This window comes from Acomys minous (assembly GCF_964271855.1).
Source record: "Acomys minous genome assembly, chromosome: 2".
NCBI lineage: Eukaryota > Metazoa > Chordata > Mammalia > Rodentia > Muridae > Acomys > Acomys minous.
Genome location: NC_140484.1, coordinates 113,595,616 through 114,172,331, shown reverse-complemented (window position 1 = coordinate 114,172,331; position 576,716 = coordinate 113,595,616). Strand labels below are relative to the sequence as shown.

Sequence of the window (576,716 nt, the reverse complement as noted above, 5' to 3'; positions counted from 1 at the left end):
TGAAATCACAGCATTGGGAAAAGAAACTTAGACAGGTGGCTCCTTCCTGTAAGTCTTGTAACTGCCAGGCTGTGGCTGAAAGCCACTGGCCACTCATAGATGCTTCCCCCATCATAAACCATTTATAAACGCCTTTCTGTGCATCACTTAATCCTCATGACCATCCTACTTCCTGGGCATCTTCATTTTGAGGATGCTGCTGCTGGGGTTCAAGATCAGATGCTACTGGCCAGGCCTACCTTCACTGGGAGATTCTGTCTTGGGGTTATTTCTCATAACAGGAGGCAGTCATGTGTTTGGCAAAATGTTAACAAGGATAGCGCAACTTCAAGTAGCTTTTCATGCAACATATCTAAAGCCGGGGACCTGTGCCCCTCCCAACAGTGCCTTGTACCGTACCGTATCTTCAGGTGTGTCTCTTGGCAAAACTCTATATACTCCCTGAGGGTAGAGACTCTGCTTACTGTGTACCAGAGCCTGGCATGAAGAGGAGCTTATGCATGCTAGACATTGGCACAAAGTAAGCACTAGGTTTGCCCAGTTATCGCTTTCCCCTTCCTCATGTTTAATTTGTCCTACCCTTAGGTCATTATGCTTTGGGAGGCAGAGATGAAGTACTGCCGGAGTTCTTTCGGGCTCTCCTTTCCTTTAGGGGTGTTTGAGGAGAGTTCCCAGAGCTGACCGTGAGAATAGAGAGGCAATTCGTTCCATTCAGAGCATCTATGTCTCAACTATATTCATTCCTGTGCTGCATCTTCTCATGGTTTATGCTTCTCCTGGCAAGAAGGAAGGATGCTTGCTGTGTTCTCAGTCCCATTAGGACAACAGATGCTAGTCCTCTGGTGCTAATTTCTTATCCTGGCCATGTCTTACTGTTGACTGAGACACTTACGCTTGAGGACAATGCTCTTCTCTGTCTCAAGGTTCAAGAAAGGCTGGTTCTTTTGTGAATTATATTCCACCCCGCGTTTCCCTCCCTCCTCACTTTATCTGCTTCTGCTTATCTTTCTTCCAGATAATGGTTGCCACCCTGGCATGGAGGATGCTGCTGGGATCTGGGGAGGCCCAGGCTTCCAAGTTCTCGCTCCTAGCAGGAGGGCACTGTGTTTGCTAATAGGTGTTAAATGGGAACATCAAACTTTAATCAGCCTCTTAATGGAGTCTGGGGACCTGCAGGAGTTCTCAAGTCCTGCATTATGCTGCTTGCTGGAGCCAAACTAGATGCTTCAAGTGGGAAGGTGAAGTGGGTGGCTGCTGTCACAGCCAGACCTATTGGAAGGTGCTTGAGCTGTGTGGTCAGTCAACAACCACTTCCATGCAGGACCAAGGGCAGCACAGCTCACATGGCCAGGGTTATCACTGTGATTATTCATGGTGACCTGTCCCCTGTTAGCTTCTTCTTGATGGAAAAAAAAAAGACGTGTGAATATGGGAGAATCCTGGAATCAGGGGGACCCTGGTTCATATCCTGGAATTTTCAAGCTGGGGAGATGACTGTGAACTTGGTATGACAGGGTATTATTATGGTGGCCGTCTGTGACTCACATCTCCAGGAGTTACCATTTATTTGAACAGGATGTTGCCTTTTTTCCTGCTAAGAGGCAGAGTGTATTTTCCTGTCTCTTAATGCTGGGATGGCTGGTGGCTTCTGTGACCATCATATATGGCAGTGGTGTTGTTCGGTAAGTTCTAGAGTACAGAACTTGACAAGTCTTGCAGAATTTCTCTCCATTCTCTTGGAACAATGAACTGAGACCATGAAAGAGTTCCTGCCTGGCCTGAGATGGTCAGAGCTCCCATGGAGGGGAAGCCAGGTGCTTCTGTTCACATGAACCCCAACTGTGTGTGGGGTGATCTTGAAGAGCAAGATGAACTCTCAAATGGTTGTAGACATAGAAGTGAGCTCAGGAAAGGCCTTCAGAAGACCCCCAGGATTGTGACTCCACAGACATAAAACACCACTATTTAAAGGGACTGATTTTGGGGTGCTTCATTATTTATTAACAATAGATAACAGAAACACTCAGTTCCTCAGGGTCTGGGCTTCTTGAAAATGCTTGGTGACTTTTTGGTTGAGAGGTGAACCAATGAGGAGTGGCTGGGATGGTGCCTGGGGTTCTCTAACTCAGCCTGGGAAGGAGATGAGGTCATTAGGAAGGGATTCATCTTCCACAGCGAGATGTGAGATTCAGCAGTGGGAGGGGAAGGAGAGGAGAGGGATGATGTGCAAGACATTTCAGAGACAAAACAACGGGACTTGATGAATGACTGCCACGAGCAAGAAGGATGAGTCAGAGATGACTTGGAGGTTGCCAGCTTCGGTAAGGGAGTAAACAACGCAGCCGAGAAAGGGTGGAGCAAATCTGAAGGTGAACCAGCCTGAAGATGTTGGGGCTCTGGGTGTGAGAAGCAGCCGTTGGGCACAGTGGGACACGTGAAGCCTGGCCAGAGCCCCTGTTAGGAGGCTCACTGGAGCAGAGAGGCACTGACACCTGGTGTCAGAGGACACAGGGAGGTGAAACGTCAGCTAGCTGTCTTTGCGTAGCTTCATAAAGACCAGCTGTACAAAGGGATAGGCTGTTGGGCGTTCAGGGCAGAAATGTGAGTCATTAAATGAGCCTCATAAATCAGAAGATTCCATGGGTGAAGCTGCATGTCATTTAAGAGTATATAACCCAAGGTTTAGTTTAATGTTAAACTCAGATTTGGGCTGTGGAGGTAGCTTGGTTTTTAAAGCACTTGCCTTGCAAGCATAAGCGCAAGATCTTGACACCCAGAACACACATAAACATCTGGGCTTGTAGTATCTGCAATGTAGAGACAAGACAGTAGATCATGGGCTGGCTGGCAGGCCAGTAAGAGCCCTTCTCTGAAAAAATAAATTTTAAAAAAGGTGACTGTTACCAGTGGAATGACACCCACAGTTATTATTTGGCATGTACACACACACACACACACAAACACATACACGCACACACACACACACACACACACACACCCTAATACATGCACACACACAAATTATAATGAGCACTTTTTTAGCTCTCAATGCAGGGATTCTAACTTCAGGATCCTCCAGGCTGAGGATTAACACATACAGTTTCCTTTTTTTTTTTTTTTTTTTTTTTTTTTTTTTTTTTTTTTTGTGCATTCCAAGTTTTCCAAAATGAACATCCAATATTATTTTTTGCATGTAATACTTTGAAAAAAAGAAAAATCCAATGCTTTTGTCTTCTGGTTTTTTGGCATATAATACCTTGGAAGGGAGAAAAACAAAGAAATGAAACAAATGTTAACAAGAAGATTAAGAGCTTAATGCCCAGGAAAAGGGATGCTCTGGGTGTGCCCCTGTTCTAAGACACCAGGTCACCACAGCAGAGTAATGTCAAGGGATGATAGACACAGAGAGGGAGCATGGCCAGTCTCCATGGGGGCTGCAGACTCGGATCCCATGTCTCAGGTCTCCTGGAAATCTAAGAGCAGCTGACAAAGTCTGCTGGTGACTACTGGGGACAGGAGGGCAAAGTAAACATGGCTTGGTGGACTTTTGGGGAAGGTTGATATCTTAGGAATTGCATTTTTCTTTCTGGAGTTCTGAACTCTGGGTCTGTGTTTGTGAGGCAAGCACTCTATAGCTGAATAATATCTCCAGACCAGGAACTAAGTTTTGAATTGGTTATAGTTGAGCTGACCATGTTGAGACCTCTGGCAGACAGCAGATCATGTCCGAGTGGGCCAGGTCCCAACTTGTAATCTCCAGTCAGAGAGAATGGCAGGCACCAACCAAATCCCTGAGTCTTGTGGCAAGGCTTGTAGGCATGAAGTCTGGGCTGGGGAAAGACTTCTGGGGCAGTCCATGAACACTGAAAGCTTTGCTCAGAAAGGTGTGTGAGTGTATAGGTGTGCATGTGTGTGTGTGTGGACACACTTGTGTGCATGTGTGTGTGCACCAAATGTCATTCATTCCACTATTTTCTTTAGACAAACCCTCTCATAGGCCTGCAATTTGCTAAGTGGGCTCGCCTAGCTGGCCAGTGAGCCCCAGGAACCCACCTGGTCCTGCCTACCCAGAACTGAGATTGCAAGCATGTGCCACCATGCCCAGCTTTTCATTGGGTGCTGGGGATCAAGCTAAAAATCTTTGCATTTTCAGGCAAAAATGGTAGTTACTGGGCTGTCTCTCTGACCCTGTTATAGTTTGACATACAAGGGGACTGGCCTAGTCCTGGGTGGCAAGGAGGAAGGAGGAAATGCTAGGAGAGAAGGCCTAGAAATTAGAGGAATGAAGTGTGCTGAGAGTAGGGTCCAGTTCTTTGAGAGGGAGGCTGAATCGTAGCAGCTTCCTAAGAGCACCTACCCCAGGGCACCATGCCCCTTAGTGCTCATCACTGTATGCTGGCAGTTTGCATCCTGTTGTGGTGTGGGAAGAGCTGTGGATGCATCCCAGCCCTGCTCTGGATGCTCAGGGTAGGTTGGGGCTGTTAGGGCTGGTGACTCTGAGAGTTGGACAGACAGGCAAGTTCACCTAGGAGGAAGGCTATGTTGCATACAATCCCTCTTAGTCAACAGGGATTTTGCTCCTGTTTCTCCTTGTCAGAGAACTCACCTGGAAAGTGGGAAACTCGTTCACTTCATTGCTCAGAAAGGTCCTTGTTATTTTGGGGGTCATAAGAGTTTTGGGAGGATAGCAACTCAGGGTGTGAGATAGCTTGCTATAAAGCAAATGATGATATGAAGGTGGGGTGTCCAGTATAGCATGTCCAGGATAGATAGCAAGTCACTTTCATTCGACTGCCCATGCATGTCCCCTGATAGGCATGATTTGTTGATGCCCAATTGGCTATCGGCTCCTTGTAAACACTTCATAGGTACCATCTCATCTTTATACTCATTGAACAGGTCCTAGTTTACAGAATAAGGAGGAAATACCTGGAGAGTTAGCATCATGTCTAGTGGGTTCTGGAAGATGTGCAGGAGACGGTGTGTTGTCCAAAGCCCACACTAGGCACCAGTACCATCTTCATCAAATCCCCAGCATACTGCACTGAGTAGGCACTCTCAGTTGGATTGAATTAGATCTTACTGATATTCCTAAGACGTGTCTTGGGAACCCAGGCTTGAGAGATACTAAAGTGCCAGTCGTGAAACTTGAAGACCTGAGTTCGATCCCTAGCACCCACGCAAATCCTGAACAGTGTGATGTGCACTGCAATCAGACTGCTATGCAGTAGGAGTCATGAGGATCCCTGGCATTCTCTAGCCAGCTAGATGACTCAGTGAGTCCTAGGTTTCAGTGAGATGTCCTGTCTCAAAACATAAGGTATGAATTTAAAAGAGAGCAGGTAGGGTAGGGGCACATGAGAGGGTTTGGAGGGAGGAAAGGGAAAGGAGAATTATTGTAATTATATCATAATCTCAAAATAACTAACTGGATGAAGGAAGGAATGAATGAACACACAAATGAATGAATGAATGAATGAATGAATAAATAAATAAATAAATAAATAAAATAATTAAATTAATAATGTAGATGGCTCCTGAAGAATGATATCCAAAGTTAACCTCTACAAACACAGGGGAACACACTGTCTTCACAAATAATACGCTCAATTTAAAAATGAAGTATCTTAAAGAAATTGATCTCTTTTTAAAAACATGTTTGGAATTTCTGTTACTAGGAAGAAAGCAAAAGGCGGAGAGTGGGTAGGCTTTCAGGAGAGATCCAGAATTTCCATTTCTGTAGCTGGTGCAGCTTGCTGCCCTCTGATCCTAGCTCTGCTCTGGTCGCCCTTCTGGGTTGGCCTCCTGGGTGCTGAAGAGGATGGCGATCCCACTGTGGCAGGCAGGAGCAGGGGCCAGAGCAGAGATCGGTGCCCTTTCTGCCGCTGGAGCCGGTGAGGCGGAGGCCAGGCGAGCTGGAGCTGAATGCAATTTTTGTCAGCGTTCCCCCTTCCCGTCTATGAATGCAAATCCTGAATTACAAGCCATCCGGATGACAAGCTGACATTTTAGCTCCAAACATTCTCCTATAATTAGCAGAATCTAATGCAATACAGGGAATGGCTCCATTTTACACACGCATTATCGTAATGCCTTTAAATAAGATAATTGATTATGCCTCTGCATAAGAAAGTGAAATATTCGGTGTAATTAAAACCAGCATTCCGATCTTGGCTCCCTGACAAGTGATCCACGTGTCAATTTATAAACCCTTGAGGCAGTGCTCACACCCACATTCCAATTTTTAAAAGTTTGTCTTAAAAAAACACACGCACACACACCAAACTTTAGAGAATTTGGTTTTCTGGCTTTCAGCTTTGGGTCTGGAACTTGGAGTGGGAGTGGCTACTGAATCTAGGGTATTTCTGTGCTGCTTCCCAGCTCCTGATACCGTCCTGAACTGGTTCCCTACGGAGTTCTCTTTCAGAGATGGGGAAGTTGAGGCTCAGGGAGGTGGCAGCAAATCTCTGACTGAGCCTCGGACCATAATAACCTGTCTGTCTCACAGCTCTCGGAAAGAGATTCTAATTTGAGCTTTTTGTTGCTAAAAGTGGGAGAAAGTGTGGTTTGGCGGACAGAAAGTAGGAGTGGGCTTACCAAATCCGGATTCCAGATTTCACATCTTCCCAGAGCCCCGGGTCCTCAGTTGCTGCTGGGTTGTGTAAGTTGGCATAAAAGTGAGAATCTGTGAAGTGACAAATCCTGTAGGTAGGACCAGTGTGGGCTGGAGTAGGGGGGTGAGGTTAGGGCATCCATCTCTATGGAGAGAGGAAAGCCAGATGTAGATGTGGAAGTTTCCGTCATCTTGGGACTTAAGGGCCCCCAGTGATGCTCATCCCTTTTGACCCCACATTTACCTTCTGAATGTTGAGTGGTGGGAATGACATAGGACTTGGGATATGTTGTGAATATGTTGGGACTTGGGGGGCAGCTCTCTGGCTCGCTAGAGCCAGGCAATGGATGATGCTACAAGTATCTCAAATAGTGTTGAGGTAGCCCTGTGTAACCTGGTCCATTTAGCATCTCCGAAAGGCATAGTCCAGTGGTCTGTGCACATCTTGTGGGACGGCTGGTAGGTGTTGGTGAGTGATCTGGACCTGGGGAGTTCAACAGCTCCAATCAGTGCCTCTTGAAGGGGCAAATGGGTAGTCCCATTCTTATTTTCATGAGCCCATGACAATCCAAATAACTATACTCACCCAAATTCTAGCTTCTTACAGAGATGCTATCAATATGTCTGCGTAGGAAAACCTCTTCCTAGTGTTGTTTATGATGGTGTTGGTGTCCTGCTGCTGATGTTGCAAGTTGTCTCAGACTTGGTGGTTTAAAGTACATTTATTGGTTAATTTTGCAGAGATCAGAAGTCTGAACGAATCTCAGTGGACAACCTCAAAGTCTCGTCAGTGCCTGTTTCCTTCTTCTAGAACAGGACACCTTCCTTTTCTTGCTACCATCTACCAAGTCAACAGGTATGCGTGCGCGCGCGCCTGTGTGTGTGTGTGTGTGTGTGTGTGTGTGTGTGTGTGTGTGTGTTGAGTCTTCCTCATGATGTATGACCAGATTCTGAAAGTTCTGTTTCTTTTCATCAGTCATCAGCCTTCAACACTATACTGAACCTAGTGGGATAATCCAGGAAAATCTTCAATATCCACTTTGTTGTGTAAATTAACATATTGACAGGGCCCAAGGAATGGGATACGGGCATCACTGGAAACTTATTTTGATGTTTTTCCTAATATCCTACACACAAGACTGATGATAGTAGTGATAGCTTCTTAAATTACTCTAAAATTTAGTGGCTTAACCAAGAGACAGTATTTCAGAAATTATTTGAAATTACCCTGCCTCAAGGTCTCTGTCAAGGCTTTAGTCCAGGTCAGCTGGAACTGTTATCACCACAAGGTACTACCACAAGTCTTCTTGGAAGAGGATTTTCTCCCAAGTTCATGGACACGGGCCATTGGTAGCCCTTGGGAATTGTTGGTCATTTGGCTAGTGTATTAGTTACCTTTCTATTGCTGTGATAAAACAGTGGACAAAACAGGCAACTTAAAGAAGGGAGCATTTTGTAGTGAGTGAGGAAGCCCTGAGTTAGCAAAGTCCTCGGACTCCTGGGAAATTGGCAAAGATGTTACTTATATGGGACAGGCTCAAGACGGGTGACAAAGCTTTCCTCAGAGGTCCCAGTATGAGTGCTTATGAATGAGTGACGAATGTGTGCGAAGACTAGCAAGTGTGGTTCCCTCTTCTAGGATGTTTACAGGCAGAGCCTTCTTATCTATAGAGACCTATAGAGACTAACCATCCTACCCACCCCATGCTATATCTAATAAACATGCTGAGGTTCTGGGGTGTGGAAGTAGCAGTTCCCACATGACGCCAGCGTCCCTGTAAATGTGTCTAGATGTCTGTCCTTTATCTTCATTTTCTCATCCTCTCCAGTCAGGGCTCCAGGACCCAAGCCACCCAGGCTGTGGTAGAGTTTATTTGGGATTACAATTTCAGAGGAATAAATTCTTTACAGATGGTGGGAGGCACCAAGCATCAGGTGTGGAGCAGCTAGTTGAGAGCTCACATCTTGACCCTCAATCACAAAGCAGAGAGTGCAACTGGAAGTGGCACACATCTTTGAGCTCTTAAAGCCTGCGCTCAGTGTCATAGCTCCTCTAACAAGGCCACTACCCCCTAAACCTTCTCAAACAGTGCCACCAGATGGGGACCAAGTATTAAAATAATGAGCCTTTGGGGCACACTCTCACTCACACTACCACAGCTGGAGACACCCACTTCTTGCCTCCTAGATAGCTCCATCTGCAGCTAACATTGTGAGAACAACTGTGAAGCAAAGCGGGGCCCCTATGGTGGAAGCTGAGGCTTTTCTATGAATCAATATTAGAAGAGGTGCACCTCACATCTCCCATATTGTTTGTTAGAAGTGAGTCGCTAAATCTAGCCTACATTCAGGGAAGTGGGGCTATCCACTGTCTGACTACCAGAAATAGGAATCAAAATCAAAATCATCAAAATCAAATGGCAGCCAGGGCCGTAGTTTTAATGTGTCCTCTAAAAGTTAATTTGTTGCAGCTTAATCCAAAAAATATCATACGTTTTTGAGATTTGGAGGTGGGGCCCTTAGGAGATAATTAAGTTTAGATGAGGCCATAGGATGGGAGCCCTATGTTGGCTTTAATAACTTCATAAGAAGGAGAGAGAGCCAAGCTAGCCCATTTGTTCTGTCTCATCTATGCTGCCCATTACAACGTCTATAAAACTTTCTTCTTTCTACGCTAGCGATTTTCAGTCTAAGATTAGAATGACCTGCAAAGCAGGATGAAATCCCACTCTTTGTCTTCAAGCCTGTGGGTTCTTAGCTGAGCTGCAGCAGAGCCTGTGAACTTTCACTGTTTTAGGTCTCCAACAGAGGTTCGGACTTGCCCCAGAACTCAAGAAACTGATTTAAAAAGTTTGCTGATATCTAAAAGAAGGGGGTTGGAGACATGGTGGAATAACTTGACTTCTGGCTCTTCTAGATGAGGATGAGGATGGAGGTTATGATGACAACAATGATGACATCAACACTAGGACAGCTCTTGTTTATGTGAGTACTTAGTACTTGGCAGGCACTGTGCTGAGTTACTTAACTCCAGAGCCGCAGCTTCTTCATCTGCAAAGGGGTACGACACTGACAACGGGGGGCTGGGTAATGGGTGCCAAGATACAGTTAAATAGATAGAATACATTTTGGTGTTCTGCAGCACAGAGAGATGACAAAAGTTCTTTATATATATATATATATATATATATATATATATATATATCACATTATATTATATTATATATATTTTATGAAGATATAGATGAGAGATTCTTGAAGACTAATGACTGTGATGTGATCAGATGCTATATTAGTGTACTGAAATACCATATTGGACAGCACTCATATGTACACTCAATACATACTAATTAATGAAAGATTTTAAAAAAGGAATAAAGTAGTATCAGCATCTTACAAACAACATCAGTTTATAAGAAGTTCAGAGCCAACTGTGGCACCTGCTAAGTCCTTGATTTATGTCATCCTTTCTGGTCCTGGCCATCCCTGCATTCCACCAGGGGACCTGAGACACCAGGAGGCAGGGGCCACAACCACTCAATTGCATGGTATCTTAGAACTTCTGGAAACACTGAGTGAGTGAGCTCAGAGATGCCGGTGGAGGGCACTGTGCAGTGACCACAGCCTGATGGGCTGTTCACCAGGCTGTTAATTTGCCTAAGCTGGGGTGAGGTTGGCTGTGTGGTACCCAAGTCTTCCATTAGGAGGGTCAGAGTAGCATCTTAAGTCAAGAGTGATGACTCTGAGATATTTTTACCCCCGTGTGACAGAAATGGATCTATTCTCTGTAGAGGAGCTGTTGAGGCTACATGAGGGGGTCCCTTTCAGGCTTCTTGCACTTCTTGTCACTGAGAACTGAGTTCTGTGGACAATTACTCCCAGAATTATCTCACCATGGCGGTGTCTCTAGTCCTGCCTAGCAGCTTTGCCTGCAGCTAAGATGGCTTTGTGGGCAAACCTTGGCCTCCCCTGCTTAGGCCACAACTTCATTCTTCTGGTCTAGCTTGTATCGTCTTCTCTTGTAGTCTTAAAGAGGCAATATCAAGGACTGCTGACTCAACTCAACATCATCTACTTTGTTATGTCACTATCAAGGAGACTGAGGCAGAACACAGGGCCTTCTCTCCTGAGTGATGTTGGGTTCCACAAGCCCTGAAAAGCCTTCATCCAAGAGAATGATCATGAATTGGTTTGTATGGGACTTCTGTTGCAGGTGAAACAAGTTGTATGTGACAGGCAGTTGTAGCCCCATGCTCTGGCCTTTGGCATTGGCATTTGGGATTTTAGATTATATTATATTTTTTACTTTTAGTTACGTGTGTGTGTGTGTGTGTGTGTGTGTGTGTGTGTGTGTGTGTGTGTGTGCACGCACGTGCACATGCACTCAATCCGGTGCCCATGGAGGCCAGAAGACAGATTCAGTTCCTCTGAACTGGAGTTTACAGGTGATTGTGAGTTGTGGGTGCTGGGAACTGTAGGAGGTATTTACTGGGGGAACTAGGAATATTAAACACATAGGGGTGTCTCTTCAAAGGGAGAGATGTATAGCCTGTTTTCCACCCAGAAGACTGGGAGCAGATATGATTAATAACCTAGTGACCTTTGTGCTGTTCCTGTGGCCACACAGGATCCTCCCCCAGACCCTGACCTTGAGCTTGTTTTCTCAGTTGATGTATAGGATCTATCTTTATGGAAACTGTCACACGCGCTTTATGAAGAGTTTTCCCGTAGTCTTGTCTGAAGCTTTGTTGGGCACACAGGATTGAATTAATTATCACCAGGAGACTTTATTCCAAATTATCCTGTGATAAAATGAACTACTCAGGGTCAGACTCCTCAAAGTTTCCTGTTGAACCGAGATGCCTTCTTACCTCCTGCTGACTGTATTCTGTTGGTCACAGTGTTTGCAGAGACCCCTGCGGGGAGCCACATTCAGGTCCTCTGAAAGACCACTAGTTGCTCTTCCTACCTTCTCTCTAGACCCAGTGTTTAAGATTTTACAAGGGAAGGCCCCATGTCCCTAAAGCTCTCTGGTTGCTAGAGGTGGGCCCCTGGCAACAGGAGCTCTAATCGCAGCCACGTGGTGCTCATCTCTAAGTGCCTGCTCCTCTGTCATTCCACTGATAGTCTAGGCTGACAAGTAACAGTGACATCCCCTCCATCACTCTGTGCTTTGCAGCTGAGAAGGCTATGGCCCTTGTAGTTTGTCTGCTTTGTCCAAGGTCAAATGGGAAGTGGCCGGATTCACACACAGGACTCATGTTCCAAGCCCATGGCCCCTTTCACTTCACAGCCCTCCTTCATGGAACTGTTTTCATTTCCTTCATGCTGGGAGAGAATCTTGGACAATAGTTCTGCAATGCAGAGCCAGAAGGGATATCGGTGTGTGTGTGTGTGTGTGTGTGTGTGTGTGTGTGTGTGTGGTATGTGGTATGTGTGTGTGTGTGGTATGTGGTGTGTGTGTGTGTGTGTGTGTGTATGTGTGTGTTATATGTGTGGTCTGTGTGTGTGTGTGTTATGTGTGGTGTGTGTGTGTTATGTGTGGTGTGTGTGTTATGTGTGGTGTGTGTGTGGTGTGTGTGTGGTGTTTGTATGGTGTGTGTGTGTGTGTGTGTGTGTGTGTGTGTGTGTGTGTGTATGATCTAGCTCAACCCTCTCATTTTGCAGAGGAAGGAACTCAAGATTCCCAGATAGGAGTGACTGGCTTAGTGGCTCATGAGCTTTGCCTCACCCCCTTTTTCTTTCCTTGAGACAAGGTCTTACTATGTAGCCCTGGCTGTACTGGAATTTGCTATGTAGGCCAGAGACCTGCCTGCCTCTGCCTCCCCAGTCCTAGGATCAAAGGTGTACCTACCACACCTAGATTACTTTACTTTAATTATGTGCACATGCATGTAGGTGTAGGTGCCCACACAGGCCAGAAGAGGTTGTTGAATCATTTGAGCTTATAGGCAGTTGTGAGCCTTATAATGTGTGTGCTGGGAACTGAGCATAGTCTCTGTGAAAGGAGACAGAGTATATGTAATTAACTGCTGGGCATCTCTCCAGTTCCACACACGCTGTTCAAAGTCTGCCCCCATCTTCTCCCCAAGGTATTCAAGCCATGATGATGTTTTTCTTTATCTCTGTCCAGTTGGTGGCTGCCTGTACCGTCTCATCCTTGTTTCATAGCATCACTACCTGGAAGCTTCTCTGAGCATCTTGTCTCTTGCAGGCTAGGTTTGGTGTTGTTGACTCATGTGATACAACGGCCTCTCCATCCTTTGGGATGGATAGCCCCCTGTGCATTGCTAATAGCTGGTTGACTCATCTTCTGAGTTTCCCCACCTATTAGGAGAAAAAGAATTTGTTTTAGTTTTTGTTCTCTACTAATAGGTATTAGAAAACGTCTGTGGATGGAAGGAAGAGAAGAGGAAAGGGAGGGAGGGAGGGAGGGAGGGAGGGGAAAGAGCTTTCCAACACTTCCTCCTCCTTGCAGGTGGAGGGTATTGGTGGCTTCCTCTTGTTGGGGTCTTCAAAGCACAAGGACGCCTTCTGGTTGTTTTTCTGGGGCTTGTCCCCTCTTCTTATTTTTCTCAGTAGCTCCCCCCGATGCCCCCCCCACCCCGGAAAGGAGCAGGTTCGAGGGAAAGAGAAACAGAGAGTGAGGGGGAGAGAACAGAGGAGGCTGCGCTGCTCCAACGCAGGGGGAAGAGCACTTAAAAAATGTCACTTAGAATCCCTGAAAGAATAAGCTGTAAAAACAACCACACACTCTCTGCTGGATGACGCAAGTCAAAGAGAAATGCAATGCAATTAGTCACTGGTTCCAAGTAGGAGGCGGGTAGTGGGGGAGGGAGACAGAACTGGAGAACTGTTGGGGGGGGGCTGGGGGACCTGGGGGGGGGAGCCTCCCTCACATGCTCTGTGTTGTTGCCGCTAACACCTCCAGCTCTTCAGGGAAATGTTACGTCTTTTCTTTCACCCTCCCTCCCCCCCCCCCCCCCGCCCCTCCATTTACTGGTCAGAGCCTCTTTGCCATGAGGTGGCAGCTTCTGTCTTTGCCAGCACAGTCAGCTTCTTAGGTCTAGTGCTGGAGAACAGCCTGGGGTACCTGGAAACTCTGACTAAGGCAAGGAGGAGGCTGGGAGAGTACAGGAGAGCCTGAGAGTCCAAAGTGGGGAATTCTTGACCCTTGGGCCTCTCTGTTGCTTCCATTTCCAGCCCCCAACTTCCTGCTTACGTTGGTGTAAAACGGATGCCAGTTCTATTTGGGACTTTGAGGCAGTTGCACTGATAGCATCACCTACCAAACATTTATTAAACATCTACTAATGCTTTCACCGTGCTCACAGCTTAGGGGGAAGATGGTAAGTCAAGAAGCAAATTCGTTAGACATACAAACTCATGGGCTGTGCCCAAGCCTCCCAGGTTAAAGACTTAGAGATGGAGGCCTAGGGATTCAGGCTCTTGGTAAGACTTCCACACTATTTCCTTGTATGTGGAAGTTTGAGTCATGTGTTTGAAGAACTTAGGTCCTAGCTGTGTCCGGTGGGAAGATCCCTTCCCTGCCCTTTTGTACTTTTCTGAGGTGTTCCTCATCACTAGTAGATCTGACTGGAGGAGACGAAACAATTCCTGTTACTATTCGGAGTTCTTAGGTTTTACCTTCCCGCTGGTTACCACCCAGATTCACGGCCCAGGCTCTTCCTTGACACATCACTTTTACACCATCACTGGCCTCCAATGCAGCTCACAGGAGGTGGTTGTGAATAATAGATGTCCCTTTTCACCCGGGGGGGGGGGGGGGGGCACACTGAAGGGTGGAACATCCACACTACTGCAAGAAGATCACTGGAATAAACTAGTTCCCTTTCCACCCTCAGCCATTTCTGACAATTCAAGTTCCCAGTGTGTTTCTAGCCTTCTCCCCACTTCTGCCTCGCTCCTCTCCACATGTTTCCATGCATTTGTCAAGGCTCTGGGTTCTTCTCTGTGGTCTCCTTCCTTCCTGCCCGGTCCTTCAGGATCCCCATCCTTCACCCAGAAACCCTGAGGGATAGTTGCTTCTCTAGTGCTGTCTGATAAAATCATAATTTCTCGCCAGGCGTGGTGGTGCACGCCTTTAATCCCAGCACTCGGGAGACAGAGGCAGGTGGATCGCTGTGAGTTCAAGGCCAGCCTGGTGTACAAAATGAGTCCAGGACAGCCAAGGTAACACAGAGAAACCTTGTTTCAAACAAACAAACAAACAAACAAACAAACAAACAAACAAAATCACAATTTCTCTTAATTCGACCACTTAGCAACTTGGCCTCCTAACTGCTCCTAGCGAGGTTCCTGCTGCCATAGCCTTGGTGAGTGCCTGTTCCTTCACAATGAAGCTCTGTGCTCCTCGTGCCCACGTACCCTTTATCTGAATGCTTCTTTTTATTTTATTAATGACTCGGTTCGCAGGTGGACACTTCACCAAACAAACTCTTAGGCAGTCTTCTCTCCACTTGATTGCTCTTTTTGATGGTTATTTTTCTCCTCCAAGTTTTTGTTCGTTCTGCATATTCCTCTCTTTCTTTTTTTTATGGTCGCTTAAGCTCTAGATGCTGCCTTCTGTACATAGCTCAGGAAATGCCCTCAACTAGTCTTTACCTCCAAAACAATGACAGCAAAAACAATGTCCCCTGATCCCAGTGAACCCATGGCATCCACCTTGGTGTTGGCCTTTTAGTCTCCTCAGGCTTTTATGCATTTTGCCTGTTTTCCAATGGATGTACTACACTGGTGGTATTTAAGCTATCAGGATAAAAAAGTAGGTAAGGCTGGCCTCTTCTTTCCAAAGGGGAGCACAGCAGGTGCTTCACTGGAGACGAGGAGGCCCTGCCTTCCGTGATCACGCTTGACTTGAGGACACGGTAGGAGTTTATTAAACTGGGGTAGATGGGTAAATGGAGGTTGAAATCTTTTTGTGTCTCCCCCTTCTTGAATTGGCCACCATTGGCAAGACTGTCATCTTTGCTTTATTTCTTTGTTTTTGTTTTCAAGACAGGGTTTCTCTGTGTAACAGCTCTGGCTGTCCTAGACTTGCTTTGTAGACCAGGCTGGCCTCGAACTCAAAAAGATCCACCTACCTCTGCTTCCCAAGTGCTGGGATTAAAGGTGTGCACCATCATGCCTGGCCCAAGTATGTGCCACCATGCCTTGATGCTTTCTATTTTAATTGTCCCTCTTCTTCTGTTTTGAGCATTTCTTTGAGTTTTCTGTCTTATAAGACAGGCACCTCTACTCATTTCCTTGACTTTTCTTTGCCAGAAGCAGACACAGTTCAGAACCAAATGGCAAGGACCAGCTAGGCAAAATGAGGGTCACAGAAGGCTTAGGCCTGTAAACCATGGTGTTCATCTGGAAAAGCCAGGAGTAGACCTTTGAGAGCATCAAGTCGCAGACAGGGAGCAGAGAGCTTGTTTCCCTGTAAGAACAATACTTTTCCCTGTGACCTCTCCTGGTCTAGAGAACCCATGGCCAAAAGTCAGCAATGACTTCCTCAGCTTTGATTTTCTAATTATGATGTTTAAGAGGGCCTCTTTCTAGTTAGCTACATAAATTTGAGCCTTGAAGGGTCCACAGATACATGACAGATAGGAACAGCATTTGCCCGGACACCTTTTCCTGATGAGCCTTTCCCTCTGAGCCAGGTGATAACTAGTGGGTGTCCTAATCATTCTTTCAGGGCACAGAGAGCAGCAGAGCAGGAAGTGGCATCCACTGGGAATTCCACAACCATCCACGTTCCACCTTGCATCTGTCATGGCGAGCGCCAGGACAGCTACCCTAGGGTCCTTGTTTTCTGTCACTGCAGCTTTCCTGCTTGTGCCTCTTATCCTGGAATGGACTTCCCAACAGTGCAAGGCCTTGGTCAGCACAGATCTTCATGATTTTGGAAAGTCTTAAGGAATTGTTCATGTAACTGGAAGAGAAAGATTAGAAAGTCACAGGTACCCTAGAGGCACCACCCCCTGCCCCTGCCCTGTCATCTAGATGCCACCAGGCTCAGGCTGAGATAGTTTTCATTTGGGTCAGAATCTTGGGCCACCATGATTAAGGATAGAGTAGTAAGGCCCTGCCTCATAGCTTCTGGGATGCTGTGATCTAGGTATTGGAGTGAGAATGCAGAGGCTGAGATTGGAAAATGTCACCAGATATTTTCTTCACATTACATAAAGGCAAGTTTGTGTTACATTTCACTCTGTTGTCCTAGACCTTTCACATCCACAGCAGAATAAGCCACAGTACACGATGATGGAAAAAAAATGTCCTTGGTTCTATGGAACTGATTTTAGTGTCCCATGTAAAAGATGTGATGAAGTCCCTTCAGCTAAGTGGCTGGTGGTATCAACTTCGCGGATCAGCTGTGGGACTCAGTTAGATGATAAGTGTGTGTACGTATGAGTGTGTGTGTGTTCTCACTGAAGCAAGGCACACTGTAACTCCCATCAAATAGCAGCATAGTACAGTGAAAAAAATTCTGGATCTTAGGGCCAGATAGCCACAGGTACTGTTTTAGTTAGGGTTCTTTAGATGAACAGAATAAGTCTATCTATCTATCTATCTATCTATCTATTTATCTATCTATCCATCTATCTGTATCTATCCATCTTCTATATCTGTCATCTACTAACTATATCTATATATCATCTATCTATTATTGTCTATCATTTATTCTCTCTCTTGATCTATTATTTATATATCATCTATCTATATCTATCTATATGTCTATATATCTATAGAAAGAAACTTATTAGAATGGCTTACAGGCTTACAGTCCAGTTAGTCCAACAATGGCTGTCTACCAACAGAAGGACCAAAAACAGTAGTTGTTCAGTCAGTCCATGAGGCTGGATGTCTCAGCCGATCTTCAGCATACATCAGAATCCCAAAGACACAATCTCTAGTCCCAGTGAAAGATCAAACAAGTAAAGAGCAAAAGCTTCCTTCTACCATGTCCTTTATACAAGGTGTCAGCCTAGATTTAAGGTATTTATTCCTTGCCTTCCCTACCTTGTTCTTATTCCTGAGCTAATAGGCCCTTCCATCTTCAAAGTGAACAATGGACATGTCTTTTTTTATATATCTGGATGCCTTTCTTCCTTGTGTTTTCCTCTTTAAGTTGCCCACCAATAGCATTGGACCCACCCACCTAACCCAGGATAATTTTGTTAATATCCATACACAATCTTATATTTTTTTTTTGCCATGTCACAAAACATACTCAGAGATGACAGGGATTACCATGTAAACATCTTCGGGGGTCATTATTCTGCCTGCCATATTTCCTCAGAGTCTTGTTGGAAAGATTAATGAGACAATATATATAACCTTTGCAGCTCGAAAGTGTAAAAATTCCTCATTTACTTTATCAGGTTTATTCCATTGAGGCCATCATAAATCAAAAATGTGCTGAATATGCCCTAATCCTCAAGCCATTGTAGATCAGCCACAGAGAACACTGTAGCGCCTTGGGTTGTGGGTCTGACTGAGAGCTGTGGCTTGCTGCCTGTGGTTGTTTAAATGAGAAAGCTTCCCTGGTAGACTCAGAAAATTTGCTCTCCAGCTGGTGATGCTGTTTGGGGAGGTGTAATCTCCTGGAGGAAGTATGTTGGTGGACATGGGTTTTTGAGAGTTTAGAGCCTGGCTCCACTTCCGGTTCATTCTCTTTGCTTCCTGTTTATGGAAGACGATGTGATCTCTCAGCTTCCTGTTCCTGTTGTTTTGCTGCCAAACTACTCTGCCATGATGGATTCATCATGCTGGATCCTCCTCCTATAAGTTGTCTTGATCATGGCATTTTATCAAATCATCGGGAAAGTAATTAATGTACTGCTGTTGCCCTGAATAGAAGGGCAGTGTTGGACTGTTTATCAGAAATACAGAAATGCAAAGTTAAAAGTTTGTTTTCTCCTGAGAGCCTAGAGCTTTTGCATCATTACAAAGCTGAAGCATTGTGTGTCATTGTGGCTGGATCTACAGTCAGAAGACACGCCTCGAGGTATGTCTGGGAAGGCATTTCTAGAGAGGTTTAGCTCATGAGGGAAGACCAGCCCTGAATATGGGTGATATCATTATATAGGCTGGGGTCTTGGGATGAATGAAAAAAAAAAAGAGAGAGAGAAAGCCAGTTGAGTTGAGCAGCAGTGTTCATGTTCACCTCTCCATGCTTTCTATCTGCAAGCTCAAGGTGACCAATTTTCCATTCTCATGCCACAATGCTCACTATTTCCTCAACATTAGAAACTGCTCCCTCAGACTATAAGCCATAATAAAACTTTCCTTTTAAAAACTGCTTTTGTCAGGTATTTTTTTTTACAACAGTTAGAAAAGTACCTGTTGCCCTCATCGTGATCATCTTCTTCTCCATCACTCTATCAGCATCTCCCACTTCTTTACTCTATGATGGGAATCCGGTGGGGTCCCTAAGAATGAGCCCCTCTGTGAGCACCACCAGGCTAGGAGTGGGTGGAGGAGGCTCACGAAGTCCTTCTGAACTCAGAACATGCCTAGAAGGAGGAGGAAGTCAGACCAAATCAGAGAGACACTTTGTCTGTCTCTCCCAGTTCTGCTTGGTACCTCTCTGGGCCTTGGATGAAGAGTTGCTTCTGGACAGAGCAAGATTGTGGTGAAGACAGATTTCCCTGGAACCTGGCAGTTCCCTCATGGTCTCCCTGGTCATGTGGGAATCAGCATCCGCTCTTTCTAAAGGTGGCTTTTTTTTTTTTAAGGTGAGTTCTTATGCAGTCTTTCTAATGAAGATGGAGCAGTTGATTAACCAGGCAAAGGGCTTTGGATGCTGCTCATCACTGCCCCGTGGTGGGGAGGGATCCACGGAGTCCAGGAGATTAGATGGGCTAAGGCAAATGCTCTATTGTGAAAACAGGACTTATGTCCTCCAGGGCTTTCAGATCAATGGGGTGGGATTGGGGGTGAGGGGAATGCGGGGTGGGGGGTGGGGGACAGTAGCCTAAAGGCATCTAACAGCTGAAACTGCTTCCCAGTACCAAAGGCAGAGTACAGATCTTTCAATACCCTTAACCTTTCAGAGGCCACCAGAGGTAGACACATCAGTGCCTGTCACTGAGCATGTCTAGGAAGTTTCTTTCTATGTTCCTGGGCTTCCATTCCATTCCTTGGCAGAGAGAGGGGAGAGGTCCCGAGACCTTGATTGTGTTCTTTCTTCAGTGCACCATGCAGGCACAGTGGAAGGAGGAGCTCTACTGACAAGGTGGCTCAGTGATTTTTCTATCAGATGTTTTCCAGATTTTCATGACATACGAAACTGGTACTGTCTGCAAGCAGCCAGAGGACGTACATACTCCTTGCTTATTATGTTATGGGCAGAGAAAACATCAAGAGTTTGTAAACCATGTGGGGGATGGGGAGGGATGATTGTCCAAAGCTGGTGATAACGGTCCTTGTATACCCCATACATATGCTCAGCGAGCTATTGTCATTGTCACCAAAGTCCTTCTGCAGTCGTTTCCCATTTGCTATAACCAAGGCTGAGGCTTATGTGACGCACCAAGGTCACTGAGCAAGTGATGAATGGATATTTGATCCTGGGTGGTGGCTTGGCACAGAATTCTTGCACGAGCTACAGATCTTGGTGGGAGAGGCTGAGGAAGTGGTGTGGTCAGAGACTTCCCCTAGCTGACCTCAGCGGTGCCCTTTCTTTGTCATTTTCTAGGATGCCGTGAGGGGTGAAGGAGAGCTCAGGGAAACGGGCTAGTCTTGTCTGAAGAAAGACTCGGAGGAGTAGGAAGAATTTTTTCCTTCCCTTGGCTGTTGTTTTGTTTTGTTTTTACCTGTCTGCCAGGTGAGTGTTCATCATTCCCATAGAGATGCTGTGCTGTGTGGCAGGGAGTCCTAGAGGACTCAGATCAAAGGGTGGGTGTGTTAGCCAGCACTTGTTGTGCGAGAGGCTGTGCAGAAGGAGGCCTGCCCAATTCCCTGGGCCCTTAGCCCTTCTATTCCTCCCCCACAGCACACAAATAATTTTCATAGCCAGGGCTCCTGAGAGGCGCTCTGTGGTCCCCTGACTGTGGAGGAGTGATGCACAGACAGAACACTGGAGATGAATCAGTACTGCAGAGGTGACTGAGGAGTGTGTCAGCATCGCCTTCACAGAGCTGAGACCAGAGCAACCGAGAGGCCCATCAGTAGGGTCCCCACCAACCATCTTCCCTGGGGTCAACCTGGGGGTGGTATCTGTTGATTTCTGTCCAAATCTCTAGGATTTCCATTCGTTCCAACCCCCTCCCCAAATATTTCTTTCCCGTGGAAGATGAAGTAGCCAGAGTTGGCTTTTATTGTGTACAAAAGTGAGCTTGCCTGGCACACAACTCCCATGCACAAAAAGTCAGACATAGTGACTAGCTGATCACTCAGCTTTCTGAGTTTCCTTTCTGAGTTCCCAGAATCCTCTGAGGTATGACCTATGCCATGGATTGTCTTGTTTCTTCTCCTATCTGCCTTTCTGGAGGCTGTCTTCTTATTTGGAAATGTCTGTTGTCTGCCTTTGTATAGGACATGCATGGTTAACTTAGCCTCTTGGGACCTTTCCTGCCATGTTGGAAGACTTCAGCTAAAATAGCAAGCTTTGACTTCATAGATCTGCCTGGAATCCCTACCCGGTCTCCTGTCCACTGGCTTCTTAGTATGGATGAACCTTTAAACCTTCTTTGGCCTGGGTTTTTCTCATCTGAAAAAGAGGGTAAAAGCATCTTTTTTAGAGGGCTGTCGAGAGGATGAAATTCTAATCTCTCTTAACAAAATGACCGGAGGCTGGGACCACCATTTTTAGGATCCTACATGTGCAAACATAGAAGCCATGGTGTGGAAGAGAGCACAGATTTTTTTTTTTTACAGCATCTAACCTTGTATCATGGCAACTAACCCAGTCTAAAGAGAACCACATCGGCCTGGTTCCAAGGATATTACCTCCACTCTCTATCTCATAACTGCCTCATTCGCTTATGAACATGCTATTGAAAGAACACATCCAGCACATGAAGGGAACACACTCAAACCACATGTAAACCATAGCAAGTTTCTGGAATAGAACAGGGCCTTGGAACAAGGAGGCGAGGTGTTCAGAAGAGCTGGCACAAGGCGTGTGAGTACATAAGAGTCTTGACAGCTGTGTATCTGCTGCTGCCAGTAGTGGGTGAAACACTCTCCTGCTGATGAATGTCTTATGTTCTGGACAACTTGGCTACTTTGGCCTTTCATCTTTCCTAGGTTAGACTCTGTGCTATACCAAGGCACTTTGGGGCTCACCACCACCACCATCACCACCACCATCACCACCACCACCACCACCATCACTACTACCACCACCACCACCACCATCACCACCACCACCACCATCACCATCACCACCACCACCACCACCACCATCACCATCACCACCACCACCACCATCACCATCACCACCACCACCACCACCACCACCATCACCACCACCACCACCATCACCATCACCACCACCACCACCACCACCATCACCACCACCACCACCACCACCATCACCACCACCACCACCACCACCATCACCACCATCACCACCACCACCACCACCACCATCACCACCACCACCATCACCACCACCACCACCACCATCATCACCACCTCCACCACCACCACCATCACCACCACCACCATCACCACCACCACCACCACCATCACCACCACCACCACCATCACCACCACCACCATCACTACTACCACCACCACCATCACCACCACCATCACCACCACCACCACCACCACCACCACCATCACCACCACCACCACCACCACCACCACCACCACTTCCACCTCCACCATCACCACCACTATCACCACCATCACCACCATCACCACCACCACCACCACCACCACCACCACCACCATCACCACCACCACCACCACCACCACCACCATCATCACCACCACCACCACCACCACCACCACCATCACCACCACCACCACCACCATCACTACTACCACCACCACCACCACCATCACCACCACCACCACCACCACCATCACCACCATCACCACCACCACCACCACCATCACCACCACCACCACCACCACCATCACCACCACCACCACCACCACCATCACCACCACCACCACCACCATCACTACTACCACCACCACCATCACCACCACCATCACCACCACCACCACCACCACCACCACCACCATCACCACCACCACCACCACCACCACCACCACCACTTCCACCTCCACCATCACCACCACCACCACCACTATCACCACTATCACCACCATCACCACCATCACCACCACCTCAACCATCACCTCCACCTCCACCATCAACCACCTCCACCACCACCATTATCATCATCATTTTCTTTGAGACAGTGGCTTGCAATGTAGCTCATGGTCCTCCTACCCCCATCTCCCAATTGCTGTAAATAGAGGTTCAGGTCACCATATCTGGCCCCAAGACCACTTCAGTAGAATGTTTACGTCCTGGACAGGAAGAGGAAATATTGGAGCTGCAGTCTCTGACTCCATTACTCTATAACGCTGAAGGCCCTGTCACTCACTGGGCTGGGGAGAGAACCTCTTTGCCTGTACACTGTTCTCTGGAGCATGCTGGAGGCCTGCACTTGTCTCTTTGTGCTGTCTCCTCCTCCATCTCCCACCTCCCTATTCCCTTACACTGTCCTGAGCAGCCTATAAATGCAGTGGGGCTAGACCTCTTCCTCCCTTCGGAGCACAGTGCACTGAAGCAGCACTCTCCTTCCTCTTCATGCCCCGAGCCCCACCTCTGTGCTCTCCCTCTGGGCTATCTCACCATGAGACTCCTGGAATGAATTGCAGTATGGAAGGCAGACATATTCCCTGGAACAAATTCAGCTGACTGTTAGCTTGGGTTTAATAACTTATTTATCACATTCTTCACAAATCTATCTCATAAATAGATTTCTTAGCTGAGCTTGCTTATCTGGGGCCAGACACGTTTGAGATGTGGAGGAAACTATCAAATCCACTGTTACCAACACAAAGTGCAGCCGGGTATGGGGGTTAGAGTGGTAGGAGAGTGAGGAGAGGAAAACTTGATACCTTTTGGGATATCTTTAGGGTGCACAAGGCCGTGTACATCCCTAGCCTCTTGTGGAACATTCTCAGAGGAGGAAACGGATTCAGAGAGGCTATGGAGGTCGCGTAGCTGGGAGTGCCAGAGCTTGGAGCCCAAACCAGGTCAGTCTGCCTCCGAAGATCATGAGAACGTTTTGATCCCAGTATAGTTATGTTTCTGGAAATGAATTTGTGCCTGGGAAGTTTCTATAAAAGGATGGGCTGGGTTGCGCTTGAGGAGATGGTTTACTGGGTGCCGTGTTCACCATCTGAGTGTGATCATTAGAGTTCAGTTGCCTAGAACCCATGTAAACTCCAGGCAGGTGTGGCAGCCCACCTGCAATCACAGCGCTTGGTGGGTGGAGAGAGAGCAGCTCACTCTGTAAGCTCTGGGTGTGAGCTATGAGAGAGACGATGCCTCAGTGATTAAGGTGGAGAGCAATTGAAGAAAGCAACCGATGTCAAATCAGGCTTCGCACACACAAACACACACCAGTACACACAAGCACCACACGCATACCAACATACATCCATATATGTATGCACATTGGACATAGATACACACAAAAACCAGCTTCTCAGTTTTGTTTCTATCGCTTCTTTCTTTTAAACAAATGCCTGTTTTCTAGCTTCCCCAACTCTTTCTCCTACCCCATAACCTTCCCTTTCCCTCTTTCACTTTTATGGTGGTTCTGTGGCATTGAATCTGCTGGGTTGAGGCCCACGCGGAGTGTAGCGACCCAGGCAGCCATTCTTCTGGTGCCAGCAGTGGGCAAGCTGAGGCTGGCTGGCTGGCTGGTATAGCCGAAGGGAGAGAGGCCATTTTAGAGTTGGACTCAGCTGCTCTTGGCTGTGAAACTGACTGGTGCCTCTGTCTCTCTCAGACCTGGGGATGCTCTCCACATGGAGGCACCTGGTGGCTCTATGATGGAGAACTTCCCACCACACATCATGCTAGGCCTCAGAGAGCCCTGAGATACTCTTGAGCTACCCTGGTCCAGGTGGTATGCAGAAAGAATGGGGACATCTGTGGTGAGCTGGGCACACTGAGCCATAACCCATGGAGTTAATTTTCTTTGCTTCTCCAATATTCTAGGCTAGTAATTAATTTACTTGACAAGTGCTGCTGTCTTCTCAAGGGGGCAAAGTGAGCTCTGCAATGATAGGACGAACATGAGAGATATCTTCAAGATCCTGAAAAATCTTAACTTGTGGTGGAAGAGAGAGAGGCAGCCAGTGGGTCCACCTTCCGCCTGGATGGAGATAGAAGAAAACTGTCTGTTTTCACCTCCAACCCCCCCAACTAATTTCCGTTCTCACTGGCCTCTCTACTTATTTCCTACCTGGTGTTAATTATCAGCAATTACAGATTGCCGCCAGCATCAAAGACGACTGTGTGGCTGATCAAAGATTCAGGATTTAAACAAAACCAGCAGATTGTTGCTGTATTTCAAAATTTGATGGTACTGTAGTTCCCAAAGGGCAAACCCCCTGCAGCTCTGTGTCTTCAGGACCATCCACAGCCCTGTGCCTGAGCGATGGCAGTCTTTAGGGAGAAACCGCAGCTCAATGCCTTCAATGGCGAGGCTTTTCTTTTTAGCATAGACTCGTCTATGCTATGACCAGGGAACATTGGGGCTCCTGTCTTCTGCAAGGCGCCTGCTCTGTTGTCACCAGTCCAGGTCCACACTGGCAGGAGCAGACCTTAGGGCCTGGGGTTTAAAGTCTAGTCCTGTGACTTCTCTGTGATCCTGTTGAAGGCACTTAATCTTTCTGAGCTTTGCGGATCCTGGGAGGAACAGGGTAGTTGACCCAAAAGGTGGAGTCTCTCTCTCTGAACATCTTGCTCCCTTCTAGGCAGGAAGTTTACGCATGAATTTTGGTTTCTCCATCAAAAAAACCAAACCAAACCACCACCACCACTACCACCACCACCACCACCACTAAAACACACCTCCTTCAGTGAGTTGTTTTAAAGATTAAATGAAAAGACAAACCATTTCAAATGTAAACTCTATATATGAGGTGGTCAAAAAAAGCATTTAAAACTCTTCATTTAGAGTGAAATAAAGCCTTCTCGGTAATTCATTTCCTAGCTCATAAATGGTCATGACTTTCCTGTAAAGCTAGCAGTCATTTACGATAGGTATATATGTATATCTTTCCTCAAGCATGTAATTCAGTAGCAGCAAGTTCCACGGCTGACTTCCTGAATGTGTCTTGAATCTGCATTTTCTTTTCATCATCATAGCCACCGCTGCAGTCATCTCTCCTTTCAGCCTTTGAACATTGTCTCAGAGTGCTCTGACATTCCTGGCATTAAGAAGTGAGGTTGATTGCCTCGGGAGAGCAGGCTCTGTACCTCTCCTAATGGCTGGCCCTGATGGCAAAGGGAAGGGTGAGCCAGCCTCAAGGGTGTGAGAGTGGGAGAATTGCCCCAGTCCTTTGCTGGCTGCAGCACTTGGGAGAGTGGGTCTAGCACCTTGACTGGGCAGCATAGTGGAGCTGTACATGATCCAGCTGAGGGCATGAGAACAGAAGAGCTGACCTTGCCTCCTGTGGATGGTGGCATTGGCTGGTCTAGCCACAGCAGTGCTAGAGAGCTCATCTCAGTGGTGTGGATAAGGGACCAGCTGACCAGCTCAGATACCACCCAGGCCCAGATCCAGGGTTTTGAGTTGGCCCATCCTAAAATCTATGTCATCTGTGAACTGTTGGTGTGGGTGAAAGGGCCAGTTCTGCTAATCCAAGGTTGAGGATCCCCATGATACAGGACCACAACAGGAGAACCAAGAGGAGTCCCAGTGAGGATCCACTATTGATGGCATGACAGAGGCCAGAGACATCGAACCAGACCAATGACTCATTGCAATGAACATTTACAAGTGCAGGTGTTTGGACAGAGGAGTATACTGTGGGACACACTGTGACACACTACAGCTTCCACAACAAGATGCTGTCTATGCTTTGTCTTGTCTTACTTTTTTGTTTGTGTGTTTTTAATTTTCTTTTTGAGGAACGGTTGCAAGGGCCGAGGGTGGATATGAGCAGACAGAGAGATGAATGGGATTGGGGTGCTTAATATAAAACTCATGAAGAATGAATAAAAAGTTAGAAAAGAAAAAGCGAGGTAGATATCCTTTCCCTGGAACCAGATGGGTGTGGTACTTTTCTGACCAGCTCATTATAGAAATGAAGCTACAGGACATCCTTCTCTAGAACATTCTCTTAATGGCCCCTATTGTAACTAGGCAATAATATTGAAAGGAAGCCCAAAAGAGTCATATATATATATATATTGGTTTCTCCATGGGGGAAAAAGCCCCAAACAAACAAAACCAAAACCCAACCAACCAACCAACCAAAACCACACCCCCTTCATTGAGTTGTTTTAAGGATTAAATGAAAGGATTAAAACCTAGATTAAACCTAACTTTTGCTATCCCCTATCCATTAGAGACTTCTTACTTGAGGTTCCAACCCTTATGAGAGCAAATGAGACAGATGCACTGTGCCCTTCCTGAGTTTTGGACCCACAAAATCAGTGACAATAATAAAATTGCTATTGTTTGAGTGTTATACTATGGCAGATGGTAGGACACTCTCCCTGACTATTGCAAAGGCCTCTCAGTTCTTCCTCTGTGTGATTCCATTAGGATCCATTTTCACATAGTAGCCACTGGGGTCTCTTAAAAAAAAAAAACACAAGTATAGTAGCATCAGGATATTACCTCCTAGGCCCATGTGGTCTGGGCTCTGCTCCTAGTGGGCTCCTGTGGCCTTCTATGAGCGATCAGATGTTGATGGGACACAGGAAACCCTGTTTCTGCTTAGCATTACTTTCCCCACTTCTGAGGTCAGGCAGCGTGCCCTGTGTGTATGTCGGTATTAGCGACCCCTTCACAGCAGTCCTGACAGCCCTGGATCTTTTCATCTGTAACTTTTCTTTTGACTTCTGGCATTATGGTATTTCCCTTTCTTCCTTGAAACACAGCCATATTTTAAAAACACTATGAAACATTTCTATGTGTTTGTTGCTGGAGGGGAGAGTTGCATCAACTTAATAGGCCATGTTGCAAGGAGTCTTAATACTATTTATAGGTAATATGATCGTGTACTTAACTCAAGAGAATCGGCTAAAAGGCTCTTGGAAACGAGAACAGTTGGCAGCGTGGTCAGATCTCAGATTTATAGACTCAACTGACTTTTTGAGAAAAAGAGTGGATGGAGCACCTCCTCTAAAGCCATTCTGTCCTGAACACAGACAAGACCCACAGTTCTCCCAGATTATGTCTGCTTGACCTTTCCTGTTCCTGTCTAGTCTCTTCCTTCAATGCGACCTTTGACAAAAACGTCTGCTTCGCAGTGGAAAGCTATGTGCTTCTGATGGGACGGAACCCTAGAGCTAAAATACTGCCAAGCAAAGCACTCCATGCGCCAGGCTTATGTTTCAGTTACAAAGTATCTTCAGGTTTTCTCAACAAGGATAGCACGAAGCAAGAGGAAATATTTTTATTTATTTGTTAATAATTTTCTTACAGGTACATATTGTACACTGAGACCATTCTCTGCTGCCTTGTTTCTTCCTCCTCCCCTCCCCCCTTTTTTTTCTTTCTGTTTTCTTGCTCCTCCTCCCATTAATTCTGTTTCTCTAGACCAGTGGTTCTCAACCTGTGGGCATATCAGATAGTTACATTACGATTCATAACAGCAGCAAAAGTATAGTTATAAAGTAGCAACAAAATAATTTTATGGTTGGGGTCACCACAACATGAGGTGCTAAAGTCCCAGCATTAGGAAGGTTGAGAACAACTGTTCTAGATAATTTGACCCTTTCTTTTACTTAAATATATGCATGCATGTTTTGTATGTATAGAATCTAAGAACCACATGAGAGAAAACACACGCATGTGTGTGTGCAGACACACACACACACACACACACACACACACACACACACACACACACACGTATTTCCAAGACAGGCTTAATTCACTTAAGTAGGAATCGCCCTAGTTGTGTCCCTTATCCTGCAAACAGTATAACTTTATTTTTCTTCATGGGTGAAAAAACCCTTTGTGTACGAAAGCCACAGTTTCCCGATCTATTTCCCTGTTGTTGGATACCTAAGCTTGTTAATAGGAAATATTTTAACAACTGAAACTAACTTCTGCTCAAAACATGAATTGAACTCACCTCTTCTTTTCACATTGAGCAGGTTTTTGTTTGCTTGCTTGGTTTCTTTTGTTTGTTTGTTTGTTTTGAGACAGGGTTTCTCTGTATAGCCTTGGCTGTCCTAGACTCACTTTGTAGACCATGCTGGCCTCGAACTCACAGAGATCTGCTTGCCTCTGCCTCTCTGAGTGCTGGCACTACAGGCATGTGCCATCATGCCCGGCTACATTGAGCAGTTTTTAGTAAACTGGTGTAGGATGAAGAATGCATTCACACAAGCTAGTGGTAGCTTATTGAGGTAGCTTTAGAAAAAGGAACACCCTGGTTAGCTCTACAAGCCTGAGAGTCTGCACTGGACTGAGTGGCAAATGCAAAGAGGAAGACGCATCTCATGAAAAACCCAACCAGGGTGTCTGGAGGAAGGACTGCGCTTACCTAGGAAACCAAGAATAAGATGAAGTCACAGACACATGAAGCGATGAGATAAAGTCAAGTTCATCTCATATGTGGCTCCTATAGCAATGACCTGTATCTACTGATTACATTTTAAGGAGATTTTTATATCTATCAATTGATGCTGTAAGAGAAAACAAAATTAAACACAAAAACCCCAACTCCAAGCTTGACGAAAGGACTAAATGCAGACTATTTTTTCCTGGTGTTCCCATGTCAACAAGTCACTTTTTTTTTTTTTTGGCTCATTTTGATTCACAATTATGGACAATAGTTACTAGGTTCCTGGGTTTACTGAAATAGAATGGAATTTTTTGCTCATACATTACATTTTGTGGAGATGGATGGCATCCCACATTCCTACAGACAAGAGCATAGGAGATAATTAAATAAGACATTTCAACATAGCCAAGCTACTTCTAAAACTTTGCTTGTACATTCGTGTTTCTTTTTGCACCAAAGTCTTTGTATGTCTAGAAATTAATTTTAAAAATATCTCATATCTTCCTGAAACTCCATTAGAACTACCATTGCAAGTCTTCTGGAATGGGGAGAAAGAGAAGAGACAGCGATACTTCCTAGGGAGACGATAGACAAGCGACAACTTGCTTAGCTGATCTCAGAAAGAAACGTCCTAAACCCACAGTGGAAAAAAAAAATCCAAGAGCCAGTCAAATCTGCATATTTTCAGAGGCTGATGGCAGAAATGTTTGGCGGTAACCAAGAGGATGGGGGAGGAATGGTTATGAAACAGCGATGGGAGTTACCGACGCCACGGCATAGAGTTCCTGATAGGGATGACACAAGGGAACCTATACAGCTGCGGTGGTTGCACAGCACAGAATATATAATCCATGCCAGTGGATTCTAACTGATAGTGTTTACCACGACATCTTCTCTGCATATAATTACTACACAAATATGGGACATCCAGACAGTCACCTATACGCCATCCTCCATTCCTTCCTGAGGAGTCGGGAAGCTCCTTCGCTCTGGCTGTTACATGAGTGCTTTATCGTCTGGAGATAAAGTCTGGGGACAGGGGACCTCAGGCACGTGGAGTCGGGGGTGTCGTACTGGAAAGAGGCACAGAGTGACATGAGTGCTTGACTCCCAGCATCACTGGATGTTCCTACCAAGTCTCCCTCTCCTGAATCCCAGAATGTAGACCAGTGTTGTCTTAAAAAAAAAAAAAAAAGATAAGATCAAATAAGATAAAACAAAAGACTAACTCATTGGAATTGGACAAAACAAACAATCAGAAGGAAAAGAGCCTAAGAAAAGTTACTGTGAGCACAGACTCACTCACTTACTTACACAGTCCCATAAAAATACTAAAGTGGAAGTCATAATATATATGCAGAGGATATATCTAAGGTAAAAAGAAAGAAGAAAATATCAATAAATGAAGTAAAAACAGATAACAATAAATAAAAAAAATTAAATAAAAATTAAAAAAAGGAAAAGCCCTGCCACATGACATTATAAGGCAAGGAACCTCCAAAGGTGACCTTGAGTTCTTTTTTTTTTTTTTTTTTTTTTTTTTTTTCTGGCATCTACTGCTAGGCAGGCAACTTGCCCTTTAGAGTAGTTTGTTTTCCCAGTGAGACTACCTTGGAGGAAACTCAATTTTCATTTGCAAGTTGTTACCAATTTGAGATTGATTCTATGTTAGAGATGGGACATGTGTCCGCTTCCTTCAGCTCTAGGACCCCATCTGGTGCAGACCTGTGCAGGCCCTGTGCGTGCTGCCTTGGTCTCTGTGAGTTCATAGGTGACAGTCCTGTTGATCTAGAGGATCTTGTTTTCTTAGTGTCCTCTATCCCCTATGCCTCCTATACTCTTTCCTTTTCTTCTTCCACAGGGCTCTCTGAGTCCCAAAGGGAAGGATTTGATGAAGACATCCTGTTTAGGGCTTTTAAAAATAAGTTGCTACAGACCTAAGGGGCTTAAACCAGTGTGAGTTTAGCATAGCACCATTTATGTGGGCCAGGGCTATGGACATGGCTTGGCTGCATCCTCTGCTTAGCGTTTTAGAAACTGCAACCCAGGCTGTGTTCTCATCTAAGCAAAGCATCGGGTCCACTCCCAAGCCCTTAGGAATGGAATTCAGATTCTGGGTGTAGGGCTGCAGTCCCTTTAGTGGCTTCCTTCCTTGGGGCAGCTTTTAGCTCCCAGAATCCCCTTTGCTACAAAGCTTTTCACAGATCCCGTTTCAGCATGGCATTGTCTTCAAAACCCCTCATGCCAGCCTAAGACAGGGTCTTGATACCATAAATAGCTACTTGAGCTAGTACCTCTTATGTCTCTCCATGGAATTTAATCCAGGCGTTTCCCTGATTAGTGGCCGGAAGCATATCCTGGTTTCTGTGTGCTTTCTACTTACACAGGGCTGTAACAAACTCGGGCAGGGGCTGTCACCTTAGATTTCTGCATCCTACAGTTACGGAGAAAATCCCTTGAAATCTCTCAGAGAGACATAAACAGGTTCATATGAAGGGAAGGGAGTGGAATGGCTCACACTTCTCCATGGCAATGTCAGAGGCTCCTAGATAATGAAGTGGCATCATCAAAATTGTGAGAGGAAGTGATTTCCTACCTACAGTTTTATACCCATTCAAATAAGCTACTGGTGTGAAAATAGACTACACACACCTCTAGAAATTAGAAAAAAACCCCTCAAATATTTACCACCCCCATGCTCTTCCTCAGAAAGCCACAGGAGACTATGCTGTGTAAGGCAAAGGAGTAGCTAATTGAAATGAAGACGGTCCATTCAAGAAATAGGTAGCAGAGGGAATCTCCACATGAGGGTACAGGGGAGAATCCATCGAGATGAAAACGATGGATGGCTGACATGAGTGAATGTGACTTAGATTTAGCCAACTGGTTGGGAGCCTTTGGTTGGGCACAAAAATTCAGGAAACGGCACAACAATTAAGCAAACAGTGTGAAGGACAGTTATTATCCCCAGAGATCACAAAGCTATTTAGAAATGTAAATGGAACCATGATTTTACTACAGGGCTTGGTTTTTGAGTAACTATGGTTTCATTCTAATGTATATACTATCAGTTTACTTGGAGTGAAAAAATGAGATAGAGTCTTGAAAGGATGTAGTTATGGATTAAATTGTGTCCCTCTTCCCCTCCCCAAAGGTATTGACATCCTAGTCTCTGGCCTCTGTGAGTGTGACTCTTTGGGAGTGGGGGCCTTTACAGATGACCAAGTATATGTGTGTTGGTTGGGAAGAAGAACAGGCTTACACTTCATTTTCTTTAGTGGGAAGTTAGTGAGTCAGTCCTATAAATTAGCAATCAAAAGTTACAGGATACCCGTGGTATTTGGAGGCCCCAGGACAAACAGCCAAGGGTCATTCAAAAGAGCTAAAGGCTTTTGCTTTGGGGATAGGCTAATGAGTTAGGAGAAAGGAAGCCTGTTGGAGGTTAATGTTTATTTTTAGGAAAGTCTTTGAACCAGATAACTATTTATATCATGCGCACAGATTGATAAAAAAAAAATAAAAGTGAAAAATCAGCCATAATTAACTAGAAGTTATAATAGAGGAAAAAGAAATCCCTTCAACGAGGGCAATAAAAACCTGCATAACCTGAATAGGACACATGCCAGGTCTTTATGGAGAAAACAATAACGTTCTACTGAAGGACAAAGATAAATAAAAACTGGCCTCTGTCTTAAGTAGTGCCTGCGGTGGAGGAAATGAGAAACAATTACAGGTCAATGTGCAAGGAGCCATTGTTGGGGGCGGGGGATGAGCACCAGCCTCCAATTCAGGGAGTCAGATGTGCTCTCTCTCCCTCTCAGGACGCCCCCATTCTTGTCAATATGTACTATGTAACAAGCACGCACAGCCAGGGTGGCTCAGAAGCAGAAATTTGTTTCTTGTTGTTCTGGAGGCTGGAGGTCAAGTTCAATGTGCTTGTAGTCCTGTTGTCTGCTGAGAGTTCTTGTCCTGATATCCCGATGGCCATCTTTGCATCGCATCCTTAGGTGGCAGACAGCAGGGAGGGAGGGAGCGGGGCTCTTGCCCTACATTTCAGGCTCCTCCACCATGATCTGATTGCTTGCAAAGTCTCCATCTCTAGCTGCCACTGCCTGGGTATCGAGCATGGTGATGATGGTGGTGGTGGTGGTGGTGGTTAGTGGTCCAAAATATACATTTTTTTGCGGGGAGGGAGGGCACATACTTTCAGTCCCTGTCTCTTGAACACCAGTCTGAACCTTAGTCAGCAACTCTCCAGGGGCGGTCATGAAGATAGTAACCCTAGCTGAGGAGATGTGCTCGAGGAGAATTTCCATCGCTGGCACCCTCCCCAGGAGAGGGCAAAGCCAGGTTCTAATCTGGGACATCATAACCACTCTGCCACTCAGGACTGATATCTTCTGTGTGTCAGGATGTGTTCTCGTAAAAGGATAAAAGTAGCAGCGTGGATTAGCACAGTTTCCAGAAGCTTCCTTGAAAGCATTGCTTTTTCCCTTTTCCACTGTTCTCTGAATACAGATGTGATTGCTGGAGCTTAGGCAACCCCATTGTCTAGGAGGCACACGGGGATTAACTGTTGGCAGAAGTGCTGGGAGAAGGTAGTTGGCTTACAGAGTAGTTTGGGGTGCAGGGCTGCTGCCTTTCCTTGGACTACTCATCTCTCATTTTTTTCTTTTCTTTCTTTCGTGTGTGTGTGTGTGTGTGTGTGTGTGTGTGTGTATAGAAATACATTTCTCTCTTGAGCCATTGTTAATTTTGGACTTTTCTATTACTCATATCTAAAACTAATCATAGAAAACACTGCAATACATGGAAAAACCAAGCCAGCAACCAGATTTGACCAATTGAATAAAGACAGGGGCTGTCTTCAGAGAACGAGGATGATGCAAGAAGTGTAGGGTAACGTGCAGTGCAGTAAGATCAGGAAGGGCAGAGAGGAAGTGGTCCAGGAGAGTCTTTGGTATATATAACAGGAACACCAAACGCAGACTGGGCCTGGGTACCCAGTCCTTGTACCGAAATCAAACCAAACACTTCTTCAGATTTTAGTGACAAGAAATTAAACATTCACACCAAAGCCTTGCTGAGTCCCACGGCTTAAGAACAGGTGAAGGGATGCATTGTGATAAGAAAACAGAAGGAGCCGCTGGAGAGATGGCTCAGTGGTTAAGAGCGCCGCCTGCTCTTGCAAAGGTCCTGAGTTCAAATCCCAACAACCACATGGTGGTTCACAACCATCTACAATGTGATCTGATGCCCTCCTTCTGGCCTGCACGTGAACATGCAGGCAGAACACTGTATACATAAAAAACAAATAAATCTTTAAAAAAAAAAAAAGAAAAGAAAACAGAAGGTGATGTTAGCTGGGAGGAGAGAGGCAGCTGCAGCCAGGAGGGGAAGTGGAGGAGGGCGGTGAGGTAGACAAATGAACGCGAACAAAAATATAACGACACACACGCACATGAAGACACCACGATGAGACCCGTTTCTTTGTATGCTAACTTTAAAAGTTTGATTTGAGAAAAGATAGAGGGCAGGTTAAACTCTTTGCTGGTCTATTTGTCCCAGAGGGGCCAGGGAGTATTTTTCTCTCAGTCAGTCTGTGGATTCTTTGAAACCTAAAGACCTACAAGGGCCACTTCCTTTCCTTTCCTTTTTTTTTTTTTTTTTTATTAATTTATTCTTGTTACATCTCAATGGTTATCCCATCCCTTGTTTCCTCCCATTCTTCCCTCCCTCCCATTTTCCTTTTATTCCCCTCCCCCATGACTGTTCCTGAAGGGGATTTCCTCCCCCTGTATATGCTCATAGGGTATCAAGTCTCTTCTTGGCGCATTTGCAGGTCGTCTTTCCCCAGAGTTGATCAGCTCAGCTGAGGGTAAGTCTCTCCTTTGTCCACATCAGTCCTGTAGTGTGTCAGTCACCAGGTGAGCGACACAGCCAACTCCCCGCTCCAACATGTGTAGTAAGAAGGGACAGGGCCTGTAACCCTGGCCTACATATTGACGAAAAGCCATCTCTACCTCATCACGTGCCCCTCCCCACTGCTCCTGTCATAGCTATCGTGGCTCCGCACCCCCATTCCCCCATCACAGATAGAATGTTCCTTAAGGGTGGGTGGGGCCTACCCGGTGGGTGGGGCCTACCCGTCTATTTCAGTTTAGTTAATGCTCTCAGGAGCCAGCACGATGCTTGCTTGGCTCATGGTCAAACCTCCATAAAATAGGTGCCAGACGAATTAATGATCAGCAACAACAGCACTTTCACCACCCTCGCTGTTAGATACTTGAGCAAAGTCCGTCTTTTCTCCTCGTTACCACGTGGCTCACCGGCAGCCTGTGTGGGGGCCGATCTTGTCGCCCCTTGCTCTAATGTTTCCGTGCTTGCCCTTTCTTCCTCCGTTCTTGCGGATTGTCATGAGTGGTGTGTGAGCAGCCACCTGCTGCGGAGCACTCTGACCTTTCGCAGCTCGCCTCCTTTAGGAATGACTCACCTCCCACAGCACAGCACAGCACTCACATCTCCCCAGCATGTCTAAGCTTTCATTATCTTGACTTTGTTGTTTTTTTTATCTTTTATTAATTTATTCAGATTACAACTAAAATGTTATCCCATCACTTGTATCCTCCCTCCCTCCTGCTTTCACCCTATTCCCCTCTGCTAGGTCTATGACCGAGGGGGACCTCCTCCCCCACTATATGGTCATAGGCTATCAAGTCTCATCTTGGTAGCCTGCTTATTCTTTCTTTGAGTGCCACCAGGCCTCCTCACCAAGGGGAGGTGGTCAAATATGGAGCACCAGAGTTCATGTCAAAGTCAGTCTCCATTCCCCACATAACTGTGAAGAATGTCCTGTCCATTGGGTAGATCAGAGTAGGGGTTCGATGTTTACTATTGTATTGTCCTTGTTAGTGCAATAGTTTGAGAAGACCCCCCTGAGCCCCAATCCACTCGTCACGATGTTCTTCTTGTAGGTTTCTAGGACCCTCTGGGTCCTTCTATTTCTCCATCCCCTATATTTCTCTTACCTAGAGTCTCAGTAGGATGTCCTCACATCTATCCCATTATCCATAATAGCCAGAACCTGAAAACAGCCTAAATGTCCCTCAGTTGAAGAATGGATAAAGAAACTGTGGTACATTTACACTATGGAGTACTACTCAGCTATTAAAAAAAAAGGAAATCCTGCAATTTGTGGACACATGGATGGGACTAGAAATGATTATAATGAGTGAGTTAACCCAGAAGCAGGAAGACTTACATGGTATCTACTAACTTATAGTTGGGCACTAGCCCAAAAGGCATGTCCCATGAAGGTCTTCATTATTTCTACTTTGAATTCCAGCACAATGGCACCCTTCTATGCCGTTGCTCTCCTACTCGGTGGATACAAGGACTGTATGGTTCAGACCAGCATCAACTCTGCTCTTCAACTGTTGCCGTCTGTTGGTGGGAGGCCATATCGGTGTGATTTTTACATTGAAACTTGGTTTGTATCTCTAAAAGTTTCTAACTTGTAATTTCCTAAGTAGAGAAGTCTTATTTTTTAAATCTGTAGTTACACACCAATTATACATATAAAACCAGAGTATTCTTCATTTCTTATCATAGTAGGAATTCAAAATTCGTATTTACTCCTTTGTGTTGTGTCTCTAGGGTCTGGTGATAAGGAAAAAAAAAACTCACCTGGTTGTTTTTATGGCTCATTTTGTGTCGCTCTGCGCTTTGCAGACTATGAGGTAGAGTGTAGGTGTCCCACGTAGATGACCATCTGTGGTAAAATAGCTCTGGACACCCTGCTCTTCATTTGAAAGGTTTTTTTTTTTTAAACCAATGTCCATTATCACTTAACTTTTGTAGTCTAGTGTTTTTGACAATACCCTTTGCAGTGCTTGACAATACTCCTTCCCACCTTACCAGGATACCTAAGTTTACAGTTTTTTTTTAAAAATAGAAATGCTGAAATGATGTATTTATCTGGCAGACCACAGATGTTTCTTGGAGGCAAGAGTTGGTCCCAAAAGGGCCTGACAAAATGCAGCGCACAGCTCATTCCAGCCCTGGGGCGCTGCACCGTAAAGCAGCGCAGCCTCAGAAGACAGCATCTGCTAGACGTCTGGAAAGGGTCCTCACACTGACCAGCTCAGGGATGCTGAACACCTCTTCCCAGCAGGTAGCACCTCCTCTCTGTAATCATCGCATTTTGTGGGAGAGAAACACGAGAAGATTCTAGCAGCTTCGGGGAGGTTTGAAACACCCGTTTTGGTATTTGAGTAGGCTCATCTCAGCTTCTGCTTGTTTTAACATGAGTAAGAGATTATTCACAGTGTGGGTGTGGCAGCGGAGGGGGCATGATCGAGGCTCCAGTTTCATATTTTTCTTTACTTGATGCCTATTTTTTTTTCTTTTAAACGAGAAAGACGTTCCAATGTCTTTTCTGAGACATCAGTCTGGGCAGACTTCTATAGTTGGGTTTTCCATAAACACTAGTCGTGGTATCAGTATTCCAGGGTATGTTTGGGGGTGGAAGTTGGGAGATGGCTGTGGTTGTTGAGTGGTGAGGCATAAGAAAAAAAAATCTCTGCTGTTTATAGAACCAAAGGACCCAAACTCTGAGAACCCTGATGGGGAATATGGCTGAACATTTGCAGGCTCACCCTTGATCATTAACTATGAATAAGGTTAGGCCAGAAGGCCAGAGTTTGAGGTCTCTAGCTATCCTGGGGGCATGACAGGAAGTCAGGTTGACTGTGTATATTGCCTAGGAAGCTCTTTATTGTCATTCTTCCTAAGGCTTTCAGAGCATCCTCTGTATTCAGGGAAGTGACTGGTGTCAATCCTCGTAGTACCGCTACTGCCAGTTGGCCACAGAATAACTTGTTTGATTTGATGCTTGGTACCTTTTCTGCACACATCCTTTTAAAAAGTTCAGTTTCTAGTTTACTAGTGAACTGATAATAGCGGGTGACTCTGTAAGGATGACCTTTGGATGTGTTCAGTTCTGTGGTGACTATTTTTGGAAATTATTGATAACTTCCTGTCCTTGACTTGGTCTTTGGCACAAAATATCTTAGATATGGGTTTCTAAGGATGTGGTCCAGTTCTTTCTTAAGAGGCTTCTGTGCTGTTATCAGAGTCATCAGTGGCAGCATCTTTGCCAAATCGCCCATTTACAAAGCTGCCTTCATCAGGACTCACAGTGGCACCTGATAGTGACTGAGCTCAACCAGGATTTCTCAGTAAATAAAGGTACAGTTGAACCCAGGCACCCCATCAAAATATTGTCTCCCCTTTGCCCTCCCCACTGCTCTGCTTTAATTTTTCTTTATAGGACTTAACACTATCTGCATATTATATATTAATTTGGTGTTTGCTTGTTATAAACCACCAGAACTAAGCTCTTTGGGGGTGGGAATCTTCCTTTTTTATCACCAAATTCCAAGAATCAAGGTGGGAAAAGCCTGGAAACAGTCATGGAGTATACGAGGAACTTAGTAATTACCTGTTAACTGAATGTAAGAAGTGATAGGGGAACTTACCTGACATCACCATTTATCTTTAAGTGTTTTCACTCTGCTTTCCTCAGGGTACTATTTTCCTACACCCTGGACTTCTTCTCTTGTGGAGGCGATACGGCTTTCACTAGAAGGAGAACTTTCGCTCAGTAGAATCAGCCTTTGCTCACTGGCTAGCAGAGGTCATCTTGAGCGTGGCCAACAAGATGCACTTGGCTTTAGCAAGCCAGAGACTCTGAAGAGGATGCAGCCTCGACACGTGTACTAAAACACTTCAACTCCAAGATTACTTCATTGTTTGCTTTCAGATGCACGTTATCAAGTGAGCCTCACAAAACCTTATGAGGAAAGTAGGAGAGACATTGGCGCTCCATTATACAAATGAGAAAACTGAGGGAGCGTTGAATTCCTTAAACAGTTTGGAATGTATGTATGTATGTATGTATTACATGCAGGCAGAAATATATATATATATATATATATATATATATATATATATATATATATATATATATCCACCCAGTGGGGTTCCCTCTGTACCTATCTTAGATAGATAGCACTCAATTATACAGCATGGATTAACAGGGAAGAAAATGATAGCTATGTATGTTTACAGAAGAAAGTGACAGATTTCACACACAACACACACACACACACACACACACACATGCATGATGCACACACACACACACGGGTGCGCTGGTAACTTGACTTCTCAACTGTTTTAACATGCCTGGTAGTAACTGAATGGTTCTTGCTGAGTATATGGAAAATAAAGGGAGTGGTTTGGAGAGTGGCAATAACAAGCCAGTCCCTGAGCCTGATGACCTGGATCTTGAAAGAATAAATGACCTTGTTTTTAGACAATTCATAATCTTTTCTGGGGAGCTACACTGAGACATAGAACTTCAGATTGTGGTATTAGATGCTTCTACAGCACCATTGCTTTGGGGAGGAGAGAGAATTCAGGAACATCTGTTCCTACAAATCCCACCACTGTTCACAGCCTGGGGAGCCAAACTCTTAGCACATCACATCTGCTTCCTCTCCCTCTCAAGGTCTCCTTGCTCCCAGGGACCGGGTCTCTTTCTTGCTCTTATTTTGGATTCATGGCAAAATGCATCAGATGGTTTAGGAGTTTGCAGATCGAGTGTGACTAGGGCTTATCAAGTGTTAGGCACTTGAAGAACTAGGCTGGCAAAAAGTAAAGTTTAAGAATTCATGCTATGCTGGTCACAGTATGTGGTGGCACATCCCTTTCGTCCCAGCACTCAGGAGGCAGAGGCAGGCAGATCTCTGAGTTTGAGGCCAGCCTGGTCTATAGAGTGAGTTCCAGGACAGCCAGGGCTACACAGAGAAACCCTGTCCTGGAAAATAAATAAATAAATAAATAAATAAATAAATAAATACAGACACAAAGAAAGGAAGGAAGGAAAAAATAAAATAAGAGAAAGAAAGAAAGAAAGAAAGAAAGAAAGAAAACTGATAAACAGAGGGATGGAATCTTTTTTTAAATGGGTTTTAACTTAATGTGTATTTTTATTTTTTATGTGAATGGGTGTTTTGCCTGCCTGCATGTCTGTGTACCGTGAGCATGCTGTGCTCTTGGAGACCAGAAAAGGGTGTCAGATCCCCTGAAACTAGAGTTATAGATGATTGTGAACTGCCTTGGGAGTGCTCGGTCCTTTTAAAGAACAGCCAGTGCTCTTAACCACTGAGCCATCTCCCCAGCGCTCTCAAAGGGATGAAGCGTTAAACCCAGATACTTAGTACTGTTTTTAACTATGAGTTGTTTCTAGTAAATTGTTCTTCGTACTGACTGGACCCCACTCTTAAGGTTCTGTGCAGTTGGTTTGAGGTGTGGCTGAGGTAGCTGGATGTATGTAGTCATGGTTGACAAACCACTACACTATATGCCACTGATAAGCTGTGGGGTGATTTGTTTCAGGAGAAAGAAGGGGTGAGGTTGAAGCAAGTGAGGTTATAGGAAAGATCTGAAGATCATAGGTGTAGTCATTGGTTTCCTTGCTGTTATGATCAAATGCCTGAAAAGAAAGCAACACAGGGAAGGGTTTATTTGGCTTACAGTCTGATGAAAGACAGTCCCTCATGACTGAAGGAATACGAGGTGGCTGGTCACACTCATTCTTCATCAGTGTTTAGTCCAGTTAGGGCACAAACTGAGGAGACAAGTTAGCCCAAGACTAACTTTGTGAGTCAATGATTTTTTTAAAGTGTCACTTAGAAGAATATGGGCAAATCAATGGTGGCACCCCAAAAAGCCCACCCCAGCATAGGAGATGATTTGTGAGGACTGCATGCCTGGAGTTCCTTCTCCCATGTGAAGATGGACCAGCCAGAACTTCCTCTCCTGAGCAATCATTTGCTGCTTGTATAATTTTAAAGAGCAGGTGTGTGAGTCTTGTGTCTTCCTGGGTTTCCTGAGCCTTGGAAGTTCCATGCACTTCCTGGGTGCTGTGAGTTGTTTCTTTTTTCCAGGAGGGAACTTTTCAACTCAGAAGAGAAAGCTGCACAACAGCTGGCTTCTCCCTTCTTAGCTTTTTGCTCACCCCCAGATTCTTACCCATGGGTGATAGCACTCACATTCAGTCTTTTTTTTTTTTTTTTTTTAAGATTTCTATTTTATTTTATTTTTGGTTTTTTGAGACAGGGTTTCTCTGTGTAGCCTTGGCTGTGCTGTACTCGCTGTGTAGACCAGGCTGACCTCGAACTCACAGCAATCCACCTACCTCTGCCTCCCAAGTGCTGGGATTAAAGGCATGCGCCACCACACCAGGCTTTTCACATTCAGTCTTATCTCAGGTTACCTGTGAACACCCTCAGATATTCAGAGGTGTGTCTCCTAGGTGATCCTAAGTCCAGGCAAGTTGCCAGTATGAATCAATCACCACAATAGGAGAAGGGACTACATTTGCTTTCTTTCTAGAAGTCACCAGGGTGGGTGGATGGAGAAATCAATATTGGTTTCTTAATGTAAGCTGCGGTGGGTACAGAGCCACCATTCTCTCATAAAGTTTTTTTGACAAATAAGAAAAATGTCTTCTCTAAGAAGACTCAAAGCTGCAAGTGCCCTCATTGGCAAGAAGATGCCCACCATGTTGTGAATTTCAAAAGTATCTCTTCTGCCTTGAAGGATAGAATCTCACAGCAGAAGCACAGTCTAGTGAACAGAACATAGAATTTGTGTCTCCATTTTCCACCTGGGATAGTTTCTTACCCAGTGAACATCTGCCTAAGAATTGTAGAAATCTTGAATAAGAAAACCCAAACACTTAGACACTGCATTCAGTTAGAAGCTGAGTGTTTGGCACTTGGCAGTCATGCCCTACCTGGCAACTAAATACGGGTGGGGGGGGGCGGGGGAGAGAGGGGGGGGGAGGGAGTGAGTATGTGTGTGTCTAATACATCTCTGGGCCCAGCCCTCCACTCCCTGTCCTACTAAGGAGAGAATGGTCAGTGGACTCTGCAGGAAGCTCTTTCTGAGGGGAGCAGCTGAGCATTATGAAGCACACTTCCTCAGACTTGAGAAGTTGGCCTTCAGAAAGAGAGAAAAGACATCCCATCTACAGCATAGAACTCAGAAAGAAAATGATTCAAGAGAACTGGAAGTTTGTCAAATGCAACTCTTAAAATGGGTTTTCTTTAAAAAAAAAAAAGTTTTGTCTCGTTATGAAAGCAATCTGAACTAATTTCAAAAAAGTGTAGAAAATAGAAACGAACCCAAAGAAGAAAAAGAAGTCACTTGCAATTTGACTACTCAGAAATAACTGCTGACAGTTTTCTGTTTGTCCTGTTCCAAGCTTCCTATGTTATGGATATGTATTGAATACATCTCGATCAGCTTTTTAATATAACAATAGTCTGTTAATATTTTCTGTGTAATTAACTACTTCACTACCTTGATATTTTGACAGTTGTATGGTAATTTGTTAATTTATCTAATATACCAATATAATTTAATCAATCTCTTTTGGGGAATATACATTATCCTCATTAAAATATTATAGATGGTATTAGGTGTGTGTGTGTGTATGTGTGTGTTTTGTGTGTGTTACAGGGGATTGAACCCAGGGCTTCATACATTCTAGGCAAGCACTCCACCACTGAACTACATCCTAAGTAATGTCATTTTATTCATTCATTCATTCATTCATTCATTCATTCATTTTTGTGTATGTATGCAGGTTGGTGCATGTATTTTAGTAGTTCATGAGTACATCTGTGCACATTCATGTACAGGCCAGAGTTTAATGCCACGGGTCTTCCTTGATCACCCTCTAATTTATATTTTGAGGCAGGATATCTCACTAACACCTGGAGTTTGTCAGCTCTGTTACCCAACTGGGTAGCTTGCTGGGGTGGTGGGATCTCCTGTCTCAGCTTCTCAGCTTCTGGGATTACAAGTGAGCCCTCCCTCATTCCTACTGGGGACCCGAACTCTGATTCTCATGCTTGGATGACAAGCATTTACCCAGCACTCTTTCTGTCTTAGTGAGTGTTCTCTTGCTGTGAAGAGACACTATGACCGTAGCAACTCTTATAAAGTAAAATATTGAACTAGGGCTTGTTTATATTTTCAGAGGTTTAGTTCACTGCCATCACTGTGGGAAGCATGGTGGCAGGTAGGCAGGCATGGTGCTGAAGAAAGTGCGGTGAGTTCTGCATCTGGATCCACAGGCAGCAAGAAGAGCCAGATATTGGGCCTGGCTTGATCATCTGAAACCCCGACATCCATGTCCTCCAACAAGGCCACACCTATTTCAACAAAGCCATACCTCCTAATAGTGCCACTCCCTGGCGGCCAAGTACTCAGATCTACAAGCCTAGGGGCCCCATTCCTGTTCAGACCACCACACCTTCTTTGATTTTTTTTTTTTTATTTGAGACAGAGTCTTGCTGAGTTGCCCATGTTGCCCATTATCTTGTGGTCCTTCTGCCTCCACCTCCCTAATATCTGGGATTACAGGACTGAGCCAACAAGCGATGTACATTTTTGAATGTTGATTTGCCACGTGTACTAAGATTCTCCAGAGAAACAGAACCTACAAGATATAGGTAAATAGAGAAGATGAGATTTATTACAGGAATTGGAACATGTGGTTATGTATGCTGAGAACCCCATGGTATGCCATTTGCAAGTTGAAGAACCAGGAAAGCTATTTTAGTTTTGTCTGAGTCCCAAAGACTGAGATCCGGGGAATGAGGAAGGTGGGGGCTTCTACAGTATATTCTGGAATCTGAAGGGTCAAGACCCAGAAGCTAGGAGCTGTAGTGTTCAAGGGCAAAAACAGGTGGATGTTCCAGTTCAAGAAGAGGCAGAGCATCCCCCTTTCCCTCTGTTTTTTGTTCCTTCAGGCCCTCCGTAGGTACCACTTTCAGCTCCACCAGCAGTGGGTCTGAAGTCGCTATGATGTAGCAATTCTTCAGCTTTTAGTGAGACCTGAGATGGAGACCTTGGGTAAACAGAACCTTGAAAATGGGAACTCTCCCAAAGCTGGATCCACTCATCAAGGGTTTAAACAATTAGGGGATGAAGTCACTTCTCGTCACAAGATCAGAGACAAAGATGCTCCAGGCTTGTGTGCATTCTTGGTGCATACCGGGCTGCCCAGCAATGCTGTGAGCTCAGTGGGAAGGAGGGACGGAGTTAGGTGGCCCTACCTGTGCAGAAGAACAAAAAGAGCTGGAGGGACAAAACCAGCTCCTTCCCTGGGATTGCTGGGTGACGTCCAACCCATGGCCAAGTGAGGAGGATACATGGTTCTTTTCTTAGAAACCTCTTTCTTCTTTTTTGGTTATAAAGTTTAGTTTTTCATCATGAGTCTTGCATGCTCACTAATGAAAAGATAGTAAGTAAAGGAGCATAAAAATGAAGTCACCATGGTCCCACTGCTTAAGGATAATTGTTGGCCCTGTCATCCTAGGCACATGTTGGGGAACATTTGCTCACAGCAATCCCTTGTAGAAAGTTGCAGTCATGTTATCTAACTATCCTATACCCCCCTTTCCACATTTTCCTTTTAACTACAGTTTCAATAATTATTTTCTTTGGTGATTTAGTTTTTAGTTGTGTCGATGACCCAACACTCATTGCCTAAAAATCCCTTAGTATTTTCATTGTGATTTGCATTTTGCAGACGAGGAAACTGATACCCATAGGAGTTACCAGACTTGCCCAACATCACAAGACAGGTAACAAGTGCACCCAGCACTTCACCCGTTCTATCCATTATTCAGTCATGAAACATTTATAGGATGAAAGGCCTTTGGGAGGCAAGCACATGCTTCCAGCTCATGTAATGTTTATAACTCAATGGAGAGTGTAGTCTTGCAGAAGCTTTTACAGTGCTTTGGTACCACTGGAGTCCAAAGAGGAGGCACCTAGCCAGGTTGAGGTTCACAATGCAGAGGAGGTAACAGTGGAGTTCTGTCTTATGGGAGGAGTAGAATTGGGCAAGGAAGTCAATGGTGAGAGGTGGATAGAGTGGGTAGCTCAGGGAAAGGTCCAGAGACACAAAGAGACAAAAAGGATTTTAGGCATTGGAAGCCTGGTTTGTGAGTGGAGAGTATTTCCCAATTAGCTTCTATTTAGGCCTTTTCCCAAGGGAGATTTACAAAAGCTCATTAGGATTCTAGAAGGAACCCTGGTGGCTGTGTGGGATGGACGAGGGCACTGGATCTGTGAGAGCTAGTTGGGACAGGATTCCAATAGGTCGTGCCGGGGAGTAGCTGGCGTGGGAGGTGTGGCAGCGACATACGTTGTCAGGAGGTGAGACAGAGAGCCAACGTGAGCCGGTGGAGTCGGTACAGAGGTCAAGGCCCTGTGGCGACCACTGAGGTTGGCCATCCATGAAGACAGGGGACGTGAGTTGTCTTGGAGTTCCTTCATGGATTTGTTTTGAGGAAGCCTGTGAGACTGAGTGGGTGCTTCGCAGAAAGGGGTGAGGAGTCTCAACGGAGGCAGATTAGGAGGAGCAAAGGTGAGGGCTGGGGGTGGGGACCGGGCGTAGCTCAAAGCTCACAGGAAGGTGGGTCCTGACCAGAAAAGGAAAGTAAGGCCAGTGGCGAACCAGTTTATAAATCCTGAGAAACCCATAAACTTCAATCTAGATGTGAACAAACAGAGAGAAGTTCATGAAGTTTAAATAATTTAAACTTTTAAGTTAAGTAAATTTCTTGGAGTTTATAGGTACCCTGAAGGTCATTACTTAGGATATGGAGTTAAAAAAAAATGAAGTTGAAAACACAATTGTGAAGGATATCGTATTTTTGGAGAATATAGAAAAAGAAAATCTTCAAAGGAAATGGAAAAGGACTGCTTGAGAGGGAGAGTAACTTCTTGGAGGGTGGCAAAAGGAGGTTTAGAAGTTGAGGGCCAGCCTGGGCTACATGACTTTTCTCCCTCCAATTTCCCTGCAAAGCAAAAAGGGGACCAGGAAGCCATAAGGGCCCAGGGAAGAAATATTGGTGGTAAATGGTGTTGGCATTAAGCTTACATTCAGGATAGGTGCTTCCCTGGGAAGCAGAACCGCATAGACTGAGGTGAAGAACAAAGTAGTTACGGTTTCAGCCAGTGAGCATGCGCTTCTTCTCCAACTTCACTCAGATTCTCAGAACCTCGGGGTGGGGTCAGGGAGAGCATGCTTTCATGTCAAAGAGCTGCTCTTCGTGTCCTACAAGGCCCATTTCCAGCAGATGGGCTTGTGGGACCCTGTCCACTTCTCCAGCTCTCTCAGTCTCTTTCTCTCAGCGTCTCTCTGTCTCTGTCTCTCTGTCTCTCTGTCTCTCTGTCTCTCTGTCTTCGTCTCTGTCTCTCTCTGTGTGTTTCTGTCTCTCTCTGTCTCTCTCTCTCTCTGTCCTTCTTTGCCCTTATGGCTCTGTCCTTGCCTGTCTGTCTGCCTGCCTACATATCCATTCATCCACCTCTACTCCCTCTCCCTTTCCCCTCCCCCAAATGAACTTCCTTATACCAGACATGTTGTGTGGCATAATCATATATTATAACAGGGCTACAGAAGAGAAACTTGCCAGCAGCGGACAGACTGAACGTTCAGGTCAGTCAACGCTCTCAACAGTGATGCCACATGCGAGCATGTGTTTTGTTAGGCAGCCCTGTCTCTCCTGCCACAGAAGGGCGAGAAGAGGCTGCCCCCCCACCCCACCCCAGTACCCGCCCCGCTGCTTGACTCTGCACAAAGCCGCGTGGCTGCCTTGGCTGGGTGATGCAAGCTGGCCATGCCTCATGCCCTTTGGAGATTATGTCATTGCCTTGAAAAAATCCTGGCTGGCACACGGGTCCCTTGAGGGATGTGTGAAGCAAAGCCCGGTCAAGCTGACCTTCAGACTCTCAGGGAAAGAAAGCAATGCTTGTTTTTGTTTGCCGCTGAGACTTCCAGGCTTTTGTCTCAGAGTGACTGGGTTGTACAATATTCTCTCAGTAAAGACTTGGTGGCTTCACAAAAGCTTCCCTTTGCCCTACCGTTCCTGGCCATAGTTCAGTGTCCCACTTCCTGACCTCCGGCTCAGTCACTGGTTCCCTGCCAGAGACTCAACTTCCAGGATGGAGCGGGAGCAACTCCAGCTGCACCTTGCAGCCCAAAGTCCAAGTCCCTCTGCAGGCCAACCCAATGCAAGCTGGCACCTGAGCGTGCATCTGGTTACCCACATCTGTACCCAGTCCCGATTAGTGATTCAGTCGGTCCTGATTGCCCCCTTAGGTCACTCATTTCACGCTCTCTTTCCCTCCTGTCCTCCCCTCCCCCATCTCTCTTTCAAAATAGGATCTGATGTAGCCAAGGCTGACCTCCAAAATCACTCTGTAGCCAATAACACTTTGAACATCAGGACCTCCTTTCTCCACCCGCTCCCGGACCCCGCCTCCCCCCCCCCCCCCCCCCCCGGCCCAGCACAGGGAGTACAGGTATGCACCATCACATCCAGTTTAGGCTGTACTTAGAGACTGGACCCAGGGCTTTCTAAGTACTAGGTGAGCACTCTCTCAACTGAGCAATATACCCAGCTCTCATCTGTACATCTTATTTATCAGACAGTATTTAGATATGGCTAGTGTAGCTATCATCTGCCCCTCCCACAAGAGTCATAAGCTGGAAACTTGCTTTCCATTGTGGTGATACTACGAGGTGATGGGGCCTTTAGAGATGGCGCCTGAGTGCAGAGAGGCCATTAGGTCATGACTTCAGAAGGGACTAGAGTACTTCCTTTGTGTGGCCCGAGTCTCTATCCAGAGTCTTATTTTGTCATGCGTGGTTTAACGTCTTTTGTTTTTGAGACAATGGCTCACCATGTAGCCTTGGCTCTCACTCTGTAGACCAGGCAAGGTGGTTTTGAACTTGATGAAATCTGCCAGCCTCTGCTCCTGAGTACTGGGCTTAAAGGCCTGCACCACCACACATAGCACATTTTTTTTTCTTTATAAAGTTTTCAGCCTCAAGTATTCTATTATAGTAGTAGAAAAAGACTAATACAGCTATTATATTCAGTTCTTCAAGAGAAACTATCTCTCATTGTTTTTATGTAAAATACCCATTGCAGGACCTGTAGTTGGTGATCCCCTAATGACAAACAGGTGGTTATTCTAGGTATTGCTGTAATGAGCTCTTTGTGCATAAATCTTGGTTTCCATTTTTAAAGACATTCTTATATTTTTGATTACAAAAGCAATGCATCCTTGTTTTAACAAATTAAAATATCAAATTGCATTTAAATTTTAAATGAATTGACAAGCACTCGGATTTGTGGGTCTCCTATGGAGCAGGGGTTCTGGCTTGTATCCTGTGCCTATCTCTGAGCACGGCTCAGGGGACACAGCTACAGCAGGTGGAGTGGAGCTGTTGCTCTCCAGTTCAGGGTGGCTAAGGCTCCTGCTGGGAACACTGAACCGGCCCCCTAATGGGCTCCCTTCCCCCAGTTTATGCACCACTGCTTGATTAATTAATTAAATCCTGATTAACTAAAGCATCTCTGATCCCATTTCTTGGAGCCCTTCAGTGGCTCCCCATTGCCTTACGGAGTCAGCTCCAGTTGCTGTTGGACTGCACCATGGAAGAACTTTTCCTATGCTTGCATCTTCTCCCTTCATGTAAACACTGCACGCTGCCGTGCTGTCCAGCCCCCAGCGCTCCCAGCCTGGCCAAGCGCTCATCCTCTGCGCATCTCTTTTTCTCTGCCTGTCACTCCTCCCAGACCAATTTCTCTGAGCCTCTCATAGTCTCCTTCCCCAGGAACCTTTTCCTCATTTCTTTGTCTAGAGTCAGTTTCGTCCCCCGCCCCCCAAAGGTGATGACGCCATCACTCCTTTTCACTGTGGTGTTTCCCCCTCAGCCTTGTTGAGATTTGGGGCGGGGCGTGTGGCCAATTCCTTTACTGTGCCTAACAGCATCATCCTTGGCTTCTATACACTATATGCCCACAGCACCTTTCCACTTCCCTGCGACAGTACAGATCTGCGGATATGGCCCAAAAACAGCTGAAAAGCAAACTTGCCCCTTCTTAAAGGACATTGGCCTAAAGTGATATTTATAAGACAAATCCTCTGACATGGTGGGAGCTTGTGTCTTGTGTTAGTAGTCACAATCTAGCCCACCAGGTCTTTCAATCCTCCCGAGCTTTGTTTATGCTCTACCCCTTCCACTTTCTGGGCCTCCCTTCCTACCTTGTGTTCCTCTCTTCTCAGTCTTCATGGTCTGAGCAACGCAGCCTCTTTCTTTAGCCCGTTCCATCCTGCCTCCCCTTTCTCAGGGTCAAAGTGACTGCTCTGCTCCTCAGTGTCCTGTGGTCCCTGCATCTCCCAACTACTAGAGGTTGAGTGAATGTTGAACTGGACAGTGAAGGGGTTCAGGGCTCACAGGCTGGGGTCCCCTCTCTGGTTAGGTGCTGACACTGAGGATAGAGTCTGTCCTGTTCCTTCCTGCTTTCCTTGCCTATACAGTGTCCCCAAGCTTGGCCTGCACGCTGACCATCAAAGGGCTGAGGCTATTCATGGAGTATACACTGCTGCCTTGCTTCACTGGGAGGTTGCCAGGCTGCATGGAGTAAGGACAGACATTAAAAACCTATTTTCTCATTGGGCATAAGTAATAGACAAGAAAAGTTCTAAATTCATAGCTTTCAGGTGAAGTCATTTCTAAGAGAAAAGGATGGAGGGAGAGAGCTGAGGGTAGGGGCCAGGTGGGAGTCTGAGGGAGGGAAAGAATTGCAAATGAAGGCAAGATGAGGTCAGGGCAGACATATTCCTGCTTCCTGCTTCCTGCTCCTGGACCAGGCTGCCCTCTTCACTTCTAAAGCTCTCATTTTTAATTGTTAAATTTTTATTTTTACATTTTTCTAAGGAAATAAAAAAAAGAGGTTTCTAAGGTGATGACGGCAAAGAAAGCCATCCACAGAATTATCTAATGAGCCAGAATGAATTGCGTTTGAAATCATTTAAATGGGATCTGGGAGCATTTAACTGCAGCCTGGGATCTTAACTAGAGTGGGGAGGATCTTCACGCTAATTGCTGGCAATGTATTCCTGTGGAGAGGAAGATGTAATAGCGAGCAATTAGCAGACGGTAGTGATTTCAGAGTCTGTGCTGCTTGGCCAGGCCAGTGAGAACCTTGGCGACTCTCTGGGGAATCCTAAGACCCCCCCCCCCCCAGCAGAGGGCAATCCAGGCCTGGGGTTGTAGGGAGGGACACTGGGGCAGGGTGATAAGATGAAGGGGGCCAGTAACAGGGCTGGGCTCCCAGAAGTAGAGGTGTAGGCAGGCAGCAGGTCTCCAGAAGGCCAGCCTGTTGGTCCTAGCGCCCAGCAGGGTGGGGAATGTGGGTTATGAGTGAGTCAACTGGAAGGTACAACTGTAGCTGGAGAATCTATACACAAGGGCAGTTGTGGGAGAGGAGTGAAACTCACCGGCTCCAAAGAGTAAAGACAGCTCCATTTCCTCTTATTCAGTTTCACCACACACCTTCCCTGGGTTTTCCTTGCTTGGTTCCACTGTGTGTGTGTGCGTGTGTGCGTGCGTGCGTGCGTGTGTGTGTGTGTGTGTGTGTGTACACATTCATGTATATATGTTCATGTATGTATAGGTACACAAGTGTGTGCATGCTTGTGGAGGTCAGAAGACAACCTTGAGTACCATTCTGTAGATGCCATCTACTGAAAAAATTATTTTTATTCGTTTATGTAGTATATGTGCTGCTGCTGCTGCTGCTGTGTGTGTGTGTGTGTGTGTGTGTGTGTGTGTGTGTGTGTGCAAGCGCATGTGTGTTTGCATGAGCACGTGCGCATGCTATGGCGTGTATGTTAAGATCAGGAGACAGCTCACAGGAGACATCAGTTCTTTTCATCCTCCAGTGTGTTCCAGGAATTGAGTTCAAGTTTGCAGGCTTGGCAGCAGTTGCCTTTACCCTCTCAGCCTTCTCACCGGGCCTGTCCAACATTTTTTGTTATTTTTGAGGAAAAGTCTCTCACCTGTTTTGGTGGTCACCAATTAGGCTGTACTGGCTGGATACTGAGCCCCAGGGATCTGCCTGTCTCCACCTCCCAATGCTGGCATTACTGATGTGACTACTAATGCCTGGCTTCTCTTCTCTTCCCTTCCCTTCTCTTCTCTTCTCTTCTCTTCTCTTCTTTTCTCTTCTCTCTCTCTCTCTCTCTCTCTCTCTCTCTCTCTCTCCTTTCTTTTTAAAAAAAACTAATTTATTATAATTTGCTCAGATTACATCTGATTGTTATCTCCTCGCTTGTACCTTCTCGTTCCCCCCTCCCTTCCCCTCCCACCCTATTCCTCTCCCCTAGATCTCTGACAGAAGGCTGGGTTCTGATGATCACGCTTAGTTTCTCAGGATTGCAAAAGCAAACTCTCTACTGACAGATCTGCTCTCTCCAACTCTTGGTTCTATTACTACTCCAATCCTGGAGGTGAATTATTGATGCGCACCCAATCCTGGGAAGCTATTAGCCCCATTTTACGGATGAGAAAACTGAAGCTTTCAATGGTGGACGAGTGGTGGAAGACCAAAGAAAAGCTTCCTAAGAGTCACTGTTCAGACAACTGTGAGTGATGACATCCCTCTCTCTAGGAAGATCTTCCAAAAACTATAAACTATCAGAGACTTAAAATGCTAACTTCATTCAAAAGACTCAAATGAAAACCAGAGGAGAGGGGTTTCGTTTGAACCATGATAGCAAGAGGTGTCACTTGGAAGGTTGTGACACAGAGGAGTGTTATTAGAGGAGAGAGAGGGAATGGGAAAACAAGGGCCATGTACTGAGGGCACTGGCTCGTTCTGGATCTAGAGAGGAGGCGGAGTGAGGGAAGGGTTAGCATTAGAGAAATTAGAGTTTTATGTGCTGGGCTGGTAGAGTCTAATCTTCTGTAGTCAGTGGGAGCTGGGCCTAGATTTTGAGCTAGGGAGCCATTCTGTAGGGAATCAGTATAGCAGTGGGGCTTGGAGAGGGCTCAAAGTAGAAATGGATGATGGTAGAAGCCAGAGAGCAATTGTCCTGGTCATTTGGGAAGAGGCCAGAGGAGTCTGGTGTTGGGCACAGGCCATGAGATGGGGCAAAGGGAATCCCCTTCTCTGTCTGTTGCTCCATCCTAAGCAGCATGCTGGCTCTCTGCTGTATGCTGCAGATCTTGTGAGAGACTGACCTCAGCCTGAGGTTGGAGATGGCAGACCGTGACATGCATATAAACATTTTCAGCCTGGTGTTGGAAGACGGCCCAGTTGATAAGCATATGCCATACAAGTATGGAGACCTGACTTTGCGCCTCAGGACCCACGAGAAAAAGACTGGTGTAGCAGTGTGCACCCCGCACTGTCAGTGCCGGGAGGGACAGGGTTCCAGGAGCTCGCTGGCCAGCCAGTCTTGCTGGATCGCTTTGTGCTTCACCATCTTCCCAGTGCAGAAGCAGCCCAGCACATTCTAGCTTCCTCCCCCTCTAGCTGCCGGCAGAAGAGGTGTTGACCTCCAGATGGGACTCAGCCCACACCTGAGTGAAGCAGACAGAGTGGACCTGTGCAGTGAGGACAGGGTTCCAATTTTGACTTCGGAATGGGGACAACGGTAGAGTCTCCTGAGTGACTTAGGTCGATTTCTACACACCATCCCCACGTCTGCCTTCCTCCACTGTCCTGCATGCCCCTCTCAATCTACCTTCAGTGCTAGTTTCTCCAGGAAGGCTTCCCACACCTCCCCAGGCACATGGTGCCTCCCCGAGGACTGGCTTTCTAGGATACTTGTCTGGACATAGATCTGCTTTGAACGTACTTCATAGGAGAGCGGGAGAAGGCATGTTAGAGAGCAATTTGTTATTAATTATTTACACCTACCACATGCTCAGTGTGCTGTTGTCACTGGTTTGCTGGTAGTGCTTATTATTAAAGCCACCACTCACTGTGTGCTGAGTAGCTCAATATATTATGTCTAATCTCTCCCTCCTCCCCCTTTCTGGTGGAATGGAGCTGTCGTGATTGTCTTTTCCAAACAGCCATCTTGCGGTTGGAAGACTAATGTTAGTGAACCACACTGAGTATGTTAAGTTTGGGGACTTGTCCATCTGATGGCCCCTGAGCCATGAGGGGAAGTTCGATAAATACTTTGAGCAAGCGGCTTTCTGCAGCTCCAGGCACTTGGCAGAGCACTATGGGCTAGAGAGCCTGCACTTAAGGTTTCTTTGAGTAGACCAAGAGGCTGCCGTTGCTCTATGGTCTTCCAGCCCATAGGTGGAGCTGTTGGACCCCAGAAAGTCTCAGGACCCAGTAGCTAAAGATGGAGGTAACCAGGCAGGCAGGTCCCTATTTAGATCTATGAATGGGAGGGCTCAGCCATCTTCATACAAAAGGACCCTGGAAACAACCTAAATGACCACTAAGATGGACCTGGCTAAATAAATTATGATAATCCATATAAAAGAGTATCAGGCAGCCATTAAGCATCATGGCATAGATTTATGTTGATTGATAGAGAAAGCTATGTCTCCAAATACTTTGTTGAAGTGAAAGCACGCCTCGGGACAGTATCCTAGAGATGTAAAATTGTAAAAGAGAGAGAGATAGAGATGGATAGGAAGCAGGATGTCACCAAAACCATCATCATCGGCTCCTCACATGGTATGATTTTTGCTTTACCCTTATCTGTAATGTGTGAGATTTCAAAATAACAAGCATATATTCTCTTTACCATTGAGAAAAATCAGCTTGGTTTCCTTTTGATGATTTACAAACCAAACCATGCAGAAAAGTCTCACTAATGCTCCCCAAAGGTAGTCTCTTCAGAATGTAGCCTCCTTTGAGGTCTCATGTTTGTGTCAGTGACCAAGGGAGTGAGGACATTTGTCAGCAGTGTCAGAGACAAAAACAACTGAGAAGGCCCTTGCTGGGGTAGGCCTAGGCCACACTTCTCAGGTCTGGGTGCGTCCTAGAAGGGCCAGCTGAGCCTTGGCTACACGTTCACAGCACTGCCCCCTCCCACTGCTCTCCCTCCCCCATCTCACCCTCCCCGCGGTGTCTCAGCTTTCATCTCCACAGAATCTATTCAGCAGCGAGTCCCTGAACTTTCTAATTGAGATCAGAGATAAATATAGTGGGGAAGGCAGGCAAGAGAGGGAGGAGGCTTCGTTTTAATTTGCCACATTTCCCATTAATAACAACTTCTAATTAAAAAGTCTCCATCTCCCAGCCCAAGTCCAGGAGAAAAGTCTCCTAAGGTCTGCCTGGCTGGGGCCTTGGTGCCAGTGAGTTCACAGTGCAGATTTGTGGAGCAGCTGAGCCCTCATCGTCAGAAGCCATAATTAATCTGAGGGAGGAGCATACATCACCAAAGACCGTAGTGATCCTCCTAAAGGGGCCACACACCTTCACTGGGCAGTGGTACCTGCTGATATTTTTGCTAGAGCATGTCTGGCAAGGATGAGGCAGATGTTCAGGGGGAGTAGGGGAGTACTTCATCACAGTTGAGGCTCTGCATTCAGGGGATCAGGCGTGCAGAGCAGTACTGTAGGCAAGGAGGCTTATTCATATTATCCTAAGATGCATCTGTTTCATGTTGTCTTTTTTCTTCTTCCCCAGAAACTCCTCTTCATAGACTCACGTGTGTGTGTGTGTGTGTGTGTGTGTGTGTGTGTGTGTGTGTGTAGGAGTGGCTGTGTTGCTGATGGAGGAGCAATGGCTGTTAATAGTCTAAGACAGTGGGACATACCACTTAATATTGATCCAAACACAAGTTAATTTTTTTTCCCCTCCAGAAATACTTTAATGCCTTGGTTACTTGCTGAACTGAAGGAAGCACTCTAAACAAACCACCGTGAATAAATGAAGGTTGAATGAGCAGAAAGATCCTTTGTGGACTTTCAGTCATTTGCATCCACATGGCTCCTCAGCATCCCCACGTAGTCGGGGGTGGGGGGGTGGGGGTGGGAGTAGGGGTGGGTAGCAAGATCTTAAGTATAATGCACCCAAACACAACTTGTGACCTGTCCTTTATACAGCTTTCCCCCATGTCAGTTCAGAAGTCTTCTTAGCATGCTTGGCTCTGCTCTTCATCTTGCATGCTGCCTCCTCTAACCACAAGACATTATGTTGGCTCTACATTTAAGATGCATCCAGATCCAGCAGGAGCCTCTCTTCCTGTACTCCTGGGACCTTAATCAGCATGGCCATCATTGTTCTGCTCTGGTACATCTGGACATTGCTGAATGACAAGGACACGGTTTGAGAGATGCATCACTGGGAGATTTTTGTCATGAGTTTTCACACTCCTAGGCAGTATAGATCAATCACTCAATGAATCTTGATGCAGTCAAGAGATATGTTAAACACAAGACGGATGATGCTGTGGTGCATGCCAGGACTCTTTTACAGTAAACTCTTTGTACACATGCACTCATGCATATAGAAGGAACATGCCAAATAAATATGAAGAGTATGATGAATAAAAACAAAAACCAGTAACAATGGTATATGAGCATTACCAGTATGCCTTATGTACTTTATTGTACATCCCTGTATATTCATAATTGGCAGGGTAGTGGGTGTGTTTCTATCAGCATCACCACATACATGTATCTCCTTATGCTGTGACATTCAGTTGGTTACAACATCATTAGGTGGTATAAATAATTTAGATTCATTAAAGTGCTCTAGGACACCCACAGAATATATGCTTTTTCTTGACCAGAATGATACATGGTAAAACCTGAATTTCATATTCCTAGTTATACTGTTTGCTTCCATATTTATTACGAAAAGTCCAATTTTAACCCAGCAGTGGGAGGGAGCTATGTAATGCATAATCGAGCTGGTGTTTCTCTTATGCTCAGACCCCTTCAGCGGCATCCTTTCTTACTAAAATGAAGCCTGAGTTCAGCAGGCCTGAGGGTGCCTCACTTTCTCCTGCTCATTCTCTAGCCTCTTTTTCAGCCAACTGGTCTACCTTCCATTGCTTGACTTGTGCCAGGCACCTCCCTGCCTCAGCATCCTGGTACTTTCTCTACTTCTCCTTGGCAGACTCTTTCTCCAGATGCCTGTATGTCACAGTGTTTATCTTCTACAGGTTACCTTCCAGCCAAGGTTACTCTGATTACTCTACTTAGCATTACAACTCCATTCTATGCCTACAAGCAATCCTTGTTTAATTTTTATAGCACTTTACTTTTTATAGCACTTGAAACTTTCTGATATTTTCTTACCTATGCCTCTTTCTAACATCATTAGAAGGCATGCCACGAGGGCAGAGATTTTTACATCCACTTTGTACAGCACCAAGAACGAGGCCTGGGTACATGTAGATGCCACAGAGCCATTTGTTGAATGGGTAAACACAAGTAAGCAGAATTTTCAAGTTCAAATCAAGGCTTACCTACCTGGCAAGTGCAGCAAATGAGTTCTAGCACCTGGCACGGAACAGCTCTTCTTAAAAGGGACTAGAGTCTAAAATCTGGCTTAGTCGTTTGTGAACCACATGACCCTGGGTATTTGCAACTCTTCTAAGCTTCCACTTGCTGCATTTAGAAAATGGGGATAATGATAGTGTCTGTCTTATAGGACAGCTAGATAGAGACAGTCAAAGCCCCAGCACACAGTACTTATCACAGCCCAGTTTATAAAATGTGAGCAGGAAGTGTTAGCTAGAAGTAGAGGTATGATTTTGTTGTCAACAAGAAATACCCAGTAGATCAGCAGGCCCTGTCGATGGTGAGGAAATGAGTAGGACCCTTCTCCACAGAAAGTGGGCTTAGTATTAAGAAGAAGCAAGGAGATTTTGGTCCAGGCCTTGCAGCAGTGCTATTTTGGATCCACCCTTAATAAATACATTTGCGAGAGCCCCAGGATTCATCTTTCTCTGCTTCCTGACTATAGAAATGATGTGACCGAATACCCCACAGTTCTACCATGATGGGCTATAGTCCCTCAAAATATGAATCAAAATCAATCAGAGAGAGAGAGAGAGGGAGGGAGGGAGAGAGAGAGAGAGAGAGAGAGAGAGAGAGAGAGAGAGAGAGAGAGGGAGGGAGGGAGGGAGGGAGGGAGGGGGAGAGGGAGAGGGAGAGGGAGAGAGAAGAAGAAGAAGGAGGAGGAGGAGGAGGAGGAGGAGGAGGAGGAGAAGAAGAAGAAGAAGAAGAAGAAGAAGAAGAAGAAGAAGAGAGCATTAGCTAATGGGAGCTGCTAAGGTGATGGATGACTCAGTACTATTCTTCATGGTGATCATTGGTAAAAACTTGTTTGTTTGTCATAGTTCTGAAGAAGTTTGACACAGCATGTATTGGCAAACTTATTTACATATAGTCAGCTTGTAAATATTTTGGTCTAGCTATGGTCTCTGCCATAACTACTTAACTATTGTAGCATAAATGCTTCCAAGAGCAAACAGATACATTTGTGTTTTGGTAAAACTTTATTTATGAAACAGGTTGGAGGGCCATATTTGTTTCCAGAGCTGCTGGTTGTTAATCTCTGGTTCATGGAATTTTTCCTAGAGATGGCTAAAGGAATAAGTAAAATATGGGGGAAAAGGAGTAGAAGTGGAGATAAAGGGTGTAAAATCTGTATCTATAGATGTTTTCTTCAAAGAAGATGTTTAACCACCCAGGGCTTCTGGATGAACCTAGTGGAAATGATTGCACTGAGTAGAAAGCTATGAGTCTTTACCTAGAGATTTGTTTTTAAAAAAATCTAGGACAATATCAGATAGTGTGTTGGATAAGTTGTTGATTCAGTTTGCAGAGACTTTCAAAATCCCCAATTTACTGGGATATTCTAAGGTATGAGCCTATTGACAGTCAGGAAAACAGAGTCACAGATCTGGCATGTCTCCAAAACTGGTTCATTGAAATTTTCACACTGAGGACAGTTTTACTTTCTAATCATATCACCAAGCCTACAGAGTGTACACAGCCACACATGAAAGCCAACGAGGACGTATTGTCAACTTCATTTAGGACACAATCCATCTCCATACTCATCCGGGTCTCTCATAGAGACCAGACACTCGCTGCCAGTTGCAGCCACTGTTCTACTAGTCAAATAGCACGAAGAATGTATAATTCATTTTCCACTTAGACAATAATGTCAAACATCTGGCACAGCAGCCTCTACTCCTCTCATCTTTATGTATCCGCAAATACTGCTAATTGATCTTGACTGCCATTCTTTTCTGAACCTTGGCCTCAGCTAGGTAAGGCTTTGGGGGTATTTATAGTATTAGACATGGAAGCAGCTGCTTAGTTAGAGTAAAATTGAATGTAATATCAAAGAATGGAGGGAAATAATTAAGAATTCCAAGACCTGAACCCTACACCACTTTCTAGTACCTCAGTATCCAACCATTCTTTCCAATATATTGCTCCAATAACAATCAGTAGTTTGTTGGAGTTTCTCATTACTGATTGAGAAAGTTCAAAGGCAATAAATGCAAGTGTACATTTTTATAATGTTACTAGGGGACCATAAACAGACTGTTGGTAGGCAGGGAATCTCTTCTTTGTATCCTGCTTAGAAAGACTCAATAGAATGTGACTTCTCACCACCTTTGACATAGAGTCTAGTGATAGAGCACTTGCCTAGTATATGTGAGGTTTTTGCCTTCCATCCTAAGTACCAAAAAAATATACTGTGGCATCATAAAGAGAGATATACTGGAAATGACTCAAATCTTCTGGGCACAAGCATACCATAAGCCAGGTACTAGAAAATGTGGAGGGAGTTGGTAGCCGCGATTCATCAGACATTCTCCCGTGTGCACAACCCACCTGTGTTTAAGATGGAGTGGAGTGGTAGGGCTGAAAGACTGAGGGAGTAGGATTCCAGTGAGAGCAGGAGAGTGCCAGGACTAGCCCATATGACCACAGAACAAGCTGAATAAGGGATGGGGGCAGGACAAGGATAGGCTCCGTAGTGGATATGTTTGCAGAGCTGGGCTGAGCCCATCTGGAGCATCCTTTAGAAGAGCACTAGCCCCCCAAATATGAAGATCTGTGCAGCAGCATGAGCACAGTCAAGGTCTTGGCGTAGAAAATGCTACATAATATCAAACCTCCAAAGCCAAGCTAATATAAATAGGAGAGCAAGCAGGTAGACCAGTCGTCAGTACTGCTGTTTGTATGGTGGAGCCAGCCATCAGTACTGCTGTTCATATGGTGGAATTCAGGAATAGTGTGCTAGCTATGGAGTGCAGTTCGGGAGGAGCAAGGCAGGAAAAAGTGAGGGTCCTATGTCTGCATCTCACTCGGTTCAAGATATGAAGACATGACTGTAGCCTGGGGTTTCTCAACTTGGCTTGCTCATGTGCCAGACCAGATAGTCCTCTGTGTGGGGCTGCCAGGCTTATTAGCATTCTTGGCTTCAATCCACTAGCTGCCATGCATGTAATTGCCCTCACCCCTTAAGGTATGATGACCAAGAACCCAGATATTACAAATATCTCTGGGGAGCAAGTGACCCCAGACTGTAACAAACAGAAGATGTCTGTGGCTTTAAATCCCCCAGGCCAAGACTATATTCTCTTGTCTTTGTGCTCAAGGGTCTAGGCTACTCCTGGCGTGCGGAAGTTGCTTGGCCGACACATGCATGGGTGAAGCAGGGATTTCAAGATCATTGCTTGGACCTCTAGTCTCACAGATGGCTGAGAGGCACGGAGCATGAATCATCAATATGGGAGAAGGAGCTGGAAAATGACGAGTTCTTCTTCTGGAAGAAACAAGACAACCTGGGAATAAAATCCCTGAGTCACGGATGCAAAAGGCACTCAGGCTTGGGCCAAGGGGGCTGAGCTCGGATTTGAGATAGATTCTGGAGGCCACGTTGCCTGCCCCTTCTCATCCTGGCCTCACATTTTGCTCTCCTCGGGCTCACAGGAGGGCAGGCCCTCTCTGCAGCTTCACTTGTCCTAGGCCAAACAGCTGGGAGTACACCCACTGGCTAATGGAGCCTTTCAAAAGGGGACCCAGAACAGTTCCTTACCAAGTGAGTGGGAGATTTCAATTAAAGGACCATTACCCTGAAACTCTATCCAGCCCCAGCTCCCATCTGCCAGCAGGAGGCCTTTCTCTTCAGGTCTCAGGCCCTACTCTGTGGTTACAGAACTGGCCTTTCATTGGGGCCCATCGCCCTCGCTAAAACACAGCAGATGCTGCTAATAAACAAACATATTGATCATACAGATATGGGATGTCAGGGACTTAATTCATGAATGAAGTGAGCTTTAAGAGTGTCCAGAGGGAGCCGGCTGTATTTAAAGGGCCAGCAGCTGCTTGAGTCTTCCTGAAGTATGCTGTGAAAAGGGCCTGGCTGGGATTATTTTCTCTTCCCTTTGTCTGCCCTGTTGCAGTGAGGGAGACAGAACCTTCTGCTCCTCGATGCCACCTTACCTAGCATGCTGCCTTTCTCACTGGGCATCTCCTCTCTAAAGTGGAGATTGTTAGTGAGTCTGGAGTGGACTGGTTTCCAGCAGAATACAAGCTGACCTACTGTAGTGAAGAGGAAAAAGGGTTTTCTTAGCCTTCTTAATTAGCTTCCTTACCCAGTTGATATGGTAGCAGCTCTTCATCCTCACAACCAATCTCTACCTGAAGCAAATAGCCACACGTGGCTACTTACATTCTAGTGAAAGAAAACTGAAAATGTATCCTGTTGGCCACCATGTTTCTATAGAACATTTCCACATCTGCAGAAAGTCTCAGTCCTCTCCCAGGGGTTGGATGAAAGGAAGGAAGAAAAGCCACTTATACTCAGTTACTGAAATCCTTGCTATTCAATGAGTGACTACAGGTAGTCTACCTAGGTACAAAGACTCTAGGGCCCCAACCTAGAGCATCCGAGTCTGAGTTTGCAGTTGGATAAAATCCCTGAGTGATCGGTGTGCAGGGTTCAGTTTTCTACAGGAAAGCACTGCTCTAGACCTCTTTTTTGAGAAAATGGAAGTAATGCTTGAGAATGAAATGAAAAGTGCTTGCCAAGTCAAGAGTGCCTGATGAGGATGACACCTTAGTCAACGTCTTCTGCCTCTGCAGAAGGGCAGAAGTCCACTTTTGTTGTAGGCCCAGTGTTTTCTAGGTACTCAAGGTTGGGACTTTGCTGTTCCTCACTGCTGCAGAGACAACATACGAAGTCAAGAAGGGGACCTGCCTCTGTGCCAAGCCCATGCGTGTTGGGCTTTCTCTCAAAGCATGAGCTAGAAAACACCTTGGAGATGATCGTCATCTGATTTAAGTTCTACGTGTGAGAAAAGCTAGGAATCTGCACTAAGAGCTTGGGTCATCTACTGTAAAAGTGTGCATAAACAGACTAGTGAGAAGACCACTTGGTTTAATGCAGCGAGGAAAATGGAAGGATGGGTCCTAGTAGTGGTGGGAACCAAGCGCGCATGTGCAGTGTGGGAGGGTGCCAGGAAGGCTCAGTCAGGTGAGAGGAGTACTTGGCAAAGACTAGGAGACAAGATGCTGGTGTGCATAGTGGGCAGGAGTGGCTTGTGTAGCAAAAAGGGGCGAAGTTATAGGATGAATAGGGCACTCAGGGAGCCTTTCATGTTATGGTCCCACTGGGGTTCAAAGGGTAAGGGAGGGCTGAGTGGGGAAGTGAGGGTGGACAGAGGTTCAGACTCAGGACTGTGTCTGTCATGGCAAAAGCTGTCCTGCCCTGAGAAAGTCACCAAGGGGTTTTAGGCAGAGGAGCTGTGAGATTATATTTGTAAATCAGAAAGAATGCAGGAGTCACCTTGTGGTGGTGGAGCTGGGAAAAGAGTTCTGTATTAGCCCAAGGAGAGAAAGTGCAAGGCTGCAGCTTGCAGAGGAGCTAAGGAGAGACGGTAAGCTCTCAGGAAAGGTAGCCATGAGTCAACGTGTCCCCTAAGTGTCCCTTTTCGTTTTCAACTTGTGAATAGATTTTAAAGGCTGGAGTTGAACTTTGCTTGTGCTTGAGTCTGTCTTCACATGCTGTGAAAGTCCTCAAATCTGTGAGACACACAGCTGCTTTTGAGGGCTCTTTGTTGCCTGATACGCCTTCATTATTACTTACGTCAGAGCTCCCTACGTCTCAAAAGGCCAATTTTAATGGCTCATCTGAAAAAAAAAATTGGAATGGGAACAACGAAATAAACAAGCCCAAAGAAAAGTAGAACGGTATTCATGAAGATAAAAGAAGTAATGAATGAAATTAAAAGCTAAGGTACACTAGGGAGTATAAATAAACCCTAAAGAGCGTTCTTTGGAAAGGCTTGTAAAATATATGAACCTGCTTTGAGTGTCTGATTAAGGGAAAGGAGAGATATTAATGAGAGAGAAAACATAGATGGTGTAAATTAATTGCTTCAACAAGATCATCGAGAGTAAATTATAAACACAGTACTTGAGGTTGAAGAACTCCTGTTCTCCTTCCTACGCTGCTAATGCATCTGGAGACACCAATCCGTGCCGAGTCCTCCATCCCCTCAACCTGGAGGGCACCAGCAAGCTTTCCTGTTCTCATTCATCTTCCCAGACTGAAAGCTGATTTTTATTTTTATCATTATTAGCGACTCATATTGAATAAATTTTTCTTCTATATGCCAGACACTGCTAACTACTTTGTACAGGTTTTATTTTAATCCTTCACCAAATCAAACCAAGTGAATCTGGACCTATGACTCTGTTTTACAGGCAAGAAAAAAAATCACTATTTTGTTTTTACAATGATGGATTAATTTGGGGCAGGCTCTTACATTTTCCAGGAGTGCAGCAGCTCTTGTATGTGGGAAGATTGCTTCTCGGGCTGGTACACCTCTGTGAGGTTTTACCGGCACCTCCCCCTGCACAATGGCATCCTTTTCCTGAGTGTGCTCACAGTTCTTAAAGGTGCAAGCATGGGGCCAGGCATTCCACTTTGGCCCTAACATTGCCATGGCATTCTGGTCACGACCCTACCCCATAGTTGCCCGGTTCCCATAGTTTTTTCCCTTCGCCTTATATTTGTCTTTTTATTTTTTTCAGTTACTTGCTGTTGACTGAGTCCCAAAAATCACTGGATAGAAATTTCCAGAAACAAATGTATCAGTCTTAAGTTGTACACTCTTTGAAGCAGCATACTAAAATCTTGTTCTAGCTTGTGAACATCGCATTCAGAACATAGGTCATGCCTATGACCAGCGTATTCACACAGTGTATGCCCCCCCAACTGTGGGTCCCTTAGTAGCTCTCTTGGTTGATGGAGGGGCTTCTGTGGTACCTCAGTGCTCATGTACAAGTAACTATTATCACAGCAGCCTAATGCTACATCCCAGTTTCTATGCCACCCATTTCATCTCACCACATGGACGCCATCAAGGGAAGGGTGAACACAGTACAATGCGATATTTTGAGAGTGAAAGAGAGACTACCATCACATCATTTTTACTGTAGTGAATTGATCTACTTTTTATTCTTGCCATTAGTTTTACTTGGTTTATATATTAAACCTTGTCATAGAAAAAACCATAGTATATCCTGGGCCTGGTACTATCTGTAAATTCAGATATCTGCCGGGAGTCGTGGACAGTGAGTGTCAGTGGATTAGGAGAGGTTACTAAAACTTCTGGGAGCCCAGTTTATTTATGTTTAAAACAAGGGAGTCTAACTCTCTCTCTCAAGGGACTAAGAGGAACCAATCAAGCATTTGTGTAAAATGTTTGCTATGTGTGTAAACATCAGGACCTGAATTTGATCTTCTGTACCCATGGCACTGGGAAGGCAGAGGCAGTGGATCCTGGGGCTAGCCTGGCCTACGTAGTGATCTCCTGGTCTCAGCGGGAGGCCAAGTTTCAATAAACAAGGTGGATATCTCCTGAGGTATGAAACCTGAGGTTGACCTTTGGCCTGTATACACATATACATGCACACAAGCATATGCATAACCCCTGAACACACACACACACACACACACACACACACACACACACACACACACACTTATAAAATACATTAACATAAAGGACTTGATTGAGCCTCTGTGGTTTGAAACTTCTTATATCTTTCTTTGTGGTTTGAAACCACATGTACATGCTTGTTTTCAGCTCTCATCCCTTGGCACTCTGCATCAATTGGGCATATGCATTGCAGTGCTGTGCTTCCCACCTGTATGGAAGCTCTAGATCTCCCCAAACAAGCAAAACAGCACATGAGCTATCACTGGGGGAAGCAGATATTGCAGACACGGGGCCTGTCCTAGCCCTCACCCCATTCTGGCCTTCCTGGCCATGGCCCTCTCCACAGGGTCAAGGTGGATATACCTACAGGGATCTATAATGTCTTCTTGGCAACATAACCTGATGCCCAAAGCCCACCTCAAGGATCGTTCCTTCATATGCCCTTCATCCTCCCTCCCCAGACTGCACCCAGCAGTATAGGCTCACTCTGCCCCAAAGGGTATTATGTATATGAAACACAGAAATAGCATTTGTTTGAATTTGTTCATTCAGATGGGCTGGGAGGGTGTGTGTGTCTGTGTGTGTGTGTGTGTGTGTGTGTGTGTGTGTGTGTGTGTGTGTGTGTGTGTGAAGAGTTGTACAACTTTATGAGAGACTTCTAAACTGCTTCCTGAAGTGTCTGTGCCAATCTGGCCTCCCACTAGTAGTAGAGAAAGTTTTGGCTGACCCCAAACTCTGCTGACTCTGGGGTTGTGTGATTTCTAGACTGAACTTAGAATCGTATGCATTCTGGGCAGTACTCTGTCACAGAGCTACGTGCCCAGCTCAGTCATTTTAATTTTAGCCATTTCGACAGGTGTGAGGCAGCATCTCATTGTGATCGTATTTTGTGTTTCCTAATGACTAATGATGCTGAGGATCTCTTCACTTCTTTCTTTGCCATCTGTATGTCTTCTTAGGTAAAGTGTGTGTGTGTGTGTGTGTGTGTGTGTGTGTGTGTGTGTGTGTGTGTGTGTGTAAATGTTTTTCCAGTCACAAATTGTGTTTGTTTGAGTATCGAACATATATACTCTAGATCAGTTCTATTCTAATTCTGTGTCAGATGTGTATTTTATAAAGACAGCCAGGCCCTCCATACCTGTGGGCTCCGTATCTGGAGAGCCAACCCATCTAGGACTGAAAATGTTGGAGAAATTATATCCGTATTAAACATGTACAGATCTTTCCTTGTCATTTCTCCTAAACAATAGAGTGTAACAGATATTTCCATAGCATTTATGTCCTATAAGATGCTGTAAGTAAACTAGAGATGGTTTACAGCACATGGGATGATACGTGTGGGTTCTGAACAGACTTTACACCACGTGCATGATACAGGGTCTCTGTGGATTTTGGTATCTGCAAGGGATCCTGGAATCAATCCATCCTTCAAGGACACTGGAGGGATAGCTCTGTTTCCTGTACTTTTGAGATGTTTAAGTGGCTGGAGCTAATAGGAGAGAGTTCTAGGTTGCTGATAGAGAACGTGGCTTCACTGGCATGTGAATTGATAGGGAAGACGCAAGCAATGGGTACAAATATGAAAAGGGATGGAACAACGTAAAAGGAGGAGATGGTTTAAGATTGGACATTTAGGAAACACAAGCCAGGCCGACGAGGATGACCTAAGTCATTAAAAGGAAGTTGGCAAAATTGTAGAAGAAACTCTAGGGAAGTGTGAGGCCAGGAAAGAAAAAAGAAAGCAGGGAATGGGGGTCAGGAAGGGAATGGTTGAAAGAGTCAAATGCACTTGGGTGCTCACTAAGATGAGGACAGAATAGCCTTTTCAGACTTAGTGGCCTGGAAGTCATCACCGACCTTAGCAGGAGCTACTGACATAGAGTGGGAGCGAGGCTGGGACTCACACTGTAATGAACAATACAGCCGCATGGGCATTAAAGGATTGAAAGTTGAATACATTGGTTGCTACCACAGCAAGCTCCATGGAAATCTCATTGTTCTGTCTGTTTCCTCCCATCCTTAGCTTACCCAAGGACCTCTCTATGGTCCATTAGCCAAAGAGAAGCTTTCAGTCAGCGAAGGCCTCTAAAACTCTCTTGGAACTCAATAGTTGGCTCCTTAATCTGCAGGTCATATTGACAGCTAAGTATCATTGTTAGAAAGAAGCCATCATGAAGTGGGGACACTGAGACGATGCTAAGGAACAACTCACTATATAGAGAGCCTGACTTCCAAAAGGAAGGAGAGAGAGCTAGGAAAGAGTCTGACGCCAGGTCTGGGTGTCTCAGCACATGCTTGCTCCTTTTGTAGCTGAGGGAGATAGTTGGGTCTACTTAAATGCAAGTGGAAGGATCTTAGTCAAGCTATCTTGCTCTAGATAGACAGACTCAGACGACTACCTCTGTAAGCATTGTGTTTATAAGGGTATCATTAAATCAGTGAGTCAGTTTGCGTATCCATCTGAAGAACTCAAATGGTGTAAGTTGTCTCCAAGTGAAATATTGACTGAGTAGCTTAACATTGAGTTTCTAAGCCTCTCACTTTGAGGACCAGACTCTATACTCTGATAAAGTCATTGATCTATTTGCTACCTTAGGATACACACTGACCTTCAGTTAACCCTCCCAGGCCTTATTTCAACTTTCCTATTAGACATCCATTGGATCATATAAGCATGCTAATTTAGGCCAACCAAGATTACTACCCAATATACACTCTATGATAGCTAACTTGTTAATTTGATGAGCTCTCCTTTTGGCATGTCTCTGAGGTCATTTCTGGATTAACTAAGGTGGGAAGCCTCATCTCAAGTGTAGGTGGTACCAATCCCATGGCTTGGAGTCCTGGACTAAAAGAAAGCGAGAGCATGAACTAAGCACCACCATTCATCTCTCTCTGCTTCTAGGTAACAGATGCATCGTGACCAGCCAGTTTATGCTTCCAGTGCCCTGTCCCTTCCCTACCATGATAGATTGTACTCTCAAACTGTTAGCTGTAGGGTTTCTCTGTGTAGCCTTGGCTGTCCAGGCCTCACTTTATAGACCAGGCTGGCCTTGAACTCATGAGATCTGCCTGCCTCCCTAAGTTCTGGGATTACAGACGTGCGCCACCATGCCCAGCTAAACCCTTCTTTCTTTATGTTATTTTTTTGTTGGGTATTTTGTCATAGCCAAGAGAAATTGTAAGTAAGTAAATACAAAGGGCAAATCACATTTGCTACACTTGCTAGAGATGACCCTGTAGGTCAGTGAGCATCAATAGAATACAGACGCCCAACTTTGAGGGCTCATCTTGTAAGGGAGAGTCAGGATGGTGCTAAACCAGCCTGAGCAAATACAAGGCAGACTGCTCCATCATGAGCATGAACAGGACAATGGAGCCCAGAGCAGAGGAGACAGGTTCTTCCGGGGTGACAGTCACTATTGCAATGTAATCTGACACACATCTCCTCACCACTCTGTGCACCCACACTCACAGTTCATATCCACAGAAGCTACATCCTAGGCAGACACCTGTCCAGGTGCATTGTGCTGGGCCTCGGTCAAGAAAATACCTCATCTGGAACTTTAGAGCCCAGTTGTATCCTCATTCCTTTAGATCAGGATTTCTTAAACTTTTAGCACTTGAGACCCCTGTATGTCTGAGAAGTCTTTGTGTGCCGTCAGGCTACATGCTTGTAAAAAAAGGCATAAAAACCAAGACGTTTTCCAATTGTAATCCATAAATAAATGTACTTAAAATTATTTGATATACATGTACTTTTACCATTAAAAAAGCACGAACAAATTTGTACATTAACAAGATGGATATGCCTATTTATTTGTGCATAAAGAATTAAATCTTGGTTGAATTTTTCATAGTGCTGCCTTAGAGTATCTTCAGTGTTTTTTGGAAATGATTAATAGTTTGATCTTATAGTCATCAATGCTGAGAGGCCTGCTTTACATAAATATATAGTATAAAATGCTATACTGAAATCCATTTCAGAGATTATTGGGAATTTTATCCTAATTCTAAGCCAACATTCATGGACCTCAAATCAGCAGCAGTTCTTATAATAAAACATCCTAATACAATATAAGCCAAAGATAGACTGACTTGACACTTACATACGGAGAGATGGTGGTAGGAAAACATTGAGACATTGTTTTCCATAGCTAAATCATCGTAAGATCAGAAAGATGTGCTGGTACAGTAAAAAACACTGTGGTTCATAGCATATGGCATTTCAAAGCTGAGCCTAGGTCCTTCAGCACTTATTGGTGCTAAGTCACACAGCAAAAGACTTGTATAGTGCAAATAGTACATATTGGGTGTTCAAAACCAAGACTGTAGTGAAGTCACATGATGCAATATGTGTAAAAGCTGCTAGAAACACCTCAGATTCATTGTGTGTTCGGTGCTGAATTATTTTCTTTGGTTGTTGATAGTCAGAAACCTTGCACTGTTGCCAAATTCTTCATAACCTCCAACTTCAGTAATGTGTGTGGGGTCATGATCCACACTTAAGGAACAGGGCTTTGGTCTCTTGAAACAGAAAAGGTCTATCTGTGCCCAACCTCTCTGAGGAAAACTTTCTTTGCATTATGAGGCTCTACGCTATTGACTATAGGCTTGTTAATTACTGTGGCTGGATCTGCAGTGCTCCTCAAAGGCCTGTGTGTTAAAGGTTTACTGGTACTACTGAAAAGTGATAGAACCTTTAAAAGACAGGGCTTGGTGGGAGGTTTGGGGTCATTGGAACTGTGGATTGTGAGGTGCCGCCCTCTCTTTCTTTTTCATGTCTCAGGCAAGAGGTGAGGATTTGTCCCATCATGTGCTTCCACCCTTGATGCATTGCCTCACCACAAGGTCAAAAGCAACGGTGGCCTGTTGACTACAGACTGACACCTACAATGCCATGAGCCAAAATACACTTCCCCCTTTTTGTAGCAGCAACAGGAAGCTGACTGACTCATTTTCTTTTCCAGGATTCACTTTCTAGGTAAGCTCAGGAAATCTTCCCACTACTTCACTCACTAGGAATGGAAATGAGCGAGCTTACTTCCCAGTGGGGCATTTTGATACAGAAAAAAAATTTTTTTTTTTCCCAAAGGGAGCCACAGGCACTTTTTAAATGAATTTTCTCTGGACTTCTTTGTAGCTGTCTGCTTATGTTGACTCACAAATTCTCGAAGTTTCCTTCCCTTTTAGGATAGAATTACCATCATGTTCCTCAGAAAGCAAAGAAAGACATTGTACTCCACAGAAAGAAAGGCATCTTCCAGCACTCCAGACTTATGGGGTTGTGTCCTTTGTGGTTTCTTACAGCCTGAGCCACGGACACCCAGGAATTGCCATATACATCACTCACCTGAAGTAGCTGCCCACACATGTTGCCATCAGGGGAGACCACCATGGTCTCACAGTGTTTCAAATGCAAGCTACAAAACGAGCACCTTGAGGACCAATACGTCGTCGCCATTTTAAACCTTTCTATAGAATGCCTCTGTACACAGCCAAGGACTTTCACTTTAAAATCTACTGCTCTTTATTGTGCTCTTTGGGGGGCAAAAGAGAAGCTAGAGAGAAAGAAGAAGGATCTGGTGGTTTACTAATACAAAGTCCTGCCTTGCCTAGACTTCTGTTGTCCTGGAGGATGGGGTTGGCAACTGAAAACCCCAAGTGGTTGCTGTGGAAGGGAGTGTTTCTCATGCTACAAAAATGTACCAGATATATGTGGGCAAAGCATCTGTCTTCCATTACCCTTATATGCCCTGAGAACCTCTGTCCCCAGCCCAAGGAACATGGGGAACCTCTTGCCACGTAAGAGTTTTAAGCCAGAAAAATTAGACATTAAATCTACGTTCAGTCAGTTACCTAGTGTCTCTGATGTACTGCTCGGGAGTCAGAGGCCCATGGGGACTGTACACATCAAGTTGAGGTAGCTCATGGCTTGTGTGGGAGCCTGTGGCTGTAGAAGTTCCATGTAGGCTCCCTCCAGTGCCTCTGGTGGAAATGTGGGGTGATGAGGTTGCAGGGTAGCTAACCCAAGAGAACCAAATAAAATGTAGCAGGGGCAGGAAGGGTTGTGGTCTCAGTTCAGACTACAGGGTCTTCTTCGGGTGCCTCTGTGGCAACTGTGACCCTCTGTGACAGCACTTGTATAAACAGTCCAGGGTTGCCTCTGAGGTGTCTATGATTATTTCTATCATGCTATAACGGACACACACATTACACATACACACCACACCACACCACACCACACCACACCACACCATACCACACCACACACCCCAAAACACTAATACTAAGACCCACTGCTTTTCAGAACTTACTTTGAGAGCAGGGAACCTAAACCATCTCCAGGGGAACACTATGGAGATCAGGGTTGAGGGTCCATACAGGTCGACTGGAGCTTTCTCCTTTTCGCTAGCTACATCACGATCCATGGACACCCCCTGCTGTGAGGGACCGAGCAGGCTGAGAGGCCTTCCCCAGCTAAACTCCTGGCTTCTCTTTTGGCTCTTACAGACTTTCATAGCGGTAAGAGAGTGCCATGTCGTTATGGTGCCATCATTGTGTCTTATATGAATGGTGTCCTCAGGACCTGGACTGTGATACTCATTACTGTTCAGGCTCCAGCTGTGGTCTGCATTACTGTCAGTCTGCTGTGCTTGCCTGTCGTTGGGCTAAATTTTGTGCCTGGGTTAGCCTTTCATGTTCCATATGAGAAATTGCTTTTAATCTTTATATAGTCCCCCCCCCCCAATCCAAACTCATTCAAGATATGTGTGCCCAATTTTATATGGGTAAATGTCCATTTTACCAGGCATGACAGTCATTGGTGGTTACCCACATAATAGACGTCTTTGTACCTCAAATCCTTCCTTGCTGGCCTCTTACTCCATGAAGAGACAGGCCTTAAGAAAACTGATGGTGAGGGAGGAGCAGAGAAGGAAAGAGGAGTCTGGTTGCTTGGTAACACTGTTGAACCACTGTGAGTGGACACCTGAACTGAACGTCATCACTTGAGACAACTTCCTGGTGCCCTAACGGAATGTTATAAACTAGCAAATTTATAAAGATAAGGGGCTATTTTCTATAGTGATGGAGGCTGGCAAATCCAAAGCAGAGGGTCTGCATCTCGGAGGCCTTCCTGTTGCAGGGGACTTTTCAAGGTGGTGCTGAGCCTCGTGTGCCGAGGCAGCTGGCCTTGTTCGGCTCTCTCCTATGCCACTGGAGTAGGGCTCTACCATTACAGCCCCATTCAACCTTAATCACTGCCCAAAGGGCCCACCCTCCAACACCATGCTTGCATTAAGCTCCTACCTTATTAATACCTACTGTAAGGATGACATTTCACCACCTAGTTTTGGTAGAGAGACATTCAGGTCACAGCAGCAGTCAATGCTGTTCTTGGGTAATTTTTCTTGGGTCCTCTACTATGTGCAGATGGAAAACATCACCATAGCTACGTTGATCTTTCCATCTACCATCAAACGTGCAGACCTGGGAGCTGGTGGGAAAGGCAAGCTGGCCATTCCTTTGGACTCTCGTGCCACATTCTTGCAGTGAACAGGGGGCTGGTAAGAACTAGTTTGGAGGGTTAGCTCAGCTCTTGAAGAGAAGTGAAATGGGTTCAAACACCCAGGTGTTAGGACCTAAAGTCACTCCTGTGTTCTGGGGGCAGGGGAGGGGGAGGGGGTGGTTACAAGATTATTTTCTTAAAAAGTGACCAGAGAGTACCCCACACTCATGTAGAAGGTACTGTTAAGAGTTTTAAACCAACTATAACATTCCCTTGGTCTGAATCAGCTGGGTGGCTGGCTCTCTTTGGCTCAGATTCCAGCCAGGCTGAAGTTGCAGTTGGCAGAGTTCAGAACCCACACAGGACCCAGCGGAAGTCTGCAAAGGCTTGGCTGAGGCGGGGCCTGACACCATTGGCTAAATATTCATCCCTGCCTTTTGAATATTTTATACTGTCCCTGACTTCCCTCCACCTGGCTATGAAAAGTTGCTTGTGCTATGTGCTTCATCTGCCTGGGCTCAAATTACCCTGGTGGAAATATCCTTGGCCTGGACAGATGCCCTTACAGCACCTGTGTCAAATGGAGACAGCATCTTTTGGAATCGCAGTATCAGAACTGAAGACACTGAGGTCGTCAACTGTTTATTAATAAAGAGTCTGCTTGGAATCAGTGCTGTGGGCTCCCAATTTACTGCACTCTATGTGGCTAAATATGTGCAAGTGTACTCGAGAACGTTAGGGCTGAAGGCAGACACACTCGACCAATTCTGATGTTTTTGTTTGTCTATCCTCCAAAATCTGGACTGAAGTCATTAGAACAGTCTTGAAGAGCTTGGAGCTTCTCAGGTGGAGCCATAAGAGGTCTTCGCTTTGTGATGAATTTATCTTCCTTAGGACCAATTTTTATAAGATGACAGTGGGTTCAGTTTGGTGCGGCGTGAATTAGCCTCTAGAGGGTTTGGAAAATCAGATCTGGTGGATAGTGTACATCTAAAGCCATGCCAGCGTTCTGGCTAATTCTGGGATGATTTTCTTTTTCAAGAGCCATGCCACTGGGAGGGCTTATAGAATCTTCTCTCCTGTTTGAATGGTTTACAGGCTGAAATAACTCAAGACCCACTGTCACTTTCTGTGTTTTGTAGGTCATTCATGTGAAAATATAAGGGTCAGTGAAGCAATCTGTCGGTCAGGGAACAAGTGGGCTTTATACTGTGGCCCCTCTTCTTAAAGAGTCCTCAGGGGACAGGCTGAATGCCCAGCCATTATAATGGCTTACTCCAGTGTGCTTTGACTACAGATGGTCCCATTGCCCTGGGCAGTGTGTATGTTTATACTCTGCTCAATTGTGCTGTGTGACAGTGCAGTATTAGCCACAGACTCACCTGGAGCTGGTGTGTGATGGAGTGTGTGGACTGTGTGTTTAGGTCACAGCTGGAACTGTTGTAACTATGTGGGTCTAGTTGTGACTATCAGCAGATTGTTGAGAAGTAATCGCTTTCCCATTCTGGGGCTCAACTTTCAAATCTGAAAAATGAAAATAGGTAACTCAGCCTATCTCAGTTTTATTAAAATATTAAATGAGGAAAAGTACATAGCGTATCATAGCACCTTCACAAACTGTGAGTCCCTCTCTTTGTTTCTTCTTTGTCATCATCTATTAACCACTAGAAGAGATTTGATTCTGGCAAGGCAGCACATTATGACTTCTATAACCAGCCTACGGGGGAGACTAAGCACAGAAAATGTGGGAGAGCTGGTGAGACAGCTCAGGGGCAGAGGTGCTTATGGCCAAGCCTGACAACTTAAGTTCGATCCCTGGGAGCTACATTATAGTATGAGGGAACTGTCTCTCCTGCAAATCATTATTGCCTGACCTACACACACACACACACACACACACACACACACACACACACACACACACAGAGAGAGAGAGAGAGAGAGAGAGAGAGAGAGAGAGAGAGAGAATGTAATTACAAAAAAACAAAACAAAAAAAACCAACAACAACAAAAAAGACACAGGAGCTTCCTCAGCACCCTGCTGAACCCTTAAACAGACACATCCAATTTCCAGCAAATAGCAACCACGTTTGCTCTTTTCCCCCCCGAAGGGGACCTGACCTCTGAGACCTTTCTAGGCACTGGGTATCAAGCTAACGGTTGCCCTAGCTTCCAGTTTTACTACGTGCCAGCTTGAGTTAAGCATTTTACGATCACTCTTACCACAAGCTGGGAGTGAGAGTCCTCCTCCTAAGAGGAAGGGTCCCTCCCTGGACCTGAGGAAGCTAGTTTAGTTATTCACAATTACACATTAGGAGAAGCCGGAGACAGAATGGAAACAAAGCTCATTCTTAAGCGAGGGTCTTGGTTGGATGCACAGTCTAGGGCCCCTGCTCCACCGAGGAAGCATGGGCTGCTGTTGCTATTAATACTGTCTGGGCACTGATAAGGTATGTTTTTGACCTTTCATAACACAGCACAAATTCACCCAGAAGCCTGCTAGGAATGTAAATTCTCAGGCCTCACCCTAGACCTGAAGAAGTAGGCTGGTGGGCGGGGGGGGGGGGGGTGGGGGGTGGTGGAGGGGGGAGGGGGGCGCAGGAGGGTTGGGAGGGGGTGGGATTGGATGGGGACTGGGAGGGGTGAAATGGGGTGGGGGTCTGGTCTGTTTCGACAGGGTGACGCCAGCAGGAAGGAATGTTTGAGATGCTCAGCATGCAGCCTTGTGGGGTGTTCCCTGATTGGCTCAGCCCATGGCAGTGGCATGAGGTACCAGGGATTTTCCAAGGCTCCTGCTTTTTCAGAATTCCAGGCAGACCTGCTATTTGGATGAAGAAGGAAGTAGAAGCTTCATATTTGACTGGTGTTCCCCTACCCACCTCAAGCAGCGACGATGGCAGCCAGCGCAGCCGCGTTCTGAAAGATTTAAATACTCAATTAATCAATGGAATATTCCATTAGTGGGGTAATCAGTTGCCGTTGGCCTGATCTATAGTTACATCTCAGCTGGGCCTCACAAATTGATTCCTGATGAAGTTCTAATTGACTGGACCATCTGATAAAAGGCCAGTTGGAGTTTATTGAAATGGCTGGTGAGCAGTCCCTAGGGCTGGGCCTTCCTTAAGGAGAGGCAGGGGTGGGAAGCTGGGTAGGAGGGCGTGATTTATGCCGGGGTCTCACTCCATCTTCTCTCTAACACAGTGTTTATGGTTCCCAGGTGAGGGGGGAGCGCTCACAGCTGGAGTGTGGGGCACAGATAGCTGCTCTGAGCCCACCCCAGCTTGGTGGCAGGTGGCCAGCATAAGGAGTTACCCAGAAACCCTTAAGGCTATGAGAATTGAATATGCTTAAGAACAACCCGAGAAGAACTTCTGAAAGATGTACCCCCAGTTCCAGATACTAGGATGTTTGGGGCCTAGGGTAGGACCCAGAAATCTGCGTTTTAACACAAAACCCAGAACTTCGGTCTTCAACTTCAGGAGCACTGCTGTAGGAGCTGGCATCATAGACAGTTTTCTGGGAAGACTGGAGTGCTTCAGGCTTTGCGCAGGGACACATGTGCCCGTGCCCTGTCAGAGAATCCAGCTCCATAGCTGTCCACGGCTTGTTTTGCACAACTGTATCCTCCTAAGTGATCTGAGCTCGCAACTAATGCTTTTGTCTCCATGTTTTCATTAGTCACAGACCTGTACAGTACAGCATGCGATTAAGACAGTGGAAGAGTGCCCCATGTATTTGCTCCTTACGTTCAGTTGCTCATTCACTTATCAGATGTCCTCTTAAGATATGCCAGGATTGGAGGACATTAAAGGAAAAATGAGTGGCATCAGGCAGAATCATGGTTCTCAGTTGTAAGAGGCTCATATTCCTGTGAGAAGAGAGGCAGAAAAACAATGTAGCATTAGAGGTAGGGGCCAGGGTTCTGCTGCTGGCCGTTTAGCGCATCTGCTGCAAGGAATTCTATGATACCCATTAGGTTTGTTTTTGTGTTGAACATAGTGCTGGAGTCCTAGACTTACCTTTGTGTGTGTGTGTGTGTGTATGCATGTCCATGTTGAGACCAGAGGTCCATCTCAGATGATGTTATTTCTTAGGCTCCATCTATTTATTTATTTATTTATTTATTTATTTATTTATTTTTAAAGATAAGGTCTTTACTGTCCTTAGAACTCTTCAAGTAGGCTAGGCTAGATGACCAGCAAGCCTCAGGATTCTTTCATCTCCGCCTCCCCAGTGCTTGAATTACAAGTGTGTGCCTACACGCCCTGCTTCCCACCCCACCCCCCGCCCCCGCCCCTGCCCTCCCCACAGATGGGTCATGGCAAGCACTTTGCTGGCTAAGCTATCTCCTTGTGAAATCTTGTACGTACTTTGAAGAATTTCCTTTCCCAGCCCACACAGTTGTAAGTGACATTTGGGACTTCCACCTAACAAGAGCCTTGAATAATCCCTGTGGAGGGAAATGGTTTTCATTAGCTTTTCTTGCAGGACCCATAGACAGTGGGCATTCTTAGGGACACTAGATTAAATTGTAAACAACACCAAATTTATTGTGTCTGAAAAAGAGATTGAGCGTGATCTTATGAGTGCCCCACAGAGGAGGGCCGGGGTCCAGCTCCTGACAGGCTATTTTCTCTTTCCTTTCCCCTCTCTTCTCTGTCTTCCCCATTTTCCACTTCTCCTTTGCCTTCTTCCTCCCCTTTCTCTCTCCCTCTTTCTTTCCCTTCAATACACGATGCTTTGTTTACACACAGCTTTAATTTCTGTTTAGATACAAATGCCCAATGTTCTTTCTTTGAAAATACACTCTGGTGTTGTGGATGACGTGGAAAATAGTTCCGAGCCTCAGAATGCCTTGCCCTGGCCCTGGAGCTATTGAATGTTTTAATTCCTTTAGACATAGCCCTGCCCTTAAGTGCCACAGCAGTGTTTGGGCAGATGGAACTCTTCGTGTGGTTTTAACGTTTCGGTCCCACATGCTTTGTCACGATGCTATGCTCCTGACCAAAACTGCCAACGGGGTTGGAGCAGGGCTTTAGCTATGCTTTTCCTTCATTCACCATTTATTAAGTGGCTCCCGGGTAAAATTGAAGGAGATATAATTCACATTAGGAGTTGGCTCAGCCTTCAGAGATCCCACAGTCTAGAATAGTGACCCCTGTCCCCCAAGGTGGCTATGGGTTTCACCTGTGGCCACCAGGGATAGCTAGAGGTGGCTTCTGGGGCACAGCAGAAAAAAAAAACTTCCTTTGGATTCTCTTCTGATTTCCTTTTACTTCTACCCTCTCTCTCTTTTAGGCAGGGTCTCCCTACATAGCAGGAGCTGGCCTTAAACACTCAATCCTCCTGCCACAGCCTTCCCTGTGCGAGAACAACGGGCTTGCACCACCATGCCTGATTCTCTTAAAGTGGGAGTGTCCGTGTGGAATGAACTCATGTTTAACAGCTCACCTCCCTCTTAAGCACAGGAATAGTGGAAGAACCTAAGCTCAGAGCCTTGCACAGAGGAATAGTAGCAGAACCTAAGCCCAGAGGCTGGCACAGGCTCCTGAGTTTTGCCAAGCTTCCTAATACATCAAAATTTCATTGTATTTATCTTCTATTTATAGCAAGTGTGATGATTAATTTTATATTTCTACCTGGGTGGCTATGACTGGATTTGTTGTCAAATAACAGTCTGAGTGTTTTTGTAGGGAGTTTTCTGAAGAAGACTAATTTCATTTGTTTGTTATTTATTTACATGTTCATTTGATACAGGGTCTTGCTAAGTTGTCTGGGCTAACTTTGAACTCTCTTTGTGGCCTGGGTTAGTCTCGAACTCACAGTCTTCCTTCCTCAGTCTTCCAATGCTGGAACCACAGGCATGCACCAGCTCCAAGATTGTCCAGCTCTAAGATTAATATTGAAATCAGAGAGTGGACTCAATAGAGCAGATGGTCCTCTCACATGTAGGTGGGCCTTGTCTAGTCATTTGGAAACCTGAGGAGCACAGCCAGCTCACCCTTTCAGGAGAAGAGCATATTCCTGCCCAGCTGAGTACAGTGGGGGTTCGGGGCTGGGGGCTGGAGTGAGTGTTAGTTTGTCCTGCCTCATGCTTTGAACTGGATCTCCAGTCTTCTGGCCTTTACATTGGAATAACACCATTGGCTCTTCTGGGTCTTAGGAACTTAGATTAAAAACTATCCTATTAGATTTCCTTGATTTTCAGCTTGCTGGCAGATAAACTGGGAATTTGTCACTCTTCATAACTATGAGAGCCAGTTCCTTAGAGGAAAAAAAATTTAAGCAGGCCCTTATTGGTCCTGTCCTTCAGCAGAACCCTGATATTATAAAATAATGTAGCATTCCATTTATTCACTATATTTAGCCACAAAAAGAGAAGCCTCCTTAAGGAAAGATGGTCAGTAAATGGTAGTGGAGGTGGTATATGATTTGGGTAAGATGTATTTGGGAAATATACAGGTTCCAGGAAGTATATTCAGCACCATTGACTCCTACAAGATGAGGAGGTAAAAAAGGTGTGGGGAGTTTAGTGTTCAGTTCAGCAGTAGAATGCTTGCCTAGTAAGCACAGGGCCCTAGATCTGGTCTCCAGAAGAGAGAGAGAGAGAGAGAGAGAGAGAGAGAGAGAGAGAGAGAGAGAGAGAGATGCCCTTAGCGCTACCCTTTGAGACCAAGAAGTGGGACACCATGGACAAGATGTAGTGGCCAGCACCATGTCTCAAGTGTTTGGGACAGTTAAGTGGCTGGTGTCAGGGTGTCCTAACCACTGTCATCAATGACCTCAAAAATCTCAGCAGTTTAATCCAATTAAAGGTCATTTCTTGTTCACTCACATTTTGTTCCCCATGGTCCGGGAGGGGCCCACTTCGCTCTCCATCTGGCCTGCTGTCATTAAGCTCTAAAAATGTGACCGGTACAACTAGCACTGGATTTTTAAGTTTTCTTTTATCCTAAGTAATTTAGATTTAAGTAACTGCTGTGGCCAGTAGCTACCAGATTAGTCAGAGCTAGCTGCCTAGAGTCCCATTCTCATTAATGATGAGAAGGGGGAGGGAGAGAAACAGAGGGATAGGGGTAGAGGGAGGGCAGGGGAGGGGAGGGAAGAGGAGAAGGGAGAGGTGGGAAAGGATGAGAGAGGAGAGGAGAGGAGAGGAGAGAAGGTCTGCCCAGGAAGACACAGCCTAGATGTAAAAGTACAGATATTCCCACACTCATTTGTTTGTTTGTTTTTTCCTGGCTCAGAAACCAGCCTATAACTATACTATGTTCCCCAGCACAAGCTTAGTGAGTGCTAAGAGGACAGAGGCTAGGGGGTTGATAAGAGTCTGGCAGAAAAGATTGACAGCAGTCTCTGATAATGAGCCATGTTGAGTGACACGGGCAGGTGGCATATGATAGGTCTGGGCTGCTGGACGCACAGTGCTGGTCCTGTTGCTGAGGTTCTAGGAGGAGACTCTTGGCTCTAGGTAGAAAGAAGTCAAAGTCTGGAGGAACTGAGCTGGGAATACAGCTTCATCAGGAGCTTGGAGAAAGGCCAGGCCCAGGTTTCAGCAGCCAGCGGAGCAGAGAGAGCCCTCAGGGAGCGTCTGTGTACGGGTGTGGGTGGGTCGCCCGCCTTCTTAGACCTCCCTTCCCTACACAGTGCTCCAGGATGGACAGGTGCTGAGAAGGCAGGGGGCAGCCTGGAGGGAGGTGCAGTAGGGAAGGAACCACGTACATTTGCTCCTGGTGAGCCCAGCTGCAAAGAAACTGGCCATGAGCTGTAGGACGGGTCGGTCACTCATTTGTCTGACCGCTGATTCAGGCAGCGTTTGCAGGACCTGCCACAGGGCAGGTAGGAAAACAGGAAATTTTGTTGCAGACGATTTAATGGTGAGACATTCTGACACCTTGAGAATCCAAGCTACTTCACTCTCAGCTATTTTTAAGCTCCCAGGTATATAAATCAGATCACGTCATCCCATCTGCCCAGCCATCCCTGGGACAAGTCTCGCCCCTCAGTGAGAATCAGGGACGGGATGGGAGTTGTAAGAAGGGTAGGATGTGAGATTTTCCAGGGTTGAGGGAGGGTGAATCTAATCAGTTCCGCCACGAAGGCTGCATCAAGGTGGCTGCCGGAAAATGTCCGCGTCTGCCTGTCATTGTGTGGGCAGTTTTGTGGAGGAGGCGACACCTGAGCTGGGCTTTGAAGGCAAGGTGAGATTTGACAGGTAGAGATGGAGGGGAGGACAAGCAGGGCAAAGGATGCAGGATGAGTAAACTTGAAGGGAGGATGCAAGTGGGTGTGTGCATAGGGAGGACATAGAAGACCAGCTAGCTAGGGAACATGTGGGTGCTGCTGAAGCTGCAACTAGCAGGGCTTGCTAGGGCCCAGATTAGGGAAGGCCTTGATTGCTGAGAGAAACTATTCTGAGGCAAAATGCCCACTGAGGTGTTTTAAGCAAGGAGCTGACTCCTTCAGCTCTGAAGAGTTAAGGGCTGGGATAAGGAAAGCTAAGTGGTCTGAGACAAGATGGAGTACTATTAAATAACCTGCAGAAAAGCTGCCCAATCTGGACCAATATGTGTAGTATATTTGTATGTGCATTTGTACACTTAAGTGTGTGCATTTGTACACTTAAGTATATACATGTGTCTGTGTGCATTTGTGTGTGTGCATGTATATGGACATGATTATCTGTGTGGGCATGTTTGTGTGTACATGTGTATGCAATGTCACTATGGGCATGTATTGTACTTCCTTGTACACGAGAGAGAGCCTTTGGATATACCTGTGTGTACACGTGTGTGTGCATACAGAGGAAGTGGGGAAAGGCACTAGGCATAAAGGACCCTAGTGCAGGATTTGATTTGACACGTGTTTATGTCTGCCCTGGGCCTGCTCAGACATGCCTGCCTTGCTGTGGTGCAGATGGGTCAGGATAGGGCAGTCTTACCACCATCTTTTTCTATCAGAAAGCTCAAGGTGGATGCTGTTGCCTTGGGGGCAGAGGTGGATAGTATTGATTTCTTCTAAAACAGCAACCTCATCCAGAGAGACGAGCTGCAGTTGGGAAGGAGGTTGTATGATTCTTGGCCCAGGACAAAAGGTGCATCTCGGCTTGGCCCCCTGGGATCCACCCTCAGGCTTGCAGAGTTGAGGGGAAACCCAAAGGCAACCTCAGTGCCAGACTGCTGAACACACAGCGGGAAGCAGGGCAGGCTCCTGTCACGGCATGCTGGGGTGCCCCATCTGCAGCATGAGCCCATAGAATCCAGTGTTAAGAGTGCATTACAGTCCCACCTGGGGTAGCTGTGCTTTTAAAGGGGTCCGTGGTAGTTAGTTCTGCTTGAGTCTCTGACAAAACCCCACTTCTTTTTACTAATACCAGCTGGGGACTTGGGGGAGGAAGATTTCTTTTCCCAGTAAAGACTTTCCGTCTGGAAACAGTATAATTTCAGCACAGAGTAATAGAGACTCCCATATAGGACTGAGAAGCCAACATTTACTCATTGTGTGTGTTTCTGTAATGGTTACAAAAATCTCTCATTCCCACCCTAGCTAAGAGCCCAATTAGAGAGAGAAAAGAGAGATTGCCCAATTAGAGAGATTTCAAAGAGGTGGGGGGGGGGTCTTCAAAGTGTTTGGTTTTCAGGGTTATCTTGATGTGTGAGTGTGTGTGTGTGTGTGTGTGTGTGTGTGTGTGTGTGTGTGTGTGTAGGGATGTATAAAGTTTTAATCACGGATGGAGACGGCAGTAAAAGGCAGCGTGTTATCTCAGCAGAGTTTATCTCCTTGCTCATTACACCATTACACATGGAGACAGTGACAGAGGCTCTTGTGTTCCTTCCCTGCCTGCTTTCCTGTGTGTGTGTGTGTGTGTGTGTGTGTGTGTGTGTGTGTGTGTGTGTATGTGTGTATGTGTGTGTGTGTGTGTGTGTGTGTGTGTGTGGTGTGTGTCGGGGCGGGGATGTTGAGCTAGAACCACCCAGGCACCTATCTCTAGACTTTCAATGATCCAGCTGCCATCACCAGGCAACACTTTGCCTCTTGCTCCAGCAGCAGCCCCTCTGCCTCTGATCTCCAGGCGGGTTCCCACCAACGGCCTTGAGAGTGCCTCTCCCAAGGCTCCCTTCAGCTTCCGACACCCATTTCTCACCATTATGGCCTAATAAAAAGCATGCAAATTATGCTTTGACATTTAGCTCAACCCCAGCTCTGCCCTGCCAAGAAATTTGCCCAGCTCTTCCCAGCTTCAGTTCCTCATCTGTCAAATGGGGCAACGATGGAGATTCAGTTCCAAAGGCCAAGGGGCTTTCAGTGGGGCAAATGACCTTGGAGGCTGTGGTCCAGTGAGTGAGACAAGGACACTTCTCTGGGTCTGACTGAACGGGTGGATAGAACAGGGCAGATGCCACCCGGGTTTAACACCTAAGAGTTGCAGGCCCTGGGGCAAGTTATTTCGGCTATAGGCACTTCATTTTCTGCCTCTAAAAAATGAGGGTAAGAATAGCACCTAAGGCGCAGGGTAGTGGGAGGATAAAACAAGACAGTCAGTGTGCAAGAACAAGAGCTAACACTCACAGGGCACTTTGTACGTGGGAGGTGGGGTTCTACCACTTTCCACGTGGACCAGTTGGCCAGGGGGAAAGCCAGGGTTTATTGTGCCCCTGTGGCCAGGCAATTAGAACCAAGTGGGGAAGAGGGCCGGCTTGCTCTCTGTCTGTCCGAGTTACTGTGTGCAGGAGGAGGCGGGATGTCTGGGCACCCTGTGAAGTGGGCTGCACACTTCAAGGGTGGGGCACGCACATGTTGGGGGTGGGGGGGAAGACTTGTCCCTGAGAAGCTCCTAGACCAGAAGATGCGATAAGGGGGGTTGGGTAGCTTCTTCCCAGGGCTGGAAGCAGCTGTCAATCACCTGTGAGACTTAAGGCCATGGGCTGGGTGGCTGCACAGGAGCGAGGTGAGGCGAGGCTGCCTTTTGAGTGGAGCATGAGCTGAGAGGCAGGAGCGTACATTTGAGAACTGTTTCCTTGGCTACAGCCTCCAGCCCAGAGGCTCTTGTGAGGAGCTGCTGGCTGCCCATGGCTGGCGTGTCCCAGGGAAGAGCAGGTGATAGAGCTCCTCTGTTAGAATGGAGGGGCTGGCCTCTCCTCCAGCTGTCATCAGACTGGCCTTTTGTTGTGGGTGTCTCCTTCCCTTAACTTTCCCTCCCAGATCCGCATTCCGGAGCAGATTGGCATATGGATGGAGTCTGCGGGAGGTGGGGAGAGGGAGGGGGAGCAGGGAGGGGTGTCCAGCTCAATGCATGTCACAGATGCCCATGGAGAGCTGGGGAGGATTTGAGCGAATCATTAATTGTCATTAATATGCTGGGGCTTGACAGCCTTGGGTTTATTTTTGCACTGAAGCCCAGACGTGCTTTGCACATGTCCCTGGGTTCCGGGCTCTAGGGGAAAAGAGAAAGTTGAGTGTAGTTAGCATGTGCCAGGCTGGGTAAGGGCTTCCAGGACTGGCAAAGCCCCTGGCTTCTGAGGCCCCTTGGTCTTCTTGGCTTTCTGCTCCACTAGGGCTTTGCAAAACAGAGTTGAAATTTCTGTAGCTGATCGTCTTGTCTGCCAAGACCTTGGAGACAGGGTAGAGTGGGGGCAGTCCAGAGAGAGTACAAGCGGTGTCAAGGGGCAGTTCAGTACCGGAAGGGTTAAAATGCTACCAAGAAAAGCACTGTGCTCTAAAGAGCATGCTTACAGCAGGCTCTCTGTACACACTGCTTTCTAAAGAGCCTGATATTTTCTTTCAGATGGTTGTTGAAAACCCAGATTATTTTTCTTGCCGCTGGTTTTCAGTGGGTTGTTTGCTCGGAGGCAGGGTCTCACACAGCTCCGGCCGGCCTCTAATTTTCTATGTCATTGAGGATGACCTTGAACCCGAATCCCCTTGCTTCCATCTTTCAAGCGCTGGGATTAAAGGTGTGTGACCACCAAGCCTGACCTCGGGCTTGCCTTACAAGAGGCTGATAGCTCCGGCTGGAACAGCTAGTAGGGTGTTGCCAAGGAGCCTGTGTTACCCAAGGGTTGCCCTAGGGGGTTAGAGGGTTGACAAGGTCAGCAAAGTACATGGAGGCCGTGAGGGCTGGTGCCCAGCTTCATTTTGTGTCAGTATCCTTGAATGAACCACACTTCACACAGCTAGAGCCTCTACAAACTGCTCTACCAACAGAGGGCAGCAGGGTCAGCTCGCCCAAGTGGCAGAGACCCAGGTGTTCCGCATTTTCAATACTGCTGCGGGCTCTTCTACGTTTACAGCCAGCAGTGCTGCGTTGCTCGCTCCATGGTTTTCTTCCACAGCACACCTCTATAGTGTAGCTGAAAGACCACCATGTGGATGGGTTGTCAGTTCTTCCTCCATATATACACCTGTGGTTTTTGGATGTATTGGTTAGTTTGGGTCGGGCTGAATGGGCATGGTGGTGTCCTAGATGAGAAACCGCTGTACTGGCGAGGGGATGGAGGATGGTACCCTCTGAGATCCCTCCAGGCTCTAAGGCTCTCAACTGATGTGCTGTGGTGTGGACCAAATTGTGCCCCCACCACCCTCTAAGACTGCTTAGACTCTAGTGGGGCTATACTTGGAAATAAGGTGTTTAAAGAGATAATTGACATTAAAAGGAATCCTTTGGGTGGGCTATAATGAATTAAAGAGGATAAACATAACACAGACAAGGGGCATGGACATGTTTCCATATTGATGAGAGGCCATTAGGAAAACCAACCCTGCTGGGCTCAAAAAACTTTGAGAAAATACATTTCTATTGTCTAAGCCCACCCAGTAAGCAGTGTTTTGTTACTGTTCACCCTGGCTGTGAAGACAGAGTGACCAAGACATTGGACTAGTATTGATGTGAGTGGATATTGCCTTCTCATGGTGCAGGGCCTGTGGAGAAAGTTCGTTAGCAAGGTGAGATGTAATGGTTGCATTGATCTTCCTCTGATCCATATGCTTAGATTTTTTTTTTCTCCTTTCAAGTGTGCTACTTAGACTCAAATGCTGCTTGCTTTGCTTGTAATTCCTGGAGAGTGTCTTTCCCAGACAAGGGAATGTTTGCTGTGACTCATTTGAAGATGAGCTCAGATGAAGCCAAGCCCTACAGATATCTGGATGTCACGGTACATGGCTTGTGGTGGAGAGTCATGAGACCTCCATGAGGATCACTGAAAGTACTAAAATTATATGACTTTATCTTGGGCTTCAGTTTCCTTATCTTAAACCACAAGGGCTGGACCAGAGCAGGAATGTCAAGGAGGTTTGCCACTTGTAATTAATTCATCGTGGTTGCCAGAGATCCATAGGAGAAAATGCTACTTTGAAGGATGCTGGGGAAGGGAGGGAGGACTTGGGGTGAGTACTTGTCCTCTTATGATGAGATGGATTTTGGTGTCTCTTCTGCTTTTGAGTTCCCCAGATGCCTTGCTGATCAGACATTCCCATAAACACAGGGCTAAAGGTAGCCCCGTGCTGGGTCTGGCTCCTCCTTTTATGCTGCTGTCTTGGACTTCCATACTCCCACATCTTTCATTAGCCCCCCCTCCTTGCTGGTATCTTCACCAAGGCCTGTGCACACTCCGAGGTGTTTCTTCTGAACCCTATTGTTTAGCAGTTCATATAGGCCATGCATCCGGCAGCCCCTGAGCTGAGATCTAGCTCTCCACACTGGCTTGCTCTGTTGCCAGTGCTCACCAACGGAACATCAGATTGTGGTGAACTAGAAAGCTGCTTAAACCTCCCTTGAAGTTCATCAAGAGAGAGGAGGGGCATGGAGGTTGGAGTTTTTGTTCCAAAGAGAAGCATGGTGTGTGTGTGTGTGTGTGTGTGTGTGTGTGTGTGTGTGTGTGTGTGTGTTTCCCTAAAGAAAGCAGTTCAGATGCACGTGAGGCAAGCCTATCTGTTTTGCATGCACTGTAATTGTTCTACCTAAGATGAAATATGTTATTTTTCTTAAGTAAAGCTACAGGCAGTTTATTAGCAGGGCTAATTAACCCACAATCAGGCACTGGCTCACCTCTAATCACAACCTGCCTGCATTCTTCACAGGCAATGTGCTGGTGCTACAGCACTTATATTTATAAATATGTGCAATGCAATATGAACTATATTTATGGGGACAGCGTCAATTTTTTTAGCCACAAAATCTGACCTACCTAAAACAGATGGTGAGAGGACTGGACGGCTGGGCTAGGGATGGAGGTGGGGGCCCCTCATCTTTAACACGAGCCTTTTTTCTTCCTTCACCTTTTTTTTTTTTTTAAGTTCTCAGCCTGTTAGGCAGTATTTCCTCCTGGGAGGTGTTTCTGGGTGAAAGGTTGCTTTGCGCGCTGTACGTTGCACTCTTGCTGGTGGGTGGGACCTTCTATGACTCCCTTAGTTTCTCCATGCAGGGGATGGTGATGGGGTGGTTCTGGTGGTATCGATGGGTAGCTTGTCCAAGGGAGATTGTGAAAAGTGGACAGCTCTTCTAAGGCGTGGGCTGGGTCATGGATGAGGGGTTTCTCTGAGGATGTAGGAGACTCTGCCAGCCCTGGCAGAAGTGGTCTCATTGTGGGTAAGTGGCACAGATAAGGTTACAGTAAGGTGATCAGAGGCCCAGGGATGCACGGTTGGGAAGCTTGACCTGACAAATTGTGCATTGTCAGGCTTCAGGCTTCAGGCTTCAGTAGATTGGATGAGAATAAAGAACCAAATGGAATGAAAAACTTCTTTACCAGTAACAGCAGGAATTATGCTGGAGTCTGTGGTAAAGGCTGACTTAAGGACTAAGTGAAAATTTTAGGTGTTGAGTGACTGTGGCCCTCCCCTAAACAGAAGAGGGCATTGAAAGAGAGAGAGAGAGAGAGAGAGAGAGAGAGAGAGAGAGAGAGAGAGAGACAGACAGACAGACAGACAGACAGACAGACAGACAGACAGACAGACAGACAGAGAGACTGCAGCCAGGTCCCAACTGGACCCTCTGCCTAGACTGGAGGGAAGGGAGAGGCACAGGCAACGAGAGCATGCCTGGCTCAAATGATGCTGTGTGCCTGGACCAGTGAGATTTGTTTCTTCTCCTGGGGTGGGATGGTTGTGAGGGAGACAGGAAGGAAAACGCTGGAGGAGTGAGATCTCCTGCTAAACTGCTACTTACCTGAGGAAATGTGGGGAGGAAAGAGGTAGAGGCAGACCAGAGTGAAGGAAAGCTGGAAGGAGAGAAAAAGAGGAGGAAAAATAAAAGGAAGAAGAAAGAGGAGGATGGGGGAAGGAGGAAAGACAAAAGAAAGAAGAGATTCAAGATTCAGCATGTGTCAAGTAATAGACCAAACACTTCTTTTATTTATTTATTTATTCATTCATTCATTCATTCATTCATTCATTCATTCTCTTTACAGCCTGATCCCTGCCCCCTCCCCCATCTCCTGCCATCCCACTTTCACGCCACTCCCATGGCCCCGTCTCCTTTTTATCAGAGAAGGGAATGCCCCCAAGGGCTACCAACCCCATATCAAGTCCTACTGAGGCCTGACAAGGCAGCCCAGCTGAAGGGAAGGGATCCAGAGGCAGGCAACAGAGTCAGAGACCGCCTGTCCTCCCATTGTTAGACTACTTACATGTTGAGCGCGATGTGCAGGGGGTCTAAGTCCAGCCCTCGCATGCTCTTTGGTTGGTGATTCAGTCTGTGAACCCCTGTGGGCCAAGATTAGTTGACTCTGTAGGTCTTCTTGTGGTGTCCTTGACCACTCCTGCTCCCTCTGTCCTTGTCCCCACTCTTCCACAAGACTCCCTGAGCTAGGCCTGGTGTTTAGGCCAAACAGTTCTACATATACTATTTCCCTCAATTCTTCTATCCTTTATCATGGACACATATTGACTCTATGGAAGTGGAATTAGGACAAAATGTCTTTTTTAAAAAAACTCAGTATATGAGCTTGGTGACGCACCTGGAATGGTAGTCCTCAGTATGCTGAGGCAGGAAGATGTTGGGTTCAAGGCTGGACTATATAGAAAGTTCCAAACAGTCTGGGCACATAACAAAGAATCAAACAATGGGTCCACATCAAAACAAAACACAGCTCAGCATGTAGACCCAGGACCATCTGACTCTCCTTTTACATGCCATTTTCCAGATGTCCACTTAGCCTGCTTGTTGACTAATGAGGCCACTGGTTCATAGCGCAGTTCTAACCCATATTCTCCTTTACACCAGTGGAGAAAAAAACCTGACCCATCCATTGACTCAGGAGAGCCTCCAAGATCATGGAATCTTGCTACCCAAGTAGAGCCCTTTCTATGAGACCCAGGTAATGTGATTTAAGTTAAAGAGGAATGTCAGGTGCCATGTTTATTGTTTACTACGTACAAACACACTCTGTTCAGAGCTTTAGCTTCCAGTCTAAGCCGAGAGGTGTTCCTGTGGGGACAGGTAACAGAGTGTGGTGATCTCCAGCCTATGCTAGGAAGGGAGGCAGGGTCTTGGCCCATTTAAATCACATATTTATGCTAAGCTTTCTCTTTCTCTTTCTATAAGCTTGGATTGGTCATGGAGAGAAGCCCGCAAAAATAATGTTTCTTTTTTGTGGTTCATTTGTTTTCAAAGTCAGGACTAGAAGCTTGCCTTAAAGCTAGGTGAGGGTAAGTCTGGAGCTAGAGGGTGAGACTAGGATATTAGAAAAGCACTGGAAAATTCTCACCTGAGACAACGGCTAGGCAGTGGCAAGTCACACAGAACCTAGGGATGGCTAGAGCAAGAAGTAACTTGTTAGAGTAGGTGATCTGCCAGTGTCTGGAAGAGACTGACTATGGCCATTGGTATACCTGCCTCACTTTTTTGGCAGGAGACTCAGGAAAATAAGCTCAATTTTTAAAGACCAATTTTATGCCAATAAGATTTTATTTTCTGAGCCAAAGACTAGGCAACACAAGCCTGAATGATGATGCATTCCAAATGACCGTACTCCAAATTTAGAATGCTAGTTGCAAATGCAAAGGGAAGTAAATTGCAACCATATTAATTTTGGGGTCCATTTGGCTATATAGTGGTTTGGATGACTTCCTTTTCACTTGGTGTTGCTGTCTGAGGAGGTTTAGAATTTGCAGCCTTGTTGCAGGAAGTATGTCACTGGGGGCGGGCTTTGAAAGTTTATAGCTTATAGCTTCACTCTACTTCCTGTTTTCTGTCTCTCTGTCTCTCTTTGTCTCTGTTACTCTCTCTGTCTCTCTGTCTCTGTCTCTATCTGTCTGTCTGTCTGTCTGTCTGTCTGTCTGTCTGTCTCTGTCTCTGTCTCTGTCTCTGTCTCTGTCTCTGTCTCTGTCTCTCTCTCTCTCTCTCTCTCTCTCTCTCTCTCTCTCTCTCTCTCTGTGTGTGTGTTTTGTTTGCAGTCGAGGATGTGATCTCTCAGATTTCTGCTCCTGCTGTCATACTTGTCTTTCTTGGCCATGGTGGACTCTTATTGCCCTGGCACTGTTATCTCAAATTAAGTCTTTTTCCACAAGTTGCCTTGGTCATGGTGTTTTATCACGTCGACAGCAAAGTAACTACTACAGATCATGATGCATCTATTTGTGATTCTTTTTTGCTGTATAGAATTAACATCTGATTCCTTGTTGCCTGTCAGAGGACTTTTGAGGGGAACTTCTACCAGGTGTATAAGGAATGAGTTACCCAGAAGGGTTTTTTGTTCCTTTGAGGCAGGATCTCATGTAACTCAGGATGGCTTAGAACTCGCTATGTAGTTGAGGATGACCTTGAACTTCTAATCCTCCTGCCTCCACTTCCAGATGCTGAGATTGCAGGTGTGCACTATGACTGGTTTATGAAGTGTTGTGGCTCGAATTCAGGGCTTCTCGAGCTCCAGGCACGCACTGTATCCACCGAGTGGCGTGCCAGCCCCAGCTTAGGAATACTAATTGATTCAGGGCGTCTAGTTCGGTGCTCGACGTCTCCTTAAAAACACAGATCCCTGCTCTCATCTTCGCCCACATGTGCAATGAAGTGGGCAAGCTGGCCATCTCAGTAAAGAACTGAAGCTCTATCGTGAGTAGGCGTGCCCACAAAATTGCCCTAAAGGCTGGGATGCAGAGATGAAGCTTGAAGACCTTGTGCTGTGTAAAACTCACAGTCTCAAAGGTGCAGACAGTGGGACAGTGGCTGCTGGGGCTGGAGGGAGGGAGGGAACAGGATCAGTGCATTGGTGTGGGTTTTCAGGCTTGCAAGGGGGAGAACATTCTTAGCATAGATAGTGGAGATGGATGGCACAGGAACATGAACATATATAACACCACAGACGGGCATACTTAAATATCATTAAAATAGGAATTAAAAAAAAAAAAAGGCTATGTTGCCTAGAGTGGAGCTGTAAGGTCAGCAGATCCTCCTGTAAGATTAATGCTCATTAGTAAATGGGTACGAAGAGGAATCTCTGTCCTAGATAAGATCCATCATTGGCTAATGATGAATTTTAGGACATTGATTCTTAAATTTGAAAAGCACTTGTAGAATATTTTCTCTAAAACAAAGAAGAACACTCCCCCCCAACTCCCAAACTTTCTCCCAGTTTTCTGATACAAAACCAAAAACAGAAGGTTCACAGCTTTTTTTTTTCCTTTGAGATGAGGTTTCCCTGTGTAGGCTTGACTGTCCTGGACTCACTTTGTAGACAGGCTGGCCTCGAACTCATAGAGATCCGCCTGCCTCTGCCTCCTGAGTGCTGGGATTACAGGCATGCGCCACCACTCCTGGCCATAGAAGGATCAGAACTTAAAGAGGAAATAAATGAGGCGAAGTCACAGCTGAGTAGAACATGTTATTCTGTGCCCCCTCATCAGCTACAGATGAGCCACTGGCACAAGGTGATGCTGAACACCTGATTGTTCACAAGAGCATTCTGGGAGGAGACGGTCATGAGATGTGTGTTTCTGTCTCTCTCGCAGAATGGACTTCATTAAGTGTGCCTCTCTGGCTACCAGGAGGCAAGGCTATGATGCTTAGTCTGCAGGTCCCTTTGGATTCCTGAAAAAATGCCCTTGGCATCAGCTCTGGCCTAAACTATCTGGGAAACCTTCTGTCTGGCCAGTGTCTTCCCTGCTTCCTATATAAGCAGCAAGGTTGGAATGTGGCAGAGATGAGCTCCAGTTTGTTGGATAGACCTGGTGCATCTCAATGTGCGCTTCTCAACCTTCTTAGTGCGGTGACCCTCCAGCCATAAAATTATTTCATTGATACTTCATAACTATAATTTTACTACTGTTATAAATTGTAATATAAATATCTGATATGCAGGATATCTAATATGTGACCTACAAAGGGGTCATGACCCATAGGTTGAGAACCACTGGTCTAGATAGATCTTGACCTTTTTGGTTACATGTGGCCGAAGTCAAACTTGAAATGCTTAACATCCAAACAAAACATATCAGCTTATATAAACTGCAATGTCAGTGTCAGCTTGCTCCAGTGGCTCAGACCACACCACCTGCCCTCCTTTTCTTCCCCTATTCTTTTCTCCACGGTTTATTCTCATCTCTTGCTCTTTGTGGGAGGCCCTTTTTTGCATGGTGGTACTTGGCGCCCTCCAGCCACACCATCCTTTGCCTAGAGATCAATCCCCAGTCTCCTTTTCTGAACTAGCTTTGTTCTCAAGCCCATGTGTGAGCTACCAACATGCTATAAAGGGTTGACCTCCCCTGGAAGAGCTGCCCACTTCTGAAGCCAGAGCATGGGGGATCCACTAGCAGAGCCATAGGCGGAGCTTGATGGAGGAGTCGGTTCTGGGAGAGGAAAGTGGGCACTGCTACCAGAACAGGAAGTGCAGATACGTTGCCCAGCACTTATCTATATAGACAACTAATAGGGCAGGAGGGTCTGTGGCTCCTCAAGTATAGTTCATTGAGACAGCAAAAGCAGGAGGCAGCTGGTCGCACGGAATCTGGAGTCAGGAAGCAGAGATGCTCTGATGCTCAGCTTGCCACCTCCTCTTTATTCAGCCTGGGATCCAGACCTTGGTATACTGCTGCCAGTATTTGGGGTGAATCGTTCCTCCTCAACTAAACTTCTCTGGGAATGCCCCCACAGACACACTCAAAGATGTGTCTCTGAGGTATGGGAAAGGCATGGGATACTACCCTGGATTTATTTAGGACCCTGCTGAACTACCCTATCCCATGCTCAGTACCCTTAGAGTGGGTGACCCCTTTTCAGATCATTTAGTGTGGCCTGTAACTGATAGTCTCTGTGGATGGGACCTTGAGCATCTTTCCCTTTGAGGCCACTGCTGTGCCCCAGCCCACCATCCCTCCCTCACACAGAGAGGAGGGCCAAGCGCAGGACTACAGGGATGGTGCCCTATTTTGGAAAGCTCACCCTTCGGAGAGTTCTCACCTCCTTCCCCCTGCCAAGATTCAAAGCCTTAACCTTTTTATTCCCTTCCAAGTTATTTTCCTCATTTGTCAGGTCCCTGTGGTGATGTGTGGTGCATGCTGGATGGTGTTGGTTTGTTATTTTCACTCTGTTCTGTGCCCTGACACTTCCCAGAGGTGCGGGCACATTCTAAAATAATGATCTCCCCATAGCCTAAGAAGCCTGACCCTCTGCAGTGGTGTGAGCAGCTTTGGGCTGGGGAACGACCGAAGATTTTTTTCCCTAGGACCTAATGAGGGTGAAAAAGGTCTGAGGGGACAAGTCAAAGGTAGAGATGTCTAGACCTCAGAGGTCCTGGCCTGAGTGGCAGCATCAGGTTCCTGAGCTAGGGGGTCACAGCAGGGTATTGAAGATTCCTTCTGGACCTAGCACAGTGAAGCAGGGCCTGGGCCCACTGCAGGCAGAAGGTCAGGGCCATTTCAGCCTCATGTTTCCTCCTTTCCTGTGTTGTCTGGTTGTCCCACAACCAAAACCTCATTCCAGGGATTAAAGTCTCTGACTTTCCTTCTTTAAGGAGAATAGTTGTGATACGAAGGAGTGAGGGAGAAGTAGAAGTCTCCAGGTAACAGGGGGTAGGACAGGGGGCAGGGAGATTGCTCTCTTGGGACAAAATTTTTCCTATGTGTCCCTGGAGGGGACCTGTTTGACCCTAGATCAGTAACCTCTTCCATGGTCAGGCCTCTCCCAGCGACAGCCTTGGCTTTGCTCCATCAGGGCCAGAAATTTAATTTGCAATGATTTCCCCTGGCCTGAGCTGAGCCTCTCTGGCTTTGTATTTCTGGCTGCTGCTAAAGCGGGCCCTCCCCTGCCAGTCCTTCTCTCAGATTCCTCCAGTAAAATTGATTCTCTGTGAGTCTGTCTCTAGGATGCAGCTTTAGAGAGGTGGGGCCAGCAAACCATCTCCCTCTTCTGATGAGCTGTGTACGGTGAAGAGCTATGTGTGCATGTGTGCACGTGTGAGTGCGAGGTTCATGGCCAGTGAAGGGAGCGAGGGTGGGGGGGGGGGAGACAGCTCTCCTAACTGAGAAGAGCTGTGAGGCCTTTAAAGACACCTGCTGAGTTCCTCCAGGACCAGCTGGTGCAGGTGACAGTGTGGCAGGCTCCCCTGGGGCTTCTGTGTGACTATCCTTCCCTCTGAAAGCCGTGGGTAGGGAGGGGCTGTGGATCTGGAGGGAAGAATCAGAAATGGAGGTAAAACTCAGAATCAAAGCATACAACTCCTTTCCTTTCTTCCGCCGCATTCCATGGCTGCAGATGCGTGTAGCAGTGTCCACGTCTTAGTTTCCTTTCTCTGTGTGTCTCTGTACACAATTTTTTTTGTAGTTCTCTGCATCAGGCTTCCAATGGGACTCCATCCTTCCCACATTCCCCCCATTCTCCTGTCCCTGAACTACTGTCCAGAATCCGACAGCCTGTGTCTTCCTGACTCCCCCATCCTTCCTGCTTGTCTGGTTACTTTTCACTCAAAACCAAGTGGTGCTTTCTCCAGGGACTCTGTATACCATCCTCTCTACCATAGTCCCTACTATAACTTGAGTCTACCATCTCAAGTCATCAGGCTGGGTGATAAGGACTTGGTATATCATCACATACTCATGGGGTGACCTAGAGACAGGCATTATTTTGTTATTGCTTTGTTTGTTTGCATGGTTTTAATAATAATAATAATAAAAAACCCAAACGGTCAACTGCATTTGGTCCAAGATTCATGAAAACCACTAAAAATCAACAACCTTATTTTTAGCCTCAGTATTATTCTCTCTGGAAAACAGAACAAGGAATAATATGTCAAAAGGCCCCGGTACAATGAAAGGCACATAGTAGCATCTTTTTTCTGCTTGTTTCTCTCTCCTCATGAAAGTGTACCATATCCCCATTGGGACTGCAACACTCTGGAGAGTAGTGACTGGATCCAGTCAATGTCTGGGTCTCCAGTTCCCAGACTAGAGCTTCCTTTGGGTTAATGTTCAAACGTGTTGTTTGCAATCTTTGATCTAGCTCCCCTCCCTGGGGCCTTTCTCTTACTGCTTCCCCTTCTGTTGGTAACAGCCAGTTCAAGCATCTGGTCTTCTTCTAGAACAGTCCCTCAGCTTCTTACACTTGGCCCTGCTGGGATCCTGGGCTGGGTAGTTCTTTTCTTTTGGCTGAGGCCACTGCTGTGCCCTGTAAGACATTTAACAACATCTCTGGGCTCCGCCCACTAGTTGCTAGTGGTACTTGTCTCCCTTCCCTAGTTGTGACACTGAGTAGTCTTCGGACATTGTCAAGTGCACCTTGAAGGGTTAAAGCCCACCTGGTTGAGAATTATGTCCCCCCCCCCCCGCCCCTTTCAACTTATCATGTCAAACTGTTCAAACCCAGGGCAACCATCAGCTTCTTGGAGAAGTCTTCTCCAGCCCTGACAGTTTGATCCCCACAGCCGCTGCCCCCGCCCCCACCTCCAGCGTTATAAATACTCCCCCCTTGCTTCCCCCCCCCCCGCCCCCAGCCTCTTTCTGCACATCCCATTCTCCTATTCCTCATCAGGCACACCTGCAGTTGTCTGTCTCTGTGTCACCCTCATCCATTGTAACATGGCCTCTTCAGAGACAGAACTGGATAGTGACTCACCTCTTTATCTTCATTACACAGTGAAGAGCCGGGGATATATGGTAGGTGGTCAAAACACGGTGGAGAACGTGTGGCAGACTACATGAATAGATGAGCAAGCAGGCGAGTGGCCAGATACATTTGTATGTAGGTAGATGGGAGAGTAGTTGCATGGAAAGGTAAATAGCAGGGTGGATAAAATTTATGAATGGATCAACACAGAGAGGAAGGGATAGGTGCGTATTTTCATGGATGGGTAGGAAGATAGAGAGGTAAATGAGTGAATGTAGAAACGGCTCCGTGGATACATATATGGATGGGTGGGTAAGTGGATGAATAGTCTGATGAGTAGCTGGATGGATGAGTAGATAGGAGATGTATGTATGATTTTTTGAGTGTGTGGATGTATAGATAGATAGGTAGGTGGAGGGATTAAATTTATGATTCGGGCAATGAATGACTAAATGGATGGACTGGCTGGCTGATGAATGGATGGGAGGATAGACAGTGAATGGATAGATGGATGAATCTGTTATGTTAATAAATTAGTGGGTCGACGGATGGGTGTGTGGGCGAGTGGAAGTATAGATGGGTGGAGTTTCGAGTGAATTAACCCTCTCGGAGGGTGAAAAGGGTTTGTGCACAGATCAATGAGCAGAGACAGAGTGCAGAAGAGTGGCAGAATCTGTAAAGAATATGTGTCTTGCCCCGAGTGTGTGTCCTCACTTGGACAGCCTGGAGGGAGAAACTGAGTGAGTGTGGGGGTGATCTGAGGGTCTGGATTCGTGAGAAGTTCAAGCTCCAACTTCACCTTTGTAAATGATACTTCCATGGGGGAGTCATTTGGCCCCTTATTTCTCTTATGGTCTGATGGTGGAATGCCTCTCACAGGTCACATGTTGGAATACTTGGTTCTTCCTTGCTGTGGTGCTATGGTGGGGAAGTTGGCTGATGTGAGCCCTTGAGGGTGATAGACCAGCCCTGCTTCCAGGCTGAGCTATCTGTTTCTCGATTGACTTCGCAAAACAAGCAATTGTCACATGCTTCCTTTTCCACAGACCAAGCCCTCTGCCATGCCTCCCCCCCCCACCCCGACACCCCCCTCATCCCCACTACTCCCTGGAGCATGATGAAATGTATTCCTTGAATCATGAGTTCAAATCAACCTCTCCTTCTGGAAAGTTGCTTCCGTCGGATATTTGGTGATCGCCACAAACACAATCTTTCTTACATTGGGTTAAGAGAGGTTCTTGTAGTTTTTTGTTTGCTTGTTTTTGGTGGAGTGGGGGAGTTATTTTTAATTTGAGTTTTCATTCCATTTTAGGGATAAAAATTGAGCCATGGTGAAGATCAAAATCAATGGATAGGAATCTAGCTTTCTAACCCCAAGGCTGCTTTTCCATTGGCAAAGCATGCCCCAGTCCTTTGAAGATACAGTTCAACACAACCTAGCCAGAGTCTGGCTAAGTCTCATGGGTAGCATCATAGACAAAGGCTTCTTGTGGTGGCTATGGTCAGAGTTCCCAGAGTCAGAAATTTTTGCTGGGATTTCGTTCTTTCTTTTTTTTTTTTTAATTGAAAAGTAAGAATGTATTTGCAGTGGGTTACATAATGATAGACACCTTACTAAAATCCTATTAATTACAGACCCATACCCATTTCACGTAACGAAGGAATATGATGACCATAGTTTTATTTCATAAGGAAAAACAGTGAACAAGAAAATAGAAAAGCAACACACGGACAAGCTCATACATAAATATGCAATATTTAATGCAATCCAAAGACTAGCAACAATTTATATGCTGTTTTGCTGGGATTTCTATTTCTGCAATATCCTCCTGGTAGTTCTGGGGAAAATACAGAAGTATCTGAATCTCAGTTTCTTCATCTGCAAAATGGGAATGGGACTTTTTCCTACAGGATTGATGTAACAGTGGAATAAGACAGTACGTAATACGTGAACAGCGTATTGCCTGGATGTACCACTGACTTCGTATCTTTCTTCCTTCTTCTCGCTACTGTCACTAGCATCTTGGTCATTCGTGGTCATGTTCATCATCACCCTTCTTATAGAGAGGACCTGTGCCTCCGTGCAGAATCACAGAATATCAGGGGCATATGAAGGATCACTGACTTCTGTTCTTCCCACAGCGCAGACTCAAGGATTACAGGATAAAATGACTTCCAAGACCTTTCAGGTTAAAAGTCTCATGTCTTGAGGCCCTGGACATCCCTATCCATGACTCCATTCCTCCTCTCCTGAGGATCTGTGCTGTAGTGCTCTGCCTGGGAACTACTGCTTACCAGGGTGAGTGCTTATCCCAGAGCTGAACATCCTGATGCAGCCCTTCCTTCTTCCAGGACCTCTATGGACGTGCTAGATGAGGTCTTACCTTGTTTATTTCTAGATCATGCTTCCAGCCTCCCAAGCTCTCAGGACCCAGTTGCTCATTATTCCAGAATTGAACGAGGTAGTAAAGTCTACAGGAGCATGGGTGACCCATTGAATCTGTCATAGTCACAATTTTCCCATCTGTAGAACGATGTCAATAGCTTGACTTGAGAACTAAAGTCCCGGGCACGATTCTTGGTACTATCATGGAAATGATTCAAGTGTCCCTGGCTCTGCTTTTTTAAGAGGCAGGGCTTTGGAGCTATGGCTGTCTAAGGACCACCTTATCTTTGATTTTTTTTGAGGGGAGGAAAGCTCCAGTGTTCAGGGTTGACCATGAAGAGTGTGACTAGGTGGTTTCTGGAAAGGTCAGCAGCTCAGAACACCGCCCAGAGCTGTATCTGGAGTGCCAGAGTTAGTTCCTGGGTTCCGTTGCTGCTAGAGATAGTGCACCTGAACAGCCAGGCTCAGGACTAGAGCCCTGGGGTTAATCTGCTGGAATCAGCAATGCAGGGCTCATGTCCTCATGCTGATGGAAGGCTCTAAGGAGCTGGGTGAGGAGGTATTCCTAAATTAGCCTCAGAATGCAAAGCTGGGGTCACACCTCGGAGGATAGGGGTCAAGCAAGGCAGCCGCTTCAAGTTGGCATGCAGGGTGGCTCACAGGGTTACAGGGAGCTGTCACCTTTGCCTCTGTTTACAGAAAGCAGACAGGAGACCTGTGACCTGGAGGGCACCCATGACTCAGCCAGGGACCTCATGCCTCTAGGAGAGCAAAGGCCCATTTGTCTTCTTGGGGAGGAGCAGGGTGATTAGATGTGGCTGGAGAGGGAATGACCAGGCTGGGGACAAGCAATTAAAGCCTCCTGATGCACACGCTGTCCTTGCTGCAGAGAGGCCCCTCCCTTCCTTCATTAGCTGCTGCCCAGCTATAGCAACTCCAGCACCTTCGAGTGGCCTGGAGAAGCAGACTGCACAGGCAGCCTCAGGTGGCGTGGGAACAGCTTAATAAAGCACGCGGAGGAGAACTGCGCCTGCGTCCACTCCTCCAGGGCATTTCTCCTGAGTTTGCTGTCTTGGCCTAGGACTCTTCTTGCTTGTCAAAGCTATTCCTCTCTGCACTCATGTGGCTAGAGCATGGCACCCCTCCCCGCCCCCAGGAGGGGTTTGACAGTTTTAGTTCAGTCACTGAAAATGTCTGATGGGTGGGGTCTGCTTGAGAGCGGGAAGATAATTTTGACTTGCATTTTCTAATCTCAGAAGTTACCACGGGGTTTGCTTCTCTTGTCTCTATTCATATGCTGTTTTGTAAGTAATTGAACTCAAACAGTAGAATGGTCTGGTTAAAGAATGGATGCTCTAGAAGTCTGGACCATGGAAGACAGAGATAACACAGAGGGCTTTGATAACCCTGATCCCCAATGACGGGAACTGTAGCTGACTTTATTTGTGTGAGGCATTGATCATTTGGAGGGGGTAAACAAAACTTGCCATAATCCTACAGAGAGCACTCCACATTGGTTGCTCTGGTTTCCAGGGACACTATGGCTGCAGCCTAAAGCTTCAGATGAGGAGGAGAGGACAGGGGGCACTTCATGTGGACAGATTATGAAGATAGACATGTGGACCTTCAGCTGTTACAGGAAGGGTGTGAGAGGCTGGGGGCATGGCTCCCTCATTGGAGGGAACTGTCTATCCATGTAAGGGTCCCTCCTTTCTGCACTCTCTGACACATACAGCCCATGGAGGGTTCTGTTTGAGCTGCAGAGATGCCCAGAGTGAGTAGAGAGCTTAGGGAGAGCTTTTCTCCTTTAGTCTCAAAGTGAGAAGTATGGATGCCTAGTGTATCATTGTGTGATGAGCTAGCCAAATAGAGGGCGGGCATCTTATTGTGAACATGAGGCTTTAATGGGGATGGGGAACCCATGAAAACAGAACATGCTTGTAGCTTTTTTTTTTGAGAAATGGTGGTGAGGCTGTGCACATGTTGGCAAGGTGCTCGTTGGAGGGCTACATCTCTCAGTGGCTCACAAGTTGAGGTACAGCCATGCTGAGTATAAGCATGGGAAGGTGAGTTCAGGATCGCCATCTGTCAGAGTGGGAAAGGAAGCCCTGCAGCTGATGTGAGCCAGCGAGCCTCTTCTACAGGGCTCTCTAACCTCCCCCCTGCCCCACCTCCCCTGAAGACATCCAAGGCCCCAGATGAGGAGATGTGTTTGTGGGCAGGCCAGAGCTCTTTTGTTAAGCAAACACAGCAGCCCTCCATTTAGCAGAAATAGCTCTGGAGCACACAGAGACGGAGGGAGTGTGTCCACAAAGCCATTTGCCGCTTAGGTGTCAGAAATAAATTTTACCACTGGAGTCTGTAGCATCTGATTAGTGAATTATTCAGTTGGGATATTGCGCTCCCTCTGACCTCATTAGTAACCCTGAGGTGAGAGGGGTGCATTAGAGTAACCACCAGGCTGTCACGGAGGAGCAGAGTAGAGGCATTAAAGTGGATTAAAGTGCTTTACCAAGAACTACGGCACAACTCATAAAAAAACAGTGCATTGTTAAACCGGGGGGCTCAGCAAATAAACAGGCAGACGCCACTGCTGTGGGGGAGGGGAGCCAGTGGGACACAGCTCTGTAGCAAGGTGCACATTTCTTCCTGCCGGGCTCATGGCATCCAGAGGGTACCTGCAGTCTAGGCAGAGGTATTTTGGTCTTCCCTCCCTTAGCTTCCGATCCCCTGTCCCTTTCCTGCTTTTGCAGTAGAGAGTTAGCGCACCCAGAGTCAAGATCGTAATGGGCATCTACTATGTTTTAACTTCCAACCGAAAGACTCTTAATAAGAATAAGACGGCCTGCCTCCGCGGGTGAGAAATGGAAGCAGCTAAAGGAGTGGGAGGGAGGGATGCTTGGTACCCACAAAGCTGCAGCTTTCCTCACTACCTCCCAGACCGAGAGTGACCTCCCACCTTACCACAGCCCCCTGCATCTGGAAGGGGAGCCGGAAGGGTCAAGTGGACCATGGCTCAAAGCAGACGTGGCATGATATGGGTCTCTAATTTTTGGTTGTCATTCCTTCCAATGAGTTGATGTCTCTTTACATGATGTGGGACTGGCACTCCAGTGAATGGAGAAGAGAGAGAGAAAACATTAGAGAAAGGATGTTACTACTCCTGTTTCTGCAAGTGATGGGCTCTCTAAGCAGCCTGTCCTCTGTTTTTGGGGAGCAGAACCTGTCGCATGATCCCTGGTGCAGAGGAACCATGTCTTCTTTCCCCCAACAAGGATAGGGGGTTGATAAGCAGGATCTGATTCTGCAAGCTGCTAAAGAGTTGCTATCAAGATAGAAGAACTCAGCAACTCATCCCTGCTCATCACAGAGTTACCCTGGCTGGACCACGGCTTGCTGAGCTAAAGATGTGGGAGTCTGCTTCTTGCTGACATGAATGGAGAAAACCTGGGGCAGGGCGGGGGGGGGGGGGGGGGAGCAGAACTGCCATGTTCCAGGTCTGGAATTAGCTGCAGAGACCAAGGTGGGGCTGAGGGCACCTCATCTTTCCTTTGTTTGGGGATGGGGCTCCTGGCTGGAGTTCAAGGCTGTCCCCAGAGACATAAGCCCCCAGTTAGTGACTGGTGTGTTTGCAATTGTTTGTTCAGCAGCAGTTGCAAATGGATGCTAAAAGGCTTTGTGGTTCACTGATGGTCATGCTCCTTTCCAGACCATTCTTCATCCACTTCTTAGTCCAGCCACAAACTCTCTGCTGGCAGCTCCCACTGCTGCCCTCATTTGGCGCTGGGTCCTAAACCCTGTCTGCTCACAGCCCTCCGACTCTAGCAATGTTGAGAATTAGAGTCCTAGTCCTAGACACTGTTTTATAGATCCTCTTCAAGGGTGGGCCGTTACTGGCCTTCCCCTCTGTTGCTTGCTTTCTGTCTGAGTTCATGGTAACTGGGTAGAACATGTCCACATGGGGACTCTCAGGGTTCAAAGAAGAAGTATATTTCACACACACACACACACACACACACACACACACACACACACACACACGGAAGAAGCAGAAACACTCACACACAAACATGGGGAAGGTGTTGTTGGGACACTGGAAGCTCCGTTGCCATTTCACTTTTGATTTGTGACTCACGTATTTCGTGTCCAGTTTCTGTTCCCATTTCAAAGGTCAGGCACGGAGTGACTATGTCCTTTTACAAAGACCATACTTTCTGCAACGTAGAATAAGGGAGGAAGAGGAGGAGGAGGCGGACAAAGGATTTCTTGGCTTAAGATACTCATCTGCATATTTAGACACCACACAGATAAGTGTGTTCATCACTTTTGTTATTGGGGTGACATAACACTTGGCAGAAGTGGCTTAAGGAAAGGTGGGCCGGTCATGGAGTTTGAGAGTCTGTCCGTGGCAGGGAAAGCATGACAGCAGAAGCTGGTTTAGCTGCGGTAGCAGCAAGAGTGTGAGTCAGCTGGTCACATTGTGTCTGAAGTCGGCAAGCAGAGAGATGAATGTACAGAGATGCTCAGCTGTCCTCTCCCCTCCCCGCCCCCGCCCCCCAGCTTTTGTATTTAGTTCAGGCCCCAGGTGCATAGATGATGTTACCTACATTCGGGGCAGTCTTCCTTTTCTCAGCTCAGACCTCCCTGGAGCCACCCTCAAGGGCACACCCAGAGGTGTGTCTCCTGGGCGATTTCAAATCCAGTCAAGTTGACAATGGAGATGAATCATCACAATGAACCTTGAGTATTTTGTTCAGTGAAAGGAGCCAGTCACAAAGACGCACGTTATGCTCGTCTATATGAAATATCCGGACTACACAAACTCAGAGACAGAATGTGGCTGTCCCATGCTGGGGCAGGAGCTTGGGGATGCTCTAAAAGATGATGACTAAGGAATGTGAAGTTTCTTTTTTGGAGAGATGAACATGTCCTAAATTGACCACTGATGGTGGCCCAGCTCTGTGATTAGACTAAAACCCTTTGAATTACACACTGTAAAGCACTGCCTTGCATGGTGTGTGAATTATATCTCAATAAAGCTGTCAAAATAATCTACACACCTTTTCCCCCCATGCCAATTGGTATTTTCCCCTTTTACCTTCTTCCACTGAAATGGGTACCTTTTCAACGACTCCTGGTTTTCCCTTAGAAAATGGAAAAAGCCTTCACAATGCATTTGCTTTTGTACTTAGAATGCCCGTGAACCATCAGGCAAGTTATGGAAGAAATGAAAGAAACGAGGCAGGAAAAGATGCTTGGGTACAAACCTAGTATCACAGAGAAGCTAGAATTTAAAAGCTAGACTCCTGCTGTAGTAGTGAGAAGGGATGCCTGGGCAAGAAGAAAGGAGAGAGGCGTGCAGGTTCTTAACCAGCGTGGAGTCACACCTGATTCTCTTCTTTATGGACTCTGGCAGCAGTGTCTGAAAGTCAGCAGCTTGTGGGCAGATAGGAATTCCACCTGCCATCAATGCATCACAGGCCACTCCAAATGTAAAACTGGAATTTTACTGTGCCCATGGACATGGAGGGTCAGGAATAAAGAAAGAGCATATTAGGACTGTGTCGTTTTTGTCCTCCAACACCTGAGAGTGGTTAGACGATGAGAGTGATCAGCTGGCCAGTGCCAGACTAGAATGATCCAAAAGCCGGTTGTTTCTATGGTCTGTCTGCTCAGATCTCTGCTGAGACTCCTATATGTTTCTTCCTTGTGTGACTTATTGGGCTTCCATAGAGTGTGGGACTTGGGATCTGGGAGCAAGCATGCCAAGAGACAGGTATCTATGTCCTCTTAGAGCCACATAGTGTCACTTCTGCCGTAGGCGCTAGGCTTCATATCTTGAAGGGAGGGGTATGAAAGGCTTATTGTGGAGGCTATGTGAGATAAGACAGATTGCTATGACCCTTTTGAAAAAAAATACAGAATGCTCTCGGGACTGCGGGTAGCTTTGTCATAAGCACTGTGCAGAAGTAGTAAGCCATCAGACCTAAATGGTCCAGACCGAGTAACACTGAATGCTTTGGTAGCAATCCAAAGGGACAGATGGCTGACAGCATCCCACACTGTCTGTCCCTGCATCATGCCTTGACTTAACTTAAGACCCAGGATCTTATGGAGGATGGGGGCAAGGAAAAGCCCCAGAAGGACTAAGGTTATATTTCTGCCAACTAGGCAGAGGGTATCTCAAGATTGGACATGATGTAGGTGCTTAGTGTAAGTGTCTTGCACACTTAGAGTTACAGGGCCTTTGTGTTCACTCTGCATTTTCACTCATCTCTGCGAAGAGGAAGCCGGGAGACTAATACCTCAACATGGGGGTAGGATGAAGGACAGTCAGTTTCCTCTTCTGCCACAGTAACATGACTACACAGCGGGTGCATACATTCCGTGGCTCTGTGCCTGGAAAACGCTGAAGCCCAATGCACATGAGCCATCATCCTGGTTCTTGTGGCCAAGTGACAAAACCCTGGGTCCAGAGCTGGAACATAGCCCACTTAAGTCCAAGAGAATGGTCCTATGTGCCCAGAGCATTAAAGACTGTCTGGAGTTGCCGATCTGCTCCTCAGCACATGAAGATGATCTGTGTTCATTTCAGTGTTCTGAACGAAGTGTCATTTGGAGGAGATATTTGGCAGGATCTGGGGACATTTTTCATGGTCACTTCAGGTAGAGGAGGTGCTACTGGCATTTAGAAAGGTAAGGCTCATGGATGCTGTTAAAGATCCTGTAATGTACAGGGCAGTTCACCACAGAGATTCACCGCGCTCCAAATGTCAATAGTGCCAAGGTCGACATGCCCCAGTCTAGATGTTCGTAACAAACACAGGCCTACGGAGGCAATTTTAGAAACTTGTGTCCCCCTTTACTGCCTATGTCAGAATGGTGTCCTTCCCCGCACATTGGGACAGTGACAGTTTCTCATTGTGTTCCGGAGGGAGGTCTGGCTAAGTGGGTGATAGTTTTTGCTTTTTGTAAAATATGCATTTTATATACATATATGAAGGCACCATAAAAATCTGTGACTTATAGACCGAAAACATTGCCCAGTATAAAAGTGAGCTTCGTGTATTGGAAAAATATGGTTTCTTGACAGGCAAAAGGATGGTAAGACTCATGTCCAGGTTATGTACACTGGGACCCGTGATAGTGACTTTGGAGAACCTGAAAAGAAAATTCTAGAATGAGTTGTTGATACTGCCTCAGAATGGAGTCACCAGAAGAAGTCAAATATGATGAATGGGGCGAGGGAAGGATAGAAAGACCCAGAGAGGACAGGAGCTCCACAAGAAGAGACCAACAGACCCAGAGGAGCTTGTGGAGACTGAAGCACCAACCAGGGACCACACATGGACTGGACCTAGGCCCCCTACACAAATGTTTCCAATGGACAGCTTGGTCTTCATGTGGGTCCCCTAGTAAGGGGAACAGGGGTTATCTCTGACAACAACTCTGTTGTATGGTTTTTGATCACTCTCCCGCCCCCCCCCCCGGTGGGGCTGCTTTGTCAAGCCACAATACAAGGGGATATACTCAGTCTTGATGTGACTTGATATACTGGAATGGGGGAGGGTGAGAATGGGGGAAGCGGGAGGGTGAGTATGGAAGGAGAGAAGGGAGGGGGCTACGACTGGGATGTGAAGTAAATAAATAAATAAATAAATAAATAAATAAATAAATAAAAATTTTAAAAGATGAAGGATGGGCAGAAGCTGCAGGCAAGGAAACAAGACACTGATGCGTGTATTGGGGGGCAGGGGTACAGTTGGGGATGTTCTTGGACTATGCCCAAAAGAGGAACTGGAAGAGAGAGCTGGTTCCCATTACAGTCGGAAGGCAAGAGGTGAGAGGTGAGTAATGGGTTTGTGAGGAGAGGCAGAGGGGAGGTAGATAAGAGAGAGAGCCACTGCTGATAGACAGGAGGGGAAGAGAAAGAACGAATGACTTAGGTGGCCCGGGAGAACTTGCTGGCACAGTAGGTTCTCGGCCTTGGTTTGTTTTGTTGCCATCTTCCACACACATCTAGCCAACTAGCTTTGTACCCCAGACTGGCTGGCATAGGAGGACATGCCCGTTAAGTCCCCTTAAAGACAGGACATGGGAGGATGTGCAGGATAAGAACAAAGTCATGAGTTCAAGACCTAGTGGAGCACATGGAGGAGGACATCTGGCCCTCAGAAGCAACAGTCCATTGGGCTGACTAAGCCCACTCCTCCAGATAACCCCTCTGTGTTCAAGGTTATTGCTGTTTCTGTGCATGACAAAAACACGGAAAGGAGAGCCACAACCTCCCTTGGAAAGAGGCTGCAGAAGTCCCTGAGGATCCCCGAGAGAGGGCTGGGAGCCTGTGCATTGGGTTGGGAGCAGGGCTGGGGGAAAAGGGAAGGTGGCTCTCTCGTTCCTGCATGGCACTTGCTATTTCGGACCTACTAAAAGTCTGTTCCTCGTGGATCTCCGCTCTGATGAGAGTGACAAGACTTCTCGCAGCGATCTCTTTACTTAACCCCTTTTGCTGGGCCATCTGTTCACTACTCTGATGTATGCTTCTCCTCGGAGGAGCCATCAAATTATTCAGGCTCCTTCCCTGGCAGACGCTGATCTCCTCCCAGCTGCCCCTACCCCACACAGCCGAAGCCAAACCACTTGCCCACATCCTGAGTGACACGGATACTTGTGTGAATGTGTGTGTGTGTGTGTGTGTGTGTGTGTGTGTGTGTGTGTGTGTGTGTCCAGGGCAAGCAGATCATGAGCGAGTGAGGAAAAAAAAACCCAACCAAACAAAAAAACAAAACAACAACAACAACAAAACCCCAAACCAACACTAGAGATTCAGTTCAGTGCTCATCTTCACTATGGATTTCAGCTTCCCAGCTTACGCTTCAACTCCAACGCCTCCCCCAGGCTGGCTTTCAAAAATACCGTCTCCTGAGAGCCATGGTGCCTCCTGTTCTCTCATTATCAGTGAGGACCTGAGACAACCACTTGCTACCTCACAGAATACGCTAGGTCTTCTGGAACCTGGGGCGGGGTGCAGTGGTACCGAAAATTTTCCCCTCATACATTTCCTAATTATAAAATTCTGATGCCGAGTCTCCCCATGTCTCTCTCGATGTGGCTAGTTCTCTGGGCAGACCTAGAGCCGACTGCTGCTGCTGAGGAAGGCACGCCCATCTGCATGGTCCAAGGTGGTTTGTGCTCTGTCTTTGCGCTTGTATTTTAATTTTAAATTTAAGTTGAATCAATCGCGCGGGAGACTTAAACTTAGTCTCAAAGTGGCAGCAGCCACTGAGACACCTGAGAATAAGGGGAAAGGGTAAGGTCCGAGGATCTATAACAGAACAAACCCTCACGAACATGGTTTATCATCAGCAGAGTGAAAGCCGATCCAGGGCCCTGTCTCTGGGAAGCCCCCAGCCATTCTTTAGACGTCCAGCTACCTCTATCACCTTGGACTTTTTGAGTTCTTTATGGCCTAACTACACACACACACACACACACACACACACACCCTTTCAGGTCTGTACCCTGTGCATCCCAGGCAGAGGAACCTGCGTGGTGTTTGTCCCATCCTTCTCACACTCTCCAGCTCAGGAGGCATCAGGGCTGTGGGAAGTTTTGAATAATGAATGCAGCCAACAGGGGTGCTGGCTTTTTCCGTTCACTCACTGAGCGCCTGCCTGCCTTCCTTTGCCAGTGGGTGAGGCACACAGTCATCATCCACCCCAAGAGCCGATCTTCCAAGAGTGATCTTCCCTGGGTGAGAACAGGCCCCCACCCCCGCCTTTCTCCCTTCCCCTAAGGGAAGGAGGCTGAGAGCTGCCTGGGGGAGGCTGCAGAGCCATGCTTTGGAATCCCAAGCAGGGAGCCACAGTGACAGCAGCGAAGGTCCTTCCTTCTTTTCTTGTTTTCTAGCCAATATTTATTGAATTCCTCTTCCGGGTACTATGCTAAGGGGCATGTGTGCTTATTCCCCTGCTCATCCTAGGAGGTGATAGCAGGCCTGGGTTTTAGAGAAGCCCAGGACTCAGAAAAGCTAAGTGACGTGTCCCAAGCCAGCAGCCCATCTGTTTGATCTTAAAGCCCAAACTTTTACCAGAAGCATCGTCATCTCCTTGATTAGCAGGCCAGATGGGTACCTTTTCGGATGCCTTTGGAGGAAGAAAAGGAGTATGGACCAGCAGGGCTGTCAGCTTCTGCTAGTGCCCAGGAAACTGTCATTGAGCAGACATCCCTGAGTCAGTGACTCAAACGCGAAGGATGCTTAATCAAAGTTTAGTCTGACATATGGAGAACTGGCAGGAGATTCATTTAATATCACCTCATGTTTAAACCCTCACCCCTGTTTCTTTTTTCTTGGTCTCTTTCCAATCTGTCTTCATTGCCATCCTCAACCAGGAGGAGACCGAGCCAAGCTAAGCACTCAGAAAGGCACTTGCTGACTCCAGCTGCAAACTCAGGCTCTCTGAGGCCAGAGGAATGCAGGCAACTGCCCAGCAGCACCTGGGGACAGAGTTGGGAGATGGTCTACAATGACTGACGGTGGTCTTAGCCTTTGGCCTGTAGTGGCAATATGTGGGCGCTTCCTGGGACCTTGAATACTTCCCTAGTAAGGCTCCAGCACCCTTGCATCTCCACTGCGACTGGCTGTGACCCTCGTGCACTGGCCCGGGCTTACTCTCCGCTCCCTGTCCTGCTCTGCACTCTTCCGGACACAAGTTTTAGGTCTGGATCTCACTGCTTTTGTTATATGGTTTCTCGTTCCTATCGTGGGTAGTCTTTTCACTTTTGGAGTTCGCCTTCTGCCTTTGGGTGGAGAAATGGAGGTCCAGGAGTGGAGGAGCATGCAACAGCTGGGCCTAACAAAAGGCCCTAAGGAGTAAAAAAAGTGGCCGCTTGGCCTCTGCGCTTCCTTTTGTGGCCGGTAGGTGGTGCTAGATGCTAGCCCAGGCCCAGCTGGGGCCTTGGAGAAGCTAACTGCTCTTCTTCTGTCTTACAGGAAAAGAATTCGCCAGACGTGAAGAAGCTCTGATAGTAGCTGATTCGGGACACCGGAGGTGCTATGAGTATGTGGTTACTTCTTGTCACCAAGCTTTGCAGCCCTTAGAGAGTGCTCTCTTTCGAAACCGGAAACCAGGTAGAGGGGGGAGCAATTAGGCAATAGACATTTGCCTTTGTCCTTGCTAAAACATCACCCCTTGGGAGCTCAGAACAGGCTTTCTCGACCCCATTTGGGTCGTTAGAAAGACTAGAAACACAGACAAGTGCCCTTATCAGGATAGTGAGTGAGCTCTTACAGGTCATTCTCCTCTCTGCCTACTGAAGGTCTGGCACGCAGCAGGGGCTCACTAAGTAAATGAAGGACGGACGGAATGTGTCCATGGCTGGATGAGTTCAGAGTCTCCTCCTGGATTTACCCTCTGGATATACTCAGGAGTACAGTCAGTCTCTCTGCCTAGGGATTTTAGCAGTGGCCTACTAGGAAGGACGGGCCTTGGAGGTCACACGGCTGTAGCTGTGACCTTCTCACCTGTACGTTGAAGGTAATTCTTTTTCCTTCACTTCCTAGGCGTCTATTGAACGCCTACCATGTATTTAGCACATCTTTCCAAACCCCCAAATTTCCTGTCTACAAATATGCTCCTCAGACCAAAAAAAAAAAAAAAAAAAAAAAAAAAGGTGTGGTCTCTGGCTGTGGAGTTCTGGATATGGCTTAGCTCCCCAGTCATACAGAGCTCAGGGAAATGGGTACATTTCTGCAGTTGGCCAGTGAAAGAATGGAAAGATGGCTCTGTCTGGCAGGTGGCGGGTCTCAGTGCACATAGCCAGGGTAGACAGAGAGGACATTATCTATGCGGGTACATGAACAAGCGTTGAAATGGCTTTGCTGATATTTTTTTTCCTTGGGCCAAGACTCAAACTGCCGAGGTCATGGTTTTACTGAGGGCTTGAAGGAGGCAGGGCGGTCAGAACTCTCTTTGCCTGCCAGAAGTGGGAAAGGGGCGGGGCATCTGTGCGATCCTTAAACATCTGGAGTCAAAGAGAGCGAAGAGGTGAATCAGTGAGGCATGGTGTAGCTGGGATAAAAGCAAAGTTCTGTTAAAAAAAAAAAAGCCAGCTGAGGGAGGGAGATGAGGCTGCAGTGCTGCCCGCACAAAGACCTGGCTTCGCCAACCCCAGAGAGCACAACGCCACAAATATAAATGACTGATGGGGAAGCTCAGGTAAGAACTGAGCTCTGGGCTCTTCTGGTCACACACTCTTGGAACATTCTAGGGAACGTCTTTGGGATTTATTTAATAACAGCTCACATCGAAACCTTCACCAATGTTCCTTTCTCCCTCTGCGTGTGTCCAGTCTTTATTGCTATCTCCCAGCTCCAGAGCTGTCTTTTCAGTGACATGATGTGCTGAAATGAACGCCAAGGGGAGCAAACAGGACAAGGAGATTCACAACCAGCTCACACAAGAAACCACTGAAGAAACCAGGCTCGTTATCCTGGAGGAAACAAGACCTGGAGCCATCCCACTCGCCTTGGGATGAATACTGAGCAGACACCTTGTGGCTGGAGACGGTGAGTTCCCCAGAGATCTGTAAGGCCAGGATAGGGAGAGGGGGTGGATCCGAAGTTCCCACCTTTCCTTCCCAGCCTCACAGACCGAGAGCAAGCATCTCTCCATCCTTCTGTAGGCTGGAGCTTCCTCAGGGCCACTTAGCTGTAAATTCGAACAGCTGTAAGGGTCAGTGGCCTTATAGCCCCGCCCCTCCCACTGATTCTATGGTGCTGAACCTAAGCTCTTTGCTGAGCCCCGAGGGCTAATTAAAGCTGAATTCCCTTTGGCCTCTGGATAAGAGCAAGGTGAGCAGCAGAGACCCTGTGCTCTTGGCCCACAGAAAGCTCCAACTGCATGCCCTCCTAATCCCTTCCCAGGAAGAAGGTAGGTTTCCTATGTGAGCTGTGTCACCTTGAGCAAGTTAGACAACCTCTCCAAGCTATCCCCAGCATGGATGCCTGCAGACAAGCGACAGGTCACTTGACAGGGCCATTGATGGAAACTATCCTCTTCTGTTGCGGTATGAGGCTCTGACAACCAGAGGGTACCAAGACCAGGTCTATCCTCAGCCTCAAACCTTCCTCTGGGTGGAAAAGGTCCCTGAATATAGACTTTCAATACTAAAATATGGACGGTAACAAGCATTCAGGACAAGTTGGTTATTTTAGCTAGGGTCCCATCTTTCTCTCCCCTTGTCTCCTGGCTAATCTTGCAGTCGACACTAAGCTAAAGACACCTAGAGATAGATGTTGAGGACTGATGCTCTGTCAGCTCTTGCCCTCTCAGAGCTCAGTACCAGGGGCTTCTTCATCTCATTGGGATGAGCTTTCTATGCCCTTTCTCATCTGGCAACTTTTTACTGCCTCTAGAATTCCTTATCAATCTTTAAATTAACCTGGCACTTCTGTGTGAGGAGGAGGAGGAGGAGGAGGAGGAGGAGGAGAAGGTGGTGGTGGTGGAGGAGGAGGAGGAGGGGAAGGAAGAGGAGGAGGAGGAGGAGGAGCTATATGCTCAGGCTGAGCCTGCAGTCCCTGTAAACACTCTTGCTCCTGTGGTTTCTAGGTACCTAGGTCGTGTTCTCACAAATCCCCTATTCTTCCAGGACAGATAAAGTTGACATTGGGCTTAGTACATTCCCCCTGTCAACGACAGATGACATTCCCCAAGGCAAATCCCACAGGCCTTCACTTGAAGACTGGATCGAAAGATCACCCTGCTTGTTTTACAAGTTCTGTCCCTGGGACCCAAAGAAGGACTCCTCTGGGAAGGAAGTGGGGGGGGGGATGGGAAGGGAAAGAATAGGATATGTTCTTTTGTGGTTTAATTTCCTGGTTTTATGTCTCTATCTGTGAGATAGAGACACTGATGGAGCATGTGCTGGGTTCCAGTCTCTGGGGGAAATGCTGTGCCTTGGCTTCAAAAAACTAACTAATGTTTCTTGAAGGGTGAGAGGCAGAAATATACACAACAGCCCCTGAGCCCAGGAAGGCAGAGAGGCTGGCAGGAGACTCAGGGATGGGGGAGTGCTTGACAAAGAGGTGAGAATGCTCTGAGCTCTTATAGAGGTGGCATTCTGACCAGTGGAGGCTGTGGGGCCCAAGTACAAAGGCGTATAGAGGTGAGGAGGGAGACATGAGAGGCTACGGCCCAAGTGTGGCACACAAAGGTTAGCCTGTGGGCAGGGAAGGCTGTTAAAGGCAGGAAAGCTGGATCCAGGCAAGGGCTGGCAAGGGCATTGGAGCTGAAGGTGAAAATCTTACTGGTCTTAAATCAGGAAAGAGTGAGGGATTCCAGTCTTGTTTTGACAAAATGTCAATCCCCAGGACTTCTACCTTTTGCTGTCATTTCTTTATTCTTATTTTGCATGGAGTTGGGCCAGCCTTCTCCAATCAGAACAGCCTTGTCCTTTCCACACCTGGAGGAAGGCCTGGCTTAGGCCTAGGGAGGCTTTCCCCATTGGCTTCCCTCCACTCCTAGCCTGGGAGTAGCTGAGCCCCAGGCCAGGGCCAAAGCTCGGATTGGCTTTCTGTTCTGTCTTTGGGTGAGAGTTTGTTTCTCAATAGCTATAGGGTAGAAAGTTCAGCCTGGCACCTTGGCTCAGGAACAGCATCTCCCAGCTCCTCCTGCACCCTTCTTTTCCCTTGATTGCACTTTCTCCCTTCATGCTTGTCCCTGCCTGTCTTTCCTCTCTTCCTCCTTGGCATCACTCATCATTTTACCTGTTTCTCTTCTCTCTTCCTCTTCCTCATTCCTCCTCTTCCTTTCTCCTTCCCCCGCCTCTCTCTCTCTCTCTCTCTCTCTCTCTCTCTCTCTCTCTCTCTCTCTCTCTGTGTGTGTGTGTAAGTGTATTTGTGTGCACATGTATGTGTACATCAGAGGTCAACTTTGCGTGTTGTTCCTCAGGAGCCATTCCCACAGCCCTTCCTCTTTTTGGTATTTTTGAGACTGTGTTTCTCTTTGTAGCCTTGGCTGTCCTAGACTCACTTTGTAAGCCAGGCTGGCCTCAAACTCAAAGAGATTCACCTGCCTTTGCTGGGATTACAGGCAGGCACCACTACGCCTGGCTCCACCCCCTTTTTTTAAAGGCAGAATTTCTCATTAACCTGGAGTTCGCTGGCTGGTTCCCTGGACAATGAGCCCCAAGCGTCTATCTCTGCCTTCCAGTAGGTGAGATTTCAAACATGACTACCTTTTAAAACATGGAGTCTGGGGCATCAAACTTAGGTCCCCATCGGGACGATCTCCCTGTCCCTCTACCTGCTTTTTAAACCTGACAATGGAGGTCCTCTTCTCCTTGCCTCTGCAGAGTCCCACTGCTCCCAGGCCATTTTAGAGGTGAGTGAGACTTTGAGATCAGACAGACCCTTCTTGCTGTGTAACCTCAAGAAAGCAGCTTAAACACCCCTGCCATCACGGTCTTCATCCAGGAAAGATGGATGACAATAGAGACCTCCCCACATGGGAAATAGATTCTCTTATCACTCTGCCCCCATCAGCATATAAGCCTGAGCTATCCTTGTTCTGAGCCATTCTAACTCTCTCCTCCTCTTAGTTGTGGGTGAGAGGAGGGTCTCTGGACTTTTGAGGAGGCCAAGAGCTTCTGCTAGGAAGTGGTGCCCAGCCTAGTGGCATGATGCTCCTTGGTGGGCCTCTTTGGATGCTGCTAGCCTTTCATGTCTCCCTTCCTGGATAACAAGGGCATAAATGAAGAATTGTCAACACTCGTTTCTGTCCTCAGATGGACAGCTGTCCTGGCCCAGCCAGGTTTCATGCCTGTCTGCAGAAGCCAGGCTCCATAGTGCCAGGGTAGATGATGGACTGGGACTGAGGGGAGCTGCAGAGGTGCGTGGGGGAAGAGGCAGCATTTGCTATGGTGCCTATGTGTGGCCACTCTCACCCTCCCTGGTTCACCTGGCTGTGAGTCTGAAACTAGAGACTGGCAGACATGAGGACCCCAGGACTTTTCTTCCTATGATTGTAGGCTTCCGGGATGAAGTTGCATGCAATGGGAGAGGAAGGGTCTTCTGCTAGGATCCTAGGGCAAATAAGTCTCAATAAGAGCGAGCGGCTACTTCATGTCCTCTTCCATGGACTTACAGGGTGCCTGAAACAAAGGTGATGCCACAGGCTCTCAAGACGTAGGCAGGGTAGCCCTTCATTGGAGGCATTGCCTAGCAAATTTGTGTGTCTCGGGATGGAGGATCTTTTGAAATTTCCCTGCTTAATCCTGGTCATTTAATTAATTATGGAGAGGCTTTCAAGGTTTAGCTTACGTCAGCCTGTAATTCCCTATGTAGCCCAGGCTAACCTCAACTTCCCTAGTGCTCCAGGTGGTTTACTGGCATGAGCTAACACTTGCAGCTAAAGCTGATCATGTTCCAGTTAAGAAAATGCCACCCATGTGTGAGCGGACTTTGTCACCAGGATCTAAACCTAAGGTGGATGGCAAAGGATGAGGAGCCTAGCAGATAAAGGAATCAATGAAAGAAACGAATGGATGAATGAATGAATGAATGAATGAATGAAGAAGACTGTAACTCCCTTGGCTCTCCCCAGTGACAATAAATCTCCCCCTCTCATGTTAAGGATGATGGCTTTCTGCTTAGACCATGACAAAAGAGGCCTCGTCTGATTTTTGAGACAGGTTGTCACGTAGTTGGCCTTGAACTCACTATGTGGTCAAGAGAGATCATGAGGCACTGCACTGCCTCTGTTTCCCCAGTGCTGGGATTACAGTAATATGCCACCCTCACCTGATCTGATCAGAAGTCAGGACTTCTGCACACCAGGCAAGCACTGTACCGACTGAGCCACACTTCTAGCCTCCCAGTCTGAGTTTTTCCTGGTCTTTGGTAGTTGCCTTGTCATCCTCACAGGATCCTTCTGAGGGGTGGGTCAAGAGAACATCCCAGATCTGCCTCAGTTCAACCTCATAGTCAGCCAGAGGGAAATAGGAGGCTTTTCTGCCCATTGGTCCTCAGCACGGAGTCAGCAAATTGGCCATCCTTAGGAAAGGTCAGCTGAATCAGCCCCCCTCCCCCTGCAAGAAACGTGCCTGGTATTTTTAGAAGCCTTTCAAGCTCCTGAGATCAGCAGGACACATTCCGAACCTTTGCTTGGCCAACCCCAGCCCCAGCTCAATCCCAGAATCCCAGATCTGCCTGGGCCAGGCCAGGCCAGCCCCAGGCCAGTTCTGCCCAGACACACGTTCTCATGGTTCAGGCAAGTTAGAGAGGAGACAGCTGTGTGAGAGGAAGGGTTCAATCCAGAGAGGCCAGGTGGGCAAAACCTGATATCCTTTAGACAGTACAATATGACCTGATATCCCAGCTATTTTACTGTTCAGTTTATTATCTGGCCCTGAGAAAGCCCCGCCCTACACCCCATATTATTCCCAGCTGTGCAGTGGATAAGTCATACCTACAGATCCATTTAGAGGAGAAGCAGGATAAATAGAAATTCAATCAACAGCCAAAAGTGCTGTACTCTGCTGAATTCTCGGGAAACTCTTGTAAGGCCTGGATGAGGTTGTGTTAGAGAATTTTGTGTTCCTTGGAAAGAGGTACTTAGAGAGATGATGTCATAAAAATCTGCCATGTAATGAGGCTGGGCTAAAAAGGTGTCTTTCCATTTGAGGAGGGAGGTATGCGGTCTAGGAGGGGTTGGGACACAAGGTTCTGAAAACTCTAGCCAGAGTCTATTACTTGTCCTATTTTTTTTTTTAATAGGTTGGGGAGGGACATGGTAATAGAGAGGTCTTTGGCTCTGGTCCTCCCTCGCTGGCCTTTGGGACATCACTTAGTCATCTTGGTCCTCATTATTTACCTATAAAATGGCAGTGATGGAGAAGAAGCTCGGAACTAAACATACTCTGAAATTGGTCAGTTTCCATGGAGGGGGGTTGTGGCCAGAGTTCCTCAAAGGTGTGAGTATCTTCAACATGACTTACAGCCTTCAGGGGATGCTCTTTTGTCCCCCGGAGATGTTTCAAAACACGAAGTTAGGTCAAAACATAAATGATCATATTGTACAGTGGAAGGAAACACTTCTATGCATCTAAAAAGGAAAAATATGCGTCTTTAAAGATGCTTCGTCCCTTCCTAACCTCTGTGTCCTCTTTGACCCTTGGAGGCTTCAGAAGAGTCTGAAAATCATGGGGCTGGGTTACTCTCTAAGGCCTTTTAAATGTCACCATTGTATAATTACGAGATCTGTAATATTATTATTCCTATTGTTTTGAGTAGGTGTGTGAGCAGGCGGGGCTTGTAAATAAACTGACCTCTTAGGAAGGTTTAGTATTTTCTTGGCTCTTCTTGGAGTCTCTGGACTGGGAGCTGCCAGTGCTTTAAAGTTGCAAGGAGGCGGACTGTCAGCCTGGGAGGGTGGGGAGGGGGATGAGAAAAGTGGGTGTTGAGGGAGTGGGACTGATATCAAAAATGTTCCATTCTGTAATGCTTGTGTCCATTAATGGGTTAAAATCACTGCTTCTAATTCAGTCTGGCACAGGGAAAGGAAGTTTGCCTGACCCTGACAGCTTTCCTAAATGCGGCTTTTGTAGCGTTGTATTGGTAACCCTTGTATTGGTTAATTTTCTTTCTGCTGTGATAAAATGCTCGACAAAAGCAACTTAAAGAAGAAACTACTGCTTTAGATTAGTTCGTGGTCTGAGGGGAAGACGACGTAGCAGTGGGCACATCAGGTGGCTGGTGACCCTGTGGGTGGCTGGTGACACTGTGACCATCTCCACAAAGTGGAAGGGCGTGTGCTGGTACTCAGCTGACGTCTTCCCATTTTTATTCATATTAACTTGGCTCCTAGGCCATGGCATGGTGCTGCCCAAATTCAGGGTGGGTCTTTCCTCCTCCTCGGTTAAATCTGTCTAGAAGAGCTACTGCAGACACACCCAAAGGTGTGACAGACCAGATGACAATGAGGATTATCACATCTCCAATCCCTGCCATTGTCGTCTTCACCCGGCACATCTCTTGTACACCTCTCTGCCTGCATCTTTCTCCCTGGCACGCACCTACAAATACACACCCAGCCCCCTGTGGTTGCTCCTGCCCTTGTATCCAGATTCCTCCATAACTGTTCTCCCACGCTCACCTGCCCTGCCCCACACCTGCAGACTGCACCATAGCTGGAGGCTCTCAACCTTCTCAGTATATGCCCCAATGGGCCCACAGGTGGCAAATTCACTCCCCACCCCCCACCCCTTAGATTTGCCATCTCTCTGTCACTGCCCATAGCCTCCCCCAGACTTCAAGCACACACTTGCTCACCTCGAGTAAGATCAAAAATAAACTCGCCCTGGAACCTGTTCAAAGGCTAATGCGCCTCCTCTCTTCACTATTGATTTGTTTATTACAGATGCCTGGGTAGGATATTCGATGTGGCCGCTGTGTCAGGGCTACTTCAACAGTCCTTGCCCTTTGCTGGGAGCAAGCTGGCCTGCCGGAATCTTGGGACAGGCTTGCGAGGGCCCTAGGAGAGCACCACCCATGAGAAAACTTTGGACTGGCAAGCTTGTGTTCCCAGCTTTAAAGCCTACACTAGTCCTGGCTCCCTCTAGAAATCATAGCCATGTCTCCTCTCCTGCTTTTTATTCCCTCTAGCGATAGGCTTTCTGTGGGGATACAAAGAGACAGCTCCCCTGAAAAGCAAGACAGTGTCCCTTTTCCTTCCTACCTCACTAGGGGGCAGCTTAATGTAGGAAGTGGTTCAACTGTCTAGAAAAAGTTAGGCTGAAGGCTCCTCTGAGAGTACACCTGCTGTGTAACCCTGGACAAGTGACTGAGCCTCTCTGGATCTGCTTTCTAACCCATAAAGGAAAGCATCCGTGTGGATTTAAGGACATCTTTCGTAGAAGCCAGTCACTGCTTTGTGGTCACAACTGTCACCTTAATCCTTTTCACTGTCATCTTGCCTGTCCTGCATAGGGATGGCTTGCTATGGCCCAGCCTCTGGATGACCCACTATAAAACACAGCAAAGCAGTGAGCCTTGCGGGGAAACTATGAGTTCTTCACAAAAGGCACTAGATCCCTTTTGGACATAGACCTCCCAGTTCTTCCAGCAGAGGATGGACACGAAAGAGTAAGGTAGCTTCTGCCAAAGGAAGTAGGAGCATGTGTCTGTCACAGCGCATCAGGACATCTGGGGAAATACTCCCGGCCTATCTTTCATGGACCCTGAGAGTGATTTCTTATACTTGAGACCTGGAAGAGATGCAGTGTCCCCAGCTTTGGGATGTACCTGGCTGGTTGGATGAACCCGTGGTACCTGCAGTGTATGTTTTCAGGCTGGCTATGTATGACCTTTTCAAACTGCACACTCACCAGCAACCCTGGGAACTGACCAGCCCCCAGCCAGAGCTCAGTGTGGCGGCTGGTTCACACCTTCTCTCCCTTCCCCACCCCCATCCCGGAACTCCCTGGGCTGGGCTTTTTGTTCCCTGGTTCCCAGGCAGTGCAGCTGGTGCTGTAGGCTGGGGAGGGGGTGGAGGACGCAGCAGAAAGTCTGTGGGAGGGAGCTGTCTCCTAGTTCCAAAGGCGAGCAGGCCTGTAACTGCCCCCTCCTCCCAACGTGATGCTTCCCTTAATTCCCACAGCGGAGTCTTAGTCTCAGCAAATAAGGTTAATTTCCTGCCGCCCGCCCCCCCCCCCCCCCCGCCCCGCCACCATTTGTTCATGATAGCTACTTAAATGTGTGTAAGCTGCTCCTAGTAATTGTCAGACCTGAGAGAAAATTAGAGCAGATTTGGTATATTCGTATTTTTTTTTTTTGAGTCCCAGATCTGTTGGCAAATATCTGGTCTCTTTTTCTCTGAGCCTGATCTCTTCGGTCCTCCTTGGAGTGGTTGGATTCCTTTTCTGCTTACGGTGAGGATGGAGGCCGGTTTGAAGATAGCCTCATGTGGAGGCCATAGAGAACAGTAGAAAAGAGGAGGGCTTTGATGTGTCAGATTCGGGCTGAGTATGCACCCTGAGTTAATGCAGCTTCTAAACTACATTGCAAGGAAGTATCTGGGAAGGATGGCTAGGGGCGTTCTCGTCAGGTGAGGAGGTGTCCAGGTCGTCAGCTGGCAGGTGCAAGAGCTGGAGTTTGAACTACTTACATTTGCCTAGGGTTCAACCACTACACACTTCAGTTCTCCTGAGAAGGAAGGTGGGTGGGTGGGGGGGTGCTGGGAGGGTTGGGGGCTGGGTGGGGGGTGCGGAGGGGGTGATACCTGCTATGAATGGGAAGCCTTTTCCTTGACTTTCCATGCCTGAGCAATCATCTGGTTAAGTGGATAGATGGGTAGTGGTTAAGGAGGAACATGCTAATGGAATATAGAGAGGGTCTTAGTGTCTATGTCCTGTAAGCTGGGATTAGTGGCTGCCGTGTGGGTAGTGATGAATGTTCCCAGGTTATTTTCATGTGTTACCGGTATTGATCCTTGTGATCACGAGTGCCCTAAGTTATAGAGAGGGAAGTGTCATATCGGAGAAGCAAAGTTGCCAGCTCAACGTGACAAGGCCCAATATGTTCTCACTGCTAAATGAGTGGATTAGTATAGAGCTGGGCCTGAAAGCCAAAGGCTCAGGGCCAGGTCAGGGGGAAGGTGTGATGCAGGCTTCTTGGTGGGGAGCAGGTGCATAGAAGGTCAATGTGTGGGGGTGGTGGTGATGGCAGAGCAGGAGCCTGGGAGCTGAGCAGGAGTGAATAGGGTTGGCAGAAGAAGTATAACAGGGTGCAGTGGGGACCCCAGGAGTTAGGGAGGGATGAATTGGGATGCATGGTTCAGAGGAAAGCTTTGGTTGTTTGCAGGGATGGATGAGGCCTCTGTGGTAGCGATGTTAGACCTGGGCTGTGACACAGGATCAGGCAGGAAGTGAACTAAAGGTACTGTTCTAGCACCTACTCTTTCCATTCTTCTCCAGACTCTGAGAGTAGAGCCACCAGCTTTTTGCATCTAGAAGCCCCATGGTATCTCCCTAGTCATGGTGATGCCTGTCATTCTAGGACTGGGGAAGCGGTGAGTCCAAGGCATTCAACCCTTTCCTAGCTTCTCAAGTAAACCCACATGAGGTTTCAGGCAATTAAAACTTCCATTCGTCATCATCTTCCCGAATGTGTGCTGTCTATTCTGGAGATAACAGTAAGATAGGCTCTGAGAAAACATAGGAAGCCACAGGGCCTGTCCCTCCTTGTCCCTGCTGGCACCCTCTTGGTCCCTGCTGGTACCCTTTTGGCCCTTGAGGACATAGACATGGAACTCTCTCGTGTGTGGGGGGAGACAGAGACTTGCAGGGGCATAGAGCACCTGTCCGCTTATCTACGTCTACAGAGTCCCTTAGCCTGTCCTCGGCACTACTTTGAGGGGGTTGGCTAGTCAGTACAGATACTTTGGCACGATCATGAACTCCAGGAAACTTACATTTTAAAGCCTGGAATAGAAGGAATGTACCTTTGGGGATCAGGAAGGCTCCCAGACTTTTCTGCCCCTTTGTCAGCCTTGGTTCCCTCCTCTGGAGGCAGAAGGCTCTGTACCTCTGGATGTCCTTGGATGGAATCAATGAAGAGCTAAATGGCTGGGTGATCCTAGGAGAGTTGCTTGTCTACAGCAGAGAGTGGGTGTGAGCGCACCTGGAAGCTGGGTGTCCCCCCAAGCCTCTTTATTCTCTCTAGTTCCTGTCAATAAGCTGCCATATAGCCTGTTCTGGGAAACTCACTCCTTGACTTTACTTTTTCAGAAACAGAGTACAGAGTGAGAGTGGCTTCTTTCCCGAATGCCCCACCCACCAGCATCATCTACCGGTTGCTGTGTACAGTAGGGCATCTTTTTATCTGCTGGGGCGGGACCTGGGTCTACGGTGACACACGGGCTGGTGGCAGTTACTCTCATGTGCAGGCCCTGCTCACTCTGCTGCCCTGGATTCTCAACCTCACCCAACTGTTCACAGCTTATAGTGACTCAGCAAGGGTTATCTTCTACAGTAGAGGCCATTGCTGCCTTTCTTTCTTAGCTGGAGCAACAGACAGGTGACTACTGGCTTGGGACAGGAACACGTATCTGTTGGGGGGTGGGGTGGGCAATGCAGTCCTGTGTACTGTGCCTGCTTCCCCAGGGCCCCAGAACTTGTCAGATGCCCCCTGGCGGCACACAATTCTGAGGTTTGGAGTAGAGTTGCAGGGCATTATGAGTGTTGTGCTAGCATTCTCACAGCACTGGCAGTGGAACTCACAGGCTTGCCAGGACCTTCTGTACAACTGTAAGTGAGGGGAGTGTTGGGGAGGCGATGGGTTCCACCATCAGTGGGCGATAGCCGCTGAAATGTCCAGACTGGGGCAGTAAAGCCCTTAGGAACTCTAAAGAAGCATGCAAAAGCCAACATGGCATGCTTACTGTAGGGCAGGCATTGTTCAAAGTAGCTTACTACACTATCTCCTGAGCACCTTGTGAATTAAACTGTTATAGAAGTAGAAATTGAGGCATAGAGCCTGTATCGTAGACACTTATGGGAGGTAAGTTCAACTCTTGGTCAGTCGCATGATGCTATATTTAGTCTCTTTATAGCTTTCTACTCTTTGGGTCCCCAGAGTTGGATCACTTGAATCCTGTAGGATTTAAAGAACTTGATTTAAAAGAACTTGAAGGCATGGCCACATCCAGAGTGGGGAAGATCTAGGGAGCTGTGATTCTGAAGTATGGGGAAATAACTGAGGTACCCTGCTCAGATAAGAGGTAGGAGGAGGGAGGCAGTCGGCCCTGTATTTTGTAGAAAAGATGGTGGGTCAGCATCAGCACCAAAATGGAAGCATTAGAGAGGCTGGCTTCATCATTTCAAAAGGAAGATGATCCAAGGAATGGGGCTGCTTGGAAGAGCATGGAAGGTTTTGGGTGACACTGAACTTCCTATCCCCGAGGATGTTCAAGCAGGGGTGGCCTGGGAACCTGTACCAAGTGGCTCTGGGTGATGTGGGAGATCTGTTTTAGCCAAGGTAGGCTGTGGGTCTGACATTCGGGGCAGATAGAATCTGGGTGCAGAGTCATCCAGACTTCAGCAGGAAAGCCAAGAAATCTAAGGAATCTTCTTCAACAGACAGGAGCAAAAGACAAGGGCACTCCCCACCAGATCCAGAACTGGGGTGTCCTATGCTTGTATTTTCCTGCTTTGGGTTTTTTTTTTTCTTAACTTTCTACCATCACAGATTCACTTTAAGCATCCAGGTATGGCTGAAATTCTCTCCTTGGCCTCTGACCTTAGGAATAGCTTTGTGTGGTGTTTTCAGTCTCCAGCCAGGCCTCTTGCACTGGCATCTTGAGCAGCCCTCCTCTTCTTCTAGCGTGAGGTGAGATGAACTCCGTCTCTTCCATACAGCTCCTCAGAACAGCAAGTTCTTCAGAGCCGGGTCTTCCCACTATCTTCTCAGGAGATCCTTTCAATTGCCTCTCAGGACCACAGCTCCTTTCTCGGCTCCCGCTTAGAGACTGGATCCTACATCTGCTCAAGCTGGGCAGTTGTGCAGCATAGCTCCTTCAGACTTACACTGTAGGAGTAAGACAGTGGGTGGATCCATAATGCTTAGGGGCTGGCCACATCCCAGAGATATGACTGCTGACCCAGAAGTGGGGGTCCATTGGAAAAAGGGGATGTGGCAAGGTGCAAATGGTGACCAGTGGGAGGTCCTAGAAAGCAATGGTTACTGGGGATCAGCATGCCATCTCTATGGCTTTCTGGGTTTCTACTTCCTTCCCTGGGTGCAGGGACTTTGAGCTGCTGTGAATCCCTCCTTGACAGTCAAGCAGAAGTTTTGGGCATTCATACATCTGGAGCAGGTTCCTTTAAGAGACAGGTGTTGATTTCTCTCTTTTAGGGAGAGTAAAACTGCTGTGTTGTGTCCTGTCAGGTGGCCCTATGTGACCCATGTGGTTGGAGACTTCCTTGGTACCTTTGGAAGCCCTTGGAATCTTCTTGAAACCCTTGCATCTGCCATGCTGGAAAAGCTTTCTAGAGCTTTCTGGTTTTTTTTTTTTAACAGGAAAACAAACAAACTTTGTTCATTCTTGTCTCTTCTTGGTCAGCAGGGAAGGGGTGTGTGTGTGCACTGGCGAGCTTTCTCATTTAGGAAACTCCATCTGGCAGCAGAGAAGATGGGGACAGATTATCCTGACTGTCTGGATGCTCAGATGAGTCATCTCTCCAGGACACAGAGGCCACATACTGGGAATTCAGGATGATATTGACAAGTCATTCTTCCTTGTCAACTAGGACATTCTTAGCAAGATGATAAGACACCCCAAATGCTCTGGGTACCGTTTGACTGAGAGGGGGGTGTCTATGACAGAGACTTTGTCCTATTCCCTCTCACCCAACTCTGGATTACTTTGGATGGTTTTCTGTTGGCTGTAGGAGCTCCGTGGGCAGTGAAATTATAAAGGTCTGCTTTGTGTGTGTGCATGCTCGCGCACATGCATATTCACGTGTATGCACATGTATGTGGGTGTATGTGGAGTCCAGATGTTGACGTCTGGTATTTTCCTTGATTGCTCCCTACCTTAGTTTTTGGGGCAGGGTCTCTCACTGAATGCTGCTGGCCAGCAAACGCCAGAGGTCCTCTTGTCTCTACCCCTAGCAGTGTGTATTGCTAATGCTGAGCCTTCATGCTTGTGTGGTCAATACTTTATTGACGACAGCCATCTTGCCAGTCCCAAAAGTTCTGTTTGGGCTAACACTGGATGCTACTGTAGACCCACCTGCAACCCCTTTTCCTTCCCAGTGTTCCTGGTTCGAGCCAGAGGGGCTCTGAAGCTGCCCCTCCCCCCATGCTTGTCAGTCACCTGGGGCAAGGCGGGGCGGGGGTGGGGGTGGGGGCGGCAGAGAACTTCTTAAAATGCTTGGTTTGAGAAGTCTCCAGTGGGGCCTGAGGAGCCTGTATTATCACAAAGCTTTCAGGGATTGTGGACACCACCAGTTAGAGGAGAGCAAAGATCTGGCTCAGTGTGGCCATTTCGTGGATTTGAAAGCTGAGGCCCAGAGTGCAAGTCCATTTGTCCATGGTCATAAGCAGAGCACTGCTCTTTCCACTTGCTGTCTGTCCATCTACAAGCAAAAAGAGCCTTCTTTGCTTACTGCTTTACTTCCTGAGCAGGTGTAGTTGCTCCTTCAAGCCTCCAGCAGCGCCATACCTTAGTCCTACACCACACTGTCAAGAATGAAAGGTGTCTTGTCCCATCAGAGTCCCCTGCTTCACTGCATCATGAATTTGTACTCTCTGAAGATGTTTCTGAAGTTTTGTTTCTAAACCACCTAACCTATGGATAGCTACCTTTCCTTGCAGGAAGCATGTGAAATAATCCCATGCCTTAAAAAAAAAAAAAAAAAAAAAAAGAGGGTGGAGCACCCTTTAAGATACAACTGTGTTTAGCTGTCTTTTGGAGCTCTGCTAAATCCACTCAGGCAGTCAGCTACTCTGTCTCCCCTGGGAGGGTCTGGGAAATGCACCCTGTTTCTCCTCTGCTATCTCCCAAGAGAGGCCAAGCTCCAGAGTGTTGGCTACACCTTAGTTTCCCTGCCTCGCAGAGAACCCAAAGTCACTCAGAATGGCACTTGGAGTGTTAGGGAGATTCCCAGTGGACAAGGACACCAGGGACTGGCCTGGGGCCAGTAGAAACTGGTTTGAGAGCTGTCTCCACTCTGTCCCCTCCTGCTGGCGGGAGGGCAAAATGCCATTCTGGGGACAAGGCCATCATGGCGACAGGGTGTAAAAGTCTCACTGGGCCTAAAGGAAGGCAGAAATGTAATGGGAAGTTGGGGCAACTGCCTTTTATAGGCATGTTCTTTTCTTTCCCCCTTTCATCCAAATTTACTCCAGCCGAAAGTGTTAAGGCAAGACATCGGGTCTGTCTGTGGATGGCATCAGGGGCAGGCTAGTGGCACCGCAATACCCCTCCCCCCATCTTGCCTGCAAGTTGCATGACCTGCATTGGAATCCACCAGGGGCGGGGGAGAATCCTTTCAGATCCTGGATGCAGTTGAATTCAATGTATTTTGCTTCCTTGCCTGCCCTCACCCAAGCTTGGGGAGGAGAGCGCTGCTTTCTTCTGTGTGTGAATGCTGTAGTGTGTCTGCCGGCTCGGACTCCTCTAACCCTTTCTTCTCCTTTCCCACAGCAAAATCCTAGGCTTTTTCAGGAAATAGCATGCATTTGGCATATTTACATTTACATTTTATTATTTTCTTTTAAAAACAATCCTACCAATGCAAAAAGCCGGGGATATACTCTCCCGGCCGGGTCCAAACTTGCCACTGAAGGCTGCACCTGTTTTGAGCCCCTACCAGGAAGGGGTGTTTGTGGGGGGAAGGAAAGAGGGAGGTTCTGTGCCCCCCGAATCTAGAGAAAGCAGTCCGCCCCCCCCCACCCGGCTGCCAGCTCAGTGCACCCGAGGGCTGAGCCCAAGAAGCCGGCCTCTGACAGTGCTTGGTGTAGTCTTGCCAAAAAATGCCCTTTGCATCTCAATTTCCAGGCGGTTTCTTTCGGTTGCATCGCTCTCCCTGGGCCACCTCAGTCCTGCAGGCGCTCCTTCACTTCTCCGTGGGGAGGTGGAACCCAAAACGCACTGCCAAGAAGGAGCAGTGGACTCGGGGGCACCTAGTGTGCCAAGCCCCGCAGTCCCCTCCCAAGCCAACCCAGCTCCCGGAACTCTCGATTACCCAAATGAGTGTCATTCAAATCTAGGTCTGCACGTCTGCGGCCGGCGTCCCTGTCTGCCTCGTTCGGGTTCCTGTGCGCTCCTGTCCCCCCCGTCACTGTCCGCGAGCCTGCACCCCTCACCCAGGCTGGGGAGCACCCCGGGTCACCTCGGCCGCGCTCATTTCTCTTCCTCCCGCGGAGGAGATTGCAGCAAAACCGGGCAGCACGAGGGCCAAAAAGTGGAAGGGAGAACGCCTTTCGTGTCACGCAGCCAGCTTGCCAACTCTCCCTCCCCAACGCCGACCCTCGGAATCCCAACTGCAACTTTTTCCCCTCCGTCTCGGTTTCCCTTCGGCTGCGGCGAGCGGGCTCGGGGACGCTAGGCGTGGAGCGGGCGGGCAGCGGCGCGGCTGCGGGTGGCGGTACCGGCGAGAGCCGCGAGCCGGCGAGTGGGTGGGTGGGTGGGGAAGCAGGAGGGAGAGGACGGGCGGGGAGAGAAAGGGGTGTGGGGAGGGGAGGGAGGGGGAGATTCCGCTCTCCTGCCTCACCCAGCCCGGGCGGGGGGGGGGGGGGGGAGGAGGCCGCGACGAGGGAGGGGAGGAGGGAGGGGAGGAGGGTGGGAGGGAGCCGAGGAAGACGCTCCGATAACCCGTGCGTTTCGTAAGGCTCGGAGCACTTGTACATTTCTGCAGGCGCGTAGCGAGCCATTCGCGGCGGCTGCTGCAGCTCCGACTGCATCTTCCTCCTCCTTCTTCCTCCAGCTCCGCGCGTGTGTATGTGAGTGTGTGCGAGTGTGTTTTGCAGGTGTGTCCGTTTTAATTCTGTCCAGGAGGTGGGACTTGGTGACTTTAGCACCATTTTTTCTTTTTTTATTATTATTATTTTTGCTTTCCCACCGTCTGTTGTTGCAACCCTGCAAAGTCTCGGAGTCGGAGAGCGCGCCTCGTTTCAAGAGCTCCTGGACCCCAGAAGCCGGCGAGCGCCGAGCGGGCCACCATGCCCGGCAGACCGCGCCACTAGGCGCTCCCCGCGGCTCCTACCCGGCGGCAGCGGCGGCAGCGATGGTTTCCGACGCTAAAGGATTTTGCATCTGATCGCTCGGCGTTTCAAAGGCAGAGGCCCCCCTCCCCCTTCCCCCTCCCTCGCCGTCTTTGTTTCCTTCCCCCCCTGCTCTCCCCTCTCCCCCCCACCCCACCCCCTCTCCTCTCCACCTCCTCTTTTTTAGAAGCAGCGATCGGAGATGGATGTCTCTCTTTGCCCAGCCAAGTGTAGTTTCTGGCGGATTTTCTTGCTGGGAAGCGTCTGGCTGGACTATGTGGGCTCCGTGCTGGCTTGCCCTGCAAATTGTGTCTGCAGCAAGACTGAGATCAATTGCCGGCGGCCGGACGATGGGAACCTCTTCCCCCTCCTGGAAGGGCAGGATTCAGGGAACAGCAATGGGAACGCCAGCATCAATATCACGGACATCTCAAGGAATATCACTTCCATGTAAGTCAGGCGGCTGCCCAGCGCCGTTCCCCCACCCCCCAAGCTTAGAGTCTCCCTCTTGCCCTCCCGCGGCCCGGTACCGGCCCTGCGCTCCCCAGCTCGCCTCTGCTCGCAACCCGCTGGGTGCGCGTCAGGCTCGCCTTGGCTCGGGAGATGCTGAAGGGCTGTGTGTTCCAGGTGACAACATGCCTAGCCAGGCGTGATCCGATGATGCTGGTGGGCCCCTCTCCCAGGAGAGGACCCTTCCGGGCGTAGGGCACACAGGGCCCAGCTTCTGTCCCCGCCCCCCACCCTCTGTCGGCTCGTTTCGAGGTTGCGAATTGGGTTCTTTGCCCCCCACTAAATAGCAACAGTTTGGCCACGCTCAAGTGGAATAAAGTAGAGGCGGCTCGTTTTCCTGACAGGCGGTGGCAGATAGCGGCAGCAGAGGCAAAGCTTAGCCCAGGCGGGAAGGTGACAGCTAGGGACTGCTTAAGAACCAGTCTTGATTTTTTTTTAACTGTTTCCTTTTGGAGACAGCAAAACATGCCAATAAGTAAACAAGTTGGGAGCTGGCTGCTCCTGAGGAGACTTCGGAGGTGTTCAGGCCGTCATGGATGCCTACCTCTTTGGTTTTTCTTTCCCTTGCCGCCCTCTCCAACACCATTTTGGGCATTTCCAAGACACCCCCTCCCTTTCCCACCCTCATCTGCATCTGGGCGCCTACAGACCCTTTCCTGGCTTGGGCTTCCGTAACTGCCCAGGATAATTCTGAGTCAGGCTGCTAGAGGGAGGGGAGAGAGGGGGACCTGTGTTTTGGGAAGGGGGATGAATTTTCTTCCACAATTTTGCAGTTCCGTTTATTTCGAAAATTGAACTCCCAGCGGCGTTTGCCTGCTTTGCCCCGTCGGAGTGGGACCTGTGGTGGTGGCCTGCTCTTTTCTTGTTGTTGTGTTTCTTTGGTAGGGATGGGGGGCCAGAGGCCTGCCAGGGAGCTAGAGGAAGAGCTCTGGCATCAGGACCCTGCACAGCCTTTCTTTTATCCCTCAGCCAGGTGACCACCACCCGGGGCTGCCCCAGAAGGGTGTGGATAGCCCTGAGAGGTTCAGGAGACAGCTCCTTGCTTTTTTGCCTCATGACTCCCATCCCTTGGGAGCCCCAGGACTGGGTGGTATGGTGGCCAGGCTCTGAGGGAGGCATTTAGGGTAGCTCTTTGCCTTGGGGATAGGCTAGAGCAAGAAGGGACCCAGTGTGCTGTGGACACTGTCCTCTCAGTGTGTGTCTTCTCTTTGCTCCAGCCATTGCCTCCTCCGGGGCTACAAAGCCTGAAGGAACTGCAGTCTTGTGCTCCCCCAAAGCCCATCAGCCGTCTTGGTTTAAGGGAGACAGCTTGTGGTCATGCAGCTTATACTTTGAGGGGGATGGACAACCCCCGCAGATGCCCCTGACTCCTGGCCCAGGAGACAAGCCTGACCCATCTCTTAGCTATGCTATCCACTTCTCACCATCTCCAGCCTGGCAAAGGATCATCAGATAGACAGCCAAGGGGAAAGGAGGAGAGAGAGGAGGGCAAGGGGAGAGCCTCTACTCCCTTGCAGGCCACAGTGTATGTCTAGAGTCTCTGAGGATGCTGGGAACGAGGTCTGGAGGGGGAAGCTCGTACCTGGTACCTGGAAGTGTACCATCTGGGGGCCCCTGGTGGGAGGGATGGATGGGGAGAGCTTAGTAGTGGCTTGTGCTCTGGAGCCGGGCATGGAGATTTTCAGGTGATTGGATGTGGCAAGGGTTGGAGAGTTTGGGAGCCAGTGAGCTGTGTCTGGCTTGTTCTCCGCATCAAGGATGTGTATATCCCCGGGAACCCTCAGGGAGGCAGGGTTGGCCACAATCAGATAGGCTCTTTATGGTCACACAGGGGTGTCACGCTTCCAAATATGAGGCTTGGGAAGCAGTTCCACAGGGAGGAATGGGATTGTTTTTTTTTCCCCCCTGGGGACACTGGGGAAAGGAGGAGACACAGTTGTCCTCTTGCTCCCTTCTGGCATTAGAGGAGAGTGTCTGTGGAGATCCAAGCCGGGAGTGGACTGGGAGTCCTTCTGTGTGCGTGCTTTGGACTCTCTCCTAAATCCATCAGATACCAAAGAGTAAGTGGTAGGGAAGGGCAGAGGTCAGGGCTTGGATGACCCTTCCTCACCCCATCTTTCCCCTAGTGTCCTGTTATGTCTGTGTCTGGTATTGACTAAACTCAGGAAAAGGTCCAGCCTCCCAGTCCAGAGACAGAGAGAGAAAGAGAAAGCCTCAAGGTGGGAGAGGAGTCATGCTCATCCAGGGAAGAGCATGCCCTGGTCTCAACTTACCCCTTAAGACACGGAAGATTAAGGGGAACATGGTAGCCTTTCCCAAGCCTATGGTCTGATTCTAGCGTTGAATACTTGTCTGTGCAACATATATCCCAGGCCTACTGGAAGAGGTGAGGCTTGAAGGCCAAGAGGAGCACAGGGCGGCGGAGGCGGGGGGGGGGGGCAGCCTTAGCGTGGCCCAGAAAAGTCTCCTTTGTGGTATATGTGTCTAGAAATGCAGGGTCAGGAGGGTCACTGCCCGTGAGTGCTGGGTGAGCGCTGGGTGAGCGCTGGGTGATGGCATGCCATTGGACAGATTCTGGGCATAGAGAGATAGCTTTTCGGGCTCCTCTAAAGTGTCCATCCTCTGAGAGTGAACTCTTTGTGCCGAGGTTTTAGAAAGACAAGAGTTGTTTCCTGGTGGCCCTAATTCCTGGCATGGTGGCTGCACCCATCCAGAGCTTTGGGTAAAAGAGATTCTACCTCCTCAGCCACTTTGTTAATAGAGGACGGATTCAGCTGCGAGGCATCAGGGCAGAAGTGTTGGTCTCGCTGCCATCCAGTCATGGTCCAGCTGCTCCAAAGAGTCCTCCCTCCCAGAGTCCTCCCTCCCTTCTGTTCTCTTTCTGTTCAAAAGAGCAATCCTTTTGCTACCGTGGCTCTTAATACACCATAAACTCATCCAGAAGGGGCCATGGGCGGCCACACCCAACCAGGCTCTGACGTCACAAAGGCAGGAAGGTGGTGGCCAAGATGGTGGGTTGTCTAGGCGGCCTTCTTAGGCCAGGCCTACAGAGTTGCATTGGTTTGGGATGATGTGTCTTTTGAATGGTTGAAAGAGGATGGAAGTAGACAGATGTTCTTGTGATCAGTTGACTGGGCTTGTAAAGACCATGTACTCTTGGCCGGGGCCACTGAGCCACCATCTGTTTATCAGCCTGAACTGCCACAGGGTTCAAAGTGTTTGTCAGGTTTTTAGTTTCTCCAGTCCCCTTTCCCTCAGAGACTCTCTGCTGGCTGAAGGGTCATCTGGGGGCTCTGTCCTAGAGACTCCTTGGTATTAAGGATGACCCAGCCTTGACAAAGGCCAGTGATAACTGGGATCCTAGCTAAAGTATGAACCAGTGCCTTAAAGGCTCCAAGGCCTTAGTAGTTGGGTGAAGTGTTCCGAGCCCCAGGGTTGGCATTAAACCTGAGAGAGGTAGGCAGAGGTGAAACAGGTCTTGGAGGTGCTATTTGGAAGAGAAATGGTTATAGACACTGGATAGAGCTGTTTCTAGGAGGAAAGCTGGGGCCCTGGACTTGTCTGGTGGCAAGACATTATACTGAGGCTTGGTTGTTGGTGGGTGTCTGCGTGTCCCATGATCCAGAATCCCCAGCTCCAGTATGCCCAGCAAGTTAAGCTTCCATAGTACCCCTGGGACCATGGACATCAGCTCTGAGGCTACTTAGGCACTGAGAACATCATAGTTTGAGCTAATCCAGTGGAATCCAATGGCTTTGGCTTTGAGATTACTTGTACAGTAGGCTTAGGAGGGCTGAGCTCAAATCCGGGAGATTCCTTGGGGTCCTGCAGGGTTTTGGCTGCTCTCTATACCCTGCCTTGAGACTCTGCCTGTTGATCCTTCATGTCTGGAAAGGATGATGGCCCCACCTCAGATGAGTCTTGGGTACATGGTCTGTGAGTATCCATGTCTCTTCCTGTGTATGGCCCTTACCAGTGTCATGACATTTTCACCGTGACCTGGGGTTCCTGTCTCAGGTGCTCCATTGAGTGGCTCTTGCAGGGATCATGTGTCTTTGGGGGACAGTGGCAGGCTAGGAGTAAGAAAAGAAGAGGGCACAGTGAGTTATAACCCAGCTTTCCCCATCTGCCTTGAGATGTTCTGGAAGGCTGCAGCCACTCAGGGCCTGTAAATCTATGAATCCAGGCCGTGGGGCAGAGTGTCCCTTCCAAATTGGACATCTGCCATCTCAGCGCCAGGAAACAGCCCCCAGGGGGCTTAGCCAGGCCTCTTTGAAGGGTCTCTCTCTCTTGTGGGATTGGAGTGACCTTGTGATACCACCAAGAGGAGGGCATAGGCGAGTCTGCGCTGGCTGTGAGCCACTGTCGTTTCTCCATCCCCCTTCCCTAGTCCTAGAAAAGTCAGGTCAACCAGAACTTGGTACAATTCGTGACACAGGACACAATTTGTCATCAGCTGCCTGGACCAAATGCCACACTTCACACTGTTTTAGGGTCCTTCATTTTTCCTTAAAGGTTGGGCAACTGACTCTATGAGGCCCCCCATTCCCACCTCTTGGGCTCAGGCCTACAGGAGATGTCCTTGCAGAGATATCATCCGTTTGCTGGAGGGAGGCCTCCACCGGATGAGAAAACATTAGAACATCTATCAAATTATTCTTGCCTACAGCAGGAGATATTTAATATTTAATGTATGGATTGGAGATATCTAAGCATGTAATAATTTAATAAATATGAGTGTTTGGGGGATGCGAGATATTATTATTATTATTTTTTATTGCTAAACCATGAGCAATCAGAACAACATGGTGTCCTTGTGGTGAGTGGAAGGCTCTGAGTTTACTGGGCAGGAGAGGTGACTTTAGTTTGGTTCTTCACTCTTCCACTCAATGCTTCACTGAAGGTGTTTGCTAGTGAGTATGAACACATAGGGTGTAGGATGGGACCAGGCTGAGTGGGGCCAGGCAGCTCCCAAAAGCCGCTAGCACCCTTTCCAGGAGCCAGGCTGTCACTTAAATGATGCCTTACACAGTGGACTCATCTCCACGAAGATGCCCACCAGGCATTTGTGTCAGAAGCCCCAGTCTACGGTCAGCTTGCTTTTCCGAGAGCTGTTCGAGTTGTATAGGCAGGCTTGATTATTCCCGCTTTACAGATTCGTCAAACAAAAACAAGAGCAGAACTGACGTCGTGGGTAGTTGGATTTCCATGGAGTCTCCAATGGAAAGGACTAGAGGTGTTAGGGAGAGCTGGCTGCTGTTCCTCTGTGCACCTTCACAGCCAGTCTGGTTCCTCTGGGTCCACTGTCCTTGGGATGACCCTTTCCTTAGCTGGGCATCCTATTGGCCTTTTTCCCTAAGGGGAAGTGTGGAGGACTTTATGCCAGAAAGCTCTTTTGACTGAAGAGCACCATTCTGCTCTGAGGGACTTGGAGAGGGTGGCTGAGTGTCATGCATCTGGCCCAAGCCTGGCTTGGATGGAGGCTGTGTCACCCAGATCTTTCTGGTGATCTGGTGTGATACCTCAGTCAGACTCATTTGCTGTTCTCTGACCTACACTCTGGCCTCTGTTTTGGAAAACACTTTTTGGTAGCTAGACATGGGTGCAGGCTTTCTTCTAATGGCCCCGGGCCATCAAGAGTGAGAATGCAAGTGGTTCTCTCTAGTGAGAGTTCTCTGGAGTCCTCCCTCAAAGTTTCTGCTTCTCTTGAATATAAGGTAAGGCTCCCCAGAAGTCAGAGCTGGAGGACCTGGAAGGCCTTCCTCATGCTCCCAAGGGTTCAGGGCCATGATAACAAGAGACTCAGCTGAGTCACCTAGAGAATTGGGAGACTTTCTTAGGGGTTGGTGTGGCCTCCTGTACTACCCTGACTCCTGTTTAGGGGACTGTGTAAAAGCCAGAGTGTCTTCCTTGCCTGTGTCTCCCTCTGGGGCAATGTTTCCAAATTCAGGGTCCCTAGAGGCAGCAACCATGTGAAGCTGGCAGCCCCAGGGCTCCTTGCAGCCCGCAGCCCACGCCAATTAGAAATAAACTCAACGAGGGTTCTGCTGAGCTATTTACATGGATGGCTGGGGAACAGGGCACTCAGCAGCTTTGGGAGTCTCTTTCCCTGGCTTCAGCTTCTGTCTCTCATGCCCTTGCCTGGCTTGTTCCACCACAAGGGTCAGCTGGCTTAGGGTGGTTGAACATTCAGGAGATCACCATCAGACTTGGACATCTGGGAAATTTCTCTTGCCCACTGCTCTTCCCAGTCTGGCTTCTCCCTTGCTGTGGACAAATCCCTTGGCTTCCAAGGGCCTGAATTTCCTTATCTGTAAGATAAAGATAACAATAACCAACGTAGGTGAGCACTGTTAAAACTCAGTGTCCCGTGTCACAGCCTGGTGAAGAGAAAACTGTCAGGACATGAACACTAAGAACAGCCAATAACAGATCACAGCATTAAGTGCAAGATAAATGATTATAGTTATCATTTATTGAACACTTACTGTATCCCAGACACAGTTCCAACCTTGTGAATTAAATATACACATCAGTCTAGTTTACAGGTGGGAAAACTGAGTCTAAAGGAGGAATGCGATTTCACAAGCCAGTGAGTGTTTAAACGGTCTGGCATTTAAATATTGATTTGATTGTCTGTATTTTGGTGTATGTTATGTATGCATAAATGTATATGACTACATGCATAGATATACAGGTACACATATGTGAATATATTACTATTGTGATGAAGTAATGAGATAAGAGGATGGGTATGGAAGATCTGGAAGTCCTTAAGGCTTTCTTTCTTGTCCTTCTGGTCCCCCTGGGTGAGGACTGCCCTGGCTGGTATTGCAGGGAAGGTCAGGGGGAGGGTTGGGAGGATGGTTTTTAACAGAGCGACCAGGCCTCAGACCTCTAATGGAGATGGAGGCTTTGGTTTCTCCTCTGATCTGTTCCCAAAGCACTGCCCTCATTCTCCTGGCTTGTGAGGTCTATGGACTCCACAGCAGCCCAGGTGCACGCTGGCAGAGATTCAGGAAGATTCCTGCTGCGCGGTGGTGGCCATCTCCTTTCTGGGTTAAAGCCTGGTTATCAGGCCAATGTTCCTGATGCTCATGGACAGAGAGCCTGAATAGGGGAGGAGAGGGCTGGGTAACTTCTCTTAGAGCTTTAGGGTATCAGAGCTGTCTTTGGATGCAAGGTGTGTGGTCGAGTAATCTGAAAAGCTGCTTGGCTGGAGCTGGAGGCTGATGGTAGGAGTGTCAGTCCTGAAGGGGGGAATCCCAGGTTTCCATGGGCCCCCATCTTACTGCCCCAGTGAGTTAGTAGTCTTCACTCCCTCCAAACCCTTCCCCTTTGCTTCACTCTCCATCCTCCTTGCTAATACACATATCGTCTGTCTCCCATAAGGATAAGCCATGACCATGAGAAATGACACCCACTGTCCCCATGCATACCTGGGTACCAGGCATAGCTGGGTACACCTTACTGCTGCTGCCTCTGACTGTATGAATTTGCCTCTCAGGCCTCGGTTTCTACCATTGCAACTGGGATCAGCTAACTCTTTCTTTCCCGAAGGGTCCCAGGGCGTTATTAAATGGAGGGTATGACTCACCTCTTTTGAAGGCTCTGTGAACAGCCTAGTGCCCTCCCTGTTGGTCGTTTCCATTTCTGGATGACTGGGAGGATTTGAATTAGGAAGAAGATCAAGACTTTGAACCATAAATCAAGAAAAGGAGGTGGGGAATAATTTGGGCTAAATTCAATTTTTCAGAGGAAGAACTTGGCAGACAGATGAATTGATATGCCCCAGTGAGCTAGGAGCACAAAGGAGACAAGGATGCTGGTCCCCCAAGTGCCACCCCCCTCTCCCCGCTGCCCTAGGTCTCCTCCCCATTCTGCCCTTTGACATCTGCACCAGAGACTTAGGAATTGCAGAGGCAGGAGATTGGTGAGTTTCCCTGGAGAGGGAGAAACGAAGGGAGCAGTTTTAGACTCGAAGTCCTAATACCGGCTGCCTGAGGCAGTACATTGTGCTGTGTGCGCGCTTCTGGGGGCGTCTTTGTACACAAGTGCCTCTCCTTAGTGTTCCCTGCACATCACGTCTGAGGGTTTGCTGTAAACAAACCTAAAAGCCACTGCCTTCCTGCTTGCCGAGATGCTCTGCGTGTAGACTCCCGCTGGCCGCCAGAGGGCAGCATGATGCACTCGTCGATCCTTGGCTGGTGGTTTCCCTGTGAAAGAGCTGGAGCTGGGATAGTGGCAAGTGGATCGCCAGCCTCGGCTTTTGGAGCCTGCCAGGAGTCAAGGCTAAGCTTCTGGCTGGGAGGGCTCCCCTGTATAGGCGGCCCTACTCTCGTGCTATCTGTGTGGTCTGCGGGATGTGAGGCTTCCAGCCTGGGTATTATAGCTTAGCGGTCACTAGCTCCGTGAGAGAAGCTGTAGGGCGCGTCTCAGTTGCGGAAGCAGCAGGAAGGAGCATAGTTTTGGCTTAGACAGTGGAAATGAACTAAAGGGACATATGGTCCTGCCCAGGAAAATACCAGGATTGATGGGGACACTGAAAGTTGGTAGTGACACTGGAGGCCGGGTCTTAGAGGAAGTCTTAGAAGCAGCTTTACACACACCTTCCGCTCAGGCACTTGGATCTGCCCGCCTGAGTATGAGAAAAGCTTTCACCTTTTCCTGCCCTCAAACTGGTCACCTAGTTAGTGGCTGCCTGCTGTGAGCGACTGGGACCCACTTGTCCTTGTCTGTTCCAGGCAGTCGTGTATTTGAGCAGAATGTTTGATGTCATGGGCTCACAGGTCCACCATGTCATGGGCTCACAGGTCCACCGGCAGACCTTGTTACCAGTACGAGCTGTCTAGATCATCCGTTCCCTGCTGAGCCTGCCGGCCCAGGGCCCGTCTCTTTCCCAAACGCCAGTATCACTGGCCCAGGGATACAGATGTGGCCTTCTTTCACGTGACCCATCTTTGCCCACCAACTTATTTTGGCTATTTGTTTTCAAGGCTGAGGCACTTTTAAAAGCAGGAACAGGGCAAACACTCGCAGCACTCTTAACATAGCTGGAGTCCTTTGCACGAACAGCCATGTATTGATGGAAATTACAAAATGAAGCTTCTGATTGTGACCTTGCCACTTATCAGCAGTGTCCTGGACTGACTATTTAATTTCTTTTCTTTTCTTTCTTTTTCTTTCTTTCTTTCTTTCTTTTTTTTTTTTGGTTCTTAGTTTCCTCATATGAAAATGACAATAATAAAAAAATTCCAGAGTTGCTAGCTGTAAGAAGGCAGTGAGGCAGCGAGACTGCGTATGGGCTGGGTAAGGCTCTTGATGCTGTTTTCCTCTTGTTTCTCCCTCTCTTCCCATCACAGCATTCCAGACCGGCATCTTCACAAGCAAGGATATTTTCATGCCCTTCATCTGTTCTTCCCACTTCTGGTATTTTCCACATCCTGTTCACTTTCCACGCCCTAACAGATTCATCTCCTCTTAGGGGTTCAGTTAGAATAGTTCCCATGCCCCCAGCTTGTCAGTTGGTCTTCTCCCTGGGAGGCAGCTCAGTGTAGCTCTCAGCGAACTTTCTTGCCTCTGTTGCCTTTGGAGCCGGCAAGTCATTCCATAGGTCTGAGACTGAAAATTGGGCCAGCTGGGTTGTGAGGTGCCTTTCCTACAATGGTTGGGTACACAGAGGCTGTCTGGTGAGTGGAACAGGGGAAGCTTGTAGGAGGTGGGGAAGCAGTGACATTTTTTTTTGGGGGGGGGCTCTGGGAGATATGGATTAAAGGATGTTGTGAGGGTAGCCAGCACCTAGAAACAGCTGCAGGGGGCAGGAGGAGAGCCACCACAGTGTACGTGTTAGGAATGGGACAAAATAGCAGCTGAGGCTTGTGTCTGTCACCAAGACAGGGAGAATATGCTTCCTAGTGATACGACACACATCTGGCCTACCGAGTGTCGGGGTGCTCCAGGCTAAGCCTTTCCCCTGACTGCCTTCCCCATCTCCAACCCCAGGAGTTTGCATGATGGAAAATTTTGACCAGGCTAAGTTAGAAGCACCTAGCCTCAGCTCAATACTGTGCCACACTGTTTCATTGCCCCATATCATTTGGCATTCACTAGTGGATTTCCTTTTGGTTACTTCGATCAAATCTGGCCATAGGGGGCTGGGGGCGGGCAGGACTTGCCCTGGTAGGAAGAATTTAGGTTTTCAACGTGGTAGGAGCAACCTCAAATACCCCTGCCCAAGCATATCAATCAAGTATATTCGTTCCAGTTCCATGTTAAGCCACAAGAGGGCACTAGACCACGATTTCTGCTCTGTAGGCGCTATGTAGCCTATTGTGATTGCTCCTTTGAGAAAAGTCTGCGCCACACCTGGTCTCTTCGCAGATGCCAGCAGCTCTGAGGTCATGGCCAACCAGCTTGATTTAACCATGGCTCATCGAGCTGACTGAGGTCTCAAGGGAGGTCTATTTGTGCAGTGCAAAAAGATCGTTAAATTTGGTGTCAAATTAAGGCTTCCAATTTGTGCCCTTCTTGCTTGTTTAAATGATGAGTAAAGTTACTTAGCTTCTCTGTGTACCATTTTTTTTCCACCTGAAAGGTGAGGTGTTACCAGGAGGTGTGGTTGTGAGAAGTTGCCACAGAGATTAAATTGCATGATGTGTGGAAAGTCTGGAACACAGTGGATTCTCAGTGACTGGCCTGTCTTCTTCCGGAAGGAGGATAGTTAGGCCATGACCAAGAAATCCTGTGAGGTTTCAATATTTCAAATATTCTGTGGTTCCAATTCACTGGGATTTGGGGGAGGCAGCGCTACCAAGTGGCTGGAACAGCAAGCATTGGGTAGGTGTTGGATATTGCTGGGGTCAGTCAGATGAGGTGGGCTCTGGGCCAGGGGATACCAGATTCAAAGGATCCATCAATGGAATTTGCTGAGGCTGTTGGCATGGTGACCTGTCAGTGGTGTTTCTTGCCTGGATCTGTAGGAAGAAGTCACAAATGGACTAACTCAATCTTGGCACCTAATGTTCAGACCATTCTTGGCATTTCCTATGGTTTCTCTCCTCTTTCCTATCCTCCCTCTCCACCATCTTTCTGTGGTGGGTGTTTGTATTTTGGAGGAGTTTTAATATGTCTGATTGGCCCTGGCTAAGAGATTGGAGGTCGTGTGGTCAGTGTATCTATCTGAACAGTGGGGGTCTACCTAACTGGCTAGAGAGTGCTTCCAGAATGATCCTGTATCCTTTGCTTGGTGTGAATGGGGGTGAAGTGGGGTCAAACAAAGGCCTCCTGTTGATAATGGCTAAACCTCAGGCTTTGCTGAGCCTTCTCTCAGCAGAGGAGTGGTCCTGAGGCTGGAACTCTGGATTCATACCCCTCTTCCCCTCTTTATGCATGTACCTGAGACCCAGGAGGGAACGTTGGCAGGCATGTAGGCTCAGGAAGTTATTTAATATCAGCTTTGCTCCAGATTGTGTTTCTGACTCCCTGCCACCTCTTAAGTGGCAGTCATTTTAACAAATGTGGTGAGAAGACACTGAGTGGGAAATAACATGAGGGAGGTGGGAGGAGCATGGCGGTGGGGGCGGGCGAGCTATATTCCCTTGGCAGACACCTTGTCTTGAATGCACTCAGGAGGGAGTAGCATAGACCTGGAGCGAGAGCCCCTCACAACCCCTAGTAGTGACAAGAGGATTGCCAGGAAGTGTTTGGGTCTTGGGATTGAAAGTGTCTGGCTGTAGCCCTCCCTCTTTCATGGGAGGCCTCTGTGCTCTATAGGGTCTTCTGGCTCTGTCCTTGGGGTAGATGTTGACTGATAGGGATCATTTCCCCAAGGTCAGTTTTCAAAGTACACAGTAGACAAAGGGCTGACAGGGCCTGATGTTGACATTTTGTTCCACTGTGAAAACTGAGCTGTGGCTGGGCATAGACTGTGTGGTACCCAGGTGTCTGGCACTGGCCTTATTTGTCCAGACCCTCCTAGCAACTAGGCTATGGAGGAAGAGTGGACAGATGTGCTAATAGGGTCAGCCTTGCTCTTCTAGTTGTAGGAAACAGAAGAGAGGGAATCCAGTATTTGTCGTTCCAGCCCATGGCACCAGTCACAGGCCTGACACGATGCTATGCCCTGGGGCCCAACTTGGAGAAAATAAACATTATTATTCCCTCTTGGGTCATAAAACTAAACAGATGATCTGCAACTCTTCGGAAGGGTATTTCATCTAATGAAAAGTTCAGAGGAAAGTGTGTGTGTGTGTGTGTGTGTGTGTGTGTGTGTGTGTGTGTGTGAGAGAGAGAGAGAGAGAGAGAGAGAGAGGGAGAGAGACACAGAGACAGACAGAGAGACAGAGACAGAGACAGAGAGACAGAGACAGAGAGACAGACAGAGACAGAGACAGAGACAGAGAGACAGAGATTGTGGATATCCTGAGGTAGACAGAGCATAATGTTCCCAAATGGAGATTTTGACATCTTCCACCTGCCTGTCTCAGATGCTCTGAATGTTGGCTCTCAGTATAGTGAGTTACATGGTTGGTACCTCTCTTGGCTGTGGAGTTGATCCACTGGCCCTGCTGTTACCCTCAGAAGGCCCATGGCATTTTAGGAAGACAAGGAAGTTGAGTTCCACTTCTCCTCTGTCACTCTCTGTCTATGTGAAACAAAGCTCTGGAGACAAGTGACTTGCTTAGAAGGAAATCCCAGGGATCTAGAAGGAGACAGGGCACAATATGATGCTAGAGATCTGTATGTGCTCAGGTGGACAGATATCCCTGGCACCTATTTATTCGCATATCCACGTGGGCATTTGCTGAGCGTGTGTTATTTGAGGGCCTGTGATGGGCCAGCTGTTTCTGAGGAAGCCATGACAAAGCAATGTGAGGGATGATCAGACACAGGCTGTATTGTCTCTGTTGGTTTAGGATGTACAAGGTTGAGCATCTCTTGGTCTCTGGACCCTGCTACTGAGGATCTACCTTAAAGGATAGGAGTTGGCCAGAGGTGGTACAGCAGATCCTTTTAGACTCTCAGAGCCAAGTTTCTGTAAAGAAATTCCATCAGAGGGTGTGTGGAGTCAGAAACGAGATGCGGTAGAGGTGAGCCTGGGCAGGAGGAATAGAGGAGGCCCATGTGCTATGGCAGCCGAGGGCTCCAGTCCCCTTTCTCAGAATCTTGGTGCACTCTGTAGCCTGAACGAACCTGATCATGCCCCACCTTCCTTCTCTGCACATTGGTCCCAGGGGAACAGATTTCCTGACTTCCATCTAAGATTAATTTTGTGCACTTATTTTCTATCCTCACAGAAATGAATGACCCTTCAATCTTTCCTGATCCTCAAGCCCCACCCCAGGGTGGTGACTACAAGCCCACCAGCCCAACTCCTGTCCCTTGTACAGTCTAGGCTACTCTGTCCTGAGGTTTTCTGTGCAGTCTCCACTCTACCACCATCTATTATGAGTCCTTACCTACCTAAGAGGGTCATGTGACACATGACGCTGACATGGCTCCTTCTGCTGTGTCCCTGTGGTGAACTCCTAGGAATACACGTCTATAGACTAGAGCAAGCTCATTGCATGTCCCCAAGCTCTGCAGAAGACTTCTCATTTTGGTGACGGTTCCTGTGCCTGCCCCTGGAGTTGGGTATTCCATTTTCATTCCTTTCTGTCTTTCCATGGACCCTGAGCTCTGCTCCTCACTTATTGGAAAAATCTTCTAGGGACGCTTGAATTCATGCACAGTGAGAGTGACTGTGTTCCAGGAGCAATTCTAAGGTCAAGGGCGCTTTTAGTTCAAGCCTTTTCCATGCCCATTAGAGGCTCCTGAGACAGGCACTAGCACTGCCGTCTACCTCTCCTCTGCATAGCCTGGGATCACAATTGCTTTGAATCTCAGACTGCTTTCAGATTTGGTAATATTTGCATATATATAAATCAAGATATCCTGGGGCTAAGACTCAAGTCTGAACATGAAATACATTTATGTTTCATATATGCCTAGTACACATAGCCTGAAGGTTATTTATGCTATATTTTTTAATAATTTGGTTCATGAACCGACGTTTCATCATGCAGAATATTCCATAGCTCATGTCAGATTAGTGCTCTGGAGCCTTTTATACTTCACATTTTTAGATTAGGTGTGCTCGTGTGTGTGTGTGTGTGTGTGTGTGTGTGTGTGTGTGTTTTCTTGCACATGCATGTGCAAGATTTATGATCCCAAACATTTGCTTCTCGCCTGAGAATTTGTAGTCTGGGGATCACAAGCTGCAGGGGTATAGCCACACTTGGAGTGTGGCTGTTCACGCCTGCGGCTCTTGAGCCGTACAGTCTAGAGTTAGCTCAAAGGTGGTTTTACATTTTGCTTAAGACTTTTATGAATATTTTCCCAGACTGTTAGAAGTCTTAAAGCCTCCCTCTTCAAAGAACAGCAGCCTACTACTTCCCAACAGGCTCTGACAGGGTTTAAGATGATGTCAGGTACCTTCTGTTTCCTCCATTCTCTTGTGTCCAAAACATTGTACCTGGCTCTACCCTGACCTGCCTTAGTCCACATTCACTCACCTTTCTCCTCAGGGCTGCACATGACCACTCACCTGTGTGGGTTGATGTGTGTAGCTGCCTGATAAAAGAATAATTGTGTTGTACAGAATGCCCTTTCTCATCTGAGACACGGGGGACATTACTGTATAACTGCAGCTCAGGAGGCGTTCTTGTCTCCAGGTTGTCCACAAGATAAAGACTGGGGTTCTGTCGTGTTTGGAGCCTTTTGGGTTTGAGCACATCTCTCTGGTGCTTGCCTCCCATGATCCTCCTCTAGGAATCCCAGAGCCCTTGGCCAACTTGACCGTTCCTTCTCCCTTCCCAAGCGTTTCCTGCCCAGAGGTTTGGGGTCTGGGTGCTCATCTGGGCTCTTCCCATTGCTCTAGTCTCATCTTTGCTCTCCAGACCCTGTTTTGGGATTATTCTCTCAGTCCCTGGAGCATGTAGTAAATGCAGCTGCCATTTGTTGACTGCTTTTTGTGCACCTGGCACAGCTCACATAGTAGCTCACTTAATCAACATCATAACCACATGTATAAGCACTGTTCTCGTGGTACAGATGAAGTGGGGGCCGAGAGAGAGAGAGAGAGAGAGAGAGAGAGAGAGAGAGAGAGAGAGAGAGAGAGAGAGATGCACTGCTGTAAGGCTACAGGTATGGATGGCTGTGAAGATTCAGACCCAAGTTTACTGCAGAGCCTGGGTTCCCACATTTATTGTAGCAGCATATGCAAAAGCAAAATAAGCCGAGACATTACCAGGTGACATTTGAATCTAGAAGAGAGTCACGTCATAGGAAAATGACGGACTCCTGCAGGAAAGAGAAAACATTGTTGTCCATACAGCAATGTAGCAATGCTGATTAAGAACCTCTACATACTATATATGTATGCTGGCTAGTTTTATGTCAACTTGACACAAACTATAGTTACTGGAGAGGAGGAAGCCTCAGTAAGATAGGGATATGGGCAGGCCTAGAGAGCATTTTTATTAATTAGTGATTCATTTGGGAGAGCCCAGCCCATTGTTGTTGGAGCCAGACCTGGGGAGGTGGTCCTGAGTTCTATAAGGAAGCAGACTGAGCAAACCATGAGGAACAAGCCAGTAAGCAACACTCCTCCATGGCCTCTGCATCAGCTCCTGCCTCCAGGTTCCTGCTGCCCTGCTTGAGTTCCTGTCCTGACTTCCTTTGATGATGATGAGCAGTGATGTGGAAGTATGAGCCAAAGAAACGCTTTCCTCCTCAACTCATGTTTGGTCACAGTGTTTCATCATAGCAGTAGTAACCCTAACTAAGACACTACACAATAGATCAGTGGCTAACAGCTATAATGTACTGTTTATGATCACAGTAATGTGGTAAAACAATGCAATTGGTAACTCAGCATAAGTCAGTTTCACGAGTGCCTTGGTGTCCAGGAGAGGAGAGGAGAGCAGGGTATGTACAGGGCTTTAAAGTTAATTGTAATGTTTTCTTATTTGTGTAATGCTGGGAATGAAATCTAGAGTTTTGAGCATGCTAGGCAAGCACACCACCACTGTAGCTACATCTTCAAGCCTGTTTTTCTCCTTTTATTTTGAAACCATGTCTCATTAAGTTATTCAGGCTGGCCTGTAACTCACACATATCCCAGGCTGGCCTTGAACTTGAAATCTTGCTTAGCCTCCTGAGAATACGTCTACTTTGAACGGTCCACCTTTTCATTCTGTTTATCTTATTTTATCTTAGCACTCAGCAAATGACAATGTTCTAGGTCATAGGTAGGAAATATTTTCAACATATAATCCTTCATTTTTCATATCTATTAAAATAGAACTCTAGAACCTCGAAGTAACAAAAGCATTATACCCACTACATTTGAAAATTAAAACAAAAGTAACATTGAAATCAGCTAAAACTGACATCACAAAACTTCACAGCCTAAGTAACTTAAATGACAGATATGAGTTTCCCCATGGTTAGATATCCAAGGTCAAGGTGTCAGTGGGGCCATTTTGTTCCCAGGTCTCTGTCCTTGGCTTACAGTCAGACACCTTGTTGATGCGCCGTCACATGGTGATGTGTGTCTGTGGCTTGGGAAGGAGGGACAGGCATGCCATGTAAAGCCCAGTGGGCGTGGCTTCTCCTAAAGTCAATGATGTATCTATCAGCTTTAGCAGAACACACCTGTAATCCAGTGCTTGGGAGGCGAAAGCAGGATGATCAACCATTTAAGGCTGTGTATCTCAATAGCCATTTTGCCTCAGCCTCCCCTCTCTGGCTTTATTCTACTTTCATGGTGTATTTTAGAGACATGGTAGATGTTAATAAGTGCTGTCTAAATACTTGAGCATGTATGCCATCCAGCTGGAGCCCAGTAGTGTTTTAACCTCAGGCGCCATTTATATCCAGCAAAATGCCCCATCTTCAGTGTCTACTCCCTGAGTCCTCTTGAATGCCTGTGCATTGGCAGTCCCCACACCCACCCAGATCCAGGACAAAACTAACCCCTGGAAAGTTCCCTCACATCCCTTCCTAGTCTGTGTCTGCTACTAGGTCCTCAGAGGTGACCACTGGGTTTGAGCTTATCAACAATAGATTACTTATGTCTGACCCACAGCTTCATACAAGTGGAATCATGTAATTCCCAGTTGGCGAGAATGACATGGTGTTGAGACCCACCCACGTGCTGTAGATAACGGCGTCGGATTCCTTTTTATGGCTGTGTAGTATTATATACCATGTGGTCGACCTGGGTTTATCTGTTCTGTTTTTGGAATCCGTGGGCTGCTTCTAGTTTTGGCCTCGTGGCTGGATCCACTGTGACTATTCTTGCGCGAGACTTATGGTGAACATATGTTTTCGTTTCTCCCAGGTCCTTTCCCGGGAGTGGGGATCTCTGGGATGTGTATTGAGTATGTCTAACTTTCCAAGACACAGCCCGGCCTGGCCTCTTTTTGTGGAAGTCCTACCAGTTGACATCCAGGAAAGCTTGTGGTTGACCTGGGTTGGAAGAGGCTTGTTTACAGGACTCCTACTGAGTCTTTGGGAGCATTGAGTCTATGACTTGCAGATGAGCAGTTGAAGGCAGCTCTGCTCAAGTCCACCCATTGGCAAGGTGGCAGAGTTGGGATCCCTACCTCTCAGAAATCCCAGCCCAAGGATACGCTGGTGTTCTCAGTGCCCATTTGGACGCTAACACTGCGAGGCCAAGGCCAGGCCGGCAGCGGGTGCTTCTTGAGGGGCTGTCCCCCTGGGGAGATGTGTTCTAGCTTGGAACTGCACCCCCACACACAGAGACCAAAGCTAGATCCCTTCATGCATCCTAGAGGGAAGCCAGACAAGTCCCCTGGGCCAGTGTCTTCTTGTGGTGGTTTCGTTGGGAGTCCTGTGGGAAAGGGCTGGGTGTTAATCCTACTGAAATAGGAAGTCTCAGAGGATTTTCCCTGCTAAAGAGGCAGCGATTCCACTTTATCCTAGGAGATGAGTGTGGACTGGGCAGAGAAGGGCAAGGCAGCATGGATTCCATAGGAAGGTTCTCCATCCAGGGGTAGGGTACATGGAAACCGCTTCTAGATGAAAAGACAGCTAAACAGTAAGCTAGAGAATGAGGGGACATTAGCCACACAGAGATGGCAGAGGAGATGGTGTTATTTTAGGTGGAAGGGACAACCGGAAGAAAGAGAATCCTGGGAACGGGGCAGCGAGGGAGCTGAAAGCAGTCCATCCCGGCTGGAGACACAGATTATGTAAAGCCTGGTGAATTTGTGCTTCTCATAGAGTTGGTGTGAGTGCCAGGTTTGCTGGCACGTGCTGTAACCCAACAGTTGGGAAATGGAGGAAGGACCAGGAGTTTAAGTCTAGCCTCGGCTACATAACGGGGTTGGCACCAGCCTGAGTTACATGGAACTTCTCAACAAAAAGCAAAATAAATGATTGTGAGACATTTGAGGAGTGGGGTAGGGTATTGTCTTATGTGTCTACTCCTCTAGTGCTTGGGATGTGCTTTGCTAAGTAAGTGCTAGGATACACCATGTCTGAACAGAGCATCTAGTGGAGACAGGCGCCTGGGGACCTTTGGAAGGTCAGGGAGGTTCATGTTCAGGGACACCCTGGCATCTCTAGGGGTGATGTGCTAAGGGGTGTTCATTTTCTCTTGGCTGGAATTCCAGAGTTCCTGGGCTAGTGCAGTGATCCCTACCTGGTTTGCCAACATATGGCAGTAGTTTAGAAGACTTAGCCTAGTCTGAAAGGCACCTAGGGGCATGGTGACAGAATTCCAGCCAGGAACACTTGCTAAAATATATTTGTTTATTCAGAGATTTAATTACCATGTTTAAATATTAAAGAGTAAACAACGTGTGTCTAGTGGGACTCAACATTTACCAACAGGAGCTCTGGCTTATTTAATTATTTGTGTTTTCCCTGCCCTAAGACTCTGGTTTCTTGCTTTGTTCTAGGCAGACAGTGGGAAGTGAAGGTTCCTCACGGGAATAGGGCAGGGAAGTGAGCTTAGGGAGTGGGAAACTGTCAAGGGTTTAGGGGGGAAGAGGGAGAGGGGGAGGAGAGTTTGGGAAGGAAGGAAGCAGGGAGGAGGAGGAGGAGCAGGAGGAGGAGGAGGAAGGAAAGCAAGAGGTTTTCTCAAGAAGTGCAGGTGTCCAAGACAAAGAAACCGACATCTGGTATTCACTTGGTATAAAGAAGAGAGAGAGTGAGATTTGGGGTCTTGAGAGCTGCAGGCCCAGGGTGCAAGCGGAGATGGCTGGAGATGGTTGAGCTGAGCTGAGCCTCCTTGGTTGTGGGGTATCTCTACAGCAGGAGGTCTGAAGGGGTTTGAGTTTATCTGATGAGATATAGTGTGAGTTTCTCTGTGTTTACTTTGCGGAGGCAGCTTCTTCTTATGAGCCCTAAGGAAACTTCTGGCCGGGCAGTGGCAGGCTGGACAGTGGCTGGCTGGACAGTGGCTGGTTGGACAGTGGCAGGCTGGACAGTGGCGGGCTGGACAGTGGCAGGCTGGACAGTGGCAGGCTGGACAGTGGTGGGCTGGACAGTGGCTGGCTGGACAGTGACGGCCTGGACAGTGTGGGCTGGACAGTGGCTGGCTGGACAGTGGCGGCCTGGACAGTGGTGGGCTGGACAGTGGCGGGCTGGACAGTGGCGGGCTGGACAATGGTGGGCTGGACAGTGGCGGGCTGGACAGCGCCTGGAGAGTAAACAGCATTGCATCATTCTGTTGTAGACACTGGGAGGGAAGGGCCCCAGTCAGAACTTCAGGTAGAAATTCTGAAATGGAGGTGCTTTGTGACAGACCTGCTTTATGATATCACCACAAATGAAGTCCTAGCTGCTGAGAGATTACACCCGGGGTTATTTATTGGCAATGTGCTCTATGGTTTTAATTTTTTCTTTTTGCTTATTCAGGCTTTAGCTCCAGAGGAAAATAGCCTGGGGTGGCTCCGAAATAGATTCTCTCTGCCCCATTAACTTATTCAGTGAGTTTAATGGTCCCTTTTCCCCTCAGCCTTGAAGCCATCATTAAGAGGCAGAGATTTATAAAGCAAAGACTGAGCTTTAGTCAAACTTTGATTCTGGGCTGGAGGAGGGCAAGGGGTCCAGGGAGCTGGACACCCTCTGCCCTGATACTGTGGATGTGGACCGCGATGCAAGCTCTGGGCTTAGTGAGGGTGAATAACCTTAACTTTTCCTAACTCTCAAAGGGCAGGGTTGCCATGGATACTCTCAAGTGGCTATGCAGGGCTTGGGCTTGAGCATCTTCTGGTCCTTAGCAGGATTCTGGTCCATTTCATGGGATGTTCTATAACTCTTCTTATAGCTCCAGGTCACCATCTACTGATGGTCAGTTTACAGAAAACGGACTCCTTAGAAATTAGCCTTCTGAGCAGAGAGCTGCTTTCAAATGAAATGACTTAAGGCCAGCTGCCCAACTAGCCAATGAGAATATGGCTAGCCAGGCAACCAAGCAAACAACCAAAACCAGAACCAAAACAACAACAACAACAAAACCCAACCAAACACACACACACACACACACACACACACACACACACACACACAAACCAAAACAACAGCAACAACAACAACAAGCAAAATCACAACAGACTAAAATCCTGAGTGCTGAATGGTTTGCCCAATTTCCCAGAACTTTGGTTCAAGGAGTCTAATTCTGGAGTGAAGGTCAAGTCAAACTAGCCCACCTCAAGGTCAATCAATCCAGCTCCATCCAGCCCACCACACTTGACCTCCTCCATGTTCGTGCATCTGTGGGTACAACAGCGAGGTGAGTTAGGTCCAGCTGACAAGACAAATGCACCTGCAAAGAGACTGCCACAGAGCAGTATGCAGTGGGAATGAGGTGGTGGTTTGGGAAACTGAGGAAAGGGGCAATGTGGCTGGGAACCTCGGTACAAAGGTTGGGATCTGGGTAGGAAGGTAGGGAAAGGAGGCTGTTTGTGCATTGAAGGTGCACAGAAGTGATGGCTACGGTTGAGGAACTGCAAGGGGCACTCAGCTGACAGTAAGCCTCAAGACTCACCTGAAGGTGGCCAAGAACAAGAACGGCAGGTGTAGATTCTGTGTCTTGCTGGTTTACTGACAGGAGTCATGGGGGTGGGGCGGGGTTGCAGAGAAATCTGAAAGTTCAAGTAGTGTTTGTTTTCTTCATGTGTTCGGGAACGGAAAAAAATGGCGAAAAGTAGGAAATAGGAAAAGAAACTACTCATATGTTTCACAACACACACACACACACACACACACACTTTGGTAGGTTTTCATTAAGTTTCACAGTAAAGTTGATTCTAGAATTAGTGCACAAGGCAAAAGATTTGAAAACACTTTAATTCCAGGTTGAGCGCTGCAAGACGTGCCCACTCTGAGAGGCACACAGCAGCTGAGGAGAGCTGGGGCACAGTCACACCACAGTGGATGAGAGGGCTGCGGCAGCGGTGTTTAAAAGATAGCAGCTGCTCTTTCCTTTCTCAGTCTTCCTGGGTGACTAGAATTACATTTTGCATACATTCAGTATGTGAACTGGATTATACCATTGCATGTATGTTGTGTGTGTGTGTGTGTGTGTGTGTTTACATGCATCCGAGCACGTAGCTTTGGTTTGTGCTCTAAGGACAAGCACAGCCTTGACTGAGGAAGAGGAGGTGTAAACACAAGTGGAAGGAAGTAGGAGGCCATTGCAGACCCCAGGGGCTGAGGGATGTGGTTGAGGACAAGGTGAACAGCATTAAACAATTTCAAACAATGCTAATTGTGTGTTGAGTACAAGACATAACAGTGCTGGGGGTGGTAAAGAGGAGCGGGGCTAGACCACAGGGAGAGAATGGCATCTTCTGTTTGGGACACACTGAGTGGATGCTGTTTTGGGGAGAGGATTAGCAAGGCTAGGCACGGCTTGAGCAAGGTGTCTTGTTTCCGGCTGGAGACCTTAGTGAAGTGGGTCACCATGGGAAATCAGCTGGGACAGCTTGTTTGAGAAGAGGCTAAGGATGCGCTCATGTTCTGGGAGCTCTGTCCGCCACACCCGCTGGCAGCCTTCTCCTTGGCTGCCAGCGAGTCTTCCTTCAGGCAGTGGGATTCTCTTGTGGGAGCTGCATTAGTATCAGCCACAAACACATTTCACCTTTGTATTTATAAGTACCCCCTGCTTCTGTGTCCGTTCCCTTTCCACTCTTCTTCTGGCCAGTCCTGCAGGCAAAATCTTGCCTGTGTCTTGCAGGCTTATCTCAGTGCAGTTGCACTGTCAGGTAGTATGAAGAGCCAAGGGAGGTCTTGGTGCTGATGAGAATGGAAATAAGGCTGGGTGGTCCATTGGGTGGCTCACAACCACCCATAATTGCAGCTCCAGGGGATCTGATGCCCTCCTATGGACTTTGAAAGCACCTGTGTGCATGACACAGACACGGGCATACACACAATTACAGAATTAAAAATGATAAAATAGATATTCATCAAAGAAGACTAGGCACTACATAGTTATTACTAGTGATTAGGAAAATTAAGAGTATAGTTATTTACCTATAGCCACATGATTTTCAACATATGGCTGTTTACCACCTTGGGAGGAAAGCTGGCAAAATTCCTTTAGTCCATTGTACAAAGAAGGCAAGATCTGGTTGTCTTTTGGTGGATTAACAGGTTTTTTTTTTCTCCTTTATTAGTCAATCTTCCATGGTTATGCTCTCCAAACCCTTAAATGACACATGCTTTGGAGAGCTGATGTGCTTTTGGAGAGGATCAGGGTTCCATCTATAGACTTTGAGTTATCTTGGAAAATATAGTATCATTCACAGGGATCCTCCTCAATGTAGAAGAACTTACAGTGTGATGATGGTGATGGCGGTGGCAACAAAGATGGCAATGATGACAACAATAAAGGCTGTGATAGTGGAGGTGAAAATGCTAACAACAGCATCACTTTACCCTGGGTGCTATGTGCCTAGCACTATGCTGGGCGTTTTTCATTCAGTGGCTTTGTGAATTTAATGAAATCACAACTGAATGCAGTGCCTTATGACTGTGGCCATTTTGTATATTTGCGTACCTGAAGCCCCACAGCCAACTCAGTAAGAGGAAGCGAGGTCAGGCAGTCTGTATCCAGAATCCACGATTTCACCTGCATGCTTCACACTGTCAATCCAGGCTCTCTCCGTCCCTCGTGGTCATCCCAGTGTACACTTGGAAGTGGAAGGACCAGGGCATGGCACCCAATTCTGCCACCCAGCTGCATTATAATGTGGTTAGATTTTCTAAGCTGGAACAAATGTTCCCGATGTCAGTTCAATGAGAAATTCTGCTCCATGCTCCCTGGGCTACATTGATTTATTCCCCTCCAATAGAATAACCGTGTGGTGTACTAGATAAAATATTTGTACCATTGATTGCTTTATTTCAGGCAGATGAGAGGTGAGAGTGAATAAGTGCCACACACGGGTGTGCAGCAACCAGCTAGGGCAAGAACTCAGGATTGCCAGTGCCCCCAGGGTAGTGTGTGTTATTTGCACATGTGACCCTGACTAGCCACTGGCTGGCCCCTCTGGGGTTAGAGTTTGTGTTAGCCGCTGACCAGGGTGCTCTCTGTTGCCTGGAGAGTGCCCAGGGTGTCTCACTGGAGAAGGATACGGCCCTTCCCAGCAATGCTTCAAGGTCACATAGAAAATGTTCCAATAGAATGGATGGCTTTCTGTTCACCAGTCACTAAATGACATCAGAATATAATATAGGGAAACAAAAGGAGAGCAGATTAGGATCAGGCAGATCCTGGTGTGCGTGTGTGTGTGTGTGTGTGTGTGTGTGTGTGTGTGTGTGTGTGTGCACGTGTGTGTGTGTGTATGTGTGTATGTGTGTGTGTGTGGTTTTGTGTGTGTGTGTGCGTGTGTGTGTATGTGTGTGTGTGTGTGTATGTATGTATCCAAAGCAGGTGTTTTCCCCTGATGGACTCTGGGATGTTGAGTAAGGCTATAATCTCATTGGACGTTAGTGTCTCATGTGAGAAGTAACAGGACGAAGTTAGGGTTGGATGTGACTCTGTGTACAGACAGGCTTGTGTTTGGCTGCAATTAAACGAAAACTCACTCTGATGGTTGAAATGTGCGAAGGCTTTAGTTTATTGTGATGAAAATTGGGCAGTGTGGGTTTGGATGATGCTGGTCCAGCAGCTCATCCATGTCATGAGCAATGTCAATGATTCTCTTGGCTTTTCTCCCATGGTTTTGAAGTGGCTGCAGCTAACATGTCCTGGTAACAAGTAGGAAATAAGGGGGAAGAAGTAAGAAGTGAGTCCGCTCGGAAGGTTAGAAGCTGCCGGTGGTGACCCAGCAGCATCCTGGATGCCTGCATGAGCCTCGTGGTCCACCTGGTGGTGACCCAGCAGCATCCTGGATGCCTGCATGAGCCTCGTGGTCCACCCTTGGTTACCTCTAGCTTCCTGAGAGGCAGAGTGGAGGGCTGCCTGGCTGTTAATGTCAGTAGTGAGGCAGGCAGAGGAAAGGTAAGAGGATGGAAGCAGGAGGGATCTGTGCAGGTGCTACCATGTGGGGATGGAGAACTTACTGGCTGGTATGCAGTGTTCCTTTTAATGATTTTTGTGACAGTCATCTTGAGGACCACAATCATGGCCAGCTATAACACAGGGAGGAGTTGAGTTCTGCATAGGTCTCACCCTGCAGCACAACCTGGCCTCAATCTTCCAACATTCCTGCTTCAGCTTCCCAGGTGCCAGCATTATGGGGAGTGTTACCATACCGATTTGGAAATGCAGGGTTTAAAAAAAATTATTGGTGGCGGGGATGACATAGATGTGTTTGAGATTCAGGGAAGAAGGCAGGTTAGGGGAGATCTGGGAGGAGCGGGCTCAATTGCATAGGGAGGCAACATGTTATAAAGGAGCTGGAAGAAGGCATGAGGGCCATATTTCCTGGAGGGGCCAGGACAGCCTGTACAGCTGCGAGGCTTTGGTCCTTGTTTGATGGTAGTTTTTTAATAAATGAAAGAGCCAACTATCATCTCTATAGAAGGGAGGATAGTGGGAAAGTTGTGTGTTTGTAGTTGCATGTTTGTACTTTAGATAGAAGAGGAATCTCACACCCCATGTCTCAGATGTTTTCAGTGACATGGATGGGAGATCTCTCCAGGCGAGGCAGGATAATGGTGGAACAGGAGCGATGGTCATCTGCTGACATGAGTGTGGTCCAAAGGCAGGCATGGCATTCAGTGGAGGCTTGTATCAGCTGCAGGTACAGCACAGACCAGCTGTTGGCTCAGCTCTCTAGTGTGTAGGAATCAGGACGAGGCAGAAGGACAACAGGGAGGAGGGACATCTGAAGATGGATGACCTTTCACCCCTGATCAATCTGTGTCCTAATCCATGAAAGCCAGATAGTTCTCCCAGAAGTGGAGGTTGTGAGTGAGGGTCAGCCCAATCCCGTGGGCTGTCCTATTGCCCTCCTACCGCCCCACCTCCCCTCCCCCCACAACTGCTGAGCATCAGAGAGAGAGAGAGAGCTACCTTGTAGCCTTGCTGGTTGTCTGATCTTTCTTATAAAGCTATGGTACCTAGTAGGCACTTCTGAGGTCCTACATTGGTGATACTCTGTTGCTTATGGCCTCTGGTCTCTCCACCCAGCAGAGAATCTGGCTGGGCCCAGTATTTACTATGGACTGTATGTGTGCATATGGTGTCTATACATACATACATACATACATACATACATACATATATGATTCATATATATATGAATCAACCGTTTCCTCGATTGCTCATCACCATATTCTTTGAGACAAGTTCTGCTGAACCTGGATCTTCCCAGCATGGCTTCCCAGACCCAGCTACCTGTAATCCCTCCCTCCTGGGATTCCAGACACTCCCCTTGCTTTCACGTTGATGCTGGAGGCTCAAACACAGATCTCTGTGCTTGTGAGCAGAGCACTGTACCAACGAAGCCACTTCTCCAGTGGCAAGGTTTGTTTTTGTTTGACTTCTGTGTGCATAGACAAAGGTAGTGTCTTACAGGCAAAACCTGGACTCAGACTGAAAGGCAAGGCAGTGGGCTCAGAGCTGGCAGTCTCATAGGATGTCCGATCTAATAGGGTGTCTTGAGGCAAGCCCTTCACTTTCATCTTGAGTCATTTCTCTTGATCACTGCTGACTGGCATTGCCCCCCTACCCCAGGGGTATATGGTCAGCTAGGCACTGCCCTGTGCCAAACACTATCTTTCTTAGATCTGTTTGGCGCTTTTTGGCATTTGAATGAAAATTGTTCTCTAACTACTAAGGGAGAATAAGATGGAGATAATTATAGGAAGGAAAAAAAAAAAAAGCAAACATGATCAAAATACATCAGCTTTGCAGAGCTCTTCTGCTATGACACCCTGTTCCCCAGAGGGTTAGTTTAATTTTCTGGCTCACCCTACAGAGCCCCACTGCCTCCCTGCTCCTGAGATGAGGCCTTTACACACCTCTGCTGTCCTGCCCATCTCCACGGTGCTAGGATAATTTATGTAGCTGCCTCTCTGAAATGACTGGGATGCCTCAAGGTCAGCAGCAGGCTGAGCTTCTCAGGCTCACCCCATTCAGCTTTGAGTCGCTGCTGGTAGGTACCTGTGTTGTGCGTTCCTGGACAAGGGTCACGGGCTCAATGGCAGGCTGAAAGCCACAGTGATGTTTGCAGTGGTTTCTGCTTATTGAAGTCTTGGTGTGCTCCAGGTCCTGCTGAGGGCCGCATGGAGATCTTCAGGAGCAACTACACTTGTTGGAATTTAACTCTACTGCTAACTCCTTCCAATGGGTTGATTAGGAAATTGAGGCTTGGAGGTTTGCTGGTAATAGAGTATTTGAAGCCAGCTTGTTTGCTTGTCTGTGTGTCCTGGGTGCACTCCCATGTGCTAGGAAGCAGAACCTTCTAGATTCCTCACTACTTGGTATCCAGCCTCAGAGTCTGTTGGCCAGCTTCCCTTCTGGCCTCAACTTCCCTCCCAGATTATGGTCTGGGCTCTGAGATTGCAGGAGTCACCTACACTTTGCAGCGAGAATCATGTTTTGCACTTGGGTTCTTATCCTTAGGCCCAGGGATCACTCAGGGACCTTCCAACGCTGTCCCATTTTAGGACAAGAGTCCAAGGCTTTGGATTTTCCAGTTCCTATGCCAACTCTGCAGTAGCATCCTCGACCACCCTAGGTCACACTGCAGGAGTCTCCAGCCTTGGGGTATTGTGTGAGCCTTCTGGCTCATGTGAGCATTGCCTGGGGGCCAGTTTGCATCCTATTAAGTCTGCATCTCTCAGGAATAGAGGGATGAGTGCCACCTGGTTATGCCTGCCCAGTCTGCAGTTTCATACCCTCTGACCCCTTGACCTTCCCCTCTCAGCGCTCTCTCTCTTTGCAGGTGCTGCTTTTGTTTCAGGTCCCCACTCTGAGTCTTTTTTGTTTGCTTGCTTGCTTGTTTCTTGTTTTTTATTTCTATTATTTTTAGTGTTTATGTATACATTTATATTATTACACATATATACAATAAACTACCTACAGCAAGAAGAACCGCGAAATAATCAGGAAGCATACAAATGCTACATTCATAGTGTTTTGGCTATTTGTATTTGGCAACCTTGAAGAGAACATCTCTCCTATCTTGTTGTGTCTAAAATTCTGAATGTAAGTAAATATCTATCATATCTCATCATTATCAACTGAAAACAGCTATCTTAAACATTATCAACTAAAAGCATCTTAAACCCAAAACAACTGAACTTAATTGTAAAACTAAACTATCTGGTCTTCAGCCCCATCAGAGACTTGAGAAGGAATAAAATTAATTATCTGAGTAGACAGGAAGTGCAGAAAAGCAGCTTCCACAATGAGAAAATGACAGGGACAGTTTGACGTCTGAACAGTCACCCAAATCTCTCTATACCCACACTGAGTCTTAACTCCTTCTTTGATAACAATGGCGCTGCTTTCTGCTCAGACTTCTGTTGTACTAAGGGCTTTGCTTGTGCAGTAGCCCATCTGTTCTTCCCATCCTATTGCCCAACAAAATGGTACTATTTACTTTTCTTGTCACTGTGACCAGATTCCTAACAGGAAGCAACTTAAGGGAGGAAGGACTGAATTTTGGCTCACAGTCTGAGGAGAGACAGTCCATCATGATTAAGAAGGTGTAGCAGCCGAGGGCTCCCTGGCAGTGGAAATGTGTATCTGGACTCCTTACCTCTTCCCACAATGGAGAACCAGGAGCAGAGATGAGACAGGCAGCAGCTCTCGTCTATAAACTTCACTACACACCCCCTTTCCCTCCAGCAACCTACTTCCTTTGGCTAGAATCCTTTCCTCAAGGCCGTATGTTCAAGCACACAAGTCTGTTGGGGAGGTTGGCTCCCCTACCCAAGACCATGAATATAAGGTAGTGGCACTGCCTTTGTCACAGTGTTCTTGTATAAGCATGTCTCCATCCTGCTACAAGGTGCCAGGGTGTACCCAGGTCCTGCTTTGGTAAACACACTCTACAGCAGCCCTCATTTCCATAGCTTTCACCATCCTGTCCCCGGTGGGGTCTTTTGTCTGCCAGCTGCTCGTTCAACCTCATCACACATGGGTAGATATGAGCTTTGGGGAAGAACAGAGCGACGAGGCAGCAGGGGGCACAGCTGTGACCAGCACTCACGCTTGGTCACTCAGGCCCCTGAGCCCTCTCTGGTGGCTTCCATATGATGCTTTGCCCTGACAAGCTGGTCAAGGACGTTCTACGAGGTTGAACACGGGGAAGGTCACTGTAGGCCCTGGGTCCATGTGCTGGGGGTTGTTCTAACGGGAGCTGCTGACATCTGCTCATGTTGAGCCCCAGCCCTTCCCCAACTGCAGCTCTGGCTCTGGGAATTAAGGGAGGCAAGTAAACCTCCCTGCAGCTGTCTGCCCTCCCGCCAGCCTCCATGTCCTCTCCACCTGTTCTTTCTAGCCTTGTGTCCCACTCTTCTTCACCCCGCTGGCTGCTTACTGAATGTGAGCTCAGAAGACATGCAGTGAGGTATCTCAGCATCCCCCAAGAATCCTGGGGTCTCACACAGCCCTTTAGTCTTGCTCAACCTCTACCTGATGCTGAGCCATTAGCCCTCTCTCATCCTCAATATGATTGTCTGCTGTTGCTGTGGCTTGAAGGAGAAAGCCAGAGTCCTTGAGTTGCGAAGTTAATGGCGTATGCAGCAGTGTTAGAGGTGGGACCTTTAAGAGGTGATAAGGTTACGAAGGATCTTCTCTCATGAATGGATTAATACTGTTTATCAAGGAAGTGGGTTAGTTATCTCTGGAGTGGGCTCCTCATAAAGGCATGGGTTTGGCCTTTTCTGCCCTCCCATCTTTCTTTCTCTTGCTCATTCTTGCCCTTTCGCCTTCTGTCATGGGATGATGCTGCAGCAAAAAGCAAAAAGATGCTGGCACCTTGAGACTGGACTTTACAGACTCCAGAGCAATGAGACATCAGTGCTTTCCAAATCGCCCAGTCGTGGTCTTCAGTTACAACAATGCAGAGTGATGAAGACAGCTGTCAATAAAGGCACTTAGCTCGCAGGGCAGTTGTGCAGAGCATCTGGCACTCCATCTCCTGGAAGTGGGAGTTCTTGTTACTGCTCACAGTTACTCTTCCTAGGAGCAGTAAATGCTGCTCATGAGCCCATATGCAGCTACCTTTGGATAGCAGTAATGGCAGGCTTACACAGTTCAACCCGATGCTGTTCATCTTAAACAACCTAAACATCTCAGGCAAGTCTTTGGGCTCTCTATGTATTGGATTTCCTGCCTTTCCGAAGGGTAGTTCACAGAATGGCTACCTGGAGTTCTGTGCCAAACAGTACAGGAATGTGCTTTGTAGACTAAAATGGATAAATAAAATGGGAACACTATTTAAAAAAAAATTATTATAGTTGCAATGTTGGAAATCTGTTTCAGGTTTGTGTGCGCATCGTGTAGAATCTGTTTTAGTTTGGTTTCTCCGGCTGCAGTTTGCTAGTGTCAGCTCTCTCTGATCTGTAGAATGGGGGCAGTCATGGTGTCTACCTTGAAGGCACCTTGTTGTGAGCCTTGAGCGTTGGTTTCATGGCAGGCTAGCGTCAGAGCATGTCGAATTGTCACCTGACAGAGCTGGGGGGAGGGCAGAATCTCCACTGATTGTTGGATCACCAAGTCTCTGAGCTCAAATCTGTCTCTCAGATGGTTAGCAGTCAGCCTTGGTGGTTCCTGCCCCTCGTGGGATGAAAAGTTTACTTTTCTGACTCACAGGTTTAGGAGTCTCCTGGAGCCTAGAGATTCAGATGTAAATCAGGTGTGCAAGGGACCCTCCTTCAGAGAGGGATGTTATCTCTCCAGCGCCACAGAAGCCATATTGATAAATTAATCTCCTATTGTTGGGACCAAACAGCCCTGCAATTTTTCTATTGTTCAGCTTAATTGGTCTCTACAGCTGTGTCATTAACTTGAGTTTGTTGTAGTCTAGTTAGAGCCTGGGGAGCCATTGAATAAGATGCTCCCTGACTTCTCCATTCTGCCATCAGTGGGGTCGATATTTAGTGTTCCCCTACCTTACTCCTGACTCCCCATTATGATTGTGAGCTGCAGGGTGGTGAACTCCTCCTTGAAGATCTGGCTCGGGCCTTGGGCATTCATTCTTTCTTTCTGCCTCCCTAACATGCTTTAAATCTCTTAGGTGTTTTTTATTTTAACCTTGATTCATTTTTTAAAAGAATAAAATCTAGTGACACCAGAAATGATTTAAGATAAAGCATTAAGTGAAGACAAGCCAAGGCTCAGCTGTCCACCCACCCACATCTTATCCAGCCAGAAGGAAGACTGACATATCCCCAGTGCCTATCCTCAGGGTACTTATCTTGGGGAAAGTTGATAAACAGCGACTTCAATAGTCTTCACATATTTTCATTCCCCCAAAACTTTCTTCAATGAGTCTAGTCTGTCTCATTTTAAATCCAAGAAAGGTGTAAGTGAAACCAAGGCCCCTGGAGTCCACTAAGGACAGTTGACAGTTTCCTTACTTGTAAAATCAGAGGATTAGGCTGAGTTTCCACCTCTGTGTTTTGGTAAGCCAGAGAACTGGTTATAAATAACCCCATCCTGAGGGTAGGAGGACATTCTTCATTCTCTAGCCTGGGGCCCAGAGGCTGCCAAATGTCACACAGTTAAGTAGCAGAGCCTGGATTTGACACCTCCTCTGTGCCAGGTCAGTGGACTTTGAAATGCCTAGTGCCCTTCTAGGTACAAGGAACCAGGGAAGCTTGGCTCCTTCTATCAAGGATTTATTCCTCCTTGCCTGTGCAGGACCCCTGACATAGGGCTTTCTTGAGTGGCCACCCCAAGCACTCAAGCCGTTCCTTTGTTGGAGTAACCCATGTATCAGCCCCACATGCGGCCCGGAGTCATAGTCCTCGCTTTCATCCTGGCACCTGGAATATGTCTTCTTTTCCTTTCATTTCTTTTATCTTATTGCATTTTGGTCTTCTGACTATATCTTCCTGTAAAGGGAAGCCATTTAACTGCAGTTTGATTTACTCAGGGATTTCTGCAGGCGTTTGAGGCTCTCCCCTTTGGATAGTAAATACTTTTGTTTCCAGCCAGGCTGGTAGAAGCTGTGCAGGGGCAGAGGAAGGTCTTCGTAGGCTGGCATGCAGGTCTGCTAGGGGGAGCTCGTGACCTTGTGCCTTGGCTTCACTGTAGCACAGGAGCAGAGACCCTAGCCCAAGCTGATGTCATATATACCTCCTGCCTGGCTGGTTCTCAGATGGCTGCAGGGTGGTTTATATATGACCCGTGACTCTTCTTCCTATTCCTTCTTTCCAATGTTGGCCATTAAACCCAGGGTCTTGCACATGTTAGCACATGCTACATGCTAGTTTTCTACTCTTGTCATCTTTACTCTCCCAGAAGCCTGCGGAAGTCACCCACCCCAGGAGCTTCCATTTCCTGCCTGGGACACCCTGCTTTGTAAAGGTCCTTCAGAGCTGGGCTGCTAAGCTCCGGATTTGACCGTCTTTGTTCAGGGAGAGTTGGTATCGTTCAGAATCTGGTACAGCTGGAGGGAAGCAGGCAGCTCTGTATTCTAGACTTATGGATGGCTCCATAGCTGATGGTCACAGAAGCCAGGAGGTCAGACTTCCGTCCTGAAGGCCCAGTCCCTGGAGGGTGCTTGTGGCTTCTGGGATTCCCCACCAGGCTGCTGCCTGAAGTTTCTCTGCCTGGCCTCTGTCTCTGGGTATCAAGGGCTGTCAGCTACTGAGCATCAGCACATTGGTGGCTGCCACACAGCTGGCTGGAGAAGAGAAAGCTTAATTGGCTGTAGGTCAGAGAGATTTCAGACCTCTTCTGTCCTTTTCCACTGGCTGTTTCTCTGTGATGTGGAAGGAGAGCGTCTAGCTCAGTTAGTGTGCTCCCCTCTGTGTGCCTAAGCAGGTGTCCCCCCACGTAGGTGAGTGTACCCAGGCCCTCTACAGCCTTTCTTCCACGCAGGGCTGTCTGTTGTTTACAAATCTCCCATCAGTCTGTGGCCAAGAGGTTGTCTGCTGTCGTTGCTAGGGCTGTTGCTATGGCATCTGTCATGCAGGCTGCAATATGAGAGAGACCAGGTGGGTGATCTCATGTCCTTTTTGGTACAGATGGTCTTCCCCACTGGGAAGGGGAAGGCCTCACTGGGCATATAGGCTGGGCCACAAACACTTGGGTTTAGATGATAATGAATAATTAGCAGGCTAGGGAGGTCCTGCATGCTACAGACCCAGAGCCCAGCAAGAGCTAGTTTGGAGGCAGATATTGTAAGGGGACAGCAGACGCAGGTTCTGGGCATGGTGATATAACATCATTCAGCTTTTGGGCAGCTTGGGAGATAGTGTGTGAGGCACAGTCAGGATGGCCACCTGTACCTGGGGACCACACCTTTTGAGGACCCTAGGCTCTGCCCAAGGCTATGAACCTGGGCTAGAAGTGTGGGTTCTATATGACACCTGGAGCTTAGAATTCAGAAGCCTCCTCTTTCCCGTCACACTTGCTGTCCCTACTCCAGCTGGTCTTAAGGAAGCACTCTCTTCAAGCCTCGGAACAGCCCCTGTTTGACAGAGGAGTTACTGTAGCTTAGAAAGATCCAGCGTGTGGCACAGCCTCCCGAAGCTAATACGTAGCAGATATGGTTGAAGTCTAGGTCTGTCTGGATCCACAGCTTCGATCTTTCTCAGGAGAACCATTGCTGGGTACTTTCCCCTTGGTAGTTTTCTAGGGAAACAGTGTAGAAAAGTCTGTAAGAGACCTCTATGTGGTGCTGTCCTTTATGCTGAAACCAGATGGTTCCATTTTACAGGCAATGGTGTCATGTGACAGGCCCAGAGTCATGGACTGGGTCAGGCTAAATATGGCCTCTTGAAACCCATCTATCCGTGGCTTGTGGGAACAGAGCTGGGCTGGAACTCTGAGGGATATCAGGAGGAATTGGTACACCTATCTCCCAGGTGTGGTTTTTTTTCCCCCCCAAGATGGCAGCCATTGGGATAGCTTAAAGATGGACAGCTCATTCTCCACGGTGAGGACTGCCTCTGACCTGAACTCTGGTGCCCCCGATTTGATCACTTCCTCTTGGTGGAGAGTCCAGGTGGGCACACAGAGGAAGAGGAAGCAGGCTATCCAGATGAGACCTGATAGGCTGTGGTCAGATGATGGGGGAGGAGGGACTCCCTGTCAGAGGTCTAGGGGAGGGGAGTAGGGCAGGGGAGGGAGGGAGGATAGGAAAGCGAAGGTAAGAGCAAGGGGATAACAATTGGAATTATAATGTGAATAAATTATAATAAATAAAAAAATTAAAAGAAGAATTTGCATAAGACTACTCCTCCAAATTTTGGTAAAATATGCATAACATGACTATCTGGATCATATTGTCTGAGTGAGTACATTTGCTGTGCGTGCATCTGTGATCTGTGGAGCCAGAGATTGGTGATGGGTGTCTTCCTCTCTCTCTATGTGCCCCACCCCTTGTTTTTAGACAATCTCTCATTGAACCTAGATTTTCCCATTTTGGCTAAACTGGCTGCCCTGGGAACCTGTAGCGTCTGTCCATCTCCTCCCCTGCAGCACGGGTATTGCAGACACATGTCACTGCTCCTGGGTTTTACGTGGGTGCTGGGGATCTGAACTTGGGTCTTCAAGTTTGCATAGTAAGCTCTTTACCCACCAAGTCCCATCTTGACCATTTTTAAGTCCAGTCATGTTAAAGTATGTTTGGTGTGCTGGCAACCTCCAGGGTTCTTTTCATCATGTAAGGCAGAATTATATACTGAATAATAACGCTCCTCACCTCCACATCCTTCCATTCCCTGGCACTCTGCACCTCTACTTCTGTCTCTATAGATTTGATTATCTTACATGCCTCATGTAAGTGGAATCATACAGCAGTTGTGTTTTTGTGAGTGGCTTACTTCTTAGCACCATGTCCTTGATATAGAGACACATTACAGGGTACGTCAGAATTTCCTCCCTTTAAAAGGTGTGTGTGTGTGTGTGTGTGTGTGTGTGTGTGTGTGTATGTGTGTGTCTGTCTGTTTGTCTGTTTTATGTTTTGCTTACTCATTTATCTTTTGGCCTATACTTGGGTTGTTTTCACATTTGGCTATTATGAATGATGCTGGCTGTGTACATGGGTGTATAGGTAACCTCTGTAAAGCTGCCTTTAATCCTTTTGGATATCTACCAAAAGGAAACTTCTTGGATCATGTGTGGTTTCTCTTGTTAGTGTTTTTGAGAATCAGCTGCAGGGCTTTCCATAGAAGTTGCCATCTTCTACATTCTCATCAGTACTGTGCAGGGTTCCTGGTGCCTCCACATGTTCACCAACACTTGCTACTTTCTCCTTTGTGATAGCAGCTATCCTAGTGTACAAGGTGGTGTCCTATATGGGTTGCGATTTGCAGTTCCAACTGAGAGAGACAGTGGCCATCTTTCCACATGCTCACAGGTCATCACAGTTACTTTTTAAGCCTGGGTTGACTTGGAACTCTAAGCTGCCGAGGTTGGCTCACTTCCCTGAGACTTTGGAGTCCTCACTAGATCCATACGCCTTATCTAAAATGATTTGTAGATGAAGATGGATGGGCATGAGGGGTTGGTGGCAGGGCACTGACTGCCTCAGTGACGGTGTAGTATAGGGATGAATGTGTGTTGCCTACACTTAGCCAGTGACTGAACAGGGAGCCGAGGATGCAGAAAGGGAACAGGTTGCTGGGGCCGTGCTTGCTCTGGGGCAGGCCATCTCTCTTCGGTTCATTCCTGGTTGCCAGCTGCTCTCTTTTCTCAACACCCAAGGGTGATGCTCTGTTTGAATTTAGATTTGTCAGGGAAGCTGCGAACAAATTGGGATGTTTTCCCTCTGATGAGCTTCCACTGCCAACTCTCAGGATGACTTCCCGAGCTGAGATGCTAGATAGCAAACACACCACTCCTTGGGTGCCAGGCACACGGGGCAGGAGGACAGGTAACCCAGATACCTTGACAGAGTGACAATTTCCTCTGCCCAAGAAGAGTCCTGGACTAACCCGCTGTGGGTCTGTGAGGGCTGTTCTCAATCCTTAGGTGTGGAGAAGCCAGGCTTAGGAGTCAGGGGAGCACTGAATCCTTCCAAATGCTACCTTTGTCCCATGCTGCTATTGAGTACTCCTCTCTCATCACTGGGTTTGCTTGGCACTGGGCATGGGCACCGCCCATCAAGTCCTGACTTGCCAGTGGAAAGCAGGCCTGCACCCCGCTGATCATTATGTCAAGATGGCAGACTTATGCTTCTCCCCTTCATGGGGCTGGCATGGTGAGAGAGAGAGCCTTTCATCTGGGAAAGAAAGTGCCCACTTGCAGGCAAAGGTTTTTCCAGTGCTTCTCTAACTTTGCTGACTCCTCTATTGTTTCCTGGACCAAAGAATTCCTCACAATAGCCATGTTCCCTGAAAAAGGCAGTGTGGCCCAATGACTGCAGTAGGTCAAGTACGTGTAGTTGGCAGACAGCGTCTTTGCAGATATAGATGAGGTTGTACAAATGTCCCTCCCCTAATGCCTGGAGTCCTTATAAGGTCCTTTGAAGACCCAGACATGTACATAAGATGGTTGAACAGAGACTGGAGCGAAGCAGCTACATGTCAAGGTATGGGAAGGATGGACAGAAGCCACAAGGATGTGGCAGAGGGAAGGGAGGTTGCTCTGGAACTTTCGGAGGGAACAAGACCTTGCTCCAAGTTCAGTTCCAGACTCCTTCAGAACTGTGCGGGGCATACACCTGGTGGCCAGCTTGGGACACAATCACATACATAGCAACATCAGGAGTACATGCAGGACTCTGGGAAAATGGATGCTTGGCCACATGGCCTCATTTCAATCCTTATTAAGCCAAATGGCCTTAGGGGATGTACATCGATTCCTTCAAGTCTTGTTTTCTTCTCTGTCAGACAGAGATAGGTGTATTCCTGCAGGGTTGTGTGAGGGTTGAAGTCACTCGGCGAATACATAGCATTTGTAGTAGCTGACACACAGTAAGCACTCAGCATTTGGAGCTTTGGTTGCAAGCTTATTTACATACTTGCCTCTGAACCCAGAGCTCTCCTCACACCAAGTGATGCTAAGTGGTCAAGTTTGTGTCCATGCTTTGCAGTGTCTACTGTTCCTAGAGAGGGCAGTGGACTGTTAAACATGTAGGCTACTCATCCTTACTTTCTTGCATTTATCCTTGTACCTCTTTTCATTTAATTCAGATTACAAGGGTAAGAGGTGAGGGAAGTTGGATATTTCTAAAAAAAACCGCACTATGCTGGGCACGGTGGCACACACCTGTAATCCCAGCATTTGGGATTACAGCAGATGTAAGTGGATCTCTGTGACTTCGAGACTGGCCTGGTCGACTAAAGTGAGTCCAGGGCAGCCAAGGCTACACAAAGAAACCTTGTCTTGAAAAACCAAAAATCAAACCAAACCAAACCAACCAACCAACCAACCAAAACCAAAACCAAAACCAACCCCCCAAATCCAAACAAGACCCCACCAGTACCACCACAATCACCAGCACTACCACCAAACCAGTCCTGCTTTCTCCAACCTCCCCCCCCCCCATAGCATCTCAACATAGCCCAGGCTACTCTCAAGCCTTTGAATTTCTTGGCCCCTGCTTTCACCCCCTGAGTGCTCGGATGACAGTGTGAGCTGCCACATGTAGTTTACATCATTCTATGGCTCAAACCCTAGGACTTCATGCATGCTAGGCAAGCACTGTACCGACTGAGCTACACCCTACGTGGCTGAGGCAGTTTTCTTCTGGCCAGGAAGAACTATAGGGCTTTGAGTGGCTCAGACTTGTTGGAGCCTAGTTTCTTCACGTGTTACAGAAATGATGATGCCAATATCGGAGGCCCATGCAAACATGCTGTGAAGTATAAGAAGACCCCAGGTAGTTGACTGGTAACAAATGTCCCCTTGTTCTCTACCATATCCTGGGAATGGGAGGGGTCCAGATCAATTAGACAGCCCCGTGGGTCTGTGTTGGAAACAGAAATATTTTCACTGTGGGCTGAACTTAAATGAACAGATCCAAGTAGCACTGTTGTGATGTCAGGTGCCCTGGGCAGGGTCTGTTGTTGCCTTGCCTTGCTTTCTTGTGGGTTGCTTGTGTTGTAATGGGATGTTCAAGGCTCCTCTGATTTAGCATAGCATGAGGTTTGGTTTGCATCTCATGTATGTGGTGCAGGGCATCAGCTTTCCCCATCAGATCGGCTTGCAGCAGAGGCCTCTGGAGGTCTGTTGGTGGTGTTGTCCTGCTCAGCCCAAGACAGCTGTGGGGTGGGGCACACAGTGTAGAGCAGGCTGCAAGAGTCTGCGGCAGCAACCAAAATAACTTCTATGAAAGCGGCACCAGCATGGGAGATGGGCACTGTGGAGAGAGGGCAGGTTGGGGCCAGGCATGCATAGGTCTCAGTGTGACAGCACAGGTGACAATGAGCTTTATCAGTAGAGAAGCTCATCAGAGAGGTTCCTGGTGCACTAACACCCACAGTGACAAGAGGGTGACCTTTTACCTATCTCTTGTCTAAAGTAAAAACTGTGAGTCAGTGTGTGAAGTCTTTGCACCTGTCAAGTGGGCAGGGGCAGAAACGTGCAGGGACCTGAGAGGGCAGCGGCTGCTTGAGTTTTTGGTGGGGGCTACATGGATTTTTCCTTGGGATTCTTCACTTTTGACTCATGTGTTATTTTGGGCATTTAGAAAGCAATGCATCTCGCCTGTATTTTCTTAGCTTTATCCTCCAAAATTGACTTTATTGAATTACAGTTTAAGTGTGTTCCATGATCCATATAGAGTTGATTAAGAAAAAAAGACCAAAACCACTCATTTGAAGCACATTTCTTTCTGTTTCAGGAATATAGGAAATACATTTTCCACAATGTCACACATAATCTTCTTACAAGGGTCCATGTTATTTAGATGCCCTTCTGGATTTAATGACAGAAAAATGTTTATTTCTAGCGATGGCTTTGTGTAACTCAATTCATTTCTCTTTTCACTTTATCTTCCAGGAAACATACAAGTGTATTCGTAATGGTTGGTGGTAGGGACTAGGTCATTATGCACTGCTGTGAACATGTGCTCTCATCTCATTTTAATGGTCTATTTTACTTTGATCCCCCCTTTGCTTTTTTTTATGTATATGGTATATGTTCCCTCAAATCCTCAATACAAGGATTTGTATAAGCAAGCAGAACTCTAAGTATGTACATGAAATAATTAAATCCAATCAGAACTCTAGGTATGTACATGAAATAATTAAAAATACGTATTCAAATCACACCTCAAGTGGAATGCTTATAACAGCATTATTTTAAATAATAATAATCAAAAGGTAGTAAAAACCCAAATGCTCATGATCTGATGAATGGATAAAGATATGGTATATTTTTTATAATGGAATAATATTCAACTGTGAAAGGGAATAAAATTCTGATTCATGCTGAAAGGTGGATGAACCACAAAAATATCCTGTTCATTAACATACACCAGATACATAGATTCCACTCATGTGAGAGACCCAGAGTTGGTTATTTTATTATTTCTCTGGCTAAAGAGGAGAGATTGAACATTTAATGGATATGGGCTTAAAACTGATTTGGAAGTATGAAGAAGTGTTTGAATGGCATTGTGAATATATTAAATGCCATTAAATTAAACACTGTAAAGGCTAATTTTATATTGCATGACTGTTGCTACAATAAAAAAGAAAAAATACTATATATATATGTATATATATCTATACTGCAACACAGACACAGACACAGACAGACAGTCAGACAGACAGATACACACACACACACACACACACACACACACAATGGGGCTGGAGATGAGAAATAGCTCAATGGTTGAGAACACTGGCTGCTCATCCAGAGGACTTGGTTTCAATGTTCAGTGTCCACGCAGCAGTTTACACTGTCTGTAATTCCAGTTCTGGCAATCCAACACCCTCTTCTGTCTGAGGAGGCACCAGCCATGTGCGTGCTGCACAGACACACATACGGGCAAAACACCCATACATGAAATAATATTTTAATTATAAAAATATTTTATATATGTGTGTATAACATAAAAAAACTAGAACAATAATAACAAAAAAATCTCAACATCTGTTTTGGGGCCCCTGCTAGCTTGGGCAGAAGGGGTAGCCCCCTCCTCTCATTGCTAAATGTCTGTCCCAAAGCTGCCCTCCATTGAAGATGGCCACAGTTCGAGTGTCATCAAAGGCCAGAGGTGTCGGTCGTAGTGGCTGTACTGAGCTGTTCTCTCAGGTCCTCCCATCATGGCCCTTGTATAAATGGGTGTGTTGGAAGAGCTCTGTGATACCGGGCTGTGTGAAAGTATGCTTCAGCTTTGCCCCTGGCTTTCACACAGGTGAACTTCGAAGAACTGGTGACTTAGTTTCCCCCCAGGAAGAGCTGGCAGGGGGTCTGCCCAGATGAGCTCCCTCTGGCTCGTCTGGTCACTTCTTAGCCACTCAGTGAAAATCAAGAACTGCTTGAGATCAGAACACACTTTGTCTCTCTTCCCTCAGGGAACTCCTAAGCTGATGGTTGTCCTGAGGTGGTGGTCTGCTTTACCCGGGGCCTTTCTAGGCAAGGAGGAATCTCTGTCTCAGCATGCGCTCCCTCCAAGTCTCCTTTTTTCCCCTTAGGGCAGTGCACCCTGAGTATTGGTCCGTCGCTGTACACAGGGGAACGATTCTCATTCAGCATCACAGGAAGAATGGGAGGGTATTTACAAGTACCCGTTCGGAAGTCTCCTCAGGTTCTGAACGGGTGACGCCTGAAGTGGTGAGCCTTGCTCTAGGCTGAGACAGTTTCCGGTATGGGGAAACAGATGAAAGGCATCCGAAACTTCTGCCAGCAGCCCCCAGTAAACCTGTAATCTGTCTGTGAGCACTCAGATCCACGACTGTTACTTAAAGTCTGACCCTTAGAAACTACATCTCCCAGGCTTCTTTGCCGGTGGGAGGGGCTGTCTAATGCAGAGCTTGGATGAAGACAGGAAAGGGAGAAGCCCAGTGGCCTCACTCTGGGCGTCATCTTGTATCTGAGCAGTTCCTGTGTCTCTTAGTTGCAACTCCTGCTGGGCAACGCCATTGTTTCTGGTTCCAGGAAGGTGGCTCTCCTTTTGTCCCTTTAGCAGGTGGGCTCCTTGCAGGTACTATCTCTGGGCTGTATTGTGGTTCCAGATGGCTCTTTAGCAACTCTTAACATGCTGCTAACTTACCATCAGGCTTCCTTCATTTTCTTGAGGGGATTCTGATAAGGCTCCTGGTTTTGCTGTGACATCAGTCAGTGACAGATAATGTGAGCTGGGGTCTGGGGAGATGACTCAGTAGGTAATATGCTTGCCATGCAAACACGGAGACCGAAGTGTGACCCCCAGAACCCACGTTTAAAAAAAAAAAGCTGAGTGTAGTAGCACGCGCTTGTAGTCCCAGTGCGAGAGAGGAGAGTCTTAGAGTTTGCTGGCCAGGCAGTTTTACTAAATTGGAACATTTTGGATAAACATGAGAGCGTCTGTCTGAACAAATGAGGTGGAACATGACTGAGGAAAACAATCAAGGCTGACCTCTGACCTCCACACGAACGAATGTACCTGCCTGTGTACACGGGTACCCTTCCTCTGTGAGCACATACATTGGAGTCAGCAATGTCTTTGCATGCCCACTTTTCCCATCAAGTTATGCAAGCACCAGGCAGCATTGGATTCAGAATTGATAGCTTAGCGCCCCACTGCAGTGACCAGCTTGGAAGTCTCTGCTTATCCACAGAGGAGAGACAGTCTATGATGACCTGAAACCGGAGACAGTACCCAATCCTCCAGATCCTTTGTTTCCCCAACCCCCAGCCTTACACACTCATGACAGTTCTATTTATGAAGATGGTACAATAAGAGATTAACAAGGACCGATAGTAAACTAGGACAATTGTAATCTTATAATGTACCATATGCAGCCCTTTTGTATTGATGAGGGATAACACAGTCCCTGGACGTTGAGATGCAGCGGGAAGGATGATGTAAGCATTGTTGTGCTGTTAGCTCAACACAGAAGCACTGGCACTGAGTGTCGTGATGAGATACTGTGATGGTTGATCCCATAGTCTAGACAGTTATGAAATGACTGTCCAATGCATAACGTGCCAGAGGCCCTTGCTGGGGTCGTGCCTGGGCTGTATCTGTTGGATGTGGTGAAGCTCTGGTGGTGTACCCAGCAGGTAGCAGCAGTCTTTTCTCTCTCTTCATCAGCAGCTCTGACAATATAGCATGATGATGATGATGATGATGATGATGATGACGACGATATGTGTGTGTGTGTGTGTGTGTGTGTGTGTGTGTGTGTGTGTGTGTTGGGGCTTTTGTCTTCACATCTGGGTGGAACTGACATTCTGAAGGAACTTTTAGCACCTTCTATGGTGCACACAGAGTGAGAGGAAAAGGCTCTTTGTTGGAGAAGAGATCACTTCTGACACCAATGGGAAAAATCTGATGGAGCTTGAAAGAGCAGCTCTATGAAGGATCACCAAGGATCAGGTCAACCAGAAATGACTTTGTGGAACATGCAGCACCTGAAATAGGCTGATTGCAGGATAAGTAGAAATGATCAAATGACTTTCCTGCATGTCTGCAGTGTGTTACAGTTTATTGTGGTTTTTCTTGGAGGCTGCTTTGATCATCTAAAGAACCCTGTAAAATGGAGCTTCTCAACATTAGCGTGTGTGTGTGTGTGTGTGTGTGTGTGTGTGCAGAGGATAGAGGACAACTTGTGGGAGTGGATTTGCTTCTTCCAGCATGTGCATCTTGGTCATCAGGTTTGGTGGCAAGCACCTTTATCTGCTGAAGTGTCCAGATCTTTATAATTGGAGTAGAGGAGTTTACCAGAGGGAGAGAAAATTCTAGGAAAGGGGAGAAGCCTGGAAGACCAGGTTGCTAACAGAAACAAAAGGCTGGGATCCCGAGTGACCAAGTTGGTATTCCAGGGAGGGGAGTTTGCACCCAAGCGTCACATTTTGTATGATATTTGAAGATGCAGCGTTGGAGAGCCTTCAAAGAATAACTATTTAGTGTGATTTGGAGTAAAAATGAGATTGGGGACAAATGCATTAGCTGGTATGCAGTGTAGTTCTCATCCACGCTATGAGGTAACATGGCTCACATTTACATAGGTTCCATGTCCACAGCTGCTAGGTAAAAGGTGTCTTAGTTTGGAAACCCCTAGAAAAGACCCTAAAAGAGAAAAATCATGAGTGGTAGCTCCTTAGTTTGGGAGAAAAATGTCAGGAAGCCCAAGTGAAGGAGTGGGAAACTGAGATAGAATCTTAATCAGGGTTCTATTGTTGTGATAAAATACCATGACTAAAACCAACTTGGGGAAGAAAGGTTTATTTCAACTTAATGCTTGTAAGTTTGTTATGAAGGGAGGTCAGGCCAAGAATGCAAGGCTGGAACCTGGAGGCAGAAGCCATGAAGGATGCTGCTTTCTGACTTGCTCACCATGACTTGCTAAGTCTCTTCTCTTCTAACTTCCAGGAGCACCAGCACAAGGGTAGCATTGCTCACAGTGCACTGGGCCCTCTCACATCAATCACCAATCAAGAAAATGTAGCACAGGTTTGCCCATAGGGATATCTGGTAGGGCATTTTCTCAGTTGAGGTTTCTTTGCCCCAAATGACTCTAGCTTGTGGAGAGTTGATTTAAAACTAGCCAGCACAGGCAGGAAGTCATAGGAGTATGCACCTTAGTGGCAGCTATGGTGAGCTAGCTAGGGTTTATTCAGGAAGAAACTCTGTGAAGAGGTGAGGAACCAGGACCTCAGTGACTTCCCATCAAATGAAACTATGAGAGTTAAGGCTGTTGTATGTCACCTAGCATCCTAAAATAGGAGGGTCTGAGAGTCAGCAGCAAGGCCTACCTATTGTCTATTCTTGGAAGTCCTCATGGTGTTATCTGTAGAGGCTCTGGTTGCTCAGACATTCCTGCAAACCATTGGCAAGGTCATTACCTAGTCAATGTTAGATTTCCCTTTTGCATTTGTGGGGTTGGACTTTAGTAGCTCCGGACTTCTCTTTTAGGCTAACACTAGATCCATGGGCTATGCTCAGCCCCTTGAAGACCTGAGTATGGATGCTCCCCTTGGCAACCGCCTTTCCAGAAAAACTCTGTACACAGTTGCTCAGGCTGTTGTGAGGCAGTGGCCTGAACCAGAGGGTGTGAGATGGCTCTTGAAGAGTTCCTAGGCAGCGACGGGCCTCACTGGTTGAACTCTGGAGATGGAAGGGAGTGCCTCATCACTCCCATAAACAACTGCCCAGAGGGGATAGCTGAACACAGGTGGGGTATGAAATAATACTGACTCACTCTTTAGGTCCTTTGAGGAGCCTACTTTAGATTATGGAGCTCTCTGTCTGGGCTTCCAACCATGACTTCCGACTCTTCCAGTCCCCCCAACTGGGAAAGTAGTCACTTCCCCAGAAGTTGGAAAGAAATGACTCGAGGGAACGGCAGAATCAATGAAAAGAGATGCCAATGGCAGGTGAGGTTGGGAGACATTGAGAAAGGCTGCCAAGTCACAGACTGGTAGGAAAGAAAGTCTAACCAGCCTCCTTGTTGGGGTGATGGTCATGGTAGGGTACCTGGGTGGCAAGAACCGGAGGCTAGGAGGAAGGTGCTGCATGTGCAGAGTCAGCTGGGAAAAACCATTAAGGTGTGATTGGAAATGTGATCTGCAGAATCCTAACTCTTCCCATCTAAGCATTGCTTTGCCTACTTCAGGAATCCTCTTGGAAGTATGCTCCCTTCTACAAAGGAAGGGGGGCAGGGTAGAGTGATTTAGTGCATCATTCTCATATGTGCTGTGAGGCTGTCATTAAGAGTGTTGTATGCTATATGCCAATGTGTATCCCAGGAGCCTAAAACTGCAATCCCTGGGGACATGCCCAAAGGACCAGGCCTCTGTGGCTCATTGTCTATTTCCATTAAGGTGCAGCTTGACACAGTGGTGCCTTAGCCTTGTGTCTTGATGTGTTGTAACTCACAAGTTTGAGCCCAGTAACTACTGGATTCTACATCGTATGTGTTGAGAAGGGTGTTGAAAGCCACCCTTAGGTACATATGGCATGAATGAGGACTATTTGTTCCTAAGAGCCACCAGGTTGCTAGCACAGTCTTTTTGCAGGGGAAAGGTGACTCCTACTGTGTTATTTTTCATCTTCAGGGAATCTAAGAACAAGTCCTGTGCTGCTATTGACCCTGGAATCTTGAGTGGCATATGGGGACTTGCCCCATACCTCAGAGCACAGGAACTGTGCCCTGGGGACCCATGGGTGATAAGTGTCTCCTATACCCACAAGTGGCATTCTGAATCCCTAGGGCTTGCCAGTAAAAAAGAGGAGAGGGAGAGTTCCAGCTGGTCTCAGATGTTGAGCTCATCACCAGGGTTGGAAGATCCCCATGTCAATGTGACATACCACAGGCTGTCAGGATATTGAGGTGTGGGTCAGATCAGAGCTGGTCTGCTTGACTACAAGAGCCAATGTATGGTGAATCTGGGCTCTGATACTGTTAAAATCAAAATTAATAATGTGTGATTCCAACAGCGGGCCTGTTAATGTTAGCAAGTTGGTGGCAAGGGCATATATATTGGACTTACATCCATTTAATAGGAAAAGGATGCTATGTGCTAACTGGGTTGTGAAGGCTCCAGCTGAGGAGCTAGGATTTGGGCTAGACATCTCAGCATCTCACAGCAGTGGCAGTTAGGCATCCCTTTATACCAATGAGGTGCTGAAAGTGGGCATGGAGGAGGTGTTCTGGATTGTGGGTAAAGTAAGAGAAATCTCCCCAGGAACATCAGACATCAGGATGAGGCACACAGTTGTGCTTTTAGTGAAGTGAAGTTGACACACAGTTGGAGCTTTCCAAGGAATGAGTAGAGTTCTCAGTACTGCTGCTGAAGCCAGTCCAGCTCAACCAACCCCACCCAGGCCTTGGAGGTGAACACACAGAGTAAATGATGCCCTGGGATGCTGGCTGGGCCAGGCAGGAGGGAACGAGGGGGAAGGACTTCATGGCCAGTGCAGCAGATTGTCAGTATGCTCAATGGGCAGACAGGCTCATGGGAATGTTTTTGAATGCTTCTGCCCCTATTAGTCAGCCTCTGGGCTACTTCCTCCTGACACACAGTGGGGCAGGAGAGCTGTTTGTGGTGAGATGTGAACAAGCCAGGGATGACCCGATCTGAACCCTGCTTCCCTAAATTACAGGTTTTCCTTTCCATGTACTCACAGGAGGGCATCACCTTCTGAGGGAATGGTCTTCATTCTAGAAGCCAGTTGTGAGTGTCTGCTTTGCTTTATCCCTGGACTCCACTTATGAGCCTCGCTGTTGTAGACCTCGAGGTGGGGAGTAGCTTTAAGGATAGAGGCCAAGGCTGAGTCTCCCCGAACTGTTTCCCAGATGTTGGAGTCACAGGAAGTGCTATCACCTTGACCTTGAAGTTTCTATTCTGTAGGAGCAGAGGGCCTGCTCAGCCTCCGGGGCTCAGTGTGCTCCAGCAAGCGTCTCACTACGGCTGTCTATCATCCCTACTCTGTTCCCTTTTCCTGTCCCTCTGTGGATTCCCAAGGGAGCACCTCAGTATCCCGTTGCTTATTTGAATGATTCCTTTAAGGATCCAAGGGTAAAGCTGAGAGCTCAGGGAAGGAGAGAGAATAGAGCATCCATGCCACATCTAACAAGGAAGTTGAGGCAGCAGGCCCGCTTGACATTGGAGATACCCAGAGAAAAGAGGAAGCCTGCACTCTGAGGATCTAAAGTTGTGTGTGGGAGATGGGCCTGTTAGTATAGGAGGACACTGTGAGTGTCCTGTGAGACACTTGGTGACCTGTGTGGAGTTGGAATTTGCTGGCTCACTGGTTAAGGCTGTGAATTTGTTCAAGCAGCAAGCTACCTTCATAGCAGTGGGTAATGCTGCAACTGACTATCCTCCAATCATGGGCTCTTCCTTGCTGCCTCCCCACCGCACTCTCACACTATTCCTTGATTTAGGAGTGAAGCTTAGGAGGAAACTCAGGGGACTGTGTGAGGACCGAGAGCTGGCCTGAGGTAAGAGTGAGGTCAAAGCATGCCTAAATGCTGGAAATTTCATCCTGAGATCCAAAGGAGTAGGGCACCCCATTCCTCAGGGCCTTTATGTCCTGAGACATCCCCCTTAGCCCCTGGAAGGGGTCATGTAGCCTGGCAGCCAGGTTAAACTTCCTCTCCCCTTATAAGGTCATGTCCAGAGCACCTGGAATTCACTCTTTTTTTTTTTTTTTTTTTGGTTTTTCGAGACAGGGTCTCTCTGTGCAGCCTTGGCCATCCTGGACTCACTTTGTAGACCAGGCTGGCCTCGAACACACAGTGATCCGCCTATCTCTGCCTCCCGAGTGCTGGGATTAAAGGCATGCGCCACCACGCCCGGCTGGAATTCACCCTTATGCAAATGAGGCATACCCAGCACCCAGGCCCAGGCCAATAATGTACACTCACCCCGAAAGCCGCTACCCACCCCAAAGGTTTAAGTAGCCTTTGTTTCCTCAATTAAGCAGGCTGTCTCAATGAAGCCTGTGCCCCAGAGTCTGGAGCTCTCCGGCAGCCGCCTGAGGTCTCTTAACCCTTCCTTTTCTTCCCTCCCCTCTTCCTGCCATACCTGCCCTCATTTTCCCAATCAGGAACCTCAGGCCAATAGCACCTTAAAGGGCAGAGAAGCAGAGCCTGAATGGCAGTTAGGCAGGCTGGTTTGCTCTGTGTCTGTGCTCTACCAGAGATCACGTATTTTTTTTAAAGCATGTGTCTATCTGTCTGTACTTGTTTCTGTGTCTATTTCTTTGTGTGTGGTATGTGTGTTCATGTTGGGGGTGTGCATGTATGTATGTAGTTGTACATACATGTGTATGCAGAAGATGGAGGTCAACCTTGAGAGACTTCCTTTAGCGTGCTCCACCTCAGTTTTTGAAACAAAGTCTCTTACTGAACCTATGTTTCATCAACTCATCTAGACCAGCTGGCCAATGAGCTCCATGGCCGAGCCTGTCTCTGCTCCTGCTTGCTCCTGAAGTACTGGGTTACAGAGTTGCCTAGATTTTATGTGGGTTCTGTCAATCTGAACTCATGTCCTCATGCATGTGTGGTAGACATTTTACACACCGAGCCAAATCCCAAGCTCCTAAAATAACTTAAACGTCTAGAACTTTCATCTATCTATCTATCTATCTATCTATCTATCTATCTATCTATCGTATGTGCCCACTTGTGTACACATGTATGTCATAGGACATTGTGTGGAGGCCAGAGGGCAACTTGTGTGTGTTTGCTCTCTCCATTTACCAAGTGGTTTCTTGGCATTGAACTCAGATCCTCAGGCTTGGAAGGCAAGCACCTTTACCCGCTGAGCTGTATTTGCAGTCTTAAAATAGTTTTTAAAAAAAAAAAATTAGCACATATACAAAGAAATAGGCTTCGTTATGTCATTTTTAATGCCTGTGTGTCATTATACTCTGTTTTTATTCATCTTTCTCCATCACTGCCTTCTGAAGATGGTGACTATTTTAAATGTCAGCACTAGCTCTATGACAGAGGGTTTTGTGACCTAAAGAAGGGGTTCCAAGAAAGGCTGTCATAAGGTAGGGGCATCTGAGATGAGTTTTGAAGGACAAGGACCCCGAGGATTGTGTATGTCAGTCAGCATGTTTTCCTCTTTCCTGTTTTGTGCTTGTCCCTTCACATTGAACTTCCACCCACTCCCAGACCTTGGACAGCTCTTCCCTGCCTCAGGATGGAGCTCACTTCCTCTCATTTCCAGCCTGGGACTCCCCGTGTGGTCTAAACACTATGGATGAGCTGAGCTGAGCTGAGCTGAGCGCAGAAGTGCAGGAGACAAGAGGGCAAACAAAATAAATAGAATGCATCCGTCTTTGTTGTCAAGGAATTTTTGCTCTCACAAGGGAAGCCAGGCAAATAATGTGGAGACTCACAGGTGACAGGATGGCACACATACATCAGCAGCCGCCCAGAGATAATTCTCCAGTAATTGGAGGGTGAGGCTGGGATCACTGAGCGACTGCATCTGGGTGGCGATGAGTGGTTTGATACAAGCTTACTGGAGAGGGGAAGATGTGCCTATCAGAAGCCCAGAAGATGCTCAGCCATACAGATTCCTGAGAACCGAGGGGCTGGCAGGATCAGGAGCACAGTGCAGAAGGAGTATCAACAAGCTGAATCTGGGCAGCAGGTGCTTGTTTGGCTAACGTGTAAAGTGGAGGTTGGGTTATAAAAGGGGAGGAATGGAGGTTGTAACATAGATAAGGGGGCGCCATCACATTCACATCACAGCCTCGGCCACTGCAGCAACACACAGTCACTCCAATGGTTCATTGTTACTGTCAACATAAGTGAATTTAGAGCAACCTAGGAGCCTGGGGAGGCACACCTCTTTGAAGAGAAGGTTAACTGAGAAAGGAAGACTCACTCATGGGCTATGTGCCTAGACAGAATGAAAGGAGGAAGAGTGAGGCCAGGTGAGGTGCAGCATCCTTCTTCCCTGCTTCTTGTTTGCCACAAGCTGCCACTGCAATGGTGTTTTGCTTATGTGTACAGATTCAAGTTCAGTGGACCGAACCCTCTGATGCTGTGATCCCTAAAATGCACTTCCTCCTTTCAGTTACTTCTGTTGATGTTGGTTCCATGGCCAAAAATAATACATACAGTCATTCTTCCTGACATGGTGGCCCAGGCCCCTGACTTCACTTCTTATACAACCCATGGGCCAGTTTTCTTTTTGGAAGAGGAAATAAACATTCTTTGAACTCTAGTATATTTAAGGTGTCATGCTGAGACTATTACCAGCACCATTTAAATCCATCTTTATGATGCCTGTGCGAGTTGCCACAGTTTTTCCTATTGTATAGAAGGGAAAACTGAGACCATAGGAGATGACCTGGCTCATCAGTGGCAGGCTGGGAAGTTGGCTAGCACCAAAGCTCATCAAATTTTCACTGTACCAATCTTCTTCAGAAAGTTCAGAGGGGAACAGGCTCTGAAGAATCCTGGCAGGCTGATGTCTCTGTTAATATGAGCACACTGCCCCAGGCGGCTTGATTTTTATGCGATGGTTAAGAAGATACAGGAAAGAGTGGAATAAGATTCACAAAAGGCATCACAAAGGTCCCATTAGCAACCTCCACCCCAGCTTAACTCTGGAGCTGCAGCTCACGGAGCAGCCTCAGTTGTGCAGCGGAACATAGGGAGCTGGACAGGTTGTCACTACCCTCCAAGGGTCTACAGCTCTTTACCTACTGCTGCCTCTATTACAGAGTTTCCAACAGGTTTAAAGCTTTTTAATAAAAATTCTGGTTTAGTGAGAGAGCTATTTGTTTGCCATCCGGGAGGTCTTGAGCCTGCCAGGAACATGTTCAATATCATTTTGAAAAAGTAGAGTCTTAGAACAGGTTAGAATGTGAAGATTGAAAATTGAAGGGTCTGCTAAAATATCACTATATGCTTTTGAGCATAAGAGTCTCTTGGACACAAAGACAACATAAATCATTGGAAGTACAAGAAAGGCAATACTGATGGGACTTGAGTCTGAGAGAAAAGATGCCAGCCTCTTGGATAGATATTATTTATAGATGTTACCCTTATTGTCTCTCCTTATACTGTGACCATGGCAGACATCACTAATTGATCATAGCTTGTGTTCCACATTCTATTACAGATTCCTGAACACAGCAGTCTTGCTAACTCACTGGTATTGTGCATATGTTAAGTACACACATAGTTCCTGCTATACTGTTTAAGTCAGGAGGACTCAGTGGAAGAACTTGGGAGAGTTCAAAAGGTTAGGAACAAGCTATTTTGTTCATATTAGATTTTTGGAGTTGAGGGAAATACATACAGTGATAACAGGAACAGAGGGCAGGTTAGGCATGAAGGGTGTACATTCAGAACTGGAATTAATCTCTAATTAGATAGTAATAGAAGTCATGTGAATAGAGAGACCATTTCCAAAAGAGTGAACATATGGTAAAAGAACAGATGGTTTATTGCTGGAGGAAAGGAAAATGATTACCATGCTGGATCCAGGGAGAAAAAAGGTCAAAGAACATTTCCTTCACTTGGTGAGGAAAGAAGCCCATCTTACCAGCTCCCTACTTGGATCCCTTTGGAACCTTCAGAAATTCCAGAGCTTGCCCTCTGATAGGCTACAAGAGCTAACATTACTTCCTTCCCATTAGATTCTGAATGAGAATCCAGTGCCTTTTAAAGGATGTGGCTCCGGGGACCGCCTCCCTCTTGCAGGTCCCGTGTAGTCCTCTTCTGCCGAGGTCTATCCCATTCTTCCTTCCACCCTTGCAACCTTTCTTCTCTTTGGCCTGTTGCCCTTTCAGCCTCACATGTGCAGAGCAGAGAGCCGAGAACCGTCAATGGCGTCTCGTCTTTCTGATGGCTACCTTGACTAATCACTCTGACACTTCCAGGTTCTGGGATAATTATTCTTGCAAAGTCAAGGTCCCCTCCCTTCCTCTCAGTGACCTGGAATTACCCTCTAACAAGGAAAATGCCCCAAGCTCTGAAGCAGCTTCTCACATTAACTCTGAGACACAGTTGCAGTGAGAAAATCTACCCTTTTAATGGGGGAAAATATTGCCCTCGTAAGTCTTTATGCAATGCACTTGTGCTTAATGCTCACTTACCAATTCGCCTTTATAACTTCCATATTGAGTGAATTAAGTCCTCCATGCGGGTAGTTATTAAAGAAGTGATAAGTGCTTTATAATTCAGTAAAGGGTGGCCTGGTCATTTCATATTTTTCTAAGGAAATTGACCACCCGAAAGGCAGCGTTCTCAGAACCCCTGAGGCCAGCTGATCTTAAGCTCAGAGCTCATCTTGTCACATCTCTTTCCAGCCAGCTGCTTGGGCCAGAATGAGATTCATCTTTTTGTTCAGGCTTTCTCCTCCAGGGACCACTGAGGAAGAAGGGTCAAAGTCAATGTTTATGTCCTGCCACACACCATTTCTATTCCTTTTTTGGTCCTGGCTCAAAGCTAAGGTGTCTAGCAGGGTCTGGAGTTGAATGACAAGGTCAACTCCGATCTACGTGCAGGAGTTCATTTCCCAGGGCATGTGAATTCCAGGCTCTGATCCCAATATATACACACTATTTTCTCCATGCCTTAGCTCTTCAGATAGGTGGGAAAGATCTGAGCCCCATGAAGACCTTGGTAGCCATAGCTTTTTTCCCCCCACAAATTGATGCAGTTCATTATGCTCTGGGAGGAGCTGTCATTTATTACTATATGTTGTGTGAGACATGCTAGGACCCGGGGTGTTGTAGATTGGATAATTAACAAGACCAAACATTTGCCTGCTCTCCTGGACTCCAGTGCAAGGGAGACAAGAAATCACATAAGTGATGGCTTATGACTACTGGGACAAAGAGATCAACATTATACAGCCATAGTGGTATTGACATTTGAGGTTGGAAAATTAACCTTTGTTGTGAGGGACTGTCCTGTGCACTGTAGGCCTTTACCCACACTACCTCCCCAGTAAAGGCAAAATGTCTTTAGGCATTGCTATATGTCCCTGGGGAAACATGGCCACCCTGGCGTGATCACTCTTTGTCTAGTAGAAGGTTATAGAAAGTGATAGTATCTAGGTTGGTTAAAGAAGGCCACAGTGGCAGTGACATTTTAGGAGGCTCTTTGGTGGCATCTTGGCTAAAAGAAACAACAAATGCAAAGGCCCTGCTTGGTGGGGGGAGCTTGGGATCCTGGAGAAAAGGCCGTTGAGTTAAGAGGAAGCTTCGTTTGACCTGGGCGTAAAGAGGTATGAGTCACATCATGGCCCACTTTGTTGGCCTTTGTGAGGTCAAATTCTATCAGAACTGCCATGTGCAGAGAATAAAGCCACCAGAGACTTGCCTAGTTTTTGTTTAGGTTCAAATGCTCACGCAGACTTCTGTGTGGAAGGCAGATTTGCTCAGGCTGAGTGGAAGCAGTAGTCATGTTTTGGAGGGCGTGAGCTTTGTGCATGCTCTGATGATGGTGGATTTACTGACGGCCTAGATGCTGAGAGGATAGGAGTGGTAGAGTTTGTTTTGTGCATCGGAGTGGTACTGACGCAACTTACTGAGATGGAGAAGACTCAGGAATAGGAAGCAAGGCCTGCAATTGGATCTGATAAATTACAATGTTAAGAACCTCAAGTAGGAAAGAGGTCTTGCTAGAGGCAGCTATTGAGGTGCTGTCATCATATAGATGAGTCTTACAGCCAAACACCTGCCTGAGGTCATCTTGGCCATGAAGGGCATAGGTGACAAGGGGGACCTCAGGGTAAGACCCAGTAGACACTGACATTTAGGGATCAAAGTATATAGGATCAACAAAGGAAGGTAATAAGGAGTGTCCAAGGCTAGACAGCAACCCAGCAGCCTGTGCAGCCAAGCATGCCAGAAACGGAGTGCGTTTTAAGTAAAACATAGTGGTCATCTAGGTAAAATGCTACCAAGAGATTGGGTAATGGGACAATGATAAAGAGTCTGTTGGGGTCACCAACACGGGAAATGCTGGCAGCCTTTTCACTGTGGTTCCTATAGAGCAGGCAGAACAGAGACAACCTAAAGTCAGAATATCAAAGTGGGGTGGTGAGGAAGTAGGCTTCTCTGACTATGGATGGATATTTTGGAAATCTTTGTCACAATGAGGGGTACTGGCATGAACTGATGGCTGGAGCAAGATAAGGGAACAAGGAGATTTCATTTGTAGGTGATCTGTGATAGAAACTGTTTACAGACTGATGGAAAAGCATGGGGGAGGCAGAGCAAGGAGGGGGTGGGAGGAAGAGGCATTGGAGGAGTTGTTCTTCGAAGGTAGAAGAAGGTTGATGCAAAGGAGAAGATCTGCCTGGGGAGCTCAACAGCAAAACACTTAGGTTCTGCTGGGCGTCTGCCGGGCTCACTCACTTATTCATTCACTCTGGTGTTTTGGTTTGAGCACTTGTACAACACTGCCCATGCAAGCTCCTGGTCATTGCTCTTGGAAAACTCATGGTTTGGTGGCAGCCATAGTTACATAGAGGGGACAATGGAATACATAGACTCAAGTGCCCCGGGCCATTATCATTCCTTGATTGATATAAAGGGGTCCCTTTATGTCCCTCATTCTTAACACTGACCGTGGACATCAGACATGGGTTTGAGATGGAGATGTGTATATGGCTCTTTTGAAGCTTCCGGCTGTTTTCTTCCTGCTTCTAGATCCACATTGACTCCCCGGGGTGCCTGCCATATCTAAGACATTCAGCCTATACTTTAAACCACATCTTTCTTGGGAGATCATCAGGGTACTGTGAGGTTAGACCTGAGCTCTGGAATACTCAAGGCCATTCAGGTAACCAGCATGGGGACCATCTTGTATGGAGGTAGGGTACCCTCCTGGAGGCTGTCCAGGTATGTGTTTACCCTGCAGCAGCTGCCTCTATTTGAGATTCTGGAAGTAAGTGGAAAACAAGACAGATCCAATTGCTGTTCCCATGCATTATGGTCCTAGTGTAGATGACTTTATGACAAAAATGTAATAAAATAATCAAATAAGACTATTACACATGGCTATTAAGGCCACAAAGGACACAAACAGAGCTTGTGCCAGAGAGGAACTGAAAGAGAGATAGGGGCCTGTGAGCACAGGGGCATAGAGGGCTGGCTTCCCTGAGCATGGGAAACTAGCAGAGACCTGGAAGAATTAAAGGAGTCAGGGAGGTGTTCTCAGTAGAACACCTGGTTCATAGAAGGAACAGAAGCCAGGCCAGAGTGGCTGGAGCTAACCCAACAAGGGGAATGTGTCCAGAGGAGGGGCCCTGCTATCCCATTCATGCGGGGCCTTACGTGCCATGCCGTGATGCTTGTAGTTATTGTCATGTGGAAGGAAGCAATGGAGGCTTTGATTCCCCGCCCCCCCCCCCCCCCGGCATATAGACTGATGAAAGAAAAGAATGAAAACAAGAAGAGGTTGGAAGTAGTGGCTGTTTGGCATGATGATGATGGGAAAGCTGGCGTCAGTGTCCCAAAGCAGCCCAGATGACAGTAATGAGAGCAGAGAAGCAGGTAGACTAGGGAGGGGTGGGGTGGGGGGCAGGAAGGTCGGAGGTTAGGACAGAAGAGTCTGCACTCCAAAGGGAACAGGTTGGCTTGCAGGTAAAATCTTACTGTGGGGAGTTAGAGCTTTCTTCATGGGGTGACAGAGGGACTGCGTCCTTGATCTTTTTTTTCAGCACCGGAAGGGCGCCGGTGTGCACTCATGCTATCCTTATTCCTGGCATGAACTTTGCAATCGATCAGAAAGACAACATAGATGCTGTCTCTCCCATCTGTTAGTCTTAGGATCTAAATGCTCCTTTTCCATGTGTGAGGGCGGGTCCCAGATGTGGGGCTGGCTTGCCATGGTCCCGGGCACACATATGCTTGTAGGCTGGTATGCTAATGCCTTGGCATGCTAGAAAAAAACATCTCAAGCCACCCCCTACCCCTCCTGCCCCCAGCTCTCACATCTGGTTCTTCAGGCATCTAATTCCCCAGTAGCAGCTGTGAAGGGAGAGAGAGAGCTGGTGGCTTGGCTAGCGTGATCCCAGGCAGCTCCTCCCCAACACCCCCCCCCCCCCCCCCCGTGGGGCCTGACTTCCATGGAGCTGTTGTTCTGGAAGGTTTGTTTATAATGCTAAACATATCAGATAATTGAAAGCTAAGCTGCTGTCTGGATCACTAGGCATAATATGCCTAGATAACAAATCAATTTCCTCATTGCCCTATAAGGCTTCAAAGCCAAGCAGTCTCTCTCTCTCTCTCTCTCTCTCTCTCTCTCTCTCTCTCTCTCTCTCTCTCTTCTCTCTCCCTCCCTCAACAACCCCCCCCCCCCTCACCCCTAGTACTTACTCTTTGCTTCACTCCTCTTTCTAGATGCCTGAAGTTACCATATACATGGTGTTTTCCAAGTGGTGAAGTCTGGAGATGGCCTGGGGAGAAGAGACACTTATATATATCTTCAGATTTTGAAGTTAATTAGTTCTGTGTTAGAGAAATGGGGAACTTACATACGAAAACAAAACACAATACCAAGAAACGATTTCAACTACCTTTTTCAAGGAGACCAAACTTAGAATACATACAATGGATGTAATGATGGTGAGCACTTAGGTATTACCAGGTATATATATGGATCAGCCGCACGTGTGTGTGTGTGTGTGTGTGTGTGTGTGTGTGTGTGTGTGTGTGTGAATTTTTTCAAATTCTTTGAGACCCTTTCCAGATCATATTTACTCTTACTTAGCACACACTTTCACCATTAGTTATTGCTCTACCTGACCATGCCCTGGCAGCGTGCATTTACTCTTGAGTATAAGTACACTGCTGCTCTAACTCTCATACCACCAGCTTTCCATAAAGAAGGTGAGGCCTGCTGAGGCTTGAGTGTCTGGCCTGAGAGCATCCAGTTCTAAGCTCTAAGACTGTTGCCTGTCTAGCCCAGACTACCTCCACCTGTCAGCCTTTCACTGCTGTGCTCCAAGAGGCTGCAGAGGACACTGGCCATAGCACATTGGAAGGAAAGAGGCTGCTCCAGGGGCCCCCACATCCTACTATCAAACAAAGAACTAGAAAAGTGCTAAAATGGATGTACATTTAAGATGGAAATTCTGGGGTGGGGGCGGGGGGGGAGGAAAGGCTATCTGAGGCAGGGAAATGAGTTCTGTCTGCTTGGAGCTTCTGAAGGCTTTGGGGTATCAGAGCCCCACAGACAATGTTGCTATGGTATAGCATTATCAAGAATGTGACTCAAGCTTTGTGTGCTGTGTTTGAGAAGGCAGGAAGATATGGGCAGCATTCTGGGAAGAGGAACAAAGATGTAGCAAGGAACTTGACAATGCAAAGGTTTTACATTGAAAGTTAGTTGTCTGGAAAAGCTGGTTGTGAAGAACAGCTCACTAATAGCAGTGTGACATCACAGTGAAAAGAACAGGAATGCGACAGAAAGGGGGAGAGGAAAAAGGTTGGAGACGGGGCAGTGTGGGGGCTGCTTTGTCTGCAGAAAGAGTGACATCAAGTTCCACCCACCAACTCGCTGTCTCGTCAAGTACCCAAGTGGCAGGAAAATTTGGCTGGAGGAGGGTACCCCGACCCTCCTGTGGGCTTCCCTACACTTTAGTTTTCACTAGTTATATGGCAGCAGATGTCTCCATGTTAAAGGAGTTTTTGTTTTGTTTTTTTGTTTTTTTTTGATGGAGAAATACAGACATTAAATTCTGGGATTATAAAGGAAACCTGACATGTTTTTAATTAAAATATGGACCACACAGTTTGTACCAAACTGATTTTCAGATTCTTGGAGATTGCCAGGTCATTTCCATATTGGCTCAAGTGAAACAGAAAGAGGAAGAGAACGCTATGGGACAAAGGGCTTTCTATCTTCAATTAATACTTAGTTTATGCTTTGTCATATTCCAGAATGGGAGATGACTCAGGAACCTGGCTGCCGGGTCTCTAGGATTCAGAGATGCAATTGTGCACTGCGGAGAGGGGCCAGTTTCTACTGCTGCGCAGGAGTTGCATAGTCACCCCTGACCGTATCCCATCCAAACCATGTTCCGTGACGTCTAACTTTAGGCCAGCCGTATTTTTGAGCTGCATACATAAGTTTGGTCTGGCTCCAGGAGTTTGCCACCCCATTTTTGTCACAAAAGGGGTGTGTGTGAAGTCCTGGCAGAGTGGTGGATTTGCAGTTTCATGAAGAGGCAATGTGAAAGCTTTGGGGGGCAGGAAGTTGAGATGAATGTGGGAAAAGGCTCTTGGCGGGTGAGTCTCAACCTGTAACTTGTTCGCACACGTGACTTGAGAGGGTCCTGAGAGCCGTGGCTTTTGAATTTCTCTCCAAGAGTCACTGGTGCAGGAGCAGCCTCTTTGGTTCGGGCCATCGACTCCTGGTGTTTGCTGCGCATCAGTCGTTTTCAAAAGTGATGTTTTTAAGCCACGGGATCCTAGCTTCAATGACAACTTCAGCAAGTGCTTTATGCGACAAGGCAAAGGTCGCGATCTTAGAGCTGGGGACCTCTGAGATACACACTTCGCTGTAGGTCTGTCCTTTGTGTCTCTGTCTCTTACCCACCAGACATTAGTGTTACTCTTTCACCAGTTGTGACAAGCAAAACTGTGTGCAGATAGGGCCAGCTGTCCCCTGGGAGACAAATTACCTCCTCTTAAGAATGTTGCTGTTAACATCCTAAAGTGGAGCCAATCGATTTAAGGTATGGGAGAGTGCCCAGGTACAGCTCTTTGGTATCTTTCTACCCTCTCTCCTTTCCCCTGATTGGAGCAGGGACGCCAGGCAGAAGCAGGGCTGTGGGTTCTTATGGGAGACCTAATTGCCATGCGTTCTCCTATCTTCTGACCATCACTCTGAGCTCCCTTTGTGAGACATCTGCATGGAGAGCCAGCCTAGCTTCTGTCACTCATTCCCCTACAGGGTTCATTTAAGGCTCGACCTTCCTTTAAAAATGTATACCTATTGAACGGGAGTACCCAGAAAAAAACACTGGACACGAAGAACCCTATGTACCGGCATGAGGTTCTGCCTCCCTTATTTGGCATTAACAAAACCATGCCAATTGTACTCTCTTACCTCATCCTATTCATTTATTATACTTTGTAGAGCCAGCCTTTCCCACTGCAACTTGTGGCCTTCTAATAGCAGCCAGCAGAGTTACCATAAGTGACCTCCCTTGCTTGGTACCAAGTGGTGAGTCATGGAAGACTTGGCAGGCGCCGGGCAACGTCATTTGCAAATGTCAAGGCTGCACCTTCCCTGGCATGCTTCTCCTCTGCCCCAACCACGGGGATTTTCTTTATTTAAAAAAAAAAAAATCAGTTTATTTAAATAAACATATATATGTATATGTATATTAGTTTTTACTGTTGCAGCAGCTGCTGCTCTTGGTGGTGGTGGAGCTGGTGATTGGTGGAGCTGGTGATTGGTGGTGTGTGTGTATGCACATGTGCCTGTAATAGCAACCTACCAGTGTTAGTTCCTCCCTTTTAGCTGATGAATTTCTAGAGATTAAATTCAAGTCACCAGACCCAATTGTAAGTGTCTTTTACCTGGTGACTCATGGGTGCTTTTTTTTGAAGTTGTTTTCCTAGAAGTCATGAATGACAGGTTTCCTGTCCTTCTACCCTTATGCCATGATGGGTCATTAAAATCAATGGTGACCCTACTCTTTTGCTATTTTTAAAAAAAAGGAACGATGGCCAAGAAATGACAACTTCTAACAGAAGCATGATGCCATCTGTACTCAAAAACCACAGAAAGACTTCTCATGTTATCCCCGGGGTCAGTGCTTTCTAAGGACTTCTATGCGCCCTGACCTGCAAGGGTTCTTGGTTGCTGTTATTATTTATTAGTGGTATTTTGTGGTTCTGGCGTTGAAGTTGGGGTCTCAGGTAAGCTGGATGAGTGGGGCTAGACTTCCAGACCCTCAAGACCTCTTCAACACACTCCTTCAGTTTTCATGTCATTGTCACGAGGCAGACATTTTATCACCCCCATTTGACAGCAGCTGAGAAAAGAGGGGTGCAGACACAGGAAGTGGCATGGACAGAGTGTCATTGGTGGAGTGCCCCTGGGGGCTAGGATTAGCATTCTGGTGGCAGCCTTGCTCTAGGCAGGGGTTGGCAACCATTTTTCTGTAAAGGGCCAGAGAGTAAATCCAGTTCTTGCAGGCCATATGGTCTTTGCAACAACGATTCAACTTTGTAACTTGAAAGTAGCTGTAGATGACAGTGAACAGATACGAACACAGAAATGTAGATTTTTATCTAATTCTCGTAGGCCGCAAAATATGTTTTTCCTTTGATTAAAAAAAATAAACAACAAAATATTAAAATGAATCTTAGTTTCAAAGCTATGCAAATGCAAACAGTTGGCTGGATTTAGTCCTAACCTGTTGTTTGCCAACCACTGTTCCAGAGCCCTGACCTCTAACCACTTGGCAGTGTGGCTGCAACACTGCTATTCCCTGACTGAGGAGCACTCAGAAGCAATGAGGATTCTGGAGCTGTGTAATTCCCTGGAGGTCTCCACACTGAGGGTTCATGCTGATGGTGTGTAGGAGGCTAAAAAAGGGTCCGTTTTGTAAGCACAGATCATAAAGGCTGAAATGAATGAAGTTTCAGAATGCAATGGTTGGCGTCTCTCCAATCATCAAGACACATTTATGGAATGCTAATAGGGCCTAAGAAAAATGATTTCATTTATGTAAGCAATTTGATTGATAGCTACTTGTTGGAAACTGATCCATGTAGGAAGCTGGGCTCCCGTGAGCGGAGAACATGCTGTATAAACACTGTGATCTCCTTGGTGTTTGACATGGCCCGTGGCCCAGGAATATACACCAGAGGGGCTTAGTGGCACAGGTGGTCTTATTCCTTTTGGCTTTTCCCTGCATCTGAAATGTTGTCAGTGTTCCTACCTCGATGAGACCAGGGCAGGAAAACTGCCTTGAAACCATGAGGCTTCCAGAGAAAAGGCATTAGAGTTAGAGGCCAGTGCCAACCTGGCCACCTGGTCAATGTCCCCAACAAATGCCAGTGTTTCTGGCTACTCCGTAGGGGCTCTGGGAGAATGTGTTTCAAAATGGACTCTTGGCATACCTTGTCACTGTGCGGCTCTAAAATGCTGCCAGAAGTCCTGGCAGCCACAGCCACGCTGTCTTTTTGGCTCTAGTTGGACTGGGTGGCAGATGGCAGAACTATTGATGTGGTCGGGCAAGGAGGGAGCTGTCTGGGGAAACATGGTGGTCACTTTTCTGGCCAGAGTGCACCTTGGGTAGCTGTATTCTTTATTGAAATGGGGATGAAACCTTTTACATATCTCTGGATGTTGAGGAGAGTGTCCAGTTCCAAGACACGTTTCCTAGGATCTTCTGGTACCTCATGGAAGGCTGTCTTTCATACAATATTAGAGCAATGAAAAGGTATCGGTAATCAACAAGGCAATGGTTTTCAACCTGGGCATTCCAAAGGCCTCAATGAAGGAATGCTTCCCCCTTCATCAGTGTCAAGCAACTAACCAAAAGTAGACACTTACTCATGATGAACCTTCTCATTATAACAACAGCCTTGAGTGTCTTTGCTTTGAGGTGGGGGTTATCCGCTCGGCCAGTCATTGATTCGTGTCTGTTGATAAAGAGCTTCAATTAACAGTGATTTTTGTCTCTGATTAATCTGAGACTATGAATTAATTATTACTTAATAAATGTAGTCTTCTTGCTAGACACAACCCTCTTTAAAGTCGAGGTCTCTTGAGGGAAAGCTCTAGAAAGAGATCTTTGTGATGGAAGGAGGAGTGACTGCTGTGGTAAGTAGGGCACGTCTCCTTCACTAGGAAGTAAGAGATTGGTCCAGGTGCTTGCCTAATCCAGACTCCAGTCTCAGAGATGAAACTTGAGCCTGGCTCCCACAGTTCCCACATCACGCTTTTTCTACCTCTACACAGTGCCTCAGAGGCCTGTAGGGGTCCCTTCTCTGGAGTCACTTTTCCATTCATCCTTCTGCATTGGTTTTCTTGAGCTTTATTTGTTTTTTTAAGATATATTTTATTAATTTATTCATATTACATCTCAATTGTTATCCCATCCCTTGTATCCTCCCATTCCTCCCTCCCTCCCATTTTCCCCTTACTCCCCTCCCCTATGACTGTGACCAAGGGAGACCTCCTCCCCCTGTATATGCTCATAGGGCTCTAAATGGAATGAACTGTGGTCGCACAGAGGGCATTGGTCTTCTGTGCCCTGGTGTGTACATAGATCACATTTCTCCTTATCTTTCTCTTTATCTTATCCTAGAAGTCATGCCTCCCAGGCAAGCCACACCCTGCTCCCTAAACCTTATCATTTGTTTTGTATTTCTGAGCAGGCATTAAGAACACTAAGGAGTCTAAAAAAAGAGCCTGACCTTAGAAAAATCCTGAATAGGAGCAGGAAGGAAGCAAATTGAGTGACAAATTTGAGGAATGGGTTTGAAGTGTTCTGGAGCTGGGGATAGAGGCTGAGCAGCTCCGTCCTCAGGCTACACACTTAGAAGCTGTGGGTCCTCCACTCCTATGATTGCGCCCCGCCATCCGGAGGGAGAAGCTGAACTCAGAGTTAATTGGTGATTTGTCAGAAGTCACGGCTCATGCTCCAGGCTTCACGTCCTGTCTGCCTGTTAAGTTTGGCACCCCACCCCTGCCAGTAGTGAACTGACCTTTCCTGTCTTCCTGCAGACACATAGAGAACTGGCGAGGCCTGCACACACTCAACGCTGTGGACATGGAGCTCTACACGGGACTCCAGAAGCTGTGAGTACACCACTGGGGTGGCTTGTGAGGAACAACTGGCCTACTGCCTGTTGTCTTTGTGCAGTAATGGAAAGTCTGCTGTTTCAGGGTTTCTTCTCCTGAATCCTCTTTGGGGATGATTGGCATCACCCATTTATGGGTGGTTAGGGGACGGACATCTTGGTCTGAACAGTCCTAGACATTGCCTGAGATTAGGGTTTCAAGGCAGCCCTGCCCCGAGGCCTGCTGAGATTGTGTTATTTTTTCAGCCCTGTGCATGGCACAGCCCTACACCCTATCCCCAGTGTTAGATTCCCAGTCACCACTACAGTGGACATCAGTGCTTTAAACATGGGGCCAGGACTGAGGAGGATGAGAAATCATAGAGACTGAAGTCTCCTTGTTGCCGGAACATCAGGAGCCCTGGTTCTCAGTTGCTGGTCCATATCCCAGCCTTCACCTAGTTCTTTAAAGGACCTGGGCTGCTCTCTCTCATTGAGCCCAGAGTTGGCCATCTAGGGTGACTATGAAGAGAGCTACATCCACTCACAGAGGTTGCCTTCCTTCTGGCTGTAATCCCTGGAGTTCTAATTGTCTTTTTTCTTTATGCTAAGGACCATCAAGAACTCTGGACTCCGGAACATTCAGCCCAGAGCCTTCGCCAAGAACCCCCACTTGCGTTACATGTGAGTAGAACTGGATTTTGGGAGAGGCTGAAGGGGTGCATGCACGGAGAAAATCCAGGGCAACGAAGCGGGCTCTGGTGTTTGCTGTCCTTGGACAAAGCCTTTAACTTTCTTAGGCATTCTAGTTTTTCTTCCTTAGCATGAGCATTCGGGATTCGGTAATCTCAGGTTTTCAGTAAGAGGAGGCCAGGGCTGAGTGGGAGAGTCTCCTAGCTCCCATGGTTGTACATTTTCCGTAATGAAATTTTGAGTTTTATGGGACTGTAAACGGTAAACGGTGGGGTTTAATGTGGACACGACTCTACTGAGACTCTGTGTAGGATGGTAGGTGTGTGTATGGGTGGCTCTTGGGGATCACAAGAAGGAGGAAGCAACATCAGACCGAGTCTTTCTAAGAAGAGCTTAGGAGAAGTGGAAGAACTCGGAGAAGTGGAAACATCCACATGAGATCACAGGTCTTGGTTTGGGACGAGGCAGAGGAAACATGGCCCCAGGGACCATGTGTACTTGTGCTTGGATGTTCCCCACTCTATATTCCTTCCTTGCCGTGCCTGACTAGTCAAATGGCTTCTCTGGGCAGAGGCGAGGCCTTGCAGGAGTGGAGCCATCCATGTTGATTCTTCTTCTCCAAGTCTAGATCTGGTAGGAACACTATGGGATTTGGAGGGAGGAAAGTCACTTCTTGTGACGAAGGAAGGTAGCATGAGAGAAAGCCCAGGAAGCGATCAGATCAAATCAAATCAACCGTCACCTCCTCCACACGTGTTTTGTTTTATTTTTTTTTTTTGTTTGATTGTTTTGCCTGAGTCAGCTCTTCCTCAAGAGAATAGCTGTGTGGCCCTTCAGTGGGTATGCCCCCAAAGAGCAGGGACTGTGCATGAGCTGGATGGTACCACCGCATCTGCAATGGGTGCGGAGGAAACCGAGGACCTACTGGCAAGTTGACTAGTCTTTCTTTTGGCCTCTGGTAGTTGGCACTTGATAACGGAAGGGGGCTGGCTGGCTAGAAATCTCTTATATATATATAAAAAAAGCAGTGCTTCTAAGATAAACAGTGGCGAAGTGGAGAGCAGTGGATGCAGGGGTCAGAAGAGATCCTCAAGAACCATGGTTGGGGAGTGGTTTCTTTTCACAGAGGTCATGGCTATACACTTGGGTCTGTGCGCTTTCCCAAGCACAGGGTGAATAGCTACTTATCTTTTTCAGCCACCTCTGTTTTGTGTTGAATTTTCTTTCTTCCCTCTGGAAACAGCAAGCTCCCTGACTATTGCTTGGGGCCATATGTACTAACAATGGGGGTGACCAAGACCTCCCTTTTAACTAATTCACTCTTGCCCCTTGCCCTGTTTGACACCCTGTGGCATGATTCTCTTGATGTGCGTGTTCTTCCAGCCAGCATTGCTGCAACCAGAGAGGAGCCTCGGACCAGATGTTCCAGGTGTTTATTTTATTGGGGATTTGAGTTTCATTGTAAAAGTCCCCAAGGGAAAGAGCCTTTGACATTTGAGAGGTCTCCTTTCTCACAACATACAGAGGTCATGAAACCACGTGTCCAGAGCAGATCAGGTGGGGACAATTGGGGCTGGGGAACCACAGGACAGTTCCAGCTGACTGCTGTTACATGAGGTGGTGGCCCAATGCCACCAGACTTCCTGTTTACTCAAGGTGAGCTGGAGCACCGTTCCCAGCTCATGTAGGGGCTGCTGTTAGACACAGTGGGTGACTCCAGAGGAGGCTGACGGATCCAGACAGCAGAGACCACAGGACAAGGCACACTCTGGCTCAGGCATGGGTTTTCTGAGCAAACTTTGTCCATTTATGAAGACACACCCCACATCCCTGCTGAGTGAATTTCCCGGCAGCTTTGGGACATTTTCTCCTGGCAAATGGTCCAGGTTTTGCTGCTCTCTCACAACATCTTCTATTTTTGTCTTCTAAATGCATTTACAAGTCTTCAGGCCCCAGCTGAGCAGTCACAAGGCGATCACTTACTCCAACACTAATTGCCAAGCCCCGGCTTGGTGGTTCTTTCTTTCTTTCTTTTTCTGCTGCTTTTTTCTTCTTTTTTTCTTTTTTAAAGGGATATGGCTGTCCCCTCTGTAGAGGATAAGAAGCGGGAAGGGTGTCCCTGCCCAAGTTATCTCAGTCATCTGAGTGGGGCAACTGTCCCTCATCCCTGAAGCTTTCCCTGTCACTAGTGTAACACTTCCCTACATCAGATAAGGAGCCCATGGCATGAAGGTCAAGTGTTGGCAGCAAACATAGCTAGACATCAGAATGCTAGGCTTCCCTCAGGGTCTATGAGTGACTGACTATCTCCTATTGACTGTTCCAGTTTTCTCTCTTTTGCTGGATGCAGAATAAAAATAAGAGAGTGGTGGGCACACATTCAGGAAAGACTTTTTTGAGAGACCGGGTTCTTTTTAAAAAATAAAACAAAAAACAAAAACAAAACCTTCTTGTTTAGACCTAAGTGCCTCAAGGATAAGGACTTTTCAACTCGATAACAGGAATATGTGCACGCTAGGCTGCGAAGCGAGCATAAAGGCAGTGTGTGTTCTAGGCAAAGACTATATGACCAGTCCCCTGTGTGACTCTTAGCCCAGCAAGTAGAGTTCTGAAGTGATGCTCGCTGATATGACAATGTGTTCTGCTGCTGCTGCTGCTGCTGCTGCTGCTGCTGGGGCCAGAACCCAAGGGTAGGGATAAGATGCCCTCAGTGGCTTCTCTCACTTCTCGCATATCCTGGAACAGCTGGATTTCTGATCCACAAACACAGTCCATTTCCCTCATGCCTGTATCACACCTGTCTTCAACACCCACTCTCTGCTTCCCTTGAACATGGATGAATCAGCCCTAATACATTCCTCTCCTCTCTCTGCTTAGTCTGCCTTGCTCTAGACTCTATGTAGATCACTCCAAGTGCTGCTTATTCCAGGCAAGACCTGAGCAGTGGATGAGCCTCTGACTTTCTTACTTCTAAATGTTTAGAGGCCACATCTACTGACTAAGTATGGGAGCCTCAGTCTTCCGAGAACCACTTCTGCAGCTGGTTCTTTTTTCCCTTTAAGAAAGTTGTTTTCTCTAGAAGGTTCACATGCTGACTGGATCTCCAGGGGGTGTCCTCATAGGCATAGTCATATAGATGCCCTCTATGAACTTTGCCCCAGTAATGGTATTTCCTTAGAGCACTTCCTGGTTTTCAGGGAACTTACATAGACTTCATCTCACTAAGTTCTCACAGCCATCCAGGTGGCTGGCATGGCAGGCAGTTTGATTTCCTAGGCCCAGAGAGGGTCGTACTGGTAAGCAGTAGAAGTACAAGCTTCTCTAGGTTCTTGGAGTCTCTTCTGAGGAATATTTCCATTATACCTATGGGGGAGAAGGCCTCCACTACCTCTACCACCACCACTATCACCACTACCACCACCACCTCCACAATCACCACCTCCACCACCACCACCACCACCATCACCACCACCTCCACAATCACCACCTCCACCACCACCACCACCTCTACCATCATCACCACCTCCACCATCACCACCTCCGTCACCACCACCATCACCTCCACCATCACCACACCACCACCATCACCTCCACCACCATCACCACACCACCACCATCACCTCCAGCACCAAACCAATCAACAAGACCAACCTCATAGCCACCAAAACCCTGAGATGCCTAGAAAATCGCACTAGGAATACAAGTCTCTAGGGAACAGCTTACTTAGTTGGTAAAGTGCTGGCTGTGAAAGCATGAGGACCTGAGTTTGATCTCCAGAATCTATGTAAAAAAAAAAAAAAAAAGCCAGACATGGTTTTGTAATGCCGGCAGCACTGGGCAAGCAGAGACAGGCAGATCCCTTGTGCTCCCTGGCCAGCCAGTCCAGCTGGCTCAGCCACCCCAGGCCAGTGAAAGAGCCCATCTTGTGAAATGGCTCCTGAGGAATGACATCTGGAGTTGGCCTCTGACCTTTACATGCACACATGTATGTGAATGCCTGTATACATAAGCTACACACACACACACACACACACACACACACACACACACACAGAGAGACAGACAGACAGACAGACAGAGAGAAAGACAGACAGACAGAGACAGAGAGAGACAGAGACACAGAGAGAGACAGAGAAAGAGGGAGGGAGGGAGGGAGAGAGAGAGAAAGAGAGAGAGAGAGAGAGAGAGAGAGAGAGAGAGAGAGAGAGGGAGGGAGAGAAAGACAGACAGACATATATACATGTGTCAAAAAAGATGAGGGAAAGGAAAAGGCTAATTAATACTCATTTAGAATTCACTATGAACCAGGGAACATGGCCTCACCTCACTTTGAGTCATCTCTGCCCTAGAGCTCCCTTGTTCCCATTCTGTAGATGGGCACAAGTCACGGCTGATTCCGCCTAAGGCCGCACCGTAAGCTAGTGGAGTAGTCAGGCTGAGGCCTCCAGCCCCTCTGACTCTGAAGTCTTTGCACTTTCTTCTGTGCCTGGAGTATTTCTTCTCTCTGGTTTTCTCAGCCAGCGCTTCTTACAGGCGGGATGTGGGGGTCTTTAAAGTTTTATTAGAGAGCTGCAATTTCTCCCTGGAGACTGAGCACCATCCAGCCTCAAAGAGCTCGGCTGAGAAAGCTGTTTAGTTTCTCTCCCTATTCAGGTCAGATCCTGTACCAACAGTTGCATTACTAACTGAATATCTTTATTGTGAGAGATTTCTTAGCCTTAGCCTATGGCCTACTTATTTCCAAGAATATTTTAATGTAAGATTTCAGCAAGTCAGAAGACTTTCTTTAATCCCTTGGGTTGGTTGTGGCGGGATTCTCTCTCATGTTCACTTGTGGGTTCTTGTCTACAAAGCTGAGGACGACAGACTCCTCCTCCTCACACTGCTGTAAGCGGACAGCCTCTTGATCTGCTTAGCTGGCAATGCTGGCTGCCCACTGTCCCGTGTGCGGGGGACAGAAGGTGAGAATGCCTTGATTTGGGCATGGGTGCAGAGATGGTGTTATGTGTTCAAGGAGAGAAAGTCAGCAGTGTTTAGGTGGATAGACATCAGTGAATGCCTGCAGGCCCCACCCTCCTGGACACTGGCTGGACAGTATGCGATCCATTTCTCCTGAGGAGACAGGGATGAAAAACACGGCGAGGCTGATTTATTATGTATCACAAACCACTAGAGGTTGAAATAGTCCAATTCTGGATTCTAGGCTGATGTGATGATATTTTAATAGTAAATGCTTACTTACCTCCCTGCCTGCCCCTTACCCTTGCACTGAGAGTTTTTTTCCCCCTAAGTCTCAGAGGGGTTGATGACTGTCATACTTGTCTCCTTACTGTCCCTATGCAAGTGGCCTTCCTGCTCTGTTCTCTGTGGAGCATGCAGCCACTGAATGAATACTCTAGATTCCTGATGGTAATAGAGCAAGGCTTTATTCTGACTCTGAGAGAGTCCGATCTGAGGTTTTTGTTTTTGTTTTTTTTTTCTTGCTGCTGCTGCTGACGTTAGGGAAGCTAGTAAGCCTCTGAGAGTTTGGAAGGGACTTTGAGAGCCCCTCCTCCTTAGGATTGCTCTGAACCTTCAATAAGACAGAGCGTGCAAAGAGCTTAACTCAGCACATTAGGAAAGGCTCAGGGCACCCTCCCTCCTCGCTGGTATCCAGTTTCAGAGATCGCAGATAGTTAACCTGGAAGAGCTGCTAGAAAGAATTCTCAAATTCAGATTCTTATCCCTGCTCCCACTCTTGCCTCTTGGCTCTCTGCTCCATACCCCTCGGTGGGTGGCTAAGGCGTATATCAAGCCTAACTCAGCCAAGGTGGGATTCTTGCTTTGTTTGCTTTGGTTTTGAGACAGGATCTCACCGAACTCAAAGTTCTCTAGCCTGGTCCTTCTAACTGGCGGACGGACACGCCCAGTCCATCCCAGCCAGCCTGCCTGTCTCTGCTTTTCACAGTGGCAGTTCACTCTCAGTAAGTGTGTAAGGGTGCTTTCTTTCTTGTTTGTTTGTTTATATTTTGAGCCAAGGTAGCCTAAGCTGGCTTTGAACTCACTATGTAGCTGAAGCTGTTTCTTCATTTCCAATATCCCTAACTCCTGAGAATAGGACCTTAGGTGTGCACCTTCTGGCCTGCCTCACAGTGATGTTTTAAGCACATAAATTCAATGGTGCTGCTCCTTTGCTTAAAATACCCCAATTACTTCCTGCTTTATTTACAGTAAAAGCCCAGGCCCCTCACTATGGCCCCAGGATTCAAGACATGGCTTCTCTCTCTGTCTAATTCCCTTGTGCTTTCTCTGCTGTAGCCCTCAGCCTTTCCTCACTTCCTGGATGTGTGAGGCTCATTCCCCACCTTGTGAGTTGTTTTTTTTTTTTTTTTTAAATCCACTGATCCATCTGACCTGGAGAAATTTCCCAGCCTAGATCTCTGTGTCTAAAGCCTGCTTACCACCGTTTTCTCTAATGTCACTGCTTTCTCAAGCTTTCTATGGCCAATCAAATTTAGTGGCCTTTTCTTCTCTTTACAAGCTTTTTGTTATATCATGTGGCTTGATAATTTCCTTGGATTGTTTTTCTTTTTACTACTGAAAAGAAATGCAACTAAACAAGCATTTAGTTACTTGTATGGTAGTTTACACTATCTGTCTTCCACTGGGATGTAAACATCTGTGGGATGGAGGCTTTGTAAGATTCATTGCTCTGTGCTCAGTACCTGGAACAAGGTGAGTGGCTCTTGTCTGCCTCGCTTACCCTTCGATGAGAAGATGTCTTGATTGATGATTCTCACCAAGAAGCAAGGTCAGGGCAAAGACTACTTAGAGTGGCATTCTTTCTGTGAAATTACCATACTAACTTTCCTTGGATCCTATCTAGCCAAAGTCCCTAAGACTCCTGTGTGTGGCAGAAACCATTGCATCTAATAAAAAAATAAATATATATGTGAATCGCTAATAAAAAAATAAGTATATATGTGAATCGCTGACATTCTAAGAATATGTGGGGCTAGAGGAGTAATTCAACAGTAGAGAACTTGATTAAAGTATATGAAGCCTTGGGTTAATGCCCAGCATTACAAATGAAACACAGCATACCGCAGCGAACCAACAAGAACCAGAATGAACAAAAATTAACACTGCCAAGTCATAGCCAACAGCACCCTCCTGCAATGCTGTGCACAAAAGCAACAGCACAGTGCATCTCTGAGCTTTCTCAGCTCTACCTGCTCGGGATGTCCCCCCAGTGTCCTGCATGAGTTATCACCTCTCTCTAAATGTCATCACTAATGGGATGGTGTTGGTGAGCAGGCATCTGGAAAACGAGGATAACCTGTTTATTAGCCAGATGAAACATGCTAACCCGGATTAAGCATTGAAGAGATTGTCTGGCCCATAATAAGAGAGAGTATAGATTAGTTGTTATTTTTTCTTTTTTGATTGACAGTGTGACGGTCAGTCTCTTGTTATGTGACTTAATACATATATAGTGAAGTGTGATTTAAGAGATGGCTGTGTCCCCTCAGAGTGCTGCATGCTGTAGACCATCAGTCAACGTACACGACGTGGTTCCTGTTCTTAAAATTTACCATTTCAGGGACTTTGACAAAGTGGCACCTATTTTTATTTTAACCTTTAGAGAGAGTCAGTAAAGCTATAGATTTTACCCCAATATAGGGGGATGAGGGCATAGCTTAGTGACTGTTTGCCCAGTTTGTAAATGACCCTGTGTTCAATCCCTGGCATTTCCAAAATTATATAAATATTTATCCACAGAGAAACCATCCCTCCACACACATATGGACAGTTTTCCAGAAAATTTCAGAGCTGTTCAGACTTCTTGTCTACATGAGTTAAGAGCTCCGTTGGATGGTGTTAAAGAGAGAGGTGCACAGTTGAGTCATTTAAAAAAAATACCATTCCTGTCAGATGTGGTGGCACACTTCTGTTGTCTCAGTATTTGGGAAGTGGAGGCAGGAAGATTAAGAGGGAAAGCATTTATCAAGCAAGAGGAGTAGAGTTCAGATGCACAGAATCCATGGGAATGCCTGGCGGGCACTATGGCTAGTCCCTGAAGGTGGGGACAGGGGAACCCCAGAGAATGTGAGTGAGACCTGCATTTTGGTGAGCTCTGGGTGTGATTGAGAGGCCTTGTCTCAAAGAAGGAGGTGGAAGAGTGATTGACGAATATTGCTGATATCAGCCTCTGGCCTTCACATGCATGCGCCGACACATAGATATGTACCAGCACACACATGTATACCTACATACATATGAGCATGCACACGTACAAACACACACACAAACACACACACACACACACAAGCACACACACATCTTGTGCTCTTTCTTGACAGAAGCTTCAAGAATTTGCATGAGGCCCATTAGATCTCTTTTGACTCTGCAATGGAGTGGACTATAGTGATGCTTCAGATGCAGGTTGAGTCTTGCTTGGAAGATGATGGGATCACACCACAGCTGACCTTCCCTGGTCATGTAATGTGTGAGAGAAAGAAACCCTTGTTGTGGTCAGTAGAAGATGAAAGAGAGAAGCCATAAACGACAGTGGCTCTACTCGGTATCACTCTTAGTGCCTTAATTGTTGCCACATGCCTTCCTTCACTATGCCAGAGTCTCAGATGACCACTGAGTGGGGACACTCTTATGGGGCTAGCTTTGAGCCTTCTATCATTTAAATATACAAACTAGCAGGCAATGAGCACGTGACAGTTCTGCAACTTTTGACATGCAGCAGAGAGAGCTGCCATTCTTGGGTCTTCCTACATGAGGTGCTGCAGGACCCTCAGGGACTGTTGGTCAGAGATGGTCTGTGGTGGGAAGGTGACTGTGGAGTTGGCTTTGGAAGGTCTATGGGTTTGGGTGAAAAGCCTGCTTAGGGTACAGTTGCTGCCACCATGGATATCTGCAGTCATACCCACTTGAACTCCCTCCTAGAGCTGTTTAGACATGCATTTCTGCTTCTATCCTGTTGTGTCTGGCCATCAGGTAAACAGAAAAAACTGTCAATGGAATGGGACTTGAAATTTGCCCAATGGGATAGGATTTCCATGGATTCACTGATTTGGGGGAGATTGGGCCAGGACCATATGCAGTGGTGTATCTGAGCGGAGGCCTGGCGAGGAGCCAAGGTTGGGGGAGGTGCTCACGAGGATGGCTGTCAGTGTCTCAGAGGTACTGTTTGGATGTAGTGGTTCTGGGCAGCGATGTTTCTCTCTACTGTGCAGTGATCTTGGATAAGCGGCTTAAACCTATTAAGCCTGTTTCCACAACTCTAAAACAAGGCACTATTGAAATGACCCAGTCTTAACCTTACAGCATTTGGGGAAATTCTTCCTGGGAAAAAACCGTCTAAGCTGGGTCACAGCTGGGACCACAGGGGACCAAGGCCAGAGGAAAGCTGTTGTCAGTTTATTTTGGCCCTCCTGCACTGCCTCTATCTTGTCTCTCTGGAGGGTCAAGCATCCCCGTCCAATGACTTCCAAGGATGTGGCTTCTGGAAGCCACGGCCTTGTGCTAAAACCCCTTTGCCACATATGCACTTTCTATGTCATGCTCTGCTCATCCTCCCTACTTTACTCATGACCACCTGAAGCACAGAGTTTAGGCCACTTGCCTAATTCCACAGCTACCAAATGGCAGAGCCTGAAGCCAACCACAGCTAACCTCATCCCAGCTTCTGTTCAGCCCTGGCTGTTGTCAATTCTCAGGAAGCAGGCTGGAGAGGAAGGTGATAAACTGTCTGCTTTAGAATGGGCTCTGACGAAGGAAGGCCCACAAGAATCCACCAAAGGAGTACCTTCTTCCTGCCTGGTCACTGACAGGGTTGTAGGTGAGTGGGCGGTGCCTCTGAGCTTGCCAGTAGCAGTTACTCACAGTGGGTGGATTCTCAGCAAGGACAAAAAGATTCTCAAGGATCAACTGAATGGAGACGAGCCATTCTGTGCTCTATGGTAGCAAGAACCCCAGACTTCCAGCCACCCATTTCGGGGGCTGATTTCTCTCCCTCTTCCTTGGGCCTTGCCTCGGGCAGGCCTATGTCTGTATGTGCTCACCCCACTATAACACCTGTGGGGGGGTATAGGAAAGAAGAATGCGCATGGCATTGCTCCAGCATCCTGGGACGTCAAATCTACATGGGCAGCTTGGGCAGCTGCCTCCTCCCAGTGCGGTGAAACTGTATGACCCCTGCAGACGTGTGTGTGTGTGTGTGTGTGTGTGTGTGTGTGTGTGTGTGTGTGTGTCCTATCCTTCTTCCTACAGTCCAGCCCTTGTGACACTTGATGACACAGAGCATATATTTTCCTGTTCTTCTTACACGGACCGTCTTATTGAGCCCCAGATGAATTTGTGCCGCAGAATTCACCAAATTGCAGATTTCCCAACTTGACTTTCTCAGCCTCTACACATTTATCTGCTGTCTGCAAAGACAGCCAATTCCCAGTCCACTGACACCATTAGTTGACTGGGCAATTGCCTCTCCTGGGGCCTTGTGTAGAAATTATGCCTTGTTCCCTGGCGAGGCAGGTGGCAAGCTTCCTCAATTGATTTTCTCTTTTCATGTCCGTTTGTGTTTCTCCTCCAGTCTCCTGTGGTCCTGGGTACTCATGTCCTCTGCTCCCTGTTTTCATGGTCAGCATCCTGATCTGCTTAGGGCGGGACAATTGTGGCCTAGATAACGTGGCCATGGACTGCTCTCGCTGGCTCAGTATATGCTTACGATATCTTTCACAAAGCCCTCTTAGAAGGAAAGTCCTAAAGTCACCTTACATGCCGTTCTTCTGATTCCAGGCATGTCAGGTCGCAGGATCCCCTGAACCAAACCATTAAGACTTTTTTTTCCGTCAACTTTTAATGTTGAAATATCCAGTCTATTGCTGAGTAAACATTCTGGCCTCTGGGCTGCACGGTTCCAAGCCTTGGGGGTTACACGGTGTGTTCATATTTTCCAGTCTTGATTATTCTCAGTAGATTTTCTTTTCCTTTTTTTCCCCTCCCCTAAGGCTTCATTACTTCCCATTTGTCCACATCTCTTTTGTCCATTTCTCTTGTTAAGGACAGATTTAGAAAATGAGTTTAGTCCCTTGGCTGTTTTGGAGTCATCATTAATTTCAGTTCCACTTCATTCCTTAGCAAGCTGGCGTCTCATGTCTCTTCCCTTGTTTCTTGTTGATGAATTTGCAAAAGCCTCCCTCCCTCCCTTCCTCCCTCCCTCCCTGCTTAACCCCTCTGTCTCCGAGGGATCGCCTTGGTTTCACAGAGCTTCTGCTTTGGCTGGATGGTCGTAGGTAATCCATCTGCTGCAACTGCCCTGAGTTTGAAGGCCTCTAAGTCTCCCAGAGGAATAAGCCCTGCACTGGCCCAGGGCTGACTTCGTCTCTGGTTGCGGATGGAATCTCCCTCAGCACACTCTGCAACCTGTCTGAAAAGCCCAGAATAGACGCTAAACAAGCCTGCAGAAAGGCCTGGCTCTGCAGCGGTGACAGGCATCCTGGGTGACAAGGACGGAGTCTCCTCCTATCATGCTTTCTCAGTGTTAAGAGAATATCTGAAGAATGAGCAAGAGTGACTGGAGAATGGGAAAATGAATGAGGTTATGAGCCTTGCTTTAGCTATGTCACCCATGTCCTCTTGTTGCCTTGCCTTAAAAACCAAGCCCTAGATTTTTCTTGAAACACTAGGGAATAATTCTCATAGGACAGGGATTAATACCAGTCACAAGACACCCTTTCCTGTGGCTGCACAGAGTAGGTGCCTACTCTGTGGTATTTCCTGTCCCCTAAAGTCATTTCAGAAGTTCAGTCTTGGTAAACTCTAACAACTCCAAAGTCTAAGCACTTGGCTTTGAGGCTTTTCTGGGACGCTGACTCTGTGTATGTGTGTGTGTGTGTGTGTGTGTGTGTGTGTGTGTGTGTGTGAGAGAGAGAGAGAGAGAGAGAGAGAGAGAGAGAGAGAGAGAGAGAGAGAGAGAGAGAGAGAGAGAGAGAGGCAGGCAGGCAGACAGACAAGCAGGCAGGCAGAGAGACAGAGAGCGCAGTTGAGTGGGTGGGGAAGTAGAGAATTTCAGCAGGGGGTCTGGGTCTGCTTGGAGCTAGGCGGGTGCCCTGTAGGTCTCCTAGGAAGTTTCTAGCACATCCATCCTCGCAATTTTTAAGATGTGTTGGTGCAGTTATTGTCTTGGAGAGAGTTGCATCAGTGTGTTATTGTCACCCTAAATGAGGGACTTGAGACAGAAGAGTATGAGGTAATGACTCAGAGCTGGCTGTAGAGTGTGGTTGGTTATTAAGCATCCACTCCTGCCTGCTGTAGTTCCTTTTCAAATACAGATGTTTCTCCTTACTCTGGTCATCGCTGCTCCATCTCTGAGTTTACACTCTGTTTCTCTAGCATAGCCTTTTCTGTGATTTGATCTCCTCTCAGGATAACACTCATCAGAGCTGCCAGTCTATACAGCCTGAGGAGGTTGAATTCCTCAGATGATCTGGGATTCAGGGAACCATTCAAAGACACCTGCCTTTCTTCTTGGTAGAGGGCATCTACCTTGCTGGGGACTTCACTTAAAGTTGAGGTTAGTTGTGGGGGCAGGGAGGGTGTCACTTCTTGTGAGGCAAGTCTTCCAGAGTGATAGGGTCCCAGGAATCCTTGGGAACTTTACAGTGGGCCTCTTGGGAGCTAAAATCCAGAATCCAGGTCTCAAGGTATAGACAGCCAGTTTTCCAATGCCTTTCATGCCCCGGTTGATGGTTGCCTTCTTGTCATGGGGAGCGGAAGAGCATAGACCTGCTCTGTAAAGAGTGAACAGGTGGTCTCTTCCTTTTCATACCTCATCTATTAAATGGGCCTAATCCTGTAGCTTGGACTGTCTATACACCCCACGGTCATTGTGAAGATGCAGTGAACAACAATGGGAAGGACTTTGACAAGCACCCAAGAGGATATCTTGAGGGCCATGCTGTATTCTGTGTTTGCTTGGGGGAATGGGTAATGTTGGTCCAGGGAGTTGCCCATCTCTCTAGGCCTTCCCATCTTCCTATGAACTCAGTGCTTAAATGTAGGGGATCAACCAAAATGCTTTGTACTCTTAGGCTTGGATAAAAATGTTGATAAGTGTACATAAGTTACCATCTCAGTTGGAAGATCAAGTCTTAAAGATCTTGAAAAGAATGTTGCTGATGGAAATGACATCAACCTCTTCCCTTGAGACAGCTTCTCCCTTCCCTAGAACCTGACATTTAGTGGTTGATACTTACTCACAATAATCCTTGGAGTCATGGGGCCCTTTTTTGAAATACAAAATATATGAATTCCCTCCAAAGACATCTGTTGAGGCTCTACCCTACCTTAGACAAAGATGCCAGTAACTTATATTTAGGTCTTTGACTTCGTGGAAGAGTTTGGGGTGGTAGGGGACAGTGTAGAGCAGTTAGGATACAATGAGATGAGGCCTGCGATTCCAGATCATTTAGCAAAGGCAGATGATGCGGCTTTTGGGAAGGGGACAAAAGTCTCTGTTACAGCAGAGACAGCTTCCTGGAGTGATGACAGGAGCCCTAAAACCCATCAGTAGCTGGGACTTGGCACGTGGGAAAGAGTTGATGCTTGGAATGATGAGAACCACCCTAGGTAGAGGGCACTGGATGCTGTTATGTCCAGAGACACAGTGTGTTCATGGGGCCACATGCCTATGGGAGTGCACAACACAACTCACAACCATCCTGTTACTGCAAAGAGACACCATGTCCATGGCAACTCTTACAAGGAAAAACATTTAATTGGGGCTTCCTTATAGTTTCAGGGGTTTAGTCCATTGCCATCATGGCATGAAGCATGGAGGCTTGCAGGCACACATGGTGCTGGAGAGGTAGCTGAAAGCTCTACATCTGGATCCATAGACAACAGGAAGATAGAGAGAAAGACTCTGGACTTGGAATGGGTTTTCTAAAACCCCAAAACCTACCTACATTGACACACTTGCTTCAATAAAGCCACACCTACTAATCTTTTCAAATAGTGCCACTCCCTGGTGGCCAATTATTCAAATCTATGAGCCTATGGGGGCCATTTTCATTCAAACCACCACAGGCCTCAAGGACAATCTTGCAAAAGGGTTAGAATCCTTGGGTACCAGTTACCTTTCTCATCACTGCGATGGAATACCTGAAAGCAACTTATGGGAAGGAGATTTATCCTGGTGTATGGTGGAAGGGCTGTAGTCCATCATGGAGATTAAGACACAGCAGAAAGTATCTCTAGCTATAATCACAGGAGCTTGTGACCTGTTACATCTGGGTATGTTAGGAAGCTAAAAGAGGAGAGGTGAGAGGGAGGGAGGGGAAGAAGAGAGGAGAAGGGAGAGAGCATGGAGGGGGGCACTGGTTTCAGCTACAACTTCAAGGTGTGTCCCTCAGTAACTCACTTCCTTCAGCTAGGCCTTGTCTCTCAAAGGTTCCACAGCCTCCCAATATAGCACTGCCAGCTGGAGACCAAGAGGTCAAACACGGGAGCCTGTGGGGGACATTTCACATTCAAACCATCATGCTTTGCTTCTAAGGACTTTGTGACTCAGGTGGGCCCTGTGATCTGACACCCATTCACTGAAGCCATACAACTTTTGAGGACAAAGAGGACCGAGGGATGTAGAAGAACAGAGCCTGCCCTGTTATGGCCAAGTCTGTTGCCAGCCACTTGCATCCGGTGTCTCTGTGCCCCCTTCCACAAGGAAATCTTGGTGTTTCCTCACCAGGGGCCTGGCCTGTCCCTCACATTCAGTTGTTTCAAGTATCATAGCATCTACTTCTATCTGAGAAACCTAAAGGTTTTAATATCATCCTAATTGTGACTCTGATGTTTAAGATATATAACCCATACCCTCTGTGCCAGTCTACAAGGTGATTGTCTGGTCCATGCAGAGACCTGGGTGCAGTAGCACCATAGAGATGCAAGGAAGCCTTGGGACAACCCTGACATCAACCCCCTGTCTTTTCTGGTGCTGGAAATCCTGGGCTTTCCAGATTCCTCAATGTGCTGTGCTCCTCCTCCTCCTCCTCCTCCTCCTCCTCCTCCTCCTTCTTCTTCTTCTTCTTCTTCTTCAAGGAATAGCCTTTACCTGGTTTTGTTCCACTTTGGGGTTTTCAGTCAGCCCCAGTTTCCCTCACCTTCTTCTTCTCCAGGTTCTTTTTCATCTCCAGGGCAATTGAGCAGGTCCAGAAGCCAAAGGCATCTGTGCGACACTTCAAAGCAATGGCTAATGAGCTGTATAGGATATCCTGAGCCCACTGAACCTGACTGAAGATGGTGTTGGTGCCACTCAGAGCAGGTCACCAGCAGGGCCATCCCACAGGGGAGTTAAAGTGACCTCAGTGCTCTCACTCACATTTCCCAGAGTAAAAAGGCACCTAGATTGTTTTAACCTGTCTAGTAAGTCTATCTCTGTACTCGGGGTGGGCAGCTCACCTCTCTGTGTGGACCATCTCTGCTCCTCCCATCCTAGGTACCAAGCATCCCTCCACAGCTAAGGAATTTCCCCTGATACCAGGAAGGGTGGTGTTTGCTAAGAGCAACCATGTACTCCTTATTTATTGTGCGGAAAAGAAAACAAATTAAGCCCTTGTAATTATACAGTCAGGCGTGTTCTTAAATAAAGCTTAAGCAGTCAGAACTCCATTTAGGATATTAATAACTGCATTTCTGAGCCCTGAGATCCGGCAGCTTTCTCTCTTTTCCTGGCTCATCCCAGGCATGTCTGTCTCGTCTCTCCTTAGTCTTTCTCTTTGGTGCAGACCTTTTCATAACACTCAACCATCTCAAGAAAACCTGGATGGCTGATCCTGCAATGTGCAATGCCCATTCTGGGCTTTGCAAAGGTTATGGATGGTGCATTTTATGGATTTCATGGGTACAGGGCTGTGTTAGAATTTTCTTGCCCTGCTACCACCTCTCTCATTTTGGTTTGATAATATGAGTGTTGGAGCAGAGCAGAACTGAGCTGTTTCCAGCTGACTGTTGACTAACTGGTAGACCTTGGTCAAGTCATCTGATCCCTTCAAGCTCTTGCTAACATTGTATCCATCGTAGGATTTTGTAGCGACCTGGCAGAAGTAATACATTTGAATTCCTGGAATATAGTACATTCATTTTTTTTTCATATCTCTGGGTGACACCCTGTACCAGAATTCAAGGGAAGTATCTTATTTCCTTTGTTCAGGATTCATGATTCTCATTGATGGACCTCAAACATTCCAAACCCGTGTTAGATTTGTTGAATAACCTGTGCAGAAGATGTGCATTTGTTTGGGGGGGCCTCCACGAGGGCACAGAGTAGGAATCATCACTGATGCTGTGTGGTTCTGTTCCATTTGCTATTCTGAGTGTCTCCTTGGCATTCTTCATTTAGTGTCCAATGGTTAATTACTTGAGCAACACACTGCCTGGCTGCCTGAATCAGCAGGCTGTGGTGCTTTATAGACACATGTCCCAAAGACCATCGCATTATGTATGTGGCACTAAGATGAAGTAGCAATTACTACCATCCCTGTTTCATCAGGGAGGGATGTGAGTGAGTCAGTGAGTGAGTGAGTGAGTGAGTGAGTGAGTGTGTGAGTCTGTGAGTGAGTAGCTGAAGGCCACCTAGCTAAAATTAGTGTATTGTGTACAGGGACCTAGGTCTCTCACTATTGAGTCTTGTATCTTTTCTGGTACATTGGGCCGTTTCCTTGGCTACCACCAATGGATAGGAGGGCAGCCACCTGGTTTCTAGACTTGAGCATCTTTGTGCTGCTTCAAGACTTATCAGGGGACATTTACCACCCACTTTACTCTTTCTTTCTGTTCCTATCCCATGACATGGAAAGCACATGACAGTTTTCATTGCTGATACTATGACAGTTGAGCCATTGCTGAAAAGAAGCTTGAAAACACAGAAGAGCAACTGAAAGTTGTTATCAGGCAGTTATGTGAATAGCAGAGCCCAGGTGCTTTGAAAATGACTCCCTGTGGCAGCCTGACACCTTGGGGTGGGGGAAGAAACTGAGAACACTGAAGTAAGATTTAGAACAGGCAGAGTTGGGGTGTTCAATTTAGTTCGGAAGATAAAATTAGCTTTCTTAGGCTAGTGATGTCAACATATTACCATCTGCTGGGTGGTTCTGACCATTTGAGGCAGAGAGATTCTTGTACTCTGGAGATTCTGGGAAGGAATTCAGGAAGGTCTTAGGCTTGTTCATGAAAGAATAATTGTAGTAGTGTATAGCAAGAGGAGAGAATGAATGGATAGTGGGCACGCATGCGTGTGTGTGTGTGTGTGTGTGTGTGTGTGTGTGTGTGTGTGTGCACATATCCACAGCAATCAGGAAGAAAAGCCAATGGGCAGGGGAAGAGACTGTGACTGGTTCCAGGCTAGGTACTTTCCCAACAATAACTGCATAACTGGTACTACCCTTGTTTTACAGGGGAACACTGGGGGACTGGATCTCAGAAAGGTTATGTAACTTGCCCATGGTCATACAGATAGTAAAGATGGACTTATATCTGTTAATGCCTGCTCCACATCTCATGCTTTTTCTGTTGTAACCGGTGAAAAGGTCAGTTGACCTTCCTAAGCACAACCAGGAAGCCAGCATCTTCAAACACAGGGATATTAAAATCTTTTCCCCTCTCTTGGCAAAAATCATTATTCTTTGCCCTACCTGCAGACTTCAGCACCATGGCTAGGGTTCTAGTTATGACCCTCCCTTACTGACAGGGCTAACAGCGCAGGACTTCCTGCTACAGTTTTCTAGGCTCCAGTCTGGCCTTTGTTGCCATCACCTCAGCTGCTAATGGCTGACTTGAGTCCTGAAGTGCTCCCAGCATGGTATGCTGTTTTTATTTGTTTGGTGGCCTCCCAGGTGGGATGCAGATGTACAGGAAGAAATGGAAGAGCTCTTCCTACCACCTACCCAGCCATAGCCCGAAGTCATGCAAGACTGTGATGTAGGATCTGGGTTGACTTGAACTGAGGAATAGAGTAGGGCTATTGGATTCTGAAAGGTTGTGAGCCACCACGATCTTTTTTTTCTTTTTCTTTTTTCAGGCTAAACTCCTGGGGTGAGCCTTCCGTGTTTCTTCTGTTAAGTGGGTCTGGAACAAGTGAACTTAACATAGATTTTCCTACAGGCATGGTCAGAGGAGTACAAACCATTGGAAGCAGCTCAGCAGAGCTAGTTGCATTATAGTGTCCATAGTGATAAACTTCTTTCCTTCTTGGAAGACTTTCATCTATACGCTACAAAACAGCATTCCAATCTGGAGATCTAGACATCTTTCAGAATACACACACACACACACACACACACACACACACACACACACACACACAGAGAGAGAGAGAGAGAGAGAGAGAGAGAGAGAGAGAGAGAGCGCACTACATGGTATATTGGTATGGACATAGTCGTGGATTTTGGAATTAAACACAGTGGACTCAGATTCTATTTTAACATTACCAGCTTTGTGACCTTGAACTAGCTACTTCACCTCTAAGCCATGGGTTCTTTATCTGTCAGATGAGAATCAATCATTATAATAACACGGGCCATAAAATGTTGTCAGGATGAGACAATTAAGAAATATCTCTAAAGCACATAGTAGTTAGTGCCTAACAAACATTCGATAAATGTTGCTCACTATTTCAATTTCCCTGAAAATGATTACTATATCCTAATTTTCTTCAGTTTGCTCACATGACTATTGTTACCAAGTATGGAAATGTCCCCATAGCAGAAAAAAATGATTAGCAAGTTAATTAATTGTTTTCACTTTGGTACAAAGTTCAAGGTTTTTTAAATGAAGTTGAGATCAGCCATAGGACAGTGGGAAGAATTATCTCAGCTTGCTATTCTTGGTCAGTGAAGAGCTGGCCACATCTGATAGCATACTTTCTTAAACAGTGATCATGATTGTCACACAGACCTCCCTATCCCCTGTGCCAGGAGCTTTGTGTCAGAATTGTAATCCATATATGTCTATGCTCACACCATGACCACTGGCCATCATCCAGGCCAATGAATTCATGTGTTCTATTCTCTTTCTTTCCCCATGTCTCTAAGTTCAAATGGTCTTATCTGCAGAGGTGAATGTGGCTCCACACATCTGTAAACACCAGAACTTAAGGCAGAGGCAGGATCATTGTAAGTTCAAAGTCAGACTAGAGATTCTCTCTGAAGACTCAAAACAAACAAACAAACAAACAAACAAACAAACAAACAACCCCCCAGGCCCCAAACAACCCAAACAAACCAACCAAAAAAGGGGAGTTGGATCTGCGGATGCTTCTCAGTTGATACAGAACTTGCTTAGTCTTGGGTTCAAGTCCTAGTACCACAGAGACCTGGCATGGTGGTGCATGCCTGTAATGTCAGCACTCAAGAGGTGGAGGCAGGCAGACCAGAAGTACCATAGCATTGTTGGCTACACAGTAAGTTTACAGCCAGTCTGGAATACTGTGAGACCCTGTCTAAAGGACAAAAACAGGTACAAATCCTCCATCACTCAGTTTCCATTAATTTCTCAGCCTGAAGGGAAGAAACATGTAGGGGATGTAACCAAGTAGGATAGGTGTGGGTCCTATGTCCCAAATATTCAGCAGGAGATTAAAGTATTGTCTTGCTTCTCCCTTGCAAGTCTCTCTGGAGCTACTGGGGATGGGGGATGGACATTGCTTTTCCCAAACATTTTGCAGAGTTGAGCCACAGAAGCCAAAATCCTGTGCTTGGTATAAATTACAGAAAACAGTGGTGTAATGACATTGTTTGGTGAATAAATTAAAGCCCTGAGTCATGAGACCACTAACAGAGAGAGTAGAGAAGTATAAATTAAAGGAGAGAAAGAGGCTCTCAGCTGACACTGGGAGTGAGACAGAGATGAGGCAAGGCTGGTGGAGAGGGTAGAGGGGCCCTTCCCACAGCTGCAGCTCAGGAGAGATGCCATGGCTGAGAGAGGAAGCCAGTGCTTCTGACCCTCAGGAGACAGTAAAGGGAGGGAGATCTTTAGTCTACACTACATCACGTGGGCTTCAGAAGGAAGGGCATGTATCAGGTCTCGAACTCTGGAGAATAAGCTTGCATGCAAAAGCTCCAGTGAAGATAAATGGGGTTCTGAGGCACGGGGATGATGTCGGGGTGGAGTTATGGTGCACTGGGAATAGTTTCCCAGGGTCTCTTGTATTTTATGTGGGTCTTTCTTGTGAATGTTTTCTGACTTTCCCGTTCTAATGTTTAAACACAGACCTGTGTATATAGGTGCTGCAAGCCAGACTGTGACACTGTAGGGCCAACAAGGAGTGGAGGCCACAGAGAAATGTAAATTCTTGTCTAATTTGGACAAGACCACTTGTCTGAGTTGTTCTAGAAACACAGTCAATGAACAGATTTCTTTAGAGAACTGTGGATCCTTCACCCTGTACACCCAGTGACTGGCATTTCCCAGCTTGGAAAAGCTACCAAATGAGAATGTGTTGAGTCGGGTAGTAGGTAGAGAAAGCCTGCTGACACTAAAGCTCACTATTTTGGAGAATTCATTTTCCTTCCTTGTTTATAGATTTGAGTCGTTTAGGTGTGTGGCACACAGTAGGCACTCAATAAATGGGGCGATTTTATAAGGTGAAGTCCAAACTAGGACATTTTGGGTAGCAAAAAGGAAGCTAACACAATGGGGTTCCAGAACAACAGATGTGGACTAGACTGTTTGGGCAACGCAGGATATGTAGTCTTCTGTCATTGGTGTTTAACTAGAGGCACTACTCTTGTATCCCTGGGACACGTAGAGAACAATCAAGGTGCCTTAGTTTCTCTTTGCCTTTTTGTTTTGAGCCTGGGTCTTGCAGTGTTGTCTAGGCTAGCCTGGAACTCACTGTGTAGCCAAACTGACCTGGAGTTTGTGAATACCATGCCTCTTGCTCTTGAGTGCAGGCCTTATAGACATGCATTACTGTGCCCAGAGTTAATATTTTATATATATATTTTACATTGAAGATTTTTATGTCACTTTCATGTATGCTTGAACCCATTCAACAGACATTTACTCAAGACTTTGTATTCCTGGTATTTTGATAGACATTAGGGACCCATGTATGTAGAGAGAGAAGGCCTGGATTTAGGCTTTTAGGGTCCCCTTTCTTGAGATGGCAGCATGACAAATGCTAACTTAAAGGGATGGATAAAGTGCTCTTGGAGCTGTAGGTGGGAAACTAGTAATCTAGAGGAGGTGACCAGGGGGACCTGATGTTTAAGGTAGATGGATGCTTGACCCCCCTAGACCACACTGACTGACATCACTTCATCTGTCAGAGCTTCTGTGGGAGACGACAGTGTGAGGCGGGAGTCTCAAAGAGGAGGTCCTGCTACAAGCACAGGGTTTTTTATTTAAGGTGTCAATCCTGGGTGAGGTACCAGAAGAGAAAGAAAAGATTTTAGACACCAAGAACCAAGAAGAGATTTGCTTTGATTCGTTCAGTGTACCCTGCAGCATTCAGGGATACAGTGCTTAGCATCTTGGGACTCTTCTGCCTAGGCTAACAGAAGGGCCACAGAGCTGGCCAGAGCATCAAGAGCCCTGTGCAGTGGTAGCAAGGCCACACAGGTCTCCAGGGTCTTTCTGGAAGTGAGAGATGGGTGATGAAAAGAGGCAGGAAACCCTAGAAGAGAGTTGGGCTCTGCTTAGATACAGCCCATCTGCCTCGCCATCCATGGCTTTCGAATGCAATATGAAAATGTTCCTCATTATTTTCCTTGGATGAGTTTGCTATCCTGATGATATTAATTATTCTTAAAGGTCAACAGCGCTCTTTCGAATCCCCTTCTGTTCTATCATGTAATCAGTTAATTAATTGGAAACCATTTAGCTGCATCTGCTGAGCGAGCTTGTGTAGTGCAATGGTTGCTCCTGTGACGATGGCTCCCTCCATGTGGCTGTTTCTTCTAAGGATTTGGAGACTAGAGCCTGCCTCCCCCTTCTTCCTGCCCTCTCTGCTGGCTGCTTCCCATTCATTCACAGTTGTCTTCTGAGGCGTTATCTCATCAGATTTCCCCTTTGTGCGTCCTTACTGGTAATAGTGCCTTACCACTGAGTGCCTGCCAGATGACAAGCACTACGTGGGGTGCCTGTATGTATTGTTTTATTTGATGCTCGCCCCCTAATGTGGTAGAGATACTTCATCCAGTTCAGAGGAGAGGAGTGAGGCTTAGCCTGGGGAATGGAGCTACAAACTCTCTGAGCAGGGATGGAGCCCACGGAGAGAGAGAGAGAAAGAGCCTTATATCCATCCATGTTGGCCACAGTGCTGGTGTTTCCTTCTGACACTAGGGGAGGAGAATTACACTGTTAACTACAGTTCTGATTTATGATCTCAGTCTTGGGCTCTACGTTTGACAAGTAGCAGCCCAGGCCTTCTTGGTTAGGCTTTCTTTCTTTCTTTCTTTTTTTTTTTCTGCTGTCTCTAAAACCTGATGTTTGCCACAGAGCTGAAGCGGCCATCTGTGGCCATGGGTATGAACAGTGTGATGCTATCTTGGAGGTGGTGACAGGTGAGGGGCATGTGAAGACCAGAAACAGGAATCCCCTGTAGCACAGTGCATCCTGCTGCTGCTGCTGCTGCTGCTGCTGCTGCTGCTGCTATTGCAAGCAGGAAGCAAGACCATGGCTCTGAGGCCAGACAGCTGGGATGTCTGTCCCCCTTTTACAGCTGCTTATGTGGGATCAGTTATGTCAGTTCTTCTTTTCCTTCTCCTTTTCTGATGTCCCTCCTAGGGCATCCTGCACCTCCTGGTGGCCCCTCTCATTCTCTCTAGTTTATAACTCATGTTTTTATCCTTTAGGTTCCTGGGGCATGGGATTCATAAAGGCGTCTTTCCTGGGGCAATCTCCACAGATTTTCATTAAGGTCTCCAGATAGAAAAGCCAGAACTTGAATTTGAAAAAAAAAAAGCTTCTGTGAAAATGTGTGTGTGTGTGCATGTGTGTGTGCGTGTGTGCGTGTGTGTGTGTGAGTGTGTGTGTGTGTGTGTGTCTGTCTGTCTGCCTGCACTCACGTACATGCAAGCAGGGAGCAGGCAGATTCTTTCTATTTTTGTTAGTTTTCAGTGCAACGACAGCCCTTTCCCCTTACTGCCTGGTGGCACCATCCAATTGGGCATCCTTCTCCAACTTTCAGATGGAGTATGCCAAATCCTATTTTCAGTTAATAATGATGGCATTTACTCCCAGGAGCCTGTGCAGGAAGCCGTAGGATCCTAACAGGGCTTCCCAGTAGGCATATTCTCCAGCAGCTCAGTGTATGATCCCCCAGCTTTCAAGGGTGTGGATTTGATTGGGGTCCCAGGCAACTCAACCTGAAAAAAAAAATCACCAGATCAGTGGTTCTCTAAGTGAGGTTCTAAAACAGGGGACGTGACAACATTCCAGGAACCTCTTAGAAATGCAAATTTCCTCCATCCTACCTAATCAGAAACTCCCTGAGGTGGCAAGAGCCTGGCGATACGATTTTCTTCTTTTTTTAAAAACTAGCCTCTGGGTGCTTCTGTTAACAGGTGTGAGAAGCCTTCTGGGAAACGTCTCTAAACCCACATTCCCTCAGCCCCCTTTCTCCCCCTAGGCTCTCATCTTGAAGGGGGACTTGCATGCAGCACTGGCGGAATCAGAGCCTAGAATAAAGCTCCAAACAGCTTTGTGCTCACAGTTTCAATGCTTTAAAGACAGGCATAGATACTCCTTTAAACTCAAAGATGAATACTAGAAAGAAGGCGGGTGGCTGACTTCGCTTAAAGGAATAGTTTCTCTGCCTAAGTGGATCAAGCTCTAGGCAGGTTGGTCCCCTACAGCCCTTCCCAGGGCTCAGATTTCCTGCAGCTCCTCCCCAGCCTGGGGCGTGGCCAGCAGAACCTTGACTCCGTTCCTCTCTATCGAGTCCCCCTCCTTTAGCTGTGTAGGGCTTTCTGGATTCTTCCTTCAGAAGCTCTGCAGACTGTATCTTTGTTTTGTTCTGGCCACGACAGCTTTTGAGTTAAAAAAAAAGAACGCACGTCATCGATCACACGGAGCCCCTTTAGGGCCATGGCCTTGACTGTGCAGCTTCTGCACCACGTGGGTGGCCCTGGCTGAGAGCCTGAATTCAGTGCCTGCCTGGCTGCGCCTCCCTGGGGTTCCAGAGAACCCACGTGCTTCGGGTCAATTAGCTTTTAGTTGATTTGGAAAGAAACTCCGAAGGAGCAAAGTCCCCTACAATAGCCTCCAGAACACTCAGGGCAGGTGTGAGGAAAAAAGCTGTACAGAACATAGAAACATCCTTTCACTGCCAGCTAAGGATCATCCCGGGCTACACACACACAGGCAGAAGGAGGGTGTAGAGATGAGGGGGCGAGATACCTGCTGCCTCAGCCTCATTAAAGTGCTCTCCATATTATTTTATGAACTTACTTGTTTTGTTGCATTAAGTGATGTGTGGATGCAGAGGATCATGGCCTGGGCTGAGGTATATGTTCATTGGGCTTGGGCATTGTGACTAGAGATGGGTCTTCTATTAAGGGGGAGGATGTGCCATGAAGAAAAAGGACATAGGGTAGGCCTTGTGTCAGATGCTTTCCATACCCTATTTTCCATACCCTAGTCACTTTTCAAAACTCATGTGGGGATGGGCCTCCTATCACTTTCCCTTTCCCCCCATTTACAGGGGAGCAAACTAAGGTACCAAAGAGATTGCATAAATTATACAAGGATCCCGGGAATAGGGAAGTACAGAGCTAGGCTAGCATTGCAAAACTCCAGTGATGCCAAAGACCATGACCGACCTACTCCCTTTTCATCACACACTGGAGCAGAAACGAACCCAGGTGAGAGGGGAAGACTCTTCAACTGCCTGCATGTGGGCATCAGGAGGTAGGACACTTCCTGACTCGCTTTTTGGTTACATTTTTTCTGGATTATCTTGGGAAAATTTCCTAACCACTATGGTCTTCATTTTTCTCTCTTGTGTTCAGGCCCCAATACCAGTGTGTCCAGTCACAGGGAAAGGAGGTCCCCTCAGGCTAGGTCTTGGCCTTCCAAGTGTCCCCTTCCCCCCTGAGACTGGGAGGTTATGTTGGCACAGGAGAGCATTTCTATTCCAGGGTAAAGATGGGGTAGGGAACAGTGAAGGGCTGTTAGCACCTGGATCCTGGCTGGTGGGCTCAGCCCTACTCCTGTTGGGCTGTCTCCTTGATATTCTGGCCAGGCTGAAGTCAGAAAGAACACTTGGAACTGAAGGCTGTGAGAGGACTGGTAGACCCAGCCAGGTATAGCTATCTGTTAATCTCCTGCTGAGAAAGACCCTCTCATGTATGTCAGCAACAGCAAAGGGTCAAGAGGAAGAGCTCCTTCATCCATTGCACAAGAGTGATTCCTCTGTTTCTGGTGGGGCCAGACTGAGATGGCGGACAAATGTGAGCGTGAGGGTGCAAATCCATGGGAATGCAAGCCTGCATGTGAATGTAAGTTTGTGGTGTGCGGTTCTTGTACCTGGTATTTGAGTGTGTGCAGTGTGTTTATGGGCTGTATTCCTCTCTCTCTCTCTCTCTCTCTCTCTCTCTCTCTTTCTCTCTCTCTCCCCCTCCTTCCCTCCCCCCCCCCATCTCCTTTAAAGGAAGGGAAAGAGCTGCTCCTCACCCTCTCGGCAAGTCTAAGCTGCTGTATTAATTGCTAGCAGTCGAGACTGAGGTTGAGGTCTCAAGACCCTATGTAGGCGAGAGAAGGCAGTGGGAAGAAGCAGAAGCCACACTTCAGCAGCTGGGATTGTTTTTGTCCCTCAGCCTTCTCCCTTCAGTGATGTCCTCTTTGTTCTTATACCATGGCTGCTGAGAAGGAAGAATTTCCTTCCCTCCAGAGCCTTTGGAAATTCATCTCTTCAAATGAATATTGAGAGACCAGTTGAATTTGCTGTGTATCTACTGAACTTGAGATCTGGTACCATAAAGGATGTAAGATGAAGAGAATTGGTTCTTTGCTGCCGGTGGAAAAACGGTATGATGGGGGTGGCAGTAAACACACAGCTGATATTCAAAGCTGACAGTCTGAGGTGTGGGCTGCGGGAAATGCCCATTCAAAATGCAGTCAGGGCAAAGAGGAGGGAGAGACAACGTCAGAATGGGGAACACAGGCTGTCGTGCTGGAAGGCCATTCATACCAGCCTGTGGGAGGAGGAACAGAGGTGTGAGGTGTGAAGGGAGCATAAGATACAGTGGAGAAAGGCACGGTGCTGTCAAGGACACTTAGCATGGAGGTACCATTCTATTTACTGTGAGTTTTAAGAGCCAGTTATGGAGTGGAGAGTAAGGTTGGAGAGAGATAGGCCATGGGAGAGGAAGGGGGGTTGAGGTCCTCTCATAGGAATGCTTGAATTATAAGGTAGATGTTCTACTTAACCAAATGGACCAAGCACTCTGAAAGAGGCCAGCGTTTTGTTCCCATCTGGTCTCCTATGTATGTAGCCAGAGTCCTACCCCACACTACTCAGCATGTGCAAGTTCTGGTCCCAAGCTTCCCGCTTTGAGTTTCTGCCGCCTGTGGGGATACTAGAAACCACTCAGTGAGGTGGCATTGGACAAGAAGTATACTTTCCTTCCCATGAAACACGCTGCTTGACAGCTGGATTTGGGGACGGTGTTGTCCTGACTTGACTTTGTGAGCTTGTAATTATACTGTCTCAGATGTTGAGGACTCCAGTCAACAACTGGGTTTCACAGATGGTGTAGAGCTCTGCCTTGGACATCTGTGACTACTGAACACTTGAAGGCTGGCCAGTCCTCATTGAGATGCGCCTTGAATGTCAAATGCACATGGATTTCAAAGACTTACTACAAACGCAACAGCAACACAAGAATTAGAAATGTCTCAATGGTGGTTTTGATTCTGATTACAGGTTGAATTAGTGGTATTTCAAAATATTGACACTTCTTTCCATTATTGAAATCACAATAACTGAAAATTTTAGATGTCATATGGGTCCTGTGTTTAATTTCTGTTGAAAAATACCAGTCAAGATTAATGTTGTGGTGTATAGCTTTAATCTCAGTACTTGGGAGTCAAAGTAAGGAAGACTGGAAGTTCAAGGGCAGCCTGGTATACACAGTAAGACATTTGTCTCCATCCCAAGCAAGCAAGCAAGCAACCAACCAACCAACCAATGAACCAACCATCAAACCCAACCAACCAACTAACCAACCAACAAACCAACCAACCAAGAGCTAGAAAAATAGCTCAGTTAGTAATGTGTTTGCCTTGTTAGTAAAAGGACCTGATTTCAAACCCCATGCACCAGATAAAGCCAGACAGGTAATGAATGCATGGCTGTAATCTCAGTGCTGGGGAGGCCAAGGTAGGAGGATCCCAGGTAATTTCTGGACAGGCAGCTTACTCATCTAGTTTCAGGCCAGAGACCATGTCTCAAATAAAAGGTAAACAGTCGATTATAGGGAACACTTGAGGTTGAACACCCATGTGCAAGCACACCTAAACACTTACACACCTACACACCTACACACACATACACACACACACACACACGGGGGGGGGAGAGAGAGAGAGAGAGAGAGAGAGAGAGAGAGAGAGAGAGAGAGAGAGAGAGAGAGAGAGAGAGAGAGAGAGAGAGAAAGGCAGGCAGGAAGGGAATAAAAAGAAAAGACAGAAAAAGAGAAAATGCCAGCCCAGGGTAGAAGTTATTTTGCTTCTCCTGTGAAAGGCCACATACCGTTTCAGACTTATTCAACTCCACTGTGCTAATGTGAATATAAGCTGTATCAGTTATCTATTGGTGATATAACAAAACAGTTGGTGATGGAAGGCAACGTAAATATAGTATCTTACAATTCTGTGATTTTGAAGTCTGCAGTGGGTCTCCCTAGTCTAGAGTTAATGTGTAAATAGAGCCATATGCATGTAGTTTTTAATGGCCATCCACCTTCTGTGACTCACAGCCCCTCCCCCATCTTCAAAGCCAACATCTCATCCCCCTCTGCCTCGTTTTATGGCTACATTTCTCTTTGACCTTATATCTGATTTCTGCTTCCACTTAAGAAATGCATATTTTTTTTTTTATCAATTCAGATGTTGTATTTTGATCACATTCACCACTTTCTCCAACTCCTCCTACAGATAGCCTGCATTCCATACCCACCCAACTTTGTGTCCACCTTTTCTTTAAAAAACTCATTCAGTCAAATTAGTGCCAAGTATATATTCTTGGGGGTGTGGCCATCCATGAAAATACGTTCCACTATGAAAACAATGTTTCTTTCCTAGAAGCTAACGTAGTCCCCTAGGGCTTGGACTTAGGGATTGCTTCCGGTCTCTGTTCTGGAGTTATGTGTGGCTTGAGCCTGCCCAGGCCTTGTGTATGCTTTTAAGGCTTACTGCATTTACATTTGGCCAATAAAGTAGTTTACGGTGATTTCTCAGTGTCTGTGGTTCACACCCTTCACCACCTCCACGAAGTCCCTCTGTTTGGAAGTGAACAGTGTGTGTGACAGATTCTGGACGTGGTTATCTCAGGAAGGTGATTACCTTGCTTAGAATATAGCCACAGGCAACACAAAGATGAGCGGGAATGGCTGCTTTCCAATAAAACTACAAAAATAGACTGCCAGCCTGCTGCCTTGGGCTTGCTGAGTCTCAGTCTAGGCCTGCGTTCTCTAAGTATGTGAGGAGGGTACCGTTTTTCTGGTGGATGTGCTATGGAAAAGGATCTGTGGTCCATTAAGTTTGAGAGAACCAGTAAGCCAGGTACTTCTCCTGCTAAGACCCTGAGGAATTCTGTAGTAAATAAGCCTGTTTTATTTTTCTGCAGTAGAGTGTTCAGTCAAATGTGATGATATCCTCCACCCCTCCCCCAGAATACTGGTGGACGTACTACACACTTAGATGCTCAGGGACCCACCCTTGGAAACTTTGACCTAGCCGAGTAGAGGGCAATTTAGAGAAAGCTGCCTCCAAGTCTCCTGATGTAAGGTCAAGACTCCAGGCACGTCACTTGAGATTTGATTAGAGAAAGCATTTTGGCTTCATTAAAGTTCATTAAATGAGCCATCCAGTGTAATTTAGCTGAATAAAAATGGCTCAGATGGCTTTAACCCCCACCCCTTTTTACAACAATTTAATTGAGGGAAAAGCAAATATATCAGTGATATAGAAAGATATTTCTTGGCCTTCAAGAGGAATCTTGGGTACCAGCACTTACTTTCTTGTCATGGCCTCTGGATTTTAAGGGGATGTGTTGTGGGGTCCCTTCAGTGCTCTCATTAGGTCTGGTACCCCCCAATCACTTCCAGTGCACAGAAGTGGCAGAGTAAAGACCACAAAGTGTGAACTCCTGCCTCTTGAGCAAGTGGTCACTAGAATGTCAGCCCCATATTTCTCCCATGATTTTGTTTCCTTCTCAGAAAACTCTTTATATGGTTTGGTGCTACAGCAGGGGAATTCTCCTTATTAGACATTTTCTCTTAGGCTTCCTCCAGTAATTCCAAAGCAATTTCAGTGTGGTGTGTCAGGGAGGTGGGTGCTGTGGTCTGAATGTTGGCGTCCACAGATGAATCTGTGGAGCTCCTCATCGCCAAGGAACGTCTTCAGGGTGTGATTAGGTCCTGCATGTGGAGCCTTCAGGAATGGGATTCATGCCTTAATAAGGGGAGCCGGAGGGAGACTCCGTGTCCTGTCTGGCATGGGAAGCTAAAGAGCAGCTGCCCATGATGAAGCAGCCACCGCGGGCTGCTGCTCTTCTGCTTGTCCTTGGACGCTTGATCTCCCAAAGGTGCACAGAACTATGACTAGTAGATTTCTTTTGTTTGTAAGCCACCTATTCTACGGATTGTGTGTGGGTATTTGCATGCTTGTGTATGTCTGGTGTGTGTGTGTGTGTGTGTGTGTGTGTGTGTGTGTGTGTGTGTGTGTGAAAACTCTATATAGGGGCTAGAGGACAATTTCAGGGGACATATACTTGTTTTTTGAGACGGGATCTTATATTGGCCTTGCTGGTCAGTGAGTTCCAATGATCCATTTGTCTCCTTCTCCCCAGTGCTGGTATTACAAATGTGTCTCACCATACTTAGTATGACAAGTGTGTGTCAACATGTCCAGAATTTTTTTTTTTTAAAACACAGATTCTGGGCATTGAATTCAGGTCCTCATGCTTACACACCAAGCACTTTATTGACTGAGCTACCTATGCCTCCAGTTCCTAGCCTATGATATTTTATTATAGAGGCTCACACGGCTTAAGACTAAGACCAAGTAGCTGTCTTTTAAAATTATTATTATCATTATTTTATTATTATTACATCCTGACAGTAGTTTCCCCTTCCTCCTCCCTCCTAGCCCCTCCCCCTACCTCCACTCTGCCATGCTCCCCCTCCCCCATCCACTCCTCTTCAGTTTCTCTTCAGAAAAGGTGGGCCTCTCATAGATATCAACCAAACATTGTGTATCAAGATGCAGGAACTTTAGGCAACACCTCCCCTCATATTAAAGCTGGATGAGGGAACCCAGTAAGAGGAAAAGGGTCCCAAAAGCAGGCAAAAGAGACATCTCTGGCTTCCACTGTTAGGAGTTCTACAAGAAGACCAAGCTACACAACTTTAACATAGATGCTCTCTCTCTCTCTCTCTCTCTCTCTCTCTCTCTCTCTCTCTCTCTCTCTCTCTCTCTCGTGTGTGTGTGTGTGTGTGTGTGTGTGTGTGTGTAGGGGCAGGAAGGAGAGGGCTGACAGACAGCTGAGGAGGTGTTAGATCTTAAGGAAGGGAGAGGAGCACCTTTCAAAACATGCCTCTGCGCACGAAATAACTAAGGTTTGCCTTGTGATGTTTCCAACTGGCAAGCTGCAGCCTAGGAGCAGTGGGATTGGGAGGGAGTTTCTGGGTAACAGTGCCGAGCGCACAGAAAACATGTGATGCACGGAGGAAATGTCCTTCAGTAGCTGCAGAATGAATCCTCCAGGAAAATCCAGCAACGGTGGGATTTGTCTTTGGGATGCGAGCTGAACATCTTTCTCCTTCTCTGTTTTTCTAGCTCACTAATCTCTCACAGGGAGAGGCTGGCATATACCTAGGGGGCTAACAAATGGACCAGTAGAAAGGTTGGATATTAGCAGCTGGAACTTGTCTGGGAGCCTGGTTTATGTGTGCTCGTGCATATCCAGGGTTCAGGATGACAGAAAACCATGGCTTGGAGTCCTTCCCAGACTATAGCGGGGCATTTAAACTGGCTGTCAGGCCCTTGGGTCAAATGAAAGGGCGGAGGACAGGTGTATTAGTTTTCTAGGCCTACTATGATACAACACCACAGCAACAGACATTTATTTCTTCACAGACCTGGAGGCTCAGGGTCCAAGATTAAAGGTATTGCCACATGGTATTCCTTTTGAGGCCTCTCTTTTTAGTTTGTTGATGGCTATATTCTCCCTGCGTCTCTACATGGTCTTGCCTTTGAGTACATCAGTGTCCATTTCACTTCCTTATATTGGCATCAGTCAAGTTGGGTTATGACCAGCCCTAATGACTACCTGTAATCTTAATGACTTCTCTACAGGCCGTATCTCTAACAGTGTTAACATTCCTTGAATTCCAATGTGGGAATTTGTGGGGAAGGCATCATTTTAGTTTGTGACCATAGAAGTCCAAGCCTATGTCAGAGTAGCTGAGGTGATGAAGAGGGGTCTGTGATGTTGACTTGCGTGGGTAAGGCAGACTAGTTGGCTGGGTGGGTGTTGCGTGGTTCCAAGCATGAAGAAGCCCTGTGCTTTCATCAGCCATCCCTGACACAATGGAATTGTCTGGCATACTGCCCATGGAGTCTGCTTCTGCTAGGAGAGCTGCTTCTTCTAAAAGTTTGCCCCACTCTTAGTCCAGCAAGTCCACTGGCCTCTGTCTTCTGTCTCAATGCCCAAATGTTAAAGGCTACAGAAGAGCTTCTCTGGTTGCTCTCTATGGGGAGCAGGGAAGCAGGTCTCCTAGGCTAGAGGGTGAAGGCCATCTGGGCTCCAGTCCTACTAAATAAAGACATCCCAGGGCCTCTTTCCCCAGAGAACTTGCCTACCAGACAGAGCGGTAGATTGCTTCAAAAGATTCCTGTTTCCTGCATGGTTAGTGCAGGGAGGACCACTTCAGCCCTGTCTCTCCACAGGACCCAGAGCAAGACTATTTGTGTGGTTCTTTCCTTCTAAAGCTTCCATCATCGATGTTTATTACCTCTGGACCCCAGTGTCTGGCTGGGAGGGAGCCAGTTGTGTGGGACATGACTAATGGCTTTGTTTGGAAGTCTCAGATGAGAGAGAGAGAGAGAGAGAGAGAGAGAGAGAGAGAGAGAGAGAGAGAGGTGTTTCATGCCGCATCTCATAAAATCACATTCACCAAATTAATCTGATGGTCAGGTGGCTCAGATACTGTCCAATGACCCAAGCAAAAGTCAGAGGCAGATGACAATGGATCTGCTAGGGAGGAGGCAGCAGGAGGAGGCTGCCGTGGGGCTGAGAGGCAGGGTGACTCTTAATTAAACTCTTGTCTGATGAACAGCATTACCAGACCATCAATAAATGCTGACAGATGGATCCAGGTGAGGTGTCAGCAAGAAGGAAAACTGGGGCAGTGAGTTCTGTCCATCTGGCTGTTAATGCCCATCAAAACTCCAGACCTCAGTTTTCCTGTCTATCCTGTGTCTTGAGAATTGCATAGGTACCTAAAAGGGCAGGGTGGCCAGAGGATGGCACACCCTGCTTGTGTTTGTGGGGCATATGCTTGTCTCTGGGCCTGCGTATTTCCATTGTACATCGAAGGCAGTGCTCTGGGTACAGGTGCACAGGCTATACACTGTGCTTTTCCTGGGACTTGTGTGGCAGTGTCCTTGTATGTGGAGATAATATGTGAGGGTGTATGCGTGTGTGGACAGAGGGTATGAGTGTTGTGGTGGCCACTCCATAATGTGCTTGAGAAAACTGAAGAACCTTTCTCCTCCAGGTAGGGCTGGATGGGTGGAGGAGGAGTGGGCTGGAGATGAAGCCATGCCATTGTGAGAGAACAAAAGCTCACTCCTCTTTTCTAGGTGTCCCAGGCCCCCAGCTGTCGTTCCCATGTAATAAGAAGGGGGGGGGGATAATGCTATTTCTTATTCTTTATTTGCCCAGAGTGCCTATGATTTTCTTCCTTTCAGAATCCAATTTTCTCTTGACATTTCTGCCTGATGTAGCAAAGCATGACCTTTGTAAGAGGACGTGGCTGGCAGCCTGCTTTCTGCCTGGGGCTCCCCGGAACTCCTGGCAAGCTCTCTGCCTGTTCCTTTCTCGGAAAGGAGCCAGGCTGCCCAGTGTACCTGGGCCAGTCCTGCCTCTAGGGTGGCTTGTTCCTACTGGAAGCCTCTTTGACCAGAGGTGTACTTCATCAGGTGCGTGCGTATGTCTCCAGGCTCAGTGAGCATAAGGTCCCTGCAGGCTGTCAGTGCTCAGCTTCTGGAGGATAGATTATATTCAGTGGAGCACTGGAGAAAACTAGGGACCTACAGGCAAAGGATGGGACTCTTCCCAAACTTCTGCCAAGATTCTCTTGTGAATTTGCAAGTTTGGGGGGAGAGGGGAGAGGGAGAGATGGGAGAAGAGAGAGGAGAGAGAGAGGGAGAGAGAGAGAGAGAGAGAGAGAGAGAGAGAGAGAGAGAGAGAGAGAGAGAGAGAGAGAGAGGGAGAGAGAGAGAGAGAGAGAGAGAAGAGAGAGAGAGAGAGGAGAAAGTTTGTATGCATAAGGACACATACAGATGAAGAGATGAAGGACAGAGGTCAGTCAGTCTTCGGTGTCATTTCTTAGAAGCCGAAAGCATTGTTTTTTGAGCTAGGATCTCTTACTGAAATCTGGAGCTCTATTTAGGAGATGCTAGCTGGTGGCAAGCTCCAGGGATTCACACATTTCCAGGCCTCCAGTGCTCGAGTTACAAGCTTGTTCTGCCATACCTGGCTTTTTATGTGTGTTCTGGGAATCCATCTTGGGTCCTTATGCTTGCATGATAAACATTTTACTGACTGAACTATCTCCATAGGCCCCCCCTGCCCCCCCCCCCCCCCCGTTCAAGCATTACTCCAAAGGATGCTGTTGTGTGTAGACAGTAAGCAGGAAAAGCAGAGACAGTAAAAAGGCTTCTACCTGGGTAATCCAAGCACTCAGATTTGTTACAACATCACATAGGCTAATAGCAATTAAGTCCTAGAGACTGGCATTGAAATGTGTAGCCTTTGATACCAACTTCTGAGCTCCAAGGCTACTGGTTATGCTTGGGCAGTGACTCTGTAGGACCCACTGTTGTACTCCTTTGAGCAGAAGTGTTTGCTCTGGGGAACTTGTCCTGGGGGTTACATTAAATGACCTTGATACGGTTTTTTTTAATAACCCCAGTTCTCATAAGTAGGTAGTGGTAGAAGTTTTTAGGAGTAAGACTTTGTGAAGCAAAACATGATGAATGGCTCAAGATGGCTCTTACTGAACTTGTGACATCACACCAGAACTCTCAGCCCTGCACAGTGGTGTGTGCCTGCTTGGAATCACTGGGTCTTCCTGGATAACTCTTTGTGGGCTTAAGGTCTTTGGGCAGGGACAACAGAAGGCACAGGGAAGAAAACAGAGCAACAGACTTTGGAACTCTCTACAAGTGGTTTCTTTCTTTTCTACAGCAGCCGTTGTACCCTCAGATTTGGGTTGATTTACCAATATCATTTTCAACTATCTTAGAAAGTTAGTTGATCTTGGACAGATTAAGACCCAACCATATTATCACAAATAGGCTGCAGCTAATGAAAAAGGGGACACCCCATTCATAAACTATTCTTATGTTTGGCTATCTGTTCTTTTTTCATACTCAGCACATTCTCAGGTCTATGGGTCTCAGGACAAACTCATTTATCTGAAAGACTATTTGGACTCCCTCTCAACCATCTCAAGATTAATGTTTACAAGGGGTGGGAAACTCTTTTGTTAATACATTATCTTTTATTGATAGATGTTATGTATATAAATGATGGGTTTGTTGTGACTTTTTATATATGCATGTAACATATGAATTGATTATATCCATCTGTCAGTCTCTTCTCTTTTTTTTTCTATTGTAGTAAGGGCATGTTTTCCCTCTCATCCTAAGCTCCTGGAATAAAGACTCATGAGACTCAAAATAATTTTACAAATACCTCAGCCATCTAACCAGACTCTTCCCTGACTAGCTCAAAATTTAAAATAACTCATTTACACTAAGTTACATTCTGCCATGTGGCTGGTTAATTGGGCTCAGGCACTATGCATCTGTCCTTTTCATATCTTTCTGACTGAATTTTGTGCACAGCTCTATCCCAGAATCCCTTCTTCCTGCCTTACGTCCCACCTTGTATTTCCTGCCTCAGCTATAGGCCATAGGTTTCTTTCTTTTTTTCTTTCTTCCCTCAAAACAAGGTTTCCCTATGTAGCCTTGCCTGTCCTGGGCTCACTTTATATACCAGGCTGGCCTCAAACTTACAGAGATCCACCTGCCTCTTCTGTTCTGAGTGCTGGGATTAAAGGCATGCATCACTCTGCCTGGTTGAGCCATAGGTTTTTAAATTGACAGATGTTACATCATACAGCACACAAGAAATTTCTTCTACAATTCCTTTTAGTCCAATATTTCTCCCCTCTATTATCTGATCCAGAGGATGATTTTGGTCCCACTGCTCAAATGTAATCTGTTAGTAGGCTTCCTCATCTTACTTCACTACCTCACTAGTCACCAATATATTAGTGACTTACCTTTTTTGTGACTAAAGACTTGACATAAGAACATAGGGAGGCATATTTTGACTCATGGTTTCAGAGTCCATGGTTTCCTGGTCCCATGTCCTTAAGCATTTCATCATGGTGGTGTGTGGAAAGCTGTTCTATTCTTGATAGACAGGAGGCAGACAGTACTACAAGAAGGAGCCAAAGGTAACACATTTCCAAGGGCTCATCCCTACTTATCTACCTTCTCTAGGTAGATAGTTTTTTATGATTTCTCAAAATAGTTCCACCAGATGGAGAAGAAACATTCAAAATATGTGTCTCTGGAGGCCATTTCATACTCAGCCTATAACATCTATCACTCAATTCATTTTCTTTCTTTCCCAGACCTAGCTGCAGGTTCTGATGGCTCTAGCACTTATCTTGAACCTTTCTCTCCTCTTTGTTGTTGTCCTCCTCCCCTCTCCTCTCCTCTCCTCTCCTCTTCCCTCTCCTCTCCTCTCCTCTCTCTTCTGTTTTCTTTTGTTCTGTTCCATTCTCTTCTCTTCTCCTCTTCTTTTCTTTTCTTGTGTGGAAGATAGTTGAGCTCCCCTAACTAGCCTGTCAACTTCCAATCTTGGTCTTCCATTTAAAAAGGTAATATTTAGTTTATGATACATCACTCCTAAGAGCCACCCAATGCTTCCTATTGCTCTTTGGAGTAATGCCAGTCTCCTCCAAAGGCCTGTGGATGTGGCATGAATCCCCAGACAGTCTCTGTAACTTTATTTCTGGCTGGGCTTCTTCCTGCCTCTCAGCTCATTTTCATCCTTTCTTTTCCCAGGTCCCACGTAACCTGCTAGAAGGTTCTTCCCCAAGCACCCAAGTGAAGCAGCACCCTGCCCTCAATTACTCATGTCATTTTGTTGATACACTTCTTTCTGCTCACTCATTTGTAATTTGAATATACATTTCTGTCTATTTTTCTGTCAATTGTCTACCCCTCAGGCCTCATTATAGTCTGTGTTTGACTCATTTACTTGCTACAGAAGTCATCTAAACATGAGTGCACATGAAAGCATATGCGAGTGTGTACAAACATGAGTCTGTGTTTGCGTTGTTACCTACATGTTTAATAGCTGCAAACATACACATGTTCATGTATGGATGGAGATTTATCTAAATGGAACCAGCGCTGTCCTCCGTTCCCATCAGCAGATGAGTACATTGTTCCTGGGTTGCCACTTCATTTCTCACAGTGTCTAACTACTGCCTTTAAGCACTGTTATCGCATCAAAAGTTGTTTGTTGAGCCTGGCAAAGTAATAACCGTGGGCGTGTTTCTTCTTTTATTTAGAAGACTAATGGCTGCTCCCTTCCCCTGTACATCCTAATGAGAACAATTAAATCGCCATTAGGAGAAGAAATGTGTGAACAAAAGGCTGATGTCTTGATCTCTCAAATGGGCATGTGTTCTGGGGGAGGGATGGGTGAGAAGGATTTGTAAGAAACCTGAAGCTTTCCTGCCTGTGTGGATGTAAAGGATGTCGTGGGCTTGGCTATCCCTACAACTGTTGTCTGCAGAACAGTGCTTCACACAGGCTTCCTGAGTGTTTATGGAAGGGTGGTTTGGAGGAGTAACCAAGAGAACCATATACCATTTAAGAGGGCTTCAGTGTCCTCTTCACAGCTGCCCTGCGGTCTCAACTATTAGCAAAAACACCATTAGCAATATATGTCATGACACGTAATGATGGCTATATCATTAGCTATATCAGGTAGACATTAGAGTAAAGAAAAGAAGCCGACCAAAAGCTGCCTCCAGATGACCAAGTTCTCCATCTTGGGTATTTCTGCTGCTGGATCTGTCCTTTAACTACCCTTCTTATTTGTCAATTTTGCAGAAACTTGTCAAGTAACCGGCTCACCACACTCTCCTGGCAGCTCTTCCAGACGCTGAGTCTTCGGGAATTGTAAGTTCGGAATTGAAGACTTTGTCCAGGTGGCGGAGTGCTGGTAATGGTTTGGTGGGAAGGAGTGTCAAACATTGGGGCTACCTGGTGGCTAGGCTATTTGAGTTGGATGACATTGGACATACCATGTTCAGTGATGGTGACCCACCTCATCTCTGGACTTGTCTTCCAATGGTTTTACCAAGCACACTTTGTTTCAAAAGACAGAATCTCAGTTTTCATCAGCATTTGGTTTTGTGATCTGCAGGTAATTAACAGTAACAGTTAATATTCATAATAATAAAGATATCAATCAATTCTAGTAAATAACATTTGCTCTACATAACTTTGTAGCTTTATCAGGTATGCTTTTGCTTACATGAGCTTAGATTTACCATAACAAGAGTCATGGGAGGCAGGTTGTGGACTCTGAGTCCTAGAAACCAACTTAAGAATCATCTCCAGTTTCATTGATAAGGATTTGCGTAGTTGATACTTGAACCTGACCTTCCAGCTTCAGACAATATGGACTTCATAGTGCTGATGATCTCCTGTCTACTTATTTGGCTTGATATCTAGGCATTCTGAGCATGGGAGAGGGCATATATTTATTTTTTCTGCATGTGGACTGCTTGGCTTTGCTGCATTCCAAGGTTGATCAATGCACCCCGACCCCAGCCAGCCATCTTATGCAAACAGATGTTGACTGGATGAGTGAACATTCGTGACCACTGCTGGAGAAAATAACTCATGTTGCTGTGTGAGTCATCAGGGTCATCTCTGCGCATGAAGGACAGTGTATTATGTGGAGGGAATAAATCAAGGAATAAATTGAAAAGGAATTGAGGCATGGATGGAGTTAGGGAGTCTGAAGTTTTAGAGACACTGCTCATGTGTTCCTTTTTACTTGGTGACTCAGATCCAAATTCCCTGTCTGTGATCACAGTGTTTAGCAAGAAGCAATGGCCTAAGACGTCTGCCTTGGCTATGGGCCTTTCATCTTCTTTTTCCACCTGCCCAGACCTATGTTCATGGATATGTTATAACCTCAGTTTTTCAGATGAGCTTATAGAAATGAGCCGGTTTACACCCCAGTAACTCATTACCCCTGGCAAAGTTCTCATATGATTCTTGTCCTCATGGTTTGATTGTTTGCACGGTACTTTTCAAAGCCATGCCGGGGATGGATAGAGAGAGGTCATTGCTTTGAGGGTGTTGTTGACTAAGATCTGTGGTAGTCGCAATATTTAGAAGGTAAAAACAGAAGAATTAACAGTTTTAGTTTAGCCTGAGCTACACGAGCTACAGGTTAGTCATTGTGGGCTATACAGTGAGGTCTACTGTAAGAAATTGGACAATATTATTCTATCTTGCTTTCCTTCCTTAGAATTGGGTCCCTCCCCACCAGGCTACTCCTCTGGTACTCTGGTATGGACACCAGTAGGCCTAGTGATCAGAGTTCTTAGTCCCATTTGGTTGAGATCTAGATGGACACAGGTAGCACTTCCTACAATGGCTAAAGGAAGGTAAACACATTCTAATTTATAAAGCATTCTCCCCAAAAGACTGTGTCACAGACCAGTCACATCACAGCTGTTGTACTTGGTGCATTCTGTTCACTCCCATCTTGAACTAGATGTAGCTTAATAGAAGACCTTAGGGGTAAATTGGCTTGGTCACTACAGTGGTTGCTATCACTGATTTCCAGATTGCTCCTTTGTGCCAAGCACTGTGACAAGTAATCTATTAAATTATGTATGCCATTTTATTTAATCCTTTAATTTAATGACAATTTTGTAATGTCATTACCACTCCACATTGGAGGACACTGAATCACTGAGTAAGGGAAGACTCTTGTGTCAGGTCACCCAGTATGTAGAACGGTTAGTGTGCAGACTCAAAGCCTGGACCACCGTGCTTATCTGTCCTCCTCCATTTTTCAACCTATTTTATGTTGTGCAACAAGTGTGTGGCCATGACTCTTTGCTAGGTTTCTCTCCGTATCAGTTACATTTTTATTGCTAAGTTATAAACTTGCTTTTCTCAGACCAGTGGGTAGAAATGAAACTGACAAGACACAGCTGAGGAGAGGATGGGTTTGTTTTAGCTTACAGCTTGAGAGGATATTATCCGTCATGGTGAACATGGCATGGCAGCATGAGTGTGAGAGAATTTCTGTAGTTAGGAAGCAAGGAGAGATGAGTGCCGATGTTCTGCCTACCGTCTCCTTTTCAGTCAGCCCAAGAGCCCAACCCACATAATGGGGACGGACACATTTAGGGCATGTCTTATCTCCTCAATTAACCCAGTCTACAGGCTCCTTCACAGATAAACCGAGAAGTACGTCTCTTTGGTGATGCTGAATCCAGTCAAGTTAAAATGACGAAGAAGGGAGACCAGTTACTTTTCTATTTCTGAGAAAAAAAAGCCCATGAGCAATGCATCTTACAAAAAGGAAGGATTATAAAAGGAAGGGTTCAGCCGGTCATGGTGGCTCACGCCTTTAATCCCAGCACTCGGGGAAGAAGAGGCAGGTGGTTCTCTATGAGTTCAAGGCCAGCCTGGTCTATGAAGTGAGTCCAGAACAGCCAAGGCTACACAGAGAGACCCTGTCTCAAACAAAAAACAAAAACAAAAACAAACAAAAACCCAAAACCAACAAAACCCACAAAACCACAAAACCAAAAATAAAACAAAAACTCCAAAACCAGAAACAAAATAAGCAGAAATTAAGAAAAGAAAAAGACACCCCCCAATAAAAAGAAGGTCTTATTTGGGGCTTGTAGATCCAGGGATATGAGTTCATCACCAAAACAGCATGGAGCATGGCAGCAGGCTGGCCGGCACGGTAGGGTAGGGCACTACACAGAGTAACAGCTGTCATCTAACATCCCAACCCACAAGCAGGAAGCCAAGGGAACACCTGGGGATAGCAGTGGCCTTTGAAACCTTAATCCTACCCCCCTGACAAACCTCTTCCTACAGAGCCATACCTTCTAACTCTCTCCAGACAGTCACCAAGTAGGGACCAAGATTTTAAATGGCTGAGACTTTTGCGGGGGCCACCTCATTCAAGCTACCACAAAGCATAATGCCATCAAAGTGATTGGGGGCAGAAGGTCTCTCTTTTCTTGCATCTAGTTCTCCTAGGATCCTTGCTCCTTCTCACAGTGGAGGCCAGAGAGACAGTGTGCCCTAAGAAGATGTCAGGGTCCGCTAAAGGCTGAATTATTGAGAAAATGTTCAGTGTTCTTTCTAAGAAATCATTGGATGTGAAATCAATGGTGTGCTGCCCCGGTGACCTGCTTCATGGGGATTTAGAAACAGTTGTTCTGTGGATATATATTTAAAGAAAATGTCACATTTCTCCCAGAGGATCATGGGATTCTGCATTCATCTTTGCCTGGGATCAATACACCGGTGAGCTAGATGTGACTTATGGAGGGATGAAGACATTCCTTGCAGTGTGAGTCAGCGTGCGAGTGCCACCATGTCCAAACAGCATTTTATTTCTGTCATAGTATTAAATCAGAAAAAAATTATATTGGTGGATGAAGAAGCCCCTCTCTAAGGAGCAATCACCCTGGTAGGGGTCTTTTTTTTTTTTTGAGGAAGAATTGAATGCTGAGAGTGGAAAATTTATCTTTGGGTTGGAAGGGGGCCTGCATATTGGCTCTTTGCTGTGGCTATGATTAAAATCCAAACAATCTCATTTTCTGGCAAACGGAAGAAGGGGTAGGATTTTCTTGTCTGACTTCTTGATTAGTTCATGTGGCGCCATCTGCCATGAGCCATCTAGACTGCCAGAGTCAGCTTGATGGCGCCTGTGGGATAGAGTTTGGGGATGTGTCCAGTATTTTCAGATAGAATGTTGGCCTTGTAGGAGAGGGTAGCCAGGAGGGTCACAAGGCAGCCATGTGAGGCTTCCAGTGGGTGTCTGCAGAAACAGGTAGGGCAAATGGGTGTATTTAGCCATTTTTTAAAAAGCATGTTTCATTCTACCATGTAAGCTTTTGTTAGAGTCTTTGCCATGCCCCAACCAGCCTCTCTTATCACACAGTTCTTGATGTATTAACTGATGGTAAAATTGATATAGTTGAGATTCCTCATCAGAAGGGCTGAGTATGCACTACATTTCTATTTGGGAAAGGAGGAAAAAAGGCACTCACTGAGTTAGGAATATATAGAGGACCCTGGCTCATCCCTGAACCTACCCCCACAAGGGAGTTGTTATAGTAACCTGTTTTGCAAATGAGGGATTCAAGGCGGAGCCAAATTAAATAAATTGACCATGATCACATGGCTGGTGAATTGGTAATATGAGACTAATATGATTTTTAGGATGAACACCACCTGAAGCCACTGTTTCCAAATTGTGTTCTCTTTCTCACCCCTTACCCTGAATGTGTGGCTTGTCTTCCTAGCAGGCAAGATGGCACCCCTGATTGGAGCCTTAGGGAAACCCAAATCATCTCAAGAGTTCTTGCTGTGTGCCAAGACCCTTCCCATACTCTTACTTTTGTGAGGACTTTTGGCCAGCATCTGGCTCAGTCTCCCTCCAGCTCAGGAAGTTTCCTTCTCATGGGATAAGCTGAGAGCATGTTTTGAGCTTTGCTTTGAAGTAGCCAGCATTATTTCAGTTGTAGATTTGATGGAATCTGGCTTGGTATTGTACTGTGCTCAGGAGTTTCTAGTTAAGGGAAGATGCTACTATGTTTTTTTTTTTACCCTGAAACTGGAACTGTCTGTCCTAAAATCAGAGCAAGATTCTGAGAGATTATCTTAGAGATAAAGGATGAATTAGGAAGAAAAGATGCTTGGGTTCTGAATCCCATGGTACAACTTCGGCAGTGCCAAGAGGCACCAGAGATATATCAGCCCACAACATAGAAACTCTCCACAAATACTCTGAGGACCATTAGTGCATCTTGAGCAGGCTTCTTTTAATACCCCACAGGCATAGAGCAGATGTGATTAAAATAGATTGGAATATTTCATTTTCTTAAAGCAAAGTGATAATTACCTCTGTTGTAATTTGCAGATTTAATCGACTTGGTAAAATGCTAGCTCAGTGTTGAAGAAGGTTGGGCTGATCCTAGGCACCATCCTTCCTCCCAGCCTTGATTGTGATCACATTGAAAGCTCTCAGAGAAGACACCAAGCAATTCCATCACTAATGCTATTGTTGTGGTGGTGGCAGTTTCTGGCTTCTCTATGACTCACTTTTAATTCACAAAACATGTAGATACGTATTAGCACTAACGTAGAGAAACAATGTGGACACACTCATCCCCATCTTATAGATTTTAAAGTTGGGTCTTAGAGTCCCACTTCTGATAGCTGCTTTATTAAGTCACTGCAAACCTGGAAACTCAAAGACAACAGCAACGCTTTTGTTCGTCATTCCGAGGCCATAAGTCTGAGTTGAGTTGTCACCAGAGCCTCTCTCCCTTCAGAGGCTCAGGGGACAAAGCCTTCTCTGGTTGCCAGATGCTGGTTGCTCCTGGTGCTTTTGGGCTTACGGCAGCATCCCTTGTCCCACCTTCCCCGTGGCTGACATCCATGCCTCCTTGTCCATTAGTCTTGTGCAGACCTTTTCTAAAGATACCAGTTCTTGGAGATGGGTGTAGGACCCACCCCAAATCAGAATGATCTCAATCTTTTATCCTTACCTTGTTCCTGCCAACAAAGAAGGTCATATTCATGTGTCCTGGTGGTAGGACGTGGACATATCTCTTTGGAAAGCACAGCTAACAGAGTTAGCTCAACTTGCATCTTTTATTTATGCACTTTTCACACAGTCTGTTTTCTTGAGGAGGCCTAGGCTGTGCCCTTTGTCTGGTGGCAGTAGCCTTACCTTCGCTCATGCGGGTCTGCTCCCTCTTCTGTATAATCTGGACCTGGCATTGTACCTGGCAGTGATGATGGTACAGAAGGGAGAAGGAAACCACCCTAATGAGGACTGGAGGGGAATCAATGTTTTCTGAACACAGAGTCATAGCCTTGGCTGATCCTGTAAAGTGTTCTTTTGTGCCTGTGCCTGAATGAGGCTGAGTTAATCTGTGCGAACTCCCCAGGGCCCTACGATTAGGCCTTGGGCCATCTTGAGGGCAGGGCTGGGCACCAGTAAACTGTACCCTCAAGCAGTTGCTGCTGTATTATTCATGGGGCCTCTTGCATTATTGATGGAGCACAGAGCACGGCTCTAAGCTTGGCAAGTCTGCCCCCGAAGCTATGGCTGAGACTCCTCTGCTGAGCTCTGATTGCGTGGGAGAAGGGAATCACAGTGCCTAGCTAAGAACCAGGACTTTTGTGCCTCTATGTTTTGCCAACCTTCTCTTGTCTGGATATAAAAGTGATTGTGGATTGGATCCATGGGACATGCAGTGTGCCACTGTTTGGAACTTCAAAAGCATTTTGCCAGGTGTGTCTTCCCAAGAGGAGGAGTCCCCCAAGCCCCCTGGGTTCCAGTGCAGTTCCTAGCAGACTCTGATGAACAGCATGGCACCAGATCTTCAGATGCATCCCTTTTGCTGGACCAGGCTGTATAAGCAGAGCTGGGGAGGAAAAGGGTGGAAGGAATTGAGCTGTTTCTGAGCCAGTGCCTGGCAGCAGCTGTGGCATATCCCAGACAGCTCAGCCGAACTCTCTTGCCAGCCTCAGGACACTTTGGCATGGGCTGCCTTTTGGGTCACTGAGATGCTGGGTTGTGTCTGCACATGGAATCCAACAAGAAGTTGGACTGTATGATGCTCTATGTGGCTTGAGGCAACACTGCTCAAGCCCCTCGCTTGTCTAGCCTTCTCAACGCAGGTAAATAATTTGTAGTTTTCCATCTATTTAATAACGAATGGCTGCATCTTGTCAAGTGAGCAGCTGGGCAAATCCAGGCTGACCTGGTTCCGTTTGCTCATCTTGATGCATCTGGACTCTTAAGGTCATTCAATGGGGTTACCAGGCCTCTCCTTGGGCCTCTGCGTGAGGAGCCCAAATCATTCCTTTCCAAAGGCTGCCCTCTTTTTCATACACTAAACACTGATCTTGACTTTCTGCCTTCTTAAGGATGTCCTTAGGATCAGGTATCCCTGCCTTCCCTACACTGTTTCCTTCTGAAGGTTAAATGAAGTCACATGTGTAGGACACTGTGACAAGTAGAAACAGTGTTCTAGTTTACTCTCTTTGTGTGTGTATACATGTAGCTACAAGTGTACACATGTAAATGAGCACATGGAGCCCCGAGGTCAGCCTGTCAGTTCTCAGGTGTTGTAGACCTTGCTTTGTGGGACGGGGTCGTTTGTTTGTATGGGACTCACTAATCACTAATTAAACTCCAGAGATTCCGGTTCTGCTGCCCCAGTGTTAGTATTATGAGTGTTTGCCACTGCATCTGATTTCCCCCATGGATCCTGGGAGGCCCAAGCTCAGGTTCTCACGATTGCACAAGACTCACTCCATCAGCTGGCCCATGTGACACCTGCCCACATTTGATGCTTTCTCTTATCTCTCTTGCACATGTTTCCCTTCTCTGTCCCATTTCTCAGCCCCATAGACATCCCACAGAGTCCCAAGGTCAGCTCCTCCAAGGCTTCCAGACCCCTCCAGGACCACGCCTCTCCCTTCCCTGCCCTGACTTTCATCGCTTCTGTCTTCCGTCTCTTATTGTCTACTCTTGTTTTCTTCTCTGCTCTCACTTCAATGTTTCTTCCACTGGTCATTTTCAATCCTCTGGAGACCAACGGCCCATCTTTCATAGCACATTTCCCTCTTCTTCACTTTTCTTTTCCTCTGTCTTCTACTATTTCTGTTCCTTTCTACTTCGGCAACACAAATGTTCGTGTTGTCTGCAGATTGCTTGTTGTCTCTCTCTGTCACCAAGTTTTGTCACTGTACTTAGATGGTGGACCACTGAGACCTGAGATAGAGTCCACAAGATCCTCTCAGGTGAAGGTAGGAGGTGAGGTGATGTGTGCTTTCATAATGGCCTTGAGACATCATTTGTCCTTTTACTCTTCTTATCCTTTCCTGAGAGGGAAGTGGGGACTTTTAGAGACTGCATGGCATGAGAGCAACACTGCCTCGATGACCAATAGAATATGTGATAATGTACTATGGTGTGTGCATTTCCCTCAGCTTCAATTTTTTATTCCTTTATCTTAAAATATTTTAAATTAAAATATAACCACATCACTTCACTCCTTTCCTTTCATTCTCCCATGGCTGAGCAAGTATCTGTGGATTAGGCTGTCGAGTCCTTTGGGCATATGCCACGGATGGTATAGCTAGGTCATATTGTAATATATTTTTAGCTTTTTGATGATTCTCTATAATAATTTCCAAAGTGGTGTTACCAGATTTTATTTTCACAAATAGTGAATGAGTGTTCTCTTTTTCCCACATCATCACTAGCCTTTGTTGTCAGTTGTTTTGTTGGTCTTAGCCATTCTGACTTTATGATTGTGGTGAGACAAAAATCACATGGTCACATTTAATAGATGCAGAAAAAGCCTTTGAGAAAATACAACATGCTCTCATGATAAAAGTCCCAGAAAGAGTAGAGTATACCTCAGCAAAATAAAGGATATATATGACAAATTCACATTTGTCATTATCCTAAATAAATAAAACCTTGAAACAACTCCATTTAAATCAAGAACAAGATGGCTGCCCTCTGTTCCTACTTCCTTCCAACATAGTACTCAAAACACTACCTGAAGTAATAAGGCAAGAGGAAGAAATTCAAGGGACACAAATAGGAAAAGAAGACAAATTATCCATATTTGCAGATGATATGATATTATATATAAGAGATCCCTCAAATTGCATCAGAAACCTTTTAGAATTAGTAACAAAAACAATTTCAGTGAAGTTGCAATATATAAAACCAACTTATAAAAATCAGTAGACTTTATATTAACCACCAACAAACATGCTGAGCCAGAGCTCATAGACACATTCAAATTTATAACATTCTTAGGAAAAAATCTTGAATTTAACCCAACCAAGGAGGTGAAAAACTCTTCAGTGAAAACTTCTAATCTCTGAAGAGAGGAGAAGGATGCTAGAGAAAGGTAAAACACCTCATATTAATGGTTCAGTAAAATTATTATTATAAAAATGACCATCTTACCAAAAGCAATTTCAGTTTCTAGGCAATCCCAATTCAAATACCCTCAGCATTCTTCATGGGAAATAGAAAAAATAAATCCTAAAATGTACATGGAATGAAACAAAACCCTGGATAGCCAAAGCAATTCTGAGCAAAACAACCAATACTGCAGGGATGGCCCTTACAAATTACAAGGTAAATTATAGAGCTATAACAATAAAAACAATATGGAGCTAGAATTAAAATAGACATGCAGACCAATAGAACTTCTGTTCTACATGTAAAAGAATAAATTTATACCCACACCTATCACCCTGCAGAAAAATCATCTCCAGGTGGATCAGAGGTCTCATTTTGAAACATGAAATGTTAAAGCAGCTAGAAACACATAGGCACTACCCTACAAGGTATGGGTGTAGGAAGGGACTTTTTGAGTAGGATTCCAATAGTTCAGAAATTAAAGCCAACAATTAATGATAGGATCTCATATGATCAAAACAAACCAAAACAAAAAACAACAAAACAAATCAAACAAACAAGCAAAAACCCAAACCTCTTTCTGTAAGAAAGGATCAATCAATAGTGGGAGAGAAGCTTTGCCAGCTATATATCTGGCAGAGGATTATTATCCACAATAGACAAAGAACTAAAAACACTACCACTACCATCACCACACACACACACACACACACACACACACACACACACACACACACACACACACAAAACCAGAGTCAAGAAAATAAATGATCTAATGAAAAATTGGACTGTGCAATTGAACAGCAAGAAAAAAAAATGGCCAAGGAACAGCACAAAAAGTATTATACGTCCTTAGTAATCAGGTAAATGAAAATTGTAACAGCTTTGATGTTTCATCTCACCTCTCAAAATGGCTGTTTTAATTTTTAATGTGGTAAATAGTGAGAGACAGAACCCACAAACACTATTGGAGACCCCACCCCCCCACCCCAGGAAAAGTGTAAATGTGAACAGGAGATATGAGAGCCAAAGTTCTAGAACATAGGCCCAGGCCCTGCCAACCAGCTTACCTGATACCTGCCTATGTGGTGAGAGAAGATGCTCCTCTAAGGAGTGATGTGGCTCCGTGTCAGCGTACTGGGTCTGAATTTCAGCACTGCATTGGCTAGATAGATTCTTTGAGAAATGCACATACAATACAACTGTATGTGGGGAGCCCGTGTTTATAAAAAAATCATAACTGGTGACCCAAGCCCCAGCTCTTAGCTTCAGTGACCTCCTCACTGCTCTGTGGACAAATTGCAAACTTCCCACTGTGCTGGTAAACTCTACCACCGGCTTCTCCTTCCACCTCAGGTGCGCCTTCACATGAGCTCTGTGCCTTGGCGAAATGGCTATCCTTGCCTGCTTCCTTCTACCTCTTCCCTTAGTCTTCTCCGCAAGAGGCTTAGAAGTTGGGGGAGGCTTTGGGTGGACCACTGAGCTCTACAGCATTTGCCTGGGGAAGAGGCAGTGGGAAGTCTAACAACAGAGGTTTGTGTGAAAAGCTGGAACATGGAGCCTGTGTCTTAATTCCTCCAGTTATTTTTCTCATTGCTGTGACCAAAGAAGTCATGGAAGCAATGGAGAGGGGAGATTATATGGACTTATGGTGGTTTGAGGGTCCATCCCATCATGGTGGGGAGTTTATGATGACTGGGAACACAAGACAGATGCTCACGCTGCATCCACAGTTAGGAAGCCGAGACAAGTGGTGATGTTCAGCTTGCCTTCTCTTTTTAACTCAGTTCAAGATCTCTCTGTCCGTCGAGTGGTTTCACCACATTCAGGGAAGTCTTCTATTCTCACCTATGCCCTTTACACCCAGCGGTGTGTCTCCGTGTTGTTTATAAACCCAGACATCAAGTGGACAGTGAAGATTAACCATTACAGCCTCCAGACAATAGATGGGCAGCCCCATTTGTGCAGGGACGATAGCGGCTACCTGTTGAGATTGCTGTGAGAAGCAGATGCCAAGGAAAGGTCGGGTCCTTTCCCTTCCTTTTTTATTTTTTCCAAAAGAGCCTGAAGAACAAGAAGTCATGGATGTTCACAGGCTAAGAGGACAAAAAGCTGTGTCGCTATTTGTACATTCTACCTGTGCTGTCCTAGTCGTCGGGAGCAGGGTTCCTCTCTCTGTCCCCCACTCCTTTCCTGCAAGCTGACAAATGCTGATGCATGCTTAACTATTTTAGAACTTGCCAGTTGTCAAAAATACCCAGTGCTTAAAAAAATATGCAGTGACCCAAGTGCCTTTCCTCCAGGTGCCAACAGATCGATCCCCTCAATAGACCAGAGAGAGAATCATGTTCCCCTAATGGCCCCGGCATTAAAATTTAGCCCGGTGTCCTTTAAGAGTTTGGGGATTGATTAGCACTGTTCATCACTCTCCTAATACCCCAATGGAGGAGGGAACATGACTTATTCTAAGTTGAAAGGAGAATCTGTGGAGAGCAAGGGCTTTGAACTTGACTCTCCCCGTCAGCCATTCTTCTCCACTGGGGTGAATGCTCCCAGAGGACAAGGACTGCCCTATTCATCTCTCTATTAACAGCATTCAACTGCGGCCAGATACCGAACAGGTGCTCATTAAGGAGTCATTGAATTCATGATGGAATAAAGCCGGTCCCAAATGGGCTTGGTATATATCTTGGAAATAGCTAACTATCTATTCCCCCAGTGGAAATGTGCGTGGGGAAATCAGTCTTAGATACTGTGGATGCAGCAACACACAAATCAGGTTACATTTCTAGTCTCAATAGAGCTTAATTTTTTTTTCCACCTGGGGAGACAAAGAGACAAACTAATATGAATATTTAAAGTGTTTCAAAATAGTAATAAATTCTAGACAGGAGAAAGTGGCTGGTGAGGGGATGGGCATTATTAGGACAGGGTTGTGGGTGCTTTGGTATCGACGTGGTCAGAGAATGCCTTACAGTTTCTTAATGAAGTGACGGGGACCAGTCTTACAGATACGTTGGGAGGGACCTTGACAGGCAGGCCAGGCAGCAAGGGCTAAAGCTCTGAGGCAGGTCTAAACCAGTCACACTAGCAAGCTTACACAGCAAGGTCAGCAAGATCGGTGTGGCTGCGTAAGGGCAGAGGGTGTGGCAGGAAGTGACATAATAGGATGATGGAGAAGCATAGCTTGAGTATGGCTTTGCTGATGACGAGGCAGTGGATGACATCAGGAAGGAGATGGAGGAACCCAGGGTTCATAGGGCTTTTTGAATTCCAATGTAGTTGGAAGCCATAGGAAGGTTTTGAGAGGAGCAGCTTTACACGTGTAACAGGGTCCCTGCACAGTGACTTAAGGGAGGTAAAACGTTTTTCACTGAAATTATCATTTTTACAACTATGAACTATGTAAGTTCATAGACTTAATGCTATTTATTTATTATTTATTATTTTTATTACTTTTGTGACCTCACTTAGCTTCTTCTTTTTTATTAGTATTAATATTTTTATTTTATTTTCATGTGTTTATGTGTCTCTCTGTGTATGTATGTGCATGTGTGCGGGGTACGTGTGTGTGTGTCTGTCTGCCTCTTTCTGTGTGTTTGTGTGTGTGCGTGCATGTGGTGCATGTGTTATGTGTGTGTATGTCAGCATAAGTACATGTGAGGATCTATGTGCACCTACATGTAAATTACAGAGGCTGCTGTCAAGTGTTTTCCTTGGTTGACTCTGGAGCTCACCAATCCCAACTATATTGACTAGGCAGCTTGTACTAGGAGTCCCGTGTCTCCGCTTCCTGAGTGCTGCTGTTACACTGGGCCACCATGCCCACTTGGCATTTATGACATTTTATAGGTCCTGGAGATCCAAAATCCCATCCTCATGCTTGAATGACAAGCACTTTATCAGCTGAGCTACCTCCTCGGGCCCCATCTTTTATTATTTTTTGATTTTTTTATTGGTGCATATTCATTGTACCTAGTGATGGGTTCCATGAACACAGTTTCCTTCAAGTGTAACATGTGTTTGGCCATATTCACTCCCAGATGCCTTTCTGTTTCTCCTCGTTCCCCCAGCAGGTTTCCTACTCTCTCATTCTTCTTCCAGCTTCCCTTCTGCTTTCGTGTCTGTCTCTTTGTCTCTGTCTCGTTTCTCTGTCTCTCCTTTTCTTTCATGCTCTTCTCCATCTATATGAAGTCTAAGATCCTTGAATGAGAGGAAACATGATGATTGTCTGTCGGAGTCTGGCTTATTTCATGGAGGAGCAGCAGGGGCCCGTTGGCCTCAGCCCTGGGAGGGAGCCGGGCCATCCACCGTTCAGGGATTCCTTCCCCTCTCTTCTTGCCCACAGGAGACTGGAGCAGAACTTCTTCAACTGCAGCTGTGACATCCGCTGGATGCAGCTGTGGCAGGAGCAGGGGGAGGCCCGGCTGGACAGCCAGAGCCTCTACTGCATCAGTGCTGATGGCTCCCAACTCCCCCTCTTCCGCATGAACATCAGTCAGTGTGGTGAGTGAGCATGAGGGCTGCCTGGTCTGGCCAGCATCCCACATACCCCAGAGAAGGAGCTGCGCCTCAGCCTGGGGCCTCCTTCCCAGCTGTTTCCAGCCTTGACCTCTGTAGTGGGTGCAGACCAGAATGACCTTCTCCTTTCTTGGTTGTTTCTTTTGCTGTGGATAATGCTACTCTAAGGAAGGAATGCACAAAGGGGCCGTGCACCATCTTGAGCACATCAGCCGCCCCCCTTTCTCTCTGAGTCACCTGTCGATCAAACGCAAAGAAGAACGTCTTAATGTGCAGCCTCTGCGCTTACTGTAGCGGGAGCTTCTGAGGTGTTTTCAATGACACAAGCTCTGGTCCCCCAGCCAGAGACCAGAGGGACCAGAGAATGAACCTGACACACACTAATGTGTGAGACCTAGGGCCCTAAGTTGAGTGAGTAGGCTTGGTTGCTAGGATGACATTCCGTGAACAGTTGCATCACTCACCCCATGCGGGGTGTAGGAGCTTCCTGCTGTACGGGGTTCAGTTCTGAGTTCTGAGGTCTATGGAGTAGGGGCTGTGAGTCAGCTGGGGCTTGGGGCTATAAGTCATTACTTCTCACATTGATCTGACAAGAGCAATTTGAAGAATAAAGAATTGATTCTGCCTCATGTTTTTGAGGGTATGGCCCATCATGGGGAGGGAGTCATGGGGAGGGAATCTGAAGCAGTCAGCTACTTTGTACCCATAGTCAGGAAGCAGAGGGGGATGTATGTTGGTGCTTAGCTTGCTTTCTCCTTTTTATTTAGTTCAGGCCCCAGCCCATAGAATGGTGTCTTCCCATCCCAGTTAATCTAATCCAGGTCTTCCCCGAGGCATGCTCAGAGGTGTCGCTAGGTGATTTTAGAGCTTGCCAAATTGATATTAACCACCACAAGGGTCTTACATGAGCTCAGGCAAGTCGTGTTAGAGTTGTCACAGTGGGCAAGGCAAGAAGTGCCACCATCTGCCTGGAGGCAGAGCTCCTCTGCAGACTGTCACCTGAGGTTTTATCTCCCTCTTATCTCTGTCCTTCCAGATCTCCCCGAGATCAGTGTGAGCCACGTCAACCTGACCGTCCGGGAAGGAGACAATGCTGTAATCACTTGCAATGGCTCTGGCTCTCCCTTGCCTGATGTGGACTGGATAGTCACTGGGCTGCAGTCCATCAACACCCACCAGGTAGGCAGCCTGTGACCAGGCCCAACAGGAGTTAAGGAATCAGCATCCCGTAGCTGTAAGGAGGAGGGGGAAATGGTGATTCTGTCCCTCCAGAAAGAAGTGTACAGACTCAGATTCTGTCTAGATGTAGTCATTTCTTGTCATTTCCATCTTTGTTACAGTGCTAAGCCTTCTGTTCTTTGGTTTACTCTTTTGAAAAAAAAAAAAAGAGGACACATTTTACCACTCACCACTCAGTATTAACATGAGGATCACCTCAAGTACAAAGAAATCTTGAAGATGGTCTGTGTGTGTTTTCAGTAGCTAGACTTCAATTGGCCTTTTACTTGTTCCTGGATGTATTTGGGGTTAGAAAAGGAAGCCATCCTTGTGTAAACAGTTTGGTTATTGTCTTCTGATTGGGGTTTTCCAGACCAATCTGAACTGGACCAATGTACATGCCATCAACTTGACCCTGGTGAATGTGACGAGCGAGGACAATGGTTTCACCCTGACGTGCATTGCAGAGAACGTGGTGGGCATGAGCAATGCCAGCGTTGCTCTCACTGTCTACTGTAAGTGCATGCCATCATGGAGGACAGGCTGGGGACGGGGCAGGCCCATTGCTAGAGTTGCTCTAGAGACCTGCCTCTGGTATTTCAACCAGGGCAGAAAGGCTGTCATAAGGCAAAACTGAAAAAAAAAAAATACACGCTTGGACAATAAATCCAAGAAAATTTCCTTGCCCTTCAGCAGATGGTTTCATTTTCAAGGATCTTTTAAGTTGTCCCATTCTGTCTTTGGTGTCCCTGAATGGTCTCAGGAGGGTAGTTCCAGCTAAGGTAGACCCAGGGAGCTTAAATAAAGATGCGTGCCTCTTTCCCTCTGTTGGCTGCTGGTGGGAGCTCACTCACACTTTTCAGAGCAGGGTGAGAAGTGGGATCCCCATCCTACTTCCTAGAATGTTCTTCAGTACCCAGGAGACTCCGTGTCCTCGATATCAGCTTGCTTTTCCCCACAGACCCTCCACGTGTGGTGAGCCTGGTGGAGCCTGAGGTACGCCTGGAGCATTGCATTGAGTTTGTGGTGCGTGGCAACCCGACACCCACGCTGCACTGGCTGTACAATGGACAGCCACTGAGGGAGTCCAAGATCATTCACATGGACTACTACCAGGAGGGTGAGGTCTCTGAGGGCTGCCTGCTCTTCAACAAGCCCACCCACTACAACAACGGCAACTACACCCTCATTGCTAAGAATGCCCTGGGCACAGCCAACCAGACCATCAATGGCCACTTTCTTAAGGAGCCCTTTCCAGGTGAGACACGTGCACATCTCTTCTGGGAGCTGGGGGTTGGTAGTTGGAAGGAATAAGCAGCACTGATGACCACAGCTATCTGAATAACTGAGCTCACTCTGGGACAGGGCCAGCCACCATCTGCACTTTGTGCTGTTCAGGATAGCCTCTGTTTCCATGATTATCATGGCAACTTCCAGGTTTCCCTCTTGAAAACTCTGTTATCCATATAAAGATGTAAAGATATAAAGATGCAAAGATGTTGTGCATGTAAAGAGATAAAGTGCATATATTAGGGAAATCAGGGGCTTTAGAGATGGACGATATGGTATAGAATATTGACCCGGTGTTTTACTTACCTGAGAATTCTATGCTGGATTTGAGAATACACTTTTATGAAGCCTCAACCTCCTCAGCTGTGAAATAGATAAAGTACAAGTACATTGTCCCACTAAGCATTTTATGGCTTTTGAATGAGTTAAGATGCAGGCTTGGTATGTTGACGATGGCTCGGTGGCTGTCCATTGCAGTGAACCTCAGAGTTGATCAGAGTCATATTTAACAGATTGCTGTCTCAAACTTCAGCAGCAAGGCTTGCCTTGGAACTGGCATCCAGGCCTGGGCTCTCTTCTGCTCTTGTTCCATGGTAACTAGTGGGAGAGTAAATGATGCTGCCAGATTCTGAGGACACAAATGTCATACTGAGCGGAGCCAATACTTGCAGTAATGGAAGAACTCTGAACTTCGGGGGAGGTGATTCCACCTATTTCGATTTGTCCAAGTACCTTCCTGAACTTGGAGAAGAGGAAAAGTCCAAAAGAGGTTAAGGAGGGAGCCTGATGCAATATTTTTTTTGATAGGCTATGTGCTTGATAAGTTTCTGCCGTCGTGCCTGTGTGTTTTCCCTGACTCTTGTGATTTGTGCTGGGGACAGACTAGGAGACTTTCTCATCTTCAACCTCAGAAGTCAGAGGTTCAAAGGGGATAAAGGGTAGTTGGTGGATGGGTATCACACACTTCCAAAAATAGGGAGGCGTCAAGAGCTAGAACCATGCAACATCTGTTTTGAGGAACATGAGTTCATAGCTACAAATAACCATAGGGTTGTGGCTGTGGAAAGCTTAATTACCCCAATGAAGGGAAGGAGCACTGGAGCCCCACAAGTGATGCTGGAGAAATGAGGCTGCATGTTGTTCTAAATGCTTGTCACTGAGGTCCAGGGATTGGTGGAGCCATATCTCAGAAAAGGTTGAGAATGTGCTAATTGACATCCTAGCAGTTTCTAGGCTCTGACCTCCCACCACCCCCAGCCCAGTACTACTCTAGATGTGTTCACAAAGAAGTGTCAAGGTGAGATCTCTTTGGGTTGGAAGAAGAGTCCTGGTCTGCACTGTGGCACCAGAGGCTTTTGAATATGGAGATAATTTGTTCTCTCATGCTCCAAAACTTGGTGCCATAAAGAGGTCATATGGACCCCATATCTCACCTGCATCTTTACTCCGCGATGAGTAGAGTGAGGCAGCATTTCTGTTTCCAAAGGAAAGCTCTTGGGGGTGTGGAGAGAGTTCTGGGACATTAAGGAGGGCAATGAGCCACTCTGACCCCCTTCCTCCAGAGAGTATTCTCAAAGCTACAGGGCGTCAGGGGCGATGGGTGATGTGATGGACATAGCCATTTTTTAACCCTCTCCCCTTCTGGGAGAAAACAGTATCTCAGTAGCCTCCAGCCATGTAGACATAGCCTCTGTACTTGCACATGTATTCATGATAACTGGCTGTCGATGCTCCCAGGCTTGGTTCCCAAGGTTTCCAGACAAGCAGAGTCAGTATCACCTGGGAATCAGTTAAATGACTTAAACTTCAAATTCTCAAAGTCCTTTAGTTCTCTTGAGTCAGAGGCTCTGGGGTGGGTTCTGTAGAGATGGAGCTTTCCGTTCCCCAGGTGACTTTGACAATTCTTCCTCTGCAATCAGCTACCATTAGCAGTTGGTGGCAGCTCAGGCCCTGGAAGAGGGAAAGAGTGGGGAGGAATCCCAGAGAAGCTGGTAAAAGAAAGCGTCACACCTGAGGACCCATCCTCAGACTTGTCTATATTTCAGGATGGACCGCTCTGTACAGTTTGCTTGTTTTGTGAACCTTTGTGTTAAAGGAATTGATGGATGATGAAAAGGCAGGGACAGAAAAGATGGGCTGGCTGTGTCAAGTGACAAGATATCTCAATGTTCAGAAGAGTAAATTATCTGGAGGAGCAGGCAGGGATAACCTACAAGCCTCTAAGCTCAGCCTGTGCTGGCTACCAAGGCAGCCTGTGGAGCCTGCTCTTCTCTGTTGGCCTGAGTGTGCTAACACATCCTATTTATCATGAGTATGTCTCTCTCACTCCCAGGAAGCCAAGTTTGGGTTAAGAGCCTGATCTTTGAAGTTGGGCAGATTTAGGTACAAATCCCATCTGTGATTCTCCAGACAGATGGCCGGGGATGCTAGGATGGGGCTTAGCACATGGGTAGTGCCCCATGAAAAGTGGTAACTGCTTGATGCCTCTACTTCCCCAGGAGGGGTCATGTTCACAGTAGCTCCTGCCTAGGCTGCATTGCAGAGCAAGTGACGTTCGGCACACCAAGTGCTCAGCAGTGGGCTTGAACAAAAAAAAAAAAAAAAAGACTTAATTGCTGTGGCCTCTTGGTATGGATTCTGGGGTGCAGAGATGAGGAGAATCCAGGAGTTTCTAGACTTGTAGCCGATCCCAGTCCAGGTGGAAAGTTCTAGCAGGTAGTCCCAGTGCAGGGTTATAGGCCCACAACACCAGAATTCAGGTGTTCATATAATTATCTGTCAGTTGTATGACCTTAGACAAACTGCTCACCTTGCTCCTTCCTCAAGAGTTGTGATGGAGGTAGCTGGGGAGATACTTTAGTGGTTAAGGTCTCTTACTAGTCTTCCAGAGGACCTGAATTCAGTTTCAAGCACTCACACCATAGATCTAAAAACCACCAAGAAGAGACTTGATACCCTATGAGCATATACAGGGGGAGGTAATCCCCCTCAGGAACAGTCATAGGGGAGGGGAATAAGGGGAAAATGGGAGGGAAGGAAGAATGGGAGGATACAAGGGATGGGATAACCATTGAGATGTAACAAGAATAAATTAATAAAGTAAAAAAAAAACAACAACACATGGGTGGGATCCAATGGCCTTTTTTTTTTTTTGGCCTCTGTGGCCACCTACATACACATAAGTAAACCTAATAAAAATAAATCTTGTTTTAAAAAAAGTTGTGATGAAGGAACTGGAGACATTACTCTGCAGTCTTGGCCCTTGCCATACAGCGCTGGCTCTCAGCCTTCCTCAGACGCTTTGATAGAGTTCCTCATGGTGTGGTGACATACAACTGTACAATTATTTCACTGCTACTTCTGAACTGTCACTTTGCTGCTGTTATGAATCATCATGTAACTATATCTGTGTTTTCTGATGGTCTCAGGTGGCCCCTGTGAAAGAAAGGCTTGTTGGATCCTCAAGTGGGTCGTGGCCCACAGGTTCAGAACCACTGCTCTGCCAGCATGAGGTCATGGGCTTGAATCCCTAGAACTCATCTAAAAGAGTGAAGCATGGTGGTACATGCCTGTAATCCCAGCACTGGGAAGGGAGGGGTGAGACAGATGAATTCTGGGAGCTTGCTCAGCAGTTAGCCTAGCAGAAATGGTGAGCTTCCTGTTCAGTGAGCTACCTACCTTTCACATGCACACACGGCTGTGCACATACACAAAGCATATATACATACGCATGCTCTCTGTCTCTGTCTCTGTCTGTCTGTCTGTCTCTCTCTCTCTCTCACACACACACACAGACACAATTGTGGTAAATATTATTCCACAGGGAGATTGCTTCTTGAAGCGTTATTGTCTGGGGCTGTAGGAAACATACACTTCATTCATTGCTCAGCTCTGTTCCTGATGGTCCTGTCCTTGTCTCAGCCTGTGGTAGGGGTCAGAGGAAGGACAATTCCTGATATCTTTTCTTCCCCAGCATACATGTGTGAATTCTTGCCATAGTTAAACAGCAGCCAACGTGTCTCCCTGTCCCAGGGCTCACAGGCTTCTTGCATGTATACATGCTGCCTGGCTCCAGGGAAGAACTTGCTAATCTATGCTCAAAATCATACACTGATTTTGAGATTAACAGGGTTCAAGCACTTGGCCAAAATATTTGACTGCTGGAAAAAATTATTCTCTTAATAAATAGGATCCTGCTGGGGAATATAAAGTAAATGGATACTGTTGATTAATCTGGCTCCTCTCTCTCTTTTCATGCCCCAAAGCTCAGGTTAAAGCCTTTATCTCTTCCATTATCCCCTAAACCAAATCTTCCACACAGGTATACAGAACAGGCCACAAAAAACACTCAACCAGACAACAGTTACTGCAAATGGGCCTTTTCTGATAGACAACTCAGAAGGCACCATGTTCCCTGCAAAGACTCATAGAGGAATGTTTGCTAGTTTATGTTTAGCAGCCCAGTGGCTACAGTCGCTAAGAGGACTTAGCCAAGAGTCGGCTAAGTGGAGGACCACAGTGAATGAATGAGGGAAGCAGCTGACCAGTGAGCCAGTGAATGAGTTGTTCTTGTATTTCAGGGTATGGCATGCTCATGAGAGGGGCTTGGCATTGTGGTGCAGCAGCTCCCAGAGGGATTAGTAGCATCAGTATCACCTTAGAACTCAGGGAGGCAAAATCTCATGACTGGGAGCATGGCTCAGTGGTAGAGGACTTGTTCAGCATGCACCAATGTGAAGCTGGAGGTGTGGCTCCATGGTAGAGGGTTTATTTAGGATGTACCAGGGCCTGGTGGCATGATTTGGTGGTAGAAGGCTTGCCTAGGATGTATGAGTCCCTGAATTTTATCTTTAGCAAAATATACTCCCTGAAGATATAGGCAGACAATATGAGTCTGAAATTCTGGGTTGAGAACCACTGGTCCTGAGTGATTTCACTTTGTTTTGAAATATATTGGGCGTTAAAAAAGGCAAAAGTTTCAAAACACTGCAAAGGACTTTTTTTTCTCCCCTTCACTCAGCATCCCCAGATGTCCATGGCTCACTAACACCACAATACAGTGCTCAAAGCTGGGTTTAACGGTGTTATCTAACTTACAGATTGCTGACATGTGATCAGAGACTCTATTAGTGTCCTGGGCTTTATTGGATTCCATCCAGGATTAGACACCAGATTTAATTGCCATATCATAACCTCAGTTCCTGTGATCTGGGACAGGTCCTTTGTTTGTTAGTAAGTTTGTTTTTGGCTTTTTTTTGTTTGTTGGTTGATTGGTTAGTTGGCTTGTTTCGACAAGAGCTCATAGAAGTGTTTTTTCCACCCATTTCATCCATCCTGTTTAAGAATGGAAGATATTGTCATGGCTAATAAGTGGAGAGAAGGCCATCTTGGTCAAAATGCTGTTTGCCAAATTCGGTCACTGCAAAAATGATTTATCTCAGCCTTAGTTAAGCAAAGTAAGGAATGGAAAAGGCACAACTAGCTTGTTTCTCACCATCTTTTCATACAGTCACATTCATTGATGATTCTCACCTGGGCAATTATCACTTTCCCGAATGACAGTGTCTTCTGTTTTCATCCTTCCCTTTGTTAGTTGGAGTTCTACTGTAAAAAAAAGTGTGTCTCCCAATTATTTGTTCAATTATGCATTTGTTTATATGAGGGACTTGTGGGTATTTTTTATAATTTGTGTATTTGTTTTCTAGGTTTATCATAGTAAAGTGGAATAGACTAGTTGGCTTAAACAGCAAAAATACATCTTATTACAACTCTGGAGGTTGGCAATCTGAGACCATCCGGTGCCGGGCTCTCTTTCTTTCGAGGCTTCTCTCCTTGGCTTGTAGATTCTGCCTTTTCCGCCTCTTTGCTTGACCTTCCTTCTAAGCACATCTGTGTCCTAATCCCGTCTTATCAGGAGCCCAGTGGCCTCATTTTCACTTATGCACCTTTTCTCCAAATGCAGTGACATTCTGAAGTATTAGGTTATAACGTAGTCAGATGGCTCTTGAGGTCACACAGTGCAGCCCATATCCAAACATGGCTCTCAGTATCATTTGCTCAGATAATCAGACATCTCCCCTGAGTGTGAATGCCTGCTTTCCCTTTCCAGGACTTTGCTGTTTTCTGGTACCGAAGGCTTATCCCCAGCATGCTTTTTATTTTTCCTGTCCCAGATCTGAAATAGTCCATTTCTTCAGGAAATCCCCGGTCCTTTCGGTGGAGGATGGTACCAGTTACCCGCTGATGATTCATTCCATTGTGTGCTCAAGGTTGAGCAGTGCTGGTAGAGTGGCTAAGAGTCCCATCTTAGATTTGAATCAGCTATAACCTCTTTCTAGATGAGTGGTATTCAGTTAGTTAATCTCTATAACTCCACTATACATCCTCAAGGAGGGTATAAAGCTTGAACAACATAGCACTCCATGCACTGTGCACAGCCCCTGGATCATAATCAGTGTCCAGTTAAGGATTAGCTTTCATCATTGGGGGAGCCATTTCTACAAGTCAATGCTCAGATAACACATGTCTGCATGGGTGATAAGCAGATTCTAGAGGGCGTGTCCTCAACTTCTCAGAGACCTCTAAGCATTGCCTATGTGTATTGAGGGAAGGAAATTCATTTTGGGATCATCGCTGGGCCTGCGCTAAAGTGCCATCTCCAGTGTCCAGGCACCTGAAGGAGGGACACTGTGGGCAGAGATGTTAGTGGGGCCTCAGTTCTTAGCCTTACAATAAAATTAGCTTGGATTGTTAGCCCCAAGTGGGCTTCCCTCTTTTCAAGGAGCTACATATGTCAAGCCTCCATTTGCAGGAGTACTCCCTGAGGAGGTAGTGCAGTGGTTAGAGAGGATGACGTAGGAAGGATTTATATGTGCCTCTTGCTGTGGGCACAGGGAATTGGGGTAAGTGGGAGAGATTACAGCTCATAGGCTGCTGGCCTGTACAAGCCCTAGTCTTTTTGTTATTTGTTAATTACTTCTTTGCTCTTTTTTTCCCCCCTCCAGAGAGCACGGATTTCTTTGACTTAGGTAAGTCTGCTTGACTTTGGATTTGAAACTTTTTTGTCCTGGTAGTTCATTGACTGTTAAGTTTATACTGGTCTCTTGCCTAGTCCATGTTCCCAGCCCTTTGGCAGTTGAGGGTATCTTAGTACATTATGAAAAGGAGGAGGCCCTAGGCCCACTTTTCTTGGGTCGTTGCCCTGTATAACAGTTTCTCCTGGAGGATGACCGAGCCCCTCATTCTGCACTGGGATTAAATGCAGGATTAGGCATTGCAGCAGAGCTATATTCCTACATTGGCCCACTCAGGGAGTTTTCTAAGGTGTGAGCGGGTTGTAGATCTGTTTGCCTGGCTGAGAAGGAGCTGCGGCAGGTGAGTGATGGGCTCTACATGCCCAGGTAGTGCCCCATGGATCATCTCAGTTGTTTTTATAGAGAAAAAGTGGGGCCTGTAGACTTGCCAGTGTTTCTCACCAGCCCTGAGAGACCAAGCATTTGGCTAGAATCCACCTTGGGTAGCTGGTTTCTTATGGCACATGGTTTCTCCTTGCCCTTGAATGGCATCGCTGAAGCTCCATTTACAAGAGATGTTGACAGCAGGGTTGAGGAGCCCCTGAAGGAGCTGGAGTTTTGCTTATTTTTTTTATCAGTCCCCCATGATGGGAGCAGCAGCAATCTTTATCCTTTCTGCCTAATTTCAGGTCAGAGACAGTAGAACCCCCCCTCTGAAGGGACGCTCTGGCCATTTGGCAATGTGGAAATGCCAACTCTGACACCTTCCCTTGTTCTTGGTCATTAAAAAAAAAAATCTTATAATCTCGCAGATGTCCCTTAAGAGAATTCAGAACCTGGGTCGTTTCTTGCAAGGCCGTGACTGTGGCTAGAGGATGGCACTTGGCTCAGCTTCCTGGCCCATTGACTGCTGTTCCATTTGAACTGCCATTGTGTTCTGAAATCAGCTCTAGGGGGAGTGGCTAGAGAGCAGTTCCTGTGATGTGAGCCTGGGACTCTCTGAGAAGTTGAGAGGGAAAGAGGGCAGGATTTACGACAGGAAGGGAGAAGGAAAGATGTGCCCCTAAGCAAGGAGTAACAGAATGTCAGCTGCTGCCACTGTTGAAACCTTCCTAACGCTCACACTGGCCAAGATTCCAAGCCATTTTCATCAGTCCTGTCCTGTGCATTAGGTTGGGGTGTGTTGTCTGGGCTAGGGTTAGGAGGTGGGGCAGGACTGCAATATATATATATATATATACACACAATGTAGCACTGTAGCGTGAGGCAGGTAGCTACATTGGGACTCAGTCCTTGAGGATGTTGTCTGCTCAGCAAGGGGGATGAATCTTGGGACCTGCTTCCCAAGGACAGGGAAGGCACTTATCTGGGTCTCCTCGCCAGTAAGATAACTGACTTCCTTTCCTTTGTATTTCTTTTCAGATTCTGATGTGAGCCCTACACCCCCTATCACCGTAACCCATAAACCAGAGGAAGACACTTTTGGGGTGAGTTACTTCTTGGTTAAGAAACACATTTAAGGGTAGAGTTATTTTCAGAGTTTGTTTGAGGTGCTAGCTTGTCCACATTATCTCTCACCTGGAGCCTGGTACCAATGGTAGAAGAAAAAAAGAAAAAAAAAAAGCAATGAGAATGGTTTCCTTTGAGGTGGTTTAAACTGTCCTTGTTTGATGAGAGTACTTCATTGTTTTAAGAAGCCTTTGAGAAAGATGGTCCAAGCCCCAGGGCTAGGAAGAGAATAGTTTGAAATTCTCAGTTTGTCGGAAGCCTGGCTACGCCTGGCATGCAAGGCTTATTCACTGACTGGACAAATCTGCGAAACCCGGAGTTACTCAGGGAATCTCCTTGGATAGGTTTCCCTACGCCTGTCTTAGAGTCTGAGGTTTCCCTAGGGGAGAAGTAGAAAGGAGTCTCTTGAGTCCAGAACTCCCAGGCTTCTCAGTAGAACTAGTATGCCAAGATTTCAGTGTGAAGACAAAGAACTTGCTTGCTAATCAAAACAGTAGACGAACATTTCTCTCAGCCTTCTATTGCAATTCTAGGGTGGCCTCCAGGTGAGAGGGGCTCAGAAGATCGAATTAGGAAACTTTCCCTAATCTAGCTGATTAATTTATAGTTTGTTAAACAAAATATTTAGAGTTTTCTTTAGGGCCTAATAAAACCACTTCTAAAGACATTACTCCAGGGGCGCCCAATATTTTGACGACGCGAGGTGACATTGTCATATGCGTAGGTGTCCTGGGGTGCATATGGTACCCCACCTACAGGTTTCAGGCTGTGCACACCTTAATAGCAGAGGATTTAGGGGACACACATTACCTTTGAGACTCTGAAGCTTCCCATGGCTGCTCCTGACTGCCTGCGTTTGGCTCCTAACAGGTATCCATAGCTGTTGGACTTGCTGCCTTTGCCTGCGTCCTTCTGGTCGTTCTCTTTATTATGATCAACAAATACGGTCGCCGGTCCAAATTTGGAATGAAGGGTAAGGTGGCACTTTTATTTTTAGTCCCAAGAGTTCCATATTTTCTGTATTTTGGTCAAAAGGTACTGTTTTCACTTCCCTGTACTCTCTGAGGAAGCCTCTGGTCATTGCACCCCAGTAGCCCTAGTGGACACTCCTGCCTGTACCCTTTTCTGGGTAATTATGGATTGAAGATTGTGTTGGGATCTATGGGAACCAAACACAGATGCCGAAAACTGCTGGTTGCTCAGATGGCCTTCTGTGATAAGGAAAGCTTGAGCAGAGAGTTAGGTATGAGGCAAATGGCAGTTCTTTTCATTAATGGTGATCTAAAGAGCTCCTCATTTGAGTGATTTTTTTTTCCTCTTGTCTGTACCTATCTTTGGAATCTTGTTGAGACTTAGCACAGTGAGGTGGAAGCTGGTGAACCCTGGCATTGAAAAGCTGCCCGTGCTGTTGTATCTCAGCACGTAGCTCTGCACAGAGTCCTGGAATGGATGCCAAGAGCAACATGGTTTCTAAATCTGTTGGCCAGCTTCCATGTACTCAACCCCATTATGGTAGAAGTGGAGTGCTGGGTTGTGGTGCTCTGCCAAGGCTCGTGGGAGGCATCTGGCAAGAAAGGGGTTAACATGGCGAATTAGCATCCATGAATATGGCCAAATAATTAGAAAGAAACGGGGTACCACCGGTTCCAGAATTGAAACTTAAATTTCAAGATGTCTTCCCAGCTGGGGCTGTCATGCATAACTGATGTTGGCAGAGGTGGTTAGGGAGGGAGATTTAAAGGTTACTGAAGCAACACACACACACACACATGTTGATGTTTGCTGGTGGCATTATGAAATCCAGAAAGATGAGCTCCTAAGGCTTTAATACCAGAAGCTGGGTTCTGTGGTGAGAGTCCTGACCTTGGGGATCAGGGATTAAAGAAGAGAATATGAATGCCCTCCACAGGAACAGCATTCCATGGCTTCATATGGAAAAATGTTTGAGTGACTGTACCTGGTGAAGGGTTGAGCATTCGTACACACATGGAACTAGACTTAATTACATCTTCAAGACTCTGGACCTCCCTTAAAATTAAGAGCACTGGCATGTAGGATGCTACCCAGAGATGACTAAAAGAGTTGAAAGTTGGGGCCAGATAAACTGGTCTTCCTGGAGTCCTCCGCCTTCGAACTCTTTGCTTTGTTGAATTTGAGTAAGTCATGGATGAAAGCAAGCCAGGTTGTTTTCCCCCCACTGACGCCCTCCCTCCATCTCTCTGTCCTTTCCGCTTCCTGTCCCCTTCACTGCCTCCTCTCTTTTTGTTTGTTCAACCCTCCCTTCTTCCTCCACTTCTTCCTTCCTCTCTTCCTGGTTTGTAGATGTCAGGATTGAACCTAGAGCACTTACACATGGCAGGTAATTGTTCTACCTTTAAAGAACATCTCCAGCTTTTGTGAATAATTTGAAATATTCTGACCAAGAGAAATACATGTGCTGGTAAGTTCCAAGGAGGAAATAGGTTTTTGATGGCTCAAACAAGTCCAGACTACTCTTAGATAATTTGACTGCAGACACCTTTTTTTCTTTCTTTCTTTCTTTCTTTCTTTCTTTCTTTCTTTCTTCCTTCCTTCCTTCCTTTCTTTTCTTTTCTTTTCTTTTCTTTTTTTTTTTTTGCCAGCACTTAGCATTTGTCAAACAGAACTCCACAGGTTTAGCTGGGGTGCCTGCTAAGTGACTCAAAGCCTTATGTCTTGGGTAGTCCCTTGGACTCTTGGCTTTGAGCACTTCTTTTTTTTTCTACAATTGTTTTATTCTTTTCCATCAGAAAACATCAGGATGTAGACCAAAGGGAAGAATGTTTTTTTTGTTTTTTTTTAATCAAGGAAGCTCACCAGCCACTGAGACCCTGATGCATACTTGGCAATGATGTGAGAGCAGATTTTTTCTATTAATTGTCATCCTGTTCGTGGAACAGCGTGTCCCCATGTTGGATGGATTAGGCAGCATCCAGGGTGGTGCCTCCCCTCAGCTGTCCTCAACATCTCCTATCCCCTGATCTCCTTTTCCAGGCTGAGCTGCCTTACTTAGTCCTGGTTGGTGAAGGAGAATGTGTCACCGTAGGTAGAAATAAAACTTATTTTCTAAAGTTAGGCACTTGATACTAGGGCCGAGTAGAGAGTGCTGGTACGTCCAAGACTGACTATTTAGAATTAATCTTTCATCTTTTTGATCTTATTCCTATTCCATCTTATTTAGGTTTCACTTCATTTGATATATAAACAAATGCCATATGCCACAAATGACTTTGATCTTTGGTTGTCAATGAACAGATCAGTTACTTTGAATTTTAATTGATACGAACAGATCACTCCCATTGCTGTTGTTATTGTTGGTGGTTTTGGTTCACGTTTTGAAGGTCTAGTTCATTGTGGCTGGAGGGTCTGATAGAGTTCATGGTAGCAGGAGCATATGACCAGGGCTTCTCACCTCTCAGATGACCATGGTATAAAGACCAACCCCCTCTTTCAAGCCTTCAGTACACAGGGGTGATGCCACTCATGTTCTAGTGGGTTCTTCTTCCTCAGTCAGTTCTCTCTGACACACCGAAGGCATGCCCCAATGTCCTAGGTGGTTCTAAAGCCAGTCAGGTTGACACTAGAGAATATATTCCATGGCTTCCAAATCTGGGGGGTAAAGTGACAGCCTGTGTACCAGAAGGCTCCTAGCTTTGCTTTGGGTGAACTCCATCTCTGTACACACACTCCATTTTCAGGCTTAAAATTTCAAATCCGGGAGAGAATTCATATTAGCTGTTTGGCTTCCATATGGGTGCTTACTTTCTAGAAAGCTCTATTTACTCAAGTATAAGTTAGGAATATTACTACTTAGCTATGGGGTTGTTGAGTTCTATAACAGGTAGGCTGTGTTAATTAGCTTCCTATTGCTATGACAGAATACTTGGGGAAATAAACATATTGGATAAAAAGTTACTTTTGTGGCATGGTCTTAGGGATTTTAGTTCACTGATACTCAGTCTGTCATTGGGATGGTGCGGGGCAGGGGAGGAAGTCAGTTCACCTCATAGTGGCATGGAAGCCAAGAGAAAGAAGAGTATCTGTCATTGCGATGGTACAGGGCAGTGGAGGAGGTCAGTTCACCTCATAGTGGCATGGAAGCCAAGAGAAAGAAGAGTATCTGTCATTGCGATGGTACAGGGCAGTGGAGGAGGTCAGATCACCTCATAGTGGCATGGAAGCCAAGAGAAAGAAGAGTGACGTCTCAATATCTACCTCAAGTCATATTAGCCACATAACCTCCTCCTTCTAGGCTCTGCCCAGTCAAGGCTCTGCCACTTACTTCTCTTTGGTGCCACAGGCTGGTATCCATGCCTTTAGCATACCATCTTTAAGGACATTGGGATCTACATCATAACGCTGGTGTATAAAGGGTTTCCTCATCTTCCATTCCCCCCCGTCTTTCTTTCCTTGATGTATTAGTCTTTCTAGCCTCTTTTTAATGTCCTTTCATGAAAATATAGCTCCCTCAAGACTCCATCATGAACCTCTTTGTCTCAGACAGTATGTAGTAGTAAAAATGTCCTTATTACACACTGCCCACAGTGTATTCTCATTTTTCCCCCTCACATATCATCTGTCTGCCCTCCTAGGCCAGGAGCAACTTACGGCAGAACCCATCAATCACTCAGCCCAGCACGCCAGAAACTTCACGCTGCACTCGACAGACGCTTGAACTTAAAAATGAACAGCATCCAATTTTATGTATTTCATTTGCTTTGGTCGTTTTTTTAAAGCCTCGCTGGGTAGCCCAGGCTGGACTCTAGCTTGTTATGCAGCCCAGGATCTCTTTGAATTCATTATCTTCTTGCCTTAGCCTCCCAAGTTCTATAATCTAACAGGCCTTGTTTATATTAATTTTAATCATTAAAAAAAAAGAGTCCATTAAATCTGCAAATGGCTTGTCTGGGCTAGTTTAGCAATGTGAGCTACTTTTGGAAGGGGGAGGAGGATTGGGAGATACTCACAAACAATTCCTGCCACCTACACCCGAGGGCAAATGGCAATAGCATGTGGATATGGAGAAGCACTTGAAACGATCTTCCTTACCTTCTGAGAAATAAATGTACAGGGAAAAAAAAAACAACAAAAATGACTGAATAAAATAACATTCACAGCCCTACAATTTAAGTTGTTTAGCATTTTATTTTATATTTTCATTGAATGTTTTATTCTTAGAATAGATCAAACACGGCAGATACGATGAAAACCATGTTAGTGACCCCCTCTGATTCTGTTCTCACAGGTTGCTACCTATGAGTTGGCATGAGCCCAGCATGCACCTGCCAGTTTCCTTGTCTTAGCCTGTCTCTGTATCTTTTCTTTTTCATGTCATTGTTCTTTCCATATAACAACCCTTCTGCCAAGGGCCATTTCCCCAACAAATCCATATCTCATAGGTGGCTAAATTGTCAGCCACCTCACTAGATGATAACACTGTGCTAGAGGCTGGTTGCTAGCTCATCTTTGTATTTCTAGGTATATGTGCATTTACACATATAGCTCTATAAATATCCATATACAGACTTTTACATGTTGTATATTTGAGTACATTTGTGAAAATGTATTGCTCTGTGTGTTTTAACTTAAATACATGTTTATCCTCTCACGGACTCACCAGTTGTCTCAGAACTGTCCATGGATTTGGCTGGTCACCTGCTTTATGGATGATGAGCATCTTAGCCAGATCGTATAGACATGAGCTGAAAGTGTAATGTCTCAGGCCTCTCGTTAACATCTTCCAACCCATCCATCAAAGTCTCGGTCTGGGAATATGAGCCCATCTTCTCTTGGAATCATAAAGGAGGGTTTTAAATGATACTGAGCATAGGGTGGGGGCTTCTTTCTGCTACTGATGAAGCATTGTGCCTCATCCTGGCAGGGCTGATCTCTGAAGTATCTGTATGGCCAGGGATGGGACCAATCAGACAGACCTCCTTCTGGAGTGTGACCCTGCAGGAACCTTGTCCCCACTGTGCTAGGCCTTCACTCTGTGATTGCCAAATCCTGGGGTGGCCTGGCTGTGTGACGGGTGAGTACTGTGAGGTTCAGGGCAGGAGCTGTTTATTGGAAGCCTGGAAATATACAAAATTATTTCAGAGTTTTAACTGATTATGTTATTCTAGGTGGTTGCTGGCCTGGGGGGTGGGGAAGAGAGAGAGAGAGAGAGAGAGAGAGAGAGAGAGAGAGAGAGAGAGAGAGAGAGAGAGAGAGAGAGAGAGAGAGAGATTGAGAGATTGAGACAGAGTTTAAAGTTTATGATTAAGCTCATCCTCGCAAAATATTTTAAAATTAGACATTAGAAACCTATGGACCTGAGAGCCTGTGGACCAAGGGAAGCTATAAGTACAGGCAGAGAGGCATTAAGAAATGCAGCGTGGACTTCCAAAAATACCTTAAGCACTTTATCAGCCAGCTTGCTTTTCCTCTTAGCAATGAGATGTGTGCTTGTGCCTCTGATGGACCCGTGAGTGAATAAGGGCTTCTACGGGGCTGTTCCACTGTAACTTACAGTTGGTTAATAGGTGCTTATAGTAAAGTGGTTGCCTATTTGATCATGATTGGGAAGTATTAACATCCCCCCCCCCCACCATAAGCAGATGGTAACTCTCTTCAGAGAGGATGGTAGGATCATGCCAGAGTCTTGATTTGGAAGGACTTGCTGCTGCCAGAAGATCTTGGGAGCAGCTCTTGCAGGGAGCTTCAGTGCCATTCCTCCGATTTAACCACTCAGCTAAGGAGGATCTAGCCTTGGGAGGAGTCGTTACTCATTTTTCTCCTGGCCTGAGGTATTGGACAGAGGAGAGTTTTCTCCAGGTACATGGAGGGAGGAGGTGGGTGGAGTCTTAGAACCCTACGGTTGACACGCTCTTGGCATTGTTTCTCAGCTGGGGCACCATGGTCACATGTCTACAGCTGTGCGTGCAGAGCAGGGGAATTAGAATAAGGAGAGTGTGTGTTAACATAGCATACAGAGGAGACGTTGGAGGCTTTTAGAGGCGGCCTGGACCCTGCATGGACGTGCCACTGATGACAGTGATTCACAGCTGCTCCCCTTGCCCTGAGGCACATCCTGTTTTGAAGTCTGTTTAACAGGGGATCAGAAACTCAGAGCAGTGTATAGCAGGTGAGGGAATTGGGTTTTCGTGTCCAGCCTTCCACCATGCTTGTTTGTTTCCTAAGCTCTTGCCCTATATCCTCTTCCAATTGATGTGTGGAATGGAGGAGGTTTTTTTTGGCTCTTGAAAGAATCTTATGCTTGGGATTCTTGGCTCAGGACTCCTGATGTACGATGACTCTTTGGACATGAGTTTGGTGGTGCTTTTCTGCTTTGCTCCCTGCATTGTCATCCTAAAGTACTTAATAAGTACCCACTAACGAATGCATGATTTAGTTAGGGTTTTAGTGCTGTGAGGAGACACCATGACCACAACAACTCTTAAAAAGAAAAACATTTAGTTGGGGCTGGCTTACAGTTTCAGAGGTTTAGTCCATTATCATCATGGCGGGAAGCGTGGTGGCGTGCAGGCAGACATGGTGCTGGAGAAGGAGCTGAGAGCTCTACATCCCGATTTGCAGGCAGCAGAAGGAGACCGTGTGCCACTCTAGGCCTAGCTCGAGCATATATAACCCCAAAACCTTCCTCCACAGTGACACACTTCCTCCAGCAAGGCCAGAACGCCTAATAGTGCCCGTCCCTATGGGCCAAGCATTCACACACCTGAGCCTACGGCGTCCATTGCTTTTCAGTGGACTCTGTGTTCCATTCACCGCAGAGTGTTTGTGTTCTCTTTCCTTGTTTTCTGATACTTTTGGAGACCCTCCAACTTGAGGACCTCCCTAAATGACTCTTGGCCTTTGCACATGCCTTGGTTAAGTAGGTTACGTTCGTGGCAAGTTCCTTCCCTTTTCATGCCTGGACTTCAGAGCACAAAGCCTCACTCTGCTTTGAGGACTAAGATCCAGAATTTGGTGTTTAAGGGCTTTAAGAAGGGGACGTGAGGCAGCATGTGGTGTTTTCTAGCATGCCTTTGCTGCCTGGCTCTTTGTGGGGACTTTTCAGGTGTGCAATGGATCTTCCCAGAAGCCCCCCCGTGGTCATCACTGGCTGTGTTGAGATCTATCTTGCTGCCCCACTTCTTTCTTCATCACTTCTAACTCTGAGATCTAGGGAGCCAGGTGTTCTTCAGCAGTGATTTTTTTTTTTTTTGTATTTGAAGAGAAATCCCTGGACTTGGAGCATGATACAGAATGTTTTCCTTCAGGGCTACCTGCTGGCTGCCCTGTTCTTGGCAGACCACTATATCCTGTTCAGCCGTGCCAAGGGTAGCCAGTATGCTTGGCTCTACACTCAAAAGCTATTGCCTCTCAGATTCATTTAATGTTGGCAGTAGAATGAAGTGTTTACTAATCTATGGCATTGTCACAGGCTCCCAAAGGGTTAACAGGCTTTTGATAGCTTAGGTTAGCAGTTCTCAACCTTTTGTCTCCAGCTACCCACGTAGCAGAGGATGGTCACATGCCTTATGCCTGTGGGTGTAACCTGGCTCTCCCAGAAGTCCTGGCCCTCATAATAATTTTACGCCCAAGAAAAACATATCGGAAGATGTGTGAACAAATGGGGCTTTTAGAACAAGGAATGAAAGCAACCTTATGTTAGTTTTTGCTCTTAAAAAAATATACACAAAGGATGCTCTCAGCCCTGATGTGACTTGATGTGCTGGAGTGGGTTAGTGGGGGACTTCCTTTTCCTGCGGGGTAGGGGACAGGGGTAGGGGAAAGAGGGAAGGAGGATGGGACTGGGAAGAGAGGAGGGAGTGGACTGTAATTATGATGTAAAGTGAATAAATGAATTAATTAAAAATAAGTATATCCACAAGCTTTTGTATTTTATGATCTATCAAATTCATGTTGATACACTCTCCATCCTGGTCCATCCAACCCAATGTATCCTGTCTTGGTACCAAGATGGAAAACTCAGAACGTTGGGTGCTGTCAATCTTAAGGTATTCGTTACCCAGGATGGCCTTTGCCCCTGCAAAGTCAAGTGACAGAAACTGCTCCAGGAGAACCCCACCTCTATTTTCATGACACATTCTTTCTCTGTCTGCATCTTCCCTGTGGGAATTGGGAATTCAGCTCCCCCAGAGGGGTGTTTGCCTTTGGCTAATGAAAAGCTAATGTCATGTGGCTGCAGTGTCCAAGTCTGTTTGTGCATCCCAGTCTCCTGTGAACTCAGTTTCAGGACATGCAAAGAAGCTGCAGGCAGCAAAGCAGATAGAGCAAGGCAATGGCTGGTTAGGGAAACCCAACGTGGTATTAGGGAATAAACAAACAAACACATGCTAATAAGAACCATTGCTGAAAATGCTCCCCTAGGCTCCCTCTGGTCTCCAGCCCTCAGGATGCATGCCCATCGTGGTGATGAGCAAGGTGGGGTAGTGGAGAAGTGTAAGGAGGAAGGATCTTCTTCATCTAGCTGTATTTCTAACATCTGTGTGTGTCTTCCACCTGTTCCAGACCCAAAACTTCCAAGGGAAATGAGCAAGAGCCCCAAGTTGATCTGCCCCTGCCTCCTGCTCTCAGAAGGCCTAATGACATCCTTTTCATCCCTCACTACCCAGTACACTTAGGGAACAATTGATTGAGTTTCCATCCTGCCTGCCATGTTATTCTCTTCCTTGCAAAAATGGTGCAAAGCAGAGAGACTTTGTTCACTGGTTTCCTTCCTAAAAGTACCAGCTACCTAACATATGGGGCACAGTGTGAAATGTTCAAAAAGTTTTAGAATTCCAAGCAGCTATAGGAGAATATTAAGCCCAAGCGCATGGCTTTTTGCGTGTAGAGTGATGTCACAGGCTCTAAGGCCAGTGATGCTCCTCTGAATATAAAACCCAGCATGGCTCAGGTTGTGGCTTCCTTTTTTGTAGATGTTGTTTTTATTTCCTCAGATGGGGGAATTAGATAAGAGAGCCATACCCAAATGTTATGGAAACATGGCTTGGGCTGAGCTCAGAGCATTTCTTACTATCCCTAGGCCTAGGCTTGGACATTTCTAGCCTCCAAACAATCTAGTCTTCTACAAGCCTGGACCTTGAAGGCTTCAGCTTCAAGCCTTTGTCTGCTAACCTAGGCCTAGAATATTTTCAGCCTCTGAGACTTACTGCTGAATAAGCTTGCCCTTTCTAATTCTTTCTGAACTCTGACTGGCTTGTTTAAGTCAGCTGGCTCAAAAGTCTTCTCTTAACTTATGGATTCAAACCAACTTCTTTCTACTTCTCATTGAATTACTCTGCTTGGAAAATTTGCCTCTGAACTCTACAAGCTGAACTGCAGAAACTCAACTGCACTCAGTAGAACTGCACTGAGCTGAACCCAACTCTGTGCTGCTGAACTCTGCTGTACAGTCTCCACAACCTCTCCTGTATTCCTGTGCTGATCTCAGCTCTTCTCTCTGTACTGTCTGTGCAACGCTCTCTGCTCTTCTCTTAAGTAACCTCTCTATCCAGAGAGTTGGGTGTATCCTATCTCTGACTCATCCTGTCAAATCTTTCCATGATTCATCACACTGTCTGCCCCTCAACTGGATGCCATTGTTTGGGATTAGATGAGTGTACTAAAGGTGTGTGTGTGTGTGTGTGTGTGTGTGTGTGTGTGTGTGTGTGTGTGTGTGTATTCTAGCCGGAGGGATTAACGGTGTATACTAAAGGCCTGTATTCCAGCTGAATCACACAGACCTAGGTCTTTGAATGTGATTCCTTGCTAGAGCAACCTTGTTGCTGGATTAGAATTCCTCTATATTTTTAATAAGAAGTAGGAATATCTGCTGAATTTTAATTACTAATTATAGTATGGGATGGGGGGGCCACTGAGAATTTATTAATTGCCTACTATGTGGCAGATGTAAAATATATCTACTTTTACTTTTTGTGCCTATGTATGTTTGTGCTTATGTGTGGACATGTACACTTGTGTGTATGTGGAGGTCAGAGGTCAACCTCAGATCTCATTCTCAAGGATTTATTCACCTAAGTATTTAAGACAGGTTCTTTCACTGGCCTGGAGCTAGCCAGTTAAGCTGGGTTGGCCATCAAGTTCTAGAGATTTGCATGTCTCAGCCTTTCAGTGCAGGGATTATCAGCACACACCACATTGCTTAGCCTTTTCATGTGGCATCTGGTGACCCGACTCAGGTCTTCACTCTTGTACAGCTAGCACTCTATTCACTGGCTCCCTCCATGGCCAAATGTATCTTGTAATCATGGGCCTTTATGGTTGATTACGACTTCCATTTCAAGGATGAGCAAGCTGTTTGGCGTGGCTGATTTGATCAGCTGTATGCCTGGTAAGTGTCAGGACCAGTTTCAGGTGAACCCACCTCCACTCAGTAGTTCTTAGGGTTAGCAACACATTTGAAACCTTGGTGAAGTCGTGTAAATGCTAGAACCAAGGCCACACTCCCAGTTATTTAAATCAGGCAGGAACATTCCTTTTTTAAGGCAATTGGTGATTTTAACATTCAGCACAGATTAGGATGAGGAACACTAGTTTAAGGTCAAGACACATCTGTATATTTCACTAGCTCCCCAGGCCAGCTATGTGGTCCACATAGTGAATGGTCTGACCATCTTGGAGCTTTTAAATGTGTAGACCCAGCCCACAACCAATGAGGCTGAGAGCTAAAACAAGTAGGGAAACTGCCTTTTCCTTGTGTGACCCCGATGTTTGTACCGGAGTTTGGGGGCCAGCAGCCTCTCTATGGAAACATGGATAATAACATGGCTAGTGCCTATCAGACTTTATTGTGAGTATGAGTCTTGGGGAATTCTGTGTACCTTGCTATAAAACAGGTTCCAATTTAACCAGTCTGGGGTTATGACGAGAACCAAGCTTTCTGTAAGTTTTCAGAAGATTCCATTCTATGGACTGTACTCCAAGCCACAGGGGCCAAACCAGTGGTGAATAAATACATCAGGCCAGGGACGTAGGCAGTTAGGTCTCTTTTTCTGCTTTACATGTCTTTTTCTTTGTGCCATTTTAAAAAGTGAATCCCCCTCAATGCTTTACAGGCTGTAGGATTATAAGAAAGAGAAAAGAAAGAAAAAAAAAAAAAACCCTCACTGCATCTACAGCATCCACTTTCTTTGAGTAAATAAACTTCAGTTATTTTCTAAAGCAATGCCCACGGTAGCTTTCTAGGTTCAAAACTCCAATGTCCTTTCATGTAAGCACACATCTACGACACTGCATCTGTTGATCTCAATGACTGCTGTGAGGTCAGTCCGTCAACACTAACATTCCCCGCTAAAGAGGGATCTGGGAGCAGAGGCCCAAGGAAGCTAGGGGACAAGTGACAGTTTGCCATTCCCACAGCAGAGTTCCTGGAGCTGCTGGCAAATCACCACTTTTCTGCAAAGTTTTCTGTCCTGTCTGTTCTCTCTCCTGCATCCGATCCTGAAGGTGATGTTGGGGATATGTTAGTTATTTTCCTCATTACTGTGACAGGATCTCCCAGGAAAGTAGCTTAAGGGAGGGAAGGTTTGTTTTTAGTTCCCAGGTGGAGAGTACAGCCTATTACTGCAGAGAAGGCATGGTGGTGGAAGCGGCTTGTTCTGATAGGAGAGGGAGAGAGAGAGAGAGAGAGAGAGAGAGAGAGAGAGAGAGAGAGAGAGAGAGAGAGACAGAGAGAGACAGAGAGAGACAGAGAGAGACAGAGAGAGAGATAGACATAGAGAGACAGAGAGAGACAGAGACACCGAGAGACAGAGACACCGAGAGACAGAGAGACAGAGACAGACAGAGACACACACAGAGATGAAGATAGAGAGACAGGGTGACAGAGAGACACAGAGAGACATAGATGCACACAGAGAGACAGGGAGACACAGAGAGACAGGGAGACAGAGAGAGGAGAGGAATGAAGCTCTTTAGATCCGTTCCTTCCCAGTGACCCAGCCTCTCAAGGCAGAACCATCATCTGGGGACTAGGTGTCCAAACATGGGAACCTGTGGGGGGACATTTAGCCCTCAAGTCATAACAGAAGGCCACTGGGAACTGAAGCGGGTCTTTGCAGGCAGAGGAGGTCCCATGGTGGACTACCCAGGCATCCTGCCAGCTTCAGAGATGCTGTCCTTGGTGATGGCAGGGATCTCATTCTTCTCAGTGCTGCTGCTCCAGTGGAAGGTGTTTTCACTGGAGGCCTGCCTGCCCTCAAATGCACTGTGGAAGAAGAGCTGCATAGCTGGCCAAAGAATAGAATTGTTTCTTTATAAATCCCGGATGCATCAAACCTCTCTACCTGACAAGCATCTTGAGTACAAAGGGGTCTCTGTGCATCGTGGCTGGCTGTACTAACCTGTTCCCAGGCAGGGAGAGAAGCATGTCAAAGTTTGTCTACCTGCCAGCAGGTCTTGACATGCAGCCCTGAGGAGGGTACCTGGGAGGTTCCAGAAACGGCCTTTTACAATGAACCTTTCCAAAATAAATCTGGTTCATTGTGTTGGCTTTGGGTTACTTGAGGGGCATGGGGAGGGGTGACCAGGCATTGACCTGGGCGATGTGGGCAGGGATTGAGCACTGTTGTTATCCAGTCTGTATGGAAATGGCTCCGGGAGTACCTGTCTTCCATCTATACTTGCTCTGCAGGGGGGAAATGCTTGCCTCACTGGCCTCTGTACCTGGCTGCCAGAAAGCAGGAGCCATTCAAAGGACACTTAGCTTGCTGTTTCTGAGTGTGTTTTTTTCTTGAAGGGGGTATGGCTATTTTTTATTGAAATCTCAGAATCAGAAAAGTCCAAGTTCCAGTGCTGCTCTTCTGAGAATGTCACCTAAGGTGATACTCATAAATAGCTGGCCATATTCAGGTGCACAGAGATCTACCCCACTGTGAGTAATGGAGCAGCTTTGCTAGCAGTTCCTTAGACAGCTAACAAGAAATGAATGGATCCATATATTACTGTTTATTCACATAATACAATGCAGTTTTGTGTGTGTGTGTGTGTGTGTGTGTGTGTGTGTGTGTGTGTGTGCCAGAAATGAACATTAGTATCTTCCTCTATGACTTGTCATCTATCTATCTATCTATCTATCTATCTATCTATCTATCTATCTATCTATACATCCATCCATCTATCTTTGAGAGAGGTCTCTCTGAATCTGGAGTTTGCTAATTTGGCTAGGCTGGCTTACCAGTGAGCCTCGGTGATCCCTGACTCTGCTTCTCAAAGCTGGGATGATAGGTACATGCAGCTGAATCTGTTTTTTTTTTTTTAATGTGGGTGGAGGGGATTCAAACTCAGTCCTCATGCTAAAATAGTAAGCATTTTACACACCGAAATATCTCCCTAGCCTCCAGACGCCAGGTGTTTCTGTATACTAGGTTAAATCTTATGTGCGTATACATTTTTGAAAATCATATTTACTATCCTCACCACTCCCTCAGACTCCACCACAGAACTCTCACAACATGAATTCCTCCCAACTTCGTGACTTCTTTATTTTAATAATAATTTACCAAGTCTAATTAGTGCTGCCTAATTCACATGAGTATGAGGCTATCACCTGGAGCGTGGGCAAACCACCAGTGGCCATAGTGAAGAGAAGAAGCTCTCTTTCTGCTAGTAGCCATCAACTGCCAACAGCACGTCAGCTAAAGGTGGGGCCTCATGAGTCCCAGCTTTTCCATGATGGACTGTGACTGGTTTGATCTTGTGCAGGTCTTGTACAAGTAAACACAGGTGCTGCAAGTTCTGGAGTGCAACAGCCATGTCGTGTCCAGAAGACAACATCTCACCACACCCCTACCTATCTTCTGGCTCCACTCCCTCTTCTGTGATATCTCTCCCCCCTGACCCCCCCCCCAGCCTTGGGTATGAGACTAGGTGTATCATTTAGAGATGAGCGTTGTAGTCACTTATCCTCAGAATACCAGCAAATTATGAATCTCTGTATTAGCAACTGCCCACTGAGAAAGGAGCTTCTCCTTTGAGAGCAGCATAAATGCATGGGTATAAGCACAAATATTTAGAAGAAAGCTTGACATCATGGCCATTATCAAACAATAGTAGGTTCTCCCATGACTCAAAAAAAAAAAAAAAGCAATGGGCTTTTAGGAAATTTTATGGCAATAAGCATGAATTCTGTATTCTTTACAGCAGACCTCAGATCTACTCAGCAAACAGCTGCTCTCATGGCTGTCATACTGCCGTTACACACGTGGGCACGTCATGCCTTGGGGTTCTGTACTGTAACATGAAGTAAACTGCTGGGTAAGACCACTGATAGCATTTCTTATCCAGGAGCATCCGTAATGCCTTCTGATGCCACAAAAACTAGCCAGGAGGGGAAAAGTTCTGTCCTTCAAACACAGCGTGTGATGTCTTCAGCAATACAGTCCTACCATCTAATTATGGCGGAAAACCAATGGCTCTGTCAACAGCCTGCATTTGGGGAGGCTTTGGGCCTCTCTGACCAGGAGTTTATAGGGAAGCCTCCTATGCTCGAAAAGTCATTTTTTAAAGATAGACTTTTAGTTTTTCTGAAATAATCTACATGTACATAGCAAAAAAAAAAAAAGCCTCCTTAGTCTAAAAGGAAATGCAGTAAAAGTAGTTTGAGCTTCTTCCTAATTTCTTGCCACTCAGGTTCTTCCCGAGATGCTCAGTGCAGACAGAGGATGTGTGATTTCCCGTTGCATTTACACAAATTCAAGCTTGTGCTCACAGTGTTCTATGCCACATTACCTTTGCTAACCATCTGCCTTTGAGACGATTTCATTTCAGTGTGGAGAGATCCTCTGCCTTCTATTTTTACAGTTGCTTGCCAGGAATGATGCCGTTGGGTAATATTTATTGACATGTGGAAATGTTTACAATACATTTCCCTGTTAGGAAAGACTACAGGCCATTTCTCTAATCCCATTTTGTTGCTGATATAGTAAAATAAAGAGGCATTTTTATATGTATACCTTGGAAAAACACAGGAAGTGTCTGGAATCATAGCTCAGAACATAAACAGCATCTACCGTCAGGTAGTGGCGCTGTGAATATTTTTTTAAAATGCCATTTACTTTTCTTAAAGTTTTCCATATTGAGCTTTAAAAAAATCAAACAGCAAACAAATAACAACAGTAACAAAAGAAGCTCTGCATCCCATAAGGACACCAGAGCTCTGGGATGACAGCTGCGCTTCCTGAGTGGATCAGGGCACTGACCCACCTCTCATCCAGAGCATCCTACTCCTTCATGGCATGCACTGGACCATGGAACAGACACAGGTTTCTCATAACATGTCCTCAGTCACCAAGGGTGGGGGAAGAATGATTCAAATACAGGTTCCTGGGCCTCATCTCCTGAATCTGAGACTCCCATGTAGGCCCTGTGAATGTGTTGTCTTGAAAACCTCCCGGGGTGGTTTGATGGTCATTAATGCTAGAGAACCTTTGATGTAGATCAGGAACTGACAAGCTTTGCCATGACGAGCCTGATGGTGAGTGTTTTAGATTTTGCTGGCCCCATGGCTTTAGCTGCATCCACTTAGTGGCTGGGCTATAGCAGGAAAAGAATTGTAGACAACATGTACATGAATGGATGTTCCAACAAAACTTTATTTACAAAACGAGTGCCAGGTCAGAGTTAGCATGCGTACCATTCTTATAGGCCCTGGTATTGGTTGATCTGTTAACTCTTGAACAAATTAACCAAAAGATTGGGGGACTACCAAGAGCTCCTTATATTTGACAAAGAGGCCCTGATCTAAATAAGCACCACTGATTAGGAGATCCATGTATCTGGTGATTTTTTAAACACCACTTAAACTATAAAGAAGCTGTGTACAGTAACTGAAGTAAGTCTATTACATTATAGTGAGGTAAATGAGACAAATAATGTCATTAGTTTGAGTTTGTAAATCATTAATGCTGGTCAGCTTGTATGGCCAATAATGGTGATCACTTCCTGTGGTTAGTGACAGTTGTTGGATTGCATGATCAGTTTACATAGCCAGTAATGGTATTTTTAAAAAATACATGGTCAGTAATGGTGATTGGCTTGTATGATCAATAATGATTACTTTCATGGTAAGTAAGCATGGTGAGCTTGCACAGTCAGTAATGCTGGTCATTTTTTTTATGTCCATTAGTAGTTGTACTTCTTAGGGTCAGTAAGAGTGGTGGGCCTGCATCATTATCAGGGTTACACAGTTGTCTTGCATGAAGACTTGAAGAGGGAAGTTGAAACATTACAGTCCTGTTTCCCACTGGTCTTTAGGAAAAGATGGTTTTAAAATCTGTTCCCCGGATATCAGGCACCCCTAAGTCCTTCTGATTCCTCACAGTAAAGAATGTATGTTTGTGGGCTTGGTTGGTGGCACATGTCCTGGGATGGCTCAGACACAGTTGTGTGGACTCTGGGAAGTCCAGGGGTCTGCCAGATGCTATAGGCAGTGGTCTTGCCAAGGTGGCCTAATTCCTTTTCTTGAAGGGCATGTTACTTCTCCAAGGGGGTACTGTTGCCACAGAAGAGGCTCCGGAAGTTTGCTGGAAGGTTCTGGGTCCTTCTTAAGACCTCAAGTCAAGCGCTACCATGCTCCAGTCTTTATTTCTACTTCCAACAGAAGACTGGGCGTGGTGGCCAGGCTAGCTTCCACATGACCTGTGCTAAACACTCACCAGCTTGGAGCTCATGCAGATAGGATGATTTCTACCCTGTATTCAGACACTCCTGGAGGAGAGTGACTGTGACAGTGACAGTGGTGGGCAGAAGGCAGCCCTTAGTTGCCTGGATCACCACTCTCCTTTCCTTCATCACTTCTTTTCCCATCTTAACCCGCCTAAGCCACTGTCATGTCATGGGCCAAGGAGAAGGCATGGTGCCGTCGCTTTATCAGGATTCACCCTTTGAGACAGGTAGATTTGTTGCTCCCCTCTGATGTTATCCTTTAAAAACACCCAAAACTGACACAGGGAGCCCAGTCTGCCTTAAGATACTGACGTATTTTGTAAAATACCAAAGACTTGGATTAATTGGGACAATGATTAAAAGACAGACCCCAGAACCCAGTGCCTAGAAGCTCAATGGTGTCATGGCTAATTATACAATTCTTACCTTTATTGAAGCAACCAGACATCCCTACACTGAGTCTCTCAGGTCAGTATCTTCATCCTGCTTTTCATAAATGAGAGACACTGAGAGAAGGGTCTGCTGATCTCACTGACTCCCAAGCTACATGCTCTTAGCTACTTACTATGACCTATGCATTTTAGAGACAGACTGTAAGAAGACCAAGGGCTACTGGAATCCTTTGTGGGTCCCTAACCAAGGATCCTTAGAAAATTCATTCCCCTCCATCAGCTGAATACCTCCAGCCTGCTCACAACCCAGTGGCGGACTCCTCAAGCTGACAGCTGCATGTTTTCCTCTTATCAGTTAATAAGCTGCTTAGCCAGCCTCGGGCGGACACTTGATGGCAAGTTAATGGAGCCATTTGTGGTCTTGTTCCTGGCCCTTTAAGCCATGCCCCTCTTCTCCTCTCTTTTTCATTATAGTACACAAGTGGTTCTAGTGTTTCAGAAATGACAGAGCCCACCCTGGCAGGAACCCCATTTCCATATTTGAGCAGAGGTTATGGCTCTAGCCATCTGCCTTGGGAGGCCTGGACCATTGAAAGAGGCAACTGAGGCAAGTGTGAAACAGCCACTTGGAGAGATGCTTCAACTAAAGTATTCCAAAGGATGCCTGAGAGACCCCCAGCATCTGTATGCCAGCATGTGCCCAGTAAACCAGAGGCTTAGGAGTCCTTTTGCTATCCTCTTTTTCTCCAAATCCCTTCCTATCACCTTCTCTGCTCTTCTAGATCTCCTGGAGTTTGATGGCCTTCCTGCATGTAACCTCCTGAAGCAGTCCCTCCTCTGCACATCTCCACCCCTGCGTTCTCCCAAGAGCTCCTCCCCTCCCCAGCGTTCCAGCCACACCTGCCCATTGCTCTGGCGTTCTCTAGTTTGCAGTCATATTACCTAGCATGATTCTGTAAGTGGAATCAGGTATGGCTGTGGTGCAGTCCTCCAGTGCTATCCCCACCCATGGGAGGGAGTAAGCAGAAGGATTGCCAGTTTAAGCCCAGCTTCACCCTCATAGTGGCTCCCAGGCTAGAGTGGACTACGAAACGAGACCCTTCCTCCATTTCCCCAGCACACAAATGAAAGAGGTAGTTCTTTAACGCATGGAGTTTTGAGAGTTAAGCGGAATTGTCCACAGGAAACAATAGATTTTTCTCTCTAGTCATGTAGTACTAAGTCCATTAACATGGTTTGAAGGGGAGATATGACTTTTGCTGCATCCAGAAAAATGATGGGTAATTCACAGGTCCCATTCCGACCACTGTTCAGCGTTGTTCACACGTCACTAGGAGATAATTGAAAAGTTCCAGTGAATGGGTCGTGCTGCCAGCCAGGTAAGTCAGGACATCAGTGGGCATGTGATGCAAAGCATCAGTGGTTCTGGAGCTACCCAGATGGCTTTCGCAGGCACACAAGGTTGGGGCTCTTCACTGTGGTCTCTGCTACCTCTTTCTGGCAGAGCACAAACCTCTTAGGACCTACAAAGATAGGAAGGAAGGAAAGATGGACACACGGCAGGGAAACTTCTCACTGCATCTGGTCTGACATTTGTTGCACACTCCATGTTCTCGTTTGATTTTCACCATGAACTTGTGATGTAAGAGTTAGTTCTTTGTTTTTAATGGTAGGTAGCGGGTGGTTAACCATGAAGGGTTAAGTGGTAAAGTTGGAGCAGGGGCCTCTCTCCCTTTGTCTTTGGCTTCTCTCTCTCTGGCAGCACATCCTTTCTGTGAGGTGACTGAGCACCTGCTTGTCACACCTTCAGAGTGAGGGCTGGATGCCACACCCCTCCACCTGCAATGTTAAATGATCCAGCAGACTGGCTGCTCATGGGGCCCTTGGCAGCCATCTGCCACCTGTGCCCGCACTCTAGATTGTACTGTTTGCTTAACGGAGACATTTTAGTGCCCTGCAAAGGCTCCCCACGGCGTAGGGACAAGCAGTTCCTGAATAGAAAGAAGGGCATTGTTGCTCTTCTTGTTATTATCATCAGTTTCTAGGCATTTTGGTGGGATGGGAAAAAGTAAGGGATGGAGGGCATAGTGAAGGAAAGATTACTTCTTGGCTGACAATAGGAGGAAAAGGAGGATAAGGAGAACGAGGAGGAGGAGGCATGGATTCCTGTGAGCAATCCACAGCTGAGAGCCTTGTCAACTTTATTGTATATATGCAGCAGTAAGAGACCTTGTTAACACAACAATTCTAAGTTCATAGGTCTGCAGGAACTCAGTATTTCTTACAAGCTCTCAGATGAGACTGGTGCTGCTTCTCTGCCAGGTATTCTTGGTTTAGCAAGACTCTAGCTTACAGTGGTTGAGACCCTGGGATAGTGTTGTAGGTGTAGGGTAGACATCTGGGTTCTAACATTTGTTGTTCTCTTAATTTAATTTGTACTTGTATATCTTTCCAGCTTCACCTTACTTTTTTTCCCCCTACAATTGAAAGGGTTTGAATGAAGTGCTGCTAAGACCAATTCTAAGATTCCTTGGAAAGCATTGGATTAGAGACAGCACAGTGCGTAGGATGTGAACTGGTGCGATGTAGAAGACGCCAGGGCAGTGGCTCTCAACCTCTTGGTTGTGACCCCTTTGGCAAACCTCTATCTTCAAAAATATTTAGATTAAAATTCATAACAGTAGTAGCAAATTACAGTTATGAAATAGCAATGGAAATAAGCTCAGGGTTGTGGGGGGGCATTGCCACAACATGAAAAACTGTATTAAAGGGGCGCAGCATTAGGAAGGCTGAGGAACACTGTATTAGAGTATCCTTTGCATAAATTAGCTATTTATCCCAGGATAACCAGGCCTTAGGCTTGAAGGAAGTAAGAAGAGAATTTCTTTTTGTTGCATGTCCAAGGGCCCTGCGTAGCCTGTAAATTCCTCTAACCCAAACATTTGGCCTCTCTGATGGGAGAAATGCATTTGGGCACATCAGATTTCTTCAGATTCCATTTAGGGTCTTCCTCATATGGCATGGAACATTGGGAACGTCAGACATGTATACGTTACACCTTTCTCTTTACGGCACAGATCTTAAAAGATTATGTCTCTTCCAGAGAGTCCTGCCCTTTCTTTCAGATTGGAACTTCTCTACCTGATACTGTGTGTCTGGCAACTTGGATTTCTGTCTATGGGTTGCTAGTTAGCATCTTCTGATGCTGTGATAGTCAGGCCCTTTGGGTATGTGTCTACTTATCTACCCGATGCTGCTTTCTGCCTCTCCTTTTGACTTCTATGGGGTTCCCCAGTTGCTTTCCCATTTCCGCATCATCTATCTTTTGCATTTCCAGATTCTGACCATTTCCTGTCTACCTTTTCCCATAGCTACGTGGGAGTTAGTGACTTTGGGTCTAAGATTGTGAAATATTTTGATTTCACCATCCTTGTGGATGCTATTGTTTGTGGGAAGGTTTTCTCTACCCTCCCTAGTTAGAAATATATTTCTATACTATAAGTGGCTAGGCATTGTATTCCTGTTTATGATTATTCTTGGTAGAATAGAACAGGGCCATGATTTGAACAGCAAGGATAAGAATGGCTTTCAGAGCTCTTCCTGGCTTTCTCTTTAAAAGCCTAGGAAATCTGGTTTGCATGTGTACACGTGTGTGTGTGTGTGTGTGTGTGTGTGTGTGTGTGTGTGTGTGTGTGTGAGTGTGAGTGTGTTCCCCCTCCAGCATTTCCAAATCAACAGAATTTTTAGTATTCCAAGTCAGGTAGTAGTCCCTGAAGGGCTTATGGCTTTAGTTTTTGTTTTGTGTTTTATAGATCCAAATTCCCTAAACTTCATTATAGAAATATCTGGAAAATAGCAAAGAAAGTGTTGATAGTAATCTAATTTTCAGAAATTACCACTGGGCAGCATAATGCATGTGAATATATGCAGGCAAATATTTCTATATGTACTAACATCTATACAACTATAGATCTGTAGCTAAGTATCTCTATTCACATATATATTTTATACAAACATTTAAATGGAAATGGTCTTGAGACACACATAGTTTTCTGACCCATTTTTTTTCATTTAATATTTCTTAAACATCTTTTTTTGCTATTCACAGGCTCATCTCTGGTTCTTTCATTGCTTTGTAAAGGCCCATTTTTCTTGCTTGCTTACTGTCTTTCCTTCATGCTGCTTGTATATTGTACCATTTCGCCTGGTTAATTCAGAGCAGAATCCATTCTCCCCGAGGCTCCATGGCAAAGGGGCAAAGTACACATTTATGAAACGAGAATGAGCACAAGAAAGACACAGCCCGTGCCTGTTCAACTCCCTCTGAGGGTGTTTTAGCTGGGCTTTGTTCAGGAAGCAGAGAGTGTGAGAGTTGGCAGAAACTAAGCTAACCTCGGCCTGTTGTCAGCAGTGCTGGCTGCTGTAGCAATCAGCTCCTGTGGATCACTTACTTGAGAGTGTGTCGGAAGTCTTAAGGGGCACAGCTCCTCTATGAACAGGTACTACTAGAGAGGTTGGATGGTTTTCAATGACAGTGTTTAATCTTGACAACAGAGTCCTTGCACGCATGTGTGTGTACACCAGTGAGACCTGACAGAGAGTGATGGAGGCATTGAAAAGCAGGGTTGTAGACACCAGGCCCAGGGCTAGATTTCTAAAGCTGAGGTTTTCTTTGTGATTTGCTTAATATGTCAATCAGCTTTCTGTTACTATAACAAATGCTGGAGGTAATCAGCCTAACATCAAAAAAGCTTTATTTATACTCATGGTCTTAGAAAGTTCTGGAAAGTCCATGATTGATTGGCCCTCTCTATTTGAGCCAATTGTAGTACACTGGAGGAGTTAGCCAGAGGAAACTGCTCACCTCATGGCCAGAGGGTGAGAAAGAGAAAGAAGAGGAGGCTGGGACCTCCCAGTTCTCTTTGGGGCATGCCTCTAATGACTGAAAGACCTCCCACCAGGCTCTACTTCTTCAAGGTTTCCCCACTTCCTGATGGCACCGAGCTGGGGAGCAACTCTTTTCCATGTGGACCTTTGGGGGCCTCTTAGAATCCAAACTATAGTACTGGATACAGCTTTCTGACATTGTCCCATCTATAAATGTAGATGTAGCCCACTTGATAGGACAGTGAGAGGACTAAGTGGGACCAGGAAGCATTTTGCGTAGCAATGCCCACATTTTCCACAGTTAAATGTGGCTACCATTGGCATATTGTTAATGACCCTGTAAGTGAGAAAAACATAAAACTTGCACACACACACACACACACACACACACACACACACACACACACCATACACATACACACCATACACAGATGTGTTTTATAGTCACAAGGTACCTTTCACTTAATGAATTAAAAATATCTGATGGAATTGGAAAGAACAGCTCTAAAATACAATAAAACACCTTATGGAATTACTTGGCTCAATGTCTGTGTGATCCACATGGAAAAAGACACAGCCCTGCCCACAACGCAGATTTCCCCAAGGATGAGCATTGCTCCAGGGGCCGGGTGATAGACTGTCCAGCTGGTAGCGGGGGAGATAGTTCTCCTGCATCTGAGATGAAGCAGCTTTGTGATATGGGTCAGACGTTTGTTTCCTCCAAGTTCTATGACTGATAAAAGATAGCTCTAGGGTTACCTCACTGTCAGGGTCTCTTCTGTATCTCTGGGACAACAGTAGCTGGGTTAGTGGTCCCTTCCTGAATGTTCCCTTTGCTCAGGGAAGGTGTTTCTGTGGTGTTGAATGCCTGTGGCCAGGCCGACATTCACAGTCTTCAGGAGGTGCAACAGTGCTCTGAACTTGACATTGTTGAGAACAAGCTGGAGAAGCCAGGGCTATAGCCCTCCTGTCCATGGCCTCCCTAGAATGAACTTTCATTCTAGAAGTGGTTCTATGAGAAGCAGTTTGAATTATTTATGATGATTCTTTGCAGTCATTTGAGAACTGAATGGAGTTTTAGTAATAATAGCATCTGCACACTTCTTCCAGTTAGAGTCTGCGGAGATGTTAATCTCCTGTGATCACTAGGACTTGAGACTTCAGTGCTGACCACCAGTTCAAGTGAGAGCAAGCAGAGTCAAGTGAGAGTCCCATCAGGCTAAGTGGCAGTCAGTTGACTTGGAGGAGCAGAGGGAGGGTGCTCTGTTGTCTAAAAGCAAAAGAATGGGTGAGAACCAATCTCTTGATGTGACCTCTTAGTCCTTACGTGAAGATTGCTTGGCCCAGTTGCTCTCCTTGCTGTCTTTCTGCATGTGCAGGTGAGTTAGGGACTGCCTTCTCGTCCTTGTTCCTGTGGTCAATTTCCTTGATCCCTACTGTGTAGAGGGTAGCTAGGGAAAGGTGAAATAATGACAGTACCAGTTCTCAGATTGTAGAAAGCACTAGGTGAGGGAAGACAGTCAGGAAATGGACACACACACACACACACACACACATACACACACACACAGACAATTTGAAAAATTGAAGCCACTGAACTTTAGTGCTAACAGCTGGGAAGTAGTACCAGCATGGGGCTGTCAAGGGTAACTCACTGCAAGTCAAAACATTGAGCTCGTGGCAACGTGAGAAGTCATCAGCTGTGCTCTTCATCTTTAAGAAAGACCGTGAAATAAGTCCACACAGCAAGGAAGAAGTGGCCAAACATGAAGGCATGATCTTGGGTTGTGACTGGAACGACCATCTTTGCTTTAATGCAATGCACATCTTCAATAAAAACACAGTAGAATGGTTGAGGAATACCTTTAATGTTAAAACCGTAACCTAACAAGGACAGAGCTGACAGAATATCATGCCTCATCTATTCAGCACCCATCAGGATACAGCAGAATGCTGCTGTCTTTCCATGTTAAAGGTTAGTATATGCCTTCTATGGTCCCCCAGATCTTCTTACATTGAAACCAGCAATGTTAAATAATGTTTGTAGTTAAGACATTCTGTAAAGTGGTACTCTGCCTGCCTCAGGATCAACTAAGCTGTGAGAGGAAGAACAGATGTGCTCTTCCATATGTGTGGTTAACTGGGGGAGGATGGATCCCATTACAAAAAGAATGTTAAACTCAAGCCAAGTTCAGAAACAAGGCAAACCTGAGTCCATGAGCAAGTGCACCCAGAAGAATATCCCTGTGTTGAATTGCCCACTGATGTCCTGTGGAGTCCAGGCTGACCCAGACAGTACCTCTGAGTTGTGCCTAGGGTCTCCTTTTAGATTTTGGCTTTCATGGGCCACTCTCCTACCCTTATAGAATCTTTAAGTGGCTTGATCTTGTGTAGGTAGCCACAGTGACTTTGAGTTCACATGGGAAACAGCCATGTCATTTCCAGAGGTGAGCATTTCACAGCACTCCTCCCTATCCTCTGGCTTTTATATTATTCCCACCCTCTTTTCACAGTGTTGCCTAAGCCCTGAGTGGGGTGGCTTATATAGATCTTCCATCTTTGACTGAGCACTTATAGCAGCTTATGCTCAGACACTCAAATGTTTATGCATTCTGCATTAACTATTACCCTCCACTGTCAGAAGGTTACCTGACCAAGGTTGACAGTATCAAAAATCTGTGGTTATACACACAAATAGAAGGGAGCTTGACAATGCAAGCCCTTAACAAGCAACATCAACAAGTTCTCCCTTATGTCCTATAGGTTTTGACCATGTTTATAGTATCAGGAATGAATTCCCTTCAGAGGAGCTGGCGTCAAATTCTACCAAGAGAGTGGTTGGTTACCCACATAAACAGTCTTGCCACTGTTGTACATCTCACCTGACAAGTCAGTGCTGTAGCTCACAGGGTCAAGCACTGGGTAAGATGTAGTTTCTTCTTCAGTTGCTGTGTAGCAGTGGGTTTATATGGGTAAGCAGCACTAGGAAAGCTAGCTGTCAGAGAAAGCTTGGTCAGTCCAAGACTGATTTGTATGTGTCCTACAGTTGATGTCTGTTGTATCTTCAGTGATAGGATCCAGTTACGGTAGGCAACCAAGAGCAGTGGCAACAGCCTGAGTGCTTCTGGGGCCTCTCTGACTAATAACTGGTAGGGAGGCAACCTCTTCCTGCCACTGAGATTTTCACTTGATAATCCATTAACCCATGCCTTCCAAGAGAAACATTGTTCACCCAAACAGGATACTTATCCTCTATTTGAGTTAATAAATACATATATTTCTAAAAACTAGTGTGGTTTCATAAGGCTTCTTCATACACCCTTAGCTTTGGTTAAATCACCCGTACCTTTCCTTTCCCTCACCCTCTTGCTTCCATTTTTACTTACACTTTAAGTTTCTCACCCCCTGTTCTTTCATATAGCATGTGCTCTACTATCTCCTTTTATTATATATTTTTTTACTTGGGTCACAAGATCATAGGTTCCCATGTAGCTTATCCATATACATTTCAGTTTAATTAACCTTTGACCTTTTTGCCTCTTTAACCTATGGACAGAAAAGATGTTGAGTGGCTTCTTTTTGAGTCAGAAAGCTCATGTTCATTTATCCTTCTTATGTCAGGAGATGGCCAGCCATATGTGCTTCCTTCCTTCCTTCCTTCCTTCCTTCCTTCCTTCCTTCCTTCCTTCTATCACTTACCTATGGTTGTCTGTCTGTCTCTCTGTCTGTCTATATGATTTAAGGAATTGGGCCATGGAACAGTGATGCCTGGCTAGGATGCAATCTATTAGGCAAGTCCACAGCTGAAAACACAGGAGCTGGTGCTATGGTACTGAGGTTGTAAGCACCTACTCTATATGTCTCCTCCATCATATAGCAAATTCAATGGAACTTTTGTATTTCCTTTGATTTGGCTAGACTCACTGGACACGAAGATCTCTCTGGCATAGGATTACATGTGGATGGGTGTTGGAGATTTGAACCCAGGTACTTATACTTAAATGGTTTAGCAACCTCACCATTTTTGTGGCTCAGTGAACATAACAGTGTTATCTCCTTTAACTCCAGGCTTTTTATACACCTCTTCCATTTTGAATCTGAATTCTTTTCTTTCTTATTCTATCTATTCTTACACTTCTTTCCTTCAGTTTTTTTTTCTTTGTCTTTGTTTTATCATTGCCTTAGACTCTGGCCCTTGCAGATATATTCCTCAGGTATCAATATTCTCTTTACACCTTCTACACTAGCAGTAAAAATATGAACATACTTTCTAGGCTTCCCTCCAACCTCACCCTAGAGCAGCCCCTTGTGAAGTCCTCACTCTAGAAAATAAAGTGCATTTTATTCTAATTTCTGTCACCCAGCAGCTCTTCCCTCCCATGTTTTTGACATCCGTATACAAGCCCCTTCGTGGCTCTCATGTGAGGCTTTGTGGCAGGTGCGTGAATGGCTTGCAAGATAAGCCCTGGTAGAGAAAGCTTATGATGCTGTGAATGCTGGGCGCTGGCAGCACGCAGAGGCTAGAAAATTTGCATTGATTTTTCCAAGGAGATTTTGGAAGATGCTAGCCATTCATCTCTCTGAAGTCTCGGTCTCTTATCTTGTCTCCAGTCTCCTCCGCCACCTACTTCTTTTAGTCAATCAGGCAGAGACATCACTTCTCTGGTTTGGGTGTGACTTGCTCTTTACCAACCCCAGTAGATCTTCCGTTGCCCGTGTTTAAGCCGTGCTTCTCATGTTGCCAAGGGCCAGAAGCAGCTTGTCCTAGATTTACCTTTGGTTCATTTTGTCAGAGGGAGAGATAGACTTTGTAAAACAACTTGGCGAAATGGAAAGACAGGGTAGACAGATGCATTTTTTTTCCCCCAAGCAAGCACTCACTTGTAGCTGTTCACATGCAAAATAGGATGGTCACTTACTTTCCCCTGTCTCATCAGAGTGACAAAATGCTCAGAAAGAGAACTTGGCAAGTAGAGACAACCAGGGAATTATCCTTGACCTAGAACCCAAGTCACCACTGTGCGTATCTTGATGTAGTTCCTGCCAGCCCTCTGTAGGGATTGACATCTTTGCTTTTCCATACGATTGTATGATTGTCTCTGTGTCATTCCACAGTCCCAGTGTCCACAGCTTTAAATGATTGCACAGCATCCAGTCCATGTAAATGTAAGCATTCTTATTTTATCAGTCATTTTAGTGATAAATACAGGTATAAATAACAACGAGATGACTGGCTTTGCACATACCATTTTCTTTAGGCTAGTTAGAGAAACTAGCTATTTATTTGTATATCTACCTAATTTTCACAGTGCTCAGGATCGAGCCCAGTACACTTGGTTTACCACTGAGTCACATCTCAGTATGCCAACAGTTGGCTTTGATTCTTGGGGGTGGGGTTAATACTTTAAGGGCAGGGATGAAGAAATGGCTAAAATGTTTTACAGTAGTTTGGCCAATTGACAAAATGACTGTCAGCCTATGAGTGTACCTCTTTCTGCCTGTTACACTGGGGTAAAAGAATTCTACTCACTCAGTTGCTATTGCCTGGTCAGTTGCTCAGATAGGCATAGAGCTAATTGCAGGCACTCTGCATAGTGTCCTGGCATGCTGATTGTATCAATGGTATTGACAATAACACACCGCTATCAGACATATTCCTTTGACCAGCATTGTATAATAGAAATATATTTGTTATATATGTAATGTTAAAATTTCTAGGACATGTATTAATATAGATAAAAGCGACATGTGAAAATTAATAATGTTTAAGCAAACATAGCCAAGTTATTATTATTTCAGTCTGTGGCAATCACTAAGTCAAAGGTACTCAATAGCCTTGTGTTGATGGTAGCTGCAGGGATGGATAACATATACTTAGAGCAGTGGGCTAAAGCTCTGTCAAAGCCATTCATCTTTCTGTTAACTAAGCTGCTGATATACTTACCCAATTTATTTTGTCCACATATTGGTTTATCTAAACGCAATCTTTGAGAAAGGCCTTGATCGTGCAGGTAATTGGATGGGAGGTGATCTCAGAACACAGAGGAGCAAATGGAAAAGATGGGAGCTGAGGGAGCCAAGAGAAAGTATAACAAAGAGCAGCTTCCTCCTGAGAGAAATGGGAATCTACCCTTGCTAGGGAAAACTGAGATACTGAGGGAGATGAATCTCAAATTGCTCCTTCTTGAAGGTACAGGGACTGCAAGTCTATGTGCTGGCCCTTCTCCAACTTGAGTTATGCCCTGTCCCAGCAGCATTGACGCCCTCACATTCTAGGTTGTACTGCTAGGAGCTAAGCAAGCATTCTCTTTTGTTTGTTTGCTTTTGTTTCTAATGTTCTGAGACAGGCTTTCTCTGTCTAACAGCAATGGCTGTCCCAGAACTCACTTTTTAGATAAGGCTGTCTTGGAACTCACAGAGATCCACCTGCTTCTATCTTCCCAGTGCTGGAATTAAAGGCATGGGCCCCATGCCCTTCTGGAATTGATCATTCCTACGGGGATGGAAATTGCTAGTGAGTAGAGGGGAAAGATGCAGGCCTTTCAGGTTCCACAGAGAGGAGGAGAGGTGGGTGCTAGAGACTGCCTGCATAATCTCTGGTAAGCCCAGAACAGACAGAGAATGGGTGGGGCTTTTGTACAGCCACCTTTGAGTTTTTCTGGTAGTCTAGTGGGAGTGCGGTCTTCTTGAATGGGCACGGGTCATTCTCAGTCCATCGTAGGTGATTCTGTCTGTGACTGTAGTTTAAGCAACAGAAACTGATTCTAGCTACTTAGTATGACAAGCAGCTGAGACTTTTGTTGAGGACTTTTAAGTTGTAAACCTGCTGGCCAGGCTTGGGAGCAGGGTAATGCAGTTTTGCCCCACAACGTGGCAAGCTGTGCGTCTAGCTTAACATCACGCTGTAGGACAGCAAGTAAGAATGGTCTAGCCTCCTCTCTCCTGGGGCAGGGAGTGGGTAGCAGCCACCATAGCTCCCTCTTGGAAGGTCATCATCTAAATTATTGTCCCATTTCAACTGCACAAGGGAGGGAAAGATGATTTCGTGGCAAGAAAGCACAGTTTATCAGGAAATGAATGCTGGGCAGTGGAAAATGGACAGATGACCACTCAGGAAGGAGGTCTGCACAAGGCTGTGCCAGATGATGGCCTGATCTTGATGATGCAGTCATTATCCACCTTGGGAGGAAGCAGGGTGATGGGTGCGTGGGACCTCTCTGTGCTATTTTTGCAACTTGTCACGGGCCTATAATCATTTTTATACCATTTTAGTAAAAGGCTAAAAAAAAAAAAAAAAGGAGGGGGAAGAGGGGATGGGGGCTGGTGGCATATATTCCTTTGGAATGGAAGTCGGAGGAACTGGAATATTTAAAATTCACCTTTACGCTTACTTATGGGGTTAAGCTTCCAGGGTTCTGGTCACCAGGGCTTAATCTTCCGACATACCCTACCAACCCCAAAAATGGAGACAGTGAAACGTCCGTTTATTCATTTATTCTCATTATTTGAAATTTATTACTGAAATATCTGGCGCCAGCCTGTGACGGCCGGGGCAGACAGAAATCAAGTCTGAGAGGGAACCGGAACCGGGAGTTGCGCAAACCCTGCTTTTCTGCCGACTTCAGGCAGGTTTCATTAATGTGGACAGCTGAGGGTCAGTCGTGGTTCGGTGGGGTGAGCTCCCCACTAGAAGCAAGCCATTCCGAAGGCTCAGGGAGGCTCTCAGCATCACAGACAGGAAGCTGTGGCTCAGCCTTCCACTTCCTGCCATGCACTCCTCCGACTGCAGCTGCTGCTGGGGAGGAGGTGAGCCAGACCGTGTTTCTGGGGACCTTGCCGCTAAAGAGCCACTGTTTCTCTGTGTGGTTTTCCAACTGGAGCCTACGTCCTTTGGTGGGACTGCTCATAGGAAGACTGTGAACACCCTAGGGAATATGCTATGCTCTTATTACTTCCTGCGGCAGCTGGAGAGTGCCAGCCACTGAGTGCTATCACTATGCCTACAGCCAACTGCTTCCAGATAATGGGTACTGGGGAGCCACCACCAGTGTAAACAAGATCTATAAAACTCCCATCCCTGTTTGGCCATGTTGCTACTCACTGCTCTGTAATAAACATGTGTCCAATCAGATGGCAATAACCATTCTCCACCCATTCTCCAAGCAGTAAATATTCACACTGTTAGAGAACAGGGAGCCATGCTATCCCCACATCTGGACTAGGGGTAAGCTCATATCCACAGAGCAGCAGGTCCTCAGTCTGTCATACCCCAGGTCCTCAGGGCTCTGCCTCTAAATCGGTGCCCAGCCCAGGCATGGGGAGCCCAGGTTGACAATGCACGTGCTAACCTTCCCAAGAAGGCAGAATACTTTATTAATATGGTTCCATCCTCCCTCTGGAAACTCAGCTGCAGGCTAGGAGTTAGTTGTCAGTAGATTCGGTTGGATGATTCTTCTTTGTCTCACTACATCTGGCATTTTCTTTCAAACCCTGTGACAAGAGGAGAGCACTTGAGGCTGGAGAGAAAGCTCTGTTCATAAAGTGCTTGCTATCCAAGAATAAAGACCTGTATTTGATCCCTCAAACGCACATAAAAAAAAGGGGGTGTATGGTGGTGCATGTCTGTAATTCCAGTGCTGGGTAGACAGAAAGATCCCTGGGGCTTGCTGGCCAGTCAGCACAGCTGAATCAATGAGCCCTGGATTCAATGGGAGACCCTCAGAAGGTAAGGTTGAGAGTAATAGGAGACACTGAACATGGACCTGTAGCCTTCCTGTACATACCTGTACACATGTAAGCGAACATGAAAACACAGATACACAGGCACACACACACACACACACACACACACACACACACAACCCTCCCCTCACACACACACACACACACACAGAAGACCACACTTCACTAGCCTTGTGAGGCCTTTCCAAAGAACCACAGAGTCTCCAAGGAGGAGGAACATGGGATGAGGAGACAGGGACCACTCAGATGACATTCTGACTTGTGTGCAGAGAAACCCATCGACATTATTTGCCCTCTAGAGCCTCAGCCCCACCGTGTTCTGTGGTCATTCAAGAAGCAACAGTGATGCATACAAGACGAGTGGAAAGATAATATTAACATTACAGCATACCCCACAAAGGGCCATGGAAATAATCGAAAGGATCCTTACTAGCTTAGGAGTGAGACCTCTGCCTTCTAGTTCGAGTCAAGGATGCCTACAGGGACTAATCCCACACTATTGTAACTCTCAGATTAGACCTCACCTTGGCCATTACTGTAAGCAGGCCATCACCGGAGAGATGTTCTAGGGCAGCTTAATACAGCTTTTAGACTTCGAGATCATTTAAATCAAGGGACTTGTATTTGTGAGTTGTGTGAGCTGGGGAGGCCTTCTACCTTTGCAACAAGTTTTGTTTCCTCGCCTCTTGGGTGGAGAAAAACGCTGTTACCCATAAAGATGGGAGGAGGTGCAGCTGTTTGAGCATGTATCAGGCTGCCTGGAGCACAGTAGGCCTTCTGTGAGCATGGCCCCTGCTCTTCCGGGATGCTGCACACACTTGTACTCACACAGGTACTTGGAGTTGGGACTGGTGGTGATGTGAGAACTCGCTTCTTATTTCCTTCTTTCTCTTCCATTCCCCTCCACGCTTCTGCTGAAGAACTCTTTGTGTTTTTTTCTACAAAGAAAATATATATGACTTTGTGATCTAAATCAAGGTTTCTCTGTGGCACAGAATGCTTCTTCTTCCATTGGAAATTTCTTATCTGGAGCGTGTGTGTGTGTGTGTGTGTGTGTGTGTGTGTGTGTGTGTGTGTGTGTGTGTTATGCATGCATGCAGGCACACACATGTGTAAATGTTCCCACAGAGGTAAAAGCACATATTTCTGGAGTAGCCAGAACAATGCATTAAAGAATATAACAAAAAAAGCAATCAAATCCAAATTCTAGGATTTTCTATCATCACTCCCTCCCAAGGAAAAGAGAGTCTTTGCAGTTGTGATTGAATTAGGCTCTTGCAGTGGGAGATTATCTCGGATTATCTGTGTGGAGCCCGTGTGCAATCATACATTCCCTTGTCAGAGAGTCAGTGGGCGGTGAGTTGACCATGCGCAGAGGAGGAGGCATGTGAGGGCGGGGATTAGACAGTCCTGGCTTTGAGGAATGGGGTGATAACGAGCATGACAAGCCAAGAATGCCAAGTCACTAGAAAGCTGGAGAACCGAGTTACAGGCCCCTACGGCATCTCCAGTGAGCATGCAGGCCTGCCTTTACTTGCATTTCAGCCGAGCTCTTCTGACTTCTGAACTTCTAGCACTGTTGTTTTAAGCCACAGAGGTAGTGGGATGCTATGGCAACACGGGGAGGGAACTTGCCTTCCTCTTGTTTTGGTTAATCTTTGCTCAGCCATGCATGGTGCCCTCTTCCCTTCAGCTGGTTATACTAGCTCATTTGTGAACCCCAGGAGCAGAGGGAAACTGAACTTCCTCCTACCGGAGGTTTAGCCAAGGTCCCACTTAATGGCTGGACACAGGTACTAATGTTCCCAGGACATTTTATAGTTGATGACAATAAAAGGCTGTATTGATTCAGCTCCTAACTTTAGTGTCTGGGGAACTAGGCCCTTGGTAGTGAGTGATATGAACTCCAAGGCTGTGGTAACTGGACTCCTGGCCCCAGTACTCAAAGGAAGACACTATGGTGCAGAGTGAGTGGTTACATTTCAGCTGATATACCCACTCTTTGGTAGCATGGAGAAGTGGTGGTTGGTTTGTCCAAATGGACACTGAACCTGGATATAGGCTCTGGGCAGAGGAGAGCCTGGTGGCCTGGGCTTCTGTGCTTGGGTTTTGCAGTAGCTATGGAAGGGAGGAGGGAGCTTTTGAGCCCTGATTCTCATTTGCCTTGTCTTGATGTAGAATCCATTATGAGACAGGATGAAAGTAATTTGTTATCAATATTAAATGCCAACTTTTGCAGATTTCCCACTAATAAATTAGTGCAGATGCGTGATGTTTTCATTAATTTTCATTCTGAAGTGTGTTGGTGAGTAAGTATAACAGGAGTGGGCAGAGCTCTAGTTAACACACTGAGAACTGGTCCTAATTTAGGAATACTTGTTTGGTAGGTGTGTTGTGAAAATAAAGAATCCAATTTGAGTGTGGTGACATGGTTTTGTCAACCCAATTCTTTAGGAGGTAAAGGCAGGAGGATTTCAAGTTCAAGTTCACTGGGTTATACAGTATTTTAAGGCATTATAGGTAAATTATAGAAACCCTATCTCAAAATAAGAAAAGTAAGGAAAGAGCTAGGCTTGCCCAATATATACAAGGTCCTGTACTCAATCACTAGTTCAGCAAGAAAGAAAAGAAAGAAAGAAATAAATCAAGGAAGAGAATCTGAGAGCCATGAGCAAGGACCAAATTACCCACCCACCCCAGGCAAAGATACAGACCCTTCTCACTCGTGTGTTCATACAGACATTACTAGTTGATCACAGCATGGCTAGGTGTGAATTCAGACAAAATCCTCCCAGTGCTTTAGTTATCCAACACCATTATATCAAGACTTACTCTCATTTTTCCATTCTGCTAATTCCTTTCTCAGCCTCAAGATGGCCCAAAACGTACTAATTCTCAGCTTGTATGTTGGTCTTTCCAAAGACTCATATTAGGCTTTCAATTAGCAAGTGCTCTTATTGTACCCCTTCCTGGCTTTACTGGGAAAGATAAGCTGCAGATAGCCAAACCAGCTCCTAATTTGCCATGGCTCCCATTTCCAGCTGCAGTATCCAAGAAGAAGTCTGATTCTTCACACCTCCGGCCTCTGATGTTTCTCTGGGTCACAGGACTCTCAGATGAGACACAGGATTAAGTTATGAAATCAGCAGCTCTTCTGAGATGGATGCTGGCTGCTTCTTTTAAAGGTGTGACTCTTGCTGAAAGGCCTTGAGCATGCATCACTGCATCCCTGGCTTTCCCTCTCAAGGTGAGAGAGGAGGACTCAGGTTACTTCTGTTCTGGAAACCATATGCGCTACAGCCTTTAGGGTTGTCCTCACAAACCCATGTAGAAGAGTGCTCCCGGCAGGAGGAGCACAAAGTGCAAAGGTCTAAGATGAGTCCAGGTAGGGAGGTAGAGGATGAAAGGTGGGATCCAGGTTGGAGGTTGGGTTAGGTAGCTCTGGTGACTGGATGGGTCTTTAGATGGGTTACAAACTAAAGCCAGGCAGGGAAAGGCAGAGTATTGGGCTGGTGAAATTGGAGACTGCACATGGAATTTGTTTTTGTTGTTTACTGATAACTGTGGATAGTGCCATTCTCTTGTGACCCCGAAGTGATTCAGAAGTGTTTTGTCTGATGCAGGAAGGTGGCCATTATTAACTACCATGTAATCATGTCAGTTGTTTTGATATGACTATTGAGAAATTCTACGCATGGTGCTTTTGATGTTGGCCGAAAGGGAATTATAGTCATGTGGACATTTCAGAAAATGCTGAAATGCCATGAGAAGAAACAATAGTCACCCACTTCTCTGGCATGCATTACTTCATGTAAGTGCAACCAGGCTTAGACCATGAGAATCTTAGTCATTCAACAGAATTTTATTGAGCATCTATGTTGTATCTGCAACTATTTTGCATATGGGAGACACTTTAGTGAACAAAACCAAGAAGTCTGCCCTTAGGGAGAGTTCACAACAACGCAGGGAAATATGGTCAACCTGAGAAATAAACAATATGCATCAGTTGTTACCTAGTGATTATGCCAAAGAAGAAATAGAATGCGGTGGGGGTTGCCATTTTAAAATACAAATCCTAATGGAAATGATGTCATTTGAGTAAACCTGACAGAGGTGAGATAGGGAGTCATGTAACTATTGTGGGAATTCCTAGTAAGGGGAACTGCTGGTGCAAAGGCCCTGTGGTGGGATTTTCAGGGACCAGCAAGGACACTGTGGTTGGAATGAGGGACATGAGAGAGAGTCTTGGAAGATGAAACAGAAAGTTCATATGAGGTCAAGTTACATAGGATCACAAAGGCCATGGTAAAGACTGGCAGCTGTTGATTTTGGAGAAATTGGGGCCCATGAAGAACATGACACAAGGGAAAGAGGGACTGACTTGTTCTAGAAGGGGCAAGGATGGCCTCTGCATGAGTCATCAGCCACAAAGGGCCAGGATGGCATGGGGAGGTCTGTGTGGTCCAGGGATGCGGCTGTTGCCTGCTCAATTCAATGGAACCAGGAAGCAGCTTCTACCAGAGGAGCTCATCTTTCTGAAATGAAATCCATTCCATTCCAGTGCCCTAAGGCTCATGGCGACCCAGCTATTTTTTGTAAACCATTCTTTTCCTCTTAGTAATATGTCAGGAACATCCCCTCAAGTCTTTAAAGAGTCTCTGACAACAGGCTTTTAAATGTTTGGACAGTATTACATCATCTGGATGTGCTGTAATGTGATTAATTTCCTGTTAGACATTTCAGTGATTCCCTGTTTAGAAAATGTGCCGGTGGACGCCACTGCGTATAAATCTCCACATGCATCTCACACAATGTCCTTGGGCTTGCTTTCTAGAGATGGCATGGTTGGGTTGAATAGCATGCATTTTTATGACTCTTGGTTATTAAATTATCTAATAGATAACAGAACTGGGGCTTAGGAAGGCAGTAGGACTCTCCCTCCTCCCTCACCCATGCAACAGAGTAGCCAGGAAGTGGGTGGTGAGATATGGATGGAGAAGGGCAGTTGGTCTCCAGACTTGTCATGCTACAGTAGAGACAGCCCAATTTATAGACTTTTATCCACTTATCCACTGTCACCTGTGAACTCTAAAAATCCAGGGGTTGAGGCTTTGGTCTAGATGCTTATGAAACCAGCTCTATACTCATAACAGTCACGGTGGGGAGCATCTCTTGTATTGTTGAAGTAAAGTGGTCACCTTTCTGGATGGAGTGACTGTCCTCTCTTGAGAAACTCCCATGATGCACGCTGCCTCAAGCTCTCAGTCATGGTCCTGTGTCGCCCCACGTAACCTCACATAACCTGGCATTTTACCTGCCACGTTCCTGCTCCCACTGGGATTCTTCAGACCCCACTTGGAAAAGGGTGTATTCTGTGGCCAACATAATCCCTGAGGCCAAATGGCAATAGCAGTTTATTTCTGGAGGGTGCCTGGAGCAAGATGGACCCAATGCAGGTGACATGGAAGGAGAATGAAGCCCAGATGGAGCCTTCTTAGATTGCTGCTGTGCCCCTCAGCAGCCTTCCCAAAGCCAGCGAGGAGGAAAATCTAGCTGAGTGGCTGAGCCCTGGCGCCTCCCTCCCTGATTTCAGCTCCAGAATGCTTTGTGCTGTGAAAAGGAATCATCTCTCAGGTCACACATGCATTTCCCAACTCCTTTTGGGTAAGCACTTGGCAGCTGGGTGCTAATAACTGTTAAAGGTATTCTCATGACACACACACACACACACACACACACACACACACACACACACACACACGGTATGTGTGTGTGCGTGCGTGTGCATGTGGGTGTTCTACTGTATGAAACCCTCTGTGACCTAACACAGGGATGTATATTTACAATCATGTCCATTTCAATATGAATATGCTCAGTAACTGATGTGGAAAGTTGGAATTGTCTGGCAGAGCAAAACCTGGAAGGAGGCCATGGGCTCTGGAAAGCTGCTCTCCTGGTAGAAAGGCAGTGAGCTGCGTGGAGAGCATAGATGAGAGCAGAGTCTGGCGAGGAGAAGATGGTCTGTCCTCTGACTTCTCTCTGGACCCCTGCAGGAGTCAGTAGTACAGACTAGCCTGTATGTACCCAGTACCCATGTGTTTTTCTAATGGTCCAAGGTGACCAAAGAGCCTGTGTTTCTGTTGGCCTTGCTACAACAGTGGTCTTGAGCATCTCTACTGCTCATGGGAGCCACCTTGGGGAAACCTAACGCAAAGCCACCTTTGAGCGGAGATCACAGCTCTGCTGGATAGGATTGTAATGGCAGTCACCTATGCGCGGTCAAGCTTTATAGTAGCCATATGCTTAAAAAGAAAATAAAGGAAACAGTAGAAATGAATTCTAATTGTGTGTTTTGTTTATCCCAGTGTATCAAAAAAAATTGCCACTTCACGTTATCAGTTTTAAAAATCAATGAGATAATTTAAATCCTCTTTCTCCCATACTGTGCATGTTTACAATGACAGCTCATGGTAGTTTGGAGCGATGACCGCTGAAGGGACTCAGTAGTTGCACATAGCTTATGGCTGCAAAGCTGAACAGCTAAAGCCTGGCATGTAGCAGGTGCTTAATAAAAGGATTTTGGTTAGACTAATAAAAAGGGAGACAGTTGTGGGTAGTACCTGTATCTGTGATGATAAGTAAGGGCTGCAGGCATTAGAATAGTGAATGTGCTTTGCTGGCAATTCTATGCACACGGCAGGCTTGCTTATGACTCAGGCATCTTAAACCAACCCTATGCTTGTAGCCTTCACAGCCCACCTGTCTCACTCCTGTATTTGCTCCGTGTTCTTGTTAGCAATCCTCTTTATGCCCTAGGCTCATTCTGCCATTGTCATCATCTATGTGACAGCCGACTTACATTCTGTTTACCCATCTGTCTCCCCCTGTAACCTGCACATGTCTTTAGGCTACAATCACATCCCCATTAATCTCTGTATCCCTGAAGACCAGCACAGACGTATCCACTAGGCGGTTGTGTTTTGGAATAATAAAAAGGGGCATGGTGAAGATGAGTCAAAGACGCAACTGCTCAGGTACAGGGTTTGAGGGGCAAAAGAGCCAGGGTGGCTTTGGCATAGGAGGAAAAGCTCGCCCAACTGAATTTTTTTTTTTTTTTATGGCTTACCTATTAACATGTCTCAGTCAGCTACTGCTGCAAAATGCTTGGTAACAACAATCTTCATATTTTTGTTAGTTTGTGGTCGCAGCTGAAGGAGCATACTTTTCTTGTGGCAGATGATCCTGGTGCAAGAGGATTTGTGGGAGCATGCCACACCTCCCCTCACTGCTTTCACCTGTAGCTTCCTCTGTCATCTCTCTTGCTGTTCAGTATCTAATGCCAGTCATATATAGCTCAGCCTGAGGTGAGTTGGGGAGTGTGTGGAGAGGGAGCATTTACTCACTGAATGATTTCTTACCCACTGTGGTACAGTGTGCTTCTCCAGCTATGGGGGATGCTATTCCTGCCTCTGAAAGCCCACCCCTTACCTTTCCAAGCCCATGCCGGTGGTGCCGTATCTCAACCCTATCCCTATGTAGGAAGAGAAGTGGGTCAGGGTTTTGTTAGGTAGAGCTGCTGATGTTTTTCCCCCACTTTATCTGACCTTGGCTGCTTTGTTCCCTCCCTTTTTGGCGTGGTGAACTGTTTAGCCCAAACGGATTCCTGTTCAACTATTCTTGCTCTCCAGGGAGTCAATCAGAAGTTGTAACTCTCTGAAATGTAGAGGCAGTGTCTAGACTCAGATATAAGCGTGCCTAGGTAGTGGTTCTGTGTGTTCATGTCAAGGAGAGGATTTGGTTTGGCAGCACCTGTCGTGGCTCCTAGGATGTCTTTTCTAGCTGTGCACCTGTTGTTGAGTTGTCTACATGGAGAGCTGTTTCAGCATAGGCCCTCACTCATTTATGGTCTCAGTTGCCCTGGGACAGAGGTCCGAAGGTAGGAGGACATCTTGCTCTATTGCAGAGCAAGCTCAACAAGGTGCAGACAGTGGGTGAGACGGGGACAAAAGCGAGTTTGCAGCAGCGCTAGTCCTCCTGCTCGTCTGGGACCTCCTTCCTACTTCACTGCTGTTTCGGAGACCTTGGCAGAGGCCACTGTTGAGCTCAGACCAGGGGCCCGGGTCATTTCCAGAGGAACCTGCTCAGAGCCATTCTGTTTGAGAAAATAGGTGGCTTCTCCTGTAGCAGAACAGAACTCCTGGCCTAGTTTCTTCTCTCCTGGAGTCTGCAGCCCTCTGTGGTCCCTGGCTGTGAATCGGTGACTTTTACCCCAAAACAGCCTAATTCTATACTTCCTCCAGGATTTGTCTGGTCAGCTTTGGCTGCTTGTAGGACCTTGATCACCCAGCCTGGTGTCATGGGGTCAGGGCCATGGGTCTCCTTTCACATTGGTTGGAATCCCTTGGGAGGCAAGAGGTTTGAACCAAGTTTGAACCTCTGAGGGCTCAAGTTCCTTTTCTCTTGGCACAGTATCGTTTCCTGTTTCGAAGGAAAAACTCATGGTTTTAAGAGCTTTATAAAAGGCACTTGGACTCGAAACAGCTCTTACAAAACAACATGTTGATGAGTTAAGTATAAATGAATCAGAGACATATGGATTAAATTTCCCTCGCAGGCCACAGGGGCTTCAGAATGAAGGGGAAGAGAGTTTGTCAAAATGTGCCTATCTCTGCCAGGGTCTAGGATAGAATCGGAGGCTGTGGGAAGGCCAGGGAAGCCTTGCCCGCTTCTCCCTGCCCCTCCACGCCCCCTCCCCCGCCACCCAGTGATAAGGCTTAGAGCCAAGGGTGGAATTCCAAGTCCTAGCATTGATTTCTACTCCTCTAGCCTCCATTTCTTCTCTTCTTTGTTGAATTGTTCCCCCCAGACTTTCCCCATGCCTTCAAAAGGGGACATAGCCTAAAGTCTGACTTTTATAAAGATCTTGAATCTGCAGGAGGCAGAAGAGAAATTAGCAGGAACCCCATTAACACGGGGGGAGGTTGCTGTCCACTGCTCGGCTGTGAATGCTTTCATCTAGGCTCAACATGTCTTAATCCTTCTAGGAAACATGTACATAGCTGTTCTAATGGGGATCCTAGAAATACCACTTGCTAATGGGCAGGAAGGCACAAGCTCAGGGCGTGGCATGGAAAGTCATCCACTTCCCCACTGGATCTCCTACATAGCATTAGTACTGTTAAGAGTGGGACAGAGCTAGCAGGGCTTCTGGGCTCACAATGGCAGATGGAGGACTGGCTTTTCCCACTGTGAATTGTCCAGACAATTCGCAACATGCATTTGCCTTGGCAGTTTTATCCTTTCTTCTCATTTTTTTGACCAGTGAACAGAGATAAGGCATATTTGGAGAGACCTTGTGTATTTTCTAGAACTGTACTTTTGTGATTTTGTCTTAGAACACCTTGAACTGGAGAAGCTTGAAGGTAACGCCCTGTATAAAATAGATTAAAAGCTTCATCAGATACAGAAGACAGCTCTTCCCCAGCAAAAATCCTTTACCAGTTCATACCGCGCCTAAGGGCATCACAGGTCTTTTTGGGGCATGTTTTAAAGCACAAAGAGTACTCTAAAGTGGGACTCACTAAATTCTTTGGTGTTTACTGCCAGAAGAAAACTTAATCAGCATCTCATGGATATTATGTTGACAGAGAGAAGCCGATGCATTGAAATGGGATTCTGTCTAAGTGAAGTGCAAAACTGAGTTAAACCAATAAATGTTTATGGGTGTTGAGTAGCAGGTAGTGAGACAATGACTGGAGAAGGAGCATGAGAGAGAGCTTTCCTGAGCACTGGAAATGTCACATTTTAGCCAGATGGAAGCGACACAGATGTTCTCTTTACACATACAATTTATTTGAGATATACACTTAAGATCAAACTTTTGGTGGCCTTACTGTACTTTTGTTCATTAAAAAGGCAAAAAGGCCAAAAAAAAAAAAAAAAACCCAACCCCCCCAAACCCAACCCAACCCCCAACACCACCCCAACCAAAGTAAAACAAACAAACAAAAACAAAACAAAACAAAATAAAAAAACAACCCCTTCATTTCATCCCTCCTAACCCCGCTCTCCCAGAGTCTGGGTACCACTGTTAGACAGATGCCTGAGCAATTTTGGAGAAGCTAGGATAGAGAATGTTGGTACAAGGGTGAGGCCAATTGGAAATACAGTAAGGAATGGGAAAGGCCATCCTTGGAAAGAAAATAGCATAATTCATCAAAGCATGGCTTTGGTGACAGACATAGAAGACAGATTTAGACTGAATAGCCTCAATTTCATTGGAAGTATACAATGCAGAGTGGAAGGGAGTAGAAATGTGAGCCTGCCTGGCCCAAGGGCTTTCTTCCCATCTTATTACAGAGGGTCCACCACCTCAGCTCCTATTTCCATCATCTTTATAACAGAGTGTGTCTTTGAGAGGAGAGAGGAGTTAACTTTCACCATCCCTCACCTCCATCTTTTTTGATGCAGAGGGACTTGGCATGCTGGAGACATATATGAGGTCAACTATCTATGACCAGTCTCCAGGCTTCCAGAAAAATGTTGAGTGTGTAAGAAGCAGCAGAAAGTAGCGCAAAGAGATAGAATTAGCCTTGTTGCAGTTGAAAAACACAACCAATGGGATTAAGGCATGTGACCTGGGCAACGTATGGCAGCAGTCCCCGTTGTCCCAAGACTCTGATAAGTAGAAGAATTGGACCACTTAGCCGGCAGGTGTGGTACCTTTTCATCCGTCCTACCCAGTTCTTTCTCCCTCCATCCCCTACTGAGCTTGGCCACTAGCATTGGACCTATGAGGCTGTCTCATTTGTAGGGTCCACATGTGGAAGAAGGTTCTCAGCCAAGTCAGGCATACTTGTGCAGGGGGCCACAGATTAACAATCTTTTGGAAGTCGTATTCTGAGCAACCTGAGCACCTGAGCACCAGTCGGTGCCAGCAATGAATTTTGTACAGCTCTGCCTTTCAGTTCCCTTTCTGGCTAATTCACCTCAGCTTCCCTTGAAGTAGTGTTCTGGCAAGGGAACAAGGTGTGGTGACAGGTACCACATAGTACTCTTCTGTTTCAGAGAGAGAAACCCTTTTTATTTTTGGAGTTGACTGGCTGGACAATTACTTCCAGTTGCATCTCTATGCGTCCACTTTCCTTTCTTTCCCAAAGGAGAAGCAAAATTTCCACCACACTGAGGCCACCAGTGTTATGCTTGTCACCACCACTCATTGATGATGTGAACTAGTCTGGGGCCTGGCTTCCATCTTTCTGGAGTTTGACCTCAGCTTCTCCCTTCCCCAGGCCATAGGGTTGGAAGAAGCAAGTCACCACAGGTTTCGGCCAAGCCTACTGGAACTTTCTGTCAGTAATGTTTGCTCTTCAGGCTGCCTCTGGTGGCTTTTGGAGTAACCTTTTCCCTGTAAATTGCCTTTGGGATTTAATAACCTCTCAAAAAGTTAGCATGGCAAAGATAAACAAAAGGCAGGAACACAAAATTCCCAGCATTAAAATAAAAAAGCCAAAAGGCTAATAAACATATGGAAATTTGTTCAGCTTAAGTAGGGATCAAAGAAACAATAATCAAATCAGTTACAAGATTCTGTTCTCCATATTAAATTTGAAAAAATAATAATGAACAGTGGTTTTGATAGAGGGAACTAGAGGCTCTTAGTCTCCTTAACATAGCAAAATAAATTGGGATAAGTTCTCTGGAGGGTTGCTTTGACAGTCTTTCTCAAAAACTTTGAAGCAGATATTCTCTTGGACTCAATAGCTCCATGTTGTGCCATTTCTTCTACCTTAAGGAACTAATCAGAGATGCTCACAAAGTTCACATACGGGGTCGTGTAGTGTAATGATGGAAAATTGGAAGTGATTGAAATGCCCAACAGAAAAGAATCTGTTATATAAATCATGATTCGTTCAAGTAATGAAACACCATGGAACCATTAAAACATGCCAAAAGAACAATATTTAATGGCACGTGAAATATTTACAATATTTGATACATAGAAAAAGTCAGATTATAAGTCAGTATGTTCAATACGATCCCATTTTATGCTGATATAAAGACATTCATGTGGGTACGTGGGAAAAATACCACTGGGAAGAACATGCTGGCCATTTAATATGGTTATTTCTAGGTATGGAAATTGTGGAGTGGCTTTTATTTCCTTCCTTTGGCCAGTTGCTAATGCAATTGCTTGAAATTTAAATTATTCCCCGACTGTATGTGTGCACGTGTGCATGTATGTGCATGTGTGTATGTGTGCTAGAATTCCATGTTGGGTGTCTTCAAACTATTGCTTTTCTTACTTTAAGTTGAGACAGGCCTCTCACTGAACCTGGAGCCTTTTGTCTCCACTTCAGCAATATGACTGCAGAGGGATGCCACTGTGCCAAACTTCTTATGTGGGTGCTGGGGATTTGAATTCATACCCCAATGTGTACACTGCAGACACTTTACCAACTAAGATACATTGCCGGTACACTCCACTGCCACTTTCTCAGACAAGGCCTCGTTGTATAACCCTTAGTGGCCTGGAACCTCCTTTGTGTCCTAGTTTGGGCTCAGATGTGTGGCAGTTCTCCTATCCCAGTCTATTAAGTGCTGAGCTTCATGGGCAGGAGCCACTGTGGCCTGCTGTTCCCAGTTATTTGTTATTGACAATTTACTGATGAGTATTTTTTGCCAATTTTCTAATAGACATTTTTTTTATTGATATGTATACAACTTCTGGGTCAAATGACACACTTGATAAATAAACATGTGTTACTTCTGTAATTAAAAACAACATGAAGTCATTTGAAGACCTCACCGCAGTTTTCTTGTCCTCCGTCAACCGCATTAGCTAGGCATGCATTCATGCGGGCTTTCTTTGTCTGTTAGCCTAGAATGTGTGACTGCTAATGTCTTAGAGATGGGGTTTGTGAGTGACATGGGTGTGTTACTGTTTTTTTCCCCCAAAGTCCTCTTTGTTCCTCCTGGCATCAGGAGGCATCCTAGGATCTTTCCTTTGCTTCAGCAGCAGCAGCTGGTGGCCTGTGGAGGTGGTGCAGAAAGTCCCCATTGCACACCGAGGACTCACTTGCTATGGGCTGACCGCAATGGCTAAGGCCTTCTCCGACCTTGATATTACAAACTTGCTTTATCATCCAAGCCCCTATTCTGACCCACTAGAGAGGGTATGGGTTTATTTTTTTTTCCAGTTAGAGTGACTGACTGGCCTTGCTGTTTTGCTATGTCATCCTCCTTAGAGCCCACAGTAGAATGTAAGCATTCCTGCGCTGTGCTGAGGACCAAGCCATGATGTTGAAGGTCAGAGCTTCTGCTCAACTGAACTGAACCTGTGTATTCTCAGGAGCTTAGCCTCAGGCTAGGGTCCTGTTCTTCTCGCCTTTCTCAAGCCAGTGGAGGGATTTGATTGGGTCCACATAGCTCTTGGTGGCCCTCTAGGCTACAACTAAAGTTCCTCAAGAGGCTGTGTTACCCACACTGCTGTCGGCTGTCCTGTGTCTTCTCTGAAGCTAGTGTTACTAAATTCTGTGTGTTTGGGATGCATATCTACCTAATTTATTGACCTAGTGACAGTCCAGTGAGCGGAAGTGGTAGTTCAGGGCTACTGGAAATGGGGCTGGTCCCAGCTTTGCTCCTTATGCAGAAAAAGTGTTAGAGTGGATTTGCCTTCCCCATTTGTTGCCTTCTCCCCATCACTCGTTAGGAGTTCTTGTGTGCCCCTGTATTCAGCACCCTAAGAGACTCAAGCCAGAAACCTTGCAGTCTGATGCAGCCAGACAAATGACTTAGGCATAAGCCCCCTTCCTGAGAGGAGGCGCTTACCTCTCTCCGAAGCCTCAGCTTTCTCAAGGTTTTGATTTGCACGTGGGCTTTCCATTTTTAAACTCCTCTCGGTAGGAGTGGAGACAACTTGGTGGCTGTGAGGGTGAGGGTGGGGGAGGCAGGGAACTGGGTGGTGTAGAGGAGGCTGTTGGCTAAGGGAAGGCTTTGGAGGAGAGATGGCATTGCAGGAGGCAGCTCCAAGCGTGCGGTTCGTGACTCCAGATCGAATGCTGTTGCAGAGCCAAGACATTGCTGAGAAGCAGAAACTAGGAGGCAAAGGCCCAGTGAATAAAGGCAAGTACAGGAAAAATGGGCCACAGCCAAGGCCAAGTTTAGCAACTGGGGGTATTTCAGAAATATTTATGTGCACTCAACTTCACACATTTAAATAACCACCAGTAAATAATCCAACCTTGGATGGATTCTAAGCTAGATTTTAGAAAATGGTTTCACGTGTGCTCTTTGGAGACTCAAAGTCCATGTGAAGAGATGGAGAGAGAGAGAGAGAGAGAGAGAGAGAGAGAGAGAGAGAGAGAGAGAGAGAGAGAGAACACATGTATTTGTATGAGCAAACAGCCCATGCATGTGAGTCTGGTGGCCAGAGGAAGGCATCCCATATCCTCCTCCTTAGTTCTTCACTTTATTTCTTTTCTTGTTTTAAAAAAATTTTTGTTTCATTTTATCATAATTTATTCACATTACATTCTGATTGTAATCCCTTCACTCTTATCTTTCTGTTCCCACCCTCCCTCCCTCTTCTGCCCTATTCCCCTTCCCTAGACCTCTGACAGGCACGGTCCTCCTCCCTCACCATCTGACCACATTTCAGAAGGGGTCTCTCATGCATCCTTTGAGCTATGCTTACAATCCCTCTGCTTTCTTCCTCGTCCCCAGGGGTACAGACTATGTCTAGCTTTTCATGTGTGTGCTAAACATCCAAACTCAAGTTCTCATTCTCCAGCAGGAAGCTTCCTTCCCTGCAGAGCCATGCACCCAGGGCCCCCATCACTAGTTTGAATGCTTGTATGCTAGTTTGATAAGTCTTTGGTGCCCATCCGTAAGTCCTCTGAGAGTGGAGCCTTATCTGTTTTCTTCCTGCATTCCCCAGCCTGCGGGCAGTTGCCAGCATGTGATAGGCATTTCACAAACAAATATGTCAGTTAAACAAATTGGGACACGAGTAAAGAGGCCACCTAGAGCGTGTTAGGGGAATAAAAGCCATAGTGTAGAGTCAGGAGAGCCCACAGAACTGCTCTGTGCGGGTCCTAAATTAGAACAATGGAGAAGAACAAATTATCCCACACCAGAAAATGAGCCTGTGCCCGTCTTTAAGCTAAATGCTTTGCTTACATTACTTTATACAAAAGCAAGATGGATGTTCTTACCTTAGGTGAGGATCTGAGACCCAAGGAGGCAGAATGCTTCAGTCTGCAGGTAGCAGGACTGGGGCTTTGTTGGACCTTCAGGACTGTGCTTAGTGTTTTCGCTTTGTTATCTTCCACCACTGCCTACAGTTCTTAAAAATCAATGAGAAATTTCAGATGAATAGAGGCAATTGGGGTGGGGCTAAACAGGGGGTTTCTAAGGCAGAAGACTTGCCTCTAGGGAGCTACTGAGAAAGAGGACGTGTGGAATGGTTGGTATGAAGTGGCTCTGATGGGGTCTGCTTTGGGGACAGAGCAGGGCTCCAGAGTGTCCTCAGCCTCCTCCATGGCACTTCCTATAGCACCATTATAATGCTAATGGAAGTGACAGGGCTTGACATTTGGATAATTAAAACATCCACTGACTGAATAATAACTTTGTATTGACAATCATACTGGTGAAGGCAAACTTAATTTGATTTTAGACATCCCAGCCTTGGTGTCACTTGGACAGGGGCCAGAATTACGTAGACCGAGTTATGGGTCCTGTGGATGGCAGTGAAAGCTCTCAGGTGGTCTCCGCTAGGTCAAGCACGAAGAAGCCAAGATAGCAGGACTCATCTCTAGGACAGACTGGTAAAGGACGTGGACAGCTGGAATGTAGTGCTGCAAGGTAACAGCTATAGGCGACCTTGTGGTTTGCTTGTGGATTTCAGACATGAGCTCTGGAAAAGGTTTTGGGAGGGATTCTGCTCAAAGCAGAATGACGCACTTCCTAAGCCATGGATTGTTGGATGATGACCATGAAAGATGACGTTTCAGGTCATAGAAAAATTGAAAAAAAAAAAACCCAAAAAACGGTGTCCGGAGATGGTGGGCATGTCCTGGATCTTATATCAGCTCATTTAATTTCAGTAGCCACCCAAGCACCCAAGCACCCAAGCACCTAAGGTAGTTTTTTCTTTGTTTTGTTTTTTGTGTTTTTTGTTTTGTATTTTAAATACAACAGAACAGGTTCTAAGAACTAAAGAATGTGTCTATGTTCATTAAACTCTTTTAAAAAGATTTTTTTTTTCCTGTACAGATGTGATGACACACATTTAAAATCATAGTAGTTGAGTAGCTAAGGCAGGATGGCTGCGAGTTCAAGACCAGCCTTGGCTACCTAGTGAGTTCCAGGCTATCATGGTTTTAATGAGATTCTGTCTGCAAATATTTATTTATTTATTTATTTATTTATTTATTTATTTATTTTAAAAAAAGGAATATTTACTTCCAGTTTGGGTCTGTAAGTTCTAACCTTGGGGAATCATCATATCACGATTAATTTCTCTAATTTTATGGCTGAACGAGATGACCAAGTAATCAGAGATTTTCTGTGGTCAAGTCCCAGGAGAGGCAGGCCATGCACAGCCATTGATGGCATACCATACTAGTCAAGATGACCCAGGAAATGGGTGTTCGCTGCTCTCTCTTATGATCACGGCTTGGGCTGAGGGTCTCCCTTTGCATCTCCCACACCTTGACTCATCAAAAGGACAGGGATTATCTTGAAGGTGGAGACAGATACACATACCTATGGTTTCAATGTGCATTTCCTAATATAAGGACTACCAGTCATGTGTGGTTATTTAACTTAATTGACATCAAATAAGACTTAAAGTTAAGCTTCTCAGTAGCACTACCCACATTTCAAGGACTTAATTACCACATGCATCTAGTGACTGCCATATCGGACAGTGCCAAACACTTCATTCACCGTAGAGACGGTGATGGGAACAGAATCAAGGGACACTTGGCTCTTTCCAGCAGTAAGGCAAGATGGACACAGGGCTTGCATCCAAGCGGTGTCACTTTGTGTGAGATCCAGTCATCCCTCTATGTCATAGTTTCTGTGGTGCTGGATTTAAACTGTTGTGGATAGAAACAATGCTTTTTAAACATACCTCCTTCTTTCTCTCTTGGCTTTTTTTCCTGACCACTGTGTCCTAAACAATATAATGTAGAAATGACTTACATAGTGTTTACACTGTGTTAGATAGTGTAATTATCTATCTAGAGATGATTTAATATAAACAGGAGGATTGTGCACATTATGTAAAGTATTCCACAATACATAGATGAGATCTGAGCATCTCTGTGTTGCCTCTTGTCCTGGTACCCGTGTCCTCTGACACGGGGACAGCTATACTCAGCCTTTATACATTTCTGACTCCTCTTCTGTAGAATAGGATGATGGGTCTGTTTGGAGAACTAAGTCCAATGGGGTGTATAAACCTTGCATCATGGTGGTGCTTAGTCTAGAGTTATTGTTCATCAAAGGCTGGTCCCACTCTCATGTCACTCAGGGGCAAAGGCGAGCCCTGTGGCCTGATATCTTTCTTCCACTAGACTTTCAGGTGGTGAACTTCTCTGAGCTCACATGTCTTTGTGCTGGTGAACCCAGGCTGGTTTTAGAATAACTGATTCTCAGAAAGAAAGCAAAAAGAAACACATTGAGGCATTTGTATTTCTCCTATTTCATAGGAATGTAATCCTTGTGTCACCTTTCACAGCCTCTCTTTCCCCTCACAGGATTCTGTGCAATCTCCAGGTACTGGCATCTTCACATATTTTTCCCCTTTCACCTTATTCTCATTTGTCCCTTTTGAGATACTTTTGTCCTGGGCTTTGATAATTACCAACAGAATCCATCATCACGGTATCTGTTAATGACCTGTTGGAAAGTGCTCAGGATATACTTTGCCCTGACTCATTTCCTCCCAGGGGATGCTGTCCAAATGCATTACAAATGTGAGTTACTTGGAGTTCCTCTGACACCTGTCTTGGACCTCACCTGAGCAGCAGATTCAGGAAGCCTGGAGTGGACCTCAGACTTCATTCCTTATTCATCCTAAGCAGTGCTGATATTGCTGGTTCAAGAACACACTCTGAATAACAGTGGTATCCTCACTGCAATGTTAGCTTTGGGGTCTATCAGATATGCAATCAAAGCCTGTCTTACCTCACTGTGCCCTGAAGCTCCTCGGGCCTCTGTGTTCCCACGGGTCACCCAACACTAAGGCTTCAAAGGTTTTTGGAAGGAATAAATCATCTAATTGTAAGTGCTTAACCCAGTTATGATTGCACAACTGTGATTATGTACCTGACACAAGCAACTTAAGAGAGGAAGGGCTTATTTTGCTTATAGTTTCAGAAGGCTCAATCTACTGGCTATCTCTGCTTGGGCAGAACTTCACAACAATGGTGGCATATGGCAGAAGAGTGTCTTCATGTCACCATGGACAGGAAGAGAGAGGGGTATGGGGGTAAGAGTCTCCTAAGGACCCTCCCACAGTGACAACTCTCCTCCCTCTAGGTCTTGAACCTTTTAAAGCTTCAAGAACCTCTAAAAATAGTGCCACTATCAATAGACTAAGCTTCTAACATGAGCTTTTTTGGGAATGTTTCTTATCTAAATTCTAATGATGCTTACTGGACATTTTATTTCTTCTCCTCTAAACATGAGCTTCTCTGATTGGGCCACAAGGAGGTTGCTAGGAAACAGCATGCATTTGCCTTTCTATGGCTTCCTACTCCCCCTAGCCAGACTTCCCACCTCCCATTCTTCATCCTTTCAGCCTGGAAGATCTCACTAGTCCTTCTCCTAAAGCTAATCAACAAATCTCTTGGATTCTAAGGGGTTTTACCTACTTACTACCACTGCTCCCAATTTCCCAAATAAACTGGCTATACTGCAGGTAACCTGGAGCTTTGACCACTTTGCCTAAATAAGACTAAAACCAGTTAAAAAGAAGAGAAAAAAGGAGAGAGAGAGATGGAGGGAGGGAGGGAGGGAGGGAGGGAAGGAGGGAGAGAGAGAGAATGGCAACTTGAGACTGGTGAAAGACTTAAGAGCATAGATCTCCTACTGTTCTTACTGTGTTTTACTGTGTTTTAGAAGGATTTATTTGGTGTGTGTGTGTGTGTGTGTGTGTGTGTGTGTGTGTGTGTGTGTGTGCGCGCATCTGCCTGTGGAAGTCAGAGGACAGTTCATGGGAGCCTGTTCTCTACTTCTGCTGTATGATTGCTGGGAGCTGAGGTCATCAGCTTGGTGGCAAGAACCTTTACTAGCTGAGCCATCTCACTGACCTAATGTCCTGTGCTTTAATGAGCACAGAGAATCCAAACCTGCACTGGGGTTTAGCTCTTCTTAGAGGATTTTATTCTGGACCTCGTGAAGGTGGGGGGTGGGGTGGGAAAGAGGGGCTTGGTTGTCCAGGGTCTGTGAGGAAGCCTTCTAGGGCTCTTCAGGGACTGAGCAGCTCTTCCAGGGCAAAGACAGTGAGGGGCCAGAGCACTAGAAGCTGGACATAGTGACCAGTATGGCTCCTTAAGGAAGAACACACAGACTGGCCTGCCTATTCCTCCTTCAACCATGGAGCTGGAGCTCTACACAACCAGGCAATTTCAGGAGTATCAGCCCTTTCTGAACTTTGTGGCTTGTGCTCTTTAGGTCCTCCTAACTTGATATTCCTACCTGTGTAATTGTAAAATGAGGCTAGGAACACCTAGCTCCATAGGTGTGCTGTTCAATTTCAGTAAGATTGCATTCATAAGATTAGTCAGCACAGAGCCCATCACAGCACAGGTGCACTGTCATTATGCTGCCTCTTCATCTCTGCTGATCAGAAACACTGATGCACATGTCCACAGATAGAGGTGATGCTCTTAAGGAAATTACTTTGCACCAACCTCAACGCTAACCTCTCTGCTCTTCTGACCTTGGCCCTCCTGGGCAGACACAATGGGAGAGAAACACAACAGAAGGGACAGTAGTAGGGCCCATGGCTCTTCGGTTTCTGCCTGTATCATGTGCTGAAGTATGAAGTGGGTGATTGCAGAGAAGATTACATCACCTGCAGTTGGTGGGAAGGGAAGAGGCACCCACCCCTAGCTCCGGGTGGGCCTTATGTGAAGCCTCAGGTCCTTAGGTACAGGGAGGTGTATTCAATTCCAAGCTCATCTAGTCTGTGACTTAGTCAGAGACACCTCTTGCAAGACTGTCATCCATTTTTTGGAAGCAACTGAGAACCAGGGAGGATGAATTGGGACTCAAAGACGACAGTGAGATGACACTTTAAAAAGATTATTCTTGTAGCAAGCAAGAAAAATATACAGCCCCCCAAGGTTATGCCTCCTTTTGTATCTTTTATCTATTTCTTGATTGTCTTTTCTGTAATTTTTTTTTCTTTTATTCTCCCAGAGGTTTAGGAATCTTTCCTGGCTTCCTTGTAGGCTGGTTATACATTTTCCTCTTGGGTGCTGGTTAAATGTGCTTCTTGGGTTATGAGAAGCATTATTTACTGACTCCCAATTGAGAGCAAGAAAGAGACATTTTGCTGTGACCCTAGCCTAGGGGTTCGCTCTGTGCAGCCCTTCTGACCCTAAGGGGCCATTGGGTTGTGCAAGTGAATCAGCTGGTGTTTCAGTGGGTTAGCGGACGAGGTGGGAATGGGAGAGAGGCTCTCCGTGGTCAAGAAAGGATAGATAGTGGAGTTAGGATAGATAGCAGAAAGTCATAGGGAGAATGGACTAGGGTTGATTCGGGGCCAACTACAATCAAGAAGGCTCTAGACAGACAGAAGAGTCTCCAGTTGAAGGTCACAGAGGTGATGTACCATCTCTGTGTACCTTGTCACATATCTCTGCCCATCTCACCACTGCTGGGCCCAAAATGGTCCTACATGGGACTTGAAGACTAGACGACATTTACAGCTACTGTTGTGCCCTTTTCTGGGTTCCATATCCCTGATTGCATACCTAGTGGCTCAAGTTGGGATCAAAAATGGAAAAGGGAGAGCTCTTTCTCTGTTTATCCTCAGCTGATCCCAAGGGAGAGGGCAATGCTGTTAGGCCCCAGAGCACTTGACGATTCCACAGATCTCCTTCTAACACTTTGACTTGTCTGTGAAACAGCACTGCCCACCAAGGTCATCTTCTGTTGAGTCCATCAAGAGAGTCTCATGTGCCTACTGATGGCTTATGTTCCAGGATAGCAGTAAAGAATGATGGGAAAAGGGCTGCTATGGGATAGCAGTAAAGAAGGTTGAGAGGAAAGAAAAAGAAAGCAGGCGGAAAGAGCTTCAAACACGGTTGGTGGCGGCCAACGCTGTGCTATATTCCATGCTATGCTAGTGAATCCAGCTTTTCTATGGCATTCTGGGTTTTTTTTTTCTTAGATTTCTTCAGCTTCCAAACCGTGACCTGTGAATCATGGCTTCCTGGGTACAGAGTGTGCCAATGAGAAGCAAGATGGATTTATTCACTGCCTGAATGGCAAGATCCCTGGCCTTTGCACCAAGCCAGCCTCCCTTTGTGAGGTCAGCAACAGCATTTGGATGCGTCCCATGTACATGGTGAAGCACCAAAGGAGAAGATGAGCAGAGGCAGATGGAAAGCTATAGCGGGCATCTGGCAGCTTGGAAGCAAAACCCTGCTTGTCCTATGCCAACTTCCTTCATGTTGTGGCCCCATCTGTCTCTAGTCCTGTTAGCACAGGCCTGGCCATCATCCTTCAGTCTTGAGTGGCCCCACCCTGCTTCTCATCTGCACCATCACACTTCTTCAAAGTGTCCCGCGTATACTTTGGTCCCCCTGACACTGCCGCATTATCTGTGAGACAGATCCTTTGCATGTGGTGCTGTTCACTGCTTTTCTCTGCTGAGCCTGCCCCTCCCCCTGCCCCCCCCCCCCGGGGAAGTAAGTCTGGTTATTATCTTTTAAGGCTTTCCCTCTGAGGAAGTTTGTAGCTGGTCGAATGTAACTCACAGAAGTTGAGGCGACATGGAGACTAGGAGTAAGAAGCCCAGGTCTTCAGAGTTCTCTATCATGAGCTTGGACAGCGTCCGTCCTGATGCTGAGTCTTACATTGGATGCCATCAGAGTTTGAGATGGCCAGGGGAAGCTGCCCTGAGGTAACTGTGATAGATCTCTTTCTGCAGGATCATTCCAAAGGGCCATGATTCAGCCCTGAATCTTGAAAGCAGGCCTGAAGTTCTGTTCTCTGAGGCCATGCTGATGACTCCGGACGGTTCTTACCTCCCTTAGCTACTGACTCTTTACTCGTGATCTTCACATCCCCTCATTTTAGCCACATAATAGTCACATCTTGGCTCGCCCTGTGGCTTGGATTTTCCCTATGACCCAGACTTTTCTACTTCTCTCTTGCCTCCTTCCTGCGGTTACATTTTGGGACCCTCTCTTGACCTCCAGTCTCTCAGCTCCCTTGGCTTCTTCAACCATAACCCCTCTCACTTCAGTCCCTCAACCCACTCTTCCTGCTTTGATAGCCTCTGAACTGCTAATCCTCCATGATGAGTCCTCTTTCCCCTTTTTCCCTCCTAAGCTTCTGAATAGGAGCAACAACCCCGCCCCATCACCATACTCAGGTTCAGTGTCTCCTCCAACACCCCTGCTGCTTTGTAGGAGGCCTTTGATTTAGCTACTCTTAACAGCTCAGTAACAGTTCCCACTAAGCCTTAAACCCTGGTATTTTATCTCTCACTTAAATATCTTTAAGGCTGGGCATCAAAGTCAGGACTTAGTGCATGCTCTGAAAACGCCCCACCTGCCAATCCACCCCACATCTACTTATTTAGACCCTTTGCATACGCAATTGAGGCTGATCTACTGGATCTTGGTTACTCAGAGTCTTCTTCCTTCTGACCGTCTGAATATCATCATTTTTTTCTGTATACCCTCATCTCTCACATCACTTAAAGGAAGAGTGTAGGGAGGCTTATTCATGAGTTAAACATACCCACTATCTCCTCTATTTTGGAGTTAAAATTGTGCATATTGGGAGCTGTTTATTGATGGCCACAGCTTGGAAGATTATTGACTGTAAAAGCAACCTGCATCAAGTGTGAAATAGTGAGGGCAAGAGGAGTTTTCATCTGTGAGCGTTTGCCCCATGTCAAGTCCCGCACCAAGAACCCTTCATGCAATTCGTGGTCTCTTGACCGTATTATGAGTTAGGAACTCGCAGAATTTTTACCTTATAAGGAAGCAAAGTGAATAAGACACCTTCAGTAAGAGAGTTAGGGGGTTTGAATCCAGAACGTGTTATTAGATTCTAACTTTGCCCTCTCCTTTCACGTGGTACTCCTCACTGCTGGACTCTCTGAGTGAGGGCCCCTTGAGCCCACTGCCCCCTCCCTCATCCTTTCTGCCCTAGCAGCTTTTTTGAGCCTGTGCTTTTCTGCTGAACAAGCATGGCTGGTCTGACCCTCTACGAATTGAGCTGCCGAGCACGTGTAGAATCACGTCGTGCTTTTAACTGCAGGCAAAACCCATCCCCCTGGGAACTGTCCCAGTTTAAGGGTATATAAAAAAAGAGAGAGACAGTCATGTTGAAATAGAGATAAATACTATAGACACAGAGAGACATGGAAATAGATTCTGGAGGGATGGTAGGTACCCTATCTAAATAGATCCCAGAGATAAATACATGGAAACCATAGATAATTATTGTAGGGAAGTGTGCTCCATGGGAGGTTCTCAGGATAAATATATCTGCTTTGTGGATGGTAGAATAATGTGGAGGGTGTGAAATGAAAACGATGTGTGGGAGGCTGTACAACTCTGAGGGGCCGTGCTGAATGGGACCCAGCCCTTCAGTGATGTTCACTCAATGGAGTTGATCCAAATGAAGGTCTGAAATACATAGGCAGACTGCCAACTCCCAGAAGGCACCAGGCAGTTTACGGGAGGAATGTGTGAGGAGCATAAATATGGCCTAAGGATAAAGGAGATGGGGCAGTAGTACTGAGTCCTGTAAGCTGACACGGGAATGGAAGGATAAGTGACGTCCAGGAAAATAGGAGTTCATTGAGAAGTGGAGCAAGGATCTGGAAGCTCAAGGTGAACATTCTGAGAGATAAGCCCCATGTTCACTAACCTTGTTGGATGAACCAGCTGACCAGGCTATTTGCACTACATTGGGGACACATGTTACGAGATGGCAACTCTGTATAACAGAGAGAAGAGGCATCCCAAAGTGCTATTTTTCTCATCACTGATTACCATAGTGATCTACTTTAATAGAGAGTTGGCCAACTCTGCCTATAGAGCCAGGATAGGCAACAGCTCACTTGTGCTTCTCTTCCCTTCCATGTTGTGTTTGTCTTCCTTGTATATCTAAGCTATCACTTGAAGGATCTTACAGTTCTGCCACTTATATCTCACTGATTGTGCTGTATGGCTATAGAACAGTGGTTCTCAACCTGTGCATTGTGACCCCTATAGGGTTCACACAACCCTTTCACAGGGGTCACATATCTGATATCCTGCATATCATATATTTATATTATGATTTATAACAGTAGCAAATTACAGTTATGGAGTAGCAACAAAAATAACTTTATGGTTGAGGGTCACCGCAACATGAAGAACTGTATTAAAGGGTCACAGTGTTAGGAAAGTTGGGAACCACTGCTATAGAACTTCATTCAAGGACAGAGATTTTCATTTAAAATGGGCAAGAGTGAGTTGGGACCAAGGGTAGCAGGGCTGTGGCCATCTGTTTTGGAGCCTTCAATGGGTTTTTTGAAGTAATGGATGAGGGCAAGCTCCTATGTCATTAGGTATGGCTTTTTATCCCAAATAGTAACTTGTCAAAGTTGGTGGGTAGAGTGTCTGCCACCACAGAGGGGGCCGCTTGTGTATGGTGACCAATTGCTTATCATTCTCTTACATACCTGAGATTCCCACTGAGTATTTTGTATTGCTCTGGGTTGGGTTAGGAACTGTGGAGCATAAAAACAGCCCAGTCTTCCCTTTCCATGACTTTGATCTTGGAATTATTTCTGCTAAAAGGCCAAGCTGCAGAGCTTTCTCCCCAGGGGGCAAAAGCCCAGGTAGTTGTTGCTTTTATGTCACCATTTTTTTTTTTTTTTTTGCCTTCTGCACATGATTTAGTTGCTATGGTCTTATCCAAAATGTCATAAGGCCCAGATGTGCTTTCCAGGGCTTAGCCTGGACGGTAGGTTATTTTGGCAGAGTTGGCTTCCTTCTGTAAATCAGGTTCTCTCTCCCTCTCTGACAAATATGATGGTGATGTGATTCATGAGGCATGAGAAGGACCAGGAAAGGCATACGCTGGAGAAGATCACCAATCTACAGCTACCCGTTAGAGAATTTGCGATGAAATTCAACAGAGAGTTGGGGGCACATGTCCTCTAGTGAGTTAAAATTCCTGACCTGTTTGTAGGCAAAAGAGAGAGTTCCATAAATAAGATGGGAAATGGTTCAAGAATGCTTCCAATAGAAATTTGGCTAATCAAATCTTTAGCTGGACCTGTCCCCAGAGGATTTGTGGAAATAAAAGTCAAGGGGACAGGCATCCAGATGGCATCTGGTAGGGGTGTAGGCTCTGCTGCAGTGATATTCTGGGGTGCCTGCCCAGTCCTGGCTGTCTGGAACACCCTTCCCTATACTACAGGCATGAGGGATGGTGGCCCAGTGAACAGGCAGTGCTAAGCCACCATCTGGTTACCAGGCAGAGCCTCAAACCACCTGATTTGGGGACAGAGGCCATATGGGCTTCTCAAGCCTCTACCTTGCTTACTCTGGACTTTAATTTTAAAGTTCCCTGAACTGGAAACAGGACTGAACAGAAAGTTTTCTGCTAGAGAGCCAGCAGCTATGATTAGTGTGGATTTATTTTTCTCCCCAGTGATGGATGGCCACACTGATGCACAGGGCACTGATCCACTGGACACAGGACAGCTTCCAAACTGGGAAGTGCTGGCCGCAGGGCAAGGTTGTCTATTTATGAGTAGCAAGAAGCTAGGATGATTTCTTCCTTTTGCCATTTTAGAGAAATATGATTGTGCAAACTTGAGTTGGTGCCCGTGAAAGCGACACTGTTGACCCTTAGTAAGGGTAGACATAATCACTTGGTTTTCATAGCTTCTTGACTCATTATGTAAGCCTGATCCAAAGCATATGTCACATAATTGAGGTTGTGTCCAGCTTTGTTGACATGAAGAAAGGCAAGAAGATGAAGCCTCTACACTCAAGGAGCCCTTAAACTCTCTTAAGAAGAAGAATAAATGATCACTGTCATTTATTATTCTTACCACTAAACTTCTTGGAACTGAGGGTGTGATATTCAGTGTAGGCCATGCTTGTACACAGGGTGAAGGAAGATTGAGTTCTAAAATGAAGCAGAAACACAAAATCAGGAATGAGTCACTGGCCTTAACAGCAGAGATTCCCAAACCAATTTAGAATTGTATTTAGTGTCTTCTTTATAGCTCTTAAGTTCCATTATGTACAGCTTTTCCTGATTTGGACATAGAATTTTACTGGGGTCTGTGAAAATCTAGGAGCTATAGATACAGCTATGTATCATGGAGTGAGCTACTCTATCTCTGTGAGCTTTGGTCATTTCCTCATCTATAAAATGGAGACGATTCGACATGTGGAACTGTAGGAGTATTGAAGTGGAAGAATGAGTGTTCTTTTCCTCTCATTTGAAAGAAAAAATGCAGAAAAGGATCAAGAACAGAGGCTTTAGAGATGATGGTTGTAAAGTTGAGAGCTGGAGGTTGGGGATACGTGGCCTCAAAGTTCTGTGTAGAACATCACTTGGTCCATCTCAAATGTCTCAGAGTGACTGCACTCACTACGTTGGGTCCCCAGGATAAATCACCACATCTTGGGATTTTCATAACATCTTGCCACAAGCTGGGTGGCTCAGAACAATGGAAATGTTGTTCTTAGAGATACGGTGTTCAAAATTCCAAAGCAAATGACATCGCAGCTACACTTTCTCCAAACAGCTCTTGGGTAAAGCCTTTTCTGATCCCTTGTAGCTTCTAGAGTTCCGACGGCTCTATGCATTTATAGGCTGGGCCTACTGAAGTCCAGACTCCGTCTTCATATGACTGTGTTCTCTGTGTCTGCACCCTCTTTATTCTCTTAAAAGGATGACTGCCATTGCATCTTATTCTCAACACACTCCAGTAGGATCACTTCCTGTTCCTTCTTATAGCTACAGAGATACTATTTCCAACTAAAGCTGTGTTCTAGAGTTTTAACTCATTCTGTAGACTAGGCTGACCTTGAACTCAATGATCCACCTGCCTCAGCCTCCCAAGTGCTGGGATTAAAGTGTGCCACCACTGCCTGGCTGTAATCACAGAAATACTGTTTTAAACTAAAGCCATATTTTAGAGTTTTCATATGGATACATTTATTTTGGGGTCTGGGAAGTTATTCTATGAAGAGAGAAGCAAAGGGATTGTTTTTTCTTTTTAATGAATGCATTTGTTTCTTCTGGCCTGCAAGTTATTTGGACTTTTATGACAAGAAGTAGCTCATCCATCCACCCACCCTGCCAGTGTGAACTTGTTAAACAGTGCAATGTGTGAAACTGATGTTAATTTGGGCACAGGGCCATGACAAAAAGTATAACTATCCTCTTAAGGTTAGGGGATGTTAGTAGCCATGCTTGCTGTGCTGAGAGGACCCAGCTTTCCCAAGGAAGGTGGGTGGACCATGAAGTGAAGACTCGCTGGGGTCTAAGCAGCTTCCATTGATTCCAACCAGTTCTCTAGACAAGGGAAGAGGCTCTGTGTGAGTCTGAGCTGTCTCTTAGGCTTTCCAAGAGAAGTGGCCCCTGGTCTGAGTCTTCAGGGACATAGAGTCAATTAGTTACAGAAACTCTTTCCAGACCCCCAGGAAAGCTCAGAATGCAGGATACGTGTGGGCAGACTGCTTATGAAAGCCAACAGCTCTGTCTGGCCATGGTGTATGCCTGAGTGAGTGGTAAGGAAACAAGGGTGGATGTGTGCAAGCATAGACCTATCTGTTCTTCATCCTTGTCTCCATTGCTATCAATGCCACTGAAGTACTGAGTACCTGCTGGGCACACTATGGAACTCTAGGCACTGTTTTGACAGTTTACTTGGATCGTTCTTCAATTCAATGAAAGAGATGAGTACTTTTCAGGTTTGTAACAGAGATGAGTCTGGTAGTTTCCCTAAGGAGTTGAGTCTAGTGTTGAACCCCAGTCAAAGCATTTTCTCCCCCAAACAGAAACTACCTGGGAAGAGTAGGAGGTACCTGGTTTCCTAGACTCTTTGTGTGATTAAAAAAAAAATAATAAAAATAAAAAAGGAGTTCTAAAAACCCAGAACTTTGTACTTGAAAGATAATGGGGCTTCCCGGGCCTTTGGGCCTTTGTAATGGGGAAAACTGTTATGCCAACCCTCAATAGACCAAGAAAGGGGGTTTCTCTCCCCACTGATTAAATGATGACATCAACAATAGTAAAGACAAAACAATGAGTGGCTTTGAGATGAGCATGTATTTTCTTTTGTGGAAAAGTAGTTTGGACGAAGGCAATCTAGAGTTCTCTGTCTAACTCTGTTACCATCAGAACCTTTCTCTCTGTCTCGGACCTCTACTATCTCTGTTCCATTTCCTCATGGCCTAAGATGGTAGCTAGAGGTTCTGTCATTATGCTGATGCTTCAGTAGCAAAAAAGAAGAGAAGGTCTACTCAATCCTCTAAAAAGGTACTTCATAGGAGCTGTGATCCAACTGTGATGTCCAATTGATCAAAATGGAGCCCAGCCATAAGTAGCTGTGAGACATGTTGGGAAATCAAATCTTTGTCTCTAGAAGACATGCCAAGATAAAAATGGCATCGGAATCAATGATTGTTAATCTTATAAGGAACTGCTATTTATAAAAATACTTGTTATACAAATAACTTTTATCCTGACAACACATCTCTGGGAGATAATACTACTGTTTGCCTTCTCTCTGTGTTGCCTCTCCATCCAGGGACTCTACCTATCCAAGTCAACTATGGCTAAAACAATTATATCTATACGGAACATGTACAGTGTTTCTTCTTATTCTCTGAACAATATAGCATCCTTTTATATAGCATTGGCATTATGCTGTACTAAGAGTCATCTAGAAACAATGTAAAGTCTGTAGGAGGCTATGCATAGGTAATTAGGAAGAATGGTGGCATTTTGTATCAGGAACTCCAGCATCTGTGGTTTTGGGTCTGGGGGTTCTTGGACTCAACCCTCTGTAGGCATTGAGAGACGGCTGTAATTATCTCTTCATTTGACAACAATGAGGGACTTGGTGCTTACCGTGGACAAGAGGCAGAGCTGAGCCTCCATCACAGCTCCAAGTATCTCTAAAGACTGTAGACTTCTCTGTTAGCCCCAGGCTTCACATCCATTCCAAGAGAGAGTTCCAGAACTTGGCTTTGAAGCCCTGGATCCAACCCAGCCTTTCTGATGTCCGCTCTGGCTAGGTTTCACCTTCCTGCCAGGCACCAGATGAAGAAACAGGAAACGCGAAGGACTGGCTTAGTGAGTGCTAAGCCTGTGGGACAGTGAGAGAGTTCACTGCTTGTCTTCCCCAACCAGACCTTTGTCAGGCTTGATTTTAGACGTTGGTTGTGGCTCTGGGGGCTTCTCTTTATCACCAGATGATGGTGGCACTATTTTGGAGCAGCTGTATGCACTGTTCTTTGAGTCCCACAGGCTGATCCCCCAATGCCTGGTGGGCAAAGCGGTGATCTGGACCTCTTTTCACTTCTAGGGGTCAAGTCCTTCAGCAGTGGGAAAGAAACACACCCAGCAGGGACCCAATTAGATTGCCAAGTGTTCAAGCTTCACCATACTCTCCTTGTTTCAAGTACAAATCTCATGGTCAAGGAAAAGTTGAATTTATTCATTTAGTTAATCTTTATTAAAAGCATCTCTAATGACTTATTGATTTTTTTTTTATTAGACAAGGAAAGAAAAAAAAAAAAGGTTCAATTTCTTGGCAAGCAAGCGAATTATCTGATGCCAGATTGGAAAACTGCTCAAGAAGGGGGCTTGCTTTTAAAATATTAAAGTAAATATTTTAATGCAAAATAAATAAAGGTACATGGATAGTGGGTAGATGAGCAAATTAAAAATAATTTCTTTTTTCTCATTTAATGATCATCACCTCAAAGTTAAAAATAAAATTGTTTCATAAAGAACATGGAAGAGGAACATTGTGACTTTATGTCTAATACCCCTGTGCAAAACCACCTACTTTGTTTATTTTGGAGTGTGGATAACACATTTGAAGAGGACACCAACAGATAGAAATAAATATTATTGAGCAAAAATAAGTTTTTGATTCTTGGATATGTCTTTGTCTATTCATATTTGTTGCTCCAACTAGGATTAGAATGGAGTTTCATGTTTCCGATTTTCCTTAACCTGCCTTTTCTTCTGTACACAGGACCGTGCTCCTCCCCAAAGCTCAGAACACCCACCCAGGCAGGACAGGGACTGTCACCATCAGGCCTCTCACTGGGTCTTCAGTCCCCAGAATGGTGCCTGCTGTTGCATTTTGCTAAGTGGCTCATCCTCATTTTATTGTCCCATTTAGATTCCAGCATAACCCGGACGATGATGGTTAGGGCTGCTGTTCATGTCCTCATTCTTTCGCTGAACAAACTGAGGCTCAGAGTGTAGCTCCAGGGCCAGCCTTATTCTCTCTGGCTCTCAGGAAGCTCCTTATTCCTCGCCCCCTGCTTCATAGCTCGAATGATACCCGGAAACCCGACACTGGGAATTTCTGACCTGGTTGTAGCAGTGGTTGAGGAGAGCTTGGGAAGAGTGTGGAGGGTTTGCCCCTTGACCTTGTAGTTACCTTGCCAGGAAGGATCTGATACTTCCCAGCATCTCTACCATGGTGTATGTAGAAGAAAACAAATGTGTTAACACTCGTGCAACGGAAAAGAACTTCAGTTCATGTAATGATTATATCAGGGGCGTGTGTCCCCGCTCGAGACTTCCTCAGCTGTCTCTATACTCCAGGTTCCTCAATTCCAAGGTTGGGATACTAGTCCCAGACAGCATTGTATCAGCGGGATTCTTGGGAGTATGAGTGGAACAATGGAAGAGCAGGTCTTAGCAATGGAATGGAGCAGCATTTCAGAAAAGTCATTACTTGTACTGCTATAGTTATAATGGTTCGTGTATGACTGTTAGACACCAGGGAGTACTAGTCTTTGCATGCTTAGTTGAGCGATGCTATGGCAGATGCAGAATTTAAAGCACCAGCAAGAAACAGATGATACAGAGTAGCTTCTAACCCTGCCCTGTTAGGAGACAGGAGGGCGTGTCCTGCGAGTGGGTGTGACATCTATGTGCAGAAGCTGACTAGCATTTAGTGACGTAGGATGGGCCTCCTTTACGGGGCTGTACAACTCACCGTGCAACAACTCCCTCCAGGCTTAGTGCATTCATGTGCTGAGGTTGCCAAGACCTGCTGCCAAGCATCAGAAAGGGTACTTCCCCACGGCCCTAAGGGCTGCAGCTCTGAGGTCAAGGTTGGCAGGATTGAACTCTGCTGATGCCTCTCTCCTTGACGCGTAGCTGGCCATCTTGTCCCTTTTTGTGAGCCTATGTCCTAATAGCTTTCTATATGGATCATGGTCACATTGGTTAGGCTCTATCCAGATGACCTCACTATAGCTTAATGACTCTTTTAATGACTGTATCAAGAGCAGGCTTATCCAGAGGTATTGGAGACATACTTTGGCTATGAGTTTGGGCAGGCACAGTTTAGCCCATTGGATTAGTTGTCCCTCTGCATCCCTTAGAGCTTGGAGCAGGGCACATTTCTTGCAGATATGGCAATACTTTGGGAAAATGGGACAAGATCCTGCTGGCATGCCTTCTGTCGGTGTTGGCTGAGGTGCCTTGGCATACTTGCCAGGAAACACGTGCACTGTGGAAGCTGTACACAGAATAGCATGTGTGAGCCATGTGCAGAGTTTGGTGTGCAGGGACAAAACCTATGTCTCCAGGACAGTATGTGTTGACTCCAGTTTGTGTCTGGAGTGGGATTTGGAGGGGACAGGAGAGAACAACCATGAAGGAACATGTAGGGTATGTGTGAAAGCTTGTTAAGTGACATTCCTGGCTCAGGAGGTGAAGTTATTCCTCATGCTGGACTTCTATCTCCCAACAGAGCCACCCCCCCCCCCCGATCTATCTGAATTACCAAGTAACTAGCACTGATGAGATGGAAGAGTCCATTTAAATGAATAGCTTTTGAGTGTACGAGAATCCTGTTTATTCTGTCATTATCAGGTGTTCATCAAACTCTTGGAGGTGTGAGGCCCCTTTCTGTTCTCAGACCCCCACTGCTGCTAGAATATGCTTTTTTTTCTAGCATACTGATAAAAGGCCTGAGTCAGAGGACTCTCTCTCTCTCTCTCTCTCTCTCTCTCTCTCTCTCTCTCTCTCTCCTCCGCTCCCCCCGTGTGTGTGTTTGTGTGTGTGTGTGTGTGTGTGTGTGTGTGTGTGTGTGTGTGTGTGTGTGATAAAGGCCATTCCATTCTGTGGGCTGCTGTGTCTTACAGCTTAGCAATTATCCTGCTGCTTGTTATTAATGTCCGTATCACTGGGAGGCAGCCAGAGTTTTACAGTTCTTTCTGTAGGTGCAGAGCAAAGTGATGGGAGCTCTTCCAAACAACCAGACCCTCCCCCTGCCATCCTCATCAGGCCATGTGCAATGGCCTTGGAATTTCTGGAAGCGGGCCTATCTCTTGACTCATCCTCTCCAACAGGACCTGGCCTTGACCTTTTCCAGCCCAGTGTCTTTTGGTCAGGTTGTGGGGCAGGTGGAAGAGCTGGAGATAGCCATGTCTGCAAATGCAGGGAAGCAGCTGCGTCAGTGTCAGAGCTCTGTTCTCAGCAGTGAACACTGGGGCAGGATGGAAGGTTGGGACACAAGGAGCTTCTTTGGGCCAGCACTCTAGGAACAGCAGTGACAGTGCTAGAAAGGAGAAAGGCTCAAAGGCACAACGGCTGCTGTTTCACCTAAGGTGTTCACTGTCCTTTCATGTCTGGAAGGAAGTCATCCAGTCCCACGGATGGTAATAACCTAATAAATTCCCAACACTTGTCACATATTAATTCATTTAGCCCCTACAGTGACGTTCCCAGTTTGGCTGCCATATGCTTACCATTTGATAGGCGAAGGAAGTGAGAAAGGTTAAGTACCCCCTCCTACCTTCTTACGCACCAAATGCTGCTAGGCCAGCGAAGGGAGAAACTGATTGGAGCACAATAGTTATATACTATCATCTATTGTGATACCCTGCCTTGAATACAGAAAAAATGCTCTTTGGCCCTAGCAACCTGGCCCTGAAATTCGCTCCAGACCCTGTCATAGTCGTCCACAGCCCCGGGGTGTGTTTCCTGCCATCTGCTATCACCTTGCCATTGCCAAGCGAGTCAGTGAGATTGTTCCCAGAATGAGTGAGCTTTGCCACTCTGGGGCTTCTGGAGTCTGAGCATCTGATTGGCTGCCTGTTCCTGCCTGTTGCCTTTCCCCGTGCAATGATTGGCTGATTCAGCCCAACACAGGGGCAGGTATTTCGGTGGCACCATTTCAAAGGCAAAGGAAGAGTGAGGCAGGAGAGGTCAGTATCTCTCCCCCAGAGATGTGGAGACGTTCTGAGGTGCCTTCAGAATGTGCAGCATAGGCTGTGTGAGCATGTCTGGTACAGCCTTGGCCAGTGGGAGCTGTTAAGTTGGTTATCGTCTCCAGGGGTGGAGTGCAGTGCTAGGAAGGGCAAGCCTGACACCTAAGATGCTCCTTGAAGCTACACTTGACAGTGAACCAAAAATGCATTCACCTTTCCCTGACAGCCAGCAGGAATTTCTTGTCCCCTCCACTATCTGTGGTACTGAGATACCCTCATCTCTGAAAGTCTTCCCATTTCAGACATGCTTTCTGCCTCTGAAACCATGTGACATAAGTCATAGCTTCATTTGGAGTGACTTCATATGGGACTTTTCAGTGAGGAAAGGAATTCCCTGGCCTCTGTGGAGGCACCACAATAGGAAAATACCAGCTATGGGCTGGAAGGGTTTTCCCATAGTCTCTATTAAGATGGAGAATTTTCAAATCGCGCATAGGCGTGATGAGGTTTGGTGAAAGAGAGAATGCATGGATGATCTGTGACTTCAAACACATAGTTTTTGTCCTTTTTGAAATTTGAGGGAGACCATTTGAGCTCATGCAATAATTGACTTCTTCCTGGCTCCAAATTATGATTGGTGTTAAGCTGAAGCAACATGTCGGTTCTGAGGTAGAATGAAGGCTCCAGGGCAGGGAATAAACTATATAAAAATTGCCAACTATAGGTAGAATATTTGTTGTATTTAATTTTCTAAATTTAGTCCCTGAGCCAAAAAAAAAAAAATACAGAATTTGTATCATATCCCTTCATCTTCAGCCTTATGCCCTAACATTTTACTTATTATTAATGCTTAAAACCCATCACTGTATATGAATCATTGGCTATAAAAAGGCACATTTTTGCTTTTTCCATTTCAAACACACATTTCTTCAACTCTATACTCTGTGATCAGGTTTCACATTAACTACACACACACACACACACACACACACACACACACACACATTCTCTCTCTCTCTCTCCTTCTCTCTCTCTCTCTCTCTCTCTCTCTCTCTCTCACACACACACACACACACACACACACACACACACTCACACATGTCAGAAGTCTGTGCCTGCAGTTCCTCCCCACCATTGTCATAACTCATTTGTTCAGTTGCAGTGCTACCCAGGGGCTGTCACTCTTGTTTTTGTTGTTGTTTTTTTCCCTCTCTCTCTACTGCCTGGCTTTTCTCCAGCCTGACTACGAATTATGTCTTACTTAACCTAAAGTCAGTCCTCATTCTGCTGCCGGGGCACATTTGCCTACTGTAGGTTCCCCAGGAACTGATTGGCTCATTTTAGTGGCGATGAGTGGGGTGAGATCAGCTGAGTTCCTTTCCATCCATCGCTCCTCTCCTTATCAGGGCAACCCTGTTCCACCTGTCAGGATGAGAAGGCGTCAGCCTTAGATTCAGGTGTCCTCATGGCTGCCCTGTTTAAATGCCTCCCCGCTCCTGACCTGGGTTTCTGCAGCACTAAAAGATTGGAATAGAGCATGCGCAGCACTGTATGGCTGCCCAGAAATTCTGAATTCTCATCTTGGTTGATTGGATAGTCATGAGAAAGTCCACTGGCTCTTGGTTTTACTACTGTGCAGAAGCAACTTAGTGACTTGACTGCGTCAGAGAGAGGGTAGCTGGGAGAGAGAGGAGAATGAGGGAAGAGATGTCAACGTGCTCAGAATCGCTGAGTGCTGGGCAAATATAAGGAGACCTTGTAAATGGTGAAGGTGATGACGGTCATATTTTCAGGGTCATTTGGATTAATTATGTTTCCTATTTCTGGGAAGCCTGTTATTTAGTTGTTCTTACACATTATTATAAGTAGGAATTACTTTAGGTTTTTGAACTGCCGCTGATTGGCCAGCAGCACTGGTTGGATGGGGTCATCAAGACGCCACATGCCCCCATCTGTCTACTCCACCCCCTTTAATTATTTAAGTGGCACAGACCTCCTCCGATCTCTTTCCTATGGAGAAAATGGGGAGGGCTGCAAAGGGGTTGTTGGCAAAAGGCTATGAGCTCCTCTACAAAAGGCCAAGTCTTGGGTCTTCACCATGGGGCCAGGGATTTGCACTCATAACTACCTCCTTCTTCTTCTATTTTTTCAAGATCTATTTCTTTATTATGTATACAATGCTTTGCCTGCATGTACACCTGCAGGACAGAAGAGGGCATCAGATCACATTACAGATGGGTGTGAGCCACCATGTGGTTGCTGGGAATTGAACTCAGGACCTCTGGAAGAACAGTCAGTGCTCCTGACCTCTGAGCCATCTCTCCAGCCCTCATAACCACCCTCTAAGCTCCAGGACATTCCACATTCTTGAACAGAACACTTCCCTTGGGCCCTCTTCCAGATGAGTGCTTTGTAAAGCACTGGGCTCCGAGGTTGGACACAGAGAGAGTTTGAAAGCTCAGCTGTGTTAAGTTTTACATTTGGGGGCAAAAGGGTATAACTCCCCAGCCCTCAGTTTCTCTTTCTATAAAGTTGTGAGGTTGAAAGTACTTACTTCATAGAATTGTAAAAATGAAATAAAACAAAATGCATGCAAAGAGAAAAATGAGTGAGATGTAGCAGACACTTCCTAAATGTTTGGTGCTATAATTATTTTCACTCGTATATTCCAAAGGTGAGAGTAGTTCTGTATATCCATTGGCACAGGAGAAAATTGGTTCCTAGGACCATTGGGACCTGTATCCACAGCCATAGTTGAGGCTGGGGTAAGATTTGCCACCATGATATTAGCTACCAAATACTGTACAGAAACTCCAGACCTGGAATGTGAGATGTTGTCCATATCAGTGTTTCCTGTCATACTTTTGTCCCCATCACATTGGATGCCTCTGATACACTGCTCATTTTGCATGGCATGTCTCTTCTCTCAAGGAGCCTCCAGTTTACAGATCACCTAAGTCCATTATGAGCTACCAGACACGGTAGTCTATGTACCTGCTGCAGTGTGGGTTGGTGATAAGGAAGAGGAGTCTCTTCTGACTGGACCAAAGGTTGGGTGAAAGCAATACTTAGAAAAGAATTCATAGAGGAAGTGGCTATGAGCAGGGTCAGTAGATAGGCAGAATGCCACCTCTAGCCTATATTAAATTCTCCATGATGGGTAGTTATTAATGTTATTATTTAATGCTTTGCTCACAACAGGGATTCAATATATATTTTTTAGATTGGCTGACTGCCTAGCTGGCAGTACAAATAAATGAGGAGTGTTTTATTATTACCATTTGTTTTTACACAGTAGGGCCTTAGGCTGGTGCTGAACCGGATCAGTGTTCTATCTGTCATGGAGGCAGGGCGATGCCACTACATGTGAGTTATCAGCCTAATATTCTTCCTGACACACATCAGCTTCCCGTAGAGAAGGAGCCTTTTTCACAAAGTGTGGTTGTGAGGAAGAGAACTCATGGACGATTTCCAAAGGATATAAAATTGAATTCATATCAAGTTAGAGTAATCACAATATCTCATCTTCATTAACTAACCATATACATCCTCATACTTAATAATTCCATGAATGGCTGGGCTTGCTTAAGCCCTACTATGTGCCAGGCACTGCACTGAGTATGTTAAACCTCATCAAAAATCTTAGAATCTCATTAAATGGGTTCTGTGATTTCCCCTTCCCTCCATTATTCAGATAGAGAAACAAGACACATAGAGAAAAATAGCATGTCTATCTGAGGTCACAAAGAATCTTGGATTTGAACTTGGTGAATCTGTGCTATATTCTTATCCTCAACCAATGTACCTTTTGGCCTTACTGTGTGTTGTAAGTTCGATACATGGTAGCTTTGCTTATCAAAGTCAGGGTGAATTTTAGGCATCATAGACCTTGACACTACTGACATCAAAGTCTGCCCCTGACAAGGATTCTTCACGAGGTCCAGCTATCAGCCCTAGGAACATGCTGACACTCCATTGCACCCCCACACTTCTCTTTAGTAGGTACCAAGGCTCCTGTCTGCCTCCTAAGTGAGGTACCATATGCTGACTGGGGGCCACACCTTTGCATTTGTTAGGCCCTCCAGCTCTTATGAACCACACCATATTTAATTAGCCCCCATCACTCTCTGCCCCCTTATGCTGCTCTGCCATCATTTATGCTACTGCTCCCTGACATAGACTTATCAATTCAATTATCTATCATCTGTTGCCTCTCGTCTCACAAGACAGGGCCTCTGTTTGCCTCTGCAGTAGCCCCAGTTCCCCAGTCCATCCCTGATACACAGTGGGCTCTGACTGAAGGGTTGCAGACTCGGCCAAATGGACACTCACCCTTAAGAGGCAGGCTTGTTGCTGTGGCTTTGCAGATAAGGAAATCAAGATTCAGAGAAGTAAGTCAAATTCACTTCAAGTTACACAATTCACGAGGTTCCTATACTTATGATAGATACCCTCCTGGACCCCAGAATTTCGTTTTCATCTCCTTGTTCTTAAAATACTTGGGATTCTGGCAACCTCTTCGGTGGGGGAGTGTAACTCCATATCCTGTCTTATCTTCTGGTAAATCTCTGCACACATAGTTTTCTTCCCAAACCTTGGTCTCATTACCCAAAGATTTTTTTTTTACTTTTTTGTCTTATTCCTCATTGATTTATTAGCATAAGCCATTTTTAGCTCACTATTATAATAAATCTATTAATTCCTAGTGATTACAATCAGCATTAATCACATTTAAGCTTACAGTATCCCACAATGCAAAGCCTGTGATGGAGATTCACTTTGGCTGGGGCAGCCTGCAACAGCTCTCACAGCAGAAGTCTGGATGCCTCTTTGAAAGATGCCCTTGGGATTTCATCTGCTGCGGTTACTGCTGTAACATGCTTGCCCAAAGACTAGAAAATTGACTTTTAAAACAGGAGCTTAGATGGATCTTTCTACTTTATAGCTTTGTGTGGTCAGTCAAGTCACCTAGTCTCCCTTGACCCATAGTGTCCCATTTTTCACCACGTTATTAAAAGACTGAGTGATGGTACTTCAGATGCTGTCATTCACTTACCTCTCTCCAGGACATGATAGCAAACTAGAAGACCCTTGTTCAAATGCTCTGGACTTTTTGTCAAGCTTGGTACTTCCTGTCCCTGCTCTCTCTACTCTCCTCTGTACTTCCTGTACAGCTCTGTCTTCCTGTCCTGTTCTTAGAGTTGGAAATGAATCTTATAACATATTCTGTATTCACCTCATGTGCCTGGAAATTAGGGAACTGCATCCAACCAGCAGACTCAGACACTGTCCTTGAAAGCACATGGAAAGGCCAGGGACTGTGTAGAAATTCATCGCAGCTAACAAGAAGTGGCCAAGGTGTCAATGGAGCGTCTGGCTTAGAACTGGAATGCAGTCTTATTTCTCATTTTCATACTGAGTTCTCTGTCTTTGATCAGAGATGGATACACTGCCGACTTCTCATGGCCTAGCATGGAATGGAAGACTTTGCGACATACAAGTGCCATCATTAATGACTGTTAATACAGCCAGAGAGAGGCTGCCCCTTAGATCAGTGATTTGTGTGGGGGTTAAAGTGCCAATGGCAAAAGCCTTGAGTTACCCAACTGCTATTTTCTTTTCATTAGAATTATTATTAGTTCACATTTACTAAGCACTTATACCAGGCCAAGTGTTTTCCATAAATATTTTATTTAACCCCAACTATAGCCTGATGAAGCAGTTACTATTATTCAGCCTATTTATAGATGAGGAAAGGAGTGCTTAAGGGGGTTAAGAGACTTGGCCAAGATCTCTGTCATTAATAGAGTGGCTGAAATGTGCCGTGACTTCACTTTCCCCTCTTGATAAGCACAGCTGGCATTTCTCAGTTAAGAGAGAGAAAAAAGAGTCCAAACAGGCCTTTCCCTTGTAAATCTGATTTTTGACTCACAGAGAATGAGAATTGGTAGAAAGGCATGGTAGAGGTGTCAAGAGATGCTTGGTCTTTAAAAGTTCCAGGAGTCTGTGGGGGGGGGGGTGTAGAGAGGAGTGAGTGCTGCATTGGGGTGGGAAAGTTAATGTGCTCTCAAGGAGTGTCTGTTTGAGGGGTGAGCTATAGTACTGGTGCTAGTGTCAGACTGTTGTCCAGCTGAGACAGAGACAGACATGTGGACCATGTCTTTGGCAAATAATAAACAGGCCTTTTCACCTAGTCAATAATAGTAGATATGGTTTTAGACAGTTTGATATAGGTGGGGTTTTAAGTTGCTTGGAGGCAATTTTTGGCCTCCATATGTATTCATCAAATGGCAGATGTATATGCTGAGGAAAATATAAGACGGCATACCCAAGTTCCCAGAGCATAGAGGATTTTCCATGAATAAAATCCAGCTTATTTGTGTGCAAATATATGTTCTATCATTGATCATTCAATCTATTTGAATAAACACTGAAAAGATGTATGTTTAATATTTAAACTGGAAAGCCTTCCACGTGTAGGCTATGAACTCAGAATAAGATGGAAATGACTTACCAAAAGTCAGCCATGTTTAAAAATATGGCAGTTATTGCTAAAGTATTGCAGTGTGATGACTTTTAGAAATGTTATCTTGTTGACCCAGTGGTTCTTTGACTCACCAAGGGTAGTAGGAACTTGAAACAGCTAGTCACATAAGGAGAGAGAGAGGGGGGGGGGCAGAGGGAGGAGGGGGGAAAGAGCTAGCGAGCTGTGAATTATTGCAATCCATTGCTCAGCTAGCCGCCTCCACCTTTAAGTAAGTCAGAATCCCCTTTGTAGTTCAGGGCACTAACCACAGTGGGCGGGGCTTCCCACTTACTACAGGATAGATTCAACATGTGTGCTCACAGTCTAACCTACTCCACACCATTCCTCCTCGAGGCTCCCTTTCCAGGTCATTTTAGATTATGTCAAGTTGGCAAAAATAGCCAGCACACCATATGTGTGCCCACTAAACTTTGCCCATCTGTGATTGGTGGGAACTTTCAGTGCTTCTGTTTTCTTTGCCCCTAGCCATCTTTCGAATGGTTAATGACCTTAGCATCCTCTGTTGTGTGCTGCAGTGTCTTTAAAGGGCTGCTATTTAAAGGTATCTTGGGAGGAATCCCCCGACTCATGCATTTGCATATTAGGCCAGTGTGTTTGGGAAGTCAGCAGTTGCAGATAATACTGACAACAGCCTCTTTACTAGGGCTGACATCCAACTGAGGCTTGCTATATACCGATGTTTCCCACATATCATTTTTGCTTAGCTTAACTGCTTAGGTCAAAGTCAAGATCAGTCAGCTAATATTGGAGTTATCTAACCCCGTACGTGCACTCATGTATTCTGAAGTAGACTCTTTAAAATGGCAGGAATTTTAAACTCCGTTATGGGAACATAGTGGGGGTTTTAAATAGAACACTAACAAACACTATTGTTAAGCAATTAAGAAATAATAAAACAAACCTGCTTAAGTGGCTATAACCTTGCAGGCTCAAAATTGTGCCTGCTGCCCTGGGAACATAAGTGCATGAGAAGTAGGGAGGATTAAACTGTGAAGCTCGGGGCTTTAAACAGACTGCGTGTGCAACAGACGTGGCTTAAGCATGGCTAACGTGCCCTTTGCATGTAGTTCCTGTGAGTGGGAGACAGCTCTTGCTTTGTTCTCTCTTCAGCCCCACTATGCCCTGTATTGCTAGCCCCAAAGCTGTTTGTGTGCTTCTTCTACCAAACAGAGAAATAAAAGCAATTTCTACCTTACCAGGTCTCATAAAACATCCTCTGCCGGTCCCTCGGTTGCTCTTGACACCAATGACATTTCATTTCCTCAGTGTTGTAGGTTAGTGCGGGGGTTAGGGTTGACCTTATAGGAAGCATTTGAAGCCCCAGGGAGATAAGATCGACGAGTTTCTGAGTGCACGTTGTTGTACTGAGAGCCAATGCTAGAGTAAGGGCCTGGATTAGAACTCAGGACCCTTGTGGCATCCATCTGTTGCTTTTGCTTTCCGTAATAAATCTCCGTTCCTGCTAGGATGGTTTGACTTTTACAAGATCTTGATTTCCATTTTAATAATCCTAAGCCTTCCCTTGACTCTGCAAAGGAATTAAATTTAAATGCGTAGTCTACATTTTATCTTGACATTTTCTTTAGAAGGCAAGAACAAGAAGGGGAGGAAAAAGTGGGGGTTAGGTACTCAGTGCTTTCATCGTGAGGGCAAACTCCTCTTCTGTGGAAGTTTTTATTCAGATCCTCTTGGGACATGTGCAAGACCAAGGGCTGCTTTTGCGAGCCTCCAGGCTCTCTAGTTACCCCTAGAGACACTAGAAAAACCTGCATCCCATATCCCAAATCTCTCTGGAGATCATACCAGTGTCAGCATTAAGCGATGTGGCTTAGAGATAGTCTTGTCAGTCTAATTGATCTTGAGGCATTGCCTCTGCTGTCAGAGCTGTCTGTCTTCTTACCCATAATCCTCATCACTTTGATAGCCCGTTAGGAATATGGGACTTGGCCCAGCCTTGCCTTCATCCAATAACATTATGAAATTGATACTGACACTTCCATTGGCACTAATTTCTCTAAGAGATTGGAGCCAGAGGACAAGTGGTTTAGTTTCATGGCAGTTAAGCTTTCCAAGTAGATCAAGATGGCCTAAGATTGATTGACCTGTACCCTGAATAAGGAGGCCAGGGAGAAGAGAACATAGGAAGAAGAGGGAATAGAAAATCAATGCTATCATCAAGTGATATTTATTGACTGCCTGAGAAGGACAATGTCCAGTATGGATATTCTGAAGATACATGCTTGGCTTCACCATAGTGAGCTTCAAAGGAGTATTAGAAGATTACCCTAGAAGCATGTTGCCTAGAGTGGGCCCCTGGCTTATTTTAGATACAGCCCTCTTGTGTCTGGAGTCTAAAATGGTTGTTGACTTTCAAACACAGGTTGCCTAAGTCATTGGAGTAATCATGTTATCAAGCCAAAAAGAGCCCTATAACAATTAGGCTGAAATACCAAGTAATGAGCAAGTTAGGGTGCAGGGCCACCCTCTTCTCAGCAGAATGAAGCCTACCTGGACTGGATGAGCAGTCCTTTTTCCAGCAGGGTTGCTTTCTCACCTGAATGCCCTTTAGCTTAGTGGATGTGTGAGGAAACAGACTTTTGATGAGGAGATACCATCAGGGTGAGAGGTTTTTATGGATTGGCTGATTTAATACTATTACCCGATCTGGAAGTCAGTGCAAGAATAACGCTATAAAAAATGATTGCAGGAAGCCAGAAAATTGAGGAATATGAGTTTTGATATTAGATGGTTAGAACTTTGAAGTTTTCCCTGACTGTTACAGAATCTCCCTCAGACTCCTCAATGCCACCCCACCCCACCAAAGTCTTGAGGTTCACCCATATCTCTATGACTTTATTTCGCATTTCAGTTGGAGGTTTCTACACAGAAACTCTAGAAATAAGCAATTTGTAGGGTTTATTTATTTATTTAGTTTTTTTTTGAGACAAGGTCTAATTATGTAACCCACTCTGACCTTCAACGTCAGCCTGCTGAATGGTGGGGTGACCCATGTGCATCACCATTCTAGGATCCTCATAGGTTTTAAATTGGACATTGTTCTCAGAACCGTGATGAACCCTCGCCCCTGTCCCCCTCTTATCTCTTGCCCAGGATGTGAATAATTTCTCTGCCCAGTGTATCTGTGCAGTATACGTTACCCACACATTAGTTACTAACAACCATCTCCATGATCAGACTGACAATTACTTCCCTACTTATGTATGGTCTGATACCATTCGCAGTTTCAGCTGCCCATTGAGGTCTGAAAATGGACTTCCCAAGGATAAGGAGGGTCAACTGCATTCAGTCAAGTTTCCAATGTCTTTGAAAATACCACACTGAAAAAAAAAATACACGGTCCCTATGGAAAGTTTTTTGTTTGTTTGTTGTGTGAAGTGTAATAAGCGATGATATTATAAGGAAACACAAGCCATATGCATACACCTGATTAAGGAGCTGGTGTCCGTTCATGTACGAATTTGTAGACTTTCTTGTTCAAACATGTACATGTGTGAGCACACACTCATGGACATGCATGTGACATCATTGCCTTGGCCCCGTGTGAATAAAGAAGCTTCTTAGGGCTCATGGCAGTGACTCTTTCGGCCTGGCAGTGGAGACCCTGGAGGGGGTAGCTAGGGCACCTGTGTAAACAGGAGCAGGTACTTCAGTATATAAAGTATGCCTTATGAGGGAGGAGATTGCAGAGCTGATATGATGCTATTTCGATTGATTTTGCTGTTGTATTTATATCTTCACACACTGGCAATCAATTGACCTCTGCACCCCCCCCCCCACTCCTGCCGCAGCACTGTTTGAATGAAACGCTTATATCATTTTTATGGCATGTCTATGAAAGGGATGAGCAAGCCAAGGGATTAATAAAGGCTGCCAAGGCTCTTTCCTAAGTGCTGTCCAGATGTGTGGGAAAGGAGATGGCAACCACGGTTCAAGGTGCCTTGAAAGTGATGGCGACTGAAGAAGGGGATGTATATGATGTCGGTGCAAAGGCAGGGAAGGTCACTGGGATGGCGCAGGGGCTTTAGTGTAGGAGGAAGGTGTGGGTGGAGAGACCTGAAGGTTAGAGTGGAGCCGGACTCGGGATCGAGCCCTGTTCTGCCTTCTTGCGTTTCCTTCCCATCTATGTGCCTGGGTTGCACCTGGATCACCTGGATCACGAACACTGCCTCATGTGCTTTACCTCTTCCCTGATGTATGGCCTGAATATAGACCTAGGCCTTCTTCAGAGCTAAGTCTGGCTCTTCTTATTTTATTCTAGTCTCTAGTTCAGGGTCTAGTATATGACATAGCAATTGCTGGACAGGGTGCGCTGACATAAAAAGCTGGTGTGTATCTTGGACCATAGTGCTGAGGGGTCACTTCCTAGTATATGAGGTGGGCGTACTGCTACAATCACTGGGAGCTGGAAGCTGAATGTTCATAGACTGAATTCCTAACTTCCTCAGAGCCTGGGACTCTTCCACATTCATACCCTTCTGGTAATGCTTCCTACACCCTGTGTCTGTCACTGCCACTGAGATCCAGGTGCTGAGAGAGAGGCCAGTGGGACATATGTTTGAACTGTGTCCTGTAAAAAGATACGTTGAGGCCTTGACCTCTGGTTCTTTATTTGGGAATAATCTCTGCAGATGGAATTAAGATGTAAATTAAGATAAAGTGATATTGGAGAAGGCTAGGCTCTCAATCTCAACTGACTGCTGGCCTTATGAGAAGAGAGCAGATGGAGACTGACACATTGGAAAATTCCATGTGATGAGAATAGAGAGCCACGCAATCCCTGGGATCAGAGTGCAGCGCCTTCAAGGTGTATGCGTGCCAGGGATTGCTACCCAGCTAGGAGGAGGCAAAGGAAGATTCTATCCCATGTCCCAGGGAGCATGGCTCTATTTCAGACGCCCAGCCTCCAAACGTGTGAGAAAACAAATTTGTGTTGTTTCGAGGCACACCCATTTTTGTGGTATTTGCTAACAGCAGCCCTTGGGAAAGAACGCATTTGTAGAGGCAGCGCTTACCAATATCGGGCATAGGGCTTGGAATTTCTTACTCTGTAAAACGGCCTGACTAGGAACTTTAAAAACAGTCCAAGGATATACAGCATTTATGATGTAGGGACTCCCAAGACTCAGTTAGGGGCTTGAAATGGGACGGGGAAAGCAGGAGTGGGGTAGGGCGCACTGCTGATCTTGGAATCGTCTCATCACAGCATGGGTTCAAATGCACATTTTCCTAGTTGTTCTTTGTAAGTGGAGTATTCCTGATGAAGATCATTAGCCAATGGGCTAATGGCATAACCTCATAAAGTTAAATGTCACAGAATTGTTCTGAGGTGTGGCCACAAGAGCATCCCGGCCATAGTTACAGAATGGAGAATTGTATCCAGAGCCTTGCCTTGAGACCTGCATGTACAAGGTGGTTGGGGGCAACACTGAGCCTTGGTAGGTAGCTGGGTCTGGGAGATATGCTAATTGACATGAACAGATTCCAGGGTCCAGGCTGCCACAGGTAAGAGGAGACAAAGCAGCCAGGACCTTTGCAAGAGCAGGGCTGGGTTGTGCAGCGAGAGATCGTGGTGACCTGAACTAGGTGGGAATCTAGAGAGGACATGTTAGCTCCAAGCCCAGGCGCTGCTGAGGGACTCAACCCAAGGGGTCTAGGCGCCATGGTATAGTTTGGTGGGAAGTTCATAGGGTTGACTTTGGCCTTGAACAGCTTCTACGAGGCACAGGTTTCCTATGTCTACATCCATTTTACTTTTCTTATATGTATAAACAGAGCCATGCTGTTGACATGTTATTGCCAGACTCTAATCCTAGGAAGGAGAGTAAAAAAAAAAAAAGCCATAACATCCCCTCAACAGCAACTTCTGTGACAACCCCTTGGTGCAGAGAGTCTGTAACCCCCAAAGATGCTACGTTGGGACACTGAGATGCATGGCCACTCTTTTATTTTATTTGTTTTTCTAGAGAAAGCTTGACGTGAGCTCTGAGCAATGCACAGGGGGCCAGAAGACTGATTTTGCCCTGACTCTATGGTGGTTCACCTTGACAGTTAGCCTGCAGTCTCCTCACCTGTGAAATAGGAAAGTCATCCTCATCTTGAGGATGTCTTAGGGATATGGTAGTGATGAAGTCCATATATAGGACAAGGGCTTTTGAGAAACTGGTGTTTATATAGTTCTGAATGTTTCCCTTGACCAGATCATATATGCTTGTTATTGGTGGTAAGAGTCTAGGCTGGGTGATTCTGGGTTCTTTGCGTCTTACCCAAGGCACCGAAGGGGATACAGATCTCAAAGCAGCAGGATACTTTTATTCAAGAGCAAAGTGAGAGTATAGCTCAGAGAAATGTTGTTAAGAGGGATGGTGGGCCGCCGACTGAGAGAGTACTTAAGGACCATGATTCTTTCTTGAGATTTCCTCTTGGGGTGTTCAAGGGAAGGAGGGGTTTTGTTTCTAAGGGCAGAGCAGGTGGTTGTGTTTGGACTGACAAGCTTGGATTAGATAAGCATTTGTTCACTGTGCATGTCTCTTCCCATGATGCTTCATGTTTTAATCATATGCACACTCAATTATGCACAGGTAGATAGTGGATTCTCCCTGAAAGTCCACTTAGAGGATATACCTTTCCTTTTACATATATACCCCCAAACCAATTCAAGCCACATCAGCACATTTCCTTGGTTTTATGACATGTTCTGTGACATATTTGGACAGAAATGGGGGTGATATCAAGGGTTTGTTAAAGGGAGTAACTTATTTTCATTATTTAAAGCAGGTATATATGCAGCGAGGTACATAGGGGAGTCCCAGGTTGTTGATAGATTCTAAGCACGTTGTTAGTATGTATGCACAGTGTATGCAGGGAAGGGTCCTAGGTCATCAAAATGCATTGTTAGAACAGGTGTGTGCATAGCTCAAAACAAGTGGCGTCCCAAGTTGCTAAACTCTTCTCTGTAAATGAACCAAAGCAAATGACTCTCTGGTCTAAATGGCCTGTGACTTTGAACTTTTATACCCTGCCCCCACTTGAGATTCCTAAGGACTCTCATATGTATATCTGCCAAGGGGAAAATGTACTTTTGTGTGACAGGAGGTGATATGGTCCGTGCACTGGGCTAGCTGAGTGGGAAGGCTTAGGATCCTAAGGGTTTGGGATAGAGTTTACCGTCTCTGAAGGGACCACAAAAAAGCCTTCAAGCGCTCACAATTTCCCTCCAGCAGTAAATCCAGGTTTGTTTTTTCAGTATCTTAGATTTAGGGGCCATGGTGTTTAGGAATATTTTCACTATGGACCTCACACTGAGGATGTATGCGAGTGTACCTTGAGGTTGGTGGAGGAGAGATGAGAAAATAGACCATGGAGTCTTATACTTCTGATTTGAAGTTATGATACTGCCACTTACTAGCTGTAGGACCTTGGGCAGTTTACTTAATTTCTCTGATTCTATTTACAGGATCCACATCACCGAGTCACTGTAACACTATGTGAGGTCATATATACAGAAAGCCCAGTGGAGCGCCTACAGTCACTAAGTGTTCAGCAAGCACTTACTATTGTTACTTTGATTTGTTACAAGAGTTTTGAAGGCCATCGCTCTGGGGAAAGAAATTGGATTTCCTATAGGTGGGCCGTACATCAGGGCATCGCTCCACGTGTGTTTGAGAATACTGTGAGAGAGCTGCCTGGACATGCTTTGACTGTGTGTGATGATGACCTTCTCATTGGGAAGCCCCACGTAGCAGCAGTGCCTATGAGGCTCCAGGTTTCTCCTGAAAAGGGTTTTCTTCTCTTCAGCCTCTATTGTCTGTCTTTTCTTTCTAACTCATCAGATCTCACTGTAATTTAAAAGAAGTTCCAGCTGAAACCATCCAGGGTCAACCAGTGGGGGTTTGAACTATTAGTACTTCCACTTGTGAATGAGGAAAATCAGAGACATCTGGGCTCAGCTTGCGGGAACTGCAGCTCTTGTTCTCTTTGATAATGGCGCACAGTTTAGTTAGTGCAAAAAGTAACACAAGAGAGTGGGTGAGGGGCATGGAGATGACAGTGATTCAACCTGGCCGTGCCTCTGCACTGTAAACTCAGGTGACCTTTCCTTCCATTCCCCAAAGTCCATTATTTGCATGGGTGGGGGGAGTTATGAACACGCCCTCATGGGAAAGAAATACTCCATTTGGCATACTATTGGCTTGCTGGATGTTTTTGCATGTATCTATGTGTGTGGCGTGCTTGTGTGTTTGCATGTGTAATTGTGAGTGCATGTGGAGGCCCAAAGCTGATGTTGAAAGCCTTCTTTGATTGCTCTCTACTTAGTTATAGGGTCTCCTGATTTGACCAGAGCTTGCCGATATGGCTAGTTCAGCTAATCGACTTGTCCTGAGAATCCCTGTGTCTGCCTTCTGAGTTCTGGGTAAAAGCTGGCTGCCACAGCTATTAATGAGGGACCCAGGGATCCCAACTCTGCTTCTTGCAGAACATGTGCTTTAATGGCTGAGTCATCTCCCTAGGCTTCTTGCTTGAATCGAGTGTAGTAGCTATAGAACAGTGAGTAGAGCTGAATTAAGAAATGTTCACACTTGAGCTAAGAACTCTTTATGGGGGCCCTGGACAAAGAACACCAACATTTTGGGTTCTAATCATCTTAGATATGCAATTGGAAGGTAATGATTTTTCTTCCTGTTGATGCAGCATCTGCACACTGAGCCTTTGGAGGAGGCTGGCTTTGCCTTTCCTCTCGGCTGAAAGCATTTTCCCACTCTCTGGACCCCGTGCTGTTGGCCATTCCTTTGCCATTGAATTTCCTTTGCTTCTAATGGCTCCAACTTGGTGCCACAATTTCCGGCTCTAAAGTTTCATGGGGAAATGTGAGTTTCTTTTTTTTGTACAAGGCCAGTTCCCTTATAAATGGGTCTGAGCTGGGCTACGCCTAGAGCTGGAAGCTACAGGCATGGTTCAGTAGTAGAGTACTCACCTAGCAGGCAGAAGGCTTGGGCTCCATCTCATCTCCTACATAATGTACGCACGCACGCACGCACGCACGCACGCACACATCTGGGAAAGGCACAGTGGCTTACCCACCATAACTTCCCCATTGTTATAAGCAGATGCTGGCACCTGAGCCAGCATAGTGCCATGGGATAGACTCAGACTTAGAAAGCAGATAGACATGGCTGTATCTACTGTTTATTAAACTGGGTGACCTTGGGCAAATTATGAAACCTTGAGCTTCAATTTCCTCAGCCGTATCACAGCGAATCAGAGGATCAAGCCCCAGGGCTGGTTGCGATGACTGAGGGAGATAAGAGAACTGAGCATTTAGAATCTCAGCTCTGCTCTCCCTTTCCCTAAGCATGTTCGCAGGCTGCTTGATCAGACGCATCGTCTTCAATTGCTAAGATATCTCCAGGCTCTGAATGCTGCGAAGCATGAACAACGCCTTTGGTTGCTATAAGACCTAGGAGGGAGTTGGGGCCAGGGAATAAAGCTTATCTTCTGGGAAATGCTTCTGGGAGAGCAGCCTAGTAGTGAGGAGGGCGTGTCTTGTTGGGTAGCCTGCAGAACCTCCAGTGCCCTAGAGGGAGTCACTCTGGGTAATGTCTGTCTGGGATGCTGGAGGAAGCAGAGGGGAGGGCCCAGTTCATCTGGCTAGGAATCGAAGGCAATGACTTGTCCCCAGGAGTGCTCTCGGGCACAGCCTCTGTTCACTTGGCCTGTGTCCCACATCTGCCAATAAAAATTAAGAAATTGATTTTCCTTTGTGTGCCTCTGAGGACCAGGCTCTTTTTATGAGACAGTGAATGGGATCCCTCTCTGAGCGTGGCTGGGTTTTTAATTGTGTTTGTTCTGTTTTCACTTCTTCCCTTTTATGAGTTCCTGCTCCCAGATTTGTTGATGTGGAACACACCAGGGACGTGTCCGTGTTTGATTTTTATCAGTAGGAAAAGGTTGAGGTTTTTTAAATCTCATTTTCTTAATCCAAAGGTTGGCTTGTTTGCTTCATTCTGACACACTGAGAAAACATGAGACCTATTCAGGCCTCTTTTACTTCTCACGTTCTATCTTGGTGCTCATGGTCCCACTCTGTGTGCAGCTGTGAATGAAAGCTCACCCTTGGGGCAAAGATGGAGAGGAGGCGTTGAGAAATGAATTGCGTCATTGAGACTAGCACACTTATCCTGTGAATGAAGGATTGCTTTGGTAGAGGTGTGTAATGTGCGTGCGTGCTTGTGCGTGAGTACATGCATGTCTGTATGTGCATGTGCATGTGTGCGTGTGAGTGCATGCGTGCGCATGTGAGTGTGTGTGTGTGTGTGTATGTGTGTGTGTGGTGTGCATGTGTAGGCTAGAAATTGGCCTTAAGCATCTTCAGCTACCGTTCTTCACCTCTCCATTTTGAGACAGGATCATTCACTGGATTTTGAGTTCACTGATTGGCTATCCTGGCTGTCCAGGAAGCCACCTATTTCCATCTCCCAGTGCTGTAATTACAGACCAGCACACAAGGAGCTTCTCATGTGGGTGCTGGGAATCCAAATTTAGGCTTCATGCTTGTACAGCCCACACTTTCCCCATTGAACCATCTCCAAAGCTCTTGCAGAAGTTTCTTCAAGATGATGTGAAGCATGCACACATCTAAATGTGTCTAAAATGAAAAGACTCCAAAACACATTAACTGTGGAGAGTGGAGAGTGCCCTCACTGAGATCAACAGCTTAAAACAACAAACTTGTAGTTCCCAGATCTCCTGCTCTGTATTGGTCCCACTCAGGGACTCAAAGATTCTGGAGCTCTGCTTCACGCTTTCCCAAGTGCCAACACTGGGGGAAGGGAATGTGTCCTCCTGGAAGAGCTGTGTCCTCGCCACTGTTTGTTGGCTTCTAGAGAAGCAGAGGAGAATGTTGCATGCCTCCCAGGTGTGTAGAAAACTGCAGAACCTCAGATGTCTGGAACAACTTGGCAAGGCTCTCACCATGACCACAACTCCTAAAAGAGCTTCTAGAGTTGGAGATGAGGTTACCCTCCCTTTCCTCTTTGGAAAGAAGTTTAAGGATAAAATATATAAACTTTCCATTTTACAGTTGAACTCTAAACTTGACTGATCAAAGCTGTCTCTCATAGGTGGGTCTAAGCTTGCAGATATTGGCCATCTATTCTTAGCTGCCTTGGATCAGATGTCTTACATTCTCTCTGTAGGCTCACACACTCACACCATGCTCTTTCTGTGTGTCAAAACACTCCAGGGAAACTGTGAAGGTACCAACTTGATTTCTTCCTCCCTTATGTATGAGGCATACCAACCTCCTTTCTCCCTTTGCATCATTGACCCCCAAAGACAGAGTTTCCCTGAAGTCATCAGAGATTTCTGTACAACAGCCCTGCACTTGTAGGTTCTCCTGGTGACCTGCATCCCTGGCTCTTCCCTCGGCAATCAGAGTTCTACACATCTGGACAGGAGTTCACTGCACTAACATATTGTGTTCTTCCCAAGTTTCATCCATGGGACCCCAGATGTCACCATGGAATCGATCACTTATAAGTCTCTAAGTCACCCCTAGCTCTGCACACTTTGATTCCTTTTTAGTACTTACTTTAGATGGGGGTGGCTTCAAGAAAACACTGGAAAGTTCCCCATGAAGCAGGGTCTTTTTTTCCCCTCTTTTTTTTTTTTTTAGTTCCCTTTGGAACACCTTAAAATATGCTTTACTTGAGTTATTAAGGTGAGAAGAAATACTTGCTGCCCAGATGGGCCATTATCCATGGGTCCCAACCTTTTACACAGAGTGATTATAAGTATGTTTGCATGCGGTAGTGGGGAGCATCAATTTACGTGGTAGGCATTGAAGAGTCTCATATGTGGTAGGCAAGCTCTCTACCACTAAGATACAGCCCTGATTTCTTCTCCTCTTTAAACTTTATTTTGAGACATTGTCTCATTATGTAGCCTGGACAGCCTGGACCTCTCAGTCCTCCTGTCTTTGCCTCCCCAGGGCCAGGATCACAGGAATGAACCACGATGCTTGGTTGAGACACTAACTTTTTTTGTTTTGTTTGCAGCACTTAGAATCAAGCCCAGGGCTTTTCACATGGTAGGCAAATGCTTTCCACTGAACCACATATTCTCAGAATAGAGACTGACTTTTGAAAAAACATTTGGGTTTAAAAAAATTATTATCCCTCCTATTAGAGAAGTTGTTAGGTTCACAACATTGAATGGAAGGCACACGGGTTTCCCCTGTTAGCCCTGTCCTCATGTATGCTTTCCTTCTTCATTATGAACATACCCTACTGTTACTCCATGATGGACCCGAGACTCCCCTTATTTACCCAGGACTAAGGATGCTGTGTACTCAGAACAAGCATCTCCAGGTAAGCTCTTTGTTGCCTCGGTGCTATAGGTCCAGTGAGAGATTGCTGGCTTCAGCTACAGGGAGGCAGGCAGGCATGGAGACAGTCTTATTTCACATCCTCAGGAGGGACGGGTATATGCCCAGTTTATTGGTTTTTACTTTAGAGTAAGGATGTATAAGAAGACCTTGGATAGTAGACAGCAGACGGATGCTGCCATACTCTATTCTGGTTGTAGATATAGTTTAATAAGAATATTTCAGTGCTGGCAAAAGATGATGGATTATCTCTATCCTATCTGGGTGAGTCTAATGAGGTGATTTGCCTCCTCCAAACTTTCAAGGGTCAAGAAGAATACCTTACCCAAAAGTGTCTCAGGCTATTGTCATCAAAGGCAGCTGCTCATGGGGAGTACAGTGCACCAGAATTCATCATGTGTCCCTTTGAGCAAGTACATTCTTCACAGTCTTCTTCTCCAGGAGGGAGTGCCAGGTGATGCTTCTGAGCACAGGGCCAGGCTGTGAGTGTGAATTCTCACACTGCTTCTCCGTGAGGTTTGTATCCTGGAATAGGTCACCGCTCCTTCATGCCTCCAATTTTGAAATGGGGACAATAATGGCAACAACCTCAACACAGGTGTTCCAAGATGAGAGGCGCGACAAGGATAGAACTCAATACGTAGGAAGAACCGGATACGAACCACTGAAGTTTCTCCAACTCACCAGAACATAGCTTTCTTTCTTCCTCTACTATTCCATGAAACTGATCTCAGTAAAGCCGCCTCCTCATTTTCAAATGCATGGCCAGTTTTCAGTCTTTGTCTTCAGTTAAAAAAAATTATTATTATATTTTATGTGCATGGGTATTTTGCCTTCACGTATGTCTGCGTACCGTGTGTGTGACTGGTGCACTGGGAAGCCAGAAGGCGGCACTGGATCCTCTGGAACTAAAATTACAGATAGTTGTGAGCCACTGTGTGGGTACTGGGAATTGAGCTGGGTCCTCTGGAAGAGTAGCTGGTGCTGCTAACCGCTAAGCCATCGCTCCCACCCCTCTTTCATTCCTTATCCTGTTTGCCATCAGGCTAGATGCTCTTGAACTCATAGACATCCTTTTTTGGCTTCTAAGATGATATGTTTTTCATATATATGTATGTTGGGGTTCCTCGGGGCTCCATTGTCTGGTTTACTGTTTTATTTTGGTCTAGTTTTATTGGGTGAAATTTTCCTTCCCATGCATTGGGAGCCTTTTCCCCACAACTATTACTTCAACCCTCTCAAAATCTAGAACATTACAAAGGAAAAAAGGTTTTAACTCTTTTATGTCACAAGCTATTGGAAATTCTTATTGACTTTTGATCCCCCAGGACCTTTTAAGAGATGGACAGACTGAAGAAACAGCGTTTCACACAGGTCGACATCCTGATGTTATTATATCTTCTTCCAAGACCTACTTATTCTTTCATGTAATCATATTAACCCGCGTCCCATAATGCTTAAAAAGAAAGAAAGAAAGAAAGAAAGAAAGAAAGAAAGAAAGAAAGAAAGAGACAGATGGATACTCTGGGTGCTTACCTTCCTCTTCTTGGGGTTCATGGTTGATAATTATCATAAAGAGAGTGACTTCTGTTTGCAGTTAAGCCTTGAGCTTCAGAGTGAGTGGTGCATGCACCACTGTTCCCGCCATCTGGGCCTTCATCCCTTGTTCTTGTGAACGGAGATGGATGTTTTGCTTGGCTTTTCCTTGCCTACCCCCTTGTATTTCTGGAGTCCTTCCTCCTGACCTTCCTGGAAAGGGAAATATGAGGTCAATTTTTATATATTGGCAAATACTTTCTTTTTTCCTTTTGCCTGTGATGTGTGTGCGTGTATGTGTGTGTGTGTGTGTGTGTGTGTGTGTGTGTGTGTGTGTGTGTGTGTGTGTGTGTGTATAATTCCATGTTAAAAAGTTTTCCTCTCATTTCTGAAATTTCTCTTAATCTAGTGTTTCATCTTGCCATTAAAAATCTACTTTTCTTCTTGGTTTTACTTCTTTCCTTTCAGTTTAATTTTTGCTAGATTTTTTCTTGACTTCTTAAACTCTTCATTGACTGCAAAATGCTGATGAGGAAATTTCCAGAGACGCTTCCCACCTTTGAATTGTTTGCCCCTTGCGTATTCCTTGTTTTGTAGTTGTGGTGTCAGCTTTACCCCATAGACCACTTGTTTCTGTGTTGGTTTTTGGGGACTTCCGCTTAGTGCATTGCCTCCATTTCCTGCAGTCCCCCGGATGTTCGTCTTGCATGCAGGAACTCTCTTGAGATATCTGGTGATCTTGCACACTGCACTGTCTCTTTATATGTCAGAACTGAGGCCTGGAAATCTGAGCAGGTCCCAGGCTGTGTGCATGAGGCTGTCGTGCTCATTGTCAGCTTCACTGTGAGATGATTCCAGGGTGTCTTTTCATCAGGAAAGGCAAAAAAAAAAAAAAAAAAAAAAAAAAAAAGAAAGAAAAAAAAAGAAAAAAGTCAACATCTGGAAGCCTCCTTTCTGACTCTGTATGGGGAAGTATCTTCTCACATCCTCTGGCGCCGGGGTGGATGGATATCAGGAAGGCTGTGCACAAATGTGGTTGTTCCAGCCACAGGAAGAAAGGACTCAGCCTTGAGCATCATGCCAGCACTGCTCTGTGTCTTTTGCTTCAACTTCTGTAGGAAGGACTTGCTCCTCCTGTGAGGCAGGGACAAGGTTGTGGGCCCAGGTGTCTTGTTAGGCATGGGTCTCCCTGTCATTTTACACCATAGCCTTTTCTGGACACCCTCCTCCTGGGGTGCACATTCCCAACAGGGCACATGCCATGGTACTTTCTTGTCTTGCTCTGAGTCACTGCCTTCCTCTGATGTGTTTTTCAACTTCCCAAATGTTGTTGAAATGTTTTGTTTATTCTCCTCTCTTTCTCTTTGTGCACGAATATTTCTTCAATTCTTCTGTATTTTAGTGATGGTTTTGGGGGCGGCCAATGCCAGGGCTTAGTGTTCCTCATTTCACTGCAAACCACTATGAAAAATTTCCCAATGAGTTTCTGAGGAAAGTGTTTTCAGGACCACATTACTTATTTTTTTTTCAAGTCAGGTGATTACTCTGGGCATTTGGGCACCCACTTATTGCCACTCTTGCACACGGTCTCTAGACACCATCAGCCATTTGTCACGGGTTGGAATAAGCCCGCCTGTGCTGACTGAGTGGAATCCACGGCCTGCAGTTTGCATTTACCAGTCTTCCATTTAGTTCCGCCTCATTGGTGCTTCACCTCGCTGTTTGATGGGAAATATTCTCTCCATAAACTTCAGTAAGATGTAATGGATTTCTGCAGTGGAAATATTGTTCAAGCCGCAAAACCAAATCGCAGCAGGCACTTTGTCTGGGGACCCAGTGTCTCGCAAAGCAGCCACTTAACAAGTCAGTTGTACGAAGCCACAGTCACAGCTAATTCCCCTTACAGGAATTTTATGTGTGTGTGTGTGTGTGTGTGTGTGTGTGTGTGTGTGTGTGTGTGTGTATGGAAGAATCACACCTCCAAACACAATCAGTGTTCTGCAAAGACTGCAGCATTAATTGTCTCTATCAGCTTGTGCTTTTGAGTCACCTTACTTTCTCTTAAGGCTAGAAAATGGGTGGGAGGCTGGGATTAGTGACGATGTAGTTGGTATGATTTGTAGACATTGAGACAATGTGGATGTTTCAAGAGTAGGCCAGCTAGCCTAGCTACCACCAGGCTAACAGTAATATAGCCTAATTACAGCCCCTTGTGAGAATGTGGTTTAGGAGAGGCTCAGGGCAACACTGTGAGTGATGGAAGGTTATGGCAGAGTCCAGTGGAAGCCATGTCATGCCCATCTGGATATTTGATGGCCATGCTGAAGGTCATGGGACCTCTAATCTTCTATCACAGGTTCTGGGTCATGGATATACACCAAAACACATGGAGAACATTTAGAATCTTCGTGCTCAGGTGGCACCCCAGAATACCTGAATCAGAATTTCTGATATGTTATTCTGTTGTTTTGTGTACATGCATATTTGGGCGATCCACTCCCCCCTCCACCCCATGTGTATGTAGGTGAGAGGTCACCAGTGGCTGTCTTCCTCAACTACTCTCTTCCTTATTTTTATTAGACAGTGTCTCTTGCCAAAGCTAGAGCTCTATGGCTAGTCAGAATGTTCTAGGCATCCTCTTTGCTCTGCTGACCTAGGACTGGGATCACAGGTGTGTCCAACTGTACCTGGTTTTGATGTGGGTCCTGGGGATATAACTCAGGTCCACATGCTTCTGACACAAGGATCTTACCAACTGAGGTATCTCCCCAGATTTTCAACAGCAGATATTTTAATGTCCCAAGTAGAGGAGGGCCAAACAGAGACAACCCCTTCTAGGGTTCTGTTTTTAAGTCTTGTTATCACTACATAAAAAAGAAACTCGTGGGTTTTATTGTTTTGACCTAATTTGGGTTTGAGAAGAAAGTTAAAAAAATGTTTATGTCGTGATTATTTAAATTCATTTTTATTTTAGGACTATTTCTATGGTTGAGAGTTATTTTCAGTTATTTCAGTTATTTCCAAGGAAGAGAAGTTGGCTGGAGTTGTCTAAGTTCAGAACTCAGGGAATTTGGGCAATACTTTTTATAATGGCCAGGATTCTTATGGAAAACATGGTGTGAAAGTAGTGGAGGGTCTGTGGGCAGGCGTGGTACTGAGTGGATATGACCTCACTAGGTCCTGTGTCTCTTATGATTTATGCAGGTCCTGTGGCTGTCATCAGTGGTGAGGAGGACTCAGCTAGCCCACTGCACCATATCAACCATGGCATCACTACGCCTTCCTCGCTGGACGCTGGGCCGGACACAGTGGTTATTGGCATGACCCGCATTCCAGTTATTGAGAACCCCCAGTACTTCCGTCAGGGACACAATTGCCACAAGCCAGATACGTGTAAGTAATAGGATTGGATGCTGTCCCCCATTTTCTTTGTAGGGGGTGGTGTGGAAGCAAACCATGTTGCTGGGGCTCTGGAACCTTCTAGGGTAACCTTCCACCTGCCTGCCTCCCACTTTCTAGGAGACCTTCCCTCTTTGTCTCTAACTACAGAGAATAGCATGGATGGGAAGATGCCAGTTGGCAGAATCCCCCAGGATGAGAGGGCCACAGGTCCAAGTTTAGTTCCCTCTTTTATTCACCTGGCCCAGCGTTACTCTGAGTGGGGAGAGGTGCCCCTGTAAGGCAAGGCACACAAAAGAGGCTGGTCTTCTCTACAATGCCAGCCTAGCTGTTAAAACACATGGCCTGGCTGTATATACACAGCAGCCTCTGAGATCATCAGAAGATCCGTGCAGCCCTCTACAGGAGGGGCAGTAGGTACCTTTGAATAGAAATCTCTCTCTAGCTGCCCATCCCAATCCCAAAGTATGCTGCCCCCCACTCCCACACCCCCCCCCAAGAAAACATACCAGCTCAAGCTCTAGGAATCCTCCCATTCCTACCACATAGGGTACCTATTTCATCTAAATCTCTCACCTCCTGTTGGTTGCAGCCACTCTCTTTGTATTTCTTCTGATCCCTGCTAGGTCCCCTCTCAGCTCCTGAAGCTGTGGTGGCTTGTCCCTCCAGCCAACACATTGGTCTCCTTCCTGTGTCCCCACGCTCAATATGCCCAGTGATATGAATGCACAGCGTCTCCCCTTCACACTGCTCCTGCCTCCCAGGGAATGAGTCCACTGCTCAGGAGAGTACAGAGATCCCGGTAGAGGGCAGAGACCCCAGGAAAGGATGGGAGTAATATGTTAGGGAAAGGCCTCACCATACAGACAGAATACCAGAGGCTGCAAGTGCCCCATTGCAGCTGACAGGATTCCCACCAGTGGCTTCTTTTCATGTCTCAGTCAGTCTGGGGTAGGGCTAGGAAAAAAAAGGTGCATTCTGGTCTTGCTTATCCCTTGGTCTGAGCGCTCTGTACTTGGGTCATACTCTTCAACGCTCATAACTCTTGCTGCTCCTGCTGGGACTTCTAGCAGCAGAGTAGGTCTTGGGTCACATCCCATCAGCCTTTGCTTCTATTCCTCTACCTCTGAGATGATGCAGTAAGCCATTCAGCAATGAGAAGGGTTGGACTAGTGTCACTGAAGGGCATCATTTGCCTCCATATCTAGAATCTGTGTAGTGTTTTTCAGAGGCTTCCTGTGGCTGGCATACAAAGGATATCCGGGTTCTAGATCAGGCGTGGGCATAGGGAAAGGATAAGGTTTCAGATCTACAGTGTGAAGTTGTACAAAGAACAGTCCCTCTGCTATGCGCGTGTTTGAGATCAGACTTGTCTGGACTTGCTGGAGCTAGCCAGGAAGGGCATTCTTCTGCAGTATTCTTTGGTCATTGCTGTTTTGAATATATATGTTTTTCTTGTTGGTTGAAGTAGTTATTTTCCATAAAGTCTCTGTGGACGGCGAATTAGGAACCCCCAAGTCTATGCAGGAAAAATACTTTAGGTTTTGATGAGCCTCTGCTTATAAGATCTTATCAGCAAGCCTGTGCATAACCGTTGGTGTTGTATGTGTAATTTGCTCAAGAACATCTTAATTAACAACAGGTATGACTGATTCATTCATACACAACTACGGTAACAACTGATCACACCTATCTTGTATACACACTTCTCTATAAGACATATGGTCACTATCTTGTGTTTGGTTGGGATCATGGGATGGTATTTCAGAGCTATGCGTAGATGCCATTTTAGGTCAAAATGTCCAACAACAAAAAAGCACCAAATGTGAAAAATGTGGCCTGGAATAGACCACTGAAAGACTGTAATTTTTTTATGGTATGAAAATTGAAACAATAATTTTAAACCATATTGCATGTGATAAATATAAGCAATTTCATCTACCAGTTAAATATGTACATACACACCTGTGGTTAGATGCACAATTATTGTCTTGTTTAGCCTCTGCTGTAAATGTTCATATAGAAGCATTGGTTTCTGGGTTGCAAACAAGCTTTAATAGACAGGAAAATTCCCAAGTACAGAATCTTGACTAATGAGCAACCCTGCATGCACTTGGTGGATGCTCTGACCTTTTGATGCAGAGTCTGATCATAGGGTCGTATCTGTTCACTGGAGCTTTGGGTATGTGTGACACCTGCACAACTATAGGACAACAGTGACTCTGGCACATGGGAGGGAGGGAAATTTCTCTTGAGACATCGGCATCTTTGACCTCTGGGAACTCAAGATCTATGGAGAGAGCTATTGACCAGATGAGTGTCCTCTCAGATGTCAGGGGGAAAAAAATCTCACAAGCAAGGAGGTGCCACACCAGGAGAACATGGTTTCCTTTTGGAGCTTGTTCTGGTGTGTAAGCCACCACAGCTGTCTAGGGAGCCAGGCTGCTTCTGTGTAAGCAAGGAGAGGTTGGTGAGGATTCTAGGTTTATTGGTGGAGACTTGAAGCCGGAGGGAGCAAGCAAAGCCTTATCACAGGAACATCATGGGTTGACTCCAATTGTCCAAGCCCTTTGACCAGAGGAAAAGTATCTTTTAGTTTTAAAGATTTATTCATTTATTATTACATATACAGTGTTCTGCCTACATGTACACCTGCAGGCTAGAAGAGGAAAAGTATCTTTTTTAATGCAGCCTTCCATCTTGCCTTATCAATAGACAGTGGATCGAGCTAATTATGTTCAGAGAATTTGTGTGGCATGAGAAGTACTTTGCAGGAGCATTATAATTGTGTTTGGATAATTCTCCTGTGGCCCACACAAGCAGGGACAGAAAGGCTGAGAGGCAGTGGGTCTCTGATTTCCAACGTTTCATTAGTCAAGGGAAATAAACTCTATGACACAACTCTATGTACAATAAGATGCCATCGTCATAGTTAAAGCCACATGTGCTTTGGCACATCAATAGACAGGAGCATCTACAGTGCTGCATATTAAGCTGGGCTCACATCTTTGGAGGGGTAGTGAGAATCAGGGCATTAAGAGAGCAACTTATATGGAGGCTCTCAGGGCTTGCTCCACCTGATTCCCTCCCTTGTCCCATTTAAACAAGTGTCACTAGGGAGGAAGTTGTAGGGACATAGAGCTTCCTGACTTCAGACATTGTTCCACAGCATCTCCAGCAATGGGTTAAGCCTTGAGTGCCCTGCCTCCTTTATCCTTATGTTTACCACAAGTCACTGGACCTTTTGGACAGGAATGATTAGGATGCTGGTTGGCTCCTTGCTTCTCATTTTCTATCTGTCTTCAATCTGGTCCATGACATTTTTCATCACAAGTCAGGCTGCAAGGATATTTAAAGATCACCTGGTACCAATCCTTTATCAGATGCTTGCATTGCCTTGCTTATGTTCCTAACAAATGCTCTGCATTTGACATTGTCTTTATTCTGAATTGATTCAGCCTTTACAGGGATTCTGAAAGACCTGAATAAAGATGCAGCTACTAGGCCCTGTGTACCCAACCTGAGCCCAATAAGCCCCTTGTTATTTGTGCAAACATTTCCCTATTCTCAAAAGCACTAGAAAATGGATGTAGCCATCTTTGTCACACAGTTGAGGGTCTTGGTCTAGATCTTACAGAATGAGATGGAATGGACCCATCCAAGTGGATCAATAGGGAGATGGAAAAAATGTGTGCATAGCAACGTCCAGCCCTGGATTACCTTTGTGTATCTTGTGGGCTGCAGTAATGTCATTTCTTGAAAGGTCTAGACTTGTTGTTATCTTCAGAGTCAGCTTCTGTTCTTTCCCACAGGCTGGGGAGAAGGCATCCTGGTTGTCTCTGAAGCCCTGGGCTCTCTGTTCATCTCTTTCCTTAGAACCTAATCTCTGTTGAGGAAATTGGCTGTTGGGGGGGGGGAGGTCTGCTTCCATCTTCTTCATCTCCAAAGTAGTGTCCCCCATTTTCCCAGGGTAAGTATATCACAGCCACAAATAGGAATGTGTCTCCATGCCTGGCACTTCCTTCTGCTGTCCCCCTCCAAGAATGTGTTTTGCCTATTTCTTCTGCTTATCATGACATCTTGTGTGTGACATGTCCACTTCTTGAGCCACAAGATACTCACGACTCTCTTTCTTTGATCTCTTCGCACAGCTGAACCAGCACTATGCTGGGAAGACTTTAGCTTCTCTATCAAATGCACATGTAGGAAGGGTTTGTGCTAGGCATTCTCCTAGACTCTGGGAAAAAAAGACAGAAGCAGACATACATTGCTGTTACCCTCTCAGTTTGACTTCCAGCCATAAGTAATTTCTAAGATCCTCTGCTTTCTAGAAAACCCCTCACCATTGTGCCCTGTACATCCTGCTTTTGCCTGTTGCTGTGGGCTTTCCATCCTTTATCCTTTCTTTCCAGACTGGCAATCATTGTTTCCTAACAGCTACCCTACTATAATTCCTTTAAAAAAATAACACCCCTTCACTCTGTATAGTATTGCCCCGTACCATTTTCTTCCTTAATACACTATGCTATAATGCCACAAAGATTCCAGACATTCATGAACCCCTCCCAGGTTGACACTATGCCAACATGATTTTTCTTTCCTTGCTTCTTTCTAACATCTGGCTTACAGGCAATACCATGTAGCAGTCTTGAATGACTTTAAACTAGATCCTAAGTCACCCTGTCACCTCTCAAATAAATGTGTACTGTTCCCCAAACATGGATTTACAGTCTTCCCAGTTGTAGCACTTTTGTCATATAATTGCTCTCACCCACACATGCGTTCACACTGTATGTTTAAGTGTATGCGTGTATGTGGGAGCCTGGAGGACAACACGATGTCAGACTCCACCCATATTTATTGAGACAGTGTCTTCCCTTGACTTGAGGTTGGCCAAGTATGCTGAGCCGACTGTCCAGTAGGCCCTGGAGATGCACTTATCTCAATCTCCTCAGCCCTGGTTGTTTGTTTGTTAGTGTCTACTGATCACACAACATAAGACTAAGGTAAAGGAGACACTAAGTAACGCATGTCAGATGGTGCTATAGGTTGGATCCTGAAGGTGCCCAAAAGCCCATGTGTTAGAGACTTGGTACTCAGGGTGGCACTCTTGGGAATTGGCAGAAACATTAAGAGTAGAGACTAGTAGAGGTTCTAGGATATTGGGGCTCTGTCCTGAAAGGTATTGAGTGGTACTTTCCCTCATTTTCTTTCCCACTCTGGATACAAGGTGAGTGGTTTGGGCTCTACCTTATGCTCTTTGCTGTTGTCACCCCAAACTTTGCCAGATCCCTAACCAGATCAGGACTTTTTGAGCAATGAGCCAACCTAAATATTTTCTCTTTATAAGTCGACGATTTTAGGTATTTGTTATGGTCGTGAAAAGTTGATAAACATGGATGGCTCATGACCTTGGCTCTTTAGCAAAGTTGCCGATCTGCAACCTCAGCATCTGGACCAAGCACTGAGTTCCTGTTTGAAGTATTTTATCTTAGGTGATCAGTAACTGGCTTTCCAAGGAAGAGCCTGTTACCTCCTTTGACAGATAAAACAATTGAAGCTCTATAAGTTTTGGTTGTTCGCTGAAGATCACACAGCTCCCAACAATCAGCCTGGGATAATAAAAACAACAATAAATAAGAACCATGGAATGCATCATTTAGCTTTATTCATCAAACCAATTACCTGGCATTATACAGATGCTACAATCCTCTATACCTCTTGAACTTAGGGAGATAGCATATATAGAAGGATAGTTTCTGTGTAGTATGTTCCAGGTTCCTCTAGTCACAAGGCTGGGTCAACCTCTGTCTGGTACTAATAATCTCTCTGATCACATATCAAGACCCTAAGGGACCATGGCTGCCTTCAGGTAAGGTAGTAGCTCCTCCCATCATTAAATGTTTTTTTTTCTTCTTCTTCTTAGAATAGGTTTGGGCTTACAATTGAGCATAAAGTAGAATTTTCACATGTTCCAATTTGCTCCCCATGCCCACAACAGTTTGCTGCTCTATCACTAAAATCTGACATAAGTGTGGCTCAGTTTGGATAAGTGGTAGCATTATGACAATATCAAGAGATTACTTTTAGATAACGTCCATAGGTTTCAGTAGGATTGTCTCTTGGTGTTTGCCAGTTCTGTGTTCACACCCCAACATCCAGCAATCGCTGACCTTACTGTTCCCGTTGTTGTTGGTTTGTCTTTTCTAATTGCTGCATAGTTGGAGTCACAGTGATGCTAGCCTTCCCGCTTGGCTTCATTCTCTTAGCGGCATGTTCCTAAAGTTCTGCCACATCTTTTTTTTGGCCCAACAGCTTATTTCTTTTTGTTTATTAAACAGCTTTCCATATTCTATATGTGCTGCACTTTATCTCTCACTCACCTACTGAAAGAAGCTATCCTGGTTTGTTAGAGCTCTGTAGCAAAGCACCCCAAGAAGTCACCTTCACCCAGCATGGGTGTGTTATCACAGCCTGAACTCAAGATGCTGGCAGGGTCCTGCTTTTTCTGAAACTTATAGGCATCCTTTTGATCTTCTCAGTGTCTGGCCGGAAAGCCATCACCTTGTCTGTTCCTCAAATTGCAGATGAATCACTCCATGTATCATCATATGGCTTATAAGAAGCACAGCTGGCATATTAAATTAGGGGCCCACTCTACTCCATTGTGAATTCTTAAAATAATTATATCTGCAGTATCCCTATTTCCAAATGAGTTCACATTCTAGGGTACCAGGAGTTAAAGATTCAGGATAACTTTTTTTAAAGTGGGTAATAGATAGCTTCATTGTCTGCGGTTGCCTTTTGGGGACAATAAAGGCAGGTGCAGGTTGATGAGTAGGCATAAGGTTTGAACTTATATGTGTTAATAATTATAGTTAATTGCTGGACCAAATGTGAAGAATATGTAGCCTTATAATATGCCAAAAAACTGTTTTACAAAGTAGGGACACTAAGGCAGGCAGTTTTTAGTTCCTATTAAACTGGCCTCTCCTGATAATCTCCTGCCTCAGATCCTCTGTGGTGATGTATACCTGCCTTCTGAAGTGTGTCCTATTCTGCATTATTCCAGCAGCAGATACTAACATAATTCTGGTGGATGCTTACACAGACAAATGCAAACTGCTTCCATCTTATCACTGGTTAAAGGGCAGTTGGTGTGTTCAAGTTAAAACTGGCCCCTTGACTTACCAGTGTGTTCACACTTTTGTGAATGCCAATAGTCTAGTGAATCCTTTCTTGTGGGCTAGTTGCAAGCTCCCAATTATCCCTTCCTTTTCTTTCTTTCTTTCCTTCTTCATTTCTTTTTTTAAAGATTTATTTATTATTATGTATACAGTACTCTGCCTTCATGTACACCTGCAGGCCAGAAGAGGGCATCAGATCACATTATGGATGGTTGTGAGCTACCATGTGGTTGCTGGGAATTGAACTCAGGACCCCTGGAAGAGCAGTCAGTGCTCTTAACCTCTGAGCTATCTCTCTAGCCCAAGCCCTTCCTTTTCATGCATCCACTTCTCTTCATTTTTTTTTTAGACATGGCTTCTCTGAGAAGCCCTAGCTATCCCGAAACTCACTCTGTAGACCATTCTGTCCTCAAACTCAGAGACCCACCTGGCTCTGCCTCCCAAGTGCTAAAATTAAAGGCATGTACCACCACCACCCCTTTCTTTTCTTATTTGCTTTTCTACAGTCTTTCCAATGTCTTCATTTTCCCCATGTGATGCTTTCAAGGTGGCTCCCCAATGCTAATGTGCCTTGAGAGTCTCTCCACTTTGAAGGACAGGCATGCATTCAACCTTGAGCCCCTCTTGGCTGGCCAGCCTCATTGTCACTGTCCGCATCCATCACAGGGGACCTGGAGATCTGCCTGAGATCTTCATAACCCTTCCCTTTTGTGAGATTGCCAAAATCCCTTTATCTGTTGGTTTTCTGCAAAGCCCTTTTCTCTTCTGTTCATCCACTCAGTTAACAAACATCTACTGCTCTTGTATTATGTGCTAAAGCCGGAGATAGAGTGCAGATCCTACCCTTTATACCTCTTCAGCCACAATATACCTGTTGGGAGCATTAAGCCTTCCTCATTTTCCCCAAGACAACCTCACTGTGTATTCTTCCACCCCCACCTATGAACTTTCCACATAAGTAAACAGCCAAAGGGCCTCTGTCTGTGGCCTTGATGGGGCTGAGTAAGTGGCTTGCCTCATCCTTTGCTTATGGGCTGATTAGTTCTGGAGCTTGCCTTTTCTGGAAGAGGAACTGCCGGAGCTGATTTCTCAGCTGCAGGGCGGGGAGCACAGAGCCTGCATGTGCAATGCAGTATTAATAGTGCATCTGTATGATATAGATTTCTGTCAAGCTCTGTACTAACAAACATCGCTTAGCTCAGGGTAATGATGGGTGTTTATTCCCCAGCCACTTAGCTCAGCATCATGGACTCGCACATGAAATATGGGAAATGGGCTTCTTTGTCTGGGAGGAGCAGGCTCCTCCTAGAGCCAATATCGGAGGCCACAACAGTAGCAGCTGCTGCAGAGGCAGAGTGTAGCTTTCTAGCTTTTTCTTCTGCGGGATCTCAGGCTGGCTCTACTAATGACAGGAAGATCCAGTTGCGGGGCTGATCTGGGAGCTCCCTGAAGTATGCAACAGAGAATGGAAGGTTACCATATGGGCATACGGGTGGCACTGCCTGTGGCTGATGGGGGAGGTGACACTGGCAAGATGTGACATGGCAAAGGATGAGACAGATGTGGAGGTGTGGGGTTCTGATGTGCTCCTCCTGTCTTATGCTGGTTGATCTTGACAGCCACCCTAAGAGGAACCATGGGCTGTATCATAGGGAAGGCAACAGTGACATTTAGCTATTAGATTTGCTATTGGTCTGGCATTCCTGGGCCCAGATTTCCAGGCAGTAGTTCATGGAATATTTTAAATGGACATAAACTAGGATTGTCCATCTCTGGTGTCTCTTTCATCTGAGTTGCAGGTTTAATTAGGATGTCTACCAGATCTCCAAGCGTTCTGTGATGCTAGGTTTGGTACATTCAGCTTCCTTTCATTTTTGGAGACGTGTAGAAAGCCAGCATGGGACATCTTGGGAGTCAAGGGAATTAGGTCCTGTGTCCACAAGCTGAAGGGCAAATGCACTCACACACTTCGCCCTGAGGCTCTCAAACCCCTAGAGAACAGCAACTGTCTCTGGACACAAATTCTTGCAGTCCCTAGATATGGTATAGCTAACTACATTATTTAATGATAATCCCCCACATACACACAGGGACAGGAAATTAAATAACCACACTTACCCCAAATGATTTGAAAACTCTAAACATACCTGAACATGCACTTCCAAGGTTTAGCCACCTGGCACAGAGAGACTGACTCACGTTCGTCTCCTTGGGCCGCCTCCCTGTTGATAGCCATGACCTCGTCTGTTCTGTACTTCACGGCCGTAATCACATACTTAAAGTTAGAAACTGCATGCAGTCATGCTAATTAAGTAATTAGACATAATTATGCTCACTGTAAATACACAGTAATTGGATTTAAAAAAGTACTTGCGGGATAAGGATGTACTTCAGGGTTGAAGGTGACGAAAGATAAGGGCCCCAGCCATCCTGGAGGGATGTCATTTCATGGTGCAATGTGAGGCCACAGGAAGCTGTTACCCAGCAGGAGCAAGTGAGTAGGCTCTGAAGTGGGTCTTTTGTTTCCCTTCCAGATGCCATGGTGGAGCAGGACTACCTGTCTCCCTGGTGGGTTCTGGCCTTCGCCTTATCTTCAGGGAGTGGGGAGATCAACTTCCCTCCTGAGATTTTTTTTTTTCCAGCTCAGAGTTTTCCCATGATAAGTTTACTTTTCTTCTTGACTGATTTCAGATCTAGGGCCTGCATTAGGATGCTGTTTATTATTATTAATTATTATCATTAATATTAATTATTGGTTTCTTTTGTATGTAACTGTGTAGAAGAAGTCAAAGTTGGATATTAAACATCTTCCTCTGCCATACTTCACCTTATCTTTTGAGATGGCGTCTCTCCCTGAACCCATCATTAGCTAGACTAGGTGAACACAAGTGACCAAAGGTCCACCTGTTTCTATGCCTATAAACCTCAACTCTGCTCTAGGGTTCCAGTTGGGTGTGGCCATGCTTAGCATTTTTACATTGTGCTGATGGCCCAAACATGAGTCCTTGTGGCTATGCAGCTGGCATTTTACTGACTGAGCCATTTCTTCAGCCCCTGATTTGGAATTTTAATGGATGATAATTCAGAATTAGCTGTGAGACACAGACAGCAAACAGTAACCCAAAGATGGGCTTTATAACCGAGCTGAAGATGGTTGCTTGGACTCAAAGCCAATGTGGGCTTTCTGATGCCTTTCCCAAGCCTTGAACTTGGGATACAGAGGTAGTGAGGTTGCTGAGTACATGCTGTCCATCCAGGTGCGGTGAGGATCATGGTCGGCCTTATCTTTTACAATTGGGAGTCTAGAAACTGCCTGGGAAGACTTAACTCACAGGGAATTCATTATGAATCTTGCATAGACAAGAAATGTAATGGCTGGTGATGATCTCTGCCTTTCTTAGCAAATACAAAGGGAAGGATGTGGGACTTACCTCCTTTGCTCTAAGAAGGCAGAAACATCCATCTTAGGAGCAGAGTTTGAAAATCAAGTAAAAGTGTCTTCAGGACACTTCCCTGGTGAAGTACCTTACTAGCTGCGAGTGTTCACTGTGCAATCATAAGGACCTGAGTTCAAATCCCTAACCAGGCCAGTCTTTGTATGACTACAACCCCAGCCTTGGAGATAGAGCTAGGAGGATGCTAGGTGCTTGCTGCCCAGCCAGCCTAATCAAAATGATAAGATTTTGGTTCAGGGAGGGACAGTGTCTTAAACAAACAGGGCAGAGAGCAGCAAAATGAGACACTAGACATCACTGATCTTTGCATGAGTGCACACATGTGTGCACAGACTCCCTCCCAAACATGAAAAAGAAAAAAAAATCTGCAAAATAAAAGTATTAAAACATAAAAAGCAAAGTTAATCTAGTGTTTAAAAGAGCAGGAACCATTTCTTTTTATTTTCCTAGCTTCTGTAGTAGCTACAGGATAAATACCCACATCTGACAATTTGGAGCTTAGAAGCCTCAAATGAGAGAGAACATGTAATATTTGTCTTTCTGGGATATCATGATCGATACAATCTTTTCTATCTTTTACCTGTAAATTTTATGGTTTCATCTTGAGTGATTTGGAAAGTCTGAACTCCTAGTTATGGTGAGCAGTGATGATGTTCAAGGTGTTCAGCTTTATTTACAGTCATCATCAAAATATCCATCTCATGTGGATAGATTCTGTAGAATAGTAAACACATGCTCAAATGTGCTCACCAGTTTTTGTTTTTTGAAGATATTTTTATTTTTGAAAAGCTGGAAAAACAAAAGAGGTCACATCCAACCTTGAGGACAGCAGGTCTTTCATCATTAACTGTGGTCACTGTTAGGATTCTCTTTCCATATGACTGTCTAATAGAAAACGATTATCGTGTGCACTGTTGTTACTACCTGTGGATGAACTGTATCACGTAAATGGGAGGATGGGAGATGTGATGCTCTTGTTCACCTCCTGCTCCATTCATAATGCTCAGTAACTAAGAGCCGAAGCTCTACTCTCTCCTTAGCTAGGAAGCCAGGAGTCCGGATGTCCTTGCACCTTCCTCCAACTTCCTTTACGTCAAGATTTCTGAAATCATACAGAGAGGTATGCTAACAGATATTTCCTCTGGGGCACCCCAGAATTCCATGGTCCAATAAAGCTGGGAAAAGTTATTACATATATCTTATCCCATGGGATTCTTAAGTCCTGAGCACTGAAATTATTTCAACATTTCAAGAAGGACATTCTTAGAATATCCTCCTATTTAGATGATGCACTCTGCTGCCTTAAAAGAGTGACATACACCTGTAATCCAGCACTTGGGTAGTTGGGGCAAAAGGATAGAGATTGGATGACACCTTGACTTAAAGAATAAAAGCAAACAAAATGACCTTGGGTCTTCAGTCATCCCAAATCTATCACACCACAAAACTTCAGTTGGAGCTGACAATGCCTGTCATTGTCTCTGTGGGTAAGAACATGCAGTGGACCATACTCTGACCATCCTGGAGTTCAGTGTCTCCTTGTTGCCTTTAGGCAGATGATGTAGCACACTCTGAAAGTGCCCAGATGGGCCTAACCCCTTCACATGGATTGTATCAGATTTGTTCTTAAGCTTCTTGGAGGGCTAGGGGGAGGCTGTATTCAGTAGGAATAACCAGAGTTAGGACATGGCACTGCATTCCTTAGGATTTCTGGCAGAGTACCATCAGTTTCTGTTGAAGGGACCAGGGTTCCATTTCCTGTTCCAATACTAGGAGCTGCTGAATATACTTCTGACACAGCCTGCCATCTAGATCAGGAGACATTGGTCATAGCCAGATTTTCACTGTGTTCCTCGTTTCTGGGAAGATCTGACCTTGGGAAATCTCCTAAGGAGAAGGGCAACCCAACGTGCACATAATCTTTAGGACATCTTTTCCCAGACCATTGTGTGGAAGGTAGAAACACATGTTCCTTTCTGGAAGGAAATATGATGATTGTCTCAGCACGGAGTGGCCTGATCAAGCTCTTGCAATTGAGAGAATAAACTACACTATTGGTCACAGTGGATCTTTAGTCATGAAAATAGAAAATGATGCAGATTTGGCTTCTCCTAACCTGCCTAGGAAACCATCACTTGACTGTGGCCAATGCATACATCTATTGTTTTAGGAAAGAAAAAGGAGTCACCATGAACAGTATCTTAGGAGATGAAGTGCTATGGGAATTTGAAAGTCCTCTGTCAACTTCTTATAGTCAGCACATATGTGAGTATCCTTGCTCACAACTACCATTGCCATTTTTGCTAGGAATATCTTAAGTGATCACCAGGTTGATGCTTCCCAAAATGTTATGCTTTCAAAGTTTATAGTTATTTTTAAAAACCTGAGAACTCTTGTTAGCCATTTTAAGCAAATCTAAGAAACAACATTTTATCACCCAGATCCACAGCTACAGAAATGTTCTTAGGAGTCAGGGCTACAAGATGCTGGGTATTGGAAAATGGTTGACACAGATGAGTACAGGTTAACTCGAACTGGAAAGCTGTGAGCTCAACTGGAGATCACAGAGAGATTTGCAGAAGGGTTCTTCTATTCTCTTCTGTCTTTGGTTTACTCTCTCCTTTAGTTTTATTTCCCAGAAGCTTATCTCTCCCATACACATATGTGGTACCACCTATGTGCAGTGAGCTGCGGTCTCCTGTACCTGTGACAGTAAGGGCCTTTTACTTTAATGCCTATCACTGCATCTTCAGATGCCAATGGATATAGTCCAAAGTCCTTGTTCATATTGTGCATGTCTCATGTTTTGAACATTTGATTTTATTAGTTAAGATTTTTTTTATCTAAAACCAATAGACAGAAATTCTTCCCCACTGGGATTACATAATAATCAATTGGATAATTATTTCGATCAATTAAATAATTAAGAAAGATTCAAAGTTGGACTCTAGCTCTGTTTTGTTGGTATTCTCTTTGCAATACCTGTGTTCGTTTTGGCTTACCACCATGTTAACACTACTTATGGTTTGAGATTGAGGTGCCTTTCTTTGCTTGGGTCATTGAAAAGAATTATGTCACATATTTATTCTAAGACAAGTCACTCCTAAGCAAGAATGGAATTACCACAAGCACTTTAGGCTCCTCAAGAATATCTCCTGGGTCTGGGAATGGAAGTCATTTCTCCAGAGGTAGATGCCCATGTGGAGGGAAGTGAACACCACCACAAAGCCAAGGTTGGTCCAGGAGGAAGTGATAGTGACCAGTAGAGAACATGGTTGCTCCCCTGTGTTCTCAGAGAGCAAAATGTGCACTCACCCACATTTAAGCCATGTTAATGCTGCTTTTTTACTTCTTAGAGTAACTGGGAACCATTTGGGGTGCAGGTGGCACAAAGATAAGAACACTGACCCCATGGGAATCTTATTCTGTATCACTGTCTTCTTAGGGAGATGAAACTGAAGACAGTGGCTGCTGTCACTGGGTGGGGCTGATGGGTTGTGCTAACTTCAGGGTTGTGCTTGAATACCTAGGCAAGGAAGAATGCTTACACTTGGATTTAATAGACCTGTTTGCGAATTTCCAGGAACAGTTTTGCACACAGTTTCTGGGCAGCAGGTGGGAGTGGGTGGATGGTGAAGAGTGGGTCAGAAAGGAAGCAATGAAGAACAGAGGAGTAAATTCAATAGACTGGATTTTGACCGATGGGGCTGACTCTAAACTTGGGAGTCTATTACCTCCATGGTAGGCTCCACACCAAACAGCGCCTCCTGTTGGCAAGGTAGTGATAATCTAAATGTAACGAATTGTCCAGTAGCTTAAATCCTACAAAACTCTAGGCGGTAAGTATCAGGCTGTTCTCATTTCCTGGATGAAGAAACTGAGGCAGAGAAAATGACATGCTGTAGTCTCACAACTGCGACATGACAGAACTGTGGCACACAAGGCTTACCTTTTTGTCTCCAGCAGTCTTTCTTTCAGCATTAAATTAGCCAGTAATGAGATGTTGTTACCCCTTCCTTGACTCAGATGGATTGACTAGGAACTCAGGAAGTTGAGGGACCTGTTCAAGGACACTTGGTGATCAGAGCCAGAGCCAGCCCCAGGGCTGTTCAAGCCTGTGTCTTGTAGCTCAAGCCTGATGGCTGACCTTCACTTGTACCCCATCTTTGGGAGATGCAGTATGTTCTTAGAGAATGTCAAGCAAATGCTATTTTGGGTGACATGATGCCTACTTGTAAGCAGCAGTTTTTGCTCCCCTTTTAGTGCTCCTGGGCTCCTATGGTGCCCAATGGCACCCTTCCTGCCAATACAGCATGAACTTACAGATACCTGTGGTGGAGTCAGGCTTCCCAGATGAGTTCAGCTATAGATAGGCAGTTGAAAACATGGGCAAACACTGTAGAAGGAAACGATCAAGAGTCCTAGAGCCACATTATTTCTTTCTTGCCTATGTCTCCTTGGGTCCTGTCCTGGATGGCTGTGTAGGTTAATTTGCTATCCATATTGTGACCAGGCCTCTCCCGAGGCACTGTGTTTGCTTCTGTCTCCAGACCGAGAAATGCTGGTGATACAGCGACTCTTCCTATGGGACTCTGCTGAGTCAGGTGGCCCTAATGCCACTAGTAATGAAGAAGTGTTGGGACTAAACTCCTAATGGCTCATTGATTGGTTGAATTATGCTCAGTGTAATACTGAAAATAGATTTTAAATACGTGCCTGGGGATTTGTGGGGATTTGTTACCAAGGAGTTTTAACTCAGTCGTGGCTGATTTGACAAAGACATCAACACTGAGTGGGAGCTTGAGCTTCAGCCACAATGTATACTTAGGACCCTTCCCCTAAGCCACTACAGGGGTGAGAGTAGAAATGTGGGGGCAGATATAGAATGGTTTCCTCCCCTCAACAATGCAACAATGGTCGTAAGACATTCCCTTTGTGTGTGTGTGTGTGTGTGTGTGTGTGTGTGTGTGTGTGTGTGTGTGTGTGTTAGTATGGGTATCGTTGTACTAGTGCGTGAGTGTGAAAGTCAGAGGACCTCATGTATTGATCTGCACATTGTTTGGTACAGGGTCTTTCTTACTCATTCCTTAATGTGCCCACCTAGCTGACTCATGAGTGTCAAGCAATTCCATCTGCCTCTTATTTCTAAATAGGGTTGCAGTTGGGACTATAAGCAGTTGTGCTACCGTGTGTCTAACTTTTTACATAGCATCTGGGAATTTGAAAAGATGTCTTCCAGATTGAGTAGCAAGCACTTTACTCACTGAGCCATCTCCTCAGCCCATCTCCCTTAGTGCTTTTAAGGTGGAATGAAAACATTGTATGTACTGCAACGCCTCTTTTATTCCTTCTGGTGGTAAAGACAGCAGAGGTTGCCCTTCTCCTAGTTCCCAACTCTCACCCTTCTGACACTGCCATTCTCTGGGAGAAACAAAGAGGAGACCTCAGGGATAGTCAGGTAATATCCCATCTCGCAGAGTCCCTGGATTCAGGCTGCCGGTGGGCGAAGTTCCCCCTTGGGAGCTGGAGTTTGGTCCTCGTGTTTCTTTTGGTCAGTACCAGAGTAATTTAGAGGTGATAGAAATATGACCAGGAACCCTCCCATCTCTGAGAGAGCAGCTGTCATCAGCACATCATACCCTGAGACACCCTTCCCCCACACACCAACATGCCTAAAATCACTCACTCTCTATTTCTTCCCTCTGTCTCTAAATGGAACCCACATGGCTTCCACTTTGGGTGTAGGGAGGATCAGAAACAAATGGGGGCTGTCTAACTTAAGCCTAATGAGGAAAAGGGGGAAGTTCAAGTGGCATTGCCTTTCTAAGGGGAGACTGCACTGTCCCATTTTAACCTCTGGCAGAGACTATTAGAACCCTTCCCTAGGGTAGTTTATACACACTCAGCCAGTCATCAGAAAAATCAGCATGCTCAAGGAAGGGAGCGCGTAAAAACAAAACCTAAGAAGAAAAGAAAAAAAAAAAAAAAAAGCAGTACTCCGTTCTAATAAAGAAATTACTGACGTTCTGCATTATGAACTGTATTAATTTTTAATGGCTGAGAAAGGAGTTGATTTATAATGCATCCTTCCCGGCTGCAAAGCCTGTCCCCAGCTAATAAATAAATGACAGGTCTCTTGTATTAAAAGTATTCGTCATTTTACATTGTCGGAATGCAAATGGTGAGAGGCAGTGAAGGAGACCCTTGGGAGGGGGAGTGTCCTGCACCCTGCCGGCGCAGGGGCTGCGATGCAGCTTGACCTCTCAAATGGAATTGAATGCATTCCTTCCTCTTGGTTGCAGCAGCGTGACCCAGTTATACCTCCCCACTCTTGTGGTCCAGGAGAAAGTTTGCAAAATGGGTTGAGGAACCATTTAGCAAAGCTCACTGTGTAAGTGTAAATTCCTGAACGTTAAACAAACTGTCTATGGCTTGTTCTCACATATCCTAACCAAGAGGCCTTAGGGGTTCGCCCATCAGGCTCCTTAAATGTGGCTGGAATGACTTCTTCAGTAATTCATCTTTTGTTGACAGTAATCTGTGATTCACAGCTGTGGTTTTCCTTCCTGGGGGTTCTCTAGTAAACAAATAATCAAATAACACTCAACATTTGTGTTTGGTTTTGAAAGAACACATAGTGTAAATACTAGAGGAGCACCAGAAAGTAAAAAAAAAAAAAAAAAAAAAAAAAAGAAAATCCAGCGGTGAACGGTGTATTGTGTTTCAGCCTTTCCAGTTTTTCTTCACATATATACACATTTAGTCAGACACAAACCAACGTGCACATGCATTGTATGCAAAGAGGTGACTACTTTGCGTATGGATTTAAAGTCCAAATTTGTCATTTAACAACATTTCATAGACCTCCATTTCAAGTCATTTGAAAGCAACGCAGCTGGGCTGCGGAGATAGTAAAGTGCTTGCCTTGCACGTGAGAATAACTGGTAACTTGTGTTCATAATCCCAGTTCTGAGGAGGCAGAGACAGGTAGATCCCTGTGCTCCCTGGCCAGCTTGTCTACCCTATTTGGTGAATTCTAAGTCAGTGAGAAATTGTGTTTCAGGAAGAGATAGAGGGAGGGGAGAGGGGAGAGAGGAAGAGAGGAAGAGAGAGAGAGAGAGAGAGAGAGAGAGAGAGAGAGAGAGAGAGAGAGAGAGAGAGAGAGAAAGCAACAACAAAAAATAACCAAACAAATAGTGTTGGACAGTGCCTAAGGGGCAACACCCAAGCTTATCTCTCAGCCTCTACATGTACATATATGGAGGTGTGCATGAGCACACACGTGCACCCACATACACATGCATATATACAGACAAGTACATACACATGTATACACACGTATGAATGGTGCAACCATTTTCAACAGTGCGTGTGTGGCTGGGCAGGATCTACACTGGTGTCACTGTGGGGCTGGCGGCAAGCCAGTGAAGACACATCCTTTTGTTCGCTATGACAGTGCCAACTAGAAAATAGCATATGGGAAAAAGAGGGCAAAGGATAGTTTTTGTGCAGAGCATCTAATTATGGAGCAACTACTACGCCTTCGAGTCTGCGCAGCAGGCTGAGATAAGCAGAGTAGGCTCCACCCCAAGAGATGGAGTCCACACTCCAGCTGGGGAGACCATAAATAGTTCCTGAAGCTACATGCATAATTTAATGTGTGTCACAGGGACCCACAACTGAAAAGCTGAGTGTGCTTACAGAGAGAGCATCGGCCTGTTTAAATCAGAGGAACAGAGCTATGGGTGAGAGCTTCATGGGGGAAGGGGCATTGGAACTAGAAAGCTGTGGGAAATTTGAACAGGTTGAATTGCAAAACATGAGGCTTGACAGGCCATGGCATCGGTATCTGGAGGCCGAGCAGTGGATGGTGTCAGGCCTTTGGAGATGCAAGCGTGGAGGTCAAAGTGACTTTAGAGGAGCCTCTGATATAGATGGAGCCTATATGGAATATTATTAAATAATTATGCATTTCTAAGATTTATATTTAAATAGCTCAAACCTGTCTTTACCATAGTGTCTATTAGTGGTCTTTTAAAAGTAGGTTATGACCTGAGAAGGAAAAATAAAAGAAGCTCTTCTTAAGAGAGATGATGGCACAACTGTAATTTCAGCACTCAGAGTCTGAGGCAGAAGGCTTGCGAGTTCAATGCTATTCTGGGCTACTTATCAAGAACCTATCTCAGAAAACAAAATAAAAAAAATTACAAAGATCAAACAAAGTAGGTTATTCAGAGACTGTTTCAAGGGGGCAAAGAAGACCTCCTGCTCCAGGAAGGCATGAGATGAAATCTCCTCTGAATATACCTCTCACCACAGAGGCGTTACTTAGAAAATGAGACTTAGCAATCTCTGCTAGCAGGTTCGGCTCCTGATTTATTTATATTGCCTTCAGAGGCTTATAAAAATGGAAGTTTGCCTAGATTTCGAAACTAGCGTTTCTGTCTGTTCACATAGAAATTTATTCCTTCATTTGTTGTGCACAGTTCTAAACACAGATAGATCAATGCTTTTGGCTTTCGAAAAAGATAAAGCAAAAAGCCTCTGAGCTGGAAAGGCAAAGGCTCAGGGACCTTGCTGCAGCAAAAAACCTTGCTCCCTTGTGGCAGGTGCAACAAGCAAGACAGTGTCCCAGAAGCCTCTAGTCCTCAAACACTCCAGGAACCTGTGTTGGCCCAGTGTTGAAAAGTCACAGTGCAGGATCAGGTGCTAGCTGGGCACAGTAGTATATCCAGACACTTATATTGGAAATATGATCCTCACTTGGGTTTTTTTTTTCCCCTTCAAATCTTGGATCAAAAATTCTTCCAGCAATAGGACTTGGCTAAGGGACCCTTTCCTTCCTGCTCTTCCATACTCTTTCACTAAAGTTCCTTATATAACACAAAAGCTTTATTTTTAAACCTGAAAAAATACCCCAAACCCTAAGATTCACATAGATGATGAAGAAGGGGGCCAGGCACATAGCTTAATGACATTGGCCCCCATTCATGTTTGGGGGAAGGGACAAACGTAGGACTGGAGGCTCTTTTCTCTTAATATTTTTCACGTCTCCTGAACCTGTAAGTGGAAATGCAATCTTTTCGTTTCTCCCAAAGAAGTTGATTTTGTCTGGGCCATTTAATAAGCAACATCTGACAAAAGTGAACTGTCTGGCTCAGGTGCAGTAATTGCTACAGAAATTGGTTTTAGAGTCTTTGGGGAATTCCGCCGTTGAACCTTATCAAGTACAGTTTGTTCCAACACTTTTACAAGTTTTAAGACCCTCAAATAACTCTTTCTGTTTGGAGCTTGTCTTGGTTATTTTAGTGTTTTAGTCTTCGAGAAGCACTGCCTCTCGGCCCCACCAGCTCCTGGAAGACATGGCATTGCTGTCATTGTTGCTTCTGGCTTCCTGAACCCAGACTCTGGTGGTGCTGTTAGAGTCTTTGAATGTGATCTCGAAAGTCAGGTACACTTGATGGATCCTTGAGTATTGTCTTATTTTTTTCAACAGCACTAAAAAGGAAGCAAGCTTGTACCAAAGCAACTGTTTGATACCCACATAGCGTTCAGGCTACTTACTGTTATCAGATCACAAATGGGATATGTTTCTATTCCTCCACTTCTAAATAATTTCACAGAATTTATAGTTGATGGGCAGCACTGGGAGACTCTTCCTGCATTGTATCATTTAGTGGAAAATTGATTGATCGTGTATAACCGAAAATATGGTTTCTTACCCGTGGCTTCCAAATCAACGAGCCTCAGTGGGTGATCCATTTTTACAGAGCTCGGTGCTAGGACAGGGAGCAGGTTTTCATTCCACACTTTTGCTGTCTAATCATGCCTTGGTCCTAAGGAGAGCACTGTTGAGGGTATTAAGCTGTCCACGGCAGAATTCCAGGAAACTTCAAGACAGTGCTTTTTAAAGGCTGGTCCCGAGACCAGAAGCATCACTACCTACCATCTTGGTTCATGTTAAGAGTTTAGGTTCTCAGAATATACTCTGGACTTCTGATTATAGAACTCTAGCCCATGGGGTGCACAACAGGCAATATACCCAGGGATTTGTGTGTGTCAAAGTATGAGATGCTCTCTTTAAATTACTTGTGCTACTTTAGAAAGTTCCCTTGATCTAAAATAGTTGATGATGTTGAGCTGTTCAAGTATAATTGTTGATAATATATTTTTAAAAGTATTTGTCTAGTAAATATTTACTGAATATTTATGGTCCAGACTCTTATCTCATGTGCTGGACAGACACCATAAGCAGTGGTCATCTTGATATTGGTACTTTGGTGTGAATATATATATATATATATATATATATATATATATATATATATATATATATATATATATATATATATATATATATTCTTTGTCATTGACATATAAGCCAGAACCCTAACTCTTTCTCTCAACTCTGTTTTTGAATCATCTGTGCCTTTGAAGAGGTTATTGAGTACCTGCAACAGGAGAGCTTTGATCAGAGTGTTTTAAGGAGGAGAAATGGGATTGAAGTGGTCTAGGCTTGAACATCTGAGCTTTGAAGGGCCACTAAGTCATCTCTTTGAATCTCCTGGGACTAATGGAGGACCAGTATCACTGAGTCTTTGTGTACATTAAATGAAGGGACAGTGAGAGGGGCTTGGGACAACTGTCTGTACTGAGGAAGCTGCCCAGAACTTCTAGCTTTGAGGATGGTGTGGTGCAATTGTCCTCTGCCTTACATACCATCCCAGTGGGTGCTTGGCACTGCACACTTGTGATGATGTCATCTGTAAGTCATACTCTGCCCTCCATGGAGCAGTGCACAGTAGGCAATTCCTCCCCACACCACAGTGATTTGACTCAGTGGCTGGCTGTATTGCTGCTTCGGGACATACATACATTTAATTGTGGCTTTGCAGGCATGACCACCAACTATGACCCAGTGCTGAAATTTCATTCCATTGTCAAGGTCAAGGAGGTGATCTCTGTCAGAAAAATACCAGATTAGTAAGAATCTAATCATGATTCTTCAATGTTCTGAAAGTACACGCACAGAGCAAATATTCCTTAATATATTGAATTTAGATACATCTAACCTCTTCCTGTTCAAAATGAAATATGCATATTTTGTAATTCCTTCATAGACTTATGAATAGAGGCACATTTTAATAGTTTCCCAGCTAAACCATTTCAATTCCTGCCTGTTTTGAGTTTTGTAAAGCAAGCTGGAGGCTGAGCTATCTGTTGGTGAATGCTTCCTGATGAATAGGAATTACAAGGCAGCAACGGAAGAGGCAGCCCAGGTGGAGGCAAAGGGCAGTGTTAGCCAAGGTATGGACGTGCATTTTGCGAGAGCGACTCTGTAGTTCTGGGTTGAGGGTGTGTTGGACAGGAGGCAGTATAATGGCCTGCCTGTCATATTGAGAGATTCTCAGCCAGTCCAAATCAAAGAATAAGAATATGCCCTTCAAATAAGCTCCTCCAGATTAAGAAAGAGCAGAGAGAAGAGCATTTGACAAGCAAGAGGGAGTGCTTTTTTTTTTCATGAGCAGTGTGAGGGTCTCCATGTATAATGACAAGAACTCTGAGCTGAAATGCTGTGCAGCAGATTCAGGTAGCTGCTATTAACCCACCATGTGGGATCAAGTCAAGTTATCATGAAACACTGCCATGTGTCTTCTTTGTAGAGTGCAATTAGACCTGTCGGCTTCCCAGGTTATTTCTAGTATGAAAGTTCTTTGTGCGTGTGTGTGTGTGTGTGTGTGTGTGTGTGTGTGTGTGTGTGTGTGTGTGTGTTGGTGGGTATAAATTCCATAGCATAGGCAGTAAAAATATATTTCATTCTCATTTTTTAGTTCTGCTATTGGAGCTTGAATGCACAGAAATAATGTGGTACTTTTAGAAATAAAACATTTCCCACATTGTTTCTTATATGACATATAGGAATAAAACCTGTGATTAATATGTGAATATCTTTAATATATTTTCCACTGTGTGCAGAAACAGGTTCGTCTCATCATTTTTTTTTTCCTGCCAGGAAAAAAAAAATACTAAAATACCTTAGAGAAAGAACTGTCCACTTAATTTCACATTTCTTTCTCTTTTCTCCAGAATATTAATATCTTAAATCTTTGTTAGTGTTGTTGTTGTTTGAAGATAGGACCTCTTTATGAAGTCCAGTGTGACCTTGAACTCACAACCTTCTTGTCTCAAGGACTGTGATTGTGGTCATGCACTACCATACCTGGCTTTAAAACATTATTGAGATGGTGAATGGAGTTCTGAAAACACGGTGTAAAAAAGCATGGAGACAACAAACATTCTTAACTAGAACCCTGGGCTAGGGCCCAGTATTAAGAGGAAAAGGAAAGGGAGATGGAGGTGCTGTTGGGAATGGCATGCAAAGATGGAGACTTTGTAGAAGGAAAGAGATGGATGCTTGAGGCAGGAGGACTACACAGAGATGGGGCAGCAGGTTTGCTGAGTTCTGCCCTAGAAGGCTACACCAGGTGGGTAAAAATGGCCTGATATTGAATGGAGACCGGTCCAGGGACCAGACAGTAGAGAAGAAGAAGAAGAAAAAAAAAAAAACAGGCAAGAGGGCCATACTGTTTTTGGCTCCTAGATCTGAAGGAAGTTGGGGACCAAGTTCTATGCCTGATTATTTGGGAGACTTCTTTCTATACCGTGGCCTTCAGCAAAGGCAGTTCTGGGCCTTTTAAGGACCGAGATGTCCTAGTACCACTGGACTTGCTCTTTCTCAGCTGCATCTCAGGCGGCTACCAGGACATAGAAGTGGTCCACACAATGCGAGGGCCATGAGTCCTTCACATAAGGCCATCTGGCGTTGAGTTCTAGCCCCGGTTCTAGCACTTAAGCTGTGAGTCCTCAAGGAAATTCATTGAACTTCTCATCTTCAAATTGCATCTTGCTGGTTATTGGAAGAAAAAAGTTATAACCTAGGAGCCCCAGGGCTGTGTGTCACACATGATAAGTAGTGTGCTATTTGGCTAATGCAAAGCCTGCCATTGTTTTCAAAAGTAATATGTGAGCATGTTCCTGTTAAACCTTTGCATCTCCTCTCCCTTGAAACAAAAGGACCTGGAGACACTGGGTTATATCGCTTCACAGCACCACCACCTAAAACCTTCCATAGACACAGCTGGTTTCTGCCCTTTGCGAAAGCCCCCTTCTCCTCTCACTGTGTTACACCAGTCTCTCCTATTCATTTATACCACTCACCACGTTAGTTAAGTCCTTTAGGTTGAATACAGGAGGAAGGTGAAGTTTTTAAATCTTGCTATACCTCCTTCAACTGAATGGCAGCTAATGTCAGCAATAGCATCATTGTCATGAGCACCATCAACTTTATTCTCAAATTTTTAACCAAGTGGAGAATTAAAGTACTCGAATATGTTGCTGATGCTGTGGTTTCTCCCAGACCTCTTTAGTTGGTGGTTTTAATAAGTAGTGGGCAATGGGCACTTTATCCTCACTCAGAAAACCTCTCCTGTCTCAAGAGAAGCAGACAGAAAAACAAAATGAAAAGTCTGTTCTTTAGCTGGGAGTTGCCATCCTTTGGGCCCAGGAGGGGCCTAATCTGTGGAGTCTGGGACATCTGAGCTGCTGCTAATGGACAAAGAACCTTCCAGCAGGAATAGGGATGGGCTGATGCCTATGGAGGTGGATCCTCTCATTCCATTTCCCGGTAGTGGTCAAGATACTATTTCAGTAACTGATATGACTTTATGAATAATGGAGCAAGGATCAAAGGGATCATAGCATCTGCTTAATATGAAGATGGGCCAGGGTTGAGCCCTGGCTACTTGTCGCTAACTCCACATCCACCTATAATTTTGACTCCCAGGAGATTGGAATGAAGAATGGGAAATAAACTGTGCTACAGTCATAGAATTTAAAACATGAAGCACTTGAAGGTCACCCGAAATCATGTTGAATTCTCAAGTCCACAGGTTGGAGACTGTCGTGTGTTGCCACTGCTTGAACCCATGTGTTCAGCTGTTCTTTGTTCGTGTGTGTGTGTCTATGTCTGCGTTCGCATGTGTTAAGCCTCAACATTAAGCTTTCACGTGCTAAGAGGGCTGTCATGCTAAAGGGATGTTTGTTGTTGTTTTCAAGTCACAGCATCCCATTGGGAAATGCTTCTTCGTTCGCTTCTCATTCCGACCTGAAGCGGTATGTGCTGGGAGCCTATGGAGGGCTGCTGTCCCCAGATAGAACACACTCTCTGCTGATGCTGCCACCAGACACCAGCATCCCCTTTCATGTGACTTATGGCTATGTGTGATGATCTCTATCACTCTCCTCTCTGTGCACTTCTCGTGCATAGCATTGCACCAGGTGCTTCAGCAGAAAAGCTCCCTCCATCAATAATCTGAAAAGCACTTTGCCTAGAAAGACACCTGAGACATGTAAGATATTAATAGCTGCTGAAGTTCGTCCCTGTGCAATTTAAATCCCTTTCCTGAGTTACATTATATGGAGGGGGTGAGAGAGAAGGAGAGAAAAGCCTAGGGTAATTATGAGAGGTTGTGGAAAAATATTTTTTTTTTTGGCTGACTGAAATATTCTTGTTTTACCACCCACCCTAGTGCCTACTGGATTTGGTAACGAGGATTTTTATCTTCTTCCTTAAAGTCAGAGGCTATTTTGACAGCTACAAATGCTGTAAATTAGGTGCATTCTGAAGATCACTGGTCCTGTGAGAAATTCATATAAAAGGGTATCCTGTATATAAGTTAGGAAGGAGTGTCAGAGTATCTGCCTCCTAGTGAGCCCTCTTGCTTATTAGCACGTTATGGGATGGAAGGTCTTTCCCATAGAACTCCATTGTGTCAACCTTGAACCCTCCCTATTTAATTGAGATTATGTCCTTTCTGATTTATTGTCATCTGTCTTATGTGTTATTAACAATGTCTCAAGGCAGGAAATGTGAACTTATGGAAATGGGGCATCGTGGGGGTAGAGGCCTGACTGATTGCGACTGTGGTGGAGAATGGGAGTATCCCCAGCCTCAAGTCCAAGAGGGAAATGTGGTGGTGAATTCTGTTCACCACCGCCCCAGCTGACTCAGATCTGGAGGCACTGAATGGTTGTGAAACTATCAGGCACATGGGTAGCTCTACCCCTGGTCCTATTGCTTTGGCCCTGCTTATATTCACACTGTTTTTCAAATATAATTGTCACACAGCCTTAATGTCTGCACTTTCATATACTCCCCACACCTACTTGGTTTTCTATTTTTTTTCTCTTCTCAGCCTTCCCTAGAATTTCTCTTTTCTCTCTTGTGCTCTGGAAGGTATTAGTGAACACACTTTCTTTTCACAAGGAAAAGGTCATATATCCACGTCACAGTACATTGGTGGTAAGTTTGGATGATGCTGCCAGGGCGCTTGTATTTAGAGCCAGAGCATCACATAGTGAGACTGTATCATGAATGAATTCTTTCTGCTATGTTCCAAGACTCCTTTCTAGATGCATGGCTTGGATTTCCATTGATGAGAAGTGATTTTATTTTCTTGTCTAAGAGTTGATTGGTAAGAGGGAGGGAAGGTGGGAATGGGAAGATACAAGTGAGGAGATAACAATCGGAGTGTAAACTGAATAAATTATAACACATTTTTTAAGAGAGAGGGAGAATGCTACTAGGTTTCTGGAAAAAAAAAAGAGTTGATCAGTCCATTTTCCTAGCCCTCTCTCTCCTTTTGCCTAAAACAGATGCAGAAAAAAAAACCCACATTGCTCTATCTATACTTCATGCAGTTTGTCTTTATGTTCTGTTGCCCTTGTGAGCTTAAAATCATATTAAAACTAGTGATACTCTGATGCTGCCCTTCTGGAAGGTCAAGGATTCCAGGAAGTATGTGGAAGATGGAGCTATCAGGAAATCTTTAAGGGTGAGGTTAAAGGCTATGACCAGGCCAGGGGTAGCTGACACCAATGTTGAGAAAGGGTAGACAAAACAAAACTTAGAGCTCCTCTTTTTTCTTTAGAGATTTTTTTTTTTTGCCCTGAAGCAAGAGATGTTACTCTTGATCGTGAGAGAAGTTTGACTAGGCTTCTGGCAGTGATACTACATCTTCTCAATTGCCATAGAGACTTCCATATTAAAAATAGCCACTGGGCAGAACACTAGTGACAAATCCAAATATATCGTAGCAGCAGTTGGTTGCCCACACCTTTGAGCCTATTTACTCCTTGAGGATTTTCATCAGAAAGTGTTTATTCCTCCATATGTCACACTGGCTCAGCAAAGAATGAATTCCTGGTGAATATTACACAGTCCTCTAGCTTCTTGGAGGCGCAGAGTATTATAATAGCTGTGTATAGGCATGCTAGCAGCACTCCAGTTGGGCTCAAATCTCTGTTCTTCCTTTTAACTATGTGTATCATCAGGGAAGTCACTTAAGCTACGTGTACCATACCTTCTTACTAGAGAAATTAATAAAATATGGTTTTATGGTTTATAGAAATTAGACCTGACTAATGGCCAGAGTAGTGCCCCCCTATACATCACTAGTTCTCAGCACATGCCAGTTTGGTTGATTTCCTTTTTGGCTTTCATAAACATATGGATATAGTTTACTGCCGGGGCTTGGGCTCTGCATGTGGACACTTTAGTCAACAACTTCAGGCTTAAAGGTCCTGCTTCCGTACCTCTCTGTTTATCTGTGTCTAGTTCTAAGTTAGATCCGGAACATTCTGTGTGTGCTCATCTGTTTCTGCTTCAAAAGCCAGTCAGTAGTTAGTATTGAACTGACTCAGCAGAGGATTAGTTAAATAACAATGGATTTTTTTTTCCTCCTCTCTTTCCAGCTCTTGTTAATGTTAGGTAGAATTCAGGAGTCCTGTGCTCAGGCTCTGCTTTTCATGGATTTAAAGTCTCTCTGGCCTTTGAAGATTTTGCTGAATGCTACATGAGAGTTTGGAGTTCACTGAAGGTCTTTTTGAACTTGTTTGCCAAGCTCTGCCTCTTCTTCCCCTGGTACAGGGAGCTGCCTTTTGCTGTTCTCTAGTAGAATACCCTTGTTCGGCCATAGCCTGAGCTTCACTTACTTAGCTTAATAGACTTGCTCATTTGCTATTGAATTTTTTGTCTGTTTGCTTTTAAAAAGTATTTATTTATTCATTTTACATCCCCATTGTAGCTCCCTTCCTCCTCTCCTCCTGGTCCCTCTACTCCCAATTACCCCCTCCCCTCCCCTTCAGAAAAGGAGAATCACCATCACCAACCCACCCCAGCATGTCAAACCCTGGCAAGGGGAAGTGATCGGAAAGTAGACAACGGAGTCCATGTTAGAGGCAGCCCCCACTCCACTTATTAGGGGACCCACATGAAGACCAAGCTGCCCATCAGTCTAGGAGGCCCAAGCCTAGTGGGCCCTACCTAGGTCCAGTCCATGCCTGGCCCTTGGTTGGCACTTCAGTATCCACAACCCCTCTCCCTGGGCCTAGGTTAGTTGGCTCTTTTGGTCTTTTTGTGGAGCTTGTGTCCCCTCTAGATCTTTCTATCCTTCCCCCAACTTGTCCACAAGGCTCCCCACACTCTGCCTAATGTTTGGCTGTGAGTCTCAGCATCTGTTTCAAACCACTGCTGGGTGGAGCCTTTCAGAGGATGGCTTATGTTAAGCTCCCAACTGCAAGCACAGCAGAGTGTCATTAATAGTGTCAGGGTTAGCTCACTCCCATGAGGTGGATTTCAGGGTTGGCCAGGCATTGACTGGACATTCTCTCAATCTCCGCTCTTTCTTTATCCCTGCACATCTTGCAGGCAGAGAAAATTTTGTGTCAAAGTTTTTGTGGATGGGTTGGTGTTCTCCTCCTTCCACTAAGAGTCCTGTCTGGTTAGAGGGTAGCCTTTTTAGTCTACATGACCTCTACTACTAGGAGTCTCGGCTAGAGTCATTCCAGTATCCTCCCAGGAGTGTTCCCTTTCTCTGGCTTATCTCAGAGATGCTCCTGCCCACAGTTTCTCTTCTCTCTACAAGTCCTCTACCCTCCCTCCTCCCACTTTCCCCACTTCTGCTGTCTATTTTCCCTTCTGAGAAAGATTCAAGAATTCTCCCATGGGCCCTCCTTGTTACTTAGCTTCTTTGGGTCTGTGAATTGTAGTGTGGTTATCCTGTACTATATGGCTAATATCCATTTATAAGTGAGTACATACCGTGTGTGCCTTTCTGTGTCTGGGTTGCCTGACTCAGGATGATCTTTTCTAGTTCCATCCATTTGCCTGCAAATTTCATGATTTTCTTGGTTTTAGTAGCTAAGTAGTATTCCATTATGTAAATGTACTGCAATTTCTTTATCCATTCTTCTATTGAGGGATATCTGGATTGTTTCCAGTTTTTAGCTATTATGAACAAAGCTGCTATGAACATAGTTGAGCAAATTTCCTTGTTGTATTGTAGAGGACTATTTAGGTATATGCTGGGTCTTGAGGTAGAGCTATTCCCTATTTTCTGAGAAAACACCAGATTAATTTCCAAAGTGGTTGTACAAGATTTCACTCCCACTAGAAATGGAGGAGTGTTCCTCTTTCTCCATATCCTTACTAGCATGTGGTGTCACTTGGGTTTTTGATCTTAGACATTTTGATGGCTGTAAGATGGAATCTCAGAGTCGTTTTGACTTTCCTTTCTCTGATGAGTAAGAATGTCAAGCATTTCTTTAAGTGCTTCTTAGCCATTGAATATTCCTCTGTTGAGAATTCTCTGTTTATCTCTGTATCCCATTTTAAAACTGGATTATTTGGTTGTTGGCGTTTAATTTCTTGAGTTCTTTATTTTTGATATTAGCTTTTTGTTGGATGTAGGGTTGGTGAAGATAGACATTAATATTTGTAATAAGTAAGCAATATTCAAAGGAATATTATTTGTCTAGGTACTTTAAATACAACTTCCCAGGATTGGGGATGGAATCTGTTTTTTAAAATGTTTCTTTATATTTTTACATAAGGTTAACAGTGAAACTTTGCACCTGTTTGTCCATTTCCTTTGCCTTTCTATTCCAGTATCAAAAGTCTATACAAAGCATGAAAGCAGAGACCTCAGGTGCTCCTCCACTGCAGGCCTTGGTTTGGTGGGGATGCTGAGTGGAGTGAAGCCCTCTTGTTTTCTGTGTAGTTGCCGACCACCACAGTCGTTGGTGTGATAGTGGGGCACAGAAATGTGATCACACAGTCACTGCTTCCTTAAGGGTCAGTCGGCCTGGTTACCTGTCCTGAGCAAGACCTTCCATTATTCATCCTTGACTAAGCTTAAGGCTGTCCTTTGACATTTTAAAGTAATGAAATTTCTCCATGTGATCCTGAGTCCTTCAGTAGCCCAAGGAACAGAGACATATCCAAAATGCTGCATTTCAAGATTTTGATTTTGATAGGAAGACTATGTTTAATAGAGAAGAAGTCCATCTTTACTACTATGGTTACTGCCAATAATAAATTCATAACCTCCACTGGCTCATTATTAAAATAGTTTATAAATATTTATACTTTTTATTTTTATCAAAAAACTATTTTCATTCATACACATGTATATGGACAAGAATTTAGGATTGTTAAGATGGCAATATTCCAAAAATTGGTCTAAGATTTAAAGCAATCTCTCTAAAAATGTAGTCTATCTTTTTAAAACAGAAATCAACACGCCAGCTCTAGAATTTGTATGGAAATTGAAGGAACTCAAAATAGTCTCACAATCTTCGTAAATGAGGACAATATTGGAGGGCTTAGCTTCTCAATTTCAAAACTTATCACAAAGCTATGATAACTGAGACAATATAGTATTGCCATAAGGATAGACCTGGGGATCAACGGAATAAAACTGAGTATCTAGAAATAGAAGATGTGTACATTTGTGGTCAACTGATTTACAATGAAGGCAGCAAAATAACAATGGGAATCGAATAGTCTTTTCAACAAATGTTGCAGGGAGAACCAGATATTCACATATAAAGAGAGTCACATCCTCTATCACACACCATGTCCAAAAATGAACTCAGTTGATTCAGGATCTAAATATAAGAATTGAAATTATCAGAAGGAAATTGTGTAACTAATCTCTGTAGACTTTGAGTAGGCAATGGTCTGTAAGAAATCTCACTGAAAACACTAGCAAGAAGAAATATGTTCACTGGAAATCATCAAAATAGGAGGCTTTTTCCGCAGTAGTATGAAGATACGAGTTTAGATGCTCAGAATCCATGCCAGAAGCCAGGAGTACCAGGAGTATCTGTAATCCCGGCGCTGGGGAGGCGGAGGGTAAAGGATCTCTGAGAACTCACTGGCCAGCCAGTCTAATCGTTTGGTGAGCTCCAGGTTCAGTGAGAGGCCCTGTCTCAAAACAACAAGATACAATCACAGAAGACACCTCATATCAACCTCTGCCCCGCCCCCCAGATATGTGTGTACACACACATGCATTTGTATATCTCCTCATACATTTTATATACATACAAACACAAATAAATTAAAAGTAAAAGTAAATTTTAGAATGGGAAGCTTTTGTATTTCTAAGGAGGGAGAGAGAGAGAGAGAGAGAGAGAGAGAGAGAGAGAGAGAGAGAGAGAGAGAGAGAGAGAGAGAGAGAGAAGATGTCCAAATATCACAATACCACATATATGAATAAGAAACGGAATTTAGGGTCCCTAAAGAGCACTTAAAATTCAGTAAAATGACATCTAATAGGAAAACACGGACAGACAATTTCAATAGATGTTTCTCTGAAGAAGACCTTTGAATAGCAAATAAGCCTAGTGTCCAAAGTACAATATAACTTGTTACTAAGAGAAGACAAATCCGCATTGAGCTGTTACTGCACCCTAGAATGATGTCACTCTGGAGTTAAAAAATATATTGTATAATAAAAGGGTTGACAAGGAGGTAAGAAATTGAAACCTTCCTTATTGCTGATAGTAAATGTTCTGGCATTTCTTCAAAACATTGGACATTATCTTATAATCTACCAAGTCTGTTTTGAAAGAATTGAAAATATGGATTTATGAAAAATCCTCTATGTGAATGTGCATAGTATAGCTATTAAGAATAGCTTAAAATGGAATTAACACAAGTATGTATCAACTGAAACACATTTACAGACTATGTATATCTATACAATGGAATATTACTGAACCATAAAGAGAGCTGAAGTATAAGCCTTGAAAATATGGTTAGAGATATATTCTAGGTGCAAAATCTGTGTATTTTAAGATTCCATTCTTATGATTTGTCTAGAATAAGTGATTTCATAATGTGAGAAAGTAGAAGAGCTTATTATCAGGGACTGAAGGAGAGGAGGGGGGGGATGGTGAATGTTAGTGGGTGTGGTGTGTGGTGTGTGTGTGTGTGTGTGTGTGTGTGTGTGTGTGTGTGTGTGTGTACTTGTAAGAGGGAGAGAAAGAGAGACAGATATAGATATAGGGAGACAGAGATAAGGGTACAGAGAGAGATAGGCAGACAGAGGGAAAGGGAGACAGGAGAGAGATTAGATGAAAATGTTAAGGATTTATATGGAGGTTTTGGTTGAAGACTGAATATACTAAGACCCAGTTTAATCGGTCAGTTTAAAAGAGTGACATTTATGAAAGGTATAATTTTACCATTAGGACAAATCCTCTCATAGTCACTGGCCAATTTGGAGACACGCGTACATTTGAGTACCTCTTGTCAGCTGTGGACATTCTCAGAGGATGGGTGAGTGGTCATCTCGATAACAATACAGGACTGAGTATAATGGGCATTGCACATTTACTGACTTGTGTGAACACATGTCGACAGGTGTGTGCGTGTGTGTGTGTGTGTGTGTGTGTGTGTGTGTGTGTGCATGCGTGTGCGCGCACAGGTTCAAGCATATCTGGGGCCCAGAGGTCTATGTTGAGTATCTTCTTCAATTACTCTTCCGACTTATCTTTTGAGGCAGAATATTTTTCTTGGCCTGAGCTTGCCTATTTGACTAGACTCACCATCTAGCAAACCCTACAGAATCATTATGTCTCTGCTTAAGCTTAATTACAGATGTGCACAGGCACACCTGGCTTTTTATGTGAGTGTGAGTGCTGATGATCTGAGCTCAGATCCTTATGCTTGTGTGGCAAGCACTTCACTGATGAAGCCGTCTCCTCACCCCCCACATAGCAGAATTTGAACAGTGAGGATGATATGTTTATCAGTATATGTCCACTGACTTTTACCTGACATTTTCTTGAATCCAGTGACTTCCATTCAATTTCTGTACCACCCTACTAGGAACAGCCAGAAGCACAGACACCCCACACTTTACTGCTTCACCACCAAGAAGGCTGAATATACAATGAATATTTACAACTCAGCACAAGACAGATAATTCGATGGGGGAAAAATGACCTAAACCTGTGGGTTGGGAGCTTATTATTAAATCAGCGCTTCAATCAATATTCTTGGGTGGGATGTCAAAGAAGATGGTGTAAAGGTGTCAAGCTCTATGAATCATAAAATGCATTGTTCAAAAATTCCCTCTCTCCTTTTATGACAAGGAGCGTTTGTAGTAACCACCACGCCTCTTTATCTTTCCTGTGTGGTTTCAGAATTCCATGAACGCATCCCAGGTCTTGGTAGATCGTAGGTTCCGATTGAAGTGAGCTCTCCAGGCAGAGGCCCTCCCTTGTGTGATGTGGCTTACATACTCTTCCTTTATAAACACCCACATGGCTCAACACAGAGAAAGAACCTACAAGAGGAGAGAAAAGCTATGACTTATTGCATGATGCACTGTTTACATACATACACACACACACACACACACACACACACACACACACACATGCACACACACACAAGCATTTGAGAGGTTTTGCAAGAGCAAATATGGTAGTGCATCAATGTGAATGGAAATACTGGAAAATACGGGGAAAACAACATAAAATAATAACAGAAAATAAAACTGGTGGCAGGGTTATATTATAAAGGACCTGTAGCAGAATTGACTGTGGGCATATTGATGACCAAGCCCATTGATAAGCATCATAAGTTACAGGTTGATGTCAGAGCAAGAATATCTTCTCTAAGTGTCCAGAAACAAGCTTCTCTTTCCCTGCCAGTTTACAAAGACCAGGCTGAAGATGCAGCAGATCGCCAGCAGAGCATAATTAGGGCTGTTCATTTAAACATTCATTAATGCAAGGCAACAGCTTCATGACCAAACTCATTTTGTGAAGTGGTGGGTTGAGGATGGAGGAGAGATGCTGTCAAGGGACCCATGGGGGGCTTGCCATACACTGCTCAGAAATAGAGAACACCTTGGGGAAGGCCAGTGTTGAGGGTAGCAGAAATCTCCTTTCTCTACTGCAGTGCATCACAGCTGAGGCTCCCACGGCTTGACATCTGAGGCCAGTGATGCTTCCCCTCCTCCCTAGCAAGGCTTCCCCTCCCCCCCCCAGACTTATTGGAACCTGATTATGTGAGGCAGTAAATCATTGAAGTCCAGAACAAATCTCCTTTGACATTTTTATCTTGATTCTTCTGGGGGCCTTTAATTAGCATGATTGCTGTGCCTGCGATTGCTTCAATGGACTCCGTGTTGCTCATGGCTGGCATAGTGGCTATTGAAGTTTCTCTAGTTTCTGTTTCTGGTCATCTAGGAAAGTCTCTGATTAAAAGTAATTAAACTCCTCAATGAGACATAATAAGGGGCTGCTGGTAGTGAGTTTACATGAATTTTTTAAAATGCACTAGAATATGAACTTACGTAGTTCCACAAGTCTCACTCGTAAGAGTATGATAGCAGGTTGTTTGCCCTCTTGGCTCCCTCCACCTTGGTGCACAAAACCAAGGCAAACACAGCCTCATTGTGTGCACCTATAGCTACCATAGGCTCTGCCCCACGGCTCAAGTAACCAAGGTGTCCACAGTCACATTGCTCACAGCTCGGTTCTGCAGTCACAGCAGGCAGATGTGAGATTCTCTGCTGTTCTTTATGCTCTATAGGCTTTGAGCAGAATTAGAATATGCTCTATGTTGGAAACACAGCCGTGGTTATCATCCATGGTTTTACATCTATCAGTTCCTAAAGTATCAGTGTCAGTGACGTACAGGTTACAATGTAATGCTCCCCATACACATGCTACAGCAATAGTTTCTAACTGCGTGATTCTTCCACCAGGGGATATGTGACAATGTCTAGAGATATTATTAATGATTACAGTGGGGTGTAGGAAGCTATTAATGTCCGGTGAACAGAAGCTAGGTCCATTGCCAAAGTCCAATGAGGCACAGATCAACATTCAATGGCCATTAATTACCCAGCCCATGATGTCAATTGTATCGACTCTAAGAAATGTTTCTCTGTCAAAGTTGACTTCTATACTTTGTTGGAAAAAATTACTTAATATCTTTCTATGAAAGTTCTATTTGTACTTTGCCAATTTAAAAACTAAAGCTCTGAAATGTGAGCTTTGGGGCCTCTACAGGTGTCCTAAAAAGGATGCATGTCTTTATCAAAATGCCCATGCTACAGCTTTTCCAGGCTTTATGAATAGGAAAGATAGTGTGATTATGTATCATTTCCTTAAGAACTAAAACATACCTTGAAAGTGTTGTATGGTAAGGCTTGATTATGTATGGTATTTGGGAGTGGGTAAGGTCTTTACAGTGGGTAAGAACACGGTTGCCTTCATGGACTACCAGCTCACACATTCAGATTCTTCTAGGCCCTGGTACTTACATGATACAGGATATGAGTTTCTGTGTATGGCAATAGGGAGGAGATTGGGGTTTGGAGTGAAAGCACATGATCATCCAATCAACATTCATATAATAAGGAACCATCTTACCCTTCAATATCTAAGTGTCCTGTTTGTGTGTGTGTGTGTGTGTGTGTGTGTGTGTGTGTGTGTGTGTGTGTTCAAGGCAGATATTTTCTATGACCTCTCAGCGTAGTGGACTACCAAACCAGAAAAGGCCAAAGAGAGCTATAAACTCGTTGTTGCTGTGTTCATATCATCATTGCCTAGGGACTTGGAAGGAGCCTGTAGACTAGATGGAAGAGATTCTACAGAGTTTATGCCTTTCATGCCTTTGTTTTCCCCTTCAGCTCATGTATGACTGCATGGTTGCGCACTGCCTGCAGGTCACTTTGGGGATCTGAATGCAGTCTAGGTTGAGTGTGGGTAGGAGCTGACATGCACTTCCCGAGTGTCCCAGGTCTTGAAGTACAAGTGACAGCACAAGTGGCAGTAAACAGCTGCAGGGCACATGGCACACACATCTGCAGCCTCCAAGGGAAGTGTAGCATCCCTGTGATGCAGATAGTAGGCTGAGCTCATGCCGGTGTTGGTTGTCTATGACTCCCACCTCAAAGTATAGCTGCGAGTTTGCCCCTCTAACTGTTGCCACATCGGTCACAGGAACGACATTTTACTCTGAGCTCCTCAATCAAGGCACCTGTTTGGCATCCCCATTTACAGAAGAGGAAATGGGCCACTGAGCATTGGATGTGTTGCAGTGTCTCACCTCCTGCTGCCCGGAGTAGCAGATGTGCTTAGAATGACAGAAAATACAAAGCATTCTTACAAAACTTACCCAAGTTCCTAATGTAAACCAGTGCCAACCTCAGATCTTCCACAGACCCTCTCAAGTCAAGAGTGAGTGGGCTCTGACCTATACTGCTCAAAGCTAGGGGCTGCCAAAGGGGCTTAAAGCCCTGGGTTAAGGTTCCTAATTCCTGTTCTAAGTATTGATATAATTAAGGCTGCAAGCATGTACTCTGGGGTCTGTGCCGACTTATCACGGGCTCCTATTTGGAGTCCTGCGATGTTATTAATGGCCCTATTGCTATTCACACTAGAGAATTTTTGGAAAAGAATCCCAGACCTATTTCCTCTTTCCTCCTCTACATTTAATCAATTGTCAAGTTTTATATTTGCATAAATTCTGCCTTTGGCTTTCTCTAGTATCCTCCCTCTGGGCTCTCCAGTAATCTCATCACTACTTTATTGCCCGTCCATTTTGGTACAGCCACCGTTAAAACCAAGTGTCAGCAGCTACAGCCCACAGATCCCATAGTGCCTACTGTCTGTTTTCACAGAGCTCTCAAGCTAAGCTAAGAATGGTATTTACATTTTTAAGTGGTTGGACAGATTCAAAAGAAGAATCATCTTTTTTTTTTTAACATGAGAAAATTACATGAAATTCAAATTTCAGTGTCCATAAATAAAGTCAACTGGAACACAGCCACTCTCGTTCCCTCCCCGTTGCCTGAAGATGCTTTCTCACTGCCATGGCAGAGCTGAGCAGTTGCAATGGAGACCGTATGGCTCACAGAAACCTAAGATAGTTATGATCTGGTTGTTTGCCTCCACTCTAGGAAGCCCAGCCCAGCCTAGCCCCTGCTGGTCTTTCTTTTTCCCTTCCATTTGGTCTCATGTCTCTCAAGTCACAATCACATTCAAATCTTTCATGGCTCATCTACTGCCCAGGCTCTTGAGTGTCTTCACATTGTCTGCTCCAAGCTAATCAACTCTGTGGCCCCTCATCCCACAGCATTCCCCTGAAATAGGCTGGTTGGCTACCACGCATAGCTCCTAGGAATGCTCGAGCACCCAGCCTGAGCTTTATTTAGGACAAGCCTCTTCTGCTCTCTTCTGGCTGCTCCCACCTCCCACTATGGCACCCTGCCGATGGAGGCACAAGGCAGGTGAGGGTAGGCTGATGGATTTGCTTATGTAGGATCTCCTTGGGTCACTCTATAGGGATTTACAGGACTTTTGTTCTCACAAACTTATGCAAACTTGTTTTCAAAGGCAGGCAACATACTTCAGTACCTGGAAACTGTTTTGTAACGTGCAGTAGACAGAGCATTGCCAACAGTTGAAGATGCATTATTTCATCCAAATCTGTCATGTTCATGTCTATCTCTATCGACCTATCATGTATCTGTCTTCATTTTTCTATCTACCTACCAGTCTGTCAATCTTCATCTATTTGTTTATTGACTTGTGCCAGTCCCTGCCTCTAGTTTCTCTGTGCGGTGCAGATGCAGCATGTCACGTGAATGGCAATGTCGCATTTCCATGAGATGACTCACAGCTAGTTCCTTACACAGTGGTCCTGATTTCACCTACTGAGCCATTTCCTATTTCTCATTCACGTCTGTTCTGTGTTCCAGGAAAATTATATACCTTACTTTTCTGGGAATGTAATCCTTTTTTTTTTTTTTTTTCTTTTTTGGTTTGTTAGAAATGTCGTAACAAAGCCCCATGTTTTAGAGCAGAAATAATTTAATATATGATAGTTTTAGAGAGGGAAATCCAAACTCAGTGTGTTAGCAGAGCCATGTTCCCACTAAAGGTTGGAGGACCCGGTCCATTCCAACTCGCTCCCAGCTTCATTGACAGTAATGGGTGTCCTTTAACTTGCAACTGTGTTACCTAGATCTCTGTCTTCATGCTATGTGGAGCTCTTTCTGTGTCTCTGTGTCTGTCTCTGTCTGTGTATCTCTGTCTCTGTCTCTGTCCACCTCCCCACTGTGTGTGTAATTGTGGCGCGCGCGCGCGTGTGTGTGTGTGTGTACATGTATGTCCAAATCTCCCCTGGTTTATTATGTTATTATAAGGAAACAGCCTATATTGTATTTGAATCCATCCTAATTATTTCACCTTGCTTCCAAATAAGGTCACATCCTGAGGTCTTGAGGCCACTACAATTATACCAGTAACCACCCTCTAATTGCTCTGCTTTTCAATGCTTTACCCCTGCCTTGCTTTGAAACTGCACCCCAGTACTTTTCTCTAATTCTTACCATATCTTCCCCCCACTTGTGACCATGTGATTGTTCTTTTACTAAATCCCCTTAGCTGTGGGTATGTACCTCTCTAGATGCTCACATATATTTCTCCTATCATAATTATTTGTCACTGAGCCCAAGTTGTCTACAAAGTTCCGATTTCTCTTTTTTTTATTTCCCCTGGCTCCTGGAAGTTTGAGACTTGGTTATTTGCAAAATGCTCCTCTGCTAGGCTTAGAAAGGTGTGGCCCTCACCTTCTTGGCACTGAACATTAGGATTCTTTTGGCAATAAATTTCTTTATTTATTATTGTCTCCCCTTTCCCAACTCTGTGCATGTTTATAGGCCTAGGAGGCCACACTATGTGTCAGTCATGCGGCTGTTTGGAGCACAGTGAAAGGGGGCTTTGAAGCTTTTGGTAGGTATCTGTTTTAAGCTCTGTAGCTACCACAAAGTGCTGAGGCTGTGTGACCTTCACAGCATGAGTCACACGGGTCTTCTGCAAGCAGGTAGATGTAATGAACCTACATTTATAATTATTTTTATTTTGTGGTGCTGAGGGTAAAACTCAGGGCATGCTGTACATGCTGGGCAAGTGCTCTGCCACTGATCTACAATCCTAGCCCTATCTTCTGAGTCTTTTAGGGAGACTATAATAATTCCACTTCCAAAATAGATATTGTTTCTGTCTGTATGCATGTATTCTCATTGTCTTTTTAAGAGAAAGGCTCTCTATAGATGTTGTTTCTGACAGGTATCCAGTAGATCTCTTTTCCCCCTTCTTCCTCTCCTTGGTCATCTTCACTAAGTTCGTTGTTACCTCTAATCAAGAGACTCTGGAGCCAATAAAGTGATGTATAAGCTTATGCTATTTAATTTTTAGGGCTGTCAATTTAGAATGTGTCAATGATCTGATTCTATTATCCTAGGTCCTGTTCTAAGGTAATCTGCTTAAAATTGATACCAGCTAGGATTTGCACTTTATTGATTACATTTCCTGCTAGACTCTGGCCTTTGCCTCTTGCTGACCACATCCTGAACAATATGTCCATGACCTCAAGAAAAGTCAGACATTCTGGGATACCAGATGGGACTTGAGGGTTTTGGTTCTAGGGTCACACAATCAAATTGAAGGTAGGAGAAATTGGTGGTAAGGTAACTTATTTTTTTTTTACATACCTCACATAGTTATATTGAGGCTAGCATAGTAATCATTTATGATCTTTAAAATTGTTTTCAAATGTCAAGATAGTAAAGTAGGATTTGAGAATGATGTGATATATTGCTACATATATTCTTATGCACAAAGAAATCAAATCACATGGTTCTAAAAAAAAACAAGCCTATTCTTTAAAAAAATCTGGCTTATCTCTTAGGGAATAGAGAAGTTAAAATTTTCTTCTGCATAATACACAGAGGATTTAAGAGCAGAGGAGATAGGATGACATAGGCTGGCCTCGAATCTGAGCTCTGCATCTTATTAAAGGGGGACTGCATGAATTATTGAGACCTTCTAACTTTAGTTCCCCCATCTACAAACTGGGTGCCATTACCATGCTCATGTTATGAAGATGCCAGAGAAAGTGTATGAGGAATTCTATGTATGGCATTTAACTCATTACCTGGCCAGATGTAAATGATTATATATATGGATCATAAAGTTTTATTTAATAAAATAGCTAGTTGAGATATAAGAAAAAATATATGAAAAGTTTTATTATAGTGTATATATTTAAAATGGTTATAGACAATAGAACAAATACCATAGACATGCAGAAGTCATTGCCAGGTTATCTAAAGGAAGTGATCTTACTTGTATCATTTAAACATTGAATAGGATTCACATAAGAAAACTAAGCTTGAAAATAAGTAGCTAGGAGAGAGGCATTCTAGAAGAGTAAAGACAGAAGCTGACATATTCAAGGTGTGGCCAACTTAGAGTTTAACTGCGTGTGAGTGGGGGATGAGAAGGTATGTCCAGGATGGTTGTTGAAAATAGGGTATGGTAAGACTGGGATGTCAGCCTGTACTTATTGAGGGGGAGGAGTAGAGGCAGGGGTACATTTTTACAGAAAGCTTCTTAACAGGGTAGTGGATTATTGAATTCCTTGTCTTACTGATACAATTAGATAATGATATGTGAGATGAATTTATGTAATGAATGGACTCTGGCAACAGTGACCCAAACAGTGACCTTAAAGTAGGAGTGGGTGGTGGGAAAGCATGCGGCGGCACTTGGTAAGATGTGCCATGTTCCAGCTGTTGGTCTGAACGCTTTTATTTATTTTTTCTTATAAGGGCATCTGTGACATAGATAACAATATCCTCATTTAGCAGAAGGGAAATTGGGGCTCAGAGAAGTTTAAATAATTTACTCAAGGCTTTCAGATCATATACAGTCGGGGTAGCAGAGAACAAGGATTTGCAAGCCAGGTCGGTCTGTCTCCAGATCTTTGTGTTATTCTTTTACAAAGCGGGGGTTGAAATGTACATATGAAATATTACAATGTAAACACCTGACCTAAGATTTAATTAAATATGGGAATAAGGACGACATTGACAAGAAGTGAGGATGGCCCCATGTGTTTGTGTCTGGGTAATTACAAGGCTGGTGGTGACTTTAAATAGTTGGCTTTTCAGCCATGGAGATGTTTGAGTGGAGTTTGAGATTCTGCACTTCCTGGTATCTCCTAGAGCTGTTACTGCACATGCTCCTGCTTGTGGAGGGGGTCATGTGATCTCACAACAAAGCTTTGAGTATTCAAGGGTAAGAGGACTGATCCCTGAGAAGCCACCAGAGAATGGATGAAGCAGAAAAGCCAATAGAAAGGAAGGCAAAAAATGATCAGAGTTATGTGCTGCTTGGTGTTGGGGAGTCAGAAACCCAGCCTGTGTGGCAGGATCAGGTTGAAGAGGAGTGGAGGAAATTTGGTCACAGAGTCACCATTGGGATTCTTAGAAGTGTGCACGCACGTGTGTGTGTGTGTGTGTGTGTGTGTGTGTGTGTGTGTGTGTGTGTGTGTTTTCTATGAACAAGCGAAATTTTCATTGTGGAGGGGGAAATGTGAATATTCTGTAATAGTTGAGCTTAAGTTTGGAACTAAGTCACATGTTAATATGTTAATGAACTAAGGGAGTAGTATAGCATAGAATAGTAAAATATAAGGCATTACTTATCACTCGTTAGGCTAGAAACTTGTTACATGAACCTATCAAAAATTATAGGTGACCATATGAGGATTTCTTTTTAAAAAGAAAATAAAATAGGAGTGACATAAAATACTGGAGATTCAAATAATTATGGAATAGAAATGGGGTCTGGGTATCATGTTAAGACATCCTCAAACAGTGACCCTAAAGAAGGAGTGGCTGGTTGGGAAGAATAAGCTTGGTAACATGTGCCATGCTTCAACTGTTGGCTTGAGTGCTTTTTGAATTATCAGGAAAGGAGAACGGATGGAAAGTAGCAGTAAAAAACAGTTAATTTTGTAACCAAGGAAATAAATGAATGCAGAAAGAAAGAAAATGACTGAGCTTTGATTCAGATTGTAGAGGAAGTTCATGCTTAGCGTACTGCCTCTGTACCAACTGTATAGCAATAACAGAAAACAGGAGACAGACGTGTTTGGTCAGCAAAACAAATAAATAACCTTGTGGCTAGAAGTGGTACAGCAATAAAAGATTACAAGCAGAGGAACATTCATTCTTGTGGTGTGGCCAAAGTCTGGAAGCAAACATCAGGACAAATATTTGTATCTATCTCAGGAGGGATCTTCAGAGGGGTCCCGCTCAAACTAAGGCACCAGCCAAGGACAATACAGGCGGTAAACCTTAAGCCCCTACCCAGATCTAGCCAATGGACAGAACAGTCTCCACAGTAGAGTGGAGAGTGGGATATTACTTTCTCACATACTCTGGTGCCTCACCTTTGACCATGTCCCCTGGACAGGGAGGCCTGGTGGCACTCAGAGGAAGGACAGTAGGTTACCAAGAAGAGACTTGATACCCTATGATCATATAGAGGGGGAGGTAATCCCCCTCAGGAACAGTCATAGGGGAGGGGAATAAGGGGAAATTGGGAGGGAGGGAAGAATCGGAGGATACAAGGGATGGGATAACCATTGAGATGTAACAAGAATAAATTAATAAAGGAGGAAAAAAAAACAAAAACAAAAAACAAAAACAAAAAACAAAACAAAACAAAACAAAACAAAACAAAACAAAACAAAAAAACAGAAATGTCCATGCTTCAGGTTGCCGAGAGCAGACTCGGAGCCCCCATCCCCTCTCTAAGCTACGCAGTGGAGACACAGACTTCTACAGTGAGTAGTAGAGCTCCTGGAAGAATAAGCTTCTCTTTTCAGAAAGCACAGCTAGTAGGAATTTCTGAGCCTTCAGGAGTAAAGACTGAAGGAATAAAGATTCTGCCTTTTGGAAAAGGCATGCATGTTATTGACGGCTATTGTGCTGCATTCCCAGCACTATCCTGTAGGGGCTCCACGCTAATGAGGGATTTTGTTCAAAAGGTCCAAAAGGCTACCTGGAAGCAACATCAGCCATAAATTAGAAAATACAGGAGAGCAGCAAGGGGAAAATGAAGAAGAATATGAGGAGAAACTTCCCACTCTGAAGGTGATTTATAATATCAAGTTATGAAATACATAAACAGATCTAATGGTAAAGATGGTTACTTGACTTTCCTTCAGAAATAATCTGTAAAGTCTAGCCAATAAAATAAGACAAGGGAAAAAAAAAAGATTTGGAATGGGAGTTGACAGTTCTTATTTTGAATGGTGCTCGTTCAGTCTATACACAGTATCAAAGGATATTTGTTAGTGAACTGTTAGTTAAAGTGTTTCTGCAAAACGGCTAAAAACATGATAGATAAATGAAAATAAGTACATTTCTATGCATGCACTTCTATAATGCCAGCACTCAGAAGGGTGAGGTCAAAGGGCTACATGTTTAAAGCCAGGCTATACTTCATACTAAATTTGAGGTCAGCCTGAGGTACATAATAAGGTAAGAGTCTATCTAAAAATCCAAACAGTGGCCAATGAGATCATAAAGCAGGTTGAAGGGGTTGGTGGCAGAACGTGGGGACCTGAGTTCAAGCCCAGGAACCCATGGGATGGAAGGAGAAAATTTACTATCGCATCTTATTTTCTGACTTCCTCATAAGTGCCAATGCACATGCCCTTTCTCCCCCAAAACAAACAAAGAAGCAAATGTTTTAACAGCAACAACAAAAATATATTACACAAACACAATTAAAACATTTAACTTAAAACAAATAACATTTGGCAAAAATGAAGTCAAACAAAATAGTACATTAAACGGTATAAACGCAGCAAGAGATGTGTCTAATTTCTATACTATTTTGGGATAAAAAAAGACAGTAATGATTATGAAATGAATACGTGGGGCAAATTCTGAAGATATGTATATGTAGGCTATAGGTTCCATTTCTGGCATTACAAGAAAGTGAAACAACAAAAGTAAAATAAATCACGTCAATGGATGAAAGCTACACACAGCAGCATAGAAAGTGTCCTGTTTTGCTGCACACAGTGGCTCATGCCTGTAAGCCCAGCACTTGAGAAGTGACTATAAAAGGGTCAGGAATTCAAGGCCATCCTTAGCCACATAGCTATAGTAAGTAGACAGTTGAATACACACACGGGCAGGTATAAGACTCTGAATTTTTGTGTATATGCTTGTAAATTAGCATGCAAGGGAGAAACTATTCAATAAAATAAAGTCATAATGGTGCCTCATACCAGCCACAAAATACCTGATAACGTGAGTGAAGTTTAAAACAAAGATTTTCCCCCCACCAAGATTCTTATTTTAAAGTGGTTCTCAATATTCAGAATAAGTTTCAATGAGTTGCCTTGTGTTTCTCCTTCATTCAGCTTCTACCACAGGGACCATCCTCTATCATCAGAACGCACTCATAATAACTAGGAAGGCAGTGCTGGTACAGTCCTGTTAAGTAATGGCAATGCTCTTTGGATTTGATGGTTCCCTGCCCCACTGTCTTTTTTCTGACCCATGCTGCATTAAGTGACCAGGTCTCTCTAGCTTCACTAGTCAGGTTTTATGCAGAATGTGTATCATCTTAGGCTTATCAACTGGGGTAATAGCCTTGGGGGAAGAACACCAGAGAGACACAGTAGTATTTTTTTCACATCATGTCAAGATACACGCTTAAACACATAGGTGGACACAGGGATATTAACCTTGACCACCCAGCTAGGATATTTCCCAGGTGTTTCCTGGAAAAATTGCACAATTCCCCCCTTTCCTCATATTTTAGATATACACTAAAAACAGCATACTTAAGAGGGGGGAATTATGTTCCACGTTCTTGAGTGAAGAGCTCCTGCATAAGGTATTTAGGATTCTTCTGTATGGAATATAGACCCTTATAAGAAAATATGGCTTGAATTTGAGGAGCTAAACAGTCTTTGAAAAAATATCATAAATAGCATAAAAATAACATCGTAATTTTTTGTTGCACAGTCTTGTCCGAACATTTTTGCAATTCTCCTGCCTCAGACCCTGGAGTGTTGGGATTGCAAGCATGCCCCAACACACCCAGCATATGGCTGCATTAATTTAAATCCTTAAAACCTTTAACCTTTATACAAAGGCAAGCAATGGACTAAGAGAACACATTTCGGCGTGTGCAGCCCATAGAATTTGTATACAGAATAATTAAAAATGCCCACAAATAAGAAAAGGGTAACACTCATGTTTTCTACATTAGAAATTTATATTGCAATTACAAGGTAATATCTACCACTCATCAGTTTGGAAGGACAAGTGTCCAGTAGGATCATGCATGGAATTACCAGCCAAGATGTTCCTCCATTTAGTGATTCTAGGAATATGAGTACTCTGAATTTTAGGAAAATATTCAGCAACGGAGTGGAATTAGGGATCTGTGTACTCCAAAGGAACATCCTCAAAAGATGTGCTTTTCAAATGTTTCTGTGCACAGGGATCACCTGAAGAGCTTGTTGAGATGCAGATGTTAGTTCACTGATCTGGAAGCATCTTCATTTGCACCAAGCTCCCAGCTGTTGCTAAAGCTGCTGGTTCATTCACATGCTTGTATTTGAGGAACAAAGCTCTGGAGCAGAGATAGCAAACTGTGCCTGTCTGACTCCTGCCTGCCTTGTAAAAGAAGTTTTTTTTTGGGGGGGGGGGAAGCTGGGATGTGTTCTGTTTCCTTTTGTCTGTGACTGCTCCCAGACTCCCCCTCACTTGGCAGAATTTGGTAGCTGCAAAAGGCACTATACAGTATCCATAGCCTAAAATGTTTTTTATCTGGTCCTTTACAGGAGAATTGCTAACTACTGTTCCAGAGTGTTGCTCCCGTATGTGTGTAGAGTTTTGTCAGAAAGATTATTGCAACTTCTTGAATAATAGAAAATTAAAGGCAGCTAGCAGTTGATAGAACTGGAAAATGAATTGGACAATTAACACAATGAATTCCATCAATTAAAAATAACTAAATGAAGGGCTGGTGATATAGCTCAGTGGTAGAGTGCTTGCCTTCAATGCAAACGGCCTTTTGTTCCACTCCTGGCATCATAGGGAAATAAAACAGCAACAGCAACAACAACAACAAAAAACTAGATAAAGTTAGTAGTAGATGAAAGCGAACACATCAGTACCAGAAAGCATCCTGGTTTGCTAGGTTTGGTGGGGTAAACCCATAAGCCCAGCATTTGAAGGGTGGGTGAATAAGGGTGTAGACTTCAGGTCAAGTTACCCTTATGCTGCAGAGACGGGAAAAAAGAATCTATTTCAGCTTACAGGTTCAAGGGCGAGAGTCCATCAATATAACAATGGCATGACAACAGTTAAGGAAACCATGGTGGTGGGACCAGGTGTGTGGCTGATCATATGACCATATGTTTGTTCCACACACAGGAAGGAGAGAGTGAGAGGGAGACAGGAAGTGGAATGGGGTCATTTCTTATCCAAACCATCATGTTCTTCAGTTTTATAGCAGCGAGTTTGAGGCCAGCTTGAGTATATGAAACCTTGTCTCACAGAACAAAAGTCAATCTTATTTTAGAGTTGAAAGGCTAGGCAAACCAATAATGCAATCTGTCTGTGGGTGTGTGCATCAGTAGGAATGCCCATGTCAGTTGCTTATTTCAGAACAGTGGTTAGCTCTGGTGGGAAAAAACGATGTTAGCCACACACAGGGGAGTCCTTGGTCATGATTATAATAGGCCGTCTTCAAACACTGAAAAGAAAATAGCAAAAGTTTAGGAACTGTTAATGCTGGGTGTTGGGCACAGGGATTTGATAGTCTCTGCATCTTACTGATATTTCAAACTTTTGAAAAGAATCCAAAGAATCAAGAAAGAGGAAAACGCATAATTAACATAAAAGATATTTGAAGGGAAAGAAAGAAATGCAGACGGACTATTAATACCTGCGCTGTCTTTCCTCTCAACTGATGAAGAAAGAGATGTCCAGTGACCTCACACCATCCACCATATAGCAACGTTGGAGAATATTGGAACTGTTTTATGATATTGCCCTAGAGAGTATGGAGACTTTGGCTCTGAAAAGGTTTATTCGTGTCATGTGGTGGAAGGGGGTTTTACTTCTTGAGGGTGCTAACAGTTCCCTCTTGTAAACCAGGATCAGCCTATTGTTGAGATAGTCTAAGTAATGCCGAGGGCACTGTCCCCCAGTGTACCTTCCCCCTTTTGTTTGAGACTCTCATAGAAAGCCCAGGATTCCAGCTTCTATCAGAGGATCCGAGTGTTCTGTGTACTTTTGTCTCATCCACACTTGGTTGACTTCCACGGCCATGACGTGGGTGCCTTCAGCCTCAGCGCGTCCTGAGCCAGCTCCATACAGCTGGAACCTGGTTTGGCTTTGCTGGCTGGTGGGACAGGAAATCTCATTCTATACTTTTCCAGCAGTGCTGGGGCTGGGAAAGGGCACCTTAGATTGAAGCCAGTGGACTTCAGTGTTCATCCATGATACATAGGATGTAGGAGATGTAACAGCTGTATTTAAAAACCCAAGGACTATTTTCTACATACCTTATCTGTATCTGGCACTGTGTATGACACAGTTGTCACATTCACTTCTAGAAGTGGGGTTTTGTTTTATTTTGGGTGGCACCCAATATATTTTTTTGTTTATTTGTTTAAAAATTACTTTTTTTTTCTTTTTCTGAGACAGGCTTTCTCCATGTAATAGCCTTGGCTGTCCTGGACTTGCTTTGTAGACCAGGCTGGCCTCAAAGTCACAGTGATCCACCTGCCTCTGCTTCTCCGAGTGCTGGGATGACAGGCATGTGTCACTGAGCTCAACTAAGAATTGCATTTATTTCTTGCATTTCTGTGCATATGCGTGTGTGTGTGTGTGTGTGTGTGTGTGTGTGTGTGTGTGTGTGTGTCAGGGTACATATGTAGGTGTAAGAGATCACTTGTGTAAGTTATTATTCTCCTTCTGCTGTATGAGTCCCAAGGATTAAACTCAGGTCCTCAAGCTTGGATGCGAGCACCTTTACCTGCTGAGTCATTTTACCAGCCAAACTGTATTTTCTTAATGAGAACCTCATTTCTCAAGACAGTACCCTCCTATGCCCCCAGCTGTGTTCCTGAGCTGCCTACTATCTTTGAGATAACAGGCTTGATCTTCTGCAATAGGTCTCCAGGACCTATGAGGGGATGACCCCATGACCAGAGAGGGGATTAGTTTTGTGTTAAAGGCGAGACCCTCAGTGAGTGCTGAAAGCCATGACCTCCATGTGTTCTTTAATGCACAGGCAGAGCCTAATGGCTGCTGAGTATCCAACTCAGGTAGGAAGGCTGGCCCTTCACATAAATAAGTGAAAGGGAGGAGGAGCCCACAGAGAGGTGGGATGTGGTGAACTGGGAACCACACAGCTCATCCTGAGAACTCCAGCCATCTGCCTCAGGTGATTGTTACTGTGCAGAAGTGATTCTTCAGCTTTGCCAGATCCCTTAGATTTTTAAAAGAAGCTGCAAATAAGGATATTTTAAGTGTGAAATCTTCTGAATTTTAAATGCTGGAAAATAAGTGAAACTTCAAAAAAATTTTGGAAATTCGTTTGATTCGAGTGGGAGTAGGAGGAGAGGGAGAAATTGAGAGGCAGGATGAAAGGACAAGAGTATATGTGTGTGTGTGTGTGTGTGTGTGTGTGTGTGAGAGAGAGAGAGAGAGAGAGAGAGAGAGAGAGAGAGAGAGAGAGAGAGAGAGAGAGAGAGCAGTTTTGGGGCCATGTGTGGCTAGGCTTGCTATCTTAAATTACAGATAGGAAGGTGAGCTTTAAACAATAAGATTTGAGACTTAGCTAGGTACAGTGGCACATGCCTGTAATCCCAGCACTCAGGGAGACAGAGATAAGTGGATCTCTGTGAGTTTGAGGCCAGCCTGGACTACAAAACCAGTCCAGGACAGTCAAGGATACACAGAGAAACCCTGTACCTGAGGAAAAAACAAAACAAAACAAACAAACAAACAAACAAAAACCAATGATCCGAGTCTTAACTTGACCCAACATTTCTAGACTTTTACTGAATTTGATTATAGGAGAACTTAAGTTCCAAAGAGAAAGCGCCTACCAAAGTAACAGTCCAGAATAACACAGTCATGGCCCGTGACCCTGAGGAATTCTCCCCGTGAATTTGGAGGAGGCAACACCTAGGCAGAAAGTGAAGCGAAATTTTACCTGAGAGGGAACTTCTCTTCAACATGGTGAGCTCTCTTGATGACCCTGTTCAGAGTGGCTAGGCCAGGACACTGGACAGATGTCCCCCTGCACTATGCTAGGGGGACTATTTTGAAAATTAATCTTCTTGCTACACTCCCTACTTCTTCCTCCTCCTCCTCCTTTTCCTCCTCCTAAGTTATTTTTAATCCTTCCTAACCTGAACTCCAGGAAATAATACCAAGTGCAGTTAATGTCTAGATGGAGTTTGGGAATCCTTACTGGAAGGTCCCAATCCAAGAACCATGTTCCTGCCAGAGTGATGGGGATCCAGAGGAAAGGTGGTCTGGGATGTGCTCGGATGGAAAGGGACTATGTGGCTCTCTAGCTATAAAAGCTCTTTGTGAGGAAAGAAAGCCCAGCCTTCTTTCTATGTATAGCTGGAGGGGGCAGGTTCCTCTCCACTGGAGAACGGAAGAATGTCCTAGGTACTGCTGTCTTGTCTTCCTAACAATTGGTTTTCAGCAAGGGGCCCTATTTCCAAATAGGTCATTTCTAGTATTTTGGAGTTAAAAAAATCTATATTTAAATTCAAATTGCTATGAAATAACATTAGAAAAATTTGAAAACATGGTTAATACTGTACATGTTGGAGGATGTTGGAGGATATTAGCCTTGCACAGTGGCTGGCATGATAAGGAATCTGCGGGCTTCATGGTGATTGGTGGTGTGTCTGCTTATAGGGGCTTTGATTTGGACTCTTTCTTTATCTGAAGACTGCTGGAATCACGGCTCAGTAACAGTTTACTCCTCACCATTAGAGAAAGGTGGGGAGACTTTCAAAAGAATGACATGCCAACTGGGGCAGGGTAGCCCTCCTTCCAGAATTGCCTTGGCTTCTGTGTCCCTGTTAATAAAGCTACCCATGTCCTTAACACCAGAGCCCTATGCATTTCATTTCATCCTTGCAATGTAACAACTCTAAGATGACTATGACACTTGAAGAGAGAAGATAGGAAAGCAACCCAGTGGTACCTAAAATAAGCACTTTGTGAGTAGGCTAGGTAACAAAAGGGAACAGAAGGAGAAGCCCTTGCAATTCCAAAGTTAGATGAAGTAAGTGTAGGCAGGAGACACAGGAAGATGCTCATCACTATAGATGCTAGAGAGCTGCTGGCAGCTAGTCAGTCTGCAAAGTGGAAACCTCAGCCAGGAAGAGATGCTTGGGGTTTATACAGCTGTTGGGAAACGGAGGTTTGACATTTTGCGCTTTCGTTTGCATTGCACAGCCGTGGGGACTGAGTTTTCTGTGCTGCTGAGGATACAGAGAACTTGGCCATTCATAGTGAGTCTGTTCTTGGTTCATTGGGGCAGATTCCAAGACCCCTCACTCAATCCTTTGGGTGCTCCACATCCTTTTTCTCCTATCCTCATCCCTTACAACTCCCCTTCCTTTTCCTGGAGCAACCCTAGCATTTCTGGCTGCCTTCTCAGACTTAGACAATCCCCGATGTCCAGGCTCTGTTCTGAATTACAGAGAGTCTGCAAGTTCCTTCATGCTGAATGACTCTGGGGAGGGCTGCTGAGAGAGAGAGAGAGAGATAGAGGACTTTTTTGATGGGCCACCTGTGGGCAAGGCTGTCCTAGGAAGTGTGTTCACCTTTCCTTAGCCTTCATTCTGCCCGTCTAGCCTTTTCCATGCATCTCCTGTGGTCCAGGTCTTCCCTGACCTCCTCTGAGCAGCTGTCTTTCTTTCATCATCTGGGGTTGTTATGAGGAGCGGGGGGCGGGGTAGGGGGATGCAGGAGTTTGGAGTGGTGCCTCTTATGCTATCAGGCTTCAGCTTTTAGAGTCTTGGAAAGGCTCCACCCGGGAAAGAGTTCCAGAGAAAACAAACTTCAGATCCTGGCTCATATGGGAAAATGTCCGTGTTTACAGAGGCAGCTTTAGGGACCTTGGCAGGGACCGAGACAGGTTTGGCCCCGGTCTGTAATGGATCTGACACGGGGCCTTCCTGGGCCCATGGATGTTGCACGGTCTCTAGAGGAGGGAATCGTTCTCAGAAGCTGCAATGCAATCACCTTCATGAGGCCTATAACCTTAGAGTCTCCACTGAAACTCACTTTTGCTGTTGCATAGGGTTTTGCCCTGACAATGATAAGAAAGATTTGAAGGGACCACCCCCTCTGTGTCATCACCACTGTTTACAGCACCAGTTCTTTCTTGGACATTTCTTCCGTGGGCTAAGAAGCCAGAAAGGGCTTCTTGGGCCCAGTAGACTTATCTTCCATATCCTAAAACTCCTGTCCTATCCCCAACTCAGGAATGGTACCCAGGATAGTAAAAATGGGAAGGATAATTTGGGGTGTTAAAACTAGTAAAGGGGATAACTTCTGGGCCAACAGATTAGGAAAATGATCGGGCAGACTTCATGGTGATGGCAAATTTTTTTTCTTTCCTGACTCCAACTTGATCAGTTTGATAATGCCGCTGTGCGATACTTAGGAAAATGATTTGATTTTTATATATAAAATGAATGAGGCAAAGCAGTGTGGATACAGGCGCTGGGAGCACTTGATTTCTGTTTCTGGCATTGTGCATTTAAGATGACTTTCCCCAAGTGTTTGCCCTTGGGGTTTAATACTGACCATTAATGCCCTGTGTCTGCCTCTTCTGCCAGGGGTCTTTTCAAACATAGACAATCATGGGATATTAAACTTGAAGGACAATAGAGATCATCTAGTCCCATCAACTCACTATATATATGAGGAACCTGAGGTCCAGAGTGGGGATGTGTCTTACCCGAGGTCACATGGTGAGTTGCCTCCTTTGACATCTCTGTATGAGGTAAAGACCCCTTCCCCTACCAGTTTTGATTCTTAAAACCCAAAGACCCATAAGCCCTCAGAGGACTAGGATAAAGCTAGGTTTCCACTTTAAGAGTAGTACTCAAGTCTTTTGAGTTAGAGGAATCTCTTTCAGAGGAGGAAGGTTCGTTAGGCTAAGGTGAGGGATTTAGGAAAGCAAGAGAGAGAGAGAGAGAAAGAGAGAGGCCAAGGCCTGGATAGAAGCAGTGGCACCATAAAACTTTCTCAGCAGGCTGCCCAGACTCCTGGACTTCCTGTCTTACCCTGTCAAGTGCCAGAGATCCCCTGCCTGAGGTTCAGCACAGAACACATCGCAGCCCATGGAAAACCAAATGTCTCCTTAACCTGATGTCATAAACCAAGGGAGTTCCCCCTCTATTTTCATAAACTGATCTCACTCCATGCAGACAGAGATGACATAACAACCAAAATGACTCATCCTTGCTTTGCTCGTGCTGTGTCCTACAACTGAACTCTGTTTTAGTGTCTCCCCAGCACGGATGCCCAATACTCAGGGGCCCATTGTACCCTCTCCATTCCCACATATAGCTTTCATAGAAAGCTGGGGTTTATCTCTTAATTGCCCCCATTCCCCCACATATAAATAGGGACTTTTATAACCTGGGATTGATGGGATAACCCTTTTCTGGGTTTGATTAGGAATACCATGTCACTGACATCCTATTCTGTCCCTGGATGCGTGACCAGAAAGGAACCAAGCTGTCCTACAAGTTTTCTCTTCTTGAGGCAGCCCATGACCTTGTGGCCAGCTGTGTTACTTACTCTTCCACGGTGTCTCTAAGCCCTGTAAGACACAGAATTATTGGAAGGCCGAGTTCTTAGCTGTCCATTTCTAAGCCTTTCACAGGCCTGGCAATATAAGGTGAGAGGTCAATGAGAAAGTGCCAGTAGGCTTGGGAGTAAAGAACCCTCATCTCCTTGTGTAGTTGACAGTGGGCAGAAACTTAGTTCTTAGAGTTGGACCCCTAAGGACATTGAGTTCTGGTAAAGCAGGGCCTTCTTTCTGAACTCCTCTGGGGATACTAATGTGGTACACACACCTTTCCCCACCTCCTTAAGAGTTCCTCATCAGGCTTTCTTCCTCCTAGAAACATGCTCATAGACCAAGAGTCTGCTCTACCTCTTCCATGACAGTCCCGGGGCAAACTCCCAATGTATTGTTTGCTCACTTCCCTTGCTCGGTTCAGTGAAGGCCCTGGCAGTGCAGTGTTTCCCATTTCTCTGAGCATACTAGTTTTAAGTTACCCCCACCCACCCTTATCCTTCCCTTCTGCTGGCAATTCATTTTGGTTAGTCCCAGAATATACCTATAGCTGTACCTCTAGATTTTCCCATTTCAAATGGCCTCTCTGGTACCCTTCTTAGTTTTGATCTTCTTTGGGGGTTTTGGTTTTTACTTTATTTTGCTTTTTTCTGTTTTTCTGTTTTTTTCTTTTTCTTTTTGTTTTTATAGGTTTCAGAGAAATTATGTTGAATCCAATAAGCCTTTCCGGACATTCCAAGCCTCTTAACCATGGCATCTATGTTGAGGATGTCAATGTTTATTTCAGCAAAGGACGTCATGGCTTTTAAAAACTTCTTTTAAGCCTCCTTGTTCTGATGTCACCTTGGTAGGATGGGCCCTCTGAGAGGTTGGAAGCTCTAGGCGTTGCTCTTTTTGGATCCGGGGATGCTAAGTAGAAACTGCATGAGCCACCAGTGCTCCCACACTCTGTACTACCATGAGATGGGTGTGTCTCCCATCAATCACTGGCAGGTTGCCCCCTCCCTCCAGTCATCACTGTGTTCCTTTTTCTCCGGCCTCCGAGGCAACTCCTGCCAACATCTTTAGAGCCAATAAAAAGAATACAAACCCAAGCACCAGGATCTACCTTTTAAATACACTAGCCATTCTCTTGACCCAACCATCACAAGAAAGCCTGATGAAGTCCAGCTGTGTTCCGGTCTCACTTTCCTGCTTGGAAGCGTGGGGTCTCCATGCTGTCCTCTGGGTGGTCTCGTCACCCTGCAACCTCCAGTGGGGAAGAGTCACAGAGAGCTCTTAAGCAGAGGTGGAGACAGCGCGGTAAGAGGAAGGGGAACCAGGCCCAAGTATTGGCGACAGATTAGGTCTCAGAGGGAAGGATGGAAGACAGTTATTTTGCTGGCTTATTTTTATTTTTTTTGTGTGTATGTGTGTGTGTGGAGAAAAAAATCATACACTTTTTTTTTGGTGGACACACTTGGCCCCTCCTTCTTTCTCTGGAGTGGCTCACAGTTGAGTGCAATGTTAGAAATTTCTTTAGAAAGAGTTTTTTTGCTGGCTCCACCTGGATCCCTATAGCTACGGTTCCAACAAGCGTTGGCTACAGGAGGTCTTGCCTGTGAATTGGCCATCCTACTAGGACTGCAAGGGACCAAGGGAATCAGGGACCAAGACCCTTCCTCCTAGCCCGTGATCTTGGGATTGGCTCTCTCTCCCCATCTACTTCCACTTATTCTTGGCTCTGAGAACTTTTGGAACCCAGTGGACTCATCATATCAAGGTCAAGATGAACTGAAGGGGAAGAGAAGTAAAACCTGGCCTCCTCCAGCCCCCCCTCATGGCACCGATGGGCGTGTCATCCTGGTCTCTGGTCAATGTGTGTGTTCACTTTGCTTGCTTTCACTCATGTCTTACTCCATAGCCATCCTTTCCCAAAGAGGCGTTGCTCCCCCTGTTTTCAGCTTGACCCTCTGGGGGGAGAGAAGGGGTTGGTAGTCCTTTGCAGAATAGCAAAAACACATTTGCAGAGCTTGAAAGCTCTGCCAGGCTGGCTGAGTGTTGGCGGAGTGAATTCTGGGTTGGCCCAGATCTCTCCCAGTTTCATGGAGGGTCCCGGTTATGGGAAAGAATGGAGGGAGGCACCCCGAGTTCAGTTCTTGAGACAGTGTGGAGGGTACTACAACCCAGTATTTCTGGTTGCAGTGTTGCATAGCAGTAGAGGGCAGGACATATGCTTTGGGGGAATTTAGTAAATTTACCTGAGTGTGAAAGATATTCCTTAAAGGTTACAGTCCCTAGGCACTGAGGATGGTGGTTCATCGTGTCAGGTTCCCAGCCTGGTACTCTAGATACCTCCATGGGGATATGAATGCATGAAGCTTCCCAAGGTCTTTCCTCAGACCCAGAGTGGCCTCCATGGCGTCGCTTTGGGTTCAGGGTTTCTCAAGGGCCTCCAGGTGTGTAGTTATCCAACCCCTTTTCAGCAGCACTCACCCTGCACCCCAGGGTTTTGTGTCAGAGTCTTCCCCGTCACCCCTGGATGGTCCTTTGGGGTCAGCTTTCCTTCTGAGTGTGGCTTTAAGGAGTAAGCTTGAGGATGATGTTTTTAATTGTTGTAAATCATGACCTCATTTCCAGCCTCCTAGGCTCCATCCATCGCAGCATCTTTTATTCTGCCATTTCTTCACTTTGTGCTATGAAAATGGGGCGTTGTGTTTCCACAGAGACTTATAGGAGTGTTCAGTGTATAGTTTCTTAATAAACACTTTATTTTCTAATGAAATGACTGCATCAGGCCTCTTATTTGGAAGTTTTGCAAAGAATATGAACAATTCCAGGCTGCCCACAATTTGTTTTCCATTTTAATATTACTTTTCTATGGAGGTTTCTGGCACAGTTCTGCTAAGCAGTGACAGGGTTTTACAATATGTCCCATCAATTGGGTTCATGGAGACCCCTCCAGGTACCTCAGATTTCTACAATGATGTGCTTTTTATCTTATTAGGTACTCAGAGACATTCAGGGCTTCATCGAGGATTACACAGCACGACAGGCAGAAGCAAGGTTCAAACTCAATTCCTTTAGTCACTACTAGGGCTACTGATATCCTTGGTACCTGGGGAGTTTTCTGATGTTGGAAAAATTAAGACTTGTAGAGGTATTTTCTTTAGAGATGATGTACAAAGGGGTCTGGGAAGAGGGTGAGGAGCCTTTCTCTTTGCTGTACCAGCAAGCCTATAGGATTCTCCCTAGGGCACAGGACTTTTGTTCTATTTTTCCTGTGAACTTACTTAGAAAAAATTTAATCTCTGAGATTACAAGCCAATCTCTTATCACTGAGAGACACTTTATATTCATAGACATATATACAGTGCATACCCACACTCACCTTGGTTCATCTGTCTTGGCAGGGCTCACATGGGCTTCCATAATGTGAGGGAAAACAGTCCCTGGATCCCCCTGAAAGCCAAAAAAGCTAAGGTGAGAGAGCATATCCCTCTGACCAAGCTTGGATCCTGGGCCTCACTACAAGTACAAAACCCAAAATGCCCTCAGTACTTTATATTTGCTCCCTCTGGGGAGGAAAGCAAGCACTATGATAAGAAACACTGAGAAAAAAAAAAGGCTGGAGAAAGGATAGTAGGTGGACATGGAGCCTTCTCTGGGACTCATCGGGCCTTGTTGGAGCTCTATCACATGGAAAATAAAGAAGAAATAAGCCAAGGTAGGTGGGAGGTGTGACAAGGTTGCTGAGATCAGTGCCTTTCTGTATAATCTCACTTCATTTCCTACACAAGTCGGCTTAAATCCTTCCTAGCTTAAACACAAGTCCGTGTTCGTAAGAGTGGCCTGGTATCCAATAGCGGTTTCAGGAACTCCTCACGTCTCTAGATTCTCTGAGGTTCCAGGATATCAGGGTTGGACCAGGGATCTCTGACATTTAGAACTATCCTTGGGACCAAGGAAAGGTGCTTGAATTCAAGGGAGAATGTTGCCTTTTCATATGAGAAATATTTAAGTTCTGTATTAGCCCATGCATAGAGCCTGCCAACGCACAGTGTAGACAGTGGGTAGGAATAAGCCTCGAGAAGATGGGAGGGAACAGGTGTTAGCACTGAAAGCCCTTCCTACATAGCAGGAGGCAAAAGAAAAGGACAGAGCTATGGGGTTGTTCAGAGGTCCGAGGGCAAGAAAGTAAGCGTGGCAGCTTCCATGTCACCTGGGAGCTGTGAGGCAAGGCTGTGTCCCGTGAGTGAGAATGTCCAGTGTGATGCACAATGGCAGTGGAAGAGATACAGTGAATGCCGGGAAGTGCGGGATGGTTGCTGGGCACAGCAAAGGCCTGGCTCAGCTTGGAAAAGGAAGTGTCATCCCAAGGCCTGCCATTTCCATGGATCCCTGCTAGCTATTAACAAGCCACACAATTCTCCCCATTAGACCTTGCGGGGAGACAAAGTTAGTACAGGGAACCCCAAGAGCTCAGTCCAGAAAGGCTGCCAGACTGTAACACGAAGGAGTGTCACCAGCCAGACCTGTAGTTTCCCCACCTAGGTTCAGAGCTCACTGACAGCTATTCTATGAAAGTGTGTTGTAAAGCTTCCCACCTGGCTAACCCATGAGCCCAGCATGCTTGTCAGGTACTTTCAGGTCTTTATTCTTGAGTGATATTTGAGAGGTGCCAATCGAGTGTATTGGAGACTGTGAAACTCAACTATCTCCTAGTCTGCTAGGTACCTTGAAGTGACTCAGAAGACAGAGGTTGTTCAGCACTAGTGTTGTGTGGACAGGCCAGGCAACTGAAGGCTAAGCACTTCAAATTAGGCTCACAATGGAGCACTCAAAATCATCACTTAGTTTATCAAAGGAAGCACCTACTCAGCCAGACCTTTCTGCCCATGAGAAACTGAGACCCAGAAAGGGTCAATAACCTCTCTGGGTTTCCAAAACTTATAACTAGTGACACCACAGGGCATGCCCAAACTCAGAGTACTCTTGGCTACTCTTTTGTCCCTCAAAGCAACCTTTTTTTTTTTTCCTTCTCCTGGAGCCTTTACCATGATAGCTTCCTAGCCTCCAACTCAAGATGTGATCCTTCATGCACTGTCTCCATATTTCTTCTGGAACTACCCTCAGAGATTTGGTGTGCTGAATCCCTGCTATGTGGTTCTCATGCAAGCAGAGAATAGACACTGGGTAGCTTCAAGCTGGAATCTAAGAAGATGTCCTCTGGGCTTCCCAGACTCTCCTCTCTTGCATGAGAATTACTTACCATAGGCAAGTTCACAGTACCCCCATCCTCACCTCCCCATCTCCTCACCTCCTCCACCTCTACCTAGGTGTGACAGCAACAGCAGAATACTAGGCTGTGCCACTTCTAATTCCAATTTGGCCCAGTCCCTTCAGGCCAAAGCCAGACTAGAGCGAAGATCAAGAGTCTCTGATACAATCATAAGGCGACCAGTTACGGTGAGGGTTTAGTTGCCCAGAGGAAGGACAGGAGTGGGCAGATCAATGCAGGATGAGTTCAGTGTTGTGTGGCTTTCTGAGCGAAGACAGTTCTGGATTAGGCAGAGCAAAGCCTTTCTTCTTCAGTGCTTGCTGACTCCTGCCCTGAAGCCAGACTTGCACGCAGGTTGTTTAATATGACTCTGATGCCAAATGTGAAATGAAGGTGGCAGAAAGGAAAAGACAAGAGATGGGGCAGCAATGAGTAGGCCTGGCTCCTCTGAGGCTTCTCTGAGAGATGAAGAGGACCCACACTCTTCTGCTTGATGGTGGAGGAAAAAAAGGCAGACTGGAAACTACTGGACCTTTGGGTTGCATGTGCAGTGTCCAGGGCTGGCCTTGGGCTCCACTCCTCTCCTCTGCCTCTTTTACCCACCCACTCCACCCCTGCTCTTTAATGCTAGTGGATGTGGGTGAAGTTACTTGCAGCCTCAGGTTTCCTTGGAGAGCTCTGGTTCTACATTTTGCCTGCAGAAATCCTGTGGCTACCGCCCACGCCCACCCTTGCTTCCCACTCCCCAAGAAAACCTCAGCCTAGATCTGACAATGTATTTTCAGAGCTAAATCAGATTCCTCCTTCAACCCTACTTGAACTCACAAGTGACTTGAAGGAGTTGTGTTAGCCGGGGGTATGGTTCTGAAATTACATCTTGAATCAGAAGCCTGTCTGGGTAGGATTTGGGTCCTGTTTCTTTGTACACATTGAATGAAACAGAATGACCTGGCCTTGTCATCTCCACAGAGAACGATTTGGCCAGGGAAGATATTTCTGCTGTATAAGATCTGTGACCTCCCTGCCTTGTGAACCCTTTCCATCTAGAGAATGGCTACCCCTCACATAACGTATGTTTGAGTGTGCTTGCAGGAGCTCTGTCCTCCTTGCCCACTCTCTTGGAAGATTTGAATTTTTGGAGCCTTGCTTAAAGTTTCTGCATGCTCCAGGCTGTAGGAAGGCAAGGACTGGGCATAAGGAGAATTATGGGGTTAAGCCATGGATGGGGACAAGCTTGGCTTCTCTGACGAACAGAAGTAAGACGCACATGAGAGATACTGCTGGGTCATAAAGGATGCTGATGGCACCTGTGTGGCAAGCCTCCAGCTCGGGCCCAATGGAGACTTGGGAAATGTTGGAGTAAAGGTGAGAGGTGGTATTATAAACTCCCAGAAAGCATCCAGAGCTTCATTAAAAAAAAACAAAACCTAAAACTGACAGTTCTGGTGGGACTTCCAGGGCTCATACTAGGAGACGCATGAATTTACTACACACGATACACCCCTGGGCTTTGCATAATCACAGTGTTAACTCATGACCCTCTGAAAATCATAGTCTTTCAAAGCCTTTTAAGTGTAAATGAGCCCAACTTTGATGAGGTCAAGTGTATAAAGATGGGTGTGAGGCACAGTCAAAAAGGATGGACTCTGGATGGGCTCATTCCAAACCACCAAGCTTTTGCTTCACCCCTCGACCAAAAAGAAAAGTCAAATGACATCTGTGGGTTCAGAGGAGGGGTGGTCAAGACTCCCCAACTCAACCATGGAGATGGGTTGAGAAGCAAGGGATGAGGCTGCCCAAAGGTATGCATTCCAGACCTGTGACACCTCCCACCCCCATCCCTGGCCCTGGGACTGCCCTCAAGAGCATCCCAGCAGCTCAGAACACACTACCGAGCCAGACTGTGGTAAGTAACATCGGAGAAGGCCTTGGTGGGGATCTACAGAGCCAACTTGCCTTTACAGATATCTTTCCCTCTGTTTCTGACACCTCTTATTGTAACCATGGCAGCCAGATGAAGCTGGGTTCTGCCTTTGGGAACTGCATTGGAGCAAGTGGCCTATTTCCCTTAAGCAGATATTTTCTTCCTTCTCATTCACCAGTGAGAAGGACAAGGACCTAAGACGGTAATGGGTAAAGTGACTTCACTGTTGTCAAACATGGCCTGGCAAATTTCCTTTTACAAACCTCCAAAGAGCCACCAGCTTTCTTACTCTGAGCACATGCTAGCTTTGCTCTGGGTGTGTCCTTCTGATAGGTGCTGTGTTTCTCACTCTGTAAGGCTTGCAATAATAGTTGACAAAAGTTCATGAATCCTAGTGCCTCTACCCAAGTGGACTTCTCAGAGAACTAGAAGGCAGATGGCTGGAAAGAAGGGGCATGTGCATCCTTAAGAGAAATGTGAGTTGGTCTCTCATACTTAAAGTGCCCTTGAGTTTGATGATAATATTGGGTTTATCCTCTGCAACCGGAGGCTTCTTAGCCTGCTGCAGCTCCCTCACTCAGTCTTTTTTTGGAAGGGAAGTCTCCAAGATCTACCCCTCCCACTATCAAGATCAAGGTACATCTGTGACCTGAAGTCTGTGTCTCATAGGCAGACTGAAGTGTTGCCTCCACGGCCCTTCTCATAATTGTAGGGAGCTGGAAAATCCCAGACTACAGGCTTGATGCTAACCAAATCCAGCCTTTTCACGGCCTTCACATCAGCATCGTCACCTTCTCACTGTTGAGGGGAAGGAGTAAATCTGCAAGCAACTCCTGGGAGTGTTAGTCTCTGGCTAAGAAGGTACAGCCAGGGCCTGTGAAACTTTCTTGGATGTTCTCACCAGGTGGCCACAGCGTTTCTCAAGTCCTTCACTTGAGAGGAAGCTGTTAATGGAGTTGACTAGGGAGACCTGGAGTCCGCTCTTTCCTGGACAGCATGGGTGGCACCACCAATATAGACCATATTTTTGAACGCCATGGCTGGGAGACTTTAAATTACGAATCTGTGTCTAAATGATCCACAGAATGGTTCCCTCTTTAGGGCAGTTAATTCAGCATTTCTTGTGACCCTAACAGACATTTGCAGCTTAACACCCCCGATGTCAAATGGCCAGCTTGCTTATGATGAAGAGCAGAATGGCTACCTTAATCATTTTATCAGGTCAGCCACTTGACCAACTGTTATTCCACATGAATTGGTCAGTTTTCTGGGCAAGGCTTCAGCTACTGCAATATGGTTCTCCCTTAATTTGGAATTCCCAACTTGCAAAAAAAAAAAATCATTTTCTCATTTCAGTCTAGATGATGTGAAGATCATATGCCCCTCATCACTGCCCTAGCAATGCTCCCCTTAAGTCTATCAGATGCTAAAGATCAAATAACTTTAGAGTGTTACACTGTTTATTCAGCTCTTACAAGTTCGTGATATACATTAGGACATTGAAGGCTCTGAGAACCCTCGCTGTAATAAGCTTTTTTTTTTTTTAGTCTGTAAGTTTTCCAACATAATTGAACATGGGCCATTCTCTATTTACCATCTATTAGTACATCACGCACACATACTTCAGGAAACACTGGTTACTGTGTGCTCAGAAGCTTTTAAAAAGAGAACTAAGCAGGATGCCTCATTAGCAACCCTTCAATGTCAAAGGTACCAAAGAAGGATCACGTCCCACATCTCTACCCAATAGGAGGCTCAGTCCTCCCTATGGTAAGTCCAGTCACATAGGAGCTTGAGACATGGACCCCTCTCTCAGACTCACGTCACCTAGTGGCAGCACACAGAAGTGAAGACAGGAAGCTCAGTCTCAGCACTGCCACTGAGCAAGTGACTCAGGGTAAGTAAGTTAATTTTCCTTGTTCTGTATTGGTCTCAGTGGCTGACAAAAGCCTTACTGACACGCATATAAAATAACCTATTCAACAGGTGCCCTGAAGGCCGGGTCCCAGTGACTCCTGACAGGGAGCAGAACATCTTTCGGTTCTTGGGTACTCTCTGGTGAACACATTGGCCTGTGCGGTGGGAAGAGCGTGTGTGTGTGAGAGGGAGGCTGCCTTTGTGGGTAGGGATCAGATTGTTTCTCTGGGTGAGGAAGAAGGCCAGTATTCGGGGCTTAACAGACCCTTCCTGTCACCTTTGGGCAGGGCCAAGCGGGAGTTCTCAGCAAGATTTTCCAACTTTGATTTTGAGAAGGCAGCACTGCCTAACAAATAGTCTGAAATGTCAAAGAATAAATGTTAAAGCTTGAGAGGTTGCTCTCCAGGGAGTTGCCGGGGCTGGTGAGGGAGGGAGAGGAGGAGGGAGAGAAGGACACAGAAGAATCTTCCACATAAAGATTCCAACTTGGTTTTGTGATATTTAAGAGAAAAGGAAACTGAATTATTTATAATGTGAGGATGGAAACAGGCTGTAGAGGAGTGACTAGGAGGGGGATGGGAGTTCACATTCCAGTGTTTGGCTGATGAAGCCTCTCTTTGTCCTTGACATGCTATTGGCCATTTCTTGAACTGTCTACTGTAATTATTATTACTGTGTAGAAAACAAACATGATCCCATATAGGGGTTGAAAGAGGCAGTTTCTGGAAGCAACTATTATGAAAAGCATGGGCATCTTTCCCTCCATGGGTTGGAAGTATGTGGTTAGGCAGTCCTTCCTTATCTCTCAGCTTCCGGCCTGTGCTTTGCAAGGCAGGGATTCAGAGGAGCCCTGCTCGTGGGTGAGTGGGAGCCATCTTGGTCTTGGCCTGAGCACCAGTTGTCAATGTACATCAAGGATAGTGAATCTCACCTTTCAATTGTTTCATCTAAAAGATGATGGAGACAATCATCCTATGCTCCTTCTGGGAAAATCAAGGATGCCATGAGTCCAAAATATCTTCGTGCTTTGTGGCAAGGGCAGGGGCAGGGGCATAGATATAACCGCTATATTGTATGAGGTGGAAAAAAATGTAAAGAAAACTTAAAAGGAAGAACCAAAGATGATAGAAGGATTGGTGGTAAAATTGGAGGGAATGGATGTTTTGGTCTATGATGAAAAAAAATGCTTCTTGGTGATAAGTATGCCCAGAGCCTGTAACACAGCAATTGAGCCCATGAAAATCTCAGTTAAAGTAAAAACAGCAAGCTCCAGGAAGTGGCTCTTTCTTTTTTACAGTTGACACAATGTGTTTTCCATCACTCTCCTAATAACTCTCTCTGTGTGCTCCTGACGCTCAGAGAAAGAACCAGAGCCAAATTTTGGACACTTTGGGGTTGGTCAAGTGGAGCTACTCCAAATGCAAATCAGATCGTCAGTGAACCTCCCAACAAGGAACTCTGAGTTCAGGATGCTTGGTTTTTGTTGACAATAACAAATACTTGCCCTTTCCCCCTTAGACCTGTTATATCTGTTCATCTTGATGAACCTAGAGAACATTTTTTTTTTCAGTGAAAATGTCACGATCACACTCATTTTAGGAACTCTGATATGGCTGGGCACAGTGGCTCACGCTTGTAAGGCCAGCACTCGAGGAGGCAGAGACAGGTGGATCTCTGTGAGGTCAAGACCAGCCTGGTCTACAAAGTAAATCCAGGACAGCCAGGACTACCCAGAGAAACCCTGTCTCAAAAAGAAAGAAACTCTTCTATGCACTTATTTTTACATTCAGTAATTTAGGGTAGTCTCCAGAAAGATCTTCCAAATAACTTTTCTCCGCTTCATGCTTTCTATGACAGACGTTTAACCCAGCACCTACTGACTTGGGCCTTTTATATTTTTAAAATCATTGAAGTCCAAAAATACCTCTTGTTTATATTTGATGGACCACTTTTATTCACTGTATATGAAATTAGAACAACAACAGAAAATAAAAATCCATGGATACCCAAGAGCATTCACAAAGCTTTCAAAGTGTTGATGCTGCCACGAGGAACGTGGGACTGTACAAGAAGGATTTCACATGTTACTAAAAAAACTGAGTTGTAGCTGTCAGTTTCTAAAGTCCCATTGTTGGGAGCAGAGACAATGAATGAATGGATGGAGATGAAGAGGGAGAAGGCATTGTTCACTGTAGTTTTCATTCCAAATCATGTTTAGATTTGTTTAAGGAACATGCAAATCAGCAGTGTTCTGGCCAGCCCCTGTTCAAGCAAGTTAAGGATGCTAACATCTCCCCAGTTCTCCTAGCTGGGTGGGTTCCACAGAGAGGTTAGGCTATAACACAGGTTCACTCTGTTGCACCCAGCATGCCTCAGTGCAGATACAAGTATCATCATGGTGTGGGTGGTTATAATGTTTATACCTCCTATGATACATCATATATGTACTGCAGGTAAGAACTTCTTTAATATGATTGTGATGAGGTCTTTGATACTAACATTTCACAGCCTCACTAGGGGAATAGAGTCTCTAAGAATGACTTTGGGGGCCCAGTAATACAGTACTTACCTGGTATATGCTTACCAGGGTTCTGTCCCCAATAGCCAAGTTTAAAAAAAAACAAACAGTATTTGGGGGTTAACTCAAATGGATAGTGGCTTACTAATTCATCCTTAAGCCATTTGAATGCATCTTTTCTGAGCTGTATACCCAGTTACTAAGTTAAGGGGTTACATTTTCCCCCTGCCTTCAAGAGCCTTATATTCTGCTACAGTGATTTTCAACCAATGGATGATTTTATCTCTCAGAAAATGATTATAGAGACATTTTTGGTTGTTATAACTCAGGATGGGTGGTATGTCCCACCTTCCACTGCATGAAGAATTAGGCAGCCCAAGGCACTAATAGTGCCAAGACTGGGAAGTTTCAGGCTCATGAGAATATAGACCAGTATTCCTTAGTCGTGGGCAAGAGAGACTTCTGTAATTCTTAGGACCCTCTCTAGCCACCAGAGTTCAAGGGCCATCGGAAGTGGCCACCTGTAATCTAGTCTCTTTATTGATAGCTTTAGCTGTCTTACTTCCTCACCTGAGCTCTTCTTGATGTACTTCCAGGACCCTATCAGCACTGAGGTACTCTCGGAGTGTGATATGTTTCAGATGGACATGCTGGGATTATCTGAGCGAACACTGTCTATGGGTAATGGGATTTGAGGGTAAAGATGTAGACTGAATGTGTACATGTTTCCATATGAGGCCTGTTTTGATGCAGGCTAGAGATGGGGTCTTCAAGGGAGGGAATAAGTTAGGGGTCAAACCTTTAACATAATACATCTCATAGCACCAAGAAGCCAGAGTTCTTTGGGTATCATCTTAAACTACACTGAGGATATATTTAACAGGGTTATAGCTTATTTGACAGTATGTTAGCCTGATTTATACCTCCCTGATCTTTGGACTTCTGAGATACTTGCTTCTAATTAATAAGGGGTGGATCGTGGGCAAATGAATGGGTAACTAGGAAGCAGCAGGAGGAAACAGTGTGAGATGTCAGCACAGAGGAAGAGTACCATCTGCCTCTCAAATGACATTTTAAATTTTAAATATTATTTGTAATTACAGTCTTTATTTATGTGTGGGTGCATGTGCACCATGCTAGTGTGTGTGTGTGTGTGTGTGTGTGTGTGTGTGTGTGCATGTGGGTGTGCGTGTGCGCATGTGTGTGTGTATGTTAGAAGACAATTTGGGTGTGGGTGGGTCCTGGAGAGAAAGCTCATAACAGCAGGCTTGGTACCACGTGCCTTTCCTCCTTTCCTCCCTGAGACACCTCACAGGCCTCTAAATATTATTCTTAAAAAATATTTAATGATGCCATCGATTTGCAGCTGTATAAGTAGAAACAGCAGTTCATAGACTCCTGCAATCAAATGATCAGTTAAAATGTAAATGTCTCACATAAAGAGCTTCTGGTCTCCTCAAGCCTTGGGAAGCCTGACCCCATTGCCATGGAACTAAGCACCATGGTCCTTTGGTAACCCTGGGCTGTCTGAGGCAGACCTTCTGCCATCTCCATGCACTGACAGTGCTTATAAAGAGGCATGCCCTTGTCAAGTTGCTATGGAGACTGATCTCAGGGACTCCACACTTGACTGATATTTTGGGGAGCTCTGTGGTTTTCAGTATGCTGTGAGCAACAACATAGGGGTTAGGGATGTGTATGCATTTGCCCCCATTTGTGGACTATTGTGAGAAAATCTGCCTGTAACAGAGAGGTAAAGACGCTGGAGAAATTGAATGGGAAAGACTTTTTTCTACTCTTAATAACAGCATGCTTTTTTCTGATTACAAAAGTAATTTATATTCACAGTGGAAAATTCAGTGAAATACAGAAAAGCATACAAACACATAAATTATCCACCATCTCATCACCCAGAGACAAGACTGCTAGCATTTTAGCTTTCTGCCTTCCAATCTTTTTATGTACTTATTTAATTATTTAGCAAGATAAAATCATTCTATGTGAACATGCACACACATTTGTTTCTTACTTATTTTTTTATTTTATAAGATTGCTTGCATATGCTGTGTCATTTATCTTTTGCAATATTAAAAATTTGTGTAAAGGTAATATATTTACCAGATGGTTCAAAAAATACACCTTACAAAGACTTGTACATGAGTATTATAGCATTATTTATTTATTTATTTATTTATTTATTTATTTAAATCAGCAAGAATTGGAAAACCTTATGCCTATAAGCTAGTAAGTTGATCAAGAAAATATGACATATCCTTATTGTAGAATGCCACTGACAGCAAAAGGCAATGGAGTATTGATGCATGCTGCAGTAAGTGAATCTCAAAAAAGGCCAGGTAAAAGAAGGAAGATCTGTATCAAATGTCAGGCGAACAAGAAGCTCTAGAGACAGCCATTGGTTTAGAGGTCACCAAGGCCTGGATAGGGACAGAAATGAAGTGTGAAGGGACCAGCAGATCTCACTAGGATGAGGAAATGCTCTTTGCCTGAATTATACTGATGATTATTCCATTCAGGAGATTTGCTAAAACATCACTGAATTGTCCATTAAAATGGGTCACTTTTATGGTATGTACAAAATGCCTCAATATTGTTTATATAATACATAAGTAAAATAAAGTATATATTTATGAACTTAATAAAGTTTATGTATATGACATATAATATATAAAGCTTATGTAAGGTATATATAAACTTTATTAAGATAGTGTACTTGCCTCCATCTTTTTTTTCCCCCAGCATTTTTATGTATGACTCATGGGCACTGTTCTTCCTACATTTGTCCCTGACCCCCAGCTCTTTTCCCAACTTCCACCAGTCCCAACTAACCTTCTTCTATGTTCCTATGAGTTAAACACAAGCAACTTAAATATCAACAAATATGATGTTCATAATTTTCCTTGTATTTAGCACAAAGGACGCTAGATCATGCACACTACTGTATGCTTTTTAGTACATCCTTCCCCTTATTTTGAAGCTCTTGCCCTTTTTTATTTTATTTCAGAAAAGCTCCTAGGCTGGTCTTGAACTCATGATCCTTCTGCTTCTTCCTCAGAGTCCTAAGTCCTAGGATTACACATGTGTGCCATGACTCTGTACTCATTCCTTCATGTTTGGAACATGTATTTAATCCATCCTCTTGGGGTATGGGAATTTATTTAACTTCTCTGTAGTCGTTGCCCTTGTAAACACACACAATAGTTATATCCTAAATAAATAGGCTTCTATCTAAATATACTAGTCAAGCAGAGCCTAACGACACTAAAAATTCATTGATGTATCTAGTTCATATGCCTAGCTCATATAATGACTACACCTGTGAGTGTAGTAATATCTTTTCTAAGAGCAATATGTGACAATGAAATTCCCCACACTCTCAGTAAATAGGCTTTTCTTCTCCTCCTTCCTTTTCCCCCTTCCTTCCTTCTTTCATTCTTGTGTTTTTCCTTGTATACCTAGCCGACCTCAAATTCATGATCCTCCTGCCTCAGACTCCCGAAAGTCTGTGCCAACATGCCTGTTTCAGTACGTGTTCCGATAACGCCTATAAGACATTAGTCCCTCCTGTTTGGAAAATAGGCTTATTTTGTTTAAATGTTCAATTCTCTGAGTTATAGTCATACATGTAGATGCTTTTGGCAGCTGAACAGATGGGGGGGGTGGGGAGCATGGCTTGGTGGCAGCTCTACCAGAGGTGACCCATGCCACTGCATGGCTGCATTACACCCAACCTATTATGGCCATCTCTGCATGTTTGTATTCCCCCAGGTAGCCAGTGGATCCACTTACTTATCTATTTCTTTATTTTGTGATGGCGGTCCTTAGAAATGGACCTAGGGCCTGCCGCATATGAGACAGCTGGCTAATTTCTTCCCCTCCAAGCTACATTTCCAGCCTAGTTTTGCTTTCTTCTTTTGGCATAGGATCTCACTAAATTGCCTGGGCTGGTCTTGGAATTGGGCTATTTCTGCCTCTGTTTCCAAGCATCTGGTATACAAACCTGCCTCAGGAGAGTTGGCTTGAACTTCTCGTGGACACCTAGCTACATTTTAACAGAAAGGTAGGAAAAAAAAAACACATCTCTTAGGAAAACCCATCTGCCTTTGGGGAAAAAACCCATCTCTTTCTGAAACATGGGGGCTTTAGGATCTAAGAGGCTACCTTGGTGAATGCAAATGTCACTATTCTTTCTCTGGTGACTTCAATGTGTTACCAACAATCATATAATGTGAATGATGTTACCCTCCTATAGCTCTAAGGGCCAGAGTCGGGCCACATTTTAGGGCTGAGAGTTCTGAGTTATACCATCCAGAAACATTAATGGGATTCTGAGTGAAGTCTCTAACCTCATATGCCGTGCAGATGGCTAAGCATGATGCGTCCACTTTCTCAAGGTCACAATGACGTTATGAGTCGGTCCTCTCAAATCCTGACTTCCTGACTTGGTCTTTAATCAGTCAGCCTCCTGGGAATACATTGGGTGGGGCATGGCAGTAGAGACTGAAATAGGCTATAAAAAGAACACAGACAGATCTGGATCTGGGCTGGAGGCAGGGGAGGGTCCAAGCTGAAAGAAGTCAACTGGCCAGAGAGAATGCCAGAAAAATAACAGGAAAATAGCTCTTTTTGGTCAAGAGATCAATCAGGAGATTATCTAAAAGCTTTTGAGGCCAACTGATAGGCATGTTTACTCTCTAGCAGCTTTATGGTGGCAACAGTGTTGGACTGTGTTTTTAATGCCTTTTCCTAACAAGGTTCTCTTATCTATGGGGGTGGGGGAGTGCATGGAGACAACAGAAGGCGGCCAGGAGAAATGACAACCTTCCTTCTTCTGACTCATGGACCCTTGTCAATGGGGGATGCAGTCTTGGGAAGAGGAGAAGCTCCTCAACATCGGAGCAGGTGATACTTTACTGAAAGAGCCTAAACAGGTGGGGACACAGACAAGCATAAGGAAGTGACATTAAGGACCCAAATCTGGTAGCAACAAAGAAAAGTAAGAAAGGCTGAGCTTAGGAGGAACATTGAATCTAAAGCCAAAATGTGCAATTATCTTGTGTTTTTTCCTACAGCCCAGCAAGCTGTCCATTGGTCATTGTTAAAGGTGGAAGCCAAAAATGGCACATGCGTTCCAAGATCGCTGTGTGCTGACCTTTCCTATATGCCAGGTTGAGAGCAGCTAGCTCTGGAACGCCACTTGGCATATGTAACCTGCCACGTGAGACTCTGCAACTTCCTTTTTAATGTCAGTGTAGCTGGAAAGCAAATTTAAGAGATCTCTCAAAGCATGTTCTCCCTTCTTACCGAAGAAGCTATTCTAGGGGGGTGAAGCAAGCTATAGCCATGGATGGTCAGTCTACAAGGAAGTCTTGTGCCATTATGAATGCATCCCTTCATTGGCTAGTCCATTTAGCCATGACCTGGGTTCATGAAGTGGGAGCTCTTAAGACACAGGGCATGCACATGTCTGCCACTGAGGACACTTCAGACCCACCTTGCTTCCTGCCAACTTCACTTTGCCCTCCCCTCTGCCTCCCGTTCCTGCCACAGCTGGTGGGACAGTCTCAAAATCTTCTCCTGCAGTGCCTATCACAGTGGGTTAATTTTTCGATCATTAATTGACATTGATTAAATGCTCCATTCCTTTTAAAGTTATCTTGTGAAGGGGTATCTTCTGATCCCTTGAAACTTGATTTTTGAATTGAAATTCTATGATTTAATGAGTAAACATTGCTAAGTATAGGCTATGGATTGGGTGACAAAGAAGGTTCAACCTTACATCCTGCCTCATAGGGCGATGATCATTTGCAACAAAGTGACACAGTATGTTGTAGTAGGTACCTGTGGATTCTATGTTTCTTGGAATTTGTTAGCCTTGGCAATAACTATATCTCTCAAGATTAATAAACGTCTTTAGTCATGCACAAGTTGCTGATGGTGACATAAGCCAGGCTAGCTTTGTGAAGAACTTCAAAGTTAACTTGTGTTGAATGCAGTGTAAGAACAACCAATCCAGGTTGACATTAGGAATAAATGGCAGCATGTGGAAATGCACACCTGTCATCTCAGCCGTCATGAGGCAGGGGTAGGTTGTCACGATTTGAGGGCATGCTGGGCCATAGAGTTAATTTCAGGCTATATGTGACCATATGATGAGATGCTGTCTAATCTCCAAAAGACGTTTCTGTGTCTAGTGAGTGGCAAGTGGACAACTGTATCAATGGAATGAATCCATGAAAATGTGGCTGTAAGAGCTGAGGAATGAATGGGGACCGAAGAAAATCAGGTGTAACACAGGCCTATAGATTATCCATGAATCTGGAGACAAGCAGGACCATGGAGTGATTCCCATGGGAAATTGGGCCTATAGGATGCAGTGCTTTTCTCCTACAGGTGAGAAGCTAGTGTAGAAGAAGAAACTACATATTTGAAGATACATGAACACTAGATGAGTCAGAAACCTGGAAAATAAACATTTAGAAAACATTTTAACATTGGGTGTTGGAAGAATAGTGGAGAAACGCTACTAAACTATCTAAGAAAAGTCCAGAACAATGAAGATGACAGGAGAGAAAGACAACTGAGGGAATTTATTCCTCTTTCCTCAGCTCACTAAAGCGAGTCAGATTGTCTAGGAGGGTTTTGCTGTAGTGTTCTTGGAAGAGGATCCTGAGTTAGTCTCATTTAGGGAAGAGAACCAAACAATTCAATAAACTTTTAATTCAAATAAAATAAAACCTCTTTAATAAAGTGACAAACTATCCTTTTTTTTTTTTTTACCGTCATGAAGTTTGGCTGAACTCACCTGCTGAGTACACTTAATTTTGGCTGATTTCATAATCAAAATTTGAGACTAGTTTTTACTTTCTAGGGTAAGGGACACCTAGGGAAATGGCAGCAGGCAGTGTTCTGCAACTCAAATTATCCATCCTGTAGAAGACTGAACCATGTAGTCTGTGGAAGGATATACAGTCCCATACAAAGATGCCCACCATGTGAAGCTGAAGATGCTTCCATAGCTGGCCATTCCTACATGTTCCCTGGGAAGAGTAATTACCTATAGTTACCACATCCTTGGAGACCTCTGGGCTGATGTAATAGATGTTTATTTGCTGGTGCTCTGGCTTTAATTGCAAAGATGTGATCAAGGTCCAGGTCAAGGATAGAGCCTAGAGATGGAGAAGCAAGGCAGATGCACAGGGAAGATAGAGAGCCTCAGATTCTGCCTCCCCATATCTTCAACATCCATGTGTTTGCTTATAGAATCTGTGCTCTGAAGACCGTGCTCTTAAGTTCAGTGTTAACTCGGGGTTGTGATTGCTCTCTTGCTGGGCGCTGCCCTGATTTAATAACTAGCGCATCTGCTTTAGTTTCAGAATTTAGGTCTGCTGAAGGTGCCACCATCTGGGCTGATGCTGGATCTCCAACCATCACTTCTTGTTTCCAGCCTGTGCGTAATGATAACAAGGCTAAAGGAGCAGTCACTCATTTGTTCAGCTGGCTCAGATCTGGTGGAGATGCTGAGGTGTGGTACCCATGGAGACCACAGACAGGCTGAGCATTCATGGACATGTCCTACTAAGAAGACTTATGACAAATAATATACAAGTAGATAAATAAGCCAGTGAGACAGATTTCTGATGGTACTGCTAAACTTACAGAGTGACACTGGCCTGGGTTCGAAGTGACTACTTTTGAGTGGATAGTTGGACAGTGAGCAGTAAGGACAGGCCGTGGCTGCTCTCTGGCTCTGAGGCAGCACTTAGGGTATTTAAGAAGGGAAGAAAGAATAGTGGTGTAGAATGGAGGGGTGATGGGTGAGGAGTGTAGCTCAGTATGTGCAAGACTCTAGATTCTACCCGCATCACTGCAAGAAGGACTATGAAGGAGGGAATAAGGAAAGGGGAAAGAGACACAGAGAGAGACACAGCGAGAGGTAGGAGATGAGATTGCAAGTCCAGGTCTGGCCAAACCTTATAAGCAATGTTTGTAATTCTAAACTCAGAAGAAAGAATTAAGTTCAATATATATATATATATATATATATATATATATATATATATATATATATATATATATATATATATATGCTGATCATGGTCCAAATGGGAGATTAAGAGTGGGAAAAGACTGGAAGTTCAGCTAGGAGACCATGCCCCAGGTGAGAAACCTTTACGACTTGGGTTGGGATGAAAGTGGAATGATGGGAAAAGTTGATCCACAAGAGATGTGCACAGCCTGGAAATCCATCAGAGCTGGAATTTGATGGGTTCCTTGGTGAACATTGGGGGTACTGTGGACGAAGTCATCCAGCAAAACTTGTGGACTTGATGTTATTGAGGGAATGAGCTGCCATCTGCCACATAGAGAGGGTCTGGGGAAGTCCACGTTCATGGGTTAAGGCCATGAGTCCTTTGGCCTATGCTACATATTAAAGACCTTTTGGGACTAGATAGGTCTGCTAAGGAATGTGATAATGATGATCGCACAAGACAGTAGACAGCTAAGAATCTTAGAGCTCTACCCTATGTAGACACTGGACATTGTTTACGTGCTTCTAAGGATGCTCAAGGTTGGGGAGATTGAGGCAGACCTGCTTTTCATGACATATACGTAGAGACTGCCTTCATTAAGAGATGTCAGAGTGCATTTAGCACACACTCCTGGTTTTCTGAGTCTCTATCTTAACACTCGAAACTCGCCTTTCGTGTACTGTCTCGTGCCCAAAACACCACCCATCTGCAGTGCAGGCTTTTGCTCAAGCATTCATGTCATATGGAGGATTTCTGTTGCAACAGCATAAATCACCTAATGGTGAACTGTAGATGTTCCTGTTCAGAGTTCTCCAGCTATGTCAGCAACAGTTCCTCCAGCGGGGTGTGCTCCCCTGTTCTCTTCCAAATCTCCCGAGTGCTCGTCACTCATTTCTCCCCAGAGAAACCCACTTACCACACTTCAGTGCCCAAAGCTGCTCAGTGCTTTCCTCACTCAGCCTTGTGCTTGCTTTTGCATTTACGCAGACTAATTAATGTGTTGTGCTACACGGTGGACCCCCAGGAGCTCTCAGACCTAGTAGGAACTTACGGGGAAGATTCTAGTTTCTTTCATTAAAACATGCTGACAAGGCTAGGCATATAGCTTAATGGTAGGAGGCCCTACATTCTATCTCCTGTACCTTAAAAACAAACCAACAAAAAGAAAGCCAAAGAAGAAAATGGCAGCCCAGCACTAAGCGTGATAATAGGCCTTTTGTTTATCTATTTTTGAGACAGTATCTCATGTATTCCATGCTAGCCTTAAAATTGTTATGCATCCAAGCGTGACCTTGAACTTCTGATCCTCGCCTCTACAGCATCTGGGCTACAGGTGTCTGCCTCCATGTCTAGTTTATGTGATGCTGGAAAGCAGGATCTCATGCATGCTAAGCAAGCATTCTACCAATTGAGCTACATTCCCAGCCCAACTGTTTTTATTGCTGCCGATGAAAGATGACAAAACTAGCAACCTTTTATCTGACTGTTGCAGCCAAGTCATTTCACAAAGATTTGTCTTATTTATACATAAAGCAATTGGGACTTACAGAAGGCAGATAGGACAGCAGGTAGGTGCCCTGGGGTGTGGATCATTCTGGGTGTTATGAATTGGATGAAAATGATACCTTATAGACTATGGGCATGGCCACTTGGCTGGTTTAGGGGGCTATGGAGGCTTTAGGAAGTGGGGTCTCTCTGAAGGAATTAGATCACTATAGCTCATAGCTTGGCCCTGGTTCTGACTGTAGTCTGTCAGCGCCCTCATTTTCTGGGACATGAGCAAACAGCTTCTACAGTAATACTCACTGATTCCCCTTCTCCACTGAAGTGGATTGTATTCTATCAAGCCATGAATCAGATACATTCATTTATTTGGTTGATGCAACAGGAAAAGTTTCTAATGTGCCAAGTAACTGGTCAATTTTCTCTAGGCCAATAGGAAAACCAGACTAGGAGAGTTGAATTTCCTGTGCCCTACACAATGCCCAACTTCAGGCACACGCTTAACTTCCATGCACCTTTATTTAGTTCATCATGATTTACTGAGCAGACAGTCCCTTGGCCCCATGACAGAGTCCAGATTGATACCCTCATGTCCTTCACTATCAAAAATGACAACTATTTTGAACTGGCTTCCCTTTTGTCTATGTTGTCCACTACGGACTCGGCTGGAGCCATCAGCTGTGCTAGCATGCTAAGATGCCTAGAGCAAGCCTCCCTTACATGCTTTGTGTGCATGGACCTCTTGCAGCGTTCTACCTTTCTTTACTGAGTCCTACACATAAAGCCTCTTACTTGCCCAGTCATCCGTTTCAGTGACTCAGTATGACTATGTAATGGCACTCCCCAAGGTCATCCAGTGTGATTTCCACCTGCTGGAAGTTTATCATCTATTACTTGCTGCTGTCCAGCCTCCTTGAGCCTTTCTCATCCCCAGAAATCCTATCCCTCTGTGGTGTGGAGCTGATAACACACAGCCAAACAAAGGGCTCCATTAGGCAACATAGGCCTGAGGCAAGCAGAATTACTTACTGCTGAAAGTGGCGTCCTGATTCAGTGGGCACGTGGCACAGTTCTGTTCTTGGAGGAGCTGGGATCTGTGCTTACTTCTGTGTCCAGGTGACTGAGCAGTTTTGAGGCAGCCCAAACTGAGTAGTCTGTAAGAGAGGAGAAACGACCCTTCATCTTAGCGTTCACTTAGTGTCTGCTCTGTGCTAAGTAAGACATTTACAGACCAATAATAGCTCATTTCCCTACAAATATCAGCAGTACCTTGCACTTTTCACACAAGTCATCTCAGAGAAGTGAATTCCCCAGAGTCACAGAGCTAGTTAGTTTAGTTAATGGCAGAGCTGTGTGTATTAAGGCCAGATCTGGAGGCTTTATCACTTACTACATAAGGGAGGTTTCTCCAGCTTCTGACACTCCTATAACATGGGACTAGAAAACCACAGTCGTCTGGCAGTTCATGCTCCCGCCCCCCCCCCAATACACTCAAGCCAAGGAATTGTGAATGATAAATGAAAGGACCGTCAAAAAGAAAAAAAATCAGATCCCATAGATCACTGTGGCTGGCAGAGAGCTTATTCTTGTACTTGTCAATAGCTTTACTGTATTGGCTCACATGATTCTAAGAGTTGCTAAGCTGAAGTGCTGCAGACGGCATCCCAAGAGAGAGTATGGCGTGGCCTCTCATACATCTTAGGTTAGAAACAATAGGAGCTGCAGGAACTTCATTTCCCCAAATTCTGGCCTGTTCAGCACTCTGTTTTAGGGGATAGGGAAGAAAGACCTCATTCTGATACATCTATCAAGTGGCTTTTCTCTGTTGTGGGTAACATTCTTTTAAAACTAGTCTTCTATTCAAATGTTTAATTCCTTCCTGGTTTTATTACTTTCCTAAACCCCTCTGCCTAAGTCATGACCTGGAGTAAATAGATATTAAACGTATGTTGATCTAAAACTCTCAGACATGGGAAAGTTAGACAGGAGGAGATCTAGTGGAATTAACATAAGACATGTTTGTGGGAGTTGGCCAGATATGCCAGACCTTGCAGCTCCTATACTCTCAGTGCTGAAAATAGAGGACTGGGTTAGGGTGGGTTTATAGAGTAGCAAGCTGGTATGAGAAGTGTCATGTCTGGCATGTTCTTTGATTACAACTAGAGAGACTGAGAGGGCTGTTCAAAGGCTGTGGCTTAAGCTTGGTCCCTCAAAGTGTTGGCAGAGGTCACCTGGTATAGGTTTAAATCTTTCCTCTAATGTCAACAAAGATTGACCCTAGAGGAAAAGCATGCACACACACACACACACACACACACACACACACACACACACACACACACGTGTGGGAGCACAGGCTGCGGAGAGATAGAACATGGTGGGGGAGAGGATGGAAGGGGGACCTGACTGGAGTGGAGGACTTAGAGAAAGCACTAAATTTAAAGCCAGCAATGGACTACAAAGAGCTTACTCTGGGGAAGAGTGGAGAAAGTGGAATGGTGTCTGCTGAAGTGGCCACAGTGCATCTGAAAAATGAGAGCAGAAAAGGCCAGTTTACAGGGATGGAGGCTTACCAGCAAAGTTTAAGAGCAGGGTTTTTGTTAGGGTTTCTGAGATTGATGCCTCAGAGACAACTTTAATTCTTTGGGGAGATTAGTCAAGGATATCCAGAACTACCATTAGAGATAGTCATTTGTTAGCAACACATGTCCAGGGATGTTCAACGGATGTTTCTCTACATCCTGCTAAATGACCTTCAATTTCTAGAACCTTCTGAAGAACTTTAATAAAAAAAAATATGATATGAACTTGTTCAGAACCTGAATTTCTAGATGCCACTCCAATTCTTTCAGTGCAAAGAAATCTATAAAGGATGTTTTCTGGTCCAAGGCATCATTCATCTAAGTGTTTGTTAGTGACCTCAGCCAGTGCCAGAGAGGTCGCGAGCTTAGAGCTTGGTAAACCTGAATAGGTTTAACCTAAGAGAGGAGAGAGAGATTCCTAGGTCAGGTGGGAAAACAAGAATTTGATGAATTTGTGTGCATGTGTGCGAGTGTGTGTGCGCGCATGCGTGGGTGCGTGCGTGCGTGCGTGTGTGTATGTGTTTCAATTATGGGGGTGGGGAGGGTTTAGGAGACAGGCCAGAAACTCATCGACCAGTGTGTTTAACATCTGGTGTGGAGAAACTTTTGGAAATCAGCTCAGAGGATGTGGTGGGAAAACACCTGGCAAGGCAAGTGGGCTTCAACAGGGAGAAGCAGGGATCCAGCCCAGGGAGGCCGTGCGGAACAAATCTGCTGGCTGCTCCAAGCTCAGGCTGGCTACACCCACGGTCTGTGCAGGGAGACCCGCAGGCTCTGTTCTCTGATCTCATTCCTGTCATAGGAGGAAAAGAATGGGAGCTCGATCAGGGGTCTTCTTACACAGGAGGGAAGACTTACTTAGCTGAAGCTGTAGCGTAGGATTGGCTGTTGAGGTAGGAAGTAGAAGCATTTCTTTCGAAGGGCCCCTGGGCTCTCTCACAGCCTCTACAGTCTAGATCGTGGCCTTGGACGTTCAAACAAAGACTGATAGAGGATAAGTCCAAATCTTGAAGGTATTTGAGAGAGTGACGGCTAGAAATGAAGGGGTGCATGCAGGATGGAGCCTGCAGAGGCAAAGAACACATTGTCCCAAAGAAGCTTCTCTTGGGATTACCCAAGCTGGAACGGGAGGGGTAGCTGCCAGCCTCTGGGGATGTAGGGATTAGCAGGTGAGGCACATGACCATCACCCACTCATGGACTTGGGGGAAGATAGGAAGCTCAGATCCAAATGACTCAAACTACCAGACTGTATCCCTGCTCATCCAGAGGGCAAGAACTCTTTCTAGCCTACATGCCTGTTCCCTAAGAGGTGACAGCTGCCTATAGACATCAAAGTCCTGCTCCAAGGAGAGGAAAGATGAATTTTTGTCCATGAAAAACTCTAAGGATTGAGGATCCCATGTAGACATATGAATGTGTATGCAAATCTTCCTGTCTCCTGTCTCTTCCTTCTCTGTGGCCTCTGAGCACCCCTGTTTTGAGCAGGATTAGCATAAAACCTCCCCCAAAGAAAAACCACCTAGTCCTCACGGGATGACCTGGCATTCTTTCTATTGTTGTATAGAAAACATTCCTTGTCATTAAGTTCATGGGAAGAACAAAGGTGGATGGACTTCTTTAGACTTACAATTTTCTTCTGGAAAGTGGTAACCGGATGTCATAAGGAGCAGGCCTGTGCCCATCAGTGACCTGGACTCCCACCCCTATTAAAGAACTAAGTGAAATAACATCAGAATCGAAGCTCATCTTGCCCGAGGCCATCGCTTCTCTAGTTACACAGCAAAGGATGTTTGTAGTTTCTTTTTCCCAGCTGCTCTTGAGTTGATCTTACATAAGATAAGGCAAACTAGTAGACATGGGTCTCCAACACCTCGTTTTGTGTTAGAAATAGACCCCCTGGAGAAGGCAGAAGAATCATTTTAAGAACAAAGAAAATCAACAGAATGCATCAGGAGGAAAATGTCTCACTAGAGCAATGTTTACTACAACAAGCAAGGGTGAGCTCCCCAGATGGAGAAGTGGGGGGCACGCCATTCATTAGGAATGACTAGCCTTGGTATCTGTGTGCCTATTCCTGCATTGTGTAGAGTGTGGTAAGGAGTCGGTCTAGGGATTTGGGTTCAGGTTATCTGAGCTTGGAAGTCAGCAATGAAGAACTATACTATGTTGTGACCACCTGACATCCCAGAGCACAGGAAGTGGAATCAAGAGGAGCTTCACTTCCATGGCAGCCAGAACTACAAAGATCAGATCCCAAAAAGCTAAAAGTATTTTTAAATTTTAAATCAAAAATAAATGCTAGCTCAAAGGAGTCGGTGCTATAGGCTAAGATCAGACACCTCTCCCTGCTCTCGCTGTGCTCCCACAGTGTGAACAGTTCTTAAATTCTCACTTAAGGATACCTCAACTTTGTGTAGTGGAAGCGCTACTGTGACTGCTACTGCTACTAGTACTTTTACTGCCTTCTAGGGAAGGAAGTTGAGACTGAGAGAGATACCATAATCAGGGAGGACCATTAAAAGTCTAAGCAGAGCGTGAACGAGAACAGACTGGTCTTCTATTTTCTCACTCAGTATGTTTCAGTTGCATCACTGTGTACACATAATCTCATTGACTTCTCATGGTAATTTTTTTAAGATGGAGATTTGCTTGATGTCGCCCATGAGAAGTGTCAGGCTGAGGACTGGTTTTAGTAAATTGTTATGGAGTGGCTACACCGTCTAGTGCATTTCTACCCAGTGTTGCCTCATCCTGAAGATATGCTCTTGCCACTTCCCTTACTCTCACATGATGTGCATCCTTCTCTCTTCTTCATGTTTCTGCTTGGTGTTCTCTATTGGGATATATCACTGCCCCTGTAGCTAAGCCTCATAACACCATTTTCTTCCCTTCCTGTGAAAGGATTCCATTTGTTCCCAGACCCAAGGATGCTAACAGCTATCAAGGGCAATGATGGGTCCCAGGGATGGATTTTGTCCTCCTTTGGCCTTGCCTTCTTCAGTTGATCCTGATCACAAGGTTTCTTGTTTGGAAATCAAGGCTCCAGGTACCCAGCAGTCTAGATCTTGGCCAAGAACTGTAGAGCAGGAAGGAATGAGTAGGAAATACTGTTGCCCTGTGACTGTCAGAACACAGGGCGAAACTCACAGACCTCACAGGAAACAGTTTGAAGGAGGAGGTTGCTGCCTTAGAAGGGGAAGGGAAGCTGAGGCAGCATCTCTGGGTAGCTGCTGGAGCAGAGCAGTCTCTGGGGAGATGGCAGAGTGGCATGCACTCCTTGTACGGGCATTCTGGGTGAAGGCTTGCTGTCTCATTGGAAAGGAGCTGCTATCCAGGCTAGAAGAGGGGATGATGTCAGGCACAGGGCAAGTGGTTGGAGGGATAGATTCCTAGCTAGAGCCTGAGACTCATCTTTCAGCACCTAGCTTCTCAATTCCAGATGGCTTTCCTTGGGGACTTCCTTTGCTCTTTACTCTTGGCTCCAGCAGCCAGTGGTTAATGAGAGCCAGAGGTGCTCTCGCCCCCGTGAAGGGTCAGCACGCCACGCAGACACAGAAGTGGGTATGTAAGGGCAGGTGTGGTGTGCTGAGGGAGGTGATGGCAGGAGCCACAGTGTCAGTGGATGTTTGTAGTCACTCTCAGAGGAGAGCACCTGGGAACGGGGACACATCTGAACTTCTGCTTCTTCCCTCGTTGAACTTGTGTCGGGAGACGTGAGCTGGAATTTGCCCCAGAACAGACAGTCCTTTTCTGATCCCCTCTCTTCACCGAGTCCAGAAACAGCAGGGTGTCTTATGGCTTTATTCATCTTGGTGGGAACACGTTGTCCTTGTGTCCTTTACCACTACCTCTAGTTTCTGGGTGTGCACGTGCCCTGGAGGCATGGCCTATGTTTCCCTGCTTCTCAGCACACAAGACCACAGAGGCTCTCTGTTTAGAGGTCTGAGGTGTCAGAGATGAAAGGTTCAGATGCAATTCTCATTCTCACACCTGTCCTGGTTCAACAGACTCTTTATTCTTCAGGCAAGCCTTGGAGGCAGGACATAAATAAGTCTGCTCTTTGGGACTTGCTGGATCCCTTCCCATCCTCACTCATTCCTTTTTAACTACTTCCCCAACTTCCCTTCTTCGGTTCTTTTTGTAGTGTTCTCCCTGATTGCATCCATGCTTCAGGTGGGACTCTAATTTATTCATTTGACCATCAAATATTTAGCGAGTTCCTTCTGTATATTGGGCGCTGTGCTAGGCTTAACTGATGGCCCCCAGTAACATTTGACAGTGGCCTTTTGACTTGAATGCTTCAGGGACGCCTTGCAAAGGCAACCAACTGCAGGGCTGTGAAGGAAGCTCAAGCTCGGGCCTCTGGAGAGGAGCTGCTGGGATGGGCTGTGGGCTGACAGCGGGAAGAGCTGAGCTCTTAGATAAACAGGCCTGAGTCAATGTTACCCTAGGGCAGCAGCAACAACGGACAGCGTTGCTCTTCAGTGGCACCGGATCCATTCCCATATACCTGTGAGCTCATTTGGTTAGTCATTTTAAAGATTTCACGGAGTTCTCCTCTTAGCTCTCCAGATTTAGAAGTGTATTCTACAAAAGATCCTTGTCATCACCCCAGGTGATCTTACTCTGAGAGTGGAAACCATCCAGGGACTGCCTTGTAAAAGTTGTTACTTGGACAGTTCTTTGTGCTATGATCCCATGACTGTGTGTGAGGAGGTGGCTGGGTTAGCTACAGACCATAGCATACAGTCTGCCATTAGGCAGATAGATCCTCGCATATAAGACCACACAGAACATCTACATGTTCCCAGAGAGACACAGCCAGAGGGCCAGAGGGAGGGTGGGGGGGCGGTCAGCAGATGTTCTGTCCATGGTACAGGTAGAGGTCCTGCCTTCCTGGCTGAAAGTTGTCTCTCCATGATCTAGAGCTGGCCCTCTCTCCTCTGCCACTTCAAAACTCCACAGTTGGAACTCTGAGCATGTTATCCTTTTCTGCTTAAAGACATTCCATTTCATGTGGAATTAAATACGTGGTATTGAATTAATGTTTTCTTCCAAGCCTTTTTGGCAGCCTGAGACCCTAGGGTCTGGTTAGTGCAAAGAAAACACACGCTTCTCAGAGATACTCCCTTCTACTCCCTGTTCCCTTGTCTTCTCTCTCCTGTTAAGAATCTTCCTGGTCCTTCAAGTGCTCAGCTGCCCTCAGGCCTGGACCATCCGTTGCTTCTTAGTGGAGTCCTGAATTCGGGACTTTCAGTGTAGTCCTCTGAAGACCCGAGCTCAGGTGGTAGGCACAGAGCTGGCAGAGACAGGGTCTCTGTGCCTTTATGGATATCACTGCTCTTTTCTCTGTAGGGATGCAAACTCAGATGTCCGGGCTTCTCTCTGCAGAGGTGAGAGGACCTGCCATGGCTGAAGAACAGCAACTGTCTGCTCATACATATTCTCCCTCTTTTCCCCATGGCTCTGTTATCAATGGTTTCAGTTACGCACGGTCAACTGCAGTCTAAAAGTATGAATATTTGTCCCGACTCTCTTAATATACTGCACTAGCTAACTCTTATCACTGTGTACTGTTGTAACTATTATGTTATTGGTGGTTGTCACCCTCTTGTCGTGTCTAGTTAATAGATTAGACTTTACCACAGCTGTTGTATGTACAGGAAAAAGCCAGTTCCGCATTTCCACAGGGCCTCTTGTAATTTATCCTTTGTGGATAGGGGGCACTACTGTACCAGATTTTGCAGTTTGACGGAACACCTCTAATAGCTGAGGGGTCTTGGGCAAGCCTCAGCTCCCTCTTCTGGAGTACCAGAAGAGCAACAGGCTGTGTTTCACTTTAGAGCCTTATAAAGATGAGTGAGAAGGTAGAAACAAATGCTTACATAGTGTAGCTTGGATAGGTGCTCAGTCAATGGAAGCTATTTTTATTATTAATAAGGGAATAAGGGACACCACAAAGTTGAAAGAGGCAAGCACAGAGTAGGGTAGCGTCCGTGAGAGAACTATCCAAGAGCCCTTGGCAATGATGCCAGGAACCAGTTGGGAACTGAGCATTAAAAGGGACCAACCTTTGGGGCTGCACTGGGCCTGGAAGCTGTTTCTGAGCCCCTTATGCTCCAGGCTTCAGGTGTAGATTGTGAATATGTTTCTGAGAATAATAACAAACTTCAACTAAGGTCCTCCGCATGTGAATTAAGGCGCATGCTCATTCGGGGGCCCTGAGTTTTCAGCTCCACACACAGTGGTCAGAAGCACCATAATTCAGAGCCCCCCCCTATCCTGGGGATCTGGTGTATTTCCGTGGACACATACCCATCTTGAGGAACAGGCTGTCTCTGCTTTCTGATGTCTTAATTCTGTTGTCTGGCCAACCTCCTCCCACAAACTATTTTTGGCTCCGATGAAGAGGAGGCTAAGTGTTGTGGTAGCAGGCCGAGGCAGACTGGCGGTGACTCCGAGTCAATGCCTGCCCACCTCTGAGCAACCTCAGGCCATTTTATTTCCAGAGACAATTATCATCTGTCTGTCCTTCCATTTCTTTCCAAGCCTCTGCTTTGTTTGCACGTGGGCTAAGCTTTTAGAATGCAGAGCTAACAGAAAGAGACAGAACCACACATTTTAAATGTCAAGTGCAGTTCCTATGCTTTCCACTTACTCTACTATCTAAAGAAACTTTTTATATGTGGCTGCATATGTGCATAAACATGGAGGCTGGAAGTCAACATTAGCGTCATTCTCCAGGTGCCACCCACCTTTGGAGGTAGAGTTTCTAGTCGACCTAGAACTCTCTGAGGAGGCTAGGCAGGCTCGAGAGTCATCCCCAGGAGTCCCCCAGCCTGGCCTCCCCAGCACTGGAGTACAAGTACACATTGCCACAGCCAGCTTTCTTCAAGGAGGTTCTGGGGCTGGAGCTCAGGCCTTCATGCTTGTGAGAGGAGCACTTTAATAGCTGAGCACTCCCCCCAGGCCTAATTATCTAAAATTTTGTCAGTTTTCCTAATTGTTCTGTCAGGTTGCCATCTATGTGTCCAACTTGCAGACCAGGAAGTAGAGGCTTGGAGAGAGAACACAACTAGGAAGTGCCTGGGCCAGGACTCCAGTCAATACTCCTTTACCTGTTTGTCTGCCTGCCTGCCTGCTTGCTTGCTTGTTTTTAATCTAACATCTTTTCTCTTGGAGTAGTATGATAATATTAGTAGATTTTGGTCATTCTTCATCCCTGGGCTACAAGGCTGAGCAGTTTCTGGCTCCCCTGTCTGTGTGAATAGACATGACATTGATTTCAGTCTCTGTGGGTCCAGCCACATCAGGTCATGCCCAGTAAGTGGCTGTGTGAGTCACCGCAGGAGATTCAGAAAAGTCTTTCTCAGTATCGGCAAGCCCCAGCCTCGGATGAGGCAGCTCAGGCAAACAGATGCAGGCCATCAGCAGTCCCGGCCTACCCACTGGCCTCTCAGGGACCTGAGTGTTTGAGGCCAAGCTTGCGGTAGATCCGGAAGACCTCTGAGCAGTGAGTCCCATACATATGGAACAGTGACCCTGGTCCCACTGTAGATGAAGGATTCTGGAAGCAGCAACAGGAATGCAGGCTCCACATTTGTGTCAGATAAATCATTTGTCCTGTGGGAACCAGAGGCTCTACAGGTGGCTTCTTCCGGTGGAATCCCATGAGGGGCTTTGAGATGAACCTTGGCAGGAGGTTCTTGTGACATTTTCCATTTCCTGAGAACCTCCCTACTCTTCCTTGATGGAAGTAGGACGTTTCCCCACTGCCCCAGCTACATATTTCCCTTTTCTCCTCCTCTCCTTCCAGCACCCCAAAGCCTGAGCTTCCTGGCCCAGATGCTGCCGGTCCAGTCAGCCAGGCGTTAAGGAGTCTGATTGATGCTCTATTCTCTTAGGAGACGCCATCATCTTGTGGCGTGTGGGTCAGATGGCTTCCCCAGCAACTGCTTTGAGCAGCAATGGTGGGAACTAAAACTCAGCAGAGAAGTGGCCCGAGTGGACAGGTGGACACCACAAATAAAACAGTTCCCTCCAAGCCACTTCCCCAGGGTCCCTCAGTTCTATGCTCCCCCCCCCACACCCCCCGTATATTCACTCCCCAGAGCTCCGTGGGATCTGAATGGCCTCCGTAGAGAGGCTCCTGCATCTGCCATTGGGATAGTGATGTAGAGGAGCCCCAGGATGAGCAGGGTGGCAGCGCCTCTCAGGCCCTCATGAGAGCGAATGCTGCACACCTCACAGGACTGGCCACGGGCACACTCCCTTTGCTTTACTTCTCTGCTGGAGAGTTCAGAGGAAGAAGCAGCTGAAATCGCGTTTTGGAGTCCAGCCTCTTTGGAACATGGAAGTGTCCACATGGAAGGGATTTATGCCATTCGCTTGGCTTCTATTCAGCGTTTCTCTGCCAAAGTTCCTCATTCACCTTGCAGGGCTTCTTGTCCCCGCAGTTGGGGAATTCATTTGTTTCTGTAGGAGGATTTTGGGAGGGACGAGATCTGCTTTTATTTCTGACTCCGTCTCCCCTTCCTATCTCTTTCACTCAACCAGGGATAAACACACATGTTGATCTTTAACTCCCTATACTGTGAAGGAAGACAAGAGGATGAGACAATGAGACTATTCTGAGCCTCTTGGTATTTCCATGTTTCTAAAATGACTCATTTGCATGTTTGGGCAACACATTTTGGCCCATGGTCAGCTCTAGCCTGCCTTTCCCCTGTTCCCGGGGAGAGTAGGAGAATGATTTTCTCACAATGTGCTCACCTGCCCCCTGCCTGGTTCAAAGCAGGCAGATGCCTTGCTACCAAGGCAGCAGGAAGTCTGTAAAAGATGCTAGGCTCTCACCACAGAGAAGCTTAATACGCCCTCTTGGAGCCTTTGAATCTTTCAAAGCCCTGGACCCTTGCTGCCTAGAGAGGGAGGCGGGGGAGGCGGGGCGGCGGGGGAGGGGGGGTGACGAGGAGGACTTTCAGACATGACCCAAGCATAGCAGCTGAAAAGGGGAGTCTACCCCTTTCTAAAGCTCCTCAATTCTCATCTTGTGCTCAGTGTTTCTGAGAATGGGAAGTCCTGAGGAGAGTTAGCTCAGAGCTGGATTTAGGGAGGAGTGAAAATTCTCAATGTTACTTTGCTTTGTGGAGAGGTTTCTAAAACACAAGGAAGCCGGAGGGCCTTGGTCTCCAGGGCACAGGTGGGCACTTCCATCTCTTTGAACAGTTGACTCAGCCTAAGCCATGCAACTTGCAGGAAACGGTAAGAAGGGCTTAGAAGTAAATCCAGGATCCATGACTTTCTCCTGATTTTCTGGAGATGAGGTGGGAGTTACCTGTTGGTAGGTTTGGTACTTGTTGAATCCAGCCCTGTAGAGGCAGCTGCATTGTCAGCTAGCTAACTCTGTGCTGCACAAAACACATCATGTCCCAGTGGTCCTCAGAGTGTGCCTCCTGGATCAGCAATGCCAACATCATCTGGGAACTTAGAGATGCCTGTTCTCAAGACTCAAGATGGACACACGGGTGGTAATCTCTGGGCTAGGTACCTGGCGATCTGCTTTTAATAGACTCTCTGGGTGCTTGTGAGGGTACTGTCCATTGGTAAGTCAGAAAGAGGGTGGGATTGGGGTCTGAGTGCAGATCCCACTTTTGCTCATGTGACTGGCTTCTCTGGCATGTCTTCACATTCTAGATTTCATGCTGATCTCAGCACTTGGGGGAGACTTGGCTTGGCTTTCATTTCACCTTCATTTAAAATAGTACCAGTCATGATGAAAATGATATTTTACTATATTTACAATTTGGAGTAAGTTTATTGTAGTACTTTCCTGGGGAGAGATGGACCAACAGATACCGATAACATATGAAGGCCAGCTTGGCAAACTAATGAATGTTAGAGGTACAGGGCTATGCATGCCTCAAAACCAGCTGTTTCACCAAAAATTCTTAACTCAGCATGGGCCAAAAGCTATATTAGTGGAGGTCCTTCTCAGCCTACTGCATGCTCTACATCTTAGCACCTTCCAAGACCATGCACATCTGGAAGGATTACATGTAACAAGCATGGGAACGTGAAGGAGAGAATGGCTGAACTCTCAGGTGAGAATCTGATGATGTTTCAACCCCTTCTACAAGGACATAGTAATAAGGCTGCATCTCTCTCTCTCTCTCTCTCTCTCTCTCTCTCTCTCTCTCTCTCTCTCTTCTCACTGTGTGTGTGTGTGTGTGTGTGTGTGTGTGTGTGTGCAGTGTGTGTTGGGTGTGGGTGTGTGCATACGTGTACACATATGAGTTTGTATGTAGGAGGCATGTTCAGGCCACAGTGTATGTATGTATAGAGGTCAGAGGACATCTTCTGTGTTGGTCCTTGCCTCCCAGTTTCTGTGAGACCGGCCTCTTGTTTTGCTACTGTATTTACCCACAGGCTTTCAGGTATTCTTTCCCTGCCTCCAGTCTCCTCATAGGAACTAGAGGATTACATAAACAGCTCCTGGGCCTGGCCTGGCCTGGGGATCCAAACTGAGGTCCTTCTGCTTGCACAGCAGGCGCTTTACGTATTGAGGCAGCTCCCCAGCCCAATAGGCTGATGTGAGTCACCGGCACTGTGATTTCAGGATCACAATAGTCATGCGGTTCACAGAAGACAGAGTTCCATGATACAGATGTTTATAGATTTGTACATCCACCTGTGATTTATGCCCATTTTATAGATGGGGAATCTAAGACCTGACTTGACACTGCAGAGCTGTCTCACCAGGCCACATCTTTACTCCCTGGCTTTTCCAGGTCACTCACCTTGCAGGAACCTGTGTGTCGTCACTAGCCAGCTAGGTCTGACTAGGCAGTCATGATCAGATGACTTCCCACTTTCTCCCAGTGATTTGTTTTAGCCTTACTTCTCAAGGCCAAAAATATACAATTCTTCAGAGGCTACAAGAGAGAGAGAGAGAGAGAGAGAGAGAGACAGGGATGCAGAGCAAGGAAGGGCTTTGAATAGCTGAGCTATCTCTCCAGCCGAGGAAACCATTTTTTTTATCCATAAGTTGTGAAGACTGCCTGCAAGGAAGAAGGAAATGGAGGGAGGGGGCAGGTCACCCTAGACCCTGTGGGGTATTGAACTATGAAAGGAAAAAGTAGTACCCAAATCTACCAAGCCACTAGGCCCAGCTTTCGAGCCAGGCCCCTCTGTCACTGTCACATGGCTCTTCAACTGTGGGAACAGTCTGCCATGGTTCTTCCACCTTCAGCTTTCACTGTTCGACAAGGTCGTTTGAGAGGATCTTCTCTGCCAGCTTGGCGACATGCTTCATAATGTTGATACAGGTATTTAATGGGCTTTTGCCTATTGAACAATTCATGTGAAGGTCGGTGAGTAATCCCCACCTCACTCCTTTCATCACCAGCCCCCTGCTTGTCCAATTCCTTGGTAGCATTCTTTCCAAAGAGGTGGGAGGGCTGAGGTCACAGCTTTGCTCTCCCTTGGCAGACACACTTTAATTAGGTTGCTAAATTAGCAGAGGGACTGGCAGCTCTTCCCTTTGCACGGACCCCAGTTCTGAGGCTGTCTTTGAACTTGCCGTTTGTGATCTCACTGGTTTCCTTTCTCCCAGAGAAGCAGTACTGGCTGACTAGAGATTTTTCTGAAATAATTATAGCTACCCATAAGTGTTTTCTGTTCTGAACAGGGTAGGTTTTGTGTGTGTGTGTGTGTGTGTGTGTGTGTGTGTGTGTGTGTGTGTGTGTGCACGTGTATGTGTGTCTACATGTTGGTGTCTGTGTATTTTTGCATATGTGTGTGCATATGTATGTATGTGTGTATGTGTATATGTATATATGTGTGAGTACATATATGTGTATGAGTATGTGTATGCATGTTTGTATATATGCATATGTGCATGTACTTGTGTGGATATGTGTGTATGTGTATGTTTATATGTGCATGTGCTTGTATTGTATGAATGTATGTGTGTATGGTTTTGTATGTGTTTACTGAGCGCATGTCTCTGAGTTCCTCTCAGGCACTGAGCCAACCTCTTAACTGGATTATCTCATTTCATCACAGTGCTTCAGTGAGGAAGGTATTATTGAGAACCCTATTTTTAAAATGAGAAAATTGAGTCTCTGGGATTAAATAACTCTCCCAAACTGAAAAAACAAAAACAAAAAACAAAAACAAAAACAAAAAATTGGCAGAATTGTCGTGGAGTTCTCCCGTCCATGCAGCACCACAGGACCTGCCTGTGTTCAGTGGCATCACTGACTTGTGTACTGTCCTGACTACAAGCTACTATCAGCCCCAGTCTTCATTCGAGGAACCCGAGGTGGACAGTGGCCAGCAGATAGTCTGGCACAGAGCTGAAATTTAACTCTGTGTCAGACTTAACCCATAAAGCCATGACAATCTCTGCCCAAACTAGGATATTGATGACGTTTGGCTCTTCCCATTATGGACTCAGAAGTACCTTGGATTTATGCCATCCCGACGGATGACTGACTCTGACTTCCTGTCCCCTTTGTGATACTTCTACAGATGTCCAGCACATCAAGAGGAGAGACATCGTGTTGAAGAGAGAACTGGGTGAGGGGGCCTTTGGAAAGGTCTTCCTGGCTGAGTGCTACAATTTAAGTCCTACCAAAGACAAGATGCTTGTGGCAGTGAAGGTAAACCCTGGGGCACATGGGCCACCTGGATAGGGCTGGTAGTGGTCCAGTAAGGCAGAGGGCAGTTGAGAAGGAGGTGTTAAACTGGTCTCAGATTCATTCCATCAAGGGCCCTTTTCCCAGAGTCAATGAAGTTTCCAACAGATCAAATGAGACTTTGGTTTTAGAAGTCAAGCACTGCAATATGTAAGGAGGCTACGCCTGGTGACAACCCCTGCCTGTGAGAGGCTCATACTGTAAGGGAGCTTTCGGTCACTCTCTTCAATGGCTTGTGGCTAGGGGATCTCAGGGGCAGACCTGGACAAAGGAGGCAGTCTGATGAGTCAGGGGAGCCCCATTTCAAAGGTACTAGACATCATAAGGAACAGAGGAAGATAGGGTTGGTGTGATCACACAATTAGCACCTGGAGCTGGTAAGTGAGGTTGGGATAAATTTCAAAATTCCTGCTATGTCACCAGAATTTAGATCTCAGGAGTACGTTCAGAGGGTAACTGCAGTTGCAGGAGGGCCTCTAACCACAGGACTATGGACCAGCGAGGCTCCAGGCAGGTTTGCTGCTGCAGATGGGATGCTGAGGCAGTGTGGAAGAAGCTTTGTTCCCATCGGTTTCCCTCCTGCAGCCTGCTTCAGCAGAAGGCCTTGTCTCTGTGCACCAGTGCTCAACATGTCTTGATGTGTTCACAGAACAAGCGTCAGGTGGATCCAGTGAGTCCTAGAACCAAAATATAAAGGCAGGAGAATGGAATGGCCTCCTCCTTTCATTGACATGTTCACAGGAAAAAAAAAAAAAAGGTCAGGTAGATTCACAAACCATAAAGTGAGGAGAATGGATAGGCCTCCTTACATGTGTCAGAATGTTCTGAGGTCTTCGTGGAATTTGCATGATACTCTGGAATGTCAAATGATCTTGGAGATGGAGATGGGAACCATGATCACTCATTAGGACCTCAGAACCATCCTGTCTTTAGTCCTGAGTGGTCTGAAGGAAACTCTATCATTAGTTTATGTAGCTTTGGCTTTTTTTCTGTGTCTCCACAGTCATGAATAGCTGTATGTAGGCTGTCTCTGCCCATTGAGGATGAACCATTTTCACAGACGCAAACACTGTAGGTCAGGGTACTGCATAGCATGAGCATCAGAAAGGGAGCTTGGGCACAAATCCTGAATCCTTCAGTGATCGGCTGCATGACCTTGGGAAGAACTGAAGTGGGCTTTAGTTTTCCACACTGAATGATGTTGGTGACTAGTAAATGCTCAAAAAAAAAAAAAAGCAGTAGTTGTTTTTAATCTGTCTTTATTCCTCTTTATTCCTGATGTTGACAACACTGATATCCTTAGGCACATTATATATGACCCTCTGAGCTTTTATTAGCTATAAACTTACCATTTTTTTCTCTAAAGGACCAAGGAGTAGATCTAAATATTTACGTGTTGAAGGCTATGTGCTGCTGCATCTCACAAACTGCCCGTGCAGTGGGAAAGCAGCACAGACATCGCACAAACCAGCCATGAGTGGCTTCTTCCAAGATACTCACAAAAACAGCCATAGATAACTGATCTCTGTTTTGAAAATTAGCACCTAGAATTTGCTCCAGAAAGGGCTAATAATTATTGTTACTGTACATTCTTGGAATGAACTTGAGTGTCTTGGGCCAAGTTTGTGGAAAGATTTCTAACTTTATCCTTAACTTTAGTATCTACTCTTTTCTGTCATGCTAACTGAGTGGGATGACTCTTATCTACTGTCCTAGTGTCTGCCTGGGAAGTGGCAGAGAAACCAGTTTGGGAATTTTCAGCAGGAGATAAAACAATGACTGAGAAACCATGGGTCAGGTCTGTGGGAAGTCTGGCACAGAGAGGCACTTGCCAGAATGTGTGAGGCGTAAAAAAAATGTGTTTCTGGTTGCATCCTCTCCAAAGAGTCTCCTTCTCCCCACGGGTCTGGGAAACTCATGAGATGAAGGCTCTGGAATTTGACACCATTTGTCAAGCCATGGCGCTGCCTAGCCCTGCTTGCAGCCCTCGGGAGAGTTCTATCTTCTCCAAGACCACCCAGGAATGGGAGTGCCCTGCAATCTGTCCTTTCTGGATTCTCCTCTTTTTACAACCCTTTCTCTTGACTCTGCTCTCATGTTGATGCTGGTTAATTCTGTACTTTTGGAGGACACTAGCAAGCATAGCCCAAGATTAGGTTACCTTGAAATTGGGTGTGGGTTTTCATTTTTTGCCCAGCAGTTGCTATGATAGGAACAAAGGTGTGGCAGGCACAGCCTGGTTTTTTTTTTTTAAGGGTGCTTGCAGCCTGCTGGGGCGGGGGGTGGGGGGCAAGACCAACGCCTGCAAAACAAATGGAAGACAGGACAAGACCGAGAATGATTTGTGTATAAACAAGACATTAAAGTCCAGATGCTCCTACACATGCAGTGGAACAACTTCTCAATGCCTGTCATAAACTGCAAATATCTTGAGACAGCGCCAGTTGGGGTAGCACAGGGCTGTAATCCCAGTACTCAAGAGGCAGATTCAGGAGGATCAGGAGTTTGGTGTTAGCCTGGGCTACATAACTGAGATTCTGTATGGAATAAATAGATAAATTCATAGGTGACAGATAGATAAACAGATAGTTAGACACACACACACACACACACACACACACACACACACAGAGAGAGAGAGAGAGAGAGAGAGAGAGAGAGAGAGAGAGAGAGAGAGAGAGAGAGAGAGAGATAGATAGATGATAGATGAATTGTTCATCCTCTCCTACCTATGCAGTATGCAAAGAACAAAGACTGTCTCCTTGGTTATCTCATAGTTAACATGAAGCTATGGCTCACTGCTGCCACCTTCTATCTTAAGAGAGAATTGGATCACATTTTAGCCTCAGAAAAGGTCAAAATTCTAAGGTCTAAATGTGTTTTCTTCTGACCATCAGATGTCAAGGATTATATGGAATACAACTCATAGTTTAAAATTAGTGACATCACCTTATATAGTCATTTAATAACCAATCAAGTTACACAGCATTGGGGCTCAAACAAACCTTTTACTCTCTTGCTTTACAGAAACTCTCTCTCTCTCTCTCTCTCTCTCTCTCTCTCTCTCTCTCTCTCTCTCTCTCTCTCTCCTTCTAGCTTTCCTCTCTCTGTCATTCTGTGTTCTGTCCTGGGTGACTCTCAATGCTCTTCCAGTACACAGGACATTCCTATGCTTTACTTTGTTTGAATTTTTCTGTCTGTGGAGTATTTTTTTTAACTTTAGTGACCATGTGATTTATTTTCAAGGCACCAAACTGGTTTCTAACTTTTGTTATTTTAGCCTTCTGTCTTGCTTACCCTTGTTTTTATTGTCTATATTGGTGGTTTGTCTTTTTCTTTTTTTCCCTTTTGAGATGGATCCCACTGTGTAGCCCTGGCTGACCTGGAGTTTTTTATGTAGCCCAGCCTGATTTCAGGCTTACAGTTTCCTCCTGCCTCTGTCTCCCAGGGTTAGGATTATAGGCATATGTTACCATGCCTGACGCATATCTATGTTGATCGTACACTTTATTTATTAGTGTGCACAGTACCGGAATGTGTGGAGGACAGAGGAATACTTTTAGTAGTTGATTCTCTTCTTCTACCACATAAGTCCAGGGGACTCAACCCATATCTTCTGGCTTGTTGACAAGCATCTTTTCCCTCTGAGCTATCTTGCTGGCTTATATATTATGTTTATAAGAAGCAATTATTTCTTCATTTTTTGGAGAATATCCTTATTTCAAAATAAACATGGGTCTGGTCTGCAGGAATTCATATTCTTGTTTTGACAGTTTTCACAACTTGCATTTTGCATGATATTTCTTTTAATACATCTGAGCCTCAGCATTTGGATTTCTCTGGGATTGGAGGTTCGTTTTGATCTGTGTGGAATGCTCATGATTTCCAGTTATAATGATTTAAGTTGGAACAAGAAATGAAAGTGTTCGTGAAACATTCTGAGGATAGAATTTCAGGGTTTTAGGTAGGTTAATATATTTTTATTTGTCATTTACAAAGTTTAGTGCAGGATGTCTTAGCTTCAGCACTTTTAGCAGAATGGGATAGTTTCCCATTGTTAAGAGATGTTGATTTTCTTGTGTAGTGTTTAGCAGCTTTTTTTTTTTTTTTTGGTCTCTGTCCAGTAGATGCCAGTTCCCACTGTGACAACCAAAAATGCCCCTGACATTGTCCAGTGCTCCCAGGACAGTCTGGAGAGCACAGTCAGTGTCAGTTAACACACCTTCATTAGTGATATCTAAGAATCATAGGCTACTGAGGAATGCTGGGAGTGAGAGAGGCCATCTTTACCAGAGGAGAACACACGCCCATTGGTCATTGTAATGATCATCCCTGAAAACATACAGACAAGTAACATTTTGAGAACTCAGCAGTTTGTTTGGAGGAATATGTGTATGCATGTACAAATATATATGTGCAATAATAGTAGATGAAAAAAAGATGCCATGAGTTTGAAGGAGAGTGGGGAGAGGTATATGGGAGAGTTTGGAGAGAGGAAAGGGAAGGGAGAAAGACTGTAATTAAAATATAATATTGAAAATAGAGAAAAGAAAAACCCAAAAGCCCACCAAAAGTAGTGACCTTAAAAACTATTCCAATGTTTGTAAAATACTCCGCTAATATTTGACTATGCTGTTTAGAATTGGATTGCACTTTATTTTAGGAAAAATATGCAATCTCTTGATATTATAAGTAGCCACAGGCCACATGATACATTATCGGTAGAGCTAGATTTAGAGCACCCATGGTCTCTCTGATGCTGACCCTTCCACTCCAAAGAGGCTTCTTTAAATCTCAGCTTTTTACTGTTTTCTCAATTTTTCAAATGATTTTTCTTACACTGCTAATTGTTTTTCAGCATTGACCTTTAGCAAGCCTTCCCAAAGTATTCATGCAGAGAATTATGGAAACTCATATTTAATTGTTTTTTAAAATAATATTTCACTGCATCAAGTGATCACATGGTTAGCTTTAACTCTCATAAGTAAATTTGTGAGTAATCACAGTGGATTCCTGGTAAAGATCTCTTGGGGACAGAAGTATCTCTGTAGATGACCAGCACTGAAGGCTCAGGGTCCCATGACACAGGTCAATATGCTCTGCAGAGTTGATGGCCAGTACCAGCCTATTCATAGCTCTACAGCTCTGCTGAAGGCCTTTGTGACCAAAAGAACATCGAGTGAAAAGGTCCTGAGGCAGATAAAAGCGCAAGGGTACAGAAAGGCCAGTGAGATTGCAGCACAGTAAATGAGGGGGGCATGGAGTTGGGTAGAGGAACTAGAGGAGGATGGGCATAGCTAACATCTTGAGCCCATGAATATTAAGAAGTTGGGATTTCACTCTGATGACAATGGGAAACCAGTGGCACGTGAGAAAGGGGCATCTGTTCATGTAGCAGCTCTGTATCTCTCTCCCCTGTAAATCTGTACATCTCACCAAGGAGAAATGACAGCAGGTGTTGAGGGACTAAAATAAAAATGATTTTAACAATTAACATAGATTGGTTGTATGTGAATGCATGGTTGAGCACTCAGGAGTGTGCATCTACCTCTGTGCATGATAAAAATGAGTTGTGAGATGTTAATGAAATCCCAAAGAGAACATTTCTTGAAATATCTTCTCCCTAGCAGAGAAAAGGCAAATGGGAGGCAGCAGTTGGCCAGAATGAAGACGATAAATGTCTGGGAATGGGTTTGTTGCAGCCTCACCCTGTCATGGTGAACAGCCCAGCTGAAACCCTTGCTCAGGGCTAAGGTTCTCACAGGAGCTGGTGCATGTAGAGGACGAGACCACAAGGGATCCAGTCAGGAATGTCTCCAACTTCACACTGCATGGCAAGACCTTCTTTCCTGTGCCAACAGTTGGTGGCTATGATAAGCATGAACTCTATCCCATGCCACTTAGCGGTGACCCATTTTGCAGTTGCCCAGCAACCAAGGAGGTATTAGATATAGAATCCCATGAGCGGGGCCAGAGAACCTTTGGCCCAGTTTCCCTCCCCATTATTCTCCTGTCATCTATGTCCCAATTGCATCAGTCCCTGGGGACTGTGTGGCCACTGATAGCTCTGGCTCCCAGTTGCTACACCCCTCACTTTGACAGTTACATAGGAACTTCAGGTTTGACCCACCAGTTGGAAAACCCAGTGTGAAGGAAGAGGAAAGGACGTGGGAGCCCTGGAGACAGCAGCTGCATTGAGTTCCATCTCTTAAGAGGAACTCTGTCTGGCTTGCAGTCCAGGGTGCCAGCCTGAGGGATGGGCCACTGGCTGCTACTGCTCAAGGGCTGAGAGCAAAAATATCCCATGGCTGCCACTGATGTCAGGGCTATGGGAGGGAATGATTTAAAGCGACGGGGAGAGGCCATTTGGCTGCTCCCAAATTTGATCTACTTTTGTCTCCCATAAATCCAGTGTTCACATAAATCTTCATATTTTCCCATCCCACCCATGCTGGGTGCCTCTGCTTTCTTTCCTCTTGCTCGTGAAAATAAATGAGTTACACTTGGTCATCTTATGCCCACTTTTTACTCCATGTAGCTCAGGGCTGTGGTGGGGATGTGGGTCACCTGGCAAGGTTTTGTTCTGGTGGCGGGTGGCCAGTTCAGGTCTTCCTTTACTCCTAGGTCCACCCAACCCATGGGTGAAGTGATCATCACATCGCATTATATGTGTTGGGAGCAAAGGCTGTAGCTCAGTTGACAGGAGTCTTCCCTGTCATGTACAAAGTCATGGGTTCAATCCTCAACAATGCATAAAATCAAACATGGTGGAGCATGGTTGTAAATCTTAGGACTTTGGAGGTAGAAGCAGGAATGAGGGTCATTCTTAGCTACATTGCATAAAACTCTTGAGAGAGAGAGAGAGAGAGAGAGAGAGAGAGAGAGAGAGAGAGAGAGAGAGAGATGCAGACATAGACAGAGAGACAGAGACAGAGGAGAAAGATGTCTGGTAAAAATCACCGTTGGGCTGAAAGAGTGAATCTCACTTTATTACTGTCTTTGGCTTTTCTGCCTGGCAGTCTTTACTGGATTAACTGTTCTGCTGTCAGCCCACACTCTCTCTTTCCCAAGCCATTTCTTACACTTATACATCCTTTCTTCTGCCTACTACTCTCTAGGGGATTTGTCTATTTATTAACAAGTTCCTCAAGTAAATTAATTCAAGTAGATAGGCTTGGTGGAAAGTATTCTGGATTCTGGATTCTGGATCCAACCCATTGCTTGTGGTGTAATCTTTGGCAAACTGCATACTCATTGTGGACCTCAATTTTCTCATGTGTAAAATAGAAAGGTGTGCTAAGTAACTTTCAGTATTTTTGTCAGTAGGCCATTTAATTGAAAACTTTTTTTTTCCTGGTGAAATCTTTAAATTTTCCCCAAGAAGGGAAGGTGATGCTGGTTGTAGTCGGGGTGGGGCTTAGGTCAGGAAGTCATACTTGTTTTGATGGCCCTGGAAGCTATTGCTGCTGGAGTCTTGCATATTATGAATCTCAGCAAAGGACTGCTCAGGTCTGCTACACTTCTTCATTTAAAATGTTTGAATGTGGGCTGGTTCTCAAACAGGCTAGACCTCAGTTTCTCCAGCTACAGAAATGTGCATTGGGGAACTGAAGGGGCAGACAGTGTTTTCCTGCTAAGCCTCTGTCACCCTGATGTGCAGTAGTTACGGAGAAGCTGTCAAGGCTCCCTCAGTACAGCCTTTGCAGGTTCATGCACTACAGTTTGAGTTTGGGAATCCAAACAGATTTCAAGCCATGAGGCTGCCACAAATGGAGGGAGATCTCTGGTTATGGAGGACTTGCAGCATTTACACGGCAGATCATTTTGTCTGAATCACCAGAAAAGGCCTCACATCTAGCAGAGAGAGTGCAAGTCGGTTTCTAGTCACTTTACTGTTGCGATGACCTGAGATCAGCATTCTGATTTTATCCTTCCTTCTTGGTTATATAGTGGTCATTACTTGATGCATTTGCCTTATGACCTTAATGCAATGATGGTGCTAGGGTTGAGGTGGTGGTGGTGGTGGTGGTGGTGGTGGTGGTGGTGGTGGTGGGGAAATGTATGGCAACACCTGCATAGGCTTCTTCTCTGAACAGACTATCCTTCCTTTTGAACAACCTTGCCCATCCTCAGGATGGCTGTTCTAGTTTGGTTTTTATAACCATGATAAACACCATGACCAAAAGCAATGCAGTCCGTTGCAGTCCATCATGGAAGCAAAGACCATGGAGGATGCTGCTCACCAGCTTGCTCCTAAGCTAACATCAGTTATCTTTTTTTTCCACCATAGCACAAGAGCAGCTGCCCTGGAGTAGCACTATTCACAGTGGGCTAACCCCTTCTACATCAATTAATAATTAAGAAAACGCCACACAGACACATTCACAGGCCAGTCTGATGGAGGCAACTTCTTAATGACACCCCCCCCCCCTTTTCCAGGGTGTATCAAACTGACAACTAAGATTAGGTATCACAGTAGTTCCCTGCTCATTGTCTCATATACACATTAAATATGTTTATTTTGGGGGTCACACTGCCCTTCTGATGGCAAAAACCCAAACTGGGTGTTGTACACTCCTGCTGTATTCATCTTCCTGGAATTAGAAATGGCCAGGTCTGTACTTCTCTCTGGATCATACTTGGGCCTACAATCCCTATATGACAGAGTCATAGAATCTTGACAGAGTATCCCCCATTTACCCACCCCGTCATTCTACACTGGGACTTATGTCCCTGGTCCTGTGCACATCTGAGGCTTCCATATGTTAACTGCCACCCCACTTTCCCCACAGCACTTCTGATGAACCTTTGGTTGGAGAACACAGTGCCTTTTACAAGGCAAGGGCTCATTCTCCTCTGTGAATACAGCGTTTTTCACCATTAGACACTAGTACTCCAAAGAACGAGGGCGCGTCATGACATTGCCCAATCATACTCAGGATGGGTCCAGAAGGATCTTGTAAAAGTTTTCACCAGCTGGAAAATACAGCTCTCTGTGCTCTGAGTGTGTAGCGACTTACAAAGATAGAGCGACTGTGGTGATGCTGTTCAGTCTACTGTATCAGAGGAACTTGTTCTGTAAAGGAAGCATGAGGAACGGGAGTCTGTCAGGTCTTCCACTCACAGCTTGTTTCCTACCATTCATACTGAGGAAGGCTCGGGGATCATAAAGGAACATAGATTAAAGTCACAGGCCAGAGCCTGGGATGTGGGACTCTCCTTTGACAGGAATCAACACACTGGATGAAGAAGGGCTTCAAGCAGTACTCTTTGCCTTCATGCTTTGAAACAGATCGTATTCATTGCATCTCCGGACAGATGTGTTAGCAGTTTTCACTAGCTGGCGAAGATATCTCTCTGCACCCTGGTTGCTGAAAACCCATGTTGTATGGCTTTCAGGCCCTGAAGGATCCCACCTTGGCTGCCAGGAAGGATTTCCAGAGGGAGGCCGAGCTGCTCACTAACCTGCAACATGAACATATTGTCAAGTTCTATGGGGTGTGTGGTGAAGGCGACCCGCTCATCATGGTCTTCGAATACATGAAGCATGGAGACCTTAACAAATTCCTCAGGTAAGCAAGATGGACAGCCTACTTGTGCCTCTCCCTTAGTCCTGCTGAGCCTTTGGCGTCTTCTCTGTGGTCAGAAATCATACTTGCCACTGTGAACACAAGTCTGGGGAAGACACATCAAAAGCACCTGCCTTTCCCTTCCCTCTTCCACCATACTGCTCTCCTTCTCACCCCACCCCCACCCCTTGCTCTCCTCTCCCCGTTGTTGATTCTTTCTGGCCTCATACATGCTATATAGCTGAGAATGACCTTAAACTTCAGATCCTCTTTGCCTCTGTCTTATGTGTTCTCGGATTTCAGGTGTGCACTGCTATGATTGGTTGTTTGGTGCTGAGGATGGAACCCAGGGTTTGCTGATGCTAGACAAGCAATTACTCACAGAGCTACATCCCAAGACCTAACCCTTTCATCTCATGTGTTATCTCCTTAACAGATGGACTTAAGCTTTTGTTTCCATGGTGAAACACCTGTACTTTTCTTCTTGGTTCCTAGACGGACTGAGAAGAAGCATAAGACATGGGCTATATCCCATAAAAACCAGAGGTTAAGACTCACAATCTTGATTAGGGCTACCTGCTCTCTTACCCCTAAGTGTCAAATATCTTAACTATCTCACTAGCCAAGCAAGATTACTCTCCTACAGCCATCCTGAAAATCCCACAGCCAGAGACTTTTTGGTGATGAATGTGAAGTTATGAAATTGTAGACTTATTAGAAAGTAGAGGTGAGTGATAAAGAAAGGGCATTTTTGTATTCAGGTAAATTCTGCTTGTTAACCTGCAGACTTTTGAAAAGAAAAGAGGAGAGTCAGACTGGGCAGAGTCTTTAGATCTCTCCTTATGAGTTTGATTTCAAAATAACTGTCCTGGAGGATCCTGAGAAAGCTCACAAGATTCTCAAAGTCTCTGGAACTTGAATTCATAGTGAAGTTGATTCCTGGAGAACTCAATCCTTAGCATAAGAGGGGGGCTTATCTTAATTATAACTGGATCAAGTTATAACTGCTTGAATAATGGAGTTGAATAATGCCTGCATGCATCTCGCATGTAGCTAGATAGTGAACCAATGGCAGCTTTGTAAAAAAATCACTTCTATTATTATTACTTTATAAGAGCTATCAATCATCTGGCTTCCAGTCCAGATGATACATCATCTGAGGTTCAGAATCTCCCTCATCTTGTGCTTTTCCCCTCTGCCCTATTTTACACCACAACACATTCTCCAGAGATACAGCTGATTCTCCAGTCCCAAGTTCAACAGGAAGGCTCAACAAAGCTCCTGCATGTCTCTTAGGATCAAGGAAAGATGAAGAAACCAAAGCAGAAGAAAGAGAAAGGGGGAGAAGCAAGAGTAAAGTCTAGGGCAAGAGAAACACAAAGTTATGAGAAAAGAAAGCACAAACCAAAAGAAGTAGTAACAGCTCTTACCACTTGTGAGCAACTACTTGATAAGAGGTCACGTAGGGATGGGAGGGTTTATTTTGGCTTACAGTTTGAAGGGATGCCATTCATCACAGCAGAAGAGATGGTGCTAGCATGTGAAGTAGCATAGTATCTGCAGTCAGGAGTAGAGATAATTTGGGGCAGAAAAAGTTTGGGTTCTAAAGCATATAATACCTCCATGTGGACCAGTGACCTTCTTCTTCTAGCAAGGGTTCACTTCTCAGGGGTTTCTAATCTCCTAAAGATGTTCCATCAGTAAATCCCAAATGTTAAGACACGTGAGTCTCTGGAAGCCTTGAATGTTTTGGAGCCACAACAGATACACATGCCAAGAAGGTGTCTCTGCAAAGAGTTACTCACCACTTGATTCTATGTGGCAGGGTTGTAAGAAGAATTTAGATACTTCTGAGTCTGTCTTTGAAGTCACTTCTTGAAGACAGTGTGGGGGAATCTAGTCAAATTAAAGGCAACAGCAGTCTCTCCAGACATTTTGTGGCAATTTGCATCCCAGATTCCCAGGGGCTACCCACATCCTAGGCTCTGTTAATCAAGGGTAAACTCTCCCAAAGCTCCATGCAAACCCTCTCTAGGAGCTGGCTTACGGGCTGCTCTCCCAAATGTTCCGTTGACTCCCCAGAATGAATTCTGCCTGCTAGCATATCTCCTGGTTGGTGGTGTTTGGGACCGACAGGAGTATGTCCTGGTATACTAGAGCGGGACCTGGCCTCCGGACTCATCCCTGGCTAGCTGATGCAGCTGCTTTCCTAAGGAGGGAGGGGAAAGCCCACCAAAGATAATAAACAGAGTGTGTTCCTATTTAATGGAGCCTTTCAGTGGAAATTGGAGAAGCAGTAAAGCAGGCTGGGGCCTTGCAGTACACCAGGGCTCGTTGGTCCTCCACTTCATAAATAAGGGCCCTGGGTGTGGTTATGCCTCATTGGGTTTTCTGCAGGAAAGAATGAACACTAAAAGTGACCGATCCGACAGGGCAGGGTGTTGTCATAACACAGCCAGCCTTGAATTTAGCAAGGAGGGAGTGTTGAACTCCCAAGACCTCTGTTTTAGAGTCAATGGGTTTCTTTACCCTGACTTGCTTTTGCTGTTGTGGAATGGTTAAAAGTATGGAGCTAACCTCATACCACTAATAGCTGGGTTTGCAGACTGCTTGTCAACAGCACCAGTACAGGGAGCTTGTCAGGAATGCAAATTAAATGAACACTGGCTAGCCAATCAGAGATCTCAGGGGCAGAGTCATTTAAGATCTATTTAAAATCCTTCTTGATGCCCCCTTTGGCAGCTCTCCTTTATAATCATAGATAATAATTTGCAGATAAAAATTTGACTACCATATAGCTACTCTGAGATATCTAGGACTTTGGTGGAGCTTTCTGATCATTATATGCCTCAATTAAAAAAAAATCAGGATAGGAAGATTAAACGAATGTATTTAAAACTCTCAGAATAGTGCTTGGCATATAGAAAAGGTTAGTGGTTACTTTATTAATTACTCCATAATAAGCACCTAGCACCAGGGAAGACCCTCGGTGGTAGGTGGATAGTGAAAGAGAATTTGAATATGTCTATGTCATCTTCATGGGGATCTTGTAGTTTCACCCAGAGTTTCACTTGTTATATGGGTAGATAGAAATAGGCACAGGCAGCCTGGAAAGGGGATTCTCTTTATTTCTGCAGGATATTCTAGAGCACTGAAAACCACAATGTTTTTGCCATTGATCTGCTGATTTCTCTCTGCTTCTTCCTTCCACCCCTTGCAGAGCCCATGGGCCAGATGCGATGATCCTTGTGGATGGGCAGCCACGCCAGGCCAAGGGCGAGCTAGGACTCTCTCAGATGCTCCACATTGCCAGTCAGATAGCTTCAGGCATGGTGTACCTGGCCTCCCAGCACTTCGTGCACCGGGACCTGGCCACCAGAAACTGCCTGGTTGGAGCCAACTTACTGGTGAAGATTGGAGATTTTGGCATGTCCAGGGACGTCTACAGTACTGATTACTACAGGGTAAGGAGGCTTTCCCAGCTGCAGGACTCAGTTGCTGAGCTAGTGCTTTGCTTACATGTCTGTCATTGTCCATTAACCCTGTCACTATGGTGCACATGTATGCACACGCATGCTCACATATGCACTCAACAGTTATCTTTCAGCCAGTGTTGCATCTTGGCATATCAGTGTATGATTATCATGGCAGGCCATTCCTCCTTACTCTTTGACATTAGACTGGGCTCTGTCTGTACATCACAATAACCTGCACTTTATATTCTTACTGCATCCCTGTTCATTCTTTTATGCAAATAGAGTTGAGTACATGTAGCTGTATGTTCAAATGCACATCCAGACAGTCTAACTTGGTGCTATATCTGTATTCAAACCCATCCCATGATCTAGCCTCATTCAAAATATGTTTTATCCTCTGGAATTTTCTCATGATCATGAGAGGGTAATCTTGTTTCCAAAGGTAGATCTTTATGGGAAGTGGAACCCAGTGTAAACTAGAGGTGTTTAGCACGTTGTTAAATATAATCCCACTGGTTTTGGGGAAACGAGGCATCTTGTCAATTTCTGGCTTTGCATAGAGCATGGCCCTAGAGAAAGGCTGATTGTGAGGAAGCATTTGCATGCAGTTATCCACCTCCTGTATAAAATCTTACTTTGCTCCCAGAATCAGGATTTACTTTCATTTTGGGGGAATTTCCTCATCATAGAACACTGAGGTTTTTTTCATGTTACTATGGCTAGGCTCAAGGTGAATGATCATCTCTTTGCTCAGGAAGAGAAACATAGGTACTACTTGATATCCACAGACGGTTCATGTCATTGGGGCATACCTTCTTCTGCAATAAGGAAGATTGAGGCTGCCCATACTGGCACCCATCTGAGTTGGGAGGCTAAAGCAGGTGGATCTAGAGATTAAGGCCAGTTTACACAGAGAGAGTTCTCTCTGGAAAAATAAGATGGAGAAAAATGTTAAAATGTGGAATACTTATTTTGGGCACCTTGACTAAGGGAGAAGTTTAGGTTTATGGCATAGGAGGCAGAAGGACAATATTGTGAAACAGAGATCATCTTCATCTGTGACACTTGAGCAAAATGCCACAAACCATGGAGGGTCTGATCATACAATAGTATTTCTCAAGTTTCCAGGGACTCAGGAAGCTTCCATGTCTGGTGAAGGCTGGCTGCATTGAACATAAGTGGTCTTCTTATTGTGTCCTCCTGTGGTAGAAGAAGAAAAGGTCCCTTTTATGAGATCCCTAATTCTAATGAAGGCTAATGTTCTAATGACATCTAAAAAATTTCACCATCAAATCGTGCTCCTCATACCATTACCTGCCATTCTCCTGCTATGAACCAAATGTTTGTTTTAGCTTGAAGACTAAGGAAACATAAACATTCCATTCATAACAGGAGAGTGGGATCCAATTTCTAGTCCTGGTAGGAAGCACATGATCACATTGTGAACTATGATGATCCTGGTGGCCTGACCTTGGTACTCCAGGAGGCTGGAGTCAGCGGCTGGCAAGAACATACTTGTTGGGTTTATTTGGATGCTCCTGGTGACTTTGTGAGGCATGATTGATCACTCAGATATGATACTGATTACTCAAAGAACTCCACTTTAGTAGCAGATCTAAGGAGAGTGGAATGTTATTTTTAAAAAATGCCTTTTATGGCTAGATAGTGTCTTATTCATGGTTCAACCAAAGAGTGGCAAGTGACATACTATTACTAACACACAAGAGGCAAAATAAACCAATGCTGGAGAAAGCAGAGTGTCCCTAGCAAAGTGACCAGCTTTAGCCACCCACCCTCTCAAGTATCCCCAGAACTAGGAGAGAAAGCATGATGCAGGCCTCCCACAGACAGGTCAGAGAAGACCCGTCAAGATAACATAGTGATATGAATGTAAGGAAGGCTTATTGGTTTTTGTTTGGATTTCCTTTTCTCTGCAAGGAAGATAATTGAATTACATTTTGTTGGTCTCTATGGATTCTGCCAGGTTTTAGCAAACCACATCAGACCAGAATAAACAAGCTGAGCTTTAAAACTGGCTTCTTAGGTTGTACTTAATATTTCTCCTTTGGCTTAAAGGTTAAAAAAAAAAAACCATAAAAAAGAGCACACTCCAAATGGCACACCTTTACTCTTGTTTTAGCAGCCGTTAACTTTACTCTTACTCCTAGGAAAGCATCAAGGAGAAACCCCATCTCATTTCTTTGGCTGTCAGGACAAATTTGAGGAAGTGAAGTCTATGGGAATTGTCCATAGTCCAGGAGCCTTAAATTCCATCTTCATGAGCTCTAAGTCAGGCTGGGATCGGAGGCTAGATGGCTTGAAAATGTGTGTCTTTGGGGCTGGAGAGATGGCTCAGTGGTTAAAAACACTGACTGCTCTTCCAAAGGATCTGGATTCAATTCCCAGCACTCACATTGGAGCTCACAACTGTCTGTAACCTCAGTTCCAGAGGATGTGACACTTCACACATAGAAGCAGGCAGAATACCAATCAATGTATGTAAAAATTTAAAAATGAAGAGATCATTTTTTTGAAAAATGAAAATGTATATCTTTAGTTCAAAAGAAGTATGAAATAAGGAAGGTTGGCTATTTCAGTGAATGTTCAGCTCGTAGGGAAATCTACAGCAGCCACACTCAAAGAACACATTGGATAATCTCGCTATACTTACTCACTCACAATGCCTTGATGTATGTTTACACCTCCCCGCTATGAATCTTAAAAAAATGAAAGACAGGAATACATATGCCCAAGGTCCCAAAAAATGTCCCTTGAAGTCTTATCCTCTTTGGAAGACATCATTGTTGCTAAAGAACCTTTGTGTTTGGGCTAATGTCGGCTATGTCCGCTCCGTAATTTTAGCCATCATCAACATCATGCACTCAGTGCCTCTGTTAAGTTTCTTATTTTGAAAATTAGGACAAAAAATATTTACTCAGCAGAAGTGTGTTTATGTTAAGCAAGTCAGTCTGTGTGAAGAGACTGTAAGGCAATACTTACTAGACAAACTATTGTTTTTACTGTCTCCTCAACACTCCTCACACCCAAAACAAGAACGCTCTGAAAATAGTCTCATTTCCAGATGTGATTCTTGGATCAGAAAGAGGAACTCCTGACCACTGGAAAATAAACTAGGCTCATATAGCTGCCCCCAAAGGAGTAGGGTCAAGATGATCACCTCAAGGAAAATTCCTCCCAAGGTTTCAACTTCCATAGAAATAGCGGGTCATCAGCATTGCCCTTCTTCTGGCCAGTGTTTGTATGTTCTTGCTCCAAATCATAGAGCTATGTCTATGTTTGAAAGATTTATGTAAGACCTTCCTGTTCAGTATACACTGGCTAAGGCTGCAAGGAATGTGGTGATTTATCAGAAAGACAGAACACTATGAAAGGATGCTCTCTGTAACCCAGGTCAAATTTGTGTTGCTCTACCATTCTTAATTACTAGGACTAAGAACTTGCTGACTACTCAACTTGCTAATATAGATAAACACAGATAATTTAGGACTCTCTCTCTCTCTCTCTCTCTCTCTCTCTCTCTCTCTCTCTCTCTCTGTGTGTGTGTGTGTGTGTTTGTGTGTGTGTACACTCATGCATACACACATGTTCACAAGCATGCCTATGCCAATGTATGTGTCTGTCAGCCTTGCTTGCTCTGTGAATATTCTACCGTGTACACAGGCAGTCAGGAAGAGAGATAAAGATGAGGTTCTTCTTATAATTTTCCCTTTTCATTTTTAATTTCTTAAAACAACGAGGTGCCATCTGGCTCATACATGAATGGTATGCAAATGATTTACAAAGGTGAACTGCCAAATTTCCTGTTACACATTTAGATTGAGAAAAAACAAACATGCCCGCATCAAAGCAGTGGTGCAATTTCTTCTCTTCTTACAATGGGCTGGATGGCAGCCACCCTTTCCTCCCGTGACTCATAGATGTTTCCAAGAGGGCCTGTAAACGGGCTTTGACAAAGACGAATTTGCAGATACCACTTAGATCTTCATAGAACTCAAAGAGACTGCTGACCAGGTCTAGAGTTAAATGACATTTCAGACATCCCAAACAAAAGCAGGTTGAGGCTGTGGAGCAGATGTATTTTCAGGTGTGTTTATCAGAGAAGGGGGCAGTTCATTGAGATCTGGAAGGGACAAGAGCGGAGAGGATAGATGCAATGGTCCAGAGAGCCCAAAGTGGATTCACTCTGCTGTCCTTTGTGCTTAGCCCCGTACCTGGCACTTGTAAGAGTTAATACAATTATCAATGTAGGAAAATAGTGTGTGTTTCAGCTTAAGCAGGAAATAAATCAGACCAGACTAGGCATTCACAGGCAATCAGATACCCATCACTGCAAAGTGATCTGTTTGCAATCATGGCCAAGCTTTTCCTAAACAAGAAGGTGCGGCATCTGGGAAGAATGTCCTGCGGAGGCAGAGGAGTGAGTAGTGATCTGGACCGTCTGAGGCTGGCATGTGCGCTTTAGGTCAGAAGTGGGGTTCTAACCATAAAGTAGGTCTGACAGCTGATAATACAGCACTGCGTTCCAAGATGAGAATTCTCGGACCAAGTTCTTAGTAACTCTTGGACAGGTTAGGAACAGTAGCCCACTGAACATGGGAATAATTTAGGACAAGATGATTTGGTGGTAGAATAGTTCATTCTGTGGGAGCATTCTATGTTCCTTACAATGATGAAAATGGTAGACTCTTTGGTCTGAATCTCTGTTCCTAAAACTTGCCTTGGATAAGTTATTTATCCTTTGTTTGTGTGTCTCCAATAGTAAAATGGTGCTAATAGGCCCTAACACCTGCATTAGCCATACAGATTATGAATATATATATATATATATATATATATATATATATATATATATATATATATATCTTATGATGCTAAAGCAGCTTAATTGAAACATTAATCACAGTTACTATTATTAGAACTAAAATACAAGTAATTTCCCTATTCTGAACAAAATATTTGCTAAGGTCTTAGCTAATACAGGTTGATGCCTGTAACAAATAAGTGGGAAACACAACACACAGCAATCCAATACAAATAGGAGCTCATTTCCAGGTCACATGGCAGTGTTTACAGGAGAATTGGCTGGAGGTGGAACCCTCCTCCACACTGTCATGCAGGCCAATGGAGATCTGCTCTTTGCCTTAGTCACTCTAAGCACTTGTGCCTTTTGTAGCCAGCTGGAATGAAAGAGGGACATGATGTTGTTATCACCATGGGCTAGACATAGAGTCATCACTTCCCTTCTTAATAGAACCAAGTCATATGGTTCCAGGATTTATAAGGGAAGCTGAGAATTGGAGGATAGCAGTGTCTCACATGGAAAAGAGGTTTCTGGTGGGTAGCTGATCATCTCAAGAGGGAAGAAAAGACAGTGTCTCTTCTAACATTCTATTCAAACAGCATATCCCATGTCTGGTGACATACAAGGAAAGAGAGAACAAGACATCCTTATTCTATTGCTCCTCTTACTCTGACTGCAAACAAATTTCTAAGTCAAGGAGGACTTGGCCTACCTGCCACAGAGATGCTTTGATTCACACAGCCTATGGGAAAGACAAGAAAAGGAAGACTGTTTGACATTAATAGGGTCCTCAGTTACAAATGTACATCTAGAGCTGGAAATATGGCTCAGCAGTTAGGAGCACTGGCTTCTCTTCCAGAGGACTTAGATTCCATTTCTAGCACCACCATGGTTGCTCATAGGAGCTGTGAGTCCATTTTAAAGCATAAGATGCCTTTTGTTGGCTTCCACCAGCACCATGCACACAAGCAATGCCCAGACATACATATGGGCAAAGTACTATATAACATTAGAATAAAAGCAATATTCAAAAGAAAAGAAAACACACTCAGGAGAGGAACAGGGAAGAAAGACCGACTGCAGAATCCTGGCTTACGAATCCATGGCAGTTAAGGAAGAAGCCAGAGCATACATCAAATTCTAACTACCCAATATCTACACCCAAACTACCAAATGCTGCCTACAGTAGACATAGATCCCTCACAAAAACCAGAAAGAGTTACCAGCTGAGAGTTCACACGTGGGTTTGAGAGATTCTACAATATCCTGAAACTATAAGTGTGATTCTTATGGGTCGTTTTATTTGATTTTCATCTTTTGAGGGCTCAGAGCTTCCCAGAGAAGCCTAACGGAGTTTATGGCCTACCTTGACTACTGTAGTGAGTTTCTGGAGAGAAAACAAGGGTCCAGGGCTACTCCAACTGGAGAGCTGGGGAGGGAAGCGTTGCTATTATTATAACTGAGACCTGAGGTTAGAGCAGGGTCTGCTTGACCAGAAGGTGCTTTCCAGATTTATAAGAGTAAGAATGGTGGCTGGTTCTGAGTCACCTGAGGGGAAAGCCCAAGGACTCCCTGTGGCTTGATTAGGTGTTCCTTACCGTCAGCTGGAAAGACCTTCTTTGATGAAAGCCAAGCAGTAACAGGCTGTGGAGGAAAGCCAGCCATCTATGAAATGGCTTGCCATTTGCCTTTCCCTTTAAAAATCTAGTGATGTCAATTAAAGTCAAGTGAGTTTCATAATCACAGGGCGCCCTCATGTTTCCTGCTCAATGTTTGTATCTCGGGAGGCTCACCTATCAACGGAAACCTTCCTTGACTGCACAGACCACATGTTCTGAAGCCGCTGAAGAAGAGGGGCCCGGATGAGGACAGTTCTATTGGGTGCTTGAACAGCAAACGGTTGCTGATGGCACTCTAACTGTGCAGCCACGGTGGGGTTTCTCATACGGGAGTCTCAGCCCCTCACCCACCCAACCCGCTGCCCCCAGTGGACTTTCGGATGGGAGCTGGCCCTCATCCTAAGGAGCAGACTTTATAAGGATTGGTCTTAGCCAATCAGACACGTTTTCCCCCTAGGTGTAGAAATAAGGCTGAGAGCTGCTGGAGTTGGACCATTGCTCAGTCTACACCACTTTAGTTGGACACTAAACGTAGAGTGAGGGAATCACTCTTCCTCACCTGGTATGTCACGCAGGAGTGTGGACGCCTGATTGCTAAACAGTAGAGGAAGTACTGGCAGCTGCGCAGGCTGGCCTTTGAGGGACACTGGCCTCATTTGAAGGGATTTTTGTTGTTGTTGTTGTTGTTTTGTTTTTTGAGACAGGGTTTCTCTGTGTAGCCTTAGCTGTCCCGGACTAACTTCGTAGCCGAGGCTGGCCTCAAACTCACAGAGATCCGCCTGCTTCTGCCTCCCAAGTGCTGGGATTCAATTTGAAGGGATTTATCCCTGTGAGTTTAGGCATTGGGTTCGGAATAAGCGCAGGGAAACAGGGAAGAAAGCAGACACTGGCTGTCAAAAGATGAGGCCCTCATGAGCCTTTCTAGTGACCAGACCCCTGCTGCTAAGCCTGATTTTTTTTTTAACTGCTTCAAATCCACTCTGTTCCTATTTATTTAAAAAAAAAGATATTTTAATAATTTATTCATATTACATCTAAATTGTTATCCCATCCCTTGTATCCTCCCATTCCTCCCTCCCTCCCATTTTCCCCTTACTCCCCTCAACAGAGCAAAATAATGAGGATTTGTGTTCCATTCCACCCTGTTCTATTAGGGGTAAATCCAAACTCCTTTAGAAAAGTTACAACGATGGTAGAGTGAGTTCTCATCTGCGCCTTTTCTAGTTTTCCTTACTGTTGATGTGCTGCAGAGCCATGGCACCTTTGGCAAAGTAAAAATTAACAATGGCAAACTTACTTATTAAACTTCAGACTGTTTGGATTTTCTCCTATTATTCTACAGTCCAAGGAGCGCAAGGTACCACCTTGCATGCAGCTGCTTCTCCTTGAAAACAGTGGCACTGCTGGTGTTCCTTTATGGGGGCCAGGGGGCCATAAAATGGGCTGTGAAAAAGTTCTCTTGCAACCCCAAGGTGCAGAGTTACTGAAAACCTTATGTTGAGTGAAGCTATGCTGTGACTTCAGGCTCAGAAAAAACGTCCTTTGAAACTGTTCAGTTCTGGACATCTTAGAGGCCACATGTGGACAAGACCAGATTTAATTTTCTCAGGCAAGGTTTGTAACAGAAGGCTAGAGGAGAGCAGGGCATGTCCCTAGAACCCCCGTGCCAGGACTGTCCCTGCCTCCGTTCATTTCTTTATTTCTGGTATAGAGTGCATAGCGCTCATTAGAAGACATGTCACAGAGTGGACTTCTCTGCAGACAGATGCTGTGATATACTCACTTTGAGTGAATTTAGAGCAGCAACTTAAATGCTAATGCCTATTAATCTGCACAAAGCTGCCAAGAGAAAGGAACACAAAGGAAGGGATCGGTAGCTAATTATAGTAGGTATTGCAACCTCACTTCCTTGATTAAAGCCAATGGATCTGCACACTCATTATCTACAAAATAACAGAGATTTTAGAATACAGACATTTACTGAGAAGTGGGAGTGTTATTTAGGGCACTTTGGTACCAATGACTACTCTGTGTCCATCAAGACATCCCATCTGCTGTAAAATGTGGAGTTTGGTCTGTGGTTCTAGTCTTTTTTTTTTTCATCTTCTGTCTCGTGGGGATAAATTCTTCATGTGATGGTAAGAGAAGAGGAAGCTGTGTTTCTGTCCAATAGGAGGAAGGCATAGCCAAAAGGATAAGAAAATGCCAGTTACTTCTTTCTCTAATGTTGCTTTGACCTCAGCTCAAACATCCATTTTCCCAGCCCTTTTTCCTCTTCCTATTAAAATTAGGAAGCTACTTTGATTTTGGAAACAGGTCTTTTTTATATAACTACCTATATCTAGTTCAATGACTGAGGTTTAATTTTGTGCACTCTGTGGGTTGACTACAGGTGAAGGATTCCTTTATATTTTTCCAAGGAACTGGGTTGAACCGAATCTTCCTTTCATCTACATAACTCACACCTTCTTCCTTCCTAAACCATTCAGTACAGCAGCAATAGAAGGGATATATACTACAGCCCAAACATTCTATAAGGCAGAACTGAACACCCTGTGTTGGTGGGGGTGGGGTGGGGGCGGGGCCTCAGTGCTTTGCTCCTTGGGTTACTGTGGTATGAAAAGGCGTGGAACTTGAACTGCAGACAACTGGACTCTATCAGTGTGAGGAAGTTGTTTAAGACATGTGTTTCTCAGTGGCCTAAAGAATGCTGTCCTGTGGAGAATGTTTCCATCTTTGATTATGTACCCATTGACTACTTGGATGGCTAGAAGCCCAGGTTTACTCACTGCATTGACTACTGACATGGAACAAATCTCTTTCTTGCCTAATGTCAACCTTTATCTTTTATGAAGTACCAGTGTCCTGTCTTTTTCTTCATTATCTTGACTTTCTCATCTAACAAATGTGGTCTATACAAATACAAACAGCAAAATTTCCTGCACTACATGGATACTTGGCTGAGAGTTCAGGGTTTCCTAAAAGGCTTTCCTACTAATGTACCAGAGGCTCCATCACTCTTTCTTCTCAAGCAGGAATAAAGGACTAGGACCCAGTTTAGTCATTAAGTCACTTTGGTGACATCAGTTTTTAAATCAGCATCCTTGACTATCAGCTCATAGGGTTGATTAGTGCTTTGTTTTTGGAGTATTTTTTTCATAGCAGTGAAACTTCCCCTCCAAATAGAACCCAGTAATACAGATATGTAGACAGAAAGACAGACACAGAGGACTTTAGGGATCCATCTTCTTTGATTTGAAAAGTTGATGAACAGTCCTGGGCAGTCATTTTAGGTTAGGACATACTGGTCCGGACAAGAGACCATGAGCCTCTGCGCTGCGAGGAACATAAGAGGATAGATGAAGTGTTGGAGTATCACTGGGGCTCAGAGAGGTGAACTGAAGGCCACAGCTGAGGACCCAAAGGCATTGCTGTGTTAGACAGTAACCTTGGAAATGAATAACCATAGTTGTGGGTTGGGAGACATTTAAAAGTGCAACTTTTAAGCCACCTTATGTGTCCCACGAATGTTAGAAACAAATAAGAAATGCTAACTCCTTCAACGTAAACACACACACACACACAGAGGGAGCCTTGAATGACATCTCTCTCATCCTGAGGCCCCAGGCCGGCTGGCACCAGCATCATCCTAGGAAGATGGCCTGTTGGCTTTTTCCCAGGGCTTCTGGGATTCCTTCCTCCAGTTTCCTCACTTAATCTTTCCAGCTGTGGCACACTGATGTCATAACCACTGAGCACTCTCTGTTTTTCTAATTCTTAGTACTCTTTAGAAGTGTGGTATTCTCAGTCATCTCTCCCCAGAATCCTACCTGTTTTAAGGTGTGTCTACCCTCTGTCCTCCATGGAGAAAGCTGACTTATACTATAAAATGACATTGTGACCACCCAGAAAAACTAAGAAGATTCCTGTGACTGAAATGTCTCTGTACCTCTCATAGGGAACTTGGTAGATTCTGTTTACCTTGAATGACAAGAGAGCCAGCAGAGTGAAAACCCTGGCCCTGCTTGCCCTGCCAAGACAGTGATATTCCGAGAGCAGTTGCCAGTGATCTTGATGCAGTCTCATCTCTCTGAAAGGTTGAAATCTGGCTGTTCTCTCCCATCAAGGAAGGTGGTACCTGAGTGGGATGGACATTATTACTGCTTGCCTGTCTCCATGGGGACAAGACAGGGAAGATGCTTCAAGAGAAAATTCCAAGATCAGGAGGGATGTTTTATTGAAGCCAATTCTGATGAGGGGAAGCAGGTGGCAGGTGGCCATGGAGCCTAGTGCTGAACCCCTAGTTTCTGTCCCCACCCCCCCAGGCTGGCAGAGGGTGGTGATAGATGCACTGTAACAGCCACCATTTTCCTTCTGAAGTGCAAAAGACTTTTTGTTTACTGAGACAAACTGAATATATAACATATAAAAACACATAAATTTCCATACAAATATCTTCCTTACCAGCTGTAATTAAGATATTTGCATGTAAAGAAAAGATTGTATTCCCCTGACTTCCTCCACACGTTGGGAATTATATTTCTCTCATAATCCACATAGTTCAAGAATATGTGAGTTGTCTTACAAAACAGGAAGAGGAAGAGGAGGAGGAAAAAAAAAAGAGAAGAAGAAGGAAGAGAGCAAGGGATCTGGTCAGTAAAGCAACTTTTCCCTGCCAGCCCCTCCCCTACATTCCCAGAGTTAGCCTACAGCATAGGACAAAGTTGGAGGCAGGGAGAGTCGTTGCTTAAGGAAAGGTGAGTTGAGCTGTCCAGCCCACTAAATCCTAAACAAGCTATATTCATTTGAATCTCCAAGCTCTTGCTTCGAGCTATTAGACCTTAGGAAATGTACTTAAATTCTCTAAGTCTCAGATCCCTCATCTGAGAAAGAAAGGGGGGGGGGGAGGAGCATGAGGGAGAACAATTTCTTCTTTTGTGTGGATTAAATAAGATAATGTATGCAAATTGCCTGGTACCTATTAGGCACTCAATAGATGGTTATTATCATTCCGTGTAAGTGAATAAGGAAGAAATTATATATAAGAAATTTTAAATAAGTTACATGCCAAAGTATTTCCTATGATAAGTCTTTGGTGCTGGATCCTGAAATTAAAGGGGAGATGAATCTACTTAAGAGAGCTCTGAGAGATAGAAAACAAAGCCACTCAGCCTCTAGGTCTTTGATGTTCAGGATAGTCTGTTGGAAGGCCAGGCAGAGAGAGGAAGCATATCAGTTGGTGAGGGGATTCCTTATTGTTAAATGGCTGGCTTTGACCAGGAACTATTTGCTCATTGAACCTTGAGCTTTTCAGAAACAGAGCTCCTTTCTCCAGGCTTCATGGATTGGCAGTCTCTTTCTTGACTATTTCAAGGTTGGGTGCCTTGGGAAAAGAACCAAAGCCTACTGAGAGCTCACCTTCTTTTCTCTTCCTGAACGGTGATCTCTTCTCCTCATTTTAATGGGCAACATGAGATCATAGGTATGAAAGTTCTTTGTTCTGTCTTCGTTGGGCCCACTTGCTTTTGCTCCTTTGTTCCCATAAGAGCCTAAAGTGCTACTACACTGATAAGCAGTGACACAGGATTAGTGAATGAGTTGCACAGGGAGAGCAGTACTACATCTCTCACCATGGCACCTTTGACTGTCTCTTCTCACTGACTCTCTTGTGTCAGCCTCTACAGTCCATATATTTATGCTCTTGAGAACTAATGTTCTTTGCAGACAAAGGAACTTATACCATTCTTAGCAGGGATTTTCACATAAGTGCTTAATAAAATGTTTAATTTTTATAATATGTAATACCACATGAGGTGTTTTGATGGGTAAAGTAATAATGTTCCTATTGCTTTAAGTATTATTAAAGTAGTTCCAATGAATATGTTTAACACCTTGGTGCCAATGGTCAGTATGTAGGGTCTCTGGGAATCTGTGTCTAGAAGATGCACTGGTTTCTTAATGAAAAAATTCAGTTGTTTCATATTCCCCACTTATGGCTCAAACATTTGCTTTGAGTGAAGAAGACTGAATGAATGAACATATCACAATGATTAAAATATATATATATCCAACTTTCAAAGGCTATATGACCAAAGCATTAAGACAGTCTACTGATTATATTGAGATGAATCAAATGTTTTTATCTATGCTAAACTTAAAGAGACAAATTACTTTTTATTTAGTTTCCAATAATTAGGAGTTAGTTTATTACTATACTCCTAAGTGTTTTCTGTGTCAATAAGTAGCCTTCACACTTAAAATATATGAGCCTCTTGGTTGCTTGTAAATTTAATGCTCTCAAGATCATGTAGCATATGCCCAGGCGTGGCAAGCACATCTCAGGTGACAGCTCTGACTGACTGATGGTGAGTGCCCTGAGTAGGGTGATGGGGTGTATCTAGGGTGGGAAAAAGGCATGTAGTGATATAGTGGCATCCACCATGCATTTGGGAAAGAGATTGGCGGCATCAGGAGTGTTCTCAGGACTGGTACTCATTATTCCAGTCTATGTTCTAAAGTCAAGGATTGTTCTGGACTCTTTGAGGTATAGTTTGTCACAAGTGGAAGGACTCCAGTACAGCATGCATGTGACCATATTGAATGTTCCTGTGTGCAAAGAACATGTACAGAATATGGAGCTGACCAGATTGGCCTGCATGGCTGCAGCTCATTTAGTTTAATTGCCCAAACCCATAGACGAAACTGATATCCTCATGTCCTAAATTATCTTCAGTTAAGCTGTTGTTTGTATTTTAGGACACACATACAGCAAAGGTAGTTTGCTTCTGGGTAGATCTGATGCTCTGTTACATCCCATTCTGCCAAAGTTTTAATAACTGAGTCACGTGTCTTTCTACCAGCTCAGTGTCACCAATTCTGTGCCGTTCTGTACCAGGGTACCAGCACTATTTTATGCATATTTTATTTCTTTTGCAAAATTGAGAGGTTTCGAATTTTCCTCTCTGGCAGATCAATTCATCGATAATCTTTAAGTACTGTCATCGGATTAGCATGTTACTATTCAGTTGACCAGTGTTCCTACATATACAAACCACTTTCCAAGTAATTATTTTATAAGAACCTTTGATTAAATCCTTGCTGAAAATTGAGCAAATGATCTGCTGTGGCAAATCTGAGTAATCCTGATTTGGAATTAAGTTAGAAGTCATCTTGTCAAACCTACTTGACAGACAGTTGACAAATGAGGACACTGGAAGAGAGCAAGGGGAAAGGGAGGGAGGAAGGGAGGGAGCGAGGGAGGGAGGAAGGAAGGGAGGGAGGGAGGGAGGGAGGGAGGGAGAGGAATTGTCAAGTGCATGCATCTGGTTACTATCAGGAACATGGCAAACGCACCAGCTTTCTTTCCTGGAGATCTGAGGTTTATCCTCTGATTACCATTGTAGTATATACTGTTCACTGGCTGTTAGCAAGAGTGCACTTCACAGACATGTAAACTGAGGCTCAGAGATTAGTTGGTAATCCTCAGGTTGGTTGGTTGGTTCTTCTGTTTGATAATAAAGGGTTGCTTTGAAGAGAGGAGAAGTTAGCTATAAATATAATTTTTAAAGAGCAAACCAGTATGGTATGGCGACCATGATAAGGTAGAATTCCAAGGTAAAAAATGATTCCATATTAATCCAGTCCTATTTGTTTTTTTCTAATAGAGTTTTGGGTCAAAGGTATTTCAAGTAAAGGAGGCGAACAGTTGGGGTGACTCAGAGCTGACCATGGTAGTGAACCAGGAGACCTTAATTTAGAGGGCTTTAGAGTCTCCAGTATGCTACTTAAATTAGCAAGAGAATTGACATGAGAGGAGTCCCAAGATGGTAACACAGATTGAATGAAACTCATTGGCAAGTAAAAGCTACTAGAAGTAAAGTAAGTGATGGTCAGATTTAGAGGATGTTGTCATAAATGTCCATATATATTTTGTAGAAAGTGATTATTTTAGTGTACGTTTATTTTACTATGAAAATATATACTCAAGGGTGCCTGATAACACATTATAGCTTGAGATGTCTTCAACAAGCAATGCCTTATTTCATCAACTTTATATCCCTTATGTTCAGCATTATATATGTGTGTGTATGTGTGTGTATACACATATATTCATGTTATTCATATATTAATATTAAATCAAATACAGCAGAAGATAGACATACTTCTTAGTGAATAATCTCGATGATGTTTTGTGACTTTGGTCCTGGGGATACTAAATGAGAACAAGGCTAGACTTTAGTGAAGAGATGCTCACTCTAGTGAAGAGGTCCTCACTTATTTTGGTGTGATGAATGGCTTCTGCCTTATTTAAAAAAAAAAAAACAATGGTTTAGGTAGAATTAGCAAACTCTGGCGCTATTTCAGACTTGAGGATGCTGAGGTTCAGTTCTGTAGACCTTGTGTGATAATAGAAGATTTTAGACTGGAGGGCAGGAGATTCTTTGTCTCCACAGGTTTCCTAGTGAATCACACAATGCATTTTAGAAGTGTGACAAGGGGACACATGCATTGGATATGAGGCTATAGTTGGCAATCACAGAGTTTTGCCTTCTTCTAAGTCGAGACTTCTGGGCTGTAGCACTGACACTTAAGGGCTTACTATGCATAAGCAAAGACCTGGCAAGTGTGCATTTCTGTGACACTGAGAAACACTAGAGAAAAGCCACGCTCTCCATATCTTTCAATTCTCAGCTCTGCACTCTTTCCCTCATCATCCAGCCCCCAACCCTTCTCCAGCTGAGCTCTCTCTATAACTACCGTTATTCTGCTCCAAACCTTTCCATTCTACTCTAAGAATTTACTATCTCTTATACATTAAAGAAAATGTTTTGTTTAATCTTTTTATTCCTTCCAAAATCCATTTGTCTTCTCTATTACAGAAATGGGTCATTTTTAATCCTTTATTTTCATTTAGGGGGCTTCTGATCCTACCACATCTTTGAATATGACTTTTGAGGGTCAGTAATAATTTTCTATTACCCACATTTCAGTGTCTTTCCTCAGGGTAATCCTTTATGAACTCTGTATTGAATGTCATTAATAACAGCCCTATTTCTGGCCCCTTCCCTACTTCCTCCACCAACCCACCATCATGTCCCCTTTTTCTGCTTAAGTGATGTCTTACTTTTCAGTGTCTCCCCCTTTCTGATCATCCTTTGCCTCTTTCATTGGTTGATGTGTTTCTTTTTATTCAAAGTTCTGAAGTAGTTAGTCGAGAGTCAATGGGCTTGCGAGGTTAGAATTCTGTTTTCCTTTTATGCCTCCATCTCTTTTCTCTATGACTACTCTATCTATAAGCTCCCTCTGGAGAGTTCGTTGGAGATGAAGGCTTTTCTTTTTGGAAATAAACTCGCCATGGCCACTACCATATCTTTCAGACAGTGCTGTACAGTAGCTTGTTAGCACACACGAGAGCTCTAATGGGAAGTCCTCTAAGGAGAATCCTATTTCAACGTATCTATGCCACCTTCTTGCCATGTCCAGCCTCTCAATGTCACTTGCTCTAGTTAGTCCAACAACTGGATCTATGACTTTAAGGTCAAACCATTCTTCTCATCCTTATTCACCCCATTCCCTGTTCATATAAGAGCCTTGAGTGAGTCCTCATTTCTCCAAGATAACAGTCTGTGTTCTGTGCTCTGTGCTCTCCTTCCCGACCCTGCCATGGCAGCCCTGTAACTCCATCCAGCCCACCCAGTCTGAATCCTGGTCCACATGACAGTACACTCCCTTCCACAAATACACAATGTTCTCTGTAGATGCTGTACTAACAAAGTACCACAATTCAGTGGGCTTCAAAAACAGAACATATTTTTTTCTTATAGGTTGAAGGCTAGAATTTCAAATCAAGGCACAGGCAGCCTTGACTCTTTCCCAGGCCTTCCTTCTTGCCTTGTAGATGGCCACTGTCCTGTGTCCTCACAAGATCTTTCCTTTACAAATTTCTATGTCAAGATTTCCAGCCCTTTAAAGGCATCAGTCAAATTAAATTAGTGTCCAACGTAAGGACCCGTAAAGCCCTTATATCTACTATGGATACATGCTAGGGAACTGGGAGTTGGAATTCCAACATATTAAGTTTGTATGGGGCACATGACTCAGCCCTGTACCTCCTCTGCCCAACTGCCCACCTATACATCCATTTTTCTCTTCACCTTTCTTGCTATTTCTTGCTGTCCATCTCACAATGTCATCAAAACCTGCCAAGCTCATTTCATTGTCTCCACTGGGTGGTTTTCTCAGCCTCACCCTGTGGGTTTGTACACATAGACTTGCTGCTTCATGAACATGCTTGACCAACCTGCTTCATCCTGAGGGGGTGGCTTCACCCCTGAATCCATGGAGAATCGGGATATGTGCGCCTCTTGCCCTTTGCACACAGTTCTTGCTTGCCCTTAAGCACCCAGAGGTGCTTAAGAAATGTCAATGCTATGTTACTGTGAATCCTGCCTTAGAGAGAGCTTAGCATATCCTTGTCTTTTAACTTTTCGAGTAGGGTATCAAGGGAAGCAAGATTTGCCAGGTGATGGTGGAGAATTCTGACACTGATTCTGTTGACAGTGTAGGGAGGAGGATGCCAATGTCCATGCAATGACCAAGGCAAATGCTGTCCAGCTATCTAAATAGGAAAAGCAGGACAGAAAGAAATTCAGGAAGACTGGGGATAGTAGTGAATTCATGAGTTTTCTGCTAATACAAAAAGAATAAAGTTGCCTTCAGGAGCTTTGGGGAAAGTTCCTTTTCTTTGGTGTAAGGGGTTGAGAATGTTAGATAAAACGCACGCCCTTCTAAAGTGGTAATGGCTGGGGCTCTCATCCTGTGGAAAGGAGACCTGGCCCATAGGAGGAAAGCCTGTTGCGTTTTGGTGGCTCGCAGAGGCAGACAGCGTATGGACTAAGAGTAGTGCTGTGGTGGTGTGACATTTAGGTTGTGTATGAATCCTTCTAGAGTGGACTCTTGAGTGTAGGCAGACAGTCACCTCTTTTTCTCTAGGAGCATAGGAAGGGCATTGGAGGCCATCCTCAGGTGAGATGTCTATTCCATTAAAGACAGGCCTGCTTCCCTTCTCTCTCCCTGTCCCCCTTTCTTCCTCCCTCTTTCCTCATCCCTTTTCTTCTTTCTCCCCTTCTTCCCCACTCTCTCCCTCATTCACTGTCAGGAAGGGCCATGCCAGAAGGGCCCATTCAGCGTGTCATGGCAGCAGCAGAGGCGAGCAGCGCCAGCAGCTTCCACAGTGAGTGTTGGTTTTGTTTCTGGGGCCAGGGGATGGACAGGGCTGCCCAACACTGACAGCTTGCGGCCTTTGGAGAGGAACTTCCATGTGTGGGAGCTTTTTGGACTGCCTCCCCTCGTGGGGGTGTCATTTAACTTCCATGGAGGTTCCCTGCCAAAGCCCTTGGTGTGCTTGTGATGTCTCATGGGGACACAGCATGGTGGGAGTGTGGGGCCATGATCCGCTTAAAGTAGGTGTGCATCCTGACTTAGGTGGCTGTCAGCCCTTCTGTCCAGGCCTGTGTGTTGGTGGAGGCTGGAGCTCTGCATGAATGGTGGTTTGGCTGCTTTTCTGCACTTCCTGAGGTGTGGCCTTGCATATCCTTTGGTTGTCTATGCTCCATAAGAAGTTCCCTTGAGGGATTTGAGAATACCATAAACATATAGGCTGATGGGTTGGAGAGCAGGAGGTGTGTGCTTGATGACTCCAGGCCTAAAAAAATATTGATGTTCAAGACAGTTGCTAAAGAGCCACAATCGCTAAGTATTGTGTATATTTGGGGGAGATTTCTATCTCCCTACTTTAATACCTATGGCAATTTCTGGAGAGAATATGGATATACTTTAGATCAAGTAAAGGGTCCATCTGTCCTGCCTTTTTTTATCACACTAGATTGAATAGCTTCTTCCCATTTTTGTTCGTATTCTCTCCTGTTCTGTTTCTAGAACAATCCACAGAATCACAAAATTTACCAGCCCTTAGTAACCAAGCAGAAGCCTTGCTTGTCACCCTGAGACACTTTCCTTCAGGCCAGATGCTCTGTTCAAACCCGGACTGGGTGTGATGTGGAATGGAGAAGCTTCCGTTTCCTACCGTGCAATCCTCTGCCAGTGCTGCAGTCTCATGGGCAGGTGCATGGGAGCACTTTGACGATTTCATTCATTTCCCCCTGATCTCGTTAGGGAGGTAAATTAAGCATAGCTTCCCAGGTTCCCCCAGAGCCTCAGTTTCACAGGTTTCTCATCGACACACTGCTACTTATAATGGAGTTAAGGTTCAGTATTTTATTTTATTTTTTGCCAGCCTTCCGCCATGTGACACTTGCAGGCAGAAAGGTCTGCTAGAGCTAAGCATCTACTCTCGCTTTCCAAAAGCCATATATTTTCAGTTACACTAGGGTCAAACTATTGCTTTCAGGAGTTGACAAGTCTTACTAATGTTCCAAATTGATCAAATTGTATTAACTAATTTGAGTAGTTATTTATTGTCAATTGATCATGTGTACTTGATTATTTCAACTGCTAGAGTGAAAAGAAAAGCTATTAATAATTAAACAGGAATAACAGCATACATCGCAGCTTTCCCAAGTACATTAGGACCACCATGAATAAAATAGGCAGAACTCTCTGCCTTTAATCCGGGAAGTCAAAGATAAAGTTTTAGATACAGAGCAAATTGAAGAGTAGCGGGTCCTTATGAAAAATCAGGAAAACCGTCAACAAGGAGTGACTGATGGAGATAGTGGCTGTGATAGTGACAGTAACTTGTGTCTGTACACGAGCACATGCATGAATACATACATGTGTACATGTGTGTGCAGTTTAGGTAAGAGGTCAAAGCAATTGAGCTGCTTAAAAGTAATAGTACAGACTTTAAGTTCTCCAAGCAGGATTTTCATGACTTGCCACAACTTACTGAAACAAGTCAGAGCTGAAAAGTCTGAATCCAAATGAGGAAATATACATAAACTTTATATAACAAGAAGTGAATAGTTGGTGGCTCTGCATTGGCAAAGCAGGATTTTCTTGGTAGTTAGCAACGCTTTCATGTGCTAGAGACATGACTAAGGAGGATATGGGCTGATTTATTCATTTTAGAAGCATCTTTGTAGAAAGTCTCTTCATTTGTGATTTATGTTGGCCATTTAGGATCTCTTAAGGCTTCTCTTCTTTCTGGGATGCCAAGGGTGGAAACCAGAAAGGTAGCTTGCATTTGATGAGCATCTATGCCAGGTGGGCTCTTTGCCGGGGACTTTGAGTAAACTTATTTATTTTACACTGTTCTCACAAAGAGAAAGCCATGGTTCCACATTAGGGATGAGCACACCGACATTTAAACACAAACACATAGAAGAGTGCGGCCAGTGAAATCAAGATTGACCAAAGTCTGAAATCTGTAGCTTTATTGTCAGTCTCAGTATCCATCCTTGGGTACCAGTTAGTATGAAGTACGGAACTGAAAGAACAATAGGACTCCCTAGACTACCGTGTCGTCCTGTTTATGTTCTAATTTGCATGGCTGAGTCAGCAGCTATCAGTAGTGTCCACGTTGTTGCTGGTTGTGCATGAAGGCAGAGTAACATCTGCTTCTCCACATTGTGTCCATCTTAGGAATGTGAATGGGCCTGGAAATTTGTTTTGGAAGCATGGGAGCAAGTGTTCTTGTGTGATGCTCATGTTAAGCAGAGATGAAAGCGTAACCTTGGTGTAACAGGGGTCCTGCCTCTTATGCACGTCAGAAGGAGGGCAGTGCATGGTATTTGGGTATAGTTAATGAGTTGGGAGGATGCATGCAGAGATACAGGACTGCACAAAGATATTTTGATGGAGGTAGAGTGAAAAGTTGAGTTTAAAGACAGTTCCTAATTCCTGACCACTTTTGTGAATGGAATTCACAGACTCACCTCATCTGATTTGGGGATACTATCTGTAAGAAGCAGAGGTATCTGGACCACACCCCAAAATATTATGTTTACATCTAACAGTATCAACTGTGCATCTTTGAATCTGTTTGTAATGTACTCTCTTATATCTTAAAAAAATAAATATCTTGCTTTATGCATAAGATGGACTCTAGAGGTTTCATGGCCTGCCCACAAAAGTCACTATTTAGACACATGAGACAGACCTGGTAAAATAAAGAAAATATGTATCTTAGGATGTCAACCTCCTTCTCCAGTTTTCCTAAAGGTTGCTGTTTTTCTACCTATTTATTTCAGAATAAGTGCTCTGTCCGTCCAATGGTAGTTAACCTTTGAACTTTTTAGTGCTTTGCAGTGTGGTGTCTTGAAAAGGGGGTCTCAATGCATGTCAAAGAAAGTCTCTTCAAGTTTCACAGGAAATTCTTTATAGAGAGAAGCTATGCCTTACCTCTGCCAGCCCTTTTGCATAGCACCCCAGTGGCATCACCACAGGAGTGTGTTCCTGGCTCTTGGACACTACTTACTGTGGTCAAGTAATCATTACAAGATAGCTTCCCAATCACACCCAGTTTCTTTACATCTTCTGGGCTATTGCATGACTTTGTCCTTCACTCAAGAGCTAAAGAGAAAGACTTTGTTCGTTCTCCTTGCTAGGGTATTTTTTTTTCTCTGACTTATGGCTCTAAGTTCCTTCTCTGATGTAAAGACAAGCAAACTACTTTTTTCTTCTAAAACTTTCACCTCACGCAGCATCAGCTGAGTTCTCCATTCCGTATCTGTGGGGCTCTGTCCCAATGGAAGTGGACGTGAAGCAGAGGAATTCTACTTCTCTTCTTCTTGGGGCTGGTTATCTATGGCCTATCCTACCACTCAGACATATAGCGCATGCCTTAAATCTAAGGAGAGGTTAGACACAGTTAGAAGGACAATGGACAAGCCTTAGACACAAGTAAAAACGGCTGGTCAAAGGTATGTTTCAGTCTGTCTGACCTAAGACTCATTTGTTTTTATGGCATCTATCTATCTATCTATCTATCTATCTATCTATCTATTTATCATCTATCTATCTTCTACCTATTGTGAATATGAATGTATGTGGGCCTGCATACATGAAGGCCAGAGGATGACTTGCAGGGCACCAGTTCTCTCCTTTTACCACGTGGGTCCTGGAGATTGAACTCTGGCCCTCACGCCTGGCTGCTTTACCTTTGGAGCCACCCCGACGAAGGCACATTCTTTGCACTAGCATGCTGAAGGACAAGGAGTATATCTCCCCACCCAAACCAACCTGGCTGTAATGACACTGAAGGCACATGCTTGTCTGTTTGCATGCACAAAACTTGCAGGAGAAGACAGAGGCAGGCATCGTTCACTCCTCTTTGGGCTACTGGTCTTTCAGCTGTCACTGAGGTTGTGGGAGCTCTCTGGTTTCATTTCATCAGTCTCTAAGAAAAGGTTCATTTAAAAACACGGTGGAACATTGTCAGATCCAGACACCACCACAGAGAGATTACCAAATGTAATTTTCCTATCCTTTCTTTGCTATCTAAAATCATCCCGAGATTCAAGACAGTTAAGATTGGTCTTTGGGGGAGGGGGGAATGAACACGTTAATCTGGGCAAGGTGCCTCTAATTTGTATGGTACCTCAGGAATTTATAAAACCAAATGGATTCATTGTGCATTCCCAGGGTTAGTTCCCTGGGTTCTTCTGGATAGGTGATCTCCCTTTAAGTGGCAATTAAATTTAAAATCGTAGCTCCCTTTTGCACTGTGATGACACAAATGGTGGATCTCAGAGCCAAGCATGTTTTTAAAAATATTTTATTAATTTATTTATATTACATCTCAATTGTTATCCCATCCCTTGTATCCTCCCATTCCTCCCTCCCTCTCATTTTCCCCCTACTTCCTTCCCTTATGGCTGTGACTGAGGGAGACCTCCTCCCCCTGTATATGCTCATAGGGTATCAAATCTCTTCTTGGTAGCCTCAAGCATGTTCTTAGAATGGGATGATAAGAGATTCTTTGGATGGGGTGGGGCTCAGGTGTTCAAGTAAAGGATCTATAGTATCACTCTGAAGATGGCAGGCTCCTGGCCATACCATCCAAGACTGCTCCCAAGGGAAGTTGCCTTTGTCTTTGTCTTCGCTTTCTCTAGTCAGAATGTCTCTTTCAAAGGTGGTCAAATGCATTTGCTCCCACAATTGTTTTACAGACAAATGGCTTGTAAGAAATCCATATGTCTACAGGAATTGTGACTCCCCCTCCAGTGGGTAGACGCTGGTAGGGGCCGTGAGCTCTGCTGTGTCTGGGCTGGTGCCTGCCTCTTGCCATCAGTAGCTAATTGTGCTGATGTTTGTTGCTCTCCTCTCCAGCAACTTGTGGTTAACCCTGATGGGAAGTAGAAACCCTAAGAGATCTCCAGCCAAATGCATTTCCATGCACCTGGCTGAAGAAGCTGTTATCCTGGTGGTGTGGTCAGATGTTAGCATCAGGGGCACATGTCATGAACCATCAAACGATACCTCACGGATGATAAAGCCCTGGTGTATGAGGCTTGCCTTGCAGGGCAGAAGGTAGGTGAACGGAAACAATGCCTGGGGTTTGCTCTCACTGGGGAATCTAGTTTCTGTGAGGCCCTCTACCTCTTACCACAGTTTCTCTGGTTGGGTTGACTTCTAAAATAAAGGTAAATTTAAGAGTTCAATTTCCCAGAGTTTTGCTGGGGATCTTTTTTTTTTTTTTTTAGCTCCAAGTGAAAGAAAATCTGACTCAGAATCTTTTAAGCAAAAAAGACAATGTAACATCATAATAGTAAATTCAGGAGTAGGTTTATTTCTGGAGCTAGACCAGGACCCATGGAAGGGCACCAGATTCATCGTGTGCTGTTTTCTCCGTCTCCGTTCCTTCTTACCCCATGGAGGCTTTCTTCTCATTCCTGCACTTGCTTTCCCTCTCACACTGATATTACAGAAACAGATAGTGATGGGAAACAGATGTCCAAACAATCAAAGGTGACATATTTGGAAATTTTTGATGATAGATTTTGTTGTGGCTGAGCAGATTCCTAGAGAGCAAGATCAGTAAGGAAGACTTGGCGTTCCCAAGAATGGCCTGGCATAGGGATCCAGCTGAGAAATCATCAGTATTGCCTCTGCAGCCAAGCTGAGTGTCACGCAGAGAAAAGTCGTGACGGACAGACCAAGGAGGCAAAGCCCTTGCCTGATTGCCTTTTCCTGTCTGTCCATGAGAAGAAGCATAGCATGCGATCTGGTGTCATCTTTATGAGTGTTGTCTCGGATGATGCCAGCTCTCATCTGACTTCATTGCGTCTGCTGATATGAATATTTCAGAATGAAAATGCCTCTTTAACTTTTATAGAGGTGTTTACTGAAATCAACTTCTAAGCCATCGAATACACTTTCCTAAATCCACTACCCTAACTCATCAGTTTGCATGCTCTAAAACATCTTTCCTGGTCGGTCTGCCTTTGACTTAGAAGTGCACAAGAATTTCTGCTTGGTAGTACACTCAAGGATGTTGATTTTTGGAGTCAGAATATTTTTTGTGTTAAGTCCTAGGTCTTTTGTTATTTTTTAAAAATTAGTTACTTAATCTCTTTTCCCCTCCCCCTTTCTTTACTTCCTACCTGTCTCTTTCCTCCATACAAAGTGGTTGGTAATAATTATTTCTAGAGCCCAGTACATCTCAGGAGGGCGAATGAAACTGTGCCTCTTCAGAACTGACCATGTATCATGGCGCTCCGTAATGACTCCTAAAGCTACTGTTCTGTGGCTCTGTTCACTGCAAAATGGGCTCTATCTCTGGCCTCAAAGCTGAAACGCTAAAATCATCTTTTTCATCTCTGGTGGTGGCCAGAAGTTTAGATAAATTAAGATGAAGGCTCTCCTCCTGGCGACGAGTACCTGTTCTAGCACTTAGCCTAGCTCATTTTGGGGGAGCCTGCTTGATGACCCAGGGAAAGACTGATGTTTCAGAAGGCTGGGGAAGCTTTTGGAAAGAGGGATGAATTTAAAAGAGCAGGGCTGTGTTTGGGAGAAGGGAGCGCTAAACACCATCTGACTGTGATTGCTGGCTTAGCATTTAAGACTTTCTCCCATGTTGATCCTGAGAGCTGCCCCTGCCGCCCCCACCCCCACACACATGCCTTGAAGAGGAAGCCAAGAGGCAGAACTTGTTTACAAAGGGAGAAGGTGTGACCACAGCTGCAGGCCTCAACTGATGGCCTGGAAAGCCTCATGCTGCATGGAGGCCCTGAGCCTCCATCCTGTTCATCTGAGACTGCCTCCGCCCTGGCTTCTCTGTGAGGCCTCCTGGGATCCTGGTGCAGAACAGCAGGCTGAGTTGAAATAAGTGAGCCCCAGAACTCTGGCCTTCTCCCAAGCCAGGGGGGGGGGGCGCGGTGTATTCTGGGCTTGTTCAGTCTCTGCTTCACTGCAACTTCATGTTTTGAACTAGATGATACGTAGAGGTTAATCAGAGCAGTTGCTTCTGAAGCCCACCAGTCTTACAGATAAGGACATAGGAAGCAAGGGATAAGGCGGGCAGTATGATATAGTGTTGGAGAGGCCTCCTGAGGTCTGACTCTTGTTCTCAATGGCTTGTCCACATATAAACACATACATATATAAGTACACACAAGTACACACAGTCAGACACACATGTTGGTGCACACACACATACACACACACACACACACACACACACACACACACACACACACACACCTCTCTGGAAAACCAGACTGTCAAGGCTGCAGGTATAAAGGATCTCTGCTCAATGTGCTTTGCATACTGATTCAGATCAATAATTATGCTTTGGACAAATTCATGTAGCTTCAGAGCAGAGAAGAATTTGAACAGTCCCTCGGTCTAATACATCCTTATTACAGATGTGAACACTGAGACTGAAAGGAACCCTAGACTTCCAGAGACCTAGGGTCACACCTCATCACAACTGTGACAAGACCTCAGATGACCTGGGTCCCAACCCAGTGCCTTTCGGTTGGATTCCAGGCTTTTGCTGATGCCCGATCTCCCCTGCACTGACTCCCTTCCAGGATGCTGGAGATGTCTCCGGCCTCTGTGTAGTGTGGCTGGGGCAATCAATACTCTCTCCTGGAATTTCTCTGGGGATGCCTAACTAGGGACTGGTACCGAATAAAACAGTTATGTCCCAGCTTGTGTTGATTAATCACTCTGCAACTCACAGAGTGCTCTAGCTGCTGTTATCAGCCATCCCCAGGCTGCCTCAAGAATGTCACTCTGCTGTTTTCTCTATGCTGAATTCCCTCCTTTCCGTGAAGATGAAGAACAGTTCTTCTGCTTTGTGTGTGTGGTCCTGGAAGTGAGCGCTTTCTTCTCAGGCTGTGAGTATCCGTCCTCTCGGATGAAAGGCTTGTGTTTCATGACTCAGAGAAGCATCCCATTTTCCACTGGTTGAACAGGTGCGTTAAGTTCTTAAGAAAGCTCTGGGGTATGCAAAGTCCCATTGTCCTGACCCTCATCTGAGTTGCTCCAGCAGCCATCAGTGAGGTTAGATGAGGCAGCCTGGAGCGTGCCCAGGTTTTGCTTGCTCTCCGTCTCATCTCCCATGATGCACTTCCAACTTTCCTTAGCCCTGGGATGCAGCTATGGATGACAGGTCTCTGCTGCGGTATGTATTGTTTACTGAAGTAATTAAAATATGCAAAGTGGCCCCTGCCTCCCCCTCCTTTGCACTTCCTTCTCTCCTTCTGGCATTTTCAGTTGGCAGTTAATAAAACACAAGGGGGGCCCCAGGGCTCTGATCTCCCTCCAGCTAAAATGACTAATTTGGAGTGATCTGGGAGTCACGGTTGTTACCCCTACCTCCAGCTGTGCCTTTCTGGTCGATCTGCTGACCCCGTAGTACATGACCTTACTGGAGAAGGAAAGTCAGTGTCCAGAGGAAAAGAGAAGCAAAGGCTTTGCTTGCTTTTTGCAGCAGCACAACACCAGAAAAAGACTGCTCCTCTTTCCTCGGGGTAGTTATACATTGAAAGTGCTGCAGCCAAGGACACTGGAAATTGATTCCGTAATTTAGCCTAATCACTACCATCCTTGACCACCAAACATCTTCATCTACTTACACGTAGAAAATTACCCCCACTCACTTAAATTATCTAAATGCTGGGCTCAGAGATTGCTTTATGCAAATGGGCACATACAGTAAAGCAATAGACTGGCACTCCCACATCTACCCTGTAACCGTCACTGTGACAGTTCTTTGCTAGTGTGTATTGAGAATTTCCAAGCTCTATGCATCCTGCCCAAATGTCCATGGACTGTTTTCACTTAATCCTCATGGCAAATGGTATTAGTATTAACCTATGGGGAAGCTGTGACTTCAAGGGGATGCTGTGATGTGTCGCCAAGTAACTTGGCTATGACTTTGTGTCTGCATCGTGATATTGATGCCATTCCTACTTTGAGGGCTGCTTTGGAGGGAGGTAGTTCTTTTCTCCATCTTTAGATGCTTTTGTACCCAACAATTATTCTATCAGGAGATCTTGCCCCTGCCCAGGGGCACTGAATAAACTATGCAGATTGTTGTGTTTTCCAGAAGTATTAGTCCTTGCCTCAGTTTAGCCCTCCTCTGGGCCCAAACACACACTAGTTACTTTTCTCTCCTCATCCCAGGAAGCTTTCAGGAATCCCTGTTCCAGAGAGAATGAGTTCTATACAAAGGCATTGTGTCCAGAGAGTCTTCCCAAAAGAAGAAGGAAGACCACAATGAGTAGAACCTCTTCATAGCTGGTTTGGAGGCAGCCAGTCAAGATGCAGGTGTCGTGCCACTGAAGGATGTCCTACTATAGGAAACACTGCTCCTTAGCTCTTGTCAGGGTAGCTGACTGCTGATGGCTGTTCTTACAAATATTCCATAATTAGCCCTCAACCCTGAGCTGAATGGGATCAGGGGAATCAAGCAGAAGCTGTTTTTATGCTGTTTTCTTCTGAGGCAGCAGTGCAGGGCCCCGAGAGTGAATGTGCAGGCTCCTGCTAACATCCAGACATGACTTCCATATGCCAAACCTCACAAATGGCGAGTCAGGAGCACTAGGATTGTGGAGCCCTGGAATTAGGAAAGAACATCTGTTAAGAAGGTCACCTGGCCCAGGTGTCTTATCCAAAGCTGAGGAGGCAGGCAGGCTCTCGTGAGTATCCCTGGAAATGGGTTCTCAACTGGGTCATGAGGAAGAATATTCCATGCATTGTTAAAAAGCTTCTTTCTCTCATCAGATCTGTGATATATATATATATATCTGGTGTCAGTTCAGATTCCTATAGTAAAATCATTATCCAAGGGATGTACTGTGCATGCACACTTATAAGCTCAGGACTTGGAATGCAGAGGTAGGAGGGTTATGCTTGTGCATGGAGTGCACAGAGTGACTTCAAGGTCAGCTTGAGCAACTTAGTAAGACCTTGTCTTAAAATGAAATGAAAGCAAGAGAGCAATCAGAAACAAACAAACCACACACAGAGAGACACACAGACACACAGACACACAGACACACAGACACACACACAAGACCTAGGATCATAGCTAGGGGTATGATATTTTGTGTAGTATGTACAAGATCCTGGGTTCATGGCTAGTACTGGGTAACAGAAGCCAGACTTACGATACCCAATTCAAGAATATAGTTCGTTTGTTTGAAGGCAATTGTGGTAGTCAATAGTAAAAGTCATAATTGTTGGTACTTTTATTAATGTTGTTGAGAAAACAAGTAACGGAGCTAATTCCTGACTAAGTTTGCTTTTTTCCTAAAAAATTGTTTCATAGTTTAGCTTCTTATATCTTATATGTATGAACGCTTACATATATATATTTGCATTGCATGCGTGCCTGGTGCCCATGGAGGCCAGAAGAGGGTGCTAGACCTAGTGGACCTTGAATTATAGAGATGCTACCATGTGAATACTGGGAACAGAGTGCTGGTCTTATGCAAAACTAGCAAGTAATGTTAACCATTGAGCCATCTCTCTAGCTCCTTATAGTTCATATTTTTAAAGCCACTCATCTTGCTTTTCTTTCATCTTCTACAATAGGGCTTCACATTCAGTATGTGATCATAGGCCCAGTCTAAATGACATTGTTGCATATTCTAGCTAGCCCAGTCATGTCCTCTCTGGGATTCACTCTAGCTGCCTTTCCTGAATACTGTAGCCATGGCTTTTTTTTCAGACAGACAAGATGCAGGGATCCAGACTGACAGTCATGCAAGTCCTGACTTCCCCCTTTAAACTATGACCAGTATTTGTTGGTGTTACTGTCTTGAACTAAATGAAGAAGAAGAAGAAGAAGAAGAAGAAGAAGAAGAAGAAGAAGAAGAGAAAGAAGAAGAGAAAGAAGAAAAAAACAAAAGCAAAAAAATCAATCAATCAAACAAACAAACAAAAAACCACCACCATCACCAACAACAAAGCAAACAAACAAAGAACCCAAAACCCTCACAAAGAAAAGGTCTTGGAGTATGGTGATGCATCCCTTCTAGCTCATCTTTTCCAGTGACTGGCTGACTTTTCATTCATGTTCTGGTTTCTTATCCACTGTGGTTGCCTCACTATTGTGAGCCTCACTGAGCAAATTGTCTACAACCCACGAAACTTTGGGAAATGCTTGCAAGGAAGATTTAGATTCAGATCTCTGGGCATGTGTATTTACTACCTCATTTTGTTTCAGTACATGTTCTGAATAGGTGCGTGACTGTCCCCATTTCACACACAAGGAGGCAAGCCTTGAGGAAGATAGCCACTCTGTGGTCACTGAACTGCTATACAGCCCCTGCTCAGTTACACATCATCTCTCTGACTGCTTTGGACCTTCTGCTTCCTTGATCTATGACACTTGTTTTCAATATCTCTTATCATAATGTGTGAAGGGTAATAAGATTTTGGGCCAAGCAAAGCTTTGTTTGAAAGAGATCATTTGTAATTTGGCCTAAATCAGTGTGAATATAAATTGGAACCCGATAAATCATAAATGCTAATACTTGAGCATTACTGGGTAATTAAAAAAAAGATTTAGGCTCAGTCAACAGACTGCTTTTGCCTTCCTTTATAGTATGTATGGTCTTAGTGTTCATATTTGAGGTCTGGGTGACTTCTTTGTTATCCACTTTGATCTATGAATCTGAACTGAGTTGAAACCTCCAGCTTTGTTCTATGAATTGAGTTCTTATAACATCTTAAAAGCTGTTTCTCTAAGAAGATTTTAGTGCAACCAGGAGGCTAGAGTCTAGGCATCTGGAAAGGAAAACAAAGGCCAAATTATTTTTTCAATGCAGTGTCTGCTCTCTCTCTCTCTCTCTCTCTCTCTCTCTCTCTCTCTCTCTCTCTCTCTCTTTCTCATATATATAATGTGTACACTTTCAGATATATATATTGTACTAAAGGACAGGGAGGCCTTGGAATTAATGCCATCATCTAAACCCTATTTAGAAAGGAGGGGGGAGGTAAGACATTATAAAAAAGTGTGTGTTCCTGGAGCATCTATATAAGAACTTTGCTTTTGGCAGATACAGCTCTAGGTGAGAGAGCTGGGATGAATCACAATGGGCTTGTTTATCCTCTAGGCTCACACTGCTAAACAGCTTGGCTCTTCATTTCTTGTAGTGTTGGGAGGCCCTGAGGATTTCTCCTAATCCTGGGGGTAGAGGCTCAGATACAGACAGCCTTTCCTTTGAGATTGTGCTAAACGGATGCCGATTGCATAAGCTGCCTCTATGCCCTGCTTTGAGAGAGCCCCATTCTAATGTCTTTGTAAAGCTTCTCTCTATTTTTTTCTTGGAAAAAACTCCAAGCACCTCCTAAACTTGAGGTCGAGTTCTTCAATTTGTCAACCAAAATGAGAGATGATGGCTTGCAGCCATGCTTTTGGGAAGAGGTGGAGAGGCAAAAGCAAGAATAGCAGTTCTGACAATTTTGAGGTCTCGTATCTACATAGACAAGCCTCAGTCTCTTGTGCTGAGTTTCCTGGCATGGGAGCCAGGGCATTTCTGTATCCAGAGTGAATTCACAGATAGACATGCCATTTGTAAGTGTATACTTATACATTGTGGTTATAAAAAATCAAAATAATGTTCAGACCAATATAATCTTCATCCACACAAACTGAAGAAATGATTTGCTCGGGAACTTGAAATCGAGCAATAAAGAGGCAGGAAGAAGACAAATATAAGCATTAGATACCTTTCTTGTTGTGGTGATGTGGTGGTTTGAGTGAAAATGGCCCCCATAGGCATAGAGGTGACACCATTAGGAGGTGTGGTCTTGTTGGAGTAGGTGTGGCCTTGTTGGAGGAAGTATGTCACTGGGGGTGGGTTTTGAGGTTTCAGAAGCTGAAGCCATGCTCAGTGGCACTGTCTCTTCCTGCCTCCAGATCCAGATATAGAACTCTTGGCTCCCTCTACAGCACTGTCTGCCTGCATACTGTCATGCTTCCTGCCCTGATGGTAATGGACTAACCCTCTGAACTGTAAACCAGCCCCAGCCAAATGCTTTTCTTTATAAGAGTTGCTGTGGTCATGGTGACTTGTCACAGCAATAGAATACTAAGACAAGTGACACAAATATCTGACAAAAACAACTGAAAAAAAAAAGAGGGGAAAAGGCTTATTTTTGCTCATGCTTAAGGGATGCTATCCAAGATGGCTGCAGGTCATGGATGTGGGAGTGTGATGTGGCTTGTCACTTTGTGTCTACAGTCAGGAAGTAGAGAAAGATGACCTCTTCTGGCTTCCTCCTTTTTCTCTTTTTGTTCAATCTAAAACCTTAGCCTGTTGGGGTGGGACATCCACATTCAGGGTGGTCTTCCTTTAGTTAAACTTCTCTGAAAATATCTTTACAGACAAACATAGCAGGTATGTATTCTAGGTGATTCTAAATCTAGATTCAAGTTGACACCCAAGATTGATCAACATAGTATAGAACCAAACATTTTCACACGACTTGAAGTGGGGATTTTTCAGTTATATACTTTGAAGTATATATACTACAGGCAAATGATATATTCACATAACCATAATAAATCTGTCACTGCCTTTTTATGGACAAGATTTCCGTGTCTGTGTAGGTAATTCCTAAAGACTTTTTCATCCATGTGTGTTCAGGAATTTCATCTTCAGTGTTATTTTTAAATCTTGGATTCCGAAGACCCTCAGACTTGGGAGGCAGGATAGGACTGACAGTCCAAGTGGCATCAGAAAGGAACGTGGGCTTGTTAAGGGAGCCTTGGTGAGGGGCGGGTGTCTAGAGCACTGCTCGGTTCATTCTGTGAGACAGACAAAGAATTGTACTTTCTGGAAAGAAGACCTGCTCGGACAGGAAAGAGAAGGGACAGTTAGAGAGAAAGAGGAATCACTGGCAGCAGTGTGACAGGTAGATGCCTAAGGTGGGGAATTTGAATGCAAGGACCATGACAAAGACCAAATAGCAAGATGCTGAAATCCTGGATACAAAACACCAGGTATGGATGCTGAGGGAATCCACAGAGGGAGAAGTAAGTTTCAGATGGACTTAGGACTAGAGAAACACAACAAAGTGAAAGAACAAAAATAACAATGGCCATTGGCTTGGGGGAGACAATTGTAGGGGCAAGAAGCAGCCCTTATTTTTATTTATTTATTTATTTATTTATTTATTTATTTATTTATGGTTTTCAAGACAGGGTTTCTCTGTGTATCCTTGGCTGTCCTAGACTCACTTTGTAAACCATGCTGGCCTTGAACTCACAGTCATCCTCCTGCCTCTGCCTCCCGAATGCTGGAATTAAAGCATGTGCCACCATGCCCAGCGAGCAGCCCTTCTTAAAGGAGATGGGATCCTCTTTTCCAGATAACTCCATGTTCCACTGCCCTATCCCATTTTAGGTTCAGCTACCAAAGAGTCATGGCTAATGAATGAATGGATGAATGAATGAATGAATGAATGAGTAAGTAAACAGATTGGGAAGAAAGGCAAACAGCTTAATCAAAGAATAGTATCCGTGACATTTGGCTAGAAGTCTGAGAGGAGAGAGGGGCAGAGGACAGAGAAAAGATAGGGGCTATGATAGTTTAAGAATGGCAAATTGATGTCGCTCAGGCTCTGAAAGTCTCCCATGTTCATATGGAGGGAACTTCTAAGGAGCCCAGGAGTCAGAGTAGGTAGCACTCTCAGCAGTGAGTAGCAGAGCAGCATCTATTCCTGAAAGGATTCTGATGTCCAAAAATGTTTGAAGCTGTCAACAAAGCTAATCAATTGCCTTAGAGTGAAAACATTTATTTCTGTTGTCTTGAGGCAAAAAAAAAAAATTTTTTTAAGGGAACAGAACATAGAGCATTTATTTCAACTAATGCACAAGGGAGTATTCATCAGCCTCCTTTAATCAGAGCATGCCCAGAAGGCCTGTGTCTGTATCAGGATCCACTACTGTCCTCACAAAGCACACACACTATTCTGTACATATATAGTCACCTAGACATCCTTCCTCCTCATGTGTTAATGTGTGCTCACACAGTATTTTCTGTGTAATCAACACTAGTGTGCATACTTTATGTATGAAACCCTCAAATTCCAGAGCAGGAGGACTCTGTAGTGTTGACTCCTAGGACCATAGCTAGTGTCATGTTCAAGGTGATAGATGTCCCTGATTATGGATCTCTTGGACATGGCCCAGCAGGAAGCAAGAGGCAAACCTCTTTGGAGTTTTTATTAAGTGTTAAACAGACTATTCAGGCGACGTTTGATTTGATTCTTAACTGCACGTGGGTAATTATCTCTGAGATAAGACATGCAATTGAGGAACACTAAAACAAAGTAAATAAATAAAAAATAATGCACCGGCAGAGAGTGGCAGTCTTCAGGTGATTAGATCATTTGGTCTTTATAGCTGAGTTCTCAAAGAAGATAGGTTACCTAATTATGTCCTTTAGAAAGTCTGGCTTGGCCCATATTCCTTCCATACAGAAGAGGTTTGAGTTGTTTCCAGAAATACTCTGCCCTGTGGATATGTGTTTATTCTTCTTTGCTGGGTGTCGGGTTATCTATTTGGAATATGGGTTACCATGTCTCCTATCTAGCCAGTGTTGTGTGAGGTTAGATGATTTGAGTGTCTGGGTGAGAAGAAGGAATCTGTGTGATTTTGTGCTCCTTTGTCCTTGTAATAGACAGAGGCACAAGGACCTCCTAAAGCTTAGCCGAGTTTCTCTTTGACTTAGGACAATGGCCTGAAGACAGCAAAGTAAGAACCTTTCAGTGGAAATACACAAACATAATTTCCTGTTCAGGAGAGATGGGGGGAGCTGTGGGGGAGGAAGTAGGAAGTATGGGAATTCCCTACATCAGTCTACACACAAGAAGAACCGGAGCTGGCCACCTGCAGCTGCTGGACCCTTGGCATTTTTCTACCTTACATACTTTCAGTGTACAAGGGTGCAGCTGAGACTGAGGACTCAGGGCTACCATGAAAGAAGAGTGCTCACAGGTCTGAAGCAAACATGCAGGCTGATTAAAATGGTTCCCTTGTTTTTTTTTTTTTTTCTGATTATCTCCCTTTGGAAATGGGTGATATGTAGACATGAGGGGGATAAGAGAGACAGAACAATTCATTTCTGCATGTAAATGTTATAGACTTGAGACCCCCCTAAACTTTTATGATCTCAAAAGAAATTTAAAAAGCTATGCATGCCTCTTACACATTTAAAGTTGTCACTGAGAAACCTTCTATATAGTTGGTTGCAACCTTTTAAAAAAGTTTCAAATGCTGCCATCATTTCCAGATATTGTAAACACTGACATTAAAAAATACATCATTCCTTTAATGCATCTAATGAAGTTTAAATACCAAGAGCAATTTGGTACATCATCTATTTAACACATGAACAAATTCTTAAACAGCCATTTTTACATGGCTCCTTTTTCTTCTTGAATTTATATTTTCATTCCAGTTACCACACTGAATTTTATCTTTATGTAATTTATTTTTATGCTTGAAAGCCCTTTATTGGCTACTCTATCATCGTTTACTGTGACAAAAATGTGTGTGAATATTTAAATTTAATTTTTAATGTCCAGTGACCATAAGTTTCTAAATGTTAAGAGATTTTTTTTTGGAATGAGTATCCCTACAATTATTGGCAATGATCAGAAATGAGCAGTAGATCAAAATAATAGCTGTATATCCCAGCTCTGTGGAAGATAAAAGTAAAATATGAATGCAGATTTATTTCCTCTATTTACAAATTACCACATGCATTATTGAGGAACTTATTTATTGTTAATACATAGGATGATTCAGGATCAATTCTCTCCCTCTCTGTCTGTCTCTGTCTCTGTCTCTGTCTGTCTCTGTCTCTGTCTCTGTCTCTCTGTCTCTCTGTCTCTCTGTCTCTCTGTCTCTGTCTCTGTCTCTGTCTCTGTCTCTCTCTCTCTCTCTCTCTCTCTCTCTCTCTCTCTCTCTCTATGTGTGTGTGTGTGTGTGTGTGTGTGTGTGTAGAAAAAGAATTTTTTTCTATTGGCATGTCACTCAAGTCTTTGAATTATTTGCCTAGGGCATATATATTGGTGTCTTATAAAGAATTATTTTATTTTATCTCACATGATAACCTTTTATGTTTATTTCTCCACTAGTTTTAGTTTTTTATCTATCTATCTATCTATCTATCTATCTATCTATCTATTCATCTATCTATCTATTCATCTATCCATCTATTTATCTACCTACCTCTCTATCTATCTATTATCTATCTATCTATCTATCTATCTATCTATCTATCTATCTATCTATCATCTATCTATTTTAAGAAATTGCAAGAATTGTGTTCTAACTACCAGAGACATTACTAGACCACTGGGAGTTCTAAATTCATTTGGAAAAGGTACATATAAGAGTTGATGATCTTTAAAACACCTCAAAACTATCCTCACTGAGGACATATTTTGAGGTCTTCATGCATCTCCAAGCTTTGCAAACTCAGGTGTGCAATCACTTCCGTGGACAATGTTCTCTGTCTCTCACGCCTTCCATGGGACCAAGTGTTAGGCAGACTTGGGTCAGAGCAGCAAGTATACACTCTCCTTCTGTCATTGGAGCTGACTTGATAAACTAAGGACTTGGCACACACGGTGGAGTCCTGTATAGTTCTTCAAGGGAGGAGTGAATGCCTATAGAGAATGCAAAGCACAGAACAGAGAAATTAATTAGAAGCAATATGTGCTTGTTTAAAAAGAACAAAACCAAAAAAGGAAAATAAGATAGAACAAACTAATATTGTGTTTTATAGGAAGGTTGGGAGTAGGGTTGCCTAGTGGCAAGAACGATACTAGACCAAGGGTATTTATGTAATTTATGCAAAAAGATCTTGTGCTTTTGAGATTGAAATTATGGTTCATTTTTAAAAATGATCAACATTGACATGAAATATGTTGGAAAATGAAAAGTGAAAAATATTTCTAAACTAAAAAAAAAAAAAGAAATAAAATAGAAAAATCTGTTGGTATGACAACTTTGAAAGGGTTAAGATGAAGTTATACTTTATACATTTCTCTAGTTCAGTGTATCTTAAGGATAGAAATAACTGAGAGCAGTATAGATGGTTTTATGTTAAAACTGTGTATAGATTTTAAAAATATAATTAGGAAGTGACACTAATGTTCAACTGTGGGTCTCTGCACCTGTTTCCATCAGTTGCTGGATGAAGCCTCTCTGATGATAATTGGGCTAGGTACCAATCTATGAGTATAGCAGAATATCATTAGAAATTAATTCATTGATTTTGTTTGGCCAGTTGTGTTTGGCTCTAACCTAGGTCTCTGGGCTATCCAACCTCTGGGTCCTGGCCCTCCAGGCAGTGTCGGGGATGGGCTCTGTTTTACAGCATGGGTATAAAGCTGGACTGGTCATTGGTTGGCAACTCCCACAATTTCTGCACCACATTTACCTGGGCATATCTTGCAGGCAGGGCAAATTGTAGGTTGAAGGTGTTGTGTCTGGGTTGGTGTCCCAGTCCCTTCACTGGAAGTCTTGCCTGGTTATAGGAGATGGCAATTTCAGGCTCTATTGTCCCCATTACTATGAGTCTTAGCTAGGGTCACCTTTGTAGATACCTGGGAGTTTCTATTGCACTAGATTTCTACCTTGCCCCTGAAATGCTCTCCTATTCCAGCTGTCTCTCCTGGAACTCTCTCCCTCTAACCTCCCTCAAATCCCTGCTTGATCCCTCATGTTTCCACTCCCACCCTCCCCCTGTCCACCTGAGATATTTGTTCTATTTTCCCTCCCCAGGGAGATTCACGTGGTCCCCCTTGAGCCCTCCTTGTTATTTACCCTCTCTGGGTCTGTGGATTATAGGATGATTATCCTTTACTTTACAGCTAATATCCACTGTCTTTCTGCTTCTGGATTACCTCACTCAGGATGATTTTCTTCTATTTCCATTCATTTGCCAGCAAATTTAATGATGTTATTTTTAACAGCTGAGTAATACTCCATTGTATAAATGTACCATATTTTTCTTTATCCATTCTTCAGGTGAGGAACATATAAGCTTTTTCCCAGTTTCTGGCTACTATGAATAAAGTTGCTATGAACATAGTTGAGCTAGTTTCTTTGTGGTAGGAAGGAACATTCTTTTGATATACGCCCAGGAGTGGTTTAGTTGAGTCTAGAGGTAGATCGAGTCCCAGTTTTCTGAGAAACCACAGTATTGACTTCCAAAGTGGCTGTACAAGTTTGCACTCCCACCAGCAATGGAGGAGTGTTCCCATTGCTCAACATCCTCGCCAGCATGAGCTGTCATTTGTGTTTTTGATCTTAGCCATTCTGATAGGTGTAAGATGAAATCTCAACGGTTTTGATTTGCATTTCCCTGACCAAAAACATTGTTGGACATTTCTTTAAGTGATTCTTGGCCCTTTGAGATTTCCCTGTTGATAGTTCTCTGTCTAGATCTGTACCCTATTGAATTGTTTGGTTTATTGATGTCTAGTTTCTCGAGTTCTTTCTATATTCTGGAAATCAACCCTCTTGTCAGATGTGAAGTAGTGAAAATCTTTTCCTGTTCTGTAGGCTGTCCTTTAGGCCCAGGGGTGGGGTCTTTTGCCTTGTAGAAGCTTTTCAGTTGTATGAAGTCCCATTTATTAATTCTGAATTTTAAGTGGAACTTGGGTAAGTCTGTGGAAGAGGGCGAAGAAAGATTGTAGGAGCCAGAGGGGTAAAGGACACCACAAGAAAACCCACAGAACCAACTAACCTGGGCTCATAGGAGCTCACAGAGACTAAAGTAGCAATCAGCGAGCTTACATGGGTCTGACCCAGGCCCACTACATATATGTTGGTCTTCTTATGGGACTCCTAATAAAGTGAGCAGGGGCTGTCTCTGACTCTTTGCCTTCTTTTGAGACCCTTTCCCTCCTACTTGGTTGTCTCTTCCAGCCTTAATATGTGGGGAAGTTCCTACTCTTATTAAGACTTGATAAGCCATGTCTGGTTGATATCCCTGGGAGGTCTGCCCTTTTCTGAAGGGAGTGGATTGGGTCGAAGGAGGTGGGAGGGGCTTTGAGGAGAAGAAGGAGGGGGGAACTGTGGTTGGGATGTAATATATGAGAGAATAAGTCCACAATTTTTTTAAAGTATCACATGTTAACAATGTTTAATATGTTAAGAAAAATTAAATAAATTATATTATTAGATTCTAGTAATCAAGATTTTCAGCATCGGAGAAAAACTGAAATATAAAACCAAGGAAGCTAAGCAATCCTAAATTTGAGTATGGATAAGGCAAAATCATGGACTTGTGTTGTAATTTCCCTTTCAAAAATGATTTTCCAACTTTGAATTTCCCACTATAAAGACTCAGAAGAAATGATAACCTTAGTAGCACTGCACACTCACAAGCATCCGTATTTTAGTCCTAAAAGTCCATTGTGCATTAAAAAGATACAGAAATCCCCGGAGAAAGAGTTGCTTCAAAGGCTCTGATATGAAATGTACAAGAGGAGCCTAGAATATTCTTTCATGTCAGAAAGCGAAGGTGCTATCAAAGACTTCTGGGGATATATGAGAAGAAAGAGGGGCACAACTTTAAGAAATTTCTATTGACCAAAGATGGAAAGAAACAAGGCATCGAAAATAGTCACTGCCGTAGACCAAAACACTTCAAGTGCGTGTTTTTAAAAAAAAGAACAAGTCCTAAAAATGTTTGTCAGAAGTAGAACAAAGATCTCTGTGCTGACCCTTGGAGAATGCTGGGTCCATTTTTCTTATCACTATGACCAGTAACTGGCAAGCAGCACCTTAAGAGAGGAAGTGTTTACTCTGACTCAGAGTGTGAGCAGCTATAGGCTGTCATGGACAAGAAGGTATAGTTGTAGTAGGAGCATGAGGCAGCTGACCATATCGGCTTGCCAGTCAGAAAGCAAAGAGTGTTCAGGAAATAGGGGCTAGGCTATAAAACCTCAAGACCCTTCTTTGGGGATCCACTTTCTTCAGTAAGGTTTTTGTTTTTGTTTTTGTTTTCCTAACTTTCAAAAGAGCACAATAAACTGGTGACCAAGGGTTCAATTATTCAAGCCTATGTCTTCAAACCACGATGCAAGGGTGTAAATTCATTATTCTAAAAACTACATAAAGGAAAAATAGTCAAGCAGCCATCTTGCCCACTTCATATAAGCTACAATCATACAATCACATAGCAAATGAAAGGAAGTTTGTATTTATAGACCTTCTGCTAATATATGCAGAAGGAATACCATCATTAGAACATCATTTTTAAAACCACTAATGAAATAATAGATTTGGGGAAATTTCCTAAAATTACTAGTTGAAAGGGGACTTTGTACTGAATGACCAGACCGAATCCACTGGTGGGTCATAACATCATATAAAAGAGAGACATACTTCACCTCACATCATGTTTCAGAGGAAGCACAGGTGTGTCATGTTGGTCCTGTTTGTCTGGGATGATGGTTTTATTGGGAAACAGACTTATAATTAAAGAAGCTTTGTATTCTTAAGTCAGAATACATGATGATCTAAGAAGCAAAGGCCCTGTTGAATCCTGCACAGGTTCAGTGACAGAGGCAAACAAAACATATCTTGGGACTCTATGACTACCTAATTCCTACAGACCCACATCTAACCCAATGAGCAAAACCTCTACAGAGCAATTCCTCCCTCTAGGCTTTACTAATGCCGTGAGGGTGTGAAAGAGTGGACAATGGGTGGCAGTGATGGCATGGGAGAAAGTTTCTAGAAGTATACAGGATCTTCTTCCTAACAGCAATTAATTCCAAGGTCTATTTTTGCACATTTTTGTATTGCTGGAATCACTCTTCAGCGTCTCTACTGGGCCTTATTAGTTTATGTCATCTTTTTTAAAGCTTAGCTTCAAGATCCTCAAGATACCCCTTAGAGAGCTCCCATCGCAAGCTAGCATTACCCATGCACAGCCTGGGCAAGTCATCCTGGGTTCATCTGTGATGTGGCCACAGTAGAGGCACCTGCTGCACAGGAGTGGAACAGGATGAAATAAAAGAATATATGACATCACTATTCATAGTCATTAGCATTGTTCTTATCTTCAAGAAGGTGGCTCTGAATAGCTTATATTTAGGTGTGTTTTAGGGTGGAGATATTTGCCAATAAGTGCTTTTTCTATTTCCTTTTTTTAATCATTAGGAATGGTTAGAACATTTTTCCGAAACCGAGTCTCCTTAATGTGGGAGAATGGTGACAGGTATGCTGGAAGGAGATCAATATAGGTTTATATGGGCAATAAGGGAACTGTAGGAAGTTATATCTGCTGTGTTGTCCAGGAGTATGTGCAGATGTACACAGTGAGCACTAAGTGTACACCTTGGCACTTAGTGATACCCAGTAGGTTTTTGTATTCATGATACCACCCGAGGCAGTCTCGTTGTCTAAGTCTTATTTTGAAGCCGAGGAAACTTAGGTTCATAAAACCAAGTACTTGTCAAAAATCACAGCCAAATTCAGGGTTTCTTGGCTTCCAATTTTTCATTGGTTTTGCTACGTTATAGACTTTACTCCTGCAGGAATGGAGTATAAATCTCACCCATGTTAACCCTGCTATCCACGAGAGTCTTCTAATGGGGCCTCCATGACCAGTTAGTTTCCGTCTGTCAGTTGTCTGCTCAAACACTTAGGCTCATCATAGTTTGCATCTCGCACTCTTGGGTTTCTCCTTTCCTGAACATGGAAGTTTCCACTTAAAACTTCTTCTGTGTTATAGATAAAAACCACCAACTGAGACACATACTAGCATCAAATAGAGGACTCCATTATTTCAAATTATGCACCCAGAGCAATGCTTTTGTATTCCTGGCTTCTATTTGCTTTTACTCAAGAAACCAGGTGAGACAAACCATTCTAGTATATTCTGTCACAGGCATACTTATTTTCCATAACTGATATTTTTATATGGACTTATATCTGTTGGTTTATGTCTATTCAAATGTCTACTTTTTTATCTTGGCATTTTAAAATGTGGTACCTGATCATTGTAACATTTTAAACAATATAGAAATACACATAATGAAATCTGGAACCTTCTTTCTTCCATCTCTAAAGAAAATTACTGGTTTGATGGCTTTCTGAACCCTTTCATATCATTCACAAAGTTATATACTATTACTGCATATTTGCTTATATTTATGTATTTCCGTCTTTACATGAATGAGAATGGCAACATGTACTTATCAATGAATTGCATTTTTATTTACTACATTATTATCTTAGATATACTTAGATATCAATACACAAAGCATTTTTATATTCTGTTTTAACCGTCACTTATTCCATTAAAAATAAACATATCCATGCCTTTAAAAACAACAAAATGGAAGCCTTGAACCAAATATTTTTGCCTACACACAAGATAGTAATTTTCTACTACTCCTACAATGAAATGGGTGGACTCCAGGGCTCTCGCATCTTCAGTGTGGGCAGATAATCCAAAGACTGTGCCCTCAGAAGCAGATTCCAGTCTCACAGCTGGTATCAGAGCACCAGGTCTCACCTCTTCCCAAGGATCAGATAGTAACCTTTCCTCCGCTTTTATCAAGTGTCATTAAAATACATGTCTGTGCTCTTTTACTCAGCATCTTTTCATTTGTTTGTGGCCATGTGTAGCTATTTTGTGGCTTGTCTGCTCTTCGTCTTTACTCATCTGTCTGTTGGTTTGCTTATTTAACTAACACTCAGAAGCACTGTGAATCATATGGATTTTAATTTCTTGTCTGTCCAGCACTGGGGAGGCAGCGGTAGGAGGACTTCTGCCAGCTTGAGGCAAGCCTGGTTTACATAGAGACTTCCAGGCCAGCCTGGGGGTGCTTAGCAAAGCCAGTTTATTGATAATAATAAATAAGATGATGTGTCTGTTACATATGTTGCAGAAGATATTTCTGTCATTTGTCTTCTAATTATGAAGTTTTGTCTTTGCTATTTGATTTTTATGAATTGTGTCTATAAATTGTATCCTTTGTGGCTTTTTAAGTGTATGTCATGTAGGAAGGTCTTCTATTCCTGAGGTTATACAAATACCTTTGTAAGTTTTCTTCTAATATTCTTATTATTTTGTTTTTTATGTTTAGCTCTTTAATCCATCTGGAAATGATTTTTGTATATGGTGTGAGGTAGGTATCTAAGTGTATTTTTTAAAAATGAATAGTTCATTGTCCCTACACTTTAATTACTAACCCACCATTTCATATATCAAACTCCAGTGTTTATTCATGGTTCTGCTTCCAGGCTTTCTATTTTGTTACATTAATATACTGTCTATTTCTATGGCAAACACAGGGTGTTCGTTACATAGTGCAGTAAAATGTTTTGCTATCTGATAAAACAAATAAATGCCCATTATTGTTCCAGCTGAGCAAGCCTTTAATTAAGCAGTCACTACTCTGGAGAAAGTTTGGATTCATCTTGTCAGTTCCCACTGGGAATTCTCAGTTTATATTTCACTGACATTTTAAGTTATATTTGAAGAATGAATGAGAGACTTATCCCACCAGACCTTCTTATCCAAGAAAACGATAGAACCTTGCATTTGGGTAGACCCTGTTTTGTGTTCTTTTATGTGAATATACCTACACATATGTTTTGTTTTGTCAGATTTATTTATTTATTCATTCATTTTACATCCTGATCACAGCCCCCTCCCTCCTCTCCACCCGGTCCCACCTGATCCCACACTCTTCCCTCTTTCCCCCTTTTCCCTTCTCAGAAAAGGGAAGTCTCCCCACCCCCAAACAAATCCACCTTGGGCACAGCAAGTCGCAGCAAGACTAAGCACACCCCTTTCCACTGAGACCAGATAAGGCGGTCTAGAGTTAGGAGGGGAAAGTGAGCCAAAAGCAGGCAACAGAGTCCATGTCAGAGACACTCCCTGCTTCACTTGGTAGGGGACCCAAGTGAAGACCAAGCTGCCCATCAGTTACGTATGTGTGGAGGCCTAGGTCCAGTCCATGCGTGCTTTTTGTTTGGTGCTTCAGTCTATGTAAGCCTCTATGGGCCTATGTTAGTTGACTCTGTTGGTCTTCTTGAGTTCTTGTCCCCTCTAGAACATTCTATCCACCCTCCAACTCCTCCACAAGACTCCCTGAGCTCCACCCAATGTTTGCTCGTGGGTCTCAGCATCTGCTTTGATCAGCTGCTGGGTGGAGCCTCTCAGAGGATAGTTATGTTAGGCTCCTGTGTACAAGCACAGCAGAGTATCATTAATAGCATCAGGGGTTGGCTCTCTCCTATGGAGTGGGTGTCAGGTTAGGCCCGTCCTTGGTTGACCATTCCCTCAATCTCTGCACCATCTTTATGCCCACATGTCTTGTAGGCAGGGTAAGTTTTGAGTGGAAGGTTTTATGGGTGGGCTGGCGTCCCCCCTCCCTCCACTGGAGGTGGCCTCAGTCTCTATGTCCCTCGCAGTTAGGTGTCTCAGGTAGAATCACTCCCATATCCTCCGAGGAGCCTACCCAGTTGCAAATACTCAGCTTCTCCCAGAGATGCCTTCCTCCTTTGGTTTTCCTTTTCTCCCCCAGCCCTCTTCTGCCCACATTTGATCCCCACAAACCTATACACTTTAAACCAAGTAAGATATCAGAGTTTTTATGTGCTTTGTTGATACTATACAGTTATATTTTCAATTCTGTTTTGAATTACTATGGTGACTAGTAGTGTAGTTTGGCTCTTATTTTTCTATATGTGGGTGTCTTACTAAAGCTATAATAATTTTCATTTCTTTATAGTTAGTTATTTTGAATAACCGTGCTATATTGAGACAACAGACAATTTTGAATCTTCTGTTTCAACATTTTGCAAAATATTTATTTTTAAAATAAATATTTTATTAATTCTTTGAGAATTTCACACACTATATATATTTATGGTCATATTTATGCCCAATTCCTCTCTGTAACTCTCACCTCAAGACCTACCCCACCTCCCTAATCTCTTTGAGTCCTCTCTTTAAAAATTTAACACATAGACTTGACTCTGTGCTGTTCACAGACTTCCGGTTGTGTGTGTCCATCCACAGAGAAAACATCAAATTTCCATAACATCTCAGTTAGGGGTGGGGACTCATGCCAGATGCTGATTGGCTTGATCACATGCAGGTCTTGCGCAGGTGCCCACAGCTGCTGTCAGCTCAAGAGTGCATTGCTTCTGTCCTGTCCAGATGACACTAACTTGCTCTGGTCCTCACTGACCAGTTTTGGTTCTTATACTCTTTGCTCCCCCTCTCCTTTGATGGTCCCTGAGCCTTGACGAGGAGGTGTGATAGATGTACCATTGTGGCTGACCTCTCACAGTTACTTATTCTCTGCACATTGATGCCTTTTTAGTTTCTGCATTAAGTACCATTAGCTACACAAAGATATGTATTTAGAAGCCAGTTTGGTACTGTCTCCACTCAACAAAAGAATTACTATATTACCTTGGTTGGAATTTCGTGGACAGTGTTTCACAAAATCAATGGAAGAATGTGCCTTCTGTGCTTCAGGTTTATCAGTATTGTGATATGGAACATGTCCTTTTCTTACTAATAGATTAAGGTTTCCAACCAGAAAGCAGGGCTGGAAAAGTGTAGCATCTTTTTAAAGAATGAATGTTTTTTCTTTCTTTATTTACTTTTTAATTAGCCAAATGGAACAGTAGGTTTCCTAAGGTTGTTATTCTTGTGATATATTTTGAATAAGTTATTCATATTTGGTGATTATATTTAGAGCATAGATTGCTTTATAAGAACATATAGAATAAATTTCTTTATCTGTATTTATATATTTGAGGCTCCGTGTTGTTAGACTGATTCTGCTTTTAAGGACATTTATACCACAGAGTGGTTTGAGAAAGTGTCTATGTTTTTACATTGGAAAAGTACAGATTGGAAAACTTTACTATAACTCACATACAAGACCACCATTTTATGTTCATCACATGTGGGTTTTACTTGCTGTAGTTTTAATACCTTGGTCTCAAATTTTCTATGTTTTTCTATTTCATTAATATTTCCAGCAAATCAATACTTGAACTTGTATTTTAAAAATTATTGTTTTTTATTTTTTAAAAAATAATTTTACCCTTTTTTCTTTTACATTGCTTATTAACCTTGCCAAAGGTTTTTATGATTTTTGGAAGACAAGCAATTCATTATATAGATCAAGTAAGAGCTTTGTCTTTTTTTTTTTTTTTTTTTTTTTGTCTGCTTGTTTGGGCATTGTTTTGATTTATAGCAAATCAGTTTTGTTTTTTTTTAATTTTGTCTTCATTGTTTATTTCTTATTATCCTCTTTATAGTTTTTTAGGGTCTTTACCTCTTTTTATTTTTTTTTAATTTTTTTTTAAATTTTTTCATTTTTTTCTCCTTTACCTCTTTTTAAAATTGAATCTTAGCTAAGTTGCATTTTAATTATTCTAAAAATATTTAAATTCTACATATTTTTCTAAAGATTACTTTAATTATATTCCATAGGATTCACTGAATAGGACTTTAGCTCATTCTATAATAAATAGCTTTAAATATTATTTTAAGCAAATAGAATTTTAGTGCTCCTAATAAACTGCTTAATAGATTATTCCTTTATACTTTGCTTTATTTGCTATGGAAAATATTTTTGTTCTTATTATGACTTATTTTTTCATTGAAATTTCCTATTTCCTTTGAGGTTTAATATGTGATTGGATTTTATAAATTTAAAAAAAGGATAATTTTGGTGTGTATTAGTTTTAGTGTTTCACTGTAATGTCCTTATTAGTTTTTTAATTTTATAATATTTTACTCTTTATATGTATATATATTTCGCACAGTGGTGCTATGGTAGCTGGAGTACACAAGTTCACAATTATGATAATGGTGAATTTTTACAACACTACATACCATTCAATTAGAACTAACTATGACATAGGCCTTTCTAACTTTAAATTGTTGACATTCAGCATTTCTCAACTACACCTAAGAAAAAATACAAAATGTCTAAGAACAAATTAATAAAGGAGATTTAATTGTCCATTCATCTACACCTACATGTATAATAGATGCTTGCCTGTATGCATGTGTGTGTGTGTGTGTATGCACGCATGTGTGTGTGCACACACACATATGGTCAATTATATTTTACTTTTATTGCTGATATTTTCATTGCTTTATTTTCAATATTTTTTTGTAATCTTGTTTTAAATACATCTTGTCAAAATAACATGAACCTTGATTTCTAACCTAAAGTCTCCTTCTATGTTAGAGGTAGTAATAATCCATTTATGTTTACTGTCCACAGAATATCAGGCTTTACTTCCATTTTGTATTTTGTTCATAATTTCTGCTTTCCTTTCTTTGCAGTGTTTTCTGTAAGATGAAAGATTTTGATACTATGTTCCTGAAAATTGTTGTGAAGCTCTATGTAGTATTTTTATTCTTCTAGAAACCACTTAAAGTTTTTCATAAGCATATTTAAGTGTGAATTATTATGATCAATAGGTGATTGGTATCTGTTAGTGCTTTCCCTGCCTCTCTTAATGATAAAGTCTTTATTGGGCTTTTAATTATTTCTGTATCTACTCTCCACGGCACTTATGGTTAAAATTATATGGAAATTTCATCCTCCATAATTAGGTTAGCAGTAGCAACAGTAGTACTATTAACATTATTGGTAATATTATTTACTCTATGTTTCTATTTTATAGGAAGCTCTTATTAGTTATTGTATTACCTTTAGCCACCAAATTAGAAAGTGTTATTTAGATTTAAAGTGCGCTGTTGTTGTCTATTTGTTCTGTGGTTGTAGAATTCAGGTCACCACATATCTTGGATTTCTTTGTCCTTCTAGGACCCTACTCTCTTCATTTCTGGTGCTTTTGGTTTTGTTTATTTTCTTTGAAAGCCTGTGTTTGGTGAAGAGTCCTAGCGTTTGCTTTTCAGGTAGAAACATCTTGTATTGTTTTACAGATGATACAAAGCTATGCTGATTTCAAAAATCCCAGGTTAAGAGTGACTTTTCTACAAATCCAGAAGGCTGATTCCTTTTTAAAAATGTTCCCAGTGGCATGCGCATGCATACACACACACACACACACACACACACACACACACACACACACACACTTCTTTTAGATATGAGGTTTTCATCTCTGTAGCCATTTGCTTTTCAGTGCTCATTGCTGATGTCCTTCCTACTGGTCCATCAGGGAAAGATGTTTGTGTCCACAGTTTACTGAGACACAGACACAGAACTGTTTTCTTATCAAGCCAGCCACAAGCACTTTCACAACAAAATTCATTTATTAACTGAAAGATTTGACTTCTGACATTCTGCTTAGCAATGATGTAGTTCATCCCTGAGGTTTGCAACATGCTGTGAACTTTCTTCATGTGTGCTAAGATCTTTAACCTACTCAACAGTGAATATTGATGCATCGCTTTTCCCTCAGTCATATTCCAAATGTCTGCCTTTCTCGGTCACCTTCTCTTCCTCTTGAATCTCGGGGGTAAGCCCACAAATGCCCAGTGTCTCTTGAGGCTGTTTTAAAGACGGTATTCTCTGTGATGTATCTTACTAAGCATTTTGGCAAGGTATTCCTTTTTTTCCACCCAGTTTCTTATTAATACAGGGGCTTACAGGCTTCTGGAAATCTCTGTCCTCTTCACGTGAGGCATGGGTACCAGGTTGTGCTGAGAGATTTAACTGGGAACTGAAAGTAATAGTTTACAAGACTAGGTGTTTGTAGTGTATATTTGTACCTTGATCCCCTTTGTCAAGAGGTCTTTCTCAACATTTGTGACCACTCTGATGCTTAGAGGCCCATGTCATGATTCTCCTTGCCTCCTTCTGGAGAGTTCTTTATAAGGAAAATTTTAAGATATTATTCTAGCACCAGACTCTTAAACCTTCTCTCTTGTTTCAGATCACTTTTTAGTTTTCCCCCTCTGTGTTAAAAGTCTGCTTTCTTCCTTCAGGTCCGCTCTATAGCTGCTCCCATTCTGATGTTCACTGATGTCAGCATCCCCATTCACCTATGAGTTCAGGTTGCCTAGAGTCAATGCATGGAGGGTACATTTATATAAGAGGGTATAGACTTCTGGTTGGTTATGGCCATCTGGTAACTCTATCTGGCACCTCTGTCTTTGCCCTTTTTAGGTGGGAGGACACACCATGCTCCCCATCCGCTGGATGCCCCCTGAAAGCATCATGTACCGGAAGTTCACCACAGAGAGCGATGTGTGGAGCTTTGGGGTTATCCTTTGGGAGATCTTTACCTATGGGAAACAACCATGGTTCCAGCTCTCCAACACAGAGGTAACAAAGGGACAGGTCAGGACCTGTTTTGGGGAAAAGGCCGATGATGACAGATATGCCAGAACAGGGTTTGCATATAGTACATAAATAGATGGGCCATCAAGGTAGCAGGCACAATCAGGAGGAAATAGCTTCTTAGTGGAGGAAAATTTTCAACTACAGAAAATTTGATATAAATGTCAAAAGATTATGAAATCAGGTGTCTAATCCGAGACAGAAGTTAGGGTTCTGCTACACACAAAAAACACAAGAGAGAAAAATAAAACAGAGAGCACTGTGAGCTTTTCAATTGTGCCATCTTGTGGAAACACCGACTGCTTAGGATGTCTACAAAAGGAGGTCTTCAAAGGCTTGAGCTACCCCAGGCACGGGGAAACATAGACCCGGATTAACTGAATATGCCAATGCACTTGATTAACAAAGTTACGTTTACAGGCCCAAGAATAAGATAAATTAACTACAGCTCAATAACAGATGCTTACTTTCTTTTGACAATTTTAATTTATAAAGCATTGAGATAGTAGAACAGTTGCGGAACCTTTACCACTAGGCACCTTTCTGGTGCCTCTGGTACAGTAACAGTACTTTTCACAAAAACACCTCTGTGTTTTGGGACAGAGGAAAGTTTTTTTTGGGGGGGTTGTTTTTTGTTTTTGGCATCTTAGAAGTGACTGGGTATCTTAGAGAAGCAGACAAGGAGATGGCATGGGTTGTGGTTTCAGGAATTTTCTATTTACTGAGATGCGTCCCATGTATGTGCAGAACAGAGCTATGCTGTCCCAGGGTTTCAGCACAGTCTGTAGATAGTAATGGGTGGGGATCCTGCAGCAGCCGACTTACAGAAAATGCCAGCTCTTTTTGTATTCTTCTGTTTTCTTGGAAACTATGAACAGTAAGGCCTCTTTGTTTTGAAATCTCATTTTAATACTCAAGAAAGTATCTTTCACCTAGAAACTAAGTTCATTCCTAGTCTTCTATGTCCTCACTATTGAAGCAACTTTCAAAGTCCAAAATTTAAGGTTGAGGATGTGGCCCATTTGGTAGAGTACTTGCCTAATATGCATTGAGCTCTGAGCTTGATCTCCTGAAGCCACATAAATCAGGCATGGTGACACTCGCCTGTACTCCCTACACACAAGAGAGAGCAGTAATAGGATCAGGGGTCCAAGCTTTTTTTTTTTTTTTTTTTTTTTTTTGCTACATGCAGGTTTGAGGACAGCCTAGATCTCATGAGACCTTGCCTCAAAACAAAACAAGGCATTTCTTTATAGAGTGATATCTTACTATGCAGGTACTCAATGGGACCTGGACTCATTTCCCAATGTAGAGCAAACATTTTAGGGGATTTGTAGAATAAGGAAAGAGTGCATGCATGAGGACACATATGTATGCAAGCACACACATGCATCTGTGCACAACCTCCATGGTATTTGATAGCCAAAGAAAGAAGAACCTCTGGATGGGTGTGTTGTTGGTCTTAGTAGAATCTGTTGTTTTGTTTCTTTTCTCACATATTATGCAGCTTCCCCTCCTCATCCCCCCCACCCCCCACCCCTGCAATGCTCTACCACACCTCCTCTGTCCACCTACCAATGCACTTGCCTCCCCTCAGAAAAAAAAATGCAAGCCTCCCAGGGACATCAACCAAACAGCAAAACAAGCTATAATACACCCAGGCACATACCATCTCATCAAGGCTGCATGATGCAATCTAGTAGAAGAAACAGGGTCAGGCAAAAAGAGTCAAAGACAGCCAGCACTCCTACTGTTAGGAATCTCATAAAAACACCAAGTTCCTCAGCCATACCGTTTATGCAGAGGACCTAGGAATCTTGTCATGAATGCCTAAGCTGGTGAGAGAAGATAATGGGGTGCTTGTGGCCTCTTCTAAGGTGCTGTAATAGGACCCTACCCTTGAAGGCAAGCCTTCTTCCATCAATCATGCCCCCTTGCTCTACCCACAGCAGCAGCTAGGTACTGGCAGTACTGACCATGGCCTTAGCAGTGGACATTTGCAATCTGGATGGTTCTGCTATAGAGAAGATGACCCTGGGTGCCTTTAATCTAAGCTTAAGCAGCAGCTACTGCAGTTTGAACTGCATCCATGCTTCTGCCTGAAGGTGGAAGGAATAGAGACCAAAACAGAGAGAGATATGATGCCAAATGGTAAACACAAGTACTTGGAGACTTACCAGGTTGGCAAAGAAATTATCCATTGCAGTGAGCCATTGCAGACTCCATGGTGAGTGTGAATGGAAGGGGATGGCATAGTGAAGGTCACTCCAGGTCAGAGTGATGTGAGGCCCCCCTGGAGAAGGTACTGTTCTGCAGGATACTGAGATAGAGAGGGTGGAGGAGAAAAAGAGAAAGAGCAGAAGAGATGGAGAGAGGGGATTCTCACCCCATAAAATACATGCTAATAGGGAAGAGAAGGGAAACATTTGCTCAGATATAAGACTACAGAATTCTCTTTAGTATTAGTATCAGTATCAGTCTTAGAATTATTCACAGTATTCATGTGGAAATTCAAGTTTGAAGTAACCTGCTTGAGTCACACAGAGATAAAGTTAGAAGTTAAAATAAACCTAAAAGTTAGATGGCATTTTTGAAAAAGGCACATATTTCAATTTCAGTAACGAAATGTTTGACATCCCAGAAGAGGCCAAGCGTACATTATGAGTTGATACAATGTAGTGCCCTGGATAGGATCTTGGAACCGCAAAAGGACAGGAGGTTAAAAACTAAGGAAATGTGCATAAACTATGGCATTTGGCTAATGATGTAGTGACCAAATGTAGTGTATAACATGCTAATAGCAGGTGAATGGCAGGTCATGATGGGAACTGTATGTAGTTTTCTCAATTTTTCTTTAAACAAAAAATATTTTAAAAAACAGAGTTTCTTTCCTTGCTGTTGTGAGTGTTACAGCTATAACCATGGATGCGCAAGCATCTCCATGGTAAGATGTAAGTCCTTTAGGGGTACACCTGCCCTTGCCAGTGCCATTGGGCCATAAGGTAGCACCATTCCTTACTTTTTGAGAAGTCTCGTACTTATTTTCAGCCTAGCTTACAGTGTTTGTAGGTAATGTGTACACGTAAGAGTGAGTGTGGGATTCAGTTATGAAACTAGAAAGGAGGTGTTGGGAGGAAAGAAAGAAGTACTGGAGAAACCTGGAGGAAGGACAACAGGACACTTGAGACAGGAGAGCAGAAAGGATGGTGTGGAGGTGGTAGAAGGGAACAATATAGTATCCCAGGAAGGGCAGAAAATGGGAGAAAAAGAATAAGACCAAAATGTTAGAATGGAGCTTAATACTGCATTTGCTAATTAGAAAAATAAACTCTAGTGTTAAAATTAAAGAAAAGGAGATGGGGGAAAAGGGTAGTGCAGTGGAAATACATTCAAAATGCAATATACTTGAATAAAATGTCCTTATATAACCCAGTATTGTGTAGAATAGATATACACTAATGGGAAAGTAAATAATTGTTGTAAAACGTATCTGGAATGAAGGTATAGATAAGCACAAAAGTTGCCTACTCTGGAGGTCCTGGGTTCAGTTGCCAGCATTTCAAAGGAACTGTCTTTGAGGAACTGAAATCGAACTGCAAAGAACATACACGGGCCCCTTACACCTTGCAGCCATCCTTTCAGAACAGTGTATTTTTTTATTGTTGCATCTGGTCCTTCTGCTACTCCTGATTCCAGTCTTATTGACAAGGGTGATGTGATTCCCCGAGGCTGACTGACTTGCACTGGCTGGCCACCCAGGCAGTGGTGAACCTAGGAGCTCACCAAGAACTATGAGAAACCGAGGGAAACTGGGAGCAGGGAAGGTAGTCTTCCCCAGGGAACAACAGCAATTGCTTGCCAAACGGTCAGCCTGAAAATATTTGAGTAATGTTATATGAACTGAACGGGTTATAGTTAGGAATATATAGGCATACGTATATGCATACAATAACAGTGAAAGAAGGAACTATAAATTTGAACGAAATTGGGGAGAGGTATAAGGGAGTTTGGGAAGGAGGAAAGGGGAAGGGAGAAATGTAATTATAGTGTAATCTCAAAACTAATTTAAGAATATTTAAATTAATAAAAGTACAAAATTTTTTAAATAACAAGTAAGACAGGTAGAGGGTAGAGTTGACTTTGCTTAGAAAAAAATCCTAGGATTTTGTGCACAGAGGCTGTGGCAAGAGAAGAACTTGCTATAAATGGGAACCAGTGACTGAGAGATGGATCAGTGAACAAAGCACTTGTTATAAGAGCGTGGTGACTGGAGTGGAGACCCATAGAGCCCATATACACAGCCAAGCACGTATGGCATCTGCCTAGCTTATGAGCACTGGGAAGGCAAGGACAGTTGGCTAGAGGAGTAGCTTGAATTGGTGAGTTCTATGTTTAGGGAGAGACCCTGCTTCAATCAAGGCAGTGGCATTCAAGAAAGGCGGATATACAACTTTAACTGTGAGCTTCTACACCCCATGTATAAACATATAGACGCCCACCTTACCACATGTAAACCCATACAAACACATGCAAGCATGTGTGAACATGTAAACACATGCAGGCATGCAAAAACACATGCATGTACACTCACAATTAAATAAAATTAAATAGGAATTAAGAGGACATAGGTATGCAGGCAGGAAATGGGCAGATATCTAAAAAGGGTTTTCAGTATCACAGATGCTAAGACATAGAGGAATGGTGGTCAGGGCCCAATCTCTACAACAAGTGAGAGGAATGTAACTCAGACCTTCCAGCTGATAACCAGGACTACAGAACTTTAAAGTAAAAGGGGAGGGTACCTGGATGGAGTTAGGGTCCATGTGCCCTGGCCCAGCAGGAACAGCAGAAACAGCATCAGATCCACCTGCACTGCTCATTGACCCTGCAACCTCTGCACAAGTGGAGAAGAAAACCAAAGGCTGCCTTCATCCCAGATGTCGGCTCTCTGATGAGTCACATAGATGCCTTCTGCTGAGCACAAGTCCCAGGACCAAACATAGGCTTTGAATAAACTTCTGGATGTAACTTCTTTATCCTTGCCCTTTCAGGTCATTGAGTGCATCACCCAAGGCCGTGTCTTGGAGAGACCCCGAGTCTGCCCAAAAGAGGTATATGATGTCATGCTGGGGTGCTGGCAGAGGGAACCACAGCAGCGGCTGAATATTAAGGAGATCTACAAAATCCTCCATGCTTTGGGGAAGGCCACCCCAATCTACCTGGACATTCTCGGCTAGTGTGACTGGTGGCCAAGCATTTATACTCTGTTGCCTCCTCTCTCCCTGCCTCATTATCCTCTTTTTCCTCATCTCAACTCCTTTCTTCCATCTTTGACTGAAACGAACATCTTCATATAAACTCAAGTGCCTGCTACACATACAACACTGAATTAAAAAAAAAACAAAAACAAAAGGAAGAAACCCTGTAAGGCAATTTGACATATATATTTATATATATAACTATCTATCTATCTATATCTACAGAGAGTTACCTTCTCTAATACACAGAGAAGCTGCTGATAGAGAAAACCATAAGACAACAACTGAGAAAAAATTAAATATTATTATTAACACAAAGGAAATTCCCTTGACTTAAGCTGTGGCCCACACTTCTTCAGCTCTGGATTTCGGAGCTCTTCGTCTTGACCCTGCAGAGAGAGAGGCTGGGAGGAGGCAGGGTGGCACACAATCATCAGTGCACATGTGTGACCCATTGACGGTGCTTTGCAAGGAAACAATTCTGGAAGTCCAGGCCCTTCGGAACCATCTCTGGTCTGCCTTGACCTATGCCTCACTCTCTTCCCTTTTTCCTCCTCTTTGGGACACTTTTCTAATTTGTCTGTTCTACAAAGTAGACTAGTCCTGATGCTTTTGGAAATCAATGATGACACCTACGGGTAAATACTGAACAAATACCAACATCAGACCACACAAAGCCATCCATGGTCAGGTAACCACCTGAACAAATAAGAGCAGGGGGACTCCTGAGAGAGGAATCTCACCCTTCCGGATGTAAATCCCGCTCAAATTCCTTATAAGGCTTGAAGAGATTTGATCCTCTAAACTCAAAGAACTGGACTTGGTGAGATTGAAAGAACCAAGGAAGTAAGAGCAGTTGCAGTCTGAATCCTCTCAAGGCACTGTCACTCCTCTTTCCATCACTGGGAAAAAAGACTCTTGGCCTGTCCTTTCATTTGCAGGCCCTTGGGGAGCTTGGAGGTTTAGAACCCACATTATTTGGTATCAGCTACTAATGTGGACACGGCAGGCTTTTGGGTTTTGGTGGTGAGAGACAGTTGCTTGTGGGCCACAATTTGTCATCCCCTTGGGTCTTATTTCCTATCTGGCTCCCTCTCCCCATATCCTGAGGTTCTATCAAGTCCTGGGTGAACCCCACTGCCAAGGAAGGAATCCAGGTGAGAGTCCGAGACATGCGTGTTTCAAGGAGCTAGACACTGGCATTGGCGAAAGCCAGCAGAGAAGAATCTACTTGGCACCTGTGCTGGGCCCTTGGCATTCTCCTCACGTTTTCAGCCCTCAGAAGGATTGATGCATCTGCCTTTGAGCTGTTGTGAAAAGGCAGGGACTGAGAAATCGCTTTGTGGGCTGGGTGTGGAGGAGGGGCTGAAGCTTCTCTGGAAGACGTCCAGTGAGTGGCCAGTGCCGCAGACTTGGCATCTTAATGAGGACCAAGCTCCAACCCGGAGAGAGAATGAAGCATCTGAGCTGGGGCCAATCCCCTCAGCCCCAGCACCAGGGGAATCACTGCCTTCCCAACTGTGCTGCCCAGGACTGCAAAAGAGAGGCTCTCAGGACTGCTCTCCAATTCGACAATGAAACGCCCCAGGGAGGCAAAAGCCTGGCTGCACAGAGCCATCTTGCTGGGAAGGAGGGGATGTGCTCTTCCTAGGGTACACAACTCCCCACCTCATCCCAAGCACAGAGCTACCTAACAGACTGACATTTTCCTACCAGAAGCTCCCAGGAGCCGCTGACTACCGTTTTCCTTGCCAGCTGAAGGATCTGTCTATAGCCTGGAGACCTTGGCCAGCAAAGGCAGCTGACATATGAGCAACTCTGTGGTGGATTTAAGACTGAATTATGTGTTTGTAGTTTTCCTCTTTTTTTTTTTTTAAAGACCAACAAATATTTTTATTCAAATAGAAAAGAGCTGTGCTCAGATTGTAGCCATGGTTGGGCTTCAGAGCTCAGCAAGGCTGCTCAGCTGGACTGGGGAGAGGGCTGGGTTGACTGGGAATTCAGTGTGAAACATCTTACTGTGCTAGGTACCTGGTCCCTGAGGACATTAGGGGAAAGCTCTTTGGATTCCTTTCAAAAGAACCCTTGCTTTCCCGTGGCAATTACTTCTCTTACTACTCCTTGAATTGGTCCATCTGAGGCTTTTGGTCTCTGCTGGGGAGGTGAATGATGGGTGGAAATTTCCATTCAGGATTTAATCTGGATAACTAAGGGGGAGAGACTCAGGCAGGGAATAATTACAGGGGCCTGAGGGGGAAACTGTTTTCTAGTTAGAAATGGTGTTCTGAGATCTACCCTTCCCCAAACCCATCACTTAAGGCTTTTTGTTTACTAATGGTCTGGAAAAAATGGCGAACTGAAAGGGTTTAGAGACTTGCTGGGACAGTTAGGAGAAATGACAAGACTGAACTTACTCCTGTGTCCTTTGTCAGTTCCTTGGGCTTCCAGATCAACATCGGGGTCACCTCCTCTCCGTGTCCATTATCAGCTGCCCGTGTAACAGTAGGAGACAGAGGACAGTGGAGTGAGGAGTGGTGCGCAACGGGGCCAACCCTCTTCCAATCCTGGCGTCTTCTCTGTGGAGAGTGTGTTTTACATGTGAGCTTTAGAAGGTGGAGAAAGGGTTGGAGGTACTTCAGCAAGTAAGGAAATACAGAGCAAGCTTTGGACAGTTACATGTATTCTAGTGTTCTGGGGTGTGCAGGGTGCCCTCCTCCTTATTTTCCCACTTCACTGTGTCACGTTTCCCTTATGTGCACAGTAAGGGGTGCCCTTGTCATGACCTCATCCTAGCCTGGAGTTCTTAGCTTCTAACAGCACTGAATCACTGTGTCACTTTTTTTCTCAGCATCACTCTGGAATACCTAGGAAATCCTCCTTCAGCCTTGTGTGGGCAGAGGAGGTTGTCTCTGAGGACATACTGTGCTTGGGTTAGGGTTGGTGGCAGTAAGTCACTCTGGTCCTCTTCTTCACCTGTGTCACACATGTAAAGAGTCTAAAGGGTCTGAGGTTACTTTAGGCCAGAATATAGGAGCATTTTGTCTCATTCCCTACCCCGGCTTTCCCCTATAGCAGACAATTATTATTGGCGGTTTATTTATTTACTTATTTATTTATTTATTTTTTAAAGATCTAATGTGGTCCAGTGAATCCAGAAATGAGAGTCCGTCATCCCATGTAGCCGCTGCCAATTGTTCCATCCTGCTTCCTACATAAACACATTTACACCTTCAAAGAGCGTGCCAGATTCATTTAGTACTTAGCTTGAAGTCAACTCTACTATACATGTTTGTGAATGTTCCAGGGAGCCCATGCTTAACTCTGTTAACCTGTTACTGTCACCTGGGTCACTCCTGGACTGACAAAGAGTGACTTGGATGTTGACTGTAGAGCAGGCTGTCATGGACAAGGGTCTTCTTAGTTATTTGATTTGGACATGAACTTGATGCTCCTTTCTGATTATGTCTCTGACCTGGGAGTGGTTGCCGGGCTTACTAAGCCTACTCTAGTCAACAGACTAAGAACTTTGGGCTTTCTCCACTCAGCAGATCACGTGCAAGTTATTCCCGGTGAAAGCTTTTCACTGGAGGTGAAGATCCTCCATTTTTCTGGGCTTGAACTGAACAGTGTTGTTCACCTTTGGTGGCGCTTACCTTGAGGAACACACTAGTGTAAGTACTTCTGGTGCTAAATACTACAGAATCCAATGCCCACAGAAGATCTTCAATATAAAAGTAAGAGTGAGGCAACTGTGCTGCAAGAGTCCTGCAGACAGCAGAAAGAGCAGTGTGAACCCTGCCTCTGTGCTTGGCTACTCAATCAGCATCTTTTAGACTCTCAGTCTTCCCTCCTGAGATATATGAAGTTCAAATAGGTGGATCCTTAAGGTCAATTTCAGTTCGCAAGGCTATTATGAGCCCCATCTACTTCTTTATTCTAAGCTTGTACGCTGGAAATGAAAGATGAAATGAAAGGGAGGGAGAGAAAGGAAGAAAAGTTACTACTGTTGACCAAAACTAATCATAAAATGAAAATAAAGAATGTTTAGTGCCTGGTATGTTTGAAGGACACTGCTACAGGATCCAGACACACAAGTCAGGAAATTGATATCTGCGTTCTTTAAGAGAAACTGCTCTCCTCTTCTAGCCACCTTCCCCACTTCACATGCCCACACTGGCAGAAATGACTCTGGGGATATAGAGATAGTCCCACCCACCTCCCATGCAAGGCAAGTAGTAATCTGAACTTTCGGTCAGAAACTAGGAGGTTTTGTATATGTACTTGCTTTCCCCAAATCCTTTTACATCCAAGAACAGACTAGCAGTCATATTTCCTTCTCCTTTCTGAACCAAACAGCAACAGAATAATCTTTACATTTACCTGAGACTTTGATCTTTGCAATTCTTTGCTTAGTGGGGAGCACAGAATATTTGTGGATGATCAGTCAATGAATCAACATTTCAGCAGTTCAGTGAGCCACTGCCAAGCATTTCTGAAGTGTCTAGTGTCTGCTTTGGTTGGGTACCGGCTTACTAAAATGCACAAGTAGTTTACTTTAGAGAAAAAAGAATCACCTTGAGCTCAGACCCTGTAATCACTCACTATGATTTAGTTTTTCCAAGATTCACCTTATTTGGTAACAATAAATTGTATCAAGTAATACTTAATAGGTCTGGAAAGGTAACTCCAAATTTGAGCATTATTAGTAAGACACCAGTTTGGACTTCAAAAACTGTTTGGGGATTGCTTGATTCACTAGGAAAACATTCCTGTTCAGTTCTAGACATATGCGCATCACATACTCTCTCTATCCATGTGATGGTCATAGTTCCAGAGACAGCTCCCTGAAATCAGCAAGTCAGTTGCAGTTTGGGAATCTCTTTATACCTTGTTTTTCCTGGATGAGAATTGTAGAGGTGGACGGGCCTCAGAGATATTCAGAAAGATCCCAAAGGGCAACTGGTTACCTCATATAGTTTGATCCTCTGCTATTCCCTACATTAAATTATATTGAAAATAACACCTGAGAGACTCAACATCATCCTTTCTGGTATTTGAGAACTCACCACACAGTCAAGATCACCCTTCCTGGTTTTCTGGTCGCTCACCACAGAGAAATCCTTTGCACTTACATTTTGTTTGGGATTTGGTATTGATGGTACCGGCACAGCAAAGGAAACCTCTCCCAGGAGGGCCAGGACAGAGGGGATCTGAGAGGATAATAATTGATTTATTTTTCTCTGATAGGCACTGGCGAGGGTGTGGTGCTGATGGCTGTTTGTGTCAATGCATTGGGTATTAGGTTTTGTTCTGCACTTGGGCACCTTGGCCTCTGACAGGGTTCCTGTTTGTCTGGTACATTCTCTCCAGACACATTTTTTTTGTTTGTTTATGTTCAACAAGTTTCTCATGTAACAACAGAGGCACCTTTCTGTGAGATCTGTGGAGATGTAAGCTCCACCTGAGAGAACATGGAATACCTTTTTTTGTTGTTGTTGTTTCCCTTCTTATTTGCAATATTAAATTGTACATAATCATCAGTTTCATTATGACATTTTCAAATGTGTGGGTGCTTCTAATTCCTCTCGAAAGTCAGAAAGTTTGTATCGCCCTTCCTGTGGACAGCTAGGTTCCAGCTTTACAGGAAGGCTTGATTTGACATTTGCTATAAGAATGATGCCTTAAACCAGCAAGCAAAGTTTTCTTTTTTTCATACAGAGGTAAGAGAGTAAATTCTATTAACTTTTCCGCCTAACTATCCAGGAATATATTGGAGCCCCAAGGTCTAAGCTCAGAGCTCTCAAGAGATTTAGCCCATAGACACTTCTAATAGAAGGCGGATTGAGATAACACAAGGAAGACAAGGAACCCACTCTACCCCGCCCCTCCTTCTGAGAAGCTCCTAGGCATTTAGGTATTGCTTTCACTCAGCATCTCTGAGCCAGTCCTGTTGCTTCTCCTTTTAAACAGCCAGGAGTCTAGCCTTCTTTTCTGCAAGAATAAAGGTAGTGTGAGAGCCCAGCTACGCACTGTGTAGTCTAGCATCTCTTTGGATTCGGGATCCCCTCAGACAAGTGGGAAAAAAAAATCACAAGCTCACATCCAAGTCTGGTATTTATTATTTCAGTTATGAAGCATTCGTAGGGGAGGTGTGATACTTTAAAGAGAAAGTCAGTTTATATTCTCTGAAGTAGCAGGACCTACTCGATTTCTCCCGATGGGGATTAGCTCCTCATCCGGCTTTATTCAAAAGCTGCCCGGTACTTACCTGCTGCCCTTGAAGCTGCTTCTAGGGTGTAAGAGTAACCCTGGTCCAGGTATTGTGACTTCTCCTACCCAAGGAGAGTAGTACATTTCAGTGATGGTTTCCTTCCCTCTGCTTTCTCATTTCCCCTTTTCTTTTAGTTCACGTTCTCTGGCTTCCATGGGACAGAGCATCTGGCTTCTTAAAGTCTGCGAAAGTCTTAATACAAGGTGAATCCCAGCACCACAAACAGTTTGGACTTCAAACAGTGAGAAAATTGGCGCTGAACGATTCGGCACACAAAGCAGAAAACTTTCATTTCCTGCAGGCAGGATGGAATTGACTGTTATATTAAGACTTCTGAAGGAGCCCTGCCCTGGAGTAATTTCAGTGCTGTCAGACAATGTTGACATCTAGATTAACCTCTGTGCAGTGAATTTGACTGCACAGCTCATTGAGATGCATGTGGCACGTCCCTGTAAATCCCATCTGAAGCCCTTGGTGGCCCACCCACAGCAACCCCTTCTCCCCGTCTCCTCCTACTGATCTCACAAGCCATGAACTTTTAGCCTATGGGAACAAAGGCACTATGGCTGGGGTCTGACCCCAAGAGAGGGAGCTTTGACCTTTCTGTGAGCATGATAGAGTCTTGAGCCAAGTTTGCTGTTTGGTCAGAGTGACAGTGTTTGTCTCTGTGTTGGTTTTCCCCTGAGAGGACATGAAAGCCATCCCAGTGATGATAAACAGTTCTCTACAGCAGATCTCAAAGTGAAATGGCCTGCAGACGAGCCCAGAGCTCAGAGTCACTCCATCCATATGCCCCCAGTCTTCCAGGGTTGCAGGAATACAGCAGATACAGCAAGGTCACGAGTGCAGATGAGGTGGGTGGGGTCTGAGGACTGGAAGGGCTTGTCCTTACACAGATGTTTCCTCTAAGCCTTTCAAGAATGGCGGCCCTCACTTCTAATCTCCTGGCTGGGATAAAGGATACAGCCCTTTTCTAAACTAGTGGTTCTCAACTTTCCTGATGCTGTGACCCTTTAATATGGTTCCTCATGTTGTGACTCCCAAGCATACAATTATTTTTGTTGCTACTTCATGACTGTATTTTTTTTTTTGCAACTGTTATGAATCGTAATGCAGATATCTGATATACAGGATGTTCTTAGGTGGTCCCTGTAAAATAGGTCATTCGATTCCCAAGGGGGTTGCAGCCCACAGGTTGAGAACCACTGCTCTAAGCACTAGTTTATTGGCTTTCTTTGTAGGAAGTGTTGCCACGCTAAGATCTCCTGGGCAGATGAACCCTCTCAGATAAGATGGCAAGCATAAAAAAAAAGTACACATGTGCATCTCATGCATCAGAAGTTCTGAAAAGAAACCTTCAGCTTGGCCCTAACCACCTCCAGACATATAAAAGCTACTCAGCGTAATCCCAGGCATTTCTTAAAACATGCTTCAGGATTTTAGAATGCCCTGCTCAAGTCCAAAGAACAAATTTCTTTGCAGAGTTTTTGAGTCTGATTCTCTTTCAGGTTATTTTTTTCCTGTCTTTGCTTATTTAATGTAAGTAGTGGGAATCTCTTTGTATACTTTTAGATATTTCTTTAGGAGAATTGAAAGTTTTTAGCCAAGGACATTGTGTTTATTGACTTAGAAAATAGATTTCTGGGCTGAGTAATACAGCAGTTACACGGAGGCAATCTTGATGACTTTATTTAAAAGCAATTATCAGAGCTGTGTTTCCTTCTAGATTCTCATGCTGATATAGAACAAATCATATCCACCCTTTTGTTATTTATGATATCTATTCACTTCCACATATAAGCAAGCACATGCATGCAAATGCCTAGATAATTCTATTGCATATAGACCACAGTGCCCCATTTCTGTTGCTTTCATTGATCTCAGCATGTGTGTGCAAATGAATGCACCACACATGTTGTTCCCTCACTGTGGCCTATCATTATTTGTATTAGCAGCACAAAGCCTATAAATTTCTGCACTATGAGTTATTTACAAAGTTGAGGGTCCTTTGATGGAGAAAAGAAAACACCCAAGTTTCTCAAAAATTTTATACGTAAATATAGGACTCTTCCCTATCTTTTTTTCAAACTATGAAACCAGACTGAGATTTGATTCTCTTTTTCTTGTTAATTAACTTTCTGGGGAAAGAGGCAGCAGATTCATCATCAACGTCATTTATGAAAGTAGATATGAACTAGTTTAAGCAGATTATTGGCCCAACCATTGGATATAAAACTCAAGCATTCTAATTGAACTGTGACATGAAGTCCTTGAGAGACAAAAAGAGAGCTGGCCTAGAAGCTAGGAGGCTGGCATCTAGGGCACTTGGCTGGGTAACTAAGTAAGTCATCAGCACTTAACTGAAAGTGGGCAAACAAGTTGCAGCTTGTGTTCCTTCTCAAACTGCGTAGACTGGGAAAGCCACTCTGTTCTAATCCATTGCTTAGATTAGTAACCAGGAGAGTAAATCATAGCAGGTATCCCTGAGAGCACTTTTGGAGACACCCCGCTCCAAAAGGCCCAGCTCCCTACCCTTATAGGTTAGGCTCTAAGCCCTAAAAGGGGGAGGAGAGTCTAGGTGGCTCCTCTCCTTAGCCTGAGCATGTTGTGATTTAGTCTGGGTTTCTGCAGAAAGAAACAAGCTGCTCACTCATCCATCCATCAGTCTCTTTCCAGCCCCATGGACCAAATGATTAGCCCCTCATCGGTGCCTCATCAGGTGCTTTTGCACCTGAGACTCTGGTACAACAGGCCTATTATAAGGCCCCAGTCTGTCATTTTGAAGTCATCTCATCCTTCTGGCTTGGTTATTAAGGGCAAAACTTCTTTCAAATGTGTTTCCTTGACATTTATCTTTTGTTTCCTGACTACTGAATATCCTGGTAAATGACAAAGCACACATTTCTCATTTTCTAGTCTACTATAAGCAGGGGCATGTCTCTCCATGGACTAAGAGCTCTGTGTATTAGCCAATGTCTACCCACTCTCAGAACAGTTAGAAGAGTGACTCACCAGTTTTGGTGGAAATGGTCTTTGCTGTGATGGCACTAGAAAGGGTTGTACCTTAAGAAATGAACTTAAGAACCATGCCGTGGAATGATGACTATGATGAAAAACGGGCCAACTGAAGAGCCAGCTGGGAGGCCAATCCTCTTATTCCACAAATCATTTCATATCAACAGTTGCTTTGACTGTACCAGAATGGGACTTACAGATACAAAATACTAGTCAAATTAAATCCATCATGTCTGACACAATCACTTATTTAAAAAGCAAACAAACAAACAAGAACAATGTTACCTTTTCTTCCAGGAGCTGGAAAGATTGCTGAGATTTAGAGCACTGGCTGAAGTTCAAGATGAGCTGGGTTTCGTTTCCGGCACCCACATGGAAGCTCACAATCATCTGTAAATCCAGTTCCAGTAGATCTGACACCCTCTTTCTGCATGGAAGTGGTACACAGGCATACATACAGGCAAAACTTTCACATGTATTAATTTCTCCCCCATAACTCTAGACAATATAAGACTTTTTTCTTGGTTTCTACTAATACTTTCACTGTGATTCCCAAGCTTTTCTGGCTGCATTTCCTTAAGAAAGACTTGCTGCTCTATTTTGTTTAAGGGCTATCAATGAAGAAATGTCAAGACAGGTGAAAAGTGAGGGAGCAATGGAAATAAAAGGTAGACGTCTTGTGAGATTTCTTTCTTTCTGATCAGCCTCTTTCTTTATAACAACTCTGCTGAGGGCCTCCTGCATGTCACAAGGGATTACCATGAGCAACAGAGTCCACCCCGAGGTGGTGTCTCCAATGCCCCATGGTGGGGAAAGCCCACTCGTTGGGCAATGAATGCTGCTCAGTGTTGAGACTTTTGATTTGTGTTGTATTTGAGGAACACTTTTCTTATTCCCTCTCATGTCTGGTTTCTGGAGCTAGTCATTAGCGTTTGCTCACTTTGAATCACTATTGCATATTCAATAATGGAAAACATCTTGTATTCTCACTAGCAGAAAGGTATATTTTACCCAGTTGGAAGGGGTCATTAGTAGATTTTATTTTCTGGCATGAAACCCTGGACATCTTTTTTTGCTTTAATTCCTTACCACTCAGTGTTGCTTTGAAGAGGTTCTGTAGATTTCAGAATAATGCCTGGTAAAGTAAGGCTGCATGACGCTTCCTCTTTAAACTGAGTGGTAAAGGTGATCTTGCAAGGAGCATGGTTGCAAGTGATAATGATTTTGAAGCTTTCTAGGGACTGTAAGGGGTCCACACAAAGGGAAGACGGGGATAATCAAAAGAGAAAGAAAACCATCCCTGTGAAGACCAAACGCCAGGCCTCATTTTCAATGGCCCAGAGCACAACAGGGTGTTTCCAGAGGGATTCCTGCTGAGGACCTTGTCTGACTGCAAATGAAACCCTAGCCAATAACTCCTGAGGCTCAGATTGCCAAGGTTACAGCAATGAAGTCATTTACAGTGCCTAAAAACGCCCCAGGTGCTTGTGATGCCAAGCACTATTTTAAGTTCTTTGCCATGAAGACTACTTGGAAAGTGAAATCTTTCAAATGTTATTTCCCTTCAATTTCCAAGTAGCCATCAGGTGTGATATGTCTGATAAAGTGTTGTCTGTGTGCTGTAAAAGGATCTTGACCACTCTTGAGAGAAAGCAGAACACAGCCGAGTACTGAGAATCCTGAGAAACTCATAAATGTTTCACACAAGTGCAGAAGATCACAGCTTCTTTTTTTCTTTTGACCTTGGGTTCAGTGTTTGCTTTTCTGATGCAGGAAAATAGCACCCTTGTTCTAGATCTCCGTCTGAGTGACTTTTCCCCCTACAGTTGTCTGCCAGGTAGAAAACGTGCTGGCTTTGTTTGAAATGAGAATCCAAATTGGGATATGCTTGTAAATTGTGGTGTGAAATTGAAGAATGCGATCTGGTTCAGGGCAATGCTTCCTAATTCTTTTCGATAATCTTGAGGCTCTTCTAAGCATTACCAAGGCTTGCTTGGAACATGTAGTTTCACAGTGTGGCTTCCTGTACATGGGACTGATAAATGAAAGATCTCAGAGGTTCATTAGAGAAGTAAATTGCTGAATATGGAAAGTTTGAGCCAAAATGCTAACAGGAACAGCAATGCATGTTTTAATGCATGTTTTCATTCTCTTCTGTGAAAGTTTAGCCTTTTGGGGGGCCATTGGGATATTTCCTTTCTAAGGCTATCAAAGATTGATTATAGTTCATGTCTAAAAGCAAAGGTTCTCTTGAGCCTGTTGGGGTTGGAGGTAACCCCAAATGGCCCATGTTATTTTTCTGATACTGGTACCACAGCAACTGAAGTCTTATTGTTTATGTTCTTGGACCCTGGTTGGTTGACATAAGAGATTTGTCAAATAAAAAGAAAAAAAAGAAAGGAAGGAAGAAAGGCAGAAAGTTAGGGCAAGACAATTCTCACTAAATGTGGAAGAAAAAAAATCAGTGCAGTTCTGCCAGTAAATATAAAATTTATTCTCTTTTCAAGGTGAGTTTTACTTTGTGAGTTGTGTGTGTGTGTGTGTGTGTGTGTGTGTATTTGTGTGTGTGTGTGTGTGTGTGTGTGCATGTGTGTTCACTTGCATGTGGTTCTAAGGTATGAAGCAGGTCAGAAGCAGCTGTTTATACATTTAGACTTTCTCTCAAGCACAGTAAAAGCTCTGCTCAGTTTCTTGGAATGTGACACTAAAATTAGTGTTACAGAGGAAATAAAGTCCCATGTTTCTGAACAAGGTGAAATAGTTCCCAAATATTTCATTCTGAAATCTTCAGTCATAGCAAATCAAATCAACCCCATATTTGTTATTGATACCAGTGCAAAAAGAGTCAGTGCCCAACACCTGCAGACTCTAGTATTTTATCTGTCTGTGGGCCTCTTTTCTGAAGTAATGGAATCCCTAATTTGTGCCAGGAACTTGGCCAACAGGACTGAATAATGAGGCAGCTTAGATAGTTTAGAGTAAGCTACCCATGTAGATTTTTGGCAAGGCATTAATTCTTCCTCACAGGTATTAAGGTTATTTCAGAACTATTTTTTGCCTCAAATGATATTTAAAGAAGAGACTTTTGGAATACAGCTTGAGATATTTCAGCTACTGTCAGGATCTGTGAAAAGATGATTTAGTTTCATAGGTAGTTTTTGTCTTTGTTCATCACGGAAGTGTAAATTCCACTGTGACCCTGCTCTCTGTTTTCAGCACCAGGGACAGCAGTCATTTCCCTCTCTGAGGTCTACTCTTGCAATTGGATTTCCAGACAGGGAAGGACAGAATTTTTTTCACATCACTTCCTACCCACTGAGCCTCAACTCGGAAGGTCTCCCCCCACCTTTGGTTTTCTGAGACAGGGATTCTCTATGTAGTCTTGGCTCTTCTGGACTTACTTTGTAGACCAGGATGGCCTTGAACTCACAGGCTGACCTCAAACTCACCGGCCTCTGTATCTCTGAGTGCTTGGATTAAAGGCATGCACAACCATACCCTGCTAACTTGGAAGATTTTATTTTTAAATTTAGGTCCTTATATATTTAATTTTTCACAACTCAAGAGTTACCAATCTAGTTGGTGATGTGAAGCTGGGAGAGCAGAGCCTAAAAATGAAAGGGACTAAAGTCTCATCCAGTAACCAACTTTATTCGAAGCATCTGACAGTTTATGCTCTGAGGGTATTCTGAGGGTTAAGTAAAGTCATGAGCAAAGCTCACACAAGCTTAGGCTGTATACAGTCACAAGGACAGTCATGCTTGGAAACATCTTTGAATAACAAAAGTAAGCTGCAAAGTGTAATCTGAAGCAAACCACCTCCTATTTATTATACCTGGGACTGACAATGACCCATGTTATGGAGGAACATGGTTACAAGACTTTTTTTTTAACCTTGTTTCCTTGGAGTTATCTCACAAGCTCTCAGTATTCTCCTAACGAAGTTACATTTGTGAACCATGTTTTGACATCTAGGAATAGCTTTTATTTTCCCCTAAGCCTGATACAACCGTTTTTACTATGTTCTTGACCTGATAACAAAGTATAGACTATTGCATCCAGGTTTCTCAGCACAGAGATAGTAAAGACACGGGGATATTAGTGGTGGGAATGCTTTGGGACAGGAACTTCTTCTTTATTAGGTACCCTTGACTTGCAAATTCCTATAAGTAATACTCTCATTGACAATCACTTTTTAAAAGTTATACCTAATGCTCACAATAGATAAGGCCATGGTTGATTGGTGTGCACCCAAAGGCAGTAATTCACAGTGGTGGAGATAAAGTTATGAGCTTTGAGGACAAAGAAGGGTCTAGCAATGTTGTCGTTTTGGAAACTTATGGAAAGATACTACTTTGAATCTTGGCATCCAGTTCTTAACCTTGAGTGCTGTTCAACAGCTGTTTTGCCTTAAACAGTCTTGGTTAAGATTGGAAGTAGTTCCTCGTGGCTTTCCCCAGGCCAGTCCAAAAGGGACACTGGGGAAATGAGAGCAACAGAAGCACATCTTGTCACTATGCTTTTGTGGTCGTCCAGTTTTCCTATAGCACAAAATAATGTGTAGGTGTCACTCAGAGGCTAGGCAGTCTTCTCTTATTGACTTGGCATTCTCCTGTGGGGCCCTCTCCAAGATCGTAGTCAAATAGCAGCGGCTGCTCCTCCTTCTCCTTTTCTTCACAGGTGTTACTCAAACTCCCTTTTGGCTGCCCTCAATGATCTGTGTCCTGATCATTCTATCATTCTTTCTAGCCTTCCATGTCTTCTCTCTATTCCTTACAAACGCTTCTTTCCCCCTCATTGTTACTTACAACAACCCATAGAATTTAATGATGAGACAGCAGGCAGTATTCCTTTAAAGTGTAGGGAAGCAGGAGAAGCAGGCTGGAGTCAGGCCTCAGAAAAACAAGTTTAACAGGGCTGTGACGTCTAACCTTGGGATGGATCTTAGGAAGAATGCATCTCTCTCCATTCCTTGCCTTCTTAAATGAGCCCATTCATGCTCACACTTGTCATGCAAAGAGGACCATAGCATGCATTTCTCTGGGTGGTGTTCAGAGTGAAGACAGAGTGGGCATGTAAAAATATCTTCTACTTAGAATCTGTTAAAACAGGAGAACTTTGTTTTCTATTTTAATCAAAGAATCTTCATAGTATAGAAAAGATATGTGCAGAAAAGACCTTGAGCTATAGGAGAGCTCCATAAGAGAATATTTTCAATGAAACAGACAAAAGAGCTACACATACATCACTCATGGAACATGTGACTCTCTGGCAAGCAGAAAGGTGATCTGAGATGAATGGAGAGTAGACACTTTTGATGCCTCAGGATGGACAGGCCAGAGCTAAACCCCAGCAATGTTCTTGTACTTTTTCTGGAAAAAAAAAAACCTTAAAAATTTCAAGGGCACATCTAGCTCTGCCTCTTTAGAGGTGAGCTCAGTGCTACTTCTGGGTTCTTAAGGCAAGTGCCCTGTAAACACCAAAGTCTTGTATTTTCTACTCGCAGCCAGCACTGGCTGTCCTGAGTGGGATGTTTTTCCCTTAAATGAAAGGGTCTTGTTTCAGGAGAAGTGTCCTTTAAACATCCAGCTAAAACTGGAGGTAATTTTTTGCATGAATGGCTTTTTACAGCTAGGTCTAAAGCAGAACAAAACTTGTATTAAACTAAGTGCTACTTTACATATCTTATTTCAAGGGAAATGAAGGATTTATTGCCGTGTAAATGATATACACTGATTTCTTTCCTACTGGACATTACATGTCCCTTTATCTTTAGGCTGATGTTGTGCAGCAAACTTTCAATATCTGGAAAATCAGCTGGTACCTACTTCAGAGCACTAGCAGGACATTATATTCCCAGCGAGGAATTTTGCAAATGAAGTTTGGGTGCTGATGCAACTGATTTCCATTCCCCACCCCTAAGCTTTCTGTACTAAATATCTGTAAAGTGATTATATCTTGTCTGACCCCATGTGTTTGTGTGTATTTCCCAATGTTTGTATAACTATAGTGGCAATCTGAAGGGTTGTTTTTATTTATGGCAACTGCTGAACAACGGTGGATGTGGCATAGGGGGACACATGTGACATATTCACATAACAGTTTTGGGGCTGAGCAAATGTACTCACTGAGTTTGGGAAGTGGGGTGAGCTTCAGTATAGCTTGGCTTGGGGCATGCTCAACTGACAAGGTATTGTTAATTGCTGAAGAACTTGATGAGGCAGAATTAGGATGTGCTCACCCACATCTTAGGTTGTTTATGTAAGTCCCACCTGACCAATATTCAGCTTTATTTTTGACAAAACTATTCTTTCATGATGCTCACTGTTTTATTTCACAGGCTACTGGGAAGTGCCTTCATAAGTGTTTGCTTCCCAAGGTTGGATTCCTGAGCTGTCAATATAACAGACTGTGGTGTTAGATACAGTAGGATTAACTCATAGTATCCCTTCCTTGAGAAGTCATTCCTTCCATTATTTTCCCTCCTTAAAAATTAATTTCCTTGTTTGTGTTAACTTTCTTTAGATGTGGAAGTAATGCAGACTCTATCTAGTTAAAATAATGACTGTGTTTGCCTTTGGAGAACAGGTTCATAGTCCTAAATAAAACTCTTCTAGAAATGTATCTTTTATGGAACAGAGCAAAGTCAAAATAGCATAGAACCAAGAGTAACTTAGTAAGATGACAAGATGGTCCCAGGGTAGAAAGAGGTGTTCTCAGTTGACATGAAGAGTTGTGTTGGAAAGGCAAGAACCCACCCTTCTTCTATCCCCATCCTGCCTCCCTTCCTCCTCAACCTCAGAAGAAAACAGAAACTTATTTTTTTAAACTGTATTAATAATTTATGTTTAATACAAAAGGATGATTTAATGGTATCACCAAAGGTCATTTCTCTCATTGTGCATGTCCTTCTCTCTCAACCCCATACATTCATCCCATTCTTCACCCTCACTTTTATCCCAAGGCAAAAGTGTGTCATCTTCAAAGTCTATGGGTGTTGGAGTTACATGTGGGGGTAGAGACTTAATACCTTGACACTAACAAAAGCCAACCATTCTTCAGTTCCAAGTGAGTTATTACAGGAAGAAAAACTCTTTTATTGGTTTGTGTTTAAAATCATTTATACATATATATGTATATATGTGTGTGTATGTATGGACATATGTATGTATATGCACATGTACATGTATATATGTATATATCCATTTCAATATAAATATATCATATGTGAGAGTTGTAAATACTCCTTCGTCATGCATCTGTCTTCCTCATAGTATCATATCGTCAATGTTATGTTAACAACTCCATTTATTGATTGATGAAATCATGTGTAGACCTGTATCCTTCTGACATAGTTTATGTAAGGTCTCTTCTCAAATAAAGTATAAAACAACAATGCCCTTTGTTTGGATTTATTTGTTATGTTTAAAGGTAATCTGAAAGTTGAGTAGGTCTGAATATTCACAAACACCATAGCAACAAGCATCATCTTGAAAATTTCCACCCTCTTTTGTTGATGTAATGTGAATACTGAGTTGAAATGAGTTTTTAAAGAGATACATACATGTGTTTATAAGTTGAGAAAGGACCCAAGGGAAGGTCTGAATTCAGCAACTCTAGGTCATGATGAGTTCCTGTTTTCCTGCATAGTATATTCAACACCTCCTTTGCAGTCACTGAAGTTAACAATGTAGGAGAAATTATGTTCTCTTATCCCTTCTTTACCCCAAAGGTTTTATGACTCCTTTACATAATTACTTAGTGGTCTATCAAGAGCTATTTTCAGTAACTTCTTTAAAAGGTATTGATGGGTTGTGGGAGAAAGGGTGTGAGAGAGAGGCACTGAAAACAAAAGAAGTAATTCCACTAACCAAAGTTCAGCAAAGATGAAGAAAATTGTACAGCAATTAATACTACTTACATTTTGGAGTAGAGGTACCTGTGCGTGTGTGTATGTGTGTGTATGTCTTCCCTTTCTGTCATGTGGTATTGTTATAAATGCATTTTTATTAGAAGCATTAATATCCCTCCTCTTTCTTGCTAAGTGTGCTGATCAAAAGTGTCTCCAAATATTGCCAAATGCACCCTGGGGTGGAAATTGACCCAACTGAGGTTCACTGGTTTAACAGATAGATCTTTTCTGTTGTTGTTTTACTATTCATTACTTATTTAAATATCACAAAGTGGAATCCAGTGACTGTGTGAGCTCTGTTAAGCTCCAGTCCTTCTGGATCATCGTTTGGCCATAACTTTGGGTAAACTCTCCTTTTTTCTTTAAGCACAACCACCTTCAAGGATCATCACTAAGAATCCAGTTATGTTCCATAATTTGGGCAGCAATAATATTGTCTTATCTTCATGTATGACATTTGCTTAGTCCTAGATTATCTGTCCTTGCCACTTAAAAAAACAGCACAACACAAAACAAAACAGGACATGTATAAGTAGTATATGGTACAGTAAATAAGAGGCAAATCCAAAGGCAGGCAAATCATCATCCTTCTTCTTCTTCTTCTTCTTCTTCTTCTTCTTCTTCTTCTTCTTCTTCTTCTTCTTCTTTTTCTTCTTCTTCTTCTTTTTCTTCTTCTTCTTCTTCTTCTTCTTCTTCTTCTTCTTCTTCTTCTTCTTCTTCTTCTTCTTCTTCTTCTTCTTCTTCTTCTTCCTGGGTTTTTGAGACAGGATTTCTCTGTATAGCCTTGTCTCTCCTGGACTCGATTTATAGGCCAGGCTGGCCTCAAACTCAAGTAATCCGCATGCCTCTGCCTTCCAGAGTGCTGGGATTACAGGCATCTGTCACCATTCCTGGCTAGCAAATCCCTTTTCAAGCATGTGTCCCTGTGAAAGATACTGTCATACTAAATGAATAGAATGTATTGTTTTAAAAATTATTCTGGTACATTTTCACCTGGATCTTGACACATCATCATGTAAATTATAGAGTCATAAATTGATCCTCTTGTTCACTTTGGACAGACATTGGCAGCAAATAAGTTTCTTTTGGTGAGTAACTTGAACTTGAATTCAGTTTGTCCAGAAAAAGACTAATTTTTCTATGTAGTGATGTGAGCATAGTGTGCATTTAAATGACATTTACTGAACTGAATTGGATTCCACATTCTTCACTGTCTGGGCTATAATTAAAGGGTTACTCTTCAAGTTGCCCTTGAACCTTATTCATGGAAACAGTCAATATCCAAAATTCTAAACAATTTGATGACATGAGAGTGACGAGGGCAACATATATTATCCTGGAGTGTGACTGAGGTACAGTGAGAGATGACATTTCAACCCCACAACTGGGATCCTCAACTTGGACCTCCAAGAGTCCTTCTTGTGTGTGAATGCCTCCATGACTACAGGACTCTATTTGCCATCTACTTTGGAATCACAATCCAAGAATCTGATAAAATCAAAGATGTCTGGATCTTCCATGTCTCAAAGGTCCTTGATCAATATTATCCAATTAATTTTCCATTGGCAGGATTCTCAGGTAAGCAAAGCCAGAGAAAACCTGCTGAATGAAAATATTTTCCAATGCTGCAGAATATGATTAACAAATCCATTTCATTAAGGTCACATAGTCCTAAAGCATCAACACAGGGACAACACAGAGATGTAATACTTTAGAAATATCAAGATTGACCTGGAGCCTATGAGGATGGAGGCAGCAGAGGGGCCTGGAAGGTACTTATAAGATACACAAAAGCCGATATGCAAAGTGAAGTTAGCAGAGATCTTGGAATGATAGAAGGATGAACACCCAGAACAGTTCTGTAGTATTTCACCTCCTACCCTTGGCCCTGCTATGTTCTTTGATCCTGTTGGGAAATTCAAGGTTATCTGGCTATTAACCAGGTAGATGTTCTATTTTAGCTGCTTTCCCTTCCACTACCAATGTTCTGAATTATTCAAATCACCAGCACGGTGCTCAGCAGAGGGTCTAATTACTGCCTTGCTTGCTGCTTGCTGAGGATCTGCAAGAGCCATGGAATGATTTTAAAACAACTTAGCAGGGAAAGGCAGCAGCTCTGTCACATTGTATAGGAGTCTCAGTCTCATTAGGGAAAGTCATATGTTATAGTTATGGGAGGGGCATTTGCAAGACACAACTATCTTCTGACTTTATAGCATGGGCAGATACCCAGGCTGACTCAGGAGAAAGTAGTCCTTGAGTGAACCCAGTTCCTTTGTGCGATTGTCTTAGTAGTAGCCACTTCTTTTTTCTAAAATGTTTGAAAACATTCATCTTCCTTTGAACATTCATGTTCAAACAATCTTTGTGGACAGATATTAAGACGTCATAGAATGATGCTGCAGAAAGAGCAAGATACCCAGACATCATTAGGATTGCTCACATTTAAGTCAAGCGTCATTATTTGCCCAGCTCTCTGTTAAAGTTCTCCATGTGAGTTAGTTCTTCTAATGGGGTCAGACACTGATAGCATTTTCATTCTATAAATGTATTATTCAGATATTTGGATAGCATATCCAAATCTACTCAGCTAAAGCTGAATTGAAGTTTGAAGCCAGCACTTGGGTTTCACACACATGTTCTTAATCAGCACTCCATACCTCCCATCCAAAATTACAATGGAGAGTTCAGCCTAGAAGAAAACAAGTATGAAAAAGATGTGCAGTGGGAGAGATGTATCTCTTTTAAGATATCTATCCATCCATCCGTCCATCCATCTATCATCCATTCAATTCATGCAATTTATTTCAAGATGAATATAGTATAATATCCTAGTACTTAAGATGTAAAGGATTCTAAGTGCCTTCATCTATGTACCATGCCCCTCCCTGATCCACACTGTGTTTCCAGCAGTAAACAGAAGACAGTGTGAGTTGCTAAGAGCGAGAGAGTCTGATGTGCAGAGAGGGCAAAGGAAGACAGGAATTCTATCCTTGAGGTGAATGATGAGTGAACAAAGTGTTTGATAAAGACATTCTCTTGGGCTTCCCCTGGAGCAGAGCCAGATTCTCACTCATTATGTCCTTGGGCTGTGCATACATAATAAGTACTAGGGTTTTGGAATACACCTTATGAGAATTCACTGGAATCCTTGGCTTTCTCCTGAATCTTATCCAGGAGAGAAGCCAAAACCTTCCTCTTAAGCCTTTATGCACACACAAACCTAGAGAGAAAGGTATACCTCAATCCAGGCCTGACACCCTTAAGTCACTACCAAAGGGACACGCTGGAACTGCTCATTTCCTACCTCTGTAAAATGCAACAAACCACGGTCTCCTGTAACATAATGGAAAACCCCACTGGCAGTTATGTGCAATGGGGCTGATCATAAACATGATTTATGAAGTTAGTTCATTTACTGCCACTGACGCTAGCCCCAGCTGCCAAGAATTTGACTGACAATTTCTATTTATTTATTTCTCACTATATAATATCTGACTTCACATTATAAATTCTTCTGATTGGAATTTCATGGCACCTGCTCTGGTATTTATTGATGGCACATTCATCGGAGACTCTGTCCTTTTGCGAGGGATGAGCTGGGCTCTGAGCCCTTGGTCATGTCTATGATGGTGAAATTCAGGCCTTGACATCCTCATTGTGAAGGAACTTTGCTATTATCTCCCATGCCTCATGGCAGACATTTCTCCGTTTTTAAAAATATGATGACTGATCATTGATACTTCCTGTGTTTTAACCAGGAAAAATAACTGAATGTGACCCCCCCCCTAGAAACCCCATAAAAGCTAGGCATGGTGGCACATGCTCATATTCCATGCTGGGGATGCAGCGATAGGCAACACTCTGGAGCTCAGGCTGGAGAACGCAGCCTAATAATACTTCCCTGCTCCCAGAGACAACCTTTCTTTACAAACAAGCTTGAGATCTGCAGCACCCTGAGGTTGGCCTTGCACTTACTTGTTTAAATTTACAAACACATGTCTGCCCTCACACAAACATACACATGTATATACATTCATCCACACAAGAAATGTTGAAAACAAGAACCACAGCAACCACAACAACAACAAAAAAATCTGAAGCAAAATATTGTTTCACCACTGGAAACTAGCTTGGAAATGTTAGAGTATAACATGGCAGCTTCACCTGGATTAATGGCACCATGCCTCCCTCGTTCTTCCCTCTTTTTCAGTCTTTACTGAATCTCTAGTCTCTCTCCTTTAATTGTGGGTTAAATACAGGGAGAAGAGAGCTGACTCAGTCATCTTCAGGTAAGATCATTGCTATGTTAAACCTTCCCTCATTCAAAGGCAAACAGAGGAGTGAGGATGAGAAAGTTACTCTGGAATGTCCTTCAGTATTTTCTTTTTCTTTCTTTCTTTCTTTTCTTTTTCTATTTTTCTGGGTCTTTTTTTTTTTTTACAACTTTTTTTCCCTTAATTTATTCATCTTATGTCCTGATCTTAGCCCCCTCCCACTATCCACCTGGTCCCACCCTTCCTCCCTCTTCCCACTGTTCCCCTTCCCTTACTCCTCAGAAAAGGGGAGCACCCCCCCCAACCAACCCATCCCAGCACATCAAGTGGAATTAGGACTGAGCACAGACTCCCCAGTCTGCAAGGATAGCAGAGTATCATTAATAGTGTTAGGGGTTGGCACTTTCCCATGGGGTGGGCCTCAAGTTTGACCAGGCATTAGTTGGACATTCCCCAGATCTCTGCTCTATCTTTATCCCTGCACATCTTGTAGGCAGGGTAAATTTTGAGTCAAAGATTTTTGTGGGTGGATTGGTGTTCCCCTCCCTCCACTAGAAGTCCTGTCTGGCTTAGCAGGTGGCCTCTTCAGTCTACGTGACCCCCCTCCCCCTGCTAGTAGGAGTCTTAGTTGGAGTCACCTCACATCCTTTAAGAAGCTTAAGCTGTTTTGTCCTGTTGACAGTGTCTTTTGTCTTACAGAAGCCTTTCAGTTTCATAAGTTCTCATTTATTAACTTAGAGTCTGAGCTGTTGGTGTTTTGCTCAGGAAGTTGTTTCCTGTGCCAACGAACTCAAGCTGATGCCCACTTTCTCTTCTAATAAACTTAGTGTTTCTGATTTTATGTTGAGATCTTTGATCCCCTTGGACTTGGGTTTTGTGCAATGAAATAACTGGATCTATTTGAATTTTTCTACATGTAGAAAATCCAGTTAGACCAGCACCATTTGTTGAAGATGCTCCCCCCCCTCCCCCGCCACTGTATGATTTTTGTTTCTTTGTGAAATATCAAGTGCCCATAGGAAGCTGAGTTTATTTCTGGGTTTTCCATTTGATTCCATTGATCAGCCAGTCTATTTCCATGCCAGTACCATGCAGTTTTTATTACTATTGACTGTAGTACAGCTTGAAATCAGGGATGGAGATGCCTCCTGAAGATCTTTTAATGTACAGGATTGTTTTTAGAAAGTGTGGTTTTTTTGTTTGTTTGTTTGTTTGTTTAATGAATATTTTCATACTAAATCAAGAGAGGTCAGGGATTGGCCAATAGACTCTAGGAAAGACATGGTGGTGTTTTTCTTTATTGCATATATGTAATCCTCCACTCAGGCATGACTATTCAGAAAAATATTCTAAAAGAAATGGCAATGCCTTTCATGGGTCAGTATGTCTCACATAATCTCACATTTTCCCCAGAGAATCCTGACTATTTTCCCTCACACTGACTTTTGCTCCTAGTCCCTTCAGTCACTGCTCAGACTCTGCAAACACACTCTGAAGTAGCTACGTTTGGTTGGGCGGTGGCGTGGAGGCCTGCAGTTCAGGTGTGGCAGAGCTGATGAGCATCCACCTTAAGCATTTGATTTCATTCAGGTCCCCCAGCCTGGTTCCTAAGAATAAAACTATCTTCCCTTGTGTACTTCTGCACATAGCCAGGCACCTTCACAGATGCTCATTACATCATCATAGTCATTGTGTGAGATGTGGCTCTGTCTTTACCTTCCCATGTTAGGAAGTTGATGCTGGAGTAGGGAGGTCAGCCTCACTAATTTCTTTCTCAAAAGACATAAAAACAAGTTGGAGCAAGAAAATTTCAACCTCATGCCATTAGGACTGCAGAGCAAATGTTCTTTTTACGTGGCATTTCCTGTGAGAATTTTTTTTTTAAAGAAGTAAGATTTCTTCATAGTACCATGTTCCCCAAGTAGGAAAAAGAATAGCTCTTATTGTCTCCATGCCTTTCTTACCAATTAGCCAACTGCAGACCTTAGAGAAGTCATTTAATGCCCCGCCCCCTTTCCTTGCATGGAGAAGGTGCTTAGTCATATCTATTGTTTATTGTTAGGAATATAGGATGATATGAAGATATGTCTAAAATGTTTCATTCAGAGTCTTGCACTGAAGACCTGAACAAATGGTTTGGCTCACTTAATATCCTCATCCTCATCCTTATCATTATCATTATCTTGATTACAAAATCCTCGTCATTGTCGTCATCATCATCATCATCGACGTCGTCATCTTCATTGTCAATATCATTGCCAAAGTGACGCTGATGACCTAATCCTCTGAAAAGAATGTAATGTTTTGTGTCTGGGCTTGGCTAATTTCTGACAGGTTTTCTCTGTAAAGAGATAGGTTTGGAGGACAAAGACAGTACTGATGTTATATTATTGATTTGTGCCTCATGAGACCAAGCCCTTTTGAGATTCATTAAGCAGAACATAAAAGAAAGCTCTAGTTTCCATACTTTTGAAAGCATTGTCCAGATTCTCATCTTTTTCAGTTTCCTCCAGCCAGGCCACTGATTTTTGTCTGTGAGTATCACACAAGGAAAATGTGACTGGTCACCACTCATAAAGAATCATGTCAGACAGAACACTCCCCACAGTAGAGTGGAGAGTGGGATATGACTTTCTCACATACTCTGGTGCCTCACCTTTGACCATGTCCCCTGGACGGGGAGACCTGGTGGCAATCAGAGGAAGGACAGCAAGTTACCAAGAAGAGACTTGATACCCTATGATCATATAGAGGGGGAGGTAATCCCCCTCAGGAACAGTCATAGGGGAGGGGAATAAGGGGAAATTGGGAGGGAGGGAAGAATGGGAGGATACAAGGGATGGGATAACCATTGAGATGTAACAAGAATAAATTAATAAAGGAGGAAAAAAATAAAAAATAAAAAATAAAATTGAAAAAAAAAAGAATCATGTCAGAGTTTTAAAAGTAAAATTTTCTTTTAATTTAAAATTTTTAAATTTTATTCACTTTACATCTCAAATGTAGCCCCCGCCTTGTCTCCTTCCAGTCTCATCCTCCACTCTTTTTCACCCCCCCACCAGTCCTCAAAATGGGGGTCCTCCTTCCTTATCATCTGACCCCAGCTTACCAAATCTCATATAGACTGCCTGCATCCTCTTCCTCTGTGGCCTGGCAAGGCTGTCCCACCAATGAGTAAGTAATGAACAAGCAGGCACTAGAGTCCATGTCAGAGGTAGCCTCTCCTTCCCATATTGCAGGACCCCTACAAGGAGGCTGTGCTGCCTATCTACTACATCTGAGCAGAGGGTCTAGGCCCTCACAATGCATGGTCCTTGGTTGGTGCATCAGTCTCTGCAGCAACATCCCCCCCCATCCCCCCCCCCCCCCCCCCGCACACACACCGATTTGTTGGCTCCATTGTTCTCTTTATGGAGCTCCTATCCACTCCAGGTCCTTCAGTTCCCCAACTCTTTCATAGGACTCTCTGCGCTCCCCCTAAAAGTTTGGCTGTGAGTCTCAGCATCCGCTTTGAGCCCCCACTGGGTAGAATCTTTCAGATGACCTCTATGGTAGGCTCCAGTCCTGTTCCTTCTCTTCAACTGCTTTCGGTATCATTTCTTTTTGCCATTCTGCATGAGAATTAAGCCTTCTTTCTAGGGTCTTCCTTGTTATTTAGCTTCTTTATGTCTGTGGATTATAGTGGGCCTATCCTGTACTATTTGGCTAATATATGAGTATAAGTGGTATCATGGGTGTCTTTCTGGGTCTGCTTACCTCACTCAGGATGTTCAACTTCCATCCACTTGCCTGCAATTCATGAGTTCCTTATTTTTAATAGCTGAGTAGTATTCCATTGTGTAAATGTACCACATTTTTTTCCATTTTCGGTTGAGGGACATCTAGGTTGATTCCAGATTCTGGCTATTATGAATAAAGCTGCTATGAACATAGCTGAGCAAATGTCTTTGTTGTATGGTAAAACATCTTTCAGGTATATGCCCAGGAGTGGTACAGCTGGGTCTTGAGGTAGAAGTATTCCAAATTTTCTGAGAAAGCACCAGATTGATTTCCAGAGTCTTTGTACAAGTTTCCACTCCCACCTGCAATGGAGGAATGGTCCTCTTTCTCTACATTCTTACCAACAAACACTGTCACTTGAGTTTTTGATCTTAGCCATTCTGACAGGTGTAAGATGGAATCTCAGAATAGTTTTGATTTTCATTTTCCTGGTGACTAGGGACATTGAACATTTCTTTAAGTGTATCTTGGCCACTCTATATTCCTTTCTTGAGAATTCTATATTACATTTTTAATCAGATTATTTGGTTTGTTGATGTTTAATTTCTTGGGTTCTTTATATATTTTGGAAATGAGTCCTTTGTCAGATGTAGGATTGGTGAAGATCCTTTCCTAATCTGTAGGCTGTTGTTTTGTTCTTTTGATAGTGTCCTTTGCCTTTCAGAATATTTTTAGTTTCATGAAGTCCCATTTATTAGTTATTGATCTTAGAGTCTGAGCTATTGCTGTTCTGTTCGGGAAGTTGTCTCCTGTACCAATGAGCTCAAGGATCTTCCCCACTTTTTCTTCTAACAGATTTAATGTCTGGTTTTATATTGAGGTCTTTGACCCACTTGGACTTTAGTTTTGGCAGGTTGATAAATAAGGGTCTATTTGCATTTTTCTACACTTTGTCACCCAGTCAGATCAGCACCATTTGTTGAAGTAGTTGTCTTTTCTCCATTGTATGGTTTTGGCTTTCTTATGAAAAGTCAAGTGTCTATAGGTGTGTGGGTTTATTTCTGGGTTTTCGATTCAATTCCATTGATCCACCTGTCTGTTTCAATGCCAGTACTATGCAGTTTTTTTTATTACAGTTGCTCTATAGTACAGCTTGAGATAAAACTTTGTTGTGCTACTGGAATCTGAGCAGTTAGCAGAGAACCCAGAAGAGTACAAGCTACCGTTTTAGGTTCATTTGCTGGTGCTTAGGTGAACTATTTTCCTCCTGTTTTACAAAGGAGAACACTGAATCTCAGTGAGGTTAATTAACTTGCTGAATGGTACCCAACTGTTAAATGTCAAAGGTGAGAATTAACAGAGGTTTATCTGGCTCTGAAGCCCACTCCATTTCCAAGTTGTTTTGCTTCTTCTATAAACCAACAAAGACTAAGAAGCACACGCTGTAGCTACCATTGAATATATAGTGCAGCTTCCTGAGTGGGGGGGGGCGTGATTTCCTGGACAGACAGGTGTGGGCCGGTTAGGTGGATTTTCATACCAGGGGACTCCAAGGCCATCACTGAGGAGGATTTGTCTCATTAACTTTCTTTCCAATTGTTTCAACCCACTAGATGCTATGAGCATTCCCCAGTCAGAGCTCTAACTTCTTCCCATGTAGTGTCTTTATTGGTAAAGGATAGAAGAAGTACTACCTTAAATCCTGAGTTATGGTACCACCATGAAACAGTGAGAACGAACACAAGATTCTGGAAAGCGAGACTGACGTGGTGGCAAGTCGTTTTATCTCATGAGCAACTGTCTCATGTGCTCAGGTTTGCTGGTCTTAATTTAGAAACATATCAACATGACCCTACCCTGCTAGACTGAAAGGACAGCAGACAGGCAACAATGAGCAGACCTCAACTGTGCTTACTCTCCACTAATAAGACAAGGCAAACATTTTGTTTTATAGCCTCAAGACCAGAACCCAGAATCATCACTAGGATGCCTCTGATCCAAAGCCTAGGACAAGTCCTCTAGCAACCATGCTGAAAGCTAATCTTCTCTCTCACTTTCATCCAGGTATTGAGTTTGGAGGACTTTCCTCACATGGAACATTTATATAAAAAGAGGCGAGTAAAATGCACACTTGCCATTAAGAAAAAAACAATAAAGCAACAAAACAAGGGAATGTTCCTATAAAGGCTCAAGGGCCCATTCAAACAAACAACCCAAACAAAGCAAAAAGAAGAGTTCAACGTAAACAAGGTAACACAACAAGAGCCAGTGAAGACAAGAGAAACCACTGAGGACAGCAAAAGTGCTGCCCCCAAACTGAACTTAATTTTTGTCTTTAATATGTCAGAGTAGGTGAAATAATTGCTTACATAAACAGCCATTCAAAAAATTATAATTTTACTAGCAATAACAATGTAGATAATAATAAGTATTATGTAATAATATATTGTTATCCTATATTGTTATAATATAGATATAGATTTGATTGATAATGGTAAGCTACACTTACCATTTTTTTCTTTAATGCTCTGCTCAGTAGTGTCTATCTTTGATGAGTATTAGTATGTTCATTTTGAAGACAAATTGTTACACTTAGAGAGGTGAAGATTTTGCTTGTTTTGAATCACTGGAACCATCTACTAAGGTAGAATTTCCAAATCTTTGCACTGTTAATATACTGTGGAATGTGTAATTCTGTGTTATGGTAGCTGTCCTGTGAGCATGTGATCTGGCACTAGAGTGTGCCATTATAAGAACCAAAACAATTTTTGGCTTTAACATACCAATGCAGGTAAAGCTCCTTAGTTAGGATGAGAAAAATGCCCTTGGACACTGCCAACACTGGCCCCTATTGAGAACAGCTGTTGAGGGTTGGAGCTGGATTTCACAACCAGTTCTACAGGCATTTGAAAGCCAAGAGCACCATGCTGCTTTGAAGAGTCATAAATCAAGAGATGGGTTTTGTATAAGAATTGTAAGATTAAGCTCAGGCACAAAAATCTCCATTAAAAGGGGAAAGAATATGAAAACAACTTGCTAGCAAGAAACAGATAGACAGGGATCTGAAGTATTACCCTATGTTGTGAACTCCAAACGATGCTGGCTATTAACTGTAAAACCTGGGGTGGGGATGGAGCATGATTTGGGATTTAGTCTTCATTTCTGTCCTTTAAACTGATGTCAGAAAAATTGACAACTGAAGAAAATGCTGAGGGATTACCGCCTAGATGAGACCCTGCTCATTTATGAGGCTCTCAAAGTCAGGAAAGATCAGGAGACTCCCCTCAGTCCCAGGCTCCTTTTTGTCTGGGGACAGATCCAAACACACTTCACGCATGTCTCCTTCATGGCTGGGATACCAGCCAAAGAGTCCATCAGAGGACATTTGCACCCAGCCAAGCCCTTCAGAATTCCAGTTCCCACTGGGCAGTTCTCTTTTGCCTTCTCATATTCTCCGACTACAGGAGTGATGGCACAGAAACTCAACCAACAAATTCTTGCTAAGAAACAAGTTAAGTTGGGAAGAATGTCAGAGCAGTCATTCACTCAGGATGGGAGTACATTGAAGGTCTTGATTTAGTTGTCAATGTCAAGAACAAGCCAGTGAAAACAATGCGAAGATGAATATATATATTCAGTTGCTATAACCAAATGGTACAGACTGGTAATTTATAAAGAATAAAGGTTTGTTCCTCTCATGGTTCTTTAGGTTGGTGTTCAGGATCAGGAATCTGCATCTGGTAAGGTCTTTTTTCTTGGAGGAAACTCTTTTAAGAGTTCCAGAGTGATATAGGACATCAAAGTGGGGCAGAGGAAGCTTGCTAATGTGGCTATCTCTTGCTCTTCTTATAAGTCCATTAATGCAATCTTGAGCCTTCTAAAAATAATAATATGTAATGTAACACAAATATAATATATACTAATATAATTCATTTATATAGTGTACATTATGAAATAAAGAGAAGTGGATAAATGCTGGGTATATAGATAAATAAAAGAAAGAAATACAATTTTCAAGTCACATGTAGAGAACAAACTCCAGAATACAGAGGAAAAGTTTCCTTCAGTATGAATGAATAAATAGAACAGAGTACTAATAAAATGAAGTTTCTAATAAGCTGGTAAACAGCAGGCTGAAGGAGAAAAAAATTACCTCAAGGAGGCAAGGACATAAAGAGCAGAGCAGTGTCCCTTCCGGACTAATAAATTAATAACCATAAGGAACATAGTTGAAAATTAAATCATTGACGCAGAAGAGTTCACAAGGAAACCATTGTGTATACAAGGAACCTTTGTGTATACATGTAACTGGGCACTACATAGCCATCAAAGGTAATTCATCTCAGGTAAGTTGATGGCTCCTAAGAAAAGAAACCAACAATGGGGTAGAAACATTTGAAGATGTAATGAAAGAAATTTATTCTTACATTTAGGAAGAAATTAATGTATATGGTGAAAGGTAAAATTATGTGTTGAGAAAATTATGTGTTGAGGCCATTTTTGCCTCAAGCATTATGAAGCATTCAGAAATAATGAGTGCTAAAGTAATGAGAACACATCCATCTAGCCATCCACTCATCAATCCATGGTTCTAGCCATCACTGTGCTCTGCTTTAGAAAGATAATAGGATACAGTTGCAAGTCTAGGATGTGTACGTGTTTTGGTGCTTTACAGACCTGTGTGTGCACTCCATCTGCCCCTTAACTGGAGGCTCAATAGACAAGTCCCCTAAAGCTTATCTGTGATTTCCTGACCTAGAAAGAGAGAACAATGACACCTATCAGTCAAAGTTGATTTGAGTTTGTGATGTTATGACTAGAATAATATCTAACATTGGACAGCCTAACACATCCCAAGATTCCTTTACTATATCACTATTGATCATCCTTGCCTGCCCATCCATCTATCCATCCATCCATCCATCCATCCATCCATCCATCCATCCATCCATGCATCCAACCTATCCATTCACACACATCTATCCATCTATTTATCCATCCAAGATTTTTTAAGGCAAATGTTTCTTAATGGGTACTAACACCTTAGTGTAAAAAGATACAGACTCTGCTTGGCAGATGGAGTTGACCAACAAGGATGGGAAAGGGAGGCAGCAAAGCTTTGGGACAGGTGGTACAGTTACTTCTGCATAGAAGCCCATACAACCATTTGTTAGCTGCTCATCTGAGAGCAAATTTCTGAGTCACTGCGTGGCTCCTTGATTCTTGGTTGGCCTGTCAGAGTGACAGGTTGCTCTGAGATCATAGGAGCCAGCTGAAGAATGTGGCATGTTAATTTCCCCTCCTCCCGCCCCTCCTGCCTCTGTTCTGACTCCCACCCTTAAGTGCTTCAGCTCTTTATCATGGCTTTGAAATCAGGAAAGACACTTTGGAATTCAATTAGCCACACAGTTGCCACAGCAACGAAAACATATAAACTTGAATGATTTATACACACAGAAGACACTTCAGAAATGAACAAATTTAATCCCACAGCTGGGAATGAAATAGTTTGTCCAATAAGAAAATTGTATCCTTAGAAACTGGATGATGGGCCTTCGGGTCTCAATGTGAGGAGGGTGAGTGTTGAGGTGGAGGGACAAAGGTAGCTCCTGTATCACTTAGGCTCACACTCACATCAGAGGTCAAGGTTCATGCTGGGGCTGTGCAGATTACTCAGTTCTTCTTAGCAATTACCAGTGCCCAGAGGCCCAGGAACTCCAGGTACAATACTTAGCACTATTCCATCAGTTATAGCATTGCCTCCCATGAAGGTGTGCGCTTCTCTTCTTAATGTGGTACGTTGGCTTATGTGCATGCACAGGCAAGGATCTGAGGTTGCTTTCATATCAAACTAAGGAACACAGGGGTTAGATGTGCTGAAAAAGCAAGAGAGAAGAGCACGAAACCTTCAGATGAACTATTTCACAATTTCTACTTTACTGCTATACTCTCCCATTGTAAACTGCAAATTCAGCGAAACCCACTGCACTGCACATTGTGTGTCCTGACGTTGTTCAAGTGACTCAGTAGCCACTCAGAATGTGTTAAGAGTTACAGCGCTGGCCTAGAGTGGTGGCGCATGCCTGTAATCTTAGCACACTGGGAGGCAGAGGCAGGCAGATCTCTATGAGTTCCACTCTAGCCTGGTCTACAAAGTGAGTTCAGGACTGCCAAGGCTACACAGAGAGACCCTGTCTCAAAAAACTGAAACACAAAACAAAACAGTTACAGCCCTTTTTTTTCTTCTATAGGAGAATGCTCACTCTGTATTGGAAATATGTGTGAGAAGGTGAAGCAGGTAGAACGCTGAAATACTTTTCTTTTACTTTTCTTCTCATGTCCACGGTTTGCCAGTCTTTCTTTGCGATCGCCAACAGTAAGTGTTTCTGGATTGTCTTTTAGTGCACACTAAGTTGAACAGATACATGTGTGTTTCCTTACAAGACACAAACAACCACTACTAGAGATCTCTATTCAAAGCTGATATAAAGCAATATGTATGTTTATTTTGGAGAAAGGCATTGAAGTTTTGGTGTCTTGAAGACCAAATGAGTTGAGGACTGGTGAGATGGAGGGATCCTCATTGCTTCAAGAATTGATCTGTTGTAAATGGGAATCACAGAGCAGGATAAGCTGATGTAACTTCTAGCATTAAGATTCTGAATGTCAGCATGGGAGGTTGTGGTGAGCATAGCTATAATATGTTCTGTAGTAAGAGGTTCAATACAGAAAGAGTAGAGGTGATACTATCTCTAGTGCCCTTTGGCCTCTTAAAGCTCTTGAGAGGAGGAAAAAAGGGCAACACACACACACACACACACACACACACAAACACACGAATACACACAAATATACTTTAACTAGTTCAAATGAGTTACATAAAAACTACACATTTCTGTGTATATATTAGCTTTTATTTACTCATTCTGTGGTGCTAGGAATCAAACACAGGGCCCAGTGCTTGTCAGCCAAGTGTTCTCCCACTGAGCTTCATGCCTAGCCTCCATTTGCATGGATATGTGGAGGTGCTTGGGGTTTCCAAATTAGACACCTTTTGCCACCATCCTCTCCTTGGTATTGAGTTATTCCAGGCTTGCAGGAAGATTTTGAGTAAGGAAGGCTAGATGGAACAAGACTAGAGGAGACACACAGTGGCTGCCTGGAATAACACCATCTCCTTACAATGAAATGGCCCCTCAATGGCTAGCTAGTGAGACAACACAACCACAATATCTTATTTTTGTAATATTTGTGATAAAGTACATATAACATATACTATTGTAACTGTTAAGTGTATAGTTTGGTAATTTGGTGACAATAGATAAACCCACAATGTTATGAAATTTATCACCGCTATCCATTTTCAGAACTTTCTTATCACCCTAGACAGAAACCCCGTGGTTAATATCATTCATTTCTACTTCTTGATTCAGCCCTTGGTTGCCACTAATCTCTCTGACTCTATAGATTTGCATATTGTAGACATTACACATAAATGAAATTAGGCAAAATGTAGTCTTTTGTGAGGCTTAGATTTAATGCAACATTTCCAATGTCCATCTGTTTTGGTGCATGGGCTACCATCCCGTTTCTTCATGTCTGATAATACCTTCTTGTATTGAAGGAACTTTTGGGTGTCGTATACTTGGTGTTCAATCCTATCCGTACCCACAGGACTCAGAGTATGGAGAAGATGTTGAATCAGACAGCTCAATCACAGTGTCTAAGGCGCCTACCTCTCCTGAGAATTTGAGAAAGCTCTTTAAAATCTTTGCCCTATACATATTTTGCTTGTGAAATGAAGATACTGCTTATTGCCAGGGAAATCTAGTCAACTAAGTCATATATTTTGAATTTGAATGTTCCATTGCTCGAGGGGTGTCTTAATTCAGTTCTTCAGAAACTATTGTGTTGTGTGGTACTAGGGGATCATATCCAGGACCTTTCTCTACCAATGAGCTACACTGCTAACTAAGCTCCTCACAACATTCTTAATAATACAAACACCATTGAGATAAAAGGCTTATGAGTACTGTAGGGTAGATCCAGCCTTGGTTAAAGCCATCATGGTGGCCCCAGGACCACTGTTCAAGCCCCACAAGCCACTCCATTCTTCATAAATCTACCGGGTTGGGCCTTGTCCCTTCTGTACACTGATGACCTCAGCTTTATGAAGCCTCATCAGACAGTGGTATGTTGGATGCTGTCAGGGTTCTGGGTGGCAATGCCATCTTAAGCTCTGCTATAGTAGACAGTGTGTGCTATGATACAAAGGCCTGTCTCTTGTTGCTATACACTAAGCCATTCCAGGGATGAACTCCAAGAATGAAATATCTTGGGCCAGCTAGAAGGCAAGTCACTCCTGCCTGGGTGATGGCCCAAAACCCTCCGGCTTTCATCACTTCCCTTATTGCCATCCATAGCACACCTTTTGGTTGTGGCTGCAAGGGAGAGCTCAGGAAGAGTACCACTTCCAGGCTTGTGCTCCACTCAATGGCAGACTAGGGTTTGCCAGGCCCTCCGGAATTACAGATGAACCCTGCTCTTCTGCTCTCGTTTTCTTTCACCATTATTTGCCTAACTGCAAGTGACTGGCTGTTTCTGGGATTCCCTCCCTCAAAGCTATCTGAGAAGGAACCTACTCCCCAGTGAAGAGAAAGCTGACTGTTATATAAGTAGCAAAAACAGTTGCAGCTTTTCAGGGGACCGTGCTTAGAGGCACTCAGCGTGGTCCAGCATTTGACAAGCCACTGCAGGCTCCCCTATAGTACAGCCTCTAGCAAAAACTAGGCTGTTTTGAACCACTGACAACAGAATTGTTTCTCTTTATACCAAGAAAGCTGGGAAAACGTCTAAATCCGAATGCAGGGTGTACCCAGGCCGACTGGGACAGGTTCATGCTGTGAGGCCTAAAGTCTTTATGAGAGTGTCTAAGCCAAAGGAGGATGTCAGCAGGGCTTCTGGTGGTTCCATGTGTGCCAAGTGGGACCGTGACAGGATCAAGTGGGCTTTCCTTATCGAGGAGCAGAAAATCATTGTGAAAGTGTTGAAGGCACAAGCACAGAGTCAGAAAGTAAAATAAATATACAGCTTTTGGAAGTAACAAAAATTAAGGCTTGGTCCCGAAAAAGAAGTATGATTTTGATGAGATAAATTTCTCAGGCATGGGGAGAGCTGGAAGTCGGATAAGTTGCCAAGAAGGGCTGTTGTGGCTCCAGGTGTTGGGGCAGAGGCAACCCTCCAGACAGAGGTGACCCAAGGAACATATTCAGCCACCGGCTGACCCAGCAGAAGGCACAGGGTGTGGTGAATAAACGCACTGGCCCCCAAAGTGCCCAGAATGTAGGCAAAGCACTGTTTATGGATATGTCTGTGAGGGTAGTTCTCAGTAAGATTTCCATTTGAACCAGCGAAGCTTTTTAAGAAAATATTTAGAAATCCATCCTCAACAGGGTGGCACACATGCCTACTGTCAGCTGAGGCTCCTAGTGGAACCAAATGGAAGGAGAAGATAAATCCATTCCCTTTTTTCCCTTCTGGATCTTAGACATCATTCTTTTCCTGGTGTTTTACATGAGAGGTGGTGTTCTCGGTGTTCTCAGGCCCCCAGGATCTAGGATGGGCACTTGTGACCCTGCGTCTGGATTATTAGCCTTTGTCCTTAGACTGAGAGTTGTATCACTGGCTTCCCAGGTTCTGAGGCTTCCCTGAGCTAGCCTACCCCATTTCCTCACTCTGTAGCTTACAAATGGCCAGAGGCTTCTCCACCTCCACAGCTGTGTGATCCAATTCCCCCAATTAATCTATTCTTAGTCAGTCTGTCTGCCTCTCTTATCGATTTTCTCTTCCCCTTGGAATTTTAAGTAATTCATTTGCTCAACAATGCAAACTATCCTGAATCCAGGGGCCCCCAGACATCTGGATTTGACTGAGGTCAAGAACAAAGCACTGGCTGCAGAGGGTGAGTGTCTGACAGAGCAGTCCTGCTTAAGTCGAGAGGGTGCCCTGCCCCGCAGAAGTGGAATGACTGAGGGAGGCTATCGGAGAAAAAGTAGAAAAAAATGTTCCAGAAACCGTGGGGCTTTCGTTATTAGAATAGGCCACCAATTCTGAGTCAATGTGTTGGTTAGGCTTTTTTGTTTTGTTTTGGTTTTTTTTTTTTTTTCTTTTTTGTTTTGGTCAATGTGACCGAGAGTCAGGAATGGGTAAGTTAAAAGAGGAATCGTCTCCCCAAGCCTGGCCTGTAGACGAATCTGTGATTTATTTGCTTGATTCATAATTGATATAGGAGGTCTCAGCCCACTGTGGGCAGTGTTACCTCCTTGGCAGGTGGACTGGAGCTGTGTTTAAAAAAAAGAAAAAAGCAAGCTGAACAAACCATGGGGTGAAAGCCAGGAGGCAGCGCTCTCTCTGATCTCTGCTTCAGTTCTTGCTTCAGGTTCCTGCCTTGAGCTCCTGCCCTGAGTTCCCTCAGTCATGGATAGTTACTTAAAGCATCTGATGAAATAAACCCTATCCTCCCTATGTTGCTTTTGGTCACGATCTTTACCGTAGCAATAGAGAAACATAGTTTGTAGGGTCAAGTTGAAGAGAACCCCTAGGGTACTGCTCGAAAGAGAAGGATGTCCTGAACCCAGAAGCTGGGAATGATGCAGACCTTGTCTCAGAACTGAGAAGATTCGATTTCACTTTTGTTATCCACCCATCTGTCCATCCACGATGCAGCCCTGTATCCATCCATCTGTCTTTCTCTCCCCTCGGCCTCCCTGAGCACATTTCCTGTGTGCTAGGCTTGAGCTAATTTTTCTTGTGACTTCACACAAAAGTGTCAGTGAGTATTTGCTGAAATTAAACAGCTTATTTAGTTCAGATCCTTTCCCTCACAGTCTCACTCAGATCCACTTTAATCCAATTTCCAAGCAGTGTTCTCAGGCACATTCGTTCAAAATGCTAAGATTGGAAGTAGTTTTAGCCAATAGATACTGAATACTACCTTATTTTACATGTTGCTGCAATTTTATATAAAATATAACATATTTATAACACATACAGTTACATATATATCAAATTATGTTCATCTATATTAATATATAGTATAATTCTGATCCTAACTTCTTCACAAGGCCAAGAAGAGGCCTATAAGAAATAAAGGTGTGGGACACTTTATTTACAAATTATATATATTTAAGATATTCAATGATACAATGTTTTGACACAGAGAATGATTACTATAGTCTAGTGGGCTGACATATCCTTCCTGTCACCTGGTTATCTTTCTTTCCTCCTTTTTATCACCTTTTGGTAAGATCACCGCAAATCTAACCTCACAGCAAATGTCCAACATGTGGTAAGATGTCATTAACTACAGCCTCTGAGTGGGACACGGAGGCTTTTTCTGTAACCTCTGTTCTTTCTTTACCTTTCAGATGCCGCATATAAGTGAGGTCACATCGTATTTTTATATTTCTCTCTGGCTTTTGGAAATCACCATGTGCTCCACACTCAGCTACATTGTTACAAAGGACAGGTTTTCTTTGTTAAAGCCTAAACGCTATTCCATTGTGTTTGCTCTGGGATGTGCTTACCTGTCCACTTGTTGATAGCACATCCAGCTGTGCCTGTATCTGGGTTCCTGTGAGTTACACTGTGATAAACATGGGAGGCCAGATGTGTTTAAGAGGTGAGTTTTCCACCTCACTGAGTACATGCCAGGAGCAGGATAGCTGAGTCACGGAGCAGTTCTACATTTTCAAGCACTTTTAGGATCTTCCATACTGGGTTTCTTGGCAACCATGCCAACTTGCATCCTCGTCACCAACATTGCACAAGACTTGTTTTCTCTCCATCCATACTCCCCAATCCTGTATAGCTGTCCCAGTATCTACAGGGAGAGGTTTCCTCGCAGTCTCTCTTCTGTGAGAATTGTATGAGCACCTTTGCATACACATTTACATACATAGTATTGAAGAGCTTTTATATTTTGGTCAGTTTTGGGGATCAAACTAAAACACGTGAAACAAGTAAATGTGCCACCAAGCTGTATGCACCCCAATTTTAAAGAAAAGAGGTTATTAATGATTTCTTTTTATCAAGATTACATGGATTTCTTGCATTTTTGACACCAATTCCTTGCTAGATAGACATTTCCCCTGATCCATAGGCGGCCGGTTTTTTCCCACTTGTTTTTGCTAGGGCTGCTCGTGCTTTGGTTTCATTGCCAACAACAACGTCAGGAGCCTTTTCTGTAGCTCTCGATTTGGAGTGTTAAGGTTCAGATCTTGGCTGAAGGTCATTAGAAATGGGAGGGAATACCAAGATGATATTACTGGGCCATGTGGGGTTTCTGGTTTTAAGATTGTATGTCCAACCCCACAGATTGTCAGTGCTTGAAACAGAAGACAGACCCCTGACATGCCTCACCTTTGAGGTCACTTGGACCTGCCCATCTCTGAATGCTGAGTTGCCACAGATGCTATTTGTCATCCAGTGCTTGGCAAGCCACCATGGAAGTGGCATTGCTTCCTCTCTCTCTCTGGCTTCAGAAAAGCAGTTCTGCTTCACTTCTCTGGGTTTTCTGAAGTGCCTAGACCAAGTTTAGGTAATTTCAAAGACCTGACTGAGACACTCCTCTCAGAGGGAAACAACAGGATCTCAGGTGCATCCCTTGAGGTCCAGAAGCACAGAACCAGCGCCAAAGAAGGGCTACGTGGCCCAGGTAGCCCTTTCCTTAGGAAACGCATACTAGTGAGCAATCCTAATAAAGCAATTGTCTTGGAGGACAGGGAGAGTGAGGCAGTTCCAGGAGGCTCCAGGTTCAACAGGAGTCAGGGCTAATGAGGACCTCTGGCATCAGGCCAGCAGCCCTGGCCAGCTGCCTTGGGGCCTGGATTTGCTGAGTCTTGCAAAAGGAGTCATTGCTCTTTAAGAAGGGTAAGGTGGGTGAAAACATAACAATGGGCAGCCAGTTAGGGGTGGCTCCTGGCCTACAGGCCAATACTAAGGGGCCAGCAGGGGAGTTGGCCATACCCCAAATCCCTCATGGGCTGCTTCCTGTGTGGGCATCACCTCACTGCACAAATACCACTGGGGCTTCCTTCTTTGGGTTGAAAAAAAAAGCCACAGACAGCAATTCTGATAGTTTCCTGGCACACAGAGCATGCTCACAATGTGTTATCAGCACTTCCAAAACCCATTGCACTCAGAAAATGGAAACTTTGTTTTTAAGTTAATTGGAAGCAATTGGAAGCAAAAGCTGACCTGATGTGAATTCACTTGGCCGCAAAACTTGACCTTATCTGGTGCGAGGTTACCTAGGTAAGTGTGAATATTCATATGTTTCACTGTGGGGATGCTTACCAGTTTAATTACAGGTGCCGTCAGCCCTGGCAGAGGGTGTGGGATGTTCAGTGTATGTATCCACTTCCTCCCTAACTCAGCCAAGCTCTGCCTCCTGCAATATCACTGGCCGAGAGACTTTTAGAAGAGTGCTTTGTAGCAGAATGTGGCCCTACAGTTCCTCATTCACCCATTGGCACAGAGGAAACACAAGCTCACTTAGCAGTCGGCTTTGGTTACTGATTTCCGGTAATAAGGAACAGAAGATGCTCAGGTGACTTCAGAGGAGGAGATGTGATGTCAAAGTGGATGCTCGTTCATGTTAACATAGTACCCCAGTCTGCCTAGCAACCTATGATGTCATTATCTACCCGCCAGTAGGCATGCCCCTGCCCAAGAGCATGTAAAAGGACAAACCCAGCTGCCTCTTGCTCCTCATGTCTCTTGTTTCCCTCTTCCTCTCTTGCTGTCCCTATGTCTTTCTCTTTCTCTCTGAGGCGCCCCTTCCACTTTCCTGCTTTCCCGCCCATGTAATCTGTTATGTATTTCATATTTCAGTGAGGACTGGATGAAGAACTGAGAAATCATAAATGAATGAAGATCTATTTTGTTTTCTTGCTCTGCTTTCCTGCCTATGGAGCAGCTCTCTGTTCCTCCCTCTCCCACTCCCTCCCCTTCCCTTTCTTTCCCTCCCTCCCTCCTTCTCCTCTTCCCCTCTCCTTTATTCCCTCCTTTCCCCTCTCCTCTCCTCTATTCTCTGCCCTCCTCAGTTCTCTCTGGGCATCTGCTTCTTTCTTCCTGTGAGCTTCTCAGCGTATGAATTCGGCTCACGTACATCTAATTGTAGTTCCTTCCTTGATTTCAACATGGTTTTTTGCTGCCATGTGCTCCATCGTTCTGTGTGGTCCAACTGTACAAATTGAGACAACTTGTTGCAGCTTGTTTTTTTTTTTTTCAAGCTGAGTCTGAAGAAGAGTCCTGGTGTTAGCTGCTCAGCTTGGAAAAATCCGCTGTGTCAGATGAGGGATAACATAACACAAATCAGGGCTGTCTGTGTTTGAACCTTGAGCAAGCTTTGGCATTTTACTTAGAAGTGGCTATGGCTGGGCTGGTTCCAAAGTCTACCACCGAGTCGTTGCAAAGAAATGCCAAATAGGACCAGAAGCCAGAAGCATTTCAGAAAGCAGCAGTCCACCTGTTTGGATACATTTTATTTGAAAACTCTTGCAGCTGCATAAGGTGATAGACCATACAGTTGCCCTGTGATTGTTGGAGAGCTAGCGGCTGCAAGACTCACTGCAGATGCTCCCTATGAACACTTGTGAGTTCCCATCCCAACCTACTGTCCTGATATCTCCCAGGATGAAAGAAAGGGAGACCACAGTAAATTTAAAGCTGTCTCTTCTGTGCAGCAGGTGTTCTCACATATTTGTTGAAGACAAGTTTTTAAAGTATTTGAGTAAATTTTGTGCAAATACATCAAAGAAAGTCCAAGAGTCAGTGGGTAACAATGCTGCAGCGAGAGTTTGTTTGCTGTATCTCAGCATTCCTACAAATGATGAGGCACTAAAGAGATGGGAGCGTGGGACTGGAGAGGCGGGTCAGTGTTTAAGAGCACTAGTTGCTTTTACGGAGGACCCTGGTTCAGTTTCTAGCAACAGCGTGACTCACAACCACCTGCCACGTCAGTTCCGTAGGATACAACCTTCTCTTCTGACCTCTGTGGGAACAGGCACGCCTGTATGCATGCACATAATCCTAGACTTAAATTTGAAAAAGAGAGATGTGTGTGTGTGTGTAAGAGATGTGTTAGACTTGTGTAATGTCTGTGAGATATGTGTGTGATGTGTATGTGTTAGATGTGTGTGATATGATGTGTGTGTGTGTGTGTGTGTGTGTGTGTGTTATGCACATGTGTAGGTACATGTGTAGGTCCAACGTTGACATTGGTATTTTTTCTTGATTAATCTCCAGTTTGTTTTGGAGACAAGATATCTCATTGGAACTTGCTGCACAATGAGCTGACTGACTTATCGCTGTAACATCCCTTAAGCCCAGGGCTGGGGTTATAGGTAGAGATCTAAACTCTGGAGCTTGCTGTCTGGCATGCCACTGACTAAGCTGCCTCTACTCCCATCTTTGGGAGTACATGAAGGAGGAGGAGGTGGCCCTTCATCTTGAACATGCAAAGTGTAAAGCCAAGATGGAAAGGAGAGTTGCCAGGGTAACATGCAATCTGGACCTGAGAGATCTTGCGCCTGTCTTCTTAAGAGCTGAGGCAGGAGACAGCGGGTAGCCGGGCTTGAGCTGAGCTAGGTCCCTTCTCCCACCCATGCCTTGGGAAGAGGACAGAAGGAGAACCCTCAGTGGAAGGGGAGGATTGCTGTGTCAGCAAGAGTTGTTTAAATAGATTTCCTTTGCTGGCAGGGTGCTAATGAGGTGTGAGCACGGGGAGGGAAGCAGGGGAGGCTCGCTGGAAAAAAAGCTGATCTGAGTCAGGCTTCAAAGGGGTTGAGTTAGGAGCTTGAGAAGAGAGCACTGCCCACCCACCCGGAAGTCAATCTCTCTTAAGAGAGCTGACAAAGACAGCCCATAGGCTCAGAGAAGACACCCTCTTGTTCCATCTCAGGACTTTAAAAATAATCCTCCTCCTTAATCTTTAGAAGCCAATGTACTGGATTATGTGAGTCTTTGTATGAATACAGAGGTGTCTGCCCTTCTGCCTGGCCCTGCCCCCCCCCACACACATCACAATGGTGGGTTTGGGGCCAGGTTTCTCCCAGAGACAGCTTGTTGTCTGGGATCTCATCTCTTCTTTGCCCATTTCCATAGCAAACACACACACAGACACACACAGACACACACACACACACACACACACACACACACACACACACACACACACTTCACAGCCTTTTCCAACTGCTTTGCAATTGTTTTAAAACTATCTTTAAATTTCTCTCCTAGAAGACGGGTGCAACAGCTTTGGTTCATGTCTCTCTTCGTTTTTAAAGAGAGAAGGAGTTGACATCTATTAGATCAAACTATAGGGAAGTCTCAGCTTTGTAGGCCAGAAATGATTTTATGAGGGCAGTGTCACATAGGTCAAGTAATACATCTGTCTGGAGCTGTCGCTAGTCTGGACATTCTCAGGATGGAGTGTGATACACCCGCTAGAGGGATTTTGGGGATGCGATGACGCACACTGGGAGTGGAGCTGGAAACTTGGAAGACCTAGTCAGGATCATGATACAGAACTTGTGGCCATTGTACTAGCAGTAACATTGAAGTCTGTCTGATGTGTCCCGTCATGGGACGTTTGCTTGTGAACTTCGCATGCTGTACTTTTCACAGTATCCCCATCAACATGGGAACCTCAAGGTATGAAGGAGCTACAAGACAGGCCCATGACGATGCGTTGGAGAGATAGAATTGGGTTCAGGCATTGTGTCCCAGTGGCTGTACTGCCCCTGTATTTTTGTGAAAAGGGAGACCTCTACATGAGAGAGTTGTTCGGGAATCCTCCACTTTCTCCCTGGCTCTTTCCTATCTAGGCTAGTAGGAACGTCTAGGCAAGAAGCCACACTACCAAGGGCAGCTCTTTAGGCCCAGGTAGACTTTGGTTAGATTACAGCCTTGACTTAGACTCTGTGACCTGAGGAAATGATATTAACCCATACAACTGGTTTGCTCGTATTGGAAAAAAAAAATTAAAAACATAAATTTTAAAAAATGGGGCTACACAGACGTGCCTAAGGAGGATGTTGAAGCAATTCCTATGTTAAGAAGTCTTTAAGAGGTGTTGAACTGATTTATGTCCCTATGTCCTTTGTTAAGACCCTACTACAGACGCTGGAGAGATGGCTTAGTGGGTAAGAGTGCTTACTGTTCTTGCAAAGAACCCAGGTTTGGTTCCCAGCACCCATATCAGGCAGCTCTGTAACTTCCAACTCCAGGGATATGATGCCCTCCTCCAGCCTCTACAAGAATCTTTACAAAATGGCATTTACTCACCCAGACATATAAATTATAACAAAAAGAATATGAAATATTTGAGAAAAAAAAGCCCCCTTATGTGTTTGTGCTCCAAAAGTATGTGTTGAAAGACTGAGTAGTCAAGAGAGTGAGGAAAGTATTGGTAGTATGGGGAATGTGGAAGGTGGTGTGGATCACTAAGGAAGAGCGAGAACTGAGGAATAAAGGTGAAGAAGGAAATGATGGAGGGAGGTTAAAAGATGTCACTGGCAACCCATTCAATCCAGGGAAACTGCTGGCAGTTCCTGGGTACTCATTACTGCAGCAGCCAGCCACCTACCTTTCCCTATTTGAGTTCCTAGGGTTGGCTAACAAATGAGAAGAAATTATGAGGCTTAAAACAACAGGGTTTTCTAATGATAGTTATGGAGGATACAAATCTGAGATCAAGGTGTCAGCATACCATGCTCCCTCCTAGGGCAGAATCTGGCCTCCTCTGCCTTCTGGGGGTTGCCAACAATTCTTGGCGTTCCTGGGATTATGGTGGCTAAATTGCATCCTCTGTCCTGGTGTTCCATCGGCCTGATCCTTCCATGTGGGCCTGTGTTCTAATTTACCTTTTTCTTCTTTTGACCAGTTTGTTTATTAGTATACATCAACTACACATGATGATGGGTTTCCCTTTCTCACATGCTTGTACATGCCTATAACATATTTTGGTCATATCCATCCCCACCACGCCCTTGTCCCCTCCTACTGTTGCTAATCCCATTCCTTATCCTAATCTGTCTCCCTTCTGCTTTCAGATTTTTGTTTGTTGACCTAATGAATTTAATTAGGACTGCTTACAGGGGCACTGGTGTGGTGATGTTTCCAGGAGCATCAGCAACTTACTTGGGGTCATCAGTACTGAGGAAAACTTGACTCTCTCCCTCAGCACCATAAATTGCCTATGGCTCCTTAGGGAGAAGTGGGGCCTTGTGAGCACCTCTGCCTTCCGTAGTGATTTCCTTCTAATTATAAGACAATGGTCATTGGAGTAAGGAACATCGCAATCTACAGGATCGATCTCATTTGAACCTTAATTACATCCATAAAAGTCCTATTTCCAAGAAAGATCTGTGGTGGGTTCTGGGTAGACATGAGGCTGAGTGACTACTGCCCTGCCCAGCCCAATGCAGCAATCATTAGCACAGTATAACAAAATTTACTCATTGTTTTCATTCTCTAAAATTTTCTATTTGGATGAGGGGCAAGGTCCTACTACATAGCCTGGGCTGACCTCAACGTCATGATTCTCCTGCCACATATTTCTGAATACAGGAACCAGGCATATTCCACCACACCCTGGTCAACACATATTTATTGTCTGCTCAAGTGAGAATACATAGTGAACGTGTCAGAGTCCTTCCTCATAAGGACCTGACTAACTAATTGAAGAGACAGAGTTGTCCGCAAGAAAAATCAGTAGAGGTTGACAAGACACAAAAATTGGATCTTGCTCATATCGCCTAAGAGGAAAGGGCTAATTTTGCTGTAAGTGAACATCGGTTAGGGCAGAATTTGTACAGAAGGCAGATTATGATTTGGATATAGAATTATCTGTGGGATCTGTATTTGTACGCTTAGTCTTCAGCTTGGGGTTGTTTTGAGGGATTGTAGAACCTTTAAAAGGCAGGACCTAGCTGGAGGAGGTGAACAGCTACTGGGAAACCTTGAGATTTATAGCTGGCCTAGCTTCCTGTCCGCCCTTGCTTCCTGATCCACTCAGATCTGAGTAAGCTCTAGCTGCTGCAGCTGTGAACTGTTTCTACCACCATGTATTCCCCTTCGTGATGACCTACATCCCCTAAAACAATGAGACATCCCCTAAAACAATCTTCCCTCTATTTGTTGCTTTATCCAGATATTTTATCCTAGCAATGAGATAACTAGGTGATGATTATGGTACATCATCCTGGAAGAAGAGTCCTCTGATGGGTTTACATGCCAGGCAAATGGGCAGAGGTGCTCTAGATGATGGCAGTTATACAAGGGCTGAGGTTTAAAAACTGTCTCTATTCTTGGTGGATCAGTAGGTTCTTTGGCACTAGTACTAGAGTGGGAGTGCATACCCGCCCACATGCCAGATGAGGAAGTGACTGTAATGCAAATAATGGGTCATATAGTGGTGCCAACAGTTTGAACTGTGGACAGGGAAGTAAATGCCCCAGAAGCATCTTGTCCTTAGTGATTTCCTTAACTCGGGTGGCCTGGTCTATTGACTCTGTAAAATAAAAGACAAGAGGCTATAAGGGACATAGTCATTTGGTTGTCACAGTTGAGGTTCTGAGGTGTGAAGAATTTCTAAAGTTTTCCAAGCAAATAAATGAAAGATTATCAAACTGTGATTAGTGGGTTGACTATATGTATTGTTAGTATTTTACAATCCTTTTCTCCAGAAAACCTGAGAGTGGAAAGAAAAAAATCTACAGTTTTCTTACAGGACAACTAAAAGGAAATTATTATTACTTTTAAAAAACAAAATGCGTCTTTGGCTTAACCAGAGATTTGCAAAGCACTGAGCTTAAATAGCAATCATCTAATAACAGTCCCCTCCTCCACAGTCTTCCTTCTTATATATTTAAAAGTGCTTGTAGATCACAAGTTGCCTATTTTAGGGAAAGCAAGTAAAACCATAAAGCCAAACCATTAAAAGCCACCATCAATTAAAGGCTGGTGAGAAGTGAAGAGGTATTGATGCTTCATGGGATTTTTAGCAGAAAGAAATGAGAAAATCTGATTTTAACAAAAAGAAGAAAAACAAAAACTTGTCTGCATTGGCCACTGACTTCTCTTCCTCCAGAAACATCACCATAGTTACCCCTCAGAGAAGAATTGCTCATGGATATTTGAGCAGGAGGCTAATGCCATATACAATAACAGAAGCATATTCAGAAATTCACCTTTGGGCAAGCAAGGCAGAGTGTGAAGAGCATGCCAAAGAGCAACACTGGCATCTTGAGTGCCTTGACCGTGGTACATGTGTTGGCTAAAGGAGTATTGGCTGGAACTGATGACATATTGGAGTTATTTTCAGAATAGTTAAGGTCCTGAAAACCTCAAACAACATTTGATGTCCTTGAGATACCTAGTAAAATTACTTCTCAAGAGGTCTGCATGTCCTGTGGCATTCCCAGATAGGATTCTTCCAGGGCTAGGGTACATCCTCACTTCCAAAGTGGGATGAAAAGTGGTGAAAAGTTGGGAAACTATTCCGATGTAAATCAAAATGAAAACCCATGAGTTTGAGTCTTCTTCGCACTCTCTGGAGGGCACTGGGTGCGTATTTTATTTCCCTTCTTTGAAATGAGTAGATTGACTGTGATGTTTCCTTTGTCTCCTCCCATGTCTGACATATTCTGATCTGTGACCAGGCACGTGTGAGATCAGATGTCTTCATGTGGAATCCATGACCTGTGACTGAAGGCCCATGTGGGCTATGCTTGCATATGACTGACATTGAGGTTGCTGGCTAGACTGGGGACCTAGGCATCGTGGCCTTTTCCAACTGAAGGACTTGGGAAGCAAGTAAAAGAAGTCAGATGGAAAAGGACATATGCATCGGGGGAGATGTTATTAGCAAAGGGAGACACTTAAGCCCGTGAAACTGGAAACTATAAGGCAAGGGCAATGAGGCCTTAAAATGAAGCCACAGCATCAGCAAGGCTGCACTTGGCTGGATTTTCTGAACTTCAACCAAAGAAGGAAGAAGGCTTTCTCTTGAAGTGAGATGGGGTTAAACCCTTTCATGTCCAGTTGTTTCACAAGCTTCCCTGATCTAATCTGGCTTCTCAACCTACAGCTCTCCCTCTCCATCTCCTCTTCCTACACACACACACACACACACACACACACACACACACACACACGCACGCACACACACACGCACGCACACACACACACTCCTTAGGAGTTCTCAGGTTTGTGAGTTTCTGTATTATGTAAATCATGATATTTATTATTGGTGGTACTAGAAGCTATAATGCTCCATGGCACACAGGTAAAAGGAAATCGGCTTTCAATTGTCACAGGCTTACTTCACAATCAGGAAGGGCTAAATTCCTTGTCCAGGAGCAGCTTGCAGGATACTGAGAAAGCTAAAGGATCCCCACTACCGGTGGTGGGGACCCTGACAGTAGACAGAATATCAACATACATCATTTGTGCAGTGTCTACGCTTGTCTACTCGGTGCCATGAAAGTTTCTTGGCAAAGCACATTTGTTGATGGGACTGTCAGGTGCTATATTTAAACTTCTCATTGCCTCAAGAATTCCAGTAGGAGAAGATCTCATTTGTTATTGTCATTTCGATTTGGGTTCTTTTAGGATTTTCCTATGCTGGGATGGTGGGCATGAAATATAAGTTAAACTGAGTAAGAGTTGGCTAGCTATCTGAGGTTAAGAAACAGGAACAGGGGATGGCATGAAGCATTGAATCCACCATAAAGGACGGATTGTGAATAAGAGATGGGAAGGCCTTGTGTATGTCTGCTCATGTTATTCTTAGTGCAACTGTCTTCTTTCTGCATGTTGCTTCTATTGCAATGGCTTTTAGGGGGAAGTAGTGATGCAACTTGTCCTGCATAGGCCATATTCTGTGTCTGAAGATATCTGTGGCTGTTACAACTAGGGTTAGGAGTGCTACTGGGTCTGTGGGTAGAGGCCAGAGTGTGATAAAGCCCTACACTGTCCAGAATAGCCTCCAACAGCAAAGAAATCTTAGACCCCTGTAGGCTTTGAGCTTTTACAAACCTACTTTATTTGGGGCTGCCTCCCTTCCAGCCCACCTACCCTAGATAGGAGAGGAGAGAGGTTAGTGGGGAACAGGCGAAGCAGACCTTTTTAGACCCAGTTCCTTGGAGCAGTTCCACTCTTCACTGTCAGGATTCCAGCAGATCCGTAAAACAGCAAAGCAGTAATTCAGCAAAAGTGACAGCAACTGCAGCAGCCAGAACCCAGAACTTTGAAGTATTCTCTGGAGCATTTCTCTCTAGGTGGTTTTGGGCATATATATATATACATACATACACACACACACACACACACATGCCCTCAGAGTTTGTACTAGGATGTTTATCAGTTGGCAAAGATCATGTGGCAAAAGGCAGCTTCTCTTCTAGTGAACAAACACCATTTGTCCTCTCATAAGTCTGTTTCCAGTGGACAAACACCACACCCCCTTAAACAAGTCAGTTCACATGCCACACTTGGGATCAAAACAAAAACATGTTTACATTTACTACAGGTCCCCAATGCAAGTAATGCAAAACTTGAATAGTCATGTTCCAACATCATGGTAAACATTAGGAAAGCTGAGTATCTACAAATCACAACAACGGTAAACATGGAATGATAGCCCTAAGGGTACAGTAGTGGTACTCATAGTAGTAATCAACAGCTCTCTAATTGGCCTTAAGGACTTACTCAACCAGAGGGAAGTTATACCTGACACTGGAAATGTAGCCAATAGGAAAGACTAGTAAAATCCTGGATCTTGGAGGAGAACCTATAGCCTCCACTTACTAAACAACATAATCCCTCACTAGATTCTTAATATTTGTTCTTCTCTCCACAACAAATGCAGTCTTCACCCATCATTAAGGAAATCTCCCTTTGCAATATGTGGAGACCATTTACAGAAAACCATAGGCAATCAAAACACAGAGTTGAGGAGTTCAGTCCCTGTGGATATATCCACAAAACAGCTGTCACATCTGAGGATTAGGGGACACTATAGAAGAGGGAGAGAAAAGACTGTAAGAGCCATCAGGAAATTTTATGTGGGATTGTGTCTCCTAGTAATCATAATCTATACGAGCAATGTCACACCAGCATGCTGTGTATACCTGAGCTGAATAAAGGTAATAATAGATAAGCCACAGCGAGGAGAAAAAATCCCACAAAGTCTCAACCATACATAAAAGCCATAAACAACTAAGAAATGCTGACAGTGGGAAAAATAATCTTTCCCAGAGAAGAAAACACCAATTGATTGTTTCATACCAAATGGTCAGCCCTGAAAACATCCATACAAATAACATTGTACAGATCAAGCAGATTATATATAGGAAATTATCATGTGTGTAGGAGTGTAACAATAAATAATAAATAAAGAAGCAATGAATTTGAAAGAGAGCAAGAAGAATTATATGGGGAACTATGGATGGAGGAAAGAGAAGGAAGAATTGGTATAATTATATTATAATCTCAAAAATAAAAGAAAAAAAAAAGAAGGAGGAAGACAGAGCTACTCAGAACAAGGCAGGAGTGTGTGAGGGGAAGAGAATAGCCACAGCTGGCGCAATGGATGTCCACACAACCAGAGGATATAAAAGAAGAGATGCAGAATAGTATGAGATGATTGTGCAACTTAGGTGGCTTCTTTGGCTCCTAGAACTTTATTTTTTTAATTTTATTAATTTTTTCAGATTACAACTCAATTGTTATCCCATCATTTATATCCTCCAATTCCTCCCTCCCTCCCTCCTGCTTTCACCCTATACCCTTCCCCTAGGTCTATGACCAAGGGGGACCTCCTCCCCCTTTCTATATGGTCATAGGCTATCAACTCTCATCTTGGTATCCCCATGGAGGGGAGGTGGTCAAATATGGGGCACCAGAGTTCATGTTTCAAAATCATGAAATAGCACTGGACTTTCCCTTCCCTGTATGGTGGTGAATAGGCTCTGGAGATTTAGTGTGTGTGTGTGTGTGTGTGTGTGTGTGTGTGTGTGTGTGTGTGTGTGTGTGTTAATAAAAATAGTGGCTTCTGAATGTTGAAGAACTTGAATACACTGGTATATCTCTGCAAAAAATCTCCTGAGTAGGTCTATTTACCTCATTTTACAAGGGCAAAAATTCCTGAGGTTTACAGCATTGCAGTGGGTAGAGGACCGCAGAGAAGTTGAATCAGAGCTGGGACTTTTCACTGACCTAGCTGGCTGCAAGCTCGAGCTGTCCACCACTCCACACGTTTCCTTGGGCACTGGGGAGGCATTTCTGTGCCCACAAATGGGACTCCAGGCAGACATTCATTTTGAGCAATCATCTGGATGCCAGCTTCCACATGGTGGTGTGTCTCCAAACCATTTCCACTGTTGGCAGACTGACTTCAAGAAGCACTTCAAATGAGGTTATTAAGTTGCAGGTGTTCATGGGAAAAATCACATTTAATCTCGCTATGAAGTTTAGGTGAAAGTATTATTTCTAAGTCCAGTTTTGCTCTTTTCTTCATTCTGTTGATTAAATTCTCAGCTTCTTACAGTTATAAGGCAGAGTGTTTAATCTCTATAAAATAACAGCCCTGCCAAGAAAAAAATAGGAGGTTTATGCTTTTTTTGGTGGGGTGGTAGAGAGGAAATTATGTGTGTTGGTGGAAGTCAAGGCTTGAGCCTAGTAGACTGGGCCTGGCAGATTCCTATTCAGGATCTGGAGAGAGCACCACTGTGAGTTCCCGGACCCACAGATCATGCCAAAGTCTAAGTTTACAGTAGAAACAAACAGGAAAATTGCTCAAACAACTAAAATCGACCTTGTGCTTTCTCTCATGGAACTGGCATAGCTAATAGTTTGTTTAGTGGCTTCTACTTTGGGTGGAGGGAGAGCACGAGGCTCTGTGCTAATTGTGCATATCTACAAAACACTCTTAGGTTGGTACCACTCTGACTCCATTTTTCACCATAGTTCAATTCTTTAATTTGTTGATTTAAAAGATATGTGTGAAAAAACACACTTTCTGTGACGTCATGAAGTGATTTTTTTTTTATGTGCCACAGTGCCAACAACAAACATTTGCAAGACCACAACACACATTCCTGGACTCTGAAGCTCCCTAGAGACCAGTGTTGTTGGAACATATTCTGTCCCTCTTCACTCTGGGACCACATAGCCTAAAGGTTGAGAATCCCTTCATAGGTTTCAGCTTGGAACTGCTACCTCTTTTCCCTTCCCTATGCTGAACTTGGGTTGTAGGACTTTCAAGGAAAATGACTTTCCTGTTTTTTTGATAATCATAAAATTGATAGGACATGATTGTTATCAAATATCGATTCTTCCAAATTTGGATAAGAAATAACATCAAAAGAAGAGTTCATCTCTGAAGCTGTAGAAATCTGATGTGCCTCCAACTCCCTGTTCTCTCATCTTCTATCTTTGTACTGCACTTCAGGATTTCTGACCCTTGGCACTGTTGTTACAACTTTTTGTCTTTGTAGGAGATTTCCTTGCATTGTAGCATGTTGTAGCCTGCTTGGTGTAAACACAACTATATACCTATAGCATCTTCCCAGTAACCAAAAGTGTTCCCATACATTGACAAATGTCCCTTGAGAAATGAATAGTCTCTGCCAAATGGACCACTGCCGTCACAGTAATGTTCCATTTTAAAGCCATGAGACCTAAACCGTTTCAGCAAAGGCTTCATATTTCTAGAGTTTTCAAGTGTTAGTTGAAGCATCATGGTATGGTGGGAAGCACGCTGCACTTGGAGTGAAGCCTGCGCTTGATTTGAACTCTCTGTATTAACTAGGCAAGCTGAATTCTCTCTGTTCCAACTGCCCTCGCTGTGAAATGTAATAACATTGGCTTTGAAGATCTGCCGTGAAGCTTAAAGAAAATTATACAGACAAAGATCAAGCCTGATGCGGAGCGAGTGCTGGATGGAGCTGCACTTAGAACTAGATTCACTTCACGAGGTGACTTGCCTGCTGCCTTCCTTGTCTATAGTAGTGGGCAAGAGGAAGCTTCTGTGAGGACGGTATGATTTTGAGCAAAATTGCAAAGGTAGTCAATTTGAATTATTTTTCTAAAAATGTGTTTTAAAATGGACTTGAAAATTGAGGTGTCACGGGGTCTTAATGATGGAAGAAAACTCAAAAAATTTAGTTGCCTATATCATACTAGAGTGCACGATGTAGGGGCCTCTGCAGGGTGAACAAATGACGGTCTGAATCAAATGCAATGTTCAACCCTAGTGAGTGTCAAAGGCTTGACCTGCATCTTGATGCACATTTAAATGATGAAGCTGAGGGTGGTTTTCATCATGAGGGAAATCATTTGGAGTATGTCCATCAAATGTAGGAAGCTTGCTGAGTGATAGTGTCACATGCTTTTAGTCCAAGCACTTGGGAGGCAGAAGCAGGCAGATCTCTGTGAGTCTGAGGGTAGCCTGGTCTATAGATTTAGTTCTAGGAGAGTCAATGCTAAGCAAAGAATATAAATAAAGAATCTCTCTCTCTCTCTCTCTCTCTCTCTCTCTCTCTCTCTCTCTCTCTCTCTCTCACACACACACACACACACACACACACACACACACACACACATGTATATATTATTGTCAGAAAGATGACTCAGCAGTTAAGGGCACTGACTACTCTTCCAGAGGACCTGGATTCAGTTTCCAACACCCACATGGCAGCTCACAACTGTCCATAACTCCAGTTCCAGAGTATCCAACACCCTCATGTAGACATACATGGAGGCAAAACATCAAATGCCCATAAAATAAAAATAAATAAATCATTAAAAACAAAACAAGAATCTCTTGGGCCAATACTTTCTCAAATCCTCAAGGAGAAAGTGGAGCTTGCATTGCCTAGGGATAGACAGTGGAGCTCTCTTTTGTATTCCTAGGCCACCATGTTTTGGGTTGGGACTCTGGGAACGAGCCTGGTCTATTTTGGTACTGAGGTGGGCTTTCCTACTATAACTGCGAACTGGTCGGCAAGTTATATTGCTTTAAGCAGCGAGGCTAGTCCTGAGATTTCACACTGGTGGACAAGGGGTACCATGTGGAAACAGAATACTGCAGAGTGCATGGAGAGGGCGGAGCAGAACATGGACTTTGGAGACAGAAAGATGCAATAACAGTATTGCCCCCATAAGTTGTCAGTTGGGTAACATGAGGCATGAATCCTCTGCGAATAGTAGCTTCTCTGTGTGTCATTTTGCCCCTTATGCCATGTCTTGAGGCTTGTATATATTGCAGACAGAGCAAGTGTATTAGTCAGGGTTGCTGGAACGGAAAAAAATAGCACATACATATGTGCATATAATATGTGAACATGCACATATATAGCTATAAAAGGGTTTCATTACAGTGACTTTACAGCTGGAGATGATTCTCTTCATGTTAGAGAGGCAGAGGACCCAGTAGCTGTTCAGCCTAAGAAGCCGGATGCCTGAGGATATGAGGGACGCATGATGCAGTAGCAATATTTACACTTACTCAAGAAGGATCAATTTTATACATATTATCTGTCCTCCTGATTCTGGTTTCCTCCATCTGGGTCTTACACTTCACCAGCTGTGCCACATGCCAAGTATCTCTGGAAATGTCCTCTCAGATCCATGCAGAAGTGAGCTTTACTAATCTCTTAAGGGTTCCTAAATCCAATCAAGACTAGCCTTTATAACAGGCAACATTGTTTGCTCTGCATCGTAGGGACCTTATAAACAGAAATTCTTAACACCATTATTGTGACTTCAGCGACTGCTTTTTAAACAAGAAAAATGGCATAGACTTTGCTCAAAAATAGTTTTATTCTGACCTGTAAATTTATTAATATGTAAGACTTTGACAAACTCATTTAGAAAAATTCTAGTTTAATTGTATGCTTAGCAGGCTGCTTTTTATCAAATGCCCCATGTGCCTGACCCTGGAAACTGATCAGAGATATCTGGGACACATGGACTCAAAGCAATAATAGCAACGAAAGATTTTGATAGAGATTCTTTGAAGTCAACTTTGTGGTGACCTAAATCTCATTGGTTCTCCACACCTCACTCAGTACAGCGTTCATCTAACTCCGGATTCTACCTGCAGCCTTCCTTTCAGCATCTCTGGATCCTAACTGTAGAGAATCCCTTTTACAAAGACTTTTATCTCCCAGAAGCGGCTTGCTCAGCCAGGGAGCACTAACAGATGGATTGGAGGTAAACTCTGGCTCTCCATGTATAGCTGATTTTTTTCAAACTGACTACAGTTTATTACTTCTGCGAACTATAATTGACTGGTTCTGTCAAAGTATAAAATATCCCAGGCTCTACCTTCTCCTTTTATTGTTGACAGAGAGACATTTTTCATGTTCCAAATATATCTGATTCTTGGCATTCCCACCACCATTCTTTTTACAAATTTGGAGGTATTAGCTAATGCTTAACTATAGAAAAAAAACCAAGTATATTCGAGGTGTGGAAAGGGAGAGGCTATTTTGTTTGAATTTATTAAGTTTTGGAAGGCAGCAGGCATCTATGCCCTCATTCGTAGGGAAGGGTCTAGCTAGAATGATGCGGCTGGTACAAGATTCAAATGTAAGGAGTTGGAGGATTTGAGGGCTTTTTTCTCTCCTAGTGTTTTATTATGAAAAGATTCAATCATGTAGCAATGTTGATTAAATTTCAATTTTGAAAGAATACCCTTATTCACTGCATTCAGTTCATACTATTAACAATTTGATATTTACTTTATCAAGTTTCTACTTATCCATCCCTCTATCTATGAATCCATTTCATTTGTGGTTCAATTCAAAGTCAAGTACAATATTAGTATACACTCATAAATATTTCAGCATTTATGTCATGATCTCTAGTTCAATATTTATTTACAGTGTTTTTCTCCTCTAAAATCAAATTTGCCCACAATGAAATTTGCCAATATTGAGAGCCTCTCAGAAGTGCAAATTCCTTATAAAAATACTGAATTTAGCCATCACTTAGAAAGTTTTTGTGCTGTCTGTCATTGTCCTACCCTCCACAGGTGGTAATTTTATTTAATTTTCTATAGAGATAGATGGCTGCAGATATTTTCACATTGTGGATTAATTTTGCTCATTCTTAGAATTGAAACAAATGATGCCCCATAATAAGGACCCTTTACCATTTAGAAAAATGTCTTCAAGTTTTATTCATGTTATGGGTTATCTGTTCTTCTTTATTGCAGAGTATTACTCAATTGTGTGACTGTCTCTATGTGCTTATTCACTCTTCTGGTGATGGACCCCTAGGCTACTTCTATTTGGGGGTTATTAGAATAAAAAGGCACATGGCTATTACTGTACAAGTCTGTTATGTATAAATATTGCCATAGGTCTTAGGTAAATACCTAGTGAGATTATATACCATGTCGTGTGCGTGTGTGTGAGTGTGTGTGTGTGTGTGTGAGTGTGTGTGTGTGTGTGTGTGTGTGTGTGTGTGTGTGTGTGTGTGTGAGAGAGAGAGAGAGAGAGAGAGAGAGAGAGAGAGAGAGAGAGAGAGAGAGAGAGAGAGAGAACTGGTAAGCTTCTACAAGCATGATCCACTTTATATTTTCACAAAGATGGTTTGAAATTTCTAATTACAGTCTTGCCAATGTTTGTCTGTTCCTTGTTTTAATTGTAATATTTTTTTCATGTATATAGAAAAATCTAATTTTAGTTTTAATTTGCATATTTCTAATGGCCAATGACTTTTCACTCTGCTTTTATTCTCATTCATAGGTCATGTCTTGTAAAGTATCTATTCAAATCCTTGCCCTATGTTCTAACAACTTGTTTATCTCATTATTTGCTGAAGATCCCTTTGTTTTCAGAATGACAGTCTATAGACTATATGACTTAGAAATATCTTCTTAAAAGCTCTAACTTGCCTAAGATTTTCCAAAATGTCATCTGATGGCAAGATAAAGTTTTAACTTTGATAAAATGTCAATTATTTTTTGTGAATGACAATTGCTATCTGCTAAGAACTCTACCTGTATGATTTTTCTTGTATAGTTTTCTTTGAAACTGTTATAATTTTATCTTTTTATTTATGTCTTTGATGAATCTTGAATTTGTGATGGGTTAAGAATTGTAGTTCAACATTTTCTTCATGGGTATCTAGTCATTCTGGCATCACTTATTTAAATGACTTTCTTTCCTGTTAAATTATTTTGATACCGTTGTCAACTCAAATAACAGTTGAGTAAAATATCAATTCTGAGTTTTTTGCAAGGTATGTAAAGGGTTATTTTTATTTTTCATATATAAACTCAGATACTCTGGCATTTTTTATTAAAAAGATTTTCTAAGGAGGTGAATTGCTGCAGTATATATGTCAAAACCAGCTAATATGCATGTATGAGACAATTCATGTTTTTCTGACTTTGGTCCTTGACCTATAGAAGCATTGTTTACTTGTGCCACACAACAAAATTATCGAAGTTTTATTGTAAGTTTTGAGAATCAAGTAGAAATATGCATTTCAGTGCTTGTTTTGGGATTACTTTGGGTATTTTTACATCTTTACATTTTTCCACTTAGATTTTTTTAAAAGCTTGTTCATTTCTTCAAAAGTTGTCTTATAAGTATTTGATTGTGAATTATACTTACAGATCAATTTGAGAAGAAATGGCATCTTAACAATATTGATCTTCTGAGACATGAGCGTTGACCACTCACCTTCCTCAAGTCTTCTTCAATAGCTCTTGGTGTATTTATGATTCTTAAAATGTGTTAAGATAAACTTTGCAGTATTCACCACTGGAACTTTATATTCTATGGTCTACTTGTAGTTAGAATATAAGAGTTTCTTGCATATATCTTTTATTATGTGATGGTACTAAATTAGCACAACTTAACTACATGATTTGCAGAGTCCTTTAGATTCTGAATGTAAATGGTCTTGCCATCTATCTTTAGTTTATTTCTGTTCTTATGCTTTTTCTCCTAGTGCAATGGTTACATCCACACAATGTACTTCTGATCTTGCAGAAGACTATTCACCAGTTCATTAATAAATGTGATGCTGTTGGTTGCTCTGTAGAACCCCTTTAGGAGATCACACAATTTCTCTTCAAGTTTTCTATGAGACTTAATGTGACTGGATGTTGAATTATTTTTGTACCGCGTTTGGGGGCTCTTCATTTCTCATCCTCTCTTTTCTTGGACTTCCTCACTGGTAGTCCAAACTCTGTCAGTTAATGAAAAGAAAGACAAGCAACAGAGAAAGAATTGGATTTAATAAAACCCAAAGCTGTTCCAAAATATGACCAATATAGCCAATACATTTTTGACAAGTTTGCCTAATTAAAGGTAGAAACACAATTATTTGAGTTAAGAGGCGAAAACAGCTATGAAGAAACTGAAAACTTGCAGGTGAGTACAAACTATGTTGTAAATACAGATAATATGACTTTTCAAGGAAATTTACATGACCACAATTGTCTTGTGAAATAGGAAACACAAACAGACCAACAAATATAGGTAGAAGACAATATTTATCCATAATAAATAGTTTGGAGTATAAAAACAACCATGCAGATATTGCATTGAAAACATTAAAAGGAAAGGTAATCTCTAAACTGTATAAATTCTCCTGGAGTCACAAAAATTGCAGAAAGCCAAATAGCTCATTTATAATTCTGTTTCATTTTAACACTGAAACATCATAACGATATTCCATGAAAAAGAAGGTAAAAAAAGTAACAAGAGAAGGCAGTTCAGTCTCATCTGTTCAACAACATATTCAACAACACATTACCAAATATATTCTAATCAATATTAATGGATAATCTATTTTTTTCCTAAAAGAGAAGAATGAAAAATGTAAAGAAATTATCTATATAAACCACTACACTGATATGCAAAAGAAAAATTTTGCTAAATTCAAACAAATTATAGTACTTTAATTCCTCATTCATTACAAACAAATAGAAATCCTTCTAATCTACACAACCCTTAGACAACAGAGCTCTTTCCTTATGAGATGACGGTACCTGCTTTAAACACCAACACTGTGATTTAAGACAATGAAAATAAAGGAAGATTTCAATTCAGGAAACGCAGAGACAAGAATATCCTTTTCATTGCAAATCATGTAATTTACCTAGACTACTGACAGATATTTCAACTAAATAAGAACAGTTAGTAAAGTGATTCAAAATCAACAGGCACAAACAGGTAGCTGAGGAAAAGAATAGATTCATTGTGTACATTAGTCAAGGTCCTGAGGGCAGCTCAGCTTTTCATAGCACTTGACAAACTGATTCTGAAAGACATAGACAAGAGGAAACAAAGAACCAAGGCCACTTCATAAAATCTGATGCCAAGGAGAATTGTGGGCCATGAGCAGATGCAGATCTCTTCTGAGGTCAAGGAAGCCTGAATCTCAGCGTTCTCATTCCCAGGCTCTGAAATGATCTAACGCTGTACAGAAATGGTCATATGGCTTTGTGAAAATGGTCTAAGTAGGAATTCCAAACTGCCGTCCCCTTCTGTTCTAACTTTGACTTTTGTCCAATGTTGGTGGAGAGGCCATAGTGAGATAGCGGGTTAGGTGTTCAGTGTTTGAGACTGAGTGACCTCATCCTCTTAGAAAGAAGTGATTGTGAGCTCATTCATCTTGCCTAGTGTGTTCTTAGCTAAAAAACAAAGGCACAGCATTGAAGTTTTACCATCTAATTCTACTGCTGATATGTTTAGGATATCTATTCTCCCGTCCTCACTATGCTGTGTATAGCGTTGAGTCAATACTTGCTAGTGTATTGCATTTGTGTAATTGCCTGTGTGTAGAAATCAAATGTCAGTCTTGGCTGTCTTTTTTGTAGCGCTCCATCTACATTTTTTAAGGTCTCTCATGAACCAGGAGCTCATGCATTTGAGCCTCATAATCCCTTTCTCACTCCAGCCCAGCCCCTGTAAGGTTGGGTTTACAGATGTACATCCCTCAGCCTGGCACTTGCTCTTGGATGGAAGTGCTGGAACCAATGGCAGATCTTACACTTGGGCACTTCCTCCTCTGGGCTTACTCCCCTGTCCTAGCTACAAAATTAACTCTCAAGTTAGAATCCATTAAGAAAATGAGATGTAAAATATATTTCCTAAATTGATGCCATTTTTAAAGCTACAACTGGAAACATGTTTTGGGGATCATTTAATAAAAAAAATTAGAAACTATAGGCTGTTGATATGGATGGCTCCCAAAGGTAGTTTCCTTGATCACCTTTGAATCACTTCTCCCTCTCTCTGTCCTTCTTTCTTTATATCTATTTAAATTGTTTGAGACAATCACTCCTTGTACTCTCTGTATACCAAAAGCTGTTCTTGAACTTGTTAGGGTCCTTCTGCCTCCGCCTCCCAAATGATGGGGTTTATTTATTTATTTTTACTTATTGATATTTATTTGTAAAAAAAAAAACCAGCAAGAATTCAGAGGAGAAAAAAACATAGGAAACCAACATAATAAAGAACTATACAGTTTATGTAGCCTTTGAAAAAAATAAAACAAAAGTTAATATTAATTATAAAAATTACTAAATCTTTAAGACCAAGCATCATAGTTATGAAAAAGACAGTGTATTTTATGCAAAATTATGAATAAGCTCATAGATAGATGATCCAAATGATGAAAGTGAGAAATCAAAAGAATATGCTGGAAATTATTTGTATCTATTTACATTTGAGACAATATGCCAATATGAACAGAAAGACAGCCTCCACATCTGTCAAGACAATGAGAATATTGACATGAACTGATTGACAGGTATTATCAGTTCAAAAAGTCACAAAGTCACAAAGGCATGAGGAAATTTGAATAGTTCTGCGACCTCACTGCTCAGGGATGAGTGAACTTGGTGAGAAGGTTTTCCAAAACTCAGACCTTTGCTTGACATTTCCAGTAATGAGGTATGGTGCTGCTGAGGGATGTTTTGTAAAGCTATCAATAAGAAAAATCTAAAATTTAATTATCTGTGCTGAAGGGAAGTCTGAACAACTTTTCTGTTCTCCCCGAAGAAAACATTACTAAGGTGCTGTCATGTGAAGACAATGAAAAGCATGTGTGGTCCCAATGTGGAGGAAAAATCATGGAGGTGTATCAGGTAATTTATATAGATGGGGTATTACAGTCTCTGGGTTTTGTGATGCTTATAGTATTAGCAAACTCTTTTAAATGTATAAGTTGTTGTGTGAGTTCCTCATTCCCATTAAACTTCCACTTTTATATATTATATTATATTAATTATATTATATTATATTATATTATATTTTCTAGCAATTGTGTTTTTGAAAAAGAGTACCTTGGGAGGGGTAAAGAAAGATCTTAAAAGAGTGGGAGTAGAAGACATGTGTTACATGAAGTGTAAATGAGAAGTAGAGAGGTTTAAGTGGGTGGGAAATGAAAGAACAGGGCAGAGGATGGGTGGATGTTTAATGAGCTTAATTGGAGTTACTCTACAAAGAAGATTATGCGTATTCAGGAAGCTATGTTTGACAAATAAAAAACCCTAGAGCCAGGTGTGAGATAACATTCCTACAGTTGGTGATCAGGGGCATCCCAGTGATTCTCCAAACAGTACAAGACGTTGTCATGAGATGAGTCTTGTGTGGCCCTACCAGAATTTGAAGATAGGGCCATATTGCTGAAGATACCGTACACTTTTGTTATAAGACATGGATAGAACAATATGGTTAGAACTTAAGCCTTCCTGAAAACCAACTAGCTTTCATAATACTGAAGGGCACTACATAGGCTCCTGGGGGGAAGAGATCATCTACAGTTTATGCAGCTGTGAAGCCTGTAAGTTACATTAATAGTAATGCAAGCAATAATGGCATGGATGGTATAAGGGTAGCCGACTGCTTTCTTGGTAGATTTAAGATCTTCTTCCCAGGAGAGAAAACACATAATATTCTAAATCTTATCAAGAAGCTATGCCAGGACTCTCATGGGCCCCACAGGTGAACCTACTATCATTAAGTGGCACAGTGTTAAAGTGGCCTCTGGATATGAGTTTCTCTACCTATAGGCTAGTAGAGTTCTCAGTCTTTACCAGAGAAGCTTCTTGTTTATCATGGTGGTTTATGAAAAAAACTTACAACTGGCCAAAGTTCAGAGAGTAAGTATCTGTAGAGGACTAAGCCACAAACAGCACTTCCCCACAAATCTCATTACCAGATCCAGAAGTTAAGGAGGACCAGAGCATAACAGGGTCTTCTGGACATTACAAGACCACAGGACTGATGCACTCATGAACTCACAGTAACTGTGATTGACTACCTAAGATGTGCATAGGATTAAGCCAGTCAACATTCTAGCATGGAATGAGGAGGGGATCACAAGCCTTCATGCCTAGTTAAGGAACTACTGATAGGTGTCGACTGTTAGGAGAAGGAGAGTCAGTTTTCTTTGATAATTAGGTCCATGGTAGGTCACTCATGTTCCAGTGGATGGTTCTGCATACATACACACATGCGCGTGCACACACACACCCACACCCACATTAGACACAGTGCACATTAGACTCAGTGTCATATGTGGTGGGGATATAAGGTTATGATGTTAGGAGAGGGGAAACAATAGGATATAAGTCTGGGGGTAGTTGGGAGAGGATTGGGTCTAGATATAATAAAACCACATATCAGGCATGTATAACATTTTCAAAGAATTAAAAAACATGTTTAAAAAGAAGACCTTCCCACTTATATCTGGTTTAGATTTCAAAAATACATAATCTTCCTCACCTTGTATTTATGAGAATATTTGTAAAACCAGATTACCTTAATCACTACTATGTTGGTTTTGGAATAGAAAAAAACATAAAGACTTTTGTTCTCTGAAAAGATGGTAAATATTTTTAGTTTTGTGGGTCACCTAGTTTCTGTTTCATCTATTCCATTTTGCCATAATTTGCAACCAACAAAAGTAGCTATGTTCCAGGAAACTTTATTTATAAATACAAAAAGTTTAATTTCAGATGTTTTTATATATCAGGAAATATATTTCTTTTGATTTTTACAGAAAAATTTAAAGCTTACCTCATGGGCTATTCAAAAACAGGTGCTGGAGCAAATTTGCACAGTAGCTATAATTTATCTGTCATTAAGATAGATAAATATACCAAGTAGAGTAGGACAGCAAGACTGAAAAACTCTATGGATTATTTTCCAAGATAGATTTAGCATTTTTAGATCAGTGGGAAAACAGTAAATATGTCAACAAGATAGAGATGATTTGTTATTTTTGGAGAATACATCTTCATGAAAGTAAATTTTAGACTGATGAAAATTAAGCGGGGCAATTAAAATATTAGAAGGAAATGTTGCTAAAAAATTATCTGTTGTATAATTTCTCTTTCCTTAGCTGATCCTTAACAACCTTAGGGAGAAACTTGTTTTGACAGTGCAAAAGGAGCTATTATAAATGCAATTAGAACCAACAACACCAACAAGGAAGAAAATGGGAGTTCAAAGGCAAAATTAAGAGTTGGCATGTCATGGAAGGCTGGCATGTTTGAGCTTTTGCTGTAGACAAAATATTTTGAGTTAAAGAACATCATGATCCTATCTGAGCTTGGAACCACAATTATTTGGCCATTTTGAGGGCTAAGATTACAAGAACCAGGGTCTGGGAGCAGATAGTACCTGCCAGTTTGCTACATGACTCGGAGAGTAGGTGAAGGACTGAAAGAGAAGGCTTCCAACTGCTACGAGTTGTAATCCTAGCCTGTTGGATTCACCAAGAGTATAATACTTTCACATCAATAATGTCAAACTACTCATATTTTCTGTCTTTAGACATTCTTGATTCAGCCTACTATTCTGAGTCCAAGAATAAATATTGAGCAATTGCCGGTTGAGTGGATAGGCAGTGGCAAAAGACCTTAAATGTGGGATGGATCTAATAGGGAAAAGGAAAGGCAAAACAAATGAGGCAACCTTTAGGAGACTCCAAACCTTCCTGGGCTGATAACTAAGACCCTTTTGTGAACCAGCCCCCAGGACATGGGGACCCACACTGTCAAGTAGTGGGGGGTAGGTTAAAAAATATGGGAACTCTACAGTGCAATAGTATGAGAGGGGGGCTGGAGAGATGGCTCAGAGGTTAAGAGCACTGCCCGTTCTTCCAAAGGTCCTGAGTTCAATTCCTAGCAACCATATGGTGGCTCACAACCATCTATAACTCAATCTGGTGTCTTCTTCTGGCCTGCTGGCTCACATGCAGGCAGAGTACTGTATAAACAAGCAAGAGTATGAGAGATTTAGACTTCCAACAGAAAAGAGAGGGCATGGCATTTCCCCCCTTCATATGCATAGCTTCACAAAACCATATTCTTACATTTCTAACCACATTTTGTTTTGTCAAGTACCAAGGAACCCCATGTTATCTTTTCTTGAGAGCAGTAGGAGAAAGGATCTCCCATCTCTTGTCTGCATATCCTCATAAAATAGTTCGTTGTATTCCATGTATATCTCTGTTCATTCTTGATGTGGACCACTGTCCAGGTCAAAATTCCTTCCTTGCTTGCTTCCTTTCTTTCTTCCTTCCTTCCACCCATACTTGCCCAGGAACTCATTTTTCTGATCTTTGTCATAGGAAAAAAACCAATCTTTGCAAGTAGGCCCTTGAAGATTAAAGCTGGCATCATCTACCAGAGTTTGTTGCATCAGATTGGTCTGTTTCAGGCAAACTTAATCTCACCCTCCATTTGTATAGAATCTATGAAGTCATAAACTCTATTGTATTGCTGCTCACAAGGTGCTTAGAGAGGCTCCAGACTCTCTAAATATCCTAATTAGTCCCTCACCAAGTTCATATCCATGAAAACACACACACACACACACACACACACACACACACACACACAGAGAGAGAGAGAGAGAGAGGGGGGGGTGGGGAGGGAGGACTTTTAGATTTTGTCTATGCTACTTAACCCACAGCACAATACACATGTTCATGAAGAAGTCCACATTTACCCAGAAGCACATAGATGTGAACCCTGGCATGATAGCAGTTCTTAGGAGCTCATTATTTCTCTTCATCAGAACACTTACTTCTTATTTCCATAGCACCTCTCTGAAGTCCTTTAAAGCTTCTTTGAATTGGAATGTATTTGCCTAAATGGATGCTTGGTTTTATTGCACATGTATGTATGTGACAGAATATGAATTACTGCAGTTGACACCTTCATTTATGCATCTTCCTGAAATGAAACAAAAATGGCAGCGTGGATGGGGATTTGTGAGGTAAGCCCTTGGTAGCTAGACCTGGATTCTAAGTGCTGTACTGCCAAGGGCTCCCTTTATTATTTTTTTTTCCACAGAGACCTCTAGCTTTAACATGTGTTGTCTAAATGGGTAACCAGCATGTAAAACTAATAGTGCTTTGCCCCTTCTTATTCATCAAAGGTACTCATGACCCCTGGATTCCCTTTTAGAACAACACACGATAACAAAGACGCATGATAAGCTGATGGGACCCAGCTAAAAAGACAAGTAATTTGACACTTTAGTTAGCCTATGGGCCTTATCTCAGAAAATACACAATTTCTGTCAAGCTTTTGGAAATATTGAAAATAGCTCAAAGTCCTCTGTTCTTCCCTTCATGGATCCTGTCAGCTCTAGAGACCCCAGGTTGCGAAGTGCTGAACTACACCTTTGACCATCATTCCAGTGTCAGTAACAACGTCAAACAGGAACAGGAATAAGGGAGAATAAAAAGGATTAATTTTAGAACCTATGTGCCTTCTGAGATGTAATTGAGCCCATTGTGAAATATGTACTGGGTTTTTCCTATAAACCCTTAAATTGTCTGCAGTTAATGGGGACTTACCTACCAAGGTTCAGTAGGGTGCTGTGTCTCTGGATATTGTCATATGCTAAGTATTGGGGAAACCAAGTTATCAGATATCCTATCAGCAAAGTAAAATGGCCAGACATTTAGCTATCACTACTACTAATGAGTAAGACATCAGAGGCTGAGCTTGAGACCCTAGAGTTTGTATGCAGACTGAAGGAAAGTGACGGTTGTAGTTTGTTTCAAATTATAGATGTCAAATTCAGGAAGCCAAAGGCAAAGTGGGCAAAACTCTAAGACCTGGACCTGGACTTTCTTTGGACATGGAATAGTCCAGTATGGCTACTTAGCTGTTATCTTGGACCAGAACTAGATGTGACAAGCAATTTTCTGGCTGCTATAATGCTTGGAAAACAAAATAAGAATTCCTTTCATTGCATATGTGTGTGTATCTCATCTTTATTAATCTTTCAATGGCTATCTGGGTCATTCCCATGTTGTTTCTTTTTTGTTTGACAATTGAATATATTCATATAATGAATTTTAGTCATTTTCATGCACTATTCCCCTCTCTGAACCTCTCCCTCCTTCATCTCAGCAAGTCTTTTCCTCATTCTCATGAACTCTTTTTTATGTGTGTCCCACTGAGTTTAATTATAGTTGCTTGCATGGGTGGGAGATTATTTACTGGAGCAAAGACAACTTATCAGTGGCCACACCACTGAAGAAAATGATTCCCTCTCCTCCAGAAAATATTAACGGCCAAGATTCCCTTGGAAAAGGTGGGGCCTCAAATGTCCCAGGACAAGTTATTAATCACATAATGTTGAAAATGCTGTTCACCACTCCAAGTAAAGGTAATGCTCCCCAAAAGAAAGGATGAAACATCCTTTTTCATTCTCTTGCAGCCATCATTTATGCCCACCTCCTGCATCAGGATAGACTGAGCATGTAAATATTGCTTGTGGAGGATGAAAAAAAGAGTAGATGATTTATCACCAATTTATCCAGCTAAAGGGATTTATAGTGTGATTGCTCCATGATTTCCATTTTACCAATAAGAAAAATGAAACTTAGAAGTAACAGAGAAGATTTTGTGCTAGGCTGAGGGGGTGGGGAAGGAGAAAGAAATCATGAGTAGCTTTCCAATAATTATGTATTCTGAGAAGCCCCACTTTTCTGGGGTCTCAGGAAAGCCACCGTACTTCAATCTAAATTCGAAACATTAAAACCAGAACAGCTGACATTCAAAGCCTAGTCCGAGGACTGGAGACGATAGAACAGAATGTCTCATCTGACCTGGAGAGGCAAGAGTGACTGAGAGACTCTTGTCTTCCGTCTTCCCCTTTGCTCTGTTCGGACTCTCAGCAGATTGAATGGTACCCATGCCTGCTGAAGAGAGAAGTGGGCTTTCCTGAATCCACTGACTCAATGCTGATCTCAGCTACAAATGCCCAACTGACACACTAGGTACCCCCACAGCCCACCCAGGTTAGCTTATAAGCTCTCACAGTTGCCAAAGAACCATGGGGTACTGTGGGTGTAAACCCGTCCCCTCTGCTGTGATGGTACTCTGAAAGTCCACCTCTCTGAAGAACTGGAACAATGCAATTCATTCACTTGCTGGACTGGCTTCATGAAGTCTTTGTTTCAGTTGCCTCTCCTGGTAAGGACCTAATATCTTTTACTCTTAGAATCTTCAGGCTGTAAGACTTTGCCTGTTTTTAAAGGATAATGATGTAGAGAAACACACTGCACTATTTACGTTGTTAGCATCTGTGAAAGGGAGGGAAAGATGATGAACTTTTACTTGTAGATTGATGGATTATTCAGTTTATTACAATAATCATGTTTTAAATTAAAGCGATTTTTTTTTCTAATAAGAGATTCTTATTCTGGTCTCATTGTAAGCAGGGTACTCCAGCTTCTTATTTGATCTCTCTGGATCTCAGTGTTCAAGTTTCTAAAGATAAGAGCAGTAATACTCGCCTTTCTCTGCTCAATGGATGTTGTGAAGAGCAAATACAAACCCTATATGTTATAGACACATAAATCAAATATAACTGTTATGGAAAACAAAAAAAGGTAAAATTGTAAGGAATATGACTATATTGCTTCAGTTTCTTTTTCCTCATTCCTTTAACCATATGTGGCACTTTTTTTCTATCCAGAGGGCTGTTTTCATTGATTTCACAAAGATTTATATTCCTTGTCTGGAAGGCTCTATGGAAGATTAGAATGGCGAGAACTCACCCTTACACCTCCCTCACTCTTTCTCTGCTAGGGGAAGGCACAGAAAGAAAAACAAAAGGAAAGGAAAGCAAAATGGAAATCGCTACAAGGGAGTTGTCAACACAGACTGATTCCAACAGAAGTGTTTCCAGCTGATCCATGGTGTTTGACCAACATTTTCCTGGTGAAATGAAAGGGTCATTTCTTATTGGGACAAGCAAGACTTAGAAAACATGGGGGGAGAGGAACGGCATAGACGGCAGAAATGGGGAATTAACCCAAGTAACTTTTGATGCTGTATTTAGACTATATACCACTAGGCTAAAGACAAAAAGAAGTATAAAGAGATAATCAAGTTAGTTGATGTGTTTACATAGAGCTCACAATAAAAAAGATTTTAAATGTGCTTGGGCAACTTAAAGACATAGGAAATATATTAATCACAATGAGAAGTAGAGCTTCCAGTCTCAGAACAATGAATCCCAACTTATGTGATTAGATAGAACATCAAGGCTTCTGTCTTCTGTAGGTACTCACTGAGGAAGATGGTAGCTAGATGATAGGTAGGCAGTTTAGTGGAGTTTAGAATATATATTAACATACACACGCACACACACAAGTGTATATCTTTTAGCTTTTTCTAGGACAACAGTATATCGCTGAACAAATAAAGGACCTAAATTTAGCTTCTAAGAGATGTTCTTCAATACAACCAAGAAGAATATGATATCATTGCAAGCCTTTCATCCTAGAAATTTGGAACAGGAGGATCCACAGTTCAAGTTTGAGGCTTTCTTGGGCTACAAATTGGGACTTTGCCAGAGAGAGAGAGAGAGAGAGAGAGAGAGAGAGAGAGAGAGAGAGAGAGAGAGAGAGAGAGAGAACAAAGAATGTTTGTTATGTTTCTAAATCCCATGTTAGAGTTCCTACTTAAACATACAGTGATGAAAATATAAAATATCATTTGACAACTACTGCAATCTTTTGGGGGGACATTAATGAATGTTGAGTTTAATGAGGAAAACTTTAATTAGAAACAGAATATCTACATAGTCTTAGGGAATCTCTTCAAAAGCACTTATAAATGATATAACTCATGAAGTGCTTACAAAGTACCAAAAATACCATACCTTCATAGCAGAAAAAGCTAGCAGATGCTGTCTTAATCCAGTAACCCAAATTATTATTACAGGTTGAGAATAAATAGTTTTCAGCTGTGTCCAGGTAGGATGGACTGAGAATACAGTACCACATCTGTTATTCTACCAGAAATGTAGGACTTCAACCAAAGCACAAGTTAATGTTAGTCAAAAAGATATACCTTGAGGGGCAATTTCAGATCAAAGCATATTTAAAAGAGGGCACATAACAAGGAAAGCAATGTGGTGGGTGGGAGAAGGGTCTATTAGTTTCTCAATTCTTTCTTTTGCTTCAAAAGCTAGAAGTGGAACAATGGTTAAGGTCTGACTAAAACCTATAAATTAGATAATAACACTCCATTAATGCTCATTTGCTATTTGGAGGATCATACTGAAGTTGTAGATGAAAATGCTGTTGCTTTTATAGCACATATAAAAAGTCCTGCCCTGTCACTGTCACCAAGTTCCTCCATTTCGGTTCTTGTTCACTTACTATTCAATCCACAGATCCTCTCTTTCTTCCCCCCTCCCCGACATGTGGGTCTTTCTCTGAACACCCAGTTTGAGCACTGCACACAGACACACACACACACACACACACACACACACACACACACACACATTAGTTTTCAGATTAAAATGCTTTAGAATACATAAGCAGAAGGAGAGATTATGATAAGTACAGTAAAAATTAAAATTTGGAGAATTTACGCCAAGACTACCTATATATCATCTATCTTAGTTTGGGGCAACTTTTTGTTAGTCTAAAGTTATTTCAAAAGAAAAAAACTATTTTAAAGGACATAAGGTGAGCTAAGCAGTGCAGCACTTAGGCCAAAGGGTGTTTGGTAATTATGGTTTGCCAGTGTAGAAGCAGCTAAAATACCCAGTAAAAGGGCACTGAATCTAGAGAGGAAGGGAGGACTTTGAGGCCAGTGTTGCCAGTGATCCCTCCTTTTGGCTGCATATGCACAGAATGGCCACCTCCCTCTCTACATTTATTTCTTAAGCACCATAAGCGTGGGTTATGCTAAGCTTCAAGAGTTGCCCATTTTTTCAGTATTACTTCCCTAAGAAGTAATTTGGTAAAATACATGGCCCTCTTGCTGAATATCTGTGCCTATGACATTGGAGTGACCCTGAAGCTTGGGGGGTGGAGGATGCTGTCTAGAGAGTCTGCTGATATTTGGCAGTGACAGACACTAGCATCACTTACTAACTCTTTAATTTGAAGCATCAAAAAGTAAAGCTTTCATGGAGGTCTCAAGGGAGGACACTGGACATGTTGAGTCTCCTGGTTTCATGGAATAAGGTCAAAAGATCAACAAACAACTAAAGGAAAATGTGTGGGACACCAAAAGGAGCCCAGATTTGCTTACTCAGAAAACAGCCTGAGATAGAATGACTTAATTCCAAGTCAAGTATTCATCAATTCAGTTATTGATTGACTGAGGGAGTAGAGCAGCAAGTCAGCAATACTCATGAGTAGCCCTTTGGCAGAGAGATAGAAAGCCTCTGTTTACTGGAGATCTACCTCAGGCCCAAGCTGAGAGAGGTGATATGTATGGACACATGTCCCATCCAACCCATCTACTCTTCAAGTTTTTCTTTCTTTTACTTCTCTTTGTGTTTTATTTTTCAACTCATTGGAAACAATGGCCCATGACTTTTTGTTAAAATTATCACATTCTTCACATTGATTGGTTCTCACTGCATCCTCTTAAGTGTGCTCTCTTGGCACATTGAGGAGAGTGAGGTCTGAGAATGTTACAGAGCTGGGCATGGTGGTGCATACCTCTAATCTCAGAACTCAGGAAGCCGAGGTAAAGGGATTGTGAGCTTAAGGCTATTGAGACCGTGTGTGTGTGTGTGTGTGTGTGTGTGTGTGTGTGTGTGTGTGTGTGTATGTGTGTGTGTGTGTGTCTGTGTGCACGTGTGTGTGTATCTGTGTCTGTGTGCAGTGTTCAAAATGGGTGTTCAGGGAAAGACCCACATGTCAGAGAGAAAGAGAAGATCTGTGAATTGAATAGTAAGTGAACAAGGACTGAAGTGGAGGAACTTGGTGACAGTGACAGGGCAGACTGACACCAAAAATAAAGGTCTGCCTCCATATAGCTCATTCTGGCTGGTGTCACCTTCAGATATGTATTTTAACAAGTAAGAAGTGTCCCCGTGTATTAGTGAGGCCACACATATTTCTTGAAAGAGAATCAAGTATTAAGTTGACTCTTGGTGTTTGGTGACTAATAGTCTCAGCTTTCTTTAGTAGAACAAAAAGGTTTCCTAATGTGGAACTTTGGTGATGAAAACAAGAGGAAGAGAGCATCCTATGCAGGATCCTTTGAAGAATCAGAGGCGAAGGAGAGTCAGTGAGTGGTAGTGACCTGATGCCTGAGTTTCTGTGAATATCTGTGGTACCAGAAATGTGATATGTTTTTATTGTGAAGACTCCATGACAGAACTGGAACCCTGAAGCCTGCTGAGAACTGTGAAGGGCACGTTTGATACAAACATCAAACAGTATTTCTTGCATCCTGTTTAGGTTGGCTAAGTTGTTGCTAATGGCACTGTAGGACTACAAAGCAAAAAAATGACAGTGAAATTTATGAAGCAAGCTCTTGGTGTCATTGGCATTCCTTAGATGCCCAAATTCAGGAATTCTTCCATGATCCAGTGGAAGAGGAAAAAATGATACAATAATTCAACAGGCAGCAAGCCAGTTGGTCTCCCCAGCCCTGCCAAATGTGAGCTTAGGGCTGGCTTTACCATTTTGATCAGGAGAACATTATTTAATATGTAGGGTTGACTTTCAACGCTGCCACTTCACAAGGCATGTAACCTTGAGCAAGTTATTTAATCTCTCTGATCCCTTGTCCCCTCACTAAGTGGGATTACCTCAGAGGGCTGTGATGTGGGGAAAAAAATAAGTTAACATTTGAAAAGCACTTGGGGTATTGGCTGACACATTATAAGCCTTTAGAATGGGTTGTTTATGATTTCTAGATCTACATTGATTTAGAAAAGGAATGTACCATTTCTTACAAGGATTGGGAGATACATTTATGTTGAGGAAATCATAGCAAAGCCATTGGATTTGTGATTAGAAGGCTGTTGGGGGACCTTAATGAATGCAAGGGGCTCATTGCAATAAATTAAGAACAGAACCGTGAGTAATCAAAGGCTCCTTTCTCACACTCTACGCAGAAAGTAGGTGGGGAAAAGAATTGCTGGGGAGGTAGAAGATATGACACAGACGCCCCTACAGAGCTTCTCCTGCTGGGACCAAAGATCTCCCTTCTCTTCTAGTTTCCTCTTCCGTTTTCCCAAGCTGTCAAGTAAACAAAATCCCAGCTGAGCTAACCCTGCTCCAAAGCCAGGCCACAGCAGAATCCAGCCGCACTGTCTAGGATCCCAGTTGTTTACAGTAGCTTAAGTGCTTGCGGAACAGGACTGAAAGTGACAGGTACCTCTCACATGATTCACAGAGACTCCACTTTCGAGGTCACATTCACGAATATTCTACCCATTTATGATTCTACGAACAGCCGACTCCCCTAGAGAGATGGGCTCTTACAGTCCAGCGCCCACACAAAGGTGACTGAAGGGCGTGAGATGTAAGCATACAGGAAGAAATCAGGGGAACAGCTGTGCGGTGTGAGCTTAAGATCTGTGGATCCTGCCAACATACTGTTGCCAGATGCTGAATGTGTGTTCCATGTGAGTTTTGTACTGATGTGAAGTACTAACACATTATATAATAATTGTATGTGCTTTTTTTAAAAAGCCCACTTTAATACAGATTAATCAAGTCTAATAGAGGCTCCATAGCTTTCCAGAAACACAATGAGGTGCTTGAGGTAGGTCTGGGCATTTTTTATGGATGCATGTGCGTAGGTATAAACATATGTGTATGTTGGTGAGCACATGCGCATGTATGTTTATGTGCAGTACTTTAAGTGTGTGTTTGGGGCAGGGGCCATGTGAATGTGTATGTATGTCCCTATGGATAGAGGCCCAGAAGACACCTCAAGAGTGGTTACTCACACTCTATGCCACTTATTTGTGACATTGTGTCTCTCACTGGTTCGGGAATCATCAGCTGGTGTGGTCAGTCAGTGAGCCCCAGGGAATTACCCATCTCTTCCTCATCAGAGCTGGGATGGCAAGCACATGCAGCTATGCCTGCTTTCTATTTGTGGATTCCTGAGATCAAACCCAGGTACTCAGGCTAGCAAAGCAAATATGTTACCAGCTGAACTATCTTCTCAGCCTTGGGATTCTTTTTTTCTATTTCATTTCTGTGGAAAACTTCTGTCATATCTATCTCAGTTCCCAAGATGCGGTCTGTTCCTCCCTGCTGCTATTGGGCACTAAGAATTCTATTAGAACCAAATCAAATGCCAACTGTAGTTCTCTGACTTCTGATTATTAGGCTAAGGGGGACAAAGAACCCTTGGTTTAAGACATTCTTGGGAGATGACTGAATTATCTAACACAGAAAGAAAGAAAAAAAAAGCCACAGTTCTTCAGATAAATCAGTTGTATAGATGGGTTGGAAGCCCCTTAGAGGGCCATGTAGAAAGCTCCCAAGCTGATTTTACTCTTTCCAACTTTCTAAAGGAGGAAGAAAGCAACATAATAGCCCTTGTCTATTATCTTCTATTCTCTACTTCAAGAAAGTGAAAGGGGTGGGGGTGGGGGAATAAAAGAGGAAATAGAGAAAGCTATATATCGTGAAGTAGGTAAGCGAGGAAGTTAAAATTCCATACATTTTATGCACCTGTCGTTTAGAAATAGACACAGTCTGGTGTATGGTTGGCTGCACTCAGCAAAGGGAGACGCAGGTTTAGCATGAAATGGAAGTGAGTTTTCTATTTCCCCCGGGGGGCTGGAACTCTCGGCTCTGCTTTCTGTTGCAGTGGTAAACCCTTGGACAATCATTCATTCAGCCTCAGTTGCTGGTACTGTAGAGATAAAGAGGCAGATCAGGTGACTTTGAATGACCCTTTTACTATGGACACTCTGTGACTGTGTTACTTGATGGTCCCACACTTCTCAGCCAACAAAGAGGTCTGTGTCTCTCAATCTCTGAGGGAGGTAAAAAGAGGAGTGGGCAGAGAAGGAAAGAAAACAGACAGCTTCTACTCTGGGCAGCAGGACATGCCTGGTGTGCACAGATCGATGCCTGCAGCCTGGGAGGTGGGACAGGGCTTCGTTGATGAGGGATCAGCTACGTGATATTTCTCTAGTGACAGAACTCTTTGGTGCTAAAGCAGAGTAATTGAACTTAATGTCCAAAGACAAATCCAGTCCATAAATCCAGGTGCTGTCTATTGGGAATTTCAGAAGGGCTCTGCCCCCTTTAATCTTATCTCTGCCAGACAGTTACTGTGTTCCTGATGTAATTAGAGTGATAAAACAATGTGGTACAACTGCTGGTTTCTATCATGGCATCACTGCTGTTGACTTAAATGACAAGGTAATAATTTTATAAGAGGCCCTTTATTTTTATTTCTCCCTCCTTTGTGGATGGGTGTTTTCCAAATGGAGGATCATATCTTTCTAGATAAGCTTACCAGAAACCAAGCACACAAGGGCTGTGTCATTCATTTAGTCAAGGATCTACATCTCTCAAGGGGCAGTTGAGGTTGTTTTTAGTACTTAAAATAATAGGGCCAGCTAGAGAGTTTTAGAACCTTAGCACATTTCCCGCAGAGCTGAGTGATTTATGCATCCTTTGCAATTAACTCTGGAGAGAAGAAAGCTGTCCCTTTCACCCAACTATTCTATGAGAAAGACTAAGTTTGTGTGCAGCCTGAGCCCATGAGAACACTGTCCAAGTGGATATGTCAAAAGATAGACATTCCTGACCTTTTGGGGTTCAGACAAAAATAATCTAGAAAATAGTGTTAGACAGGAGGAATGGAGGTTGAAGACCTAAAACAAGTTTAGTTTGAAACCAAAAAGCCATTTGGAGTCCAAGGACAAACTCAAACCATCTTTGGAAATGCAAAGAGCCCAAGGCTCATGTCTGGTTCTAATTTGCACTTCTCTGGGAAGGCACTTTGGTGGGATCCCACATTCCAGACAGCCAGTCAGAGTCTCACAGTGACAAAGCCCCAGAGGTGACACTTCAGCACTGGGGATTCCAACACTTTCTTGTCAAGAATAAAATTTGGTGCAAAAATGCAATGTTTAATGATTTACAGATAGGGCTGAGCAAGTTTCTTCAGAAACTGGGTGGTTGTTCTGTGTTTCCATGAGATACTTCCACAAGCACCCTCTAACCTTAGTGGCTGGGGTGACAGAGTAGAGTTATGTGGCTTAGAGACAACAGCCACAACTATCTTCCTTTATTTCAACCCTGGATGATTTTTGAGTCCCATTCCATATGGCTGGCTTGCTCTCTTCCATGAGAGAGCTGGTGCAAAAAAAAAAAATCTTTAATGTGCCAGACATATAAAAAATGTACAAAACGTGTAGAGGGCCAGAGACAACTGGTGATTTAAGTTGGAGGACTCAAAGACACATTCTTACCTAAACACCCTGGTTACCTATAGCTGCTCCCTGATGTCATTCATATATATATATGTATATGTATTATGTATATGTATATATATATATATACATGTATATATATTGTATATATATTATATATATACATGTATATGTATATATATATATATACATATGTAATATGTATATAATGTATATGTATTATATGTAAGGAAAAGACTGTGAATGGATAGAAGAGACATTACATGACTCTTTCCGCCAAGAATAAAAGTGACTATATGAATAGGGTCAGTGGTTACCACCTTTGATAAGAGGTCCAGATTTATATCAGTTTTAGAATATTTTAGGGCCTTATTTCTTTCCCTACTTTGTTTTCTAACGCAAGTTAGCAAAAATAAAAAGTGGAAACAAAAGGACACTCAAAGCAAGAGTGATCCCTGGCCTTGTCATTAGAGTAATGAAAATATGGTGACTCTAGGATAGCATAATCTTTACTTTGCAAATTTCCAGGTCTGGGTGAAGAGCTCCAGAAAGAGGACTCACTGTGGCCCTGGAGAGGGGACAATGAAGTCTCTGAGCACATGACAAGCATTTGCAACTGAACTAGGGCCTCACCCTCTAAGACCTAACCTTTTCATGCATATATGTATTTGAATACATTGTCCTAAATATGACCTGTTGAACCCTTATAATGTTACTTGTATGTATATTTTCAGGGATGACACTTTGGTACTGGACAACCAATTGGAACATTTAACAACTAATTAAAAAGAAAAGAGATCATAGATTTGAACCATAGCAGAGAGGGCCATGGGAAGGTTTGGAGGGAGGAAATGGATGGGAGAAATGTAACTAATGATTGTCTTTTTTTTTTTTAACATACAAAATACGTTTATTCATCTTTAAGAATTCCCCAGATTTTAGCAGTTCTAAAACTGTTCAAAAGCCCCCCATTCAAAGTATTTTTCTGAGACTGAAAGTGATCTATTCTTTTTGATCATGGCAAGTGCTTGCAAGAACCTGAGTTCTAGCACCGAAAGCCATGCAAAAAGTCAGACACAAACACATGTTTCTAATCTCAGTGGAGACAGTGGGATCCCAATGCCCAATGGACAGAAGCCTCCCAGACAGTTCCAGGACACGGTGGGAGATACTTCTCAAAAAACTCAAGAGGGCTAACTCCTGAGGAAGAGCAAGAGCTGATGTTGATGTCTTTCTTCCACACACAGTGCACAGATGGCCTTGTATACCTGTAGATCCCAAAACATACTCTTACTCCTACATGCACACACATGCACACACACACACACACACACACACACACACACACACACACACACACACTGAGAAAGGGGGGAGGAAAGGAGGAGAGAATTTTACATATATTGGTGACTAAAATATAGCAAGCCAAGAAAGGAGTTGTTTTTTTTTTAAACACTGTAGAGCATCTTAACTAAAACTTAAAACATTGAGAGATCCGAGATAGCAGCTCAGAGTATGCACCATATCTGAACTGCAGGACAGTAGTTAGAGCAGAGCCACTGACAGGACTGCTGAGGACTCCAAAACTCCGAGCTTCTATCTTTCTCAGGTTAGGCAAGAGTGAACAATGTGAGAAAGTTGGAGATCCAAGCCCAGGTCACCTGGCTAAACCCTGGAAAAACTTGTGGCCTCCTGCCAGTGTGGCTTCAGCTTCAGGCCTTCTGGTACCTTGGCAATGCACCTCCAACCATGGGTGCCCACTCATTGAGCAGAGATTTTCCAGATACTGCAGCATGAAGCCCCAACCTCTGACCCTCCCATGAGGTTGTTACCTTCTGGGATGGAGGCACACTGCTCCAACCTCAGATGCCGACACTCACTGTTACTCTTGATCTTTGACAAGGAAGCCAAACAGTGTATAAAAAAAAAAAAAAAAAGACAGCATCTTCAACAAATGGTGCAGGTCTAACTGGATGTCTACATGTAAAAAATTGCAAATGGAACCATATTTATCACCTTGCATAGAACTAAAGTCCAAGTGGATCAAAGGCCTCAACATGTTAGAAGAAAAAATGAGGAAGAGCCTCAAACTCATTGGTTCAGGAAACAATTTCCTGAACAGAACACCAACAATTAATTAATGGGACCTCTCATGAAACTGAAAAGCTTCTGCAAGGCAAAAGACACTGCCAAGAGAACAAAACAACAGCCCAGAGACTGGGAAAAGATCTTCACCAACTCTACATCCGAGAGAGGGCTAATATCCAAAATATATAAAGAACTCAAGAAATTAAACACCAAGAAACCAAATAATCCAATTTAAAAAATGGGGCACAGAGCTAAACAGAGCATTCTCAGCAGAGGAATATTGAATGGCCGAGAAACACCTTTAAAAATACTCACCATCTTTGATCATCAGGGAAATGCAAATCAATACAACTCTGAGAATTCATCTTACACCCATCAGAATGTCTAAGAATAAAAACTCAAGTGACAGCACGTGCTGGCGAGGCTGTGGAGAAAGGGGAAACACTCCTCCATTGCTGGTGGGAGGACAAACTTGTTCAACCACTTGGAAATCAATCTGGGGGCTTTCTCAGGAAATTGGGAATAGTGCTACCTCAAGACCCAGATATTCCACTCCTGGGTAAATGCCAGAATGGTGCTTCACCACACAGTTATGTTCATAGCAGCTTTACTCATAATAGCCAGAATCTGGAAACAACCTAGATGTCCCTTAACAAAAGAACGATTAAAGAAATCGTGGTACATTTACACAATGGAATACTACTCAGCTATTAAAAACAAAACAAAGAAATTTGCAGGCAAATGGATGGAACTAGAAATGATCATCCTGAGTGAGGTGACCCAGGCCTAGAAAGACAGACATGGTATATACTCACTCATACGTGGACATTAGCCATATAATACAGGATAACCACACTACTATGCATTACCTAAAGAAGCTAAATAGCAAGGAGGACCCTAGGGAGGATGCTTAATTCTCATTCAGTAGGGCAAATAGAATAGACGCTGGAAATGCTAGAAGAGAGGAAACAGGACAGGAACCTACCATATAGGTCCTCTAAAAGACTCCACCCAGCGGGAGATTGAAGTAGATGCTGATATTCACAGCCAAACATTGGGACAGAGCACAGGGAGAGTTAGGGAAAAGCTGGGGGATAGAAGGGCCTGAAGGGGACAGGAGCTCCAGAAGGAGAGCAATAGAGACAACATATCTGTGCCCAGGGGGACTACAGAGACTGATGCACCAACCAAAGGCCTTGCATGGAGAGGACCTAGACCCGCTGCTCAGATATAGTCGATAGGTGGCAAAATCTCATGGCAGCCTCATAAGGGAATAGGGGCTGCCTCTAACATGGGCCCTGTTCCTCACTCATTGATCACTTCCCCTTGGTGGAGCGGCCGTGTCAGTGCACAGAGGAAGAAGATGCAGGCAGTCCTGATGAGACTTAGTAGGCTGGGGTCAGATGGTAGGGGAGGAGGGCTCCCTCTTTCTGAGAACTATGGGAAGGGGGAAAGAGGGAAGAGAGGGAGAGGGTGGGGCTGGGAGAAGACAAGGGATGTAAAGTGAATAAAGTTAAAATAAACAAGTTCATCAAAAATGAACCTAATGCATTTTCGATATTGAAACTTTGAAATGAACTGATTAGTCTCAGAGACAAGTCTAGGAGGCCTTTCCTTATAATTATTATTTCATATATACTGAGACATGTATAAAAATAACAGGAAGAAATAAGATAGCAGGACTAGGAAGAAAGTAATATTTTATTATTTGCAGATGTATGAATGCTAATCTACATAAAAAATGAGAATGAGGTATAAGTTATGATGGGTATAAAGCTAAAGCTATAAGACCAATAGATAATGAATGATTTTACACCAAGTAGATAATACATATCTGAATAACCACCATAACTATAAAGTAATAAGGAATAAATATAATAAAGTACATGCCAAGAGATACAAAGAAAATTATAAACCTGCATTAAAAGAGATTAAAAACTCACATGAGCTCAGATATATACCATGGTCATGAATGGGAAGGCACACTTTCATAGAGATGTGAATTCATGAGATATAGTTGATGAATTCTGCTAACTCCTAAACAAAATACACAGAAGAATGTTCATAGAAACAATTAAATTGATCTCAAGTTCATTTCAAACTATATTAACTCTAGCATTGGCCAAGCCAATTGCAAAGTGAAAAATGTAGGAGCAATTTTAAGGGGATTTTGCTTTTACAGTCCCAATACTTAACGAAGCTATAATACATTTTCTAAGTGAATTGTAGGTCCAGAGTTGACTAAAGTGACCAACACTGTATCCTATCCCACGAGAATGTCCTGTGATGATGAAAATGTTCATTGTTCTGTTTCTCAATATGGGGACAACTAGCCGTGTGTGGCTTCTGAGCACTTGGAATGCTGCCTTGGTGATGGTTACTTAACTTTACTTAATTTACGTGAGCGGTTTACCACTGAGCTACCTCTCCAACTTGACTTCAATCAATTTAGCCTCAAGTCATCACCTGTGATTCATGGCTGCCATATTTGGCAGCACAGATAGGTCATAGTGGTCCATGGCTCTGACAAAATAAACGCAGTATGACGGTATCGTGGTGCTACGGTAAGGCAGAGGGGAATAGAAGTTGGCTGCACAAAGGAAGAATAGATATTTGTACTAATTTAAGTCTCTGCTGTTCCACGTGTGCACAAATTCCAGATGAATTAGAGACTTAAATCTTAAATTCAACTTCAATACAACTTTTAGGGAAAATATGAGAGAAGATGGGCGATATTGTCTTAAATAAAAAGTTTCTTAAGCAGAAGCACCTCAAATCAATACACCAATCTTAAGCAAATTTACTAGTAAATTCAGTAATACTAAAATTAGAACGTCTATTCAATAAATATAGTAAAACACACACAACACAAATAGCAAACAACTTAGTGACAAATATGGGCAAAATGAGTGAACAATGCCTTCCATAAGAGAAAGACCAAACAGGTAATATAAATATAGGAAAGAGTTTTGATTTTCATAGTAATTAAGAAAATGTAAGCCAGTCCAGCAGCATCTTTTTCATCTTCAGTGGAGTGTCAGTTGGCTAGATGTTTATCAGTTTTGTTCATCTCTCAGCCATCTCTATTTTCTATGGTGAGAAAAATTACCAAATTCTGAGGTATAGACTTCCTCTAAGAACCAGTGGGTCTAGGGAGATGGTTCAATGAGTAAATCGTTTGCCAGACAAACATAAAGACCTGAGTTCAGATCTGCAGAATCCATACAAAGCCAGGTTTCTATGCAGTCACATCATCTGCAATCTCAGTGGCCAAAAGATGAAATGGGAAGTACAGATAGGAGAATCTTCAAAAGTTTGTGGTCCAGCTAGCCTGTCATACACAGTAATGAATAGCAAAAGAGACCCCTATATTAAACAATGTAGAAAGTGAGGGACAATACCTAAGGTTGACTTTTGACCTCCACATGTGCACCATGACATACCCATACATGCAAACACCTACCTAAACACATACACACATAGTGCGCACACACACACACACACACACACACACACACACACACGCACACACACACACTCACACACACGCGCGCACACGCACACACACACACACACACGCACATGAAGATAAAAATAGGAGCAATAAGTACTCCCTAATGCCCAGTGACTCCTACCTCCAGTTCCTTTACAGCCATACTATGAACATGTGACTTGAGCTCTACCAATCAGATTCCAGTATGCAGGAGTCTCCACAGCAACTAAGGATGCGCCTTTAGCAATGGCCTCTCCTGGTCTCTCACAGTACCAACAGTCAGTTGCTCTCTGGATGATCCTTTCAATCCTGCAGCTTTCTTTCTATCAAAGTCAGATTCTGTCCAAGTAACTCCAAGAGGTAGTCATGGTGATGAGAACACAGAGTGCTCCCTCCACAGTGGCAAGGTCCTGATGATGCAGGCAGTGTGACGAGTGCTCATTGGTACAGACACAGTCATCAGTCCTTGTAAGTTGATGGTACCCGATAATGGTATTCTCAGAATGCTGTATGCTACAGTCTCCATGGCAACCAAGGATGCACCTTCAGCAATGGCCTCTCCTGGCCTCTCAAAGTGGCACGACTCAGTTGATCTTTACGGCCCCTGCAATGCTGGGCTTTCTTTCACTCTATCAAAATCAGTATCACATGAGAGACTCTTACACATTATGAAGTTTGATG

At 44.7% G+C, this 576,716-nt stretch overlaps 1 protein-coding gene and 1 long non-coding RNA gene across 12 annotated transcripts; one reads left to right on the top strand and one right to left on the bottom strand.

Moving 5' to 3' along the window:
- The first annotated feature begins 109,745 nt into the window (after positions 1–109,745).
- NTRK3 (neurotrophic receptor tyrosine kinase 3) lies at positions 109,746–513,192 on the top strand. Of its 9 annotated transcripts, none has more exons than XM_084773598.1 (19): positions 125,553–125,702; positions 125,847–126,413; positions 188,418–188,492; positions 189,086–189,157; positions 226,817–226,885; positions 240,298–240,455; positions 241,507–241,649; positions 242,062–242,203; positions 242,650–242,946; positions 249,983–250,006; positions 251,414–251,478; positions 252,371–252,473; positions 340,598–340,786; positions 429,840–429,970; positions 439,406–439,578; positions 442,796–443,039; positions 460,651–460,725; positions 491,079–491,237; positions 496,304–513,192. In XM_084773598.1, exons 2-19 carry the CDS (start codon positions 126,166–126,168, stop codon positions 496,487–496,489), a joined length of 2,553 nt encoding a protein of 850 aa, XP_084629724.1. In that variant the 5' UTR covers positions 125,553–125,702; positions 125,847–126,165; the 3' UTR covers positions 496,490–513,192. The 9 variants fall into 9 exon arrangements, with proteins under 9 accessions (XP_084629728.1, XP_084629724.1, XP_084629723.1 ...); XM_084773597.1 differs by having other exon boundaries at positions 125,553–126,037; positions 126,151–126,413; XM_084773599.1 differs by having other exon boundaries at positions 125,553–126,413; positions 496,304–496,363; positions 506,094–513,192.
- A 12,176-nt stretch (positions 513,193–525,368) lies between these two features.
- LOC311588536 lies at positions 525,369–576,508 on the bottom strand. 3 transcript variants are annotated; one of them, XR_014776238.1, is made up of 5 exons: positions 576,178–576,508; positions 543,896–543,996; positions 527,340–527,581; positions 526,383–526,460; positions 525,369–525,582 (listed from the first exon to the last, which is right to left on the bottom strand). It is a non-coding gene; the product is annotated as an uncharacterized lncRNA (long non-coding RNA). The 3 variants fall into 3 exon arrangements; XR_014776239.1 differs by lacking the exon at positions 543,896–543,996; XR_014776240.1 differs by lacking the exons at positions 527,340–527,581; positions 543,896–543,996.
- Between the last annotated feature and the right edge of the window lie 208 nt (positions 576,509–576,716).

Excerpts from the sequence above, each read along its gene's own strand:
- NTRK3 (XM_084773598.1), top strand. The coding sequence starts at position 126,166 with ATGGATGTCTCTCTTTGCCCAGCCAAGTGTAGTTTCTGGCGGATTTTC. Across the intron at positions 126,414-188,417 it reads TCAAGGAATATCACTTCCAT|ACACATAGAGAACTGGCGAG; the intron begins GTAAGTCAGGCG and ends GTCTTCCTGCAG. Across the intron at positions 188,493-189,085 it reads TACACGGGACTCCAGAAGCT|GACCATCAAGAACTCTGGAC; the intron begins GTGAGTACACCA and ends CTTTATGCTAAG.